The sequence below is a fragment of the Artibeus jamaicensis genome, unplaced genomic scaffold (assembly GCF_021234435.1).
Source record: "Artibeus jamaicensis isolate MK-2021 breed Jamaican fruit bat unplaced genomic scaffold, CSHL_Jam_final contig_1028, whole genome shotgun sequence".
Classification (NCBI taxonomy): Eukaryota; Metazoa; Chordata; class Mammalia; order Chiroptera; family Phyllostomidae; genus Artibeus; species Artibeus jamaicensis.
The window spans coordinates 4,071,137-4,558,723 of NW_026521201.1; the positions used below are offsets into that span (position 1 = coordinate 4,071,137).

General features: G+C 42.3%; 3 protein-coding genes, 1 non-coding gene and 1 pseudogene across 19 annotated transcripts; 2 read left to right on the forward strand and 3 right to left on the reverse strand.

Moving 5' to 3' along the window:
• Nucleotides 1-18,457: 18,457 nt before the first annotated feature.
• On the reverse strand, nucleotides 18,458-19,848 carry LOC119060050 (dnaJ homolog subfamily A member 1-like; annotated as a pseudogene).
• A 41,648-nt stretch (nucleotides 19,849-61,496) lies between these two features.
• On the forward strand, nucleotides 61,497-145,725 carry PARP11 (poly(ADP-ribose) polymerase family member 11). 2 transcript variants are annotated; one of them, XR_008391024.1, is made up of 9 exons: nucleotides 61,497-61,691; nucleotides 103,917-104,045; nucleotides 104,890-105,010; nucleotides 107,287-107,362; nucleotides 110,483-110,555; nucleotides 110,635-110,765; nucleotides 125,107-125,258; nucleotides 126,958-127,429; nucleotides 142,776-145,725. XR_008391024.1 is itself a non-coding variant. In XM_053662278.1 (8 exons), the coding sequence occupies exons 1-8, from the start codon at nucleotides 61,674-61,676 to the stop codon at nucleotides 127,272-127,274; spliced, it is 1,017 nt and encodes a 338-aa protein (XP_053518253.1). In that variant the 5' UTR covers nucleotides 61,497-61,673; the 3' UTR covers nucleotides 127,275-129,631. The 2 variants fall into 2 exon arrangements, 1 of the variants encoding a protein (XP_053518253.1); XM_053662278.1 differs by lacking the exon at nucleotides 142,776-145,725 and having other exon boundaries at nucleotides 126,958-129,631.
• A 67,854-nt stretch (nucleotides 145,726-213,579) lies between these two features.
• CRACR2A (calcium release activated channel regulator 2A) lies at nucleotides 213,580-391,485 on the forward strand. 15 transcript variants are annotated; one of them, XR_008391030.1, is made up of 22 exons: nucleotides 213,580-213,771; nucleotides 230,959-231,119; nucleotides 278,023-278,273; nucleotides 287,008-287,119; nucleotides 288,240-288,423; nucleotides 294,202-294,348; nucleotides 309,073-309,163; nucleotides 311,123-311,218; nucleotides 313,365-313,552; nucleotides 318,612-318,683; nucleotides 322,202-322,247; nucleotides 329,902-330,008; nucleotides 334,861-335,188; nucleotides 338,494-338,626; nucleotides 343,869-343,950; nucleotides 344,058-344,172; nucleotides 354,173-354,274; nucleotides 356,508-356,584; nucleotides 357,938-358,766; nucleotides 359,061-359,225; nucleotides 359,357-359,493; nucleotides 390,397-391,485. XR_008391030.1 is itself a non-coding variant. In XM_053662288.1 (21 exons), the coding sequence occupies exons 5-21, from the start codon at nucleotides 278,058-278,060 to the stop codon at nucleotides 358,020-358,022; spliced, it is 2,181 nt and encodes a 726-aa protein (XP_053518263.1). In that variant the 5' UTR covers nucleotides 213,580-213,771; nucleotides 230,959-231,119; nucleotides 234,587-234,652; nucleotides 234,776-234,986; nucleotides 278,023-278,057; the 3' UTR covers nucleotides 358,023-359,054. The 15 variants fall into 15 exon arrangements, 10 of the variants coding, with proteins under 10 accessions (XP_053518263.1, XP_053518267.1, XP_036984863.2 ...); XR_008391027.1 differs by lacking the exons at nucleotides 359,061-359,225; nucleotides 359,357-359,493 and adding exons at nucleotides 359,519-359,673; nucleotides 380,251-380,290 and having other exon boundaries at nucleotides 390,397-390,453; XR_008391031.1 differs by lacking the exon at nucleotides 359,061-359,225.
• Nucleotides 276,002-276,123, reverse strand: LOC128627028 (small nucleolar RNA SNORA67). Its single transcript, XR_008391110.1, has one exon. It is a non-coding gene; the product is annotated as a small nucleolar RNA SNORA67 (small nucleolar RNA).
• Nucleotides 391,486-392,797: 1,312 nt separating the features above from the next.
• Nucleotides 392,798-480,199, reverse strand: PRMT8 (protein arginine methyltransferase 8). Its single transcript, XM_037166831.2, has 10 exons — nucleotides 480,125-480,199; nucleotides 444,780-444,965; nucleotides 431,645-431,800; nucleotides 428,426-428,489; nucleotides 415,699-415,841; nucleotides 414,987-415,074; nucleotides 408,000-408,115; nucleotides 403,070-403,220; nucleotides 394,271-394,392; nucleotides 392,798-393,507 (listed from the first exon to the last, which is right to left on the reverse strand). The coding sequence occupies exons 1-10, from the start codon at nucleotides 480,197-480,199 to the stop codon at nucleotides 393,424-393,426; spliced, it is 1,185 nt and encodes a 394-aa protein (XP_037022726.1). The 3' UTR covers nucleotides 392,798-393,423.
• Between the last annotated feature and the right edge of the window lie 7,388 nt (nucleotides 480,200-487,587).

Sequence of the window (487,587 nt, forward strand, 5' to 3'; positions counted from 1 at the left end):
ACTGATACCCTTTCCATTCTTGGTTTGCACAAAGATCTGGTTCACGGTTTCCTCTGATCCTTGTGTTAGCTTGAGCAAAGATTCGTTATTTCTGCTGTATATTAGGTAGTAAGTGAAGTGAAAGTATCATTTTGTAGGAGGGTGCAGGCAGGGGACCCCCAAAAGAAGGATTTATAATGGGGTCCAGAACTCAGGGTGTCCAGGAAGTATTAAAAATATGGGATGTCCTCACCCCCACAAGCCTGAGCTGAGGGGTGGAATACATGGAGCAGGGCCACTGAGTTTGTATAGCAAGGGTTTCACAGATAACGCCTAGAACGGTCATTTAACATCTATAACCTTTAACTGGTTTCACAGATATGTCAAATAGCCTTGGCCTGGCTTTGAGTCAGGGAGAAGGGAGTGACTTCTACCGAAGATGTGAATGGGAGGCAACTCCCCCATCAACCCTGTTACAGCGCCTGTGTGAGAGCTTGGAGATGATTGGTTCCATGCCATGGGGCCACTCCTGCCCAGACTCAGTATGGCAGCCCAGTAAAGCTGGAAGTATATGGGAGTCCTGGCAGGTGTGGCTGATTGTGGGAGGAGTTGGAAATGGGGCTGCAGAGGAACATTGGCGCAGGGATTTAAACCCAGACCTGGCAGCCACTGGGGAGAGAACCACATGCTTTTGGCAGAGTAGGGACCCCCACAGCCTTGGTGAGGGAGAACCACGTGGCTTTGGCCAGAGTGGGGCACCATTCCCCTCCACCGCTGCATCCATGAGAATAATTATGCAGCTTTAGCAGAGAATCCCCACGCGACTTTGTCAGAGAACTGCCACACGACTTTAGAAAAGAATCACCATGCAGCTTTCTATTTCTTTTTCTGAGATACGGTACCCCAGGCCTGGTAAAGGGGGGAAGGAAGGACTGTGTGTGTTTGCGGGTGTTTTAAGGGACTTTGGGATTTTGATGAACACATTAAGTCATTAAGTCTGTATAAATTGAATAAATAATTTATTTCCTTTTCACCAATCTCTAACATGGAGAGCTATAATTCTTTGGTGATGGGAAAGGCGAACCTAGTACAGGGGGACCCCCTTCCCTGGAGGCCAATCAGGGAAAATCATGGGAGACCACATGTGCAGTAGCTTTAAAGTAATACGACTACTAGCACATGCACAGTAAAAGCCTGCCAAAACTAGCCAGGAAGGATCCTCCCTATCAGAATAGAGTCCCTCCAAGCCCTGGCTGTTGTAGCTCAGTGGACTGAGCGCGGGCCTGCGAACCAGAGTATCGTGGTTCGATTCCCAGTCAGGGCACATACCTGGGTTGCAGGACAGTTCCCAGCAGGGGACACACAAGAGGCAACCATACATTGATATTTCTCTCCCTCTCCTTCCCTTCCACTCTAAAGATAAATAAATACAATCTTAAGAAAAAAAAAGAATAGAGTCCCTCCAGTCCCTGAGGTCAATCTCTGCTTGGAGTTTGGCCTGCTCCCATGTTCTCTGCTATAAACTCTGGGTGTTCAGTTCAAGAGTTCACAAAAAGTGGCCAAAATCAGTGCAACATACCTCAGTGTGCAAAGAAGCAGCTGGGTTAGATGATGAGATTATAGATGATTCTTCTCCCCAACCCAAATATTGTTTAAGAATGCCCTCTGTTATTTATAACCCCCTCCAATAGTAAAGAAAAATGAAATTGGTGGAATCCTGGGGGATTCCTTTGTCCTGATCACCAAGAACCCGGTTACCTATGCCCACCTGTGATAATATGCCCACAGTCCACGGAACTCATCACATCACTAATCTGCTTGCCTGGAAGAAATTATCTTAGATAAGTCCGTTGTAGTTTGTACTTGAGAGAGATTTCGCCTTCCAGAGAACATTTGAAAATGTCACATTTTTGATGTCACAATTTGGATAAGCTGATATAGGCATCTGCTCCGGCCCGCGGAGCAATCAACTGGGGCTCGACCACCTACCTAGAACAAATGAGTTGGGGGGACAAGAGGCGCGAAGAATGGCAGCAAGACAAAAGATTCTGATCAAGCTGCAGACTTTATTTTTCCGAACTGGGTATAAAAAAAAAAAAAATATATATATAAAAAAAGGGGGGAGGGAGAGGAAGGAGATTAGGTTGCTTGCTATTGGCTAGCTTGAGACAAAGAAGGGCCCGCTTATTGATTACTGGGGTGCAACTGGTACTCGTGGACACCTCGTAGCTGGTTGGCGCACGCCACTCATGTGCCTGTAGCCGATTGGCTTGTGGAGCGCACAGGTTCCTGTAATCAATGCAATGTTTTTAGCTAGAAGCCAGGTGTAAGGTTCCCAACAGGCATCTAGTAGGTAGAAGATACACTAACCATTCTACACTGCACAGGACAGTACCTCCCTCATCACCCCAACTCAAGCACCAGAGAACTACCCAGTTTCAATGATAATGGCTGAGGTTGAGAAACCCTGTTCTACATTATTAACCCTGAGGTTTGCTTCCCCTACTTTCGCTGCATTCCACATCTTCAATACAACCAACATCAAACCAACTTAATGTCTTGGGTCCTATTTTACAACCTTAAAATTCAACTTTGAATTATTTGTTGGTCTTGTCACCATTATTAGGCTGCTAATCAAGACTGAACCAACATTTTACTAAGTATATATGGCCCACCTGGCAACATGCTCATTCCCGTATCTTGTTGGCTTGCTTCATTTATTCTCATTAAATATGTATGCCTAATATGTACCAAGTACACTAATATGAGGGAAGAATTGCTATCCTTGTTTTACAGGTGAGGAAGCTAAAGCTCAGAGAGGTTAGGAAATGTATACCAAATCACACAGCTCAGAACTGGCTTGTGGGGGCGACTTTCCTCGAAAGTCCCCCAGTTGCCACGGATGAGGTGCGTAAATATGACGGAGACATGATGTGATCTGCTTAGGGAGGAGAAGTGAGCAGTGGCCAGTTTCACAGGGGAAAAAGGCCAGCAGCGGCCAATTCCTCCGAGGAGAAAAAGGCCTCGCGTCCCCTCCTCCAGGGCTTTTATCGGGTTGTAATACACAGGAATACAGGGTGGCAAGGATTTAACAGTAGATAACATTTCAAAGAAATCTGAGAGTTTACTATGAGTCAGGAACAGAGTTTTAGGGTTTCCTGCTCGAACCCTTAACATATGAATGAAAGCATTCTTAGCAGAGCAGATTTCACAGGTTTATCAGGAAGTCTCTGTGATGCCAGATTTTTTCCCCAGGACATGCTCTAGCAAGGCAAGGAGCTGCACCTCTCCCCATCAGGTATTCAGACTTAAGGGGATTAGAGCCAGGAAGTGCTTCTCCTAGGGGACATGGGGACTTGGGCTATCTCAAAGCTGGGAGGGGGGGATGACAGTCCATTGCTCTATCTTTGTTGCAGGGCCCCCCCCCCCGTCCATCCATGAAGGCCTCCCAAGTGATGAGTCTGGCTTAGGTTGCCCCCCCCCCCCAGCCGCTGTGAGGGGTCTTACCTGTCATTGACTTCCAACCAAGCTTTGGGGACAGGGAGAGGAAACTGAGGCAGTGTTTGCTACCAGAGACAAACTTTGTCTCCTGCGGCTGGCATTCCAAAGGTCATCCCTAGCCCTTAGCCACAAAGGGTCGAGATACAATTCCTAGAAACCATGGCAGAGAGGTTTACAACACTAGTTTGTCAGTCAGATACATGTGCTGAGCGAAACCACCATAGTCCTTCCTCCTGGCACTTGTGGGTGCTCAGATGCTCTGGCTAACTGAGGCTAGGTAGGAGCAACATCTGGCAAAGTTGGAGAAGCCCTGGCAGGGATGAGGAGGTATAAGGGCATGGCAAAAAGAGGAATAGAACCCAATGTTCCAAGTCCCCACCCAGGTGCTTTGCAGGCCTCCCAGGGAGTATGAATGGGTTTTGATGGGGATAATAGTCTCACTCCAAATACACTCACTGTTAGCCTTTCTTATTGAGCAATTCAGCTTTCAAATGCTCAGTACATTAGACCAAAGGATGGGTGTTTTGTCTTCTTTTTCCCCTCCTGCCTTTTTCTTTTTTTAGGAAAAGCAATTTGCTCCTTTCTGATTTAGAATGAGATCTGGCAAGTAAGTGCTTGTTCTCCCTTTTTCCCTTGTTCCTCGACTCCCTCCCCACCCTTCAGTTAAAAAAACATTGTGGGGGGAATGAGGGGGGATAAGAACACAGGATCCATGCTAAGCAAAACTATTTGCATAAGCTGTACACTTGGTTCTTAGAGCTGGGGCTGATCTAACCTATGACAAATTCCTCCGTCTCGGCTACCTGCCAGCTGCGTTTTCATCGGGGCTGGCAAGACAACTGAAGTCTGCATTCTGTACTAATTAACAACCTTCAGGGAGAAGACCACCAATTGCAATGCCAGCACACTTTGCTTGTTAGAGGGGACAGGGGGCCTTGTTGGACAAGGCCCAGACTTTTTTCTTTAGGGTGGGGGAGGGTAAGCAGGCCAGGAGGAATGATGGGTGGACTGGTGTTGGGGTGTGTGCAGTAAACATTCCAGAAATACAAACTCTAAGTTGTAGTCACAATTGGGAAGACATGTGCACATACCAGAACATTGTAGTGAGCCCTGGCTTCTGCAAGATAATCCTGTAGCAAGTAGGAAAGGGGCCTGGGAGGAAGGGGCTCCCTTTTAGGAACAGAACTGCTGACCCTGAGAGCTGCAGGCAGAGCCCATGCTACAAAGGGCAGCCTTGTCTGAAAACATCATTAGTACCCTCTGCCCACACCCACAGCACAGGTAGCCTCATCTTCTGGTACAAAAATCACAGATGTGGCTGGAAGCCACACAGGGAGAAAAATCTCTCCTCCTCCAGAATTTCACTGATTTCATTTTTCTGTACTATTTGGAGGGGTGGTTGTAAATAATAGAGGGCATTCTTAAAGAATATTTGGGTTGGGGAGAAGAATCGTCCATAATCTCACCATCTAACCCAGCTGTTCCTTTGCCTACTGAGGTATGTTGCACTGGTTTTGGCCACTTTTTGTGAACTTTCATAGCCAGCCTTCTTTCTCTTCTTCACTTGGATGGAGAAGGTCTCCAACCACAATACATTAAAACCTGAGGGGAACCTAAGAGATTATTTCACCGACCCTCTGGGCCCAAGAATTATTTTTAGAAACTAACCCTTGGTGGGCGACGGCACAGTCAGTTTTTAAAGAATGAGAAGGGATCTCCCAGCATTCTGTCTCACCTACTCATATTATGGGATGGCACAGGGAAGGCATCTCTTTGTGGGGAGGATGCAGGCCACATCCTGGTTGATGCTCCTTCCCCAGGAGCTCCCTGCCACCTGCCCAGCAGTGCCACTCCTTGAGGGAAATCTGAACCCTTTCTCTTCCAGTTCAGCCCCGCAGCACTCCAGTCTCCAAAGTCTCTGACATAGAACAAGTTCTGTTCTTAGAGGCACATCCATATGCACCGTTAGAGGTAAAAGAGGGGCCCAAGAGGAGCCTGAGTAGAAAGATGGGGTGCCCCTATGCTCACGCCTAGCCCCTGCAGGCTCCCAAAACCCCCATATCAGCAGCCCATGCTTCATTAAGGGAGCACAATGTGTCCCCATGGTTGCCTGCCAGCCGGGATGTCCTGTGTGACAGCAGATGCAAAGAGAATGAACAGGCGGCTCAAAGAGCTGGGGACAAAAAGAGCACATTGTCCAGAGCTCTGAAAGGGCTGCCTGAGAGGGGACATATGCATCTGAAAAAAATACCCCAGTCGGTCTCCCTCCTGCTGGCCTCAGCCCTCCCTCACCCAAACCTTCAACTGGTATTGTACAATGGTGTCCCCAAGCCAGGCAGGGCTAGGCCAGCTCCAGGCTAACAGCAGGCATGGGGCTGGGGGATGACAGTGGAGGTAAGGGTCTCAGTGGCAGAGGTCCCTCCGGGAAATTCTCCACCTGTGTTCCCTTGTCTGACATGGAGACATAGAAGACTGGAGCTGAGAGTGTCTGTAGAAATCACCTGGTGTAGCTCACTCACATTATAGATTAAAAAATTGAGGCCCAGGATACATGATGGGCTACTGCTGGACAGTTGAGGTAGAGGCTGTCGGAGCACCCAGTTCTCCCACCTCCTGGTCTGGTACACTTTGGAGCCATGGCTATCTGTCCAGAGGATGACGGAATTTCCGAAGGGTTTAGATATTCTCGCTGAACCTGTCTTCTGCAGCTCTGCCAGGGTATGGAGCCAAAACTCAACTTGGGAAGTGATTGTGCCATATCCATAAGAATCCCAGGGCTTGGTTGCATTCGTGAGACCAGGGCTCTGAGAAATGGGAGTAGGAGTGAAAACTCACTTACAAACAAGCTGCTACTTTGTGAGAGATGACTGCACATTTTGCAAAGGAAAAGTACATAGTTGTACAAGTCAAATGTAGAGTCCAGGTCCTCAGTTCTGTTTTGTGAACTTGGGCAATCTATAATACCTCCATTAGCCTCTGCTTCAACCTTAGAGCATCAGGGTTAAAGCCAATGGCAATGTCAATATCCTTCCCTGTGCCAATTCTGGTCCTAACACTGTGTTGGCAGTATCCACTCTGACTTTCCTGAGGGCCACTGGAAAATCAAATGCAATAACATACATTTGAAAGCTCTTTGTGTGGGATAGAGCACCACACAAATTAGAATATTATATTTACCACTAGAATGCTTGGGGAAGGCTGCCTCAGCTCAGAACCATATTTCTTTCTTTGTAGGATATTTTCTAAGCAGTAATTGCTTCTTGACTTGGACTTTTTGGAGGAGGGGAGGAGAACTCTATGGGAGTCAAGGCTCTTTTTAAAATCAATTGTAACTTTGATAATGTTTCCTTTTAACCACTATAGGCAAAGCAAACTCTCCTAATCAAGGAAGGCGACTGAGGAGGGGTCACTTACCCTTTAGTCTGTCTCCAGTGAATTTTCTGATGTGAGAAAGTTCCTCCTCCACCTGGGGCCACTTCCTCTTTCCTCCCCAGCCCCTCCCAAGGTGGACTTAAGTGGACCCCACAGGCTCAGATTGCAGCCCCCGGAGAAATGAGCTCACCGGCTGTATGCTAGCAGATGTGGGGAAGTCTGTGTGGTCTTTCACAACAGCTGTTCAGATTCTTTCCCCTGAAAGTTTCCATTCTGTATATGGGGAGGTGGGCAGGGGGGAAGGGCAAGCCAGCAGGCAAGGAAAGAATGTCAGCTCTCCACCCTGTTTTGGAACTGTTTTGTTTCTTTGAGATCTCAATGTTTCAGAAACATTGTACATGCTGGAAGATGTCATAAATGAGTTTGTTTTGTTCCAGATGTATGACACCAGGATCTCCAACTAGGATTATACACATTATGTTGCCATGCCAACACACACACACACACACACAATCACACACACGCATGCATTGCTATTCTAAATTGTGCTTGGCACTGGGGAGAAACAAGGGGCCTAGGAGAAATATTTTTTCCCCCCCAAAGAATTTCCCACTGTGAAGTCACATAACATATTCCTGAATCAGTGAGAGGCCCGGTAAATGTCACAGTGCCCAGAACCTGAAGAAACAGAGTTCCCTTTGGAAGTGGCTAGTCAAAAGAGGTTTTGTGGCGGAGATGAGTCTTGAGTTGGCTGGGAAGGAGACTATAACTTGGTCAGAACCACAAAGGCTAGGTACCCTGAACAGGGTGAAAGGGGGCCCAAGTGTGCAGAGGTGTGATAATGTCTCTTCCCCCCATGCATCCTACACATGTCCAGCAGTCTACTTAAAAATCCCTAGAGCTGGAAAGGCCAATGGACATTCAGCTGGTCTATCCCTATCTCCAAACAGAATCATGATCAAATCATCCTATCTTGTGTGTAAACCTTACCCAAGGAAAAATTCCAGAATCTCTGGGAAGTTGTTCCAGAGTTTTCTGACCATAGTTGTTGACAACTCTGTCCTCATATTTACTTTTAATCCCTTTGGAAGACTGGCATTCACAACCTCAAAAACAAGTTTTAAACTTATAGAACACATTGCCCAAAAGACAAACTGGAGGCTGAAAGGGCCTCCTCACTCAACATTGTTAGACACCTGCAGTGTACCAGGCCAGATGTCAGACCCCAAACATCCAGAGATAAGTTAGGATTTCCTTGCCTTCAAGATGTTCACAGTGTAGTAATTGAAGTTTAAAGTCTGTATTATACAGTATAGGCAAAAATAATCTCACGAGAAAGTTACTAACTCTGCTTTGAGGTTGGGAGGCAATCAGGAAAGCTTTGCAGAGGAGGTTATGGTTCAACTGGACTTTGAAGGACTAATGGGAGTTTTCCAGGTAGACAAGGGAGGAACCAGCATTCCTGGCTCAGGGATCAGAAGGTGTGAAAGCCGAATGGGTAAATGAACATCCCCTCTTCCTTTCTCCAGGATCTTACTCTCAAAGCCAATTAGCATTTAATTAAAAAAAGAAATAATAAAAGAGTGAACATGTAAATAGCCTAGCACAGGGGATTTGAAAACCTTATAGGTACAAGTATCCAAGGGGTCTTTTATTAACTGGTTGATGTTGTGAATGAACCCTGAGGACTAAGAAGGGCTCCTGGTGGCTAACTGAACTCAAAACAAAACAAAACAAAACAAAACAAAACAAAACAAAACAAAACAAGACAACTGCAGCACCTGGCAGCCATTTCTGTACAGGGACCTCTCCAGCAAACCCCACTTTCCACAAGTGCCTCTGTGCTAACCCTTCCTGCTGCGTGCTAGACTGCCTGTCTGCACTGTTTGTGTGCTGCCTGAGCCAGCCCTTATAAAGAAGTTCCTGGAGTCTTGTATCTACCAATAGGGCTGAGGCTTTCCCCATCCAATTGGAGCTGTGCAGCTCTGGCTGACCAATCAGGGAACAGGGGTGGGGAATTCTGCCCACATAAGCTGGCTACAAAAACCAAAACCATGCGTCCTGAACTGGTGCAGAAGCAGGGCAGGAGGTAGTGGATGGTCTTAGAGCAGAGCAGAGCCTGGTGTCAGGGTTACCTGGCTCAGCGGCAGCTCCATGTCCCTGTGGCACTGTAGCACTATGGAGGTGTTCTCCTGGGGTGCTGTTTTCACAGCCACGCTGTATAGCACTGTTGGGCTGTTCCAGAACAGTGCTGTTTCACATCCATGCCATATTACCGTTGCGCTGTTTGCACTAAAAAGTTTTCTTCCTCGCCGCACCTTAAATTGGGGATTCCTGTTGGCCTTTGAATTGGTGCCAACGACCATCAGATGATAGCGTCCAAGACAGTGTCTAGGACTGATGATAAGTGTGAAAGTTCCTAGCAGAGTGCCCAGCGTACTGGGGGACCTTTGATCACTCACTATTCGGAGACCAACCTGAGGAAAGGGTTTCCAATGTGAGGTTGTGAAAGCTTTAGCTAACTCCATGAAAGTTGAAATAATAGTAGGAGGGAGTATGGAGCTGATGTGATGAAAGGGAGGCTTGTTTACTGTGTGGCCCTTGGTCTGTTCTCAAGTGTTTCCGTTCTATCATCTAAGTTCATTTTCCCTGCCTCACTGGGCTGTAAGAGCAGTACAACACAATAACCGCAATGCAACAACAACAGTAACACTGGAAACTGACTATGAACCTGACTCTGCTTTTAGCATTTCCTATTTATTCACTCAATCCTCATGATTCTGTGGGCTAAGTGCAATAATTAACCATCTTTTATTTAAAAAAAGGGAAACTGAGGAGTAGAGTCAAGCCATTGGCCCAGGGTCACAGAGCTAAGGGTGATCGGAGCTGGGGTTGAGCACAGGTGGAGCGGCTACAGAGCCTGGGACCTCAGTCACAGTGCTCCAGGTCTTCTTCCAGTGATGCAGAGTCAGCTAGAACCCTACCACTGTCCCTCAGTGCCCATCTATGAGCTGCAATAATAAGACTCATTGTCGGTATTAACACTGCATTTCAGAGGCTCCTTCCTAGCCTCCCATCTTCACTTTTGCTTGATCTTGGAACAGTGCAGTGGGGATGGGGAAGGGGAGGGCTGGGTCATACAGCTGAGAGGAAAAATGCCATCAGATCGAGGATGGGGTAGTATCCTATATTGTCTGATGATTTAAAAGGGGTTCTGGACATCCCCACCTCCTGTACAGTCTTTTTATTCTACTGAGGGGATTATAAACTTCCCCTGGATCTTCCACTTTACCTCTCCAAGACCCTCAAGAAAGATATCGCATTCTGTAGATGAGAAACTCAGGCACTGGGACACAAATTACATACCACTCATAGGACCCTGAAAACATGAGGGCACAATGGTTCAGAAACTCCTATTTTATAATGTGACCACCAGCCACAGAGCTCATGCCACCAGCCAGAGACCAGACTAGAAAGGGTGGTAGCCACATGGCACACAGGCCTCCATTTCCCATTCTTGCTGGGCAGACTTCACCCCTCTACCTGGGCAGCATTCCCACTGAGGTCAGGTATTACCTCAAAAGCTTAGTGCTTCATGTAGTAACTCCATCTTTATTTGGCCATGAGATAAAACCCCTCTGACCTCCCTGGACCAGCCATTAGCTGTTCAAAGGCCTTATTGGGATCTTGAGTTCCCTCCTAGATGTGTCCAGAGACAGCTGGATATTTTTTCACCTCAGGCTGTTGGGCTAACTAGTGTTTCTTTCCTCTTTTATAGGACTAGGGCAGGAGAAGTAAAAATCTAAGCAGTGGCCTTACATTAGGTTAAACAAACAGAATTTTATTGTGTTCCAGACCCTATTAAACATCAGATCTAACTATCCCTAAAGCTGCTGCTTAGGATTGTGCAGGGTATATTTGCACTGCAATGTGAATAGCAGCCCAGGGTGTTGAGCAGTGCACATCCCGTATAATGGTCTCCTGACACCTTCATCCCTCCCTTAGGCAGCTCACAGTGTAGTTGGGAAAAATGATATTTAAACAACTGTAATGCATTCTCATCAATACTGTCACTGAAGGCGCATCCAAAGAGCACAAAGAGGGAGGAAGCCAGTATCTCTCTACTTGGGAGCTGGGGAAGTCTTCACAGTACAAGAGCCCTTAAAGTTAAGCATTGAACAATGACTAGGAGTTCCCTGAAGAGAACAGGAAAGAAGGGGTATTCTGAGCAGAGAGGCTGAAATATGCAAAGGTGTAAATGCATGGTGAACAGTGCATTATGTGTGCAGGGAAGAAAGGAGGTGTGGGGCTGGTGGAAATCAGCCGGGGTGCCTGCAGTCAGGCCAGGCCCCTCCCAAGAATCTTCTTGTCTGCCACTTGGGCTTTCTGGGAAGAAAAGTTCCTCAGAGACAAGCATGTCCAATGCAGAGAGGAGATGGAGAGGTTTATTTTTTAAAGGCAAAAACCTCAAGCCTCAGTCCCACAGTACATCAGTGTGTAGAGGTAAGAGCCACAATTCATGGCCTGTTTGCATGGGCCAGAAAAGGGGGGCTTTCTGGGAGTGAGGTGAGAGCAAGGCTGTTCCCAAAGTCTCCAGTCTCTGTTTGTGCAGACAGTGTGGAATCCTTTCAAGCCATGATTGTTTGGCATCCACTGTTGGCCTCCAGGAAAATCCATGACATGGTGAGAAATGGGCTAGCTTGGTCTGCCAGAGATGGGGCCAGGCATACTGGGGCTGTTTGCCCACTCTGGTGGTCAATCCACTCAAGAGGCTATAGATGCTCAAAGCCCTTTTAGCTCAATCTCAAGCTGAATATAAAGACAGCCCCTAGGGGGAAGAGAGGGAAAAGAAAGAGGATTTTCAGGGGCCATCTTTTTCTCAAGAAAAGTGCTCTAATGCAAATACACCCATCCTTAAGCAGGGAAATTCCCAGGCACTAGGCCACAGAAGGAAATGTCAAGAACCTCTGTCTAGGGTTCTTCTTTCTCTCGCAGCCCTGAGGGAGAGTGCAGCAAGGACCAGACACCTCAAGCCACAGGGCAAATGCCAGTTTATCATCTGAGCCAATGGTCACATCGAAACCAGATATGGCGTACACGTCTCTGCTCCAAACGCTTCCATTGTTGTTCTTGCCTGTGAGTAGAATCCAAAATCCTCACTGTGGCTTATTTAGATTCATCACTGTCCCCTCCTTCTTACCACAGTTCATCTGCACATTATTGTCCTGTTCTTGTTCCCCAGGGCTATTCACCATTCCCTGAGCTCCCGGGGCCCCAGGGCTGGGCCTTCAGCTGCAAAAGCCCTCCGGGATTCCCTATCTATTGAAAATGTAGCTACCACCAGAGCTGACTCACATATTGCCCATTCTAGTGATAGCTCAGTAAGCCCTGACCCCTTTTGTTGTTCCTTCACATGACTGCATTGCGTTTTTTACATCTTATTTTTTAATAAATTAAAAGTTTTTAAAATTACAGTTGACATACAATATTATATTAGTTTCAGGTGTACAACATAGTGAGTAGACATTTATATAATTTATGAAGTGATCCTCCTGATAAGTCTAGTACCCACCTGGCACCATACATAGTTATTACACTATCGTTGACTATATTCCCTATGCTGTATTTTACATCCCCGTGACTGTTTTTATAACTGGCAATTTGTACTTCTTAAGCTCTTCACCCTTTTCACCCAGTCTCCCAACCCATCTTTCATCTAACAGCCATCAATTTATTCTCTGTATCCATTAATTTGCTTCTGTTTTGTTTCTAAAATAAAATTCAATTTATAAAGTAAAATTATGGGTGGGTGTGTATTTTTCATTGGATTCCAGACTTCTTAAGGGCAGGAACTAATCTCCCACAGTGCCCTGTGTTAGTGTCTCCCATTCCCTGACCATGCGACGGCTGGAAGAAAAGAAGGAGGGAAGAAGGGAGAAAGGAACTTGTATCTTTGAAGGCTACTCTGTTAACGAGGTGATTTCTGATTCTTAAAGGCAGACCTCACAAATACTGCCTTCTTATGTGGCTGTAATAAAATTCTGTCTGAAGGAGAAATCACGTCAGTTGGATGCTTTCACAAAGATATTTATATGTGATGTGGCATCACTTATTTGAGTACATGAAGAATGTGAGATACTTTTAAGAAAACATATCTATATTTTTGTAAATAAAGATTTCTCAAGCATCTATGCTGTGTCAGGCACTGCATTATAAAGCAACTCAAACATGGGAGCAAACGTAGGCGCTGTCCTCAAGAAGCTCAAAGCCTATAGAAAAAGTAAAGATATGAGCCAAAACATAAAATGCAAGGTCAAAATCCTTATATGTGGTAAGAGATGAGTAAAAAGGGAGGATTCAGCCCAGCTTGTAGAGATGTGAAAGCAGTGTCTTTCTGCCTTGAAGGTCTGGGGAGGAATCGTAAATCTGTTTGTTCATTGCCAAAGAATACTCACTGTGGAAACTAGAGAGTGTCTCAGATTCAGTCCCAGTGATAAAGTGTCTCTAAACTGGGTCAGAGACAAAAAACAAAGGACAGACAATATAATAAATAAGGAATTTATGGGGCAGAAGGTGTCCACTCAAGCATTTAGAGGCTCTTGGCCAAGGAGAGGAAACTGGAAATGTAATTATCTGATGAGAGGTTTTAAAAGACTTCAAAACCAATAAGTCAATTAATAGTTTAGTACAGCACTTCTTGCTCCTTTGTAGCATATTACAATTACTTCCAAATTGATTTCTCCAATTTCAGTCTCTCCCTGGCCTTATCTACCCTCCATAGTATTGCAAGGTACATTTCGTGGGGTGATGCTTTGATCATGTTACTCCCCTTCTTACAACTTTTAATAGTTCCAAAGAAAAAGAAGAAAAGTAAAATTTCAATGGGCTTTAATGCCATTTTAGGGGCAGTCTGTTTTAATAAGTTCTGATTCTGATGCCTGCAATCATTAGTGAATTGTTCCCATATGGCTTACATCTTCTACCAAGGAAGTATATTCTCTCTAGACAAGAGCCTTCTTAATGCATTCTTGTAGCCCTCAGCTCAGAGTCTACTACATAGCAGGTGTTCTAGAAATCATGGAAAGATGACCTGTATATTCTGAGCAAAGGCAGCTGGTCCAGTGGAGTGCTGGGTGTGGTGGGAGAGAGAGCAGAATTGGACATTACTCAGAATTCGTTTTGAAAGTCTTTCAAAGGAGACAAAATGAACATATGTAGGAAGTGAGAATGATAGATCTGCTCTTCAGGGTGCAGCTCCTAAAAGCAACATGAGCACAGACAAGGGAAAGAGGCCCTTGGCAGTTGAATTATATGTCCTTATATAATGTCATCAATATGGCTGAACTCTTTCTTCATGGTGCTTGGATTATTTCTTTTTTTTTTTATTTGAACAAAATTTATTTGAATGGATTATTTCTTATCTATGCAGAAGTAAGTGGCCAGCAAACCAGAGCAATGATGAAGATGATAACAATAACAAGAAATGTATTACTACTTATGGCAATAATAACTATCATTTATTGAGGTGCTACTATGTGTCATGTACTATTCTTAGAATTTTATATATTAACTTATTTACTTCTCAGAACAACCTATTGATTGACATCAGAGAGAGGTTGAAGTTGAGGAAATCAATTTGGAAGTTATTGCAATGTGCTATATAACCCAACAAGATAATGTTATTCACTGGTTTTACAGAGGTGGAAACTGAGAACGGAGAAGTTAGGTAAGATTCTTCTGATCTGAAGTGACAGGTTTGAACCTCCCTGTGCACTAAGGAGGTTGAGAAGAGAGAGCTATGGCCCTAGACCCTGGGTGTGATCTGCAAAGTACAGAATGGGATTTTAGAACAAATAGGGAAATTCTTGGTGTTTTCCGCAATATCTTCTCTTCCAGATGGCTGCTGTTATAAGAAACAGCCTTCCACGAGCTTTTTGGCTCTGTATTAGCTTGCTTTCTCACCTGCATGGGAGAGCTACTTTCCCTTTGTCCATTCTGCTTTAACATGCTTCCACCACCCTCTGCCCCCACGGAAATCCCAGATGCCTCGGAATGGCGTCGCAGGATCCCATCACCCTCTCGGCCCTTGTCCCTGGCGTGATGGACTCTCCTCTACCCTCGGACATGGACATTCTTTTTTTTGTCCTCCTTTACTTCATCCTGTAAGGTATGGAATTACTGAGTTCTATATCTATTTTTACAGATAGATTTTTAAAACAGGTGCACAGAGAGTTACAGTTTAGTGTAATCCCGTGGGGGCAGTGCTTCAGAGGACTCACAACAATGAAGTTTTATGCCATCTCTGACTTACTGTGTGACCTTGGAGCCAGCCACTTGCCCTCTCTGTGTCTCAGTCCCCTGTGGTGGGATCATAATATCTACCGTCAAGCAGTGCTCAGAGCATGAATGAATTATTATCCCAAACGCCCTCTGAGCTTCTGGGACAAAGGTGCTATGTTAATACACAGTATCCCTCTTCTTCTTCTTCTCATTAGTATTATTCAAACCCAGATGGCATTATTATTGTTGTTGATTGACAGCCCCGCATAGCCTCATTCATGGGTGTCAGAGAGCCAGGCGGTAGTTAACACAAGCAAAAACCATGTTTAAAACAAAGCCCAAGGAACACTCCAATAGTGTGTGCCTTGGGTTGCTATTAAAGCCAGAGCAGCTGCGGTGGCAACACGGAGGGAGAGGGCAAGGAAATGCATCCCCGAGTACAAAGAGGGGAAAGTGGGTCTTGACACTGATCATATAATCGTGCTGGGCTTTTATAGACACTGGGAGGCCTCAAACAGAATAAATGCTTGAACTTTATCCACGGTTTACAGGCAGCGGCTATAAAGGTCTTTGTTGCTGTTGCTGCCATATTAATGACCCAGCTTGGGGCGCTGCCGCCACCGCCACCGGCCGCTTCTTCCAAAGAAAGCAAATCAAAGTGAGTAACTCGATGTCCAGCAATGAGTTTCCCATTATATAAAAATAAGTATAAATCTTCCCCAGTTGAGCAGACGTACTGCGAAGGAGGAGGCTGGTGAAGGGGTCAAGGTGGCTAGACATTTGAACCCCTGAACCAGCACATCAAAAAGAGGCTCCTTCTCTATGTTAATTACAAAATAAACAGATAAAAATAAACGGCAGTACTGCTGGCTCCGTGGACAGTGTCTGCACCAAAGGAGAGAGGGTGAGGGGCCGCTGCTGAAACGGAATGGGGTCCCCTGATCTGGTTCTCCCTTACCTTTTCCACTCTTCCTAGGCTGATAAAACCCCGTGAGTAATTGACCCTCCATAAGCAGGGACATTAATCTTCAGCTACAGGCCATGCCTTGTAACATTAGAGAAGTTTTCATCAAATCGATATCTTGCACAGATGCAATTTAGTATCCTGGCAGTTTTAAAGAATAGTTGCCCATTAATGTTCTGATTGTCTTAACACAACTTGGGTAGGAGTTCTTGGTAAGCATTCAGAAACTTAAAAGTGGAGGCAGCACACCTTTTTGAGGAAGCTGGACAGATGGCTGAATAGCCTGGGCTCCTAGGACGTGGAAAAATGGATGACTTTGGGTAGTTGGGCTGGGGAGAGGTGAGCATGTAAAATAAGGCAGGTGGATGCAGAAAAGAAAGTGGGGACAATGGAGTGGGAGAGAAGACTAGAAGAGCTTGTCCCTGGTGGTGGGGTGACAGTTTGGGTATGTAGTAAAGGGAGTGACAGGGACAGAGTTAGTATCAAGGGGAAAACATGAGACATCTGGAGGTGAGAGAAGTGGGGCCTGGAGGGGGAGGCAGGTGATTCCCGAGTGGTGCTGGCTATGGGGTCTGAGACCTCCACCCCATTCCACCTACATTCTTCAGATGCACCAGACATAACCTATCAGGCTGCTTGAATGTAGTGCTTTTTCTTCCCCAAAATAGAAGTTACCCACCCAGCAAAAGTAACTGTGGTTCTTCTGCCAAAACACTTTGTTTTCTTCTCTACATTTTATCATACTTCTCTTCCTCACAGACCTCTTTCCTTCATTGGATCCCTCCTGACTACCTCTTCTCTGCCACCAGTCACCATTAATTAGTTCATCCATTCCCTCATGGTGGAACTTCTTCTACATTGACTATCCAGAAACCATATAAGACATTCTAGATGCCACTAACTAGAGTTTCTGTCCTGAATCAGCCCCCTTTCCAGCACAGAGATCAGCTGGTGCTGAGCTAAGTTGTGGTACAGAAGGAAGCACAGTGTGCCCAGGTCAGCTCAGGTGGGGTGGGCAAGAGATCATGATGTGTGTGGTCAGGGTAGTAATAGTAAGGAAGGATTCCAGAAGAGAGTGGCTGAACTGAAATATGAAAACCATACAGGAATTAGATGGAGAAGAAGGGTGAAGGACCTGACATCAAGAGGAAATACCATGTTAAAAGCACAGAAGTCAGATTAATGAAAGAGAAAAGACCAAGTGAGAGCCAAAGCCAAAGCAAAGCAGGCAAGGAAGTCAGGCTCTGGGTGACAGGCTGCTTCAAAAGGCTGAAGCAGAGAATGCAAGAGAGGTGAGGTGGAAAGGGGCAGGGGCCAGATCACAAAAGGCCTGATATGCCACAATGAGGGGTTCAGACTCAATATTGAAGGTGCAGGTATCCACTAAAAAGTCTGAAGCATGAGGTGGGTTGGGAACGAGATCAAATTAAAGAGAGGTTACTCTAGTTGCAAGATGGTGAGGTGTGAGGTGGAGAGACCAGTTGCTTAGGAGGCTACTGTCATCTCCAGGACAAGAGACAACCTGCCATGAGCTAAGTGAGAAGGGGAACAAGAATACAGGTTATGTAAGAAGGTGGAACCATCTAAAGAGCAAGACATAGGAAAAGCAAGGAGTGTACACCTCCCAGAATTCTAGCAAGTCTATTAAGTTCCCTCCTTCTGCTCACTCCTTCCATAGCTCCTTTCCTTGAAGGGAGTACTTCAAACTCTTCTCCCTCAAACTCCCTCTCCTTGCATCCGTGCATTTGTTCAAGTCTACCCCTCATACCTTCCTCACACACATACAGCATCGTGATTCCTCCTAACAAGTGCTGTTCTCCTCCAATATTCTAAAATTCCTTCTCCTCCAAATCTCATTTCCACCTTCTTTATTCTCTTTTTCCCAATTCCATGCTTTTCCCTGCTTGACACCCCGCTTGACACCACAGCTTCCAGCCTCTTGCCTCAACGGCTGCTTGGGAGAAGGAGTCAAAGGACTTTCCTGGGAGGTAGGATGAGGGAGATCAGGGCTTGGGGAGGAAAGAAAACCACAGAGATGGGATCCAGGGTAAATTTAAGACAGAAATAAAGTTAAATTGTAATAGTTCATTGGTAACAGATTCAATCTGGTCCAGGGAGATTTTCACATTGCATAGTCCTAAATTTGAGATTTTTTTTTTTAGTATGGGAAAGAACCTAATTCTTTTTTTATTTTATATTGAACTTTTATATTTGAGTTTATTCTTTATTTAACTTTTAAAACACTACTATAATTAAGTATTAAAACAAAAACAATAGCAATGGTGAGCATATTATGATCATAGTCCCTCACTCACTCACTACTGTATATAACATGCCAGCAGTGAGTGTTATTATCTGGCCTCATGAAGAGGTCTGACACTGAACACCAGTCCTAGGATGATGTTCATCTTGCTAATATGCATCTCCATTGTGATGGCACTGTGTTTCTTAATCTGGGTCAAAGCCCACCAGTTTTACAGGGTCCATTTCATCAGTCACTTCTACTTCCTTCTTTTCAGGTAGGAATTTTTCCAGCAAAGAGAATTTAGCAGGAGAGAGTAAGCCATTCTCAGGAAAGTTTACCTTAAATTTGACGACTAGGCAATCTTTTTTCATATTGTCTATGATAATTTTTTTAATTAAAAATTTAATCATGAATCAAACCCAGTTTGGCCGAAGGGTTCGTTGTTGTCAGACTTCCGTGTAGTTCAATTTTCTGTGGTTTGGCTGCGTTTTTGTTGCTAAAACTTTATTGTTTTTAAACTTGGTTGTGGGAGAAGGTGCAGTGTTTCCACCTATGCCTCCATCTTGGCGGAAGTCCCTGTCTATGATAATTTGACATGCCTTCATTTAGCACACACTCGATATCTCCTTGCTTGACTATGATTCATTTGTCAAGAATAGCTATTGGCTTTTGGAAGCCACACAATGCTTCAATCAGCTATGTGTCCATACACATGAAAAGGTTTTTTTCTCATTGAGTGAAAACAGCATGGTCCTTCTGATCTAAAATAATGATAATATCTCCTGTTGGCAGTCCTTTTTCTCGATCTCCTTCACCACAAAATATTATCTTCTGGCCATCTTTCATGGCATTGGCAGTATGAAGTTAGAGAATCTTCCTTTCTCGAACTATCTTCCTTCCATGGCAGCTCTTACATCCATCTGTATGACTGATCTGTTCCCCATGGCCCTGGCACTCCATGCACACAGACTGAATTCACTGAACCATTCCAGGTCCTAATTCTTATTTGCATCCCAGCACCTTGGCAATTGAGACAGCACTCTACTACTCCTTTCTTACCACCTCAGCCTTCACATTTGCCAAAAATCATTTTATTTTGCAGAGCTAGTTTTCTTGTAGCACCATTATATACATTGTCTAAGGTTACTGAGAACTGACACACATTTTTACCTCTCTCTTCTCTCTGCATCCTTTCTTCTCCTTCAAAAAATGTGTCAAAGAAATTCCTAGGGTAGCCAAAACCATCACCTGCTCCGCCTTCTTTAATTGACTGTTCTCTTCCTTTGTCATGTAAAAGTCCCCTTTCTTTACATCGGGGAGCACTTTGTAAGCTGTTTAAGAGCACTGAGAAAGAGCTCTGAGAAATCTGTTTAAGCTTCTTTTCTTCATTTAGATTCTTATCAGGGTGGTGCTTCAAGGCCAGCTTCCTGCAAGTCCTTTTCAATTCTTCCTGGGTGGTATTGGGTTTGACCTTCAAAACATCACAGTAAGTGGTTTCTTTTATCATTTTTGACAGCCGATGAGCAGGCTGAGGATGATGTGAGAGAGCAGGAAAGATCACATTGTTGTCAGCAACCTAATTCCTAAGAAAATGAGAAGCTTCCTTCTTCCTATTGCTTCTCAGCCACTGTAAGGAGTAGGAACAGAGACTCCTGACTTTAGACATTTCATAAAGACAATGGAGGCTTCAGAGGAAACATGAGGAGTCATTTTTGTGATTTACACATTAACAAATCCAAAATAGTTTATTTATTATTTGCTGATGTTCTGCTTGGCAATCTCACACACATCATATGTTCTCTAACCTTCACATCAACCTTATGAGATAATTATAATTCCACTTTAGTGATGAAAAAACTGGGGGCTAAGAAACTGACCCAGGTCTGCGTGAGTCCTCAGCCTTTCCCACTCTGCCATGTCCCCCTTCCACTGTCAAGTTAATGCTGTTTAAAAATAGAAGTTAAACAGTAGTAAGCCACATTAGCCAGAATTCTGTCTCCAAAAATGTCAGAAACTCATCTCATTTTCTGGATTTTGCTTTGAAACAGATAATTGAAAATGTTTCTTACAGAATTTTAAATTATTTTTAAATTTATTTAATTATTGCTCAAGTACAGTTTTCTGTTTTCTACTTCCATTGTTACCGAACAACAGGTCGGGGGCGGGGGGGTGGTGGTAATATTTGGCCCACCTAGGGATGCCAAAAACTGCTACAGAACAGGGGCCCTTCCCAATGACAGAATACTAATATCTACTGGACTCTTCTGTCCGCCACCAATTGGAAAGACATCTCTCAATGCCAGAGATTTGTGAAAAGGAAACGAAATGTTTATTTAATGCTATTTAGACTTAATGCCTCCACTAAACTATCAAAGTCCTTTAGGGTATACACCTCCACCCACACAGCGCTCCCTTCTCCCACTGTCCCAACTCCGGGTACCGTAAATCAGGAAAAGAGCACACGTCTGTGTTTCAGGCCATTAGCACTGTCAGCTCTGTCACCGTGCAGGCAGGATCTCTCTCTAGTTAATCTAAAAGTTATGTGGCACCCTCTCACGGTCCACTGGCAAGAGTTCTTTGTACCAAGTTCCAGGCAAAGTCTCTGTTGCTTCCCAGGCCACTTGGCCAAAGGGGGCACCCCAAAGCTGCATGGGCCTCTTCTACCAAAGCTGCAGGGCTCAGCACTCTGACCAAAAGCATGTGGCTTTCTTCTTCACCTGGCTGCAGAGTTCTACATTCTTCCAAAAACTGCATGGCTCTCCCTTTCATCTGGCTGCGGGGGGTCCCCATTCTGGCAAAACCAAGTGGTACTCTTTTACTCAGCTGAAAAACCGCATTGCTCCCCCTTCTACCTGGCCAAAACTTGGCCATAGCTATTTAACATATCTATGAAACCAGTTAAAGGTTATAGATATGTTAAATAATCATTCCAGAGGTTAGCTGCAAAACTGTTGCTATGCAAAACAACTCTCAATGGCCCTGCTCCATTCATTCCTTCCCCCAACTCACACCTGTGGGGAGAAGGGGTGAGGACATCTTGTATGTCTCTCCAATATTCCTATACACTTTTGAATTCTGAACACCACTGATACAGGGTGCAGCCCTGGGGGGGGGGGCAAAAAAAAGATTTGGAATGGTGTCCAGAATTCAAAGTGTATAGGAATATTGGAGAGACATATAAGATGTCCTCACCGCCCACCCCCGGGGGAAGAAAGGAATGGAGCAGGGCCATTGAGAGCTGTTTTGCATAGCAATGGTTTTGCAGCTAACCTCTGGAATGATTATTTAACATATCTATAACCTTTAACTGGTTTCATAGATATGTTAAATAGCAGTGGCCAAGTTTGGAGCCAGGGAGAAGGGAGTAGCTGGGACTGAGGAAAAACGAGGGGCTGCACTCCTGAGTGAGGGTGCCTGTGTGGGAGCTTGGAAAAGATGGGCTCCAGGACATGAGAGGATAACTGCCCAGGTGAAAGGGAAAACCACACAGCTTTGCCAGAATGAAGATCCCTGAAGCCAGGTGAAGAAGAAAGCCACATGTGTTTGGTGGAGTGAGGACTCCTGCAGCTTTGGTAGAAGAGGCCCACACGGCTTTGGGGTGCCCCCTTTGGCCACGGGGCCTGAAAAGCAACAGAGACTTTGACTGGAACTGGGTACAAAGGACTCTTGCCAGTGGACCATGAGAGGGTACCACAGTACTTTGGATTAACTCGAGATCCTGCACAGTGACACAGCTGATGGTGCCAGAGGCCTGAAACATAGACGTGTGCTCTTTTCCTGATTTACGGTACCCGGAGTTGGGACAGTGGGAGAAGGGAGCGCTGTGTGGGTGGAGGCGTATACCCTAAAGGACTTTGATATTTTAGTAGAGGTATTAGGCCCTGAATAGCATTAAATAAACATTTTGTTTCCTTTTCACAAATCTCTGGCATTGAGAGATGTCTTTCCAATTGGCGGCGGACAGAAGAGCCCAGTAGATATTAGTATTTTGTTTTTGGGAGAGGCCCCTATTGTATAGCAGTTTTTGGCATCCCTAGGTGGGCCAAATATTGTATTGCCCCTCCCTCGGACCTCTTGTGTGGTAACACCATTCCAAATCTTTTTTGGGCCCCCCCTTGGCTGCACCTTGTATCACCATCCCAGCCTACCCCACCCCCGGTTTCTTACAGAATTTTGATACTTTTTTTTTCAGATGAAATATTTGATGTCCTGAGAAGTTTTTGGTTTGCTATTTTTTTTGTTATTGAGGACAGTATTAAATAAAAATTTTCACTAACCTAACTTTCAGCCCTTTCCCAAGACAGCTCTTCAAGAGAGCCAATTTTTGGAGGGATATGTTGGAATTATTTCCTGGGACCTTCAAAAAGGGCAGAAGTTCTGGAAGAAAATTATTTACACACTGCATGGATGGGAATGAGAAGCAAGCTTGGTGGGCATTAGCTGGAGGTGTAAATAGGCAAGGGAATCCAAAGTGGTGATGCAGAAGGTGAGAGACAAGTAGGGTGCTGCTGTTATTGAACAGCAAGTTAGGGTCCTGCTACCCACTGCCACCCTCTAGGCAAAATTCCAGAGGCAAAGGTTTGGTGGTAAAGGAAAGGAATCTTTATTCAATACCTTCACAATTTTGGAATAACATCTTTCCACAAGAATTAGGTAGTCACCTAGGCCTATCAATTAAGGCTAAACTCTAACACCTGAATTCTCCTAGCATTCCCCTGTTCATTTTAATTATCTTATTTCTATAGGGTTGGCTTACAAACTAAAACAACATAAGACACAAACGCTGCACAGTTTTGGAAGAATGGCAGGTTCTGCCTTACAACCCATCCCATCTAGAACACCCAAGGAAGAATAACCCTGCCACACTCTGCCACACCAGCCTGACCCTAGGTTATACCTGGAGTTTCTTCCCATCCAAAATACTATCTCCTGGGAAATGCTGCCAGCTGCAGCACCATCATCCAGGCATCCCTGAGAAAGAACATTTTTTTCTCACTTTTCTTTAAATTTTCTCTCTGGCTGAGAAGCCAGAGAGAGCCTGCCCCACCTGTTCAGAGCCCTTCTTTTATTTCAACTCTTGTTCATACAGTGGCCCCTACCTACTTCTTGCCAGTGACCCGATCAGATCTCTCTATCACTGCTGTAACAAAGATATTAAAATATGAGAGGAGCTTTGGGACAGTAGATGACAGAAGCTAGAAGGACCTTGATAAGATTCATAAAAATATAAAGGGTCTTAAAGAAGACTGTTAGCAGAAACTTAATATCCTCAAAAAAGGTTATCTGTCAAAGACTAAAGAAAAGTGAGGAAAATTTTACTGGAAACTAGAGAAGAGGCTCCATTATGCAGTGAGAAAGTTTAGCAACTCTCTTGCCTGCAATAATGTGAAATATAGAAAATGCACCTCATGAACTGGGTGGTCTAGCTAAGGAGATTTCCAGTCAGGGTTAAAGGCCACCCTAGGTTATTTTTGCTGCTAAAATTAAAAGGTGAGCAGAGAAGAATAAACTCAAGAAAAAAAGTTAAATATGAAAAAGACAGAATTTGCTGAGTTTGAAAATCCCCTGCCTATACAGATAGAAAGAAATGTTAAATTAAGAACAGCTTACAGACAAAAATAAAATTTAGGGAATTGTCATGAAACATGGTGTAAAGATGAAACTAAGAGTGTGATTATAAAATTCATTGTTAAGGTTTTGAAAGGATTTAAAGTAATGCCTTAAAGAACTATTCAGTCAAAACAAAAACAAGCAAATGAACAAACAAACAAGCAAACAAAAACGGTCTTTTGAGAATCCTTGGCAGCTTCAGCAGAAGCCTGAGGTAGATGGTAATTTATCATAAAGAGAGTTATAGATGTGGCTTCTCCCCATCCCCATTGGCATGAACCACGGTATAATTCATAGGAGGCTGTCAGAAGTTTTAAGAGAATTGTATAAGCAGAAACACAGCTGGCTTGGAGATTGAAGAGACAGACAGAGAAGGTACAAAAAAGAAAAAGTCTTTGATTTCCCAAACTTTGTACACCAAAAAAAGGAAGAATGACACAGAGAGTAGAACCCACAGCCACAGTGAACAATTCTCATGGCCTGATCTCTGATCAAAGAGCTGACCTCATGTGCCCTGTCAGGTTTCAGGCAGGTCTCAGGATTGCTGTATGCCTGCTGTTTTCCCCCTTTCTGAATGGGTGTGTCTATAGCAGTTATCATGTGTTGGCTGTCCCACCAATGCCTGTTAGGTTTGTGTTGGGGAGGGGGATGGGGCATGGGAGTGGGGGAAAAGATAACTTGCCTCTTTAATTCCCAGGTTTTCAGATAGAGACAAACTCTACTGAGGGAATGGTGTCTCTCACTTTATAGGATAGAGACCCAGCATGTCTTCCTTGGCAGTTTATACACTCTGCTCCCTCTGCCTAGAATTAGTTTCCCTCACTTCCCTATATGGTTAATTCCTATTCACTCTCTAAGATTCAGTTTAAAAATAATCTCCATGAAATCTCCCTATTTTATTGGCTTGAATTAGTGGTTCGGTTTTCTGTTTTTCTATAGAATTTACCCTGGCTCTTCCTGAGCAAAAACACTTTGCAGACTTGTTTGTTTCCTTCACTAGCCCATGAGTTAAAAATGGTAGGAATTATGTCTTACCACTTTTGTTGCTTATCCAGACTCATCTCAAAATTAATACAGGTTCTCAACAAATTTAATGATAAACATATTAATGTGAGGTTACAGATGGTATAAAGACTTTGATGAGGGAGAGCAAGTCAAAACTTAAATGGCATGCTCAACAACTGAGCCCTGGAGAAGTCTGGTGAGATGATGTGGGGCTAGGGTCCTGCCCTGGAGGTCAGTCTGATTTGGTGTTTAAAAAACCTGAATGCACAGCAAGTCTTCAAATGGAATTATTTTGATCAACATCATTTCATTATAACATTGGCGGAAAAAATAAATTCATGGCTGGGCTACTGTCTGCATGAAATTTGCACCTTCTCCCTGTGCTGAGTTTTCTCTGGGGATGCTGGTTTCCTCCCACATCCCAAAGGTGTCCCCATTAGGTGAATTGGGTGTCTACATTGTCCTAATCTGAGTGAGTGTGGGTGAGTGGGTGTGCCTTCCTGTGGAAAGGCATCCTGTTCAGGGTGAGTCCTGCCTTGCACTCTGAGCTCTGGCTACCTGTCACCCTGAACTGTAATAAGCAGGTTGGAAAAGAATTTTCAGACTTTTTAAAATTCATCTTTTAAAAATGTATGTATAGGTTGCATTTATTTCACAGTTTAATATTAAAAGTGTTTGGATCTTTATTTATAAGTTTGGTGATGTTTTTGTGACCAGGTATATGCCATGGCAAGTTAAGTCTTATTTATATCAATAAGTCTATGGTAAAGTTGGTTTCGCTAGACATCGTTTTGCTTAAAGTCACAATTTCCAAGAACCTATTGATGACGTTATGTGAGGACTTACTATACTGAACAAGTGGTTAGGGAACACAGGGAAGAAATAGCTTCGTTTGTTGTGTATCAGGGGGTGAGGTGGTGGAGCTAGGTACTTTGTTCTCTTTGACATATTGTCAGGTACATAACTAAGTTTTTTCTGCATTTAGGAACACATTACAGAACATGAAGGGGAAATAGGGGTGTGGAAATATGAGCATCAAATTCCTAGAGACCACCTCAGACCTCGACTTTTCTTTTGGGAGAAATTAGCTTGGAAACTCGAGCTAAATTGTATGGGACCAGAGACTGGCTATGCCTTCCTTATCACTGCTGAAACAGAGTATGCACTAAAAACATTTTTAAAAAATATATCTTATTGATTATGCCATTACAGTTGTTCTATTCCCTCCCTTCATTCACCTCCACCCTGCACACCCACTCCCCCACCATTCCCCCTCTTTAGTTTATGACCACGTGTCTCAAGTTCTTTAGATTCTACATTTCCCATACTATTCTTGCCCTCCCCCCTGTCTATTTTCTACCTACCATCTATGCTACTTATTCTCTGTACCTTCTTCCCCCTTCTCCTTCTCCCACTCCCCTGTTGCTAACCCTCCATGTGATCTTCATTTCTATGGTTTGCTCCCGATCTAGCTGTCCTCTTAGTTTGCTTTTGTTTTAGGTGTGGTTGTTAATAACTGTGAGTTTGCTGTCCTTTCACTGTTCATATTTTTTATCTTCTTTTCCTTAGATAAGTCCCTTTAACATTTCCTATAATAAGGGCTTGGTGATGATGAACTCCTTGAATTTGATCTTATCTGAGAAGCACTTTATCTTCCCTTCCATTTTAAATGAAAGTTTTGCTGGATAGAGCAATCTTGGTTGTAGGTCTTTGGATTTCATGACTTGGAATACTTCTTTCCAGCCCCTTCTTGCCTGGAAGGTCTCTTTTGAAAAATCTGCTGACAGTCTGATGGGGAAGTCCTTTGTAAGTGACTATCCCCTTATCTCTTGCTGCTTCTAGAATTCTCTCCTTCATTTTAATCTTGGCCAATGTAATGATGATGTACCTCGGTGTGTTTCTTCTTGAGTCCAAGTTCTTTGGGACTCTCTGAGCTTCCTGGATTTCCTGGAAGTCTATTTCCTTTGCTAGATTGGGGAAGTTCTTCTTTATTATTTGTTCAAATAAGTTTTCCACTCGTGACTATTCCTCTTCCCCTTCTGGTATCCTTATAATTTGGATGTTGGAATGTTTAAAGATGTCCTGAAGGTTCCTAAGCCTCTCCTCATTTTTTTGAATTCTTGCTTCTTCACTCTTTTCTGTTTGGCCATTATTTGCTTTCTTCTGGTCCACTCCCTTGATTTGAGTCCCAGTTTCCTTTCCATTCCTATTGGTTTCCTGTGCATTTCCCTTCATTTCAATTAGTTTAGCCTTCATACGTTCCTCTAATTTGTGACTAAAATCAACCATTTCTGTGAGCATCCTGATCACCAGTGTTTTGAACTGTGCATCTGAAAGTTTGGCTATTTCTTCATTGCTTAGAGTTATTGGCTGTAGAGCTTTGAGCTATTCTTCTTGAGCCATAATGTTTTGCTCTGTTCACACCTGTTAGGTATGAGGAGTGGAGCCTTAGATGTTCACCAGGGTGGGGCCACCCAGGTCACTAGTGTGTGACATTATATGTGGGGGCGGGGTCAGAGAGGGACAATACGGTCCCCTCTGCTGCTTCCCACCGCTGGGGCCTGCGCAGTCTGTCTCAGTGTCACTGTTCTCTCCTTTGCCGGTTATCTGCCTGCAAATGTGTGACCGAGGTCAGCCTTCAGTGGGTCCACCTGCTGCTGCTCCACACCTGGGATCCACATACGGCTGCCAGCACACCTGGGTCATGCGCCTGGGTTGGTCCGGTGGATCTTTCCTGCCGACCCTGCTCTGCTGCTGGCTCTGCCCCTCTTACCAGTTTGGCTGAATGGTTCATTGTTGTCAGACTTCGGTATAGTTCAATTTTCTGTGGTTTGGCTGCGTTTTTGTTGCTAAAACTTTGTTGTTTTTAAACTTGGTTGTGGGAGAAGGCAGAGTGTTTCCACCTACACCTCCATCCTGGCAGAAGACCACTAAAAACATTTTTAAATTGTTGCTTATTAGTAGCTTATATGGAAGGAGGAAGAAGGGAATGGAGAAGATTAGGGGATATTTGGGAAATTTTCTAATGCTTTCTAAAGAGTGGGATTAAAAAAATGGTATGAGTTTATAGAGTTGTGGGTGATATTGTAAGGGAGGTTTTGTAACACCAGGACAGTGATTTCAGAAGGCCACATCCCTCAGACCTTTCTCCAGGAGGCCTTCTACGTCTGGTTGTGATTCTCTTTTCCCCTAATTCATAGTACGGCTCACTTCTGCGAGCACATGTGGCAGAAACCCACACCTTTTGCTGCCATGGGAGATGCCATCTGAATGTCAGGGAACCACAGTCTTGATCCTTGTTGGGTCCAAGATAAAATTTATTGACATGACTGATATTTTTTGTTTTCTTATTCTTCCTGTGACAATCTTATAGTCAAAACCTACAAAGTATTACAAATATGCAAATATAATCTAATCATAATACTTTCATTATGTACTTTCCAGTTAAATAAAACTTATGCAGTGACAGTGTTAGAGGCCCCCTTGCAAGGTATGTCTTAAAAGGGGCCGACAAGGCTTCTTCCCCTACCACAGAGCCCCCTTACACACAAAGCTGCCACTGGCTAATACAGTGGCTTTGTGAACACTAAAAAAGTCATTCTTTCCTTCAGGAGGACCCAGCTCTGTGCCAGGGTGCTTGGCTTGGTGTGGGGAGTACACAGGGGTTTGATAGTCTCACTCACCCCCTTGGCTTCATGTTCCATGTCAAGAACCATCTATAAAATCTTAGATGAAAGTCCTCTTAGAGTCTAAAATTCTACCATTTGGATTCCATTCTTTACAACTGGATGAAAGTATTATGATTGAATGAAAGTATTGAGGACACATCCAGCTCCTGTCATACATCATTTATTACTTTTTATCAAATGACAATGAATAGTGACAGAGACAGGGAAGGATTCGACAGGCAGAGGTATAAACTTGGAAGCCACCAGGGGAAAGACAGTGGTTTGTGGGAGGACCCAGAACCTCCTTAATGAAGGAGGCTGAAGTTCATGGGAAGAGGGTGGGAGTGGTGGGGTAAGTTTGGAGGTTGACCGGGACAGACCACATTCATCAATTTCTTTATAATGGTAATGTGGCTACTAGAAACTTTAAGATTAAATATGTGGCTTGCATTATATTTCTATTGTATAGAACTGCTCTAGAACTTCACATAGTGCCTAGTATCTAACAGATGCTCCTGGTGTGATTTGAAATGAAATGAAGCTAAATGTACCACAGTCATATGTCTAAGAGCTGTGACTGATACCTTTTCTTTAGGCAGTAATTCTTTCTCTAAATGTCTATTTTTCTTTCTCCTCTTCAAAAATTCATAGTTGCTTACCATAGTTGCTTAATAAGCCAAAAGATACTTCTGCAGTTGAGCAAACTGGGGTTCATGCATATGGCGCCTTGATGCATGACCCAACAATTAGTGCTGAAGGAAATAGATTTTTATTTTCAGGATTCCAATCTTGAGGAGAGGGGCTGGGGCACTCTTGTTCAGAGCCCTATTCTCCCACTAGACCAAGCACTTCTCTTGCTCCCCACTAGGCTATAAGCCAAAAGCATGCCCAGAAGTTCCCCCATATCTTTATCTGTTTCATAGCCAGCTGCACGAACAGTTCTCCATCCCCTCTGGAAGGCATACTTTTGGGTTTCGGAACTGTCATTTTCTCACAGCAGTTCTCTCCTTCAGAATTTGGGGTATGTTGTTCTCATCCTCCATGTAGTAGTCCAGGGAAACACGTGCCATGTTACACTGGATCATGGTGGAGTCCAGAAAGGCACATGTCCCAAGGGCGTAGCCTCTCTGTATGTCCTTCAGAGAAGCAGAAGTCAGCATTCCCTGGTTACAGTTCAGCATTCTAGGCATCTCTCACGAATCTGTGCTTGGTTCAGAAGGTTCTCACACAGTTCCATCAGGTTTTTGCTTGCACCTTGCCTCAGCCCACATGGTGGCTTTCCTCACTATCCCAGGCTACATGGCTGAATCACCTTACTTCATGGCTTCGTCCTCTTGGCTGCCTTCTTAGATGAGTAGACATAGCTCCTCTCTCACTACAGGCAGCATGGCTGATTCTCTTTTTTTCCCAGCCAGCATGGCTGCCTCCCTCAGAGGAGCAGAAGTAGCTCCTCTCTCACTACAGACAGCATGCTGGAATCTCTCTTGGCTCTCCTGCCACCAGCCATTATTTTAAATGCTGACCTGGATCTTCCTACATGACCTCATATCCAGTCCCTCCTACAATAAACTAGTTTTGCCAGTTCCTCTGTATCTTTTACCTTCTTTTGGATGCCATCTCTAGTCAGGGCAAGTGTTCCTCGTGACACAGGAGTCTCCATCTCCCTGCCTCCACTGCAGGCACTGCATAAATCCACCCCCTCCACCCACCCATCAGAAGGCACTGAATGCTCTTAGAGTGGCATCCACATTTCACCTGGGGCAGCTGCATAACTATCAATTTGCCTTTTATGATGAAAAGTATCTTAACTGCTGTATCATTCACTTCTCCCATCCCTTAACCATGGGCTGTAGGGAATATTTTGGGGGATCCATGCTCTGCACCCTGTTACACTTCCAGATATGTTCTCTGTAAATAAAATATCCCATGTCCCTCTTCTTTATTCCTTTCTCTATTCAGTCTCTCAAGTACAGTGCAATGACTGGTTATACGAGGGGGAAGACAATTTTTCAACTTTGGATTCTTTCTGTAGATGTTGATTTGATTCAGAATTTTAAATTATGCAAACTCTAAATCCTTTACCAGGGCTCATGATGAACTCAAAGTATATCTATAGGAAATACAGCAGAGAACAGAGTACCTAATTAATAATTTTCTGTTAAATGGGGTAGATTAATAAAGCTGTGAGATCAAATTAGGAATATGGAAGGAAGTAGTAATTTGGAGAAAAAAATAGGCTTTTTAATTTCCTGAATCACTAGGAAGAAGAAATCTCGCATAAGTTACATTTCATGTTTCAGAAATCCATGACAACTATTGGAATTAGGGAGCAAAGTTCTGAAGTTAAATGAGAAGATAACTTTGATTTACTTTCTAGTTCTCTTATCCGTGTTTTCCATATGTGGCTTTTGCCCAACATCTCCTATGTCAACATAACTAGCCCTACCCTGACAATGGCTGGGCCAGGTGAGTGAAGGTTTGTGGAGGAGATCACACTGACTAGGGCTTTGGGGGAAAGGTACAGTGAGGGAGTGGGGTGTAGACAGGTGCCAGAGGAGTCTGTGGTTTTAGGGGATGTTTTTGTTTGTTCAATTACTTGTTAGAATAGATTTAGTTTCTCTCCCCAGAAGAGATACAGATTTGAGATGAGTTTTAGATGTTTTTAGAACAAAAATGTTACTCAGCTGAAGTTCTGTTTTTGCCATACCCTTGTAACTGAGCTGGTAGAAAGGAAAGCACAAGTAACTCCCACCAGACTGAAACCCCTTTTGTTTCTTCTGTATCACAGAGCCTTCATTCTATTCCTGAGGAGAGACGGTACCCTGAAAGAGTCCCCAAAAGTTGGACAATTAGGTAAATATTTTTGCTCAGAAAACATGCCATTTGGTTTCATTTTCCTTGATAAATTATCTTTTCCCTGTAAAAAGGGACCAAAAAATGGAACCCTTTTCCTGAGATAGAATCATAATAAATAAAGAGATATTTATTTAGATATTTAAACCCCATTACAAAAGGGGTTTTGTAATGTTAAAGCATTTAAACATACTAGAGCTTGAAGTATTTAAGCTTTCTCCCATATTTTTAACTTTTCTATAAAGAAATAAACAGAGCTCATGTTAACATCTCTTCTCTTTTGAAAAGACTACCATGAAATTGAGGACAAAAATGAGACAATTGTCCCTAAGCATCTTATCTTGATAGTTGTAAAAGCCACACTTTTATAAAAGGCGTATTGGGCTATCTTAACTGGTTTCATGCAGAGTTAGCTTAATGGCCATGGTAGGTGATGAATTTCATGGAAATACTGTGTCTATCGCTTTCCCTGTACTTCTAAATGCACTGGCCAAATAGAATACATTACTGTTGCTCAGAGCAGAATTTAGGAACACAAAAATTGACTATGGAGGTAACAATGTGGCAGTAAACCACAGGAACCATGTGCTTTCTCAATCTCATACACCATCTGATTCATTCATTCATTCACTCAGTTCCCATATATTGAATGTGTTGTGCAGAGAAGAAACAAATAACTTAGGCTGTAGGATCTGGAGCCAACTTTCCAACTGAAGTGACTTTTGAGCAAGGTCTTGAAAATTAAACATGTAGCAGGAGAGCCAACCTGACAGAGAGAACAGCATATATACACACACAGAAGAATGAAAGCACATGTCATATTCAGAGGACAGTGGGTGACGGCATGTGAGTGGAGCGCAAGATGGCTGGCAGCGAAGTGGTAGTGGATCTGAAACATAAAGGACCTTGAATGCCAACCTAAGAAGTTTATATTTTAATTCTTGGGAAAAATATATGAAATGATTCTACAACCAACTTGGCTCTTCTTAATTTTATGTTTATACATATTCCTCCTGCTCTAAGTACAAAGCAGTGAGACACAAAGTATAAAAAGAAAAAATAAGATATAGCCAAGCTCGAAAACAAGAAAAAAAATCTTCATGAGTCACTGCAAAGCAGTAAGTGGGGATAAATTCATGTGCTCGCAGGCAGTAGCAGAAAGGAATTCCTTTGGCTAACAGGGACCAAGTGTCTATGAAAAGATGACAGAAGCAGGCTAACTCTCTGAACACAGGGTCAGACTCTAAGAAAATGGTGGTACTAGGGGCTGGAAGATCTAAGACCCAGCCTCCTTACAGGGAACTGATCCAGGTTCAGTGATGGACTCTGCAATATTCTCATTATTTCTGTGAAGCAGAAACCCCAGAAAACCACCGTAAACCTGGCTGTGGACTGGGAGTGCTGGGTGTATGATACCATGTGGAAGCATCTACAAAACTCAGCTGGGTGCAAGAGAGAGAAAAACAATAAAACAAAAAGCCTCACATACAAAGATGAGCCTGCATACTTTCCAGAATATATGTATAAAATGGATGTCAAGAAAAACAATCAACAAAATATATAATTTACTTTCACTGAAAATAATTGTATGAAGTAATCTGACAAAGACTTAAATAGTAAATTTAAGATGATTAAAGAGATAAAACAGGAATTGTATCCATTGAAAATTAACAAAGATAATGATAGTGTATTGCACTTGTGAATGAATTAAAACTAAGAATGGAAAGCAGAGATTATTAAAATGCATGAGAGAGAAAGATCCAACCAATACGATGGAGAAGAAAGCTAAATCTAAAACAATATCAATGCAAAAGGTTGAAAATAAAGGGTGGGGAACAAAGGTCATTCAATTCTAAGAGAATGTGGAGTAGCAATTTTAATATTAGACAAAATGGAATTTATGGTAAAAGAACAAATGAGAAATAAGAAACACACTAAGTAATAATAAAATGAATCACCCTCTAGCAATCATGACCTTGCATACACTAAACAACATGGCTTCAAGTTATACAAAAGGGACTTCTGGCCAAGATGGAGGCATAGGTGGAAATACTGTACCTCCTTGCATAACCAAATTTAAGGACAACAAAGATTTAGAAACAAAAATGCAACCAAAACAAACAGAAAACTGAACTGTACCAAAGTCCGACAACGACAAACCATTCATCCAGACCGGTAAGGGGCACAGTCCCTGGCCAGCAAAGAGGGGTCCTGGCAGGAGGAGGTGGTGATTGGCGACCCAGGAGGGTGCATGGATGAAAACCTAGTAAGGCTCACAAGGTGGCTGGCTGACCTCGGACCACCCCCACATATTTGTGCACAGATAAACCAGGCAGGTTTCAAAATGGTTAGTGAGACAGACTGTGAAACCTAGGGCCCCAGCGACAGAAAATAAAGCCTAAAAGCACCCATCAGAACATTTTGGGGGGGGGGTTGAGGTGCCAGGAGAGGCTCCCGGCCTCACAGGAGAGTTTTCTGGGGAGACCCACAGGGTCCTAGAATGTACACAAGCCCACCCACTTGGGAACCAGCACCAGAGGGGCTCAATTTGCTTGTGGGAAGCAGCAGAGGAAACCAAAATCCGAGAGAGAGCAGAGAAAAAAAATGCCACTGCCCCTCTCTGATCCCACCCCCACATATAGCATCACAACCCAGCAACTGGGTTGCCTCGCCCTGGTGAATATCTAAGCCTCCTCCCCTCATACCTAACAGGCGCAAACAGACCAAAACATTATGGCTCAAGCGGAAGAACAGCTCAAAGCCCCAGAGCCAATACTTCTAAGTGACAAAGAGATAGCCAACCTATTGGATGAACAGTGAAAACACTGGTGATCACGATGCTCACAGAACTGGTTGATTTTAGTCACAACTTAGATGAAAAAAAGAAGGCTACACTAAGTGAAATGAACCAAAATGCATAGGAAACTAATAGTGATGGAAAGAAAACTGGGACTCAAATCAATGGAGTGAACCAGAAGGAAGAAAGAAACAACCAAATAGAAAAGGATAAAGAAACAAGAATTCAAAAAAAAACAAGGAGAGGCTTAGGAACCTCCAGGACATCTTTAAATGTTCCAACATCCAATTTATAGGGGTACTGGAAGGAGAAGAGGAAGAGCAACAAATGGAAACATTATTCGAACAAGTAATAAAGGAGAACTTCCCCAACCTGGCAAAGGAAATAGACTTCTAAGAAGTTCAGGAATCTCAGAGAGTCCCAAAGAAGGTGGACCCAAGGAAGAACTCACCAAGGCACATTATAATCATATTAGCCAAAATTAAAATGAAGGAGAGAATCCTAGAAGCAGCAAGAGATAAGGGGACAGTCACCTACAAAGGAGTTCCCATGAGACCGTCAGCTGATTTCTCAAAAGAGACCTTACAGCAAGAAGGGGCTGGAAAGAAGTATTCTAAATCATGAAATCCCAAGACCTACATCCAAGATTGCTCTATCTAGCAAAGCTCTCATTTAGAATGGAAGGGCAGATAAAGTGCTTCTCAGATAAGATCAAATTCCAGGAGTTCATCATCACCAAGCCCGTATTATATGAAATGTTAAAGGGACTTACCTAAGAAAAAGAAGATAAAAAAGATGAACAGTGAAAGGACAGCCAACTCACAGTTATTAACAACCACACCTAAAACAAAAGCAAACTAAGTGGAGCCATAGAAATGGGGATCATATGGAGGATTAGCAACAGAAGAGTGGGAATAGGAGAAGGGGGGAGAAGGTACAGAGAATAAGTAGCATAGATGGTAGGTAGAACATAGACAGGGGGGAGGGCAAGAATAGTATGGGAAATGTAGAAGCTAAAGAACTTGTGGCACAAGGACATGAACTAAAGGGGGGGATGTGGGGGGAGGGGTGTGCAGGGTGGAGGGGAATGAAGGGGAATGAAATGGGACAACTGTAATGGCATAATCAATTAAATGTATTTTGAAAAAGTTATACAAAAGGAAAAAACTGATCATTTTATACAAATAGTAGGAGATTTTTTTACATTCTTCTAAAAGAAAATTATGAATCAAATAGCCCAAAAAACCCTGTGGGTTCTAAAATATTTAAATCTTGAAAAAATAAAAATATATGAATTTATCTAATAACTTTATATAGAACCTTGCACACAATAAAGATTATAATTTATTTTCATGTTAACATAGAACACTTGCAAATGACCATATTACAAAGAAAATTTAACAATTTTGAAATAATTTATATTACACATATTTTCTAATTACTATGCAATTAGATACTTAAAAACCAAAGCCAAAGGTACAGTTTTTAAAAATAATAAGTTAAAATTTGGGGGGATGCTTAAAAATGCTCTATCAAATAACTTTTGGGTTCAAGTGAAAATTGTGATGGAAACTCCAAAATATTCTAAACTAAGTGAAAATGAAAGCATCACATAAAAATATGTGATGCAGTTAGACTAGAATTAAAAGGTGATATTAGAACCTAAAACTAATTTATTAAAATAGGATTAAAAAAGAAATAAGTTTGCAGTCAATTCAAGAAACAAGGGAATGGGGAGAATGAGCCTTAAAATACCAAAAGGTAGGAGAGAAAGGTAAGGTAGAAATCAATGGATTAGAAAACAAACAATATAAAAATTCATGAAACTAAAATTAATTTTTTTAATAGGAAAAAATGTGTAGCTCAGCTAATCAAGAAACAAGTAGCAGTGGCTGGTGTGGCTCAGTGGATTGAGCACAGGCCAGGGAACCAAAGGATCACTATTTCGATTCCCAGTCAGGGCACATGCTTGGGTTACGGGCTGAGTCCCTAGTGGGGGCTCTGTGAGAGGGAACCACCCATTGATGTTTTCCTTTTTCTCCGTCCTTTTCCCTCTCTCTAAAAATAAATAAGTAAAATCTTAAAAAAAAAGTATAAGCAAAAATATTAAGAACAAAAAAGGGGGGGTAGAACCATGCCACATTAAAATAGAGATTAAATAAATCATAATAGAAAGTAGATAAATTTATGCAAATAAATTTGAAAATCAGAAGAAAAGATTGAAGTTCCTTTTACAATGGATTAAAGGGAGAATACTGTAAGTCCTGGGGTGAGATTAGTAATGTTCTAGTCCTAGTTTATTAAGTTTTCTTTTTTAAATCAGAAGTCAATGAGAAATTCTGTGATTGCCTTCTCTTCATTCATTGAGAAAAGCATATCTTCTCAAACTCTACTGTTCAGATGGAGCAACATGATAATAGAAGCCTGGATCTCTCAGATTATTTGTGTCCTGGACTGATGACCTCTGGATATCTTGAGCATGAAAAATAAATTTCTATCTTAGTTTAATCAACTGTCATTTAGTATTTTTGTGTTAACTTGTAGCCAAGCTTAATCCAAATTGATACAAAAGAAGAACACCATAACCTATTTAAGAATATTGTCTGGCTGGTGTAGTTCAGTGGATTGAGTGTGGGCTGTGAACCAAAAGTTCGCTGGTTTGATTCCCAGTCAGGGCACATGCCTGGGTTGCAGACTGAGTCCCTAGTGGGAGCTACATGAGAGGCAACCACACACTGAGTTTCTCTCCCTCTCTTTCTCCTTCCCTTCCCCTCTCTCTAAAAAAAATAAATAGAATCTTTTAAAAAGAGAATATTTATAAAAATATGTTTAAAAAAAAATCACACACAATGGCCAAGTAATGTGAATGGGCTCCCAGCATAGTGCCCTGTGGAGGTCCTGAAAGGTGAAACCAGCAAGCATTCCTAACAGAGTCAGGAGGAAAGGGAGGAAGCACAGCTGCTTGATGTAAATGCTTCTTTTCAATACTACACTGGAAGTCTCAGCTAATATACCAAGATAAAGAAAATAAATAACAGCTTAAATAATTTAAAGCAAAAAACCCCGAATCTTTACTTGCAAGTGCTATAATTGTCTGTAAGAGATTTCATAGATAAACTTTTGGAATTAATAAGAGTGATCACTAAGCTGGATAGAAAATCTACAAACAAATCAGAAGCCTCCCTAATCAGGAATAATAGAGAATTAGAATTATAATTTAAAAACTATCTTGTTCACAAAAATGAATTAAGATGCCCATGGAGGAAATGGTGATGTACATTGCTTTCACACGCAAGTAACAGGCACTGAGCCAGAAATGCCTGAAATATAAGAATACCTATTATTTTGCATAACAAGAAACCCAGCATAGGCAGTGCAGGCTTGGTTAATTCTGCAACTCATAGGCATCAGCAAACACTGAGGCTTTTTCTATCTTCCTGCTGTATCAAGTCCAGTAGGGCTTTGGTCTTCATTCAGATTTGTCTTTTCACAGTTGTAGTTTGATGTCTTAGCTGCAATCTGTGTGTAAGTCCTCATCATACAGCCCTGTTCTGAAGGAAGTAAAAGGAGTATCTCTTCACATATCCATTTGTATCAAACTTTTCTCATAAAACTGCACCTCATGTCTTACTGTTCAGGATTAAGTTGTGAGGCTGTGCCCACCAGCAAGGAGGTGGGGAAGGTATGTCATATTTCCAGTCTCTGTCATGGGAAGCATGGTCTTCCAGGAAATGAGGAAGGTTTTAAAAAAAATTAAGATTTTGTTTATTTATCTTGAGAGGAGAAGGGAAGGAGAGAGGGAGAGAAATATCAATGTATGGTTGCCTCTTGTGAGTCCCCTGATGGGAACTGGCCTGCAACCCACGCATGTGCCCTGACTGGAAATCGAACCATAATCCTTTGGTTCACAGGCCTGTGCTCAATCCACTGAGCTACACCAGCCAGGGCAAGGCAGGTTTTTTATTGAGTAGGCAATCCACAGGCCCTGACACACTTAAATAAATTGATGGAAAGACTCAATATCAGGTTCTCATCTCTGTCAATAAAATCTATGAATCAGTGTAATAGCAATCAAAATGGAAGTAAGTTTGCATTTTTAAAGGAACTTAAAAATTTCATACTAAATTAATATGGACAAAAGAGGGTCAAGAAATAGCTAAAACAATTTTGGAGGGGAGAAAATTGGGGGCACTTTTTTATTGGAGATTAAAACAGCTTTTAAATCCATAGTAATCAAGATGGAACTACTTCAACACCTAAACCACAGACCACTAGAAGAGGGAGAATCCAGACACAGGCCCACACATATTCTGAAACTTGATACATGACAGAGGTGGCACTCAGCCCTTACATCAGTGTTTTTCAGACAACAACTAAACCCATGGTTCCCTTTGATAAAAAGAAAAATCTTGTGTGCTTCTCTGCTGCATCCTCAATATAATATGCTTTCCTAAAAGAACTGAGAATTATCATATTGCCTACATATATCTACCAAGCAGAAAATGTATTTATGATCCAGTTGCTTTAATTTTTCTTTTCCAGAATTGTTGTATGGTTTCTGATGCTTCTAACCACCCTTCACTTCCTCTTAAGATTCTGGAATGCACACCACTATCCTCTCCCCTGTACCCTCCTAAGTAGATTAAGAGTCACTATGGATGGCAATGGGAAGCTAAGAATTCTACTCAGGGAACTGGCATGATGAGATTTATGTTTTACTACATTGGTAGCAAGAGGATGGAATGTAAATGAAAAATAATATATAATCCTGCCCTAAGGGATTTTTAAAATCTACCTGCAGAGGTACTAAATTTACAGTATTATGGACAAAGGGTCTTCATGAGGCAGCCCAGGAAAGAGCACAGCAGGGACTCGCATGGAAGATGGGCACCCTATCCTGGGAGGTGCTAGGGAACTAGAGCTAGAGGACTGGGCTGTCACTTTAGCCCTGCTGTGGACCTTAACTTTCCAACCTTTAAAAGTGGAATAATGACAATACCCACTTCACAAAACTGATGCAAGGATTAAATTACATTAAAAAATGCTCTGTTGACTATGAAATGCTATCTAGGTGTGAGCCAATACCAAGTACCAAGATATATGTTGTATCTCTGAGCAGAAAAATTAATTTACCCTAGCAGTAAATTAATGACATTGACTCTTTGCTTCTTAGCTGCCATAAATATTTCAAGTGAGCAAGGTCAAAGGAGGGCAGTTTTACAACTTAGAAAGAAACACCAAATCTCTCAGTTGGAAGGAAAGTTTGAGATTATTGTTTTCGTCTCCCACTCAGTGGAGGAATCCTCTTTACCAGTTCCTGCTCTGGGTGGCCATTTTCTCTCCACTTGAATACTTCCCCTGATGGAGATGTTGCTCCCTCGGCAAGCATCTCAGCCCAAGGTGGAAAGCACAAATTATTATACATAGACCTGAAATCAGACTCCCTCCAAGTTTTTCCTATTTGTTTCAGTTCAACCTTTTGGAGGAACACAACACTAATTCACTCCTTTTCCTATTTGTCAGCTCATCAGGGCTCTGAAACAGCTACCAAGGCTCTCTCATTCTGCCTCCCTGGGATAAACAGCCTTTTTAACTGCCCCTCTCACAACATGATTTCTAAGATCCATCACTAAACTGGTTGGCCTCCCTGGAATGCTCACTACTTTGTCAGGTTCCCTTTTAAAACCTGGTGTCACCTTGCTGCCACCACCTCTAAATGGAAACAGCCTAAATCTCTAGGAGCCAGTCAATTTAAACAAACTAAGGCTATACATATGGTAGTAGATTGGTATAATGAGTTGGAAAAATAAATCAAGATATAATGTTGATTTTTTTAAAAAAAAGGAACATAAATTCATCCTTGCTGGTGTGGCTCAGTGGATTGAGTGCTACCCTGTAAACTGAAAGATTGCTGGTTCAATTCCCAGTCAGGGTACATGCCTGCGTTGCCGGCCAGGTCCCCAGCTGGGGGCATATGAGAGGTAACCAATCAATGTATCTCTTGCACATCGATGTTTCTCCCCCTTTCTTTTTTTCTTCCTTCCCCTGTCTCTAAAAATAAATAAATACAATCTTAAAAAGAAAGAATATAAAGTCTCTATAAGCCACACTTCCCTCCATATGCCTCCATCTCACACACACAAAAAAGACTGAAAGAACACATACAGAAATGACAACAGTAGTCATCACTAAATGGTGAGAGGTCATTTGTGTTTTCTTCTTTTTTACCTTTCTAAGATTACTTCTAAGATTTCTACAATTAATATGTCTTGCATTTATAATTAAAAAAGTATAAAGACCCACGAAGCTTAATATGACGAAGAACATGGTGCCTAGAACTAACCTCAATGCCCTAAGGCAGGCAGGACAATACCCACCCCCCCCCCCCCCCACTCCCCACACGGTGGTGGTGCTTCTCTCCACCCTGCCTAACCAACCACTGGGTTTTTCAGTTTTTCTAGCTATGTTAGAATTTTTGGCTCATATTGAGGCTTTCTGTTAACTAAAATTTTCATACTTTTTCACATTAACTATTGTCAATAGTTTGAACAACTGAATTGTTTTTAAAAAATCAAAATGAAAAAACTTTCACTTTCCTCTATTAAATTCCGTTGTTTGTTTGTTCAGGCAAACCATATCCTGTTTCTATCAGGCAGAATATTACTCATACTTCCTCATTTTGTGTCATTCCACACTTACACATTGTTATTTCTTTTATGTCATTGAAAGATTCTTAAGAGAACAGGTCCCCAAACAAAGACTAGTGGCTTGTTGTTCTATGTATGACCCTCTGGGTGTCTTGGCTCAGTCAGTCAGTGTTGCCTGGGTATACGGCTTTGCCCAGAGGGAAAATAGATCATCTAGTGCACATGTGTTCATCTACTGTGAGATACTTTGTCAAAAGCCCTGCTGAAAGATTCACTACCTCTGGTGAGTTTTGGTAAACTTACTAAAAAGAAACACATATAAAATGATGTTTGTATGACGTGGCTTGTACTACATGAATTTGTGTTGGCTTCTTAAGATTATCACTTCCTTTTTGAAGTGATTACAATCTAACTTCTTTAATAACCCAAGATAGAGTTTGCTGGGGATCAAAGTGAAACTCAACCGTGCAAAATTTCCAAAACCTACCCTGTTGACAGCTCAGACAGCTGCCCATCCCTAAACCTTTGACATCACTCCTGAGACTTCTAAAAGATTCCTGATAATGGTTCTATGAGTAAATCTACAAGTTATTTTAGTCCCCAGGGATGTAGTTTGTCAGGACCTGGAGACCTGAGTTTTTTAGAAACAAGTTATTTATTTACTAAGGAGCTTCACACCAAGGGATGTAATTTTCTCTTAACCATGTTTATACTACCCTTTACAGTTTAAAGATCCTTTCTAGAGATAGAGAAGATGGAAGCCAGGTATGACTTGAATAATTCTGCTTGATATCTGTCATCTGCTAGCATTACAGCATCTGACCCAAGCATTGGCACGGGCCGTTCCCCATTCTTCCTGCTCAGGATGTAGTTGCACAAGCTCTTACTGCTCTTCCTGAGCACTTTTGGCAAGTCTCAGCTTCTTCTGAGCCCCAACCTTGCTAACACTGTGACTAGAAACCTGTGGCACACTTTGCTCTTCTCTGGTTCTGCACCCCTCCTGCCTGCTGTTGGAAAGGCTCTTTGAAAGCTTGCGAGTGCTGCAGGGCTGCTTCTGCTGGCTCAGGTCCCCCCTTTGCTTCCCAGTCACAATCATGGAGATTGTATGGTCAGAATTTAACTTTGGAAAGAATGTTTCTTTAGTAATCCTCTGTCCTCTTATTCTTAAAAAAAAAAACAAAACAACTAAATAACACAAAACATAACAACAACAACAACAGGACATCTTCAGGCTTGCTTCCTATTGCAGATACAAATTAAATCCGACAAGAAACTGTATGTGCATTTAGGCTCATGATGTTCAATTTTCTTAGAAAAACATGAGAAATGAGAAAAATATCCCTTAATTTGCTTCAAATATGAATGTAGAGGAGCTTTTTCTTTCCAGTTTATTGTACGATGAGGGACAGAAGAGAAGACAGGAATTAAAGAAAGACAGGAAGTCAATATTGAGTACCAACTACATTATTTCATTTAATCATCATGTCAGTTCTGGAAACACTTTCTGGATTTTAGAGATGGAAAAAAATAAAGTTTGGGTTAACTAACTTGAAATAACTTTGTTTGTGATCCAATAGGTAGAAAGCCTAGAGTTGATTTCAGTTAGTATGATTCTACTCCTCACGCTTTAGTAGGTAAGCTACTCACAGGACTCTCAGCCTAGAGTTGGGATTTTTGGACCACACACCATTTAAAACATTTTTGAATATATTGTCAACATTTATAATTTAGGAGATTTTACATCAAATTTTAGATTTTCAGGTTATTAAAAAAACTCTGAATCTAACATGTACTTCCCCCCATGGCAACCGTTGGCCAAGCTAATAGTGACAATGCCTTTCCACCCCCTCCAGGTTTCCACCTCCCCACTTCTTCCTTCATGTATATTCTCTACTTGGTCCTGCTAGATAATCGAGTTTGTAATGCCCTGGGCCATGGTGCCGTGTCACTGTTTTCCCTGGTTTCAGGAAGTTCTCTGCCATATGATAAAGAAGGGCAGAAAGGCAATTAAATGCACAGATACAAATCTTACACGCAAGTCAGGCTTATTATTTCCCTGAATATGGGGCTCCTAGACACTGAAAGGGGTTCTGAAAACAATGTGCTTATCTCACTGAGCTTGTTTCAGGCTCCTCCATTCCCACTACTGTACTCACTTTTTGTACTGTTTCTTAAACAATAGAGTCTAACAAGCCTATCACTTCAGACCTTAAGACCTCTAAGAATGGAGGTTTCTTCCTATGACTGTTTGAACAGGGGTCTCGGGCATGATCAAAGTACATGCTCTCCTAGAATCTCTGGCTAAACCAGCCATTGTGACTGGATATTTCTAATAGAATATTAAAAACATATAAGGCCAGATGGACCATAAAGTGAAGGAAGTTAAGCTGGGAATCAGGAAACTTGCCTTTTAGTCTTGGTTCTGTTACTATAAGGATACCAGTATACAAAATATTATAGGACCTGGGGAGGTAAGTCCTAAAGTAGGGCTGGTAGTAAGAATGAGGAATAAGAATGAGTGTGTCGAGGGGAGGGGAGTGCAGGGTATGCAGGGTGGAGAAGAGTGAAGGGGGGTGACGTGGGACAACTGTAATAGCATAATCAATAAGCTATACTAAAATAGGAACAAAGAAATATAGGAGAAATTTAAATATCATTTTGAAGGGCAACAAGGATTCATTCAGTCTGTATACATTCACTGTGCAAGGTCCATCCAGAAAAAGTCTAGCCATTGTTAATATAATGATGGTTTGTGCAACATCAACGTAATCTGGCAGCCAAGGAGAGTGGACTGGAGTGCATATGTGTGAACAATGACTTCACTGTACTAGTCAATGGAGGTGGTAGATGCCATTGAGAGACTTGTATACTGTGTGGCCATTGCATTCAAAATGACTGCACGAGTAGAGAAATTAATCTGCATCAAATTTTGTGTTAAGCTTGAACATTCCTCCACAGAAACTATTTGTATGTTTCAGAAGGCGAAAGCTGTGGGCAACTGGTGACTGGCAGCTTCATCACAACAATGCACCTGCTCATGCATCATGTCTCCTGCAGAGTTTTTTGACAAAACATCAAATCACCCAGGTGACCCAGCCTCTCTACAGCTAAGATTTGGTGCCCTGCAACTTCTGGCTTTTTCCAAAACTAAAATCACCTTTGAAAGAGAAGAGATTTCAGACTATCGATGAGGTTCAGGAAAATGTGCCAGGGCAGCTGACAGCAATTGGGAGAGCTGTGTGAGGTCCCCAGGTGTCTACTTTGAGAGAGGCTGAGGCATCCATCACTGTCCTATGTACAATGTTTCTTGTGTCTTGTATCTTCTTCAATAAATGTATCTACTTTTCATATTACATGGCTGGATACCTTCTGGACAGACCTTATACATCAGACCTCATATTTAAATCCACTTTAAAATGAAGATTTGGAAGTGAACAAGACAGACACAAGTCCCTGCTTACATTTTAGTAGGGCAAGACAGACCACTAAAAAGAATAATAGTAAAGTGAAAACTAGAAAAAAAGAATAAGAAAAAAAATATATATGGATAAGGCTGTGGGTAAAAATGTGAAGCCAGGTAAGGAAGTTAGGAAGCTTTGAAACCAAAAGAGGAAGATATTGAAATAGAGTAAATGAAGCCTCTTCACCAGGAAGGTGAATATAGACCTGAAGGAAGTGGAGAAGTGAGGAAGCAAGCCACGTAGGTATTTAGGGAAGAGCCTTCAGGTAGAGGAAAGAGCAAGTGCAAACGCTGAGGTAGCACTGTATTTAACATGTCTGAGATGGAGCAAAGGCCAGCATGGCTGCTGTGGAGTAAGCAAGGCAGAGAGCTGTTGGAAATGGGGGTGGAGCAGGCAACAGGGACCCAGGCCAAAGGGGGACTTGGAGGCCATTGTAAACACTTTGCTTTTTGCTCTGATCACCAGGGAAGTAACATGATCAGACTTATGCTCAGCAGGATCACCCTGAGAATACTGTTGAGACCAGACTGTAGGCAGCAAGAGTAGAAGCATGGAGACCAGTTAGGAGGCTATTACATGGTGGTGGACTACGGAGATAGATGTGGAAGTGGTGAGATATGGTTACATTGTATACATATTTTGAGGTTAAAAAGAGTAAGATCTGCAAAATGATCAAAATGGCATATGAGAGGAGAGGGAAAAGTAGGACTGTAAGATTCTACCATGAACAACCAGAAAGATGCAATTAACTGAAGTGGGGAAGGTGGAGGGAAGAGTGAGTTTTGGTTTTAAAACTAGGAGTTATCTTGGATACATTCAGATGCCTATTAATTACTGAAAGAGATTGTGAGTAGGCAGTTGTATGTACACATGCAATTGTAAATGAGGTCATCATAAGGGTATTTATTTAAAACCATAGACTGGATGAGGTCACCAAGGAATAGAGAGTATTTAGAAAAAAGGAGAAGTGCAAGGACAGGGTCCTGGGCATCCTAACATTAAAAAGTAGAGAGTAAGATAAAACCAGCAAAGGAAACTAAGAAGAGTGTCCAGGAAGGAAGAAGGAAAATACGAAGAAGGCAAGTGAAGGAAGTAAAGAATGGGATGATCAACTGTCCAACGCTGCTGAGGGTCCAGTATAATGAGGACTAAGAAATGACCATAGGCTGTAGTAATGAAGAGATCTTTGGTGATTTTGGTAAGAACAGCTTTGGCAGTAGTGGTATGTGTGAAAGGAAGTGAGAAGGTGAGGTGTTATGAAATCCTAGTAAGGTAAAATGGCAGAAGAGAAAGGGCTCTCTTGGCTGTGAGTCTGAACAACTATTTAAAGGAGTTTTTTTTGTGTGTAAAGAAGGAGAGAAATGAGATGGTAGCTGGATGAGGAATTGAGCTTAGAAGAGATTGTGTGTGTGTGTGTGTGTGTGTGTGTGTGTGTGTGTGTGTGTGTGATGGGACAGATGCAGCAGGGAGAAAACATGACTCAAGAGAGAGGCCAGAACAGCTGTGACAATGTCTAAGTGAATTTGAGAGATGGAATCTAGTGAACAGGTAGAGAGTGGCATTTAAAGGAGCAGGGCCAGCTTAACCAGGGTAATGGTATAAAGGCAAGATAGGTGATACATGGAGTGACAGAAACTACCTCATCAACAAGCTAAAAATGGGGTGGGTGATTAAGGGAAAACTCAGAGATGCAGGTCCAGGTAAGGGGTAGATATGTGTACATAGTTCCAATAACTGAATCTGGGAGGACACCAAGTAGAGGCACCTTTTAAACCATAAGACAGAGTAGACCTGAGACCCACAATTAGAAATGAAGAGTTTAGGAGATGCCATCACAGCCTGTGACAAAACACACACACACACACACACACACACACACACACACACACACACAAATAAAACCATGAGACTGGATGAATTAACTAAGAGGGAGAGGGAGAGGGAGGGAGGAAGGGAGAGAAGCACAGGCCAAGGAGCCAGCTGGCAGGTCACCCACACTCAGGGAACATTACATGCATGTGTGTTGGCTGGGGTGGGGAGGCATCAAGGACAGAAAAAGATCATTGATTAAACTGTCAGTTTATACCTACTTTCTTGCTCAAAGAAGTAAAGACACCTCAGCTGCAAGAGAGGATGGAATGGAGAGTATTCCCTGAAGGAAGCAAGCAACAGCTAAACCACCAGCCTCAGGGAGGCCAAGGGGGATGGGGGAGAGGGAGCTTAGTAAAGTCACCAGAGTTAAGAAGAAGGAGGTCACTGGCTTTTGAGGGAACAATTATAAGAGAGGAAGTTGGAAACATGCCCAGCTGCAGGGCCTTAAGATGTAATTAAAGAAATGAAAAAGCATAATGCCCCCAAGGACCAAGCAAAACATTTTAAGGGAGTGTTAGGATGACACCAGAAGAGAGAGCCCTGCGTGGACAGGGCAAAGAGCCCCTGGAGGCTGCAGTGTGCTCACAGGGCTCTCAGAGGGTTCCTGTGTAGACTTCCTTGTGGTGTAGCTGGAAGTTCCAAGGGGTGAGTGGAAGGACATTTGGAGGCTTTTCATTTGTCCCATAGCCTCTTGGCAAGATTGTACACAATAAGGAAATGAGAAAGTTAGTTGTATTGTATATCCTAAAATCCCTCAGATCTGTCTGGGTGGTGGCTTCCATGGCTGGAAGGAGACCGTGTGAAGCAGAACATGTAGATACTTGAGTCTTATGTTGCTTCTCTCATTCTTTCCTTTTATGTCTCCACATGCCTCCAAGTCCAGATGTGAATGTGTGTCTGTGCAGGGTGTTCTAACAGGGTTCTATTCAACAGGAGAAGTCTTGAAGTGTCCTTGTGGAGATGGAGCCTTCAGGGCTGGAACCTGCACATTAGGGGAATAACAAAGCATTGTGCTTTGGGTCCTGAACTATCCTCCTAGTACCATCTTACAAAGGCCTTCGTGGACACTCAGAGCCCAAACCTTCAGTCACAGCAGAAAAGAATAGATTCATGCCTCCTCTCCTGCTATTTATTCCACTTACTCTTTTAGACAAGGTCTCTTTAAGCCTTCATTCAGAGCCAAAAACATCCATGAAAATCTTTACTCTGGAAAGAACTTCCATTTTTATTTTATTTTTTAATTTTTAAAGGTTTTATTTACTTATCTTTAGAGAGAAGGATGTGAGGGAGAAAAACACCCATGTGTGGTTGCCTCTTGCATGCCCCCAGTAGGGACCTGGGCCACACGCAGTCCAAATGTGGGCCCTGACTGGGAACTGAAGCAGTGACCCTTTGGTTCACAGGCTGGCTCTCAATCCATGGAGCTACACCAGCCAGGACTGAAATTCAATTTAAAAAATATTTTAAACATACATGTATTTATTTATGAATATATCAATAAATTCATTAATTAATACGTTGTAGTGCAGAAAATAAAGGTTAAAAAATCATCTGTCCACTTAAGGCAAAGTCATTTTCATGTAATAAAGCAGATGTTGCTGAGTACTTGAAATATGCCAGTAACCGGGCCACATGCTTGACAAGTATTACCAGATTTAATCTTTAAAACAAACTGAGGATGTTGGTACTGTTTCTGTTTTATACAATAGGTTTAGAAAGGGAAGCTCGGAGACATTCATGAGTTCAAGACCAGGAGCTTGTAAATGGCAGAGCCTGGGCCCCATTCCCAATGTGCTCCACAGAACTCATGTTTCTACAGCATTGGAATCCCCTGAAAGAATTTAATGAGCACCAACATGGCTGCCTAACCGACACCCCCATACCACCCTCCCTTCATTGTGGTAAGGGGTTTCCCAGTAGGAGGAAGACCTTTGGGAAATCCTCCAACCCATCTCTTTTCCTTCTTGGACAATGATGTCCTGGTACCCAGGGAGCTTGGACCACCTCCAGTTCCTCGGTGGACTGAAAACCTGCATGGGTGGGAGGAAGCAGAGGTGGAAATAGAGGTCCAGCCTCCTGTTGGTGGGAAGCAGGATGTGCAGGCTCTCGGAGGCTCAAAAAAGGCCCTGTCACACTTCCTGCTCCAGATTTGCTTGGGGCCCTCACTATAAGTGTGACCTTGGACAAGCGACTAGACTTCCAGGGTCTCCATTTTCTCAGGTAGAAGAAGGGGATGCTCTCTCCCTTTTCCCTGGGGGTTCAGCAGAAGAGTGGAATGAAAGGACAGTCTCCCTGGCCAGAAGAGAGGAGAAGTTGTGGGGCAGCCATGGTCCTGGCAAAGGGCTAGCCTGGAATTTACAGCCGGGTGAAGGCTCGGGGCAGGGAAGTTGGGGGTAAGCGGTTCAGGCAGGTGAGGGATAAGGTTCGTTTCACAGGCATAGGATTTCCCAACGAAAGTGCTTCCTAGACTCAAAATGATAAGGTTAGATGTTGGTCTTTGAGAAAAAAAAAAAAAAGATGTGACTTAGGTGGGACAATTTCCGGATGACTGTTAGTTCAAAGGAGCTGGTGCAGGAGTTTACGTTCTCATGCCAGCCACATATAGCTGGGCTGTTGCTTCACACACTTTTACCTTTGCTTTCCTATAAGGAGTTCAAGAATTATCAATATGTTTAAGTGTCACAAACATTCCCATTTATTATGAGCTTGCTAAGACTGGCTTTACTTATATTTGCCTGGGAAATTTACTTATCACCCCAAACAGGACAACGAAAGAGCTGTATATACTCTGCCTTTGAAGGCTGGAAGTGACTTGTTAGTTTGCTACTTTCATAATAGCAGTGTGTGACTCTGCCTCTCAGCTCCCGATTTCTTCCTGGTGGTCAAAGAGTGCTCTAAGGCACTGGTAGTGGTTGTCACAGAAATTAGTGGGCCTCTTCTCACATGTGTATGTTGGGGTCGGGAGAGTCAGGAGCCAGGAGAAGGATGAGTATTTGTGCCAAGTGCTATGCAAAACAAAGACATTTGTTTCCTTCCCATTCCACTCAGGCCCCTGGCCACAGTGGACACACAAATCAATGTTACAGCACTTCTCATACCACACAGTCTTTACCTATTGGGTGGTCTTTCCCCCAACTGTGAACTTGTGAACAAGGTCTATGTATCTTTTCTCTGTCTTCATATTCCTAATGCTTATGTCCCAAACAGGGTCTGGTTATAGATTCTCAGTGCATGAATGTCTCCTTATCTCAGCTCTATTTCAGACAAGATTTTGTGAGCTTACAAGTAGCTCATTTTAGGGAAATCGTTATTCTCATGACTGTAGTATAGTACTTTTATGACGGTGGTATTATTCTGAACTGTTCTGTTAAGACTGCTCATTATAACATAACTACTATGAACAAGTATTTCACAAATGTTGGGGGACAGGCAAACCCTCCTTTTCCATGTGCTAACATATACAGTCCATGTTTGCTGGCATGTATACCTGGTAGCAAATACCTGGTATACAAATACCTACCATACCTGGTAGGATGCAGGACAAATAAAAGCAGCTTCTCCATTACTAAGAAATATAACTATGCCATTTATTAGACAAAATAAAAACCCAGCCTCCAACCCAGAGCTTTATGCTGTGTTGGCCAATATGAAAGATAAAATTAGGATAGGCTAGGCATCGTGAGTCAGACTTGATCCTGGACCAGTTAGTAACTTTGTACATTTGGCAACTTTCTCACACTTTTTTAAATAAATCATAAAACCAATTTTTAATTTCTAAACTCTGCCATATATTTCTAGGTACTGATGGTCACCAGCCACACTTGCACCAGGTTGTTTATGTAGTCAGCAAAGAGGGTCTGGCTCCGAAGACCAGGCCAGGGAGGTACCCCGGGTGGCTCTGTCTTGCTGTTAGTACTGATAACTTCTTTTTAGAAATGTTTAATTGTTGACACTATTACAGATGTCTCCCACTCCCTATCCCCTTTGTCCACCTCCACCCAGCCCTCTCCCCGCTCCTCAGGTCTTTACCACTGTTGTCTGTGTCCATGGGCTATGCATGTACATTCTTTATCTAATACCTTCTCCCTATCTACAATGATCTTGCCCCAGATCTTGATGCTGGGGTCTCACATCTCTTTTCTGTACTACCATCAGGAAAAAAGTGAGCTAGTTTTGGCTTCACTATAAATTGTATATTCAAATTCATTTCTTGTCTTAATATGAAACGCTTTCTAGAATTAAGCTGCCTGAAATCATCTTTTTATAACTCCTAAGAAGAAAAAACCCTATATATTAGGTAATTACCTAAATGTTCTGAGTAGGAAAAGCTGATAATGGCTTGGAATTTGTTAAACATCCTACCAGGATTTTTTGAGTGTCCCCGGAACAGGCAGTGCTCAACAAGGGGAAAGGAAGAAGGCAGGAAATAGGGACCTAAGCTTGTAAATCAACAACAATACAGTGCAACAATACACTCAAATGTCACAGGGATTATTGTGATTAAGTGTCAGATGATCAGCATTGAATGTACCAGAAACTGAGAGAAAGGAGCATCCTGTGTCTGGGAGTCCTAAAGAACTGGCAACCTGACTGAGAGGTGGCTGGAGCAATGTTCTACCTTAGGGCAGTGACCTTAGAAAAGGACAGAGCAGAATGCACGTGGAAGAGTGACTAGGTCCATGTGAAGGCAGAGAAGGTATGTACCTGGGAGGAGGAGGAAATAAACTTGGAATGACATGCCAGGGCCAGGCAGCACTGGACTCTGAGTACCAAACTAAGGTGTCTGGTTCTAAACCAAAACACATTTTCAAAACTGAAAAAGGGTAGAACAAATTTTATTGAGAGAACACTGAAAGCCAAGATAAATGAGAAAAGTTAGTAAGGGAAAGTTAAATTATTTGAGACATAGACATCAGAGAAAGGACATAGACATTGAGAAAAGACCTTCAACGTCATCTGGTCCAAATGCCTTATTTCAGATGGGGAAATTTAAGCTAAAATAAAATTAAAAACTGCCCACACTTATTAAGATAGAAAACGTCAAAGCCAGAGCTAGAAACTAGTGTGGTGATCTTTTCACACCCCCCTTAATAAATTCAAAGCCCCAGACTTAGACAAATCACATCCCAGGTTACTCAAAGAACTCCCAGAACCATTGTCAATAATCTCTGAAAAAGCATGGAGAATAGAAGAACTGTTGACAAGAGAAGAACAAAGTTGTTCCTATTCTCATAAAGGGGCAAAAGGGCATATTACAAAAACTATAAACCAGTCAGCATGACAATTATTCCTGGCAGAATTCTAGAACAGAATTTTAAAAAGCTATTTACTCCACAAACATTATTATAATAATAGAAACGAAGGGGGAAATAACCCACAATTTCACCACTTTAACCCATCAATTGAACAGATTATTAAGTAGACTCTTTGTCAGTCTTTAGAAAAGCAAAGATCACTCAGAGCCAACCCAAAATCTCAGAAAACAAAACATCTCTTCATTTATTTTTTTTTTCTGATAGGGATAGGAGACTAGTAAAAAGAAGAGGCATTGAATCCATACTTGCTTTCAGCACGGCTTTTGATAAGCTCTATCATAATAACCTGTAGACAAGATATGAATTGGCTGATAGCCAGTGGGTACAACCACGGCTGAGGTGGGAGCTATGCCTACAAAGTGCTGATTATTGAATATATCAGCTTGAAGAAAAACTATGATGGTGAGCTGTGAAGATCTCTCTTTTAAACTTCCCTGACAGTATTTTAGTGTGTGTCTTAAAGGAGATGCTTATCAGATTTTCTTCTGACAGGGAGAAAGAAGGATAGCTAAGATGAAGGATATTATTACTACTAATAATGACAAACACCGAGTCCTTGCTATGTGCCATGGATTGTGTTAAATATACTTTTTTCACAAAACTATCCCATGTAAATTCTAGTTGCTTATAAGGCAGGTAGTACTATTATCTCCACTTTAGAGGTGAGGAAACTGATGTTTTACAAGATCGAGTAATTTGCTCAAGATGACACAGTTCATGAGGGAGGAACAAAATTCCAAATTCAGGGATGTCAGGCATCAGAGCATGAGCTAAATGATTCTAAGTAATTTTGACAGACCACAGCTATGAGCTTAAATCCACATGATTTTATGAGGTTTAACATGCACATTTTAATTCTAAAAATCAATTATATGTACGAGGACTGGGCACATATGACCTGCCACACTCATGTGAATGACCTGGGAGTTTTAGTTGACCTAAAGACTTCAGACAAGAAACCTGAGAGTTTATCAAATTTTGGCTTTATTAATAGACTCATGGAATTTAAATAAAAATAAATAACATTCTACTGGCAGTGTAATCAGTACACATTTTAAAATAAATCAGAGAATGTTAACCAAGATAGATCCAGACACCATGTTACATGAAAAATAGATGAAGGGATGAATGCTATTTTAAGCTGAGAGGGCTTAAACTATTACATGTTTAAGGAGCAGTCATATTTAAAAATGCACTGTATTCTGCATTCTTCCTGTAAAAGGAAAAATGGAAATACATAAGTGGAAATTACAAAGAGCCACACTTGGGCTCAACATAATGAAGAACTTTCTATTAGAACTGTCTAGAAATATACCGAGCTGCTTCTCTGAGTGGTCAGTTTGGTGTTGCCACAAAGGTTTAATTAGCCTAAGCGAGCCCTTGTTAATGTGAAGGAGGTCACCGTGGGGGCTGGAAGGAAGACGGAGGCCACGTTGGCTCCTTTCTTTACAAATCTAAAAATCCTTAAACTCAACTCAGACGATAGCTTATCAGAACTTGATTAGTGATTATAGTTCAGATAGTAAATTATTCATCATATGATATCAAATAATCCTCAAACATATCTACATATGTTAAAACAATGTGGCTTGTCAGGATGTAGGGGAGTTTGTACTTTAATTCCTACTTTAATTTGAAGTTACCTGAATTCACATCGGCATGACCTAACTGGTAAAGACCTACCTATATCAGAGTAAGAATCTAAAACTTGTCACCTTTGGTTATAGTACACAATGAAGTCTGCTGACTACTATTTATTGTTTTTTTGACACTACATAGCTAAGAGATTTATAGTTCTTTATAAATACCTTTACTCTTAAGTGTATATTATGCAGCTTCCACTCAATCTGGACCATTTGGTTGATTTAGGGTAAAGGAGTACAATTAGATTATCACCAATTGTGAAAGCTATTCTGAACTGTGCTTGCAAAAGCTGATCTTTCCCATCCAGAAATAAAGGCATTCTCTAGCTTATTAGACAGTTTGTGCTCACTTTTCTTTAAAAATCATAGCTGTTCTTTCCTATGTGCCAGCGCCATCTAGTGATGAAATGAGCACATTTTCCAGCCAAGGAAAAAAACTCAGTTTCGGACAATCTGTAAGGGACCACTACTTCTTTTTGAATCCCAAAATGATTGGAAGACACTTTTGAGGGCGGGTGGATATTTAATACCTCTGTATAATCCAGGAAGGCCTTTACCAAGATCCTACCCAGATATTTTGAATTTTAGTTTAGTTTCCAGAAAGAATTAATCCAGGAGGTTAGACATTTTCCTACATTAATAACATTGTCCCAGGACAAATAAAAATAAATTAATTAAATGGGAAGAATCATGGTGCCTCTTCCTTTCTATTTCCTTTTAGTTTGAGTTCTTTTTAAAACTCATGGAAGTTTAAGATATGCAAAGGCATGTGACTGGACAACTGGGGAAATGCTCAGAAATAGACTTATAGAGTGGGGATGGCTCTGAAATGAAAGGATGGGGTAGGAATGCCTGGGTACCCTAAGGCAGAGGGCAGGAACTTAACTTTGTTCAGGGCAATGGCTTTTGAGGAGTCATTTCTAGGCAGATCTTATGCAACTCCATGCTAATAAGGCTGGTCTTAAAATCATTCCATATTCAATCCACTGGGCTATGAAGAGAAAGATAAATGCATTCCAGTTCCAGTTTTAGGATTACTCAGGATTGGGTATAATGTTAAGGATGTTCTATTAAATTAAAATATTATAAGTATGACACAAGCATTCCAAAGACTAAATGTAGATGAAAGGGTTTTAATTGGATACTCACTAAGATCCCTTTTCTCCTGTGAGTTATGTGATTTGAGGCCATCCTCAAGATCATTAATGAGTGATCCAGTGTCAGGTCAACCTGCCCAAAGGACCCCAAGTGTTGGGAGAGTAACAAGTGCTATGTCTTTAATTCCATAGGTGAGTCAAGTCAGCTGATCTGGACCAGAGATCTCATCATTCATTATTCTCAGCTGCTTCCTGTCCCTTTTGCATTCTTTAGATGGTTTACATATTTACTTTGTATTTTTGTCGTCTTATATGTGACTCTCTTTTTAGTTCCCTCTAGTAAACAAAAGGTTCCTAAAGGGCAGGGAATGAACTTTTGCCTCTTGTATCCCTGAGCATCTTGGCAGTGATATGTGAGTCCTGCATCTCATTGTTTCATTATGACACCAAACCCTGGACTGTGAGATCTGGCATTAACCCTGGAAATCACCTGGTCCCATGATCTACTCTTTGTTGTGAGACTGAGGCCCAAAAATGGGATGTGACTTTGTAAATATCACTCAGCTAGTTAGCTTGGATCAGCCCTGGGGTCTCCTGACTGTAGTTGTTAACATGGAATCTCAAGCTTCCCTCCCATAATGGCACGAACCGTGTGCCTCCCCACCCCCCAACCCCCAGCTGGAAGGGGGCCATAAGCCAGAAACTGTTTCAGAGAGCGTGAACACTGTCTTCCCATGTATGTGAATATTGCCTTCTACTCCATGATATATATTATATTTGTTTTAACATTAAAATGTTAGACTTTTTTCCATTAAGGAAAGTTGGTACTAAAGGTATAATGGGATAGAGTCATTTATTTTTCTTGGCATAATGCTGTAAGCCTTGGGGTCAAAACAGAGTTGTAACTTTGGTTGGAGTGCTTGGGGTTTAGGAACAGTGAATATCTTTCTGAGTGTGGCTCTGGGCCCTTGAATCTATGTGAAGAAGGAAGAAGGAAGAAGGTAAGTAGGGTAACCAAGGTAAGTGAAAGCCAACATTCTATCTATTTAAAAATTAATTGTTTTAATAGCTTTATTAAAATATACTTCACATACCATACAATTCCTCCATTTAAAGTGCATAATTCAATGGCTTTTAATATAAAGGTCTGTATCTTAAGAAAGCAGGACACAGGGCATGAGAAGAGCTGGTGACCATCAGGTACAAACAGAACCTTTAGGAGTAGAAGGAAAGGCAATATCCAGTTTTAAAATTCAATTTATGCTCTGTCCTTTCCCCTAGTCAGACACACATGCCACTCCACTGCTCCCCAGCTCTCCAGCCCAAACTGGACCAAAGCTCCATCCACAGATATTTACTTGGTTTGCTGGGCAGAAGCAATAGACGCCACTGGTGAACCTGCAGAAAAAAAGGAGTTCTTGAGTTGGTAGGAGAAGGGAGCAAAGGGCCAGGGGAAGGGTCATAAGTGGTAAAGCAGTGAGCAACACCGCTTTAAAAAAAACAAACATGATTTTAGCCTAGGAGAGTACTTGAGTTCCAATTCTAATTGCAACTGGATAAGCAGGACTCGTATCAGAAGCAGGTGGGTTGAAACCACATTGAGAGTGGGCATAGTGTAGTAATTAGGAGCACCAGCTCTGAAGCCAGGTTTGGATCTTTGTCCTTTGCCAAATAAGGGATAATAAGAGTATCTACTGTATAGGGTTGCTGTGAGAATTATATTTGTTAATATATGTAAAGAGCTTATAACATCGCCAGGCACATACTTAGTGTAAATACTTGCTAATTGTTATATGGGGTACATCTCTCTTCCTTCTTCTCCAAAAACACACACTCCTTAGGGACTTCATACCAGTTGTTTCCTCTGCATGGAATACTCTTTGCCCTGGTATCCATTGAGCTTGCTCTGTTACCTCCTCCAGATTTTATCTCAAATGCCATTTGCTCAATGAGGACCATCCTGACTACACTCAATATCCCTTACCTGATCTATGTTTTTTCTATAGTTCTTATTATCTTATAGCATTGACACAATGTTTGTTATACTACATTATGTGTTTCCCCCCACTCCCAGCCCAGGGCCTTCCCACCCCCACCTGCTTTCTGATTATGTTCATGCTTTTCAGTGATTGCTTTCTTTTGCTCATCTTCTCTCTCTTTCCCCTGGGGCATTTCTTCTCACTGATCCTGGCACTCAAATATTTAATAAATTCCACCAAGTCAGAGTGGGGCTGTAGTCACCCAGGCTCCTAGGACTGGGCTTAGCAGGGTTTAAGACATCTCCTTCCAGAACACACACAGAAAACATGAGAGATAAAGTCAAATGTCTTCCATTTGTTTGGTCTTATAGATTCCACAAGGGCAGGAAATTTCCTCCATCTTGTTCACTGACCTATCGTAAGAGGCTAGAGACAGTGCCTGGAACATGGACAGTGCTTGCTAAATATTTGCTGAGTGAAGAATAGAAGAGTAATTCATACTAGATAGTCTGCTGTAATTTCTGGAGCTCCCTGGATGTGCTCACAAGGAGCAGGTAATGACCTGGAATGTCTGGAATGACCTAAGTGCAAACAGTACACCACTGGCTGCCCTTTCCACCACTTCAGGCTTTTACTTGCCTCCTGCTGTCTTGATTTTGAAAATGATTTCTTATGAAAGTGTTTTCCTGCTTTTTGCCTTTAGCCTCAAGACTTCTCGCACTCTTTCCCAAGTCAGTTCTGTTGTCCTTTTCCAAGATCATCCCTATTAAGTTCCCTTTTACAATGTGATGACCAAAACCCTTATGTGGCATTCCTAGAAGGAAAGCTTCAGCCGGGAATGTCACAGCTCCAGAGCCTTTTCAGAATTCTCCCTCCTCTAATTAGGATGGTCACACATCTCAGCTGCTGCTTTTGACTGCTGCTGTGAGCTGCATGTTGATGCCCATCATTGTGCCGAGATAATTTCCCTGAGCTGCGAAAACTAATAATCAGTAGTATTTTCAATAGAGCCTTTCCATTTAGTGTGGGTGCCTTATTCGGCACTTCGTTTTGGGGGGGGGGTTGAATTTGGTTTCTTGTCATGTTTCCTAATTAGGAAGATTTAAAAGATTCATTTTGATTTTTTGAAAAATTCCTTCCCAAGAATGCTTATCTCAGCTTCAGCAAGTGTTTCATCTGCTGATTTCACCTCTTTAATTCCTGCTGGGTTGTTCACATGTCAGACCTTAGCAGGGCTGATTCTGAGGCTGCCTCACTGCTGGCTCTGTTTCAGACTGAGGCTGGGTCTTTATATTCAAGGCTGATGGGCACAAATGAAGCTCTTTTCTCCCTTGCTCCTATACCCTTTCTTTTCTTTTGCCCTTTCTTTTAGTCTCCTGCTCCTCCTTTATGTCAAATCCATCTTGTCTTCCATATGCATTCCTAGCGATCCATTTCTGGCTGTAAATGTGGTCTTTAAAAAAATTTTTAAACAATTATGAACATAACATTGAAATAATATGTACTATATCCTGCATCTCACCACTTGGTTCTCTTTTCTCCTTCTATTGTCATTATGGGAGACTGATTCTCAACCCCCAAATCCACTTTGCTGCTCAACTACCTGCTTTCTGATTATGTTCATGCTTTTCAGTGATTGCTTTCCTTTGCTCATCTTCTCTCTCTTTCCCCTGGGGCATTTCTTCTCACTGATCCTGGCACTCAAATATTTAATAAATTCCACCAGGTCAGAGTGGGGCTGTAGTCACCCAGGCTCCTAGGACTGGGCTTAGCAGGGTTTAAGACATCTCCTTCCAGAACACACACAGAAAACATGAGAGATAAAGTCAAATGTCTTCCATTTGTTTGGTCTTCCCGAGAAAACTAGTGAGACTGTGGTCAGTATGCATACTTTCTGCTTTGTGGCATATTGCCCAGAACTATAATGCAGGGGGAAGCATTCCCAGGGCCAGATTCTGTAATAGGCAACATTTCAGGCATTACATGCAGAGAATAACTTATTGAAAGTTGGAGAGGCTGAGCCCCAATGATTGAGCCCCACCCTTGAGAAAGGTATGAGAGTGCTATGAAGATATTTTCTATAAGGATATTTATAAGTCCCAGATCCATTACATTTCCTCAGCAAAGTAAGAGGTGCATTATACTTAGTACAAACCCAAATACATAAGGCCCAGGTCATTTAAATGAAGATGAGTAACACTGGCCTGCTACCTCAGGTAAACCTGAGAGTTCATTCCCAGTCTACATGGGTCCGCAGGATTTGGCCACTTGTTGGCATATGAGAATACAATGTCTAAGAGAAACTGAAGATCCATATTGTTTAATGTGAAATTTCCTGCTTTAAAAAACATTTTTAAATATTCTGTGTGTACTAAAGCTCCTTAGCTATCAGTTTGTGACCCCAGGCCTAAATGATCAGTAAAGCCAATTCCCACACTTGCTCTATAAGTGGTTTTAAATCAAGAATAATAAGAAAAAAATTATCTAAAATTTGCACATCTGTTTTCAGTTTACGAAATATGTTCCCTCCATATTACTTTGGGATACAGCAGTATATTCTGAAAAGTTATCCACCTGATATATATCCAAACCAGTTGTGTTCTCTCTACCCTATTCTCTGGCAACCTGAAGTCTTCTGGGAAATGAAGTATAGGCCCAAACACAAAAGGTTGAGGACCTGATCCCAATCTTTCTAGTTAAACTTGCTTTGTAAAATTCCACTCCACCTTTGATGAAGAGCTAATTCCTAAATTACTTAAACTGTTACTGTTCGCTTAACAGAATTTGCTAAAGACAATCACAAAAAGCACCATTAACAATGGACCTATTTAATTAATTATGAATAAATTTTAATCCTAAATAAAAGACTAACAAATTGAACACAGGAGCGTAGTCAAAGACTAATGAATACATGAGGGAGAGTTTATTTCAAGACTGTAAGGATGGGTTGAACATTTGGAAATCTACTAGTATATATTTCATTATATTAATAAGTCAGAGTAAAAAATACAGTTATCAAGTTTATGAGAAAGTTGATCAAATTTAACATCCTTTACTAATTAAAAGCTAATAATAAACTAGGAATGGAAGAAAATTTCTTTAAAGGCAAATTAAAGAATATCTAGCACCAACGAGGGGCAAATGCTTGTGTTACTGCATTAAGATTGAACACCCATTATCTTATCCTCCATTCTTCAAAAATTTTCTGAGGTTTTGGCCAAAGCAACAGGTAGATAGAAAACTGCATTCTTTGTAGGTGATATGATTATTGACATAAAATTCAGAAACATCAGCTGACAAACGACTAGGACTAATAAGAAATTTTCACAGTATGGTAGGATACAAGATTACACAAAAATCAATAGTTTTCCCTGTTCATGATAACAAAAAAAACCCTATAAAATATCTAAGAACAAACTTCACAAGAATTGTGCAAATCTACATAAAAGGTTTTTTTTTGTATTTAACATATAAAAGACCTAAGTACATCAAGACATGTGTTCCTGAATAAGAGGACTCATGATTTTGAAAAATTGGAAATAGCATTAGGAGACTTGCTTTATGAGAGAACAAATATATTACCAAGTTATCATAAATGTGGCATAGCACAGGAATTAGCAGAGAGCCAGTAAAATAGATGAGAATGTTCAGAAACAGATACACAAAAATTTAGTTTTTGATTGATGGTGGCACTTTAAAGTGGGGAAAGAATAGATTATTTAAGAAGCGTTATTGGGGTGACTGGTTGACATTTGGCAAAAAGTAGATCCCTACCTCAATTCATTTATAAGAATAAATTAGAGATCGAAAATATACACAATATGATATTTTTAGTATAGTTTGGCAATATGTATCAAAGTTTGAAGTTTCCATAATTTCTTATTGAACAGTTCCATTTCTTAGAACTTATTCCAAGGAGGTAAATGGACAAATGTACAGAAATGTTAGTACAAAATGTTTACTGCTTAATTTTTATGAGATAGTAAGAAATTAAAAACAACTTAATTGTCTATCATGATGAATTATTTCAAATGTAACATACATACAAACTATGGAATGACATGAGTCTTTAAAATGATGAAATACATTTATGTGTATCAGAATGAAGACTATCCACATCATATTAAGTGAAAATAATGTCATGTTTTAAGTCTGCAGGTACTTTTTGATTTTTTTTAGATTTTATTTTTATTTATATTCAGAGAGAGAGGAAGGGAAGGAGAGAAATATCAATGCGTGGTTGCCTCTTGTGTGCCCCCAAGTGGAGGCTTGGCCTGCAACCCAGGCATGTGCCCTGACTGGGAATCGAATCAGCGACACTTTGGTTCACAGCCAGCACTCCATCCACTGAACTACGCCAGCTGGGTGATCTTTTTTTTTTTTTTTTTTTTTTTTATGTACAAAGGTATAGAAAAGCCCAAGAGGATCTATAGCAAACTGTTTCTTTTTCATTTCCAAAGGGTAGATTCTACTTTTTGCCTAGAAGATTCATCCCCTCTCTTAGCTCTTTTACTCAGGTAACTCCAGTAGGAGTACATCCTTAAACTTCTTATGGGGAGGAGGGGATGGGAGCAGATATCTCTCCTAGGTAAGCATGATCTCTTAGAACCCTGTACTTGCCATGTTCCCTATACACCATGCTGCACCTTTTTATATACCTGCATTACCTTTTGCTTTTTTCTTTAGACTCTAAGCTCCATGAGGGCATGGACTGCATTTGCTCAATCTTGTTCTCTGGAGAGCCTAGCAGTGCCTGGTAAACAACTGCCACTACTTGAGCTCTTGCTCTATGCCAAATACTGTGCTAGGTACTTCAAACGATGCCACTACACTCTTAGGTACATACTGAAGATGTTATTATCTCCATTCTGAAGATTCGGAAACTGCGAGTTAAGATCGTGAAGCTTGTCCCAATGTCACTGGTTGTACTGGGATCAATTACTAGGCCCTACGATCAGTATACCGTGACCAGTAACTATGAAAAGAAATACAACCAACCGTGGCTTGAGGAGCATTTGATGGGGATATTGCATTGGGGATTTAACGGTAAAACGGGGGTTGGACTAGAAGTCCTTTAAACTCTATTACATTCCAGATACTCACAAACTCCTCCCATTACAACCCGCCAGCAGAGTCCGGAATAGAGCGGCTGGGGAGGGACAAGCTTCCGGGGGGCGGGGCGGGGCGGGGCCAGCGTTTTGGGCGGAAGTCGGGAGGTTTGGTAGTCCAAAGACACTGGCTTATGACAGGGTGGGGAGAAGGAAGGCCTGCGTAAAGGTTGCCTCTCCATTCCTTCGTTCCCGGGAACCCTAGGAAAAAACCAACACCTCGGACCTGTGGCCAGCCCCTTCCACCAGGCTCTCTCCGCTCTATTTCGCCACCGTTATGTGGGAAGCAAATCCGGTGAGCAGCCGGGCGGGACGGGGCGGACCCAATGGGCGGGGTTGGTGGGAGGGGGTTCCCAGGAACTGCTCCCCAGCCTCTGCTTCGGGTTGGATGTTGGGTTCCGGGTCTCGAAGATCCCGGCCCTTGCCGCTTTCCACTCCTGCCCTTTTGAGTGGTGTAGATGGCCCGATGGGTTCTCCGACGTTGTATTGCTTTCCTAATAGTTACTTATTTTACTGGCTGTGTTTTCTCCGCCTCCCTCCCTTCACCTTCGTAAACTTTGTGTTTTGCTTTCCATTGGAGCTTCGGACCTGTTACTCTGCCTTTGCCTTAGGTGTACTTGCCAGTCCCACCCATCTAAAGTTAGGGGAATCGACCCCCGGGTCTTGAATGGGTCTACATTCAAGGAACCGTCACTATTTCCCTTCTAGGTGGACAGTCATTTAAAACTTGGGGGAACCGAGTGTATGTTCTGAGCCTCTGGATAGTGAAGTTCTTAGATGTTTCTTTTTCAGTGGACAGAATTGGTGACCTGGAATGTTTCAACTGCAAGTTTTGTCTCTCCCTCCTTGTTTGATTCCGGCATATGCGTTATGCCTGCATTTATTTTTGTCTGATTCGCTTTTATCCATTTATTGAATGTGCAGCCCTCAAAGAGTGCAATTTGTTTGCCAAGAATAATCCCTCAAGCTCTTGTCAGAGTTGAAATCGCTTAGTGACATGGCAAATGTACACTATGCTGACTGGATAAATGGCAGAGTCACATTTCAGCAAATTGTTGGACTAAATATGTCAAACTACCCCATATGCAGAGATATCTGCCTAAATTTACTCTATAACCCTGTTTCTACAATTGCAAAAACTTTTTTGGTTTAATTAATACCTTTCTTCCATTTCTGGAGTATATTTCTAGATAAATTACAGAGTTTATCGGTTAATTTGTTAATTTTTAAAGTATTTATCCAGTAGAGACCTCTATATGTATTTGTTGGTTGCACAGTGTGGTTCCCTCCCAGTTCATCATGTAACGGTGATCATCTGAGATTTTTTTTTTTTTTTTTTTGGTTTATACATATAGTCCTCTAGTATCAGGTTACATCAGAGGAAAGTAGTTGCTGGTGTTTGATTTTAGCAAAAATCAAATATGATTTTTAAAATGTGAAAAAGTGCTCTCTGCATATATAAGTTTCACTGTCATCAACAACCTTCATTTTGTATTGTCTCTGTGTGTATGTGTTCAATTTTTGTTGGCAGTCTTCCTTGTCTTGATTTCTCTGTAGCAAACCTTTTAGTTACCCAAGTACATGTCTTATTCAAAGTCACATGTTTTAAATCCTTCACTATGTCCTAAGCTCCATATGAGCAAGGATTTTTGTCTGTGTTGTTTACTGTGGTATTCTCAGTCTAGAGAACAGAGCCTGGCATACTTAATAGGCACTCAGAAAATATTTGTTGATTAACAAAGGTGATTGTACTGAAGAGAGGCCTTTGGTCTCACTGTTTATTCTCCATCCTCCATTACATATACATCAGCATTTGCTATTGGGTCATTTGTATGTTTGTGAGGATTATAAAAGCATTAATGAATGTCTCATATATTTGGTTTGTTATATCCTCTCTCTCCTTTGTAAGAAATGCTGTTTTCTCTGTTATCACCCTAACAATTTTGCTTAATTTCAGTAGATTGATTTTTATTAAAAGTAGGGAGCATAGAATTCCATTTCTTTTAACTCTTAACATATTACTCTAATGTGCCTTAAGGCTACTAGGTTTACGTACTACTGATACTGTTTGTTTTCATATAACCATATGAATACTGACAACAAAGTTTTGTTTTAAAAATACAGACAACATTCCGTATGTGGATTTCTCTCATAGTTTGTTAGTTTCTTTTAGTAGAAGAGGCATTTGGATAGTCTCTCCAGATGCACTCATGGAATGAAAATTAATTTCAGTGTTACCCTAAGCCAAACAATTGGGAAGGTTTTTTAAAAAAACACAATAATCTTAAAAGATAAATGCAGGTGACTTTTGCATTACTCATCAATTTAAATCACTGTTTATCATTTTTTCCATTGAATGAGAGAATAAATTCTGGGTGAAGGAAGGTCATTTGTAAACTGCCTTAATGAAGACTTCTGCCTAGTTTCTTCCCATACCATTTTGTTAGCATCCTTAGTATGCCACCTGTGATCTGCAAAGATACCTCCTATTGTAAATATACCTTCTGTGTAGTAGTGTATTCCACTCACAAGTGCTTTGGGGAACTGTTACACTGGGTTATTTGTAGTTTCACTATAAACATCTTTGCCTCAAGGGTTTTTGTTACAAGCATTTTTGTTACAAGCATTTTGTTACAACAAACATTTTCGCCACACAGGTCATTGGCAGTAAGACATTTTCACTATAAAAGCTAAAATAATTAGTTGACAGTTTGGTTTCATTTCTTCATGAGGGACCAACCAACAATGTATTTAAGCTAGTTGTCAGTTTGGTTTCATTTCTCCATTGGCAAAGTTCTTGCAGTACTCCCGTTTTTATATTATATAAATCTTAGCTGGATTGCATACTATACTAGAAAATAATAACATCAGTTTTTGCATATTTTTTGGTGAGTATAACAGATCCCATCAAAACTCCCCATCAAAACCAAGTTTACCCAGCTGTGGCAAACATAACAGAGGCAGCTACTAATTCACAATAGTCTTCGAGAATGTTATTTATTCTCCAAGCTCTGGGAACAATAATGAAATTTCTTCCTTTCTTTAATGAAGGAAGGAATTTTAGTGAAAAAAGAAAATGCAACGCTGAATGAGAAGACAAATTAACACCAAAAAAATGTGTACTTGAACAAAACACTTGGAAGACAATGTATCTTCATTTTTTGTAATAGTCTTTTTAATTTTATTGTCTTTTCATGTTTCATTATGTTCTTCTTAATGTCTCCGTTTTTGTTTTTGTTCTTTTATCTTTTATGGTGAAATTTCCTTATGGTTAATTAGTTCGGTGAAAATGCTATGGCAGAGACGTTTACAATGAAAACTACTGGACGTGTGTACACTCACCCTGGGCTTAGTAATGTTTAGAGGCAGTCGCCCCTTCAGGTAGAAAGTCTCCTGACATGGTTTGAGTGTGAAAGATTACCACTGAACTTCTAGCATTTGCTTGGGGTGGGGAGGACCCAGAACAAGATAACCCAGGAGCTACAAAAACTTTATTTAAGTACACAATTTCATTTTATTTTTGAAGTAAGTCATGAGGTCATTGATGATTCTATTGAAGCCTATCCTGACCCGACACCTTGAGGTAAGCATAATGTCCCTGCCAAGGCAGACCAGATTGACAGAAGCAACATGCACGCTCACTTCTTATACGAGCTCTTGGCAGTTCTTCATCCACCTGGGGGGAGGTAGCTCTTTACTGATGTCCTCCAGTTTAGGAAAGTTGCAACATTTGTAGAAAGGAGTTGGAAGGGTTGCCATCATTGCCTTGACTCTGTATACCCTGGCTTCAACCTGCCTGTCTTTGTCTGTCCGTGATTGTCTTATCCCTGTTTACTGGGATTGGAATAAGTAGATCAGTATTACATATGAGGGAGTTTCAGCTTCTCTCTGTCACACTGATGAGCAAAAATGGAAAATGAGCCCTGGCTGGTATGGCTCAGTTGGTTGGCGCATTGTCCCGTGAACCAAAAGGTCAGGGATTGGATTCCCAGTGAGGGCATGTGACTGGGTTGTGGGGTTGGTTTCCTGTCAGGGGGTGTTCAGGAGGCACTCGATCATCAGTGTTCCTCTCACATTGATGTTTCTGTCTGTCTGTCTGTCTGTGTCTGTCTATTTGTCTCTCCTTTTCTGGAATCAATTGATATGCCCTCAGGTGAGGATTAAAAAAAGAGAGAGAAAATGTACTTGAAAAGTAACCAAATAAAATTATTAAAAAAAAAAAAAGAGAGAATGAAAAATTACAAACATCTGTTCAAGATTACAAACCATCTATTACAATAGTAAGGCTTTTACACTAGGTGGTAAGCCCTTTTAAAATTCCTTTACACTTATTAACTCATACTGTTAGAATAATCTGATAGGTTAGCTAAGGGAAGGGGAAGTGATTTTCCCAAGACCACTCAGGTAAGTAAGCAACAGAATTTGATTAGTCCCCATGTCCTCCTTCACCCCATTATGTTGCTTAGTGGTAGCAGCAATGACAGTTGTATGCTTATGTCATGCTGTACCTGCTAAGCCACATTTTTCTCTAATTTTTATCTTCATACCTGCTTCCAAACTCCCTTGAAACTATGATTTTTTCTCCTTTCTTGGGTCAAAGTTCTTGAAAGAATAGTCATATTTTTTTAATCATTCTTTACTCATACCTCAGCTGCAGCCCCACTTCTGTCCCCAACCCTCAACTTGCTAGGAGGCTACCAGGAACCTTTGAATGACCACATACAGTGGCAACCTTTATGTCTTCAACCTCTTCTGTCTTTCTGTAGCATTAATGCTTTTAGGGGTGTTTGCCATCGCTCTCTTTTTTTGGTTTTCCTGAAACTACACCTTTGGTTTTTTTCTTTCTATAATTTATCATTGAATCATAACCTTGACTTGGCTGCACTGCTTTTTTTTAATCCCTGAAATGTTCTACTCTAACCTTTTGTCTGTTCGTTCCTCTCGGCACCTTCTGTTTGTTGAGTTTCATGACTTTGGATACCATTCTGGTGATTACACATGCCCAAAGTGCATCTGTAGTCCTGACCCCTTTCTTGAGCTGGGTGGTAGACAATTCTATAGGTTGTCCCTAGGATATGTCTAAACCAGACTCAGTCATTGATTTATTATTTTACTCAGTCAATAAATATTTAGTGAAGTAGCTACTACATATAAAACACCATTCTAGACACTAGGGAGGGGTTTATAAATATAGATCAAATCAGAGCCTAACCTTAGGGGTCTAGTAATATATGTTGTGGGTACAAAGTGATTCCAGAGGGTACTTGGGGTACTAGGAAGGTTTATTGAAGTAAGTTACATTTGAGGTAGGAGTTAAGTTATAGAAGTAGACTTATGGGAAGGTCAAAATGACCAAAGCCCACATAAGTGAAAGAATGGCAAGTATGGTTTGGACAAAGTCAAATGAAGTGGAGAGGATGTATATATGATGAGCAAAGTCTCAGTATGGGCATCCTCAGAGAATGAGGATGAGCAGTTGTGGACAGTGGTAACTAACATCTATGTAACCTCTCTTAGTCAGGCAGTGTATTTTATAGACATACTCTCAGGCTGGAGGGAGGATTAGGGTAGGATATGTCTGGAAATGAAAGTTCTATTGAGGATATAGTGTCTATGAAAATGCATTCTTAAGATCAATATACAATCAGGGGCTGCTATGCTAATATATTTATCTTCTTGTCATTCTTTATAATTGTTCTAACAATGGAGTTAGTTTAGCCAAGCTTGGAGTGCAGTGTGACATGCCAGGGTTTGGTGCCTGGGGGCAGTGCTAAACAAAGTATGCCCACACTTAGGTTATCTAATACTTTGGTGAGGTCATTTGGTGAGGAATTAATACATTATTAGCCTCATTTTTTTTAGTGACAATAGAAGACTCAAAGTTCAGTGAACTTTCTGGATAAGGATAGAACCAGGTTTTAAATCTAGAATTTTCTGGTTCCAGAACATATACTCTTTCCAGTATAAAGTAGGATATAGGACTTAGTGTGAGTCAAAAAGGACCTGTGAGGTATGTCAGAGAGAGTCAGCAAAAAAAAGGAAGGATTCCTGAGCTGCAGAAAATCATGACCTTTTTGTGACATGAACTTCCATGTTTTAGAACAGCACCTGAGCAGGGATAGAGAAATAAGGTAGTCTTCCTAGGATTGGCATGGCAGGTATAGCACAAGGCCAAAGAAATAAGTCTAACAGTTTTTGGTTATCAGGGAGGAACACAGTTTAGAACAAGGCTGGAGGCCCATGTTTGTAATAGAGGTTTGAAGGAATGAAGTGAGACAGTATGTTCAGTGTGACCCACCTGGCGTAAAATGGTCAAGTGGAATGTTGAGGTGTTTGGCTTATGCAACTCATCCTGTCAGAGTTAGGCCTGCTTTTGAAATTATGTCTGATGGCACTCGTTGATTTACTGAGCACCTGCTATATGCCAGTCAATTCTAAGTCCCAGGGTTTACAGTGGTGAACATAACAGATTAGACCCCAGCACTCATGCATTTGCTGTCTGGTGCAGGGAAGCAGACATTGAGCCAATAATCACACAGATAACATTTAACTTCAATTGTAGTGAAAGTTCTAAAAGAAAAAGTATACCATGACAATGTATAATGGAAGGAGCTAGGATAGTACCAGGCTGGGAGATCAGGCAAAGCCACTTTTACAGAGATCTGGAGGATAAATAAGAGTTAGGCCAGGTAAAGGTTGGATGGGAGGTGAAGGGGTGAAGGGGACTTTTTAAGAAAGATTTTATTTGTTAAATTTTAGAGAAGGGCAGGGAGGGAGAAAGAAAGGGAGAGAAACATCAATTATGCTTGCCTTTTCCATGCCCCCTGCTGGGACCTGGCCAGTAACTCAGGCATGTGCCTTAGACTTGGAATTCTCAGGCTGGCACTGAATCGACTGAGCCATACTAGCCAGGGCGAGGGGTATTCTGACAGCAGAAGTAGTATGAGCAAAGACCCTGAGGTAGAAAGCATCTTGGTGTTTGAGGAACAGAGAGAAACTATGTATGCCCAGGGCACAGTGAACCAAAAGGTGGCATCAGGAGGTTGGGAGGAACTAGATCATGCCTGGCTTTGTGGCATATGTTTAGGATTTTGAATTTTATTCTTAGAGGAGTTGGAAGCCATTGAAGGATTTTTAGTAGGAAGTGACATGAGCATATTGGTGTTTTAAAAAAGATCATTCTGGCTCTGTGTGGAAAATGAGTTATGTATTAGACAGAGAGTGTGATGGGCAGAATAATAGCCTCCTTATCCCTGTCCTAAGCCCTGGAAACTGGCAATATGTTAGGTTACATAGCAGAGGAGAATTAAGATTGCTAACTAGCTGACCTTATGATAGAGTGGTTATTTTGGATTATCCAGGCGGGCCCAATGTAATCATAAGGGTTCTTAAAAAGTGGAAGATGCCCTACCTGGTGTAGCTCAGTGGATTGAGTGTGGGCCTGTGAACCAAAGGATCGCGGTTCAATTCCTAGTCAGGGTACATGCCTGGGTTGCAGGTCAGTTCCCAGTGGGGGACCCATGAAAGGCAACCATGCATTGATATTTCTCTTCTTCCCTTCCCCTCTAAAGATAAATAAATAAAATCTTTTAAAAAATGGAAGATGGAGGTTTAAGAAGTGAGTCAGATGCGACTATGGGAGGATGGTCAAAGAGACAAAAGGTTGCTGGTTTGGAGATGAAGTAAAGGGGCCACACGGCAAGAAATGTGGGTAGCTCTTAGAAACTGGAAAAATCTGAGGAAGTATATTCCCCCTACAGCCCTCCATAAGGGAATCAAGTCCCCCTTGATGTTAGCCCAGTAAGTCCCCTATCAGACTTCTACAGGAATATAAGGCAATAAATTTGTGTTGCTTACATTTGTGCTAATTTGTTCCAGCAGTAATTGAACACTTTACACAGGTGCATCAGAAAGGCTGTTGGAAGACCACGTAAGAAGCTGTGGTGTAGTCCAAAGTGGAGATGAAGGTGACAAAATGGATCAATTCAAGCTGCACTTTGAATGGTGAATGTTAGGTTTCTGGCAAAGGCAGCCAGGAAGGAAATGTTTTCACTGAGATGGGAGGATTAGAAAAGGGGGAGAGATGATTAAGATGCAGAGGTTGGAGGCTGTTACAGGTTTAATGTGCCTTTGAGGCATTCAAGTAATAAAGTCAAAGAGGTAATTGGATAAGTGAGTCTGGAGCTCAGAGAAGAAGGCTAGGGTAGAAATTGCAATTTAGGTCTCAGCTTATATAGATGGCTTTTAAAATCACGAGAGTAAGTGAGATCCCTAGGACAGTGTTTCTCAAACTTTCGACACCCATTCAAACCAACAATTTTAAACAATAAAGCAGTATTTTAAAAATCAGTGATGTTTGTATTATCATTGAAAAGTATAGTATTTTTGCAGCCTCTTACAAAGTAAGCAACCAGCTTGAGATATAGGTTAGACCCAGCACTTTGATTTTTTTCAACCCGATAGTTTTACTAAGTTAAGAAACTTCATGCTTTAATTATAGATTTTCAAGATTTGCAACTGGTAACTTATTTACTGACTGTCAAATGTTATGGAATATACCATATTTCTCAAGACTGAGAAATAGACTTCTCCCTGAAGACTATTCCTAGTGCTCTTTCAGTTGCCAAATTGACACACTTATAGTATTAAATAACTATAAGGATAAAGGTTTCAGCCAGCCTGAATGTTTGGAAGATAGGAGTATAGTATCACTGGTCATTCTTAGATTATTTCAGTCTCTGGAAAGTATCTGTTCTTGCTTTGTTGTAACATGTGAGTGTTTTCTGTATATATCCATAATAATAAAATCAGTCTTCTCTGATGAGTAAAGAAAACCATCAGATTCTGGGAAGGAATTATACTCTAGCAGTTGAGCCATTTGCTGCAGCTTAGTTTGGTGACTTTGAAAAATCTGGTGACTTATCATCAGCATCAAAAATTGGGGTACTTGAGGATATATAAGATGGCGGCAGAATAGCTTACATCTCTGTCCACTTGCTCCCAAATGCAGACAGGACGAGCAGTTAAAACACAAAGCACAGAATTAGAGCACCTGAGTTAGTTCTTATGCTGCTGAGAATGTGGGGAGTGTGAAGCAGTGGGCAAGAACCAGCCTGCCTCCAGGGCGCCTGAGAGCTGGCAGCTTGGGCTTTGTAAGTGAGCCAGCTCCCCAGCCTATTACTTCTGGCTGCACAGAGTTGGGGCAGTGGCTGACTAGTAGGTGTAAGCTAGCAGAGAAGAAAGAGAAGGCATGGGAGGTTTGGGCCCCAGAAACTGTACTGGGGGATCAGGTGTGCCTGAGGCTGAAGAGCTCTGAAGGGAGCAGGGTCTCTGCCACCACCCTGTTATATAGCTGCAGGGTTTCCAAATGCCATCCAGGAAAGATCCAGAGGGAGGCTTTATCTAAAACTGGCTGAGGCTCTGAAAGGCAGTGGCCAGGCCTGACTGAGAGACTGTGATTTTGGGGGAGGGAGATGGTATGGAGAACAGGCCCCACAGGGACTGGTGCTACAGCATTGATACCACACAGAAACTCCTTTAAAAGGGGAGCTGAGGCATGACCCAGGCTCAGCAGTGACCTGGGGCTTCCAGGCCTTTGTGCTGGCACAGTGGCTTTCCTAAGGAAAAACTCAGAGGGGTAGAGTACAGTGAAGGAATTGTAGAACTTGAGCAGGGGGCTCAAGGATGGCCTGCGAACAGGGAACTGTCCAGAGTGGAGAATTCTGGTGGAACCTCTTATGAGAGAGCAGCAGGATCAGGACTGGAACCTATGAGCTGAATGCCTGAGATTTGCTTCAGCCAGCCAAATCCCCTCACAAACAAGCAAGCCCAACCCCCACCTGCAGGAATACAGGCTCTGCAGAGCAGTGAGTCCAGGCTCAGGAATATCCTGCTGCATATATTCTGCAGGGGAAAGAAGAAAAAGCTCTGCCAGACACTGTGAGCTACACAGTTCCTCCAGGCTTGATCTACTAAATCCAGCAGAATAGAGAGAATAGACTCAGGTGCAACACGGTGCTTTCTTCTCTCCTGCATACCTTCTTAACATTCATTTCATAGCCTTCAAGTTTGGGCCTAATATGTCACCAGGTTTCATATTATAGTTTATTGCAAACCCCATATTTTACTCTTCCTCCTCTTCCATTTTACCTTCTTCCTTCCTCCTCTTAGTTTTGTTTTAAACTCTATTTTCTCTCCATGACTTGTTTCTATTCTTCATTTTTACTATATTTTCCCGATCCAGCCTCTCAGAACCATTTGTAATTGTCATTAGTCATCTCACATTCTTTTTCCCAAATATATTTAAAATATATTCTCTACCAATATCAATATTTGCTCCTTGGTTGTGGATAACATGGTTGTTGCATCTCTTCTATCTTATTTCTAGATAGTCACTATCTTATTTCTATATAGTCACTGTTATATTTCAAATTTGTAATTTTTCTGTTCCCTTCTCCATTTTGTCTTCTGTTTGCCCCCCTTTTTTTAAATAAAAATTATTTTTTACTGTTTCAGCCTGATTTTCATTCTTCACTCAGTATTGCTTCTCCCTCTGTTCTCTTAAAATAACTTCTCTTTCCTTTAGACGTGACTTAAACTTTTCTTTCTTTATTTTCTCTTATTTCCATGCCACCTATATAAATCTTTGCTCATTTATTGTTGATATAGTTTTATATATATATATATATATATATATATATATATATATATAGTTTTTTTTCCTTTTCTCTTACTAGATACATAAAAATATTTTTGTTTGGTTCACAGACCAGCACTCAATCCACTGAGCTACGCCAGTCAGGGCTAAAAATATTTTTTAAATTTTCAGTCCTAATACTACATGCTTTCCTTTTCTTACTTCATTCTGCCTTCCCTCCTACCTTATTTATTTACAATGTAAATTTTATTTTCTTTCTCTCTTCACCTTATATCTAGTCGTTATTCTTATCACTGCTCCTCCCTTTCCCTCACAAAATCACTTTTCTTACAGTCATCTCATATTCATTTTTCCTTTCTTATAATGGTCTTAATCTCTTTACACCTTTAATAATATTGGCTTATTTGCTCTTTATAGTGTGGTTGTGGGTGGGGGCTATTTTAGTGGGCATAGGTTTGTTTCCTGGGTTCTTTGGTTTTGTTCTGGCAGCACTTGTACAACAGAATACAAGACATGGTTAGCAGAGTGACTCTCAGCCAGCTGGAGGGAAAGACACTAAAGAATAACCCAACAACAACCAAAACCCAATTACAATCAGAGAGCCCACATAAATGGCATTAAGGGCAGTCTAAGAGCATAAAGCTCAGGAGATCAAGGAGACTGCACCACTGAATCCCACAGGTCTTCTACTACAGAAGGTCACACCATGAATACAGGGAATCAAAGCAGATCAATGTAATATGGAGAAACAAACAAGAGGAATCACCTAAAATGGGGAGGCAAAGAAACAACCCCCAGTTGAAAAGAAAGGAGGAATCCCCAGAAAGTAGGCTAAACAAAATTGAGGCAAGCAAACTATCAGACATAGAGTTCAAAATAATGGTTATGACCATGCTCAAGATGCTCAGTGAGAACCACAAAGAATTCCAGGGAAGCTACAAGGAACTTACTGCAAACTACACCAGAATGAAAAAGTACGTAGAAACTCTCAGTAAGAACCAGGAGGAAATGGAAAGCACACTATCTAAAATGAAGAACACAGTAGAAGAAATTAAAAGAAGACTAGATGAAGCAGAGTATCAAATCAGTGGCCTGGAAGACATGGTAGAAAGAAATTCCAAGACAGAACAACAAAACAAAAAAAGACTTAAAAAGAACAAAAAAGGTTTAGGAAGCTACAGGACAATATGAAACATAATAACCATATCATAGAGATACCAGAAGGAAAAAAGGAACAAGGAGTAAAAAAGAAAACCTGTTTGAAAAAGTAATGACAGAAAACTTCCCTAATTTGATGAGAGAAAAAGTCATGCAGGTCAGGGAAGCACAGAGGGTCCCAATCAAAATGAACTCAGAGGCCCATTCCAAGATACATCATAATTAAAGTAGCAAAATTTGAAGAGAGAATCTTAAAGGCAGCAAGGGAAAAGCAAATAGTAACATACAAGGGAGCTCCAATAGGCTAGCATCTGACTTTTCAACAGAAAGTCTACAAGCCAGAAGGGAATGGCAAGAAATATTCAAAGTAAGGATAAGCAGAGGACTGCAACCAAGATTACTCTACCCAGCAAGGCTCTCATTTGAACTGAAAAGCAAAACGAGGTTTGAAAGACAAAAGAAGACTAAAAGAATATATCTCCACCAAACCAGCATTGCCAGACATGCTAAGGGACCGCTTTAATAAAATGGGAGTGTTAAGAGAATTGGGGCCCAGATGGAGGCATAGGTAGAAACCCTTCACTCCCTCACACAACCAAAAGGAGAATAACAACCAATCTAAAATCAATAAACCAAAATCGCCAGAAAATCAAACTGCATGGAACTCTGACAACCAAGGAATTAAAGAAAAAATCAACCAGAGCAACCAGACTGGTAAGGTGGACTGCGCTGGCTGACTCAGAAAAACCACTGTGAAGCGGCTGAGGGGCGGGGCTGACTGCCAAACTGGCAGAGCTGCACGGGAGGGACTGACTTAGGGGAAAACTGAGACTCAGAGCTGACTGTGGACTAAGGCTGTGGTTGTTGTGGTGAGAGATACTTCCAGTCTGGCACCAGAGTCTGTTGGAAAGTGTGCTAAAGATAAGCAGGCAAGCTGCATTGTTTCCTCGCTGGCCCCTCCCACATAGGCAGTGCAGCAAAGAGGGTGGCCCTGCCTGGGTGAATACCTAAGGCCCCGTCCACTTACAACCTATCAGCTGTGCCAAGACAAACAAATATGGCCCAAATGAAAGAACACAGCAAAACCTCCGAAAGACAACTAAGAGAGGAGGAGATTGCCAGCCTATCTGATGGAGAATTTAAAGCCCTGGTAATCAAAATGCTCAAAGAACTGATTGAGCTTGGTGGAAAAATGAAAGAACAGGTGAAAGATATCCAAAATGAAATAAAGCAAAATACTCAGGGAACCAACAGTGACAAGAAGAAAACCAGGATTCAAAGCAATGATTTGTAACAAAAGGAAGAAATAAACATCCAACTGGATCAGAACAAAGAAACAAGAATCAAACAAATAAATAAGTAAATAAATAAATAGATAGATAGAGGCGGAGGACTCTCTGGGACAACCTGAAACATTCCAATTTCCGAATTATAGGGGTGCCAGAAAGAGAAGAACAACAGCAAGAAATTGAAAACTTATTTGAACAAATAATGAGGGAAAACTTCCAGACTTCCCGAAGGAAGTTCAGGAAGCCCAGAGAATCCCAAACAGGTTGAACCCAAAGAGGAACACACCAAGGCACATCATCATTAAGTTGCCCAAGATTAAAGACAGAGAAAATTCTAAAAGCAGCAAGAGATAAGGAGACAATTACCTCCAAAAGAGTTCCCATAAAGCTATCAGCTGATTTTTTCAAAGAAACTTTATAGTCAAGAAGGGGCTGGAAAGAAGTATTTGAAGTCATGAAAGGCAAGGAACTGCATCCAAGATTACTCTATCTAGCAAAGCTTTCATTTAGAATGGAAGGACAGATAAAGCGCTTGCCAGATGAGGTCAGGTTAAAGGAGTTCATCATCACCAAGCCCTTATTATATGAAATGTTAGAGACTTATCTAAGAAAAAGAAGATAAAAAATATGAACAATAAAATGACAACAAACTCACAAATATCAACAAATGAACCTAAAAGAAAAGAAAAACAATGAAAACAAAAACTAAGCAAACAGCCAGAACAGGAAAGAAGCAGAGAAATGAACATCACACAGAGGGAGTTCAGTGGGGAGAGAGGAGGAAGAAATGGGGGAGAAAGGTACAGGGATGAAGAAGCATAATTAGTTGGCATAAAATAGACAGGGAGAGATAAAAATGGTATGGGAAACAGGATTTTAAAAAGTTATGTACAACCCATGGACATGAACTAAGGCAGGGGAATGCTGAAGGGTTGGTGGGGAGGAGGGATAAAGCAGGGAAAATTATGAAAACTCTAATAGCATAATCAATAATAAAAAATACTTTAAACACAGAAAGAAAATGAGTGTTAGAAACCCAGGTACAGAGGGAAAAATGGCAGTGAGTATGTACCTATCAGTAATACCCTTAAATGTAAATGGATTCAGTGCTCCAATTAAAAGACATATGGTAGCTGGATGGATGAGAAAACATGACCTGTATATATGCTGTCTACAAGTGAGCCACCTCTGAACACAAGACCTACACAGACTGAAAGTGAAGTAATAAAAAAGAATATTCCAAGCAAATGGATATTTAAAAAAAAAAGCCAGTGTAGAAATACTTACGTCTGACAAAATACATTTCAAAACAAAGGCTATAAAAAGAGACAGAGAAGGACATTTTATGATACTTAAGGGAAGACTCCATCAAGAAGATACAGCCCTTGTAAACATATATGCACCCAACAAAAGAGCTCCTGAATATATAAAGAAAATCTTGGAGGACTTCTAGAAAGATATACACAGCAAAACACTTACAGCAGGTGATTTAAATACCCTACTGTGAACAATGGATAGATCTTCCAAGCAAAAAATTAAGTGTATTGTGGCATTGAACAACCCAGTACATCCAATGGATGTAATTGATATATGCAGAACCTTTCACCCCAAAGAAGCAAAATGTACATTTCTTTCAAATGCACATGGAACATTTTCATAGGTAGACCACATGGTTAGAAACAAAACTAACCTCTACAAATCCAAGAAAATTGAAATAATATCAAGCATTTTTTTTCAGATCACAATGGCTTAAAACTAGAAACCAACCTCAAGGAAAAACCTCAAAAACATTCAAATTTATGGAGACTGGATAACATACTATTAAACAATGAATAAACCGACAATGAGATCAAAGAAAAAATAAAAAAAATTCTGGAAACAAATGAAAATGAACACACAGCAGCCCAAAACCCACGTGACACAGTGTGAAGGTAGTCCTGACAGGGAAGTTCATAGCAAAACAGGCCTACCTTAAAAAGATAGAAAAAATCTCAAAAAAGCAACCTAACTCTACTTCTACAAGAACTAGAGGAACAACAACAGACAAAGCCCAGTGCGAGTAGAAGGAAGGAAATAATCAAGATCAGAGCAGAATTAAATGACATAGAAACTAAAAGAACAATTTAAAGGATCAATACATCCAGGAGTTGGTTTTTGAAAAGATAAAATCAATAAACCTTTTGCTAGGCTCATCAAGAAAAAAGAGAACACAAATAAGTAAAATCAGAAATGAAAGAGAAATTACAACCAATACCACAGAAATACAGAGGACAATAAGAATTTACTATGAACAACTATATGCCAAGAAATTTGACAACCTGGGTGAAATGGACAAATTTCTAGAGAAATATAATCTTCCAAAACTGAATCTAGAAGAAGCAGAAAGCCTGAATAGACTGATAAGAACTAGTAGAACTGAAGCAGTAATCAAAAAACTCCTGGTATACAAAAGCCCTCGACCAGATGGCTTGACAGGCAAATTTACCAAACATTTAGGGAAAAGCTAACCTCTCCTTCTCAAACTATTAAAAAATTTCAAAAAGGGGGTAGACTCCCAAACTCTTTCCATGAGGCCAGTATTATCCTAATTCCTAAAACAGGTAGAGATACCTGTTAGAAAATTACAGGCTAGTATCACTAATGAACTTAAATGCTAAATCCTCAACAAATGTTGCCAAATTGGATCCAGCAGTACATTCAAAAGATGATATACCATGATCAAGTGGCATTCATCCCTGGGATGCAAAGATGGTACAATATTTACAAATAATAAACGTAATACATCACATAACAAGAGACAGAAATCACATGATCATCTCAATAGATGCTGAAAAAGTATTTGGCAGAGTACTGCACCCATTTATGATACAAGCACTCAGCAAAGTGGGAGTAGAGTGAGCATACCTCAACATAATAAAGGCTATATACGAGAGACCTACAGCCAACATACTCAACAGGCAAAAACTAAAAGCTTTCCCCCTAAGATCAGGAATAAGACAAGGGTGTCTTCATTCACCATTTCTATTAAACATAGTATTAGAAGTTCTAGCCACAACAATCAGACAAGAAAAAGAAGTAAAAGGCATACAAATTGGAAAGGAGGAAGTAAAACTGTCATTGTTTGCAGATGACATGATGGTATATACATAGAAAACTCTACTGGCTCTACCAAAAAAATTACTCAACCTAATAAATTAATTTGGCAAAACAGCAGAATACAAAGTCAATATTTAGAAGTCTAAGGCATTTTTGTGCACTGACAATGAAGTATCAGAAACTAGGGGGAAAATCCCATTTACTGTAACAACAAGAAAATTAAAGTATCTGAGAATAAACTTAACCAAAGAAGTAAAAAACCCATGCTTGGAAAACTGTACACTGAAGAAAGAAATTAAGGTAGATACAAATAAATGGAAGCATATACCATGTTCATGGATTGGAAGAACTAACATCATTAAAATGTTTATACTACCCAAAGCAATCTATAGATTCAACAGATTCTATATTAAAATGCCAATGACATATTTCACAGATTTAGAACCAGTGTTTCAAAAAAATTAATATGGAACCCAAAATGACCCTGAATAGCCACAGCAATTTTGAGAAAAGGACAAAATAGGAAGGATCACAATACCTGGAATCAAATTATATTATAAAGCCACAGTAATCAAAACAGTCTGGCACTGGCATAAGACACACACATAGATCAATGAATAGAATACAGAGCCCAGAAATAAACTCATGTTTCTATAGTCAAGTAATATTTGACAAAGGGGGTGGGAGCATAAAATGGAATAAAAATAGCCTCATTAATAAATGATGTTTAGAGATCTGAAAGGTACAAGCAAAGAAATGAAGTAGACTACCAACTTACACTGTACAGAAAAACTCAAGATGGATAAAAGACTTAACTATAAGTTGTGACACTATAAAAGTTCTAGAGGAAATATAGGCAGTAAAATTCTAATTATCCCACACAGCAATATTTTTGCTATATATCTTCTAGAGTAATATACACAGGAAAAATCAACAAGTAGAACTACATCAAATTAAAATGCTTCTGCATGGCTAAAGAAAACATCAGCAAACCTAAAAGGGAACCAACCATATAGAAAAACATACTTGTAAATGAGACCTCGAACAAGGGTTTGATCTCCAAGTTACATGAAGAACTCACATGATTCCATTCCAGGAAGACAAATAACCCAATTTAAAAATGTGCAAAGACCTGATCATCACTTCTCCAAGGAAGGTATACAGAGGGCATGAAAAGAGGGCATTTTTACAGTCATGAAAAAATGCTCAACATTACTAGCTATCAGAGAGATGCAAAGTAAAACCACAATGAGATACTACTTCACACCAGTCAGAATGGCCAGCATTAACAGATCAATCAATAGCAAGTGCTGGTGAGGATATGGAAAAAAGGGAACCCTAGTGCACTATTGGTGGAAACATAGACTGGTTCAGACACTGTGAAAACCAGTATGGAATTTCCTCAAAAAACTAAAAGTAGAACTGCCCTTTGACCTGGTAATTCTACCACTGGGATTATACCCTAAGAATCCTGATACATCAATTAAAGAACCTATACACCCCAATGTTCATAGCAATGTTATTTATAATACCCTAGTTTGGAAACAGCCTAAGTGCCCATCAGTAAATTAGTGGGTCAAAAAACTTTGGTACATTTACACGATGGAATACTACATAGCAGAAGGAAAGAAGGAACTCCTACCCTTCACAACAGCAAAGATGGAACTGGAGAGTATTTTGCTAAGTAAAATAAGCCAGGTGGCGAAAGACAAATACCATATGATCTCACCTATAAGTGGAACCTAATGAACAAAACAAACAAACGAGCAAAACAGAACTAGGGACATGGATATGAGGAACCAACTGACAGTGACCAGAAGGGAGAGAGGAGGGGAATAATTGGGGAAAGAAGGGTAAGGGCCTAGGTAAATAACAAGTATATCAATGGACATGGACAACAGTGTGGGGACTGACTGTGGGAACAGGGTGGGTGGTCCAGGGAGAGGAATGGGAAAAATTTAGACAAGTGTAATTGGACAGCAATAAAATAACAAAGCATATTTTCCTGAGGTTAAAAAATTGGAGTATTTTGGCCTTAATGTAGTAGGTTCAGGTTGTTTAAGATGCTAAATATATTTCAGCTATACCCTTAAGTAGGCCTCTGGAAACCAAGAAAGACCATATTGTTATTAATAGCATCATGAAGAAATGTTTTTATATTACTCCTCTTTTCAGAAACATTTGTTGCACTTTTTTTCTTCACAGCCAGTAAACCTCACTGGGAAGAGTAATTTTGCAAATTCTGCCATTTTTCCTCACAATATCTGAGAGTGCATATTCTCCGTGGTCAAGGTTTGCTAATATCTGCCCTGGCTCAGTGAATTGAGTGTGGGCTTGGGAACCAAAGAGTCACCAGTTTGATTCCCAGTTGGGGCACATGCCTAGGTTTCTGGCCAGGTCCCCAGTAAGCAACCACATTGATGTTTCTCTCCTTCTTTCTCCCTCCCTTCCTTCCCCTGTCTCTAAAATAAATAAAATCTTTTAAAAAAGATTTTCTACTATTCACTTTTCATTATTTCCTTCAACACTCAATTACCATTAGGGGCTGTTTGTGTACTTCTAACCATTACATTTATAACATCTTTTATTAATATAACAACAGCTTTTCTTGCTGTTGTAACTTGTTGTAACTGTTTTCTTGCTGTATAACTTGTACTCAGTTAATTTTGAATGTGTTGCACCTTTTTTGGCCTATGTCACAGCTTACAAAAATACTGTCTAAATGAAAACTCATTCCCTACAGTAAAAACTATCTAGAGTTCTCATTGATAAGCAAAATAAAATATTGTTGAGTACTTCCACCTCATTACATAATATACAGGGTGGGGCAAGAGTAGGTTTATAGTTGCTCGTGTGGAAAATAATATAATAATTAATAAATGACAATATAATAATAAATAAGTAAAAATAAACAAGAATAAAATGTGTTTTGCATGCTCACAACTATAAACTTAGTTTTGCCCTCCAAATTTTCTTTGATGAAGTGTACTGAAATCTTTTGCACTTTGTAAAAAAAGTTGAACCATTTATCTTCTTATAACAAGCAAATAGCAAGATGATAAACCTAACCATATCAGTAATTATAGCATAATAAATGCTCTAAACACCCCAATTAGAAGGCAGATTGTCAGATTCAGATTGGATTAAAAAGCAACACCCAACTGTAACTTGTTTCCAAGAAGCACACTTTTGAGTAGAAAGAGAAAATGGGATAAAAAATGGAAGGAGATGTGCAGTTGAAACACTATTCAAGAGAAGGCTTCGGTGATATATTAGTGTCGCAGTAGATTTCAGACATGGTATTATCAGGGATAATAAACACCATTTCTTAATGATAAGAGGTCAGTTAATTAGTAAGAGTCCTAAACATTTTCACACCTAATAATAGAACCTCCAAATTCATGAAGTAAAACTACTAGAACTAAAGGAGCAGCAGACAAATTCCAGTATAGTTGAAGACTTTAATTGTCAATAATTGATAGAATAAGTAGATAGAAATGGGCAAGGTTATATCAAATTATTACACTGATAGCAACACTATTAACCAACTTGAGTAAATTAACATTTCTAGACCATTATGCCAAACAACAGCTAAATATACCTTTTTATTCAACTATACAGAACATTTAACAAAATAGACCATATTCTGGGCCATAAAACAAGTATTGGTAAGTTTTTAAAAAATCCAGTCAAAATGTGCTAGCTGATAAAAATGCTATTAAATTAGAACTTAACAGAAGAAAGATTGGTAATCTCCAAGATTTGGTAAATAAATAACACTTTCAAATGATCCATTGGTCAAAGAAATAGAAAAGGGAAAATAAAAAATATCAAACAGCATGTGAAATTTGTGTTATGCTGTAAAACAGTACTTGAAAGGAATTTTATAGTTAATGCCTATATTGGAAAAGAAGAAATGTCACAAATCAGTGAGCACAGCTTCTTAAGAAACTAAAAAAGTGCAAATTAAACTCAAGCAGGAGCAAGGAAATAAAGTTTAGAGTGTAAATTATTGAAGTGAATAGTGACAAAATGAATGAAACCAAAAGCGCCCTTTGAAGGGAATATTAATACTATTTATAAGCCAGACAGATCAGGAGAAAAGAATACAAATTACCAATATTAAGAATGAGAGAGGTAACATCACTGCATGTTCTATAAACATTAAAGGATAATAAGGGAATGTTATAAACAGATTAATGTCAATCAATATGACAACTTAAATGAAATGGACATAATGTTTCTAAGACACAAATTACCAAAGCTACTTCAGGAAGAAACAACACAATATCCCAGTATCTGTTAAAGAATTTGAACTTATGGGAAGAGCCTACTCACAAAGAAAACTCCAGGCACAGATGGTTTCGCTGGTGAATTCTAACAAACATTTAAGGCAAAAATAAAACCAATTCTACACAAACTTTTAGAAAATTAAAGAGAAGGTAATATTTTATAACTCTTAAAAAGCTGTCATTACCCTGATACCAAAAAAGAAAAAGATATTACCTGAAAACTATAGACCAATATTCCTAGTGCAAATAGATGCAAAAAATCTGAACAAAATTTTAGGGAACTGAGTATAACAATATAGGCATATAAGAAGGTTAATGCCTCACTATCAAATGATGTTTATTCCCAGAATGCAAGGTTGGTTTAATATTTGCACAGCAATTAATGTAACTCATCATATAAACAAACAAACAAAAAACATATGATTTCAATGCATGCAGAAAAACCATTTGATAAAATCCAGGAAAAACTCCAGAGGAGAATTTGCTCAACCTGATTAAGTATGGGGACTAGTTAACTCAGCAGGCCTGTTTTGCTCAAACCCTGTACATTCTCAAGAGATGCCTGTTTCCAGGACTGTTCTTTGCCTAGCTGCAGGAAACACTTCTTGTAATATTTTGTCTAATGAGTGTATTTGCATGTTTGAGACCTGGAGCCATGTGCTGCCAGTTTGTCCAGATAGTTTATACAAACAGTGTGATATATAGTGAATACCTGTTTTTCCTCTGGAGGTCTGAAACTTCAGCAATAAAGGTCAGTCACACAGGGGCTATATGTTCACATGACTTAACTCTCAATAAAAACTCTGGACCTCTAGGCTCAGGTGAGCATCCCTGGTTGGCAGCAATTTGCACTAGTCATACAAGTTGTAAGAATTAAGTGTGTCCTGCATGACTGTCTTGGGAGGGGACACCACTCTGTATACTTTTACTGTAATAAACTATTACCATAATTAGAACATCTGAGTCCTGTGAGTCTTTGTCCTGTGAGCCTGAGAGTGATCTTGGGGACCTCTGACACAAGAGGACCTCTGACACAAGGGTCATCTACAAAATACCTATATTTAACATTCAACTTAATAGTGAAAGACTGAATACTTTCTCTTTAGAGTAGGAACAAAGAAATGATGCCTATTCTTTATTTAACATTGTACCACAGATTATATTCAGTGCAATAAGGCAAAAAAAAACAACCCAACAACAATGATAAATCAATGGGCTATATGTTAGAAGAAAGAAGTACAGCTTATATAGAGATAGATAAATATATAGATGTATCTCTATATCTATACCTGTGTATAAATAGGTATATAGTACCTATATAAAAGATCAGATAAAATGTCCCAAAATGTCCTAGAACTCATAAGTGAGTTAGTTTAGTAAAGCTGCTGGATAAGGATCCATACAAAAAAATCAGTGTACCTTTATATATTAGTAATATTCGGTTAGAAATTTAAATTAAAAATGTAATTTTATTTACAATAGTGTAAGAAATAGAAAATACTTAGGTACCAGTTTTTCATATGCAAGAATTTTGTATGTGAAATGTTTTGATGTGCAAGATTTGTACACTAATATTTGTGTACAAATATTTACACAATATTTGTAAAATATTGCTGAAAAAGTTAAGACCTAAATAAGCCAAGAGACATCCTTCATTCGTGGATAGGAATTCTCAATATTGTAAAGATGCCAGTTCTCCCCAGACAGATTGCTGTGCAATCCCAATCACAACTGAAATGACCTGGAATTAGCCAAAGCAGTTCTGAAGATGAAGGAGAAGTTTGGGGTGCTGTCACTAACTGATTTAGAGATTCAGTATGAAACTGTAGCAATCAAAGCAGTGAGTATTGGCATCATGTAGAGAAAATGATTATTAAAACAGATAATAATAAGATTAAGATTAAGATAATAAGACTAAGATTAAGATAATAATTGACTAATAATCATAATAAGATAATAAGAGAAATTCTCTTTCTCCAGAATAGAGTCCAGAAATAGACCTACAAACATATAGACAACTGATTTTTTATAAAGGTAAAATTCAGTGGCAAAAAAAACATTTGTTTCAATAAATGGTGCTGGAATAATTGAATATCCATACGTAAAAAAGTGAACTTTAGTACATACTTTGTAGTACATATACATGCAAATAAAAATGAATTATGAATCTAAATAAAGCTATACATTTTGTAAATTTCTAGAAGAAAGCATAGGAGAAAACTTAATTTCTAGAAGGAAACAAGATAAAAATCTCTAACATTGCATAGGCAATGATTTATTAGATACAACTATAGAACCATGGTCCATAAAAGAAAAAATTGATAAATTGGACTTCATCAAAATTAAAAATGTACAGGAGAGGTAATATAGTCAATAATAATGTAATAACTATGTATGGTGTCAGTTGAATACTGGAAATATCAGGGGAAACACTTTGTAAATATATGATTAACCACTATGCTGTACACCTGCAACTAATGCAAAATAATACTGATTTTAAAGTGAAATTAAAAAATAAAAGTGCTGTTCAAAACATACTGTTAAGAGAATGAAAAGCTAAGCCACAGACTGGAGAAAATCTTTGTAAAGCATGTATCTGAAAAATGGCATATCCAGATATATTAAGAATTCTCAAAACTATTTAAAAAAATGACCAAACAACATAATAAAAAATGACTAAAGATTTGAACACACTGCACCAAAGAAGACAAATAGGTAGGAAATAAGCACATGAAAAGATGCTCAACATCATTATTCATTAGGGAAATGCAAATTAAAACCACAAAGAAATATACCTGCATATCTATCTATTAGATTGGCTAAAACCTAAGAGTCTGGCCATACAGAGTCTTAGGGAGGATGTGGAGCAACTAAAACTTATATGCTGCAAATGGGAAAGTAAAATGGTACATCACTTTTTAAGAGTTTAGTTATTTCTTAGAAATTTAAGCACACACCTTTCCACAGGTGTTCATCAACAGCTAAAGGGACAAACTGATACATCCATATAATGGAATACTGATAAGCAATACAAAGGAATTAAGTCTTGATATACACAATACATGAATCTCAGAATAATCATGCTGACTGAAAGAAGCCAGACAAAGTGCACTGACTTTATGACTCCTTGTATATATAAATCTTTAGAAAAGGCAAACTATAGTGACATGTTAGTGGTTGCCAGTACAGGGGAGGGGGCATGAAGAAACTTTTGGGGGTAATACATATGTTCATCTTCATGTGGTTATGGCTTAATGAGTGTATACATATGTAAAAATATGAAATTATACACTTGAAATGCAGTTTATTAATTCTACCTCATTAAAGTTGTTTATAAAGATACTTGTTTCTAATACAATAGTCTAGAAAGTAAAACTGCAAAATCCTTCATGGTGTTTGGTGCTAAGTAACACAGCATGGTTTCAAATGGAGGCATGATCCTGACAGGATAGGAGGAGCACATGAAGGAACTTAGGAGACTTGCCCCTGGGGTTTTCCTAGAGACTTTACCTAGCTGTCATCCTGATTTTTCAATATATTAAAGGAAAGCCTTTCAAGTAATTTATCTGTAATTTCTTATGAATTTTCTTTTTGTCCGCTGTCTCTGTTCAGGCTACTGACCTCTTCTAGAATCTCTTTCTTGTTTCCTTCAGAATCTTGGCTGTGAGAGTCTAATTCTTTGTTCCTTAGCTTTTAAAAGGAATGTTTTTATTTAAATACAGTCCACATGCCATACAATTCACCTACTTAAAGTGTGTAATCCAGAGTTTTTTAGGAGAGGCCCAGGGTTGTGCAACCATTATCACAATTCATTGTTAGAACATTTTCGTCAACCCCCCAAAAAACCTCCTACCCATTGACAGTCATTCCACCTCTTTGCTAGCCCTCAGTAATCACTGGTGTGCTTTCTCGTCTTTATTTTTTTTTAAAGATTTTATTTATTTATTTTTAGACAGAGGGGAAGGGAGGGAGAAAGAGAGGGAGAGAAACATTAATGTGTGGTTGCCTCTCACACGCTACTGGGAACTTGGCCCACAACCCAGGCATGGGCCCTGACTGGGAATTGAACCATGACCCTTTGGCTCACAGGCTGGTGCTCAATCCACTGAGCCACACCAGCCAGTGCTTTTGTTGCCTTTATAGATTTATCTACCTATTCTGTACTTTTCAGTGGAATCTTCCATGGTGTGGTCTCTTGCATCTTGCATCTTTCACTTAGCAAAATGTGTTTAAGGTTCATCAGTATAGTATTTATTGGTGCTTTATTCACTTTTAAGGCTGAATAATACTGTGTTGTGAAGTACCATATTTTTTCATCTATTCATCAGTTGATGGACATTGGATTGTTCCACTTCTTGGCAAATATAAATAATTTTTCTGTTAATGTTTGTATATTAGTATGAATATATATTTTTGCTCTTGGGTATATACCTTAAGGTAGAATTACTGGGTTATATGTTAACTCTATGTTGAACTTTTGGGGGCACTGCAAACGTCTTTAAAGTAGCTGTACCCTTTTACATTCCCACCAGTATATATAATACAATGTGTGACGGTTCCAATTTTTTCACATTCTCAACACCACTTGTTATTGTCTGCCTTTTATTTTATCTTTCAATTACAGTTTACATTCACTATTATTTTGTATTACTTTCAAGTGTACAGCATAGTGGTTAGATAATCATATACTTTACAAAATGTGCCCCCTGATATTTCTAGTACCCACCTGGCACCATACATAGTTATTACATTATTGAGTACAGTCCCTGTGCTGTTCTTTAAATCCCCATGTTGGTTTAATAACTACCAATTTGTATTTCTAAAACCCTTCTATTTTTTTCACTCAGTCCCCCAACCTGCCTCCCATCTGGCAACCATCAGTCTGTTGTTTGTTTCAATTTTGTATGTATGTTTGTTTTACATATAAGTGAAATCATATGGTATTTGTCTTTCTGTGACTGACTTATTTCACTTAACGTAATATACTATAGGCCCATGAATGCAGTTGCAAATGTGAAGATATCATTTTTTTCTTTAGCCAAGTAATATTCCATTGTATACATGTATCACCTCTTTTTTATCCAATTATCCATTGATGAGCACTTGGGTTACTCCCAAATCTTGGCTATTGTAAACAATGCTGCAGTGAACATAGGGGTGCATATATTCATTTGAATTAGTGTTTTGGGCTTATTTGGATATATACTCAGAAGTGGAATCACTAGGTCATGAGACAGTTACAGTTTTTATTTTTTAGGACCCTCCATACTGTTTTTCATAGTGGCTGCACCAAACTTCATTTCTACTAGCAGTGCCTTAGGGTTCTGTTGTCTCTGTATACTCATCAATAGTTGTTGTTTGTAGCTTTATTGATAGTAGCTGTCCTGACAGGGGTGAAGTGATACTTGAGTGTGGTTTTAATTTGCATTTCTCTGATAGTTAGTGATGTTGAGCATCTTATATTTATTTGTTATCTGTATGTTCCCTTTGGAGAAGTGTATTCAGGTCCCCTGCCCATTTTTTTAAATTAATTTTATTTAGTTATTTTTCAAGTACAGTTTTTTGTCTATTTTTCCCATCCCAGCCTCCCCCGCCCCTTGCTCCCCACCTCCCTCCCATTTCCACCCCCCCTTAGTTCTCGTCCCTGTGTCCTTCCTATTTGTTCCTCCAAATCCCTCCCCCTTTTTCCCCTTAACTTCCCTTCCTTCTCCCCTCTGGTCACTGTCCCCTTGTTCTCTATTTCAGTGTCTTTGGTTTTTTTCTTTTTCTGCTTGCTTGTTTGTTTTGTTGTTTAGCTTCAATCCTAAAACATCAATATCAAAGAACCTATGCACCACAATGTTCATAGCAGCACAATTTACAATAGCCAAGAGTTGGAAGCAACCTCTGCCCATTTTTAAAATTAGATTGTTTGGGTTATTTGAGTTGTATGAGTTCTTTACAAATTTTGGGTATGAACCCCTTATTATATCACTGACAAATATGTTCTCTCATTCTCTCATTGGCTTTTTGTTATGTTGATGGGTTCCTTTTCTGTACAAAAACTTTTTAGTTTAACGTAGTCCCGCTTGTTTATTTTTTCTTTTGTTTCTCTTGCCTGAGGAGATATATCAGAAAAAAAATATTGCTAATAGAAATGTCAGACATTTTATTAACTGTATTTTCTTCTAAGAGTTTTATGGTTTTGAGTGTGAAGAGGTGGTCTAGTTTCATTTTCTGCATGTATCTTTCCAATTTTTCCAACTCTATTTATTGAATAGACTGTTTTTACTCCATTGTATGTTCTTGCCTTTTTTTTTTGTCAAATATAAATTGAGCATATAGGCATGAGTTTATTTCTGGACCTCTGTTTTCTTCCATTGATCTATGTGTCTGTTTTTATGACAGTACCATGCTTTTTTGATTACTGTGGCCTTGTATTATAGTTTGATATAAAGTGGTGTGATACCTTGAACTTCATTCTTCTTTCTCAAGATTGCTATGGCCATTTATGTCTTTTATGGCTCCATATAAATTTTTGGATTATCTGTTCTAGTTCTGTGAAAACACCATTGGTGTGTTGATAGGAATTGCATTGAATCTGTAGATAGCATTGGGTAGTATGAACATTTTAATGATGTTAATTCTTCCTATCCATGAGCATGGTATATACTTTCATTTATTTGTATCTTCTTCAGTATCTTGCAATTTTGCAAGGACGAGTCTTTTACCTCCTTGGTGAAATTTATTCCTAGGTATTTTATTTTTTGATGGGATTGTTTTCTTAGTTTTCCTTTTTGATAGTTCATTATTGGTGTGTTAAAATACAAGTGATTGCTGAATACTTATTTTGTATCCTGCTACCTTGCAGAACTCACCTTTCAGTTCTAGTAGTTCTGGGGGGTTTTTTTGGTGGAATCTTTGGGATTCTCCATATACAGTATCATGTCATTTGCAAATAATGACAGTTTAATTGTTTTCCTTTCCTCTTTGGATTCCTTTTATTTCTTCCTTATGGTCTGATTGCTGTGTCTAGGACTTCCAGTAATATGTTGAATAAGAGAGGTGAAAGTAAACATCCCAGATCTTGTTTCTGACCTTAAGGGAAACACTTTTAGTTTTTTCCCATTGAGTATGATATTCACTGTGGTTTTGTTATATGTAGCCTTTATTATGTTGAGGTATGTTCCCTTTATTCTTGTTTCTCTGAGACTTTTTTTGGTTACTGGATTTTGTCAAAAGCTTTATTTTTGCACCTATAGATATAATCATGTCATTTTATTCTTTGTCTTCTTTATGTGGTATATTATGTTAATTGATTTGTGGATATCATACCACCTTTGCATCCCAGAAATAAATCCCACTTGAGCATAGGGTATGATCTTTATAATATATTGTTGAATTCTCATTTTTTTGCTAATATTTTATTGAGGATTTTTGCATTTATGTTTGTTAGGGATATTGGCCTATAACTTACTTTCTTTGTAGAGTCTTTTTCTGAAATTAAGATAATACTGTCCTCATAAAATTAAGCTTGGGAGTCTTCTCTTGAGTTTTTTGGAATAGTTTGAGAAGGATAGGTGTTAGTTCTTCTTTGAATGTTTGGTAACATTCACCTGTGAAACCATCCATTTCAGGACTTCCATTTGTTGGAAGTTTTTGTTTACTACTTCAATTTTATTCGTTTAATTGGGCTGTTCAGGTTTTCTGTTTCTTCTTTTTTTTTTCTAGTTAAAACTTTTTAAATTTATTTTTTTTTAATTTTTTTATTGATTATGCTGTTACAGTTGTTCTATTTCCCCCTTCATTCCCCTCCACCCTACCCCCCATCCCCACCATTACCCCCCCTTTAGTTTATGACCATGTGTCTCAAGTCCTTTAGATTCTATATTTCCCATACTATTCTTGCCCCCCCATCTATTTTCTATCTACTGTCTATGCTACTTATTTTCTGTACCTTCTCCCCCCTTCTCCACCTCCTACTCCCCTGTTGCTAACCCTCCTTGAGATCTTCATTTCTATGTTTCCACTCCTGATCTAGCTGACCTTTTAGTTTGCTTTTGTTTTAGGTGTGGTTGTTAATAACTGTGAGTTTGTTGTCCTTTCACTGTTCATGTTTCTTTAACTTCTTTTTCTTAGATAAGTCCCTTTAACATTTCATATAATAAGGGCTTGGTGATGATGAACTCCTTGAATTTGATCTTATCTGAGAAGTACTTTATCTTCCCTTCCATTCTAAATGAAAGTTTTGCTGGATAGAGCAATCTTGGTTGTAGGTCTTTGGATTTCATGACTTGGAATACCTCTTTCCAGCCCCTTCTTGCCTGGAAGGTCTCTTTTGAGAAATGCGCTGACAGTCTGATGGGGACTCCTTTGTAGGTGACTGTCCCCTTAGCTCTTGCTGCTTCTAGGATTCTCTCCTTCATTTTAATTTTGGCTAATGTAATGATGATGTGCCTTGGTGTGTTCCTTCTTGGGTCCAACTTCTTTGGGACTCTCTGAGCTTCCTGGATTTCTTGGAAGTCTATTTCCTTTGCCAGATTGGAGAAATTCTCCTTTATTATTTGTTCAAGTAAGTTTTCCACTGGTGGCTGTGCCTTCCCCCCTTCTGGTACCCCTATAATTCGGATGTTGGACCGTTTAAAGATGTCCTGGAGGTTCCTAAGACTTCTTTGAATTCTTGCTTGTTGACTCTTTTCTGTTTGGCCATTATTTGCTTTCTTCTGGTCCACTCCATTGATTTGAGTCCCAGTTTCCTTTTCATTGCTATTGGTGTCCTGTGCAATTCCATTCATTTCATTTAGTTTCGCCTTCATATATTTGTCTAATTTGTTGGTATAATCAACCAGTTCTGTGAGGATCCTGATGACCAGTGTTTTAAACTGTGCGTCTGAGAGTTTTGCTATTTCTTCATTGCTTAGATCTATGGGCTCTGGGGCTTTGAGATCTTCTTGCGACATTTTTGGTCTGTTCGCGCTCTTTAAGTGTGAGAAGCGGTGCCTTGGACTCCCAGGTCGCTGGGTTGTGACGCTGTATGTGGGGGCGTGGTTAGAGCGGGGAAATGGCGGTGCCCTCCACTGCCACTTGCCACCGGCCCCGGTCCAACCGCCCACTCCCTCGCCTGTCCGCCCGCGCACAAATGCGCGACCACAGTCAACACGCAGCACCGCTCCCCCGCTGTCTCCCCCGCGGTCGCTCGCCTGGTGGCTCGCTCGGTCGCTCACTAGGTCCAACCCTGCACCTGGATTCCGCGCGTCTGGATTCCGCACCTGAGTCCGGCTGACCGAGACCTCCTGTGCAATCCCGCTTCACCAGCCACTGGTTTCGCCCCTTACCGGTCAGGCTGAAGAATTTGTTGTTAACGGACTTCCGAAAAGTTCAATTTTCCGTGTTCTGGCTGTGTTTTCTGTTGCTAATATTTAGTTGTCTCTAAACTTGGTTGTGTGAGAAGGCACAGCACATCCACCTATGCCTCCATCTTGGCGGAAGTCCTTCTGTTTCTTCTTGATTCAGTTTTAGAAAATTATATGTTCATGGGAATTTATCCATTTTTCCAGGTTGTCCAATTTGTTGGCATATTGTTGTTTGTAATGTTTTCTTTTATTCCTTTGTATTTTTGTGGTGTTACTGTTCTCTTTTGTTTCTGATTTTATTTTTATGATCCTCTCATTTTTTTCCTGATGAGTCTGGTCAATCTTGTTTATCTTTTTAAAGAATCAGCTCTGGGTTTCATTGATCTTTTGTGGTGTTTTTTTAGACTATATTGTTTATTTCTACTCTGATCTTCTTTCATTCCTTATTCACTTCGGGCTTTGCTTATTGTTCTTTTTTCTAGTTTCATTAGGCATAAGATTACATTGTTTATTTAAGATTTTTCTTACTTCTTGAGGAAGGCCTATAATGCTATGCATGTCGTTCTTAGAACTACTTTCACTGTGTTCCATAGATTTTGGGTTGGTATGTATTCACTTTCATTTGTCTCAGAGTGTCATTTGACCTCTTCGTTGACCTCATCGTTAACTCATTCATTTTTTGTAACATATTATTTAACCTTCATGTATTTGTGTGTTTTTCAGCTTTTGCTTGTAATTGATTTGTAGTTCCATACCACTCTGGTTAGAGAAGATGCTTGATATGATTTCAGTCTTAAATTTATCGGGACTCTCTTTGTGTCCCAACATGTGGTCTGTCCTAGAAAATGTTTCATGTGCACTTGAAAGAATGTGTATTCTGCCACTTTGGGGTGAGATGCTCTGAAAAATATCAATGAAATTAATCTGGTATTGTGTGTCAGTTACGGTTGCTGTTTCCTTGTTGATTTTCTCTCTGGATGATTTATTTATTGATGTCAGTGGGGTATTAAATCCCATATTGTATTACTGTTGATCACTTCCCTTATGTCCATCAAGGTTTAGGTGCTTTTATATTGAGTGTATAAATGTACACAAGAGTTATATCCTCTTGTTGAATTGATCTCTTTATCATTATGTACTCTCCTTCTTGTCTCATATTATAACCTTTGTTTTAAAGTCTCTTTTGCCTGATATAATAAGTATTGCTACCCCAGCTTTTTCTTTTTCTTGGTTTTCATTTGCATGAAATATCTTTTCTATACCTTTACTTTCAATCTTTGCATATCTTTCATTCAGAGATGGGTCTTTTATAAACAGCATATATGTGGGTCTTATGGGTTTTTAAAATTTTTTATCCATTTGGCTACCCTATGTCTTTTGATTGGATAATTTAATCCATATACATTTAAAGTGTGTACTGATAGGTATTTATTTATTGCCATTTTATTCTTTATAACTCTGTTCCTTATTTTTACTTTCTTCTTAAAGAAATCCCTTTAACATTTCTTGTAATATTGGTTTGGTTTGAACTCCTTTATGTTTTTCGTATCTGGTAAGCCCTTTATTTCTTTTTAAATTTTAAATGATAGCTTTGCAGGGTAGAGTAGTCTTGGTTGTAGGTTCTTGCTTTTCATGAATTTAAATGTTTTGTGTCAATTCTTTCTGACCTGAAAGATTTCTTCTGAGAAATCAGCTGACAGACTTATAGGAACCTGTCTTTCTTTTTCTGCTTTTAAGATTATCTCTTTGTCTTTAATCTTTGTCATTTTAATAATGATGTGTCTTGGTGTGGGCTTCTTTGAGTATCTTGTTCGGGACTCTTTGCATTTGCTGAACTTGTGTGTTTTTTCCTTCCCTTGGTTAGGCATGTTTTTAGTCATTATTTCTCAAATACATTCTAAATCCCTTGCTGTCTTTCTTCTCCTTCTGATACTCCTGTGATGCAGGTGTTGTTATGCTTGATGTTGTCCCAGAAGTCTCTTAAACTATTCTCACTTTTTTAAAATATATTTTTGCTAAATGCTTCTCTGATATGGTGTTTTCTGCCACCTTGTTTTCCAAATCGCTGATTCAGTCTTCTCCGTCAGTTAACCTATTGGTTATTTCTCCCAGTGTATTCTTCATTTCATATATTGTATTCTACATTTCTTACTGGTTCTGTTTTATTGTTTCTATGTGCTCTTTTATGTTTATTTTCTCTTTGTTGAAGTTCTCACTGAGTTTATCCATTCTTCCCTTAAGTTCCTTGAGCATCGTTATAACTGTTGTTTTGAACTCTGTATCTCATAGATTGCTTTCCTCCATTTCACTTAATTCTTATTTTGGGGATTTCTCCTGTGTCATTCAGGGAGTGTTTCTTTGTCTCCCTATTTTGGCTGCCTCTCTGTAATTTTTTCTGAATATTAAGTATATCTGCTGTGCTTCCCAGTGTTCGTATGGTGGTCTTATATGGTCACCATACAAATAACAGGTGATTTTATGGGGCTTAATGGTGCAGTCTCCTTGACCACCTCAGCTAGTTGCTCCAGGAATGTCCCTTGTGTGGGTTTTATGAATCTTCAAATTGTAGTTGAGTCTTGATTGCTGTTGGCCTCTCCATGGGTGGGGTTGACCCTGGGCCTGGCTGATTATGAGGATCCATCCTGACCACAGTGCATGGGCTGCTCTGTAGGGGCTGACCCCATAAACTGGAATTTACCCCAGCAGAGTCTGTTGCCTCCTGGGATCTCCCTTAGGGTATGCTGCTTGTAGAGCTAATTGGGTTGTACTCTAATGTGGTCTAAATCCTGCCACCAGGTATGTTGGTTCTGGGGCTTCTTTGGAAGGACTCTGGTACAGGTCAATGTCAGGTACTCCCTGTGACAAATCCCGGGCTACCTGTTTGTAGCTATACAGTTTGTGTCTGTTTCTGCTGGGCCTGGATATGTGTGGGAGGGGCCATGCTGTGCAGCAAGACTGGCTTCCACCAGCACCAAGCCCAGGGGCAGATCAGCAAAAGGCCCAAGGCCTTCCAAGATCTGCCTGCACTTGCTGGCAGCATGTTAGACTCAGTCACTGAAAGAGCTTCTGGTGGTATATAAGTCAGTTGAGGTAGGTTCTCAGTGAGTCACCAGGTAGGGGTGAGTGGGGTTCACTAGACTGATACAGATTCACACTTGGTGCCATTGCTGGGACTAAGGTCACTCAGCAGCATTCTCAGGGTACAGCAAAGCCAGCTGCCACCTTCTGGTTGCCCACTGACTTTTGTGTTGGAGCAGAGTCTCAGGGAGTCCTCAGGGTGAGGCCACAGAGTTAATGAAACCCAAACAGACCAAGATTTGGCCATGTGAAGAGAGGGCTCTGCATAAAAATGATAATGCTAATTGGGCATATGAGCAAAAAATGGCCCCACTTTGGGCCCCCACTGTACAACTCAGTCTCTCCCTCCTTGAGAGCCTTGCAAGAGAGTCTGTACCCAGAGCCCAAACTAGCCACAGACAGCTGATTCCTCACAGGGTGTGAACTTGGGGGGTGGGACACCAAGAATTGGGTGGAGGGCGTGCTCAACCTAGGAAAGATGCTATCTGTGGGCAGTGTGGGAGAGAGACTCAGGACAGGGCCCCTGGCAGCTATCCTACAGTTTTCTCCTCAGAGTCACACAACCCAGTCTGTCTTCACATGACTCCAGTTGGCTCTGATTTATCCTCCCTCTGCTGGAGCCAAGAATGAATGAATGAGATTTTGTGTATTGGCCCTTTCAGAGGGCTTCTGTGTTTCTAACAGACTCCCCTCTCTGCCTGGCAGACAGAATCCCCTCTGATTTTCACAGCTAGACATGTGGACCTCTCTTCCTGGCTCTGGCCGTTCTGGGCTGTGAAGCTTGGTATGGGGTTGAGACCCCACACTCCTCAGGGGGGCCCTTAGCATCTGAGACCATCTCTACAGATTCTCAACCAGCACATGTGGGTATGGGGCAAGCCCTTTTTGTGATACACCCTTCCTATTAATTTTAATGTACCTTCTGTAAATCCTTGGTTATAAGACTTTTATTTAGCTCATTTTCACTTGGTTATTCAGGTTGATTGTTCTATAATTTACTTGTAATTCCTGTTTGGACTGGGAGGAGGTTAGTGTAACTTCCACCTACTCTGCAGCCATCTTGAATTTCTGTTGTCTGTCTTTTATGACTGTGGACATTTTAGTAAGTGTGAAATGGTACTGCCCCATGTGTATATTTAAATTTTTAGGTGCATTCAGTTAAAGCAATTTCAGAAAGCAGGGCAGAAAGATTTACTTGTTTTTGCTGTTGAGCATTCCTTAGTGCCACAAGTCTCTTTTGTTTGAGGTGTTCCAGTTCATCCTTGTCAAGCTGACCATTGTCTGAATTTCAGCATCCAAATATTCTAGTTCGGTAGCCCGAAGCAACCAATTCTCCAGGGCCTTTTGCAAACATGTCAACAGATGCATTAGCTTTCATTTACAGTTCAGCCTTGCTGCTGAGCTCTCAGTGATACCTGAGAAATGACAAACCAGCGGATCAGCAGTTCAGTATTGCAGCAGCTACTAGTGGCTACGAACTGGCCATCACTTTACCCTCCAGATTGGCTGAGGCCCTTATGCTTTATAGCCTGTGATGCCCGAGGAAGTGAGGTGGGAAGAGGGCATACATGCATAAGCTTTCATTGTTGTGTTGATGTGCATTCCTGATGACTATTGATACTGACATTTCTTCTTTGGAGAAATATCTATTCAAATCCTTTGTCCATTTTTAAATTAGATTATTTGACTATTTTTTATTGAGTTGTAAATTTTCTTCATGTATTCTGGATATTAGTGCTTTATCATATGTGCAATTAGCAATTATTCTCTACCTTTTTGTGAATTGTCTTTTCATTTTCTTTTTTTCCTTGTCAGCTTTTCATTTTCTTAGAGGTATCATTTGTAGTATAAAAATTTTTAATTTTGATGTAGTCAAATTTATCTATTTTTCTTTTGTAGCTTGTTCTTTTGGCGTCATGTCTAAGAAACCACTGTTTAACCCAAGGTCAGAGATTTTTGTGTATGATGTCAAGTGGGGAGGTCCATCTTCATTCTTCTGCATGGGGACATTTAGTTGTTTCAAAACTATTTGTCAAAAAGACAGTTCTTTCCTTCTTTGAATTGTCTTGGCACCTTTGTTGAAGATCAGTTCACAGTAAATGGCAGGGTTTATTTTGTTTCATTGACCCCTATGTCTGTTTTCATACCAGTCCTACACTTTTTAAGTGGTTTTGTATTAAGCTGTGAAATCAGGAAGTGTAAATCTTTCAAATTTGTCCTTTTTTGAGATTGCTTGATTATTCTGGGATTTTGGCATTTCCCTATAAATTTTAGGATGAGCTTGTCAGTTTCTGCAAAGAGTTAGAAAGAATTTTGTTAGGAATTACATTGACTTTGTAGATCAATTTGGGAGCTATTGCCACCTCAACAGTAAGTCTTCTGACCAATGAACGTGGGATGTCTTTATTTATTTAGATTTTCTTTAATTTTTTCACCAGTGTTATGAGGTTTTCAGTGTATACATCTTGCATATCTCTTGTTACACTTACACCTAAGCATTCTGTTCTTTTGGTGCTGTTGTAAATGAAATTCTTTTCTTGACTTCATTTTTGGAATGTTTATTGTTAATGTGTAGAAATCTAATTCAGTTTTATGTATTTATTTTTTATCTTGAAATGTATTGAACTTGTTTACTAGTTCTAGTAGTTCTTTTGCGAATTCCTTAGAATTTCCTACGCAATGTCATGCCATCTGCAAATAGAGAGTTTTACCTACTTTTATTAAATCTGGATGCATTTGTATTTATTTATTTCTTGGATAGTTTTCCTGTTTGAACCTTCAGAACAGTGTTAAATAGAACTAGTCAGATCAGACATCCTCATCTTGTTTCCATAAAGCACCCAGTTTTTTAACAGTAGATATGATATTAGCTATGGGGTTTTTATAGATTTTCTTTATCAGGTTGAGAAAGTTCCCATCTATTTTAGTTTGTTGACCACTTTTATCATGAAAGGGTATTGAATTTTGTCAAAATCTTTTTCTTTGCATATAAAATGAAGTAATAAAAATCTTTTTATTATTTTTATTAATATAGTATGTTATACTAATTGATTTTTTATATGCTAAGCTAATCTTTATTTATTAGAAAAAATCTCACTTGATCAAGGTATATACAGCTTTTTATGTTTCTGGATTCAGTTTGCCAGTCTTTATTTGAAGAGTTTTTTCTTTTATATCCATAAGAGACACTGATCTCTAGTTTTCTTTCCTTGTGATGTCTTCTTTCTTTTTAAATCCGAGTACCATCAGCTTCATAAAATGAGTTGAGAAGTATTCCTTCCTCTTTCAATTTTTGGAAGACTTTGTAAGCATTGGTATTTTTTTTCATTAAATATTTGGTAGATTTCACCAGTGTAGCCATTTGGGATTAGACTTTTCTTTGTGGAAAGTTTTAAAATTATTAATTTGGTCTCAGTATTTATTATAGGCCTATTTAGATTTATATTTTTTCTTGAATCATTTTAATGATTTGTATTTATCTAGGAATTTGCTTATTTCATCTAAGTATCTAAATTTCTAAGGTACAGTTGTTTATATGTAATAATATGAATTACAATTCATAATTCATATAATTCTTATAATTCTTGTATTTGTGTAAGATCAGTACTGATGTCCCCTCTTTAATCCCTTATTTTAGTAATTTGAGTTTTCTCTCCTTTTCAACTAAAAGGCTTGTAAATTTTATTTTTCTTTTATTAAGTTTTATTGGTTTTCTCTATTGTTTTCTATTTTCTACTTCATCTTTTTTTCTTCTGTAACCCTTTATTATTTCCTTTGTTTGCTTTGCATTTAGTTTGCTCTTCTTTTTCTGAAGTGGAATGTTAGTTTTTGATTTGAGATTTTTCTTCTTTTCTAATATAGGCATTTACAACTGTAAAGTTTTTTCTGAGCACTACTTTAGCTACATCCCATAAGTTTTGATATGTTATGTTTTTATTTTTATTCATCTCAACATACTTTTAAATTTTCCTTGTGATTTATTTTTTGACCCCTTGGTTATTTAGCAGTGTGTTATTTAATTTCAAATATATGTGAATTTCCTAAGTTTTCTTATTATTCATATCGGTAATTCCATTTCAGTGGGAAAATAAACCTTGTATAATTTCATTCCTTTTAAAATTAGTGGAACTTGTTTTATGGCACAAATATGAGGGGGGACTCATAAAAACCTGGAATTTGTTTTTAAAAAACAGTGTATTCATATATGTTTAAACTTCAGTCATCTTTAAAGTACACTCCATTTCATGCAGTACATCTTTAGAAACTTTTTTCCACACTGCTCAAAACAGTTTTTGAACTCATTGATTTTGGTATTGTTTAGTGCTTCTGCAGTGTTTTGTTTCAGCTCTTTCATAGCAGCAAAACGATTCCCTTTGACGTCTTTTTCATCAGGGGAAACAAAAAAAGTCACTTGGGGCAAGATCAGGTGAATAGGAAGGGTGGGGCACGAGGGTCATGTTGTTTTTGGTCATAACTGCTGAACATTCAGTGTGGTATGGGTAGGTGCACTAGTAAGTCACCCATCATGAAATGGGCAAACGTGTTGAAACAATCTTCAAAAAAAATTCACTGAGGCTGAATGCAGCCTGTCACAACAGTACCAGGTGGCATGCTGATACAGATTGGTTCCTAGAACACTCACCTAGAATGTTTGTACTATGAGGGTCCACCTGTCCAGAAGAAAATCCCATTTTGGGGGGGCCCTCCTCCTGTGGTTGATGATGATCCCAGGAGGCCTCTTGGCTGTCCCTTGTTATCTGTATTAAATTTCTGCCTGCTCTGCCATTCTGCTTATTGTCAGAGCTTCAGGCTTCCCATAAACTATTTTTATCAAGATTTCTATTTTTTTTCTGTAGTATTCTTAGGCATGAAAGTCTCTACTTTCTGTTCCAAATAAAGTCAGTTCTCTCAGGTAGAGATGTAAAGCTCTTTGTTCTTATGGCATGCCTTCCCCTGGGTTGGAGTCCCTGTGCCACTGTTCCTGGAGCTGGGATTGGGGTACTTTTCCCAGAGTGAAGCCTCAGTCTTTGTGTGGACACAAGGTGGGAGGAGTGGTGGCAGCTTCTGGTCTTCTTGACTTACTCCTCCTGGCATAAGACTGCTACCCTATGAGCAAACTGGGGTGGTAGCTATCAAGGCTCAGTCTTCTTTGCCTCATGGGCCTGGAGTCAAGTTTCCACCAAATGAGTAGGGTCCGAATGGAGGAAAGGAAAATGGGGCTCCGTGTGCCTTCCCAGAATAGACCTCTGTAGCTCCCAGTTGAAGAGAATAAGAAACCCCAACAGCCTGCTCCTCCCAAGGTGAAACTAGCCCCAGACTGGAAGCTGGAAGGAAAAGGCGTTCCCCTGCCTTCTTGGCTGCACATGCCAGAGGCAGAGCTGTGACACAGAGCTGGTGAAGTGGGCGCAATAGAACAGATCTTGGTTTAAATGTCACACTCTTGCCTGTTCTGAGATTTAATAGATTTTCTTGAGTAAATGTGTCTCCATTTGCTGTGTGCCCTTAGGACAATTTCCAGAGACTTAAAAAAAATGTTCATCAATTAAACTGCAGTTTTGCTGGGAAGAGGGTCCACTGATTTCCTTACTCTGTCATTGCAAATGTTCTACCCTGTTTTTAAGCTTTTAGTATCAAGTTTTGGATCTTCTTCTATAAGAGACAAGCACGTTTTCCAGACCAAATATGATTTCCTTCAGGTATTATGTTTATACTAACAAAATAAATAATATTTTGTGTATTGTAATAAACCTATCAGAAAGCTTTTAGCCAGTCTGGGAGGTGGTAGTATATTTTCTTCTGTAGAACAGGATTTTGACTTTAAATTCATTTTTCACATAGTCTTTCAGTTTGATGATTCAGACCTACTATTCAAAGGCCCATAAATATAACCTTTGGAATAGATAGCATTATAGACAGGCTCCACTAGCATACTGCACTGGAAAATTTACAAAATGCTTTTGACTTTGTACCAACTCTTTTTCTTCACTCTCTGATGTGGAGGTAGTATCATTATCTGCCAATTAAAAACTGGAAAATCAATGCAGAGTTATGTATGGCATTGTGGCTGAACTAATTCATTCAGCTGACATTTATTAATTGCCCACTCCATGACAGACAACTTGTACACATTCCTTTTATTGCCTATTAGTGTGTTCTAACCTAGATCTATTATTACTGTGGATATGGTATTTTTAAAGGTTTTATTTGTTTATCTTTAGAGAGGAAGGGAAGGAGAGAAGGAGAGAAATATCAATGTATGGTTGCCTCTCATGAGTCCCCTGCTGGGAACCGGCCTGCAACCCAGGCATGTGCCCTGAGTGGGAACTGAACTGCAATCGTGTGGTTCGCAGGCCTGTGCTCAATCCACTGAGCTACACCAGCCAGGGCTGGATATGGTATTTTAAGGTTATTAATTTGAACTTGACTACTCTATGAGTTTTTTGCAGAATAGTCATTCCCTTGGAGGGAAAATTTATTGTAGAAAACTGTTAAGATTTAGTCTTATGAACTGAGTCTGGAAAGAAAGCCATAGCATCTGTGAAGAAACGCAACCAAATTAAGCTTTGGCAACAGAGGAAAGAAGGAACAACTGCCATATATGAAGAAGAAGCAGTGGGAAGAACTGACACTCAGGAGGCCTTGGGTGTTTCTTTAATCTTCTTTGCATTGCTAACTCTATGGTTCTAGACAAAATAATTATGTTTCTTCTGCTTTGGGTTTTTCCTAACTTTAATTGAAGAATACAGTGCTTAGACTTAATTTGTTCCAGAAGGTAGTTTCAGGAGCAATTTGTTCAAAAACCAAATCATACCTGAGAGATGTGTGTGATTTTATCTTCTTTGACTAACTTCTCTGCCCCTTGTCTGGTGACTTCCTCTTTATCACAATCCCCACCCAAGAATGTTTAAAACTTTTCAAAGATAGTTTGTATATGGTACTTGATCAAAGGCCTGTCCAGAAAGTATTCAGCCATGCACTATGAAAAAATAGAGACAAAAATATCTCCTTTATTGAAGGAGATACAAAATACAAGAAACATTGTACATAGGACAGTGACATGTCAGTCCCCTTCAAAATAGGCAACTTGGGACTTCACACAATTCTCCCAATAGCCATCAGCTACCCTATTGTATTTTCCTGAATCTCATTGAGGGCCTGAAATCTCTTCCCTTTCAAAGGTGATTTTAGTTTTGGGAAAAGCCAGAAGTTGTAGGGCACCAAATCTGGGCTATAGTGGGACTGAGTCACCTGGGTGACTTGATATTTTGCCAAAAACTCTGTAGGAGATGTGATGCATGAGTGGGTGCACTGTCATGGGGAAGCTGCCAATCACCATTGAGTCATAGCTGCAGCTTCTTAATCATCCAAGTAGTTTCTGTGGAGGAATGTTCAAGCTTAATACAAAATTTGATGTAGATTTGTTGCTCTACTCATTCAGTTTATTTATTTATTTTATTTTAAAAAAATATTTTATTTATTTATTTTTAGACAGAGGGGAAGAGAGAGAAGAGAAGGAAAGAAACATCAGTGTGTGCTTGCCTCTCACACTCCCCCTGCTGGGGACTTGGCCTGCAACCCAGGCATGTACCCTGACTAGGAATCGAACTGGCAACCCTTTGGTTCACAGGCTGGCACTTAATCCACTGAGCCACACCAACTAGGGCCAGTTTTTTTTTTTAAGTTTTACTTCGAGTAAAGTGACTTTATAATTTTATTTATTCAGTTAATAAATTGTTTGGGGTTTCTTTCTCTCTCTTTTTTATTGTTGTTCATGTACAGTTGTCTCTATTTTTCCCCCATCACTCCCTCCCACCCCAGCCATTTCCCACCTCCCACCCTCAATCCTAATCCCCTTTGGCTTTTTCCATATGTCCTTTATCTGTTCCTTGACAACAAGGATCCCCCCTTTTCCATTGTCCCCTCCTACCTCCCCTCTGGTTACTGTCAGCTTGTTCTTTATTTCAGTGTCTCTGGTTATATTTTGCTTGCTTATTTGTTTTGTTGATTAGGTTCCACTTATAGGTGAGATCATATGGTATTTGTCTTTTACTACCTGGCTTATTTCACTCAGCATAATGCTCTCTAGATCCATCTATGCTGTCGTGAAAAGTAGGAGCTCCTTCTTTCTTTCTGCTGAGTAGTGTTCCTTTGTGTAAATGTACCATGTGCACTCCATTGTTCATAGCAGCACAATTTACAATAGCCAAGTGTTAGAAACAACCTAAGTGCCCATCAGTAAATGAGTGGATCAAAAATACTTATTCAGTTTTTGAATGAGATGGCCACACAGTACACATGCTCACTCAACATCGTCTATGGCCCCCACTCACTAGTACAATGAAGTTGTCATTGTTCATGCATGTGCATTCCAGTCCACTCTCCTTGAATACTCAGTTACATAAGTATTGCACAATCTGTTCTTATATTATTAACATGGTTGGATTTTTTTCTTGTAGTTAGGGAAAAAGGTTGGACACACCTATCAATGATTATGAAATCATTGATAATGAAGTATAAGGCAGTATACCAAGGTGGTTAAGTGCACAGACCCTGGATCCAGACTGCTTGAGTTTGAATCCTGGCTTCTTCATTGTTTGTCCTCTCTGTACCTTGGTTTCCTCATTTATACAATTGGGATAATAGTACCTATCTTACAGGGTTGTTGTAAGGCCTAAATGAGTTACTATCTTTACAGAACTGAGAACAGTACTTGGCACACAGTAAGATAATGGTTAATAATCATTATCCTAATATTCAGGAAAAACTACAATAAATTTTTGTATATCCAGCCAGACTTTTTCTGTGTGTACACATATAAACACATACATGCACATATACATACACATGCATATACATTCATGTGGGTAAATATAGAAGTATTTTTAATTAAAATTGGATTATATTATTTCTATTGAAACCTTCTTTGTACTAAACACTATATATATACATGTATATATATATTTCATTTATTTATTTTCAGAAAGAAGGGAAGGAAGGAGAGAAAGAGAGGGAGAGAAATATTAATGTGTGGTTGCCTCTTGCACACTCCATACTGGGGACCTAGTCCACATTGTGGGCATGTGCCCTGCCTGGGAGTCGAACCTGTGACCCTTTGGTTCGTTGGCCAGTGCTCAGTCCACTGAGCTACACCAGCCAGGGCCTGAACACTATGTATTATAAACATCTTTCCATGCCATTAAATGAAATGTTTAAAACAAAAATCAGATATATTTGGTCTAAATCAGATATAGTTCTGATAGCATGGACCCTTTTAACCAAAAACATGGATAAACATATGATGAGACAGAAGTTTTTTGGTACTATACCGAGAATCTGGAGAGTGCTTATAGATTTGGATAAAACTTACTTAAATGGTTGAATGGGCATTGATATATCTTGCCTAAGTGTATCATTATTTGTTTTATTTGGTAAGCAGTGTTATTCAACATTTTTATATATTTATCTTTAGAACTAATATACAACATAGAATGCTGCTTTTGAAGTGTCACGGGGAGACGAACCCTTGGAATATAATTCTTTGTAAGAAGAAAATAATGTGTAAAAAGTACACTGATTATTGGAAAAAATATTTTTCTTGACCTCTTTCTACCTTTTCAGGAGATGTTTCACAAAGCAGAAGAATTCCTCTCTAAAAGCGCAGACAGTGAGGTGGATGAGATGGACACATCAGACACCCAGTGGGGCTGGTTTTACTTGGCAGAGTGTGGAAAGTGGCACATGTTTCAGGTATTTCCTGTCCTTAAACATAGCAGAAGGGGCTTAGATCCACTGATTGTCATCTTACTGATCAATAAAATGAATGCGAGTGAACCTGAAAGAAATCTAACCCTAAGGAAATTAGATAACTTAACTGAAAGGAAAAATTAGATGTTCTTCTAGTCCTTTTCCTTTTCTTTCCCCCAGGTTTTCACAATACTTTATTTAGAAGAAACAGTGTATGTTTACTGTGTGTACAGAAGGCGATTGTGACTGAGAGTTGCATGGTATCAGTACATCTGAGCAACTCCAAGTTTGATTTGGAGGACAAAGAAAGGAAAGAGAACAACCTATATTAAAAACCTTCTGTACACCAGGTATTATGTTAGGTGCTGTACAAATGTTTTTTCCTTTATTCTCATAACAACTTTGAAGCAGATGTTGACACTTGGTCTTATGGTCAAAGAAACTAAAGCTCAGAAAAGTTACTGTAATTTGTCCAGAGTCACACAGCTAGTTAATAATTAAGTTAATGATTAAAGTTTGTGGTCTTTTTTTCTTACAAAGCCACTTAAAGAAGATTTAATTTTTGAGCCACTTAGGACATGTAATTATTGTCATGATTTTTGACAATTTGTAATTTCAGAAATGGCATTATAACCAGTTGTTGAAGTGTCTCTGGTGGAAATCATTGAACTATTTTTAACATGCTGGCTTAGCTGTGATTCTCCCAGTGTACAGGGAACTAGAACAGGTGATTAGTAAGGTTTTCCTTGCCTCCCTGTCCTCTGTCTCTGTGACCACAGTACTCCCTCTGTGGCCAAGCCATTAATGTGAACAGCTGGTAAATGAAACTTTCTGGTTTGTCTTAAAGCCGGATACCAACATTCAGTGTTCAGTTAGCAGTGAAGATATCGAAAAAAGCTTCAAAACAAATCCTTGTGGGTCCATTTCTTTTACTACTTCCAAATTCAGCTACAAGATAGACTTTGCAGGTATGTTTTTTCCTAATAGTTGTATGTTTTTAGTATACTGTATGGTAAAATCTACAGTTCTGAAGATCAGGATTAGTTGATGACATTTGTAAGCAGTGCAGTAAATCCTTTCTGAAATATGTAAAATACTTCTATAAAAATGCAAGATTTAATTCTTATTGAACAGCATTGTATTCATATGCTTCTAGATAGTAATATATTTGGACATGGTAGTATATTCATGTAATGTTTCTCTTATAGTCAACATAAATACTTTAAGGTATTGTTTTATTCCTCATCACATCAGTCTTTTGAAATAGATTGGAACCTTTTTATTTTGAGGATCAATCTGAGCAGTTAAGTAACAAAGTTGGTGATATTTTTTAAGACCAGAGTTCAGAAGAATGACCCATCTCTGTACTTTTGCCAGAAACTTTCTTTAATGGCCATGGCCTTCTGCCATTTTTCTGATTTTACTGGCTTTTTCACAGATTAGTTAGCTAATCTGGAAATCAACTGCACTTTGGATTGTATTCATGATATATGGCTATGATTTGGGGTATCCTGTGAAAAACTATTGTATTCAACCCCCTCATTTGAAGCTGCTGTAATCCCAGCTGTTTGCTACTTTGAGGCAAACACAGTCTGGTTGGGGGAGGTTTCTTAAGAAAAGTGTATTTTGGTTGCTACACAGCTCAGTCCTCTTCACTGTTCTTCCCAGTTTCTGTGAGTAGTGTCTTTATGACAGTTTGTAGTGTGTTGTTATAGGACAGGTTATGGAAACCTTAGGAAATGAGCTAAGGCCCAGAAATAGTGAAGGGGGTTTGTCCAGTAAGAGGTTGATGCAGCAGAATCTCTAATGATTACTATCCTCCCAAAGCTTTTTTTTTTTAAATTAAGAGTTAAAACCATTAGATTCTCATTCCTGACTAACCATAACATTTGTTTAATGGTATTAGACAAACAAGCTGCCTGCTTTCAAGGGGACCCTGACATTTGTCTTTGTCCTACAGTCTAGACAGAAGGTGTCTGACAGGCATTTTAGTCCTGTGTCCAAGGGCCAGCTTTGAAGTAATACTGAGATATACTGACATGCACAGACATCACTCCTACAGAGGATGAAGTTTATCAAAGCATGTGGTAGATAATTCTGCAAGTTATATTTTTCTGTATGAGTATTTTCTAGTAAACTGTATTTTTGGGAAGCTTTCTCTCAGTGCTGTTTATTAAAACTTTTTTTAATCAAGTAAGAGTCACCTATAATAACTCAAGTTCCCCAATCCTCTATATAATGATCATTTCGAAAACCTAAGTATTAGCATTTCATATGTCCTATTTGCAGAATTAGCCCCAACCATTCTGCCACAAGCCAATTCAGGTTCTCGCTATAAAAATGGTGAAAAGCAAACTCAAGATGAGGCAGCTTGGAAGACACCACAGGTTTTGCTACATGTGCTGAGATCTTGCTTTTCCCTGCACAGTGGTTAATGCCAGTGTGTACATAGTCTAGGAGAATACAGAAAGGGCAGAGCATACTTTATACAGCATTTGCCTAGGTAGTTGAATCCCTTTATTTTGGAATGGAATAATGCCAATTAATATAATAAACGGACTAGTGACTCACATTAAGACTTAGTATTCAACTTTGTGGGAATGAAGAAATAGTCCTGGTAAACCCTGCCACTGCTGAGGCATAGACGAAAGAAGAAAATGATACCTTTAGGTAATTAGTCCTTTAGCACTAGAATCTCTTATGTAAGTATGTATTGAGTCTAGCTAGGTTTTCTATGTTTTGGTTTAGGTATACAATTTAAAAAGAAGGCAAGAAATGTACAAATTTTTTGAAATTCTGTGAGTAGTGCCAGTTTTATAATGGTAATGTATTTTTTAATCATTTCCAAAATTTTTGGAGAAATCAACCTATATTTTCCTTTTAAGCCAACTAGAATATTCAGTACTATCATCCTTTTCTCCTTCTAGTACTCTTAATTTTCCTAAGTATAGAACTCTTCTATTTAATGTCAGAAAAGAATAGACCCTGCATACTGAGCAACACTTGAGATGAGCATTCTTTTGTGTGAGCATAGATCAAGCAATGAAGCTGTCCTTCCTGAATTGTACTTTTATGACATGCTAGATACGTAGGTAGTAAAGTGTCTTTAATATACTGTGTTTGTCAGCTACCCACAAGGCTCTGTGGTTCCTGATTATCATGTAGGGCAGCTATAAATCTTTGTGACAATTTGTAGCACAGTATGTTTCTATGACTCACCCAACATCTCTGTCTTTGTATGCAGAAATGAAGCAAATGAACCTCACCACTGGAAAACAGCGCTTAATAAAAAGAGCCCCCTTTTCTATCAGTGCTTTCAGGTACTGTAAAGAGTGCAGGGGTAGAAAAAAGAATGGGCTTTTTCTTTTTCTTTCTTACTATTTGACAGAGGAACAGTTAGACTAAATATTTTGGTAGGTTGTTTAATGATCTTAATATTGATCCCTTCATTACTGAATTTTACCATACTTGATAAAATAGCAATATAATTTTCTGCCCATGTTGGCTTTCCTATTATCCTTTTAATTTCCCTTTATATACTTATATTTTTCAGTTCTTTAGAACAGTTTGCATGGTAGTTAAAAAAAACCTTATAGTCTCTGCTTTGAATACTTAAAATAACCTACTGAGGTAATTTTGAATTAACTTGGAAATACTCTCACAGAACCATCCAGTTATTTGAGCCATGAATCCTAAGTAATTACCAGTCTTCTCCACCTCTTCTGATCCCCACTGGGCAACTCCTAGAAGTAGTTCAAGTCTGTCATGACTAAAGGAGACCCACAGGGGATGGGAGTGCAGTGGGGCAACAGTACTGCTACTTGTTCCCTGCTACAAGTTTTCTTTTTTTCTATTTCTGGATTGATTAGGCCTGAAAAGTGGTATAAATGCCGGAAGAGAATAAATATTTTGTATTACTTTGAATGGAATTGAAGGGAAAAATCTTACACTGTGTCTTCTATTTTCTGGAATGATTCCTCCAGCAAGTTTTGAAATTCTTGCTGTTCAAAGAATTGAAAATGAAAAAGAAAAAAAATGCTAACGTGAATTTTAAGAGATACTCCTTGCTCCTTCCAAAGAGATATTTTGAAAGAATTAGATTAAGGAATGAAAAACTGCAAGTTTCTATCAGTTTGTTTCATGAGACTTTTGGCTTATATTTTAGCATCCTGATATAAAAGTTATTTAAGTACTTATGTAATGAATGCTCTATTACTTCTATGGAACATAGAGAATATTATTTCCTTACCAACTATATCATATCCTCCTTTTCAAGTACAAGGAATATATATGGTAAAGGAATTACTTATCTTCAAAGAGTGTATAATATGGGAGAAAAATGAGACATAATAATGGAAAATATTATTGTAAAGGCATGTTATTATATCTGGTGTAGTTTGGTGGGGAGAAGAAGTATAGTGTTTGTTCTCTCACAGACTGTACTAACCATAGAACAAAGATGGGAGAGGGAAATAATGAACCAGAATGGAGGCTAATAAATTAGATAGTAAAAGAGGAAGAGTAGGTAAGTGGAATACAGAAGAGCGATGAAGATAAGTATTTGCTGATATAAAATGTTTATTTATTTATTGTAGGTCATATATAATATGAATATACACATATATTCACTTATTTATTCATATGTACATATATTTATTAAGTGTATTATTTATTGTAGGAATTAAGTACCTGTAAGGGGAATAGTACATATTTCCCATTGACATTGAATTAATGGGCTACATGACTATGTAACTACATAGTCATGGGCTACAAAAATTTAAAAAACAAAAAACGTTTTCCATAGCTAACAGATACTTAAGGCAAAATTTTTTAAAAATCTGAGTGTGCTATTGTTACTCATTATCACAGTCAAAGGGCTCATCTCTATAGCATATGAAGTACTTCTATGCATCTCTAAGTAGAAGCCAAGAGCCCCTTAGAAAAATGAGCAAAGAATTTGAACAGTTCATACAGCCTCACTCAAGAGAAATACAAATTATATCAGACTGTTTTTTACTATCAGATTGACAAAAATTCAAAAGGATTACACACCTTTTTGATGAGGTTGGAAATAGGCATTCTGTGTGTTTATGGTGGGAATTCAATGAATGCAACCTTCAAGGAAGGCATTTGGTAAGTATCTGTCAAAATAATGAACAAATATATTCTATGACCAAGAAATTCCATTTTAAAGATATTATTCTACAAATTGACTAGTGGACACATACAGTGACAAATGGACAAACCAGTTCCTTGCAGCATTCTTAACAGTAACAAAAAGTTGAAAAACCTGAATATGTTCAATAAGGGACTTTGTTGAAAACTGACAGTATCTGCATATCATGATGCATCTGTGGAATAGAATGCCCTCATTCATTCAGTCAGTATTTATGGAGTGTCTGCTATGTGCCAAGCTCTATGGCAGGGAGTGGGAATAAGGGTACATTCTATCTACTAATACGGAAAGATCTTTAAGACTGTAGTAAGTGAAAAATAAAAGCTGCGAAAGATGTATGTTTTATGCTCCCATTTTGTGTGGGAGAAAAAATTGGCTTGTGTTAACCAAAAGAAGTTCAGGAAGAATACTCAAGAAACCCAAAACAATGATTACTGGAGCTGAGGCAAGAGGTGAGAGTTGGAGACCAAGGATTGAAGTGGCAGGGAAACCATTCACTGTGTACTTTTTTAAATGCTTACTAATTTTTAAATCATATGATTGCATGATCTTTTCAAAGTTGAAATAAATTCTGAAAAATGTAAAGATAAGCTTGAAATTTATAATTTCTTCCTCTAGTCACCTCTAGTGACCTCTAGTCACCAGAGAGAAGAATATGTCAGTGTCAGCCTTTTGCCATTGAGCTCCCCAGGACCATTTTGCTTTTCTGTGTTCACATCCAGTGGCTTAAACATGGGAGATAGTTTTTTTTTTTAAGTTTTACTGATTGACTGTACTAGTTAAGTTAATGTGAACTTTGTAGGGGAATAGTGGGCAATAAACAGAAAGGTTTAGGTTCTGTCTTGAAGGACACTGAATGTATGGCTTAGGGGTTTTGATTTTATTTAATAGGCAGAGTAAATCTGTTTAAATGTTTGTTTTTTAAAATCAAGGACTTTTTTTTCTTCTTGAAAAATTCTTTAACCTAAAATCTTCCTTATATTTTAAAGAAATTCTGGAAAATTCAGAAAAAACAAAACAGTTAAACAGCTGCTTTTGAAATTGGGTATTTCAAAGGATTGGGTATTTTCCATCCAAGTTCTCAATTCAGCACCTAAAAGGTAGTACACAAGTAGACAGTCAATAAATGTTTTGAAATAAAGAAACCAAGGGTTACACTTAATTGCATTTGTTGCACTATCCCAAGCAGGAAAATTCAGCTTTGAAGAAAAGTCCAAATCACTTACAGATTCTAAAGTTTTGCTTTGTCTTTTGCAATTTAAAGTTATATCTGTGAAAATGAGGCTATCCCCATGCCACCACACTGGGAGAATGTGAATACTGATGTACCCTATCAGGTAAGACCAGAACTGACAGACTGTGCTACTTTAGAGGTGGAAAAGGATGCCAATAAAACTATCAAACTTCATTTTCCAGCTTATTCCTTTGCACAGTCAAACACACGAATATAATGAAGTTGCTAGTCTCTTTGGGAAAACAATGGATCGCAACAGAATTAAAAGAATTCAGAGAATTCAAAACCTAGACTTGTGGGAGTTCTTTTGCAGGTGAGACAGTTTCTAATATGAACCCTCTCCTTGACCTCTAAGACTTTTGTAGTCTTAGACACTGAAGTGAAGCACAAATGTTTAATTGTATTAATTTTCACTGCTGCTGTGTTTTTCTCTTGCAATGTTTTGACCTGATCTCTCAGCTCTCTTCTTTGACATTCTCAGGAAGTAATAGAGAGCTGCTCTGTAAGTAAATGCAAGGCATTGCTTATTTCTGGAGGTCGGTCTTCTCCCCACACCCCTAGAAACTCTCACTTCTTTCAAGGTTTGGAGCTGTGCATCTTGGCATTATCAGCATTGCAGAGGAACCTGGGGAGCTGTTTGGTTTTGTTGATAGATTTGTTGGCTCAGACTTTTATGTTGAATTACAACTCTCTGAAACATTGTTGAATTTCTTTTTTAACAATTACACTATCTTCCCTGCAGTCATTTGCTTTTTTAGTTTTGATGGCCATTGTAAAAAAAAAAAAAACATACTTGCAAATTTCCTATTTAGCCCAAAGTTTATGCTGTGGATTTAAAATTTCAATTTATTATTCAACTTAGGTTGGAAATGACCCATTAAATTGCTCAATGTTCACTTAACCTAAAAATAAAGCCCATTATAAAAACTTAAAGGTATTATCCAAATTAATCTGTACTCTTGCCTAAAATACATGTTTTTTGAAATGTTTTTTATTAAATTTGCATATGAAATTTGATTTCTAATATTTATAATATAAGCAAACCTTTAATACTTATTCAGGAAAATTTTAAATAATAGAGTTTAATATAACAAACCCCTAGGTAGCCGTTATACTGATTTAACATTTATGAAGATATACCACAAATAATCTATCTCCTTTTTTGCTATAATTGTTGTTGCTGAAATATTTTAAGTCAGATCCCATACCTTAACTCCTGTTAGTCCTGAAAATCAGGCTGACTTCTGTTTGTTAATGATACATGGAATTCTTTCATGCTTCTGGTGAGTTAGTTAATACGGCTTGAGAAAACTTAAATTCTCATAAGAGTTTATATTATAAAATAAGGGGTTTTCAACTTACTTTCTTTATAGTCTTGAGTCTTTGGACCAATCCAACTTTTATTTCCAACATTACTGAGTTTAGAAGGTTTTATTCAGTTCTTATTTAGGTAATTCTTTTGTAGAGGAAAATGGAAGACTCCCTTTTATTTTACTCTCTCAGTGAATAAAATTTTTTCTCAGATGATCTGGTGGAATCTTATCTCATTATTTTTAATCAGCCTTCTGAAGTGGAGTTTATGTTAGTCTCCCTCATAATTTGAGTCCTCAGTTAGATCATAGTGATAAAATACACAGTGACTCCCAAACATTTTATACGAAGATTTTACGAAAAACAGTTTTGCTGTTGATGTCCTTCATGATTTTTTGTAATATCAGCATCTAGAACTCTGTGATGATAAATGAACCTGCCACCTGCTGTGACAGTAGAAAATACTAAGTCGGACAGCCTGTCATTTTGTCATCTCCCTAAAGAACTGAGATAACCAAGTCAATTTCATTGTCATGTAATCTGTGACTCACTATACGGACAGTGAGATCCATGTGAGTCCATCAGACATAAGTTTGCATGTTGCCGAGACCTTTCTTACTTCCTCCTTTCTTCTAAAAACATATTTCAGCTCCTAGTTTGTGACAGGCTTTATTCTAGGCTCTTTGGATATAACAGTGTACAGGACCATAGCTTGGACAAGGAGCCAGGCCACTGAACCACAGAATGTAGAGGGGAGCTGTCACGAGCGTATGCTCGTCATATAGTCTTTCCTATAAGTCAGCCTGGCATATGCTCCATTTGCTGCCTACTGAGTAGCCCGACATCAAGGAATAGACATGAGTTACACACACTAACTATGCTATTCACTCAACTTTCATTGGATGCAGATTCACTCAAAATAAAACATCAACATACATTAACATCCTACTCACACCCTAACAATCTAAGAGAAATACAACGCAAACACACCACAATCATTGGGGAATAATGAACGTGAGTCCCAGAATCTCAGTCTGCAGGTCCAGGAGACAGCACAGTAGGCAAAGGAGTTGTCAGAGTCTTGCAGGGAAGGATATCCGATGTCCTCAGTCCAGCAGGGTAGAGTGTCCAGTGGCCAATGTCAAGGAAGATCAGCATGGCATGAAACAGCACTCTGGTGTGTGGAGCTCCGCTGTCTCAGCAGTGGTCTGGAGCCTGCCTCAGTTATACCTTGAAAGTGGTATACTCCAGCCTTCTTGGTCTCTTGCTCAGTGTCTTGGCACCCCTGACGGCAAGTGTGGAACTTCCATAGGAGCCTATCTGTGGGTGGTCTCTCTCTGCAGACATGGCACTCTGATCACAAGTGCAAATATCTTAGGTGTGTCTTCTTGTCAGATGTGTCTAGCATCATTTAGGTAGTTTCCCTCTTGAACCAAAGTGTCATGGCTGACTGACAGCCATCTTGGTTGACAGGTGACTCCACATTGTTTTATATACTTTATGCTATCTTGATTGGACCAATGCCATTTTATTGGTCCTGCTCTTACAGAACCACAGGGCATCATGGAGCACAAAGTGAGGGTGCATACTTACTTTTGCCGACAAAAGTAGGATATGTATTATATGGTGAGGAATATCAAGAAGCACTTCCTAAAATAGGGTTCATTTAAGCTAGGCATAATTAGGAGAAGTGAAGGGCATCCCAGGCTTCGGGAGCAGCATGAGCCAAAGTTGATTACAAGAGGGACCATTGAACATTGAAACAATTTCAGGCAACAGAAAGTAGGATGAATGGTTGGAGAAGAGCCTAGAAAGGTACTCAAGAGGTAGAGCATGCGGGAGTTTGTAGTAGAACCACTGAGGTATGATTTTCTTCCATAGCCTCAACTTGAGTTGGACTGATCCACAGTTGGGGTAGAGCATTAGCAGGGGCCATGCCATGCAGGGTTACAAGCCAAACTAGGGATTTGGATTTTTTCCTGAGACAGTGGAAAGCTATTGTAGGACTTTAAGCAGGAGATTAATGGCTCTGATTTGCATTTTAGAAAAATAATGCATCACGTTGTGCTGTGGAGAAAGGGTTTAAAACAGTTGTTCTGCCCTGGCTGGTGTGGCTCAGTGGATTGAGTGCCAGCCTGAAAACTAAAGGGTTGCCAGTTCGATTCCCAGTCAGGGCACATGCCTGAGTTGCAGGCCAGGTCCCCAGAAAAACCTACACGAGTACAACCACACACTGATGTTTCCCTCTCTTTCTCCCTCCCTTCCCCCTCTGTTGAAAAATAATACATAAAAAATATATATATTTATAAAGTTGTTTTTAGTTAGGAGTGATTTTGCCCACCAGGTTTTATTTGGCATTGACTGGACACATTTTTATTGTCATGCAGTGGGATGGGGAGTTCCTACTGACATCTATTTCATAAAGGCCAGAGATGCTAAACATTTTACAATGCACAAGATAGCCTCCCATAACAAGAAATATTTAGTGCAAAATGTCAGTAGTGCTAAGGTTTAGAAACTCTGGTTTTTAAGTTAGAAGTAGGGAGACCATTTCAGGAAATTGTTTCAGTAATTAAACTGAGACACATTTGGTGGCTGGAACCAAAGTGCACCCAAGGAGCAGAGAAGACAGTTTTTAGATATTAATGATGTAGAATGATATTGCTTGGTGTTTAACTTAATGTGTGCAATGAGGTGGATATGGGAAATGAGGAAGATAACATCGAAGATTCTGACTTGTTTTCATTGACTAAGGAAAAATGGGTAAGAACAGGTTTTGGTCTGGGGAGGTTGGGGAGGGAGTAGTAGTTGATATATGAGTTGGAAGCCTGACAGAGCAGTGTAGAATAGAGATAAAGGTTTGAGGTTGTTAAAAAATGTGGGTAAAAGAAGCCATATGAATTAATAAGACAACCAGGGACTTTATGTAGTTAAGGAAATAAGAGGGCCAAGGACTGAACTCTAGAAGTGATAGACCAAGGAAGAGAAAACCCAAGGAAGGAACTGACTGAGAAGTAATAACCAGAAAAAGTGGAAGAAAACCAATGGAATGGGATCACAGAAGCCAAAGGAAGAAAGTGGTTTACATAGGTGGGTATGATCCTTGGTCACATATGGAAAGGTTGCCTAGTAAGACAAATATTGAAAATATCCTTTGTATTCTGCAACAAAAAGGCCATTGGTACCTTTGATGAGAGCAATGTTGGTAGATGCTATAGAGGGTGGGGTAGAAGTAGGTTTACAGTCATTCATATGGAAGACAATACAATAATTAATAAATAATAATACCAGAATAAACTGATTCACATACAACTGTACACCTACTTTTGCCCCACTCTGTACTTTATTTACAGCAAATGTTGATGACTCTCTCAAGAAGCTTGGCAGTGAAGAGAATGAGAGCTCTGAGAAGATGGGTAATGTGGAGTTGGAAAGGGTTGTTTGTTTTATGTTTTTTGAATTAAAATATGGGAGAGACTTGAGCATGTTTAAATTATAATAGGAAAGAACCTATGGAGAGGGAGAGTTTAAAAGACAGGAGAGGGGAAGGGTAATTGATGTGTTAAGGTTCCTAAAAAGAGGTGATGCATGGAATTCAGAGAACACATGTCAGGAGATAGACAAGGGTGGTCAGGTCCTGTCATGAATAAGCAGAGGTTGGAGATGAGGACAGGAGTTATGCTGGAAGCTCCATCCTGATACTTTGTTTCCTTCATGAAATAAGAAGTGAGGTCACCTGCAGAGAATGAGGTGTTGAGGTGTGGATATGAGGGAGAGATAGAGGAAAAGTGGACATTTGAAATGGTCGCTATGGAAAACAGCAGAGAAAGAGCTAACTTAGAAACCATAGCATTTCCATTAGTGCTGAGGGCTTAGCTAAGGTTGGAATGTGCGAATTTGCAGGGGAGACCATGGGAATATTGTTTGATTTAACTTCAGCCATTCAAATTTAAGAGCAGAGGGAGGAGGTAGTTGGATTGATCCAGGGTTGGGAAGGAGAAGGCAACCAGGAAAAAAGATCAATGAAAGCTGCTGTTTCATTAAGAATGTGGAAGACCCCCGGCTGGTGTGGCTCAGTGGATTGAGTGCCAGTCTGCAAACCAAAAGGTCGCTGGTTCAATTCCCAGTCAGGGTATATGCCTGGGTTGCAGGCCAGGTCCCAGGTTGAGGGCGTGCAAGAGATAGCTGAACAATATTTCTCTCCCTCCCACTCTCTCTAAAAACAAATAAAATATTTTTTAAAAGAATGTGGAAGAATTTGGATTTAGATCAGATATTCGCATCCATAGCTGCATATCGGAATCACTTGTGGAGCTCTTTAACAAGTAGAGATATCTGTCACTCACCCCAATCCACAGAGTCAGAACCTCAATGTTCTGACATTATCTTTTAAAAGTTCTGCAAGTGATTCTGATGTGCAGCCAGGATCAAGAACCAGTGGTCTAAATCTATGCAGACTTACTTCAATCTGGAGCATGAAGATAGTCCTGCTGCAGTTTAGAATATATGGCATATCCAATTCAGCCTTTTGGCTCTCTAGTCCCTGAGATGGAGGGTAATTTTAAGAGATCTTTGAGAGGTGAATGCTACAGTATTTTCAGTAAGTTCAGAAATGTGCATAGGGTTGGGCAGAGGTGGGCAGGATTGTGAAGAACTTAGTATAGTTTGAATACTATGACTTCTTTCAAAAGTTTGGCTGAAGTCCAGGAGGCCCTAGAATTCAACAAGAGCCTTTCTGGACTACCAAGGTCATAGTATGAGAGTCTCCACATTTCACAGGTGCCTTAGCAGTGGGCACTAGAGTAATTCGTGCTATACGAATACAAAGCTTTGACTCCCCCTTCCACTCTGCCTGCAACTGGTATAATATCAAATCCAGTGACCAAGCAGGTTTTTAATGCCCACACACCTGGCTTTTTAACTAACCAACATTTCCTTTATAATAACTAAGAGAGACTGAAGTAAATTTTCAACACAAAATTCAATCTGATCAGTGCCTGAGAAGTAGTAATAAGTTGAACATCCTGATTTTAGAGTGGATTTTATTCATTATAGACCATGAAGCTTGACTTTAGAAGGATGTATATTAAACAATATTTACTTAGGAAAAAAACCAATGTAGATTTACTAATATCCAAGTAAAATGATTACCATAGTAGTAGATGGACAAGCCCTTTATGGTAACTTGATTTTCACAAAGTAGTTGAAAAGTTTCTTATGATGAAGACAACTTAGAGAAATATGTGAGGTGAATAAGTATAAAGAAAACAATAACCAGTTAAAAGTCTTATGCAAACAGTTAACTTGAATGGCATAACTTGCATGCTTACTTCTTGAGCCCTTCAACATTTTTACCAGGAATTTGGATGAAAATCTGGAAGACTTGTTTATCACACTTGTGAAAGATTCAATACTAGAATAGGTACTTTATTCATTGTGTGAATGAATCAGGAATCAGAAAGACCTTAGAAGATTGAAACAGTGAGTCAAAATGATATGATTATCTTAAAAATTTTTTTTATTAGAAAAGCAACAAATATGCACTGTTAGAAAAGTAAGTAGATCAAGTTTTCAAAAAGAAAGTTGGCAAAATTTGTTCTTTTTTAAAAAAAGATTTTGTTTATTTTTAGAGAGAGGAAGTGAGGGAAAAAGAGAGAGAAACATCCTTATGAGAGAGAGAAACCTTGATCAGTTGCCTCCAGTGCAGGCCCCAACCACAGACCAAACCCATAACCCAGGCATGTGTCCTGACAGCGAATTAGGCCAGAGACCCTTTGCTTAGGGGGTTGATGCCCAACCAACTGAGCCAACACCGGTCAGGGCTGGCATGATTTGTTCTTAGTGAAAACATGCTGGCTTTTCCTGAAGTAAAGAATTCTTCAATGCATGTCCTTCTAATGTCATGCTTTATGGTTTGAAGAGACTATCAACAATAGATCAGAGCATATACATTTAAATTTTGATACATATTGCCAAAGGACTCTTGAGAAAGATCATATACATTTTATTTCTTTCATCATTTAATGAAAGTGTATACCACCCCCCCATATAGTCACTAAGCTACATGTTTTTTAATAAGTTCTGTACTTTTTACATTGCTATATCAAGTTAAAGCATAATTGAAATAACTGTGCTGCATTGGGTTTGTAAATCATTTGTGCCAATATATCAAGCTGAGAGAAGTCTAATTTGAGAAACTCCTGGGAGTTTTAATTGACTCAAACGCCTTTAAGTCAGCAGTGTGGTGTCCCTGCTACAAAATGAATTCAGTGGTGTGCCAGCAGATCAGTGCAGTCTGGTAATATCTGGACTCTGTTCCTATTTCCTACCAACATTTATAAACCAGGAGGTACCCAGCAGATTCTTGTCAACCAAGGGCTGTCCAGCACAGATAGAGAAAGGCCTGGAAGCTCTGCTGCATGGGCAGTAGTTGATGGAGTAATGTATATTAAACAAAGTTTGACCTAGAAAAGAAAGCCTCGGTCAGTATTCATGGTTATTTTTGTGTATTTGCAGAGTAGTTTTGTAATATAGTTTGATGTCAGGTATTGTGATCCCTCCTACTTTGTTCTTCTTTCTCAAGATTGCTGTGGCTATTCGAGGCTACTTTTGTTCCATATGAATTTTATAAATATTTGTTCTAAATCTGTGATATGTGTCATTGGTATTTTAATAGGGATTACTTTAAATTTCTAGAATGCTTTGGCTAGTATTGACATTTTAATGATGTTAGTTCTTCCAATTCATGAACACAGTATGTGCTTTCATTTATTTGTGTCTTCCTTAACTTCTTTCTACAGTGTTGTGCCGTTTTCTGAGTTACAGGTCTTTACTTCCTTGGTTCAGTACTTTCTTCCTAGGTACTTTAATTTTCTTGTTGCTATAGTAAATGGAATTTTTTCCTAGTTTGTATTTTTGATATTTCATGGTTGTTGTACCAAAATGCCTTCAATTTTATAATATTGACTTTGTATCCTGTTGTTTTGCCAAATTCACTTATTAGGTTGAATAGTTTTTTTTGTAGAGCCAATAGGGTTTTCTATGTACACTATTATGTCATCTCCAAACAATTACAGTTTTACTTCCTCTTTTCAATTTTATATGCCTTTAGTTCTTTTTATTGTCTGATTGCTGTGGCTAGAATTTTCAATACTGTGTTTAGTTGAACTAGTGAAATAGAAGACACCCTTGTCTTATTCCTGATCTTAGGGGAAAAGCTTTTAGTTTTCGTCCATTGAGTATGATGTTGGCTGTAGGTCTCTCATATATGGCCTTTATTATGCTGCCGTATGCTCCCTCTATGACCACTTTGCTGAGTGTTTTTTATCATAAATGGGTGCAGTACTTTGCCAAATACTTTTTCAGTATCTACTGATATAATCATATGATTTTTGTCTTATTTTGTTATGTGATGTGTTACATTTATTATCTGCAAATACTGTACCATCCTTGCATCCCAGGGATGGATGCCACTTGATCATGGTTATGATCTTTTTAATGTATTGCTGGATCCAATTTGCCAATATTTATTTAGCATGTAAGTTCATTAGCGATGTTGGCCTGTAGTCTTCTTTACCTCATTTAGAAATTAGGATAATACTGGCCTCACGGAAGGAGTTTGGGAATCTTCCCCCTTCTTGAAATTTTTGGAATAGTTTGAGAAGGATAAGAGTTAGCTCTTCCCTAAATGTTTGGTAAAATTTGCCTGTGAAGCTATCTGGTCCAGGGCTTTTGTGTGCCAGGAGCTTTTTGATTACTGTTTCAATTCTATTAGTTCTTATCAGTCTATTCAGGCTTTCTGCTTCTTGTTGATTCAGTTTTGGAAGATTAGGTTTCTAAAAATTTGTCCATTTCACCCAGGCTGTCAAATTTCTTGGCATATAGTTGTTCATAGTAAATTATTACTGTCCTATGTACTTCTGTGGTATTGGCTATAATTTCTCTTTCATTTCTGATTTCATTTATTTGAGCTCTTTCTTTTTTTTCTTGATGAGCCTGGTTAAAGGCTTGTTAATTTTTTTATCTTTTCAAAGAACCAGCTTCTGGATTTATCAGCTTCTGGATTTAACAATTTCTTTTCATTGTTCTTTTAGTCTCTATGTTGTTTAATTCTGCTCTGCTCTTTTAAAAAATTTTTATTTATTTATCTTTAGAAGGGAAGGGAAGGAGAGAAGGAGAGAAATATCAATGTATGGTTGCTTCTGGTGCATCCCCTGCTGGGAATTGGCCCCTGCTGGGAACTGGCCTGCAACCCAGGCATGGGCCCTGACTGGAAATCGAACTGCGATCTTTTGGTTCGCAGGCCCATGCTCAATCCAGTGAGCTACACCAGCCAGGGCTAATTCTAATCTGGTCTTGATTATTTCTTTCCTTTTGCTCACTCTGGGCTTTGTTTGTTGTTGTTCTCTAGTTCTTGTAGATGGAGGGTTAGGTTGTTTATTTGGTCTGTTTTGTAGTCATCTTCATTTGTTTCTAGAAATTTTTTGATTTCTTCTTTGATCTCATTGTTGATCTACTCATTGTTTAATAGCATGTTATCCAGTCTCCATAAATTTGAATGTTTTTGAGTTTTTTCCTTGAAGTTGGTTTCTAGTTTCAAGCCATTGTAATCTGAAAAAATGCATGACAATTTCAATTTTCTTGAATTTGTAGAGGCTAGTTTTGTTTCTTAGACCATGTGATCTATCTGTGAAAATGTTCCATGTGCATTTGAAAAAAATGTATGTTTTGCTTCTTTGGGGTGAAAGGTTCTGTACATATCAAGTAAGTTTATTAGATGTAGTGTCTTATTCAATGCCACTATATCCTTGTTGATTCTTTGCTAGGAAGATCTACCCATTGTTGACAGTGGGGTGTTAAAATTCCCTACTATGAGTGTGTTGCTGTTAATATCTTTCTTGAAGTCCTCCAGGATTTTTCTGACATATTTGAGTGCTTTTATGTTGGGTACATATATGTTTACAATGGTTATATCTTCTTGATGGATTATTCCCTTAAGCATTTTGTAGTATCCTTTTTTGTCTCTTTCAATGACCTTTGTTTTGAAATCTATTTAGTCTGATACAAGTATTGCTACACCAGCTTTTTCTTTTTCATGTCTATTTGCTTGGAATATTCTTTTCCATCTCTTAACTTTCAATCTGTGTAGATCTTTTGTTCTGAAGTGGCTCTCTTATAGACAGTATATATGCAGGTCATGTTTTTTTATCCATTCAGCAATCATATGTCTTTTGATTGGAGCATTGAATCCATTTACATTTAAGGGTATTAATTATAGGTACATACTCATTGCCATTTTTTCCCTTTGTACCTATACCCCCCTGCCCCTTCATTTTCTTAAAGCAGTCCTTTATTTAGTATTCTGGCAGTGCTGCTTTGGTGGAGATATATTCTTTTAGTCTTCTTTTGTTTTTCAAACTTCTTATTTCACTTTCCATTTTAAATGAGAGCCTTTCTGGGTAGAGTAATCTTGGTTGAAGACCCCTGCTTTTCATTATTTGGAATATTTCTTGCCATTCCCTTCTGGCTTGTAGTGTTTCTGTTGGGTAATCCACTGATAGCCTTATTGGAACTCCCTTGTATGTTACTGTTTTTCCCTTGATGCCTTTAAGATTCTTTCTTTGTCTTTAAATTTTGCCTTGTTAATTATGATGTGTCTTGGAGTGGGCGTCTTTGTCATCTTGATTGGGACCCTCTGTGCTCCCTGGCTTGCATGACTTTTTTCTCTCATTAAGTTAAGAAAGTTTTATGTCATTACTTTTTCAAACAGGTCTTCTTTCCTATCCCTTTTTCCTTTTCTTTTTCTGGTATCCCTATGATATGGATATTATTACATTTCATGTTGTCCTGTGGCTCCCTTAAATCCTCTTTTTTCTTTTTAAGTTTTTTTTGTTTTGTTGCTCTGTCTATGAATTTCCTTCTACCATGTCTTCCAGGCCACTGATTTGATACTCTGCTTCATCTAGTCTGCTTTTAATTTCTTCTGCTGTGTTCTTTATTTTAAATGTTGTGCTTTTCATTTCCTCCTGGCTCTTGCTGATAGTTTCTATGTCCTTTTTTATACTGGTGTAGTTTGCAGTAAGTCCTTGTAGCTTCCCTGGAATTCTTTGTAGTTCTCTCTGAGCTCATTGAGCGTTGTCATAATCATTATTTTGAACTCAGTGTCTGATAGTTTGCTTGCCTCAATTTTGTTTAGCAGTCTTTTGGGGATTCTTCCTTTCCTTTTGATTGGGAATTGTTTCTTCAGCTCCCCATTTTAGATTACTCTTCTTGTTTGTCTCTGTGTATTAGATTGATCTGCTCTGATTCCCTGTCTTCATGGTATGACCTTCTGTGATAGGATACCTGTGGTGGGGTTCAGTGGTGCATTCTCCTTGACCTCCTGACCCTTTTGCTCTTGGGGTGCTCTTTATGCCATTTATGTGGGCTCTCTGGCTGTAATTGGGGTTTGGTTGTTCTTTGAGTTGTTCTTTTGTGGGTACTTCCCTCTGGCTGGCTAAGAGTCACTTCACCCATCATGTCTTGTATGCTGTTGTACAGGTGCTGTGAGGACAAGACCAAACAGCCTAGGTAACAAACCCACATCTTTTCTGCAAAAATAACCCCCACCCACAATCACACTATCGACAGCAAATGAGCTAATATTAATAAAGGCATAAAGTGATTATAAGAGAGGAAAAATGAACATGAGATGGTTACCTGAAGGAAAAATGATTCTGAAAGGATAGAAAGATGAGCAATAATTAGAGTAGGGAATAGAGACAAAGTGAAGAAAGAAAGTAAAATTTACATCATAATTTAAAAAGGAAGGGAAGAAGACAAAATGGAGTAAGAGACAGGAAGTGTGTAGTATTGGTTTAAACAGAACTTTTTAAAACCCTATATATTTAGAGAGAATAAATAGGAGCAAAATTAGACAAAAAGATCTACCACTGCACTGTCAACAACAAATGAACAAAGATTAATATAGATGGATGGGAATAAGAAGGAATAAAGAAATATGTCTAGAGGAAAGAGAAGTGATTGTGAGAGCATAGAGGAAAAAGAAATACTAAGGGTGAGGAATGAAACCAGACTAAGACAAGGAATAATTTAAATTTGAAACAAAAAAAGAGAAAGGGCAAGAGAAAAAGCAAAATGGAGCAGGATAGGGGAGCAGTAAAACTTGAGATTTGAAATACAAATACAGTGAAGATCTAGAAATAAAGTTGAAGAAATGCAACAACAACCACCATATCCACAACCAATGAGCAAAGACTAATAAAGGTGGAGAGAGATTGAGGGTATATTAAAAGCAGGAAAAATAATGTGAGATGACTAATGACAGGAAAAATGGTTTGAGAGGCTGTAGGGGTATTAATAAGAGTGTGGAATGGAAAGAAGTTGTAGCAAGAGAGAAAACAAAATTTAAGATGAAATAAGAGGAAAGAAGGAGGTAAAATGGTATAGGAGAAGGGAGGAGCAAAATATGAGATTTGAAATGAATTATAAAAACGAGTGACCTAATAGGCACAAACTTGCAGAACAAGAAATGAATGTTAAATAGATATGCAGGAGAGAAAACAACGTAAATCATGAAGAATGCGGTGTTTTCTAGTGTTGTAGAATCTATAGAATCTAGTTTTTACCACTGTCTTCTCTTTCTGGACTCACTCTTGGTGATGTGTGATGGTGTCCTAGTCTGGCCCTAGGTAGCCTATATGATACTACCAGGAATCCACAGTCTGTGGCTGTCTCTTTCAATTGTTAATCTAGTCAGTCTATAACCAGCAGGCAGGTTTAAGCACCACAGGATGGGGCGGTGTAATTCCTGTGGACAGGGCTATTGCTTCCCCTCAGGCTGATGCCACTTGGAAGGGTGCTCTGCCTGAGGAAGATGGTTTCTGCAATGTGGGAGATAACTCAGCACCAGGGTACTGGTGGCTGTTCCCTCAGTTCTCTCCCCAAAGCCACCATCCCCAGACTCTCCTCAAGCATCTGTAGTCCACTCTTCCCTCCCTTTGCTGGAGCTGAGAGTAAGTGGCTGCAAGTGAAATTTTGTGCATTGGCCCTTTAAGAGGCTCTCTGCGACTATAGCCATTTGTCCTTGGCATAGAGAAACCCTGCTGCTTTTCACAGCTGGATGTTATCTGGGTACTTTTTGGGCTTTGGTGCTATAGCCTGGGGAGTCCAGCTTAGGGTTTAGACCCCACACTTCCCATGGGGGACCCCCTTGCCACTGAACTATCCCCCCAGCACTACAGCTGCTGCCCATGGGAGCCCAGCCAGCCCTCTGACATCTCCTTTGCACTCCCTACCAGTCTTGTTGTGGTGGAGTGCTTTCATCTGTCTTTCTGTCTGTGGTTATAAGGCTCCTCTCCAGCTATTGTTCAGTTGGTTATTCAGGATGATTTCTTTACAATTTAGTTGTAATTCCAGATTGGTCCTGGGAGGAGGTTAGTGTAGCTTCCACTTACTCCTCCACTATCTTGGATCTCCTTTATTTTTTAATATACAAATACTTATATACAGGTAAAATGTTTACGCCATCCTGTTTTCCTTCTTCCCTCTTAAGTTTGGTGTGCTGTCTTTTTGTCCATGTTTTTATATTTTTTGCTATCTATACATGTGTACTTACACAATATGCAGTATTATTTTGATTTATATGTCCCATCTTACAACATTCTTTTTACATTCAATATTATTTTCATAAGTTACCTATTTTAGTACATGCAAATCTAGTTCATTACTTTTAACTTTCATACATAAATATGTAATTATTCATTTTTCTATGAAATAATTTTTGGCTGATTTCAATTTGTTTGTTTTTATACTATTATAGTCAGTCCTACCTTGTTACAAGGGATTTGTCCATTGGGAAGAGGTTGAATGATGGCTTAATGTCCTTTCAGCCCTAGGATTCAAAATTCAGTTCAATGCAACCAAGTTTTTTTAGCCTCTGGGAATACACCAATTAAGGCATGGTCCTTGCTCAAGGAATCCACTGTTTACAGACTCTGTGAACTTTGTATTATTTAATTGTGTATAATGTAATTTTTAGATATCTGTAAAACTTGACTGGCTTAGGCAATCACCTTTACTGTAATGGGGCATTGTCTGGCATATCTATAGTTTTGGGTATAATTTTCAAACCTTAAGTCTCAGTGTTAGCTAATGATTTTTGATGAGATGATATATGTGTTCAAGAGCATTTGAGATTCTTCAGAGCTGCTTTGTCCACTTATTATTTATGTTAAAGAAATATTTTCTGGATCATGCTTTTTATTGAATTTTGCTTCTTGAAAAATTAATAACTGCCACTTATATTTCTGTGTGTGTGTTGTCTGTGTATATTGTGTTTTTAGGAAAAAGGCTCAGCTCAAGAAAAAAAGTGGTGTGCCTCAGATTAATGAACAAATGCTATTTCACGGTACCAGCAGTGAATTTGTGGAAGCAATTTGCATTCATAATTTTGATTGGAGAATAAATGGTATACATGGTGCTCTCTTTGGTAAAGGTAATTATCAGAATTCCAGGTCCATCTGAGTCCTGGGAACAAATCTTCTTTTTGGAGACAATTGATTGTTTTGCAATTCAGGGGTTTGATAGTCATTCATTAAGTTAAAAGTTACCGTATTAAGTTCCCAGCACACTCAGATTTTCCGAGCCACAGAAAAGCCATTTCCCACATGTACAAGATAGAAGACCTCTTTACTGGATTCAGTCACACCCCACTCCCAGTCATTCATATGGGGCATCCTGTCCATGTTAGCTGATTTTGCATTACACTTAATTTTCACCTATTAAGTCCTTTCAATAGATAAAACTAAAACTGTTCTATGTCAGATATAGAGAGAACTATAAAAATAATTTAATTACATTGTACACAGGTCTAGTACTGGTATTTTTTGTTTGTTTTGTTTTTTAGAAAAAGATAGGTAAGAATATTAATGAGCAATAAGGAATAATGGGGGAAATCCTCACCTTTTTTCTAATGTTGTGAAAGTCCAAGTTCTCCACTTTTTGCCCACTACTCAAGCAAATTAAGGAGAGAGATGAGGGGAAAAGGTAAGGGGTGGACATTTATTTTGCTGGCTGTTACTTTGTACCTTACCTTCATCAAGATGACTGATTACCACTTAGGATCAGGATGTGCTATCGTTTTTAAAAATTAATTAATTTTTAAAATAACTACTGAAAAGGCCATTCCATTTATTTAACTGTGAGAGGATCAGAAAAATGTCACATACATCCTGTCAGTATTGGATAATGTGAGACTTTGAAATTCTTTCAAAAAATTTTTAAAGTAAGTATTCCTATAATGATAGCAGTTTTATAGGCCTGACTCCTCAGAAGAGTCAGAGGCTTTACTGAGTTTTCATACTTAGTCAGTCAACCAGTGATACTGTTCTTTTGGGATGGGCAGATGTGAAGAGCATTATACTCTCCTGGACATAGAGTTCTATTATTTTTGGAAATATTATTGACTTCTTATTCCTTATCATAAAATGTGTTTTGTGGGGTGGATTAAAATAATCTTTGTAGACAATAGTTTTCATTGCTGTACAGCATAGCAGGGTGGGGAAAGTGATGGAAGGAAACAGAAATGGGAGGGAGTCCAAACAATGAAAACTCAGGTCCACCCTGGCTGGTGTGGCTCAGTGTGGATTGAGTGCTGGCCTGCAAACTGAAAGTCACTGGTTTGATTCCCAGTCAGAGCACATGCCTGGATTGCAGACCAGGTCCCCAGTTGCAGGGGGTGGGGGTGTGCAAGAGGCAACCAACTGATATTTCTCTTGCACATCAATGTTTCTCTCCCTCTCTTTCTCCCTCCTTTCCCCTCTCTCTAAATATAAGTAAAAATCTTTAAAAAAAACCTCAGGTGCTCCCACACTTAAATAGTTTGTATGTATCTTACCTATTGGATTTCTTTTGAAAATAGAAGTCTGGCAGCTGCATTTTTGTGTGGGTGGGATGGTTTTGGGGTTGGGGACTGGTCTGTATAAACATATCTGTCCCCGTGGAAGCCTGGATCCCAGCCGTCCTCATGGAGGAATTCCTATTCTTTTCTTAAACATCTGCGTAGAGGAAATTCCACATCCGTTTTAGTTATATAATTCCATGTGTCTCTTCCCCTAACAATTAGAATGTTTTTGTTTCTGTTTCATGTATTCTTCAGAGTAATCTTGGCTTTTTTTTGGTTCTTTTTGTTTAAGGAACCTATTTTGCTAGAGATGCTGCTTACTCCAGTCGCTTCTGCAAAGATGACATAAAACATGGAAACACATTCCAAATTCATGGTGTAAGCTTGCAACAGCGGCATCTATTTAGAACATATAAATCTATGTTTCTTGCTCGAGTGCTAATTGGAGATTATATAAATGGAGACTCCAAATACATGCGACCTCCTTCCAAAGACGGTAGCTATGTGAATTTATATGACAGCTGTGTGGATGACACCTGGAATCCAAAGATCTTTGTGGTGTTTGATGCCAACCAGATCTATCCTGAGTACTTAATAGACTTCCATTGATTTGATTTCCAAATCTCAGTGGTCAAAGAAGTTTACTCTTTTTTGCAGGAAGATTTGCTCTCCTGTCATCTAGCCACTAAATGTTAATTATCTGACACTTTTGAAACCCATATGAAAAAAAAGTGGCCTCCATATAAAGACATACTGACTTTAAGGTTGGTTTTTTTGTTGTTTTGTTTTTGTTTGTTATTCAGTCTTGTGTGTTAAAAATCGACACCATTGCCATTTTAACACCTTACAGTGAAAGATAACACTCAAAATTGAATCAGCTGAGTCTCAATTAATATGATCATTTAAAGTTTTTAAAGTTTATGTGTGTGTTACCAGAATGAATGTTTTCAGTTCAGATAGACTTATTCATATATATGTTCAGAAAATACATGTATAGACAGACATAAACTTGTTCCTTCAGAGGAACTGATCCACTGTAAAGTGAATTATGATATTACTGTCCACCAAACAACATGTTGCTTTGTTGGTCTTCCGAAGGGAGGATCTGAAATGTTGAAGCAGTCTGAGTACCTTAAGAGAAGTCAGAAATAAAAAAAAGTATTTGCAGTGCTGCTATACAAGCTGGAAGGAGAAAGTCAAGGTACCGTGTCCTGCTTTTGAGTGCCAGGGACATCAGGCTGCAGTCCCAGACTTGCTCCTGTCACTCTCTTGTCACCTGCCTCTGAACTGACAGATGCTGCAGTTGTGATTATGCCTCCACCAAGGCTCTGGAATTCTTGTACCAAGACTTGTGCACAAGGTGTTTATAGCAGCTTTAAAGTGAAACTTTTATTTATTATTCAAAACATTTATTTTCCCTTTGTTTTGGAGTACCAAAACAAAGATATTTTTATCTGTTTTCCCACGACCACAGGCACACAGCTGTTCAACAAGGGCTTGTAAAATTCTTATTTTCCCATTTTGAATTATTGTCGAAACCATGGGATACGTGGAACAAATCTGGTGTATTCCTTGAGTAGCAATTGAAAATCTGCTAAGTCTTTTGAAAAGTTAGACAAAATTCATAATCATGTTTAATGAAAGTTTGTTTACCTGTTCCATCTGCTTTGCTATCCTGTTCTAAGGAGGAGTGAATAATGTTGCAATACCTTCCTGATAAAGGTAGTTTAGCAGACAGTGGGCAACATCTGGGCAGAAATGTTGTACAGGAGTTCAGGTGTCAAATGGGGGATTGGCCATACAATTGTTAAGAGTTTTTCCAACCTTGAATCTACCAGGAAAAAAAAAAAGAACACTTGTATCAAGTCTTTCTCGGAAAAGATTTTTTCTGATTCAGTCTAATACTGAATTCTCTCTTCATTATCATCACCCAGTTTGGCTGAGAGGTAGCAAACATAATTTAACTTCTCAAGAAAATTACCCAATAAAAAACTGAATAAATGTTCCTGTCTGTGTTGTTCAGTTCAGTTATTTGAATTGGGAAGGCATCTCAGGAATAATAAAAATAGTAATACGGAACAAGGTTAGGTGTGGTAATTCTTTACCTGCCACATATCCCTACTTGTTTCTTATAGCCCAGAATCCTCATGATTGTGCAGTCAACAGTAAGTAGTCTGCAGGAAATTGTATGTATAATACTCTGAAACCAAGCCGACAGGACAGAGTGCCTGGCTCAGATGTGCAGACTGACCACCGGTTTTGATGAAGTGCTGTGAATATTTAGAAAGAGCACATTTTAGAAACATGCAGAGAACATCACGGACGTATGGGAGAAAAGCCCCTAGGCTGCCTTGTGAGTGGTAGCACACCATCCTCTAGCCTTGTTCCCAAAAAACTGTGGTACAAACATTGGGAATTTAGATTTTGAAAGTCTTTTTGTGCTATTTATTTCTGTTTACATACCAAAAATGTTTAAATACTCTCCCCTTCAACATGGCCATCCTTTTTCTGATTCAAGATGATTGCCTCTGCCGTCACTTGCCTGGAATAACCGACTGTTGTAGCGTTGGGGCGGTTTTTCTTTTAGACACATGCAGCTCTTGTCTCAGGGTGACTAAGAGCCCAGAGCTGAGGTTTTGCAAGGCAATCTGTCCGAACTCTGAACTGAATTAGTTGGCTCATATGTACTAAGTAGAGGGCACTTCAGTGGACATTGTAAGAAAGAACTGTTTGAGAATTTACTGTCAACTCCCCTTTTATGAGAAAGAGACAATTTTGATCAATTTTTTCATGTGATAGCTTTGAGTACATTGATACTAAAATTTAATTCCTTTGTATTGACCAGTGGATTGAGTTGAGAATTATAATGGTCAGTATGTTATATATTGCTGGACTGGACACAACCATTTGTCATCTATCTATTCCTCCTGTCATCACTTAGCATGGGTGGGAGAGTGAAGAGAAAGCCACGCAAGGTTAAAGAATAAATGATTTAAAAAATTCTACATTGAATCAATTTTAGCCGATAGTGACTTTTCTTTCTCACTTTGGTGATAATCAGCCACAGGGTTAAAAAAATGTGTTTATAAGAAAGTTTCATAAATCTTGCAGTTATGAGCAGGAAGGTTTCATGTTAGTGTAACTTTTATTTCTTGATTTACAGTGATGATGATAAAGAATTTGGAGCCATTTTGAAATGTGAAAATATTATTTTTACATGTGGTGGTTAAAGCTTTCCATAGCAGGTCTTGGTGTCTGTTTACACCATACATTTGTTTCTGTAATTTCTGTGTCTCATCCCCACGTTGCATTATTTAAACCTAAGTTTTCAGCTTCAACTTAATGGACTCTTAAGAACTCTATTGCTTGTAACTCTTATGTAACCTACTTGCACATGGGAAAAGTCTTGTGTTCTCAGTTTGAATTACTCTGCACAACAGCTCATCAGAGAACCTCTGAAGAAAATTATTTACTGCGTGCTATTGAAAGTTCCCAAACAGAGCAAGGCCTAATCCCTATGGCCAACATCCTTTGCTCTCAGTGTGCTCCCCACTGGCTCTGGTGAGCTGTTCCGGGGTGGGGGGGCGGGGTGAGCATGCTTCCTGCCATCCATCCTACCTCCAGCCAGTCCCTCCCCATATGGCTACAGTAATTCCTTGTGCAGTGAGTTAGACATTTTATTTAATCTTTAATCTTTTATTGGCAAAATGGGAAGGTATGAAAAGATAGTTTGACTTTAGGGTTGAGAGAAATGAGAGACAGAATAATCAAGGCTTACTTGTGGAACAAATCAAGTTTTCCATGTACTAAACTCATGTTTCACTCTGTCTAAATGGCATACTATTATTAAGGTTCTTGTGATGGAAATTCAACTGCATTTTGATTAATGATGTAAAAAAGTGACATTCTTACAAGTTTTGTTTTTAGGCCATAGGTCCTTGAGGTCCCCTCCCAGGTCACAGGAGCAGCACTGGAGACAGCTGTCATGGTCCTCGTGGTGCTTTAGTTCCAGATTGTCCTCTCTCCATGGGAGGATGTTGCCTTTTTTTCCCAAACACAATTTATGTTGCTTGAAACAGAGATAGTTCATTTCTAGATGAAATTACAGGTTTTGTTTTTGTAAAAGAGAACATTAAAAGGGAATGAAAAATAGTACGGAAAGGAAAAACAAAAGCTTTGTCAAAAATTATTTTTGGTTGGAAACTTTAGCAAAGTGATTTTACTTATTTTTAGCCCTTAGCCCTTGTACTAAGATTCAGGAAGAGGTTTGGTGAAACACCTCACTTCCTATGAATAATTTTATGATGTTGTTTGGGGCAACAGTGATGAAAGAAATGAGTATCTCAAAGAAATATGAAGTACATGATTATTCGGGGGCTTCCTCATTGTGTGAGTAATAAATGTAGGAGCAGTGAACCCTAAGTATTTAGAAAAGATGTCCAAGTTCATCCATTAACCTTCGCTTTTTCACAGAGGTAGTTTACTTCTCATGTTTTCAAAGACTCCAGGCTGGATGGTGGTTTATGTAGTCTCTCTCTTCCCTTCGCCCCTTTTTATCATGACTATACTTGATCCATCCCAGGTAAAAAGATGTCTTGTGTATTCCCAACACCCAGACAGTAACTTCCTGGCTATAACTGATCTCCTTGATATAACTGAGTCTCCTGCTCTGAGATTATATAATCCATTTTCTCAGCTCTAATTGCTTGGCTTTCATTCGTCAGCACTGCTGGCTAAGGACTTGGCTTTTATTGAACTTTGTCATTGTGTGGCTGTGTATCTAACGATGTGACATTGGCTTCATTCATTTTCTTTTTTTAGCTTTTTGAGGGTTTTCTGGGCCCTTTTTAAAAATTTATGTTTTAAATATATTTCATTGATTATGCTATTACAGTTGTCCCATTTCCCCCCCTTTATTTCACTCCACCCTGCACACACCCTCCCACCCACCTTCACCCCTTTAGTTCATGTCCATGTGTCTTAAGTTCTTTAGCTTCTACATTTCCCATACTACTCTTGCCCTATTTTCTACCTACAGTCTATGCTACTTATTCTGTGTACCTTTTCCCCCTCTCTCCTCCTCCCATTCTCTTGTTGCTAACCCTCCATGTGATCTCCATTTCTGTGGTTCTGTTCCTGTTCTAGTTGTTTGCTTAGCTTGCTTTCGTTTTAGGTGTGGTTGTTAATAACTGTGAGTTTGCTGTCTTTTTACTGTTCATATTTTTTATCTTCTTTTTCTTAGATAAGTCCCTTTAACATTTTATATTTATAAGGGCTTGGTGATAATGAACTCCTTTAACCTGACCTTATCTGAGAAGCACTTTATATGCCCTTCCATTCTGAATGAAAGCTTTGCTGGATAGAGCAATCTTGGATGTAGGTCCTTGCCTTTCATGAGTTGTAATACTTCTTTCCAGCCCCTTCTTGCCTGTAAGGTCTCTTTTGAGAAATCAGCCAATAGTCTGATGGGAACTCCTTTGTAGGTAACTGTCTCCTTTTCTCTTGCTGCTTCTAGGATTCTCTCCTTCATTTTAATCTCGGCTAATGTAATGATGATGTGTCTTGGTGTGTTCCTCCTTGGGTCCACCTTCTTTGGGACTCTCTGAGCTTCTTGGACTTCCTGGAAGTCTATTTCCTTTGCCAGGTTGGGGAAGTTCTCCTTTATTATTAGTTCAAATAAGTTTTCCCCTTGTTGCTCTTGCTCTTCCCCTTCCCACATCCCTGTAATTCAGATGTTGGAATGTTTAAAGATGTCCTGGAGGTTCCCAAGCCTCTCCTCATTTTTTCGAATTCTTGTTTTTTCATCCTTTTCTGTTTGGTTGTTTCATTCTTCCTTCTGGTCTACTCCATTGATTTGAATCCCAGTTTTCTTCCCATCACTATTGGTTCCCTGTGTATTTTTCTTCATTTCACTTAGTGTAGCCTTTCATTTTTTCATCTAATTTGTGACCAAAATTAACAGAGCATGCTGATTACCAGTGCTTTGAACTGTGCATCTGATAGGTTGGCTATCTCTTTGGTCACTTAAAAGTATTGGCTCTGTGACTTTGATCTGTTCTTCCATTTGAACCATTTTTTTGTGGGAGGGTCTAGTCATGCTTGTTACATATGAGGGGCGGAGCCTTAGGTGTTCACCAGGGCGGGGCAACCCAGTTCCTGGGTTGTGATGCTATATGTTGGGCCAGAGAGGTCAGAGAAGGAACAATGGCATTTTCTCTGCTCTCTCTTGTATTTCAGATCCTTCTGCTGCTTTCCATAAGCAAATTGGGCCCTTCTGGTGCTGGTTCCCGGGTGTGTGGGCTTGTATACATTCTAGGACTCTGTGGGTCTCTCTCTCTCTCTCCTTTGAGGCTGGGAGTCTCTCCTGGCACTTCAGCCCCCACAAGTGTTTTCAATCAGTGCTTTTAGGCTTTATTTCCTGGCTCTGGAACCCTGGGTTGTGTGGTCTGTCTCGCTGCCTGTTTTCACATGGTTTATCTGCTCGCGAGTGTGTGACCGCGGTCAGCCAGCGGCCTTGCGTGCCTCATTGGGTCTGCCCATTGCCATCCCATGCCTGGGGTCTGCCAGCTGCCACATGCACACCCGGGTCCACCAGCCACCACTTTTTCCTGCCGCAACCCCTCTCCACTGGCCACTGACTCCGCCCCTCTTACCGATCTGGATGAGTGGTTGTTGGACTTCCGTACAGTTCAGTTTTCTGTCAGTTTTGTTTCTTCTTTTTGTTTCCAAATTTTTGTTGTCCTTAATTTTGGTTGTGCGAGGAGGCACAATGTATCTACCTACACCTCTATCTTGGCCGGAAGTCCGGCTTCATTCATTTGTAGGTGGCTTCTGATGAGATTGCAATATAGGGATATGCCAAAGACATTTGTGTATTCTCCAGCTGATAAGCCTTACTGTATCTTCTACCAAGAGGTTATAAAATAAGTTGTTTTGGACTCTGGCTTATGCTAACTTTACTTTGGTAAGCCAGTTTAGGAGAATCACAATCCAGAGTTTAATTAAAATTATTTTTGTAATATTAATTATAAACCCAGATTGTACTTCTTGTGTTTTTCTATTCCTTTTTAATAAATACCATTTCTTTTGGGATGGGGCAGTGTTAAAATATTTTTATTTATTTTTAGAGAGAGAGGGAGAGAGGGAGAATGAAACCAGTGACGTTTCTCTTTGTAGGATGTTGCTCAACCAAATTATCCACACTGATGAGGGTCAATTCAGTAGTTTTTTATGTATTCACAATGTTGTTCAATTATGACCACTAATTCCAGAACATTTCATCAACCCCAAAAGAAACCCTATACCCATCAGCAGTCATTTTCCATTCTCCTTTCCCCCTTGGCCCTGGCAACCACTAATCTCTTTTTCTATAAATTTGCCTATTCTGTACATTTAATATAAATGGAGTCATTCACTATGTGATCTTTTGTGTCTGGCTTCTTTCACTTAGTATAGTATTTTTAAGGTTCATGTTACAGCGTGTGTGAGTACTTCATCCCTCTGAATGGTTAAATAATATTCCATTATATGGATATACTATTTTATTCATTCATTAGTTGATGGTCATTTAGGTTTCCATTTTTTTATTATTATGAGTGATTTCCTGTGAATATTCATTTACAAGTTTTTGTGTGGATATATGTTTTCAGGCGGCTTGGGTATATACCTAGGCGTAGGATGGCTAGATCACATGGTAACTTTGTTTTAACTTTTTGAGGAACTGCCAGCCTGTTTTCAGAAGTTGTATATTTTCACTCCTAACAGCAGTGTATGAGGGTTCCAGTTTTCTCCACAATTCTCACCACCAGTCTTTCCTTTTGATTGTAGCCATCCTGGTGGGTGTGATGTAGAATCTTACTATGATTATTTTTTAAATATACGTTATTGATTATGCTATTACAGTTTTTACAATCCCCCCTTCTTTCCCCCTTCCCGCCAGTATTCCTCTTCCCTCCAGCAATTCCACCCCCTTTAGTTCATGTCCATGGGTCATGCATATAAGTTCTTTGGCTTCTTCATTCCTATACTATTCATAACCTCCCCCTGTCTATTTTGTACCTACCACTTATGCTTCTTATTCCCTGTACTTTTCCCCTTATTCTCCCCCTTCACTCTCCCTACTGATAATTCTCCAGTACCTTTAACACTGCATGTAATAATGGCTTGGGGTTGATGAACTTCTCTAGCTTTACCTTGTCTGGGAAGCACTTTATCTGCCCTTCCATTCTAAATGACAGCTTTGCTGGATAGAGTAATCTGAGTTGTAGGTCCTTGCTTTTCATTACTTTGAATACTTCTTTCCAGTCCCTTCTAGCCAGCAAAGTTTGTTTTAAGAAATCAGCTGGTAGTCTCATGGGAACTCCTTTGTAGGAAATGTTCTACCTTTCTCTTACTGCTTTTAAGATTCTCTCTTATCTTTAACCTTTGGCATTTTAATGATGATGTGTCTTGGTGTGGGCCTCATTGGGTCCACCTTGTTTGGGACTCTTTGTGCTCCCTGGACTTGTATTTCTATTTCCTTCACCAAATTAGGTAATTTGTTTAAAGATTTTATTTAATTATCTTTAGAGGGGAGGGGAAGGAGAGAGGGAGAGAAATATCAATGTATGGTTGCCTCTTGTGTGTCCCCTGCTGGGAACTGGCCTGCAACCCAGGCATGTGCCCTGACTGGGAATTGAACTGCAATCCTTTGGTTTGCAGGCCCACATTCAATCCACTGAGCTACACCAGCCAGGGCATAAATTAGGTAATTTTCTTTTATTATTTTCCAAATAAGTTTTCAATTTTTCGCTCTTCCTTTTCTCCTTCTGGCACACCTATGATTCAGATGTTGATAAATTTGAAGTTGTCCTAGATGTTCCTAAGCCTCTCTTCATTTTTTTTGAATTCTTGTTTTTATTCTTCTGTTCTGCCTTAATGCTTTTCCCTTCTGTGTTCCAAATGGTTGATTTGATTCTTAGCTTCATCCTCTCCACTGTTGGTTCCTAGTAGATTTTTCTGTATTTCACTTAATGTAGTAACCCTCATTTCTTCCCTTATGTTTTTGCTGTACTGGATGAATTCTTTAAGCATCCTGATCACCAGTAGTTTGAACTCTGCATCTGATAAGTTGGTTATCTCCATTACACTTAGTTCTTTTTCTGGGGTTTTGTTCTATTTTTTCATTTGGGCCATATTTCTTTGTCTCCTCAATTTGGCAGCCTCCCTGTGTTTATTTCTGTATATTAGAGCTGCTTTGACTTCCTGTTTTAGAAAAGGCACCCGTAAATTGTGTGGGGCAGACAGTTTTTGAGTTAAGGTCAACTAATACAGTAGAGCAGTCAGCGGTCATGATGCATGAGGAAACAAGAGTTTAAAATAAGAAGGGAAAGAAATTGACTTGGTTCACCCCTCAAATCTCTACTGCCACTCAGTCCCCTTCCCCCTTCAAGTTCACAACTCTGAGTTCCTGCAGTATATCAAGCAGTGAGCAAGTCTGACATGGCCTCTGCCCTCATGGAATTTAAAGTCTAGCAGGGAGGGGCTTATACTTAACTGTAGAAAGTGATAGGCTTTACCAAAGGGGAAGTTCAGGCCAATATGAGTGCCTCTGATGAAGGGATCTAACTTATCCTAGGGGATCAGAGAAGGCTTCCCTGAGAATGAAGTATGACTATGGAGACCTGAAAGATGAGTGAAGGTGAAGGATTGGTTTTAGTCCCCCCAGCCACCCTGAGGTTATGCTGTATCAGGCTTTGGGGCAATGAGAAAAGCTAGGTGTGCAGTGAAGGCAGACTGGAGCAATTTTAATCATTAAAATTAAGATGACAGAATCAAAGCCTCATAAAGAACCCCCAACTCATGCACATGGCTGTGGGGTCAGCCCCAAGGGAGCGAGGACCAGCACTAAAGGGTATGTGGGGAGAAGACAGGGTTTTAAAAAAACTTTTAAATCCTTACCCAAGGATATGTTTATTGATTTTAGAGAGGAAGGGAGAAAGAAGCATCAATATGAGAGAGAAATATGGATTATCTGCCTCCCATACGTGCTCTGATCGGGGATCCAACCCACAACCTAGGTATACGCCCTGACCAAAAATCAAACACGTGCCCTGGCTGGTGTAGCTCAGTGCATTGAGTACGGGCCTGCGAACCAAAGGATCGTGGTTAGATTCCCAGTCAGGGTACATGCCTGGGTGCAGGCCAGTTCCCAGCAGGGGATGAACAAGAGGCAATGATACACTGATATTTCTCTCCCTCTCTCCTTCCCTTCCCCTCTAAAGATAAATAAATAAAATCTTTTAAAAAATCAAACATGCAACCTTTTTGGTGTATGGGAGGATGCTCCAGCCAACAGAAGCACCCAGCCAGGGTGATTTTGTAGATTTTTATACAGTTACTGAGAATTCAAGATGCCTGTTACATACAGGCATTTCTTTACCCTTGTGCCTTTGCTCATGCCTTGCTGCTTGTCCTCAGAACACATACTCATCTAGCTCTCTATACCTTCAAAGTCATATCTATTGGAAACATGGGCTTGGGAGTCAGAAGACCAAATTGAATCCTGGTACCACAACTTACCAGTTGTCTGAACTTGAGGAGGCTACTTTCTGTGCTTTAGTTTCCTCATCTGTACAAGTAGGGTTAATGATAATGCCTACAACGTGTGATGAAATAATTCCTGTAAAAGACACAGAGTAAGCCTCTGTAAGTGTTAGTAGTATTAATATGAAAGACCCTTGTTGGGGGGTTTCTGTAACTAATACTACCCTCACAGATCTTGGATTCCTGCAGGATTCATACTGCACTGGAGTTAAGAGCATACTTTTTTTCTTAGCATTTACTTCTTCAATTCCCTTTATTCAAAGACCACCAGAAGCAGATCTGTAGTTAAACAAGGTAGGCCATAGTTGTCAACATGAGAAATATCCAAACCTGTAAGAATTTTTATCAGTTTATTTGAGTCAAACTGACAATAATGGCCAGGATGCAAAATGTCAGTGAATTGAGAAAATGCTATGGAAAGGAGTAGTTTTACCCCTGATTTTATACATCAAAATCAAAGGGGAAGACAGACAGAAGAGGGTTACATGAACTTTGTTAGTGATAGATTAAGGAGGTAGGGGAAAGCAGACTGGGAGTGGGCGGCGGGGAGAGGGCGAATCTCTGGGACTGGATAAAAAGTAAAGTGAATAGACACATTTCTTTTACACGTGTGTAAAAGTTAATAGTCAACAGTTAACATAAACAATGAGGGGATTTGTGGTTTCCCCCTCTGGTGGTTGTGCTTTGAAGGAGTCTAGAAAAAAGGAAATACTTTGTTATTCCAAAGGCATGTTATCGGGTATATTATCCTAGATGTAAAAAACTCGAAAAACAAACAAACAGGCTCAGTTAAGGTAAAGATTGACCTCTGTTAGGGAAAAATACAGGCCTCAGACTGCTGTTAGTGAGAAAGTTAATTTCAGACCATCCTTTGTGGTTCCTTTTCATTCTGAGTTTGTAAGGCCACCATGCAGGCCTCCCCTGAGCTTGTTGGGTTCAGTATGTGGCCTGTTTTTGTCCATGCGGTGAGGGAAAACACAGACCATGGGGACCGTGGAGTATCTTAGTAAGAGGGTGTTAGAAAGAACTTATTTCAGGATCTGGGTTTTGGTTGGGTGATTTGGGGGAGCATCTAAGAAAATGGGATTCTGCCTTTGATTGGGTGCTGTCCAAAAGCAGGGTGAGTCTGTGATTGTGCATGTCGGTCTCATCTATAGGGAGGAAGACTAGCTGAAAGAAAAGCTGGCATTTGTAAAGAGGCTGCAGTTACTTGTTTTGGCTAAGAGCTGGGTGGTTGGGTATTCTGTGGTGGCACAGTGAGTTTATTTTTATCTGTGCTTAGACAAAATTATGAAGTGACCTTGTTTTGTCTCGTGTCATCATAGTCTGAGAGTTTATGTTCAATAGGAGAATTAATATAACTTAGTCTGGGTGCCAGGCCAGTTCCTAAATGTCAGGGGCTGTGTTTTTGTTTTTTTTCTTTCTGGTTAAGTAACTCTTATTTGGGCTAGTTTTCTTTCTTCAGGGAAATGGTCAGTGAATATATTCATTCATTGAACAAAACACTGAGTATCTATATCTACTACGTATCACACAGTTTACTAAACACAGGATACAATAGTAAGAATCCTGTGTTCAAGGAGCTCAGAGTCTAGCATAAGAAGAAAGAGAAAGGCTGTCTGCTTCAGTCAACCATCTTTTCTTAAATGCCGTCTTCAACTTTGTCACAAAGTGCTGCAGGCTGTGCCTGTGCACTCCAGTGACAGTCCACACCTGCCCCACTGGGCAGCGTTAGAGACTCGGTGTTAGAGTCTCTCTTCACCTTGATCTGTAATTTCCTGCCCTGTACACTGCCTGGCCTATGTCTTCCCCTTCAAACATGCACAGGTTTTCTGCACGGTCTCTGTTGCCCCTTTATGTGGTCAACATGTGGAAGGTATTAGTTACTTCAGATTCCTGTCTCAATACTGTACAGACTATTCCTTTTTTCCTCAAAAGAATGCTTTAACTCAACAGATAAAATGCTGATTCTGTGTTAATGTGTACCTTTGCTATTTAGGTCTATTTTGTTTGACTAGGTGGCAGAGACCACGTTATTGGGAGGTTTCCAAATTACAGTGAGAGCAGCAAACACTAGATGGCAGTGTCTTACTCCGGAACTTCGTAGCAAACCTGGGTGCTAAGTTCCTCTCTTAAATTTTAGTGAACTGGGTCAAAGGACGAAATTATCCAGTCTCTTTTTTGCCACCAGGTGGAATAACTCTGGTCAAATTCCCCTGGGTATGAGTTTATCGTATTTGTGATAATTGCTAGGAAAAATGGGCCCTTCCCACTGGTTTAGAATCTTGCCTGTCTGAAAGTTCCTCCTAAACAACCCTTTCACATACTATTATTTAATATTATTTTCTTTCCTTTTTCATGTGAAGTTATACTTAACCCAGGTAATGATTACTGGTTACTTTCTGAATCCATAAACACAAAGATAGTTACTCTTTGAAACTTATCTTTTCAGACATATAATAAAAATCTGTAATTCTCAAATTATGGAGACTCAAAGTTTTGCCATTCTGCTTGGCACAAATAAAATACTTAGTTTCTTACCATTGTAAAATTAATATCTTAGAACACAATACGCATATTCTGTGCTCTTTACAAAATGTTTCCCAGGCCCTGGCCAGTGCGGCTCATTCGGCTGGAGTGTGGTCCCATAACTGAAAGGTTGCAGGTTTGATTCCTGGTCGGGGCACATGCTGTGCTGCATGTTCGATGCCCAGCCTGGGTGCGTGAGGAAAGCAACCAGCTGATGTTTTCTGTCTCCCCTCCTCTCTCTCTAAAAGCAATGAAAAGATGTCCTCAGGTGAGGACTAAAAAAAATGCGTGTCAGAAAAGATGGGGCATAAATTTAGCTTAAAACTGGAATCTGTGACACATCAACACACATGTTTCTGAATGAAATACTGCTTTCAAGTCTAAGGAGCTGAACGTGGTACACTAGAAATTTTTCAAAGGTGTAATTTCATACTGCTTCTATGAAACTGCAGCGGGGTTAGATAATAATATGCCACTGTGGAGGACAGGAAGAACTGACTCCCCGAGGTTATGTTTCAGTGTCAGAGCCGGCATAGACCCAGGCCTTGTGATTTCCAGTTGGGGGATCTATCTTTCAATGAACTTTGTGGCAATGTGGCTATATTTGCCTTATCTTAGCAATGATATCCTTCATTATAAAAATATATTTATTATAAGATGTGTCATGGGATTAGCATTTTGTTTTTGAAAAGCAATGTGCTATAATGAAGTCATGGTTTTGGAGTAACGCAGCCGAAGTTACAGACCCAACTTTTGAGCTGGTTAGCCTTGGGGAAGTTACCCGGCTTTTCTGAACTGCTATTCCTTGTCTTTTAATGTTGTTATGAGAATTACCTGAGGCTGTATGAGTTGTGAAAAGCACTTAGCACAGTGTCTAACATATGCTAGTTGCTCAACACGTAGATACAGTTACTATTAATTGAATTGTTCCAAGATGAGGGAATTTCTAAGGTCACGAAAGGTCCAGATGGCCTTGGAGGTCATACTGGAATAATCGAGTGTCAGATCTCAACACTGTTCTTCACCTCTCAGGAAGCACAAGAAATGGATGCAGGCGACAAAAACCAAGGCATAGAAAGGCCAAGCAACATAAGTAAGAATAGATTTATGATTTAAATTCTTTTTCTAAAATGATCTTATTTATTTATTTTTAGAGAGAGGGGAGGGGAGGGAGAAAAAGAGGGGGAGAAATATTGTGAGAGAGAAATACAGGTCATTTGCCTCTCATTCTACTGGGAATTGAACCTGCAACCCTGGCGTGTGCTTTGACCAGGAGTTGAACTGGTGACCTTTTGGTTTGCAGGACAATGCCCAACTAACTAAGCCACACTGGCCAAAGCTATGATTTAGATTCTTTAAGCAGGGTGTGGAAAAGGGTATTATGATTTTGAATATCCCTTCCAAGCTGATGACTTTCTGTTAAGAATTTTTTGTACTTTTTTTTTCATAAAAGAATCACAACAATAGCACGTAATGTTTTGGCTATGTTTAGATTATCATGGACTGAATTTAAGTAATCTGCCATTATTCACTGTCAGGTCTTCAGAGCCAGGTCATAATCATTCTTTTCTTGTAGCTCCTAGCTCAGTGCCTCAAATATTCACGTTTATATTTGCTGAGTTTATAGTTAAGTGCATTGGCGTTAAGCTAGTTTTGGCTCTTCCACCAACTGGGCAAGTCACTTCCTCCTGGGTGTCAGCTCCACATCTCTGACGTGAGAGGGTGGCCCCTTCTAGTTCTCATTGTCTGTAGTAGTACACAGCTTTTATTCTCTCAAAGCTGCCAAAAAGTGAAAATGAGATCAATTCTGCAAAATGATTTATGTTCACAGTTCTCCCCCCTTTGAATAGACTTGGACCATAAAACGGATGATAAATAGAAAACTGAATAATAAGCAAAATGTACTAAAATAAAAAAGGATAAAATAGCAGAGATTGAGGGTATTTTTAGTGTAGTGAAAGTTCCTTTAGAGAAAGTTGACCCTCTTGCCAGACGACCTTTGAGAGTCCAATCTATGTATTTTAATTAAATTTATTGGGGTGACATTGATTAATAAGATTACATTGTTTCAAGTGTACAATCTATAATAGATCATCCATATATTAACACGAAGTTTAGTTTCCTTCCATCATCATGTAGTTGACTTACTTTACCCTCTTTAGTCTCCCCCAACCCCCTCCCCCCTGGTAACCACCATACTGTTGTCTGCATCTGTTAGGTTTTTTGTTTTGTTTTGTTTGTTCATTTGTTGCTTTTTGTTGTATATTCTACATGTGAATGAAGTCATATGGGTCTTATTCTCTTCCAGCTGACTTGCTTCGTTTAGCATGATATTTAAGATCCATCCATGTTACTGTAAATGGCAGTATTTCATCTTTTCTTATGGCTGAGTAATATTTGATTATATATGTATGCACCATATCTTCTTTATCCAGCCATCCACTGAGGGACACAGGTTGTGTTTATGTCTTGGCCACCATGAATGATACTGCATTGAGTGTAAGAATATATTTCTTTACAAGTAAAGGTTTTCAAATTTTTTGAGTAGATACCCAGAAAAGGGATTGCTTGATCATAAGGTAGCTCTATTCCTAATTTTTCAAATAATCTCCAGATTGTTTTCCATAGTGGCTTCCCCATTTACATTCCCATCAGCAGTGTACAGCAGTTCCTTTTTCCCACATCCTTGCCAACACTTGTTATTTTTTTGTTTCTTGATAATAATCATTCTAACAAATGTGAGGTGGTATCTTATTGTGGTTGGTATTCTCATTTCCTAAATGAAAAAAAAAAGAACCACTAGTTTGTGTAATATGTGGTTTCACTTATTAGCTAATAATAACCAAATAAAATTTAAAATTAGACATTTTAAGTTATTGCTTTAGTCTTAAACATTTATCAACCACCCTCTGTGTGCCAGGTGAAAGCCATTCATCTATCAGGCCCTTTACTAGGACTGACTTCAAAGAAAAATAATGTATGGTTCTTGTCTTCCAGGAGCTCTTGGCCTAGTGAGAAGATGTGAATTCATGTGTTATGGGAGTTACAAGGGATCATACATACCTGGAGAGTAGGATAAGCTTAACCTAAGGGTAAGGGAATGTTCTGTGCAAACCTTGAATGAAAATACTAGATGACAAAAGTAAGAAAGGACAGTCCAAGCCATACAGAGATGAGCATGGGCAAATGTGTAGAGTCGGGAAAGGGGTCTGGATATCTGAGAACTAGCAAGCAACTGTGGCAGCACTGTGTGGTTGTGTGGGGAAAGCAGGGAGTGGGAGATACACAGAAGAATTAGAGGAGTTTTAATTAAAATTGGATCTGCCCTTTGACCTAGTGATTCCACTTCTGGGAATATACCCGAAAAAAACCCAAAACACTAATTTGAAAGAACATAAACACCCCTCTGTTCATTGCAGTATTATTTATCACCAAGCTAGGGAAACAACCCACGTGTCCATCAGTAGATTAGTGGTTAAACAACTATAGGACATTTGCACAATGGAATACTACTCGGCAATAAAAAAGCAAATTTAACCCTTTGAGATGGCATGGATGGACTGGGGAACATTTTGCTAACTGAAATAAGCCAGTCATAGAAAGACAAATACCATATGATTTCACTCACATGTGGAATCTAATGAACAAACTGAACTAAAGCAAAATAGAGACAGACTCTTGGAGAGCAGGATGATAGATGGGGGAGGGGTGGTGAGGGACTGAAGGTGTTGAGAAAAAAGAAAAAGGGACTCATGGATGTAAACAACAGTGGTGATGTAGGGTTGGAAGAGATATAAGGAGGATAAATGGCAATGGAAAAAATACAATAAAAAAGAATTAGAGGAGATAAGGCTGTAATAGGTCAGGCCATGTTGGGAAGGGATTTGTATTTAAGTTAAGGTCTTTGGAGTTTGTTTGGGGAACTGACCAAAGCTTTTAAGAAGCTGAGGCACAGTCTGCAAGACTCGATAAGTAGAGATGTCATTAATAGAGATTAAGTAGAAGGAAGGACCCAAACACCCTAAAATTTATTTATGAAAAAAATTGTGCATTTATTCTCACATGTTTAAACTTCAGTCACCTGCAAAGTACTCTTAATTTGATGCACTACATACCTATCAAGATGTGTTTTCCACTGCTCAAATCAGTTTTTGAACTCATTGATTTTGATGCCTTTTAGTGCCTCTGCCATTTTTTGTTTTACCTCTTCTACATTGGCAAACTTCCACATTGGCACCCATCATGAAATGGGCAAAGACAAGGAAGAGTCTTCAAAAAAAATTCACTAAAGCTGAGCACAGCCTTTCACAACAAGGCCAGCTGACACACTGATACAGATGGGTTTCTAAAACACTCACTAGCAGAAGAAGCCTGTATGTACAAGGGACCATCCAGGAGATAATTCCAGGGTTTTTTGCCCTCCTGCCTGATATATGAAAAACAGAACATTGCTGGACAGTGCAGTGCTCAGTAATGTTTTATTTACCTGGCACTGCTCCCATTTGCTAGGAACAGCAGACATACCTGTTCTCCCTTGTCCCAATTTGCATACAGAACATAATGAGAACAACCTTTGTTTTTGTTAACATGACCCCATCTCCTTAGCTACAATAATTGTTTTAGGGCTGGTCACTAGATACAGGTTGGTTTAGTCATAATATCTTATTTTCTCTACCCTGTCCAGAGTGCTTGGTCAACACAGGGGTATGTGACCCAGTCTTAGGCCTCCAATTAATCTGAATTTTGAATAGGCACTAAGGGAACTGGGCTTTTCTTCTCAAGTGCTGAATCCGCAAAGTTGGAAGTGTAGAGGTGCTGTTGGTTATGTCTCATGTGTGGAAGAAGCTGGTCTTCAATAGAGAAAAACTGAAACTAGCACATGGAAAGGAGGAGATACGAGAAACATAAGGAAAGTGAGTTCTGGTGGCCTTTCAGTCCTTGGTCTCAGGCATCCTGAAGCTAATTTAATCCCTGCTTGTCCTATGGTTTGGTGGACATGAACCAATAAATTACCCTTTTTGCCTAAGGTAGTTACTGTTGCGTTTCTGATACTTGCAAACAAGAGTCCCGACTACTCCGACTACTCCACTACGAGGCAGGAAGATAATTGTGATCTTGATACATTACAGTTTAAAAGATTTTTCTGTTGATGATAATGGAGTGCAGGCAATAGGTCAGGACTAGAGAGAGAGATTTGATAGGCATGTTTAGAGAAGAGGTGGTTAAAGCTGTGGAAGGGGGTAAGCTTGCCTAAAGTAAGCATAGAAAGCGACTAAACACTGAGGATGGAACCTTGAAGAATGCTAACATCTAAGAGGGTAAAGGAGGAGGAAATATCTGTTTCCCACCCAGGCCATTTTTGAGCTTACCCAGCTGTTCCAATGCTATGGTCCTCAGTGGGGAGAAAGCAATCTGTTCAAATCTATGAAGGGAGCACTAACTTTCATTTTCTTTTTCTTATTTTAACTACTCTGGGCCACATCTTCTGAAATCCGCCTCTTAGAGCTTTTGGCCATGGGAATAATTCTAATTATTCTTTCCCAAAATACTCTTTTGTACATTTGAAATCTGATCTCATAACCTTAGATGTCTCCTCTTCAGAGTTAAGCTCTCACTTCTTTCAGCTTGAATTGGCACTCATCTGATAATTATCAGATTTTCTGAAATTCTTCTAAATGGCTGTGTTGCAAAGGGTGCAGGATGGTACTTGGAATGGGACATGTTATTTCAGATGCAATGTTCCCAGTTTAGAGTAGAGCAGAACAAATACCTCTCTGTTCTGAACACCATCCTGGTTGCACTCCGGAAATTTGGCACTTGTGAATAACCAAATCATCCTAGGTCTTTTTTTCCCTAGAAATTTATGGGAAACCAGACAAAGTCTATAATAATGATTAATGTTGAACTTAAAGGCCTTTACATTTGTCTCTGTTAAATTATTTTTATATGAAAGGATGATTATTGTAACATTATATTAAAATAAATTGGGACCAATAAACTTGGTCAAAATAGAAAAAGTTAAATATAGTGCATACAAAAGGTGGAGTATCATGTGTTTGTCAAAGTGATCTTCCTGACACGTGTGTAATGACATGGGAAAATACTTATGGCATGTGTTAAGGAAAATGCTGGGTTTAAACCATACATAATAAGAAATTGTTAAAAGTCTCTGTTAGCAAAGGAACTGGGACTCAGTGGGAGAGTGGGGGGAGTGTCCTTCTTCAATTTATAATTCACTTTTCTAACTTCACAAAATTATTTTTATCCTCATTATATTGCCCAACATTTTTGTCATTCAGAAATTTATTTGTCACATGGGAGATAAAAATGTCCTGTTGGGAAACGACAGAGGGCTGTAGTTAATTACCCAGGAATGCACTGAATTTTTTAGTCATAGTAACCCTACCTGGATATATGATTTAATCACTACTTTGACACATTCTTAGAAAATACATTCAGACTGAAAGGCATCTAAAAGATTGTTTCATTCATTTTTCCATCTCTAGCGAGACTTGGGGTTCTACCTTTAAAGGAAGAGCCCGGTAGCCCAGGATCCCCATTGGTTGCCTGGAAATCAAAACCGAATTCATTTTGTGGCTCAGTGTATGATTTTGACCAGTAGACATAATGACGTCTTGCTTCCCTGTCTGCAAAATGGGATTTGCTTTATATGAAGGTCCTCGTGTTTATGTAGTCTCCAGAGACAAGATGTAACTCAAATCAGGAACTTTGGATTCAGCTGCAGCAGAGAGATAGTTGGTTAGAACCAAGGTATGTTCATCTTAAAGAAACTCAGGTAGAAGCTGAGGATCACTGACAGCACAACATGGAAAGTAAGAGAAATACATCAAAAAAGGAGAAGATGGAAATTCTGACACAGAAATGATGATCTGAGTTCCAGCCAAGATGGAGGCATGGGTAGAAATTCTTCGCTTCCTTGCACAACCAGAAGGAGGATAACAACCAATATAAAAATAATAAACAACCAGAAGTGCCAGAAAATCAAACTGTATGGAACTCCAACAAGCAATGAGTTAAAGAAAGATTCACCCAGAGTGGTAGGAGGGGCAGAGCCAGGTGGAGAGGTCTGGTGGCAAGGCTGAGGACCATGCAGGTGAGGCAGGGGCTGACTGAGAGGACTCACAACAAGGCAGCAGACTGCATGGGCAAGGCAGAGCTGGCTGAGTGGGACACTAAGGATTCAAAGCTAGCTGTAAACTACTGCAGGGGTTTCCATGGTGGGAGAAACTCCCAGTCTGTTATGAGAGAGTTCATTGGAAAGTGGGGCTAGAGCAGAGCCAGTGAGTGGCATTGGTCCCCCTTGGGCCCCTCCCCCACAGACAGTGCCACAATGCAGCAAAGAGGGTTGCCCCCCCTCAGTGAATATCTAAGGCCCCACCCCATTACAACATAACAGGTGTGCCAAGACAAAAAATATGGTCCAAATGAAAGATCAAAACTCCAGAAAAACAGGTGACAAGGAGATAGCCAACCTATCTGATGCAGAGTTCAAAACACTGGTAATCAGGATGCTCACAGTACTGATTGAGCTGGGTCGCAAAATGAAGGAACAAATGAAGGCTACCCAAAGTGAAATAAAGCAAAATATATGGGGAACCAACAGTGAAGAGGAAGAAACTGGGACTCAACGATTTGGAACAAAAGGAAGAAATAAACACCAACCAGAATAGAATGAAGACACGAGAATTCAGAAAAATGAAGAGAGGCTTAGGAATTTCTGGGACAACTTCAAATGTACCAATATCCAAATCATAGGGGTGCCAAAGGGAGAAGAACAAGATCAAGAAGTCGAGCAATAGCCATCACCTCTGCTCCTTCCCACTTCTGGGGCCTGCGCCTGTCTCACTGCTCACTCCTTCGCTGGTTTATCTGCACACACGAATGTGTGACCACAGTCAGCCTGCTGCCTTGCGCCTTCACTGGGTCTGCCTGTTGCTACCCCACACCAGGGATTCACCCTTGGCTGCCTGGGTCAGGGAATCTTTTTTCGCTTGTCCCGCTCCGCTACTGGCTCCGCCCCTCTTACTGGCCTGGCTGAGTGGTTCATTGTTGTTGGACTCCCGTATTGTTCAATTTTCTGCTCCAACATCCAAATTATAGGGGTACCAGAAGGGGAAGAGGAACAGCCACAAGTGGAAACCTTATTTGAACAAATAATAAAGGAGAACTTCCCCAATCTGGCAAAGGAAATAGACTTCAGGAAATCCAGGAAGCTCAGAGAGTCCCAAAGAAGATGGACCCAAGGAGGAACACACAAAGGCACATCATAATTACATTAGCCAAGATTAAAAATGAAGGAGAGAATCCTAGAAGCAGCAAGAGCTAAGGGGACAGTCACCTACAAAGGAGTTCCCATCTGACTATCAGCTGATTTCTCAAAAGAGACCTTACAGGCAAGAAGGGGCTGGAAAGAAGTATTCCAAGTCATGAAATCCAAAGACCTACAACCTAGATTGCTCTAGCCAGCAAAAATTTCATTTGGAAAGGAAGGGCATATAAAGTGCTTCTCAGATAAGATCAAGTGCAAGGAGTTCATTATCACCAAGCCATTATTATATGAAATGTTAAAGGGACTTATCTAAGAAAAAGGAGATAAAAATATGAACAGTGAAAGGACAGCAAACTCACAGTTATTAACAACCACGCCTAAAACAAAAGCAAACTAAGAAGACAGCTAATCGGGAGTGAACCATAGAAATGAAGATCACATGAAGGGTTAGCAACAGGGGAGTGGGAGAAGGAGAAGGGGGGAGAAGGTACAGAAAATAAGTAGCATAGACCGTAGATAGAAAATAGGGGGGAGGGTAAGAATAGTAGGAAAAATGTAGAATCTAAAGAACTTGAGACACGAGGTCATAAACTAAAGGGGGGGTGGGGGAGGGGGTGTGCAGGGTGGAGGGGAATGAAGGGGGGGAATAGAACAACTGTAATGGCATAATCAATAAAATATATTTTTTAAAAAAAGACCACAAAGTCAAAAACTTATTTGAATAAATAATGAAGGAAAACTTTCCCAATGTGGCAAAGGAAATAGACTTCCAGGAAGCCCAGAGAGTCCTAAAGAAATTGGATTCAAAGAGGAATGTATCAAGGTACGTCATCATTATGTTATTCAGGATTAAAGAGAGAATCTTAAAAGTAGCTAGAGGAGAAGAGAGAATCACCTACAAAGGAGTTCCCATAAGGCTGTCTGCTGATTTCTCAAAAGAAACCTTACAGGCAAGAGGGGCTGGAAAGAAGTATTTGAAGTCATGAAAGGCAAGGACCTACATCCAAGGTTGTTCTCCAGCAAAGATCTCATTTAGAATGGAAGGGCAGATAAAGTGCATCCCAGATAAGGTCATGTTAAAGGAGTTCATCATTACCAGGGCCCTTATTATATGAAATGTTAAAGGGACTTACTAAGAAAAAGATGATCAAAAACTATAAACAGTAAAATGACAACAAACTCACAACTATCAACAAAGGAACCTAAAAAAAATGTAAACAAAAACTAAGCGAACAACTAGAAGAGGAACAGAATCACAGAAATGGAGATCATGTGGAGGGTTATCAGTGGGGAGGGAGAGAGGAGAATGGAGAAGGAAGGTACAGGGAAGAAAAGCATAATTGGTAGGCATAAAATAAACAGGGAGAGGTTAAGAATAGTATAGGAAACGGAAGTCCAACAATTTATATGTATAATCCATGGACATGGACTAAGGAGGGGGAATGCTGGGGAGCTGGGAGGTACAGGGAAGAGGGGAGATAAAGGGGGGAAATTGTGAAAACTGTAATAGTATAATCAATAAAATATACTTAAAAAATCACAATGCATGTTTATTAGTGTCTTTCATTTTGATTATAGGAAAAGGCGATATATTTGCATACCACATAAATACTGTGTATGCTTAACAAAAGCCCTATTTTCTTTCATAGAGTTCTTGAAGGACAGAAGAGACTCATCTATCTAAACACCAGTAGACAGAGAAATTATTAATGAGCTAACTTATAAGTACCTCTTAAATCTGGTGTTTATAAAATACTTGAACTACTGGGAGATAATAACAAAATGCAAGGAACTTAATAGTTAGTGTAAGGGAGGAAAAAAAATTCTACCACCTGAGTTATTGGCTGAGACTCCTGTAATGAAAGACAAATTAACAAGAGGGGAAAAATAGAAGCTTATTAACATGTATACCTTATATATACATGAGAGAGAGCCAGGCAAAAATGATTAACTCCCCAATGTGGTTTAGGATTCAGACTTAAATACCATCTTAATAAGGAAAGGTGCTGGTGGGTGGGATAGGGTAGAAGAAGTGTATGCCTCTTATGAGACAGCCAGTGATTTTTAGGGAGGATGAATGAGTTCTTAGAAGAATAGATGGGCAGTAAGGTAGTTTGCGACAAACTGTGTGTGGTGGTGACTTCTAGTCTACTCTCCTGTGTTAAGAATCAAGCCTCCCTGGCTAATGAAACTCCTAAGGAGGGGATTTATAATAACTGATTTTCTTTTGGATGCTCTGCCCTCCAAAAGAACAAAGTGGGGGTGGGATGCTGGAGGCAGATAAAGGGTGTTCAGAGAAAATCTCTCCCTGCATTGACTGTTTTCAAGTGCCTACAGCTCAAAACAATCAAAATACCAAAGCTACATACTTTTGGGTGGTGTGCCCTGAACTTCTACAGTCACATTCTGCAGTGGCATGTTCTACCACCCTTCACTTCTATGGGCATACCTAGGAGATGTTGCCGGTTTGGTTCCAGACCACTGTAAGAAAGCAAATATCATGGTAAAGTGAGTCACATGAATTTCTGGGTTTCCCAGTACTTAAAAAAGTTAAGTTTATTTACACTATACTGTAACCAAAGACACTGAAATAGAGAACAGGCTGACAGTGACCAGAGGGGAGAAGGGAGGGAATTTCAGGGAAAAAGGGGATTTAAAGGAACTAGTATAAAGGACACATGGACAACAACTAAGGGGGGGTGCAAATGGGAGGGGGGTAGGGAGCACTGGGAAGGCGGTGGGCTGGGATGGGAGTAAAAGACAGAAAACTACTTGAACAACAATTAAATAAATTTAAAGTGGGAAAAATAATGTAAATAATTTAGTTAAAATATTTAGTTGACAAATAATGCTAACCATCATCTGAGCCTTCAGCCAGATACAATATTTTCTTGGTGGAAGATCTTGCCTCAATGATCAGGGTGGTAGTTGCCAAAGGTTGGGGTAGCTGTAACAATTTTTTTAAACAAGACAATAACAAAGTTTGCTGCATCAGTTGAATGCTCCTTTCATGAATGATTTTTTCTGTAGCATGTGATGCTGTTTGATGGTATTTTACCGATGGTAGAATTTCTTTTAAAATTGGTCAGTCCTCCCAGACCCTGCTATTGATTTATCAACCAGGTTTATGTAACACTTTAAATTCTGTTGTCATTTCAGCAAGCTTCACAGTATCACCTAGAGTAGATTTTATCTCAAGAAACCACTCTCTTTGCTCATTCATGAGAATCGCCTCCTCATCCATTCAAGTGTTATCATGAGATTGCAGCAGTTCAGTCAATTCGGGCTTCACTTCTAATTCCAGTTCTCTTGCTGTTTACCCCACATCTGCAGTTACTGCATATACTGAAGTTCTGAACCCCTCAAAGTCACCCATGAGGGTTGGAATTGACTTCCTCCCAACTCCTGTTAATGTTGACATTTTGACCTTGTCCCATGAATCACAAATGTTCTTAATGGCACCTAGAATGGTGATTCCTTTCAAGAAGGTTTTCAATTAACTTTGCCCAGATCCAACAGAGGAGTCACTATCCATGGCAGCGATAGCCTCATGCAATGTATTTCTTAATAACACTTGAAAGTCAAAATTACTCTTTAATCCATAGGCTACAGAATGGGTGTTAGGTTAATAAGCATGAAAACAGCATTCATCTCATATATCTCCATCAGAGCTCTTGGGTGACTAAGTCAGTTGTCAATGAGCAGTAATATTTTGAAAGGAATCTCTTTTTTCTGAAAAGTAGGTCTCAACAACAGGGTTAAAATATTCAGTAAACCGTGTTGTAAACAGATATGCTGTCATCCAGGATTTGTGTTTTTTATATGGTCCAGGCAGAGTAGACTGAGGATAATTCTTAAGGGTCCTAGGATTTTCAGAATGGTAAATAAGCATTGGCTTCAATCTAAAGTCACAGGCTGCATTAGCCCCTTGTAAGAGTGGTAGTCTGTCCTTTGAAGCCAGGCATTGACCTCTCACCTCTTTAGCCATGAAAGTCCTACATGGCACCTTCTTTCCATCTAAGGTTGTTTCATCTACATTGAAAATCAGGTGTTTAGGGTAGGTAGCCACCTTCATTCATTATCTTAGCTAGAACTTCTGGGTAACTTGCTGCAGCTTCTACATTAGCACTTGCTGCTTCACCTTGCACTTTTATGATATGGGATGGCTTCTTTCTTCAACCGCATAAACTAACTTGCTAGTTTCAAATTTTACTTCTGTAGCTTCCTCATCTTTCTCTGCCATTCTAGAACTGAAGAGTTGGGGCCTTGCTCTAGATTAGGCTTTGGCGAAAGGGAATGTTGTGGCTGGTTTGATCTTCTACACAAACCACTAAAACTTTCTTCATCTCAGCAATAAGTTTTATATTTTTATCATGAATGTATTCACTGGAGTAGTATTTTCCAAAGGGAAAGTTTTTGAAGTAAGTTAAACTTGGCTAACTGGTGCAAGAGGCCTAGCTTTCAGCCTATCTCGGCTTTAGACACATCTTCCTAAGTAAATTTAATCATTTCTAGCTTTTGATTTAAAGTGAGAGGTGTATGACTCTTCATTTCACTTGACCACTCAGAGACCTTTGTAGGGTGTTGGCCTAATTTCTTTTTTTCTCTTTTTTTAACAGCTTTATTGATATGTATCCAATACCATACAATTCACTCATCTAAAATGTATAATTCATTGGCTTTTGGCATAATATATTATTGATGTTTTAAATTGTGTTATATATATGTATATATATATGTATATATATATATATATGAAAGGTTTGTCATTTTCGCAATTTTATGCATGCAATTCAGTGGCAATAATTACATTTACAATGTTGTATCACCATCACTACCATCTAGTTTGGCCTGATTTCAGTAATTTTGTGTCTCAGAGAACAGGGAGGTCTGAGGAGAAGAAGAGACACAGGAGCCTGGCCAGTTAGTTGGTAGAGCAGTCAGGACACACACATTTACTGATTAAACTCGCCATCGTATACGGGCATGGTTTGTGGTTCTTCAAAACTATTATAATACTGATATAAAAAAAATCACAGATCGCCATAACTATATATTATAATCATGAAGGAGTTTGAAATATTTTGAGAATTACCAAAATGTGACACAGAGACACAAAGTGAGCAAATGTTGGAAAATTGTGTCAGTTGACTTGCTCAATGCAGGGTTGCCACAAACCTTCAGTTTGTAAAAAAACATGCAGTATCTCCAAAGCTCAATACAGCAAATGCAACAAAATGAGATATGTCTGTATTTGCAAATAACAAAGTATTTCTTGGATTGGAAGCTGGGGGCACTATTACCCCAACAGTATTCAGTACTTTGTCATTTAAAATTACTACCATTTGAGATATATTATCTGAGGATTTAAGAAGTAATAAATGAATGTGTCTTTTTTTGACCAACTAATAGTACATCAAATTAATTAGAATCAAACTAAAATACAATCTTGATTTCTCTCTTCACTCTTCATTTTGCCACTTGGTTCTCCGTAAGAAGGTGATTGATAATCTCTGGATGGAGGGCCAACTTCCCTTGTCTTCTAAAACTGATGTTTTAAAGTGAACTTCTGTGGGTTGTCATAGTGATAAAGTGTTTCTCAGGATGTATCATAGTCTATTTATTGTCCTTGGGAGAAAATTCCTGACCACCTTGCAGCTATTTACAACATCTCGTCCGTGGCCAAAGGCAACTTGCATGGCCAAAGGCAACTTGCACTGTCCTCCATGTGTCTAAGTTCCCACAGAAGCTCGCTTGCCATGAAAATAAAGAACAATGTCTACATCTTACTTTTTCAGTCAGCCCATGATAGGTAATTACATCTAGAGCTCAAAAGGAACTTAATAACAGTCTTCAATCCCCTAAAGAGTTACTGTGCAGAAGATGTCAGCCAGCTGCTCTTATCTTCTCTGAGAACAAAATGGAGGGACTGGATTTAAGCTACAGCACAAGATCTTTCAGTTAATCTTCCAGAAGAATTGTCTATTACGATTTTAAGACACAGAACTGATGACCAAGGGCAGCTATGAAATTGCTTGCCTTGAGAATTTTTAACAACAAGAAAGACAGGCAGATGGATGAGGCAACCTGCCAGGGTAGAGGCTATGCAGAGGTCACCCATCATTGATGTCCCTTTAGGCAGACATGCACTCGGCCTTAGAAATGCTCTTTCATGAGACTTATAATAAGGTTGATTCACACCTGACCTATCCCACTAGACTCCAGCATTGTTCAGGGTCATGAGAGTGTTTGACATGGTGCCTTGTGCATAGTCGACACTCAAGAAAGATTTGGAATGAATGAGGTCAATTCAGATGACATGTGTCTTTGGAATAACTCAACTCCTCACCTTTTTTCACCCTCTTCCTCCTTAACAGCACTCAAGTGAACTCCAAAATCTCTTCCAGCTCAGAAGTTTCAGTAGGCTGGATTTACTCGTGTTGTTACATCATTGCATCTTTCTTTGGAAACACAGATCTTATAAGCCATGTGTGAATGTGAATTCTTTAATAACAGAACAAATTTCCAATTACATGTACATAATAGTTTACAATTCTGTGGATGGGCATTATTAACCCCATTTTACAAATAAGCAAGCAAGTGCTTAGAGAGATTGCAATATATCCAAGGCCAAATAGCTAAGAAGGATGTAAACTCACACCTCTAAAGCCCAGCACTTAAACACAAGGCCACACATGTTCTCATGCCCAGGAATATACAAAATTTACATCTCAAATATAGCATATGTTTATTGCAAGAAGGAGAGCACAAGATGTAAGTTTCCAACAATAGCAAATCTTGTTCACTGGAATGAGAGAGACATAAACTTTACAAGGAACTAAATCCTTACCTACATTCAAGACTAGTCTATGTATCTGGCTGCCCAAGCCTGCCAGGCCCTAGCCTAGCCACCGCTCAGTTCCTGCACAAAGTGGGCCAGGCCCTGGCTGTCCACTCAGACGGCAGTGTCTCCAGGGGGCAGAGGCTGTGGAGGTGCTTAGGGTCCTGATATTTGAGTTTATGTTACTTCCTTGTAGCCCTGGGACTCCAGCATTTCTTCTACCTGCAGAGTTAATAGTTATCCTTCCTTTTCTGGCTTCTGAACCACTTGGAATAGGACTTCTCTGTCAGTAGTACAATTTGATGGTTCATTTTTACTCCTTCAGTTGCTTTAAGTCCTCTTATTGGATCATTAATACACTGCGGGAGAACTGCAGATCACCAAGGACCACGGCTGTGATGTGCTGCCACATCAGAAATACTGAATACTGCAACTGTGGCACACAGTGGCCACAGGGCTGGTGCTTTGTGTTCTCCCAGCAAATCTCTTCCTTTTTTGACCAGATAAGTTGATCTGCCCAGACTTCTATTTTTTCTTTATCTTCACCCAAGGACATGCTCTTTGATTTTTAGAGAGAGGAGAAGGAAGGGAGAGAAACATTGATATGTGAGAGAAAAATAAATTTGTTGCCTCCTGCATGTACCCTGAGCCGTGATAGAACCCACAACCTAGATATGTGCCCCGACTGGGGTGGAACCCACAACCTTATGGTGTATGGGATGGGGCTCCAGTCAGCTGTGCCACCCGGCCAGGGATGCCCAGACTCCTTTTAAAGAAAGTTACAGATTTCCTCCTTGTAATTGTAGTGTAATTCTCTGGGAGAGCATGGTTTCATTTGTACATAATATTTTGGGGTGGAGTAAATCACCATAAAGCAATTTTTCATTGAAGTTTTGTTATTACATAGAACAAGAAAATGATGCAATTATCATTTAGTGTGGGGATTGGCCTGTTCCACAGTGAGAGGCTGAACGGGCCACGTGGACTTACTTTCAGTGGCACTTGTCTTAGTTCCCAGCAACTGCTTCAGAAGTGACAGGGCAGGAGGAGCTGGAACGTGGAGCCCCATTCTGAAAGGTATGGTAAACTGGCAGTGCACGCACTAGACTGAAATTCTCTGAGGATAAGGCCTATGCAAAACGTTTGTATCCAGTCTCCATGGTATAGTGATTAGGAATATAGACTCTGTAGCCAGGCAGCCTGGGTTCCAATTCTACCACTATCACCAGCAGGCTGTGTGACACCTCTATGCTTCAATTTCCTCATCAGTAAAGCAGTACCTGTCTCCCAGGGCTCTCATGATGGTTAAATGAGTTAATCTATGTGATATGCTTAGGACACAGCCTGGAATGTAGTAAGTACATTATGTTTGACACAGTGTCTAGTGTATAAGGCTCAGTAAATGTTTGTGAATGAACAGCAGCAGCATTCTGTGTCTCACCTGTAATAATCTCTGCATGGTGTCATTACCACTCCATCAAGAAAAATCGTGAGGAATTGGAATGACAGACCAAGGAGGAAGTGACATACTTATCTCTGGGTTTTTTACAACAATAATCATTCTCCTCAGTGTATAGTACTGCATATTTACAAGGCACTAAAGGCCTTGGGAAGAAAGCAGAAGAGTGAGTTCCTTAACAAGGGGAACAATTGTCCTCTGCTCACATTATAATTCTCTAGTCCATGTTGCCAACAAGCCACTGAGTCCACTAGAGGGCATGCAGAGGTGGACATGTCCTGAGCCAGTAAATGCTGAAGACCTTCCCAGTGAGTTAGCTAGTGCCACCCACTCCCAGGGAGTCTTCTAACTGGATTTCTCAAGTATGGCTCTTGGTCTCTAGTGTATTTTTACCTCCTGGTGCCTTACACTACCAGTTTCCTGACTTGTCATCCTTTGTCCTCTTTCTTGTGACCCTGCTGATTAAGAATTACATAATTTATCAATTCACAATATTTATATACCATGGGAAACAGAATTCTTTGACCCAGAGGAAGGGATCTGTCTGGTGGTTGTCTCAGCATTATAGCTGTGGCAGGTGCTCTTAACTTCAGTATGTATGTAATCTATGTTTGTGTGCATGTATGCATGTGCATATATGCACATATGTATGGAATTTATAAGTAATCATACATGCATACACTTTAAAAAATATTACGTTTATACTCATGTTAGCCAAAACTATAAAATACCTTTCTCTTGCTGCTGCCTGAGGCTCTTTGGCTTTCTGTGTTCCTTCTATGTTTCCGTGATTGTAATATCCAGAACACTCACATGACACCAAAGATGAGGTGTAGTTTGATGCCTGAGAGTGAAAGAGAAAGAATGAAATATCTGTCCCATCTCATACTTTGAAAACATGAGAATGCTTTGCATTTTTCAGGAAAAAATAGCTTTACAGCAAGTTAACTGGTAATTCCTACAAAGTCCATTAGTTGACTTTATTTTATATATACTTCAGGTTTGACATTTACTTAGTGGGTTGTTCCTTATCTCCATGCAAGTCCTGCCTGTATTCCTATCCTCCAGACTCTGGGGTCTGCAGGGGAGGGGATGGTGCTTCTAACTTTGTATCCCTACCTTCCCTAACAGCACCCAAAATGTAATAATTTGTTAAATGAAGTAAGGATGTTAATTTACTTGATAGACTGATTGTGCATGGATGCAGGCATGAGAGACCATGTGTGTGTATGTGGTTTGCAAGGAGCAGAAACCCACTTTGGCTATGTTGAGAGAAAAAGGGTTTATTGTAGGATTATGTGAGAACTGGAACTGGAAAATGTATTAGGATTTCAGGAGTTTTAAAACACCTGCCCTCTTTATCTCTGCTTCAAAGTCTCTGTCATGACAAATCTCATATCTCTATATATGCTCTTCCCTTTGGGCTTCAGTGGCCCATCTTCTCTATATTCTTCAGCACCAATTCTGACTGGCTTAGCTCATTCTTACTACTCCATTGGACAGTATGCTTTTTGCTGCCTGCCTCATGGATTGACACCAGCCAGTCTCTGATTTGGGTACAGTGGGTAGTTGCATACTCTGACCTAATCATTGGCCACTCCTGCCAGTAGCAGGGACTGCCTGGCCCTGCTACTTTGAAGGATGGAAGGTAAGGCTATGGGCAATGTGATTAAATGGAACAATAAATGAAGCAGGAACATTACAATTCATAACACAGTATCCCTGACAAAGGGTTCTAGTACATGTAACAAACAGAAAATAATTAATTGTTGGGTGTCGTTATGTTCAAATTTGTTCCACACCCTTCACACATAATCACTCATTTAGCCTTTTATGATGTAGTATTAGGGTTGCCAGATTTAGTAAATAGAAAATAGGATGGGGCCCTGGCTGGTGTAGCTCAGTGGATTGAGCGTGGGCCTGCGAACTGAAGGATCGCAGTTTGATTCCCAGTCAGGGCACATGCCTGTGTTGCAGGCCAGTCCCCAGCAGGGGACCCACAAGAGGCAACCATACATTGATATTTAGCTCCTCTCCTCTCCTTCCCTTCTAAAGTTAAATAAATAAATAATTTTAAAAAATAGGATGGATGTCCATACAATATTTGGGGCATTCCTTTTTTTAGAAAAAAAGTTATTTATTTATTTTTAGAGAGAGGAGAAGGGAAGGGAGAAAGTAAGGGAAACATCAATGTGTGGTTGCTTCTTGCATGTCCCACTGGGGACCTGGCCCGCAGCCCAAGCATGTGCCCTGACCGGGAATTGAACCAGCGGCCATTTGATTTGCAGGTTGGCACTCAATCCACTGAGCCATACCAGCCAGGCAATATTTGGGTTATTTTTATACCAAGAAATTATTCGTTGTTTATTTGTTGTTCATTTGACTGGGCATATTGTATTTTCTCTGGCAACCCTACTCATCTCCGTTATATAGGTGAGAACACAGAGGCAAGAGACAATTTGCCCAGGGACACACAGCTAGGAAGTGGCAAAGCCAGTTTGGCCTCAGTTCCTATGCTCTTAACAACTGTGCTGAACTGCTGCTTTAAACCTGCATCAATGTCCTTTGTTCTTGTCATGTTTCAAAAATAAACACTGATACATCCTTAGATGGATATCAGTCAGAATCCAGGCAAGAGACAGAAATCAGAGCAGAAATTCAAACAGAGAAACTTTAATATGAAGACTTTTTAACTATTCAAAGTGTTGTTAACTATTAAAATGGGTAGAGAATGCTAAGGGGCAGAGGCAGGAACTGTGGAAGGTAGCTATGACACCTAGGACTAAGGAGAAAGGGAATAAGGAAGAAAGTTAGAAACTCAGAGAGAAGGGCCCTGAACTGCTGGGCAGACCTCTGAGGAACACACTGCCTGCAGCACAGGGAGGAGGAAACTGGACACTCACTGTTGAGCCACCAAGTGCCGCCTGCTGCCCCAGAAAACACTGCCAGGACACTGCCATCCTGACCTGCTTCCTGCTGCACCAAAGAACAGAAAACCAGAAGACCTTTCTTTCTCTTCCAGCCTTGCTTTGTCCCCCACCACCCCAACTCCTGTTCTCAGCCTAACATCAAGCCACCTGGCAAAAGAGAAATATAGCCCGTAGAGTGCAGCTTCAGTATTACAAAGCAAGATGAAGGTGGGTTTGGAGCTGAAAGACATTAAATTAATAAGTGGCACAGATGGAAAGTACATTTTTCATCATAAGGAAGGAAAGAATCCCCAAACATCATCACGCAAATAGAAGATAGATGGACTAGGAGAAACATTTGGGCATAAAAAAACTGACAGTCTGCATGAAAACATCTCTGAGTAGAGCTATAAAATGCAGCCTGCCGCCAAGATACTGGATAAGCAAGACAAGGTGTTTTAAAGCCTCCTGTGGAAAAAAAATGCAGAATGCAGAGAGGTTTTCAACTGAACAAGTGTCCAGTATGGAGATGCTATAGCTGCAAAATTCTATAATGTATTGAATAAAAAACCAATTACTAAAAGATACATGACTCTTTAGGGAATCTCCTTAGTTATTACTTACAAAAGGATGGTGGTAAATATTTACTATGTAAACTATCATTTCCCTTCCAAACACAATATTTCTGGAGCATCTAAGACTGATGTTTGTAGAGGCAGGGGCATGGACTTGATGAACTGTAAAGACCCCATTCACTGCCAGAAAGGAATGAGTCTGAGGGTGATGAATGGAGACAGTTCTCTCAGTGTGGTGCAGAGTAAGTTGGGTGTTAGATCTGTTACCTTTACTTGGGAGATAGTAACCATCCCAAGCAGTCAGCAGGGTTTTTTTTCCTATAGAATCCTGACTTCCTTGCCTCCACATCAGCTTCTCTAATTGCAAAGTGTTCTCTCTGATTTGCTCTCCAGACAATTACCATATGTGTGTCTTGCAAAGTGCTGACTCTCAGCCTTGCTGGGCAAATTGAACACATTGCTCTTTGAAATGCTGATGATGCCAAGGTCAGTCTAAGGGGGCATTCTTCTATATTGGAAGCATGCTTCACCCTCCTGCCTACATGGCCAGTGATGTCTCTTAGTATTTATGGAACATTTGCCCCCACTGCACTGCCTGTATTGACTGAGTCAAGACCCAAGCCAATCTGCAGGCATAAAAATTCCTCCTATGTGTAGCCCATGCCGTGCATTTGTCCTCTTCCGTAAATCTGAGATCAGGGCTACATCCCATTGCTTTTTCAAATATCTAAGTATGCATTAGAGACTTTTATATTCCTAATACTTCCTTGAAAATCAATACAGTGTGAAGCTTAAAAGCATGGGCCAGTATTCTTGGGTTCAAATACCATCTCTAACCTTTACCAGGTATATTAATTTGGGAAGAGAATTTTAACTTCTCTATGTCTAGTTTTCTCACATATAGAATGAGCATAATAATAATAATACCTATTTCAGAAGGCTGTTATGAGAATTAATGTACACATAAGAGACTCAGAGTAGGATCAACTTGCCTTGGAAATTGCCTTCCCTGCCTTAAAGAATTAGAAAGCGTTAGGTCCTGCCGCTGTCTCCCTACATGGATGGAATTGGAAAGCATTATGCTGAGTGAAATAGGCCAGGTGTTGAAAGACGAATACCATATGACCTCACCTGTAACAGGAAGCTAAACAACAAAACAAACAAGCAAGCAGAATAGAAACAAAGACACTGAAATAGAGAACAAGGGAGCAGTGACCAGAGGGGAGAGGGAAGGGAATTTAAGGGGGAAAAAGGGGAGGGATTTGGAGGAACAAGTATGAAAGACACAAAGATGAGGACTAGGGGAGAGGAAATGGGAGGGAGGTGGGGAGCATGGGGTGGGGGGCTGGGATGGGAGAAATAGACAAAAAACTGTACTTGAAAAATAACTAAATAAAGTTAGAAAATAAAAATAAAATAAATAAATAAAGAAAAAAAGCATTAGACAACAGGGAGTACAGAACTGTGCTCTCTGAAAGAAGAGAAAAACTATATGAGCCTGCCCCAGCTTACTGACTGGAGGCAGTTTACAGGCTATAAAGCAGGTCAAAGGAATCCAAATGAAAGCCTGCAGTCTCATTAAGTTGATCAGTACTTAGAGATTGGGGAGTCCAGGGAAGTTAGACTTTATGGTATAGAGAAGCTCCAGACAGGTCTTTGGCTAATTATCTGAATTTGTGTGGAAAAAACCTATACACTGCTGAGGAAATAATTACCAGAAATAAGTAGGCCAAGAAATTCCCAGAGCTCATGCAAGACAGGGGATAGTTCCCATTCCACTGTTCCACTGACCAGACCAGAAAAAAATTATAATACACAACATTGGGCAGAGTTCTTAGAAAGGTTATCCTTTATAGTAGAGCTCTGCTTGGACCTACTTTATCAAGATTAAAAGAAAGCCCTAGAGAAATAAACATATCTTACTAGTAAGTTAATTATTTTCCAGGGGGGAAAAAAAACAACTTTAAGGGGGTACAGTGTAATCCAGCACTCAATATCATAAAATTCACAACGTTTCTCCTAAAATAAGAGATTACCAGGCACCCAAAGCACAGAGAAAATATAATTTTAAAATCATTATTAGTAGAAAATAGTAGAAATAGTAGAAAAGTAAATTACAGGAATAAATAAAAAAAGAGAAAATGATGGTATTACCAGATAAAGACCTTAAGCAACTATTATAAATCTGCTAAAAGATGTAAAAGAAAACATGAACATGATGAAAAGTGGACAATGTAATATAGACACAAATAAAAGTTCTAGAGATGAAAAATACATCTGAAGTAAACGGTACACTGATGATACTAGCTGCAGATTGAAAAATGGCAGAAGAAAAATAGTGAAATCGATAGCATAATATAGAGATGATCCACAATGAAACTCAGGAAAAAAAACCTAAACAAGAACAGAGCCTCGGTGAAATGTGAGGCACCATCAAACAGTGTAACTACGTGTAACTAGCATCCAAAAGGAAGAGAATGAAAAAATACTTGAAGAAATAACAGCAACTATAGTTTACCACTATAAATCCACAGGTCCAAGAATCGCAACAAATGCCCATCAGTGTAATCATAAGGAAAACTTCACCAAGAGACACTCTATCAAATTTCTGAAAACCAATGATAGAATGAAAAAACCTTGAAGCAGCCAGAAAAAGAGACACATTGTTTTATCAGAACAAATGAAGAATGAGAGCAGCCTTCTTGTCATAAATTACTCAAATTAGAAGACAATGCAACATCTTAAAGTGCTAAAAGGCTTAAAAAATATCCAACCACCATTTATATAGCCAGGGAATATATCTTTCAAAAATGAAGACAACATAAAGCCTATTTCTCATATGACTAAAAGTCAAGAGAACTCCTTACCAGTGACTTGCACTGAAAGAAATCTTAAATGAAGTTCTTCAGGCAAAAGGAAAGTGATAACAGATGAAGATCTGGATTAGAAAAAAGAAAGTAAAGAATGCTGAAAGTGACAAATATGTAGGTAAATATAAAAGATAACTTTATCGCATTTTTAAATTTCTAAAGATGATCATGTAAGGCAAAAATAAAAATGCTGTATTGTGGAATTAATAAAATATGTAATGGTAAAATGTATGACAACAACACAAAGGTGAGGGGAAGAAAGTGGGAGTATCATATGTTTCTTTCATGAGCAGGTAAAGAAGGATACTGTTATATAAAGACAGGGTATGATAAATTGGAGATGGGTATGGTAAATTCTGGAACAAATTTTCTTTAAGAAAAGGGGAGTAGTTAGTAACTCATTAATGGAAATAAAATAGAATTATAGAAACTATTTAACTCAAAAGAGGGCTAGAAAAGAGCAGAAAGGGAACAAGAAGACAAATAGAAACTCTTGGCAAGATGGCAAATTTAAGTGCAAAGAAATTAAATAAAATATAAATGTCTAAACAGCCCAATTAAAAGCCAGAGGTTGTCAAATTTGATAAGGAAGCAAGGCCCAACTATATACTATGTTCAAGAAACCCCCTTTATACTGAAAGACTAGGTTAGGTTAAAATATAAAGATGGAAAAAGATACACCATGCCAACACTAATTAAAAGAAAGCTGGAATGGCTATATTAATAATGGACAAGGCAGATTCTAGGATGAATCATATTATCAGAGATAAACAGGGATATTTCATAGTGAGTAAAAGTTAAATTCATCAAGAAGACAAAACAATTCTAAATTTAAATGCACCTAATAATAGAGATTCAAACAGGGCAGGGGGGGCTGGGATGGGAGAAATAGACAAAAAATGTACTTGAAAAATAACTAAATAAAAGTTAAAAAAAAAAACAAAAACAAAATACGTGAAGTAGTATCAGAACTGAAAGGAGGTATTGACAAATACACAATTATAGTTGGAAATTTTTTAATTATTTATTTTTATTGATTATGCCATTACAGTTGTTCTATTCCCCCCTTCATTCCCCTCCACCCTACCCACCCCATCCCCACCATTACCCCCCCTTTGGTTTATGACCATGTGTCTCAAGTTCTTTAGATTCTGTATTTCCCATACTATTCTTACTCTCCCCCCATCTATTTTCTATCTACTGTCTATGCTACTTATTTTCTGTACCTTCTCCCCCCTTCTCCTTCTCCCACTCCCCTGTTGCTAACCCTCCTTGAGATCTTCATTTCTATGTTTCCACTCCTGATCTAGCTGTCCTTTTAGTTTGCTTTTGTTTTAGGTGTGGTTCTTAATAACTGTGAGTTTACTGTCCTTTCACTGTTCATGGTTTTTTAACTTCTTTTTCTTAGATAAGTTTCTTTAGCATTTCATATAATAAGGGCTTGGTGATGATGAACTCCTTGAATTTGATCTTATCTGAGAAACACCTTATCTGCCCTTCCATTCTAAGTGAAAGCTTTGCTGGGTAGAGCAATCTTGGATGTAGGTCTTTGGATTTCATGACTTGGAATACTTCTTTCCAGCCCCTTCTTGCCTGTAAGATCTCTTTTGAGAAATCTGCTGACAGTCTGATTGGAACTCCTTTGTAGGTGACTGTCCCCTTAGCTCTTGCTGCTTCTAGAATTCTCTCCTTCATTTTAATCTTGGCTAATGTAAAGATGATGTGCCTTGGTGTGTTCCTTCTTGGGTCCAACTTCTTTGGGACTCTCTGAGCTTCCTGGATTTCCTGGAAGTCTATTGCCTTTGCCAGATTGGAGAAATTCTCCTTTATTATTTATTCAAATAAGTTTTCCACAGGTGCCTGTGCCTTTCCCCCTTCTGGTACCCCTATAATTTGGATGTTGGAACGTTTAAAGATGTCCTGGAGGTTCCTAAGACTCTCCTCATTTCTTTGAATTCTTGCTTCTTGACTCTTTTCTGTTTGGCCATTATTTGCTTTCTTCTGGTCCACTCCATTGATTTGAGTCCCAGTTTCCTTTTCATTGCTATTGGTGTCCTGTGCAATTCCATTCATTTCAATTAGTTTCACCTTCATATGTATATCTAATTTGTGGCTATAATCAACCAGTTCTGTGAGGATCCTGATGACCAGTGTTTTAAACTGTGCATCTGAGAGTTTTGCTATTTCTTCATCGCTTAGATTTATAGGCTCTGGGGCTTTGAGTTTTTCTTGAGCCATTTTTGTTCTGTTCACGCGTTAAGTAAGAGGAGGGGAGCCTTGGACTCCCAGGTCGCTGAGTTGTGACGCTATATGTGGGGGCGTGGTCAGAGCAGGAAAATGGCGGCCCCCTCTGCCATTTCTCGCACCGCTGGGTGAGGAGCAGAGCCTCATGTGGTTCACCAGGGCAGGGCCACTTAGGTCACTGGGTTATGACGCTGTATGTGGAGGCGGGGTCTGAGCGAGGAAATGGCCATGCCCTCTGCTGCTGCTTGCCACTGGGGCCTGCTGGGTCCCATCCAATCGCCCACTCCCTCGCTTCTCTATCCATGCACAGATGCGAGACCACAGTCAACCCGCAGCCCTGCTCCCTTGCTGTTTCCCCGTGGTCGCTCGCTGATTGCCCACCAGGTCCAACCCTGTGCCTGGATTCTGTGCACCTGAGTCCATCTGACGGAGTTTTCCTGTGCAACCCCGCTCCTCCAGCTGCTGGTTTCACCTCTCTTACCAGTCAGGCTGAAGAATTTGTTGTTATCAGACTTCCAAAAACTTCAATTTTCCGTGTTCTGGCTATGTTTTCCATTGCTAATATTTAGTTGTCTCTAAACTTGGTTGTGTGAGGAAGCATGGTGCCTCCACCTATGCCTTAATCTTGGCGGAAGTCCTATAGTTGAAAATTTCAATACTCTTCTTTCAATAATTAACAGTGCAAGTTGAAAATAATAGCTGAGGCTATAGAAAACTCAAAGGAGCCATAAAACCTAACTGATATTTTTAAAATTTATTTTTAAATTTTTAAAAATTTTATTTTAATTGTTCACATACAGTTTTCTGTCTTTTACTCCCATCCCAGCCCACCCCGCCCCGTGCTCCCCACCTCCCTCCCATTTGCGCCCCTTTAGTTGTTGCCCATGTGTCCTTTATATTAGTTCCTTTAAATCCCCTTTTTCCCTGAAATTCCCTCCCCTCTCCCCTCTGGTCACTGTCAGCCTGTTCTCTATTTCAGTGTCTTTGGTTATATTTTGCTTGCTTGTTTCTTTTGTTGTTTTTGAAAGATTTTATTTGACCAGGAATTGAACCAGCAGCCCTCTGGTTCGCAGGCCAGTGCTCAATCTACTGAGCCACACCAGCCAGGGCCAACCTAATTAATATTTATAGGCCACTTCAACCAACATGAGTACAACACATTTTCTTAAAGTCCACATGAAACAGTCACCAACACAGACCATTTACTGGTTTATAAAGTTAGTCTCAATAAATTTAAAATAATTGAACAGAGGGTGTTCTTTGGCCACAATAAAAAATGTAACATAAACATATCACAAAATCCTCAAGTTATTGGAATTTAATCCACAGTCAAAAAAGAAATTTAAAAAAAATTAGAAAATGCTTTGAGCTAAATAAAAATGAAACATTCATATTAGAGTTTGTGAAATGTGGGTTTAACAGTGCTTAGAGGAAGATTTATTATACTGAATGATCACATTAGAAAATATAAAAGGTTTTTTTCTGTTATTCATCCTTTTTTATTATTCAAGTTGTATAAATAATTTAGTCAAAAAGAAAAAAGTTCTTTCTGAAGTTATTTTCATCATTCACTTTAATAATATTTACAATAGCTATCAGTGTTTTCCCTCATGCATTTAACTCTTAAGTTCTTTTTTTATATATATTTTAATTAATTTTATTTAGTTATTTTTCAAGTACAGTTTTTTGTCTATTTCTCCCATCCCAGCCTCCCCGGCCCCTTGCTCCCCACCTCCCTCCCATTACCACCCCCCTTAGTTCTCATCCCTGTGTCCTTCCAATTTGTTCCTCCAAATCCCTCTCCCTTTTTCCCCTTAAATTCCCTTCCTTCTCCCCTCTGGTCACTGTCCCCTTGTTCTCTATTTCAGTGTCTTTTTTTTTTTTTTTTTCTGCTTGCTTGTTTGTTTTGTTGTTTAGCTTCCTGTTAAAGATGAGATCATATGGCATTTGTCTTTCAGCACCTGGCCTATTTCACTCAGCATAATGCTTTCAGTTCCATCCATGTTGTTGCAAAAGGTAGTAGCTCCCTCTTTCTCTCTGCAGCATAGAATTCCATTGTGTATATGTACCACAATTTTTAGATCCATTCATTTACTGATGGGCACCTAGGTTGCTTCCAACTCTTGGCTATTGTAAATTGTGCTGCTATGAACATTGTGGTGCATAGGTTCTTTGATATTGATGTTTTAGGGTTCTTAGGATATAATCCTAGCAGTGGAATTGCTGGGTCAAAAGGCAGGTCGATTTTTATTTTTCTGAGAAAATTCCATACTGTTTTCCATAATGGTTGTACCAGTCTGCAATCCCACCAACCCCTTTTCCCCACACCCTCTCCAACATTTGTTGTTTGTTGCTTTGTTTATGATAGCCATCCTGACTGGTGTAAAGTGGTATCTCATTGTGGTTTTAATTTGCATCTCTCTGATAGCTAATGATATTGAGCATCTCTTCATGTGTCTCTGAATGTTCTGTATGTCCTCCTTGGAGAAGTGTTTGTTTAAGTCCTTTTCCCATTTTTTAATTGCATTGGGTGAATTCTTAGAGTGGAGTCATGTAAGTTCTTTGTATATTTTGGAGATTAAACCTTTGTCTGAGGTATCATTGGCAAATATGTTTTCCCATACAGTTGGTTGTCTTGCTAATTTAATACTGTTTTCTTTCGCCACGCAGAAGCTTTTTATTTTGATGAGATCCCATTTGTTTATTCTTTCCTTTATATTCCTTGCTCTAGGGGACATATCAGTAAAAAAGTTGCTGCGTGAAATATCTGAGATTTTCTTGCCGATGTTCTCCTCTAGGACTTTAAATGGTGTCACGGCTTACATTTAAGTCTTTTATCCACCTTGAATTTATTTTGGTGTATGGTGTAAGTCTGTGCTCAAGTTTCATTTTTTTGCACATAGCTGTCCAGTTCTCCCAGCACCATTTGTTGAAGAGGCTATCTTTACTCCATTTTATGTTACTGCCCCCTTTGTCAAATATTAATTGACTGTAGAGAGTTGGGTTGATTTCTGGGCTCTCTGTTCTGTTCCATTGGTCTATGTGCCTGTTTTTATACCAGTACCAGGCTGTTTTGATTACAACAGCCTTGTAATACAGTTTGATATCAGATATTGTGATCCCTCCTACTTTGTTCTTCTTTCTGAAAAGTGCAGCTGCTATTTGGGCTCATTTATGGTTCCATATAAATTTTTGAAGTGTTTGTTCTATGTCTGTGAAATATGCCATTGGTACTTTAATAGGTATTGCATTGAATCTGTCTATTGCTTTGGGTAGTATGAACATTTTGATGATGTTAATTCTTCCAATCAATGAACAAGGTATATGTTTCCATTTGTTTGTGTCTTTCTTGATTTCTTTCTTCAGGGTTGTGTAGTTTTCTGCATACAGGTTTTTTTACCTCCTTAGTTAGGTTTATTCCCAGATATTTTATTTTTCTTTTGGCTAAACCGAATGGGACTTTTTCCTTGATTTCTGCTTGTGCTGATTCATTGTTGGTATACAAAAATGCCTTTGATTTCTGGATATTGACTTTGTAACCAGCTGTTTTGCCACATTCATTAATTAGTTCGAGCAGTTTTTGAGTAGAGACTATAGAATTTTCCATGTACACTATTATCTCATCTGCAAACAGTGACAGTTTTGCTTCCTCCTTTCCTATTTGGATGCCTTTTATTTCCTTTTCTTGCCTGATCGCTGTGGCTAAAACTTCCAATACTATATTGAATAGAAGTGGTGAAAGTGGACATCCTTGTCTTGTTCCTGATCTTAGTGGAAAAGCTTTTAGTTTTTTCCCATTGAGTATGATATTGGCTGTAGGTCTCTCATATATGGCCTTTATTATATTGAGGAATGCTCCCTGTATTCCCACTTTGCTGAGTGTTTTTACCATAAATGGGTGTTGTACCTTATCAAAAGCTTTTTCCGTGTCTATTGATATGATCATGTGGTTTTTGTCTTTGCTTTTGTTTATGTGATGTATTACATTTACTGATTTGCGAATATTGAACCATCCTTGCATACTTGGGATGAATCCCACTTGGTCTTGGTGTATGATCTTTTTGATATGTTGTTAGATGTGATTTGGCATTATTTTGTTGAGGATTTTAGCATCTATGTTCATCAGCGATATTGGCCTGAAGTTTTCTTTCTTTGTTGTGTCTCTATCTGGTTTTGGAATTAAGATGATGCTGGCTTCATAAAAAGAATTTGGGAGTTTTCCATCTGGTAGTTTTCCATCCTTCTGGATTTTTTGGAATAGTCTGTGGAGAATAGGGGTTAGCTCTTCCTTAAATGCTTTGTAGAATTCTCCTGTGAAACCATCTGGTCCAGGGCTTTTGTGTGATGGGAGTTTTTTGATTACTGCTTCAATTTCTTTTGCTGTTACTGGTCTATTCAGGTGTTCTACTTCTTTTTCACTGAGTTTTGGAAGAATGTATTTTTCTAGAAATATGTCCATTTTCCCTAGGTTTTCAAATTTCTTGGCATACAGTTCTTCATAGTAATTTCTTCCAATCCCTTCTATTTCTGTGGTATCAGTTGTAATCTCTCCTCTTTCATTTCTGATTGTGTTTATTTGTGTCTTCTCTCTTCTTTTCTTGATGAGCCTACTTAGAGACTTGTCTATTTTGTTTATCTTCTCAGAGAACCAACTCCTGGATTCATTGATCCTTAGAATTGTGCTTTTAGTTTCTATGTCATTTAATTCTGCTCTAATCTTGGTTATTTCCTTCCTTCTGCTTGCTCTGGGCTGTCTTTGCTGTTGTTCCTCGAGTTATTGCAGGCATAGGGTTAGGTTGTTTGTTTGAAATGTTTCTATCTTCTTTAGGTAGGCCTGTATTGCTATAAACTTCCCTCTCAGGGCTGCCTTCGCTGTGTCCCATAAGATTTGGGCTGTTGTGAGATCATTTTCATTTGTTTCCAGGAACTTTTTGATTTCTTCCCTAATTTCATTCTTGACCCATTCGTTGTTTAATAGCATACCATTCAGTCTCCATGATTTTGGGTGCTTTGGGTTTTTTTCTTTGGGGTTGGTTTCCAATTTCAGTCCCTTGTGGTCAGAGAAGATGCTTGGTATGATTTCAATTTTCTTGAATTTGTTGAGGCTCGTTTTGTGTCCTATCATGTGGTCTATCTTTGAAAATGTTCCATGAGCATTTGAAAAGAATGTGTACTTAGATTCTTTGGGATGAAGGGCTCTATATATATATATCAGTTAAGTCCATCTCATCTAGGGTGTTGTTTAATGCCACAATATCTTTGTTGATAATTTGTTTGGAAGATCTGTCCATTTTTGATAGTGAGGTGTTAAAATCCCCTACTATAATTGTGTTGCTGTCAATATCTTTCTTGAAGTCCTCTAAGATTTTCTTGATATATTTGGGTGCCCCTATGTTTGGTGCATATATGTTTACAATGGTAATGTCTTCTTGGTGGATTCTTCCCTTGAGTATAATGAAGTGACCTTCTGGGTCTCTCTTTATGGCCCTTTTTTTGAAGTCTATTTTGTCCGATATGAGAATTGCTACCCCAGCTTTTTTTTCTTGTCTGTTTGCTTGGAAAACTTGTTTCCAGCCCTTCACTTTTAGTCTGTGATGGTCTTTTGTCCTGAGGTGGGTCTCTTGTAGGCAGCATATATGTGGGTCATGCTTTCTTATCCATTGAGCTATTCTGTGTCTTTTGATTGGAGCATTTAATCCATTTACGTTTAAGGTTATTATTGATAGGTACTTATTCATTGCCATTTTTGTACCTGTGTTCCTCTCTGTCTCCCTCTTTTCCTTCCTTCCCTTAAAGCAGTCCTTTTAGTATTTCTTGTAGAGCTGGTTTGGTGGAGGCGTATTCTTTTAGGCTTCTTTTGTCTTGGAAGCTCTTTATTTGGCCATCTATTTTGATTGAGAGCCTTGCTGGGTAAAATAGCCTTGGTTGTAGGCCTCTGGTTCTCATTACTTGGAATATTTCTTGCCATTCTCTTCTTGCTTGGAGTGTTCCCATTGAGAAGTCAGTAGCTAACCTTATTGGGGCTCCCTTGTATGTTACTTCTTTTTTCTTTCTTGCTGCCTTTAAGATTCTCTTTTTGTCTTGGAATTTTGCCATTTTGATGATGATGTGTCTTGAAGTGGGCCTCCTTGGGTTCCTCTTGATTGGGACTCTCTGTGATTCCTGGATTTGTGTGACTTTTTCTCTCATCAAATTAGGGAAATTTTCTTTCATTACTTGTTCAAATATGTTTTCTATCCCTTGTTCTTCTTCTCCTTCTGGTATCCCTATTATTCGGATATTATTACGTTTCATATTGTCTTGCATTTCTCTTAATCCCTCTTCATTCTTTCTGAGCCTCTTTTCATTTTCTTGCTCTGTCTGTGAGATGCTTTCTACCTTGTCCTCCAACTCACTAATCCTATCCTCCGCTCCATCTATCCTATTTTTGAAACTTTCTACAGTGTTCTTCAATTCGGAAATTGTATTCTTCATTTCCTCTTGTCCCTTGCTGATCGTTTCCATTTCCTTTTTCATGTTGATGTAATTTGCAGAGAGATCATTGTAGTTCCCCTGTAGTTTTTGGTAGTTCACTGTGAGCTCTTTGAACTTTGTAATAACCAGTGCTTTGAATTCACTATCTGATAGTGATCAGCCTCTATTTCATCTAACATTCTTTCTGAAGTTTCTTTCATTTGGGGATTGTTTCTTTGTCTTCCCATTGTTTGAGACTCTTCTTGTTAGTCTCTGCTTCTAAAATTGTTCTGTTCTGAAACCCTGGTTTTATGGTGTGAACTTCTGTGGTGTGATCCTTGTGAAGTTCGGTGGTGCAGACTCCTTGAAGTTTCTTGATGTTCTTCATCTCTACCTACTCTCATGCTGGTCCTCGCGCTGGTCCCTGCATTGGTGGCCTACCACTGCTGAATGTCCCGGCTCTAGTAGCCACCTCGTCAAGTGCCCAGGCCCGTTACTAAGGCAGCGGCACCGGGGCTGGGAATGTTCCGGCTCCCGTAGCTGGCTCCTCTGCCTCCCAGGGCCATCACAGGGGTTTGGCATTTCCTGGCTTCTGTACCTGACTCCCCGGAGTCTAGTCCTGTCTCTATGGCAGTGGCATAGAGGCTTAGAATGTCCCAGTCCGGTACCTGACTCCTCTGTCACCCAGACTGTCACAGGCCTTGGAGTGTCTGGCTCCCGTACCTGATTCCCGGGCTCCCAGGCCTGTTGCTCTGGCGGCAGCACAGGGGCCGCATGTGTCCCAGCTCCAGTAGCTGACTCTGCCGCTGTCTGGTGTTTCAGTGTCGGTCACAATCTCTGGTATTTTAATTTCATAAATGCTGGGTAACTGATGGTTTATTGTGCTGTTTCTCTATAGATCTGCCAGGATTTTCACCCAGGAGTACAGGAGCTAGCATCAGTTCCGTCTTACTCCGTCGCCATCTTCCCAGCATCCTATAAAAGGTCTTAATAATCTTTTCTTCCATCCTACAAAACTGAAAAGAGCAAGTTAACCTTGCAGTGATAGGAAGGGAGGAAATCAATAAAACTAATAGTAGTTTTATTTAAAGAAATCAATAAAATTGGATAAACCTCTAGCCAGTCTGATCATCAAAAGGAGAGAAGACACATTACCAATATCAGGAATGAAAAGGAGGACATTACTACAGATCCCACAAATATCAAAAGAATAATCAGGAAATAGGAACATTTTGTGACAACTTAAAATGACATGAAAAACTCCTAGGAAAACACAAAGCCTGTTAAAGAAGAAACAGATAAACTGGAAACTTGTGTGACTATTTAAAATTTTGAATCTTTAACTTAAAACCTGCCTATAAACTTCAGGCCTAATAGCTCCACTGTTGACCTCTAACAGGTATTTAAGGAAGAAATAATACCAATCTTACACAAATATTTTTATAAAGCTCTTGAAGAGAAGAAATTCTTTCTAACTTATAAGTTCATCAGTATTCTGATATCAAAACCACACAAAGTTATAGACCAATGCTTCTCATGAACATACATGCAAAATACTTAACCGAACATTAGCAAATTAAATTGAGCAACATATAAAAAGAATAAACATCATTGCAAAGTGAAGTTTATTTCAGGAATGAAATATTGATTTAATCTTTATTTTTTTTAATTTATTTTTATTGATTATGCTGTTACAGTTGTTCTATTCCCCCCTTCATTCCCCTCCACCCTACCCCCCCATCCACACCATTACCCCCCTTTAGTTTATGACCATGTGTCTCAAGTTCTTTAGATTCTATATTTCCCATAGTATTCTTGCCCCCCCATCTATTTTCTATCTACTGTCTATGCTACTTATTTCCTGTACCTTCTCCCCCCTTCTCCTCCTCCCACTCCCCTGTTGCTAACCCTCCTTGAGATCTTCATTTCTATGTTTCCACTCCTGATCTATCAGACAATGTAATTCTTCACAGTAATACACCAATAAAAATCCCATATAGTCAGGTCATCTCACTAAATGCATGAAAAGAATTTGAGAAAATTCAAATCCTCATTCATGATAAAAATTCTCAGCAAAGTAGGAAAAGAATGGAACTTCCTCAAACTGACAAATAGAATCCATGAGAAACCAATAGCTAACATCATATTTATAACAGCAAAAAACCATATGCTACCTTCTTAAGTTTCAAAAGAGATGGGGATGTCTGCTCTCTTCACTCTATTCAACATTATACCAGATCTCTTTGGCAATGTAGTAAGGTAAGAAAAAGAAATGAAAGGAAGGAGATGGAAGAAATAAATTGGAAAGGGAGAAATAACATGATCTTTATAGTGGACTCATCCTTGCATATACAAAAAGCAATCTACAGTAAGCAAACAGAAGTACAAAAATGTGAATATAACTAATTAAATTTTAGCAAGATTGAACAATACAAAAACAGTACACAAAATATCATTTGTATTTCCACATACTAGCAATGAATAATTGGAAATTGGAATAAAGACAATATAATTTACAATAGTGCCAAACAACACGAAATACTTAGGAATAAGATTACCAAAATATGTACAAGACATTGACACTTAAAATTGTACATTTATATATCAGAAAACTCAATATTTTTAAGATATCGGTTACCCTCAAATTATTCTGTAGACTCAACACAATATTAAGCTGATTCTTAAATTTATATGGAATCCAAATGTCTTAGAATAATGAAGACAATTTAAGAAGAAAATTCTGAATGAACTTGCACTTCTCCATTTCAAGACATGTTAAAAGCTAAATCAAGAGAGCACGATATTAGAATAAACAAGAAAATCCAGAAATAGATGCCCACAGATTTTGATTTTTATAAAAGCTGCCAGTTCTGTTGGAGGAATGATAGTTTTTTAAATAAACACCATTGGAACAATTGGATAGTCATATGGGGAAAAAATGAACTTAGATTTTTATATCACACCACACATAAAACTTTTGTAATATTGTATACTTAACTGTAGAGCTAAAACTTTACAACTTCTAGAAGAAACCACAGGAGAGAAATTTTGGACCCTTGGTGGGCATAGATAGGACACAAAAAGCACAAACCAAAAGTACTAATGAATTAAACTTCAGCAAAATTTAAAATTTTTGCTTTTGAATAGTGTCAAAAAATAAAAAGACAAGTCACAGACTAGGTAAAATATTTGTAATACACATATCTGATAAAGGACTTGTATAAAAAAACTCTCAACAAATATAAGAACATAAATGGCTCATTTTGTTTAAAAAGTGCAAAAGATTTAAGTAGACAGTTCACCAAAGAAAATACAGGGTTGGGCAACAGTAGGTTTACAGTTGTGAGTACATAAAACAGTTTATTCTTATATTATTATGCATTAATTATTATATTATTTTCCATACAAATAACTATAAACCTCCTTTTGCCCCGCCCTGTGTATGTATGAGCACATGAAGAGATGCTCAACATTATTTAGACATTAGGGAAAGGCAGATTAAATCCACAGTAAGATATTATACAAGGTCTGTCCAGAAAAAGTCCAGCTGTTGTTAATATAATGAGAATGGTTTGTGCGACATTGTTGTAACCTGGCAGCCAAGGAGAGTGGACTGGAATGCACATGCATGAACAATGATGACTTCACTGTACTAGTCAGTGGGGGTGATAGACGCCATTGAGTGAGCATATGTACTCTGTGGCCATGGCGTTCAAAATTACTGAACAAGTACAGCAATGAATCTGCATCCAATTTTGCGTTAAGCTTAAACATTCCTCCATGGAAACTATTTGGATGATTCAGAAGGCCATGGCTATGAGCAACTGGTGATTGGCAGTTTCATCACGGCAGCTCATGCATCACGTCTCATGTAGAGTTTTTTGGCAAAACATCAAATCACCCAAGACTCAGTCCCACTACAGCCAAGAAATTTGGTACCCTACAACTTCTGGCTTTTCCCAAAATTAAAATCACCTTCGAAAGGGCAGATATTTCACACTGTCAATGAAATTCAGGAAAATATGGTGGGGCAGCTGATGGTGATTGGGAGAACTGTGCGAGGTCCCAGGATGTGAAGTCCTTTGAAGGGGACTGAGGCATCATTGTCCTATGTACAATGTTTCTTGTATCTTCTTCAATAAATGTCTCTTTTTCATAGTACATGATTGGATACATTCTGAACAGACTTCTGGAGTGACCAAAACTAAAGAGATTGGCAATATAAAATGTTGATAGGGATATGGAGCAACTGGAAATTTCATACATTGCAGATGGGAATGTAAAATTAATACAGCCAATTTGGAAAACTGTTTAACAGTTTCTTAGAACATTGCTATATCACCTAGCAATCCCATTCTTTTATGTTTATCTAACAGAAATGAAAACCTATGTCTACAGAAAGACTTAATTTTACATGAATTTTCTTAGCAGCTTTATTCAAAATAGCCCTAACCCGAAAACCTCCCAACTGTCCATCAGTTAGTGGATAAACAAATTGTGATATATTTATTCATGGGAAAAGCCCTGATACATACAACAACGTGCTTGAAGTCAGAAACATTATGGTAAGTAAAAGGAGACACAAAAGACTACATACACAATGTATGTTTTCATTAACATGAAATTCTAGAAAAGTCAAAACTATCATGATAAAGACAAATAAGCAGTGCCTCCAGTCACAGGTGTGAGAAGAGGTTATGGTGAACAGGCCTGTGGGGACTTTGGGGGGGTTGGGAATGTTTTGTGTCATTTACGGTGGTGGTCACAGGGTATATACAAATGCACCAAGCTACACTCCTAAAGTGGAGATGATAAATAATGGAATACTACTCAGTAATAAAAAGATACAAACAGGAAACAATTGGGATAAATCTCACAGACATTATGCTGAGTGAAAGAAGCCATACACACAAGAATACACATTATCCTATTAATTTGAAGTTCTAGAATAGGCAAAAAATCATCTACAATGAAAAAAGATTCAGAGATGTGGTTGCATCTGAAGCAGGGCTGGGGGGCATTTACTGGAAGAGGCCTGTGTGACTTTTGGGTTGCTGGTAATATTCTGTATTTTGAGTGAAGTGTGGGTTATACAGGTATATGCATTTGTCAAAACTCACTGAAGTGAACATTTAAGATCTATGAATTCCACTGTGTGTAAATTATCCCTCAATAAAAATTTCTTAAAAGTAAAAAAAGCTTTCATGTACATTATTTCATTTGTTCTTCACAGCATCCTGAGAGAGGAGTGCAGTGAAAATTCTCCCCTATTTGATATTTCAGAAATCCAATGTTCAGATGAAAAAGTATGTGACTTGCCTCAGACCACACAGCTGGGAAAGGAGTTTGGTCTTTTTACTCCTGTGCCGTTCTTTCCATTATATGTGCTATTCAGTGGTTGTAACTGAACCACGGCACACAGTGTAAGGTAGGTCTTTAATAAATAAGCAAGTGAAATATGATGCTCTATACACAAACCAAACCTGTATATTTTCCGAAACAGTAAGACTCAAATAAAAACAGGAACAGTAAAAATATTCTCTGCAGCAACATTCACATGGGCACAGTACAGTGTTAAAATTGCCATCCATGTCCTATGATTTTCTCATTGTTAAACTGAAAACAAAAACACAAATGATAACAGACACAGATCAGTGGTTGGCAACTTCCAGCTGATCAGCAGAGTTGCTGACTGCAGCTGTGATCTACGTGCATTTGCTGGGAAGTTCTGAGATGTCAACCAGTCACCCACTGCTGCAGAGTGCTGGTGCCCGCAGCAGCGAGGGCCTCCCTCCTGCCTCCTGGGCTGTTCTTCTGCGGTGTGGTCATGCTGGGAGCAGTTGACTCCCCCAGCTTGAGAGCATCATTGTTATCACCGATGTGATGTGATATGAAAGGAGCTAGAATCCTAGTCAAGGTCAGTCAAGGTCCAGTTGTATGAAGTCACACATACAGAGAGCGAGCTTTATTGTCAGAGGGGAATAACAACTTACAACAACTTACAATTTATTACTTTGCCAGTTCAGAGGTCAGATGGCTCAATCAGATGGCTCAATCAGATGGCTCAATGGTTTTTTCATTCTGATTTGCCCATGACCCGTGAAGAATTTGAGAAATACTCTTTATTGTTAACTGATTTCTAGATATCATTACTGTTGATTGATTTTTTTTAATTTTATTTACTTATCTTTAGAGGGGAAGGAGAGAGGGGGAGAAACATCAATGTGTGGTTGCCTCTAGTGCAGGTAACCTGCCTGCAACCCAGGCATGTGCCCTGACTGGGAATCGAACCGCGATACTCTGGTTCACAGGCCCGTGCTCAATCCACTGAGCTACACCAGCCAGGGCTGACTGGCTACTTTAAAAGGCTACTTTGGTGTAAGTTCTAGCTTTGCCTGGTCAGTGGTTGATACTTCTGGAAAAAACTTCAGAATGGATCTATGACTATATCTTTCTACCTGTAGATGGGGCTGTTTTCATTTCAACCCAGCTTTCATTCTCCAAAAATGCCAGGGAAGATGGCACAGACATTAATTGTCACATATTCTTTTTGAATGTTCTCACACAAAGACTCTTTCCTTCCTTCCTTCCTCCCTCATTCCCTTCTTCCCTCCATCCCTCCTTTCTTCCTTTTTCCTTTCTTTCCTATTGTACAACAAATGTCATTGAACCTATGTGCCAGGCATTGCAAATTCAATGTTAATAATGGCATAATCCTTCTCCTCAAGTTACAGGTAGTAACAGAGACAGACGTGTGCCCAGATAACCATAACACAATTCTAAAGTGTTATGATAAGGGGGGTGGGGGCGGTAAGGAAGACAAACCTGAAAGCAAGGTTAGGTCTAGATATGAGGGATCTCCTATGTCTCCTGAGAAGTTCGATTTTCCTGGGAAGACAATAGAGAACCTCAGAGTGTTTCAAGCAGGGATGAGTCATGATCAGATCAGGATGCTACAGAGCTCACTTTTGACCTCAGCATAAGGATGGATTAAGGTGGTAGAGATTAGAGTCTCTTTGCTGGCTCTCCCTTCTTTTCTGACCTGTGTATCCCGGGCCTTCTCTTCTCTCCCTTTTTCTCTTTCCTCCACTAACTATATCTCCCTCCACTGCTGCGTCAGTTGATCTCCCCTAGTCCTACTGCTATAAACAGTATCTATTCAGGGATGACTCCCAATTTTGTATCTCCAGCTTGACCTCTCTCCTGACCTACAGCATCCTATATCTAAAAGCCATCTTAACTTCTATGGGGCTATCTAAAACCTGTTATTTCCTTCATCTTTCCCAACATAGTAAATCATTGTCATCCATCCAGTTAGTTACCCAATCCATACCCCATTAGACACCCTCTTTTTCCTTTACACCTCTACACTAATCCATTAAGTCTGCTCTGTCACTAAAATATATCCCAGATCCATTCACTTCTCTCCATTTCCTCTACCATCACTCTAGCCCAAGGCACCATCCTCTCTCATTTTCAGCATTGCAGTCACTTCCAAACCAAGCTCTCCACTTTCCTTATGCCCCTCCAATCCATTGACCAGACACTAATCAGAGTGGTCTCCTAAAAATATGGGTCAGATTATATTACTTCCCTGCTTAAAACTTATCCATTAGTACCCACTGCACTTAGAAAAATTCCCCAACTCCAATCTGTGGACAAAAAGGCTTTCCAGCACTCGGTGTACCACCCTCACCCCAAGCTGCTATCCCCTGCCTGCTGCGCTGCAGCTTCTTTTCTTCCAGTCCCTCCAACACTTGCACTTATTCCCCCTGAGAAGCTCTGGGCAAGCCCAGCTTCTTCTCCCCATTCATACCTCAGCTCTCATGTTTCCTCCCCTTGCCACTCATGGTCCCTTTATCCTCGGTTACTCTTTCTTTTTCACTTCACTTGTTTTCTTCTTAGAACTTAACATAATTTATAATCATCTTATTTAATGGTCTGGCTCTCCCACTAGAATGTAAGCTCCACAAGACTAGGGACTTCTCTTTTACTCATCACAGTATCATCAGGGCCTAAAAGAGAGCCCAGTATGAAATGCATGCCTTGAATAAATGAACACGTTACATTCAGGGCAGGGGTGTCAAACTTATTTCCACAGGGGCCACATCAGCCTCACAGTTGCCTTCAAAGGGTTGAATGTAATTTTAGGACTACATAAATGTAACTACTCCTAACAGTTAAGTGAGAGCTTGGCAATGCCTCCAGGTACAAACAAGGTGCCAGGCTGGATAAAACAAGGTGGAGGGACTGACTTCCATCCAAGATGGAGGTATAGGTAGAAACATTGTGCCTCCTCACACAACCAAAATTAAAGACAACAATGATTTAGAAACAAAAACACAACCAGAAAAGACAGAAAATTGAACTGTATCAAAGTCCGACAACAATCAATCCAGACTGGTAAGAGGGGCAGGGTCGGTGGCCTGCGGAGAGGGGTGACGGCAGGAAAAGGCAGTGGCTGGGAGACCTGGGAGCACAGATGGCATGGGGCTGACTGCAGTCTTACATTCACGCACAGATAAACCAGGCAGAAATGGGCAGGGAGACAAACTGCACAACCCGGGGCCTCAGTGATGGGAAATAAAGCCTAAAACACCAATTGAAAACACTTGGGGGGGGGGTTGAGATTCCCAGCCTCACAGGAGAATTTGTTGGAGAGACCCATAGGGTCCTAGAATGTACACAAGCCCACCCACCTGGAACCAGCATCAGAAAGGCCCAATTTGCTTGTGGGAAGCAGCAGAGGGGACTGAAATCCAAGAGAGCAGAGCAAGCGTCATTGTTCCCTCTCTGACCCCACCCCCACATACAGCATCACAACCCAGCAACTGGGTTGCCCTGCACTGGTGAACACCTAAGACTCCGCCCCTCATGCACAACAGGCATGATCTGACTAAAAAATTATGGCTCAAACAGAAGAACAAATCAAAGTCCCAGAGCCAATACTTTTAAGCAACCAAGAGATAGCCAACCTATCAGATCCACAGTTCTAAACACTGGTGATCAGGATGCTCACAGAATTGGTTGATTTTAGTCACAAATTAGATGAAAAAATGAAAGACTACAATAAGTGAAATGAAGGAAAATGCACAGGGAAACAATAGTGATGGGAAGGAAACTGGGACTCAAATCAAAGGACTGGACCCGAAGGAAGATAAAAAAATGACCAAACAGAAAAGGATGAAGAAACAAGAATGCAAAAAAAAACGAGGAGAGGCTCAGGAACCTCCTTAGGACATCTTGAAACGTTCCAACATCCAAATTATAGGGGTACCAAAAGGTGAAGAGGAACAGCAACAAGTGGGAAACTTACTTGAACAAATAATAAAGGAGAACTTCCCCAATCTGGCAAAGGAAATAGACTTCCAGGAAGTCTAGGAAGCTCAGAGTCCCAAAGAAGGTGGACCCAAGGAAGAACACACCAAGGCACATCATCATTACATTAGCCAAGATTAAAATGAAGGAGAGAATCCTAGAAGCAGCAAGAGATAAGGGGACAGTCACCTACAAAGGAGTTCCCATCTGACTGTCAGCAGATTTCTCAAAATCAGCTTGCCTGTCAGCTTCTTACAGGCAAGAAAGGGCTGGAAAGAAGTACTCCAAGTCATGAAATCCCAAGACCTACATCCAAGATTGCTCTATCCAGCAAAGATTTCATTTGGAAAGGAAGGGCATATAAAGTGCTTCTCAGATAAGGTCAAGTTCAAGGAGTTCATTATCACCAATCCCTTGTTATATGAAATGTTAAAGGGACTTATCTAAGAAAAAGAAGATAAAAATATGAACAGTGAAAGGACAGCAAACTCACAGTTATTTACAACCACACCTAAAACAAAAGCAAACTAAGTGGACAGCTAGATCAGGAGCAGAACCATAGAAATGGACATTACAAGGAGGGTTAGCAACAGGGGAGTGGGAGGAGGAGAGTGGAGAAGGTACAGAGAATAAGTAGCATACGTGGTGGGGAGAAAATAGATGGGGAGGGCAAGAGTAGTGTGGGAAATAAAGAAGCTAAAGAACTTATGACCCATGGACACGAACTAACGGGGGGGGAATGTGGGTGGGAGAGGGTGTACAGGGTGGAGGGGAATGAAGGGGAGAAATGAGGCAACTGTAATGGCATAATCAATAGAATATATTATTAAAAAAAAAACAAGGTGGAGGGCCCAATTCAGCCCATGGGCCTTGTGTTTGCCACCTGTGGTGTAGGGGCTGTGGCCATAGTTCAGATGAGCAATTATGAAAACTTGAATGACGACAGTAGAGGTCAGGGTGGTAAACAGAGGAGGTTTCCATGAATGCACTTCGAAAATTGAATCAGTAGAATGTGGTGACTGAAAGAGTGTGGGGTGAGGAAAAGGAGTATAAGATACAGTTCTTGGCTTGGTGGTTAGTGATGCTGTTGATATTGTGCAAAACTCAGGAGGCGCAGTTGGAATGAGTGAGTGTTTTCCTTGTGTCAGAGCTGATTATGAGGCTGGAGGGGGTTGAGAAGAACATGACTTGATCTATACAATTGGCTAGGAGTCAAGAAAATTTTACAAGTAGAATTAAGTTGTAGATACTTTCATTTGAAATCCATGTTTTTTCAGTTTTGGCATATATTAAGATATTTCTGACTCTACATTCTTTCTCTACTATTTCTAATTTATCTCCTCTTCTGCCTTTAGAAATGGGGCATTTGTGATACATCATATAAAATTTCAGAATGTGAATATTTCAGTTTAACTTTCCGATCAATATTCTGCACTTTTTCCATTTTCTAAATATAAGGTTTGCGGGGCTTTTTGCTTTAAAACACTTAAAGTCTCCTGAACCACTTGACTTTTTCAGATTCTTTATATACAGGGTGGAGCAAAAGTTGGTTTACAGTTGTCTATATTAAGTAATACAATACTTAATAAATAGTAATACAAGAATAAACTCTGTGTTTCACATACCCACAACTGTAAACCAACCTTTGCCTCACCCTGTACTTGGAGCCCAGGTGGTGAAATTTACTGAAACAAAGAAATGGAGAGTTTTAGAGGTAGGTGGGACTTTAGTGGTCATTTAGTTCAGCTGAAGAAAAAAGTACCCAAGTTCAGTATAGCTTGTCAAGGCCCTGGCTGGTGTAGCTCAGTGGATTAAGCACAGGTCTGCAAACCAGAAGATCACAGTTCGATTCCCAGTCAGGACACATGCCTGGGTTGCAGGCTGGTTCCCTGCAGGCCAGTTCCCAGCAGGGGATGCATGAAAGGCAACCATACATTGATGTTTCTCTCCCTCTCTCCTTTCCCTCTAAAGATAAATAAATAAAATATATATCTATAGCTTGTCAAGTGGTTGAACTCAGAGGAAAACCCAGTCAGTTAATTAAATCCACTCAATTTTAACTCAATTTTAACTCTGCTTCTGACTGCAGCAGCGGCAGCGGTCTTCAGAATCCTGGTGGCAGGCTTTGCTCTGGCTCTCCCTCGTGTCCACGTTAGCTCCATTCAGTTTCCCAGCTGCCACACACAAGCACTTAACCTCATCATTTTCCATTTCAGAGACTTTAGATGCTGCTGTTGGATTTGTGAAGTCACTGTCTTAGCAAAAGGTGTGTATTGTTTTTTTTAATAACACTATTAGCCTCCTCCCACTCTCATCCCACCTGCTCTTTTAAAGTATCAGCATCTGATTTTGACTATCTGACTATCAGATGTCATAATCTCCTGCCTCTCCATTCCTCTTTCTGAGACACAAAGTCCCGCTCTCCTTGCTGCTGTGAGGCACAGGGCTTCAGGCCTCAACAGGTGTCTTGTATCCATCACACCAGCCAGCCGAAGTAGTCTAGGGAACCACAACTGGAGTGAAAGTGAATAAAGATTTTGCATATTTGTCGACCTTTTCAAACTCCTCTGAAAGTCTGCCTGGGGTTTCACTGTTTCTTCCTGGGGTTTTTCTTAAGAATCTTTATCTCTACAGTGGAATTAATTGTGATCAGACAGATCCTAAAACAGCAAGGGTGCACACCGGCGTTTGCCGATCATTATGCTAGCAGTGGTGACCAGCCCACCTGGTATTTGAAACAGTGGGGACCATGTGTTATGCAATGGCCATCATCATTTTGTAAGCTTCTGAGGGGACTGACATCTGAGCAAATCATGCCCTCAGCACCTCTCCAGGTGTGTGGCTGTGCTCACACCGGGCGCCAAAAGACAAGAGTTCATTTTCTGTTCTTGGGCTCCCAGAGACCACTGAGCTTCATAGTATCAGACTGGAAGGGGCCTAAGGTCATCCAGTACAACATTCATATTTTTGTAATCATACTGGAATGTTCTCTGGGTGTAAGTTATGGATCTTACCAAGATGGAGCCTGAGTCTGCATCTCCATTATTTAAATGCCTTTGGAGTCAAGAAGGTTAACATGGCCTGTCTGGAGAAGAGCCAAAATCTTACCTGCTATACAATGTCCTCGTGGTTTGACTCCAGTTTACAGTTACAGACTTACCTGCTTCTGCTCTATAATACAACTTCTGTGTTTCAGCAAAATGATATTGTTTTTCTACCAAATACTCATGGTTCCCATTTCTAAAATCCTCTTTCTCAAAGCACATGTCCTTCTTCCTACTTTTAGTTCCCACATTCCTTCAGCTCTGCCACTCAGAGTCATCCCCAGGGCCACAATTTCGATAAAGACTTTCCTGATTGCTCTGGCCAAAAAGCTTCTCCCTTCCTCACAGCTCTGACAGCTCAGTTTGTATCTCTGTCACCTGTTACCTAACAGCTCAGTTATTTGTGTACACACCTTATCTACCTCCTGCTCTAATTACATTGTAAACTCTCCGAGACAGGGTCATTCATTGTTATCTCCACATCCCCCAGAGCATGTAAGACAGGCTTTTACACTTAACTGGAGCCTAACAAACATCTGTTGTGAAATGAATGAAAATCAAGAAATGAATAGTTAAGGAACCGTGAAATAAGTAGTTACGGAATTTTGGAGCCCTGAAACACTCAGCTGGTGCCTGGGGGTCCAGACTGAAAGAAAGGCAACAGCAGGAAATGTACTGGTCTGATCTCTCTTTGAAGCAGCCAGCTGCAGCCCCAAAGAAATTCTTTCCATAAAAAAAAAAGTTGGCAGAGGAAGTGATGATGTCAACCTTCCATTCCTACATACATGTGTCACTCAAGTAAAACTCATTAGCTCGGTCTCTGAGTTATTACATCTTCACCCTCATTTCCCACATAGGTTTTCTGGAACACACATATACACACACTCACACTCATTCCTGGGAGACAAATACCAAGTGTGTTCTAGAAGCTTGGTAAGTATTCTTGGTAGAGTAGAGAGTGTCATCCAGAATATGTTAGACTTATAACACATGTGGATGGACTGTTACTGGTTTTGGTGGTAACTCCGTATCACGATGCTGGAAAGAACTGAGCTAGTGGCTGGAAGCCTGGCACACTGTCCCAGAGATCCTGGCAGTGAAATCAGAGTCCACAGGGACTATGGACAGCTAGCTGAACAAGATCGGCTTTGGCTAAGGCTACTGAAGTCAGTCAGGGTAGGTCAGGAGGAGGGAGAGAGAATTTATCATGGCAGGATGTCACTGTCTACACAGATGAGCAGCTTGTCACTCTGGCCTTTGATCTTCCACAGGTCACATCTCCCTTGCTGAATCAATACTGAGCATCAGATTTTCTTTTACAGACTTATTGATGTATAATTTACACACCCTAAAAGGAACCCATCACAATTGTACAATTTAATTATTTTAAATAAATTTATAGAGTCGTGCAGTCATCACAACAATTCAGATTTAAAACATTGCAAGACTTCCGCCAAGATGGAGGTATAGGTGGATGTGCCGTGCTTTCTCACACAACCAAGTTTAGGGACAACTAAATATTAGCAACAGAAATCACAGCCAGAACACGGAAAATTGAACGTTTCGGAAGTCCGTTAACAACAAATTCTTCAGCCTGACCGGTAAGGGGCAAAACCAGTGGCTGGAGGAGTGGGGTTGCACAAGAGGACTCGGTCAGTTGGGCTCAGGCGCGGAATCCAGGCGCGGAATCCAGACGCGGAATCCAGGTGCAGGGTTGGACCTAGTGAGCGACCAAGCGAGTGACCAGGCGAGGACCACGGAGGAGACAGCGGGGAAGCGGTGCTGCGTGTTGACTGTGGTCGCCTATTTGTGCGCCAGCGGACAGGCGAGGGAGTGGGCGGTTGGACCGGGGCCTGGCGTCCCCGCCGCAAGCAGCAGTAGAGGGCTCCGCCATTTCCCCGCTCTGACCACGCCCCCACATACAGCGTCACAACCCAGCGACCTGGGAGTCCAAGGCGCCGCTTCTCACACTTAAAGGGCCAGAACAGACCAAAAATGTCACAAGAAGATCTCAAAGCCCCAGAGCCCATAGATCTAAGCGATGAAGAAATAGCAAAACTCTCAGACGCACAGTTTAAAACACTGGTCATCAGGATCCTCACAGAACTGGTTGATTATAGCCACAAATTAGACAAATATATGAAGGCGAAACTAATTGAAATGAATGGAATTGCACAGGACACCAATAGCAATGAAAAGGAAACTGGGACTCAAATCAATGGAGTGGACCAGAAGAAAGCAAATAATGGCCAAACAGAAAAGAGTCAGGAAGCAAGAATTCAAAGGAATGAGGAGAGTCTTAGGAACCTTCAGGACATCTTTAAACGCTCCAACATCCAAATTATAGGGGTACCAGAAAGGGGAAAGGCACAGCCACCAGTGGAAAACTTATTTGAACAAATAATAAAGGAAAATTTCCCCAATCTGGCAAAGGAAATAGACTTCCAGGAAATCCAGGAAGCTCAGAGAGTCCCAAAGAAGTTGACCCAAGAAGGAACACACCAAGGCACATCATCATTACATTAGCCAAGATTCAAATGAAGGAGAGAATCCTAGAAGCAGCAAGAGCTAAGGGGACAGTCACCTACAAAGGAGTCCCCATCAGACTGTCAGCAGATTTCTCAAAAGAGACCTTACAGGCAAGAAGGGGCTGGAAAGAGGTATTCCAAGTCATGAAATCCAAAGACCTACAACCAAGATTGCTCTATCCAGCAAAACTTTCATTTAGAATGGAAAGACAGATAAGGTGCTTCTCAGATAAGATCAAACTCAAGGAGTTCATCATCACCAAGCCCTTATTATATGAAATGCTAAAGAAACTTATCTAAGAAAAAAAAGTTAAAGAAACATGATCAGTGAAAGGACAACAAACTCACAATTATTAACAACCACACCTAAAACGAAAGCAAAATAAAAGGACAGCTAGATCAGGAGTGGAAACATAGAAATGAAGATCTCAAGGAGGGTTAGCAACAGGGGAGTGGGAGGAGGAGATGGGGGGAGAAGGTACAGAAAATAAGTAGCATAGACAGTAGATAGAAAATAGATGGGGGGGGCAAGAATAGCATGGGAAATATAGAATCTAAAGGACTTGAGACACATGGTCATAAACTAAAGGGGGGTAATGGTGGGGATGGGCGGTAGGGTGGAGGGGAATGAAGGGGGGAATAGAACGACTGTAACAGCATAATCAATTAAAAAAATTAAAAAAAATAAACTGTTAGTGGTAAAAAAAAAACAACATTGCTATCATCCTGAAAATTCTATTAAGTTTACTTACATATCCACTCCCTCCCACTCCCCTGCTACAGGTAGTCACTGATCTGCATTCTATCTCTATAATTTCTCTTTTCTAATCATTCAGTATAAATGAAATTATATGATATATATAGTTTTTCCATCTGGTTACTTTAAGCATTTTCTTAGGTTCATCCATGTTGTAACATGTACTGGTATTTTGTTCCTTCCTATGACTGAATAGTATTCCATTATATGGATATACCATTTATTCATCAGCTCAGAGACATCTGAATTACTCCCAATTTGGGACTATCGTAAATAATGTTGCGATGAATATTCACTTACAAGTCTTTCATGAATATGCTTTCATTTCTCTTGCATAGATTCCTTTGAGTAAAATTGCTGTGTTCTGCGGAAGTTTAATTTAAAGAAAAAAAAAGTTTTCCAAAGTAGATATACCAATTTTATTCCTGCCATGAATTTGTGAGGGTTCTGTTTTTGCATATCCTCTTCAATACTATTCTTCTGCATATAGAACTCTAGTGAGTATGTAGTGGTATCACATTATGATTTTGATTTGCATTTCTTAATGACTAAAGAGGTTGAGTACCTTTTCATATGTTTATTAGCTATTGATAAAGCTTCCTTGGTGAAGTGTGTATTTCAGTCTTTTATCCACTTTTAAATCATTTTGTCTACTTATTATTGAGTCATAAAAGTTCTTTTATATTCTAGATACAAGCCCTTAATCAGATACATGTTTTGCTGGTCTTTTTATTTTGTTAAGGTTGTCTCTTAAAGCCCAAAGGTTTTTAATTTTAAGAAAGTGCGATTTATCCATTTTTTACAGCTCCTGTTCTGAAGCCATAAAGATTTCTCAAGGTTTCTCAAAGATTTTTCTTTCAAAAGTTTCCTAGTTTTAGCTCTTACACTTAGAGGTATGATCCATTTTGAGTTTATTTTTGTGTATGATGTGAGAGAAGGATCTAAGTTTATTTTATAGAATATAGTCATCCCCTATTGGTGCAAAGATGGTCATATCACCATTGACTTGTCAGGTTACTGTGATTGAAAATCAATTAATCATAAATACAAAGTTTTGTTTCTGGACTCTCAATTCTGTTCCATTAGTACACATGCCCATCTTGTTGCCAATACCACATTGCCTTGATTAATAAAGTTTTAAAATAAGTTTTGCACTCATGTAGTGTAAACCCAAATTTTTTCTTCTTTTACAAAATTGTTCTGACTACACTAGTTTTTTTTGTGTTTCCATCTAAATTTTAGTATCAACTCATTATTTCTACCAAAAAAAAAGCTGATGGGATTTTAATGAGTTGATCCTATAAATGAAATTAGGGAGATTTGACAACTTAAGAACATTATATCTTCAATTCATGAAGATTTTTGTCTTCATTTATTAAGATTTCACTTTAAATTTAAAAATTTGTTTTTTGTCTTCTAGGTTCCTAAGGTAAAATCTTAGATTATGGATTTTAGGTCTTCCTTCTTTTGTAACGTATGCATTCAGTCCTATAATTTCTCTATAAGCACTGCTTTCTCTGCACCGCACAAATTTTGATAAATTGCACTTCATTTTCATTTAGTTCAAAAAGTTTTTAAATTTTTCTTCAGACTTCTTTCATCCATGTGTTATTTAGAAATATCATGTTATATCTGTAAATATTTTTGGTTTTTCCAGTTATCTTGCTGTTATTGGTTTAATTTTGCTATGGTGAGAAAATACTTTGTATGATTTCTATTCTCTTTAATTTGTTAAGGTTTGTTTAATGGTCTGGAATGTGGTATATCTTGCTAAATATTCCATATGAGTTTGAGAATGTGTATTATAATTTAGTTGGAGTATTATAAAATTCCAGTTAGATTTAGTTGATTAATTGTGCTATTCAGTTAAACTATATCCTTATTGATCTTCTTCCTCCTGAATCCATGAATTACAGAAAGAGGAGTGTAAAGTCTGTAACTATAAAAGTGGATTTGTCTATTTCTCCTTGCAGTTCTCTAAGTTTTTGCCTCACATATTTGGCAGTCTGTTGGTAGGTGCATACAGGTTAAGGACTGTGTTTTCTGGGAGAATTGAGCCTTTTATCACTATGTTATGCCATTCTTTATTCCTGATGACTTATCTTGTTCTGCACTCTGCTTCGTCTGAAATTAATAGAGCAACTACAGCTTTTGTCTGATTAGTGTTAGCATAGTATCTCTTTATTCACCCTTTTAACCTAATGAACTGGTGTCTTTACATTTAATGTGGGTTTCTTACAGACAAGGTACAAGATCTGTCCAGAAAGTATCCAGCCATGTGATATGAAAAATGGAGACATTTACTGAAAAAGATACAAGAAACATTATACATAGGAAAAGACACCTCAGTCCCCTTCAGCATAGACACTTGGGACCTCACACAGTTCTCTCAGTTACCATCAGCTGCTCCGTCATATTTTCCTGGATTTCATCAATGGTCTGAAATCTCTTCCCTTCCGAAAATGATTTTCATTTTGGGAAAATCCAGAGGTCACAGGGCACCAAATCTGGGCTGTAGGGGGGCTGAGTCACCTGGGTGATTTGATGTTTCACCAAAAAACTCTGCACTAGACGTGATGCACGAGCAGGTGTGTTGTCGCGATGAAACCGCCAATCACCAGTTGCCCTAGCTGTTGCTTTCTGAATCATCCGAATATCATATTGTGCCATGTATAGTGTGTACCCATTTTGGTCTAGACTTCCAGGGAAAAAGTATTTTGTTTTAGTTTTTAATTCAATTATTTATTTATTTATATTTAGGTACTTTTTTTTTGTTTTTTTTTTGTATTATAAATGAATTGTAGCATTTACTTTGGAACATACAGATATTGTTATTGCTTTCTAGCGCTATGCTTTTAACATGTAAGCATAAATAAAAGAATAAAACATTTATATAGCTAGGGAATTAGTACTACCCATGTATAACGTACATCCTTATTTTTCCTTCAAAAATTTGGGCAAAAAAAAGTGTGCATTATACACGGCAGAATACAATACTTTCCATGGAGGAACGTTCAAACTTAGTGCAAAATTGGATGCACATTTGTTGTTCTACTTACTCTGTCACTTCGAGTTTGATGGACATACAGTACACATACTCACTCAGTGGCATATACTGCTCCCTAGCACAGTGAAATCGTCATTGTTCACACATGCTCATTCCAGTCCACTCTCCTTGGCCATTCAGTTATGTCAATGTCAAGCAAACCATTTTCATTATATTAACAATGATTGGACTTTTTCCAGTCAGACCTTGGTATAGTTTGATCTTGTGGGAGTTTTTTTTCACATCTTTGTGTTTTCTTTCCCCCCCATTTTAAATATGTTTTACTGATTATGCCATTACAATTGTCCCATTTCTCCCCCTTCATTCCCCTCCACCCTGCACACCCACTCCTCCCATTTTCCCCCTTTAGTTCATGTCCATGTGTCACAAGTCCTTTAGATTCTTTATTTCCCATACTGTTCTTGTCCTCCCCCTATTTTCTCCCCACCACGTATGCTACTTATTCTCTGTACCTTCTCCACTCTCCTCCTCCCACTCCCCTGTTGCTAACCCTCCTTGTAATGTCCATTTCTATGGTTCTGCTCCTGATCTAGCTGTCCACTTAGTTTGCTTTTGTTTTAGGTGTGGTTGTAAATAACTGTGAGTTTGCTGTCCTTTCACTGTTCATATTTTTATCTTCTTTTTCTTAGATAAGTCCCTTTAACATTTCATATAACAAGGGATTGGTGATAATGAACTCCTTGAACTTGACCTTATCTGAGAAGCACTTTATATGCCCTTCCTTTCCAAATGAAATCTTTGCTGGATAGAGCAATCTTGGATGTAGGTCTTGGGATTTCATGACTTGGAGTACTTCTTTCCAGCCCTTTCTTGCCTGTAAGAAGCTGACAGGCAAGCTGATTTTGAGAAATCTGCTGACAGTCTGATGGGAATTCCTTTGTAGTTGACTGTCCCCTTATCTCTTGCTACTTCTAGGATTCTCTCCTTCATTTTAATCTTGGCTAATGTAATGATGATGTGCCTTGGTGTGTTCTTCCTTGGGTCCACCTTCTTTGGGACTCTGAGCTTCCTGGATTTCCTGGAAGTCTATTTCCTTTGCCAGATTGGGGAAGTTCTCCTTTATTATTTGTTCAAATAAGTTTTCCACCCGTGGCTGTTCCTCTTCCCCTTCTGATACCCCTATAATTGGGATGTTGGAACGTTTAAAGATGTCCTGAAGGTTCCTAAGCCTGTCCTCATTTTTTTTGAATTCTTGTTTCTTCATCCTTTTCTGTTTGGTCATTTTTTTAATCTTCCTTCGGGTCCAGTCCTTTGATTTGAGTCCCAGTTTCCTTTCCATTACTATTGGTTTCCCGTGTATTTCCCTTCATTTCAATTAGTTAGCCTTCATATGTTCCTCTAATTTGTGACTAAAATCAACCAGTTCTGTGAGCATCCTGATCACCAGTGTTTAGAACTGTGGATCTGATAGGTTGACTATCTCTTGGTCACTTAGAAGTATTGGCTCTGGGGCTTTGAGCTGTTCTTCTTGAACCATAATGTTTTGGTCTGTTTGTGCTTGTTACATATGAGGTGTGGAGCCTTAGGTGGTCACTAGGGTGGGGCAACCCAGTTGCTGGGTTGTGATGCTGTATGTGGGGGCAGGGTCAGAGAGGGGCAATGGCATTTTTTTCTGCTCTCTCTTGGACTTTGGTCCCCTCTGCTGCTTCCACAAGCAAATTGGGCCCTTCCGATGGTAGTTCCCAGATGTGTGGGCTTGTGCACCCTCCAGATGCCTGTGGGTCTCTCCAATGAACTCTCTGTGAGCCTGGGAGCCTCTCCCAGCATCTCCACCCCTGAAAGTTTTTTCAATTGGTGCTTTTAGGCTTTATTTCCCGGCATTGGGGCCCTGGGTTATGTGGTCTGTCTCACTGCTAGTTCCTTTGCCTGGTTTATCTGAGTGTGAATGTGTGACTGCGGTCAGCCAGCTGCCTTGCGCCCTCACTGGGTCTGCCCATTGCCACCCCACACCTGGGATCTGCCAACTGCCACCTGCATACCTGGGTTGGTCTGGCCACTTTTTCCTGTGCGACCCCTCTCAGGCAGCTGCTGGCTCCGCCTCTCTTACTGGTCTGAATGAATTGTTCATTGTTGTCAGACTTCGATGAACAGTTTAATATTTTCTCTGTTTTGGTTGTGTTCTGGTTTCTAAATATTTGTCGTTCATAAACTTGGTTGTGTGAGGAGGTACAGTGTTTCCACCTATGCCTCCATCTTGGCCAGAAGTCTGGTCTTGTGTTTTTATTCATAGTGGCAATCTCTGTCTTCTAATTTCTGTATTTACCATTAATGTTTTAGGTGTTTTTTATATAGTTGAATTATTATATATCATATTTATAAAGTCTTTTATTTGTTGCACTTAATTCATTTTTAAAATATTTTCCTGCCTTTTGTGGTTTTTATTGACCACTTTATATGATTCCATTTCCCTCCTCTCTTAACATCAGCCATACTTCCTTTAAAAATATTTTAAGTGGTTATCGTAGAGCTTACAAGTCTCGCACTTGTAGTGTGTACAAGTCTACTTTCAAATATATCTATATTTGTAATTCTCAATTCCTCCCGCCTGTCCCTTATAATATTGCTGTTATTCACTTACCTATATGTAATAATCACCCAATACACTGTTACTATTATTACTTGGAAAAAATAGTTATCTATTAAATCAATTAAGCATAAGAAAAGCAAAAGATTTTACTCCACTTCACTTATTCCTTCTCTGATGTTCTTTCTTTGATTATATAGATCCAAGTTTCTGACCTATGTCATTTTTTAATCTCTCTGAAGAGCTTCTTTTAAAATATTTCTTGGAGGACAGGCCTACTGGTGATAAATTTCCATAGTTTTTATCTAAAAAAAAGTGTCCTTCATTTTCGAAGAAATATTTTGCTGAGTAAAGAATTCTAGGTTGGTAGGTTTTTTCTTTCAATGTTTAAAATATTTCACTTCACTCTATTTCTTGCATGGTTTCTGATGAGAAGTTCAAAATAATTTTTATCCTTGTTGCTCTGTAGGGAAGGTGTCCCTCTCTCACCCCACCCTAACTTTTTTCAACACTTCCTTTGCCTTGGTTTTCTGAAGTTTAAACATCATATGCCTAAGTACAGAGTTTTGGGTATTTATGCTTCTTGGTGTACTCTGACCTTCCTGTAGTTTGGTGTCTGTCATTAATTCTGAAAAATTCCTAGCCATTCTTCTCAGATTTCTTCTGCTTCTTTCCCTCTGTCTTCTTTATGTGGTACTCCCATTACACACATATTATACTTTTTGTAATCATTCCACAAATTCTTGGATATTATACTCTCTCTTTTTCTTTCTTTCTCTTTGTATTTTAGTTTGGGAAGTTTCTACTGACATTTCCTCATTCTCACCAGTTCTTTCTTCAGCTGTGTTGCTCCAGTCTGCTGATGAACCTATTAAAGGTGTTCTTCATTTATGCTGCAGTATATATGATTTTTAGCATTCCTTTGATTTTTTCTTAGAATTTTTATCTCTCTGCTCACATTATCTTTCTGTTTTTGTGTGTTGTGTAATTTTTCATTAGAGCCCTTAACATATTAATCATAGTTATTTTTAATTCCCTCATTCATAATTTCAAAATCTGTGTCATATCTGAGTCTGATTCTGATGCTTGTTTTGTCTCTGCAGACTGTTTTTTCTTGCCTTTTGGTGTGCCCTGTACTTCTTGTTGAAAGCAAGTATAATATATTAGGTAATAACAACTGAGGCAAATAGGCCTTTAGTGTGAGGTTTTATGTTAATCTGGCTAGGACTTTGGCTGTGTTTAAAATGTATTGTAGCTTAGTGCCAGAGGCTTCAGTTACCTCTAGTGACCTTGGGTTTTTTAGCTCTTTATCTTGTAATCTGTTGTTATTCTACTGGAGCCCCATTGAGGTGGTGATGAGGTGCTGGGACAGGGAAATATTCTATAATCTTATGATTAAACCTCAATCTTTTAGTGTGTCTGGGTCTCTGGGCTGTGACCTTCAGAAGTTGTGTTTCTCCCTTTGCCTCTTTTTTCTTCCTTTAGGTGAAGGGCAATAAGGAGACAGGCAGGCAGTAGAGAGCTGGAGTTGGCTAACTACCCTTCCCCCCAAGTCAATGAGGCTCTGGTTACAGAGGACACTCTGACCATATATACAAATGGTTACTTTACCCCTCACCTCTGCCTGAAACATGAGGGGGTTGTTGTTGGATCCTTACCTTGAGAATCTGGTAAGGTTCCCTGAATGTAAATCTCATGAAATTGCACCTCCAGTAGTTTCTGGCTCTTAAGCAAATCCAGGTTCAGCCACCAGCAATTCATCAAAATTATCATTTAAGTGCCCCTACCATTTTATGGCTGCAAGGGCTTCTTCTCTAGGTAAACTGATTGAGGATGTGATTTCTGTATATTCACCTGTTTCACCAGATTTTAGTGTGGTGCTTTGCCCTGGGACATCAATTTTCTTATGAGTCTAAGAAAAGTCATGTATTTACCATTTATTCTGCTTTTATCATATAAGGATGGATGTGATTAATTTTAAGCTCTTTATGTGTCATAGCTGAAACCGGGATTCCTCCTTCCTTCTACTTTTAATCTCTTTGTTTCTCTGAATCTAAGCTGCTTTTTCTGTTGATAGCATATAATTTGGTTATGTTCTTTTTTATTCAGTATGACAATCTGTTTCATTCAAGTTGTGGACAAAAAACCTGGCAAGCACAGGGAAGGCCTGTGTGTGGCATTACAAACTCAGGGACTGAAAGTAACCACATAGGATGGTCTGAAATTAAAACTTCCTAATGAAAGGCGAGTCATGGCAGGTAGTCATGTCCTAGGCTGGTATCTTCCTTCACAGAGGTCCATCTTTACCTCAACAGAACACCTGTCTATTGTTGTGTGTGTGTATGTGTGTGTTTTATATTCATGATAACATACCTTTGGAATGTCAAAGGAACCCTCTTTCTCCAGACCCCTCAGGGGACAATCTCCCACCAGAACAGGAGACCACTGAACCCATCATTGTTGTCCCATTCTCCCACGTACCATCTCTATGTGCTGTAAATGTGAATTGTTAACTGTCCTATACCCACCAATGTAGAAGAAGTATGTGTGTCTATCCATTTTCCTTTTTATCCAGTGTCAGAGATTTCCTTGCTTTGCTTTTTCCTGCCTCATTAACCTATCACCAATTAATTTCATGCAACCCCCTTGTGTCGTCTCCTTTGATTCTGATGTATAAAATCAGTGGAAAAACTGCCATTTTCCTAGGCATTTTTTAATTTGTTTAGATTTTGGTTTCTAGCAAATTTTCATCAGTTTGGCTCAAATAAACATAAAAGATCTCCACAGGTTTGGACATTTCTTACATCAGCAAAGTGGAGTGTTTAGTTACAATCCTGCAACCAATTCTGTGTGGAAATTTTTACCTGTATCACCAAGCAATACTCCAACACCAGCTGGGTGTCCTATAATTCAACTCAATCCTGACAATATACCCAGAGATAGCATCAGATTGCACAGGGTAAGTGCTCCAGGCTACAAGACTGCCCTCACTTCAGATGCCAATCACTAGTCTAGGTTGTCACCTGTGCTTCTGACTGACTGGTGTAAAGCAGAGGTTACCACAATCCCCTTCTTGGGTTCAATTAATTTGGTAGAACAGCTCCCAGAACTCAGGATACAAGTTTACCCACTACATGACTAGTTTATTACAAAGATTATTAAAGGATACAAATCAACAGATATGTAGGGTGAGGTCTGCAACAAAGGAACTTCTGTCCTTGTGGAGGGTGGGGCATGGAAGTGTTCTTGTTTCCCAACCTGGAAGTTCACAGTGTGTGATTTCCCCCTTCCTTTTGGGGTATTTTCTTGTAGACTTCATCACACAGGCATGATTGATGAACTCACTGGCCATGGATGATTAATTCAATCTCTAGGACCCACCTACCTCCCTGGAGCAGGTGGGACTGAAAGTTCTAAACTCCGAATTGTCAGTGGTTTTCCTAGCCACCAGCTGCCCCATCTTTTGGAGATTTCCAGAAGTCCCCTCATTTACCAAAACTCATTTGTGGTGGAAAGGGATTTGTTATGAATAACAAGATACCCATTTCACTTTTATGACTCTAAAGCAATTTCAGAAACTGAGGACAAGGACCAAATATTATTTTTAAAAGATGTTTCCATTGCTCTGATCACTTAGGAAATTCCAAGGGTTTTGTAAACTCTGAGTCAGGAACCCTAGACAAAGGCCAAATGAAAAGTTATTATAAATCACAATATCAGAGTAGTATATTTATATTTAGTATAGTTATTGATATGGTTTGATTTACATCTGAGATTTTGCTATGTTTCCCATTTTTCTCTCTTTTTATTCCTCTACTCCATTACTTCCTTGTCTGTGTTAAAAAAAGTATTTTTAATGTATCATTTTAATTCCTATGTTGATTTCATTGTTATGTTTTTAGTTGCTGTCTTAGTGGTTGCTCTAGGTATCACAATAGGCATCTGAATTTATCACAATTTAATTCAGAATAATACTGAGTTAATTCCAGAAATCTGGTTCAAATATAACTTCTTATTTTCTCCCCTTCTTTGTTCCATTATTTATTTTAAGTATATTTTATTGATTATGCTATTACAGTTGTACCATTTTATTTCTCCCTTTGTTCCCCTCCACCCTGCACCCCTGCTCCTTTCAGCATGCCCCCACCTTAGTTCACGTCCATGGGTTGTACAAGTTCTTTGACTTCTATAGTTTCTGTCCTATTATTTTTAACCTCCCCTTCTGTACATTTTATACCTTCTAATTATGCTTCTCATTCTCTGTAACTTGTTTCCCCATTCTCCTTCCTTCCCCTTCTCACTGATAGCCCTCCATGTGATCTCCATTTCTGTGATTCAGTTCCTGTTCTAGTTATTGGCTTAGTTTGCTTTTCATTTTTTAGGTTTAGTTGTTGATAGTTGTAAGTTTGTTATCATTTTACTGTTCATAGATTTGATCATCTTCTTTTTCTTAGTAAATCCCTTTAACATTTCATATAATAAGGGCTTGGTGATGATGAACTCTTTTAATTTGACCTTACCTGAGAAGCACTTGATCTGCCCTTCCATTCTAAATAATAGCCCTGTTGGACAGAATAATCTTGGATGTAGTTCCTTGACTTTCCTGATTTTGAATACTTCTTTCCAGTCCTCTTCTTGTCTGTAATGTTTCTTTTAAGAAACCAGCAGGTGGGCTGGGATGGGAGTAAAAAACAGAAAACTGTATTTGAACAATAATTAAATAATTTTTTTAAAAAGAAAGAAACCAGCTGATTGTCTTATGCAAACTCCTTTGTAGGTAACTGTCTCCTTTTTTCTTGCTGCTTTTAAGATTCTCTCCTTATCTTTAATCTTGGGTAATGTAATTATAATGTGCCTTGGGTGTGCTCCCGTGGTCCAACTTCTTTGGAACTCTCTGAGCTTCCTGGACTTCCTGGAAGTTTATTTCCTTTGTCAGATTGGGGGAGTTCTCCTGCATTATTTTTTCAAATAAGTTTCCATTTCTTGTTCTTCCTCTTCCCCTTCTGGCACCCCTATGATTCAGTTGTTGGAATGTTTCAAGTTGTCTCAGAGGTTCCTAAGCCTCTTCTCATTTGTTTGAATTCTTGTTTCTTCATTCTGTTCTGGTTGGATGTTTATTTCTTTCTTCTCCAAATTGTTGATTTGAGTCCCAGTTTCCTTCTCTTCACTGTTGGTTCCCTGTACATTTTTTCTTTATTTCATTTTACATAGCCTTCACTTCTTCCTCTATTTTGTGACCATACTCAACCAAATCTGTAAGCATCCTGATCACCAGTGTTTTGAATTCTGCATCTGATAGGTTGGCTATCTCTTCTTCACTTAGTTCTATTTTTAGAGTTTTGATCTGTTCTTTCATTTGGGCCACATTTCTTTGTCTTGGTGGGCCTGTTACATTATAAGGGAAGGAGCCTTAGGTATTCACTAGGGTGTGTCAACACACATCTCTGCGTTGTGGTACTTTGTGTGGGGGAGGGGTCCAAGAGGGAACAATGTCACTTGCTTGGCTCTTGGCCAGCTTTCAGTCACTTACCCTGCTGCCCACAAGCAAATTGGGCCCTTCTAGTGCTGATTCCTGGGCAGGTACATTTGTGTGCATTCTGGGACCCTGTGGGTCTCTACAAGAAACACTTCTGTGAAGTTGGGAGTTTCTCCCACTGCTGCAACCCCCATGAGTTTTTACAGAGGTCTTGAGGTTTTCTTTTTCTGCACTAGAACCCTAGGTTGCATGGTCTGTCTGGCTCTCCGGTTGTTCCTCCCGGTTTATCCTCATGAAAATGTGGGACTGCCTGGTCTGCCAGCCTCCTCACCTGCCCCAGTCCTCCAGCCACCACCTTGCCACGTGTCCTCCCTGGCCCCAGCTGTCTGTCTCTGCCCCTGCTACAAGTCTGAATGAATGTTCCTTCTTTAACTCCTTGGTTGTCAGACTCCCATACAGTTCGATTTTCAGTTTGTTTTTAAATTTGTGGTTGTCCTTCTTTTGGTTGTACAAGGAGGCAAAGTGTAACTATCTACACCTCTGTCTTGGCTGGAAGTGTAATTTTTTTTTTCCTGAATGTAGTCATACAGTCTGTTGCTTTGTCTATCTTATCATTTCTTTTTTGAAAACTCTATATTTTACACAGTGCATTTTAACAACTATGTATCCTAATTTCCCCTGAATATTGTTTTTTGTGTTTGTTTAATAATTTGCCTAAACCCATAATGTCTACCTTCTCTGAAATGTGCATCCACAAAATGTCTCCACTGTTGTTTTTCTTACCTTTTGTTCTTCAGCCTAGCTTCCTAGAGTCACCCCTGCATCTGCCTGGATTAGTTTTCAGCTGAAGACTGGCCAGAGGTTGTGTTCAAATACCTTGAGCCAATAAGGCCTCCACTCTCTGCTGATAAATCCATCAGTGAGACAGGGAGCACATTCAAATGGAAAGCCTTTGTTTTAACATCTACCCAGGCTTCTAATGTTCAATGAGCCTTTGTACCTCTCTATATGTGTAGGTAGGTCCACTGGTCAGGGATATGTGGGTGGCTTAAGCTGCTCCCATCTCTGCAGCACATGCACACAACCTTGGTCAACTCATGAAATGTGAGAGTGTATCCATCTTCCCATGGCTGCTTTGCCTCCTTCAATTCCCTGTTAAATTCCCAGGTATTCCCCAGTCCATCATTTGTTCTGCCATTTCAGGCTAACAGGGCTGCAGGCCCTCTCTGTCCACTTGCTTCTGAGATCACCATTTAAACTGACACTACTCCAAATTAGGTCAGATCTTTCTACTAGTGAAAAAAAGCTACTGGTTTTTACAACCTGCCCTGATTGAACTAGAAAAGAAAAGAGTGCATGGGATGTGGACAGCTTCAGGCAAGAACACCACATGTTGGTGCCAACCTTACCCAAAATTCAGTAGTTTTCATAAACAAACACTTCTCAACATGTTGCATGCCCCCAGTCAATTTACAGAGTGCTGCTTAAGTGGCTGTTTTTGATGGTTTCAACCAAGCATAATAGTTGCTATTTGGAGGGAAAAAATGGTTTATCAACTTTTCAACATGCTCATGCTGGGAATTAGGCTCTGTGAGCATCAGGTTTCCATAGTGTCCTTCTCAAGCCTAGAGAGGTGGTGATATTCAAGGAGGGTAAGAGCTCTGGAAAAAAAACTTTCTAGTCTGGATCCTGCTACTGACTGGCTCTTCCCTTTGCAGTTTCTGTAGCAGAAAAGCAATGGGGATTAGGTAGGGTGATTTCCAAAGCTCCTTCCATCCTGAAAATGCTAAATTTCCAATAGAATGCAGAACACAGCTAATAAATTAACACAATGGATCTAAAAAGATGAATTGAGTGTATTCTTTCCATAATCTTGATGTCATTTTTACATAAAATTTTGTCTTCAAGGAAGGTTATGTATGTGTGTCCCTCTAAGATGAGGCAATGGTCCTATGACACCAGTAGAAAAGGAAGGTACAGCATCCTCTTCCCTCCTCTCCCTGCTTCCCTCACTTCCTGTCCTCCCCTCTCCTCTCCTGTCTTCTCATTTCCCTCCCCTCCCTTTCTCTCTTCCTCTCTCTCATCCTAACATTGTGGGCCTAGAATTAATACCAGGCACTGTACAAAGTATTGTTTTTTGTTTTGTTTTGTTTTGTTTTTACCCGAATGATCTCATTTACTTCTCATAACAACCTCACTAGATAGGTTCTGTTCTTAACTACAGTTTACAGATTATTGTAGGGAAGGAGAAATTTCCCCCTCCTATCATCTAGTTCTTTTGGCTAGCCAAATATTCAAATCAATATGAGAAAGATTTACAAGAGAAACTCAAGTTTAATTTTGTGCGCACAGGAACCCCACATACATGAGAGAGTCAGAGACCCAGCGTACATAAGAGGTTCCAGGACAGAAAGGACAAGTGTGGTATATATGCTATTCTGAACTAGGTATGAGGTTAGACACCTTGGGGCTTCAGAAGGTCATTGCAGGGAGAACTTATGTTCAGCAATTAGTAGTTTGCCCTGTGCTAAAATTCTTTTAGGTGGTTAAGAAGTTTTTTAGCTTTTATTCAGAAAACAGAAGGAGTGTTCATGGTAGGTTTTTTCTGCAGGGAAGGGACATGTCTAGGGCAGTGCTTTACATATATCATACCTGGCAGTCACATGGAGGGTGCACTGGGTGGAGCAGAGACTAAGAATAGAAGGTCAGGGTAGTAGTCCTGAGAGAGGTGATGAAGCCTGAGCTAAAGTGAGGAATTTGGAAAGGAGACAATGGGAGGCAAGAGGCATTACAAAGGAAGCACAGACTTAGGAGGACTTACACCTTCTTGAATCAGTAGCAGAGTTCTATTATAATTCTGATATTTTATTTCTATCTAATTAGCTATTTCATAGCCTCTGGATTTTTGTCCTAAAAATAATGTTATCCAGTTGCTGCTTTGATTTTTTTTTTTGTTTTCTAATGGGTCAAAGAGATAGCTGTATATTTTTTAAATAGGTCATTTAACTTTTACCTTCTCAAATTTCCAATTTAGCTAATATGATTTTTGATGTCTAAGATGTATTATTGATTGAGAGCAAACACAAGCTTAGAAAAAAACCAAAAGATTTTTTCTTTACCAAAACAAAGCAATTTTCAAAAGTGATGATGTTTCTTGACAAACTTTTGATGGTAGAAGAATAGAAAAATATGGAGCCATCCCATAATATGACAGGCAGCAGCTTCCCTTTGTTCTCACCACTCTCAGGACCTAGCGGGGTCCCCAGACTAGTCCTGACACCTTCTTTGACTTATAGCACCTTCTGTTTTTCTCTCCTGTGTTCCCTGTCTCCTTATTTATTACATCCATAGCCAGGGTCCAGTTGTTGGGTCTTGTGTATGCATGCCTGACAAAGCAAAATTACTTACCTTTCTCAAACATTTTATTACTAGGAAAATAGATACAAAATGTTATTTTCATCATTCCCAGAGGAGCTAACTTTACCTTTATTTTCCTATACTTGCAGGCAATACATAATTATTGTAGGGTCTTCAAATTTTTTTAGCAAAAGTTATGATATAGCTTCTACTGTCTTTTAGGAGATACCCTTGATTATTCTCTGTTATGGAAACATGGGTTTCAGAAAAAACAGTATCCCTTATAATGTGGCATCTCGTACTCCATCTCTCTGAGGACATTTGTAGGGAGATGGGGGTGGCATGAAATCCTGCATTTAAGGCCAAGAGTAGTCACATCACTACATCTACCACCCTGGGCCATAGTCACCTCATCTGTAATACATGGCTCTGTAACTTTCAGTCTCTTCCAGCTCTGTAGCTCTGTGACTCCACCTGAATGGCACAGTCCCTTGTTGCTGCTGGAGCAAGAGTAGGTCACTGCTCTGACTTGCCCTGCCTCCAAAGGGATCTAGGTCTGTGCATCCTATAGAGGAAGTTTATGACTTTCATAAACATTCTCAAGGAGGCATTATTTTCTGCATTCTAGTCTTATTTTTCTTTTTTAAATTTAATTGTTCAAGTACAGTTTTCTGTCTTTTACTCCCATCCCAGCCTTCCCCCCTCCAGTGCTCCCCTCCTCCCTCCCATTTCTGCCCCCCTTAGTTGTTGTCCATGTGTCCTTTATACCAGTTCCTGTAAATGCTTCCCCTTTTTCCCTTGAAATTCCCTCCTCCCTCCCCTCTGCTCACTGTCCCCCTGTTCTCTATTTTAGTGTCTTTGGTTATATTTTGCTTGCTTGTTTGTCTTGTTGTTTAGCTTTCTGTTAAAGGCGAGATCATATGGTATTTGCCTTTCAATGCCTTGCTTATTTCACTCAGCATATTGTTTTCCATTTCCATCCATGCTGTTGCAAATGGTAGGAGCTCCTTCTTTCTTTCTGTTGCATAAAATTCCATTGTGTATATGTACCATAGTTTTTTTATTTATTCATTTACTGATGGGCACCTAGGTTGCTTCCAACTCTTTGCCATTGTAAATTGTGATGCTATGAACATTGGGGTGCATAGGTTCTTTTGGATTGGTGTTTTAGGGTTCTTAGGATATAATTCCAGCAGTGGAATTGCTGGGTCAAAAGGCAGGTCCATTTTTAGTTTTCTGAGAAAATTCCATACTGTTTTCCACAGTGGTTGTACCAGTCTGCCATCCCACCAACAATGAATTAGGGTCCCCTTTTCTCCACAATCTCTCCAACACTTGTTGTTTGTTGCTTTGTTTATGATAGCCATTCTGACCGGTGTAAAGTGGTATCTCATTGTGGTTTTAATTTGCATTTCTCTGATAGCTAGTGATATTGAGCATCTTTTCATGTGTCTCTGGATCTTCTGTATGTCCTCCTTGGAGAAGCATCTGTTCAAGTCCTTTGACCACTTTTTAATTGGGTTGCTTTTCTTCTTAGAGTGAAGTTGTGTAAGTTCTTTGTATATTTTGGAGATTAAACCCTTGTCTGAGATATCATTGGCAAATATGTTTTCCCCTATAGTTGGTTCTCTTTTTATTTTAATACTGTTTTCTTTAGCCACACAGAAGCTTTTTATTTTGATAAAATCCCATTTGTTTATTCTTTCCTTTATGTCTCTTGCTCTAGGGGACATATCAGTGAAAATGTTGTTGCATGAAATATCTGAGATTTTCCTGCCAATGTTTTCCTCTAGGATTTTAATGGTGTCATGGCTTATATTTAAGTCTTTTATCCACCTTGAATCTATTTTGATGTATGGTGTGAGTTGGTGCTCAAGTTTCATTTTTTTGCACATAGCTGTCCAGTTCTCCCAACACCATTTGTTGAAGAGGTTATTTTTACTCAATTTTATGTTGTTGCCCCCTTTGTTGAATATTAATTGCCTGTAGAGACTTGGGTTTATTTCTGGGCTTTCTGTTCTGTTCCATTGGTCTATATGCCTGTTTTGATGCCAGTACCAGGCTGTTTTGATTATAGTGGCCTTGTAATACAGTTTGATATCAGGTATTGTGATCCCTCCTACTTTGTTCTTCTTTCTGAAAAGTGCAGCTGCTATTCGGGCTTGTTTATGGTTCCATGTAAATTTTTGAAGTGTTTGTTCTATGTCTGTGAAATATGCCATTGGTACTTTAATAGGTATTGCATTGAATCTGTATATTGCTTTGGGTAGTATGGACATTTTGATGATGTTAATTCTTCCAATCCATGAACAAGTGATATGTTTCCATTTGTTTGTGTCTTCCTTGATTTCTTTCTTCAGTGTTGTGTAGTTTTCTGCATACAGGTCTTTTACCTCCTTGGTTAGGTTTATTCCTAGGTATTTTATTTTTCTTTTTGCTATATCAAATGGGATTTTTTTTCTTGATTTATGCTTCTGCTGTTTTATTGTTGGTGTACAAAAAGTCCTTTGATTTCTGGATATTGACTTTGTATCTGCTGTTTTGCCAAGTTTATTTATTAGTTCGAGCAGTTTTTGGGTAGAGTCTATAGGATTTTCCATGTACACTATCATGTCATCTGCAAACAGTGACAGTTTTGCTTCCTCCTTTCCTATTTGGATGCCTTTTATTTCCTTTTCTTGCCTGATCGCTGTGGCTAAAACTTCCAATACTATACTGAATAGAAGTGGTGAAAATGGACAACTTTGTTTTGTTCCTGATGTTAGTGGAAAATATTTTAGTTTTTGCCCATTGAGTATGATGTTGCCTGTAGGTTTCTCATATATGGCCTTTATTATATTAAGGAATGCTCCCTCTATTCCCACTTTGCTGAGTGTTTTTATCATAAATGGGTGTTGTACCTTATCAAAAGCTTTTTCCATGTCTATTGATATGATCATGTAATTTTTGTCTTTGCTTTTGTTTATATGCTGTATTACATTTACTGATTTGTGAATATTGAACCATCCTTCCATCCCTGGGATGAATCCCACTTGGTCATGGTGTATGATCTTTTTAATGTATTGTTGGATGCAGTTTGCCAATATTTTGTTGAGGCTTTTAGCATCTACATTCATCAGCGATATTGGCCTGAAGTTTTCTTTCTTTTTTGTATCTTTATCTGGTTTTGAGATTAGGATAATGCTAGCTTCATAAAAAGAGTTTGGGAGTCTTCCATCATTTTGGATTTTTTGGAATAGTCTGTGAAGAATGGGGGTTAGCTCTTCCTTAAATGCTTTGCAGAATTTTCCTGTGAAACCATCTGGTCCAGGGCTTTTGTGTGACAGGAGTTTTTTTTTATTATTATTACCGCTTCAATTTCATCTGCTGTTATTGGTCTGTTCAGGCTTTCTGCCTCTTCTTCATTGAGTTTTGGAAGATTATATTTTTCTACAAATTTGTCTATTTCACCTAAGTTTTCAAATTTTTTGGCATACAGTTCTTCATAGTAATTTCTTACAATCCTTTGTATTTCTGTGGTGTCACTTGTAATCTCTCCTCTTTCATTTCTGATTGTGTTTATTTGGGTCCTCTCTCTTCTTTTCTTGATGAGCCTGTTTAAAGGCTTGTCTATTTTGTTTATGTTTTCAGAAAACCAACTTCTGGAGTCACCAGCTTCTGGAGTCTTAGAATTGTGCTTTTAGTCTCTATGTCATTTAATTCTTCCCTGATCTTGGTTATTTCCTTCCTTCTACTTGCTCTGGGCTGTCTTTATTGTTGTTCCTCAAGTTCTTGTAGGCAGAGGGTTAGGTTGTTTATTTGAAATGTTTCTATCTTTCTTAGGTAGGCCTGTATTGCTATGAACTTCCCTCTCAGGATTGCCTTTGCTTTGTCCCATAAGTTTTGGGTTGTCGTGAGTTCATTTTCATTTGTTTCCAGAAACTTTTTGATTTCTTCCCTAATTTCATTCTTGACCCATTTGTTTTTTAATAGCATGCTATTCAATGTCCATGATTTTGAGTGTTTTGGGTCTTTTCCTTTGGAGTTGGTTTCCAGTTTCAGTCCTTTGTGGTTGGAGAAAATGCTTGGGATGATTTCAATTTTCTTAAATTTGTTGAGGCTTGTTCTGTGTCCTATCATGTGGTCTATCTTTGAAAATATTCCATGTGCATTTGAAAAGAATGTGTATTTAGCTTCTTTGGGATGAAAGGCTCTATATATATCAGTTAAGTCCATTTCAGCTAGGGCCTTGTTCAATGCCATAATATCTTTGTTAATGTTTTGTTTGGAAGATTTGTCCATTTTTGACAGTGGGGTATTAAAATGCCCTACTATAATTGTGTTGCTGTCAATATATTTCCTGAAGTCCTCTAAGATTTGCTTTATATATTTGGGTGCTCCTATGTTGGGTGCATACATATTTACAATGTTTACGTCTTTTTGGTGGATTTTTCCCTCGAGTATTATGAAGTGACCTTCTGGGTCTCTTTTGATGGCCCTTTTTTTGAAGTCTATTTTGTCTGATATGAGTATTGCTACCCTGGCTATTTTTCCTGTCTGTTTACTTGGAAATTTTGTTTCCAGCCCTTCATTTTTAGTCTGTGTAGGTGTTTTGTCCTGTGGTGGGTCTCTTGTAGGCAACATATGTGTGGGTCATGCTTTCTTACCTATTTAGCTATTCTATGTCTTTTGATTGGAGCATTTAATCCATTTACATTTAAGGTTATTATTGATAGGTACTTATTCATTGCCATTTTTGTACCTGTGTTCCTCTCTGTCTCTCTATTTTCCTTCCTTTCCTTAAAGCAGTCCTTTTAGTATTTCTTGCAGAGCTGGAGGTGTATTCTTTTAGACTTCTTTTGTCTTGGAAGGTCTTTATTTGGCCTTCTATCTTGATTGAGTGCCTTGCTGGGTAAAGTAACCTTGGTTGCAGGCCTGTGGTTCTCATTACTTGGAATATTTCTTGCCATTATCATCTTGCTTGGAGTGTTTCCATTGAGAAGTCAGCAGCTAACCTTATTGGGGCTTTCTTGTATGTTACTTTCTTTTTCTCTCTTGCTGCCTTTAAGATTCTCATTGTGTCTTGGAATTTTGCAATTTTAATGATGATGTGTCTTCAAGTGGGCCTCTTTGGGTCTCTCTTGATTGGGACTCTCAGTGTTTCCTGGATTTGTGTGACTTTTTCTCTAATCAAATTAGGGAAGTTTTCCATCATTACTTTTTCAAATAGATTTTCTATACCTTGCTGTTCTTCTTCTCCTTCTGGTATCCCTATTATTCAGATATTATTATGTTTCATATTGTCTTACATTTCTCTTAATCCTTCTTCAATTTTTCTGAGCCTCTTTTCCTTTTCTTGCTCTTTCTGGGAGTTTTTTTTTTTCTACTTTGTCCTCCAACTCGCTGATCCGATCTTCTGCTTCATTGATCCTGCTTTTGATTCCTTCTACTGTGTTCTTCAGTTCAGAAATTGTATTCTTCATTTCCTCTTGTCCCTTGCTGATCATTTCTATTTCCTTTTTCATGTTGATATAGTTTGCAGTGAGTTCATTGTAATTCCCCTGTAGTTTCTGGTAGCTCATTGTGAGCTCTTTGAACTTCCTGCTAACCAGTGCTTTGAATTCGATATCGGATAGCTGACTTGCCTCTATTTCATCTAACATTCTTTCTGAGGCTTTCTTGTTGCAGATCCTGTCCAACAGCGTCTGCCTGTTGTGGTTTACAATGAGAATCAATGCACAGGCGACAACAATCCTGTGTGGAAAAGGGGAACAAGCACGACTACTCTCTCAAGGGGTGAGTGCCTATGGTGCCTCGGCCACTCCATCAAGAGGGGAGCGCCCCGACCCTTGCCTAGACAGGCTTTTATTGTTTCCCTTAGGTCTTACATCAAAGAAAGATTTATTATCTATCACACAGAACATTATTGTCTACATTCTAGGTACAATCAAGGAAATAAAATTAGCATGCAGAGGGGGATGGCAATGAGCTCATTAGCTCTGTCCTTGGGAGAGCTCACATGGCTTTTGGAAGTTACCTTGAAGATAAACAATACACATTTGTTGCTTTAGACCAGGGTGAGGAAGTTTTAGCAAGAGCAAGCTGTAACAGTCTGTAAGTATTTTCTAGGCCTGATTCCCATGGAAAAACTCGGTTTGAAGATCTGGCTCCTGCCCACCACTTCACATCTGTAGGTTTTCCATACAGAGCTGAGTCACATTTGCCAGGACAAGACAAACTGGTCCCCTACACTTCCTCCTTCTCTTTCATTTGGGGATTGTTTCTTTGTCTTCCCATTGTTTGTGAGACTTTTCTTGTTAGCTTCAGCTTCTTAAATTGATTTGCTCTGGCTCCCTGGGTTTATGGTATAAGCTTCTGTGGTTTAATATGTGTGAGACTCAGTGGTGTAGTCTCCTTGATCTCCCCAGCTCACTGGTCTTGGGCTGTCCTTTACATTGGCTCTGAGTTTGTCTTTAGATTTTGGTTGTTTGGGGGGTCTTTCTTTTGTGGTTTCTTCCCACCAGCTGGTGAACTGATGGTCCCTCTGTCCACCACCCATTTTAATTTGTTGTGCTGGTGAGGGCAAGTTGTGTTGAAGCTAGTTCTTCTATGTGTACAGGGTTTTGAGGATTCTCTTTTGCTCTTGTTCAGTTGTTTGCCCTGGGAAATTTCTCCACTGTTTAGTTGTATTTCAAAGTAGGTCCTGGATTGAGGTTTGTGTCATTTCCACTCTCCTTTACCTTCTTCTGTTGTTATCTGTTGGTGGTTCCTTGGTTGTTGGGTTTCCTCTTCCAGTGGGTATCCTGGTGTTCATTGCTCCCATCCACTCTTTTTTGTGTGTGATCAGTTGGAAGGGAAGGCAAAATGGTTTATGACAGCAGGAGAGTATTCTATGATATTTACAGTAGCAACTGGTAGAGAAGAGATAGGAGATCCTTTGGGTATGTATAGTGATAACCGTATGCTTCAACCCAACTAGCCACTTTTTAGAAGGATGGAAAGAAGATAAGACTCTTGTTGGGGAGGGAAGGATTGTGAGTTGGATCTAGAAAGCAGTGAGGTTGTGGGAGGTCAGATTCTGAGGTAAGGTGAGAATAAAGGATGGTAAGTAAATAGGTGTAATGTGAGAGATAATAGAGTTAATCACTACAGTATTATAGTTCAGGAAACAATGAAGTGGGCTAAGATCTGGGAGGGGTGTTGTGTAGTATTTATAATAGTATGGAACAGCTATTATTTACAATCATATTAGAACAACAATCATATGACAGAATCTATGAGATACCAAGATTAGGGAGTATTGGACTTTCAATAGTGTACTAATGGAGCAAGGGGAAGTAAAGGACAGTAAAATAGCAATACACTATGAATGAGAGGACAGGGGAAACCTGTCAAATAATACAGTACACCCAGCCAAGGCAAAGAAGACTATACAGTAAGAAGAGGAACACAAAAATACTATTAAAATAAAAGATGTAAGAATAATGAAAAAATACAAATATGAAGTAACTTGTAGTATTTCTGCTACAGCAAAGTGGAATTTGTCTCTCTGTCTCTACTGTTGGGATTCCCCCTCTTTGGGTCCAACTCTGGTCTTTACGCAGTTCCAAGTTTTTTGTCTCACTTGTGGGGTCGGGGAGAAGGCAGTGAAAGGGAGGAAAAAGCAGTAAGTTTATAAAGAAAGGAAGAAGAAATAAAACAAGAAGGAAAGAGAGGTAAAAAGTATTGAAAGATAAAACAACAATAAAGTTAAAAAATAAAAGATTACTTAAAAAAAAACAAACACCTCTTGTTTGTTTCCAGTTGGCTAAACCAGTTTTTCTGGTCTCACTGGCTGCAGCAGGCTGAGGGGTGATTGGGGTGGCCTTTCTCCCTTCTTGGTGTACTCAGCCGGTCTTACAAGAACTCACTCTCCCAAGATCCTGACTGGCGCCTCTCCTCAGTGCCCCACTGAGGGAATCCTGGTCCTCTTCTGAGCAGTCTTTCCCCTGGAGTCACCACCGTGGGCTGGGGTGCAGGTGCGTGCACCTGGCCAGGCTTCCCTGGTCCCACAGGCTTGGGTGTGAACCTTTTCCAGTGCTATGGGGAACACAAGAGCGACTCTCAATTCTCCCAAGCCAGCAACCACAGACTTCATGGGTGATCAAGTCCCCCAGATTTGCCTCCTTGTGCCCATTCCTCTCTCTGACACTTCAAGCAAACAGGTCTCTCCCAGTATTTTTCAAACTGCACCCGCTGGCCAGGCAGGGAGGGAGCTGATAACCTGGCTCTCTCCCAAGGACCTTGCTGCCAGTCCTTGGCTCCCAAAGAGTCCACGGCAGACCTGCCTGGGCCCCTGGTGCCCAGCCCAACAGAGGCGGCAGCCTCAGCCTGCAGCCTCTGTGCTGGTCCCTCAGACCTTATTGACCTGCAGCTATCTCCTCACCATCTGGTCTTCCAGTGTCTGCTACAATTTCTGGACTCCTCTTTTCCTATATGCTGGGGCACTGTTGGTTATTTGCTGTGTTCCTCCACAGATCAGCCATGTTTTTCTCCCATCCAGTCTTATTTTTCAATAACAACTATGAGCTTGTGACGCGGATTCCAGCTAGCAGGGTCTGCGTGTTGTGGCTGTAACAAACAAATTCACACAGACTACAGAAGTCCTGTGGAGAAAATGGGACAGCATGGCCACTCTCTCAGGGGCTGACCCCTGCCTGGACAGGCTTTTATTGCTTTTCTGGGTACATTACTTCACAGAAGAAGGATATTTGCAAATGCTAATCACATCACAGAAGAAGAATATTTGCAAATGCAAAGAGGAAAGTAGTTGAACTGGTTATACTCATCCGTGGGAGGTTTAGCATAGATTTTTAGAAAGTTACTTGAAAAATTTGCAGTAAACATTTTGTGCCTCAATTCAAGGCAAGGGAGTTTTAGCAAAAGCAAGCCTCATAGCAGCCTAGGTACAATGCAGACCTGATTCCCCACAGGAAAACCTATCCATGAGTGTATGTGCAGTGTGCTGGATCTTGCTCCCCACTAGCCTTTCCAAGTGGGGGCTGGGCTACATTTCCCACTGCCACATGGAATGGTCCCCTATAAGCTTGTAATTAACATCTGTGATCTCATTTTAAAAATGTCTCCTTCCCACTGAAGCCGAAGACATTCAAGGAGGAGAAAGACAATTGGTAAGAGGCTACAGAGCAATCTCCCTCCAGAGTAGAGTGGCCAGCCCTTTAGCCCTGGGCAGCTGTTTGATTTGGCCTTTGCTGGTGAGGCTCTGGGAGGTGGGGCAGATGCTGCCAGCTGGATAGAGCCTGGGAGAGTCAATATTGAAAAGCCTGTTTGTTTTTTTTAGCCTCCACCTGTTAGAAACTCTGTGATTGGAGCCACTGATAAAAAGGAAGAGAGACAGCAGAGGAATTCCTATACTGGAACAGCGAATGTTTTTACTGTTCCCTGGGAGAATCACACAAGAGAAACTGCCTTTCAATTATAGTTGCAGCATGTGAGCAAGAAAACACAGTCAGAAATGCCAGGAGGAAGGGTGCCACCAAGGGTAAAGGTGACTCAGGAATCACACCTTCTACAAAGTTCTCTGTACCCTCCAAGCCACTTGCTACTCTCCCCTACTGGGTGGCCCCCCATCACCCACCCCAGAGAAAAGGCAGCAACTTACTGCATAAATGTCTAATGCCACCCACCCCACTGGATGCCACCCACCTCACTGGTCTATCCAAACACTGTGGCTGTTACCTATTTTCCTGTGTCAAACTGAAAAGAGGGCCCATATTCTGGGAACTCCATAATCTGGGAACTTTCCTCCCATGCCTTGCTCTTCATCCTCACTCATCTTTATCTTCCATCTCCTGTTTCAGAGACTGAACCTGAAACCCAGGCACATGCCCTGACTGCCAAGAATCAAACCGGCAATGTTTTGCTTTGCAGAATGACATACAACCTACTGAGCCAAACTGGTCAGGGCCCTTGTGATTCTTGAACCAGGGTCTTTGACCCTCCTCACTCCCCATCCCTTCTCTCTCCATCAGGTTCTTGATCTCAGCCTACAAACATCTTCAAGGCTTCTCTGTGCTTCTGTTCTTCTTTTGCTCCCACACTACCTCTTTCCATTGCTGGTCAATCTCCTTGAGAATGGTCCATCCTACTCCTCCATTCCTTCACTTCCCATTCACTCCCAAACCATTGTGTTGAGGCTTCAAGCATTATTTCAAAGCAAAAAAAAAAAAAAAGAGAGAGAGAGAGAGAACAGAATGAAACACAACAAAATCCCCTGTCCATGGTCCAGTGGACTTCGAATTGCTTATTCCAGGTGTCATCATAGGCATTTACCCTTTATACTCAACTATCATGAATTAGATGCCTATTACATGTCAGGCATGTAGGCTGGAGAATACAAAACACAACTCTAATAAAACCCAAGTGCCCTTTGGATGAAGAGTCCATTATGTTTTAGCTTCCACTTGCTTTTCAGTGTGGGTGACTTTATTTATTCTTTTCCTGATGTGGGCTGGGTCTGGAAAGACAGAGGGAAACAAAGGCCTGTGGGAGTCTGAGTAGAAGGTAAAGTGTGGGTGGGGGACATGTGAAAGGCTTAGGGCTCCAACAGCTCACATTTTCTGGTATCGCCAAGACATAGCAGTTGTGTGCCAGGCCTTCAGGCTTGCAGCAGCTATTTGGGCCCATAAGCTTTGGTGCCTAACCAAGGCCACTGTCCCAGCACAGAGCACAGTAGCAAGCAGGTGGTGGCAGGGCAGGCTAATGTAGCTGGGGAAGGTGGCCCGAGCAAGCTGAATACTGACTGTGTTCTGCCCTATACTCCACAGCTCCCCGGCCTGTCACAGCACAGCTAATGTAGCTGGGGAAGGTGGCCTGAGCAAGCTGAATACTGACTGTGTTCTGCCCTATACTCCACAGCTCCCCGGCCTGTCATCCACGCCCCAGATGACTCCCTAGAAAGCTGAGAGCTCTAGGGAAGACCTAGTTGCAGAACCAGCTATATAACTTGCAGAATCTAGTTCAACATAAAAATGCTGGACTCCTTGTTAAAAAATTATTAACAATTTCAAGGAGGTAACAGCAGGGCATTAAACCGAGCATGAGGCTCTTCTAGAGTTCAACTCCATGTGTTAAGTGCCCAGGAAGTTGGTCCTGCCTAGCTTTTTATTCATCACCTTGCGGTTGCTCAGTCAATACTCTTTCAGTGAATGAGTTTGAGTTTCTCCAGCAACCTGGTTTAGGAGTCATGCAGTCCTGGGGAAAGAGACTTTCCCCAGGAGATAAGGGAGAGGAGAGGAAGAGGGAAAGGAAGGGGGTCTCATATACCATATGCCAGCATGAGAATGCAGGTTCACCAAGAGGCTTTTCTACCAGGGCCAGTGTCTGGGGAAGGATTCACTGAGGAGGGGACATTTTAGTGGGGTCTGGATGGATGAGTAGTATGTCAACAGGCAGAGAAGCAAGGGAAGGGCATTCCAGGAACAGCAAGAACTCCCAGCAGCTGGTATTTGGCAACAGCCTGTCTTCCTACAGTAGGGGGCATATGTGTTTGGGGAACACGGGGTGAGGTTGGAAAGTTAGTTGGTGGCCAGAGAGTGGGCGTGAAGGGCCTTGTGTAGCAGATTGTGGGTTATCCTCAGCCTGAACACCAAGGAAGGCCTTTGAAGATTTATTTAAAGCTTTATTAAACATATATATTCGATGTTTTTTTATTATATAAGCATTTATGCCAACAGAAGAATATATAGAGGAGACATAAAAGTGTAGGAAGGACAAAATCCCCCGAGGTAACAGCTGGAGTGGACCTGGATGTTGTAGCTTCTAGGATGTCTACCCACACCTCTCTCCAGTGGGCCCTCAAGGTTCCAGGCTGATTCCTCTCCATTAAAAAAAATGCTGGGCTCTGTAACCTGTTAATATTCTGGAAGCAGGGCAAGGGGTTTAGGGGGACTCGGGAACAGGGGGCGGCCAGACCAGTTAACTAGGCTAAGTCTGTCGCAGCCCCGCCCTTGCCGCCCAGGCTCCCTGGCCACCTGCAGTCTCCCCACCCCCCACACCCCGATCCTCCCGGACTTCACTGCACGGAGCGTGCAGATACCGGAGGGCGCAGATACCGGAGGGCGCCCAGAGGGTGGCGGCCCGCAGCGCGGGCTCCTGGGCGCCGCCTCCCCTTCTGCGCCGACGCTGGAGGCTAGTCCTGCTCGCGCTGTTCTGGGCGGGGAGAGTCAGGCGAGAGTCAGGCGGAGCAGTCTGCAGGACAGGCGGTTAGCTGACAGCTGTGAGCCAGGCGGTCGTGTTGGCAGGTAGGAGGGAAGGTGGTGACTTCCGAGGTACGGTGGTGGACGGTTAAGGGGTGGGTGTCTTCCCAGGCCCCTCTACCTCATGCAGCGCAGGCCAGGAGGAAGGCGAGTCCTGCCTGCTTCCCCGGAGGCAGCCAAGTGAGCACAGGTGTGTGCAGCACATGGGGTTCCTGAGAGGGTCTGCTGGAGACTGTGCACTCAGGTGGGGAACAGCTGGGGCCTGACCCCTGTCAGCCCCACCCAGGCCAGGCCTGGCCCCTGCTCCCTTCCCTTAGATACCCCTGTCACTGAAAACCCTGAAGGGACTGAAAAAGGGCTGAGATCAGGAAGGGACCTCAGAGATCCTTTGGCCAATCCAGCCTCTTTGTTTTACAGAGTGAAGTGACTGGCCCAGGGTCACAGGTCTAGAAACCAGACCTCCTCACTTGCAGGTCAGCACTAGGAGCTCCTGCCACATGGGCCAGGACCAAAGCACAGCCACTGCCATGTGTAGAAATAAAAAACCGTGAGAGACAGTCAGAAAGTCAGAAAGAGAAAGCAAGCCTCCCAAAGCAAAGGAAGAAGCTCAGGAAATGGGCTGCTGCTGGGGCTGCACTTCCTCCCTGGCCCCACGGGTGCTGTGGTCTGACGTGTGACTCAGCCAGCCTTGCCAACTGTGGCCCAGGTGTGTGAGTGTGTGAGTGTGTGTACAAATGCACAGGGATGCGGTGAATATACCTGATCATGTAGGAAAGCCCTCTAAGTCTATATGTCTGTTCACTTATGATGAACTTATTGGAAACCTGCTCTGTGTTTGGGACTGAGGAGGATACCAGAAATACTGAATGAACTAGCTTTGTTGCTCCAGAGGGCAGAAAGGACCCATAGGTGGAAGTCCCCAGGGGTGACAGAGTTCCATAGGAAGAACCTGACTCTTGAGATAGCGAGTTCTGTGTCTCTGGAAGAAGTCACCCCATAAAGAGAATCTTCTTATCAAGGATATGAGCATAGGGATATAAAATAGGACAGCTTACTCCTTATAGAATCAGAATTCTAGAATGAGGGGCCAGGGTTCACGTCCCTTTCCAGGTAAAATCACCATGCACATCCTCTTTGGGTAGAGTGAGCCCATAAGAGCTACTCTGCATATTTTTGAATGATAACTGGGTAGCTTCTCAGATGACCTGTGGTCCCTTTGCCTCTCAGTACTCTACTGTAAGAGGGATGGATGCCATGAGTCTAGGGGACTTTGGAGGAGGGAGGTCACTTCTAGAAGAAGTGATCAGGATGGCCTTCTGGAGGTGGCACTTAGGTTGTGCCTTGGGGAGGAGACTGATTCTGGACATTTCTGGGGGAGGAATGCCTGAGCAGCGTCATGGAGGGTGTGTGTTTAGGAATAAAGGGAAATGTGGTGGTGATGTGGTGAGAACGTTGGTTGGGACCAGACAGCTGGAATTGTGGAAATTGTGGTAAGGAATGGTGGAAGGCCTGGAGCATTAGCCTGAGGAACTTGAACTTCATTATTAGGCCTGGGGATATTTTTCTGGGAGGAGGAATGGTGTTATTGGGTCTGGTTTCAGAAGAACTTGGCATTTGGAGCAATATTTAGGATGCACTGACAGGGAAGAAAGCTGTGGGAGGAGAACCCAGGAAGAAGATTGTGGTGGCCATGTGTGGCTGAATAGGGTTGTTGGGAATGAAGAGAATGGGCACAACCAGAGATGTTGCTAAAAGGGATGTGTGTTGGGGGAAGAAATGGGCCAGGGCCTCTGGCAGGACATTATCACACATGATTTCATTTAATCCTCCCAACAGCCTTCTGAGGAGATTATTATTTCTATAGCTTTTGTAGAGGAGGAGACTGAGAGTCAGAGGTTAAATAGAGAGCCCAAGGTCACATGGCTAATAAGTGGTGGGGCAGGGATTTGGACCCAGAGACAGATGGAATAGTTCCAGTCTGGTAGCTGAAAAAATGTCAGAGGCCAGAGCAGAGGAGGAGACCATGGTAATGGAGATTTGGGTTCCATTGCTGGACAGAGAACCCCAGGAGTGTGGTCAGTTTTGGTAGGTGATTGGAGATGTGGGAGCCTGTGATGGCATCATACATGGGGACTGGGGCTGCGTGGCCACTGGTTCTGCATCCCCTGCCTCAAGCCTTCTTGCTGTGAATTAGCTGAGTATGCTTTTCGAGCCTGTCAGCAGCTGGGATGCTGGAAGGAGGCTGGGAGAAGTTATGCCGAGGGAGGGTAGGAGGGATCCCCTAGTATCTGTCACTGAGTTCATATCGCTCCCTTGTTTTTCTCCCATCTAGAACAATTCTGTATTCTGTCTCAGTGCAGAGGGGACTCATTAAGCTAGAGTTAGTTCAAGTTATCATATTGTCCAGGTTTGGTTCCCTCCTGTTTGACCTCTGTAAAGGGCTAGGCAGGCCCTAAAGATGTGGTTGCAGATTTGTGGAATTCCACAAATGCAGTTTCAGGAGCCAAAGAACAAAGCCAGGGCCTCTTACAATATCATTGCATCCAGTGATTGAGGGACAAGTGTGCCCTGTTTTATAGATGGGGAAACTGGGACTTCAAAAAATCACAGTCCTTTGCCAGTGGTTAGTGAGTGGCAGAGAGGAGATCAGACCCGTGGGCTCCTGACTCCCAGGTTTTGCTCTCACCTCTGTTATGTGGGGAGGCAGCTGCTTGTAGAGCAGCCTCCAGCCTCTCCCATAAAATAGCCCTGGGGGTGGTTTTTATAGATAGGTTCTAGCATTCTGTGGACCATTTCAAGCTCTTATTCTCTTTTTTTTCCACCTCTTAAGCAATACAAACTCATGCATATACCCCAAATGCTGCATTATTTCTATGCATCTGTCTAGTGGCCAGGTAATTTCTTTGACATCTCAAATTGTTTCCTTTCTCTAAGAGAGATTTGGTAAGGCATAGTTTAGTTAAAGAGCCAGAATGTGTCCCACCCAAGTGTGTAGTAGGGTCACTGCACAAAAAGTACCGTTTGTGCACTCCCGCCCCCTTGGGCACTGACAGGGAAGACCCAGAGAGGGAGGGTGGCTGTGGGAGAAGGGGAAGGACAGGGAGAGACAAAATGAAGAGAAAAAGGAAACACTGAGTTTAAGACACAGGCACTTCAGTGGAATGAGCAGAACTATCCTGGGGCCATATGCTTTGGGAACCTGGCTCCCCAGTTCTTAGAGAGGCAGCATAAAGCAGGGAGATATCTAGGTGGACAGAAAAAAGGACAAGAACCGATCAGCTTAGAATTTATTGTGCAACTCATTCACTTGCAAGAGTGAAAGGGAGAGTATTTATAAGGATGTTGAGACAACAGGCATAAGCCAGGACATCTCAGGCACATTGATCATCCTCAGGACAACCGAGACCTCATATACCTTAAGTGCCAGACATGTGTTTGCTTTTTTAAGACTCAACACAACCCAACTGAGTAGGCACTTGCTGTCATCCCCATTTTATAAAAAAAGCAATAGAGGGACAGAGAGGCAAATACCATGCCCATTAATCATCTGGCCAGTAAATGGAAGAAGCGGGATTCAAACCCAAGCAGTTCGACTATGCCTGTGCCCACGCCTTCAGCATGGCACTATGCTGTCCCCCCACTCAATTGCCCTCTTCTAAAACTCTGGAGTGACCTTTTGGGTCTTTTTTTTCCCACCGGGAGCTACTCTCAATGGCCAATTTAGCATGACTTCATCTGCACAACGAAGAGTTTGTGGTTGAGACTGAGGTGCTACACCTTGTTCAAACCAGCCTTGGCTTCAGGTCTGATTCATTCTTACATGGTACCCACTCCACCCTTTAAGATTAAATCACGTATGTGGATGTATGGACTGGGTAGAACATAGAAAGACCCTTTTGAAGGCAGGCCATTGTTGGGAATGGGTTCCTGAAGGCCCTCATCTTCTAGGGTGACTAGAGGGATCACTGCCTGAAGGACAAATTTATATGCAGGGTCTCTTCTAGCTTGAGGAATGTAGAATTTTGTTTTGTAACAGATTCTTCTGGAGACAGTGCATTTCCTTCATCATTTTGTTTTGGCTCCCAGCCCTGGCTTTCTCTGATCATCAGCAGGATTTCTTACCTGGCTTGCTTGTTGACACATCCGGGATGGGCCGGCCAAGGGAGGCATATACAGGGGCAGAGCCTGACCCTGGGTGATACTCCAGGCCTTTCTAGGAGATGCAGGGAGGTTGGAGCAGACAGGTTTCATATGTGATTCAGAGCCCAAGGGCCTATGTTCCCACTGAACCTGTGCTAAAGATCCCTTATACACAGAGTAGAGGTGCCCTGCTCAGGGCTGGGAAAAAATGTGTGGCTGGGCCAGAGAACTCATGGTAGGGAGGGAACTGTGCCTCATGCAAGAGACCTCTGGCATGAGGCTGGATCGGCTCAGCACCCAGCCCTCAGCTCTGAGCACTTTGCTGAGTCTGTGCAGTTCTGTGTCCTGTTGTACTTAGAGGAAAGTCGAGAAAAGGGCGAGATTTACACACGTGCTGTGGGTGTGCCAAGACTTGATGGGACCAGCTCTGGGACCTCTCTAAACTACTTTTGCACTTCTGGCCAGGCAGCTTCATTAACTCCCTTTTAATCTCACAGCAGCACAGGGGAAGTAGGAAGGTGGCTACAATGGCTCAATTACCAGTGCAAACAAGAGGAATATGTCCTATTCCCTGGGTGATCAGTTTATTTTCACTTTATTTACTTTAGCGATTGCTCAGTGTTGAGATCCAGGATTTGCAGCTGGCCCAGGTTCTCTTGGTAAATGCATGCAGCTTTACCACATTGAATCCACATCAGCACACACCCTCTGCACTGGCGTGCCAGGTCGGGTTGGTGGTGATGTGGGGAGAGAGATGAGATCAACTTCCTGCAGCCTCACCCTGATCACACAGAACTTCAGGGACTCTCTTCCCACTGTGCCTGGAGGCCAGATGCATAGACTGCACCAGGCGTGGCTGACGGCTTGGCGTAGAGAAACTCAGTCCTTATTACAGCCTTGTAGGATAGACATTGTACTGTTAATATCATTCTCCCCAGTTTACAGATGAGGTTCATAGAGATAGAGTAACTTGCTGAAGGGCATACAGCTATTAAGAGGCTGAGCCAGAATTTGGACTTGGGCAGCCTGGTGCCAGGGGCATGTCCTCAACTATTCCTCAGCCTGCTCCTCCAAATGCTGAAATCAGGGTCCAATTCTGCAACCGGTCATGTGTCCTCAGGCTTCACCCTCAAAATCTAAGTTTCTTCTCCCTCTAGGGAAATGGGAATAATTACCTGCCAGTCCATCTCAGGTGAGCATATTGGTGTGAAAAGGGATCGTGGTGAAGGCTTACCTGGTCTTGTCAGTCATGGTAGCTTGATCTGTTGAGAGTTTGCTCTTAAGTTGGGTAGTCCAGGGTCCTCCTTCCCCTTGTTGGTCTTTGACAGCATGCCAGTCTTAGACAAAAACTCCCCAAAGGGCCGGGAACAGACTCTCTCACCTAATTAGCATCAGTGCTTACTGTGTCAGCTCAGGACCCAGGGGATCTGATTTAAGAAGAGGGGGTATGGTCTCTTCAGCCAGAGGGATGAGCTGAAAAGATAACCAATGATGTTAGAGTTTATAGACAAGCAGATTCAAGGGTAGTTCTTGTGGCTTCACAGAGGAGGTGGGATTTGAGCTGGACCTAGAAGAGTGGGCAGACTCTGGATGAGCAGAGAGGAGAGAGGATGCATCGAAGGTGGGATCTGTGACACACAGCACAGAGCACAGTGAGCAAAGCATGTTGGTGGGTGGCAAGAGGGTCCTCCTCCTTGGAGGCTCTCCTAGTAGTCTGAGTTACCAGCTCACTTTGTCCAGCTTCTAGGAGCTTTCAATGACTGGAAAGGTAAGAATGATCAGCTGGCAAATTCTGCTGGGCCTCTCCGTGGTCAGGCCCAGGTCATGGGCATTTGCAGCCACAGGTCCCTGGTGCACAGGGATAGCCCTTTATTCCCTTGGCATGGAGGTACTAGGTTGGCATGCTTTCCTGGGGACATGAATAAGGTCAGAAAGGTCATAGTGAAGGGGGTTAGAGACACTGGTCAGAATCTTTAGCCAGGGTTTGTTTTTCTGTGGAGAAGGAGGAGGTAGATGGTCAAAGCTACTCTTTTTATAACCTGTACAGGAGTGAAAGTTAGAGGCTCTCCTCCCAAAGGCAAGGGTTTTTTAGACAGGACAGCAGCACCACTATCCCCAGATGGGAACCCTGAGGGGAAAGGAAGAGGTCTTTGGAAGTTTCATTTTTTCATATGAATTATGGTCAGAAACTACTATCAGGAGATACCATCTTGAAAGATGAATTGTCCTCCATAAGAATCTCAAGATCTTTCTCTGGTTTCATGGTTGTGGTAGCTTTTGGTTTTCATGCCCTCTGGGAGCTTGAGTTAAATGGATGTGCTGGGTAAGCATTGGTTCCATGCTGTGGAGATCTTGGCACATGGGCCTTCCGGGTGGGACCTTGGTGTACCAACCCTGCCTGCCCTGGAGAAGCCCACAGATAGGCAGCAATCCCCCTTTTCCTTTACAATATTTTTGTTCTGGTGTTTAAATGGCCTGAGAGTTGAGTTTTCAGGTATTATTTTGTTTTTGAACTTTTTTGTAACTTGGTCTTTTTTTTATTGCAGTAAAATACACATGGCAAAATTTACAATTATAACCATTTTAAGTGTACAGTTCAGGGACATTAAGAACATTCGCAGTATTGTGCAGCTGCCACCACCATCTCCAGAACTTTTTTTAGATCTTCTGATATAATGGGTTTGGTTTGAACCCTGGCTCCAAAGATCGCTACAGCCTTGCTCTGTCTCAGCATCCTTAGGCACAGTGAACTCACCATCAGAGGCCCTCTCTACTTGGGCCACCTTTCTGTTTCTGTTTCTTGTTACCTTCTGGTTTTTAATTCTCTGCTTCAGCCGAACCAGCTTCTGTGAGTCTGCTAAGCACTTTATGCAGCACTTTGTACATTTCTCCCAATGGTCCTATAAAGTGGTTATATCATCCACCCCTTGCCAACGAGGAAGCCACATCAGAAATGTAATATGCCCAGGGCCATAGTAACTTCAGAGCCAGGATTTGATTCTGGACTCTTTGATCCTTCCACAACATTTGTCTAAATGGGAATGTCATTTTATAGAATGAAGCACTGCCAACCCTGCTTCATACACTGGTGTCTACTCCAGAAGGTTTCTAGGATCTCCATGGATTTGGGTATGTGTTATATGAACCCTCTTCCATTAGGATTCTTACTTGGAGCCTTTGGGCAAAAAGGATTTGCTTGAATGTAGTTTATTACATACTATAGATAAACTGCTAAAGGAGCTACGAAACTGCTCAATTAAGATTTTCAGCTAATTACACATGTACTGCAGAAGTGCACGTTTAGCCTTGACGATGGGTCCTTCTCCAGGCAGAAGGATGTTCAGTCTTCTCTGGCCAGCAGGGGCTTGGTCACTATGTCTGTTCTTGTTCTTGGTCATGATCATGTGATTTCCTGTCCCTCTCACAGTCTTGCTGTAGCTTGACTGCATTTACTTAGGGCAAGGTGTGTTATTCCTAGCATGTGATTGTCCTGGCTGCAAATGGCTAGTTCTATTTCCTGTTTCTCCAGCAGGCATTCTTTCTAGCATTTTAATCTTCTGCAGTGTGTCTCCTTAGCACATTTCTTGTGGCTTGTCATCACCCTCTTTATGGATTGTACGAGCCCCTGTACTCAGGTTTTTGGGGTTTGTCTTTGGTGCTTGGTGTTGAGCTTCAGTAGATGTGGCTTAACTATAGGAATGAAGTCAGCACCCAACACACATTCACACAGGCCTCATGCATAATACAATAATTTATGGAGTGCCACCATGTGCCAGGCACTGTTTCTAATCTAGGACTTAACATTTCCATTTTACAGATGAGGACACTGAGGCTCAAAGACTCTAAAAAAATTGAGTTCACACATTTAGTTGTGGTAGAGATACCTACATCACAGACACTTAGTCTGTGCCATTGATCCCTCTTCACCAGACTTTCTACAAAGGGCTGACCCCCTGGATTGTAGAGTCTGCTTGATAACAGAGCTCTGTTATCACACTTGTGAAATGAGAGCAGAATCCCCTGACACCAATCTAGGCGAGTTGCCTCGGATACAAGTCAGTCAGAAATAGAGGGGTGGGGCCAATTATAATTTTTTTTAAAAGAGTCTGCTGTAGAGCTTCTTTTTAAGGAATGCAATTTTAGTGCACTGAACCACAGCTTGAATTAGAAACAAAGACACAAAAAGGAACTGCTAAGTGAAATGAATTCTAATGAAAAAAAATTACTAGGCCTTCATTATATAATCACACATTGCAAACAAAAATATTTTTTTAAACACACAAGCCCCACTTACTGGAGTTAGAAATAGAATAAAAAGCTCCAATTTGTATTGAATAGCAATCATATTATACCACATACCACATCTGAATTTTCTAATACTTTAGGGATAAATCAATGTGGTTTTATTGAATGTCAATGGCAAGAAAAAAAACTTTCTCAAAAAACAAAATGGTTCAACAGATACTTATTGAGCACCTAGTGTGTGCAGTGCATCTTTCTGGAAGAAAGAACAAAGGCTATAATACTTCCTTTGATGCATATATGACTATTGCCAAGGGACTGGGACAGCTGGTTATGTGCTCTAGAAGGAAATAAGCTATGTGGAAGGCTTGAGTAGTCAGGTGTAGATAAGAACAGAGCTGGGCCTTCCAGCATGACAGAGTTCGGAAGATAGGTAGTGACAGGGAGTCTTGGGAGGAATGTTCCATGAGTGTCCTTAAGTTCATTTTAAAGGACCATGTCTGAAGACCAAACTGTGTGGAAATTAAACCAATGAAGTTCTATCCATGTCATAAGTTATGCCTCTAACCTAGCAACATTTCTAAGGGTTACTTTCTTCCATGCTGGCCTTCACCAACTCAGTTTACCATCTAAAAGATGTGAGGAGCCAGAATGTGATTGTGGCCTTTGATCCTCCTCTTCAGTTTAGACAGGAATATCCTGTAGAATCAAGCATAGCTGGTCCCACCTGGGCACATGATTGTCTACTTAGGGAAGTTTCTAGGATTTGCTTGAATGTGTGTTATATGGACTGTGCTCCATTAGGTTGTAGATGGTATTTAGAACTCTGTGGAGGGTGCTGTGGGACCGCGGAGTGGAAGTAGGCATGGCCAACCTCAGAGATTCACCCTCTTTGTACAAAGTTATTTACCAGGAAAACCAACCAAAATGGAAGCACAGGTGACAATTTTTTGAATAATAGGCTCATCATTGAATTTCTTTTCAGTCTGCTTATAGGGTTGAAGGCAGCTTTTCTCAGTTTACCATGTCAGAGGCCTGGTAACAGTGGTTAGTCTCATCCTCTCTGCCCCTGCCTGCCTGGGTTCCTGACTTCTTCACTCTCTGTGCCACTGTCCCATGCTCTCTGCAGCCTGCCAAGCCTCCCAGGCTGGGCTGGCACAGAAGCACTTTAGAAAGAGATGTTAACTAGCACAGTGATGGTGACAGCTTACTATCTTGCCCTCACTCAGAGAACACACATGTCCATTCCACTGCTGGTGGCAGTTAGCCTGTGAACTCCAGGCTGATTAGATCTAATGAATGCTCCTGAGTGTGTTTTCTTGTTCTGGGCTAGGACACAAGCTGAGTGACTAAGTCATGCCTCATGTCCTCCCACCCTGCTCCATCTGAATGCAAATGCCAACCTGATGAAAGTCCTGATGCTGGCCTCATAAGATGCAGTTCTCCTAGCACCTGGCCCAGGAGCCGGGCCACAGATGGATTGGCCAGAGATCTCAGGCAGAGCAGTGTGCTCGACAGCAGGCTCCTGGCAGGAAGAGCTTCTCTACTTGTCCACTGTGGGCCTCAGCTGCCTCATGGATAAAACAACTGCCCTGCACATTTCTTAGGCATGTCATAATGTACAATGAAATGGTGACAATGCAAAAGTACTTTAAAGGATAAAGTGTTTTAAATGGGGGCTGCTTATATTTTTTGCAGCCAATTAGTTTCTATCCATTCATCGGGTTGGGTTAAATTAATCATTTGCTTTCTTGGCCATTATAATAGGTCTATGGGGTGTTGGCTCAGGCCTTAGTGCCCATTACCAATAGGGTGAGCTGCATGGTCTTGTTAGGGGATTAAGGCCCAGCCTGCATCCCCAGTTCAGAGCTCTTCAGTCTGCCAAGCAAGACACTTAGGCAGAAGTGGGAAGGGTCTGGCTGATTGGGGGATGGAGAGCCAGGGCACTGCTTCTATCAAAAATAGCATGGAGACACCTGCAAATCTAGCGGGAATCTGAGGCTTCATTATCATCAGAAACAATCCACAGTGTGTCCTGATATCCAGAGCTTCTGCCCTTCCTTTGTAAATATTTGCCCAGGGGTGTGGAGAGTGAAGGTAAGCACAGATAAGAAAGGCTGGAGGATGATGTCAGCAAGTGCAGATGGATGTGGTCAACATCTGTCAGCTGACTTAGTGTAGGTTCAAGTCAACTTTCATTCACTGGGTATCTCCCTGAGCTACCAGATGGGACTATTATTATCATTGTTAATGTAGAGGTGAGCAACTTAGAAGCTAAACACTTGCTCAAGGTCACAAAGCTAGTAAGTATAGAATCCACATTCAAATGCAGGCACTTGAACTACAGAGCCCATGCTCCTAACAGGGTAATTTATACAGTTGACTCTTGAATTACACAAGTTCAAACTGTACAGGTCCACATATACACATATTTTCAAATCCTCATCCAATGTTTTATTGATTATTTTTAGAGAAAGAGGAAGCAGGGAGAGAGAGAGAGAGAAACATTGGTGTGAGAAGCAACAATTGGTTGCCTCCTGTACATGCCCCAAGGGGATCAAACCTGCAACCTAGGTATGTGCCCTGACCAGGAATTGAACGTGCAACTGGTGTATGGGATGCACTGATCAACTGAGCCACTTGGCCAGGGCTGTAAATGAATTTTTCCCCTTGAATTTTTAAAGATTTTATTTTTTTAGACAAAAGGGAATGGAGAGAGAAAGAGAGGGAAAGAAACATCAGTGTGTGGTTGCCTCTCACATGCCCCCAACTGGGGACCTGGCCTGCAACTCAGGCATGTGCCCTGGCTGGGAATTGAACCAGTGACTCTTTGGTTCCCAGGCCAGTGCTCAACACTGAGCCACACCAGCCAGGTTGAACAGGGTTGAACACAGAGGGGATGGGGCTCAGTCCTTGGCTGCTGCCTTCCTCATGGCTGCAAGGACATTGCTCAGCTCCTCCATCTTCCTCTTGGCATGGATATGTGTCCCCAATTTTTCCTTGATGAATTTCAGGGCCCTCTTGTCCTTAGAGATCTTGAGCAGCTCCATGGCATGCTGTTCACAGAGGTGAGCAGGTGAGAGCTACTTGGCCACATGGCTGACACTCCAACAGGACATGCACACTGGTGCTTGCAAGCACAGAGGGGAGGCCCAGGAAGACCCAGGGCAGTGGGATTGGGGGCCAGGGCTTTCTGAAGTGCCTCAGAAAAGACATTGATTCTTGAAGGAAAGAAGACTGTGAGTGAAAGAAAGCAGACCTTGAGCAGAAAAGAGTGAGGGAGATAGATATTCACCAAGGCTGTGAATAATGGTACAAGTAATAATAAATGATGCTGGCAGCTACCATTTTCTGAGCACTTACAATGAAGCAGGCACTGTTTTTAGTGCTTTCTGAGTACTAACTCATTTAATCTTCCCCCAAGCCTATGTGGTACCTCATTATTAGCCATTGTTATGGAAAGGTAAACTGAGGTATGGAAAGGTTAAGTGATACAGGAAGTGGGCAGTGGTCCTGGGCTCCCACTCTCTACCAGTCTATACAGACAGTTCTCACATGAGTCACTAGAACCAGCCACCTCTGGGAACCTGTTAAAATTCCAGTATTAGGTCTCATCTCTGACTTACTAAATCAGGACCTCTGCAGGTGAGGTTCAGCATTTTTTGTTTGAACAGGCTTGTACATGATTCTGATGTCCTCTTATGTTTGAAACCCCCCGCTCAGCACTATAAACGTGTATGATAAGGAACAGCACATTCAGAGGAATATAAATGGTGGGCAAAAGAGAAAAATGCAGTAGATGTGAAGAACCTTACATATCATCTAAGGAAGATGGGCTTCATTGTACAGGCATTAGGGATAAAGGTGGACATGAAGCTGGAAGTGGCATGATAAAGCTTTGCTCTTTGGGCTGAGATCTCTGGCATTAATGCTAAGAATGGACCAGAGGAGAAGGAAGCCAGAAGAAGAGAGCCAAGGTAAGAGATGAGGTGATGGTGCAGACCAGCAACAGCAGGAATTGCACAGAGGTTGAGGCAGTGCAGAGAAAGGAATGGCACAGATTCAAGAGACAGAGTGAGGCAACAGTTGGGCATGGCACAGGAAGCTGGCCAAGGTATCCAAGATGATGCCAGGGCTTCTACCTTTAGAGGTTACCTCAGTGGTGAGACTATTTAGCCAGACTGGCAATGGCAATACTGGAAGAGGAGTAAGATTGGTGGAGAGGACACTTGGTTCCATTTCAGAAGTGTGAAGATTGAGGTGTCTGGGGGACATTGAGATGAAGATATTTCAAGATGTAAGGAAGAAGGAGGATCTGGTGCTCAGGGTTTGAGCCAGGGCTAGATATTGTAGGTTTGGGGTTCAACAGCATAAATGTGATGGCTGGAACCATAGGCAGAACTAGGACTGCTCACAGACTAGGAGAAAAAGTGAAGGCTGGAATCATGCAGGACGCTAATGTGGAAGTGGGAGCTGGAGCAAGACAGCAAAGGTGGCTCAGAAACAGCTTAGAGAGAAGAGAAAACAAAGGGAAGAATGATATTTCAGAATCAAATGAAGAGGAAAGTTGGAGAATGCTTGAAGAAATAGAGGGTTTCAAATGTGGAGGTGTCAAGTATGAAGGCTGAGAAAAAACACTGGATTAACAATGAAGAGACCACAGATGAACTCAGGAAGAGCAGTTCCAGTGAAGGGATTCATTCATAGATTTGTTCTCTGAATGAACAACATGTACTACATGCCAGGCTTTGTGCTTTTTGTCAGGGATATAGTGACAAGCAGGACATACATGAACCAGCTTTTACCAGGAAGTGGTAAAGCACTGTTTTTAGTGCTTTCTGAGTACTAACTCATTTAATCTTCCCCCAAGCCTATGTGGTACCTTAGCAAGGCAAGGAACAGAAAGTACAGAAACAATTATGGGATCACAACTGAGGTAAGTGCTCTATGAAGACATAGATGACCACATATAGAATACCTGTGATAGGGAACTCAGCAACAAGACTAACAGATGGAAGATGAGGGGAAGGAAGGGACATTTCAGTGGCATCCAACAAGATGAGTAGGAGTGAGAAAAGGAAGTAGGATGAAGGATGTTCTTCAGAGAAAGAAGAGCAGGCACAGATACCCTCAGAGAGAAAGAGCTTGTATGAGTTCAGGAAATAGAAGGAAGCCAAGGGGCTAAAACAGTTTTAATACAGCAGGTAAGGTTACAAACATAGAGCTTTGTGGACCAGGTTAGGGATCTGGGACTTCATTGAAGCAGTTGTAGGAAATAACCTAAATGTTTGGGAAAGACATGATCTAATTTTCATTTTTTTTAAAGAGTATTTTGGCTGCTATGGGAAATGAATTTAGTAGGTAAGGGAGGGGTAGGGAGTAGATACAGTGATATCAATTAGGAAATTATTATGTTTCAGGCAAGAAATGGTAGTGTACTGAGCCAGGGTGATGGCAGATGGGTATGTACAGGTGAGCAGATTCTATTTAGGAGGTGAGGTCAACAGGACTGAGAGACTGGATGTGGTCGAGGGGGAGGAGAGGTTGAGGTCAGCCTGGTCTCTGAGGTCCCCCTACCTCTATCCTGAATAATCCCAGAAGACTACCAAGATGGAAGAGCATGAACCCTACATTACAAGCAGAGATACAGCCAAGCCCCAGTGGCTCTGGTGGGGCTCACACCAGCAACTAGGGAACAGGTCTCAGGAGGCCTTCCTCTCCTAAACGGCCTCTAATCCCTTAGAGATAAAACAATACCTTCCAACAGGAAGGCTCCTGAAAATATTCTCCTCTTGTTTTGTCATGCCACTTGTGGTGTCATGTCCTCTGGATATGGAGTACCAGCAGACAAAGTCTCCATGGCCCTGCCACTCTGGGGGCAAGCCACAATGTGAGTGGCTTCTCACTAAGGGACCTCATGCACTGCTCAGGGCATTCATAAAATGCCTTCAATAGAGTGGGCAATTTTAGGTCCTAAGGGCCCATCTCCATTTGATTACTTTTCCCTCTCATCATTTTATAATTTTAAATAAATATACTAGATTTTTATGTCCCCCAGTATGGCAGGCTAAGCACTTAGACTGACCCTCCCACTGGGGGAAAAAAACACAAAGATCTTGAATAAAATATTTTTAAAAAAGCAACAGTGTTTTCAGCACTGATGAGCTGACAAGAAAGAAAGGAATTTGCTGACCAGGGACTTCTTCAGATAATAGAATAATCCAGGTTCTGACTATAATAATGACTATAATGTAATTATTAAAGTTGAAGACAAGCTTGCAAATATGTGTAGGGAACAAAGAAAAATCTTAAAGAACAACCAAGATGATTTTTTTAATGAACTAAAGAGAATTTTTAGGAGCAAAAATTAAATAACTGAATTACAATCTATGGACAGACTTCATAGCATATTGGAGACAGTCTGAAAAAGAAGTAATGAGCTAGAAGCTACATCTAAATCAATTAACCAAAATACAGCACAGAAAGACAAAGACTCAGAAAAATATGAACGGGCTATGAGACATGAAAAATAGTGGCTAACATGTCTATCTGAAGTCCCAGAAGGAGGAGAGAGAGAGAAAGAGAGAGAGAGAGCATTTGAATATATAATGGCTAAGAATTTTACCAAGTAATGAAAGATACCAAAAATACACATATTCAAGAATGCCAATGAAGCCCAAGAATAATAAAGAGGAAGAAATCCACTACCAGTTATATCTCAGCAAGATTGCAGAACACCAAAGACAAATTGAATACCTTAAATGCAGCCAGAAGGAAAAGACAAGCCAGATCTTTTCAAAAGGATAAAGAAATGAAAATGGATTTTCTCAGTCTGCTGTTGAAGAAGTAACAGAGGTTTGGAGTCAGAACTATTGTTATATCTTGCTGTGATTTCTTATCATCTGGGATACTTGAACCCAGTTATTTAAGCTTTCAGAATCATGATATACTAATCTTAAAAATTCATATAATAGGTGCCACTTGTGCAAGGTTTTTTTGAGGATCTCCCTAAACTGAGAGATAGAAGCAGACAAAGATGCCTCAGACACAGCTTCTGAACCCCAATACCACAGTTGCTGAGACACCCTTTCCAGCTCTGTCCTTGACCCTCCATTTCATTAAGGATAAAGAAGTCAAAGCAATATAAAGCAGCTAAGAGAAGTTATCTTGGTCTCCTTTAAGTTCTCTGCCTAATTTTCACTTGGCAACAATTTGGTGGGTGAGGGTGCAGGAGGACAGGTAAATCCAGAACCCATCTCTCCTTGATGTTGTCAAGGAAACAAATAGCACTAGTCCTGAAGCTCTAAGCCTGGGCTGACATTTCTTACCTATGTTTTCCTCACATGAAATTGAAGGTAATTAAATCATGTGTATTTGTGGGGCATTTTACAGTTTACTAAGTGTTTTCAGTTATAATTTTATTTCATATGCACAGTTGGATGGATGTACAATATGCAGCGTAATACTCACCTCACTACACTGCTGTAAAGATTTAAAAGCAGAGTCTGGAACTGCTGTGTACACTGCAAAGAGAGTCAGCAATGAGAAGGAAGGACCATCACCAGTTGCTACAGTTGGCCCTTGAACAGCTTGGAGGATGGGATGGAGGGTGTGGTTAGGGAAGCCCACTTCCCTTGCAGTTGAAAATCCATGCATATGTGGGATTCCTGGAGTAGGAAATGACCCACTTGAACAATGAATGTCTGAAACAAAAGATCAGTTTAAAAAATCCATGTGTAACCCTGCTGCTGCATCAGCCATGGAGGAATAGAAGCCATGGCTCTCTGCAACTCCATGGCTGTGGGCCTCAGCAAGGGCCATGAAGCAACAAAGAATGGAGCAAGCTGAGGCACAGCAGTGGGTAGCTGCTGTGGGAGCCTCAAGAAGCACACCAAGTTCATGTGGGGCATGATCCCAGAGGTATGTGGCATGATCAGAGAGTCTCGCCCACTGTGCACTCTCCAGGGCTTCATTTTTCAATCTGTTACATCAAAGGGAGTAAAAAAATGTTTCTCAATTAAATGGCTGAATGGACTTATACTGTAGAACTAAAAATATGGTAAAATGAGTATAGGCAAAGGGTTCAGTGCCAAGAAAAGGTGGAGAGGAAAGAATGGCATGGATGTTTGGGGATGTTGTAGTCAGTATAATGGGATTATTCTTCAGGAACATGGTCCTGTCTTCTTGGGAACATCTGAGTGCACATCACTTAGGATAATCTTAACCATGGTAGCAAAAAAAACCAACACAGTGGACACAAGCAATGGGGATATTTATTACTATTGTCATAGGATGCCTGGAGGAAGGGCTGTTTAGTCCATGGGTCCAAGACATCACCAAGGACCCAGGTTCTTTTGTCTTTCCTTGCTTTTCCCTCTCACTTCCCTCTCAAGGTCACAGTGTGTCTACAGAAGGTCACAGTGTAGCTGAACGAGGAGGGATTCCTGCATCTTCCTTTTAAGAGCCAGGAAAACGTTCCCAGGAACAATTCAAGAGGCCCCTCCTCATGTCTCAATGGGCAGATTTGGGTCAGAAGCCCCCCTCTAACCTACTCCTGGCCAGGGGCCAGCATTTGCTTTGACTGGATGTGGCCACTGAGCTGGGCATAGGTGGCTTACCCTGAATAGTGAACAGAATTGGAGTTCTGTTAGAAAGGAGGAAGGGAGAGGTGGTGTTGTTGAGGTGAGCAATAGCTGCAATACCTGACCCAGAACCCAGCTGCCAGTTTGTTTTGAGAAATCACAGGATAAAAATTAGATGACTTTAAGAATTTTTTCTACCCTGAGAACCTAAAATGAATGACTTGAAGTCAAAATGAGGAGACCTTTCCTCTGTCTGTCCCACCTGCAGGTCCTTCACTGACTACAGCTGCCTTCAGGACACTGGCCGGGAGCCACTACCAGGTCATCAGGCTGTTTGTCAAGGGTGGGGCAGCCACAACTTGTGCTCTTCCTCATGAGCCCAGCCTGGGGTGCCACCTGGCACTCAGCACGGCCACATCTCTTCCCAAGGTAAGAGCTGCAGGAAGAACCCTGGAGCAGCCAGACCCCAGACACATGGGATTCAGGGAGAGCTCCAGGGGATTCAGTCAAGGTGTGCCACCTCCCCACCTCCAGGTGTGTAACTGGACATGAGGCTTGCTTACAGTAAGAATTGAAGGTTACTAGAGGCAGGGTATAGTGGGAGCTGCCCCCTGCAAGAAGGCTGGGCCAAATAAGCAAGTGTGCTGAATGATGATACAGAAAATAGTATCTCTGCAGACATCTCCAGTTTTCTGTAGCTCTATTAAAATCTGTTAGTCAATTTACCAAAGTGGACTCCCAAACCATGTGGATCTTGTTTTCTACTTGTCAGATCTGTAGAGAGCCATGGAATAGGCTGGTCTTCCCTTCAGGGTCTGGCTGTCTGAACAGAAAGAGAAAGCCAGTAACAAACTGATAAGAGAATCTTCCACCAAGGGTAGCAGATAATGATCATGGACAGCAGTGGATAGCCACAGTGGGCAGAGAATGTTAGTTCTATGCCAGAAGCACTGGTAACAGCTTCTAGAAATTGTCTACTAGCCTGACATTCTATAATTTGCCCAGTTCTTCCAGGCACACACTTATCAGGAGCAGCTAAAATGAAATATGTAGAAAATTGAGTCTGAGGTGATACAGTGGGATTTGGTTATGAGTGGCTTCTATGGTATTCACTGGGGGGGAGGTCAAGTAACACTTATTTCTTTGGCCATTATATGCATTGTTATATTTTATGTGTCTATCTTAAATCTTTGATCAGATTGTCAACTTCTTAAGGGCAGTAATGCAGTATATAAGTTCTCTTATGTTCTTTACAAGATCAGTACTCAGCAATTATTACTGGTTGACTTTTCGCCATGTACCTACACACTAAGACTTTATGAATCAAGGGCCCAGAATTTTCATTTATTTGGACAGAGGCATCATCAGTATCTGTTGAGCACCTCCTGAGATGAACAGCATCAGATATCTTTGCCACTTGAACTGGCCCAAGGGTATCCATTTCCTAGGACTGTTGAAACAAAATACCGTAAACATGATTTAAAAAACAGAAACACATTATGTCACAATTCTGGAGGAGAGAAGCCCAAAGACAAGGTGCTGGCAAGGCCCTTGCTTGCTCTCCAACCTTCCCTGTCTCTCCCTCGCTTCCGGTAGTTTGCTGGCAGTCTTTAGTGTTTTGGGGCTTGCAGCCTGGTAATCCAAGCTCTGCCTTCATTGTCACATGGTATTCTTTCTACATGTCTTTATCTTTGCTTGACTACATCAGTTGCATTGGACTAGGGGCTCATCCTACTCCAGTGTGACCTCATCTTAACTAATGACATCTACAATGACCCTATTTCTGAATAAGATCCCTTCTGAGGAACTGGGGGTCAGGTCTCTACATTGTCTTTATTTGGAGATTGGAGACCACAATTCAACCCAGAACGTGAAGTGAGCTCATTCACAGGACAAGACTAGGACATACAAAGGGCTAGGAATGAATATTAACCGTGTCCCCAGGTGCTGACTGAAAGGGACAGGGAGAAGTGGCAGCAGGGGCACATGTTTTTTGTTCCCTTGTCACTCTCCATGGAACTTTGCTTGGGTTGGGGCCCAGCAGGACACACACGCTACTGTCTGTGCCAGTGGAGGAATTCCACATTCCTGTTGCTCCACCTTTTTATAGAATGTGTCAGGAAGAGGCTCAATGGCTGGGAGCAAAGAGACCATCTGGGGTCCAGGCAGCCTTAACTTTGGAGCAAAGTGGAGGAGCCCCACCTCATCCTGTGGAAGCTGCACCCTTTTGCCCTACGAGAGGAGGAGCTACTGGGCCCAACCAGCACATTGCCAGGCAATTCCAAGAGAGTTCTCAGTACTAGTTACTGAACAACCTACTTGTCTCCAAAACCTGGACTTTATGCAGCTAACTCTCTGCCTCCCCATTGTAGAATTCCTTAATGCAGGGTTGTAAACCAGACACCTACAGGCCATTTGTAGCCTGTAGATGTGTTTTGGTTACAATGGCTGGCATTCAAAATGTTTTTATATTATTTTCTGAATATAAAGCAAATATAAGCACTATATTTACCTGGTTCAAAAATCAAATCATTATAGAAAGAAATCTAGTGAAATCTTATCCTGGCCTCCATCTGCCTATCCAGCCCCTTCTCCTGTTATTACTTTTATTACTTTCTTATACATTCTTCTAGAGTTTCTTATTGTGAATACAAGTCAGTACAAACACATTCTGCCTCCATCCCTTTATTTCTTACATAATTATAGTATCCTGTACACTTTTTCTACCTTGCTTTTTTCACTTATCTTGGAGATCTTTCCCTATCAATATGTTGAGAGCTTTTCCATGGGCCATGGGGCCCCACTGTGTGGAGGCACCATCATTTATTTAACCAGTGCTGCTGATGGACACAGGTGGTTTCCAGTCACTTGCTGCTTATTACAAGTCCTGCTGCAGTGAGTGAAACAGCCATTTTGTACTATACTTGAACAAATGTAACATTTAAAAGTTCTGAAATATCTTGAATTATCAAAAAAGACTGGAAACACTGGGTCCTAATGGACTGTATGTGGACAACTGTTTGGATTGAGTAGCGGCTGTTTCTGAGGGTCCCTAACATTAGCTCTGGCCTGCTTCTGTTTCACATTCTCCCACTACCTCCCTCTCCCTCTGTTTCATTGAGCATCTCAAGGGTACTGTTTTTTCTCATGGTAGATTCAAAAGTAAGGGTGAATCCCTTTTGTACTCATGCTCTTTCAATTAGAAAATGAAAGCCAAGGAGGTTGTCTTTTTGGAGAAGAAAAGGAAAAGATAGATTTTTTGTGGATGTGATTCTGCTTCTTTTGCATGTGACAAGTTGGCTCATCTGTGTTACTCGTCTAGGTGCTTGAAGGTGCAGTGGCTGTGTTACATCCATGCCTTTCTCTCATCTCTCAGTAGAAGGGAGACTCTGCTTGCTGGTGACTTTAGCACTGCCAGGGCAGCTGCTTGGAGACCAGCACTAAAAATGAACAAGACAGTCAAATGGATTATTCTGCTACATGTATCATCTCACCAGAGCTCTACCAGGACAGAATAGTCCTATTCCCATTTTACAGTCAAGGAAACATTAACAGAGTGAAGTCGCCTGACCAAGATTCATAAATTGTACATGGCAGAAGTGGCATCTGAATCCAAGAACTTCTGGATGTAGACCTGATGTTTTAGTCAATATACAGGGTCTGGCACAAATAATGCTCCTTTTTATTACAAAATCATAAGTATGTAATTCTATAACATAACAATATCACACTCACGCACACCATATGACATTTTAGTTGAAATATTCAAATTGTTGTCCATCTGTGTGAGACATTCATGTACCCTAGCAACCACACTCAAGCAATCCTTACTACTGCCGGACCCTCCAATTTTTTTAAAGGATGTGGCTTAACAGTTATACTTCTTACCTTTCCAGTTTCTTGCTGGTGGTGGCATGGTGATGATGGGCATGACAATGATAAGAGAACATCTCTGAAAATAGGTGAGAGCTCACTTGCTTCAGAGACAGCATATAATGAAAATAACAGAGTCCATGGCTCACCCTTTATGGTCTGTCACATGCTATCCAGTGGAATTGACTCCATTGTTTCCTTTGCTCTTTCAGGGCCTAAACATTTATGTAGCAACTTCTGAAGGCAAGGCACTGTGCCAGGTGGTCAGTAAGATGCACTGGCCACACCCTGGTCCTTGGAGCTTAGGACATGTCAATAGAAGCTACAGTGTTACCTGGTGAATGTGGCATTGGAGTGACATGGATGTGCCTGGCTGGGTCCTGAATGTGATAAAGGAAATAAATTCATCATAGGGGTAACAAGGTGGGTGGTTTTCTATTGTCTCGGGCCTTCATCACTGCTGGACAAAGGAAGGAAATGAGACCCGGAAGTGGAGACTGAGTTACAGTGTTGAGCCATCTTTTTGACCACAGCCCAGGGTGACGGTGACAACAGCTGCAGCTCTGGAAGCTGTGAGCTCTTTGGAGACGGGCTCAGTCAGGTCGGAAAGGTGGGCTGAAGAAAACCACCTCTCTCCTTCCTTGCATCACATCTCAACTTTTCTCATTCATGGTCATTGGTTTAATGGTTGCACTGGGCTGCCTCCCCATCAGGCACTTTCCCTGGGAGGTGGAAATTAGCATTCTGCTGGAGGGCAAACCCCTGTCCTCCAGTGAAAGACAGCTGAGGGGGGAAAGTGTGGGCAGAGGGGCCCAGGAGAGCACAGTTCCTAGGTCACCATATTTTACCTTTGACTTCATGCTTCAGCAGAAAGATCTGCATGTCGGGCTTCTTGCCACAAGGAGGGAGGCTCTTTTCTTGGCTTCTTTTTGTTGCCTTTCTTCTTTCTTCTCCCCCTAGTTTGTATGTACAGCAGCTATCATCTCTGTGGTTATCTTAGAGCAAGTGGGGGGTTGGCTTTTTACTTATTCTTTGAGTGTGACACTAACCACAGCAGCCTCCTTGCGAAGGCAGTAGGGTGGAGCCAGCTTCTCTTCATTCAAATACTGTGGTCTTTGGCGTAGCTGATGCTAGTGGTACAATTACTCAAAACAGAGGTGTTGAAACTCAATCCAAGTGACTGTTGGGGATCTGTTGCTGTGCTTCAGTGGATGAGTAATGGAAACAATTTTTTTCTGGTTAAAAGGGGGATTTCAGAGTCCTGATGGAATACAGACAACTGTTGGGCCACAGCCACATGTGTTTCTCTGTGCTGACACTGTGTGGACATACAAGAGACATGTCCCACACTCCTCTTGTCCCAGGGGACTATTGACAAGAAGAGGAGCAAAATGTACAGTTGACCTACCCTCTTGGGCTTGTATCCTCATTCAAGAAATGAATGTGGTTGAGGTCAGTGTTCTTTGTGGAGTCAGACTGCCCCTCAAATAGTGCTTCACAAATGTCCTGTGTGCATGTGGATCACTGGGGGGTCTTGTTAACTTGCACATTCCAGCTCTGGAGGTCCGTCCAAGGCTTATGATTCTGTATGTCAGACAGACTGCCAGGTGCTGCTGCTGCTGCAAGGCCTACAGAGTTCAGTATTGAGGCCCAGGGTACATTTTGGAAGTCTGTGCTGTAGCTTTGAGTTGCCACAACAGGGAGATGCCCCTGGCATCACTGGGCGGGGGACTAGGCTTGCTAGTCATGACTGTATGTTCGAATGTCTATTGGTGAATTGTCACCTGCCCAGCCAAACTCAACCCCACTGTACATACAAATCAGTAATTACTTCTTATATAGTAATACTGGAAAGTTTTTAAAGAAGTTATGCCAAAAGCCCAGTAATCCAGGAGACTATTGTTTTGGGAAGAGAAGCCTAAATGAGATAGACAGAATTTTGACATGATTGGATACTTTCCCCATTGTGTGCATCCTGTCTAGATTAGAGCATCTCCAACACAGGCTTAACTGAAAAGCATGTCCATGCAGTTACAGCAGAAGCAGGGAGGTCAGTGCAGATTGCCAACAGGAGTTTTGAGACTTGGTCTGACAGACAGGGATTTGGGACAACGTGTTACTAAATTAACATGTTAATATTAAAAGCATATGAAACATTACTGTCTCAGTGAACTTCTGTATAGAAGCTGTTTTTAAAATAGTTTACATCCTAATCTAAATAATATGTTAATATTTGTAGTGCAGCGATAAATCCTTGCAAAAAATAGATGTTGCAGTGATTGCCTTTGGGGTTGACTTTGTTTTTCACTCTTACTCTGATATTCTTCCTAGAGATTGACCAAGCAACTTTTTCCAACCCATCCTCCTCTCCCCCTTGCCTAGACATGAAGGATATAATTTCCAAGGCTTTTAATGCCAAAAACTGAGTGTGTGCCTCCACTCTGTGGGTGGGTTTTCCAGATTACAGATATATTTTCTATGATACTCTGTCACTGTCCTATTCCATGCCTCAGAACAATAAATTGCTATACTTGTATATAAGGCTTAGCTCATATGCAAGAATAATATACTTTCTTGTTTTTTCTACTTCCACATTTATAATTTAATTCAGCATGTTATCTCTACTTCAAGGAAAGTTATTACCTTCTTCCTGTTATCAGATCCAGACAGGATAGTGGGTTTGTTATTTCTCATCCTAACATTTTCATTCTGTTGTTCTCTGCTTTTTCATTTCCTTGTAGTCCTTGAGAGCAGCACTATGCCTAATCTTATCCATTGTAAGTAGGAGTAAGCATTGACAACTTCATTATGTATCCCAGTGCAGTTGTGCATAAGCAGTTACATATTGAAATACTTGTTATTTTATTATAAATTGCATTCCTTTTTTCCTTTATATCATAATTAGAGCTAAATTATGCATATTGGCTGACTGGTTTATCTAGTAGTTTTATTTCAGGTGGTAAAGAGAAGGTTTCCAAATATTTTCTGTAAAAATGGGACATTGATTGGAGAGGGTGGAACACCACTGGATTAAGTGATCTCTCTGACATTCTTTGTGCAATATTGAAAAAAACAGTAGATGACACTGTGATTTGTAACCAACTTGAAAATAATCCTAGAGGAGAAAGCAATCAGAGAAAGTTGGCATTACCTATGACTTCTGCTTGGATCAAATACTATGAGTCATCAGGACTTAAAAGAGTGGCTCTTTCCAGGTTGTACTGTAGAAATGGGGAAGTTTAAACACACATTCACACAAGCACTAACACATACACCTGGACCCTACCCAGAATCATTCAAAACTGAGTATCTGTAATGAGGTCTAGGCATCCATAGTCAAAAAAATCTCCCCAAATGATTTTAATGACCTGTGAGGTTCTGAGAATTCCTGCTTATAGTGGGGTGAATGGTAAAAAGATAGCTCCTGTCGTAACTGCCAGAACCTATGTATGTGACCCTATCAAAAAAAGGGTCTTTGGAGATATATAGTAATTCAGTTGCAGATCTCCAGTTCAGATCATCCTGGATTATGTTGGTGGGCCCTTAATTCAATTAGTGTCTGTTTAAGAGGCACACAGAGGAGAGACAGAGAGAGGAGGCCATGTGGAAACAGAGGCAGAGTTTGGAATCATGGAGCTATAAGCCAAGGAAAGCCTAGAGGTAGCAGCAGTCAGAAGAAGTAAGGAATGACTTGTTCCCTAGAGCTTTTGGAGGGAACAGAGCCCTGTGGACACCCTGATTTAGGACATCTGGTCTCTAGAACTGTGAAAGAATACATTCCTGTTGTTCTAAGACACCTGGTTTTTGATAACTTATTACAGCAGCCCTAGAAAACTAATACACTGCCTACGGGGTACATAAAATTTGGTGAGATGGGAGGAATATAGGAGCTTTTCAGATATGGAAGCAAAATGAGTAAAAGTGGGAAGGCCTGGTTGGAGGAAGAATGACAGTCAGGATGACTAGAGGAGAGAGTGGCTTTCTAAAAGGAGGCGGAGCTAGTTCTACAGAGCCCACCAGAGAATCCCTGGTGTGAACAGCTGCCTTCCTGTCCATTCTGTCCTGTCCTGTCCTGTCCAGGAATAGCATTTTCTGTCCCTCCTTAGACCACAAAAGGCCCAGGAAGCTCAGAGAGTGGGTTTGCCCTTCATTTCACACATGTGGGAGCCACTGCCGGGTGCTGAGGAGGAGCAACGTGGCAAGGTTGTAAAGAGGCCTGTGTCACATGTCTGAATACTTGGCGCCTGAATCCTTCCTGCTGTCCATCTCTCTCCACACCAGCAGGCCCATCTTACTGGGGTGGCTTCATGAATCAGAGCAAAGCCATTTATTTCCCAGCTGAAGGTCCAGGAGAAAGTACTAACTGGTTGGATGGATCTGCCCATGTCTTGGGAGTTAATACCTTCTGCAGATCCCTTCTACATGAGATCACATGACTTTGAATGAATTTTAGATGGGCCATCCTCACCCACTGCATTGGAATGAGAACAGCCAGCCTCAGAGCATGCACATGCCACCTAGACTTCCTTAATAACCAGCCAGTTATCCTGTGGAGGCATCTCCTGGGCACTGCCTACTTTCTATAGACTTAGGTAAAGGAAACTTCTATTAACAGTGCCTGTGAAATGAGAATCCTCCCTGACTTCTCCAGCAGGAGCTGAGTGGGGGTGAGAATGCTTGGACAGGAACTCCCTAATCATTCTACAGGCATTGTTTTCTGAGCTAACTCAGGTAGGACCAGTGGTGTGGAAACAGAGGGGTCACCCTGAGTGTCATTGTATAAGGGTGGAGAAGCCATTAGGAGCTGCCTGGTAAGCTCCTGGTAACCATCTAGGAAGTGCAATGCACTAAGCTGGGGTGGGGCTGGGACCCAGACTGGATGCAAATTGAAGAGGAAACAGAGGGGAACCCTGACCCACAGTTATTCTTAGTCTTCAAGATGGTTTGGGTATTTTATATTACCCATCATCCCCAGAATGAACAACTGATGTCTTCAAAGGAAGGAGGTTATTTCCCTCTGTGGATACCACCCAATGACACTGTTAGGTCTGATTTAAATGTTGAAGAAGATACTAGGTGCAGGTCAGAAGGGATCTGTCATTTTGGGATTCCATGGATAGGATGTCCTGGTGGAGGTCATTCTGAGCATTCTTTTGCCTCTGGGAACCCTAGCATCTATCCCTGCCTTTTAAGGATTGTGATGGAGAAGGGCATCTTCAAGTGAGAGGTGGGGCTGATGTTAGGGAGCAGGGATAAAGGACAGTTGTTGGTGTGAAGTCTCATGGGGCACTTAGCTTCCACCTCCTGAGAGCTTAGTCTCACTGGACTTGAAGGCAGAGGACCAGTGAGTGTTTTTCCAGTTGAACAGAATATCCTGAATGCAAATGCTCAGTTTCAGGCTTCCACCTCCCTCCTTCTACTTCCAAAAAAAACCTGGGGGATTATCCCAGGGTGGGCGAAGGGGTAGATAAAACTGACAAGCTGAACTGTGGGGAAGAACAGTGGACTGCAGACAATGAGCACCATTGGAGACTCTACTGTGATGAGATGGCCAGGCAGGTGGCTTTCCTACCCTTGGTTTCACTCCAGTTCTCAGGGGCATTGCAGAGACCAGCCACCAGTCTGCACAGCAGACACACCGAGTGCTGCTCAGTCTCGCCCCAGAAAAGTGCTGGGACACTGCTGGGAACAGACGGGCCCTGCCTTCAGGAAGCTTCCAGTCCCAGCTGGAGAAAGATGTTAACTAATTACACATGTGCTCACTCATTACACTGGGCATACATGCTAGGGAGAGAGGGCTTCCAGGTCCCTGAGAACATACAGTAGTAAACTTAGTCTGGAGGGTCTTAAAGTTCATGTGTCCAGCTCACCCGATGTACAGAGGAGGAAATTGAGGCCCACAGAGGGGAAGGAAGTTGGTGGAGGTGACGAGTTAGTATTGAGATGAGACAGGGTGCCATCCTGGACTCCCAGTTCTGTTTTTATCTGAGCAATGGAGCTGATTTCCATTATGGTCCTTATTACCTACCCCTTAGAATAGTAAAAGAATAAGCCCCTTAGAATTTAATTCCTATAAGAAGCACTTGTTGACTTCTGTTAAGTAAGCATTTAGTGAGGGACAAACATGAATACAACCAAGTATTTATAGTGTAGTGTATTGAGTTACAAACACAAAGGACCATAGCAACATGGAGAACAAGCAACTGGTGTACTTAGACTGGCATTTGAGGGCCTCTAGGCACCGGCCCTGCCTCTCATTCTCTGTGAGCGCCCATGCGTGCTGTCCCTTACATTTTCCAAATTGTCCTCCACCCGCTGCAGCCCTAAAGGCCAATTCATGCTGCTTCTTTGCCTAGCATGGCCTCCTGTCTCCTCACTGCTCAGTCTGCCTATCCTGTAGGGCCAATGTACATGCTCAACCCTCCAGAGTTTTAATTTATCACCCAAATCATTGTCCTTTATCATTTTTCAATTTTTCTTGAAAAACAGTTTATTGTATAAGCAATATACGTTTATTGGGAAAAAATCAGGGAATGTAGCAAATAGAAGAGAATAAAAATCACCCCCAAAACAGAGATAACCATCATTAACACCAAGGTATATTTTCTTCTCATTCTTTTTCAATGCTTGCACACATGCACATACACTTTTCTCATTGCCTTTCCTCATTCTGCCTTACATTTCATTTGTTACCTGCACCTATCGTCTTTCCACTGTAGAGTATTTGGGGGCATGGACAATGTGTCACTCACTTTTTATCCCTCTTACTAAAACAGCATCTTGTGCTAGGAAGTTCTCTGCAAGTATTAGCTGAGGAGCACACTGTGAATTTGCTTGGCTTTGAAACTTAGGGTGTGATCATTTTAAGGAAGCAATTTTTGCTGTCCTGGGGACTGATGCTTGTTGAAAACTTGTTCCACGCCTTGAGCCCCAGTCTTTGCCAGCTGGATGGCTGGGGAAAGGACTGAGAATCCATACAGATTCAACAATTGGCCTAGACACACGATGGGTGACTAAGTGTGCTCTGCATCCTGCATGGGGCTGCGTTGAAAAGCAGCTCTACAATGCTATTCAACTGAGGCTCTTCCCTTGCTTTCAGAATGACACTGTTGATTCTGGCAAATCTTTCTTTATCCTTTTTGATAAAAAACAGTGTTGGTGTTTTACCTGGGGGTAAGTGGGTGAGATTTTCTTCTCTGACAAACCAGTTTTTGCTGTAAAATACTCTTTGCTTAGACTAAAATTGAAGAGGTTCTTGAGTGAGAATTGGAAGTGGAAACAGCATGGGCTGTTTTCCAAAAAGCTTGGGGTTGGGAGGTTAGGACCAAGTGAAGAGGGGTGTTCACTCAGCTGGCTACAGGTGAGAGCCTAGCAGAGCCCTTGAGAGGAGAGGAAAAGCAGCAGAAAGCATTCACAGAGCATCAGGATTCCTTTGAGGCCCATGTGGGAAACCTGAGAGGCTGGTGTGTAGACAGCAGCAGGGCAGTAAAAGCAGTAACGAGGGAGGCAAGTCCATGTGCCTTTTTTTGCTTTTTAGTTGAATATGGCAAGATGTTTGTGATTTAGATTCCTTTTCTTCTTTAAAGAAGATGATTCATAGCAGAAACTATTTCTAGAATTGAATATCTCAGAGAGAATGTCATTACAAGATCAAAGAAAAAGTCTGCAAGGTTTTGCTTCTGATGAAAAACATTGAAAACAAATAAAATCAAAGAGAAGCCTTAAGCAAACACATTATTGATTTGGGTGATGCAAAGACATCTCAGCTCCATGGAGCCTCTTTTGGAGTCAAACATTGGAGCGGACAGTGAGGAAGTAGTTGGGGCTCAGCCTTGGAGACTACCTCCTATACACAGTGAGGGGAAAAAATGAGACTGATGGGGTCCGATGGTTTACAGAGAGCAAATGAGGAGGTGAGGACCCTGAGGGGAGGCCAAGTGGCTTGTCCAAAGCTAAGAGATAAGTGGTATTGAGGGAATATGCTTCAGAAAAAAATCCCAAATCTAGTTTTCTTTCTGTCACTCTGCATTGCCTGTGGGAGAGAAAGGGTTTCAGTAGAAAGAGCATAGGTTTGGGATGCCTTGGTTTGAATCCTGGATGTCTTGGAACAAGTTTTTAATATTTTTTAGCCTCAGTTTACTCATCTGTACAAAGTACAGACTGCCCCTAACTTGCCCCAGGACTGCCCCCATCTTCTCAAGCATGACCTCCAGCCTTGAAAGCTCTAGTCCAGGCCTCACACACTCACTAGCTCATTTGTACACTCAGGGCCTGTTCCAGGTGCTAGGAACACAGCCAGGAATGAGAGTGGCAAAGCCTCAGCATTCACCAAGCTCATGTTCCAGACCAGGCTGTGCAGTAGGAGCATAACATGACCCACACATGTAATTTCCAGCTTTCTAGTAGCCACATCAGAGTAAACAGGCAAAGTTAATTTTAATGTTCTATTTAACCTAATATATCCCAAATATTATTTCAGCATAGTCTCAATCTAAACATTTATTAATAAGATATTTTACATTCTTCTTAATTTTTAACTACTGCATTCTGTTTTTAAATCAAAGTGTAACTGGCATACAACATCACGTTGGTTTTGGCCATACACCATAGTGACTCATGCTGTGTAGATGCTGTGCAGTGATCACCACAGTAGGTCTAGTTAACATCTCTCACCACATAGTTAAGTGAATACATTTTTTTTTATGGTGAGAACTTTTAAGATCCACTCTCCGAGCAACTTTCAAATATATTCAGTACAATAGAGTGTTATTAGCCATAGTCACCATGCTGTACATTCTATCCCCAGGACTTACTTATTTTATAACCAGTAGTTTGTACCTTTTCGCCTTCACAATTTCACATACTGCCATCACCCTCCTCTGGCAACAGTGATCTGTCAAGCTTGTTTTGTTTGTTTGTTTGTTTGTTTGTTTGTTGGATTCAACATGTAAGCTAAATCGTATGATTTTTCTCTTTCTTGTCTGTCTTCACTTAGCATAATGTCCTCCAGATCCATCCCTGTTGTGGTGCATTCCTTGTTTTTGACATGGTTACTCTCCTAGCACATCTCAGTTTGGACTGGCCACATTGCAGTGCTGTATAGCCTTGCAGTTGCTGTATTGGACAGTGCAGTTCTAGAACTCAGGAGCAAGAAAGATGCTGCCATCCACTGCACTGAGCACATCTGGGGGAAACACTTCAGTGCAGGCCCTGCCTGAGGGAGAGTGCTGACTCCCCAGCCAATGGGCCCCTCCCAGTGTCCATCCCCACCCTGCCAGAGCATGCTAACTTCACACAGCAAGAAGGAGAATGCCACACGCTAGAGTTCTGACCTAGTCTCTGGGTTGAAAAGAGAATGACATTGAGCTGTCCTCTTTGTAACAGTAACAACAACAACCTAATTAGTACTTAGTGAGTACTAGGCATGGGAGCCAGGCCCTGTGCTAAGCACTTTATTATCTTCACTACAACTTTATAAGAGAGGTAGGTACTATTATTATCCATGCTTAAGAGAGGAGGAAAGTGGAGAACCCTAAAGATTCCACCAATAAACTATTAGAACTGATAAATGAATTCAGTAAAGTAGCAGGATACAAAATAAATATTCGGAAATAGATTGCCTTTTTATACACCAATGATGATCAGAAAGAGAAACTAAGAAAATAATTCCATTTACAACTGCATAAAAAATACCTAGGAATAAAATTAACCAAGGATGTAAAAGACCTATACTCAGAAAATTATAAGATGCTGAAGAAAGAAATCGAAGAAGATACAAATAAATGAAAGCACATACTGTGATCATGGGTAGGAATAATTAAAACCATTAAATTGTACATGCTATCCAAAGTAATCTATAGATTCAATGCAATTCCTATCAAAATACCAATAGCATTTTTCACAGATCTAGAATAATCCAGAAATTTATATGTAACCCCAAAAGACCCTGAATGGCAACAGCAATCTTTTTTAAAATATATTTTATTGATTATGCCATTATAGTTGCTCTATTTCCCCCTTCAATCTCCTCCACCTTGCATACCCCTCTCCCACCATTCCCCCCTTTAGTTTATGAACACGTGTCTCAAGTTCTTTAGATTCTATATTTCCCATACTATTCTTGCCCTCCCCCCTATCTATTTTTTACCTACTGTCTATGCTACTTATTTTCTGTACCTTCTCCCCCCTTCTCCTTCTCCCACTCCCCTATTGCTAACCCTCCATGTGATCTTCATTTCTATGGTTCACTCCTGATCTAGCTGTCCTCTTAGTCTGCTTCTGTTTTAGGTGTGGTTCTTACTAACTGTGAGTTTGCTGTCCTTTCACTGTCCATCTTTTTTATCTTCTATTTCTTAGATAAATCCCTTTAAAATTTCATATAACAAGGGCTTGGTAATAATGAACTCCTTGAATTTGACCTTATCTGAGTAGCACTTTATCTGTCCTTCCATTCTAAATGAAAGTTTTGCTGGATAGAGCAATCTTGGTTGTAGGTCTTTGGTTTTCATGACTTGGAATACTTCTTTCCAGCCCCTTCTTGCCTATAAGGTCTCTTTTGAGAAATCCGCTAACAGTCTGATGGGAACTCCTTTGTAGGTGACTGTCCCCCTATCTCTTGCTGCTTCTAGATTCTCTCCTTCATTTTAATCTTGGCTAATGTAATTATGATGTGTCTTGGTGTGTTCCTCCTTGGGTCCAACTTCTTTGGCACTCTCTGAGCTTTCTGGATTTCCTGGAAGTCTATTTCCTTTGCCAGATTGGGGAAATTTTCCTTTATTATTTGTTCAAATAAGTTTTCCACTGGTGGCTGTTCCTTTCCCCCTTCTGGTACCCCTATAATTCGGATGTTGGAGCGTTTAAAGATGTCCTGGAGGTTCCTAAGCCTCTCCTCATTTTTTTGAATTCTTGTTTCTTCATTCTTTTCTGTTTGGTCATTTCTTTCTTCCTTCTGGTCCACTAGGTTGATTTGAGTCCCAGTTTTCTTTCCATTACTGTTGGTTTCCTGTGTGTTTCCCTTCATTTCAATTAGTTTAGCCTTCATATGTTCCTCTAATTTGTGGCTAAAATCGACCAGTTCTGTGAGCATCCTGATCAGCAGTGTTTTGAACTGTGCATCTGAGAGTTTGGCTCTTTCTTCATTGCTTAGAGTTATTGGCTCTAGGGCTTTGAGCTGTTCTTCTTGAGCCATAATGTTTTGCTCTGTTCGCACCTGTTAGGTATAAGGAGAGGAGCCTTAGGTGTTCACCAGGGCGGGGCCACCCAGGTCGCTGGTCTGTGACACTGTATGTGGGGGCAGGGTCAGAGAGGGGTCACCTAGGTTGCTGGTTTGTGACACTGTATGTGGGGGCGGGGTCAGAGAGGGACAATGGCAGTCCCCTCTCTGCTGGGGCCTGCTCGGTCTGTCTCAGTCTCACTGCACACTCCTTCTCGTTATCTATGTGTGAATGTGTGACTGTGGTCAGCCCTCAGTGGGTTTGCCCGCTGCTACTCCACACCTGGGTTCTGCCCACTGCCTGCCCTCCTGGGTCGCGCTCCGTTTGGTCTGGTGGATCTTTTCTGCCTGACCCTGCTCTGCTGCTGGCTCTGCCCCTCTTACCAGTTTGGCTGAATGGTTCATTGTTGTCAGACTTCCGTGTAGTTCAATTTTGTGTGGTTTGGCTGCGTTTTGTTGTTAAAACTTTGTTGTTTTTAAACTTGGTTGTGAGAGAAGGTACAGTGCTTCCACCTACGCCTCCATCTTGGTGGAAGTCTCTAGCTAATAGCAATCTTGAGAAAGAACAAAATTGGAGGAATCGCACTACCTAATATCAAATGATACTATAAAGCCATAGTAATCAAAACAGCATGGTACTGGCATAAAAACTGACATATGGATCAATGGAACAGAATAGAGAGCCCAGAAATAAATCCATGCCTTTGTGGTCAATTAATATTTGACAAAGGAGGCAAGAACATACAATGGGGTAAATTTCTATTCAATAAATGGTATTGGGAAAATTGGACAAATATATGCAAAAAATAAAACAACCACCTTCTTACACCCTGTGCAAGAATAAACTCAAAACAGATTAAAGACTTATATGTGGGACTTGAAACAATAAAATTTCAAGAAGAAAACAGGCAGTAAAATTTCTGACATTTAGCAATATTTTTTCTGATATAGCTCCTTGTTCAGGGGAAACAAAAGAAAAAATAAACAAGTGGAACTACATCAAATTAGAGTTTTTGCATAGCAAAGTAAGCCATCAACAAAATGAAAAGACAACCCACTGAATGGGAGAACATATTCACCAATCTTACATCTGATAAGGGGTTAATATCCAAAATTTGTAAAGAACTCAGACAACATGATGCCAAAAGAAAAAAATCCAATGAAAAAGTGGGCAGAGGACCTGAAGAGAGATTTCTCCAAAGAGGACATACAGATGACCAGTACACATATGAAAAGATTCTTAATGTAACTAACCATCAGAGAAATGCAAATTAAAACAACGAGATCATCTTATACCTGTCAGAATGGCTGTCATCATTAAACCAACATACAACAGTGGTGGAGGATGTGGAAAAAAGGAAACCTTTGTGCACTGTTGATGGGAATGCCGATTGATGCAGCCACTATAGAAAACAGTATGGAGGGTCCTCCAAAAGTTGAAAATGGAACTGCCTTATAAAATAGCAATTTTACCTCTGAGACTACATCCAAACAAACTCAAAACACTAATTAAAAAGAATACATGCACCCCTACATTCATTGCGGCATTATTTACAATAGCCAAGCTATCGGAGCAACCAAAGTGTCCATCAGCAGATGAGTGGATACAAAAGTGGTGGTACATATACCTGGTGAAATATTACTTGCCATAAAAATGAATGAAATCTTACCATTTGTGATAGCATGGGTATACCTAGAGGGTATTAGGCTAAATGAAAGAAACCAATCAGAGGAAGACAAATACCATATGATTTCACTTGTATGTAGAATCTAAAGAACAAAATAAATGTACAAACCAAATAGTCTCATAGACACAGAGAACAGACTGATGATTGCCAGATGGGAGGGAGTTAGATGAAAAAGGTGAAGGGATTGAGAAGTATAAATTGGCCGTTACAAAATAGTCATGGGGATGTAAAGTACAGAATAGGGAATATAGTCAATAATATTGTAATAACTATGTGTCGTGCTAGGTCGTTACTGGAAATATCTAGGGGAACACTTTGTAAAGTACATGATTGTCTAATCACTATACTGTACACCTGAAACTAATGCAAGGTAATATAGAACTAAACTGAAATTGAAAATAAAATTTAAAACAAAACACAGAGGAAGAAAGCCGCTCAGAGAAATTAGATAACTTGCTGTGGGTCCCATGAGTCATAAGTGACAGACCTGGGATTTGAATCCAGGGTGGTCTAAAGCCAAAGGCTTGTGTTCTCCAAACAGAAACAATAGAATGAGATGCAAGATGAGTCCAGGTTTCCGGGCCTTTGTCAAAGGCTCTCTTCCTCTACTCACAGGGCACACTGCCAAGTTAAAGGGCTTTGGAGATGAAGGTGTCAGTGAGGATGACTCAGAGTCACATTGAGGGGTATATGTGAGTTGTCTGGCACCCCTAGGTCCTGCCTTCACCAGCCATTGTCCAGGATCCATAACTGCTGGCATGTTCATATTACAAATAAGATATTAACTCATAGGCATAAGTAACAAAAATCTGTTGATTCTAAAGCATCATGTGAAAATTTGCTATCATTATTGTATGATACTGCTGTTCCCGTCATCATTCAGTTGGTGGTATGTCCAGTGAGCTTACCATAGCCCAGATCACTGCAGCAGTTGGCAGCAATATCAAATGGCAACTGAGAACATAGCCCAACTTGAATTTTCTATTCTTAGTAGATCCTAGCACCTGAATGTTTTGAGTTTTGCTTACAGATATTTGTAGTAAACCCCGATGTGTACACGACTCACTAGCCAAGTATTTTCATCATTTGCCAGCTTGTCTGGTACTGAAATCAGTCTCTATGTTCAGCCTTGGGTGACCAGCAGCCCTCCCAGTTCTTCAGAACTTAGTTAGAGAGGCACTTAGAAACCCTTAAGCAGATGTAATAGCAGCACCTAGGCCTCCTCTCTCAAGTTCCAGGACAGGTGAGAGGCCAGGAAGCTAGCTACCCTTGTCTAGAAGAGAAAGGGCCCACCGACTGAGTTCAGGTTTCTTGGGCATTCTCATGGCCTTGCTAGATGGTATTACCTAGAAGACATCCAAACCCCATTCACCCTCTGAGGCCTACCTGCTCAGACAGAAGCCATTCCTGATATGTCAGCCCCTCTAGTCCTCTCTAACCTCTATAGTCCCATAGTCTTAAATGCCTGTGCTACCCTCAGACACTGAAGCTCCTGTCTTGCATTGTTAGCTATATGCTTTCTGTATGTCCTTGATCTTTCCTAGTCCCAGACTTTGGTGACCTCTCCTGGTGATAATCACATGTGGACTTGTGTCATCTCTGATGACCTGGTTGGTCAGCTTCACCTTGTTTCAGAGAGGGCTTAAAGGGGCTTCATTCTTGTGAGTGAGCATGATGTCCTTAGTGAACTTCTGTTTTGGCTTTGAGTGCTGCCTCTCCATCCAGAGTATATGTCCTTTGAAAACTGGGTCTTATAATCTTGGCCTCCAACAAGAATGTCTGTCTGACGTACCTCAGGAACTCAGTGACAATGTAGCAGTATTGCTCAATATCGAGCAAAGGGCTCATGTCCCAATACAAATCAGCTCCCTCTGATGCTAGTCATTTGCTTTTCTTTCACTGCAGTTACCATGATTTGTATCATATATTCATCAATTTGTTAAGGCCTTTCTTCCACATTGGAAGCCCTTTTTGGTTCTCCCCTGTGTCCCTAGCACCCAGTACAGTGCCTGGAACTCTGTAGGGCTTGGTAAAGACTAGGTCAGTAGTTGTGTAACCAAGCAGAAAGGTGCCCATACATGTAGCACCTTGGTAATCACCCAACAATTAATGCTGGAAAGAACAGGTTTTTATTTACAATATTCCAACCTTGGGGGTGGAGGACTCTGAGCACTTATCTATGAGACCCAGCACTTCTCTTGTTCCCCAAAAGACTATAAAGCCAAAAGCCCCAAAGTTCCCATCTCCTTATCTTAAGCCAGCTGTGCAAATAGTCTCACAGCAGCTCTTTCCTTCAGGATCTGGGTTATGTTGTCATCAGCCTCCACGTAATAGTCCAGGAAAGCCTGTGCCATGGTGCACTACATCATGGTGAAGTTCAGGAAAGACATAAGTCCTGAGAGTCCAGATAGAGTCCAGGTTTGCACAGCAGCAGGTCAGCATCTTGCAGGGTAGGACCTTTGGTGCCTTTGGAGTCCTTGGTGGCTTTTGATCATATCAAAATTGGCATGTCTGCTTTTGCTATAGAAACAACCCATTTGGGAGCCAAGATACTGTTACAGAAACAAGCCCCCTCTCCCAGGGTCTTTTTTCATTATGGGTCATCTTTGCCCACCCCCATGTTAGGACTGTAGCACTCAATGCCAGAGTTTGATTTAAAAAAAAGAAAAGGAACTATTTATTCAAAAGTTATACAGGTTTAGAGTAATGGTGGAATGTCACCATTAAATCTCAAAGCCCCTTTAAAACATCCACAAACACACACATAGTTCTGCCTTCCCCCTTTTGCCAAGGCAGGCCAGTCTCAGAACATGCCAATCAGAAGTACTGTCTTCCAGGAGAAAAACAAAAACAAGTCCTCAGCTCACTTCTCCTGGTTCCTTTCAGTAATCCGAGGAGCTTTGGCTGGGCAGGTCTCCAGCAGTCTCCAGCACCATCAGCTATGCAAACAGATCAAGATTTCCAGTTCTTAATTGAAAGCCATGCGGCACCTCCTCATGGCCCATCAGCAAGAGTCTCTTCACCTCTTTTATTCCCAAATGGTCTTGCATTGTCCCCTGTCCCTCGTGGCACCCGCCTTTTAGTTTAAATCCCAGCCTGGAACCTCCACTGTAACCCCATTTCTGACTCCTCCCACAATGGGCTATGCCTGCTAGTCCTCCTGTATTTTCTGCTTTTCTTGGATGCCTTAGTCTGGGCAAGTGTGGCCAGTGCCCGTACACTTGTCCCTGGTGTGGACGGGCACTGTAACCAGGAAGCTGCCTCCTAGTTACATGACGGGTTAAAGTCATACATAACTTCTTGGTTCCATGCAGGCTGGGAGGCGAGTTTGCTGTTATTGATATGCAGATTAACTCTGCTGCTTTTCCCAGCCCCTAAGCTAGGCTTGTGGGCAGCCCTGGAGTCTCTCAGCCTATACCTGTTACACTTACTGGCCTACGGCAGACAAGCTCCTACAGCCTGAATGGCTCCTATCTCACTACTGGCAGCGTGGGCTAGTAAGTGTAACACCTACACCCCTCTCTCTACACCCCTCCATCATGACTCTCTCCTGTGGCTGCTGGCCCTTTGTTTAAATCCTGACCCAGAGCCTCCTGTGTGACCTCTTCTCCGACTCCTCCACTATGAGCTACATTTGCAGTTCTTCTGTACTGTTTACATGTATTTGGCTGCCATCCCCAGTCAGGGCAAGAGTGACTCAGTGATCCAGGGGGATGCATCCAGCCACCACAACACCATGAGTCAGGATATATCCTGGAAGTCACACCCACCTTGCCCCAAGGCAGTGGCACAGCTATTGTCTTGCCTTTGTTATGAAAAGTATCTTGGGGACCTCCGCCAAGACGGAGGCATAGGTGGAAACACCTTGTGTCCGTGCACAACCAAATCTAAAAATAATAAAGTTTTAACAATAATAAACGCAACCAAACCACACAGAAAATCGACAATACAGAGTCCAAAAACAACAAAATGCTCAGCTAAACCAGTAAGAAGGGCAAAACCAGCAGCGGAGCGGGTTGGCCAAAAAGATCCCCGACTGGGGTGGTGTGCAAGCAGCAGAAGGTGCAGATCCCAGGTGAGGGCTAGCTACCGGCATACACAGGGAAGAGGCGCGGCTGGCTGGTGTGGTCGGTCGAGCATTTGCGTGCAGATAAACCAGTGAAGAGGCGAGCATTGAGACTGCATGGCGCAGGGCGGCAGGCTTGCACATTTCTGCTCAGATAAACAGGCAGGGGTGAGAGGAGAGGACCGCCATTGCTCCCTCTCTTACCCTGCCCCCACATACAGTGTCACAAACCAGCAACCTGGGTGGCCTCACCCTGGTAAACACTAAGGCTCCGCTCCTCATACATAACAGGCACAGATAAAAACATGGCTCAAGAACAACTCAAAGCCCCAGAGCCAATAAATCTAAGCGATGAAGAAATAGCCAAACTCTCAGATGCACAGTTCAAAACACTGGTGATCAGGATCCTCACAGAACTGGTTGATTTTAGTCACAAATTGGAGGAACATATGAAGGCTAAACTAATTGAAATGAATGGTAATGCACAGGAAACCAATAGTAATGGAAAGGAAACTGGGACTCAAATCAAGGGAGTAGACCAGAAGGAAGAAAAAAATGACCAAACAGAAAAGAATGAAGAAATAAGAATTAAAAAAAATGAAGAGAGGCTTAGGAACTTCCAGGACATCTTTAAACACTCCAACATCTAAATTATAGGGGTACCAGAAGGGGAAGAGGAAGAGCAACAAGGGAAAAACTTATTTGAACAAATAATAAAAGAGAACTTCCCCAATCTGGCAAAGTCAATAGACTTCCAGGAAATCCAGGAAACTCAGAGAGTGCCAAAGAAGTTGGACCCAAGGAGGGACACACCAAGGCACATCATCATTACATTAGCCAAGATTAAAATGAAGGAGAGAATCCTAGAAGCAGCAAGAGATAAGGGGACAGTCACCTACAAAGGAGTTCCCATCAGACTGTTAGCAGATTTCTCAAACGAGGCCTTACAGGCAAGAAGGGGCTGGAAAGAGGTATTCCAAGTCATGAAATCCAAAGACCTACAACCAAGATTGCTGTATCCAGCAAAGCTTTCCATTCAGAATGGAAGGACAGATAAAGTGCTTCTCAGATAAGGTCAAATTCAAGGAGTTCATTATTACCAAGCCCTTGTTATATGAAATGTTAAAGGGACTTACCTAAGGAAAAGAAGATAAGAAAGATGAACAGTGAAAGGACAGAAAACTCACAGTTATTAAGAGCCACACCTAAAACAAAAGCAAATTAAGAGGACAGCTAGATCAGGAGTGAACCACAGAAACGAAGATCTCATGGAGAATTAGCAACAGGGGAGTGGGAGAAGGAGAAGGGGGGAGAAGGTACAGAAAATAAGTAGCATAGACAGTAGATAGAAAATAGATGGGGGAGAGTAAGAATAGTAGGGGAAATATAGAATCTAAAGAACTTGAGACACGTGTTCATGAACTAAAGGGGGGGGATGGTGGGGAAGGGGTGCAGGTTGGAGGGGAACGGAGGGAGGGGAATAGAACAAATGTAATGGCATAATCAATTAAAAAAAAAAAAGAAAGTATCTTAAGCCTTATCATCCACTCTCCCCATCCCCCCAAACCATGGGCTGTGAAGGCTTTGGGGGTCCCTCAGTCTACACCTCTTTTCAGCTGTGCATATGAACAAATCAGCGGTCCCGTAAAAGAGGGTGAAGGTGGAGTGAAGAGGAAGTTAGCACCTGGGCGCTGGAGGCTTCCTGAAGAGAGGTTGGCTGCAGAAGGGCATGTGGAATAATGGCAAACACATTCACTGAGAAGGTGGGGACCTGAGGGTGAGGCTTTTTCCTGCACTAAGGTTTATTTTCTATGTAACCTTAAGATAATCTCATGAGGGTTGAAAGAGAAATTTTTGTGAAATTGCTTTTTAAACCATGAAATGGCATGGTAAGAGGTTATTCATCATCCTAATATCTGGTCCCTGCCTACCTGTCCAAATATATTTCTTATTAATTTGATTCATCTAGGCCAGTGTTCTCACTTTTAAAAAATGTGTTTTTCCCTTATTGCAAAAGTAATAGAGTATAATAACAGAACTATTAGAAATTCAAAAGAAAATACAAATAAATTATCTCTTAAGATTACCATGTAGAAATAACACAATTAACATCTTATGTATAACCCAAATATATATTTTTCTAAATATGTGAGACCTAAGTTTCCCAGGTGTCAGCAGCTGGGGGCAGTCAGGGCGACATTGCTCTCTATTCTCCATGGCATTCTCTGTGGTGTTCTCTATGGCGATGTTTTTGCTGGAGGCCACTGCCTGGGGAGACACTAGCAGGGGTGCCAAACTTATTTTCACAAGGGGCCACATCAGCCTCCTGGTGTCCTTCAAAGGGCTGAATCTAGTTTTAGGACTGTATAAATGTAACTACTCCTTAACAGTTAAATGAGAGCTGGATCCACCAGATAGAAACAAGGTGGAGGGCAGAATTTGACCTGCAGGCCGTGTATTTGCCACCTGTGCACTAGAGGATGGAGTCTCTGCACTCTGGTTGCTTCCAGCAACAATGCCAGTGAGGGGTACTGAGAACTGACTTCTTCTAGTGCTTTTCCTTATCTGAAAGTACAGCCTTGGTTGATGTATGTATTTTTTGTCTTTCTCCACCAGGATATAAGCTCCAAGTCCAAAGCTTGCTGAATTTGCATTATTGCTGCCTCTTTGGCTTCTAGAACAGTTCCTGCACATTGCAAACATTCACTGACTGAATGAATGAACACCAGAGTACTGTATTACCTCATACAGAATACCAAGCACTTGCATCAGATGAGTTGTTGTGTGTAAACTGCACAGAGACCAAATTCATTGGTAATATGTTGGGATACATCTGGTTTGCCAGACCTAGCTATTGTTAGAAATTTGGCCTCAGCAGGGGTACAGAGGAGAATCTCAATCTCCTTTGCGATCACTGCTACTGCTTCCAGTAACTTCAGACATGCTCCGAGACCACGTTACTTAGCACGTGCTAAAGCACTCTGCAAAATTTGTCTCTAGGTTAACAGTGTTAATTAACATCACCAAACTTCCCTGTCCTCTCCTGTCTCAAAGCCTGTTCCAGCACCTTTCAGGTTGGTGTCCATAAGGGGCCTTAGACTTTTCTTGGAAGTACTACTGCTCTTCTTTCTTAGGCAGGGCAGCGATTCTGCATCTTCAAGGTTGAGCTTCAGTGGTGCAGACAGCATTTGTGGATTGGGTACAAAGGGCTAAAAGACCACTGCTCAGAGCTGGGATACTGAGAGGGGGTGGTCAGTTGGCCCTGAGGCTCCCCACTTCTGGTGCACAGGAGTCTCTGCCCCACCCACGCTGGACCCAGTCTCCAGACCCAGGTCACTAAGCAGACTTCCCACTGTAGTGACTCCACCCCACCTCATCTCCAAAACCTGGGAAAGGATGGGACTAGGCCGGTTTTCTTCTGGGTCATCACAGCCCTGCTGGGAAGGACATTTTTCCCCAATTTCTACAAACCCCATTCTCTGTGGCACCCAGGGGAAAACAAAGTGTTTTCATTTCTGTGTGTTTCCTATGCAGGATTCAAGCATGAATCTCAGAAGTGCTCTTCAGACTTGAAGAGTTACCTATGTTCTGAGCATCCAAGACTTGTCCCTGGAGTGAGAGATCAAAAGGAAGACAGGGTGCCTCCCATAGCCCCTGGTCCTCAGGCCCAAAGTCTGCCATGGGTGCCTTTGCTGCTGTTTTCAATATTCATGAAGTTCATCAGCAAGCACTTAGGTTCTAGAAACTGAGTTAATCAGACTTGCCATTATTCTCCCAAGTCTACTTGATGACATGGTTGATTTTTTCCCCAGCTTTATTGAAATATAATTGGCTTATGACATTGTATAGATTTAAGGTATACAAAATGATTTGATATGTATATATTACAAAATGATCACCACAATAAGTCTGGGTACCATCCATCACCACACATAGTTACAATATTTTTTCTTGTCATAAGAACCTTTAGGATTTGCTCCCTTAGCAACTTTCAAATATACAACACAATGTTCTTAGCTAGAGTCACATACCATACATTTAATCCCCTTGTCTTATTCATGTTGTAACTGGAAGTCTGTTCTCTCTGACCACCTTCATCCATTTCTTTCCCTTTCCCCACACTCCACCCCTGGCAGCCATCAGTCTGTATTTGGTCCCTGTTGTGGGGGTGACTTTGCTCGCAAGTCCCCCCGTGTGCCATGGATGAGAGGAAACATGACTGAGACATAATGTGATCTGCTTGGGGAGGAGAGGTGGCCAATTTCCCAGAGGAAAAAGGCCTTGAGCAGTGGCCAGTTTCTCAGGGGAAAAAGGCATGAGTCCCTTCCTCCAAGGCTTTTTATTGGGTTCTAATACACAGGAATACAGGGCAGCAAGGATCAAACAGTGGATAACATTTCAAAGAAATCTGAGGGCTTAGTCCAAGTCAGAGTCTGTCAGGAAGAGTTTTAGGGTTTCTTGCTCGAACCCTTAACATATATATGAATGAAAGCACTCTTAGCAGAGCAGATTTCACAGGTTTATCAGCAAGTCTTTGTGGTGCCAGATTTTTCCCCAGGGCACGCTCTGGCCAGGCAAGGAGCTGCACCTCTCCCCAACAGGTATTCAGGCTTAAGGGGATTAGAGCCAGGAAGCGCTTCTCCCAGAGAACATGGGGACTTGGGCTTTGTCAAAGCTGGGGGGATGAGAGTCCATTACTCCCTCTTTGTCCAGCCTCCCTGAGTCCTTCCATGATGGCCTCTCAAGTGGTCGTGTCTGGCCTAGGTGGCCCCTCCTCTGAGGGGTCTTACTTGTCAAGGACTTCTGACCATGCTTTGGGGGCAGGGAGGAAACTGAGGCAGCATTTGCTACCAGAGACAAGCTTTGTCTCCTGTGGCTCACATTCCAGAGGTCACTGACTCCTCCTTAGCCACAGAGGGTAGAGTTACAATTCCTAAAACTAGGCAGAGCGGTCCACAACACCCTGTGAGTTCGGTTGGTTTTTTGTTTTGTTTTGTGTTTAATTCTACATGTGATGTCATATAGTATTGGTCTTTCTCTCTTTGACTTATTTAATTTAGTGTAATACCCTCAAGAATCCTATCCATGTTGTCACAAATAGCAGAATTTCCTTCTTTCTCATAGCTGAATAATACTCCATTATGTATATGCTACCTCTTTTTTATCCATCCATCATTGATGGACACCTAGGCCGTTTCATGTGTTGGTTATTGTGAATAGTGCTGCCAAGAACACAAAGGGCAGATATCCCTTTTGGACAATGATTGCATTTCCTTAGGATATATACAGGGGTGGGCAAAAATAGGCTTACAGTTGTTTGTATGAAAAGAGACATGCAGATTATGATTATTATAATAGCGTTATTAACTCTGTGGATTGTGTACTGTGAACCTACTTTTGCCTACCTCTTACATCCAGAATTGAAATTGCTGGATCACATGTTTGTTTTATTTTTAACGTTTTGAGGAACCGCCATACTGTTTCCCATAGTGCCCATATCAATTTACGTTTCTACCAATAGTGCACACGTGTGACGCAGACTCACGCCTGCAGTGTCCATGACATTATGGATGAGACTAGACACAGTCACACAGCCTACCGAGTCCTGTGGAGGAAAAGGGACAGCATGGCTTTTTTCTCTCAAGGGGAGCCAAAAGCCTTGGCCTCCACCATTACAGGCCTGTATTGGTTTCTTTGCACATTACATGATGGTCCTCATTTTACTATGTGCAGGTTCACTTTAGGTGGTTACCTTTTACAGAAAACAAAGAAGCCGATATCACTAATCATATCACAGAAGAAAGATATTTGCAAATGAAAAGGGAAAAGTGGTCGAACCAGTTACACTTGTCCTTGGAAGGTTTAGCATGGATTTTAGGAAGTTACAGTAAGCACTTTCTGTCTCAATTCGGGATGAGGGGGTTTTAGCAAAAGCAAGACTCAAAGCGGCCTAGGTACAATGCAGGCCTGATTCCCCACAGGAGAACCTATCCATGGGCATGGGTCCTGTGCATCTCCAAGTGGGTGCTGGGCCCACACCATACAGAATGGTCTCCTACACAAGTGTTCCCCTTTTTCCACATCTTCGCCAGCATTGGCTACCTCTTGTCTTTTTTATGACAGCCACTCTGACAGGTGTGAGGTGACAGCTTGTGGTTTTGATTGCATTCCCCTAGTTATTAGTGGCGCCAAGCACCTTTTCATGTACTTGTTGGCCATCTGTATAGCTTCTTTGGAAAAATGTCTATTCAAGTTCTTTGCCCATTTTTAATTAAATTTGGGTTTTTTTTGCTATGGAGTTGTATGATTCCTATATGTATTTCAATATATTAACCCTCTATCAGGTACATGGTTTACAACTATTTTCTCCCATTCTGGGGGTTGCCTTTTCATTTTGTCGATTATTTCTATGCCAAGGAGAACCTTTTGAGTTTGCTGTAATCACACCTATTTATATTTTTGCTTCTATTACTTGTGCTTTAGATGTTATATCCCCCAAACCATTGCCAAGACCCATGTCAAGAAGCCTTTTTCTTTATTTTTTCTAGGAGTTTCATAGTTTCAGATCTTACATTTAAACTTTAATTCATTTTGAGTTATTTTTTGTAAATGGTATAGATAGGGGTCTAGTTTCCTTATTTTTGCATGTGGTTATCCAATTTTTCCAGCACCATTTATTGTAGAGACTATCTTTTACCCAATGAGTAGTCTTGGCTCCTTCATCAAACATTAGTTGACCATATGCCATGGGTTTATTTCTAGGCTCATAATTCTGTTGATTGGTTTATGTGTCTTATTTATGTCAGTATCATCCTGTTTTGATTTTTATAGCTATGTAGTATAGTTTGAAATTAGGAAATGTGGTGCTTCCAGCTTTGTTCTTTCTCAGAATTGCTGTGGCTATTTAGGGCCCTTTGTGTTTTTAAATAAATCTTAGGATTTTAAAAAATATTTCTGTAAAACCTTCAATTGGATTAAATCTATAAATGGCTTTGGGTAGTATAGACATTTAAACAATATTAATTTTTCTAATCTATCATCACAGGATATCTTTCCATTTATTTTTTTCAATTCCTTTCATTAATGTCTTACAGTTTTACCTTACTGATATTTGACCTCCTTAGTTAAATTTTATTATTTTGATGCTATTGTAAATGGGATTGTTTTCTTTACTTATTTTTCAGATAATTCATTGTTACTGTATAGCAATGCTACAGATTTTTATATGTTGATTTTTGTATACTGCAACTTTACTGAATTTAACAGTTTTTCGTGGAATCTTTAGCATTTTCCATATAAAAAATCATGTTATCAGCAAACAGACAATTTTCTTTCTTTCTTTATGATTCAAATTCTTTAATTTTTTTTCTTGCTTGATTGCTCTGGCTAAGACTTCTAGTACTGTCTTTAATAGAAGTGGTAATAGTAGGCATCCTTGTCTTGTTCCTGATCTTAGAAGAAAACCTTCCAGGTTTTCACCCCTGAGTATGATATTAACTGTAGGTTTGTCATGTGTGGTCTTTATGATGTTGAGGCATATTCCTTCTGTACCCAATTTGTTGAGTGTTTTATCATGAATGGATGTTGAATTCTGTCAAATGCTCTTTCAGCATCTATGATTTTTATACTTATTTGATTAGCGTGATGTATAACATTTATTGATTTGTATACGCAGGACCATTCTTGCATCCCAGGGATGAATCCAACTTCATCACGGTATATGATTCTTTTAATGTATTGTTGAATTTGGTTTGCTAGTATTTTGTTGAGAATTTTTGCTTCTATGTTTTACAAGGATATGAGGACACAGTTTCTTAAATACTAGGTGACAGAGATCTACTCCACTCCATTGGGGAATTTGGTGAAATAAGAAGGTATCACTTAAGTTTGTTTAAGGGAGGATTCTGGAAGAGACAGCTCTTTTACACGTGTACAGAAGAGCCTCAGCTCTTTGTTGGCCTCTCTCTTTGATGAGCCACTTGTTACTTTACAGGAGCTGATTCCCCGTGGGACATGCCCACTCTCTCCTGCCCTCCTTTCTCTGCTCTCTGCCCTCTTCCATAGCAATGATGAGGATATGTTTGCACATGTGCACGATATCACTATTGACTTTCACATAGTGTCTCATCTGACCCTCCTCAATGGGACAGGGAGGAAACAGTTATCCCCACTTTTTCAGAGAAATGGACCAACTTCCCCATTTTCACATAGTGGTGAAGTTAACAGCTGAACTTGATTTTTTGATACCTGGTCCAAACCTTTTTTGGGCATTGTGTTCCTGCCAGCCTCTTGAAAGAGGAACTTGGGACACAACAAGAATGAGGAATGAAGAGGTAACAACTCAGATGAGGGGTTTGATGGGGAACAATTTGGGAACTGTGCAAGATGCCAGTTGGCGTTATCCTTGCAGACTGGAATCTTTGTTGTTCTTATTCTCCTCTCATTTTCTATGAGCCACTAAAATACTTGGTAAGAATATGCTATGCAAACTCAGAGTGATCTCTGTAAGACTGTGACTTGGGAGAAAATGTTTGAATGGCCTCTCCCTCACTTAGTACATTGAATTTTTAACAGTTGTTCTAGGTTTTCTTTTCCGCTTTAACTTAAATTAGAAAAGAGAACATAGGCTTACATACTTTTTAAATTCATTTTTATATGTGTTCACTTATTTAGTTTCACCAATGAAGCAGATATTTTGCTAAGTGTAAGAAATGAGACATATCACTTCTCTCAAGGCATATGTAAGTGTGTGTGTGTGTGTGTGTGTGTGTGTGTGTGTGTGAGATGGATGAGTACAGACAAGTAAATCTTTACCAAGAATAATTCCCACAGCAGATGTAGCCTAGGAGGCTTTGGAAGCCCAGAGGAAGAACATGAAAGTCAGACTGTGCTGAGGTCAGAATGACTTCTCAGAGAAGTTGCCTGTTAAATGAAAATCTTACGTGTTCATAAGACTTAACATAGACAAAGGGAAAGTCATGCCAGTCAAGTGAGCAGAGTGTTTGAAGATACAGAGGCATTAAAGAGCTGAGAGAATAGGAAATAATCTGGAGAGAAGATGAATATACAGAGGTGATGTAGTCCTGTGTGCGTAAGATGATCCTGAAAGGCATGGGGAAGCATGATCAGGTCTACATTTTAGGTAGGTCCCCTTGGTGGTGCTGTCTTGGCTTTAACTGTTTTGTTTGTTTGCTTGTTTTTGCTCTTGATTTGGAAAGCAGTTTGGTTGTATGTGTTAAGAGACTTTAAAATGTGCATATAAACTACCCTTTGGCTCAATAATATTACCTCTGGGAGTAATAACATGAATCACCTACTGTGTAATGCTTTTTGTACCAGATAGTCTTGATATACTATTTTATTTGTCTTTATAATGACTATGCAAAGTGGAAATCATTGGTCACACTTTACAGATAAATAAATTGAGGTTTTAAACAATCAGGCAAGCTTAGGATTGAATTCATACTCTGTCACTAATTAGCTGTTTTCCTAGGTCAAGTTACTTACCCTTTCTGAATTAAATACAACTTGCCTTTTTTGTATTACCCACACATTTGGATTATCACTGTCAGAGCTGATCTCCATTTTCTTACACATTTAAGTAAATGAGCCAGAGTCAAATACTGTGGACAATTGTGGACAGTGGCTTTGCTTTTGGGGGATAATTCTGAGTTTTTTTCTTGCAGTTTGCCTTGTGTGTGCACACACAGCTCTTCTTACGTCCTCTACCTCCATTATTTGTATTTTGTACCCCTGTGAGATTGTATAAATTAACTGAGGAAAGGGTTGGTCTTAAACATGTCTTTGTCCCTCTCCCAGCATTGGCTGGGTTCAGTGCCTTCCATGTGCCCAGGAAGAGCCCAGAGATTAGTTTTTTCAGAAGTAGTTAGATTATCATGATCCAAAGATAAATATTAGGTTTAGAGACTTGGCAGGTAAGGTTTGGAATTGAGGGGACCTGGGATAATGTACTTAATAGAAAACTTGCAAAATGTTCTCATTAGTGCTAAGTCAAGAGAGTTGTCTTAGGTTGGTTTCCCCAGAAGCAAGTCCTGAGAGGGGAACCTGTGTGTACTCAGGGAATGTTCCCAAAAGGACCCAGTAAAAGAGTAGGAAGCAGGACAGAAAGGGAAGAAGCCAGAGTGCAACATCAGGCAGGTTTCAGCCTTAGCCTGGACTCACAAATGTGTTATAAAGTAGAAATCACAAGTCAGATTTTGTCCCTGCTGGAGATGAGGGCACTGGGGTTTCACACTTCTTCACCAGTCAGTCATTGGATAAGGGCTGTTGAGAGGTGACTGAAGAAATTTCAGGCACTTCTTGCTCTGTTCATGTGGACAGAGTGGCTCCAACAGCACAAGGGCCAGCCTTCTACAAGTCAACAGGTGTAGGGAGTTAGAAGCCAAGGCATGCAGAAACTTGGGGTGGGGTGTGGAGGTGTGAAAATATCTGAGGGGGTGTGGGTAGAGTGTCTGTAGGGTTGCCTTGATAACTGCACCCCTAACAGTGTCCAGTGGTACCTCCCTGATGTGTGAATCCCCACTTCCTCCTCTGCAAAGGGCAGATAGGTTACTTGCTTATATTGTAGAGTGATAGCAAAAACAAAACCAAGTGAGAGAGGGGCCACAGACTCGTGCTGACAGCAATAAGACATTATATAAAGCCAGGTGCTATTACTGCATCTTTCCCTCCAGGCCCAGAGGCTGTATTAGCTCTTCATCCTCTCCAGGGCACTTGTCTTCCAGGCATCAGTGCTGACGGCCTTTGAAAACAGCTTGTTCCTGCTGGAAAGAAAGTAGGCACTTTTTAAATGTTGATAAATTTGCAGCAGTTTCTTTAATATATACCAGCCACCTTGAACTACATCTAATTAACTACCAGACACCATGCTGTGGCTGTGTTTGGCTTTGATATGTTCATCAGCGTATTGGAGAACTAATCATAACAGGACTAGCTCTTATAAAATGCCTTTTATCTTCAAAGTGGTTTACAACTACTAATTATTAGAGGAATTATAGTGAACAGCCACCTCACAGAGACCTGAAACCATTATGAAGGGCCTTTGATGTATCTTATAATAGAGCAAGAGAAGTGTGAAGGGGGATGTTTAAGAATAGTTGTCCAGACCTGGAAGAGCTATTTTATAAAGGTAGGTGACAGCTGTTCTCTTTCTCCCTTAAAACTAGAACAAGGAAATTGGTTCTAATTTGAAGAAAAATGAGGCAAGATATAGTGGTTGCATAAGCAATAGCAGGCCACAGAGTGGTAAGGTTCCCTCTCAAAGGTGCCCCTTTATATGAGCTGGTGGGGCACATTGCCTTTCTGGTGGTGTGCAGTGGGAGACGTTACACCCCCAAGTCCCATCCAGCTGGGGCAGTTAATGGTAGATTGATGGGCTTCTTGATCATGTCACCTCATGTAGTATTTTTTGTTTTGTTGCTTTTTTATTTATTAGTTTGTTTTGTTAGAATTTTATCTGGGATATAAAATTTGACTTTTACACAGATAAGAATAGTAACAAGAGCTAACACTCATAAGGTGCTACCCTGCCCATCATTTTATAGGTGAGGAAAGTGAGGCTCAGAGAGCTGGAGAAACCTGTTAGTGGCCCCATGGCCACTGCTTTGAAGAAGCAGCTCAGGCTGTCTGTCCTCACTGAGATCTTATATCTGCCTCACTGCCTCAGTCCCACCAGAGAGTCTACCCAGAGCCATGGGGAAAGTGAGGGGCCATCCACCTATGAAATATGCAGATTGGTTAAAGCACTTTTCCCCACCTACTAAGATGGATTTAAAATAGGCCCTTCTCTGTAAGTCCAAGATGGGGACACAGTCTAAAGTGGCATCAGCTGCCATGGCCTGTGCAGATAGTGCTGGGGACCCAGAAATGACCCTCTTGAGATACCTGGGCAGAAACATGAGCCTCACAATTTCTTAGCAGAGTGGACATTGGCTTCTTGGGAATATTGACATCCTAGAAACAGTCGGATGCTACAAATTAGGGCTTTCCCCGACCCTGGCCCAGAGACTGGTCAGTAAATGCTACAGTGTCTTTTTTTCTAACACCCTTTCTGACACCACATGTGTGTTCTGTGATTCAACATAGTCCCTGCAGGAGAGAGCTCAGTCTCACAAGACTGTCCTCACTGAGTGCCAGTCCCAGGTTGTCACCCATGTGCTGGTAGACCAGCTATACATTCTGGGCCTCCCACAACCTTCTTCTCAAGTTCAGTAATTAGCTGGAACCACTCCCAAAACTCAGGAAAGCACTTTATTTACTGTTACCAGCTCATTGTTATAAAGGAAAATAGCCAGAGGGAAGAGATGTGTGGGGCAAGGTATGGGGAGCAGGGGGCAGAGCCTCCAGGCCCTCTGAGGGCACACCACCCTGCCAGATCCTTAAGGTGTTAACCAAATGGAAGCTCCTGGACCCCATTGGTTAGGGTTTTTTATGGAGGTTTCATTACATAGATGTGATTGATTAAATAACTGGTGATTGAACTCAAACTCCAGTGCCTTCCTATAGGTGGAAGGGTGGTAGGAGATGGGGGCCTGAAAATTCCACCCCTCTAATCACATCCTTAGTTTCTCTGGCAACCAGGAACTATTCAGAAACTATCTAGAGTCTTCCTAGAGTCATCTGATTAGCTATACTCAGGTATGGATGGAAAGGACTCATTATAAATAACAAAAGACACTCCTTTCACTCCAGAAATTTCAAGAGTTTTTAAGAGTGCTGTACCAGGAACCAGAAACAGAGACCGAATACATATTTTTCATCAAACCACAAATATTTACCACTCTGAACCCTCACTCTCAATGGTCTTAATAAGAAGCCAATACAGACATCTGCCAAGATGGAGGCATAGGTGGAAACATTGTGCCTTCTTGGACAACCAAGTTTAAAAACAACAAAGTTTTAGTAACAAAAAAAACGCAGCCAAACCACAGAAAATTGAACTATACAGGACAACAACGAGCAATTCAGCCAGACCTGTAAGAGGGGCAGAGCCAGCAGGTTGGGCAAAAAAGATCCCCCGACCCAGGTGCTCAGGCAGCCGAGGGAAGATCCCAGGTGTGGGGTTGCAACGGGCAGACCCAGTGAGAGCACAAGGCGGCATGCTGACCGAGGTCACACACTCGTGTGCAGATAAACCAGCGAAGGAGAAAGCAGTGAGACAGACCTCTCAGGCCCCAGCGGCGGACCGCTATCACTCCCTCTCCAACCCCGCCCCCACATACAGTGTCACAAACCAGCAACCTGGGTGGCCCCACCTTGGTGAACACCTAAGGCTCTGCTCCTCATACATAACAGGTGCAACCAGACCAAAACATGGCTCAAGAAGAACTCAAACCACCGGAGCTGACAACTCTAAGTGACCAAGAAATTGCCAACCTATCAGATGCACAGTTCAAAACACTGGTGATCAGGATGCTCACAGAACTGGTTGATTTTAGTAGCAAATTAGAGGAACAAATGAAGGCTAAACTAATCAAAATGAAGGGAAATGCACAGGAAACTAATAGTGATGAAAAGGAAACTGGGACTCAAATCAAGGGAGTAGACCAGAAGGAAGAAAAAAAATGACCCAAAACAAAAAAAGGATGAAGAAACAAGAATTCAAAAAAAGGAGGAGAGCCTTAGGAACCTCCAGGACATCTTTAAACACTCCAACATCCAAATTATAGGGGTACCAGAAGGGGAAGAGGAAAAGCAACAAGGGAAAAACTTATTTGAACAAATAATAAAAGAGAACTTCCCCAATCTGGCAAAGTCAATAGACTTCCAGGAAATCCAGGAAACTCAGAGAGTACCAAAGAAGTTGGACCCAAGGAGGAACACACCAAGGCACATCATAATTACATTAGCCAAGATTAAAATGAAGGAGAGAATCCTAGAAGCAGCAAGAGATAAGGGGACAGTCACCTACAAAGGAGTTCCCATCACACTGTCAGCAGATTTCTCAAAAGAGACCTTATAGGCAAGAAGGGGCTGGAAAGAAGTATTCCAAGTCATGAAAACCAAAGACCTACAACCTAGATTGCTCTATCGAACAAAGCTTTCATTTAGAATGGAAGGACAGATAAAGTGCTTCTCAGATAAGGTCAAGTTCAAGGAGTTCATCATCACCAAGCCCTTATGTGAAATGTTAAAGGGACTTATCTAAGAAAAAGAAGATAAAAAAGATGGACAGTGAAAGGACAGCAAACTCACAGTTAGTAAGAACCACACCTAAAACAGAAGCAGACTAAGAGGACAGCTAGATCAGGAGTGAACCATAGAAATGAAGATCACATGGAGGGTTAGCAACAGGGAAGTGGGAGGAGGAGAAGGGGGGAGAAGGTACAAAAAATAAGCAGCATAGACAGTAGGTAGAAAATAGATAGGGGGGAGGGCAAGATTAGTAGGGGAAATATAGAATCTAAAGAACTTGAGACACGTGGTTGTAAAGTAAAGGGGGGAATGGTGGGGGAGGGGTGTGCAGGGTGGAGGGGAATGAAGGGGGAAATAGAATAACTGTAATGGCATAATCAATAAAATATATTTTAAAAAAAGAAGGAGATCAGAACTATGAACAAGAAAATGGCAAAAATACATACCTGTCAACAATGGAATCTAAAACAAACTAAGCAAATAAGAACAAAGACAGAATCATGGATATGGAGAGCACTTTGATGGTTGCCAGATGGTGGGGGGGTATAGGGGAAGTAGGTAGGGAAATGGGTGAAAGGTGAGGGGATTAAGATGTACAAATAGGTAGTTATAGAATAGCCATGAGTATATAATGTGGAATAGTCAAAGAGCTTATATGCATGACCCATGGACATAAACAGTGGTGTAGGGATTGCCTGAGGGAGTGGAGGGTGCTGTGTGGATGGGGGTCAAGGTGAGAAAATGGGAACAACTGTAACAGCATAATGAATAAAATATAATTAAAAATAATACAAGAATAAACTATGTTTCACATAAATAAAAGAAGCCAACACAAATTTATTGAATACCTGTTGTATACCAAGTACCAGGTGGGGAATTGGTGGGACATTTGTTCATTCAAATAAGCAAATATCAATTTCATTCTCATTAAGATTTATCAATGGCACCTCTGCATTTGAGGAAGAAATAAGAAATACTGCATTTATTTAAAAAAAAGAAATATTGCATACATTTGAAAATCTACTCCACCAGACCAAGTAGTATGTTCTAATGTCTGAAGCACGACAGAGCGCTCAGAGACACAGAAGCCAAAGCAATTTAGCCTGGGTGGTCAGGGCAGACTTTTCAGAGGAGGTGGACTTAAAATGGGACCCTAAAGGTGTACGCTATGCCGAGAGTTGGAGCAGACCTAAAGTTCTCAGGGGAGGGAGAAGGAACGGAAAACTTCCCTTTGTTGAGTCTGAGAAGACAGATGTAACCCTCTTATGCACCAGGTCTTTTAACTTTCAGTGGCAGTAAGTTTGATTCCCAGTTCTCCTTGCTCATGAACCTAGACATGTCACTTGACCTTGTGGAGACTGAAATTCTCATTAATAAAAGAGGAAAAATGCAGCCAGTCTTGACACCTTTATAGGACCACTATGGAAATGAGATAATAGAAGCGGAAGTTCTTTTTAATTAGCAAAGTGTAATTAGTGTCATTATTGGTTTCTAGTGTGTCTTTCATTATTTCATCACCTCCCAAAGAGTTATCTTACTAGCAGAATTTCGAACTAAAAAGGATAATACTAAAAATGCCTTAAATAATCACAAGAGCTAACGTTTACCAACTCCTACCTAGGAGTTGCTAGGCATAGTTTCCGAGTGTTTTATGTGTTTTAAGTTCCTTAGTCCTCACATGAAGTAAATGTTGTCACTGCATTATGCAGATGGGGAGCCTGAGTCCTGGAGATGTTAAGAATTTGCTCAAGGTCATACAGAAACTGGTGGAAGTGGAATTTGAAACTAGGGAAAGTTGGCTCTTACCACCCTGCTGTGTTGCCTTCATGAGGCCCAAGCTGGGTGGGATTCCTCTTTTCTATGGGGAGGAAGAGAGAGATGGAGTTTTCCCTCTGCTCTGGTCCCCAGCCTTCCCCGCCTCACTCTAGTTTCTCCCTAGTGAAAAGCAGGGTTGGGGTACGATATGGGTGGCTCAGAGCTTCTCCTAACCCCACCTCCCCTGCAGCAGATTTTGTCAGAACCCCACCCACATCTCTGGGTCTAACCATTTCCCTATCATCTGGCAACCACCAGCTGCCAAACTCTGTCTCTCTGCCCAGGGGGGTTTCTGCACCCACACTACACATGTGGCAAACTGGAGTGTAGGGAATTAAGGCTCCTTAGGAGCAGCCCTCACCCAGTGACCAATTGATGGGCATTGATATATAAATACCCCAGTTTTTCTGCCCCTGGGGTTGGATCATTGATACATGTGGTATACACCAAATTGCAGAGCTTCCTGGGATTAAGTCCCAGGAAGGCACAGCCACTTTCCAACAGTCGGTTGCAGAAGGCACCCTTTATTGGCTCCTCCCCCTTCTTGTTTTACTTCCCACTTTCCAAACAACCTGTTATCAGTATAAATGGAGTTCTTTCAGTGTCATGAGGAAAATAATTTCTAGAGACCCACATGGGAGGATGGGGTTTTGTGGTAAACTTTATTGATGATGTAAAATAAGGGGGTTCTCCTCCTGATTTCCCAATGTCCCATCTCCATCTCTCTCACCATGGAAAAGGTCCAATTTTGTCTTCAGTAGGGCCAGATTAAAGGCCATTGCTCAGAGTTTCTGCTTCACATTAAAGCTTAGTCCTTTTGGAGCCCACCCAGTCTGCTTTGGGCTCTGGTAGCTGCTAGACCCACCTGGTCACGTGCTCTTGGGCAAGAGACAATGCATAAATGCATGGGTGGGTGCATTACCAGGTGGGGGTGGGTGGAGAGAGGGAAAGAGAGAGAGAGATAATGAGTGCTTAGTCCTTTTGGAGCCTAAAGGTGGCTGCTAAGTGGTCTCCATCCCCATCCAGGTAGATGAACTTGCTCTCAGCTGCTCCAGTGGTGGAGTCCTTGTGGCTGCTGCAATGCAACTGCTATGGTCACATGGCTATGGGGAGAGAATGTGCAAGTGCACAGGGTGAGCACAGGTTCCTGAACAAGAGAGAGAACTTCTTTGTTCCTTGTGACTATATTGGCTTGGGTTTGGGATGGACCAGGTACCCTTTTCAAAATAACCAATCAATTTCCCAAACTTTCATGGGCTTTTGATAGGTTTACACCCCTTAGTTAGACTGACAGGTCTCTATGGCCCACCACCTCCCACTGGGCACCCCCCTACCAATAATCCAATAATGGAGTGGGGAAGGGAGGAGAATTAATGCCCTTGGTGGAACAATGCTGTAATCCCCTAGGGTATAAAGCTATAGCTTCCTGGTGAAGTAAACAGGCTTATGCTCTCCAGTTTATTAAGCTCAATATCTAATACCCTTTGCTCCCCTTTGTTTTATTAATATTTAGCTAACTATCAATGGTAACAAAACCACTGACAGCTTTGTCTCAAGGTCTTCTGTGGCATTACCTGTTAAGGGTTGAATTGTGTCACCCATAAAAACATGTGGTGAGGTCCTTAACCCCTACTACCTAAGAATGTGACCCTATTGTAAGTGTAATTAGTCACGTTAAGACGAGGTCATTAGGGTGGACCTATACTCCAATATGACAGTGTTCTTATTAGAAGAGGAAGACTAGGTAAATAAAGACACAGGAGGAGAGAACACTGTGTGAGGACAAAGGCAGAGAGATTAGAGGAGTGATACAGCTGCAAGCCAGGGAACACCAAGGACTGCTGGCCACCTCTTGGAACCAAGAAGAGGCAAGAAGACATTCTGCTCAGTGCCTCATTGGGACCATCGCCATATTGACAACTTAATTTTGGACTTCTGGCCCCAGAGCAGTGAGAGAATAAATTTCTGTTGTTTAAAGCCATCAGTCCTAGGAAGTTTATACGCCTTCCATCTGGGGTCTTGATTCTTTCTTAACTCGCTCCTTCCCAGGGGGCCCCACCATGCATCATTTCCGTGCATATGTCGCACCCGTTCTTACTGGAGCTGCCTTTGAAACCTTTCACTCAGCAACTCTCCTGCATCCTCTGCATTTTGACAAGACCACCTGTCTCTGCCTTCATGTGGCACTGCCAACTCAGAGTTAATGGTAGAGGCTTGGGCTTCTGCTGTATATGGAGCTTCCTCTATGGAGCTGGGTAATTAAGGAGATTCGAATGGATCCTGAAGATGCTTTGGGGTATTTTATCTCCTAGCTGTCAGATGCAGAAGAGATTCAAGGTGGATTAGTAGCTGCTTTCAAGTTTGCAAGGGGTGTAATGTGGAGGGAGCTACCAGCTGTTCCCCATCTTCACTGAGCCCAGAGTGAGGGGGAAATTACCTTGGAACCTTCAGGAGGGATTTAGGTTTAATCTGTGAACTTTCTGATTGCAGCGGTTACTAAGCTGTCAGAATTACTTTGAAAGTCTGGGCAATGTTCCTGGAAATAGTTGAGGGCTTGATAATTTCCATCTGTGTATAAAGTCTTTTATAGAATTACTCTGGAGGGAGAAGAGTGGTCTGCATGCTCTGAGGAAGACAAGCAGATAAAAAAGTTGTTTCTGTTCCCTTTGTGATGGTCACAGCTTTTTCTCTTTGCCTGGGACCATCCCCAACCATTTCCCTTTTGTAGGTAGGGATGCTGTCCGTTGGTTCTAAAAACTCTTTGAGATGGAAACCTGTCTCCAGCTCTGAACCCTGGACTCCATCCAAAAGTGATACAGCAGAGCCTGTCACAGGGCTTCCATTTTATTTTGATGTGAAAGTAGAGCACTTCTGTTGTTTAGTCTTCCATTCCCTTTGGAAAACCCGCAGATGCTGTGCAAAGACCAAGCCAAGGAGTAAGAGAAAGGGGACCGAACTCACAATGTGGGAATGGACTTCAGGAGGGCCTCTGCCTGCTCCCTTTTTTTCAGCGGGACTGAGGGTTTTTACAGGAAAATTACTTAATTTTCATCCACCTCCTGCTTGCCAGAGTTGAATGTAAAGGGAGGAATCAAGCTCCTGAGACAAAATGCAATAGGCAGTGCTAGATTTGCAGTCCTGCACTTATTCTGTTGTTTTAAAATAGGTTTATTGAGCTATTGACATACATAAACTGCACTTATTTAACATATACAATTTCGTAAGTTTTGCTATATGTTTGTATATATGTGTGTTTATATATGTGTATATACATATCTCCATGAAACTATTACCACAATTAAGATTGTAAACATATCCACACCCCCAAAAAGTTTCCTTTCATTCATTTGTAATCCCTCCCTTTTCACCTTCTCCTCCCTTCTCTCTTTTCCGTCACTATAGATTGTTTTCATTTTATATAATTTCATATAAATGACATAAAATAGTATGTCCTCTTTTTTGTCTGGCTTTTTCACTCACATGATTATTTTGTTGCTTGGATCAAAAAAATTGTGCCTTCCCTTTACTGGGAGTAGCATTCCTTTGTATGCATACACTGCCATTCTGCAGTGAGCATTTCTGTTCTTTTGGCTACTATAGCTAAAGCTTCTGTAAACATTCATGTACAAATCTTTGCATGGATATATTCTTTGATCACTTGGGTAAATATTTAGAAGTGGGGTGGGTGGATCATGAGGTAGAAGTTTGTCTGGCTTTTTAAACAAACTGCCAAATGCTTTCCAAAGGGATTATACCATTCTACATTTCCACCAGCAATGTAGGAGAGTACCATCCAGTCATGCCACATCCTTACCAAGACTCACTATTGTCTTTTTTATTTTAGCTATTCCAATTAAGTGTGTGCTGGTATTTCATTGTGATTTAAATTGTATTTCCCTTATGACTAATAATGTGGGACATTTTCCTGTGGTTATTTGATATCCGTATATCTTAGTTGATCAAGTGCCTGTTCAAATGTTCTGCCTATTTCAAAAATTAAGTTATTTTCTTATGTTTTGAAAGTTCTTTATATAATCTAGACCAAAATACTCTATCAGATATATGCTTCGCAAATATTTTTTCCAGTCTGTGGCTTAAATGGTATCTTTCAAAGAACAGAAATTTTAAACTTTGATAAAGCCAAAATTACTAGGGTTACAAAGATATTCTCTTCTTGAAGGTTTATATATGTTGACTTTATATTTAGATCTGTGATCCATTTTGAGTCAATTTTTACATATGGCTTAATATATGGATTGAAATTCTTTTTGCAAATAGGTATCCAGTTACTCTAGTACCATTTGCTGAAAAGATTATCCTTTATATGCTGGATTGACTTTGCATCTTTGTCAAAAATCAGTTATATACACAAATTTATTTTTTGATTCTCTATTCTAAATTCTGTTGCATTTATCTATTTTCCTGTTTTTCTGCTGATCCCACACTATCTTGATTACTATAGATGAATGTCTTGAAATCAAGTAGTTTTAGTCTTCCAGTTTTGTTCTTTTTCACAACTCTTTTGGCTATTCTAAGTCCTTTGTATTTTTACAAAAATTTTAGATTGGCTTGTCAACTTCTACAGAAAAAAATCCTGTTGGTATTTTTTGATTTGGATTGAGATGAATCTGTACATAAAATTAGAGACAAATGACATCTTAATAGTATTGAGTATTCCAGTGCATGAACCTGCATATGTCTCCATTTATTTCTGTCTTTAATTTTGCTTATCAATATTTTATGACTTTCAGTGTATAGGTATCACATATTTTTTGTCAGGTATATCTCTAAGTATGTCATAATTCTGGTGCTATGTTAAATAATATTTTTATTTTAACTTTAACTTTTTGTTGCTGGCATACAGAAATGCAATTGATTTTTATATAGAGAACTTGTATTTTTTTAACCTTGTCAAAGTCACAGATTAGTCCTAGTAGCTTTTGGTGGACTTCATCAGATTTTCTACATAAACAATAATGTTGTCTAGAAATAAAAACAATTTACTTCTTCCTTTTCAATCTGGGCCTTTTTTTTTTCTCTTGCCTCATTGAACTGGCTAGAATCTCCAACATAATGATTAATAAAAGTGGTAAGAACAGACATTCTTATCTTTTTCTTTGATTATAGGGGAAAGCATTTGTTTTTTCTTGATGAAGTATGGTGTTAGCTGTTAGGTTTTTGATAGACGCTCTTTTTCAAATTGGGCAAATCTTTTTACATTTCTGGTTTTCTGAGAGTTTTTATCTGGAGTGGCAGTTGTATTTTGTCAAACGCTTTTTCTGCATATATTGAGATGATCATAAAGTTTGTCTTTTTTTAACTTGTTAATGTGGTGAATTATGTTATTGATTTTCAAATGTTAAACCATTCTTGCATTCCTAGAATAAACCCCCACTTGGTCGGGATGTATTATTTGTTTTCTATATGATGTTGGTTTCAACATTTTAAAATTTTCTAAAAAATTTTTTGCATTTATGCTCACAAGGGCTATTGGCCTGTGCTTTACTTTTCTTTTAATGTCTACGCCCAGTTTTGGTGTCAGGGTAATCTTGGCCTCATAGAATATGTTAGGAACTATTTCATCTTCAATTTTCAGGAAGAGTTTGCATAGAATTAGTATTCGTTTTTCTTTTAGTATTTGGTAGAATTTATCAATGTAGGTATCTGAGCCTCTAACCTTTTTGTAGAAAGATTTTTAACTGTTGGGTTAATATAAAGAATAAGATATAATATTATTCATGTACTTTATTTTTTTATATTTAATGTTTTTCAAGAAATTTGTCCATTTCATCTAAATAATCAAGTTTATTGGCATAAAGTTGTTTATAATATTCTCTTTTTAGCCTTTTGATGTCTGTAGAATTTGTAATGATTTTACTTTTCAAATTCTCGATATTATAATTCGTGTCTTCTCTCTTTCCTGATATTCTAAAAGAGCCAGTTTTTAGTTTCTTTTTTCTGTTTTTTAAAATTGTTTTCTATTTCATTAATTTCTGCTCTGAGATTTATTATTTTCCCCTTATTTTGTGTTTAATTTGCTCTTATTTTTCTAGTTTCTTAGGGTAGAAGCTGAGGTCATTGATTTGGGACCTTTTGTTTTTTTCCTTTATGTATGTGTGTGTGTATATGTTTAGTGCTATAAATTTTTTTCTTGTGTACTGCTTTAGCAATATTCTACAAAACTGATATATTGTGCTTTTTAAATTTACTTCAAGATAATTCAATTTTCCTACTTATTTCTTTGACCAAACTAAGTTCTTCTTTGACCAAAATGTGTTATTAAGAGGTGAGGTTCATAGTTTTCATATATTTGAGCATTTTCTGGAGGTTTTTCTGTTACTGGTTCCAATGTAATTCCATGGGGATCAGATGACATACTCTGCATGGCTTGAATCCTTTAAAATGTATTGAAACTTGTTTTATGGACCAAAATATGGAATGTCTTGGTAAATATTCCATGTACACTTGCAAATAAAATATATTCAGCTTTTGTTGAGTGGAGTGTTATACAAATGTCAATTAGGTCAAGATAGTTGACATTGTTGTTCAAATCTTCTGTATCCTTGACTGATTTCTGTCTACTTGTTTTATTAATTGTTAATAAAGGGCTATTGAAATGTTTGAATATGATTGTGGATTTGTCTCTTTCTCCTTGTGGTTCTATCCATTTTTATTTCATCATTTTAAAACCCAGTTATTAGGGGCATAAGTGTTTAGGATTGTTATCTTTTTTTGGTGAATTGACTTCTTTATCATTGTTAAATGACTTTATCTTCATTAATATTCTTCATTCTAGAATCTACTTTTCCTGATATTAATATGCAGCTTTCTCTTGACTAGTGTTAACAAGGTATATATTTTCCCAGTCTTTAACTTTTAACCTATTTGTGTCTTTATGTTTAAAGTACATCTCTTATAGGTAGCATATAGTTGGGTTTTCTCAGCTTAGGAAATTTTCCAGGTTCTGGTTGGGTTCCCCTTCCTGTGCCATGACCTAAAAACACCTTAGGCAATAATGGGACTTATTTGGTTTAGTTTCCCATCTCTCAAGAACAGGGCTTGGTCTGGAATAAGATAAGTGTGGCCCCTTATAGTGCAAAATTTTAGAAAGTAATCATTCTCATATACATATTTTTAAAGTAGATTCCTCTTTAAATTTTGGATCCTCTTTAAATTTTTTATCTTCTTATTTTTTTTTAAGATATTGATTCTAAAGAGAGAGGAAGGAAGGGAAAATGAGAAGGAGAGAAACATCAATTAATTGTCTCTTGCATGTGCCCTAACTGGGAATCAAACTGGCAACCTTTCAGTTTATGGGATGATTCTCAACCAGCTGAGCCACACTGATCAGGGCTTTTACCTCACACTTAAGAAGACACTCACAGAGTTCTGCAAGTACAGGGCTAGCACCTAAGAGTATAATGCCTCTTGTAACTTTGTACTTTAGGAGCCTCACTCAGCTCACCCTAGACTCAGCCCTGCCCTTTATTGCCTGATGTCCAGTACCTTGAAAACCATTTTTAAAGTGTATTTTATCCGGATTTTTAATTATTTCAACTGGGAGGGTAAATGCAGTCCCTGTTATCTCCTTTTGATGAATTGACTTCTTTATCATTGTGAAATGAGTTTATCTTTTAAAAAGATAATTCCATCTTTTCTGCAAGCAGAAGTCAGGCTTATTCTTCATGAGAATTAAAACCAAAAATCCTGGATATAAAGCTACATGACTAAAATACATATGTTTTCAGGCCTCCTTACAAAAGAATTTAGCAAAAAATTGATCTTCATTCAGCAAGCAATCAATGAGCACAGCTCTGTGCCATATTCAGGGCTAAGAGCTGAGGTTAAAAATCAAATAAGACAAGGTAGCTATCCACCCATGCTCATAGCTGCCTTCTTTAGAACTATTGGATTGGCCCTTTCATAACACATATCACTTGCAACATGGGCCAGGGAACGCAGAGAGCCAGAGAGAGTCAGACATAGACCTGAGGGATCATCTCTGCTAATTCCCATGCCCAGGCTAGTTCAGGGACTCAGTTGAGTCACACAGCTTGTCAATAGTAGATGATTGCTATATAGTCTATTTTGAAGTATATGGAGGAGGGATCCAACTCAAAATAACTTCTGTTGCTGCCAGTCACCATGACTAAAATCCCATCATTAGAGACTTAGTCATTGAGGTCAGGGCCCCTGTTTTATTCATGTTTGCATTTCTCAGTGTTAGCTTAGAGCCTGAAACATGGAAATCAATAGATATGAATGAATGAATGAATGAATGAAGTTAAAATGATGAGCACGCCTCTGGGAGGTGACTTAGGTTATTATCAGTTGGGGATGAGTAGACTGTGAAGAGCAGGCCCACAGCTGGGACCCATGATAGGAAGGTAATTGTAAGTAAAGTAAGTTCAAGAGGTCTCTAACTGTACTTAGACCTTGATCTGAGTTATTTAACATATCCCAGTGTGGCTCATCTGAGTGACAGGAATATATATTTTTTTGTTCATGTAGGCAGCCAAAGGAAGGCAAAGGAAATTACACGTGACCTTCTGCCCTGAAAAGCTGAGGCATGCCAGGTTTTATCTCAGGTTGCTACTTTCCTGAAGAGGGGCAGGAATCTTAATCCTACTTACCTTATGGAAGGATGTCAGATTTCAATAGGATGAAGTAGGTTAGGGGTTTGGCAAGACAAATCCCCCAAGGAATGACAGGTATTATTAGTCTACTGTCCTGGGAGCAACAAATGGGAATGAGATGAGGGCCTATGAGATGGCAGAGACCTTGCAGACAGCAGGAGGATTGCAGCTGTTCTGCTCACACTGTGTGTTTACAGAAGCTCAGATATTACCACTATCATTATCTAAGAGTCCTCCCTACACTCAGCATTGCACATAGTTGTGCCAGGCAGTGCAATTAGCCACACAGACACAACCCTGCTCTCTGGGGACTTCCAGTCAAGGCGGTTCCCTCTGGGAAAGACAGAATTAAATGTTAAATCTGCTTATGATCAGGTAATGAGCCATCCGCACCATGTGGGGATGAAGAAAAAAACGTTTTCTGAGTGGGAGGCTGATGAGAGGAGTCAGGGTGGGAGTTCCTTGTTCAGCCTGAGCAGTGAGAAGGTGAGCCTGCTCTACCTTGTCTAGACAATTCCGAGGGATCTGTTCCTGAGGCCAGAGGCAATCTTCAGCTCCAAGCCCACAGCTCTTGAAAAATCTCATAGGTGGAAGGAATTGACTGAAATAATAGATGACTTTCGTTCGAGTTATCAGCCAAAGGCCCAGGCTCTAACAGTCAGAGAAGCCCACCTGGTGACAGTGATTTTCTGCCTTTCTTCTGACCATGGACATAAGGAGCTATGATTTAGAACTCCATTGTCTCCAGTTTCCCACAAATGTATTACAATGTATATCTATATTTTTAAATTCAAATATTATCATGAATTTGAAATCTGACCTAGTCTACCTCTCAAAATTCTTTAGATGGAAAAACACAATGATATGAGATTTTCTTTGATCACATTAACCCAATTTTTCAGACTGTCAGAGTAAAATGTGCCTTTAAGGGTAATAGGCCCTATCTTCTCATTGTACAGATGAGAAAACTGAGGCCCAAGCAGGTCCCTTGTTCAAGGTATCTTAGTAGCAGCAGTGTCTAGACTGCCAGCCCAGCTTTTCATGCCTTCCCATGACATCACATTGCAGTGCATCTTCTAAAACAGCTATTTGCAGGGCTTCAAGAACCTGATCGAGGTCTATGATTTGTGATCATAGACCCCCTTGTCCTGTTGGCTGAAGACAGCCTCGTGTGTTGCCAAACCAGGCCTGCAAAGCTTGGTACAGCAGGAAGATCCTTAGGACAGGATGCAATTTCCCATCCATCCATTGCAGCCCCCACAGGTCTGTGGCAGAGGCTAAGGTTTGTTGATTGTGAGTGATACAAGAGAGAGTGCATTTGAGTGAGGGGAGCCCTCCACCCTTGGCAAGGCTGAGAAGTCGGGACAATGTGGGATTAATATCAAATACAAGTTAGATGATCTTGCATTTAAATCACAAATTTGTACAAACTGCTGTGTGGCCTTGGACAAGTCACTCAACCTCTCTGAGCCTCAATAAAATGGAGATTATAATATTTATTTCAGAGAGATGAGAAAAATAAATGACAAAATGTATGTAGAGACCTTTGCATGGTACAGTGGTCTCTATAAATGGTAGCTGGTCTATCAGAATCTGTTTTGTTGTTTGTTAAAATTGGGAGAAATTATTTTCAGGCTTGCTCTACCCACTTCCTTTCAATTGGGAAATGTCTATTACCCCACCCCACATCTCTTTTCTCTTTGATGGGCTGGCCGATCTATTAGCGATCATGGCACACTTCCCCTTGTCCTGAGCATCTGCTAATTAAGAGGTGGTTGCTAAGAGATGCTAGGGCACACTGGCGAGCTGTTCTCAAGTCCCCTGTCATTCTTTCTCAGCCTCACTTCACCCCCAGCACACCCACCTCTCTCTCATCTTCCATTCTCAGGATCTGAAAAGAACTGAGGAAAGTGACAAACCTGGATGGCTACACCTGACCAGAGAGTGGTCTCTAGACCCCAGAGACCTTCTCAGGAACAAAAGGGGAGTGGGGCCTTCCTGGGTCCCCTGGACAACCTGGAGTGTAAGGAGAGCCAGGAGTTTGTGCAGACAGAGCTGGCCATGCTGAGGAAGGCACAGGAATTCTTCCGGACCTGCGACACAGAGGGCAAGGGCTTCATTGCCAGGAGGGATATGCAGGTAAGAAGGACCCCAGCTGTCTACCTGGAATGCCAAATTGCTTGGGTCTCCCTGCCTCAGGTTAGCACTTGCCCCATTGGAGGTGATATCTTTAATAGAAGAGATGCCATCAGCTCTGCCCTAGAAGGAGGCATCACCTCTAACTCTGTTGGTTTTCTTTCCTTCTGACCTTAACTTGCTGTCATACTCAGGAGTTATTTCCCCTCTCTGACTCAGTAACTCCCCAGGGGTGGGAAGAGAGTGATAGCAACATAAGGTGGTTAAGTAAGCGGTGGTGAAGAACCTTCTGAAACAAAGGTAGAAAGACAGTGACTTGTTGCCTCACAACAAAGCTCTGAGTTCTGCCGCAGTCCTTCCTGTGAGATGCTGTGTGTGTCAGATGCAGAACCCACAAGGAAGGCAATTCTGGAGCTCATCTTGTCTGTCCCTCACCCTGAAACCCAGCTACATTTAACCCCATATGTAAGGATTTCCAGAGAGAGAGACTGCAGATCCTTGGTGCATGCCATTGCTAAGTGCAAGGCTCAACAAACTTTGTCTGTAAGGGCCAGAGAGTAAATATTTCAGGCTTTATGGGTCAAGGGGTCTTTATCCTGACTACTCAGCTCTGCACTGCAGCCATACGCAAAATGTAAGTGAATGAGACTGGTTCTGTTCCAATGAAACTTTATGGACACAAATTTGAATTTTATATAATTTTCGTACATCACCAATTATTCAAGCACTTAAAAGTGTAAAGGCCATTCTTGGTTCACTGGTCATGCAGAAATGGAGTAGGTCTAATTTATAGCCCAGGGGTGTGGTTTGCCTACCCCTGGTCCGGTGTCTTTCCACCTTTAGTGTCAAAAGGTTCTTTGTGGTGTCTCACTTAAGTCTCTTACACTGCAGAGGTGATTTCACCACGATGTGAATAAATAAAACGCAGGCTCCACTAGGGCTCTGCAAAAGCATCTCTTCTCCACATTTTGTCAGCGCTTGTTCTGTCAAGAGCATTTTTGGAGGGAAAGCTAGCTGTGCTGTTAGGAGAAAGACCTTTAATGGTTTTCTTTTTTGATGGTTTTCTTTTTTGAAGTGTAGGTTTTCAGAATACACTAAAGTTGGGCAGTGAAACGTAGACCTCATCCGCATCTAAATGTAGATCTGTCATCTGCAATAAAATGTAGATGATACTAATGTAGACCTCATTAGTATCAGTTCTACCTCTGCTCACATATGGGAGCTGCAAGGCATGGAGGCCAAGGAGGGGCCAGTCCTTCTGTCCTGGCCTCAGATGGTGGTGTTTTCAGGCTTTCCCAACACACATCAACTATCCAGTAATTGCACAAATTGAGGGAAAACACCTGGGAAACTGAGCCTGCAAGTGAGCTCAGACCACCCCTGTTTTTAGTAATTGACCCCTCAATAAATTTTTGTCACTGAAACTCATTCCCAAAGTCCCACTTCACGTGGAAGGCCACCTTTAGTGTGTTTTGTGGAAGGTAGTGACAAACCATGCCTGCAAACTTCCCTCACAGGTCTGCAGTAGTGCTGCCTGTGGTTACAGCTTCGGCAGCATCCTTTACTTTTGCTTGTCTCCTCTAGAAAGAAAGAAAAGGGGATTCACATGCCCTGAGGGTCATTCTGGGTCACAAGCACAGTGCAACCGTCTGTATAGGTAGATTCCAGTTAACCTTCATTGAAGCCCACTCCTTAATGAAGAGAGGTAGAGGCAGGGGGAAACCTAAGCTGCCAAGGGTCAATTGTGAAATTATTTGTATTTGACATGGCATGAATTAAGAATCATTGAGGCCAAAGATACCAACTCAGGTACATCCCTTCTTTGTCTTGCTCCCTCAGTCCTCAAGCCAGGCAGGAGGAAAGGGGATGGACGTGTCCCCCGGCACTTATTTCTACTGGCTCTTTAGTAGTCTGAAATGTCAGTGTAACTGTGGACAGTAAACATGTGAAGTTTTTCATGTTTTCAGACTAAGAAAGTGCTATCAAGAGAGAACAAAACATGTCATTTAGCACCTCTCTGATGTTTTCACTGGTCATGTTTGGAGAAAGATGGACTGAAAAGGGATGAGTGAAGAGCAGTCACCCTTGCACTGTGGACCCTGGGCTGGCTGTGTAAAGTCCACATGTCCCTTGCTTCTCCTGGGAAGGACCTACAGACAGCTGCCTGCTACCTGTCACTCCCCCGTGCAGCTCCTTTGCAGGGTGGTCATCACCCCTATGGTTGGTAGTTGGCTCCTGGCCACCACCACCTTTCTCACCATCAGCTCATAGCACAGCCTCATGGGAACTGGAGGGAGAAGGGTTCAAAGTGTTTACACACAAAAGTTCAGCCACAGGGAAAGGCTCTTTAAAGCAGAGAATGTCTCTCAAGGAAAAAGGAGCTGTGGGCCATGTGGGATGGAAAACCTGGGGGCTGGAGGAGGCAGGTGGAGAGGCAGAGTTGGGACTAAGTTATGGAGAGCTTGCCTTTCTTTTAAAAATGAATGGGAAAGTTCAGCTCCTCCCCCAGTACTCTTGTTCTCCATTCTCCTAATTAACAGAAGTCCACGGGCAGAGGGTGAGATGGACTCAGAGGTCCTCTGAGGTCCCCTTGCCTCCTTGTAAAAGGAGACAAGCAAAGTCTGAGGACTTTGAGGGAGATGGCCACAGGGGCTGAGCCCCAGCAGAAGGGGTCTGTCTGCTCTGATGAAGCGGAGAGTACAAAAGGAAAGGAGCGGAGCCAGGAGAAGCCTTTCTCCTTTGAGGTCCCTGGGGTAACTGAGGTGGGCTGCACTGAGGACAGGGCTAAGCTGCCCTCTGCTTGGATCCACGTGCATTCTGCTACTATAACAGCAGACAGTGGCCCCTGACCTGTGTGAACAGAGTTTAGGCAGCAGTTTGAGAGTCCTCAACTCCACCCATTGCCCTTCAGACTTCACTCCCTCCTTCCCAAGAAAGCTCTCTGGGTTCCAAGGGATCACTCCAGGAAGAACTGGGGTATAGGTTGCTTTTCAAGGTGAGGTCTATGCAGTCCCCTAGAGCAGCAGTCCCAACCTTTTTGGTACCAGGGACCAGTTTTGTGAAAGAGAGTTTTTGCACAGATTGGGTTGAGGGGAATGGCTTTGGGATGATTCAAGTGCATTACATTCAAGTCACCTCCTGCTGAATGGCCTGGTTCCTAACAGGCCTGGACTGGTACTGTCTCAGGGCCCAGAGGTTGGGGACCCCTGCTCTAGAGAAGCAGAGGGCCCCAGAGGGCTGACGGTCCAGACGGAGAGTCAGTCCTGCCTCACAGGGACAGAGGGACATGACAGGACTGGGCTGAAGGGTACAAAGGGACTACTGCAGCTGGGGGAGGGAGATGGAAGACAGGAGCAGTTCTCTCTGAAGAAACCTACAGCCTCAAAAAAACCCGTTTCCCTGATATTTTAGAGGAGTAAAATGATTACCCACCTCCTAATACTGCCTAGATAGGGCTCTTGGCTCAGCCAGACTCTTAAGAATCATCTAGGAACTGGCAGACCAACCAGATCTGGCCCAGCACCTGTTCATGCAGGTAAAGCTGTGTTAGAGCACAGTGTGCTCACGCAGTTACATATTGCCCACAGCAGCTTTCACACGCCAACGGCAGAGTTGAGCAGTTTGTGACAAACACAGAAGGGCCAGCAAAACCTAATATGTGCTATTTGGTGTCAAGTTTACACCAAAAGTCAGCTGACTCCTGATTTGGGTTAACAAGAAGACTTTTAAAAGATTTTTTTTGTAAATTGACCTGAGTTTTAAGTTTTAATCCTGAATCTGCAACTTACTAGCAATGTGAGTATGTATGTCTCAGCACCACCTGGCTACAGCTTCTCCCCTGTAAATTATCAGAGTGCCTCCCAGCGATAGAAGAGAATGCATGAGTGGATGCAGGTGGAGCACTTAGTCCTGAGACCAGGACCTGAAAACCCCTCCATACGTGCACTTGTGTGTTTTTGGTGCAGGGTGGGTGGGGGACTCATACAACATGTCTTAACCCAAACCCTTGTGTCCTCTGCACTGTGATTTTTAAAATTGTGGTAAAATGTACATAACATAAAATTGACCATTAAAAAATTTAAGTGTATAGTTTAGTGGTGTTCAATAGGTTCACTCTTGTGCAGCCATCACCACCATCCATCTCCAGAACCCTTTCATCGTGCAAAATAGAAACTGTGTGCCCATTGCACACTAATTTCCCACTGTCCCACCCACTGTTCCTGGAAGCCACTGTCCCACTTTCTCTCTGTGAGTTCCAGGAACCTCATGTAAGTAGGGTTACACAGTGCTTGCCCTTTTGAGACTGTGTGCTTCACTTAGCAAAATATCTTCAAGGTTCATCCACATGGGAGCATGTGTCAGAATATCCTTCCTTCTTGTGGCTGAATAAGATTCCATTGTACGTGCATACCTCATTTTGTTTCTCTATTCACTGGTAAGTGGACACTTGGGTTGCTTCATGTCTTTGACTATGAATAATAGTGCTGTGAACATGTGTGTATAAATATTTTTCAAGTTCCTGCTTTCAATTATATTGAGGATATACTCAGAAGTGGAATTACTGGACTATACTATTACATAGTATAGTAATTCTACATTTAATCTTTTGTGGGGATGCCCTACTGTTTTCTACAGTGACTGCACTGTCAGGCTGTGGTTTTAAGTGCAAGTCCTCTGTCCTCCTCCAGAGATAAACAAAGGGCTTTTCTACTGATAAAGGTACCTTCCATTTGTGTCTAGCTGTTGCTATTCTTTTTTGTGTCCAGTCTGAATGAGTGAGGGCAATTTTGCCTCTTATAGGACATTTGGCAATAGCTACAGACATTTTTAATTGAAACAACTGGAGAGGAAGGTGCTACTGGCATCTAGTAGGTAACATCCAACAATGTCACTGAATATCCTATAATGCGCATTACAGCTCCATCTTTACTCTGCTTCCAAAAAAGAATTCTCCATCCTAAGATGCCAACAGTGCAGAGGTTGAGAAACCCTAGTCCATACCAAGTAATCAGCTGGAACCAAGTTCATCAAACCAAAAAGCAGAAAAAAGGTAGATCCTGCCTCCCAGACCCCACATTCTCACTGTGAAGGTATTTGGTTCTGGAAGCTCAGCTATACCATGGGGAAGAGAGTGGTTGGTGCTGGGACAGAAGTCTGAACAGGATGCTTTGGAAGCCTCAGAAGGAGGGAGACTTTCATTGTGGCTGTAAAGATGGAGCTCTTCTGGTTTTCTGTGTAATGAGTGTTCCCTTAGACGTGTTTAAAGCAGTGCAAACATTTGCTTTAAGGCATGTTATTGAGCTGGTGACCAGGAAGGTAGAGGGTCTGACTGCAGTGCAGCAGAAGACAGCCTTTCCTGTGGCTCTAGGAGCTGAGCCCTCTGCACTGCTGCTGCTGCTGCAGGACTGCACCCTGGTCCACATCCCCATTTATTAGACCTTGTCTGGGAATCTGCAGTAGTGCTTGGCAGGAGTCTAGACCAGTGCTCCAGAAACAGGACTTCAGGATCCCCTGTGATCACTTAGTCACTCACTTATTCAACAAATATCTAAATACTCCATGTTTGTCAGCACTGGGCTAGATCCTGGGGACATAGTAGTGAGGAAAAATAAATGGGGCTCCTGCTCTCAGCTTCCGGTCCACTGAAGGAGATGACTTTTATCAGCGAATCACATCTATAGTATGTAAAATACAAACTGATATGAGACTTACAAATGAGAGAAATGCCTTTGGGGAGCCTGTGTATCCTAACCTAGAGCACACAGGGACTTACTGAGGAAGTGAGGCTGGAGCTGAGAGGGAAGAGGGGCTTAGGGTTGACCTGAAGGCAGTGGATGGAGGCCAGTGTTTACAGGAATCACAAAGTTCTGAAGAGCTGGTGGGGCTGTGGGCCATGGGAATAAGGCAAGCCTATGTCCTCCTGTGTTCCTTCTCTTCACTCCTGCCCTTCCACATGGTAGAAAGTGAATAGGGTCTCTGCAAGGCCAGTTCATGGTGGCCACATAGACTTTTGGTGATAGGTGGGCAGGTTCGGAATGTAAGCAGATAGGGAGTTAGAGAACGTTACATCAGAGGACCATTGGACTACAGTGGGAGCCCTGAATGGGAAACTGAGTCTTTATTCCAGCGTTGGGCTCTACTGTGACTTTAAGCAAATGTCAGAGCCTCACAGGTTTTCCCCACAGTGGAATGAATAATCTTGTCCATAGATAGCACACTAGGTACCCAGGGGACAGGACCAGAATAAGCTGATTTTACATGGCTCTGCAGGACCTGAGAAGAAAGATAAATAGGAGATAATTATAGTTATTTAAGACTAAAGGATTTTTTCAAGTAGGACCAATAAAGACAGGTTGTAGATTCTGGCATGGTGTGGCTTGCAGGGAAGGCTGAAGAAGCACTTAGTACTAATTTGCCAGGATATGAAGAGTAGGAATTGCCCTGGCTGGGTAGCTCAGTCAGTCAGAGTATCATCCTGTACACTGAAAAAAAAAGGTTGCTGGTTTGATCCCCAGTCAGAGCACATACCTAGGTTGTAGGTTCAGTCCCTGATTGGGGCATGTACAGGAGACAACCGGATCCATGTTTATCTCTCACATCAATCTTACTCTCTCCCTAAATATCAATAAATATATCCTTGGGTGAGGATTAAAAAAAGAGTAGGAATTACTTGGAAGATATAATATTGCTCTCCCTATATTCACTGACAACAGAAAGAGGAAACTGGGTTTGAGATATAGACAGTAAGATTGGAATTAAATAATGGGAAGGATTTGTGGGGGTGGGTGCTGTTAGATTCAGGAATAGTGCCTAAGGTGGGGTATGACATAACATTTCCTGGTTCACCCTAACAAGAGAATAGGTGCCATGTATGGCAAGCCAAGCTGAGGATCCCACCAACCTCTGCTGTTTCCTTCCAGCCTACTTCCAGCTCCAGCACAGTGTGAGATGTCACATTTCACACCAGGTCCAGCAACCCTAGGCTTAGGGTAGGGAGGGAAGAAGGATATTTCCAAAGAAGAGACTAGAATCTGGGTGGGGCAGGAGCTTGGGTTTTCACCCCACCTCCAATGTGATGCCTTTTGTTTCAGTGGAGCTAATAAACTACCTGCTTGCAAAACTGACTCCTCACTTTCCATTCTTTTCCTGTGGCTTTTGAGATAGCTTGTTTATGGATTGTTGGTAAGCCAGAGATTCTACTTTGTGCTAAAGTAGATGCACTTCTAGAATTTTTGCACACACCCTCACTCCCTTTAAAAAAATTCATTCATGTGTAAGTCACTTCTTCTAATGGCTTTCACATCATTCTTTCTTCCCACTTTGTAATGCATCTTATTCTCCCTGAGTGCACATACCTGCCAAATTAAATGTTATGGCTTATCAGCTAGCAGATTGCCATGGGATCAAGCCAAGTATTCTTGCATGTTGTTACAGGCTTTCAAAACATCTGCCAGCTTTTTTGGGGGGTGGGGTCCAGATTAATGTGTATATCCTCCCTGCAGCCCTGTGTTCATTGTCTTCAGCTGTTAGTCACTTTTATACCTGCAGGCTATTCTGAGCAGTTGTCCTTTGGTTAACTGGGGCGGGGGAAGGGAAGGGTCAACTGGGCTATATAATGAACTCCTTGAGGAGTCCTCATTTGGAGATTTAAATTATTAGAGTATAAGAGGACAGTTGCTTCAATTATTCAAATTAGCCATGGTGTGAGGCCATTGCACATCAGACATAAGGCCAGAGAGCAGCGCCCACAGCTCAGCCACATTGCTTCTCAGTTGGTCCCTGATCTTCCATCTTGGTGTCGTTCTAACCAGCCCAGGACTACGGCCTGCGTTTATGACCTCCTCTCACACTGTCTCGTCCAGGGGCAAATTTGGGGCACAGACTGGTGTGATGGGTGCGGGTCACTCAGAGGGACGAAGGAGGCTTATCTGGTCCCCACTCGGAGCTGAAGGACCAACATGTGTGTCCAGAGAACTTAAAAATGTGGGGCCCTGGGACATGAGTGGCCTCATCAGGGAAGGCTCTGAGAGTGTTACCCTCAACTGTATCTTCACAAGGGAGGTAGCATGGCAAAGGATGTGGGCTCGGGCAGAGTGGAAGAAACTGGGCACAAAACCTTGCTCTGCTCACTGAGTGGCCTTGGTGGGTCAGGATCTCTTTCTCTCTCTGCCAGGCACTGTGCTCTATTCTTTACATTTGTTATATTATTTAACTTGACAGCAGCATGTTGTGTGGGTATTATCCTATGGCAGTATTTAGTCCTGTACAGTTTCAGGTACAGTCAGGCCATTGCAGTTGTGCAGAGTGCCAGCTTTGGAATCAGACCTGGATTTGACTCCTGGCACTGTCATTTACTGGCTCTGCAATCTTAGGACAGGTCATTTAACTTCAAACTTCATCTATAAAATGGCGATTGTAACTCCCACCTCCAAGGATTGTTGTGACAATTCAGTACAAATATATGTTTATAGATATAAAATATATAGAAATATATTGATAAACATGTACATGTTTATATAGTTATAACTCATTTAGCAAATTGCCTAGCACATTGGTAGGCACCCAGTAATGGTCTACATTCTAATATTCAGTGGAGGAGAGTGATGGTAATGTGGTCTGCAGAAGCTTGCTTCTGGCTTTTGTAGGATAGGGCTGACTCCAGACATTTATGGAAGGAGGTCCCAGGCAGCTCTCCATGATGATCAGTGTTAACCAATGTGGTCTGGGTTGCTTTCAGAGGCTCCATAAAGAGCTGCCACTCAGCCTGGAGGAACTGGAGGATGTGTTTGATGCACTGGATGCTGATGGCAATGGCTTTCTCAGTCCAGAGGAGTTCACCACTGGTTTTAGTAAGTTCTGATGGAGGCTGGGGCTCTGTTACATCTACCTAACTCTACATAAAGTTCACCCTTTCCCCATCAGGTCTGAGGGTCCTGGTAGCACAAGTTTTCTGCCTTCCTGAAGTTTTCAAGCTCTGGATATCTTGGAGCATTTTTTTCACACATCCTCATTGGCTGTTCACACCACTGCTCTCTCACCACACTGTCACTGCCAAGTTCCCTGCCACCCAGGAATGGCAAGAGGAATACAGAGAAGCTCTGGCAGAAGGTCTGGCATAAAAGGGGGAGCTGAGATGAAATTTACAGCCTCTCCTTTCTGCCTTGATTCTAGAGGACAACAAAATGGGAAAACTATATGACTCACTCCAGCCCAAGTCTGGCTGAGTCTTCCAGGTTGAAGGTGGCAGCTATCAGAGGGATTTCAAGAGGGTTTGAATAGACTGGTCATTCTCAAGGTAACCAGGAGGAAGGAGAGTAGAGATCCATGAATTAGACTGATCTGATATTTGATTAAAACAGATAGTGATCAGCTAAATCAACAGGCAAGTTTCACCACACTTCTGGCTCAGACCATGTACCATATAGTTTCCTGTGAAGTATTGGATGCCTTTCCTGACCTCAGGAGATTGCAATTGACTTAGGAGGAATAATAAGACAGATCGCTATACTTCTAGGCTGTATGAGTATGGAAAAAGTACATTGGAAACTGTACAGTAACTTGTGAATGTGAAGTACAACGATGCTGGTGGAAGGGATGACTAGATGATAACAAGGAGTGTACACAGCCAGGTTGCTGGGATACAATGGAGAGAAAGGTCTTGTTGTTTTGAGTAGAAATTGATGAAGAAATGTGTTTTAAACCACACTTTAAAGTATTAAGAACCACCAAGTTGCCAGAGAACCTGTCATGCATTCTGCCTTTCCCGGGTTCTGGCAATCTCTGGCAGAATCTCTTAGAAGTAGGAAAGACTTAAAATCCAGAACACAATATCCAAGGATCTTTGCTATAGGGGGTTTGTCCTTTTCTCCTCTCAGAAGAACCTCAAATGATTCCTGGTGACTGAGAAAGCGAAGGTCTTCCTGGGTGAGTATTGCCTGATTCGAATCCCTTGTGCCATGCAACCCTCAGGTCGCTTCTTCTTCAGCCAGAACAAATCAAGTCAGGAAGATACAGGTGAATGGGTGGCTCAACTCTGGGAAGAGAAGCTGTTTCAGTCCAGAGCAGAAGAGGATCTGGGTGACATGGATGAAGATGAGGAAGCCCAGTTCCAGATGCTGATGGACAAACTTGGAGCCCAAAATGTTTTGGAAGAGTAAGTGCTGACAGTGCTTTGGGGGATGGAGCCCAGCCTAGGAGCAAGCAACCTTTTCATCTGTTCCATCCAATCATCATGTGTGTTAAGCCCTGAGTTCCAGGCCCCAGGCTCTGTGCTGCCAGCTATGAGATTTGCTCCATACAGCCTGTCCTCTACAGTGACCTGTCTGTGTGTCATGTCAAGGGGCTCTGTCTCCATCTCTGCTTTTCCCATTTTTTTTTCACGGGAATCACCCTACCTCCCTACTCTCCCACTGTCTTCATTTCCTGTGGTTCATTATCAGCACAATCTGTGGCTCAGTGAGAAGAGCTCACCCATTAGAGAGCTGTGCCAGGACTGGAGGGTTTTTCCATGTGTTTTGCCTAAGCCTTCACTATCAGCTCACCATCATGGTCTCCTCCATTGGAGCCAACCAGGGCCTCCAGGGCTGCAGTGCCTCCGAGCCACCCCACCATGGCATGCTCCTAGAAAAGGCACCCTTTGTGGCTTTTTCCTGCATGTTTCATCCCTGAGCCAAACCAAACCTATCGGGAAGCCAAGGCAGGAAATTAACCCGTTTTACTAGCCCATCACTTGGATAATCAGTAGCTCAGCTGAAAATTTTAGATGGTTGGAACTTCAAACAAAACATAATACCCCTGCCATGGCCAGGTGGCTCAGTTGGTTGGAGCATCACCCTGTGCATTGAAAAGTTTGTGGGTTTGATTCTTGGCCAAAGCACACACCTGGATTGCAGGTTTGGTCCCCAGTTGGGGTGCATGTGGGGCGAGGGGGGAGCCAATTGACATTTCTCTCTCTGTCTCTCTTCCTCTCTCTCTCTAAAATCAATAAACATATCCTCAGGATAAAGTTATTTTTAAAAAAACAAAACCATAATGCTGTCCCCACCTTTTTCAAGTGTTTTAGAATAAAGAAACACATGAATCTGAAGCCCCGAAATTTAAAATGGAATGAAATAAAATGATATAAACTAAAATAGTAAAATTAAATAAAATGATGGTATAGCTAATGGAAACCTAAAAGTGGCCTGAAAAACATGGGATACATTCTACCACCTTTTTCTGTTGCCTTTTGCCTTTTTGCATTTGAGTCTCTAGGTCTTGGGTTGGGTATGTGTTTCATGAGAGATGGGAATGGCCTAATGATGGAGCTAATATGACCTGAGCTTAGGAAGAGGAAACCCTGTGGTAGAAGATGACAAAGAGGAAGTAAAAGAGAGGGAGCCTGTAACAGCAGGTCAAAGTAAGTGTCTGTTGCTCTGTGGATTGTTTTAGCAAATGGCAGGCTGTCCAAATGATTCGATAGACTGTGTCAGAATTGAGAAAGTCTTGGAAAAGCTTGTGCAGGCCAGGAAGGGATAGACAGAGAGCTTGAGACAGCCCTGTGGGAGGCTCTGGCCAGGAAGAGAAATGACACAGTGGCAGTGGCAGCAGCTCTGCTCAGGCATAGAGGGCCTGGTACAGGCACAGATCTGCAGAGCTGGAGTGGGGCAGGTGGGTGTGCTGGGCACGCAGGTATGTGGGAAGCTCATTAGTCACATACCTGACTCAGTTTCTCCAAGGACAAAAGACAAGATCTCAGTCACCACTGCCAGTGACCCCGTGGAGCCTCCTCCTTGAGGAGGAGGAAGGAGAGGGCAGATGGGTGAGCCAAAGGACTGTAATGAAGAAGAGGTACATCTCTACTCCCATCACTTCCAGAACAACCGCCTTCCTGGTAAGACTCTTAAGTCAGAGTTTACCAGATGTCATTCTGGGGACTTTTGTCAAAGGCAGAACTGAGTCAACATGCGACATCCTGGAAAAGAGAAGGCTCTGGGGAAGGTTTCAAGAGTAGGCTACAAAAAATGATACACAGAAGATGGTGACCAGTAATTTCCATCCTCATTGAAGCTGAATAAGAAGAAATTAGGCTTAAGTTGCTGCATGAGGGTCATGACCTCATGACCTTTGGACTTCAGATAAAGAAATAGAGGGAACTTTAAGACTCTACTCACAGACTTTTGGCCAAGATGGAGGCATAGGTGGAAACACTGTGCCTCCTCACACAACCAAAATTAAGGGCCACATAGATTTAGAAACAAAAACACAACCAGAACAGACAGAAAATTGAACTGTACCAAAGTATGACAATAACAAACCATTCATCCAGACGATAAACCAGGCAAAGGAATGAGAGTGAGACAGACTGCGCAACCCAGGGCCCCAGTGAGGGGAATTAAAGCCTAAAAGCACCAATTGGAGAAACTTTCAGGGTTGAGATGCTGGGAGAGACTCACAGCCTCACAGAAGAATTTGTTGGAGAGACCCACAGAGTCCTAGAAAGTACACAAGTCCACACACCAAGGAACCAGCACCAGAATGACCCAATTTGCTTGTGGGAAGCAGCAGAGGGGACCAAAATCCAAGAGAGAGTAGAAAAAATGTCATTGCTCCCTCTCTGACCCCACCCCCACATACAGCATCATAACCCAGCAGCTGGGTTGCCCTGCCCTGATGAGCATCTAAGGCTCTGTCCCTCATACATAACAAGTACAAACAGACCAAAACATTGTGGCTCAAGCAGAAGAATAGTTCAAACTCCCAGAGCCAATACTTCTAAGCGACCAAGAGATAGCCAACCTATCAGATGCACAGTTCAAACACTGGTGATCAGGATGCTCATAGAACTGGTTGATTTTAGTTGCAAATTAGATGAAAAAAATGAAGGCTACACTAAGTGAAATGAAGGAAAATGCACAGGGAACCAATAGTGATGGAAACAGAACTGGGACTCCAATCAACCGAGTGGACCAGAAGGAAGAAAGAAATGACCAAACAGAAAAGAATGAACAAACAAGAATTCAAAAAAAAAATGAGGAGAGGCTTAGGAACCTCCAGGACATCTTTAAACGCTCCAACATCCGAATTATAGGGGTACCAGAAGGGGAAGAGGAAGAGCCACAAGTGGAAACCTTATTTGAACAAATAATGAAGGAGGACTTCCCCAATCTGGCAAAGGAAATAGACTTCCAGGAAATCCAGAAAGCTCAGAGAGTCCCAAAGAAGTTGGACCCAAGGAGGAACACACGAAGACACATCATAATTACATTAGCCAAGATTAAAATGAAGGAGAGAATCTAGAAGCAGCAAGAGATAGGGGGACAGTCACCTACAAAGGAGTTCCCATCAGACTGTCAGCTGATTTCTCAAAAGAGACCTTACAGGCAAGAAGGGGCTGGAAAGAAGTACTCCAAGTCATGAAATGCAAGGACCCACATCCAAGATTGCTCTATCCAGCAAAGATTTCATTTGGAAAGGAAGGGCATATAAAGTGCTTCTCAGATAAGGTCAAGTTCAAGGAGTTCATTATCACCAAGCCCTTATTATATGAAATGTTAAGGGGACTTATCTAAGAAAAAGAAGATTAAAAAATATGAACAGTGAAAGAACAGCAAACTCATGGTTATTAACAACCACACCTAAAACGAAAGCAAACTAAGTGGACAGCTAGATCAGGAGCAGAACCATAGAAATGGAGATTATAAGGAGGGCTAGCAACAGGGGAGTGAGAGGAGGAGAAGGGGGGAGAAGGTACAGAGACTAAGTAGTGTAGACTGTAGGTGGAAAATAGACAGGGGGAGGGCAAGAATAGTATGGGAAATGTAGAAGCTAAAGAACTTATGACACATGGACATGAAGTAAAGGCGGGGAAGGTGGGTGGGAGGAGGTGTGCAGGGTGGAGGGGAATGAAGGGGGAAGTGGGACAACTGTAGTGGCATAATCATTAAAATATATTTTGAAAAAAAGACTCCACTCACCTAGATGGTTCGTGTGTTGTCCCAGAAGCAGGAAGATGGACACATTGACTTCCCTAATCCCTTCTAGCTTCATAGCCTATATCTTTCCAGGGGGAGTACCCTGAGTATCTTCTGGACAGCTGGGCTCCCAACTTTTTTTGATGGTCTGATTTGCTGAATGATTTTGCTGCTTATACATCTGGCTTTTTTTTAAAAAAATCAAGGATTGAAAGACATATGTGTGCTCCAGAAATCTGGGGGAATTGACATGGCCATGACTAAGTGGTTCAAAGAGCTTTGGAAGAGGGTCAGGTGGGTTTGCAAATCTCACTGGAGGCTCTGGTGCAATTGGTGGCTCTGCCAGGCTCCATTAGGAACTTGGCAGATGTGAAAAGACAGACCTAGACTAGCAAGATGGATCTTGATTTTCATAATGCATTTACTTCATGAGGAGAGCAACCTGTCACAGTGACAGGAAGCCATTATAGTATCTCCCTGAGACCTTTTATCTCTGAAACTTTTGTGCCATCTCCATTGTGCTTAGATAATAAAGTGGATAGCCCCAACCTGTTCTGTGCAGGGAAAGTGGACTCATTATGGGCAACAGGGAGGCTCCTTATCTCCCCTTCCCTTGTGTCCCAGATTCCCTCATGTCATCCAGTGCAATGCTAGGTTTTCAACAGATAATAAATACTTTTTTAGTTAGGTGAGTGGATAAATGGATGGATGGATGGAAGGATGGGTGGGTGGATGGGTGGTCTAGATGAGTCTGTGGATGTTTGGATGAGTTGGAGCAAGGGAAGGAAGGAGGGAGGGGTGGTTGGATAGATGATAACTAACCAGAGTTATGTATATTTCTCAGCTGGCCTCTTCTCTAGAGTATTATCTACATCCAAGGCACATTGCTAATGTGGCATTATCAAATATCACTTTGAGGAAAGTTTCTCAAATGCGGTGCTTGTTATACAAGCCCGAAGAGTTTTATTCTTTATCCCAAGGGTTTCTGGTCATAGCTACCCTCAAATCACTGGTTTTAGCATTGAATGGGGTGCAAATCAGATTGCTTTCTAGCTCAGTGGGCTCATTGGCTGCAGATTACCAAGTTGCTCCAGAGAGGGGAACAGGGTCCATGGTATACGCCCCTCCCTATGCCTCCCTGCTGGTCAGCACGATCTTAGTTGTCTCTGGCTGTGCACATGCATGTACATGTCTCTGTTTCAGGGTGGCCTAGAAATGTGGCAAAGACATAGACATTTTCTCTATGTCTTTGTCTCTTTGCCTGCTCTGTCACCTCCAGATTTTTGTTTTTCCATGTGTCTGCACATAACTTTCTGACTTGCCACTTCCCTTCCTTTCACCTGTCAGTCATTCCTGGTACCACCGGGCCCCAGTGATGTGTTGCTTATTCTCTTCCATCCCCTACAGTGACAGTTGCTCTCTGCCATCCATCAGATGGCACATTTTCCCCTCTCAGCTGTGAGGCCCTTCCTTCCCTAGGGCGATAGGCTCTCTCCTGTAGTTCCATAGGATTTGTCCTTACATGCACTGGGCCCCCTTCCTCCTCTCTTCCTTCAGGCATCTGAGGTGTGCCCAGCACGTGGCTGAGCATACTCAGTACCACCAGCCCATCAAGAAATATGGGCGAGTGGAAGCAGCCAGGCAAGGCAGACAAGGCAGCCAACATGGGAGCCAGACAGCCCCGTTTCCCTCCCAGTTCCATCACTTACCTCTGAGTGGTCCGAGACAGCTCACAGGTGAACCTTTCCTCTCCTCTCCTCATCTGCTTCCTTGCTGTAAATGGGTGATGGCAGCACCTGCTTCAGAGGTTGCTGTGAGATAAAATGAGACAATGTGCACACAGCAAGCATTCAATCTTAGCCACTGTCATCATTATAATAATGACAATGTTGTTTCTGGCTGTTTATTTCGCATCTAGGAACGTTCCCTTAAAGCCTCATTTCCACAGTCCTACATTAATGGCCCCTTTCCTCTTGCAGTGAAAGTGATGTCAAGCAACTCTGGCTGCAGCTGAAGAAGGATGAGCCTCACTTACTGTCCAACTTTGAGGATTTCCTGACCAGAATCTTCTCCCAGCTCCAAGAAGCCCACGAGGAGAAGAACGAACTGGAGTGTGCCCTGAAAAAGTGGGTGCCCTCAGCTGCTCTCTGTGTGCCTGTGTGAAAAGCATGAATGTGAAGGGCACTTTCTCTTACATTCTGTCATGGCAGAGTGGGGGCCAGTCCTAGAGCTGTCATAATGTATACGTGTGTATATATATGCATGTATGTATGTGTGTGTACATATATGTATGTTTAAGCTCTTGCTCACATTTATTAGGCCCTGCCCATATACTAGGCACTGTTCTAAATGCTTTACACTAGCTCATTTGGATTTATTATTATCCACATTACAGGTGAGGAAGTCAAGGGACTGAAAGGTTAAGTAACAAGCCCCCGAATGCACAGCTTGTCAGTGGCAGAGCCAGGATTCAGAGGGAGAAAGCCTGGCACCCGAGACCAGTTGGAAAAGCATTTCACCTGCCCCTGGACAGGAGGGTTCAGCATATTGGACCCACCCTCCCCCAACTCTGGGCTGGTCCTTGATTCACTGAATCTCCCCTTTCCTGGTCACCTCTGCCATTATAGTCTCATATCTCTCCTCCCCACTTTGCCCCCAGGGCCTCTAAAGACAACTAGTGATTTCTAGGGCTCCTCCTGGCCTGGAGGAGGCAGCACCAGGCCAGGTGCACAGCAACACCTGAAGAGGCTGCTTAGAAATGAAATGGGAGTCAGCCAGGCACTAGTGGGCCACAGAGGCTACACCGGCCTGGTGATGCCTGTTTTCCTGTGGGAAGGGAATGAGTGTGCCACTGGGGCCTTGTGCTTGTCCAGAGCCAGCTACTGGCCTGTGACACATGGTATAACTAAGGAGGATGCGTAATCCTGAAGATGTGGCCAAAGTGCCACCTGGATCTGGGTAGACCTGGGAAGCACGCCGAGGTGGCCCTACCCCATACCTCAGCCACACACAATTGACCTCACCTGGAGATCCGCTCATATTTCATAGGAATCCTCAGCAATTCCAACACAGACCACACACCCCTCTATGTAGATACTTCCCCATGAATCTTCCTGGGACCCAGTACTATCTCCTGGGGTAAGTTGTCTGTCTGTGTGGACTTAGTGGGCTTAGTGGGCTGTGTGGACTGTGTGTGGGCTTAGTGGAAGCACACAAGCCCCTAATTTAAAGAGCTCACCATGGGTCTTCCTGTGTAGGTCAGCTCTCTACACATTACCTTGAGCTCCTTTGCACCCTGCCTCCCCTCCATTAACTCTAAAGATAACTTGTTGAGGTCCACCAGGTACACACAGGTCTGGAAAACTCGACCTTTAGGACCTTGAGTTATGAGAAAGTTATGACCAAGCAGTGCTAGAAGGAACATGGTTTGATTAGAGCAAATGTTAGGAGTCTTCTGGGGAGAGGCCCCCAAGGCTTAGAAAAAGGAGGAGTTCAGGGTACATTTCCATATAGCCTATAGCTGACTAATCCACGAGCCAGACAGATCCAAGTTTGAATGTTGGCTCTGTCACTTACTAGCTCTGTGACTGGGGCCAAGTTACTTGACCTCTCTGAATCTCAGCTTCCTTATCTGTAAAATAAGGATGATAATACTATCCATCTCAGAATCTGAGGATTAAATGCAATAATACATGTAAGCATTTGGAATAATTCAGGCTCATAAGTATTCTATGAATGTTAAAATAATAATACTTACTGTTCTAAATGTTTGTCAGTCTTAGAGGATTTGACAGATTGAGGTGGAGAGTTTAAGCCTGGATATAATCAGAGGTGAAATGTAAGTGTTTATTGACCCTTTCAGGCAGCCCGGTGTAGAGCCTTGCTACTCAAAGCATTAGCATCACCTGGAAATTCCTTAGGAATGCAGAATCTCAGGCCCTGTTCCAGTCCTACTGAATCTGCATTTTACTCAGATGTCCAGGTGCTTCGAGTGTGGACTTGAGAAGTGGGAGGCAGGGAATTAGGAGCTCTGGGGTTGAGTCACATGTGGCTCTTCATCCATCTAGCTCTGTGACCTTGCTCAAGTATCTGGGCCTGTCTGTGCCTTGGTTTCCCCACCTGTAAAATGATAGGGCTGGATTAGTTCTTGACCCTCACCACACCCTCACTGCCCTCTGACTATAGCATTGATCACCCCAGGAGCCACAGCAGAAGTCAGGTGGCTCCCCATAGAGGTGGGTGTTTTTGTTCTCTAAGGCATTGTGGGTAATTACAGTCAGAATGGGCAGGCAGTGGCCTGGCCCATGGCCTGTAATCTCATCTGCAGGACGCTCTGCTTTGCTGGTCCACATTCCTGCAGAGAAGGACCAGTGCTCTTGGCTTGCTACAGAGCCTCTTAGCCCTTACATTCATCTTAAAGTGCCTCTATTAGAGCTTTTGTCCCAACTTAGTGATTGCTTAAAAAGTTCTGAGATGAATGTCAAGGTCAGTCTTGGCCGCATGTGCAAAAGTAGCTCAGCCAAAGGTTCCAGCCCTTCATACCCATTGTCTGTTGATATCCCTGCCAGATACACCCACCCTGGGGTTAGCTGATGAGTGCCCACTCCTGGCCGAGGAGCTCTGGTGGGACTGGGGGCTCACTGAGCTCTCTGGCCAGTCGCATTCCTGGGGTGTTTTCTGGGTGCAGAACCAGAGAACTGCAGATTGTAGTGAGCAGCACACTGCAACAGGACAGGAGAAACTTGAGTTCTTCTTGCCTCAGCACTGCCATGGATCAGATGTGTGAGCTTAGGCAACTTGCTTTACCTCTCTGTACATTAGTTTCCTTATTGGTAACATGAGAAAATGGGACTGGTGTTTTCAAACTTTTTGTAATTGTGACTCAGTAGAAGAAATGTACTTGACTTTGTAACTTCCATACACTGGAGTTTGTGTTTAACTGAAACCAAAGGGAAATAGTGCTCACCCTTATTATATGGGTCATGCTTTGATATTTTCTATTAGAGTCCTTTCATTCTCTTCTCTTCAAGACAAAAAAAAGATTGGTCACTTCTCACTCCTGGGTATGAGTGGACAAGATGAGTTATAAGGGCTGTTAGAGCCCAGAAGTCAAACAAGAAACCAGAATCCCCCAGTAGGGTATAGAACATTTAAATGGAATTCTTCACAAATGACTCAGGGTGAAGTTAAGTGAGTCTGGGGCATCTTCTAGGACACAGGTGGCAATCCATGGGTCGAATCCGGCCCTCTACCTTGTTTTATCCAGCCCAGCACCTTGTTTCTACATGGTGGCAGCACCAAACTCCTTGCCCCTCGTTGAAGAGTAGTTACATATTTACAGCCCTAAAATTACATTTGGCCCTTTGAAGGCAACCATGAGGCTGATGTGGTCCCTGGTGAAAATGAGTTTGACACCCCTGTTCAGGAGATGAGTTTGGGGGTTTGGGCTTGTTTGTGGGAGGGCCATAGCCAAGTGTTTGTGAAGGAAGAAAAAAGAAGGTCTTGGGAATAGCCCAGTTCAGGCTGGTTTTGGGGATTCCTGAGAAGTGTCAGAGCATCTCCCAGCCTCCTCCATGGCTGCTTTTCAGTAGAGGGAATGACACTTCGGTCCCACCAGGGAAATGCGAACTTGTCCCGGAGATGGTGATGAGAGCCCAGGCCACTGCCTCTGTGTGTTCAGCTCAGGGCTAGGTGTTTCTAGTAGCCTACTTTTAATGAGCACTTATTCTGTGCCAGGCTCTCAATTAAGCAAATAGAACACAGAGTCCCTGTCACTGAGAAGTTTATGATCATCACACTGATGAAGTAGAGCTTATACCCATACAAATTCTGCCACAAAGCCAGCTAGAAAATTCCCATTCTGTTGAAACACTAGACAGTGTTGCCATTGGCAGCAGCAGCCGCTGCTTCCTCCTTTTCCAAACCACACAACTTGTTTCTTCCTCCCAATGGGCCCAGAGGAGATGGGACTGACCTCAGGGGAAATCTGGTCTCAACCAGGTTAAACAGCTCTCAGATTTCCTATCCCAGCTCCTCAGGCTGGGCCATGCCCTTCAGGGTTACAGTTTTGTTTCAGTGAGTGAAACAGGCCCCCCAGTTTCCTCTTCAGGTTCACTTCCAGGTTCTGAGAGGAAGGAGGATGCAGCTAAGTTGAATGCTTGGCACACACTCTTACAAGCTGATGTCAGGAGACCCACCTTCTGGGGCACTGCCAGAAATAACCTGGGGCCCTCCTTACCTCACTGCCACGGATTTCTTTTAAACCTGCACATTGGGAATAAGGAAAGAGGCAAGTGTAGGAGCATTTAGTTTCTCAGCCCCTTTGCCAGAGGTTGAGGAAATCTCAGATTTGAGTTGAAAACCCAGGGACAATGTTTGACTCTACTGCATGTCCCACTGGGACGTAGCCATAGTTTTTTTGGGTGAGGTAGGAGACAAGGTCAAATGAAGGCACCTTGGGCTAAAGCCCAGTTCTTCTGCTGAACTTTCAGTGTGAGGTATGATCCATCTGTGCCTCTGCTTCTCTCCAAGAAAGTGGGGTTAGATTACTCCTGTGTCCACTGCAGGGACTCAGAGGACTTTGCAGCATGAGCGATGTAGCTTAGACTAAGGAAGAACTTCTAGCCATCAGGATTAGGGATTTCTCTGCCATGGAAAGTGTCTTCCTCAGTGCCTTCACCTCCTCTGAACATAGAATGGTGCTATCTGGAGGCAGCAGATTTGGGTCTTTCACCAGAGTTACTGGGGGATGCCAAGGCCCCACCCCAGGAGGGCCTAATTCACTTGGCCTAGGGTGGGGACTTAAAGTCTGCACTTATAAGATATTCTGAGGAATTCTGACTTCTGGCCTGAATTGGAACCTGCTGGATAATTGACCTGGTTGGGTTCATTACTGGGATCTAGCCCCCAGGCGAGGGGTGAGGATGAACCGGCTGTGTCTCGAGGGTGCTCTGAGCTTTGGGGAAAAGTCCAGCCATGGGCTGTGCTCTGCCTGCCCTGGCTCAATCTCTTCAGCTCTGTAGCCTGAGAATGTCATTTAGGTTACCTGTTCCTCATCATTGGTGGTCACTCTTGGTCTTGACAAGTTTAGCAACACTCTGCATGCCCTCATTGGAATAAGTTTCTCACCTGCACAGTCTTTCCTTGTCCAAGGGAGTCAGGCCTCAGGCAGTTTCTTGAGAGTGAGCGGGCCCTCACACTGCAGCCCTGGTCCAGGCACTTTCTGTCTAGAGTGACTTCCCTGGGCTCTGGGACTGTGTCCAGGCCAGGAGAGGTGATGTCTCACAGTCTGGAAGGCAGCCCCTGCTGTGAGACCTGGTGCCCTGAAACAAGCCTGAGAGTTGGTGTTCTGTGATGTGGAGCTTCAGGGACCCGACAGTCTTTGGGGCAGTCGGGTCATCACTTCCTTGGCCTTGCCTCCAAGTAGGGCAGCAAATAAAGCGTCATGTATATGGCAGGTGGCCGTAGGTACCACCTGTGAAGGACCTTAGCTGTGTAGTTCTTGAACATTAACTTGTTCCACAGTGACCAGAGAATCTTGATTAAAAAGGTAGATTCCTAGATCCTGCCCCCAGAGAGTCTGAATTAGTGTGTCTTGGGGAGGGGCCCAGGAATGTGCATCATAGCACCCCCCACCTCCAGTGGTTGTGATGCAGGCAGGCCATAGACTACACTTTGAAAAGTGCTGCTCTAACTTGTCTTTCCAGAATGTACTAGCCTGCAAAAGGTGTACCTGGGGGCCCTTGCAGTCTGTAATTTTACTCCTGTTCTGAAAGTAAAAATAATTTCTCCCAAGGGCTCAAGGTGAAGAGGCTATGGCTTAATTAGGCACCCGAGTCTTATTGGTGCAATATTATCTGAAGCAGCAGCACACTGTTCACATCACCCTGAGAGCAAGTGGAAAGGTGGCACTGTTTGTGCTCTGTGCACTCGTGGGAATCGTTTGTAAACCCAGCTAATGAAAAATGGTTTGCTTTATGGGATGGGATAAAGCTACAAAATTGGTTTATACAAAACAGCAGAATCTACTTAGGGAGAAACCATCCATCTTGAAAATTCAATTGGTGGTTTCACACACAGCCTTTGCAGAATTTTCAACTCTTGTTTTCCTTTTATTAAGCTCTACTCTCATCGTGAGTACATGTGTGTGTACATGTGTGTGTGCATGTGTGAGAGAGAGAGAGTCAGAGACAGACATATGATTAAAGAGTCCAAGAGAGACTGTTTTCATGGGAACAAGAAAACCGTAAGTAAGAATTTTCTAGTAAGCACTTTTCCTTGAGGTCCGGAGACTGCATTTCCCTGAAGAATGTGGCAGGGGGCAGTGGCGAGTCTGGATCCCTCACTTAAAATTCTTGTCTCAACTACAAAACTGGCTGAGGCTGACCTTGCTTCCATTTTGTTCTCCAGCAAAATAGCAGATTCCTTGAAACTTTTCCAGTTCAGAGTCTTCACTCTGGAATGAGAGCATATGGGGCGGGGGTGGGGGAGATGTGAGAAAGGGATTCGGGCCTCAGCCATGACCTTGGCCTTCCCCAGCCCTGTAGTGCAGTCGTTCCGCTCCATTCCTGCTCTAATTTCTGCTTATTCCACAGTTAACAAGCTCCAGATGGAATGTGGATCGTTGATAATCCTCAATATAAATGTAGGGAGTTGTCAGTTTTAAAACTTGGAATTCTTGGGAAGGCAGTGTGTTGTTGTGGATGGAACATGGGACTGGGAGTTGAAGCCTGGGTTGTCCTCATGCTGTGACCCAGGGAATCTGGGTGACTGCAGGCTGATCGCTTCACTGCTTTAACCCTCATTTTCTTCACATTCAAAACAATAGAGGGGGAATACATAGCTTTTTAAGTTCACAGTCTGTGATGGGGTGCGAAGGGGCTTTTCCTCCTTTGCATTTGCTTTTCATGAGACTTTGCAAACCAGGAGACAGTGGTCAGCAGATGTACTGCACATGTACATAGACACAGCTGAAATCAGAAAAATTATCTTCTGAGGCCAGTGGCCATTTCTGAAGCTCTGCCTTGAGTTCAAGCTTCTGAAATTTATCTAAAATGTAGAGAAGTCATTTGTTCTGTCTAAGGGCAAGGCTACACCTTCATTTAGGGAAAAGAGAAGGTATGATTTCCCTGTAGTGATTTAAGCACACCTCAGCCTAGAACCTAAAACCTAGGAGGTGAACCAGATAACTTTCTGAGACCCTTCAAATTCCAGATTTTGTTCCTTAGTGAAGGCAAAGGAGAGAAGGAACAGAAAAAAAAAATTTTGACCAAGTAATATTCTAAAGCAGGAAGGTGTTGGCCTGTGTATTATTAGCTGGAAACCCAGTGGTGCTGAGTATTAATGCTTTACTCTAGTATGGTACCCTAACTCTCAGTGTGCAGAGCATTTTGTGAAGCTTAATTAATTTTCACAGTCTCCATGGTAAGCTGGCAGGGTAAGTTATTGCTAACTACATCTCACCTTTCAGTTAGTTCCCTGTAAATTATCTGTAAAGGGCTCTCAGAATCTAAACCTTGATTCCATGAGAACCACTATTTCCTTACCCCTACCTCCTGCCCACATATCCCATTCTTCAATCCCACTACCACGCATGGGTACACACACACACCACACACATGCACACACACACACATACACTATGCTCCTTTTTTGGAGGGGGACATGCACCACAGTCAGATTCCCTGGGTGACATTTCACTAAGTTCGACATGAGCTTATGTACTGGCCTTCAGTAGGGCTCATTCTTTCAGATCCTTCACTGTCCAGGTGGCATCCTCAGTATACATTGTTGCTCCTTCCCCTCACTGTGGAAAATCTCCCTTTCCTGGACTCAGCCTTTCTTAACTTTCCCCCTGACAACTCTCCCATCCTCCCCTCAGCAGAGCAGACAGCTTCCTCCACTTCTGTCCAGTCTGGGCTCTGTGGTCCCGGAATCACTGCCAGCTGGAGCCCAGCAAGACTGTGTGGTGGGGCCCACCTTCTGGTGTGAAGCTCCTGCCTCTTTCTTTCCTCTGCCACTTTAGCACTGGACTTGGTGTTCGTAGGGGCTGCATTCATAATGTGCAGAGGCCATTCCATAAGTCTAGATCATTTTACCCAGATTCTTGCTTTATGAAGGGCTTAATCAATACTTTTAAAAGTTTGGTATTAATATAGATCTTTTTCCACATTTATTTTCTCTACTGAGCCACCCCAGCTCATGTTTTTCCCCATGTCTCCTGTTGCCAGGTGCCTCTCCATTCCTGCGCACTTCATACCACATACACCAAACTGTTGCATGATTCGCCTGCAATTTCTACTTGCTCCTCAGCTGAAATCTGAGGGAACTATAAATTAGCAGCTTTCAAAATGAGGTCCACAGGTCTCTGCAGAATCAGAGAACTCATTTAATTAGAATTGATTACGTGCAGTCTATCTGCTACCCTTTATATTAGACATTTCCACATGCATATTCTTATTTAGTCCTTACAAACCTTTTCTAAACTATGTATTACCATCTGATTTTTCAGATATGGATGACCTCAGGCTTACTGAAATAATGTAATTTGTGCAAGGCCAAAAAGCTTATGAATGCCAGAACCAGGATTTGAACGATGCCTTTTAACTCCGGGTCTAATGAACTCTGAGCCAACCATAGCTTTCAGCAGAGGGCTTATGTCCTAGACACCCCTAGAATATGCTAAAGGAGCCACCCAGACATCATAGTGAAAGGAGTAGATATATATTAGTGCTCATGACTACTATTCACTCTGGCTGACTCCTTCACACATTTGTCCCTCTGTCCTCCTGAGAACTCATGTCTCTTTCCCTCCTTTTTCTTTCATTTATCTCTTCTCTGTCTCCTCCTTCACTGATAGTTCAAAATAACTAGGCACAGATAGAAGACAATGGAATAATTAAACACTGCCCTAGAGTGAGTGGGGAGATGTTGGGAATGGCTAATAGAAGACAGATTTAATATTTATGCCCACATTTATTAATTAATAGCTCAGAGAACTCTATAATAGAGTGTTGTCCTTATCTTGTTCAACAGTCTTACCACTGGCATAAATAAAGGGAGATAAGGGGGAATATTTTGTAGTATAAAGTTTCATCCATGTAGAAGGTACAATGATATAAACCTTTATGCACCAAACATCATACCAGCAAAGTAAGAAAGGCAGAAACTTTTAGAAAAACAAAGAAAATCTAATAAAAACAAGATTTAAGAAGAATTTTAGAACATATTAACACACATCTCAAATCTAGCACATTAGTCAGGCAAAAAGTACAATAAATATATATAGTATTTGAAACCATCAACCAGCAGGCTTAATTTAAGAGATGAATATAGAGTGTGTACCCTACAATAAAATACACATTCTTCTCATAGAATTTGTACAAAATTGATAGCATTTTTTGTTACAAAGGAAAGATTAATAGATTTCAAAAAAACAACTGCCTTATTACTATATTGTCTTATTTTAATACAATAAAAAATGGGACACCGAGTTTGTATATTTTATTTATTTTTATTTTTTAAATAAAAAATTATCTTCACCTGAGGACAATTTTCATTGCTTTTTTAGAGAGAAAGGGGAAGAGAGAAAAACATCAGTGTGAGAGAGTTGCCTCCCATATGTGCCCGGAGTGGGGATTATACACCTAGACCAGGGATCAAACCCGCAACCTAGCTATACGCCCTGACCAGGAATTGAATCAACAACTTTTGGTTATGGGATGATGCTCCAACCAACTGAACCACACTGGCCAGGGTGGTTTGTATTATTTTTAAAATCATGGTTTTAAATTATTCTCAGATAACTGAAGTAATCAAAACCAACATTACAGATTATTTAGCTCACATTGTGATTGAAAATTTAAAATACCAATAAAACATAGCTCATTGAGTGCACTAAACAACCAGTTGGGATTCATTAAGATGGTGACAGGCTGGAAAGATGGACTGAATCTAACAAGCATGAAATCTAACGGAATTACATTTTAGATTTTGCCAAAGTCCAAAAAGCCAAAGGCAGAAGCACAAAGTGGGAGAGATAGGATTCAGTAGCACCATCTAAAAACAAAAACAACCACAGAGCCACAAAGTTTAGAGTTTTTATTTGACAAATGGGTTTATCATTCACCAGCTATGATGTGGCTGCCAAGAAAATCATGTGATGTCAGGTTGCATGAATAGCTATGCCACATCTAGAACAAGAGAGGCGATAGTCCTGCTCTAATCTGCACTGATCAGACTTCATATGCAGGGCACTGGGTTTGGGGCTCTATGACTTGAGGAAGCTAAATGAGAGCCCATTTTGAGAGGAGTAAAGGGAATGATGAGGGGATTTACAAAAAAAACAACCACAAAAAACAAAAAACAACAACTTCATGTGAGACATAGTTAGAGGAAGCGGAGAGGCATGGCCTGAACCCAGGCTACTCCTTGACATCTTAATGCTTTTTCAAATATGTGAAAGGTTTTACGGAGAGAAGGGAAACAGACATAGAAAAACATATTTCTTTGAGCCAGGATATTCCAAAGATGAAAGAGTTGCTTAGAGGTCCAGCAAGTTCCCAACTACTGAAGGCATTCTAAAATAGCCTGGGTAAATACTTGGTTGGGCTATTGTGGTTAGGATTTTAGCATTGGAAGAATAGGTGATTGTATCAGACAGTCCTTCCAACCCTGAAATTCTTCAATTCCCCTGGAATCTAGTATTCCCCCAAGATGGTACACAGGCTTCTGAGTTTAGTATCCAAAGTCTTAACCGTTAACATTTTGAGCATAGGACCTGTGGGTGGTATAAATGTCTGGGCATTTATAACCTAGTTGAGACAGCATAAACCAAAATGAAACAGTTGTTCAGGACTTTAAAATTAAATGTCAAATAAAGACATATGGTGTCCTAAGAGTTCAGAGAAGGGGATCAGTGAGGGTTGGAATAGATGGGGAGATCCCCATGGAGAAGACTTCAAAGTCTATGTGTGCATCAAGCAATAATAGTGGTTTTAGAAGGGGTGGCAATGAAATGTATATGATAAGCAGACACAATAGGTGGCCTTTTTCCTTTGATGACAGAATACAGTGTATCTGGCTACCCTCCACACACCTGTGCACAGCTCTCTTCAGAGCGTCTCCCCCAGGTCCCAGCAGACAGACTCCTGCTCTCACGCTGCCTTGTCTTTAACAGGTTGGTCTGTCAGCAGTTTTTTATTGACTAAGCTTTCTATTCTTCATCTTCCAGATTGCTTCTGACCCTTTTCAAACCCAGCAGCCCTTTTATCCTGGGAACTGAGGCCCTCGTCCCATGGAGGACTGCTGATCCATGCCCTCCACAGCCCCTGATAATATTGATAATTACCATAATAAATAAACCCTACACTTATAGAGGGCTTTGTAGTTCCAAATGCTTTCCATGTGCTCTTTTTTACTTGTCATTCATCATGACAGTGTTGAGAGGAACGTGGGCAGGTGCTCCTCTGGGATATATAGTCAGAGCACTTGCCCAAGGTCACATAGAGGAAATGAGCTGGCTCTGGGATCAGCACTCAGGGCTTTGATTCCTGAGCTGGCATCTCCTGTGTCTGATCCAGGCGGTCACAAGTCAGGCTCATCCTCGAAAGTCATTTGTGCCTAGGCAGTTTCCCAGGAGGCCAGCTTGATTCTGACGCAGTTCCAGAGGCTTGAGTCCATGTATGAGTCTGGTTGGGCCCAGGGTCACTACTGCCCACCTGGACTTCCAGAGCTTCTTTGCAGTGGAGCAGCCCTTTTCAGTGAAGACCTTTCAGAGGCCACATCTGCCTTCCTGACATTTGTTTTTGTTTTTTTAGTAGTTTGCAAAATTACTTTATGACTAGCAAACTGATCTGTGAGCCCCCAAAATATAGTTTATTAATTTAATCAAATAAAGCTTAGAGCAAAGTTAATGTAATACACTTAATGATAGTATAGAATTAATGCCTTGCATGGTTGTTAGGCATAAATGTAAACAGCTTATATGAATGACTGTAATTAGTATTGCTTTAACAGAGCCGAATCAATTTTTTAGTTCATCTCATCTCACCTTATTAATTCTTTAGTATTTATTTATGTAGATGGAATTGTGGTCTTAAGTTTTCCTTGACACCATTTGCCATCTAGTATCTGAGTTTCTAATAATCCCAGGAACCCAAAGAAAGACCATTCTTCTTTCTGAAAGTTCTTTCAAACTGTATTCATTTCTATCCCTGAGATGTTCCTATTTAACAGCAGATGACTTTGCTCCTTATTTCTCTCTTAAGATTTTCTTGTAATTGTTATGGGTTGGGTAAGAACAAAGGTAACAATCCAAAACATCTGTCATTTACCAAGAATAGATTTCTTACTCTTATACAAAAAAATATTTGTTATATCCAGCATGGGGGAGTTTTGCCCATAGAGCCCCCCGTCTGCCACAGATGAGAGTCCACCAAAACATGATCTGTTTGGGGAGGAAAAGTGGCTAATTTCTCAAAGGAGAAGGACCAAGAACCTTTTCCTCAATGGGCTTTTATTAGTTTCATTTTGCACAGGAATACAGGTAAAGCTCATTAATCATTGTCAGGCAGTAAGGATCAAACAATAGATAACATACAAAGAACTACTAGGGCTTATTCTGAGTCAGGGTCTGTTAGCTAACGGGCTATAAAACCTTGGAAAACAAATTCATTTCCTGCCCAGCCCTTGTCATTTAATTGAGGACATTCTTAGCAAAGCAGGTTTCACAGGATTTTATGTATTCTTTCTTAGGCCTGATCACCCAGGGAACCCGCCCTTTCCATCACAGGGCTGTACCACCCTCTGTCATTGTTTCAGGCTTAAGTCAAGCAGGGAAAGTAAGGCAGCCAAGAGATTAGGAGACTTCTTACAGACAGAATGAGGACTCAGGCTATGTCAAGCCGAGGGGTGAGGGTCCATCACCCCCTTTTGCTGTAGCCCCCCAAGTCCTTCCCTGGGGGTCTCCATGATCATGCCTGTCTTAGGTTGTTCCTCCCTTGAGGAATCTTACCTGTCATTGGCTAACCAATCAAGCATTGGGGGCCAGGCAGGGTGAAGAAAAAGGGGCAGAAGTGGTGCCTCTGCCAGGGAGATAAGCTTTGTCTCTTTAGTGTCTTATGGTCCCAAAGTCTCTCATTCAGCCTTAGCAATGGGGGGTTACAGCTTCTAAAACCAGGCAGGGCAGTTCCCAACAATCCAGGATGTCAAACACAATGGTAAATACAGGGACCCAGTTCACGGAAGCCTTGGAGAGCTGTCACATTTTGCTGAGTACATACTGGGGCCACTGCCATACTCACTCAAAGTCAGGTTTCTGGTTTTGCAGGTATAGCTAAGAAAGGGAATGCAGAGGCTGGTGCTCTGATCTAAGTGACCTTGACTGTGGAGACTTACACCAACTCCTTTCTCTGGGTCAGCTTTGTGGTTTCTGTAGGGTTAGAAAGATGCCAATCACTGTGTCTCCTCAGCCATTGCTCAGTCTGTGCATGTAGTGTGAATGCTCCTCCACAGGGAGCTAGTGAGGAAGGGGCTGCAGAGACAGCTGGCACTGGATTATAGTCCCAAGTGGACCTAGAGAGATAGGGGTAAAATGATGGAAGGCTCAGGGTAATAAATACATTATGTTTTTATGTATTCTTCAGATGTTTTCTTCAGAAATCACTCCAGTACCTCTTAGAACTGAGCACCAGGACATTTTCTTCAATTATAAAGTCTCCTTACTTGAATCAAGGGCAGAGGAGCTTACCATCATTTGAGTTTACAACAAGTGCCAAAATTTGAAGGATGTGTGTGTTACGTGCTCAAAACAGATATTAAGAACCATGATCTCAGCCTGTTCACTGTAGCCTGAAGATTCCTTAATAAGACAGAAAGAGGGCAGAGATTGGGCCTTTCACTGTAGGTCAGATAACAGGTATAAAAATGCAGTCCCCTGGGAATGTTAGTGCTCAGTTCAAATGTTAATACTTGGTCAGTCCTGTTTGAATGGGGCAAGGGGTGGAGGGTATTACTAGGAGAGAAGGAGGACCAACCCCAGGGTGACCTACAAACCTTGTCCCCACAGCCACTTTGTCTTCATCTCTGTGTAGGAGCCCAGTACCCATGTGCTTCCTATTATGTGAGGCTCTTCTGAGTAGAGAGAGGATGCTGAGAGTGGGGATACAGTCACCTTGTTGTAACTCTAGCCTGTACCCGCCTCACATCTGCCTGTGGCCCCAGGCCCAGAGGGCATGAGCACTTGGACATATGCGGCCCCTCCCTTTGCAGGGGGTGCAGTGGTGGTGGCTGTCATGGCCATACAGTCCTTTCAGATCTCATGAGAAATGTGTATCATACAAACTTCAGGGCACAATTTTAGGAAAGCCCTCTGATGTAAGACAGTTCAGACAGTACTGATGTAGCCAGGTAGAGAGAATGCATCCAAAGTGAGAATGAGGTAGAACAAGAAACCAAATAGGAAAGAAGTCTACACAACTTTATACTGTCTACCAGCAGTGGGTTCAGTGGGCAGGAGGAAGGGTGAGAATAGCAGAAGCTGGTGCCTTGGTGTTGAAATAAAGCAGAGTAAAGGAAGATGGAGCCAGGGAGGCTTCATGGGGGAGAATGTGCATGGCTAGGAGTGATGGCCCAGAAACAGGAGGAGGAGGGGGTCCTGCTGGCCATTGTACTGTGGTCAGTGGATCCTGAGGAACCTATCCTGCAGCTCTGGCTGACCTGACCTGCACAGTGTCCCCCCAACACCCACAGCTCCAGGTGAGGTTCCAGTGCCCAGGTCCCAGGACTTGCTTCTGTGGGATAAGGTAATTTCAGTGTAGACCTCACAGACTCTCCTTTTGCCATCTTTGCAGGAAAATTGCTACTTATGATGAAGAAATCCAGCATCTATATGAGGAGATGGAACAGCAAATCAAAAGTGAGAAGGAACGGTTTCTTCTGAAAGTAAGAGTCCCCTCCTAGGGCTTGGCTTGGCGGGCCAGGTCAATCTTGCCTACTGACGGCCTTCCCCAAGTTAGGGTGGCAGTGCCTCACCCATGGCGCTGTTGATTCCTTCTTTCTCTGTTTGATTTATTTATTTCAAGGCATTTGTCACCTTCAAACGTGGCATATAATTTACTTACTCATTTTTATTGATTATGGTCTGTCTCCTACTAGCATGTAAACTTCACAAGAGCAGGGATCTTTAACTTTTACTTACTAATGTATCCTCAGTACCTTGACCATGGCTGGAACATAGTATATGCTCAACAACTGTTTGTTGAATCAGTGAATGAACAAGTGAACAAATAAATGAATAAAAGGATGAAGATGCATGCTTTACCAGTTGAAGCAGCCTGAAGACCGGGTCTGACATTGACTGGTCTCTAGACTCAGGTGGCAGGCCCACCCAAATGCATCCACCCATTCCAGTCTGTGACCAACAGCTCCCCTGAGGGGACCATCCTTAGAGCCTGTACATCCTACCCTTTCCCCTTAGACACCTAGATATTTTAATTCCCAAGACAAATCAAATTCTGCCTTTCTCAAATACCATAGGAAGAATTTAAAACTCACATTTTCTATTTCTAGTCTGGCTCTTAGCCTCTTACCAAGCCCTGCTATTTGTCTTGGGAGGTCAGAACTGGTAAAAGCACCAACTTTTCCAAGCCAAGATAAGCATATCCATGTTCATAAAACATATTCATAAAACAAAACTACAGAAAACTCTATTATCCATTTTTGGATTATCTACTTGGTGGGTTTTCAGCAAAAAAGTCTTTGATCTTAAACAGTGGCCTCCTGTCTTAGTCAGTTTGGACTGCTATTACAAAAGTGCCATAAACTTGTTGGCTTACAAACAACAAACATGTATTTCTCACCATTCTGGAGGCTAGAAGTCTAAGATCTGGGTGCCAGCACTCTCAGATTCTGGTGAGAGCCCTGTTCCAGGTTGCAGACAGCCAACTACTCTGTGTCCCCCCAGGGCTGTCCTCCTTGGGAAGGTGTCGTTCCCTGTAGCAGGGAACCTGAGGCTCCTGCAGTGAGCTACATGAAAGTGATCATGGTTTCTTCTCTTCCTGCATGGTTTGCACCTATTCTGCCTTCAAGCCAGTAGAGCGCTACATGTGGCATGGATATTTTTGTTTTTTATTCTATGAACAAAAATGCTATGATCTAGAAGAATGAAGCAAATTAGGTGCGCAAGGCCAGGCCTGGAACTCAGGTCTCCTGACACCCAGCTCAGGGCCCTTACACTATACCAGGCTCTGTTGAGAGTGTCAGGCATCCTGACAACCTCCCCACGTTGCTCTTTAATTCCACAACCAGGTCCCCTGGCACGTGCATCATCAGGGCCTCCCTGAGTGGGGAGGCTCAGATCTGGGGTAGAAGGGAAGGGGCTATGGAGCACTGGGGCAGATACATTAGAAGGCCTGGAAAACCTCAGACAGGCGGGGAAACAGGAAGGATCTACACTCACAAGAAGTGATACCCTGTGTTTCCAGAGTGAGGGCCATTTGTGGGATTAAATGACAGAGCCCAACATGGAACAGAATAAGAATATCCAAGTTGGGAGGATGATTCACCCTCCAATTTTCAGATAAGGAGACTGAGCCTAAGATTTCACCTCAGGCCCCCATTCTCTTCTACCAGTTCTGTACCCCCTTACAGATACTGCCTCTTTTTGGGGGGAGTGGTGCATGGTCCCAGTTAAGCCACACTGAGCACTTGTGATCTCCGTCTCATCAGGCCTCACCAACCAGCTGGCAGGTCACTGGGGCCCTGGAATGTTTCGGAGAGGGCCCCAAAGTCCAAAAGTATCGGTGAGACCTGCTGTTGAGTAGGTTTAAGGTGGGAAAAAAATCACCATCCCAGGTGCTTTTAAGTACATGGCCTCACATGTCCCCTTGTCTGGCTTGGCAGGACACAGAGAGGTTTCAGGCCCGCAGTCAGGAGCTGGAACAGAAGCTGTTGTCTAAGGAGCAGGAGCTGGAGCAGCTCGTTCAGAAGCAGAAATGGGTAGGTCTTGTCTGTGCCCCCACCTGCCTAGTCTCCCAGCATCCTCTGCTGTGGCTTGTGCCCACTGTCTCTGCCATTCATTTAAGGATGTCTCTTTTCAGCCCTGGCTGGCAAAGCTCAGTGAATTGAGTGCAGGCCTGCGAATCAGAGGGTTGCTGATTCAATTCCCAGTCTAGGGCATGTGCCTGGGTTGCAGGCCAGGTCCCCAGTAGGGGGCACATGAGAGGCAACCACACATTGATGTTTCTATCCCTCTCTTTCTCCTTCCCTTCCCCTCTTTCTAAAAATAAATAAAATATATTTTTTAAAAGGATGTCTCTTTTCAGTCTGAGAATAAGCATTTCATTGTATAAAGGTAGCATTTGAAATCACGAATGGTTCCAGGATAAAGCCTTTACTTCTCCACAGCCAGGTATTTAACTTGAGAAGTTGCTAGGAATTCTCCCTTAACGTATTGGCAGGCATGGTCATATAATTGTTCCCAGAAGCCACCCAAATGCCAAAATGTTCACTTGTTTTCTGCATGCTGTACAAGAGAAGAGGGGAATGCTAAGGTACAAAGTACACAGTCACTGGCACTTTGGGGGATGCTGCAGACAGTAAAGTCTTCCCACCAGGATGGTCATGGATTCCTCCAGCTGGAAGGGGCTCTTCAGGGGTCAAATTTTCCTTCCCCATTATCCCCCATATGAGGTTTATCACCTCCTTTGTGACTGTTCCATCATTCCATAGGGTGGGTGCAGGCACCACACACTCCTCTGATGCACCTGAGCCCCCAGCAGGCATGCTGGGTGATGCCTTGTGCAGGGCAGTGTCCATCCACTATGTCTGGGAACACCTGTCTAATGACCTTAGGAAGATTCATTACCTTAGCAAACCTCAGGCTCATAGCATCCTCTCCGAAGCAAGGGCTTGTGGAAGAGAGGACAGAATGCCACTTGGCCTCCTGTTTTTCCTTCTGCTGGAAGGAATCCAGCCCTGGACATGCCCAGACACATTGCTTCTGTTTGAATAAAGAGGGCTATTTTAAGCAACACATTAAAATAAGCTTGAAGGCACCTCATGCTAAAGATGAAGACTGCTTCCCTCCTGCTGCTACCCAATCTATGGATTTTGGTTTCTTTCTTCTGCAACAAGATGATTTCAATTCCAGGAACTACCAGGTGACTTCCCATCCCCCTTCTACAGCCATATTTTGCTTCTCCTACTCTTCCTCCTCCACACTATTATGCATCAAGTCCTTACCAATGAGATTTATCCCTCACATGAATGATTGCCACTCAATTTAATTACTGAATGCTTACCAGATTACACAGGAGCCTCTTGAGAATCACACAAAATTCCTCATTGTTTCTTCCTCCTCCCCTCACTGGCCACATTCATTAAAGTAAATTTATTATAATAAATTTGCTTTGGTTTGATGCTTCCTCTAGTGAGAAGGTTGGAAGCTCCGTAAAGCATATTAACCAGCCAAGAAAAGCTGCAGTTATACACATGCAGGTTTTCAGTTGCTTTGGGAACATGAGAAAGGGGATACATTGGTTTGACCTGTTATAGCTATTACTTATGAATCTTCAGCATTTCTGGCTACCATACAAGGCTTCTGTAGATTAAAGGAATTGAATTTATGCAGCTGAGAGAAGGAAAGGTAATAGATGGATTTATTCTCAATATTCAAAATTAGAAGGAAGTTTTTAAAAGGATGCCCCTTAGCTGTTCTCCATTCCATTGATGGCCAAGGAGAAGAAATTGGCTTAAAGGACAACAGGAAGGATTTACAGTAGATCTCCAGGCCATTGAAGAGATGACCATTGTTGAGATTATTGTTGAGACCATTGATGAGATGATGATGATTATTATCATCATCATTAAGATGAGAGATGCATATGGATATGGAATTTCCCCTCCTAGTAGCCCTGTGGAGACAGTGGGGAGATGAGATAGATGTGCACTGGAAGCTCCTCCTGTCTCTTGAAGTGTACACATGCAAATGAAAGACTAGAACAATGCATATGGAGGCTTGGGGACAGCAAGGAGGACAGTGATGATCCCTACCCACCAAGTAGAGAAAGCTGGGTGAGGCCAGGCAGGACAGCCTGACAATGGTGCTTGCTCACCATGCCTCTCTGTCCCCATTTCTTTCCAGCTGGAAGGTCGATGCACAGCCCTGCATAATGACAAGCATGAAACCAAGGCCGAGAATGCCAAGCTGAAACTGACCAACCAGGAGCTGGCCCAGGAGCTGGGGCGGACCTCCCGGGAGCTGCAGCGTGCCCAGCAGCAGCTGGAGAGCCTCCAGCAAGAGGCCTGCAAGCTCCAGCAGGAGAAGGAGATGTGAGTCTGGTCTTCTGTACTTCTCTCTGCTCTCTAGCTCCCTCCTTGTGGTGAGCGTGCTTTCTCCCCTCTTTCACAGAGACCCTGACCTCTTGCCTATAAAATGGGAATTGGGCTCCTTGCTCCCTGAGATCTCATATAGGATTCTGAGACCATTAAGCAGACTGGTACTGTGTTGAGCATAACCTAGGATAATAAGAAATATCCAGCTCTGTTCTCGGAAAATTTATTATGTGATCAGAAAGACGTATTATCCAACCAACAAATATGTTGCAGCCTGTGAGAAAATGTTGAATGAGTGGACAGACAGAACATGACTGTTGTAATTTAGAGACCTGGGGGAACAAAGTGGGTAAGAGTGATGCCCAAAAACTTCTGAGGCAGACATATAACTAGATGGGGCATGTGACTATGCCCTGGAGTCTTCACTCCAGTTCTCTGGGCCCCATGGGGGGAACCCCACATCTCACAGGGCCGGGTTTGCTAGTAAACTGCTTTTGGTGCCCAGCCATGGGGGTCAGCTTGTGAGGCAGAGGTATTCCTGAGAAGAATCAAGGTGAAGGTCTGTATGTTAAACTAGAGAAGTTGCTGAGGAACATTAGCATTTATCTTGTTGTAAGAGTGTTAGGTTTTCAAACCAAATATACTCCAAGACCTAGGGAGAGGAATCTCACTCATTTATTTATTCATTAATTTCTCCATATATTTATGTGTTTATTGTTTAGCAAATATTTATTGAAAATTACTCTGTTCCAGGTACTGTGCTGGACATTTAATATACCTCACTTATGTCAATAATTCAATATATTATCTCATATGACTTTTACAGAATCCTGATGTGGCAGGGCCTCTTATGATCAACTTTGATTTATAGATGAGAAAACTGAGGTTTGGAAGTTTTCAGTAGCTGTGATGCTTAGTGCTGGATACATCTTCCTGACTACTCCTAGGGAGTACTGAGCTAGCTAGAAACTATATAGGCATGGACTGACCATCATTCACTCACTTGTTTGTTAACACACTCATGCATTTATTCATCCATGCATTCTGAAAAATGTTTTTGTGTGCCTGGTCCTGTGCTGGGTAAGATGAAAAGTCTGATTTCAGAGGAAAGGTCAGCATTACTTACCAATGCTTGGTGTCATACATATATTCTCTCTCCTTTTCAAAAGTGAAGTCCTTGGTCTCTCTGACTGTTGGCAAAATCTTGGTCCATTGGCCTAAATCAAATGTCCTGCTTTCTGGCTCATGTGTGATGTCTTGTACTATGCGGGACTGATTGCCTGGGATGTATTTGGATTTAAAGTTTTAGACTAGTAAGATATTTCCAGTTAAATATATATATATATTCCCAAGTAGCTGACGTAAAACAAAACCCCTCCATTCCAATTCTTGGATGAGCAGTGGAGGGACAGTATATTTCATTGTAAATAAGCAAAATCAGTTTCTCCTCATTGAGAACAGGTCCAACAAGGCACAGACATTTAACTTTATCAACGTAATTAAAGCTTAGGGCTCTTAAAATTCAATCAAATTCTAAGAGCAACAAACATCTGAAGGCACACGCATTAGAACAGCAAATGGAAATGAGCATCCAGCATAGAGTAACAAATCACAACATGAGGATTAAAACCTTCCCGAAGACTTATCTTAATTAACCAAGCCAGAGATACAATCTCCAGAGGTTGGGAATTTAAAAAGAAAGAAAGAGGGTTAGGAGGAAGAGATAGATGATTCCAGAAACTTCACTGCTTGTTTCAGAGAAGCTGGCAATGTCCTGTACAGTCAGAAAGCATGTGGAGCCCAGGAGAGCATACCCTGTCCTGTCCAGGGAAGTCAGGAGAGAAGGGAGTGAGACCCTTAGCTTCTTCTCTGTAGAACTAAGCCCCAGACCCACAGTACTGATAGGACCTTAATACTCTAATTCATCTCTCATTTTATAAATGGGGAAACAGACTCAGAGAGGTATAGTGACTGACCCAAAGCGACACAGCTAGTTAAAGTCAGAAAACGGGACAGAGCCTAGTTCTGATGTCCTCTGCTTCTCCTGACAGTGTCTTGGGGCCAATGCCACTTTGGAGCAGGTGGGAGGGGAAAGGGTAAGTAAGATTCAGAGATAAATGGACTTAGTCACTTAGCAGCTAGAATTTTGAATGGACCAATTCATTTTCCCAATCTCTGAAGTTGCTCAAGAAAGGAGAATTAGATTTTAAAATACAATAAAGAACAATCGAGCAGGAAAGACATTATAAAGATGAAGGTCAGCTAAAAAGCAGCACCTTTCTGTCTGTTTTGTTAATTAAGTTTTATTTGGGGTAGTTTATAACAAGGCACAAAATTCAAATAGATGTACACAAAAGGATATATACTTACAAAGAAGTTTTCCCCCAGCCCTGCCCCATCACACCTGGCCTCCAGCCACCCCAAGGCCACCAGTCCCAGGTTCTGGTGGATCCTTCCAGAGTATTCTATGTATATGCAAATGCAAGTGCAAGCACACACACACACAATTTTCATTTACAAAATGGTAGCACATTACTCTGCATTTGCCTGCGTTTTTCACTGGGCAATACCTTTTGGAGCATGCCCCACAGCTCATCCATCCCCTAAAAGCAAAACCAACAGCAGCTCCCTAAAGGCAACCATAAACCTCTCACCCAACCACTGCGATGAAAAATGGCAAGTTCTCTTCCTTTTAGTTCACATATTACCAATATAAACTTTTAGAATGTCTAGGTTGGAAGGACTTTCAAGATCATTTAGTCAAATATCCAAGCACCATTATTCCCCAGAAAAGCTTTCCTTTTTGTTAACACAAAACAACCTGAGTATGTGTATCTATTTGTATACATATACAGTTCGCTCTTGAACAATGAGAGTTTGCACTGCGTGGGTCCACTTAGCTCATATAAGTGGGTCCAAGCAGTTCAAACCCACATTGGCCAAGGGTCAGCTGTGTTTTCTATCCCTGGTTTGTGGACATCTGTATGAGTGGAGACTCAGCTTCAGTTATATGGATTTTCAACTGCAGGGGGGGGGATTGTTCAAGGGTCAGCTGTATACCCATCTATCTATATCCATCCAACTGGATGTATGTTTACTTGACAAACAGACAGACATGTATTTGTATCAACATGTAATATAATATATGGGTGTTTGTGTATATGTGTATGTGTGTGTTCATATAGCTCCAAGGATCAGCTGGTTTCTGTGAAAACAGGGCCAGAGGAGACCTGGAACACCTCGTTATTTAGGAATGGGCTCCTCAGTCAAACACCCTGTGAGTACCCATCATCTCTGGTGAGTACCAACCAGAGATCTTCAATGAGTGGTTTTCCTTAGCAGGGGGCAAATCTGTGTGCTCCCTGCTGCCCCCAGAGAGAAGCAGGACTGGGCTTGGGGGCCGCACAAAGAGGGAGCAGGCAAGCTTGGCTCCCCGGGCACAGAGGCATCTGAGAGCAGCTCTAACTCTGCTAATCAGAGCAGAATCCCAGACAGGGGCTTGGGGACCCAGTTTGGATAATGTGAAGTACATTGTTTTCCCTCAAGATGAAATTAAATATAATTGGTAATAAAATGTTAGGAATTTGCAGCTCTGCAGGAGCCAGAGAAGTTTTGTTGCTTAATTAGGATTGTCTGAGGTGAACTTAAAATTTTATTCAGTCTTTTATTGCCATAAATTGACTTTGTAATTATTGTATAAATGAGAAAAATCCCACCACAGATACCTCTTCAGAAATAAGTCTTATGGACCCAGCAAGCTGATTCTATTTTCACCAGCTCAATAATGGCATTGACAGGGTGGCAGAGGGGTGACTGTCCTTGTCTAGCCTGGTGTGTGCACCATCCAGGTGCCCTCACAGAAAGTGACAAATTTATCAGGCCAAAAGATGTCCCTTACACTAAAGGCTTTGCTGTGATTTAGAAATGTAGAACTTTGGATCCCTTGCATGGACCACGGTGCAGAGCACAAAGGAAAGGATGGAGGTAAAATTGTGGAATTAATCAAAGTTTATTTTACAATATCACCCAATTCTGCCTTTTTCCCTTTTTTTCTGAGTGCTGTTGAATACCTCTCCAACTTACCCATTCCCTCCCTCCCTCCCTCCCTCCCCCCTTCCCTCCATCCTTCCTTCCATCTTCCCTCCCCAGCCCGCCTTTCTTCCTGCTGCTACTCGTGACCTCTGCCTGCATACCAGGCCCTGCAGTGTGGATATAGATACAAACAAACTGAACACATGCCCCTACCTTGCTAAGTTGCTCTCTGGCTGCCCCATGTAACTCTCAGCTTTTCTCTCCCTTCCTCAAACTCCTGATATGATTGACGTGTTTACACTGTGATATAAATGACTGGTTACAAAGGATGCATTAAATCCCTGCTTTATAGCTAGAGATAAGAAATCTTAAGTCAAAGAAATGAGTGACCACTTGTGGAATTCCAGATATTTGGGAACAGATTTGAGAGTTGGGGGAAGGTGAAGCAGGAAAATGATTCTTTGAGAGCTCCTGGAAATGAACTAAACAAGCATCTAGGGAAAAAGAATACCAGTTCTGTTCTCAGAACTCTGTTCTCAGTCCAGACTCTCCTCCAAGTCTGGACTGGAGAAGAGTTTTGATTCTAATTCCCTGAACTATGGGTTGCAGGGCCATTTGGAGCCTCAGAGAACAGTACAGTTGTCAAAGAATTGCGTTTGCAGGTGGCATGTGGGTGGCTATGGAATGAGCAGGTTTGGGGCTAGCAGGTGTTGATTAGGATGCCAGATTGTTTGTGTGAGCTGGGAGAGCTGACCAACTTCTTCGGCTGTGTCTGTAAGCTGGGGATTATTTTACCTTCCAAATGCAGTGTCTGTGATGACTGAGGTCATGGTTGTGAGCATTTGAATGTGGCAGGTACTCTCCAAAGAAGGACATATTCCTCTAACCCCTCTATCCCCAGCGCAGGGCACTGCCTGCTGGTTGTGTAAGGGATCCTGGGCATCCAACCTCAGCACGGTGCCTCATACCCTATAGCTAACACCCCAGAATAGTCACTCATCACTGCTGTTTGCCTCCTGCTCAGGGAAGTGTACCGTGTGACAGAGAGTCTGCAGCGGGAGAAGTCGGGGCTCCTGAAGCAGCTGGATTTCCTCAGGTGGGTCAGCACTGGATGCACTCTGAAAGCATGTTCCAGACACCTCAGGCAGAGGGGCCAAGCTGAGTCTTCCATGTTGGAAAAACATAGCTATTGAGACAGCACCCTCATTTCCTTGTCCTTAACATATTGTTCAAATGGCTAGAGTACCCTTTCATCTTCAACAAAACTTAGGAAAGTAGGGCAGTTGTTAATACAGGAGTTAACTGATGAGGAAGTTGATATCAGAGAAATGAGATAATTTACCAAAAGCGACACAGCTACTTACTGGAGGAGCCAGAATTGAGACCCACATCCAGCTGATTCTCTTTACCCTGCCCTACCATTAGTGCTGGTTGGATGAGAGTACAGGCATGCCTCGTTCAACCGTGCTTCACTTAAATGTGCTTTGTAGATACTGCTTTTTCTTTTTCTTTCTTGCTTCTTCTTCTTTTTTTTTTTTTTTTTACAAATTGAAGGTATGTGGCAACCCTGCTTCAGTAAGTCTATTAGCCTCATTTTTTACAAAGGCTCAGATGTTTTGTGGTATTTTTTAGCAAGAAAAAAATTTTTAAATTAAGGTTTGTACTTTTTTTTAGATATCATGCTATTACACACATAATAGACTACAGTGTAGGGCAAACATTACTTTTATAAGTACTGGGAAACCAAAAAATTCATGTGACTTGCTTTATAGCGATGTTTGCTTTATTGCCGTGGTCTGCAATCTCCAAGGTCTGCCTGAAAATGAGTCAAAACAGAGCATCAAGAAAGTAGTTTCCTTAGCCTGCTGAAACTCATTATAAATTCAGAGGTCATTGGTCTGGAATGTGCCAAAACAACAAACCCACCAAACCCGTGTGGGGAAAGATGGCGTTTCAGTTTTGCAAGTGAGGTTTCTAAGCAGCTGTACCTTTTACCTGCCAACACCTCCTGGGGAAAGGTGATGAAGCAGGACTTTGGGTTCTCAGTTATAAAGGGCAGGTGGTTTTGAAACGGTTAAGTTATGAAGGTTTTGTTTTTTTACTTGAACACAAGGTAAGGTCACTGTATCAGACATCCATGATGCTACCAAATTGAAAAGTGCTTCAAACTGAATGCATTTCAGACTCACCGCACTCACCGCAAACAGGCCTCCAAAGGCTGGGGAGATGAAAGGGGTACTCAGGTGGCCAAGTTCTCCTCCACTTGCAAGAAGATGTTGATTCTTAGGAAGGCTTTAGTGAAAGGCAGAGAAGAAGATGTCCAAGGACAAGGTTTTGTTTGCTTTTTTTCACCTTTTTTCTATTGTACTTAAAAAAAGAAAAGGGCAGATTCAACACAAATGAACAGAGGGGAATGACTAGGCAACACTCTACAGCTGCTTAGGTCTTTTTAGTGGAGCCCAGCATTTGGCAGAATCACATGCCTGGAGCTACTATGTGGTTAGCAAGCATAAACTCTGTGGGCCAGGGAAGGCCAAGATGTGGAAGGGGAGGACTCAGAGCAGATTTTTTTCCTCCACAGAGAGGTCATCAGCTGGTGACCCAGGACAATAGGGAAACAGAAATTGAGGAGAGAAAGTTGGGAGTGGGATGTGGTGGTAGAATCAGGACAATGGCTGGGACGTGACTGGTTGACAAGGGGGCTGGCCTCCTGAGGGAAATGGGGCAAATGGAAGTGATTTCAGGGCACTGAGTCAGGAACATACACTTTGCAGCTGGATCTGGCTCAAGACACTGCACTGCCCTCATTACTTGTGTGACCTTGGACATTTGACTTAATCAGTTGTAGTCTTAATCTTCTGCCCACCTCTCAGGCCTCTTCTGAGAATTAGATGATAGGTGTTAAGTAGCAATCACAACAGGGAAGTGATGTGAGTGGAAGTCCACACAAGTAAAGAGTCTAACATTCCTTAAATACTGAAGCTTCTGCATAGAGATGACTACACAAAGCACAACAGCAAACTCTCTGATGAAGATGGGACTCCAGGGCTCCCTGAGCACTCACCCAGGTGCAAGGCTGTGAACATCACTGCTTGCACAGAGGGAGGGTCCTTCTGGCATGTGAAGCTCCCTTTGCTGTTCTCAGAGTTTACGAGATAATACCTTCCTCCTCCCTCCAGACTTGTTCTGAAGGCCCTGGCTGTGTGCCTGGCTGCTCGTCAGATGCGCATGGCTGGTACGGAACAACTACGACATGTTCTGAATGTTCTGCACATTCTGCAGACTGGCAAATTGAGGTTGCTATTCCAGATTGTTTTTGTTCTATGCCTGTGATGAGCAGCACACTTAGTAGAGTGCCTGCCCACAGTCCGTGCCCAGGGAATGGCCATGTTATAATGATGACGGTCTGACCACGGCTGCACCCTCCCTTTGGAGAGACCTATAAATGTATTACAGTATTTCTTACATGGTATCTCTTATCCTCCCCTCCCTATCCAGCTACTTTCCATTTCTTTAATCACTTTCAACAAAACTTTCAAAAGAATTATTTGCACTTATAGTTATTGTCTCCATTTCCTTTCCTTACACTCTCCCCCACTAGTCAGGCTTTTTCTACCACATTCCACATTGGAAAGTAGAGCCAATGACCAACATGGTGCTTAAAATATTGGCCAGTTCTCAAGGCCTCACCCTTGTCCCCAGCAATCCATTCTTAGCACACCACCTACAGGGCTTCTTTGAAAACCTGAGTCAGATCAGGATGCTTCTCTACCACCTCACACCCTGTGCCCCCACCATGGCCTCATCTCTCATTTGGAGTTAAAATCGAAGTTCTTAAGATGGCCCACAAGCTATGAATGGTCCCCTCCACCCCATCTTTTCTTGGACCTTGTTGCCTACTGCTTTCTGTTCAAGCACTCTGTTGCTCTTCCTGCTGTTCCTCATACACACCAAGTGTACCCCAGCCCTGGGTTCGGCCATTCTGCCTGCATAGCTCCTCTCCCCACCTTTCAATCTCTGCTCAGATGCTGCGTTCTCTGTGAGGCTCCCCTGACCACTCTGCTGAAGCACTACTCCACCCTTTGGCATGCTTTATTTCATTTTCCCCCTTTATTTTTCTCAGCAGCAATTATGTCTGCACTAAAGTACAAATTCTCTGAGGGAAGGAGCTTTTTCCTTTGTTCATGGATATAACTTTGACAGCTACAACAGTGCCTGGCATGTAGTGGGTGTCCAGAACATACTAGTTGAGTGGGTGTGGGCATAAATTAATGGTTCAGAGAGGGCATGCAGGCACCTGAGCAACTTACAGGTGCAGCTGGAGCTCCTGGTCACCCTCTGGGGAACGCTCTTTTGGTGACAGTATAGACCAGTTCTTGATGTGAAGGGCTACAGGTGCCACTAGCCCATTCTCTCTGTCCCCCTTCCTCTGAGCTGATGTATACACAGACTGCCCTCTGCATGAACCATAATCACTAAGGAAAAGGGTTCCACATACTCCCTAGGCCTTACACACCAAGCCTTCCTCTGTACCCACCCAAATGGCAAACTGGCTGCTATTGGCTCTACCTATCCCAAACTCCATGTTTGAATAGATTCTCCTTTTCCTTGCAGGGAAAGGAACAAGCACCTCCGGGATGAAAGGGACATACGTTTTCAGGTAAATGCCCAGTGCCCCCTTCCCCTGGGGAAAGACAAGGACTGTGGCCCCATGGCAGACAGAACCTGAGCCGGGAGTGGCCAGGAATGTCCTGAGGCTCAGGGTCTGGTTGCTCTTTCTTGTATGGGCAAGACCATGGCATATGCTTTTTTGAAAATAATAAAAATGCAGGGTGGCCTCCTGGGTAAGTGTGTTAATTTTCCATGAAGTCACACATGTCCCTCTTGGCATAATGAGACAGAAATGTCTGGGAGGGACTCACATTTCTTGGATGCAGACATGGTAGTTCTCTCTATGAGATGGCACAGTTGAAATGTCATGGTCAATTTTAAATCAAAATGCTCGCACTTTTATTTTTCATTAAAACTTTGATCTCTTGATGAAAATTTTGCATTTTACATTATCATAGAACAAATTCAGAATGTATGCCTTATAATTTGCATAGTTGATTTTATGTCTGATTTTTTTTTACCCTGTGGGGACCTCTGCTCCTCCAAACCTGAGCTCCACACTACATACTTTCCCAAATAGCAAGACATCCTGTGTTTATTTAAAGCTCTTCTGGTTGGGCTGCATTAAACAAATCTAGGATCCCATGGTTCCCCTACATTTTCCCTTTTTAGACAGTAGTGGTTGGATGCTCTAAGGGAAGAAAAATGGGAGCAGGTTTGATTGGTATGAGGTTTTGATTATTGGAATGAGTGCATCATGAATTTCATGTGTGCCCTTGGCAAGTCATTCTCCTCCTTGGACCATGGCCCCGACTACCATGTAAGGAAAGGGAATCCCTGTCCTTTTTTCCCATATTTTAGGGATTTTTAAGAAAAACTCTTGAAAAGAGGCCTTGCACTGAACTCTTAGCTGAAAAGTGGCCTAAATGGAGTCAGCCAGAGGCAGCTGGCTTGCCCTGAAGGAGGTGTGCCCTGCTTTATGACTGCAGATCCCTGAGGGGCCTCGTTCCACCATTTCTTTTCTATCCCTGAATAGCAGCAAACATCTCTGCTGCCCACCTGTGTGTACTGTTAGAGCAAGGCTCCAGCCTACACATTTGTTTGATGATGATAATAGGATTGTTTTTGAAGTAACACTGAATTTATTTTTAAACTTCCAACCAAATGTCATCTTAATCCTTTGAATTTGCTTCCCCTCACCTGCCAAACACATTTTGCATTGAAAATTAAATGGACTTAAGAACCCTTGTGAGGAATAGAAGAAAGGGATAAAATCATGTTCATGCTGGATAATAATTAAAGATTAATTTGGAATCATTATAGGCATACCCTCAGGGGCCCTGAGAGTCCTGCCAACCCCCTTAAAGATCACTGGGAATCATGGGGATGGCTCATTAATGAGAGATTCTTCCTGTGATCTAATTCCCTCTCATCTCCTGGAAGACATCTATTAGGGAGCATTGGCAAAGTGGGTATAAGCCCCTACCCCACCCAGGCTCTCCATTATGGATGTATGAGCAATTTATCCACTCCCAGCCTACGTCCACCAAAGGTTTGAAGTACCTTGTGCTAGCTTAGTAGTTGTGGTCAGGGTAGTGGGTTAATTGATCCTCTGGTCTGCTATCTTATCATATCTGAGGCTTTGCAAATAAAAAGATCTGGAGTCACGCAGGAGAGTGTGATTTAAAGAGGCATGGAGATGCTGGGAAGATGGCGATGGAGTAGAACGGAGTGGATTCTAGCTCCTGTACTCATGGGTGAAAATCCTGGCAGATCTATAGAGAAATAGCACAATAAACCATCAGTTACACAGCATTTATAAAATTAAAAGACCAGAGATTGTGACCGACGCTGAAACACCAGACAGCGGCAGAGTCAGCTACAGGAGCTGGGACAAACGTGGCCCCTGTGCTGCCACCATAGCAACAGGCCTGGGAGCCGGGGAGTCAGGTACGGGAGCCGGACACTCCAAGCCCCTGTGACGGTCCTGGGTGCCAGAGGAGTCAGGTACCAGAGCCGGGACATTCTTGGCCCCTGTGCCACTGCCATAGCTACGGGCCTGGGCAACAGAAGAGTCAGTCACAGGATCTGGGACACTGGAGGCCGCTGTGCCGCCACCATAGAGACGGGCCTGGGCATTGGGAACCAGCTACGGGAGCCGGGACATTCTCGGCCCCTGTGCTGCTGCCATAGCAACGAGTCTGGGTGCTGGGGAGTCAGCTACAGGAGCTGGGACACTGAAGGCCCCTGTGCCGCCACCATATGGACAGGCCTGGGCACCAGGGAGTCAGCTACGGGAGCCGGGACACTCCAAACCCATGTGATGGTCCTGGGCAGCATAGGAGTCAGCTACGCAGCTGGGACATTCTCAGCCCCTGTGCCACTGCCGTAGTAATGGGCCTGGGCACTGGAGGAGTTGGCTACTGGAGCCAGGACATTCAGCAGTGGTAGGCCACCAGCCCAGGGACCAGTGCGAGGACCAGCATGAGAGTAGGTGGAGACAGAGAACATCAAGATACTTGAAGGAGTCTGCACCACTGAACTTCACAAGTATCATACCACAGAAGTTCACACCATAAACCCAGGGTGTCAGAACAGATCAATGTTAGAAGCTGAGACTACCAAGAAGAGTCTGAAACAATGGGAAGACAAATAAACAATCCCCAAATGAAAGAAAAAGCAGAAACTTCAGAAAGAATGTTAGATGAAATAGAGGCTAATCAAATATCAGATAGTGAATTCAAAGCACTGGTTATTACGAAGTTCAAAGAGCTCACAATGAGCTATCAGAAACTACAGGGGAACTACAATGATCTCTCTGCAAACTACATCAACATGAAAAAGGAAATAGAAAATATCAGCAAGAGAAAAGAGGAAATGAAGAATACAATTTCTGAATTGAAGAACACAGTAGAAAGTTTCAAGAGTAGGATACATGAGGCGTAGGATAGGATTAGTGAGTTGGAGGACAAGGTAGAAAGTATCTCACAGAAAGAGCAAGAAAATGAAAAGAGGCTCAGAAAGAATGAAGAGGAATTAAGAGAAATGCAGGACAATAAGAAACATAATAATATCCGAATAATAGGAATACCAGAAGGAGAAGAAGAAGAACAAGGGATAGAAAACATATTCAAAAGAGTAATGAGAGAAAATTTCCCTAATTTGATAAAAGAAAAAGTCACACAAATCCAGGAATCACAGTGAGTCCTAATCAAGAGGAACCGAAGGAGGCCCACTTCAAGACACATCATCATCAAAATGGCAAAATTCCAAGACAAAGAGATAACTTTAAAGGCAGCAAGAAAGAAAAAAGAAGTAACATACAAGGGAGCCCCAATAAGGTTAGCTACTGACTTCTCAATGGAAACACTCCAAGAAAGAAGAGAATGGCAAGAAATATTCCAAGTAATGAGAACCAGAGCCCTACAACCAAGGCTACTTTACCCAGCAAGGCTCTCAATCAAGATAGAAAGCCAAATAAAGAGCTTCCAAGACAAAAGAAGTCTAAAAGAATACGCCTCCACCAAGCCAGCTCTACAGGAAATATTAAAAGGACTGCTTTAAGGGAAGGAAGGAAAAGAGGGAGACAGAGAGGAACACAGGTACAAAAATAGCAATGAATAAGTACCTATCAAAATAACCTTAAATGTAAATGGATTAAATGCTCCAATCAAAAGACACAGAATAGCTCAATGGATAAGAAAGCATCACCCACACATATGCTGCCTACAAGAGACCCACCTCAGGACAAAAGACCATCACAGACTAAAAGTGAAAGGCTGGAAACAAGTTTTCCAAGCAAACGGACAAGAAGAAAAAGCTGGGGTAGTAATTCTCATATCGGACAAAATAGACTTCAAAAAAAGGCCATAAAGAGAGATCCAGAAGGTCCCTTCATTATACTCAATGGAAGAATCCACCAAGAAGACATTAACATCGTGAACATATATGCACCAAACATAGGGGCACCCAAATATATCAAGAAAATCTTAGAGGACTTCAAGAAAGATATTGACAGCAACACAATTATAGTAGGAGATTTTAACACCCCACTATCAAAAATGGACAGATCTTCCAAACAAAACATCAACAAAGATATTGTGGCATTAAAAAACACCCTAGATGAAATGGACTTAACTGATATATATAGAGCCCTTCATCCCAAAGAAGCTAAGTACACATTCTTTTCAAATGCACATGGAACATTCTCAAAGATAGATCACATGATAGGACACAAAACAAGCCTCAACAAATTCAAGAAAATTGAAATCATACCAATCCTCTTCTCTGACCACAAGGGACTGAAATTGGAAACCAACCCCAAAGAAAAAAACCCAAAGCACCCAAAATCATGGAGACTGAATGGTATGCTATTAAACAACAAATGGGTCAAGAATGAAATTAGGGAAGAAATCAAAAAGTTCCTGGAAACAAATGAAAATGATCTCACAACAGCCCAAATCTTATGGGACACAGCGAAGGCAGTCCTGAGAAGGAAGTTTATAGCAATACAGGCCTACCTAAAGAAGATAGAAACATTTCAAACAAACAACCCTATGCCTGCAAGAACTCGAGGAACAACAACAAAGACAGCCCAGAGCAAGCAGAAGGAAGGAAATAACCAAGATTAGAGCAGAATTAAATGACATAGAAACTAAAAGCACAATTCTAAAGATCGGTGAATCCAGGAGTTGGTTCTTTGAGAAGATAAACAAAATAGACGAGCCTTTAAGTAGGCTCATCAAGAAAAGAAGAGAGAAGACAGAAATAAACACAATCAGAAATGAAAGAGGAGAGATTACAACTGATACCACAGAAATACAAGGGATTGTAAGAAATTACTATGAAGAACTGTATGCCAAGAAATTTGAAAACCTAGGGAAAATGGACACATTTCTGGAAAAATACAATCTTCTAAAACTCAATGAAAAAGAAGCAGAAAATCTAAATACACCAATAACAGCAAAAGAAATTGAAGCAGTAATCAAAAAACTCCCATCACACAAAAGCCCTGCACCAGATGGTTTCACGGGAGAATTCTACAAAGCATTTAAAGAAGAGCTAACCCCTATTCTCCACAGACTATTCCAAAAAATCCAGAAGGATGGAAAACTCCCAAATTCTTTTTATGAAGCCAGCATCATCTTAACTCCAAAACCAGATAGAGACACAACAAAGAAAGAAAACTTCAGGCCAATATCACTGATGAACATAGATGCTAAAATCCTCAACAAAATAATGCCAGATGGCAATGAACTAATTAATGAATTTGGCAAAACAGCTGGTTACAAAGCCAATATCCAGAAATCAAAGGCATTTTTGTATACCAACAATGAATAAGCACAAGCAGAAATCAAGGAAAAAATCCCATTCGGTTTAGCAAAAAGAAAAATAAAATATCTGGGAACAAACCTAACTAAGGAGGTAAAAGACCTGTATGCAGAAAAGTACACAGCCCTGATGAAAGAAATCAGGGAAGACACAAACAAATGGAAATATATACCTTGTTCATGGATTGGAAGAATTAACATCATCAAAATGTCCATACTACCCAAAGCAATAGACAGATTCAATGCAATACCTATTAAAGTACCAATGGCATATTTCACAGACATAGAACAAACACTTCAAAAATTTATATGGAACCATAAACGAGCCCAAATAGCAGCTGCACTTTTGAGAAAGAAGAACAAAGTAGGAGGGATCACAATACCTGATATCAAACTGTATTACAAGGCTGTTGTAATCAAAACAGCCTGGTACTGGCATCAAAACAGGCACATAGACCAATGGAACAGAACAGAGAGCCCAGAAATCAACCCAACTCTCTACAGTCAATTAATATTTGACAAAGGGGGCAGTAACATCAAATGGAGTAAAGATAGCCTCTTCAGCAAATGGTGCTGGGAGAACTGGACAGCTACGTGCAAAAAAGTGAAACTTGAGCACCAACTTACACCATATACCAAAATAAATTCAAGGTGGATAAAAGACTTAAATGTAAGCCGTGACACCATTTAAAGTCCTAGAGGAGAACATCGGCAAGAAAATCTCAGATATTCCACGCAGCAACGTTTTTACTGATATGTCCCCTAGAGCAAGGAATATAAAGGAAAGAATAAACAAATGGGATCTCATCAAAATAAAAAGCTTCTGCATGGCTAAAGAAAACAGTATTAAATTAGCAAGACAACCAACTGTATGGGAAAACATATTTGCCAATGATACCTCAGACAAAGGTTTAATCTCCAAAATATACAAAGAATTTACATGACTCCACTCTAAGAAGACACCCAACCCAATTAAAAAATGGGAAAAGGACTTGAACAGACACTTCTCCAAGGAGGACATACAGAAGATCTAGACACACATGAAGAGATGCTCAATATTGTTAGCTATCAGAGAGTTGCAAATTAAAACCACAATGAGATACCACTTTACACCAGTCAGGATGGCTATCATAAACAAAGCAACAAACAACAAATGTTGGAGAGGTTGTGGGGAAAAGGGGTCCTTAGTCCACTGTTGGTGGGATTGCAGACTGGTACAACCATCATGGAAAACAGTATGGAATTGTCCCAGAAAAATAAAAATCGACCAGCCTTTTGACCCAACAATTTCACTGATAGGATTATATCCTAAGAATCCTAAAACATCAATATCAAAGAACCTATGCACCACAATGTTCATAGCAGCACAATTTACAATAGCCAAGAGTTGGAAGCAACCTAGGTGCCCATCAGTAAATGAATGGATCAAAAAATTGTGGTACATATACACAATGGAATTCTATGCTGCAGAGAGAAAGAAGGAGCTACTACCTTTTGCAACAACATGGATGGAACTGGAAAGCATTATGCTGAGTGAAATAGGCCAGGCATTGAAAGACAAATACCATATGATCTCACCTTTAACAGGAAGCTGAACAACAAAACAAACAAGCAAGCAGAAAAAAAAACAAAGACACTGAAATAGAGAACAAGGGGACAGTGACCAGAGGGGAGAGGGAAGGGAATTTAAGGGGGAAAAAGGGGGAGGGATTTGGAGGAACAAATAGGAAGGACACAGGGACGAGAACTAAGGGGGGTGGAAATGGGAGGGAGGTGGGGAGCACAGGGCAGGGGAGGCTGGGATGGGAGAAATAGACAAAAAACTATACTTGAAAAATAACTAAATAAAATTAAAAAATTAAAATGCTAAGATATAAAAAACCTTTGGAAAAGTGTTAAGGTAAAAAGTACTTTGTATTAACAAGTAAGACATTGGACAAAGAAAATCTCTGTTATTAGCCACATGAAGCATTTAGAATAAAAGGAAAACTAGTATCTGTTTTAAAAAAATAAAGAGGCATGGAGTATTTTCTGTTCATAAATCTTTTCCCTATTCATTCCACATTTATCTCTTCTTGTCTCTGGCAAAATTATCAATAGTCCTGTCAAGAGGAATATCATGGACCCCAGTCTCTAAACTGTGTGTTGGTTCATTGTGTTAGATTATTAGATAGGAAGTGAAGGAATTCTGGTGAGAAGTGATGCCACAAGGGAAGTGCAGGTGAATGCTGGCTGGGAGACCCGAACATAGCTTGCTAATTTCAGAGTTTTGTTTAGAGCCTGACCTATGAGGTTGGAAAGTTGAGCCCTTTCTGATCAAACACTGGGACCAACAAGCAGGCATGGTTCTGAGGGCCATTTGTGTTTCTACAGAAAGATAAGGCAGCCAAGGCAAACACAGCTGCTTCCAAGGCAAGCAGGAAACAGAGGTCTGGCTCTGTGATAGGCAAATATGTGGACAGCGGAGGGATTCTTAGAAGGTAAGTCATCCTCTCTTTGCTCAATACATTATTTGTTGTTGACCTTGGGCTCACTGGAAGCAGGCCTTAGCCTATGCTAAGCACAGACTGGCCCTCAAGAAGCAGCCCTGGTGGCGAAGCCTGGGGTTAGCTGTGCTCACTACCCTGGAATCTGGGACATATCCCTTCATGTTCTGACATTTAAGTGGAAAGAGCACTGTGCTGAGTGAGCTCCTAGGATAGGGTATGGTCTTTTCTGTGCACTCCCTTTCCACATGTGTGCCTACACAGAGGGACTGAAGAGTAGCCTTAGATAGCAGAAGAGAGAGAATAAGGGAGGGAGCTCAGGGGTAGAGATGGAGGGTGTAGTGTGAAAATGTCCTGTTGTCTGTTGAGCAGAATGGATGTGGTTTTTCAGGGACATGACCATTTGATCTCTAACAGGCAATTAAAGCATCATATGGAATCCAATGGTTGAACTCCTTTACAGATAAGAATAGGGCCTGTGCTTGACAGAGTCCTTTCAATGATTCATATTTAATTAACTCAAAGATGACATGTTTTGTTTCTGTTAGACAACACATGATTGAGTCCCCAAAGGAGGGGATTTTTGCTCATTCAGAGAGATGAGCCAGTCTCCTTTTTCTTCCTCTTGTTGCCACATACTCCATTCATGTCAATGGTCACAGAGAGGTAGAGACAGCCAGATCCTTTAGTGTTAGATCTGGGGAGAAAGAGTGCTGACTTGTCATCTAGGAGACACTGAGGACAGGAAGCATGAAATAGACAGGCAAAGGGAGGTGACTTTGGGATGTCAGACAACTGATGAGTCAAGTTTTGGACCTGATCATCATGAATTCCTTTCTAAGTAGCTGAACAGGAAGATAAAATTTGGGAGCTAACTTTGTGCAATAGTTGGCCTGTTAGTTCCTCAGAAATGAATGTATTCATTGATTCATTCATTCAACAAGCATTTGCTGATTGCCTGCTTTATAGTACACTTTCTTTTGAGTTTTGTGAAGATTCCAAAGATAAATTAGACATGAGTCCTGCCATTAATATTTATTATCATGCACCTACTATGTGCAAGATACTGCGCTGTGTGCTGGGTATGCAGTGGTGAGCAAAACAGACCCTGTCTCTGGAGGAAAGAGACAGTAAAAAGTAAGCCACAACTTGTGAGCCTGAATTCCACCACAGGCTTCAGCGAAGGAGACTGCTATTTACTACTAGCACATAGCATCGGTGGAAAAACAAAATGGAACTTAGTCATGCTAAGCCGAAGGTATTACAGAATGTCAACAGTGCTTGAGAATTTCCTAAATAAAAATCTTTCTTCAAGAAATGCTTTTTTCCAGGGCCGTTTCAGTGGCTGTTTCTTTTTTGGGTGTGAGGACTTTGAAAAAACATGCTGTTTGGCCACACTTGCTCACACATGCACTCTTGTGTGTGTGAGCAGAGTGAGAATGGATGGGAATACCAATTTTGTTCAAAGGCAGATAAACAGTAGGTTTGTTAGAGTAGAAAAGAAATTTGTTGGAAAGAAGACAGTCAGCTTCTATTAAAAACTGATCTCATAAAAAAATGGAAAGACCCTTGAATTGCTACAAATTCTTTATTTTTTAGCAAGGGACCTACACTAAGTCACCATTTTTGTGACCAAACAATATGTCTTCATTTGTCTTTCAGAATGGCATTTAAGTTCAGAACAGTGATACCTGCATTTTTTCCTTCCTACTGTCGGCCCTTAGGGGTAATAAATATGGTAATTCAGAGGGGAAGTTGAAGGAGGCTTCTCTCTACGTGTGTCCTATGCCTGCCTTCTTTCTCCTTTGACCTGTTGCCTCATGACCCTGTCCAATCCACTTCTCTAATCCTTGCATGTGTGGTGCACATATGTATACATGTGTTTGCATGTGTGCAGAGAGGTATATATATGTGTACCAATTTGGGACTAAAGATCTTCACTGTTAAAACTTCTTTTTTTTTTCTTCACTTCATTTATTTATTTATTTTTTATTAATTATGCTGTTACAGTTGTTCTATTCCTCCCCTTCATTTCCCTCCACCCTACCCCCCCGTCCCCACCATTACCCCCCCTTTAGTTTATGACCATGTGTCTCAAGTCCTTTAGATTCTATATTTCCCATACTATTCTTGCCCCCCCATCTATTTTCTACCTACTGTCTATGCTACTTATTTTCTGTACCTTCTCCCCCCTTCTCCTCCTCCCACTCCCCTGTTGCTAACCCTCCTTGAGATCTTCATTTCTATGTTTCCACTCCTGATCTAGCTGTCCTTTTAGTTTGCTTTCCTTTTAGGTGTGGTTGTTAATAACTGTGAGTTTGTTGTCCTTTCACTGTTCATGTTTTTTAAACTTCTTTTTCTTCGATAAGTCCCTTTAACATTTCATATAATAAGGGCTTGGTGATGATGAACTCCTTGAATTTGATCTTATCTGGGAAGCACTTTATCTGTCCTTCCATTTTAAATGAAAGCTTTGCTGGATAGAGCAGTCTTGGTTGTAGGTCTTTGGTTTTAATGACTTGAAATACTTCTTTCCAGCCCCTTCTTGCCTGTAAGGTCTCTTGAGAAATCTGTTGACAGTCTGATGGGAAGTCCTTTGTAGGTGACTGTCCCCTTATCTCTTGCTGCTTCTAGGATTCTCTCCTTCATTTGAATCTTGGCTAATGTAATGATGATGTGCCTTGGTGTGTTTCTTCTTGGGTCCAACTTCTTTGGGACTCTCTGAGCTTCCTGGATTTCCTGGAAGTCTATTTCCTTTGCCAGATTGGGGAAGTTCTCCTTTATTATTTGCTCAAATAAGTTTTCCATTTGTAGCTGTGCCTTTTCCCCTTCTGGTACCCCTATAATTCGGATGTTGGAGCGTTTAAAGATGTCCTGGAGGTTCCTAAGACTCTCCTCATTTTTTTGAATTCTTGCCTCTTCATTCTTTTGTTTGGCCATTATTTGCTTTCTTCTGGTCCACTCCATTAATTTGAGTCCCAGTTTCCTTTTCATCGCTATTGGTTTCCTGTGCAATTCCATTCATTTCAATTAGTTTCGCATTCATATTTGTCTAATTTGTGGCTGTAATCAACCAGTTCCGTGAGGATCCTGATCACCAGCATTTTAAACTGTGTGTCTGAGAGTTTTGCTATTTCTTCATCACTTAGATTTATAGGCTCTGGGGCTTTGAGATCTTCTTGAGCCATTTTTGTTCTGTTCACCCCCGCTAAGTACTAGGAGGGGAGCCTTGGACTCCCAGGTTGCTGGGTGGTGATGCTGTATGTGGGGGCGTGGTCAGCGCGGGAAAATGGCGGCACCCTCTGCTGTTTTGCATAGCTGGATGAAGAGCAGAGCCTTTGGTTGTTCACCGGGGCAGGGCCACTTAGGTCGCTGGATTATGGCGCTATATGTGGAGGCGGGGTCAGAGCAGGGAAATGGCAGCGCCCTTCGCCTCCGCTTGCCGCTAGGGCTGCTGGCTCTCGTTCAATCGCCCACTCCCTCACTTGTCTATCCACACACGAAAGCGTGACCACAGTCAACCCGCAGCCCTGCTACCTTGCTGTTTCCCCACGATTGCTTGCTGAGTTGCCCACCAGGTCCAACCCTGCACCTGGATTCTGCGTGCCTGAGTCCGTCTGACCGAGTTTTCCTGTGCTACCCCACTCTGCCAGCTGCTGGTTTCACCCTTTACCGGTCAGGCTGAAGAATTTGTTGTTATCAGACTTCCAAAAAGTTCAATTTTCTGTGTTCTAGCTATGTTTTCTGTTGCTGTTATTTAGTTGTCTCTAAACTTGGTTGTGTGAGGAAGCACGCCATCTCCAGCTATGCCTCCATCTTGGTGGAAGTCTCTGTTAAAACTTCTGTCCCCTTTAAAATACTTCTCAGCTTCAATTGCTCACAAAGACCTGAGGGGAACACCTGTGTCAGGAAGGATCTGTGAGGCCTTTGCTCCCCAAAACTCTGAAAGTACAGCTTGTGCAGTGGCCCAGCATCTCTGCACCACCTGCTGCTTCTCATTCTTGATGCTCAAATGCTTCTTGAAGTAGACATGCACTTAGGCTCTGAGGCTACCTCCTCCTTATTCTGACTTGCAGGGTTGCAGAATGAGAAAGAAGGAAGGAAGGAAAGGCAGGTTGAGTTACCCTGCCTGGCTTCCTTCTGACTCAAAGCCCGTTTGTTAGTGGGCAGCTGCCTCTCAGACGTCTGATTAGTGGGGGCACTCAGGAGCAGCAATCCGCCTCTGTCACATTTCCAAGGGCTGCTTTGCATGTCTTTTTTTATGCATTGCCTTATTTGTAAAGTCAACAGGGCAGTGGGGCACATTTTATGGTGAGGAAACTGAGGCTCAAAGTGTTTTACATGGGGACACAGTTAGTTAGTGCTGGCATTGGAACCAGAGCCAAGACCACCTGATGGGTCACCCAGGATCCTTTATTTCCAGATCTATTATGCTCCTTTCTTCACACCTTTTTCTCCTCCATCACAGCATTTCTCACAACTTGTAAACATGTATTTGATTGTGTCATTATTGCTTTAGCCCCTCCACACAGCTGAGCATTTCATGAGGACAGGGGCTTTGTCCATTTGTTCATGATGGTGACATCAGTTTAGTACCTGGTAGACCATCATCACCTTCACCATAATCTTCATCACCTGCACCATCATCACTCTCATCATCTGGCACTTACATAAATATGTTGACTGAATGAACTAAAGAATGCTAGGTCTGTTAGTTCCTTTCCTGGAGATCTCTGCCCCCAAGGCATGGTGTCCTTTCATCATCAGTCAGAAAAGCTGTGTGGCTTCCATACTGATTCATTTTACAATTTTCTTCCTGCTCTTCTTTCTTCCCCACCCAAAACAGCAAGTCAGAGGAGGAAGAAGATGGGGTTGGCATTCAGAGGAGGAAAAGCTCCCTGGGCCTGAGTGTGTATCCCCTTACAGAAGAGGAACCAGGAACCAGGGAGCAAGGGGCTGGAGGTCCACTCCCCCGGGCATTCCGCAGAATCATCTCCATTGAAGAAGACCCCCTGCCCCAGCTCCTGGAGGGTAGTTTTGAGCAGCCACTGAGCAGATGTCCAGAAGAGGAGGAGGTCTTTGACCAGGGTGGGGAAACCCAGCAGGCCCGCCCTTCTCGGCTCATGCCCACATCTCCCCGAACACAGCCTGTTGGGAAGGAAGCTGTGTCTAAGGTAAGGGCACATCCCCCCTTGGAGTTAGGCATTATCCCTATGCCTTGTTCTAAAGGCAGCCCAAGAAGGCTGTTGAAGCTGGTCTTGTGAGTTAGCATATTTGTGTCCTTCCCATACCATCTTCCCCTGCTTAGCTGAGTGTCCTGGAAGGCACTCAGGGGCCCTGGTGAATTCTCTTTATAACTTCTGATGTTTGCCCCACTCCCTGACCCTATGCTTTCTTTTCTGATTCAGTGTAATACTTAAATCCCGTATCCCACTGGAACTTCCCTACCAGATCTTCCTCTAACTCTGCAGGGAGAAGGAGACCATCCAAAACATCTCCTCTGGTTCAAGGTGATGATGTTCCATACCTTGTTTGTGACCTGGGCCTAGGAATAGGCTCCTTGAACATCCCTGCCCCACTATCCACTTGACCCTCTAAAACAACTTTAGAATTGTCCATGGAAGTATGAAAGAAGCTCCTTTCTGCACTCTGGGACAGCCCTTTGTAATCAAGTCTTTGCCACCTTGAGCATTTCCATGGCTGTATTAGCATGTGTGACAGGAGGACTCCTCTGGCAACTGTGCAGGGCCTTTTTGGCATCAGCTGTCATTCTTGGGTCCAGATTAAGACTCATGCTTATGTATCACTTTTCCAAAGGATGTAATGGTGGAGGCCCAATGTCCAGGGAGGGTGGAGAAATGAGTATCATCCACTGGTGGGCGAGGTCCCTCCCCCTATCTGTCAGCACACAGACCTACACATGCAGGCAGGGAGCACCGATGGGGTTTTCAGCACCCCACGCCTTTCCCCATATGTGAAAGAAGTGTCAAGAAGCCAGGGGTAAAGGAAAAGGGCCAAGCATTGTGTCTGCCCTGGCATCTGATCCTTGCAGTTATCTGAGGAGGCATCTGAAATTTATTCTTCCTTCTGGCAGATGGGGAGGTGAAGCCCAGAGGGATGCAGACTGGCCCAGTCTTCTCACCCAGCTCTCACACATTTTGGCTCCACCAGGTTGGGCTTCCACCTAGCTGGGGAGAGAGACGGCAGCAATCAGGAAATATGATCTACCAGGAGCCACATAACAGCCTCAGTAGAGGTTCTGCTCTTGCAGCAAGGCAGGCTCTCCATGCAAGATGGCTGAACCAGCAACTGGTGCAACCTTTCTGGAAAGTAGTTTGATCATAAGAATCAAGAACTTACAAATGTCACATCTGCTGAACTGTCAATTCTACTTCTAGCACTCTTTTGTCAGAAACAACCAGTCAGTCAGACAAAGACTTAATGCAAGAATGTAAGTGTATAATAGCAAACAATTGAAAAACCAGTAGGACATGAACTATAGCATATTAATTCGAAAGACTATTATACTACTGTGATTTTTAAAATCACATTTTCAAAAAAAATGTGTGACCCAGAGAAATTTTTTTAATAAAAAAATTAGTGACCCAGAGAAATACTTATAATTTAATAATATATGAAAAGAATAAAGTAATACTATCTGAAGTTTCTCTCAATAAAACATATGTTCTTTCATCTATATGGAAAAAAGCCTAGAAGAAGTGCATCAGAACATGAATAGACCACTGCAAGGCGGTAGGGGAGATTATAAATAATTATTATTTTCCTTCCTACTTACCTGTATTTCCTAATTCCAAAAAATTGCACGCATCACTCTTATTTGTAAAGCCTTTTTTAAGCGGTGGGAAAGGAATAGCAGACCTTTCTCCAGCCCCCTTGCCCCAGGCCAGCTGGCTCACAGTGGATTGTTCCTAAAAGGGACATGGGTTAAGAGCATGGACATCAGTAGGAGGTTGCTGTACCATTCAGCCTGGAGCTGAACCATTAAAAAATGTGTTTATCTTCTTTGGCCTGTTAAGAAGTGAGTGATCTGTCTGGGGGTGGGGGTTGGGGTGGGGTCAGGCTAAGGGTCAGGTACAGCCTCTGCAGCCAGGACCCACTCCTCCAACCCTGGGCTTCCTGGGCCTGAAGATGAAGATTGCTGCTGGGAGCTGTAGTCTCAAACAAATTACAGTTAGAAGTACAGTGGCTGAGTGGAGACAGCAACGAGCAGGTGCCCTTGGTATTGCAAGAGTAAGGAAAATGAGGCAGGGGGCATAGTTTTTAAGTGGAGGGTATTTTTTAAGTTTAAATTCCTGTAATTGACCCTGAATTCCTACTTAAGTACTAAATGGAATTGATTTCTCCCCAAAATCCTGTTAATGGCTTTTCTCTGAAACTCAAGTACTGCTAAGATCTACTGCCACTCCATTATAGTATTTATTCAACAAGAGGAGCTAATTCCCCTAAATCCATTTCTAAATGATTTAAAAGAATTTCCTCATTTGGCCCAGCAGTACTAGGCTGGGCCTGAAGGCAGGAAGGCAGAGAGTGGAGAGTGAGCAAACAGCTCTCCCTAAGGAAGGATGGCTGGGAGGAAAGGAATTATGCTTTGCAGGAAGGTGGGACCTTACTTGGCCTCTCTCTCCCTCAATGTCTAAGCAAGTCCATTCCCTGCTGGGCTTCAGTATTCCAAACTAATAGGTGGCCAACCGCCAGCCCCTCCTGTTGCAGGGCAGCAAAGAAGGAGGGCCAGTGGCTGGTGGACTCAGGAATGCTCTGCCCAGTGGCCTGGTATCAAAGATTCTCAGCCTACTAGGTGGAGACTGTCTTGCCTTCATTCTCAGGGCAGATGGGGAGCCTAGATGGAAGCTGATGAGATGGGACCAAAGAGCAAAGGGCAAGGAGGCAAGAATATCCTCTGTCTTCTAATGAAAGGGCAGGAAAAAAAAAGCCCCTACCCCAGTCCAGGCTGTCTCAGCCCTGTGGCAGAGATAAGTCTTCTTTTTTCTGTCTCCCCTCTTCCTGCAAACACCCCACCTTATCCTCTCTTTCACCCACTAGAGAATCTCTGCCTCTACCTTAAGCCCCAGCTCAGAGTGTCTGCTCTGTGGATCCTTGGCTCCTCCTCCCTGCTCCCAGAGTGCTTGGATGGAACGTTGTGCTGAGACTGTTTCCATGCCTGCCTCCTTCATTCCACCATAAACCAGGCCTCCTCCCTGCATCTTCAGCCCCAACACAAGGCCTGCAACACTGTAGGCAGACAACAAATATTCGTTGAATGAATGTCCTTCTTCCCTCCTGCCAATGCTCTGAGCCCAAAGCTACCTATATCCGAGGCTGGGTGGCCTCCCAGTGTTGGTGCAGAGGCCAGGTCCCCACTCTCCCCCAGACACCGTGGGGACAGGGGTCAGGCAAGTTGTGTTGGGAGCAGGGGCTAACGACCATTCTAGCAGCTGGCCACAATGTCCACCATCCACAGGAAGAAGGCTCTCCCTCCACCCCAGACCAATTGTTCAAGATTGTGTTTGTGGGGAACTCTGCTGTAGGGAAGACATCCTTCCTCAGGAGATTCTGTGATGACCGGTTCTCCCCAGGCATGACAGCCACTGTGGGTAAGTTCTCACCCCTAGACTGGGCCCTGGCCAGCCTCTGGGAGGGGGAGGTTGCAAGAAGGGGGCTGAGAGAGGGGCTTGGAACGTGGTGAAAAAGGCCCTGGACCCTCAGGAGAGGAGGCCAGTCTGCTCACTTCACAGTGAGGCTGGGAGGGACAAGGTGAGTCCGCCTCCTACAGAGTACTAGGCTCACTCCAGTGGGATGGGACCACTGAAAGCTTCCTATGTCCAGCAGGAGAGGAACTGAAGTTGGCAAAGGTAGACTTCAGGCCCCTATACCCTCACTGAGCCTGTCTCCCTTTTATCATTCCTTCCCCACCTTTAATAGGACCCTGAATTTTCACACTCCTGTTGAGGCTCCCTACCCCCGTACTACAACCCATACCTCCCCCATGGGCCAGCTGCTTCAGGACCCTGCCCCTCCCAGTGTGCCTATGTGTGGGTGGGTGGGTGGGTTGGAGGACAGTGCCCTAGATGGCTCCTTTACCCAGCAAATGTTACCCGTCCTACATGGAGGGCCTCCTGGGTGACAGCTAGAGTTCGCTGTACGAGCTCATTGGGCCCATCTATTAGTGGATGATCATGGATGAATGCATTCCCACTCTTGGGTAAAATGTTATTTAGATAGAGGACCTTTTCTCTTCTTCCAGAGTTGCTTATTTTATTGGAATATGTGTTGAGCTCATAGGCATATTGACCTTTTTAGCTTTTACCAAGTAGAATCACTTAAGCAAAAAATAAATCCATTGAGTGCCTACTATGTACTCTTTAACCTCACTGATAAGTCAACTATATTTGAAAATATGATATGATCTGAATATTTACCGTGGGCTTTTATACACATCATTTTACTCTATCTTCTAATAACCCAGAGAGCTAAGTATTGTTATCAGCCCAATGGACAGATCAGGAAACTGAGGCCCAGAGGCTTGTCCACATTCCCATTAGCTGGTTGGTGTAGAACTGGCCTCCCTCTCACCCTACACACACTCCTTCTGTTCCATTCCATAGTGTTGCTAATAATAATACTGAATTGTACTGAGTGCTCAGCACTCAGTATCAAGGGGGACATTTTTGAAGATATTTTCCTTTCACAGGAGATGGACAGAGGTTGGTACAGGTGGAGGAGGCTGCTAATGTGCAGTGGGGCATCAGAAATTCTGGATCTCTGTCTCACTTTTGCCACTAACCAGCTATGTGACTTCAGTGGACACGTTCCCTCTTTCAGCTTGAGCTTTTTCTCATCTGAAAAATGAACAAAGACTGCTTCTAAACTCGAGCCTCTGTCCAGGCCATCTTTGACCTTTGGCTGTCTGACAGCTGGCCTCACAAGACAAACTTTTCCTGGCCCAGAGCTCTTCCCAAGGAACCCCATGTTCTTCCTTTCATCCTGAACTGGCCCTTCCTTTCAACTCTGCTCCTGCAAATGGGTCTCTTCCCACATGCTTCAGGATGCCATTCTTACTGCTGGGCCTTTTCCTATTCCACATCTGGAATATCCTCCTGTCTTCTCCCTTCTGCTCCATTCCATCCCCAAACTGAGAGTACCCCAAAATGAAGAGTGGGGACCCTTATGGGAAGAAGGGCAGAGACTGTGAAATAAGCTTGAAAGGGTCTGGCCTGGTCTGGCCTTGTGGCCTAGAAAAAAAGGGCTGGAGCTAAGCCACATGCACGAAGCACAGTAGTGCAGGAAGCAGCAGCTGTGAGGTAGACTTGCCTTCCCCAGAGATCATTTGGAGGGGTGTGCCCCCACAAGTCATGGCTCAAGCACAGGCCCATGGGAGGCAGGGGGTGGATGCTAAGACCTCGGGCCCTCAAAGGCCCCCTGACAGGCATGTGCCTGTAATGCTTCTCCGTTGAAATCAGGGAATCAGGGTCTGTTTACATCTCCAACTTGTGCCCCTGAGATGGAAGTTTCTAAAAAGAGAAAATGAGACTAATTTGCACTTCTCAGGAGGCCTATTATGGAAACACCTACGATATAGGGAGAAGAAAAATATCAAAGGTTCCAACTCAAGAATGCCCTTTATCACACTGTGGAAAATATGCAAGAGCAGCAACTCAAATCAGTGTCCCTGCCATGTGACATAACTTGGTCTGGTGCACATGTCAGTACACACAGTCTCACCAGCCACCTGAAAGATGCTCTCTGTAGGGAGACAAAAGAGCCATAGAGTCCTGGCCCTCTAGTTCCAAAGCAGTCCAACCTGAGATTGGAGCTCTCGCCAACCCCCTGTCCAGGGCAGCAGCCCCTGAACCACGAACACAGCACCGACACACTTGGGAGCCCCTTTAAGCTCACTTCCATCATCAAAGGGGGCTTCCTGGCCCACCAGCATCTTACAGGAACATGACTTGTACTTGACTCCTGGCTTGTGCATAATGTAAGTTCTACAATACAGCAGTGTGCCTTGAGCACCCTGCCTACACCACCTTAGAACCACACGATTCCTTCAATAGTAGGTGCTTACGAAGCCTTGTGGGTGTCCTAGAGATATTGAAAGATGGTTTTTACAGAACATTGGAGCTCATTTTATAAATGAGAAGACTGATTATTAGAGACCAAAGCTCCCTGGAACCCAGGACTCTGAGTTCAGTGCTCTTTCCTCTGCCCCACATTGGGTCACAGGCCCCTGCTTTTCCCAATAGAATGCACTCTGCCCTTGGCCACCAGTTAGGTCTCTATCCCACTCCCCATCTCTACAGAGAAATCCCTGGAATTTGCCCCATGAAAACTTGCAGGCACTCCCACTCCCATGTTCTCCCGCTCTAAATAACACCTGTCTTGTTCCCCTTCCTGGAGTTCATCACCAGCTCTAACCCACACCACCCCACAACACAGCACACTTTGTGGTGACAGGAGCTCCTGGTTTCCCGTCATCATTCAGGAACCACTTAGGTTGCAAGTTGGAGGTCACCTCCATGTGTTCATTGAATGTGATAGCTGAATAGATCCTGAACACCCAATTTACCCCTCCATACCTTCCATCACACCCCAGTTTACAGATGAGGATAGTGAATCCCCCCAAAATGAGATGAAGTAATATCATTAAGGTCACATAGCTGGTCAAAGGCATAACTGAGACAGGAACACAAAAACATGGTCGCCTGTTTCCTGGGATGTTAGAACTGGTGGTAGTCTCAGAAGTCAGTGTAGTTCAGACCTTGTGGTACTATGCTACTGTGTTGCCTTTTCTGTTTGACTTGACTCCTTATGTCTCTACTCCCCCTATCCACCCACGGACTTATCTGCTTCCTGGACCTGTCTGTCTGAGGCTATAAAGAGAAGGACCAGTACCCAGCAGGGACTCCCACCAAGCTCACCACAGCACTGAACTCTTTTTTCCCAGCACTCCTTGGTACACCTCGCTCTCTGCAAGATAAGCATCCTGTCCTCCAGCAAAATAATTTGCCATTGAGGTAGAACAGCACCATGAAGGCAGCAGAGACCTGGCTGCCCCTTTGCCTTTGAGCCTTTCCATCGAGGAGAAGGTTCTGTCCTCAGGGCTTCCCCCCTTGGGCTGGCTGGTTTCAGGTCAGGCCCTGAAGGTGTGTGGACAGTGGTTGGTATTCTTTTGAGTTGTTGCCAGAAACTGGGCAGTCCCTTCAGTCTCCCAGAGCACAGACTGGGGAAGTCCTTCTACTTTTAGCTAAGAAGAATGCTCACCTTGGATTCAGCTTCCAGTCAGTTGTAATCCATTTGGATGGAAGCACTTAGCCCGGGACTTTCTAGGTAAAATGAAGCTGTCAGGTGTCTTGGTGCCCAGGGTACTGGTGTAAAAAGAAGAATGAGCCTCAGAGCTGGGTTTGCAACTCACTGACACTGCTGATGAGCTTGGGCAAGTCACGCCATCTGGATTCCTGTTTTTCCATCTCTCATAGGTGTGGTGGGTGGTGTGAAGTTCAGGCACATATTTGTGTGCATGTATATACATGTGTGTGCATGTGTACATGTTCGTGCATGCTCACATGTGGGGGGTAACACATGGATGTCACAGTGGGAGTGCTGTGAGGATGGAGAGATAGCATATGAAACTAGAAATATCAAGCATTCCACCAACAAGTCAAACTGCTCTCTTCTGCACCCTCACAAAGGCACTGCTCCCTCTGGCTCTCACCCATGAAGCACAGGGCCTCCAGAGTCACTCTAGGAGTGGCGACCCTCCCACATGGCCTCCACTCATGGGCCCCAGGGCCCTGGCCTTGGCCTGGAACAATGGCTGGGATGACCTTTCCATCTACTGCCTCCTTGTTGTCTCTGTAGTCGCTTCTGTCTTTTTTGGTGCAAGCTGCTATTGTTGTTCCTCCCTAAGCCCTCCAGGGTGAGGACCTCAGAAGCTGGGCCTTTTCGAAGGTGGTAGGGGATGGAGTTTGCAAGTCTGATACTTTAAGGGGCAGAGACTTTTTCAACCTCATTAAGCACTTGTGAACATTGTTAAATAATGTAGGAAATAGGAATATCTATTATCAAAGAAGTTCTGAGGGCCGCTGTGAGCACGGAATGCATGTTCCTGACCTTGTCCCCTCTCTCTGTGGTCCATGATGCCAAGTAGGGTCACTGCCTCAGAGAGACAATTGCAAATGGCCCGGTGGCTGGGATTAGGAGCTCTAAGCCCATCTCAAGGGTGAATGTTGTCTTTGATCTCCTCCCCCTTCCTTTTTCTTCTCTTCTAGCTCTCCTTCCACCTGCCATCCCTTCCCATCCTTCTGCTCCTCCACATACCTTTGCAGTAGCTGATGGAAGTCTGAAAGTATGACCTATCCTGGGATATTTGAACAGTATTAGGGGAGCTTTGAAAGTGATATTAGGGAGAAAGAGAAGAAAGAAGGGAGGAAGGAAAAAGGAAGGGAGGGAGGGAGGGAAAGAGAAATTTTAGGACAGTCTTTCCTCCTCCTCCATTTTTGCAATGAGGGAGTAAATACATGAATAATAACAATTGTCTTTGCACTGGCATATTGCTTTTACATGTGTGATCTCATTTGAACCTTACTGTAGTACCCCTAAGAGGGTATGGATTGTATTATAGTGGAAAGCCTTCAGTTCGCAGAGTTAAGTGACTTCATAATAAATGGCAGAGATAGAATCAGGCTCCACACTTCCCTATCCAGCACTCTGTCCATTTCCCCACATCACCTCCCAGGAGCTACACAGGAGGAGTGTCACCTTTGGCCTTACATGACTGCAGACATGTCGGGGCATCATATTCTCATTTGGAAGTAACAGGCCTATTCCACCTTACAGGCATCGATTACCGTGTGAAGATGGTGCAAGTGGATGACTCTCAGGTGGCCCTACAGCTGTGGGACACGGCGGGACAAGAGAGGTGAGGAGCCATCCCTGATATAACTCCTCCATTTTCCCAATGGGCTGCAGTGCTGGGCTGCAGAGAGGAAACTGTGCTTCCCCTGACCTGTGGCCCTTCGGTGGCAGGTATTGTTGCATCACTCAGCAGTTCTTCAGAAAGGCAGATGGCATCATCATCATGTATGACCTCACAGCCAAACAGTCCTTCCTGTCAGTCCGGCAGTGGCTGAGCAGTGTGGAGGTGAGCTGGTGACTTCCTAGGAGCGCTTGTGCTGGCTTCCTGCCTTTCCTTTCTTCTCTACCCATCTCCTGCCTGGCCCTCTACTCTTTTAAAACCTGATCAGTACCCATGTCCTCCAGGAGCAAACCAATCCAATTCAGGCACGTGTGTGCTCATGTACCCAAGTGCCAGTACCAAGCTAGCTGCTGGGGTCTCTAAACTGACCAAGACAGACATAGTCCCTGTCCCAGTGGATGAGACATAAAACACACACACACACATACACACACACACGATTCCACCAATAATTGTGTCATTGGGATTTCAGTAAGTGCTCTGAATGAGTGGGACAGAATTAAAGGAGGGGCACAGAGAAGAATGTCAAGGAAGGTCTCCCTAAGAAATGGTTTTTTAAGCTGAGTCACAGCTGTGCTGTTCCCCCATTCTCACCACCACCTCCCCAACCCCTGCATTTTTCTAGCTCCAATAGAACCAGCTTTGCCCTGTCCAAGAGTGACACCACACAGTGTTTGGGGCCTCAGTCATACCCCTTTCCACCAGGGGAGACTGATCTACAATATGAAGGTCCAAGGCTCACCCCAAGTCACCCTAGGCAGGGCCCAAAAGCAACAATACTCTCGATTGAGTTCTGCATTATTTGTAAGACTGTGCCTTTTGACTTACACTTGCAATATGTCCCTTTTTACTTCCTGATCATCTGCATGTTTTCCCTTTACCACTCAAATGGAAACTTCTCAAGGCCAAGGGTAGACTGGGCAAGCCACTTAACTTTCTTTAATAGGACTTCACTGATTCATTCACAAAGCAGTCAAGTAGCATGTCCCAATTTCTTCTACCAGCAGAATGCATGCATTGTTCATTTATTTGTTCAAGACACTGCCAGCCACCCTTCTAGGGTCTGAGAATTAAAGCAGCAGGTAAATGGAACAATGTTCCTATTCTCACAGAGCTTACATTTAACCCACTATTCAAATCCGTTAGACCCCTTACCTACTTACCACACTGTTGCACTGCTGTACAGGACATAGCTGCTCCTTGGATCCATGCTACCCTCTGTGCCTCCTGGGAACTGAAGTGCACCTTTGTCATTGTAACTCCGTGCTTGCAGGGTCCTCACAGAACTAGCACTCACCCAATGCTGGGTGCATGAACAGATAGATATGTATGGTTGTGCAGTCAAAATGCTGGAGTTGTTCATTTCTTCATCCTTTTGTCCCTGGCATTTATGATTCTTCCCACCAAATCTGTTGCCTTTGTAGTTTGGACTGGTTGGGCCACTCCTTTCTCTATTCTTAATCTACAACTTTCTTATTCCCTGCAAAATAAAGAACAAGAATGGAAGTCAGACTGAAGAGTTTCTCAGAAATTTGCTTAATACAAATTGACCCTAAAACACTTATAATAGACAAAATGTACATTTTGAATGACTCTATACCAACCTAATAAAGAAAGCAAATGGTATGGTAACCTGGAAGTAGTTCCTATTTAAACTTTGGGGTTTCCGGCATGATTTTTTTTGACAGCACCAGTGATTTTTCTTCCTCATAAAAATTAGGCTCCAGCAGTCTTTTGTGCTTACCTGACCCAGTGGTTTTCAAACTTCCTCTGCTGGAACCCTGAAGTCACAGTGGCACTCCCCAGGGACTGGGGCAGGGCAGGGAAAGGCATGGCTGTCACTGGTCTGGGCCCCTCAGTCCCATGTCAGTCAGAGGCACTGTACATCATTCAGTTTGGTGTATTGGCGGCCCAGGCACAATTTTGCTAGATGAGAGGGTTCTCAAATTAGGAAATTGAGGCCTGGACTTTAAGGATAAAAAGGTCACCCATTCTTTTCCCAGCCACATGCATTTTTCTTTTGTTTTTTTTAATTATAGTTTATATACAATATTATATTAGTTTCAGGTATACGAAATAGTGATTAGACATTTATATATTTTATGCAGTGATCACCCCGATAAGTCTAGTACTTATCTGGCACCACACATAGTTATTACAATATCATTGACTATATTCCCTGTGCTGCACTTTACATTCCCATGAATATTCTGTAACTGCTATTTTGCACTTCTTTAATTTGTGCTTGCCTTCACCTTTTTTACCAGTCCTCCCCAATCCTTTCTCATCTACTGACTGTCAGTTTGTCCTCTGTGTCTATAAGTTTGTTTCTATTTCATTTGTTAGTTTATTTTGTTTTTTAGATTTCACATAAAGTGAAATCATACAGTATTTGTCTTTGCTGTCTGACGTAATTCACTCAGCACAATGCCCTCTGGGCCTATTTATGTTGTCTCAGATGGCAGGATTTCATTCCTTTTTATGTCTGAGTAATAGTCCATTGTATACGTGCACCACATCTTCTTTACCCATTTGTCTATCGATGGCCACTTAGCTTGCTTCCCTATATCTTGGCTATTGTAAATAATGCTGCAATCAATATAGGGGTACATATATTCTTTGGAATTAGTGTTCTGTGTTTTTTCAAATCTATACCTAGAAGTGGAATTGTTGGGTCAGAAAGAAGTTCTATTTTTAATTTTTTGAGGACCCTTTATACTGTTTTCCACGGTGGCTGCACCAGTCTTCCTTTAATAGGGCCTCACTGATGCATGAGGGTTCCTTTTTCTCTACATCCTTGCCAACAGCTGTTTGTTGATTCATTGACGATTTCCATTCTGACAGGTGTGAGATGATACCTCACTGTGGCTTTAATTTTTATTTTCTTGATAATTAGTGATGTTGAGAATCTTTTAATATACCAGCTGTGTGTCCTCTTGAGACAAATGTCTATTCAGTCCTCTGCCTATTTTTTAATCAGATCAGGGTTTTTTTTGTTGTTAAGTTGTATAAGTTTCTTATATATTTTGGACATTAACCCCTTATCAGATATATCATTGGGTGAATATCTTCTCCCATTCTGTGGGCTGTCTTTTTGTTTTGTTGATGTTTTCCTTTGGTGTGCAAAAACTTTTTAGTTTGATGCAGTCCCATTTGTTTATTTTTTCTTTTGTTTCCCTTGCCCGAAGAGACATATTTAAAAAATATTGCTAAGAATGATGTCAAAGAGTTTGTTTCCTATGTTTCCTTCTGGGATTTTTATGGTTTTGAGTCTTACATATAAGTCTTTAATCCATTTTAAGTGTATTCTTGTATATGGTATAAGAACATTTTTTTCATTATTTTGAATGTATCTGTCCAGTTTTCCCAACACCATTTATTGAAGAGATTGCCTTTATTCAATTGTATATTCTTAACTTCTTTGTAATAGATTAATTGACCATAGAGACTTGGGTTTATTTCTGGGTTCTCTATTTTGTTCTACTGATCTGTGTCTGTTTTAGTGCCAGTACCATATTGTTTCGATTATTGTAACCTACACTATAATTCAAAATCATGTATTGTGATTCCTCCAACTATGTTCTTTTTTTTTTCTCAAAATTGCTTTGTCTATTCAGAGTATCTTGTGGTCTCATATAACTTTTAGGATTATTTGTTCTCACTCAGTGAAAAATGCCATTGATATTTTTATAAGGATGACATTGAAAATGTAGATGGCTTTGAGAAGTATGAACATTTTAATAATGTTAATTCTTTCTATTTGTGAGCATGGTATATGCTTCCATTTGTTTGTATCTTCTTCGGTTTCTTTCTTCATTGTCTTACAGTTTTCTGAGTGCAAGTCTTTTACTTCCTTGGTTAAATTTATTTGTAAGTATTTTATTCTTTTTGATGAAATTGTAAATGGGGTTGCTTTCTTAATAATTTTTCTGAGTATTTGTTTTGGTGCATAAAATGTAACCAATTTTAAATAATAATTTTATATGCTATTTTGCTGAATTTGTTTATTAGTTTCAATAGGTTTGTGGTGCAATCTTTGAGCTTTCTATATATGGTGTTATATCATCTGAAAATAATAACAGTTTTACTTCCTCCTTTCCAATTTGGTCACATTTTGTTTCTTTTTCTTGTCTGATTGCCATGGCCAGAACTTGCAATACTATGTTGCATAAAAGTAATGCAAGTGGACATTTCTGTCTTGTTCCTGAGCTTACAGAGAAAACTTTTGGCTTTTCATTATTGAGTATGATGTTAGCTGTGGGTTTGTCATATATGTCCTAGCCACAAATACTTAAGTATACCTCAGTATTTGAATTTTGATATATAATAGAGCTGGGCAGAAGCAGTTCAAATAGTTTAGGATTAATAGGGATGAATGGAGACTAATTTATGGAGCTGACCTCTCTGCCATCATTAACATATATAGTTTCTAAGCCTCCTGTTTTGCATAGAGAGCCTGAGATTTAGGAGAGATGGAAGATCAGGTTGAATTTGAGCTGGTGGTGGAGGTGAAAAAATATCAGAGGGCCATGGTCACAGCTTGAAGCATGAGTTTAATCATCTTCAGAAAAACTGTGCCATGAGCTAAGTGTCTGGCATGTTCCTGTATGGGGCGGGGCTGAAAATCATCAGCAGCATGCACCCGGCAGGAGTCTCCATGGAGCCCTAGTGTCTCTAAGGGCTCAGGAAGCCAAGCTGAGATGGCAGGTCCATGTGGCTAACTCAGAATTATTTGTGTGTAGAGGGGCTTTTTTGTATAATTTGTAGTTTGGGTTCTCCTTTTTAAAAATTAGCAAGAGGTACAGTTAAACTCTACAAGACTATTTCAAACCTGGATAAACCCAGGATTAGGATCACCTGTGCAGCTTTCAGGCAAAACAGGTGCCAGGGCCTTCTCTCTGAGACAGAATGATTCAGAGCCTGGGAACAAACAAACAAACTGCAGTTTCCCAAGTGGTTCTCAGCTACCATGGTTCCCAGCCTAAACAAGTGCTTCTCAAGCTCAAATAGGCATAGGAATCTCCTGGACATTTTGTTAAATTGCAGAATCTGACTCCGCAGGTCTGGGCTGGGCATTTATAACAAGTACTCAAATGCTGCTGGTTTAAGGACCATACTTTGAGACTCTAAATTTTATTTAAAGATGTCAATGCCCCTTCAAGAATTTTCTGAGTATCTCCTGCATGTCTAGCACTCACAAGCCACTCCTGAGGACTCAGTTTGAGGGACCTAGTTTGGTGACCCAGTGTGTCAAGAGCAGTGCAAAAGGCCGTATCAGATGGTAGACTGTGTGTTGGAAGCATGGAACAGTGGCATCATAAATGCAATAATTCTCAAGATTCTTGAAAAGCTAACTTATTCTGCATTGGCAACCAGCCATCAGAGATGTCAGGTGATAGATTAAAACTTGACACCAAATTTGATTGGAGAGGAACTGAAAATAATCAGTACTTTATATTTGTGGAGATCTTATTTTTCCACAGAGTGTCAAGCCCTTTGCTGACTCCCTTACCTGGGGAAGGGAGGGTGGAGGGGGAGCTTTAATAACAGGCTTCAGGTTCTGAAGGCTTATTATTAAGTGAATGCTAGCCAGCTGTTCTCAGTGCCCCTTCCTCCCACAGCCTCAAAAGCAGTACAGGAAGAAAGAGCTAAAATTGCCTCAGATTATACATGGCAAAGACTCACTCTTGGAAGAGGTTCTGTGGTAGGAACAAATGCTCAGAGAAGATATGGAGTTCCTTGAATAGGAAGTTTTTACCATCCCAGCTCAGCCACTTTCTGGCCATGAAACTGTGGCCAGTCACTGAATGAAGGAGTGGAGTGGAGTCTCCGCAAGGTCCCTCCTGTCCCCCACATTCTACAGGGTATAGCAATTGACTCTCTCAGGGATGGGCAGGATGGGTCAGGAGTGTGTGTGTATCAGAGGACCCTAGAGGATGCTTCTAGCCCAGAAGGAACTCAAATCCTTTTTCACAAGAGAACAACCTTGCTTTATGAGTTAGAAACATCCTGTGCCCATGACTGTTCTCCTACCTCACCCTCCCTCATCCTTCCCACCTGGGAAGCTTTACCTTGTCTGCAGGCCTTCTGCAGAAGAGGCCCAAACCGGGCCCAGACACACTGTGTGCTGATTCTTCTGCCATTTTACATTTCCTATGCACCTTACAGGAAATCAAAGCAGTTAGTCATTCCTGTCAAGTCAGCATTCCCAACCCTCCCCTACCTCCTTTTCATCCTTGCTGCTGGGACTGGATTAAACAGTTTAATCTAGAGAAGAAACTGGTTGAGCTCCAGAGGCCCCATGTTTAGACCATGGGACACACTGGACCTCTAAAGACTTAGGGCCATATCAGAGAGAGTAAGATTTAGTATGAGCCAGATTTTTGATCCCAAGTATCTGCAGCCCTGGCATGTTGAACTTCTATTTTAAAAAATTCTTTGTCATTCTATAGCCCTATATTGTTAGATCTGTAAGTCAAGGAAGTGGGATATGATGGGCATTATTAAGCCAGCAAGATTAGTGTCTTTGAGCTGGAAAAAAACTTGGAGATTAATCCAGTGCAGCCTCTTGTTTTATAGATGAGAAATTCTGAGATCCAGGGAGAGGAAGTGACCTGTCTAAAGGCATCCATGGCTTGTCAGACAGCACAGCCAGAACCCAAATCTAGGGCTTTGCCACTGTATTATGCTTCTCTCTCATCACATGGCCCATGGCTGAAATCTGCTTCAAAAATATAGGTTCATTTCTTTTTCAGTCCTTCCAGCCTTTGTCTCAAAGCAGAACAGTTCTTCAACTGAAAGGGGTCAGCCCCACTTTCCTGTCCTCTCGTGGACTGCTAGCTAATTCTCATTCTGTGATCTTTATCATTGGTGACAATGTGCAGCACAGAGCAAAAAATAGCAGTTTGATTTTTTCCCCCACATTTCAAGTTGAGCTTGAAGTGCTTGCAGTTTAAACGAACTACACAAATAAATCTTGTTTTGACTCATAGGCCAGGGGGTGGATAAATATGGAAACCCCCAAGATATAATTTTGCACTCTTTTTTTTTTTTTTTGCTTAGCATAACTGCAAGCTTTAATGTGCTGAGAATTTTTTGTTCTGGCTCCAGAGAAATAGCATCACAATCCTGGTTAAGTGCTTTTCTTGCCTCCCAGCAAATAGATCTTCACACGCACACATACACATACACATACACATACACATACCACCACCACTACCACCACCACCAACAACAACAACGCACCAAACCCAACAGCTGCACATTCAGAGCTGAATGTCAATCTTCTGTTTCAAATTGACAGCCCTTGTTATTTAAAGTAAGAGATGTGTAATCTTTTGAATTTTAATTAGTCTGTCTTCCAATAAACTCAAGTTCACAGAAAGGCAACTAACATGATTGAAGGTGTAGAGAGGCTTCCATATCTAAGTCAGAGGACAGAAACCAGCTTTAGAGGCCTATTTCACAGCTCAGAGAAGAGAGGAGCAAAGAGGAGCAACTGGGGCAAGCCCCACAGAGGGACAGCATATGCAGGACCAAGCCAGGTCTCAAACAGAGAGAATGTGTACCCAGCTAAGGGGCTTCAGTTCCTTCTGTCTGGCCTGGCACACCTATGGGATTTTACTAACATCTATAGGAGGTCAACAGAGGTTGGGTGGGCCTTAGGCTTGTTCTCCAGAGGAGGTGTTCTTTGGACTTTTAAAGGGAAATGTTCCTTCATCTGGTGGAAAATTATAAGCATCTTTGTGCCAAGCAATATATAGGCTGAAAATCAGTAATGTATGAAAAGGGGTTAAAGTTTAGGCAGAGGTTAAAGTGAGAGGGGGCTGTGAGACAGCCACCCCAGTCCCAACCCTTCCCTATGGCCCTGGGTCAGAGATTGATTTTGGGCTGGAGTAATGTCCATTGACTGCCCGTGATAGCTCACTCTCCAGACTTCTCCTTATATATTTTTGCCATGTGTTTGGAGAGAGACTAATTCTCTTTTGTCAGTGGCAGGCCATGGCCCATGAAGGGGAAGTGGGTTTTCCAGAGAGTCTATGTAAGAGGGATGATGCAGAGAGCAGAAACCACAGCTCCAGCTGGGGACATGGATGTTTCCTGCTCCTTCTTATCTCTTCTATTTTTATATACAGAAATTTATTTTAAAAAGAAGACTGACCCTTCTTTTCCCAAGAGGCACACTACTGTGTGTGGTGCAAGGGGTCAGGTGTTAGGCTTATGATTGTTCCTAGCCTCCCATTTGGGAGGAGGAGAGTGAAGTCATCACCCATATACCAGAATCTGGTTAGACTTCTGCTTCTGCCCTGAGATTTCAAATCTGATGCTCATATTTTCAGAGTTTCCATGTCAAAAAATCCCACAAGCTTTAGTCATTCCTCACACATATCTACAAATATCTCTCCTGTGCTCCAATCAACAAGCCTTTTGGCCCATTTCTTTCCTCCCTCCTCTTTTCTTCCTTTCTGTGAAAAACTGTTTCCCAAGTTTCTGTGGCATAGCACAGTCAGAGAATGAGGGTATTCCCATTAATCCACACTCTGGTAATAGGGAGCCACAGCATTTTCTACATGCCATAAGTGGGTTTTTCACTTACAAATTATTGTAATATGATGCACTCCAGGTAACACATCTGCTACAGTACATATAATTGAATCTATTTTGAAGACAATGTAAGATCCTGTAGTGCCTTTGAGTCATCGTTACCAACATTATTTACCATCTTACCATGGATATATGGAAATACCATTTTTAGAGAGTTCCAGTCAATAAGACATTAAATAGCAGAGAGTTTGTTGGACATCAGATTTTAGAGGAAAACATTAGAAAATCATGGGCCTGTCTACCAAAGGGTCCTTATAACTCAGCAGCTTTGATGTTGAATGTTCTTTTGAATTCTCTGAACCTTAATATTCTCATTTAATAATTTTTTTCATGACCGAACTGCAATAAAAGTGAATTGTAGATTAAGAAATTATTGAAGCTTAATTTCAAATGTAATTGCATTTAAATTTAAAATAGGTATACCTGTCAGATGGACTTTGGACATTTATTTGAAATGGTAACATCAAGTAGCTGAACTATTGGCAAAACTATGACTATTATCCCACAGCCTTCTCTATTAGTAAAACATTTAACTACAATGAATAATTATTCATTACCAAGTTATGATAAAAAACCCTAATTAAATATCTCATAAAATAAAAACTAGCAACCTGCTTAAATGTGAATGTTACCCTGTTTACTCACTTAATAACTGTGAGGCCTGGGCCCTTTGCTCTCAGGAGGTGGATGAACAGTGCTCTCATTTTACAAGGGAAGACTTCGTGGTGCAGGGACCCGGGATGCACCGGCCCTGCTGATCAGCCACAATTGCAGGAGTGGTGAATGGGGTTGACCCCTCGAATAAACCTGTTACTTCTGGCCCAAGAAAGTGCAGTTGCTATAGTCACACAGTTCTTCCCCGGGCAGAGCTTCCTTCAGATCCAGAGTACCCCCTGACAGGGCTGTGCAGCACCCCATGCGGTAACCTCTAATGAGTCACACACCATCATTTTTCAGGCACTGTGGACCCAATACCATGCATCAGATTTGGACCCAACCCTTAGGGAGCTCACGTGCCCAATATGAGGCCCCTGCAAATGCCACTTCTCATCACAGCAGCCCCTAGAACAGCTCCAAACCACATGGCATTCATTCCTTTTGTTCTTCCTGGTTTATTTAGGTTCATTCAGACTAAAGCTGGTTATGAAGAAATGCCCTCAGGGGTGCTGTAAGCCCTGGAAAAGGGCACATAGTCCAACAGAGCCCTCATCTAAACACCCACTCCCAGCACACCTAGGGGGCCTTGTATGATCTGTCTAGCATCCAAGGAGAGTGATGAGGGAGGGAGGGGTCACTGCATTGACAGGGCCTAGAGGTACCCAGAGGCACCCAGAGGCAACCAGAGGCAGGCCTCAGGCATGCTGCTGAAGCCTTGTACTCTGAGGCTCCCAGAGAAGGTGGCTCTGTCACTCAGCTTTCAGGATGGCTGTTATTGCCTGGCCTATTGTGGCAGCAGGGGATTCTCAAATCAGATGTACTTTTCCATCCAGTGTTTCAAGCCTGTTCATCTGGGTTCTTTGTATGGATCCTCCTCTTACTTGGGGGATTGTCTGTTCTGCAGGAAGCTGTGGGAGACCGCATTCCTGTACTTCTGCTGGGCAATAAAATTGACAACGAGAAAGAGCGGGAAGTACCCCGGGGCCTTGGAGAACAGCTTGCCAAGGTAAAGAGCAGGCATTTCCATCTCTGTGAACAGGATGGGACCTGACAACAGTTGGGCATCACCCTAGAGCCTTGGTGGGAACCTTCTCTGGAAAGACCCAGGAAAGAAAGCAAGTGCGCGTGATGGGTGTCTTGGTGTCATGGGAATGGTCCAGCTCCTGTGCATGCAGGACTTTGCATAGAAAGCCATGGATTTTAAGTTGGAGTGGGCTAGGGATGACTAGGGTATGGGGAATTTTCTCAAATTCTTTCCCTTAGAGCTCAGAATTATAAATTCTTAGATAGCAAGAAGTTACTTATTTTAGGCCCTATCTGATGCTTGAACCTCATTGTCTATGTTTCCACTTGTTCACCTTCAGGGATGAAACACTCACTAACTGCAAGGCTGACTTTTCTTTGGACACCTTTGTTAGAGAATTCATCCTTTCTACCAAGACCGAGCCTCAAAGCCGTGAAATCAAAATAAATGCAGGGCATTTATTGGATAGCCTACCAATAAAATAAGCAGCAGGCCTCTTGTCCAAGCCCAGAAGCAACAGGGCTTGATGGAAATCAAGCAGCAAAACATTCAGTGCTTGCTCCTGGGCTGTTCCCACTCCTCAGTGTAGCTTTCAGGGAACCATGTATCCAGAAAAATGGGAGTGCTGTCTGGCCCCAGGATTCATAATTCTTAGTGTGCTCAATCTAAACAGAGGTTCATGGCCTCAGGGTCTGGGAAAAGAGTACGATGGTAAGATTCAAGGAAAAGGGAGGAAGAAGGGCCTAACAGGTATTCCTGTGCAAGCTCACCAAGTAGCTACATGTCCACAGTCCCTCAACCTCAATTCCGAAATCCAAAAAGCTCTGAAAACAAAAAGAGATTTGCATTTCATCTGGAAGAAAACTCTGACCAGAATTGACATGCAGTTATTGGCAATCATTGTATGTTACACTTTGAATATTCAAATGTTTCACTGACAAAATATTAATTCACTGATGAAATATTTCACTGAATATGTTTGATTATACGATGCTGTCCCAGACCCATTGAGGGTGTTGTGTTATGTAATGTAGTGCATACATGAATTAACTTTCTGAAACTCAAAATTTCTGGATTCTAAAATATACCTGGATTCAAGGACTTTGACTATGGAACTGCAGGACCTGCATTTTTATTATCTCAGTTTTTTTCTTTTTTCTTTTTTTGGTCAGTGAAACAAAAACTGAGGCTCAGAGAAACTAAGTGATTTATTCCAATTGTCACACAGCTCCTCAGGGGCAGTCTCGACTTGAAGCTGGAAGACAAGTCTTAAGCTTTCAATTCCAGGGCCTATGCACTCTTCCTCCCCCAAACGTGGAGCCTTTGTCCTTCACAGACTGGCCAGGAGTCAGGGTCAGACTGAAGGGTGGGGTCTGAAGAGGGCAGAGGACAGAGCTGGGTCTGTGGAGTGTGGAGCAGAAAAGCTAAATTGGGAGTCAGCATTTGCAGAGCCTTCTGATCTGCAGCCACAAAATAAGTATCCTTGCTCAACTGCCTGTGTCCCTACAGGGCATCAGCCTCAAGACCTCAATGCCATTAACATTGTCATAAGGAAGCAGGACAGCTATTAATGGGAGTGATAAATGGACTAGAATGAGCCTTGGCCAAGGGCCCTGCTGTGCATGTAGCACAGACTCTGCCCAGTGATGGACAGTTGTCCGGTGGCACCAGTGCTGACAGCCTGGGCAGCTGGAGCACTAACTAACTGGTGTGAAGAATTCCTATTAGAGTGACATCTGCCCCAGGGCCTATGGCATGTCAGTGTCCTGGGAAAAGCATGCTGCCATTAGCTGAATATGTGACTGGAGCAGGCTGGCTACTTACGCCCTCTCTAGCCTCAGTTTTCCTGCCTGTGAAGTGGAAGAATGTCATCCCCCAGGCCTCTGTGTCTTTGCCTGCATCCAGGCTGGTGGAAAAGGAAATGAGCATGTATGTACTCTACCTGGGAGCAATTTAAGAAAGTGTCAAACAGCTTATGGTTTTGTTGTTTTACAATTATTATAGCTCACCTGGGACATAGTTACAGAACTTGCATTAGTGAGGTTGCCTGAGGAGACAGAAATCAACCTCTCAGAGAGTAGTGAGAGGGTAAAAGAATTTAAGGGGATTATGGAACGAAGCAGGGGTGTGGGTGAATGCAGACAGCATGTTCTCTTCCCACCCCACAGTCCCCTGCCCCCCCCCCCAATTTATTCCCTCTGTTTTATGATTCTAGGAGAACAATTTGATCTTCTATGAATGCAGTGCCTATTCCGGTCACAACACCAAAGAGTCCGTGCTCCATCTGGCCAGGTAGAGACACAGCTCAGTGGGCGATGTGACTAGACTATGCTGGTCTGGATAGGGACCACTGCATTCACCACCAACCTCCACTCCCCCACCTCTGACCTCTGGGTCTGTCTTCTCTCTGCCTAAGCCTCTGGGTAAAGGGGCTGGTGGCCAGGCCTCTGTGTGGCATTCCAGGAGTGAGAGACAGCCTTATGAAACACAATAAGGCCCAAAAGAAAGTCTCCCTGACTGTCACTGCATCTTAAAGGCTGCATTTTCCCCAGGAATTCTCTTTTTCAATGCAAATGCTCCTGGGAAAGGTCATGTCATAGGTCCTCCAACACTGGCTAATATCTTAGCAGGGGTTAGTTGACAGCCAGCTGGGAACAAGGAGGGGATAGGGCTTGTGGGGAATGGGAGGCAGAGGCAAGGAGAGGAGGGGCTATGATGGGAGACCAGAGCCACCCAAGGGGATGGCACTCAAGGATGGATTCCATAAGCCTCTGTCTACACCAAAATTAAGAGAACAACACCACATACAGGGCCCTGTTTTCCATACTTGAACATTCACTCATTTATCTATCTAGGCATTTGTTTCATTCCATCCATCCACCCAGCTCACATAAGCACTTACTTAATAGTACTCATTTGTGCTCAGCATTCATTCTGGGGCATCTAAAAATATTTTTATTTGAGTAATTAAGAACCCAGAACAACTTATTTTATTCATTAGTGAGGTTCTGGGGTTATGGAAGACCATGGGGAAAGTTCTAAGCTTTTCTCTGACACTGATTTTTAGAGCAAGTGACCCTACCTTTTTGAGCTTTGCTGCTAATATAAGAACATCAGTCATACCCTCCCTGCCCACTCACAGGTTGTTGTGAGTATCAGAACAGATGTGGAAGGTAAAAGCACTTTGACAGTATAAAACAGGGATAAGATACTTAACACTATTTTTAACCCTTTACCTCCTACATTTAACCTGGAGCTGTGGCCACATGGGACAGCCCTTCCATGGTTACTAAGTAAGAAATATATGTTCTGAGCCTATACTGTGTTCTGGGCACTGTGATAGGCTGCAGAGACACAGGAATAAAAGATGCAGTCTCTGCTCTCAGCAACTCCTTCAGTAATTAAGGGACCAATGGGGTTATAATGGAAGGGTCAAAGTGCCATCAGAGCCCTTACAACACCTAGATGATTGGGGAGGCTTCCTGGAAGAGGTGTGAAGGATCCATATTAACTAAACTCTGGCTTTACAAATTACAGTTATGTATTTGTACTCCACAGAGGGAGACTTGGAATACTCTCTCTGATGCTCTGGTGAGGTTGGGGTCTGTCATTATGACCCTGACAGTATACCTTCCACTCTGCCAGGATCCTCAAGGAGCAAGAAGACACAGTGAGGGAAGACACCATCCAGGTTGATTACCCTGCCAAGAAGAAAACCTGCTGTGGCTGATAGGCACCTCCCAGGACTGCTCTACCCAGGCCTAGGGTCACAGGACCTGCAATGAATCTAGCACATGGCTCTTGCACAGATGCCCCTACCAAGGCCAGCCCAGACCTTTGTCCTTTTACTTGCCTCCCCCATAAAGAAGGGGAGCACCTCCAGCCAGGAAAGCTGCTCTTGGAGCATGTTGAAGTCTTTTCTCACCCTACTTTCTCTAGACCCCAGATGCCCATTCTTTTCCCTTCTTCCCCCCACTCTTCCAGATTGACTTCCTAGGAAAAAGAAATAGATGGGTTTTTCCAGAAAAGCCACCATGTGCCTTCTCCATCTCCCTCCTCCTTCCCACCCTTGCCTTTAGGAGCTTCAGCACTACAGTTGCCACGGTAACTGTGCAGGGCTGACTTGTTGCTTCCTGCAGGCCACAGATATAGCACTTGGGCAACGAATGCCAGGGTGGTTGGTCTGGCTTTGGCTCCTGTTCTCTGGACGCCAGTGGGACACTCTTGGCATATGCTTCCTGGACCTCAAGATACCTGCATGGTGTTGAGGGGAGCAAACCAGAGTACCCACATCTTATTCCCTACCCCTTACCCCTGACCCCAGGGGTTCTGTTCTTTTCCAGGCTTCAGGGCCCAGCCTCTCTCAGCATCCACAGGGCTTTGGCATTTGCCCCAGTGGGTTTGCTGGAACAGTGCATTACAAGGAACCTACAGCCTTTTCTCCTTACCGCCCACCCACAGCCAGGACTCCCAGGTAGCCTTGGGGTGATAAATGTGTGCCTGGGGTTAGGGAGTGGGCTCATTTGCTGCATAACCTCCAGAGATGAAAAGAAAACTGGGGGGAAATCCCATCTGCTGCTCAACAAAGAGACCATTTCTGGAAGGTATAAATAAACTGTAGCTATGTAAAGCCATTTTCTAAATGTTTCTCAAAATAGCTCTTTGAAAAATCGTACATGATGGTTAATGGGGTAGATTGACATGCCAGTGTTGAGGCCCAACATCAGGTACATAGTTACTAACTTCATTATATTTGATTTTTTTTCAGAAGACTGTATTTAAAAAAATAAAATATGGCTCTGATGGTGACATTTTGCTGCTGTTTGTGTACAGTGTTGCTGTTGGCCTTGGCACTCCTGTGACTGCAGCAGCATGGGGGCCCTCAGATTAAGGGACTGACCTGGGCCTGTGGTGATTCCTACAGCTGGTGCCGGTGGGTTTCCAGCTGAGGGCAGGGCTCTAGCATCACTGGCTGGCTGTCAGCAGTGCTCAGGAGGGCACTCGTGCCCTGGGTGGGAAGCTGGATGAAAGACCATAAAGATCCCTGCCAATCACCATTTTCAGGCTATAGCCCCGGGCTCCTAAAAGAGATTGGGTGATGAAGTGCACATAGTTATCCAGGCTGGGGAGAAGCCAGAGTTCCCAAGACTGTTCCCTGCAGCCTCTACCCAAGAAAGGGTCAGAGCCCCATGGGTCACCAGGTGAGTGCATACTTCCTTCTTGCAGGCTCCTCCCTCTCTGTCATCCAGCCCTTTTTCATAGGCACCAGGTTGCCCATGAAGGGTGAGAAGGAAAACCAGCAATGAGCACCAGGAAATGCTCCATGATCTCCGGCAAAGCAGGTCCCTCCCTGGGTGCCCATCTCATCAATAAAATGAAGGGTGAGCCATTTGATGCTTTAGGTTCTGTCCTCTCAGAATGCTTATGATGACATGATTATTTTCCAACTTAGGCTACCCTGGCCCCCAGTCAAATTTCGGGGGGAACTCACAGGACACTCATTTCCCTAAGAGAGGGCACTGGTGAAGGTCTCATTAGTGGGATGCATGGGGGCTGGGTCACCCAGAAATGGCCCTCTCATATCTGTGTGTTGCTGTGTGAATACTGGTTGTTATGTGTGTGTGTGTGGAGTGTGGGTAGAAAGTGGGGATAGCCAAGGAGAAAGGACAACAGCTATCCCACTTCTGATGGAAACAGGGATGACGGTTGAGATTTGTGGGGCAAGTAGGCCATCCCTTGGGCTCCCTAAACCCATACATGCATTTATCCCTGAGCACCTAATCCCTGGCCCGGGGCTGCATTTTTCTTTTAGAAAAAGTGAATTCAGGATTTAGAGCAGGGTGGGATGCCCCTAGTGCCTGGCCTTCTATCACATGCAGTAAATCCCCATGAATCCTCAAAGCTCCCAAGAGAGAGGGGTGAGAAGAGTCGTGGGCCTCTGATGCCCCCTTTTCCAACCACACTTGAAAAAATGTGGAGCACTGGGGACACAGAGAAACTCTGAGAAGTTCTGTGTTCCCAGGTCTCAGCCACCCTCCCTGCTTCTGTCTCATTGCTTTTAAGCCACCATGGTAATCGAAGTCACCCCAGGGACTGTCAGCCTAGCCCGAAGCCAGCAGTGATATTACAAAAAACCTGTCTCCATCCCATTTACATTGCTGTTATGATCTTGAGCAAGTCACTTCATCAGGTTACATGTTCATCTATAGATTGGAGGTTTCAATGTCAACATCACGGGGATATTTTAAGTAATAAATAAAGCAACATAGGTAAAGTACTTAGCACAGTGCCCAGGACATAGCTGGTGCTAACAAGTAGGGGCTGTTATTGTTGTCACTGCTCATTTACTACCCAGACCCTTTGCTTTGCTTCATTTTCAGATTAGAACCAACTAACACCAAGCATCTACCTGAAAACTGGGCAATCCCACAAACATAACATTTGAGTGCCCAATTACCTGGCCCATTTGCCTGGCTGATGAGCTTGTATCTGGTTTTACCTCATGGCCCTGCCCTCCCTTTGGTTTCCCAGTCAGTGCCTACAGCTTTAGGCCCACAGTCCATTCAAAGTCCCTGCCTGTAGTTCTCCAGGACTCAGATGGCAGCTCAAACCTGATGCCAGCTCCTGGGTGTTTACCTGGGAATGACATGGGCTCATTACCATCCCTGGCTCCTCCCTTGTTCCCCTATTCTGATTCCTTGTGCTTCTTTCTGGTGTCTTCTTCTGCCCTCAGTCCTGAGTTGCCAAACCATGAGCTCCAACACCAAACCAACACCCTAGTTGCTTTGCTTATTGTTATCATTCACTTTCCTTTACAGTTTCATTGGGATCTTTTCTGTTTCTGTGATACCCTAGCTTTCTTCCACCTCTCCCCATCCTGTACTTTTTCTCCATTCTCAATACCTCTACCCAGGCTTGGACTCCCTCTTTCCTACTCTCCCCCTGGCCCTCTCCAGACCATGTCTGTGTCTATCAAAAATGGCTCAGCCCTTTGTCTCTTTCACCAAAAGTCACTGTTCCAAAGGATCTTAAACCAATCTGGCAGGTGTTAATGCAGATGGCTGGCTTCAGGGCTATGTTTATAATTTAACAAAGAACTCTAAAGAAGTAAAAACTTTAAACCAAAGGAATGAATTCCTAGTGGTAGATTATTAAGCACCATAATGGGTCACAGGGGTCAAGTATTTAGGTCAGAACTGCCTTCTCCTCCTGCACCGCTTTTAAAGACCTCAGTTTTCTGCATGTATTTTGGGGCTCTACTTTTAGGCTAACATGTGTTTATAATTGTTTACGTCTTCTTGATGAATTAAAACTGTCCTTCTTTGTCTCTAGTAGCAATTTTTGTCTAAAGTCTATTTTGTCTGATATTAGTATAGTCACAACAGCATGTTTGCTGGTATAATTATACCTGTTTGCATGGTATAATTTTTCTATATTTTTACTTTCAACCTATTTGTGCCTTTGAATCTAAAGTGAATCTTACCCTGGTAGGTGTGGCTCAGTGGATTGGGTACTGGCTTGCAAACTGAAACATTGCTGGTTCAATTTTCCATCAGGGCACATGCCGGGTTGTGGGCCAAGTCTGCAGCTGGGTGCATGCAAGAGGCAACACATAGATGTTTCTCTCCCATGTCATTAATGTTTCTCTCTAAAAATAAATAAAAATCTTTAAAATGAAAAGTAAAGCAATTCCCTTAAAGACAGCATATGGTTGAATCACGTTTTTAAATCTATTCTTCCAATCTCTGCCCTTTTATTGGAAAGTTTAATCTATTTACATTTAATATAATTAGTCAATTAAAATTTATGCTTGCCATTTTGCTATTTCTCTTCTATATTTCAATGTCTTTTTTTATTTCTCCATTATTGACTCTATTCCTCCATTATTGACTTATTTTGTGTTAAATATTTATTTTCTAGTGTGGTATTTTAATCCTTTTTTATTTCACTTACTGTATTTTTTAATTCTTATTTAATTATTTTTCAAGTACATTTTTTTTGTCTATTTCTCCCATCCCAGTCCCCACCCCCGCCCCATCTCCCCACCTCCCTCCCATTTCCCGCCCCCCCAGTCCTCATCCCTGTGTCTTTCATACTTGTTCCTCAAAATCCCTCCCCATTTTTCCCCTTAAATTCCCTTCCCTCTCCCATCTGGTCGCTACCCCCTTGTTCTCTATTTCAGTGTCTTTGTTTTTATTCTGTTTGCTTGTTTGTTTTATTGTTTAGCTTCCTGTCAAAGGTGAGATCATATGGTATTTGTCCTTCAATGCCTGGCCTATTTCACTCAGCATAATGCTTTCCAGTTCCATCCATGTTGTTGCAAAGGGTAGTAGCTCCTTCTTTCTCTCTGCAGCATAGAATTCCATTGTGTATATGTACCACAATTTTTGGATCCATTCATTTACTGATGGGCACCTAGGTTGCTTCCAACTCTTGGCTATTGTAAATTGTGCTGCTATGAACATTGTGGTGCATAGGTTCTTTGAAATTGATATTTTAGGATTCTTAGGATATAATCCTAGCAGTGGAATTGCTGGGTCAAAAGGCAGGTCGATTTTTATTTTTCTGAGAAAATTCCATAGTGTTTTCCATAATGGTTGTAGCAGTCTGCAATCCCACCAACAGTGAACTAAGGACCCTTTTCCCCACAACCTCTCCAACATTTGTTGTTTGTTGCTTTGTTTATGATAGCCATCCTGACTGGTGTAAAGCGGTATCTCATTGTGGTTTTACTTTGCATCTCTCTGATAGCTAACAATATTGAGCATCTCTTCATGTGTCTCTGGATATTCTGTATGTCCTCTTTGGAGAAGTGTCTGTTCAAGTCCTTTTCCCATTTTTTAATTGGGTTAGATGTCTTCCTAGAGTGGAGTCATGTAAGTTCTTTGTATATTTTGGAGATTAAACCTTTGTCTGAGGTATCATTGGCAAATATGTTTTCCCATACAGTTGGTTGTCTTTTAAATTTAATACTGTTTTCTTTAGCCATGCAGAAGCTTTTTATTTTGATGAGATCCCATTTGTTTATTCTTTCCTTTATATTCCTTGCTCTAGGGGACATATTGGTAAAAATGCTGCTGTGTGGAATATCTGAGATTTTCTTGCCAATGTTCTCCTCTAGGACTTTAATGGTGTCACAGCTTATATTTAAGTCTTTTATCCACCTTGAATTTATTTTGGTATATGGTGTAAGTTGGTGCTCAAGTTTCATTTTTTTGCACGTAGCTGTCCAGTTCTCCCAACACCATTTGCTGAAGAGGCTATCTTTACTTCATTTTATGTTACTGCCCCCTTTGTCAAATATTAATTGACTGTAGAGAGTTGGGTTGATTTCTGGACTCTCTGTTCTGTTCCATTGGTCTATGTGCCTGTTTTGATGCCAGTACCAGGCTGTTTTGATTACAGTGGCTTTGTAATACAGTTTGATATCAGGTATTGTGATCCCTCCTACTTTGTTCTTCTTTCTCAAAAGAGCAGCTGCTATTCAGGCTCATTTATGATTCCATATAAATTTTTGAAGTGTTTGTTCTATGTCTGTGAAATATGCCATTGGTACTTTAATAGGTATTTCATTGAATCTGTCTATTGCTTTGGGTAGTGTGGACATTTTGATGATGTTAATTCTTCCAATCCATGAACAAGGTATATGTTTCCATTTGTTGGTGTCTTCCCTGATTTCTTTCTTCAGGGCTGTGTAGTTTTCTGCATACAGGTCTTTTACCTCCTTAGTTAGGTTTGTTCCCAGATATTTTATTTTTCTTTTTGCTATATTGAATGGGATTTTTTCCTTGATTTCTGCTTCTGCTGATTCATTGTTAGTATACAAAAATGCCTTTGATTTCTGGATATTGACTTTGTATCCTGCTGTTTTGCCAAATTCATTAATTAGTTGGAGCAGTTTTTGGGTAGAGTCTATAGGATTTACCATGTACACTATCATGTCATCTGCAAACAGTGACAGTTTTGCTTCCTCCTTTCCTATTTGGATGCCTTTTATTTCCTTTTCCTGTCTGATCGCTGTGGCCAAAACTTCTATTACTATATTGAATAGAAGTGGTGAAAGTGGACATCCTTGTCTTGTTCCTGATCTTAGTGAAAAAGCTTTTAGTTTTTGCCCATTGAGTATGATATTGGCTGTAGGTCTCTCATAAATGGCCTTTATTATATTGACGAATGCTCCCTCTATTTCCACTTTGCTGAGTGTTTTTTACCATAAATTGGTGTTGTACCTTATCAAAAGCTTTTTCTGCATCTATTGATATGATCATGTGGTTTTTGTCTTTGCTTTTGTTTATGTGATGAATTACATTTATTGATTTGCAAATATTGAACCATCCTTGGTCATGGTGTATAATCTTTTGGATATATTGTTGGATGTGATTTGCCAATATTTTGTTGAGGATTTTAGCGTCTATATTCATCAGTGATATTGGCCTGAACTTTTCTTTCTTTGTTGTATCTCTATCTAGTTTTGGAATTAGGATGATGCTGGCTTCATAAAAGGAGTTTGGGAGTTTTCCATTCTTTTGGATTTTTTGGAATAGTCTGTGAAGAATGGGGGTTAGCTCTTCCTTAAATGCTTTGTAGAATTCTCCTGTGAACCCATCTGGTCCGGGGCTTTTGTGTGATGGGAGTTTTTTGATTACTGCTTCAATTTCTTTTGCTGTTATTGGTCTATTCAGGTGTTCTACTTCTTTTTCATTGAGTTTTGGGAGATTATATTTTTCTAGAAATGTGTCCATTTCCCCTAGGTTCTCAAATTTCTTGGCATACAGTTCTTCATAGTAATTTCTTACAATCCCTTCTATTTCTGTGGTATCAGTTGTAATCTCTCCTCTTTCATTTCTGATTGTGTTTATTTGTGTCCTCTCTCTTCTTTTCTTGATGAGCCTACTTAAAGGCTTGTCTATTTTGTTTATCTTCTCAAAGAACCAACTCCTGGATTCGTTGATCCTTAGAATTGTGCTTTTAGTCTCTATGTCATTTAGTTCTGCTCTGATCTTAATTATTTCCTTCCTTCTGCTTGCTCTGGGCTGTCTTTGTTGTTGTTCCTCGAGTTCTTGCAGGCGTAGAGTAAGGTTGTTTGTTTGAAATGTTTCTATCTTCTTTAGGTAGGCCTGTATTGCTATAAACTTCCCTCTCAGGACTGCCTTCACCATGTCCCATAAGTTTTGGGCTGTTGTGAGATCATTTTCATTTGTTTCCAGAAACTTTTTGATTTCTTCCCTAATTTCATTCTTGACCCATTCGTTGTTTAATAGCATATCATTCAGTCTTCATGATTTTGGGTGCTTTGGGTTTTTTTCTTTGGTGTTGGTTTCCAGTTTCAGTTCCTTGTGGTCAGAGAAAATGCTTGGTATGATTTCAATATTCTTGAATTTGTTGAGGCTTGTTTTGTGTCCTATCATGTGGTCTATCTTTGAGAACGTTCCATTTGCATTTGAAAAGAATGTGTATTTAGCTTCTTTGAGGTGAAGAGCTCTGTATATATCAGTTAGGTCCATTTCATCAAGGGTGTTGTTTAATGCTGCAATGTCTTTGTTGATATTTTGTTTGGAAGATCTGTCCATTTCTTATAGTGGGGTGTTAAAATCCCCCACTATAATTGTGTTGCTGTCTATATCTTTCTTGAATTTCTCTAAGATTTTCTTTATATATTTTGGTGCTCCTATGTTGGGTGCATATATATTTATGATGTTAATGTCTTCTTGGTGGATTCTTCCCTTGAGTATTATGAAGCGACCTTCTGGGTCACTCTTTATGGCTCTTTTTTTGAAGTCTATTTTGTCTGATATATGAATTGCTACCCCAGCTCTTTTTTCTTGTCCATTTGCTTGGAAAATTTGTTTCCAGCCTTTCACTTTTAGTCTGTGATGGTCTTTTGTCCTGAGGTGGGTCTCTTGTAGGCAGCATATGTGTGGGTCATACTTTGTTATCCATGCAGCTATTCTCTGTCTTTTGATTGGAGCATTTAATCCATTTACATTTAAGGTTATTTTGATAGGTACTTATTCATTGCCATTTTTGTACCTGTGTTCCTCTCTGTCTGTCTCTTTTCCTTCCTTTCCTTAAAGCAGACCTTTTAGTATTTCTTGTAGAGGTGGCTTGGTGGCAGCAAATTCTTTTAGACTTCTTTTGTCTTGGAAGCTCTTTATTTGGCCTTCTGTCTTGATTGAGAGCCTTGCTGGGTAAAGTAGCCTTGGTTGTAGGCCTCTGATTCTCATTATTTGGAATATTTCTTGCCATTCTCTTCTTGCTTGGAGTGTTTCCATTGAGAAGTCAGTGGCTAACCTTATTGGGACTCCCTTGTATGTTATTTCTTTTTTCTCCCTTGCTGCCTTTAAGATTCTCTGTTTGTCTTGGAATTTTGCCATTTTAATGATGATGTGTTTGAAGTGGGCCTCCTTGGGTTCTTCTTGAATGGGACTCTGTGTGATTCCTGGATTTGTGTGACTTTTTCTTTTATCAAATTAGGGAAATTTTCTCTCATTACTTTTTCAAATATGTTTTCTATCCCTTGTTCTTCTTCTTCTCCTTCTGGTATTCCTATTATTCGGATATTATTACGTTTCATATTGTCTTGTATTTCTCTTAATCCCTCTGCATTCTTTCTGAGCCTCTTTTCCCTTTCCTGTTCTTTCTGTGAGATGCTTTCTACTTTGTCCTCCAATTCACTAATCCGATCTTCTGTTTCATCTACCCTATTTTTAATGCTTTCTACTGTGTTTTTTAATTCAGAAATTGTATTCTTCATTTCATCTTGGCCCTTGCTAATAATTTCCATTTCCTTTTTCATGTTGATATAGTTCGCCGTGAGATCATTATAGCTCCCCTGTAGTTTCTGGTAGCTGATTGTGAGCTTTTTGAACTTCCTGATAACCAGTGCTTTGAATTCAGTATCTGATAGTTGACTTGCCTCTATTTCATCTAACATTCTTTCTGAGGGTTCCTCCTTTCCTTTCATTTGGGGATTGTTTCTTTGTCTTCCCATTGTTTGTGAGACTCTTCTTGTTAGCGTCAGCTTCTTAGATTAATCTGTTTTGACACCTGGGTTTATGGTGTGAACTTTTGTGGTGGAATGCCTGTGAATTTCAGTGGTGCAGTCTCTTTTGGTTATCCTGTCATTCTCTGCTTCCACCTACTGAAATATGCAGCAACTTTTGGCTTCTCTCCTACAACAATGTGCAATTTGTCTCTCTGACTCTACTATTGGGAGGCCTCTTCTATGGGTCCAGCTCTGGTCTTTTCATATTTTCAAGTTGATTGTGACTCTTGTGGGTAAAAGAAAGAAATGACAAGGAAAGAAATAAAAGAAAGAAAAAATGATAGGGGAATGGAAGAAAGAGCAATAAGTTGAGAAAGAAAAGAAAAAGAAATAAAACAGAAAATCCGGGAAAAGAGGACAAAAGTTTGGAAAGATGAAACAGTAATAAAATTTAAAAGAAATAACAGATTACTTTAAAAAAGCAAAAAGATAAAGAAAAGGAATGGGGAAGGAAGAAAAGTTAAAAAAAAGAAAGAATAAAAATAAAATAAAGTAAAAAAAGCAAACAAAAAAACAAGAAACAAAAAAACAAAAAACGCACAAACAAAAATGATCCCTCAAAAACATCAGAAAAGGAAATGTCACTTGTTGGCTTCAAACTAGCCAAACCGGTTTTTCTGGTTGCAGTTGGCTGAGGGTCGATTGTTGTGATTTTTTCAGCCAGCCCCTCTCAGGATCTAGACACTTGGCGCCTCTCCCCAGCTCCCTACAATGGGGAACTAGGACTTCCTCACAGCGCTCCCCTCCCAGGGGTTACCACCATAGGCTGGTTTGCTGTGTTTGCAGGCACCTGCACTGGCCTAGTTGCCTGGTTCCCTCGGGGTTGAGCACAGACCTACCCCCGTTCCATTGGGAAGCCCCAGGCCCTCTGCCCAATCCTGGGCTCGCTGCCAAGCTGGGTGTGAAGCAGACCAGGCTGCCTTGCCTACTGGATTCAGAGCCCCAGGCTGCACCTCTGAGTTCTCCTGGGCTGGCAACCAGAGAGTCCTTGGTTGGGGGCCCTTTGTCCTCCGCACCCTCTCCGCAAACTCTATCAAACAAGTCTCTCCTGGCACCCCACCTTGCTTGGCCAGAAAGGGAGGGGGTTGAGGGTCTCAGCTCTTTTCCCAGGACCCTCCATGCCCGGGGCTTTCAGATAGTCTGAGGGGGGTGGACTGGAAGCCGGGAGCCGATCTGAGGACTGGGCGCCAACCTAGAAACTCTGTGCACACGTCATGGCACGCTGCGTGGTGTGTATCCCTTCTGCTCCTGTGTTTGTCTGGGTCCCCTGGCCAACCTCTGCCCAAAAAAAAACCTAGGGATGGAGAAGCACCACATCAGGCGCTGGACCCAGAACTGTGTACAGGCTGAAATCTCCTCTGCTCCCCTCTGGTTGGGTCTCTTGGCATGTCCGGGCCCAAAAATCCTAGGGAGGGAGCCGTCTGGGCGCTGAAGCCTGTCCCGTGCGCCATTGGGCTCTTGCCACTGGGCTCTGGTTCCCTTACCCTGCACCGGCTGTTTCTCTTTGCTCCATCCCAGAGACTACTGTACCGCTGCTGTCTCCCTACCGTCTGGTTCCTCTGTGACAGATGAGGTTTCTGGTCTCTTATTTTCATACATGCTTGGCAACTGCTGGCTTGCTGGTTTCACCTCCTCCGATCGGACAGGTTTCTCTCCCTTTCGGACTAGGAACTGGTATCTGCTTCATCCTAGTCCACCGCCATCTTGAAAGCCTACTGTATTTTTTTAACTTATTTGCTTGGTGGTTACTATTAAAATCTCATTTAGAACAACCTGGTTCAGATTAATACCAACTTAATTTCAATGGTACACAAAACTTTGCTTTTGTATAGTTTTACTCCCCTCTTACACTGTGATTATCACAAATTACATATTTATATATCTTGTCCTCATCAACCTAGATTTATAGTTAGTATTTCATGCAGTTGTCTTCTAAATCAAACGGAAAAAGGAGTTAAAATAAATGATACATTTATACCATTTTCTATATTTAATTATGTAATTGCTTTTCCCAGTGCCCCTTATTTCTTCATGTTGAGTCAGTCATGTTACTATTTAGTGTTCTTTTATTTCAGTATTATTTCTTGTAGGGCAGTTTTGCTAGGAAAAACTTTTCCAGATTTGCATATCTTGAAATGATTGAAGGATAACTGCCAGATACAGAACTTTTGGTTTACAGCTTCCACTACCACTCTACCACCACACTACTGCTTCAGTCAGTACTTTGAAGATGCCATCCCACTGTTTTTGGCCTCCATGGTTTTTTATGAGAAATCGGCTATTAATCCTACTGAGGCTCCTTTGTATATGATGAATTGCTTCTTGCTGCTTGATGTTTCTAGTTATGGATCTCTTTGAGTTTATTATACTTTGAGTTGGTTGAGCTTCTTGGAGATGTAGATTAATGGATTTCATCAAATTTAGGGAGTGTTTGGTCATTATTTTGTTAAGTATTCTTTCTGCTCCTTTCTCCCTCTTTTCCTTCAGGACTCCAATTTTGCATATTTTGGCAGACTTGATGGTGTTTTGCAGGTTTCTGAGGCTCTGTCCATTTTTCTTCATTCTTTTCTCTTTGTCTTTCTTAGACAGGATTATCTCAATTGCTCTGTCTTCAAGTTCACTGATTCTTTCTTCTGCCTACACAATTATGATACTGGGATCCCCTAACGAATTTTTCTTTTCATTATTATACTTTTCAACTCCAGAATTTATATTTGGTTTATTTTTATAATTTCTATCTCTTTGTTGATATTTTCTATTTAGAGAGACATTGTTCTCATACTTTTCTATAATTCTTTAGACATTGTTTCCCTTAAGTCTTTGAACATATTTAAAATTCCTGATTTAAAGTTTTAAAGACATGATGCATAAATCAAGCTCTGCTTGCCATCCCTGCTTTTTTTCCTCATACTCCACACCACATAGCCAGGACTCTGGGCTCATTCCTTGGCCCTACAACTAACCTCCTTCTCAAAGTATTTATTCTCTTCTGCATTGGAGGAAGGACATGAAACTCAGAAGTCCTTCTGATCTGAGAATGCTCCCCTACATTTTAAGCTTCTGTATGCTCTGCTAGAGATGAGCAGCCCAAAAAGGTGTCCAGTTCCTCAGAAGTGAAGAAGGCCAGAAATCCTCAGGCAATTTCACCTCTGCCAAGAATCTAGACATTCCACAAAGCTTCACTCAAAAAGCATAGGTAGAAGACTGAAAATCAGAAGCTTTTTAAAAAAAGGAGTTTAATGACTTCAAAATAATTAAGTCATAGTACACAAACATACAAAAACCAAGACTTAAGTGCCCTGTTACTAATTGGTCTTTGGAGTACTGCCATTTCCCCTCCTGTCATCTGAGGAATAGAAATTACCTATTTTATTACAAATTTACCTATTTATTACAAATTCTAATAAATTTTGCCCAAAATTTGTAGGATTTCACATTAGCGGTTATGCCCTCCATTTTTATGTATTTGGGGTGAGGGAGGTTGATGGTTGACAGAATATAGGAGCTTTCTAAGCCTTTCCCACTTCCTAAATCTATTAATGTTTCTATTAATAGATATGTTAATTATCAGCAGTAGAAGTAACAAAGAACATCATAACTCTACCTTTCACATAGTTCAGTGGAGCCAAGTAAATTGAAGTGTCCTACTTAGGAAAAAAAAAACTTGCTAGAAAACATGGGACCTGGGAAACCATGTGGCACTTGCCAGAGGACCTGAAATCAATGTGGAAACTCAGGAAAATTAATAAAGTGTGTCATTTGTCATGCTGGGGCAGAGCTGAGTCAGGTCCAAGAACTGACCCTCTCTCAGGGCTTTGGATCTGAATCAGAAGTGGTACTCACAGGCCCTTGTCATAGCACCAGGAGATTCCTCTCCCAACAAATGAGGACTTCATAGGACCAGTAGGACCTGTGCTGTTGTAATGAGTTATGGCTTGATCCATTTGACCTATAAACATAAGTGCTACATAAAAAACACCACACTACTAAGCAAAAAATGCCCAAATAACATGGACAGAGAGAATGGAAAAGGGAATTGAAATTTGAAGTTCAAGGGGCTTAGGATGTTTGAGTGACATGACTATAGAACTAGGATTCATTGAGCATGCATAGCACTAGGTCATGGGAAGAGTGTCAGGAGCAATCCAATATCTGGTCCACAGGCTCCCTAGGCCATTCTGTAATGGTAGTTTATGGTGATTATTTACACACACTGCTCCCATGGCTCTAATGAGCAAAATGCACTGAACTGAGCTCCTGAGGCAGGAGCATTTATCTCTGTCACCTCATGTTTATCAGTGTCTGGCAAACAACATTTGCCTAAAGGAGCACTTAAGAACAGAGCATCAGTTCTCAAAAACAAGGCCCACCACTTGGTGCATTCACTCCCCTGGAACCCCAAGTCCCAAAGGCTGGGCAACTGGGTCCCTGCGTCCTGGTAGACCCATGGGGTTTACATCACTGGTTCAAATGAGGTACAGCTTCTGGCTTTTAAGACAAAGTGCTGGGGAGCATTCCAGCTTCTCCAATTTAATTGCCTTTCAGACAGTATGATGTCCATCAGAGCATTCCATCTCATCATCCTGCAGCCTCCACAGCTGTGACTAGTAGCAATCCATTACCTGCAGGCAGCTCAACAACTCAATTTGACTTGGGTTCTGTACTTCTGCACATAAAAAGATATTTGTTCACCCAGTTCTCCTTCTTCCTGGTGTGAAACCAGTTGTGCTCCCCACAAGTTGTGTGGCCTTGGGCAGAACCTGGAACTGTGTGATGATCTAGGTTCCAAGTCTGTACAATACCATTCTCTGCCCTACTGCCCTCACAGAGTAGTGTGAAGGTCAAATGAGAATTCTGAGGAAAGGGCTTAGTCAACTGACAATCTGTAGATAAACATTAGTTATTAGATTTGTACAAGAGACCAAAACAAAGTAGGAAAAAGAAAATTTCACACATCTTGACAACTGGGAGAAACTGGGGTCTCAGGTCAAAGCATCTCCCTCTTCCCTGGGCCAATAAAGTAAGGAAAATTTGCATTCCTTCAAGCAGAGATTTTTGTCTAAGAATGTTTTGTATGTCCCCACTTTGCTTTGGCATTGAGCAGGGCTAACATGGCAGACCACAAGGTTCTGGAAGGGCTGTGGTCTCAATTATTTTTGTACTTACTGGGGCCTAATGTGTAATAGACACAAGTTGGTGGATGGGTGGATTTGCTGCCCCATCAAGACTTTAATAGCACATTCCTAATTGAGCCACCTTTACATACAGTTCAATAAAGCATTCACTTTGGGATGATGAGAAAGTTCTGGAGTTGAAGGGTACTCATGGTTGCACACAGTATTATGAGTATACTTAATGCCACTGGGTTGTGCATTTAAAAATGGTTAGATTTGTAAATTTTATGTGTATTTTACTGCAATACATTAAAAACCCCTTCACAAACATATTTCATGAATGAATGAAGGATTGATTCTCTTCAATGCCCAATAGCTGGCTCTAAGCTACTCAATGTTTGACTTGGGTTATATCCAGGGAGGAAGGAGCAGGAAAGGAATATGAGCTTACCTATGGCCCTTGGATCTTCAGGTACTTGAAGAACCACCTAGAAACCTACAGTATACGTTAACATGCCACAAAAATGTTCTGACAACAATCTCCAGGGTCCCCCTTTTCCAAAGGGCCTCAAGCCAACCCCAACCCACCCACAGTCAATTGGGGAGGGACTATCAGTGCTCCCAGCTTCTCTGCCCCTGCCCAGCACACACTTCTCTTTGGGGGTTTTGCTCCCTCTGTAGATAAGCTCCTTGGGATGGGACCTTCATATCCTATATGCCAACAGGAGCACCTGGCCTGGCCCTAGATAGGGGCTTGGTAGGAGTATGTCAAACAACAACAACAAAAAGTGAATGACAAATGTCTTTTGCTGTTTCTGGAATTTTGTATTGACTACTGGAGGAAATATATTCATTAGCACCCAGAAATATTTTGGTTTTGCAAGATTTACATTGTAATAATTTATGGTAAGGCGCCCTGGCTGGTGTAGCTCAGTGGATTGAGTCCACACTCAATCCTGAGAACCACACGATTGCAGTTTGATTCCCCATCAGGGCACATGCCTGGGTTGCAGGCCAGTTCCCAGGAGGTGACTCACAAGAGGCAACCATACATTAATATTTCTCTCCTTCCCTTCCCCTCTAAAGACAAATAAGTAAAATCTTTGAAAAGTAAAAAAAATAATTTATGGTAAGGAGACTGTGGGAACGAGCATAGAAAGATTGGAGTGGGAGAGGGACCAGCATACTGTGTTTAAGGAAGGCTGACTTTGGTGTTACATTTGTTCTGGGTGACTCAACAGGGCTGGAAATGCAGAGCAAGTGGACTGAAGTTTATCCCAGTGAGCATGGTCTAGCGATGTAATAGGCTGCCTACACCAGTGAGCACGCCCAGTGAGCACAGCTGCCTCACTGCATAGTGACCTCTCTGACACTGGAAGCGTTGTACACTCTGCTTTTAGAAATGCCAGTAAGAAACTAGATACAGTGAATTACAAGGGCCCCACTTCTACCCCACCAACCCCAAGAGTCTAGTTTGAACTGAGATGGACATAAAAGGATGTAGTATAATGTGTGACAGGGAGTCAAAGTGGGCTAAGCCAGAAAGCCTCCCTGGACCAGAAGAATGTTGGGCTAGGTCATTTCTCTAATTAGTTTCCTATTAATCCTCCACTTTCTCTCCAGCTGTACCTCTTCCCCTACTTTCCCTTCCTTTACTTTATCTTTCTAACTCTCTTTCCATCATACTCCTCAGCTCCCAGCCCCCAGCCTATGCTCCCACATCAGGGATTGGAAAAGTACCTGGCCTAAAAATCTACCAGAGAGATCTGGGCTTCAGCAGTTTCTCTGTCATGTAGAGAGGTGCTGAACTCTCACCAGCTCCTCCATTGTGGCAAGTGAAATTGCCAGCTTCACACTGTGGGTCTATTTAAATCAGCCTTTCATGTCTGATGAATTTAAAAATATGCTAGAAGTCAGCATCTTAAACACAAGAAACACAAACAAGCAGGTGAGGCTGCATTTTCCTTTCTCTGTGCCCATCCCTTTCTCTTTCCCTTCCTCCTCACTCTGTCCTACTCCCTCTTGAGAGCAGTTTTCATTCATGAGGTCCGTCTCCCCCCACCCCACCTCTTCTCTCAGTGGAAAGAAATCTGCAGTCTGAGCAATGGCTGGCAGGCTCTGGGGCCAAGCTCCCTCCTGTCACAGATGAGGAGACTATGGCTCAGGCAGGAGGAAGGACTGCCAGGGTCTGAGATCAATGAGTAGTCATGCTGGCTCCCGGCCATTCTGGACAACTACAGCTGGCTTCCCAAATTCTGTGTGTTCTGTTTTCTGGGAAGGCTGTTTGCTACCCCCAGAGCTCCACAATCCTCAATCATCCACCTGTGACTTTCACAGGCCCCTGTCACAGCAGAGGTTCCTAGTCTGTCCATGGATATTTACTGGAAGCCGATCTTGAGGTGTTGGCCCACTTTGGTTGATCTAACCCAGTTTTCTTGTGCTGTGATTTAAATTATATTCCCTCTACTCCTTGAGCATCATCTCTTTGAGACTTGATAAGTAGGGTCCACAGCACATCCCCTATACATGGGCAGATGACAAGCTACAGGATTACAGTGGTGGAAATCAGGAGGTCTTCTTCCCCTGGAACAGCAGCACTGCTCTGCCCTATGCACAGTGGAGCTGACAGTTCTAGTTCGTGTTCTCAGCTTTTGATGCCCATTGGAATCACCTGGGGAGTTTATTCTTATTTTATCCAGTTTATTTCTTTAGTTATTCCACTTTTAATTAATTTATTTTTAAAAATATGCAAAAGAAAAATGTGACAAGATTCAAATTACTAAAATTAGGAATGAAAGATGGGATATTACTATCAATCTTACAGAAATCAAAAGGATTATAAGGCAATTCTATGAAAAGCTGTGTGTTGACAAATTAGATAACCTCAATGAACAGACATTTTTCTAGAAATACAAAACTCTACCACAACAGACCCCAGAAGAAACAGAGAATCTGAATAGCTCTATAGCAAGCAAAGAGATTGAATTTATAATTGAGAAACTTCCTGCAGAGGCTTCCAGTTTCTAGTCTGACAGGTAAGACACCTGGAGGTTTCCACTCCATCCTAATACGCAAAAAGCCAGACAAACTGGAAAATAAACAGCTCTTTTTAGATCCATGAGAGAAGTGAGGTTCAGGGAAAGTGCTACCCCCCAAATTGAAGAGATAGACAGGCAAATAAAGAGAATCACGACTTACCAGAGCAGAAAACCAGGAGCAAAACCCTCCATAGGAACCAGTGCCACTGAACTACAATGGACAAATTGCTGGAAGCTAAGCATGGGTAAGTCTTCAGGAAGACTCAATTGTTTATGAGTTTTAACTCTTGGAGCTCTACCAGGTTCTCACAGTCAATATTGGAGAAAAATCCCCTCATACTTTTGGCAGGAGAAAGGTAGAAATTGTTTTGAAATATGAGAATATCCTGTTCTTACTAACAAGACCTGCCCTCAAGAGAAACTAGGTAACCAGAGCGTCAGGTGCTGGGGTTTTATTAGGTCCATACTGACCTGGGGGAAGGGAAATACCCAATTCCAACCAGTTCTAGATTTCCATGTGGAAGGAGGGCAATACCCAACTCCAGCTCACTCTAGCTATTCTGCCCCAAATAAGAGGAGGGTGACTGAGAAGGACTCTGAAGTTCAGAGACCAGAGGCACAGGCTCACAAAGACTGAAACCTAATTATGGTGGGAAGAAAGTGAGAAGAGGAGGGAGAGAATCCAATTGCATCCAACAAATTTTGGCATATTATGTTTTCATTATCATATATCTTTAAGTATTTTAAATTTAAAAACAATCTTACTCTCCCTTCTTGCCATAAATTGATTTAATTATAAGTTAAAAGAGTTTTTTAAGCAAGTGTTTAATATTACCATTATTTTAAGTATTTTTATTGATTATACTATTAGAATTGTCCCATTTTTCTCCCCTTTATCCTCCTTTGCCCTGTATCCTCCTTCCCTCCAGCATTCCTCCCCCTTAGTTTGTGTCCATGGGTGATACATATAAGTTCTTTGGCTTCTCCCTTTCCTTAATGTCACCCTGTCTATTTTGTACCTACCAATTATGATTCTAATTCTCTGAAACTTTTTCCCATTCTCCTCCCTTCCCACTGATAACCCTCGATGTGATCTCCATTTCTATAATTCTGTTCCTGTCCTAATTGTTTGCTTAGTTTGTTTTGTTTTAGGTTGAGTTGTTGATAGTTGTGAGTTTGTTACCATTTTACTCTTCCTAGTTTTGATCTTCTTTTTCTTAGATAAGTCCCATTAACATTTCATAGAATAAGGGCTTGATGATAATGAACTCCTTGCACTTGACCTTATCTGGGAAGTGCTTTATCTGACCTTCCATTCTAAATGATAGCTTTGCTGGATAGAGTAATCTTGGTTGTAGATACTTGCCTTTCATGACTTGGAATACTTCTTTACAGCCCCTTCTTGCCTGTAAGGTTTCTTTTGAGAAATCAGTGGATAGTCTTATGAGAATTCCTTGGTAGGTAACTCTCTCCTTTTCTCTTGCTGCTTTTAAGATTGTCTCCTTATCTTTAATCTTGGGTAATGTAATTATTATGTGCCTTGGTGTGTTTCTTCTTGGATCCAACTTCTTTGGAACCCTCTGAGTGTCTGGACTTACATGTTTAGTTCCTTCACCAGATCGAGGAAGTTTTTCTTCATTATTTTTTCAAATAAGTTTCAATTTCTTACTCTTCCTCTTCTCTCTCTGGCACCCCTACGATTTGGATATTGGAACATTTAAAGCTGTCCCTGAGGTTCCTCAGACTCTCCTCATATTTTTGAATTCTTGTTTCTTCATTCTATTCCAACTTGATGTTCATTTCTTCCTTTTATTCTAAATTGTTGATATGAGTCCTGATTTCCTTTCCTTCACTGTTGGGTCCCTGTATATATATATATATATATATATATATATATATATATATATATATATATATATATATATATATATATATATATATATATATATATTTTTTTTTTTTTTTTAAATTGATTATGCTGTTACAGTTGTTCTATTCCCCCTTCATTCCCCTCCACCCTACCCCCCATCCCCACCATTACCCCCCTTTAGTTTATGACCATGTGTCTCAAGTCCTTTAGATTCTATATTTCCCATGCTATTCTTGCCCCCCCATCTATTTTCTATCTACTGTCTATGCTACTTATTTTCTGTACCTTCTCCCCCCTTCTTCTCCTCCCACTCCCCTGTTGCTAACCCTCCTTGAGATCTTCATTTCTATGTTTCCACTCCTGATCTAGCTGTCCTTTTAGTTTGCTTTTGTTTTAGGTGTGGTTGTTAATAACTGTGAGTTTGTTGTCCTTTCACTGTTCATGTTTTTTTAACTTCTTTTTCTTAGATAAGTCCCTTTAACATTTCATATAATAAGGGATTGGTGATGATGCACTCCTTGAATTTGATTTTATCTGAGAAGCACTTTATCTGTCCTTCCATTCTAAATGAAAGTTTTGCTGGATAGAGCAATCTTGGTTGTAGGTCTTTGGATTTCATGACTTGGAATACCTCTTTCCAGCCCCTTCTTGCCTGGAAGGTCTCTTTTGAGAAATCTGCTGACAGTCTGATGGGGACTCCTTTGTAGGTGACTGTCCCCTTAGCTCTTGCTGCTTCTAGGATTCTCTCCTTCATTTTAATTTTGGCTAATGTAATGATGATGTGCCTTGGTGTGTTCCTTCTTGGGTCCAACTTCTTTGGGACTCTGAGCTTCCTGGATTTCCTGGAAGTCTATTTCCTTTGCCAGATTGGGGAAATTCTCCTTTATTATTTGTGCAAATAAGTTTTCCACTGGTGGCTGTGCTTTTCCCCTTTCTGGTACCCCTATAATTCAGATGTTGGAGCGTTTAAAGATGTCCTGGAGGTTCCTAAGACTCTCCTCATTTCTTTGAATTCTTGCTTCCTGACTCTTTTCTGTTTGGCCATTATTTGCTTTCTTCTGGTCCACTCCATTGATTTGAGTCCCAGTTTCCTTTTCATCGCTATTGGTTTCCTGTGCAATTCCATTCATTTCAATTAGTTTCGCCTTCATATGTTTCTCTAATTTGTGGCTATAATCAACCAGTTCTGTAAGGATCCTGATGACCAGTGTTTTAAACTGTGTGTCTGAGAGTTTTGCTATTTCTTCATCGCTTAGGTCTATGGGCTCAGGGACTGTGAGATCTTGCGACATTTTTGGTCTGTTCTGGCCCTTTAAGTGTGAGAAGTGGCGCCTTGGACTCCCAGGTCACTGGGTTGTGACGCTGTATGTGGGGGCGTGGTCAGAGCGGGGAAATGGCGGTGCCCTCTGCTGCCGCTGCTGCGGGGGACACCGCCCCGATCGAACCGCCCACTCCCACGCAGGTCCGCTCATGCACAAATAGGCGACCACAGGCAACACGCAGCACCGCTTCCCCGCTGTCTCCTCCGCGGTCGCTCGCCTGGTCACTCACTCGGTCGCTCACTAGGTCCAACCCTGCGCCTGGATTCCGCGCCTGAGTCCGTCTGACCGAGTTTTCCTGTGCAACCCCTCACCAGCCGCTGGTTTCGCCCCTTACCGGTCAGGCTGAAGAATTTGTTGTTACCGGACTTCCAAAAAGTTCAATTTTCCGTGTTCTGGCTGTGTTTTGTGTTGCTAATATTTAGTTGTCCCTAAACTTGGTTGTGTGAGAAGGCACGGCACATCCACCTATACCTCCATCTTGGCGGAAGTCCTCATCGGGTCCCTGTATATTTTTATTTCACTATGCATAGCCTTCACTTTTTCCTCAATTTTGCAGCTATACTCAGTCATTTCTGTGAGCATCCTGTTTACCAGTGTTTTGAACTCTGTATCTGATAGGTTGGCTATCTCCTTGTCACTTAGTTGTTTGTCTGGAATTTTGATCTATTCTTTCATTTGGACCATATTTCTTTGGCTTGGCACAGCTATTATATGGTAAGGGGCTGACCCTTAAGTATTCACCAGGGCAGGGCAACCCACTTCGCTGCGTTGTGGTGCTGTGTATCTAGTGGGTGTGTCTCTTCCCCCCCTCACTAAACTGTGTGGTCCTAGAGGGAAGTTTCTGTATCTCACTAAGGTGTGTAGTTCAGTGTTCAGTACAGCCCTGGCTCATTACAGGTCTTCAGTAAACACTTACCAGGTGAGCAGGTGATGACTTGCTGCCACAATGCTCCTGTCAGTTGCTGGTCCACATGCTGCTCCTACTCTGGAAATCTACTGTGTGGAAATCTACTGTGTGGTCCTGAGGTGGGCACTGTCCCCTTGTAGACCTTGGTTGTTCTCATTTACAAAATGAAGGTGTTAGCTTACAGTGGTCTCCTGGCCCTCATCCAGCTTGAAGAATTTGTGATTTTCTAACTCTGCAGCTCCATAGCTCATATTTTATGAACTTGAACTCAGAACTTTCCAAGCAGATCTTGACCTTTTATAGGAGTAGAGTAGAATGGATGCTGGGCTTTTGGAGGGGCAGGGGTCAGAGTATGGAATAAAGGTTCAAGGAGGAAATGAAGTCTCTACCAGGAGGGGAGGAAGTCTGAAGGTTTTGCCAATGAGGAGCCAGAGGAAATGGAAGGGCAGGCTTGACTGCACTTTATCAGTCTGTGGCTCTGCTAAAATGGGACTATCTCTTGGAAAATCATCTTAGTAACTGTCAGGAAATGGAATTAAGGATGCTGGCTGCCAGCTGGTCAGGGCTGGGTGACTCTCGTCCAGGTGACAAATTAATTTGGCTCTGATAATATTGCCTATTGATTATCTCTGACTAGAGTTTTTTCATGTTTCATCCCCAAGTGCTTCTCATGAGTGGGCCTTGAAGATGTGGGCTACTGAGGTAAGTGAGGGTGTAGCAGGGAGTGTGGGGCTGGGTACGTGTCCAGATTCAGGGGGCCTGGGCAAGATGACCAGCAGATGGAAGCTGTGGGCAACCCGTGAGATTGCATCTAAACACGGTGTGGCTCTAGCCCCAGACTTCTTGGTCCTGAGTCAGAGAAATCCTGGCTTACTAGCTTTGCTCTAGAGGAGGTCTTCGTGCTCACTGAGCCTCAGTTTCTACAGAGCAAAGATGATTCATAGAGGGTATCATGGAAGAAACTCAAAAACTCTCAAGTGCCTATGTTGTGGATTTTCTGTTATTTTTCTCCCAGTGCACAAGCACAATCATCTTTGATTATTCATGGGCATGGAGGAAACTATGGCCTAGCAAACTCAAAGTAGTGGATGATACAAAACTTAATTTTATTTGGTTTGGAGTTTGTAGCATATAACTCCCAAGTCTCTACCTTATTCTGAGAAGTCCCCTTTCCTAAGGCTCTCTGGATTTAATCAGAAAAACTCAGTGTTTGAGATTTAATGACAAAATATGAGGTAGGAAAGTATTGGGCAGCCTGGAAACACAATGGACTATGGGAAGGCACAGAGGGAAGGTTGAGATTTAAAATATAGCCTGGCTCGTAGACAAACTCAGGACACATTGAGAGTTTAGGTTGGTTGGTTGTGAGATTTTTTCTTCCTCTTTCCTCTTCCTACCTCCTGGCCCACTCTTACTGGTGTGCTCCAGTCTTGCCCCCACTCTTCCACTCCACTCATTATAAGCACAATTATAAATAGGACCTGGTGCTTCCATTGTTAAAATACCTCCAATGGCTCCTCATCACCTATAGAATGACATGGAAATTCTTCTAATCCAGGAGAGTGGCTTTCAAGTTTTGGCCTCTTGTTTACACCCCCAGTTCACTCTGGAAGCCCAGCTCCAGCCAGCCCCAGACTCCTCACCCCACACTCTGTGCCAATCATAACAGCCTCACATCCAGCACTGGTGGGTCCCCAAACTGGTTCATTCTCCTGTGGTCCTTCTCTCTCCTTGGTATTCCTGACTGTTGAGCTATTCCATTTCCATCTTTGCCTGACAGCTTCCCCTTGATTTCACTTCTCAGATGATCATTTAATCCTTTGTCAAAGCAGAGGTGCTCTTACATACCCTCCCTCTCCAAGCCCAGTGGCAACTTAATCCTGCTAATGTCTTACTTCCCACCATATTCTGTACAGTCTTTCTCATTTTCTACCCATTTGCTAGTGTAACTCCTTCACTGACTTTGAGCTCCTTCATTTTTATCTTGTTCTTTTTTATGTTCTAAGGACATAGTGTAATGGCACATACTTAAACTTTTGTGGAAAGTACCTCAGGCTGTAAATGGTAGGACAATTGAAGAGGGAGTCAAGGACAATATTAAAATGTGTAGAGTGTGTGGCTTCATCAGTGTGTGTGTGGGTTGTGTACCCACAGACACATAATGATTCAGGATAGCACTTCAGTCCCAACTTTCTCACTTGAATGTAAGGAATCAGAAGTTGTCTGCTATCTACAACCTGTTATTGAGAGGGTGTGCAGTCCCAGGGAGACCTCAGACTCTTGTTGGCCATCTGTTTTACTATTGACCTGTTGCATGAACACAAACAAATCACTGAAGTGTTCTGAAAGAGTTCAGACAGAGGGAAGAGCCTCATCCTAGGCTCATATTTGACCCTTACCACCTTTCTCTGAGAAGGAGAATAGGATTACCACTGGTTTACAGGTAAAGGAAACTAAGGCAAAGAGAGGCTGATTTGCTCAAGATCACACAGCCAGGCATGGGAGATTTGGAGTCTGAACTCAGTTTCCAGCTCCAGAGTCCACACTCCATCATGCCTTGTGCTCCTCTGCTCTGGAGTGACTGTGGGTCCTCAATTATATGGAACTCCTCCTGCTGCCATGACCAGGTGTGAGCTCTGCACCAATGCATCAGGTGACCTCAGGCCAAGTCATATTTAGTGACCTCAGATCACCCCAAGCCCTGGCCTTGTGCTGACATCCTACAGCCTCTCTAATCCAGATATCTCCAAGGCCACTTTTAGAACTGTTTCCAAGCAACAAAGGATTGCAACTTTTCTCTCTGGCCCCATGAGGCAAGTTCTCCAACCCACTGTGGCCAGACAGTCTGCTGAAGTTGTTCCTCCCTTCCTTCCTGGCAGAGCCCAGGCTCATTTTCACGTTCTCATCTGGGGCTCTCATTTTCAGAACAGAAAAGTACCATTTATAAGTAGCTGCATGTATTGTACACCACAAGGGTGCATCACTCCGCCATCTTAGGCTTTCTTACCTAACACAGCAACCCTGTAAGAAAGGTATTATTATCACCTCTGCTGAACAGGGGAAGAAGTCACACAAGAAAAGGGAACTCCAGGAACTCACTGCAGGTCTCAGAGCCATTGGCTGAAAGAGCCAGGCTTCAATTCCAGGTCTGTTTATCTCAAAGGCTGGCTGGAGTTTCATAGGTCATCACCTATGACCATGAAATTGAGCAGTGAGCATGTTGAAGACTGAGTCTTTCGCTTCAAGCATGATGCTGTATACAGCTGAGCTAACCAACTGTGGCCAGAAAGCAATTGTCTTAATATCAGAAACCCATTAGGATCCATGGAGCCTCTGAAAAGCACTTCAAGTACACGTCTGTGAGCTGAAAGTGAGGCCAAGCATTATGCTCCCCTGGAAACAGCTGCCTGGGCTGGAAGACAGCAGAACTGTCCTGAAATGCAGATCCAGACCCTACCAACCACCTCTGCCTCCCAGACAATAACATCCTCTATGCTGAGAGGAAGCTGTCTTTGTGGGAAGGACAGGATGACATGACACTAGAAAGGGTAATGCAAATGATCTCTAAGTTGCACAGGTTATCCCTTTGCAGATTCCCAACTAGTGAATGAGGCAATCCTACAATAAAGCAATCTGTATTTAAGCCATTTTCCATAACAGCCACCCAAGGAAGCTTCTATCTCTATCCTCCTCTGTGACTCCTAGACATTCTGACAGTTTTACATTTGTCTTCCCTGTGGCTAATTTTCTGAAGTAGGCAATGGGTTAAGTCTATTGCCATTTTCCTGGGGAAATGACTGCCAAATTGAGCTTATTAGATTGTAAGCATTTGTAGCATACAACTCCTGTCCTGTTACTTTCCTCATTAAAAGCTGGTACTGTCTTCTCAGTGCCCCCCCCCAAAAGTCTCCTTCACACTGTTCACAAGGTTCTTGACTATGGGCCCTGGCTGCATCTCAAGCCTCCCTCCTCACTGCCCTCCCCAGCCCTTACCTTTTCTTGTTCTCTTATCTTCCTGAATTTTCAGATCTGCCACACTCACCAGACTCCTTTGGGCTGGGCCTCAGCACTTCCCATTCCCTCCACTCCTCTTCTTGGAGTTTCAGCTTAAGTTCATATTTTCACAGAGATTTTCTTACTTTCTTTTTTTTTTTAAGATTTTATTTATTTATTTATTTATTTATTTTTAGAGGGAAAGGGAAGGAGAGAGGCAGAGAAATATCAATGTATGGTTGCCTCTCGTGAGTCCCCTGCTGGGAACTGGCCTGCAACCCAGGCATGTGCCCTCACTGGGAATCAAACCACAGTCCTCTGGTTTGCAGGCCCGCACTCAATCCACTGAGCTACATCAGCCAGGGCTCACAGAGGTTTTCTTGATCTCCTAACAGTTTGTTACTCCAGCAGCCTCTGTACTTTCTTTTTCATAATATTTATCACTTTTGTTTAGGGGCTTCTCCTCCAGCAGACTGGCATCCGTTTTGTTCACTATTGTATTCCCAGTGCCTAGCATAATGTTCTCTCCGCAGGAGAGCCCTGAGAAATAGGAACGAAATAGAGGAAGTTGGGAGAAGCAACTTACTTAGCTTTCTTGGTTCCAACTGGGCTCAGTCTTGCCCTGGGCAGGGAAAAGAATCCCTATTGTTCTACTCTTCTAATGCTTTTTGACTCACAATGGCATAGTGACTCATGCCTCTGTCAGATTGATGACAATTTATGACAATGGGGATTTGGCTGGTTATTTCTTATTAAATGTAGCCAGACAACTCTCAAGCAACTATGTGGCTGTCATTGCAGTCAAGATAAGGTTCTCAGCCTGGTCCTCAACTCATCCCTCCTGCTGGTCACCAGAATGTGCTTCTGAGCTACTAACTTTGGCCATCAAAGAGATCAGGTGTTGGAGCACACAAACTCAACATATTATTGATCAAACCAAGTATGACAAGGGGAAAATTTTTCCTGAGAAAGGCAGCATGTGTTGCCAAAATAAAGTCAACTGTGGATTACTGCTGCTCTTCTTCAGGGGAAGTGAACAGGCACTAGACATAGACATTAGGCTCAGCCTCAAGGTCACCAGAATGCCCTTGTGATTAGAAATGCAGGTCAGCAGAGTCAGCAGGCGAGGCCCTGTCCAGAGTGCCTCAGGTGGGGCTGCGGCATCTCAGTAATTGAGGCTCTTTTGGTTCTAATGAAAGGCCCACATGTATAGATGCCAGTCAGATGTCACCTGCCTGAGAGCTGAGAGATGGGTGTTAAAGTTCTCAAGCCACTGCGAAGGCTTTAAAGGGCTAATGAACCAGAGTAGTGAACAGGCTGGGATTTTTGCAAAACTCTACGTGTGTGCCACCTACAGTGCTGTCCCTGAACTCTGAGCCACAGTTGGTGGCCCTAGTGGCTGGCCAGAGGCTGCCTGAGGCTATAGTGAAAACTCCTGCTGTGTTCCAGTACCTTCCAGGCACACAGGCCTCAGGCCTGGCATTGAATATGCTTCCCAATAACAGAGTTGAAATACAGGGCAGAAGTATTATTAAAGTAGCATTATAAGGACTTCCGCCAAGATGGAGGCATAGGTGGATATCCGTGCCTTCTCTCACAACCAAGTTTAGAGACAACTAAATATTAGCAACAGAAAACATAGCCAGAACACAGAAAATTGAACTTTTCGGAAGTCTGTTAACAACAAATTCATCAGTCTGACCGGTAAGGGGCGAAACCAGCAGCTGGTGGAGCGGGGTTGCATAGGAAAACTCGGTCAGACAGACTCAGGCGCCGGAATCCAGGCACAGGGTTGGACCTAGTGAGCGACCGAGCGAGCCACCAAGCGAGCGACCACAGGGAAACAGCAAGGGAGCAGGGCTGTGGGTTGACTGTGGTCGCGCATTTGTGCGTGGATAGACAAGTGAGGGAGTGGGAGACTGGACCCGGATCCAGCGGTCCCCGTGGCAAATGGCAGGGAGGGCGCCGCCATTTCCCTGCTCTGACCCCACCTCCACATATAGCGTCATAACCCAGCGACTCTGAGTGGCCCGGCACTCGTGAACCACCTGAGGCTCTGCTCCTACCCAGCGGTGCGAAACAGCAGAGGGTGGCGCCATTTCCCCGCGCTGACCATGCCCCCACATACAGCATCACCACCCAGCAACCTGGGAGTCCAAGGCTCCCCTCCTAGTACTTAGGGGGCGTGAACAGAACAAAAATGGCTCAAGAAGATCTCAAAGCCCCAGAGCCTATAAATCTAAGCAATGAAGAAATAGCAAAACTCTCAGACACACAGTTTAAAACACTGGTGATTAGGATCCTCACAGAACTGGTTGATTATAGCCACAAATTAGACAAACATATGAAGGCGAAACTAATTGAAAGGAATGGAATTGCACAGGACACCAATAGCAATGAAAAGGAAACTGGGACTCAAATCAATGGAGTGGACCAGAAGAAAGCAAATAATGGCCAAACAGAAAAGAGTCAAGAAGCAAGAATTCAAAGGAATGAGGAGAGTCTTAGGAACCTCCAGGACATCTTTAAACGCTCCAATATCCGAATTATAGGGGTACCAGAAGGGGGAAAGGAACAGCCACAAGTGGAAAACTTATTTGAACAAATAATAAAGGAAAATTTCCCCAATCTGGCAAAGGAAATAGACTTCCAGGAAATCCAGGAAGCTCAGAGAGTCCCAAAGAAGTTGGACCCAAGAAGGAACACACCAAGGCACCATCATTACATTAGCCAAGATTCAAATGAAGGAGAGAATCCTAGAAGCAGCAATAGCTAAGGGGACAGTCACCTACAAAGGAGTTCCCATCAGACTGTCAGCAGATTTCTCAAAAGAGACCTTACAGGCAAGAAGGGGCTGCAAAGAGGTATTCCAAGTCATGAAATCCAAAGACCTACAACCAAGATTGCTCTATCCAGCAAAACTTTCATTTAGAATGGAAGGACAGATAAAGTGCTTCTCAGATAAGACCAAATTCAAGGAGTGCATCATCACCAAGCCCTTATTATATGAAATGTTAAAGGGACTTATCTAAGAAAAAGAAGTTAAAGAAACATGAACAGTGAAAGGACAGAAAATGCACAGTTATTAACAACCACACCTAAAACAAAAGCAAACTAAAAGGACAGCTAGATCAGGAGTGGAAACATAGAAATGAAGATCTCAAGGAGGGTTAGCAACAGGGGAGTGGGAGGAGGAGAAGGGGGGAGAAGGTTCAGAAAATAAGTTGCATAGACAGTAGATAGACAATAGATGGGGGGGCAAGAATAGCATGGGAAATACAGAATCTAAAGAACTTGAGACACATGGTCATAAACTAAAGGGGGGGTAATGGTGGGGATGGGGGTAGGGTGGAGGGGAATGAAGGGGGGAATAGAACAACTGTAACAGCATAATCAATAAAAAATTTAAAAAAATAAAGTAGCATTATAAGTAGATTTTCCATTGTACTTTATAGTTTCATTTTATCTGAGTTATCTCCATTTGAGTTTCATGGATATGTAGTGACTTGCCCAAAGTCACATAGTAAGTAGCAGTAATAGGATCTGACTTGGTCCTTGGGCTCCAAACCTCATGCCATGAGTTGTCCGGTGACTGTCACTCACTTTCTGAGGTGAGGACAAGAGGCCTGGGTCTAGTGAACCAGCGTATGCCCAGGTATGCCCAGTTTTCTCTGGCTGCCCTTGAAGCTGAGGTGTTAGCTAGCGCCTAGTGACTGGGAAAGGCATTTTTCATTTCTGCTGTTAGAAACGACCTATTGCTGTGATCAACAGGAGTCTAAGGTCCCTTCTCTGAAAATGACCGGTTGGGCCCTCCAGTATAATTTGCAGATAGTGGGGACATACTTTCCTTCTGTTTCATTGGCTTATTGACTAAGAGACACTAAGGAAGAAACAAACCGCACCTCCTACCCTGACACAGTTTATGTCACCAAGCTGGGCTAAAACAATGGATGGCTCACTGGGTGGGAAAGGGTAGAGCAGAATTTTCTGGGGATGATGGCCAAGGGACTACATTTTTCAGTATTTGGGCAGGAGCAGGCCTGGCCTGCCTAGAAGCTGACAAGCAGGCAGTACATGCTGTGAGGGCAGGGACAGTGCTCGCTGTTGCTGCTGTATTGCTAGGCCAGCTCAGAGTCTGGAACCCAAAAAGTATTTAATAAATGTCTGTTGGCTGGACTTCTGATCACTGAACATGTTGTGTCTGAGCCTTAGCTAAGTATGGGCCAATTGCTTTCAACGGGCCAAGACAAGGCAGTCCAGGACGCTCTAGATGCAGAGTCGGGCACATTGACTAGGTCAGAGAGGTGTGAAGAGATGGCCCATCCTCATGAACTCAGGCTCAACCTGGCAGTCACAGGCCCAGGACTCACACACAACATAGGACAGCTTGAGGGTCTAAGGCAAGCTAGGGTGCCTCACAGGTGCAGTGGCACTCAGAAACCAGGTGTGCAGAAAGTGTCATTCAAGACTCTAGGCAGGTAGCAGGGATCCAGAAAAATCTGTCTTGAGGAAGAGGGTTCCAGAAACAAGGCTGGGCAGATACCCAATGATAGGGGGCCTAGCCATGGACCACCCCAAAGAACAGGGGAGAGCTGAGATATCTGGCTTAATTTCATCTTGTTACTGAAGTCTGGAACCAGGCTGGATCTGAAGATGGGGTGCCAGGTGTGGTACCAAGAGGAGAGGAAGGCTGCCAAGACAGGAAACCAGGTAGGGCCCAACAAAGGGGAAATAGCCTTTACAGAGTGGCTTTATGAAAGAAAAGAAAATGTCAGCATCTCCCCAGGGCACAGACAGAAGGACAGGAGGCTGGTGGTCCTAGAGTCACTCCTGGACAAGTTCCATAGGAATCGAACTGGTCAGCTATCACCCTGGGACTCCCACCTGCACCACAGGCAAAAGAAAGCAGATTCCTGTCCTTGGAACCTGTGGTCTAGTGGGGAAGAGAGACCATGCCTGCAATGAACCTCAGAGCAGACACAGAGTGACCCAGGTACAAACAAACCCAAATAAGACCACAAAAGAGATTACACAGATGCAAGTCTAGGGAAAGGGTGAACAAAAGGGAGATGTTCCCCAGAAATGGATAAGAGCAACAGGGAAAAAGTCACCAATGGCTTTTGTTCAGTCCCTGCCCACACCTCCCAAAAGGCAGATATCTCCATACTGCTTTCCACAGTGGCTGATAACCATTCCAACAGATGTGAGGTGATATCTCATTGTGGTTTTATCTGAATTTCTCTGATGATTACTGACATTGAGCATCTTTTTCATATGTCTATTGGCCATCTGTATGTCCTCTATTCAGGTCTTTTGTCCATTTTTTAATTGGGTTGTTTGTGTTTGTTTTGGTGTTAAATTTTGTAAGTTCTTTATAAAATTTTGGATATTAACTCCTTATCAGATGTATCAGTAAGTATGTTCTCCCATTCTGTGGATTGTCTTTTTATTTTGTTGATGGTTTTCTTTGCTGGGAACAAACTTCTTAGTTTGATGTACTCCCATTTTTAAAATTTTTCTTTTGTTTCCCTTGCCTGGAGAGATATTTCTGATAAAATATTGCCTCAAAAACTTAGAAATGGATCTGCCGTTTGACTCAGTGATCCCACTTCTGGGAATATATCTGAAGGAACCCAAAATACTAATTTGATAGAACATAAGCACCCCTATGTTCATTGCAGCATTATTTACAATAGCCAAGATATGGAAGCAGCCTGAGTGTCCCTCAGTAGAGGAGTGGATAAAACAACTATGGGACACTTACACAATGGAATACTGCTCAGCTGTAATAAAGAAGATAATTTTACCCTTTGGACAGTATAGATGGATCTGGAGAATATTATGCTAAGCGATATAAGCCAGTCAGAGAAAGACAAATACCATATGATTTCACTCATATGTGGAAACTAATAAATAAACTGAACTTAGAAGCAAAAGAGATAAACTCATAGATGGAGAGCAAGGGGACAGCTAAGTGGGGGGAGGTTAGGGGAGGAGAAATTCAGCAAAAAGGAAAAGGACTCATGGGCATGGATAACAGTGTGGTGATTGCAGTGGGGGGAGGGAGATATAAGGGGACTAAATGGTAATGAAAAAAATACGAGGAAGTCAGATTTGGGGAACAAAAAGGTTTTGTAAGTAAAGTCATTTTATAGCATCTCTATTGCCATGCCAAAATCTCATCTTACACACTAACTTCTATTCGTACCATGCTCAAAGTAGATATTGCTTATTTCCCACTGAATCAGAGAGAAATTACAATCCCCACTGGAGTGTTCCCAGGGGCAGGAGGAAGGGGCTGCTGCAATTGCTCCTTCAAGCCTCCTAGGCCAAGAGTGGAGAGGGGGGATAGGGTGGCAGGGGCTGAAGACCCAAGGCAAGGGCAGGCTGTGAGATGACCCTCTTCTCCTCTGAAGACTAGAGAGGCCCTAAGGACTGCTGGGCATTTTCTTAGCCATCAGGAGTGTCAGGGATGCTTGCAGGTCCCACACACCTGAGCCCTGAGAGGTCATCCAAGCTGGCTCTTGACACTGTAGGAGTTTGCCTCTCTGACCATGGATGGAATTCTCCACGAAGCTGGAGTGCCTTGCTGTTCAACATTTGGCAGAATCCAGGGCTCCCTGACTCCCAGCACAGTGAAAACCCACCAACGGGTCTCCCTGAAATGCCCGCTGGGGACCCCACCCCAGGTCTTCCCGCAACCGCTTCCCTCTTCTAGCACAGTCACTGTTGTCCTCTCCAAAGCTTCTTGGTTTTTCTTGTTTAACACATGTGAACAAAAAGCACTACACAATTTTCCCTTTATTTTCCTCTAGGTCCAAAGAGAAGCCTCGTGGCCAGAAGTTCAGAGGAAGAAGCATGGTCAGCAGACGGCATGCTGAGCTGGACTTGGGCTCACCACCGCCCAGCTCTGCCTCAGCTCCCCTCCTCCTCCTGGGGCTCAGTGCCTTAGCTCCTCAGCTACAGTGTGGGTGGGGAGTACCTCATGCCTAATGCCCAGGGCTTTGGGGAAGCCAACAAGTATGTAGATGCCAGAGAGTTATGAAAGGGAAGGGCCACTGCTACTGAAGTCAGTTATCATTTTTAAGGTCACTATCATCCCCAAGAGATGCACCCCATCAAGCCAAGTCCTCCTCTATATCCTTCCATCCTGGGCTCTGTCAGCTGGACCACTTCCTCTAAATGGCCCTGTTCCTTCCCCAGACCTTGGACTGTCTCTTCCAGGGGAGAGGATGATACAGGTGAGACTGCCTATCTCCAAAGCTAAAGAATAACCAAATCCAACAAATCAAAACACCTCACCAGTTCTGGCAAAGGACATTGTATTTCTAGCTAGGGAGATTCTGTAACTGCACTTGGACTACGGCTAGAAATTTCCCAGAGAGGTCTCTAATGGAAATAAGGGCTGCAAGAGGTCCAGCCTGCTTCTCTCAGGGCCTCTGAGTACCACTGTGCAGTGTGTACACTACACAAAAGGACTAGGCTCAAGGGCAAGTGAAATCCACTCGCCTGCCAAGCACAGCATCCACAGAGCTATGTGCTCCTGGAGAGGCAGGCCCCTTTTCAAATTCATGCCTGTTCAAATTTACTCCCTTTCTGAGTGATAATGGTTCCTGAGATAATATTTTAGAGCCAGTAGGGGCAGGAATAAAGGTATAGGCAAGTGAAAATGTGGTTCTTGGCCATGGGATGGGTGCCTAGCTAAGACCCAACACCCTTTTGGGCTGCAGAAAAGGCATTAGGTGAAACTGCACAGGCCTTTTGGTGGGAAGGGAAGAGAGAAGGTCAAAGATAGGACTGGCCTCAGAGTATTAGGGCTGGGCAGAGTTTCAAGTCACCTACATAAGTCATTTTCGAAGGTGTTTGATTTTGGTCTTGGTTCCTTTTCATTTCTTTATTTTTATTTTCCATGGTACAATTCTTTTTCCAAAGAAAATAAAAACAGAAATAAAAATTGTTTTTTTTTAATCTGGGGAGGGGAGACCCAGAGCTCTGCCCACCCTGTCCCTGGCATCTCCCACAAGTGCGAGGGGCCTCCCAAGACCCAGTGTGGAAAATACTCACTTGGTCCAGCTCCCTTGTTGCTGTGGTGATAAGGCTGACACCAAAAATGTGGCATGACTTGCTCAAGGTCCACACTGTGTTGAAGGCACCACCGGACTACACCCCCATGTCCCAGTTGTCTGGCTCCTTCCTCCCCCATTCCAGAGATGCAGGCCAGCATGCTACCTGGCAACTGAATATTCAAGGCAGCTAGGCCTGGGTCCCTGTCCACAGGTAAGGATCCCATCCTTTCCCTCTGTAGCCAATCCCAATCACAGAAGTCTCTCATCTGGTTCTGCCCTCTCCATGATAGGAATGGAGTCTAAAATCTTAGAGGTGGCAGGGATGAAGAACTTGTGAGGACTGGAGATTTACCAATGACACTGAAGAAGGGAGCTGCAGTGGGAAACTGGGTGTCACCTCAAGGACCAAATGGCTTTTGCCTGAGCTTACTGGAAAGTCTCTGTTCAAGATGGGTGGGCTCCTGCTGATTAGCAAGATGACAGGCCAGGCCAGACCTTGGCCCAGGGGTGAGGGGCAGCGATGAAATCATTCACACCCTGATGGTGTGAATGATGGTGTGGTGCTGCAAACTCCTAGCATCTTAAACAAGAAATGTCCCTTTCCTGGCCTACTAGCCTCTCCCTCAGTCCCTGAGCCAGTCTCTGCCCAGGGACTCGAGATCACAAGCTCAGCCACCATCTCCTGCTTTCTCCCAGCCCTCCCAGCAGCATGCACAGCCTGGATTACTCCTGACCTTGGCTTCCTTTTAGGCTACATGCGGCTTCCCCTTCTAGAGCACTCTTGGTTAGCTCATCTTCCTACCCCAGCTCCAGGACACTCTTCCTATCTTCTGAGAGTCTACAGGGAGGTGCCTTTCAGCCAGTCCCAACTTCACAGCTACTCCTACCGAGGACCTTACCTTTCTGGAGCAGGGAGCAACCAAGGTGCTGCTCCTTTGACTTCTGTTCCTTATGGCCTTTGAATTCCTCACCAAGCCCTCCCATTCCAGGGCACCAAGAACACAGCCATCTCATTGCTTCACTGTCATGTGCATTTATTGAGTGCCCACAGAGTATGTGGTACTATGCTCAGGTTCGGAGCCATGGTCTAGTCAAAAGGAGACCAGAGCTAGTACAGAGAACATTTCATAGCTGCTTACATCTGGTAAGGGATGGGGAAGGGGAGAGCTAATCACAAAACAAAGTCCTATTCAAAAGCCACAAGATCTCCTCTGAAAGTAATATATATTCTACTCACATGTGCGCGCACACGCCCTGAATGAACACATGGGTGAACCCAGTGGTTGTAAGTGCGTGCATATACAGTGTTATGGGTAAGTAAACGACTGTATATGCAGTATGCACACACGCACGCATACACCACCACACAGACAGAATCTGGCTTATGCTATCAAAGATACTAGCCTCCAGTTTCTAGTGAAGCGATCTGCCCTAGATGCCTGCAGCATGCAAAACTTGGAAAATCCAGAGATTCACAGTACAGGAGGACAATGGGATACATGGGTATGTTCTGTCCCCAGGCCCAGCCATGAGGTCGCTCTTGGTCAGCAACAGCAAAGCCTTAGTGTAGGGCTCACAGAGCAGAGCTGAGGAGCCAGAGGCCATCTGTCCAGTGTCAGCGCCCATGGGAGCCCTGGCGAGTTCCCCAATCTTCAAGGCAGAGTTTAAACCTCTGATAGTCAAGTGTGAAGTCCTGCAAACAGTACTCCTTGTCACAGTGCCGCAGATCGAGGTGGGAATGTTTTCTCACTCACTCTCTGCAGCTTCCCATGTGTGCTAACGCATTTTGTAGTCATTAGATACAGATGTTTCACACAGCTGTCCCTTGAAGTCCAAGTCTACTGTGAAGTCGAGATCTCGCTGCAAAGTAGGAGCCAAGAGTCACAATATTAGTGTGATCAGAAGTGACAATACTGCTCCCCTCCCTGCAGGTGGATGGGTGGGCACCTACTGTGCTCCTCAGGTTTGCTACCTGAGGAGTTCCCACAGTCAGCCCTCAGGAATCTATTCTGGTGCCTCATTATCTTCACAGAAAGTTCTTTGATTCCTAACCTAAATCCTTCCTGTCATAAAGTAAACTGTTCCCTCTGATTTCTTCCTGGTAGAATACTGAGTAGGATGGGTGAATCTTCTGTGACATACCTCTCGAGGCAATTCTGTAGACTCATAGTTCACTTGCCTGCACCAAGAGTAGCTCAGAAAGAATGTCACCATCTGCAACCCACTAGGCCAGCTGAATACATGCAAACCAGACTTCTCCTGGGCCACCAGAAACTCCTATTTCCTGGCTCAACTTATCATTAATGAGGTGAAACCTATGGCAATAGCCTTTGTTCTCAACCTCTATGAAGAGCCAGAAGCTGTGCTCAAGCCTGAGAGAGTTGGGGTAGGGAGAGAAGTAGAAGCTAAAAAGTCTCTAATTCCTGAGCTTTAAGGAGCCAACACTGGAGCCCTTCAGTAATGCCCAGCTACGACCAAGCCCAGAGTCTGACTGCCTCCTTCGGCAACTTTCCTGATGGCACACAAGGCACATAGGCACCTGGGTGAGTGGCTCCTGGGACTGGCACTGCGGTCCCTTCCCCTCTCTGACTGCTGCCCACACAGAGGCTGCCTTAGCACTCACCACATTTTTTGCATTTGGCTTCATGGAGATGGTCCCATAGAGCTCTTCCCCCCTCCGGACAGTGAGGTAATCTTCCAAGTAGAAAACAGTCTGCTTCCAGTGGGTGTAGGGGGCATCAGGGGCTGAGGAATGAAGGACAGGGAGGTACGATGGAAGTGTCAGAGAAGACTTGTCCAGAAGGGCTAAGGCTGGGACCCTGCCTACAAGTTGCTGGGTTTCCTCTGGAATTCTGATGGCTACACAACACTCTTGTTAGGTGCCCAGCCCCTGTAACTAGACTCCAAGCTCCCACCAGAACTCCCCCTGAGCCTCAGTGACCCCTCCTTCCATCGAATCACTGTCCCTCAGGGCTGCAGGTCTTAACTGTGGAGCAGAAGAGAACAAGATGATATTACAAACTCATGCCAAGGGATGGAACATAAATACCAGCTCACCAGCTAAACTTTGTAATGCAAATGAATCTCAGAATGTTACTGTTTTTACCCCTATTAGTTCAACAGAGTGAAGACTTTCAGACAGTGTGGGCAAGAGATTTGTAGAGAAGGCCATCCTGTCTCCCCTTAAATGGCATCATTTATGCAAACTCCACAGCTAACCCAGTTTCCCCAGTTCTATTGACAGCCCAGTCCTACAAATAGCTTTCCCTGCCTGCTTCTCTGCCCTAGAACCAAAATTAGTAGCCTTGGCCCAGGCCTGCCAGGGGTTTCAGCTGTGCCTTCCTAACTAGATCAGATCGAAATGAGGGATGATTCTTATTCCACAGCCCCAATGCTGGTCCACAGCTCACACCTCCTGCATGACCAAAAGCCACGCTGATGCTTGCACTCCCAGTGTATTTGCCATTAAATCCCACCAGGCCCCTCTCAGCACACTACAAATTCTATAGCTAAATGAGAGATCTGACTAAGCGGCCATCTTCTTCAGCAGCCGCTGTCTTCGGAACACTCTTCCCTCCCTACTCACTACTCATCAGGCTCTCTTCGTCATCCTTCAAGGTCACTTCCTCTGTGAAGACTTGCCTGACCACTCACCTGGATTAAGGGCACCCTGAGCTTGTGTTACCAGGGTGACTGTCATGATGCAGCATAAATGCCTTTCCCTCCCCATTAGTTTGTGTCCTCCACAAGACTGTGATCTCTGTGAGGGCAGGGGCAATGCCAGGCCCCTTCATTGTGAAATCCTCAGTGCTTACCACCACACTTAGTAGATCTTTAAGTCCTGAAAAAATGAATGGTTTATTTGGTATAAAACCAGAGTAGATAGACTTTTCATGATGCTTCAAGGCACCCAGTTCAGTTACAATGGGGGCTTTAGAACCTATGGACTATAGAAGAACCCATCTTATAGTAAGTTCCTCTTGACCATTCAGGCTCTTACCTTCCTCCACCAGGATACAGGACTCATTAATACTGATTTCCTCTTTGCTTAGGACCAGAGATAAAGGTGAGAAGATGTGGGGAGAACATAATTTTTGCCTTTCAAATACTACAGAAAACTGTTACATGGAAAGACTTATATGTAGCCTTATTGGCTTTGGAGGCAGAACAAAGGCTAGTTGGTGGGAATTACTAGAAGGTAGATTTTTCTTTGGATTTATTTTTAGAGAGAGGGGAAGGGAAGGAGGGAGAAAGAGAGGGAGAGAAACATCAATTTGTGGTAGCCTCTCTCATGCCCCCCACTGGAAACCTGGCCCGAAACCCAGGCATGTACCCTGACTGGGAATCAAACCAGTGACCCTTTGGTTAGCAGGCTGGCACTCAATCCAGTGCACTCCAGCTGGAGCAGAAGGCAGATGTTTAATTCACCAGAAAGAATTAGAGCTGTATCACAGTCTTATGAGCTCTCTGAGGGCCACAGACCTGGGACTTATCATGCATCAAGTCAGCCCAGGTGACAACTAAAATCTTTCAAGCCCTATTTTAATGGTGGTGAAGAGTTTGTCTTTCTTTGCCCTTTGCGATTAACTGGCTTGATCAAATGTCAGTGGTCTGGATAATAGCTTTGAGTAGCCTTCAATATGTGCCTGTGGGAAATCAATGCAAACTCAAGGTCATGGAGAGGGAAGAGCAGACTAAACACTTGGAAGGGCTCAAAGGAAGATCACAAACATGCCATCTGTACATCTCAGAGCCTGGACCCCCAAGCATATCTAGCTGCCCTGGACACTAAGGCATACTGTGGTCTATGAACAAAGTCTACTTGCTCTCAGCACCTTCCCTGTCCACTACCTCTAAATAAATTATCAAAGGACAGTCTTAGTGTGGAAAAGAGCAGTATACAATATGACTGATGGAACTCTCACCCCACTTCCACCTACAGCAGCTCAGACAAGTGTCTCTCCTGTTCTTTGGGTTAGCAGGCCAGCACTCAGTCCATTGAGCCACACCAGCCAGGGCTTCTCTCCTGTTCTTAAATACCCCCAGGCAAGGGGATTCAAGCATCTTCCTTCTGGCACCTAATCGGAGGCCTTATGAGAATCCCAGAGACTCCACTGGCTCAGATTTGCCAAGCCTAGGAATCTGCCTCTGATGGTAGCAAAGAAAAAAAAAATGCCAGCCTTGGGTTGGAATAAAGTCATCTCTTCCCCCAACATCACCATCAAAAGGTTAAGAACATCCCCAGATATCTCATTTCCATGATGGGTCCATTAGCTACAGAATAATTATCTAAGTCAGTCTTAGTCCTAAATCCTCCAGCAAGATGTTCAGAAGAAACTTATTGCAATTCAGATGTTTTCAGTCTACTAGGGATTTAAATTCAGTGTTTCTGGGGAGTTGGGAGGGAGTAGGTTTTCCAGGACTTAAAAATCTCCTCTAGGTGAAGCAGACGAATAGCTTATGACTGAAATCACCGGGCAAACCTAATCATTTCTATCTGATAACACCTCTTGGGCGAGTGTCAGTGGAAAGGACACAATTAGGCAACAACAGGACTAGTTTTCACTTCCCATCTTGATGCATGTTTGCACCATGACCCTGGGGCTGGTCTTCTACACCTGCAGATCATGGGGCACTGTGAAGCTCAAATGGGCTGAGAATGGAGGAAAGATATAGGGTCCGGCATAAATAAAACCCCCCCTTTTATTACAAAATCACAAGCATGTAATTTTGTAACATAACAATATCACACTCAAGCATACCATATGACATTTTAGGTGAAATGTTCAAATTAAAACTATAAATTATTACACTCATATTATTACCCTACCAACCACACTCAAGCAGGCATTACTTCTGATGAACCCTGTATACCAAGGTGACAAACCTTCCATTATACCAAGGATAGGTCCAGTTCACTTCTGTTTTCCTGGCATAATTATTAATAGCACTCCCTTTCACTCTGAGAGGTGTTCTTAATTCTATGGTCACCCTACCTACAACATATTAGGCCTATGTTAGGGTATTACTAAGTATTAGGGGTTATTTCATCACTATGGAGAATGATATATCATTTTACTTATCCAGGCTCTGGTCTGCAAGGATGTGCTGCTGGACTCTAGTGGTCTAGAATGTCCTGGGGAAGCATCCAGAAAGTTGCTGTGCACAAGGGTTAGCGCTCACCACAGGGCTGTGGAGGCATCTAGAATTCTCAGTAAACAGGTATTTTCTTCTCTTCTGCCCTCAGCTTTCCCTATTATGAAGATACCTTCATACTCTCAATATCTGGACCCCTTTTCTCCCTCCGTGAAGCCCCTCCCCTCAGTCTCTCTGAGTTCTGGAATATGGACAGCTTGTGTTTTGTATTTCGAAGGGAGTGTGGCCAGTACTGCCTGTAGCATTTCCAGTGCATAGGCATTCATTCATTCATTGAACAGTCATCTATTGAAGATGCCTATCATGAGCCAGATATGGTACTAAATTTAGGGAACAGCAACCAAAACAGCCTTACCCACCTCAGATCCTACTACCTGAGTGAGGCCCCCTATGAGATGTGACCCCAGTGGGCCATGGAAACCAACAGCAGCGGCTTCTCACAGAATTTTCCTGGTGCTTTTGAAGTGGAAGTGGAATCCTGCTTCCTGTTTTACTTCCCAATGGCTAAATGAAATATAATACTCTTTTGAGCTGTAAATTTGTAATTATATTCCTTAGAAGGTTCACAAGCTGTTTGAAGAATTAAAGACTATACAACAAGAAGCTTCTTTCACCTGAGAAAATGACTCAGTGTCATAGGATGGCAAAGCTAGAAAGGGCTGCCAGCCATCTAGGTCCAATGGTGTCATTTCACACATCACAAGCCCAAGGTCCAGAAAGTAACTTGTTCAAGGCCACCTGCAGAACCCAATCACCCTACCTTGCTGATCCTGGAAAAACCGGGACTCAAATCCAGGCCTGCTTCTACTCAGCCTACTGCCCTTCTACCTACCATACAGCAGCCCTAGGGATCCAGTTCCAATTTCCTCCCCCTACATGTCTAGGATGTGCCACCAGAGTGGTGGCTGGGACAGCTGGGCCTGCTGGCTGGCATAGCCTGGAACCCTGGGCACCTTCCTGGAGTTGCAAAGAGGAGACATCAGGCCATTAACAGGGATCATTTTCAAGCTGCACAGCACTTGACTTGTGGGTCCCCCAGAGCCAGATACTGCTGGTGGAGATGGAAACACAGTTGGGGGTTGATGAATAAGGTCCATGTAAGCAAAATACAATTTGCAAGAAGTTCAAAAATAGCTAAGGCCAAACAATACAACGTTGTTTAGGCCTACCTAATCATGTGATAAAACTTTTCTAAGATAGTAAAGGGATAAGGAACACAAAATGCAGGATAGTGTTTGTCTAGAGGTGATATGGGGGGAGGGCAGGGGTAGGAGCAGAGCATCCAGGTGGATTGAAAGGTATGATAGCATTTAAGTCATTGAGTTAGGTGGTGAACTCACAGGGACTTATTATGTGATTATGAATTAATTTACTTACATTTTTAATTATAATCTTATTTATTGATAATATCTTCTGGTTAATATTTATATTCTAATAATTTATTTCTTAATGAATATATTTACATTCCAATAATAAATAGTCTTATTTCTAGTTACTGTTTATATGCTACTTAATAATACTTTATTTACTTTAACAATACTTTATTCTGGTTATTGGGTTAGGTGGTAAGTTCACAGGTATTCATTATATAGGTACATAAACAAGCAAAAAGTGAACCGTGTAGGACCCAATGATGATAGTAGGTCAAGAACCAAGAATTAAAATTAACCTAATTCTGTGCATCTGGGCTCCTTCAAAACAAAAAAGGAAATCCTCTTTCCTTGGTGCTCAGAATGCAGAGGGTCTGCATAAAGCCCAGTGTCAAACCTATGCTGATTGCCAAGGACATCTGCTATGTACTGAAAGCAAACCCCCATGCTGACATCTCAGGTGGCTGAGACGGCAGCTAAATAATGTCATTTCCCCTGATCTCTCTGTATGTGGAAATGCTGCAGCAGGAGGGATTCATGTCAGCCAGCAGGCCCACTGTCTTGGGGAGGCCAGGAGGCATACCATAGTCAGAAAGCGGAATTGCCTTTCCAGAGGATGTCAACGCTGGTCAAATTTTCAGCCATCTTGCCGAGGCAGGCTTGCACAGGAGCAGTGGTTCTCAACCTTGACTGTGCATCATAATCACCTGCAGGACTTGCTAAGACACAGATTTCTGGGTCCCACCCCAGGATTCCTGACTCTGTAGGCAGGTCTGGGGTAGGGCCGGAGAATTCGCACTTTTAACAAGTTCCCAGGTGATGGTGATGCTGCTGGTCCATGGACCACGCTTTGAGTGCTTCTGCACCATGGCACAGGAAAGAGAGGACTACAGGAACTCTGAATGTCCTTTCAGAACCTAAGCTCCTGGGATTCTGTGCACAGGGGAGGGGGCATAATGCCAAAACTGCAAAAAAAGACAGACGATCAGCCTCAGACCTCAATCTGCCCAAGGTCTTTGAGCTTATGAAACATACTCATCATCATTTTTCTCCTAGGGGCTTGTGTGGGACTATGATGGGGAGTGACCAGGAAGAAAGGGAATCAGCAGTTGGAGACTTAACTCTTCAAATTCTCACCATCTCCCAGGCATCCCAGGGCTAATGTCTTTGGTTCTGAACTTGAATTTAACAAAGACTCCTCCACAGTGGGGAGGGGGAGTGTCCAGAATGTTGTCCTTGATACCACAGAGCCAGAGAGCCATCTCTAAACAGGGCTTACCGAGCTGTCTGATTAGCCTCATGGACCCCAGCTGAGAGAGAGTTACAGGGCTGGAACTCAGGCTTTCAAAAGCCAGAACTTTTTCCAGAGTACCCCTGCCCACTGACTTTCTCATCACCTGTAGCAGGGCAGGCCTTGTGGAAGGCATCATCCCAGATGTCGTAGAGGCAGAAGCAGCCACTGTGACCACCCCTGGCCTCCAGTCACAGCCCTGGTGTCAAAGCAGACTCCTTGGCCCTCTCACTACCCACCCCTTCATCATTGTGAGGCTGAGTTTTCCCTATCCTTCAGGGCCCAGGTAAAGTCTCCATGCCCCTCCTGGCTGTTCCTGCCCACCAAGATGAGCTTGCAGGCTACCCCTCTAAGAAGGGTAACAGCTGTAATGATTCAGATTAGGCTTCTCTGGTTCCCCCCAGGGCAGGGAGCACAAGCACTGGCCTGGCTGATGGAGATAAGAAAACCCCAGTATTGGTGGTTGGGAGACACAGGTTCTGGAAAAAAAACCTCTGTGAGGGATTAAATAAGTCCCTTGCCCCCTCTGTCAACAGGTAAGAGAGGATCATTGTCACCATGTCTTCTGGAAGTCAATAATCACATTCCTGAATTCTGGTAGAACCTATTTATTTCTGCCACACACACACACTCACCCCCGACTTCATGCTCCCAGTTCCCAGGGAGACTCCACATGAATGATTAATCTGAATATACCCAAACGGCAGAAGGCATGTCTTCACACACATATTTAATAGAGAAGCCAAACACTAGAGATGTGATCCTGACTCATGAGGAAACCAAGGGATGCAAAATGAGTGGAAGTGTTGAATAAATGATGGCATATCCTACATTGAATTCTGGTATAGTTCTTCAAAAAATAAAGTAGGTATCTCTGTGAGGCTATGGAAATACCTTCAAGACATATTGTAAAATAAAGAAAAGGTAGCAGAAGGTAGTATGTATGGTATGAGCCAACCTATGCTTTTTTAAAAAATGCTGTAGTTTTGATATTGTACTCTAGTTATGTAAGATGCCACCAATGGGGAGAGCTGAGCACAGGAGTCACAGAACTGCATGTACTATGTTTGCAAATTCTTGGAAGTTTATAATTACTTCAAATGAAAATAATTTTAAAAAGGTGTATATAGATTTGTACATGCCTGTGCACCATTGAACTTTTTGGGAAGGATACAAAAGAAATCCTTACCAATATATGTCTCTGAGGTATGAAACTGGGATGAATGGGGAGAGAACTTTTTCCTTTGTTTCCTTTCTGCTGTTGTGTATATGCATCAATTTGAACATCAGCATGATAGACCTAAGCACAGGGTGTTTGGGGACCTGGAGGACACCTAAACTTGACCCAAGAGAGAAGGAGGGGATCGAGTAATACCAGCATGAGACATGAGGCCTGTGCTGGGATTGGCCCGGTGAGGAGGTGGGGATGGGGAGATGGTATGAGCTAAACTGTGTCCCTTCCAAAGTTGGTGCCAAAGCCCTAACTCCCAGTACCTCATAATATGATTCTACATGGAGCTGGGCCTTTAAAGAGGCGATTAAGTTAAAATGAGGCCGTTAGGGAGGGCCCTCATTAAATCTGGCTAGTGTCCTTTCAGGAAGAGATTAGGACTCACATAGAGACACCAAGGGTGTGTGCACACAGAGGAAAGGCCATGTGAGGACACAGGGAGAAGGCGGCCATCTGCAAGCTAGGTAGAGAGGCCTTAGAAGAAACCAACCCTGCTGACAGCTTGATCTTGGACTTCCAGCCTCCAGAATTATGAGAAATACATTTCTGTTTTTTAAGCCATGCAGTCTGCAGTACTGTAATGGCAGGAGATGATGAAAGCTTCTGACAAAGAGACCCTCTTGCTCCCAAGACACACTGGGATGGACAAGGGGTTGGCATGTGCAGAGGTGATTCCCAGAGACTTAAGCCACACTGAGTTCAGGAAACTGCTAGGTGCTGCGCTTGCAGTGGCAGCAACAGCATGGGGGTGGAAGGCAAAGCAAAGGAGCAGTAAGAAATGAGGTTGGAGGAGTGGGGTAAGGCCAGGGCTAGGTTGCAGGACCCCCACTTATCCAGCTAAGACATTTGGGCTTATCTGCTACAGGCAGCAAGTCACCTCTGAATAAGCTTTGGGAGGGAGACATGGGTAGTCCTTGGGGAACACTGTCAGGGACTTAATGAGGATGGATTGTGTTGGAAGTAGTAAATAAGCAGGAACATAGAGACACCATTTGCAGTCCACTGAATCTGTAGTAAGGCATGACAGTGGAGAGAGAGAAATTTAATTCCACTTTGTTTCCTTATCCCCTCACACAATACATGCTCTAGAAATGCTAAATGAACAAATGTGCGTTTGCTAAGGGGTCCAAACACTCACCACTCCCCACTTCACACACACTCTCAACTCTAGCCATGCCAGCCACAATTTTATTACCTTCTCCTTAGGCAGCTACTCTGCTTACTTCACAGCTGCAGAGGGCTTAAGAGATACCAAGTAAGGGTCCCTGGCTAATGCCCAGGTCCTTCCCAGAAGTTGGGGCCAGCCCGGGGTCACTTTCCACAAAGCCTCAGCATGGGGGAAGGGTGTATCTGGAATGATACCAAAAGGCTCACCTGTGGAAAAACCCATTTTCTTGTGGCACTTGGTAAATTCAATATTAAAATAGGTGACCAGGGCGTGGATGTAGTCATTGCGCTGGATTTGCAGGCAGAAGGCAGATGTGAACGACAGCTCTTCCGTCTTGACTGTGTAAATATCCACCTCCTGCCCAGAGAGGAGAGAAGGCCACACACTTAGGCACTTCCACCAGGTCTGCATCTCTGAGGGGCACTACTGACCACCAACTCTCCAGGGTGTCATTACTCTAAGGGTGACTTCCCAGACCCACCCACCACCCTCCGATGTTCCCTTAATCCTTTCTATGGTGCAGCAATGATGTGAACAGATATGAATCAGAACCCAGGGGGGACATTAAAAGGATAAATCTGCTGGGGGTGGGGGCTGATGGAGGAGGGGAAGGTAGAGAAAAGAAGCATTGATTAGACAGAGCATCTCTAAATCCAACAAAAATGTCCTCAGAGTGGAATGCCTCAGCACCGCTGTGTTCATCTAGTGGTTCTCACAGTGTGGTGCTGGGATGACACGCATCGGCATCACCTGGGAGCAGATTCTGAGAGGGGTGGGTGGGGCGAAGTGGAGTGGGGATGGTTGAGGAGGGGAGGGGAGGGCATGCCAGCCCTACTGAATCAAAACAGATATCAGTGCTTTATCAAGTCCTTCCTGTGATGCCAATGAACGAGGCTACTCGTTCTCATTTTTCTATTTTTGGATACTTAAGTGCCCAGCAATAAGAGGCATCAAATATTGTCACAGGAGTGAGGATCTGATTCCACCCACAGTAACAGACTGAACTGAAGGAAGTTCTGCTGGCCATTTATAATATGCCTGGATGGGGGTGGGGAGAGAGGGGGGGGAGGGATGGAGGGAGGGGGAGGGAGGGAGGAGGAAGAGCGAGGAAAGAAGAGAATGAAGAAGAGAGGGAAGGAAAGGAAGCAGTAAGAGGTCAAAATTTTTCAGTTCTATCTGGAGAATGAAGAACTAATAATTGTAATAATTTTAGTTGGGAAGTGGCTGAAAATCAATCTTGTGTGGAGAACAAGTGTAATAAAAGACAGTTTGCAACGTGCTGTTCTTTTATATGTGAAGAGTGCTGAACTGCTGTTTGCTGGCTCCAGTGAAACAGTCAAACCTTCCAAGAACCCAGGAGGCATCCAGGTAGCTTCTAGTGAGGTCTAAGGAAGGACTTCCCACTGTTGGGGGTGTGTAGCAAGTATCTCTATCCCTAAGACTGCAAGAGCCAGACATTTGTGTGTCTGGAATGTTCCCCAGGGGCTCCCCTGAAACCTAGGTGATGGGACATATTGGGAATAATTAGGAGAGTTCTGAGGGTGGAAAACAAGAGCAGGGAAGAGACAAAGTGACATAACAGAAATGGTCCTTATATCTATGTATTTCTACGATAAAAAAATCGAAAAGCAGATGTGAAGCATCCGGGGGGCCTTCAAGGAGAATCTCTGCATTCATAGGACAGAGGAAGAGGAGGTGTGGCAAAGGGAGCCAGCAGATCAGAGCCCTGTGGTGGTTTCAGGTGAGCAGCCTTGACATGTTCGGGGAGTTGAAGCTCCACTTGTTAATTGGGACAAGGTGGAACTAAAAGTTTAGGGGAATGTGGGAATCTCTCCAGGAGGTTAGCGTTGGGAAACAAGAACTAAAGGAATGGTAGCCCTGGGTCAGAAGTGCAGAACTAGAAAGCCAGTCCCCTGTATCCAAGGCAAGAGCCCCCCCCAGTAGCATTCAGTTAGTGGCTGTCTGGTGCTTGCTTGAACACCTTCGGGCTAATGCATTCACTACCTACCAGGCAGCTGATTCCACTTCCTGGCACCTCCAATTGGTAGGTCCCTCTATATAATGAATGAGAACTCACAACAATCTCTGTAACTTCCACCCACAGAATAGGTTGGGTGCTTGTCAGCCTTCAGGATGTTATCTCTCCCAGGCACATGTCCAGAGGTTCCCTCCAGATCAACAGCCCCTAGAGCAAGCTGTGGCCGACTGTATTTTTATTAACGGCATCAGCATGGTCCACTAGCTCACAGTGTCTACACTCACTGACTTTTTCACCTCCTTCATAGTCAGAGCCAGCTAGCCAGGCTTCAGGCTCTTTCCAAGGGCCATGGTATTCTCTCCCTTGGTCCCCTCTGGCAGCAGCCCAGACTGGTCTTTCTACCCTACTTCTGGCTCATCTCAGCAGCCTCACCATCTTCCCTTTGCCTCTGCCATTGCACTGGAACTCTGTAGGGGCAGAGGGTGCACCTTATCAGTCTGTGCACCCTTAATGTGTGACACAGCACCTGCTACACACTACCCAACTAGCAGGAATTCTATCTCTATAGGGTCTTGCTATCAGCCATCCATCAACCAAATGTCAGCTGTCAACTGTGTTAGCTGACAGTGTTCACTAGGTCCTGCCAATATTTGCACCTTAATGGGGGCCGATGAAGGAACGAAAGCTTTCTAGAAAGAAGTAATGGAGCTACACATTCAAATGGTAACCCTGGGGGCAGTGGGTCTGTTGGAGTGGGGGCGGGGTGGTCTCTGAGGGCAGGATTAGCTGTGGCTGGGCTTTTGAGACACAGACCCCCTCTGGGCTCAGCTCCACACTCCTGTCAGATCCAAGGCTATAGAGTCATACCCAGTTATCCTGCCTGTCCAGAACCCAGACCCCTTTGCTGGAAGGTTTCTTTCTTTTCACAGCAGCAATAGCATCTCTGTGACTCCTCAGAGAGCCTGTGACTTGGCCTCAGGTGACCCCCATCAAGTGGAGGGCTCCACAGGCATCAATGACTCAGAAGATTCCCTGGTCACTTCTGAGGTCACTTCAGAAGAGCCCCTGGTCACTGCTATCCCCACCACTAAATAATATTACAAATGGGTGTCTCGGAGCAGAAGTGTGGTCAAAACAGAGTCTTAATTATAACAGAGTGTTTCACTCTGCAATGTTAATAACATGAAAATAGCAATTAAGTGTGTGAAGAAGGGCAAGTGTTTTCCCAATAGTCTTGGCAAGATGTTGCTTAGCATATTAGCGAGAGAGCTGACAAAGGGGCACACTCCTGGTGGAGGAAGCAAGCGCAGACAGTCCTCAGCCTTCTCTGAGGACAGAGGAAGAGCAGGTACAGGGAGGGGGAGGAGCAGGACTGCAGCCCAGAGCTCCAGCCTCTTTGCTGCCCCTTCATGAGCCTGGCTGATTTCCTGGGCTGATTTCCAGGTGCTACCAAGGGGAAGCCCCTTGCTGGTTCCTGGCTGGGATGAGGCAGAGGAAGAAGCCCAGTGTGACCTGGGTAGGTGGAAGCAGGCCAGTTCACGGTGTGACTAGCAGGTGTACAGAGGCACAATGTCACACCTGGTCAGGGGCAGAAAACCACCTGGGGCCCAAGAGCACTGAAGGAATTTTATCATACAGCTGCCTAATGGTCAAACAGAACCACCATGTGTCATTTTGGCAAATGTAGTAGCACAGTTGATTTCTATCTGTTCCATAATATTTACAGAAATGTTTTGTGCTGTGGTGAGATGTTTGAGGGAAAACTTTCCTGGTTCTTGTATAGGTCATCCAAAGGGAGAGGCTTTAGGAACAGAGGGGCTGGTGGGGAGAAATTAAAGGACACATGTGCTCACAATCAATTCTGCCTGGACCTGGAATGGGATGTGTTATGAAGTAGTAAGAACCCTGTTAGTGGAGAGTTTTGAGGCTTAGATGTGAAGCCAGATCTCTCAGATAGGATGCTAGGAGAGGAAGGCAGTGTCTGATGAGAACTGTGTGAGGCACATCTCATTCATTTGCTCTCGGAGTTGCCTTCTAAATGCTTCAATGACTCTATGAACCCAGTACTGCGGTTCTGAGGAAGACCACGTCTGGAGACATGGGCCAGTTCTCATTGGGCAAGTCAGTAGTTTTCATTAGTCCTTCAGAAATGTCCCCGAGTCCCCAGTGGCCCCCAGCCCGTCCCCCCTCATCCTCCGTAAATGCCCCAGTGCTCCACCCCAGCGTTTCCAGAAAAGATGTGCTACCTACAGGACCAGAGCAGACAAGTGTGTTTTAGCAAGATGAGGGCTGGGTGGACTGAGGAACATTTATATAAATGAATCCAGATTTTTAATTAAAAAATCATCTTGAACCACAAAAAATTAATGTTTTTCTAGATTTTAAAAAACAATCACATATAAGTAGTTTCTATGATTCAACATTATGCACACACACACACACATATCTATATGCAAAAACTTAGCAAAAGAACTGGAAAGCTCAATCCAACCTGTGAATAGCAGTTCCCTCTAGGAGAAACATGCATTTGAAAGGGGGCAAGGAGGTCAAGGGGAGCTTTGAGTTTTAATCTGTCAAGTTTGGCTGGCTTGACTTTTTAATAATAATGTATCATACCATACTAGGCACTGGTATGATAAGGATGCTCACCAGGTGGTCTGCATCTGCACTGAAGAAAGCCTTGGAAGACAACATGTTAGAGAATGTGCAACCTGGAACACCTAGGATGGTACCATGTGTGCTAGGACGTGGGAGTGTACTGAGGATGACATAGCAGATGGTACTATCCAATTTCTTTCATAAGAAGGCCACACACCTCTAAATGGAGTAGCTTCCCCAAATCTAAGCAGACCCTCATGCCTCTAAGGTGTCCTTTCTTCTATTGCCCCCTCCCACACCCCATCCCAGCACCCAACATCAATAAGGGATGCATGTGACTCCCTCCCCTCAGCTGTGTCACCATGGAGTCCAGTCACTCCCTGTGCAGTTTTTTGACTGGTCATCTTGTGATGGCAGAGGCTCTGGCCAAGGCAGCCCTGCCTCATCAGGCTGGGGCTGTGCAGAAGCTGGCAATGACCTTACTCCAGGTCCCTTGCTCCCCAGGGTGGCACAGCTGGGCTCCCAGCATGCCCAGGCCCAAGCAGGATGAGTCTGCAGACCTTTATTAAACAGGCATTGGTCACCACTTGCTTTGGGTCCACGATGTCCACCAGAGGCTCCTTCATGGCAACATCCCGGATGCAAGTCATGTCAAAGCCGTAGACATTCTCCCACCCTGAGGAAATAGAGCAAAACATGAGGCCAGCAACAGGACCCCCAGAAGTCTCCCAGACCCTGATAAGTACTAGAGTGCAGCGTGCCCAAGAGGGTGAGGAACAGCCCATGTTCTCCTGCATCAGAATAGGAGAACAATGGCTCATTTGGATGGAGAGCTTTGCAATGTGCCAAATGCTCATTCACACTATGTCATGTGTACAGGTCCATCTTTATGGTTAGGAAAACTGGAGCTCAGAGAGGCTGAGAAACTTCTCTAAGGTCACACAGCTAGAATGCCACAGGCCCAGTGCTAGAACCCAAACTACCTGACTTTTCCTGTACCTACTTTCCTCTCTCTCTCTGAGCTAGCGGTCTCCTATGAAGTCTCTTACAGAAGGTCAGTGCCCTGCTCAAGCCTAGAAGGCCCATCTCTCTCCCCTCTCTCGTCCCCACCCACTGAACCTTTAATGCAGCACAGAGGAACTTGGGCTTTTAAAGTGGAAGAGGCTAAACCTCAGCACCACCACTTACTGGCCAAGCCCTTGTACAAATTCCCTAACCTCTCTGAACCTCAATTTTCTCAACTGCAAAATGCAGGTGTGCCCATGAGCACCTTTACCTTTCTCATATGCCATGCTGCACTTGCTAAGGAGCTGTCCCATAAGAAATATCCCCCAGGTGGGACACAAGCCATCCCAGTGATGCTCATTGGCCCCTTGGGGAAGCTCATGAGATGCTTTGAGACAGAGAAAGATTTAGGGTACAGGACTGGTGAGTAAATGAATGCAAGACCAATGGCCCAAGAGCACCCTTAAAAGATGATGATCATTGCCATCACTGAGTAACTGCCAAGCCCAGGCTAATCTCTTCACTTCAGCTACCCAGATATTCCATGAAGACCTAGAGCTGGGAGGAGTTGGCACCTGCCCTCATGCCTGGCTGGACCCAGTGTCACACATCAGGGAAATGGTGGTGCTAGGGATCAAACCCAGCTTGTCCCTCAAGCCAATGTGGGACAATTTTCTCTCTGCACAATGCAGAGGGGGGTCTGAGCAGAGGCATCAGTTACTAAGCATCTGACTCTCATTTGTCTGTTTACTCAGACAGGCTTAGACATGCATTGAAATAGAAGTGCTTTTCTGTAAAATCTGTGGGAATACATTTCCTTTTAAACTATTCATCACATACATGGTATTTGAGGGAACTGTGTCCCTGTGTGTTTGGGGGAGAGGGTATGTGAGGAGGGAACAAAGGACGGCCAGTGAAAGCTGTTCCTTTGACTCACACTCTTTTCTAAGGCAGACAAAGTACTTCCTCAGGGAGAAGAGGCAGAGAAAATAATCATCTCCCAGAGGGCAAGCAATCGTGAAATTTTGGGTGAGCATACAATGCCACTCATGTCCCATTAAATCTCCCAAGGCTGGTGCCAAATTCCCAATCAAAACCTACATTTCTAGAAGGAAGCTGCTTGGTGGGCAACAGGACTTCATTGGAGAAGACCCTCCTAGAATCTGGCAGATCCTGAAGTAGCTATTCACCCTCTCCCCAGTGTCACATGCGCCCTGAGATACACTGCCTTCCTTTATGACCCTTCCTTAAGAGGCTGGCAGCCATGCTCCTGCTTCGTCTCTCAGCTGAGGCACAAATTGAGGTTTAGTGCAAGTGTTGGGTGAATACCTGAGAGTCTGTGTGTGTAATAGTTAAAGGCCTGGGCTTCAGAGTTCAAATCTGGGTGCTGCCACTTATTTGCTACATTACCTTCACAAGAATGTAACCTCTCAAAGAGCTTTCTCCTTCTTTAAAATGGAGATTATGATAATTACAGTTATTATGAAGATTGAACATGATAACAAACACAAAGTGTGTAAGGCAGTGTCTGGCATGTAGAAAGCAGTTGACTGTGGCTGTTTTCATTATGTCGTTTGAGCTTTGGCTTTGCTACCACTCAAGCTGTGTGACCACAGTCAGATCAAACCTTTCTCTGGGCTTGTTTGTGATGTGAGGAGCTTGGTTCAGTAGTTCTGTGTTCCAAAATCACCTGGGACACTTGTAAAAAAATAGATACCTGGGCCCCAACCAGACCTACTGAATTAGGATCTCCAGACTTGGGACTCCCAAATTTGGAATTGTACAAATCTATGTAGGCAATTATGACCAAAGTGTGGAAAGCTTTGTGTTAGATAATCTTTAAAGTCCCTTCCAGTCCTGCAGTGGTGAGCCTAAAGTCGCAGGCCTCTTTGGGGCCTTCTGCAGCCACTCCCAGCCATGGGACCACTCCTATACCCTCAGCACCTGCTGCACAGCTTCTGGCACCACATGGGCCCACAGATGCTCAGATGCTGCTTTTTAATTGAAATTCATTCCCAAATATTTTATGTCTATACTGCTTCATAATACCCAATGTTTAGTTTCTTTTTCAGGTGTTAGTTCATGTCTTATGTCCCCAGCCACACTACCCTACCTTTAGTTATTCAGGAGACACATCACCTGGGACATTAGAACTTTTCCTCTCCTTCCTGCTGACCATTCATTTCCCATTAGCAGTTCCCATTGAACATGAGCGGAGCAGGGATGGAAGACAACACAAATCAAGCAGATTAATTTTTGTTGCAATTCTGTCTTGTCTATTGAATGAGTGAATGTGAAGTAAAGGACATTGGCTACCAGGAAATATTGTTATTAATTTTCTGTTGATTTAAAAAATAACATCAGAAGGGTCTGTGAAACTTTTAAGGATTATAATAAACTATTTAAAAGGACTGCATCATGGTGCAATGAATGTAATGAAAGCAAAAACAAAGTGCAGACCTTCCAAAACCATCCACTACCTTGATCACTTTAACTGCCTGGTAAAGGAAGAGAATTGTTCTTTTCTGGGAATAAATATGATTCTTCTATCTCTACTATTCTTTTACTGACAATTTCCAGCATTAATTAAAAAATTACAAGACACATAAAAAAGAAAAATAATGACTCATTACCAAAAGAAAAAATAGTCAATAAAATCAGATTCAGAGGTAGCTCAGATGTTGGAATTATTCAACAGAGACTTGAGAGTACTTATACTAAATATGTTTAAAAATATAATGGAAAAACATACACAAAAGTTACAGAATTTCATTGGTGAGGTGGAAACTTTATAAAAAAGACCCAATGGAAATGCTAGAAATGAAAATCACAGTACCAGAGACAAAGAATTCTTGCAATGAGCTTATTAGCAGAATGGACACATCTATCAGAGGAAATAATAATAAACTTGAGAACAGGTCAATAAAAATGATCTAAACTTAAACAGAGGAAAACGAACAAAAAACCAGAGCATCCAAGATCAATGGGACAATATCAAACAATTTCTAACATATGTGTAATTGGAGTCCCTGAGGAAGAGAAAGATAATCAGGCAGGAATAAAATATTTGTAGAGATAATAACTGAAATTTTTCCTGAACTAATGAAATCATCAGCACATGGATCCTAGAATTCCATAGAACCAAAAGTGGATAGAAACAAAAAAAAAACCCACACCTACACACATTGGAATCCAACTGATGAATATCAGTTGATGAGTGTTTTTGATGAAAATCTCAAAAGCAGCCGGAGGAAAAGAAATATGAAGTAGTGGAAAACAAACTTTACTTTTCATTGGCAAGAGCTATAGCTATATACTCCCTCCCCACCCTGGCCCCAGCAACTGGTGGTTCTCTGCTAGGGTTAATGGGACCACCTTGGAGAAGAACAGAGCAAGTGCCACCAGGCTCCACTTCTAGTTTCTCCTCTAGGCAGAAGAAAAGGTGTTTACAATAGTTTTATATATTTTAGAGTCTTAGGAACTCAGTCAACTCCATGTATTAATTAGCCCAGAGCCAGAGACTAGAGCTCCGGATTTAGGGGGTGAAAGTGGAGGAGAAACCATGGACAGCAGCTCAGCCCTGCAGGAAGTACTGCCTCCACCCTCCAGCTGCAGGCACCAATAGCTCAACAGACCTTCCTTTGCATTTTCCCATAATCCAGGAAGCTGTGTCCATCACTCCAACACTCAGCATTTTGTAGATTGGTGGATTGGGTGAGATTCATGTATTGGGTAAAGAATCAAACAGAACACTCACCAAGTTTTCTCCCAGTTTTGAGATTATATAATTCTCCTCTATAGTAGAAATTTTAAACAAATGATTGCCCTCTCTCAGGTTTAGACAGGACACCTTGCATATTCCTCTGCTGACTTACTTTTATTCCTTCATTTGTTCACTCATGCACTCACTCAACCAAATATGCATTACAAGCCTAGTATATGTCAGTCATTTGTCTCACTTTTTATGTATTTTCTAGTATTTGGTGATCAAACTGAGGGCAGATTCTGTATTTCTCTCATTCTTGTGTTCCCATGTTGCAATGTGGTTGAGAAAGGAAAGGAGAGGAAAGGTGGGGAGAGAAGAGGAGAGGAAAGGAGGCTGTTTTCCTAACAATTTATTTTCGGAAAGGGACTGGGCATGTCTCACTCTCCTGCCCCACTTCAAGATTTTTCTCTTTTAGCAGGTTATTCAGCCAACTGAAATTTGCTTACTATTGTTCCCTTAGCAACCAGAAACATTTATGCTTACTTTTGATTTAAAACTCAGAGTAACCAAAATCTTCATTTATTTGAAACAGATTTCTAAATGGCTTTGCTTCCTTTCATACAAACAAAAACAGATCATTTATAAAACACATTCCAACAGAAAAACTTAGCAGTATTTAAAATAAATTTTAAATGGGTGTTTAATTTCTGTTTCTGTTTGTTTTTTGACAGATACTACACAGCAAGCATTTCACAAGAAAAAAACGAGGCTGATTTTCCATTTTTTGTTTCCCAGGAGCTATGAAAATTGCAATAGGCAGTGCAAGGCTACATCACATGATCTCCAGTTCTCGGCTGGCACTTGGGTATTGGTACTGCCCCTAGTAGCTCTCAGAGCCTGCCCAGCCCTCTTTTGGCCCCAACAGGCTCATGACCAGGTGCACCTGCCAGAGGTTCCCAAACACAACCCAGGGAAGAGTGGAGTAAAAGATATGTTTGCTTTTAAGCCATGAGGAAGTTCCTTAAGGAGCTATGCCCAGGGATGGAGTTCAATAAATATTTAAGTACACATGAGAATGAAGAATGCACTTAAAGTTTCTCTTCAAAACATTATTTGGTACAGTTACACAGCAAGAACTCCAAAAGCAGCATTATAATGCAGCTCCAGGGCAAACTGTGTCCTATGTACACATACATTTCATCAATGTTCACTGTTGAGGGCAAACTGTGTCCTATGTACACATACATTTATTTCATCAATGTTCACTGTTGAGTTGTTCCTGCAATCTACCGTGAGATCACATCTGTCCCAGATTGTGAGCCACTGGAGGCCAGAAAGTATAGCAGTGAGGCTCTCCTGCCAGAGCCAGGAGCAGAAAGAAGCTTAGTGACTGACACAGGCAGAGACTAGACCAGTCTGGTGCCCTGTAGCACCAAGAACTGTTGTGTTCTCACTCTTAATTCTCATGAAAGGGCTATAGGATTAGTGATATTTTCTCTAACTGAGGCTCAAGGATGTTAGGTAATTTGCTCAGTGACCCAGGTAGAATTTGAACCCAAGGCCAGCAGATTTCAAAGCATGGTCATCTAATTGAGCCATCTTCTCAATCTTCATCAAATGTTGGAAATGATGCCAGAGTGGCTGGAAGCAGAGGGCACAGAGCCTCAAACAACTATCCCATTTCTGTCTTCTGATCCATGCTTTGATGTTACACTTTCTGAGGGTATGGACACACACAAATGCACACATTCCATAGCATAGTCCAGCTGAGGTCTTGTCAGTGGCACTAACAACTGTTTGTTGGAAATTCTGTGAATCAACTTGCCATCCTACTGAGTCTCAGTCTCTCAGAGCAGGAGGCATTTCCTCATCTGCTTGGACTGTGACCCCTACACAGTCATCTTGCAAAGAGGGATGAACCACTGGAGGGGCAGGAGTTCCAGATCTGCTGAGTTGATGGGACTTCAGGTGTTTCTGCATTGTGCTTTGGGCTAAACTGTGTGTGTGATACTTGTGTGAGGAGGGGTTCTTTGCTCCTTAGTCAAGTCTACTTCTGTTGGGGAGACATGGCCATTTCTGGCCTTATAAAAGGAAAGTTCTGCTGTAATCTCATTCAAGATCAGGCTTGTGTCACTGAGAAATGTTATCCTTTAAATTAAATAGAACAAAGCAATCCTTTCTGAACCAGATAAAACAATCAAGACATTTTCTGGATTTTTTACCCTAAGAGAACATGTTTTCAACTGATAAAAGCACTATGAATACAGGTTTGGATACGAGTCTCCCTCACTGCACATACATACATGCACACAGGCACGCACGCACACATGTGCTGCCTCCATATCTTCCCACCCCCACTGTTTCCCCCAAAGAACCTCAGAGAAGAATGCACATTTTACTTAGTGTGAAAAAGAACCAATGTCATTTTGATAAGCTTGACTACTATGAAGGCAGGAGTCAGAATGATTGGCCTGGCTAAAGACCTATCACTTCTGACCCCTGTGGTAGACTTTTAGCCACCTGGCCCGCTATTCTTTGCAAAAGCTCAGCTTCTGTGGCTTCAATTGATTTTTCATTCACATTGCATTTATTCTCTCACCTCAGGATATTTATCTTATATCAGGTGTATTGCTTATTTTCTCTCTGTAGACCTCCCACCCATGGGACTAGAGAGAAGGACCCAGGGAGAGTCAGGGGAACTCCACAGACACTGCAGTGTGTTTATAGACTAGCTGCTCATCTCCAGCCCACTGAAATGCCTCCCACCCTAAATGGGCAAAAATAAATAAATAAATAAATAAATCATGTCCCAGTGGAGCACAAAAAGGTGACTTACAGTGGATTTTGAAGTCCTTGTACTGTCTGTCTTCAATTGCTACCACGTACAAAGCTGCCCGGTCTGGAAACATAAGCCCTCCTGGTTTCTGTTGATGAATTGTGGGGAAATGGGTCTTGTAATCTATTCACCTGACAAAGACATCACATTTTGAACTGCACATAGAGTCACCTGACAGACATCCCCTTGCCAACCAACATTTCTCATTCAGCAGACTGTCACCTAGGGCTCAGATGGCAATGCTCCCCTTTTATTTTGGAGCAAGGAGAATTTGGGGGCCCAGGTGGAATCGACAGAGCCGATCAAGTGGTGGGAGTGTGGAGGGGTGAGGATAAGTCCATTGTGGAACAGTGGAAGATGGTATGACCTCTCAACCTGGAGAAGCCAAGATCAGAAGCACTCTTGGCTCTCTGGCAGCCATGCAACCCTAAGTATTTGTTGACCAAAATAACTTTTGTCTTGACAACACAGAATGAGTTTCTATTATGGCAAAAGAAGACAAGGTTAGACCTACAGAAGAACATTGTGACAGCTGGATATGTTGGACTCAGGGACGATTGTTCTGTTCCATGAAGCAGATCTGGTTTAAAGAGGGGGAACTGGAAAAGGTGACCTTCTAGCCCAAGACCGCATATTCTTCCTAGACTCTAGGGCAATGGTATAGCAGAAAGACAGCCAGAGACCAACAGGGCAAAGCATGCAGGACACTTACCAGCCACTTGTCCCTGGCAAAGATGACTGTGTTGAGCATTGACTCATAGAAGAGACAATAGCCCATCCACTCGCTGATAATAATGTCAACCTTCTCCACAGGCAGCTCCACCTCTTCCACTTTACCCTTAAATATGGTGATGACTGGAAAATAAGAACCCCGAGGCCACACTTGGCAAAGCCAGTTCTACAGGTTTTAGCTCAGTTCTGGTTCTATTTTTGGGATGGGACATACCTCACCCTTCACCATGTAGTTGATGAGAGAACTGAAAGCTACTTGCACATTTTGCCCCTAAAATGCATTGAGCAGTTACTATGTGCTGGGCTGTGCTAAACCCACAACATACATAATATTATGTAATCCTCCCAAAAACTCTATGAAATAAACTTTATTCTTATTATTTAGCACTAAGGAAACTGAGGCTTAGAGAGGTTACATGGTGGCTGAGAAATAGAGCTCAGGTCTGATATGCCATGACTCTAATGCCCTTCTCATGGCCCCCACCCCATGTTAAGCTCCTGTGACAATTCAAACCAGAAGAAGGCTGGAGCAACTCCTCTATTGCTCCTGCATCTGTCTACAGCCAGGGCTCATCTCCCAGTCGGTTCATGAGGGAGGCAACTTAGTGTTTTGACAAGAGCATGGGCTCTGCAGTCAGAGAAACTTGGATTTGAGTGCTGGATAGTCTCATTATTAGCTGTGTTACTTTTCTCAAGTTACTTAACTAAACCAAACTCCAATTCCCTAGAGAACAACTCAGGAAAGTGACATCTACTTAGCAGGTGGCTGTACTGATGAAATGAAGTAACATATGTGAAGTACCAGGATCAGGGCACAGACCCTATCTGGCATCTCCCCCTTGTTGACCCGCCCATAGGGAATTGAAGGGGACAGGTCGAGGACCAAGCCCCTGCTCTAAGTGGCTTCTGATGAGTCACTTCCAAGACCCTCTGGTCCTTCTATGGCAGGAAAAACTTCTTAGTTGGGTTTTTATTGGTTTGACATACACGTACACCTAATTTTGGAGTCTCTTTGTGTATTCATTGTTGAAAAGATCAGAGCAAAATCTCTCTTGGATGCTGCAGTGAAATTGACAGGGTGATGGATTGGTTGGCTGGTTTCATCTGAACATTTCCTATGAAAGATTACACATGCTCATGCTCTGAAACTCTCTTTTTGTGTCATCTTCTGAAAAATTACACAATGCCTGAGCTTTGCTGGAAAAATTGAACAATGGCCTGACTCAGGAGTTTTTAAAAAAAAACTTACATCTGTTCTGAATCTCAGTTTCACTAAAATGAATTCAAATTGTAGGCTTCTAGATGGCAAAGGCCACACAGGTCACTGGCTTTATTTCCTGTCTTCACAGTGGGTAATGCAGGTGATGAAGTGCCCACTAGCAGTTTCTGATGATGGTCTGCTCTCCAATATCTGGTATTTAATTAAGGCTTAATCAGATAAGGCCTCCTCTAAAAGGAGTCAGACATAGGGCAGCTGTACATTGGCCCAGATTACTCCAGACTGAGGCCCAGGCTCATGTGACCCTTGTGGTTACTGCTCAAAAGCTCTACCCCAGGAAGGGCCTGTCATTTCCAAAAGGTTAGAAGTGAATGGGAGGAGTAAATGTTCAAGTTCTGCTACTCCGGGGGCTCTGAGACCCATGGGCAAGAACTCAACCTAGAGCAGGGCCCAGGAAGCACCAAGAGAATTCACAAGAGGACAAAGTAAAAGATTTTTGAAAACGCAGAGTGTCTAATTAATTTCTTATTCTGAAAAAGAATGGACAAATATGCCTTATCCACCTGCTTAATCATTTGTATGCAAAGCCTGGTTTGTCTTATTTTTATAAACACTTTAAAAGTGTTTTGATGGCCTCCCTTTACTTTTTTCTCTGTGCACATTTCTTGAAGGCTCTCCCCTAGTGTCTGTGGGGTATAAACATTCAAAGTTACTACTGAGTGAATGAACAGATGCATTAGACCATGGCCTCCCTATGGCCCAGGAAGATATCTTCTCCTGCCTGTGGTGCCCCATGACCTCCACCCTGGGTCCTTGTACAAGGTTGACCATGATGATAGACTGGACTCCAAGAAGCAGAAATGGACAAGAACTTAGAGTTTAGTCTGACAGACAGGTATGTATGGAACATAACTTGGGTGCCCCCAGGGTGGGCGAGTGCTGCCTCTGTTCTCTGCACTAGCCCTCTTACCCATTTGCCAATATAAATATAAACATACAGAGAAACAAAGATACAGTAGGTCACAGAAGAGCAAAAATCACGCCATTTCTGCTTACAAAAAGGCAGAAGGAATCAACCCTATAAAACGCTTAGCAATCTGTGCCTCTGTTCATTTAATATCACTCTTATGTAACCAAACATTTCTCAGAGCAGACATGGCCCCCACTTGGCTGGGTGAGTAGATGGTCCCTTTGTGAAACAAAAGAGACACACCTCCCTTCAGTGCAGCTGTGGACTGGACTACATGCCCCATCCATCCCCTCACCCAGTTGATTTTGTGCAGTGCCCAACCTGCACAACCTTATGCTGGGGTCCTGGTGGCAGACAATGTATGCCCTTGTTACAGCTAGCCTTGATTTCCCTCCTTTGGGGCCTCAGTTTCCTCACTGGAAGAAAAAAAAAGAAGGGAGGTTGAATCTGAAAATCCTGAAGATGCTTCGCAGTTCCAAATACTTTCATTTTTTTAAATATGTGGTGAGCATGTATAATAAAAGGTGTTCTGCATGTTTGGGGACTAATGGACATCGATAAAGAAATAGTGCCTGCAATGCCCAGTTCTACTCGAATTTGTACCAATATTTCAAGTCCGATTTTTTAAAAAGAGGCCATATTGTCATTATGGACCCAGCTGTGTCATCAGTAGTAGTCTTTCTGCTTTGTGTAGTCTCTGCCAATAACAACTTGAACTATGAGATTCAATTTCCCAGTCTGCAAAATGCTACTGCTTATGGTGGAGTTTGTGGCAATTAATTAGGGGTTATTGGCCAGTGTATGGCACTGGGTTGACTCAAATAACTGTGTGGGCAGGTGTCTCTGCTCCATGAAGCCCCTTCAAGGGCATCTTAGCCACTGATCTTAAGGTTCTGAGCAGCAATGGGCTGCGGGCTCACTCCTCATCTGGACCCCACGTGACAAATACTGTCAGCCCAAGGTCGTACTGAGGTCACTCTCTAGTGCTGTAGTTTTATTCTGTAAGGATGATGGAAAGTTTGTTCAACTAGGTGTGATAGAACCCTGGCTTATAAATTTTAGAGTAATTAATCGTAATTAAATACACCACAGGAAGCAATACACTCCAGATTAAGAGATTTCCCCTCTAACTTACAAATTAGAAATTCTGATTTTTGGTTGTCTTTGGTGATATTATTTTTTCCTTCTGTCTCAATTAGTTATTACATAAATTTAGTCATTCTAATTTATGGTACTTTGTTTAACAGTTTAGATTTTTTTTGTTATTTTGTTTTGTGGGTTGTTGTTTTTACAAATCAGGCATGATATCATTTGGGCCTCCAGCAGGTTCAGCAGAGTTAGCAGGCCCCACAGGTTAGTGTTAGCAGTCTCCCTATTGTAGACCCATCAAGGTTTCCTGGAGTGAAACTTGTCCCACAGGAGAGGGAGAGTTGTGAGCACGAGGCCAGGGAGCACGTTATGAGATGGTGGAGACTCCCCAGTGCCAGTCCCCCACTTAGCACAGCCACACGCTGCCCTCTGGTCCCCTGCCACACTGCTCACACACCCTTGGTGGTGACAACCACCTGCCGCACACCTTCTGAGGGCCTGATTTACCTCTAGCCTATGCTCTCCTCTTAATTGTCTATTTTATCTTTCTATTTCCAGGGTCCAGTAGAGCACCTGACTCCTTGTGAACATTCAAAGATTGTTACTGAATAAATGATGGATGAATAAGCAATTTTGGTAAGAAAGGGTATTGGATTCAGAGATTAAAGGTTTTTAAACTAGTCCTAATTATGATAGTAAAAAAATTACTGGCAGTTAAATAACAGCTTACAGAGTGATTTCACATATATTATCCAAATAATCTTCACAGGAAACAGTGAGGTTAGTCTCATTGTTCCATTTGCCTAATGAGAGAACTGGAGTTTACAGAAATCAGAAGGTAGAGCCAAACCTAGGCCTGTTATGTACAAGTTACCAACCTCCCTGAGACTCCTTTTCTTCATCTGCAAATGATCAGAATATCTGACTCACTCACCTCATGGGACTATTGTGCACACCAAGCAAGTGCTGGGGATGGTGGGGGGGGGGAGAAATCAGAGAGACCAAGGACAACCCATTTTTCCCTGAAGGCTGGAAGGGTTGGCTGGTAGGGTGAGGAGAGGTAGAACCCATCAGCCCCACTGTGGCTTCCCACCCTTGTCTTCTCCAGGGTCAAACATGGATAAACCTCTTACAAAGTCAGACTCCATCCCATTCTTAAGCCAGTGGTGATGGGACAAAAAGAATACCAACATCATTATGTTCAATATCTGCTGGCACTCGTAACATACCCTGAAGCCAACAGACCCCATAACTGGAGTGGCACAAATGAGCTCTGGGTGCCAGGTATATAAAATATTATAGAAACTTGAATACCATTCTCCTGTCTCTTCCCAAGTCCTCTATTCATCCACAAATATAAGGCTTGAGGTTCTGCCTTGTCCCCAGTGCATAATCTGCCTGGCTTCATGTCCTAGCCTATTCTGGCTCCCTTGAGGGCTGAGGGTCTCATCTGCTTAGTTGGAGTTCTCATCTTTGGCCAGAGCCCTTCCCTGGCCAGAGCTCCTGCTTGGCATGTCTCTTCCACTAGGCACTGGCTGGACTAACACTCTGGTAATGAAATCATGCCTGGACTGGTCCCTACCCCAAGATGTCACGCATTACTTAGAACCACTAGTATGGGGCAGTTGGGGCAGAGGATTTTGTGGGCTGGGCCAAGGGCAAGGGAATTGAGAAGGGAGTAGTAGTAGACAGAGTGGGTAAAATCAGTGGAAATGTAGAAGACAACAAAGCTTCCCCTTGGCTCAGGGATTCAGAAAAGCATGCCAGGTTTCACTTACCAGTTATAGATGTGACAGACAGAATGTGTCTCCCACCCCAGGAATTTGTACCAGAAATTCTTCTGGGTGAACACCCTTCCCCACCCCCCCACCCCCCGCTCTGAGCATGCTGACCTCTCTCTTGAGTCTCAGTTTCAGTGCCCTCACCTCAGAAAAGGGTCGTCCTCTTCCTAGTGCTGTGCTGTTCAGTGTTCAGCAACAGGCTCCATGAGGGGGGAAAAGCCACTGTCACCACTCAGTTGAAAGGGGGTACCCCATTTTTCTCAATGATTCCATCATGTTTCCAAATGCTTTCACAATTTTAATTCTGCTGTGACATTGTGTGTTCACTGGCTTTAATGTCTGTCTTCTCTGTGAGACTATAAGCTTCACAAGGGCAAAGATCTTGTCTGTCCCATTCACTGTTGACTCCCCTGCACCTGGCACAGGCCTGGAGTATTGCACAATAATGCCCGAAGGAACAGGTGTGGGGAACCCAGTCCTGAGACTTTCAGCTGCCTGCCTCCCGAGCAGCTGGGAAAGGAAGTAACAACTGCCAGGAGGCAATAGTACAGGTTCATTAAGAACCATTACAGCTGACTCATCTCATGTCTTCTTTTGACATGGCTCCTAGTTGAGTTAATAAATGAATAATCACAATACTCAACATTTATTGGCTGCTTACTGCCCACCAGGTACTGTTGTATTTTATACAATGGCGTTCCAATACACACCCAACAACTGGCTCTCCAGAAAAGAAGCCCTGATTTTTGCATTTGCTGATTTCTGTGGTGTAAGTACTTCCACTGTGGCCAGCTTCAAGACACCACAGCAACCTCATCCATTCCACAAATCTACTGACAATTTAACAATCGGCTCTTGGGATTATTAAATTGTCAGTAGATTTGTGTGACCTCACAACGACCCTATTAGGCACACGCCACTATAATATCCATTTCACAGATGAGGAAACTGAGACACAGAAAGGGAGTTTGACAAGACCTTGTCTCCACGGCCCCCTAATGGGGAAGATGACAAATGATCGTGTGCGTTCATAACTGGTGACCTGATGGAATTCCAAGGTGCAGATTAAGAGTTTAGTGTGCACCAGTCTGAAGAAGCACCCACATCCACCCCAGGGCACTTATCAAAGAGAACAATGACCTCAAAGAGTGATGCTCTGTTTGTAAGGACCAAATCCAACATGACTTTAATATAAATAAACAGGACTCAATTTAGATTCCACACATCCACGGAGCAGATACAGGTTAGGAGCTACAGCTTGCTGGTGACATAGGCAATTGTAGTGGATTCTGTCTCGATACCAGGGTGACATGGCCCTTCTCACACCTGCTCATGGAAACAGAAGCCACATCACTATAAGTACAGCATTGGGGCCAGTTGCCTAGCCATGTTTATTTCTTAGCCCAACTCTTCAAGGCCAAGAGAGATGCTGAGGCGTGGGCAGAAGAAAATGACTGAATCCAGCACAAAGGGTAAAGGGACTGGGGCGTGCAGCCTGGGGGTGTGAGAGGGAGGCAGCCATATGAAGGAGTCTCCCCACTCTGCCTGGCTCCAAAGGAGCATTGGGATGGTCTCAAGGAGGCAGAATCCACCTCAGTGGAAGGCAGTGCTTTCTAACAATCACGGCTCTCAGAAAGACTAGTGGTGAGAACCTGTCCAAGGAACATGCCGGCACTGGGTGACTGCAGAGTAGGGAATCGCTACAGGAGCAGACACGTCAAGCACCGTCTATAAGACGCTTGGAGCTATGCAGCCCAGAAAGAGCAAGTGTAGAACGTTAAGCCTAAAAGAATCTATAGTTCATGCTTGTTAAGCACCTACTACTCACAAGGCCCCATATTAGTCACTTTTGTATGAAAGTGACTAATTCCCCAACAATCCTGTCAGCTGTTCATTGACACATCTCCTCTATTGGGAGCAAGCAGCTCTGAAAGGTGACATGATGTGGCAATACCCTCCCTAACATTATGTGGCAGAGGCCCCTTTGTCCACTGTCACCCAGCTGTCATGCTATGCTCAGGCCCCTTTCATCCATGACACACCTGCTTTAGGATGTACACAGTGGAAGAACAGGAAAGAGGGATATGCTTTTTTCTTTCAGTTTTCTGCTTTTTTGTAGCTGCTTTTTTGTTTGTTTCTAGAATTATAAAAATTGTATCAATCTTTGAGCTTCCATGTCAAATTTCACAAATGAATCTACCTTTGTAAGCATCTCGACAGCTAACTGGTTTTCTCAGCAGGGAAAGAGAGGAAATGCTCGTCGTCAGTGCTGAAGTCCCAGAGAAGGCTGTGAGTATATGTGGGGCCATGAGTGTGGAAGCAGCTGTGTGAGGGCCACATGGCCATGGCCACTACCGGTGACCCTGTGGAAGTGTGTAGCTAGCTACATGTAAGTTATGTGCCCTAAGCTGTATGTGGGTGCAGAGGGAGAGAGGTTGGTTGATTCTGGGTGGCAGGTATTTATATTCTGTGTTGTTATTTATGTCTCTATACCTACAGTCCTGAGACCCACACGAATGCTGGCTGACACAGCATCTCAAAAGCATTTCCATGGAAGCATTCATGCAGTTAAGCTGTCCTTCTAGTACAAATGCCACGGCTGGATGAGCTCTGCAGTCCATGGTATCTTGGCTACCTCACTGGCTCCACCCCACTGTTGCTGTCCCGGGGAAGAGGAGGCGAAGTCAATTCTGCCTTCTTTTTTCCCCTGGGACTGGAGTCCCCTCCTCCTCTGCACAGAGTATATGAGGGGTAGGAACAGGTATAGGGCACAGGGCTGGCTTTCACTTGAGGACAATAATGTTTCCTTTGCTTCAGTAGCAGAATCAAGTGTGAGCCATCAACATATGAAACATGAAACAATTCCATCCTAAAGCCATCAGGTGGGGCCAAGCAAATTCAACCTCCATGCTGCCCAGGGAGGGGTGTGGCATGGATGTCACAATAGTCCAGTGTGAGGTGTTAAAGCTTGGGAAGGCAAGGGTAGCCTGGCACCATATGCCAGAGCCAGAGTCGGGTAAGCAGGGCATCCCTGGTGTGGGAGGGTGATGTGCAAGGAGCCCAGGGGGGCCTCTGCATAGGAGGGCAGCCTGGCTCAGCCAACTGGAGCTTGAGCGGGGAAGGCAGGCTGCAGGAGGCTGCCTGGCACAGGGTGTCGGAGCCTAGCACTGGGATGCAGAAGCATCTGCATGGGGCAGGAGGTGCCAACAATGGGAGGCTGTTTACAACAGAGGGATTGGTCCAATATGTAAACATATTTAGAACAATAGGGGCCAGAGTTTTTACCATCAGAGAAGTGACTCACAAACATGGGAATAAAAAGGGCAATAGAAGCTAGACAATGTGGTGCTGGATAAGAAAAGGTCTCATATGAACTCATACTTGACAATACATATAGATGGATATAGAAATGTATGTTATGTAAGTGCATATGCACACACACATTCTTTCCACTGAGACAGCCTGGGAGTATCAGCACCCTAACATCTGTGAGCCCACCTAGCCCTGGGTCCTCCTTTCTAAATGGAATCTAGTCTCCTTGGGGAGATGGCTGATTCTAGATCAGAGGTGTGGAAAGTACAAGATGAGCCTGAAACATTTGTGCCAGAAAATGAGAAAGCTCACAAAAAGTGAAGGAGACATGTCAAAGGGACTTGGAAACCAGCTTGAAGATGCTCCCAGTGACCAAATCAGGGACAATTTGAGTATCAAAGTAAGTACCAATGATGGGAAACTAATGATGAGAAATGAAATGTTTACATGATTTTAAAGTACGTCTCCCAGAAAATCTTACTAATTATGAAGGGAGAAAGAGTAACTTTACCATGCAGAAGCCTAGCAGACATCACTGAGACACATAGTCAAAGTCAATTCTGTCAGTAGCTGAACAAATTAAAATGACTTGCCACAGCATTCATCTGTATCATTCCTGTAGGATGTGTCACCTGAACCCAATTGTGAGGAAGAGTCACACGACCCAAACTGAGGGGCATCCACAGAACGCTGGCCAGTGATCTTCAAGTGTTGAAGGCCATGAAAGTTGAGGAAAGCCTGTTCTGGCTTGAAGGAAACTAGAGGCATGATGACTAAATGCAACAGGAGCTCTGGAACTGAATGCTTTTTCTATAAAGGATGCAATTGCAACACTGGCAGAATATGACGAGGATCTGAGCACTAGATAATGACCATGTACTTACATTCTGGAACTTCCTGATTCTGACAGTTGCCCTGTGGCTTTATAAGAAAATGTCCCTGTTTGTGGGCAATATGCATTAATGTATTCAGGGATGATGGGCATCATGTCAACAACTTACTCTCAGTGGTTAAAATATAATACAGCTATATTCGTACCTTTTTTTGTAAATTAGAATGTTTTGAAGGTTATGAGAAAGAAGAGAAAAAGGAAAGGAAGGGGAATTTAAAAGGTTATTTGAGTATGAGGCAAGGAGAAGGAGGTGGGGACCACAAAGTGTGGACCAGACGGAGTGATTAGGGGTTGCACAGTTCTTCCTGGGAGCTTTCAGAGCCAGACTGTCCTCCTCACGAAGGTTAGGGACCTCGCAGCTGTTGTCAGGCCCCTCCCACTCTGGGTCCACTCCACACTCTGCTACCAACAGTGCAGGGCAGCAGCCCACCGCAAGTAGCCCTCCTCTCTCAGAGGTGAGCCCTGGGGGCTGTGGTTCTGGGCCCCAAGAGCCAGCAGCAACAGAGACCAATGAAGAGTAAGGGCTGGGTAGACCCTCCAAGGGCAAGAATTGCTGTACATGCGAAACCCATGCAGAGGCAGGGAAATGTCTAGATGTTCTTCAAAAGCCTCTTAGAGCCCAGGGCTGACACTCAGTAACCCTGAGAAGAAATCTGATTCCGCCTCTATCTTAGTTTTCATTTTTAGGATCAGCAGACACTCACTGAGCTTCCACATTGACTTTAGGAATGAGTACAGGAATGAGGGCTGAAACCAAAGGCTCTGCCCCATGTCTCCTATCCTCAGTTCCTACATCTGTTACATAGAAAACCACATGCCCCATTTCACAGTTGGGAAAAAGGGAGGTCAGGTGAAAACATGCAGATACTAGGCTGTGTCACCCTTGTAGAGAAAGATTTGTCATCTTCTTTTTCCATCTCTAGTAGGCAAGTATAGAGGTCACCTCTCTGTCTTTCCTACCCAGCTCAAGTACTTTCCTGAGGAGCATACAGAAGAGACCTGGCCCCCTAAGTGAACCAAGAGAGGTTGAATGCCAAGCCCCAGGTCAGGGATATCTCAGCAACATTTCTCCTGCTCTGGCTGAAAAGAGGCTTCTGGATCTTGGCTCTGCTCATGGCCCCACAGATGTTGCTTACCCATTACCCTGGCCTTTTTCACTAGCACTCATCCACCTGTACCCCCTCCACTCCCTCACTTCCTTATTCACCCAGTTTAGACTTCATGGTCCATCACTAGTGTAACTCTGGCTCCTCCCTCCCTCTGGGTGCCCTCCCAGCAAAGCCCCTTTACAGGCAACTCTCCCTCCACTTGTGCCCAGGCTGCTGAGCACAGGTTGAGAACTGACCTCAGTACATATCTATGTCCACGTACCTCTGACAAGCACCAACCTCTAACAAGTGCTGACTGCGCCCCCGCCATCACTAGTGCAGCATGCCTGTTTTCTCTCCCTCCCTTCCTCTGAAAGTCCATTCTATTCCTTCTCATTGTCCTTCAACACCTTTATACCCCTCCCCTCCTGGTCTTTTCTGCCAATGACTGCTTCGTTCTTCATTGAGAAAATGGAAGCAATGAAGCAGGGGCTTCCCACCACCAGCACACCTCCACCTGGACCCTCATGCCCCCTTTCCCCCTATAACTGTGGTTAAACTGTCTCTATTCAAGAAAAAGACCAACCCTCCACCTGTGCTTTGCACCCCAGGCACTTATCTTCTCAAGGTCCTTGCTCCTGAATTTACTGTTTCCTCTACCTGCAATTTTGTTCTCTCTCTACTGGACCATTGAATCATACACACATATTTTCATATCTCCTATCCTTAAAAAAAACAACTTACTTCCTTGAGCCCACATCCCCTTGTAGGTATTATTCCATTTTTCTGTTTCCCATTACAGCAGTAAGGACTTATGCATAGTCCTTACTTCACAGTCTCTCCCTAACCTGCTCTAGCTGGACTTCAGTGTCCACCTTTACACTCAGTCTGCTCTTGTTAAGGGCACCAGTAACCTTCATGTAGCCAAATTCGTTGGTCACTCTTCTGTTTTTATCCTATTTGAACCCTTAGCATTCCCTATAGTTGATGACTTCCTACTTTCCTTGATTTCATGGTCCTCTTCTCTTCTGAATGTCCATCAGCTTCCCTTAATATATCTTCTCAGCCCCTCTGCTGGCCTGTTTCTTTCTGTAGCTATGCTTAATCCTTAAGTGACCTCACTGTGTAGCTTTAAGTAATATTCGTATGCTGAGAACTCCCAAGTGTGTATGCCATGCTCTGACTCTCCCTGAAACTCTAGACTTATGCATTCAAGTCTCAACATGTCTACCTGGGTATCCAAAGGTTTCTCAAACCTAACACGTGCAAGAAAGAACTCTTGACTTCTTTCTCCTTCCTGTCAACCCCGTGACTCCTCTATCTCATCTTCCACCATCTACCCGTTACTCAAGGCAAAAAATTAGCCCTTTCTCCTTTCTTTTTCCCCATTCCCACATATGGTCCACCATCAGGTTCTCTTGCCTCTATTTATAAGCATAATCCAGGGGGTAGCCCCTCTCTTCCTCCAAGGTCACCACCTCAGTCCATACCACAACATCTCTCCCTGGAGCACTGAAATAGCATCAGACTGGGTCTGCCTACATTCTCCATAAAGAATGCTTTTCCTTTGTTTAAAACTCTCAAAAGGCCTCCATCATCCTTAGAAACTTATTTTCCTTGTTTGCAAACCCTACATGATCTGGCCCCACTCCACACAGGGCCTGGTGACTAAATCCCATTCTGCTGACTGACAACTGCTGAAAGATACAAGGACATCTAACAATCAGAAGCATTTCTGGACATGAGTGTGTTCAAGATGGGTTCCAGAGGGAAGGTCCTGGAGAATGTTGCAACATATGGAAAAGGAATAATGAGAGAAAGGGAAAGGAATGCACTTGTATAATCAGACTCCAGCTTGAAAAGGTCCCGATCTCATAGACGACCCAATTACTAAGATAGCCCCATCAGCAGCAGGGCCTGTGGGCTGTAGGGGACCACATTTCCCCAAAGTCAGAGTCTGGGTCTGTCACTGGATGGGCAATGGGGAGAGGTAGAGCTAGGGATTGTGGAGAGGGAACAGGATAAGGAGAAATAGTTGCCATTTTGAAAAACTCAATAGATTGTCTGTACCTGGGGCCAAGCAGAGGGCATGGAAACTAAGGAATTAGCCACAGCCTGGACTCCCAGGAAGTTGAGCTGGAAAAATGGACCTTGGCTGACATGACAGGGATTGGGAACCTCAGAATCCCATGACCACAGTCCTGCTAACAATGCCTCAGCTGAGCTCTTCCTCCTCCTCCTGAGGGCCAAGTGCTCTGACCTTTCCTCTCTTATGTCAGCTTATGCCATCCAAACAAGGTAGTATAGCTCCCCTCCCTGCTCCATCCATGGGAAAACACATGAAGACATGTCTTACTGTTGTCCAAATGGTTGGCCTTAATGATCTTCTCTGAGTAGTCAGAAATACTGGAGCATTCAATCTAGAAAAGGTACAGAATAAAGGAGCAACGTATCAAAAATACGACCGACACCAATTTAACAAATGGAGAAGCTGAGGGCTACAGGGGTGCAGTGACTTGCCCTCAGCTATCACTGCTCATTTCCAGCAAATTAAAAGCTATAACACAGCCCTCCCAACTTGCAAGCCAGCAGCTCTTCCACTAATCAAGCTGCCTTTTCTGTGAGCCTGGAATCCATCCTGTGCTTTGCAGTGGAGGGTCCAGTGTCTGAGTTGGGAGCCACCTTCCCATACTCCAGCCCTCACTGGTTAAACTGGAAGCATTCTAAGACAGGGGCCATCTGAAAAAATGCCAACTAAGGGCCAGTCTTAAGATCCTTAAACATGCACACACATGTTAACTCTCACCTCTTCTGCAGTCTCCACCTTTGAAAGAATTGATTCTTTTAAGTCTAAAAGTTCTTCCATGCTCCCAAAATCTCCTGAGCAGAGGGCTGAGGTATTTGAGGGGTTAGTTGACCATCAGCTGAGAAAAGGACCTTGTGGGAGTAGCAGAAGATCAAACCCCAGCTGGGGGTAGAGGTCTTAGGCATGCCGGGGAGGGCCAGCGGGTGCTGGAAAGAGAGTGGCAGCTACCAAGAGCTGTTCTCACCTCTTTAGCTGGCCTACAGAGACCAGCCTGCATTCAGGCCCTGCGGCCCCCCCTCACCTCCACACTCAGGCCGTACCTCAGACTGCCCCCAGGGCCTTGGACATTAGCGCAAGGGCACTGAGCGGGTTGCTGTCAGCTTCCATCAAAGCCTTGAGGAAGGTGAGGGCACCCACAGGGTCGGGAAGGGGCTGCTCTGGTAGGGGAGGAAGATGTTAGCCAGGACTCAGACTCCAGAAAACCTGACATTTCCTGAGCTACCAGGTTCTGTGGCAACAGTTCTGTTGCCGGCAGGACTGCATTTCTCTCTTCTTCTTTCTCTTGCCTTGCCACATTTTCATTCCTTTTGCAAGAGAATACTGAGTTAGGATATGAAGAAGATGGGATCTGGAGCCAGGCAGCTTGGACTCACATCTGGCCACTGCCACTTTCTAACTGTGCCTCGGTTTCCTCATAATGAACTCATAGCCCCTGTTTCACACGGCGAGTGTGAGGCTGCAGTGAATGCTGACGGGCCCTCCGAAAGCCACAGGGCTGTGAGGCTGCATTCCTGCTCTCTTTCCTCTTTTTCTTTCTTTGACCTCCATCTTTCTCTTTTCCCTTCTTTTTTCTTTACTCTCTCTTCTTTTCCCATTTTTCTTTTGTATTTCTAGTTTGCTTTCTTTCTCCTTTTTGTTGATCTACTTCCCGTTCCTCTAGTTTTCCTCTGAGTCTTTTGTCTCATCCTTCTGTCTATTGTCTCCATTTGCTGTTTCTGTCAATTTCCTTGGTCTGTCTGTCTGCCTCTCTTTCCTGCCATCCAGTATCTCCTATTAGAACAGAGCTGTTGGTGGAAGGGAGAACCTGGAACAGGAGAAACTGTGAAATGAGCCATCCAGATAGAAGCCCAGCTAACTGTGGTGGAGCTGTTTGTAAAAGAGCTGTTACAGCAAAAAAGAGGGAGGCAGAAAGATGGGACCAGTCACCATCACTGGAAGGCACGGTGCAGGAGCCCCCTGACAGCTCCTTGGCAGCAGTCCCTGCCAATGTGGAAGCCAGTGACAGGTGGCCCTGCCTCTCCCTGCTCAGCCCTTGGCTCCCAAGTGCTCAGCAAAGACCAGAGCTAATACGGGACTTGAAAACAGCACTGGGAGGGGAGGCCCTTGGGGGTCACCACATGGTCTCACAGCTCCGGGACTGTGTGAGCTCATTGAAAGTGGAGTCTAACTGGACAGGAGGGAGAGTTGAGTAGGTAAGGAGGGCGTTGTAAAGGAAAGCCAAAAAGGGGATGGGGCAGTACCTGTGATGATGACAGGACTTGACCTTGGGCTTCAGATTGGCTGTGTACCCTAATCTCGTGCCTCAGCTGAATGCATCACAGCTTTTCCAGTCAAGGCTATACTAGAAGTGCCTTGAGGACAGCCCAGGTTTCCAGAAGACCGCTACAGCCAAGGCCCAAATGCTTTGTGGGTCAGGCGTGGGGAAGAATTCTGTCCCTGCTGAAGACTCAGGGGCAGGCCTCTGAGTCAGGGCCTTGGAGGGCTCTAGTCAACCTGGGAGCCTGGGGCTCTCAGGACAGCATCTCTTGACCCAGCTAAATGCACAGAGAATAAAGCCCCACCAAAAGCTACCGGGCTCCCCGTGAGCCTCTGCAAGTGGGCTGACTTGTGCATATGCTGTGAGTTTGATTGTAGTGTAACTTTAATTTTGATCAAGATTAACTCCCATTTCCCAGGTCTAGACTCATTGCACTTTTTAAATGTCAGGCAGCAGCTTGGAGCTCTCCTTTTCACAATTTTTTCTGAGCTCCAGACCCTCCCAGAACCCAGTCCCCAGGCTGTGACCAGCTACATTGTAGGAGCCAAAGGAAGGCTGGGAGGTTTCCCTGAGGGTCAGCCTCCAACTCTACCCAGGGAGGTTGCAGCAGCCAGAGTAGCAGAATTTAGATTTATGAAGTTGCCCTTTCAAGGACAAAGAAAGAGGGTTTTCTTGTTGTCATATCCTAGGGCCCTTATCACAACTATACTCAAACACTGAGCATCTGTCATATTCCAGGCACGGTTCTAAGAATGCTACATATGTATTAAACTTTTCACCACCCACAGTGACCCCATGAGCAAGCTACTGTTATCACATTCATTTTATAGATGAGGAAAATGAGGTACAGAGGAGTGAATTGCCCAGGGTCCCACATCTCATGAGTTGGAAAAATAGATTCAAGCCAGAACTCACATGTGGAACCATGGAGCACTGCCTCCTATGCACTGTAAGGTAATGATGATCTTGAAAGGGTTTCTGAAAAGTCAAAAATCTTCTGCAAATGTCAGCAGTTACCAGGGCAAGCAGCCAGGAGCAATGCCCTAGTGACAGGGAACCATGGGAGACTGTCCTGCCTCCTGAGAGTCACACTTGATTTTCTCCTTGAGGGTGTGATCTCAGCAAAGAGACAGACCAGGGTTTGTAACAACATTTCGAGGAAGGGCCAGAGAAGGCAGAGGGCAGGGCCAGCTCGGCAGAGGCCAGCATGAGGGAGGGAGTGGCATGCTCACCCCAAACACCTTCTTGGCTCCTGCTTTGGCAGCAAACATGGAAAGGATCCCAGTACCACTCCCGACGTCCAACACCACTTTGTCCTTGAACACATGCTTGTTGTGGTACATGGAGTTCCGGTAAGTGAGCGTCCGCACCTCATCCTTCAGCATTTCCTGTGTGACAGGAAAAGAAAGTCAGTGTCAATGTGCTCAAGGCTCCTGGGAGTACAGGGGGGCAGGGGCCCCAGGACTGTCCCACCAAATTCCTCGTGGATGTTGGTGATGTTACTAGGCAAGCCACAGAGGCATACTGTGGGGCAGTTAGGCCAGACACCACCTGCATCATTATAAACAACTCCAGCCCCAAGCAAATAGTTTTGTACTATCAAAGGAGAAACTCATGCCCAGACCTGGGGAAGCTCCAGTTTACCAAAAAACAAAATAAGGTGTCAGTCAGGTGCAACATGAGATCTGAAACAAGTTAGATCTGAAACAAAACTTTCTGCTCTGGTGAGAGTACTGTTGTTGAACAAGTTATTAAAAGAGGTCTTTTGTATGTATACTATTTTTGTTTGTTTTTAAGAATAGAAAACAAGTTCTTTTATCTAGCATTATTTAAGTGCTTTGTGGTAAGAAAGAAACTAGATTACCCATTACAACTGCCTCTAGCACAAGGAGAACACAATTTAGGGGCAGGGGTCTTCATCCATTCAAGATCAGCAAACACTCTAAGTCATCACCAGTAGTATTGAGATTTTTTGGTATAACTTGCATACAATAAAAAGCACAGATTTTAAATGTATAGCAACGTGTAAGAATTTTGACAAATATATACCTGTATAACCACACCATAATCAAGGTACAGAATATTTGCATCATCCCAGAAACTCTTTCATGCCTGTTTACAGTTAATCCTCACCCCGACTCCAGACAACCAATGATCTGATTTCTATCACCAAAGCTTCCTTCTGCCAGATTTAGAACATCATATAAATTGAATCTTATTACAATATGTACATTTTTGTGTCTGGTTTCTTTTGCTCAGTTTTTGAGATTCATTCATTTTCTTGCATGTCTCCAAGGCTTGCAAGGCTTTTTTCTTATTGATGCTGTTGTTCTTATCCTTATTGTTAACTAATATTCCATTGTGTGGCCATACCACCATGTATTTATCCCATAAATACATGTTGATGGCTACTTTGATTGTTATGAATAAAGGTGTTACTGACATTCTCGTGTAAGCAATTTTGAGGATGCGTGTTTTTATTTCCTTTGAGTAAATACATAGAAGTGGGTATTGAGGGGTCTTAGGATAGGTGTTTAATTTTATTAGAAATTGCCTAACAGGTTTTTAGAATAGTTGTGTCATTTTATGATCCCATGAGCAATGTATGAGCATTCAAGTTGGGCCAGTTAGTCTTATCAACCTTTTTAATTTTAGTTATTATTCTACAGTGATTTTCAAACTTTTTCATCTCATGGCACATATAAACTAATTACTAAAATTCTGTGGCACATCAAAAAATATATTTTTGTCGATCTGACAAAAATAGGTATAATTGATTCATTTACACTGAATGGCTATTGTTGTATTGGCTGTTGTCATATTTTTCTTTGAAAATCTAAGGGAAAAGAGGTCAGTGTTTCTGACTAAAGAGTTAGGTATCACATGTTTTAAAAATTCTTGTGGCACATGGTTTGAAATTTGCTGTTATAGTGGTGACTGGTATCCCATTGTAGTTTTAATTGTATTTCCATGGTGGCTATTGATATAGATAATTTTTTCATGTGTTTATTGACTTTTCATGTATATCTTCTTTTGCAAAGTGTCCAACTTTTTCTTGAGCTATTTGCCTTTTTGTTATTGAATTGTATCAGTTTATATCATTCTGGAAACAAATCCTTTGTCAGATAGACACATCGTGAATATCTTCTCCTAATCTGTGATTTTCTTAGTGTTGTCTTTTGAAAAACAGTTTTTAATTTTGATAAAGACCAATATTTTAGGGGTTTTTTTGTGATTCAAATTTTTCGTGCCCTGCCTAATCTTTGTCTACCCCCAGGTCACAAAAATATTCTCCTATGTTTTCTTTTAGAAGTTTTATAGTTATAGCTTTTACTCTTAGTTCTATGATTCATGTCAAATTATGGTATATGGTGTAAGTTAACAAATGCATTTGTATTTGTATGGTGTACAAATTTTGTGTATGGTATAAGTTAAGAATGTGAGTTCATTTTTTTCACAAAGAGGTGGCTCAAGCATCAGGATTCCTTTCCCCACTGAGTCACAGGGGGCAGATCCTTTGGAACAATACTTCCTTTGTTTCTATTGTGTTGCCACCTTTGTCAAAAGTCAGTTTACTGTACATGTATATCCTCTCTGATCTGTTCCATCAATATGTCAGATCAACACTCACTTGACTACCATAGTTTTATATTAACTTTGAAATAAAGTAGTGTGAGTCCTCCAACTTAGTTCTTCTTTTACATAATTATTTTGGTTTTTCCAGATCCTCAGCATTTTCTTATGCATACATTTTAGAAGCAGTTTGCTAATTCACACAGAATAGCCTGCTAGAGTTGGCTGGAATAGCATTATCTCTATAGATCAATTTGCGGAGAACAGATTGTCTTAACAATATTAAGTCTTACAATCCAAGAACATTGATACAGCTGTTTGTTTAGGTCTATTTAATTTCTCTCCACAATATTTTATAGGTTACAGTGTAGAGGTCTTATATTTTTTATAATTTACAGAGCATTTTATTTTTTAAAAAATATTACTGAAATGCACAGCAGAATGGATCTCACAGAACAATATTGAGTAAAAGATACAAGAGAGTACATTCCATTTATGTAATTCCATGTATAAGAAATTAAAATTCAGGCTAAAGTAATCTGTAGTGCTAGAGGTCCAAATGGCAGTTACCTTAGGAGAGGTGCACTAACTGGGAAAGTGCACAAGAGGAACACTCTGAGGTCCTGGAAATTATCTGGGTAATGATTACACAGGTATATACGTATGCAAAGTTCAAGATATACACTTAAGATTTGTGAACTTTTATTTGTAAGTCCAACAGTAGTTTGAACAAACAACCTACTTGAGGAGGTCTTGTATTTTTTAATTAAACTTATTCACAACTATTTTATTTTATGCTACTATATATGATATTTTTACATTTTTATTTTCCAGTTGTTAGTATATATATTGACCTTCTATTTCTGCAGCCTTGCCTGCATCACATATTAATTCTAGTAGGACTTTTCTTGTAGATTTCTTTGTTTTCCATGTAGAAACATTTTCATCACTTTTGAATGTAGACAACTTGACTTCATTTTTCCTCTCTGTATGTCTTTTATTTCTTATTCTTTCCTCTTGCTATACTGTACTGGTGAGGATGGCCATTCAGTAACATATTAAATAGAATTGGAGAAGGGAGGTATCCTTCCTTCATTCCAGTGATTTATAAACATCACCACTGAGTATAATTTTAGGTGTGTGCTCTCTATAAATGTCTTTTATCAGACTAAAAAGTTATCCTCTACTTCTAATTTTCTGAGAGCTTTTAAAATCATGAATTGGTGTTGAATTTTGTCACACACGTCTTTTGCATTTATTGAGATGATCATGACTTCTCTCCTTTATTCTGTAAATGTGTTGAGCTCCAAAGATTGGTTTCAAATGTTGAACCAACACTTTTTCAGGATGCATTATCTTCTTAAATACTGCTGGGTTTTATTTACTAATATTTTGTTGCAGATTTTTGTATCTGTATTTGTGAGAAAGTAGTTCAGTAACTTTCTCTTATCTTCTCTGGTAATTAGTTATGATGAGTTAATCGCAGAAGTTAGGACGTTATCTCTTCATACATTTTCTGAAAAGGTTTGGGTAAGATTGACATTTTCCTTCCCTAAATGTCTGATATAATTCACCAGTAAAACCAGCTGGGCCTCCTTTTTGTGGAAAGATTTTAAATTATTAATTCAATTTATTTAATAGATAGAAGGCTATTTTCATTTTCTATGCATTCTTACATCAATTTTGACAAGATATTTTTCTAAGGAATTTATCCATTTCAGCTCAGATGTCAAATTTTTGGGTATAATATTGTCAAAATAGTCTCTGTTGAGTCTCCATATGATCTGTAGTAATGTTCTTGCCTTCATTTAGTTATAATCTGTTTCTTTTGATATTTTTCTTGATCAGTCTAGCTAGGTGATATCAATTTAATTAGTATTTTCAAAAAACAATTTTTGGCTTTGTTGGTTTTCTTTAGTGTCTTATTTATACTTTGTTGATTCCTGTTCTCATCTTTGTTATTTCTTTGCCTTGACTTACATGGATTTTATTTGCTTTTCTTTCTCTACTTTATAAAGTGAAACCTTCGATCATTGATTTTATACTTTTTTTCTAATAAAAGCATTTAAGCTATAAATCTTCCTCTAAGATTTCTTTTACTCCATCCCACAAATTTTCATATGTTGTGTGTCTTAGCTCAGGCTGCTATAACAGAACACCATAAACAGGGTGACTTAAAAAACAAACATTTATTTCTCACAGTTCTGGAGGCTTGGGAGTCCAAGATTAAGGTGCCATCGGATCCACTATCTGATGAGGACTTCTTTTCTGGTTTGCAGATGGCTGTCTTCTCCTTGTATCCTCACATGGCAGAGAGCAGAGTGAAGGAACAAGCCACTGTGTCTCTTCCCAGAAGGGCACTAATCCCATTCATGAGGGTTGACCCTCATGCCCTAGTTCCCTTCCAAAAGCCACACCTCCTAATATCACCTTGGGAGGTAGGATTTTAACATATGAAACTTAGCGGGGGACCACACTTGGTCCATAGCATTGTGTTTTCACTATCATCCCATTTGGAATATTTCCTAACTTCTTGTGACTTCTTCCTGACCCTGTTCTCAGTGCTGATTAATTTCCAAAAATTTGGAGATTTTCTAGATAAATTATTGCTTTTGGTCCCTAACTTAATTCTATCATGATAAAAAAAACATACTCTGCATGATTTCAATCTTTTGAAATTCATTGAGAATCATTTATGGCCCAGCATGTGATTTATCTTACTGAATTTTTCAATGTGCACTCAACAACAATGTGCCATCTGTACATCAGTAGTGCAGTGTTCTATAAATGCTAGTTAGGTCAGGTTATTTGATTGTGTCATAAAACTGTTCAAATTTTCTCTAGTCTTACTGACTTCTTTGTATATTTGTTCTATCAATTACCAAGAAAGAAGCATTAAAACAAATTTTCAACCATGGTTGAGGATTGGTACTTTTCTCCATCTAGTTCTGTAGATTTTGCTTCATGTTTTTGAAACTCTGTACACCCAGGTCCAATGACTTTAAAACATGTCACCTTGGCCACCTGAACTACACTTCATAGAATTCTCTTTCTTATGTTTCCAGTTACAATGTGTTATGAGAGAGACTCTTGTGAGACTTGGTAGGCAAAAAGGAGGTGGGAACCATTTTATAGTACACACATGTTATTACTGATGTGTTGATTCCACACTCGTTAGCATGAAGCAGCTGCTGCAATTGTTCTGCCTTCAAATGCAGCTTCTTTGACTCCTAGGCCAGGTTTATGTGTGTTCAACTCTAGGGTGAAATACCCCAGCTCTATAGGATATGTTTGCCACCAAGGTCAAAGGCAATAGAATGAATGTGTTTCAACATGTCTTCATAGGCTTCAAACTTGTGCTTCTGTGTTATAGCTGCTTCTGATCTCCCCTTATTTTATATCCAAATTTCTTTTTTAGTTACTTGTGCTAAACTTCAAGCTCCAACATCACACATGTAGATATATCCTACTGGATCTGCTTCCATTGTTGAACCCTGACTGATACAATTTTGTACCAAGAATAGCTCCTGAGGAACAGAACCTACGGTTGTGTTCTCTGAATCAGTTCTGACTTTTAAAAGCATTAATGGTGTTATTGCCATTGGTAAAGAGGGCACTGATAGTCATGAACATGAAATGGCAAAGAGTCACTCAAATTTTAGATGTAGACACCTGTAATAAAGGGCCTATGGAAGATGACACTGGGTGACCAAGTATTTGTTACCTTAGCACATTTTAGTGAAAATAAGGAATATAATGTGGTGGGTTGGTTGGTTAATTACTGCTACCTTTGCTAGAAAACTTAGGAAAAAACAAGCATGAGTACAAGGATTTAAAATTCTCCATCAGGGTCTGTATATAGTACCTAAATCTTCTATGACTTCTCTGGACAAAAAAATCCTTATTTTCTGTAGGTCAGGGCCAAAATTTCTGGAAACCAAATTGAAAGTCTAATCTTGCAAGTGCCCAAATTACACCACCAATTGAACTCCCATCCTTGCAAGGTTTTTTTCATCCTTGCATCTTTTTGTTAAAGTCTAGGCATCTGTTCGGAAGATATGGGATCTTGAATATTGGAATTGGAACATATAGGCAATTTTGGATGAAGCTGCATCCTCAAGTCCTAAATTACACAAAGTCTTTGCCAATAGAATCTCCTACCCCTGCCTGAGGAAGTTTTCCTTTTCCTGAAGAATTGCATTGGTTTCCTCTGAGGTACTTGCATGCAAGGTATTGCTGATTTTTCAGAACCTACCCCCACAACTAGATTCAACTCCAAGCAGGTCCCAAAGGGTGTATAAAGTGTGACTCATTGGGGGGTGTGATACACACCTAAAGAAATGTGTGATATTTTAATTTATATAGATTGAAAGCTGGAAGATATATATGTGTGTGTGTGTGTGTGTGTCCCACACCCCTAATATACATTTCCATATATATGTGTGTGTGTATATATATGGAAATATATATATGGAAATGTATATTAGGGGATTAGGTGTGTGGGATCATCATGGAAGGAATATAAAGTTGGATTGGGCCAAGTTTATTAATATAGGACCACTAAACATAGATTCTGGATTCACCATTTTAGCTCCTGGGGCTTCAAATGCTTCTAACTCTTGGTTTAGCCCTGGCCAAGCATCTCTGCTGGAGCACCATCCTGTACACCAAAAGGTTGCAGATTGGGCCATGGGAGGCAACTGATCAATGGTTCCTCTCCCACCAGTGTTTCTCTCTCTCTCTCTCTCTCTCTCTCCACTCCCTTTCTCACTCTATCTCTAAAATCAATAAACATATCCTCACATGTTTCTAACAAACAAATGTGAGGATTAAATAAGATAAAAAATAAAAGTAACTATTGGTTTGGTTGGTTGACTGAAACAAGAACCCAAAGTTAGCCTACACTAAATGAAATTGAAAAGTCAGAACTTTCTCCATATGCTGAGGAGGGAGGTACCCAAAGGCTTAAGGAATTAGAATGTTAGAGTGCATTTGTCATGTGAGAACTACTCACCAATGTCAGAGTGCACAACTTACACCACAGCTGTGAGAAATAAATTTACAAGAGGAGCCCAGCATCCTCAAAGAGCTCTGTGGTTGCTCTTCTCTATGTCAGAAATTACAGAAGGAATTTCTACCATCGAACTGAGATCTATAAATGCTATGGGAATAATATCAAACTGGGATCCTGAGGTAGCAGGGGCCAAATTGCAGCACTTACTCATCAAAGATGTGGTAGGTATAGTTACCATGATGGACACAGGAGCCAAAGATTTTCAGAACAGTATGAGTTGACAAGACCTCTGATGTTTACTAGTTGGTCACAGTGTCTCCAGAAAAGATATAGATGGGAAGCATATTAAATTCTTGCTTAATATGTCTAAGCAGAAAAGTTACTGGTCTAGTGAACAGAAGTTTGGCTTAAATCACCAAAACAGACAGTCATGGCCCCTCAGCTGATTGAGTCAGTTCGCAGAACCCCTTGAATGGGCATGTCTCATGGGGGAAAATTCTGTCACATTGCCAAAAACCCAAGCTGTTCATCATTCCCCAGCCTTCCCCAAGAGGGCTGAAGCCATTTACCAGGGTAATAACATTGGAGGAAAAAAACAGATTTTTCAGGATTACCGGACACTAGCTCTGAACTGACACTAAATTCCATGAGACACATTATTCCAGGAGACTAATTTCCAGAGACCTACATCCCTCTTCAGTGTGCCTGCTTGGCCTGTGCGGAGACAGGATGGGTCTTGGAGAATGACCAGGGATTGTCTTAGACACAATCAGGTGGTAATTCCAATTGTAGAAGTTGTTTCTGATGTGGCTTCACTGCTTGAGTAAACTAATACAGAAGTTACTATTTTTTGTCACTTTTAGAAATTTATCCACCTGTCTTTCCTCCAATATTTTTTCTGTCCCATTCTTTCTCTTCTCCCCTGAAACTCCAATTACTCACATATTTTACCACTTGATTCCATCCAACAAGTCACTGAGCTTTTCAATTTTTTCTCGTTATGAGTGATTTCTATTTAGCTGTCCTTAAGTTCATAGATATTTTCTTTCTATGTATCTTATCTGCTATTAATCTCATCCAGTAAATATCTAGTTTAGATCTTGTATTTTATTGTGGGATTTCATCTACTATACCTATCTTTTCTTGGAGACTTAAAAATCACATTTATTATAGTTATTTCACAATGGTTTCCGATAATTCTAAGACATTGGCTGTTTATAGATCTGCTTCTGTTGACTAATTTTCCTCTTGACTATGGACCACGTTATCCTGTTTCTTCATGCCTTATAATTTTTATTTTATATTGCAGATAATGTGTAAGAAATACTACTAGATGAAGTTAATTTTTATTGTTGTTTTTTTTTCCAAAAAGGAATGTCTTTTCCTTTGTTAGGCAGCTAGAATGATGGGCAGGTTAGTTAAATCCAATCAGGAGTTGAGCAGATTTAGGATGGGCTTGTGGCTTTAATCCTTCTGTTGGAGATGTGGAATTCAGCCACAGGGACCAAAAGATCTTGTATTTGCTTTTCAGCAGAGCCACTACTTCCTGTGCTGCCCCAGTGCTCCTATATCTGATCATACTAGAATTTGAATAAGTAAAGGTTTGGTCAGATTGAGTTCATTTTTGGCTCTAAAATATTTGAATGTGAGCTCAAGCCTCTCCCTACAGGAGATATCTGGGAACACTACAAGACTACTAGACATCAAAATGGCAAGACTTCAAAGTGCGAGACCACAGGACTGAAGATGTTCTCCTCAGAACCAGGCACAGGAGTTCTGGAGCCAGAATCCCTACTTTCAAATCATGCACCAATGCTTTTGAGTTCTCTGATCCAAAACATCACTCAGCCTCTGTATCTTAATTTCCCCATTCCGAAAGTGGGGTAATGAGAGCATCGACTTCAAAGGGCTGTTGTGATCATTAAATAAATATAGTATTACATAAGTGTCAGCTCTGGCTTTTGTGACAGTGATGACCCTTCTCGTCCACACAAGGAAACTGTTCAGGGTGTGCAGACAGTGGAACCAAAATAAAGACAAAGCTTTCACAGCCAAGGTTAAATGCCCTCACAGCCTTTCCTGATAACTTAGATTGGTCTGATACCTCTGCAGATCCCATTGTTGCTGTAATGAAGCTGCCCAAATGCTCCTCTCCCCTTAAATGCATTGCTTTTGCCACTTCTTTGGCCCCCTTTTCCCCTCCTTAAGGCTTCAGAACACAGGAGTTAAGTCTGAAGATACAAATTTTGGGAGAAGAGAACTCATGACTTAGCAAATCTTCCTCCACTTGGCCTGACCAAAGTAAAGGCTCTTTCCTTCTCTACCCCTGCCTTAATCATCCCTGTGAAAAAATGACCCAATGAAGTCTCAGACGTTCCAGATAAGCATGCCACTCTCTAGTGAGGACAATTTCCAGCCCCCAGCTGTGGATGACTTTGTCTCCCAGCTCTCTTGCCTATTAAATACAATGTGACAGCACATTGACTAATTGCTGGAGAATGAGGCCCCAAAGAAGGGTTCCAAAGAAATTGCAGTAAGATTGTCAAAAGAACTGAGCTGGCCAGGAGTGGGATGGGCGCCCAGGGCTTGGGGGCTGGGAACACAGCCCCACTGGCAGGCAGTTGAGGCACCAAGCCCAGGGCCTGTCACAGACGCCAAGAATGCAGAACTGGAATCTGGGAGGTCACAGAGCTGGCTCTCTCTACTCTGAACAGAGGCCTCAGTAGGCACACATTTGTCACTTCCACGCCTGTATTCAGGGTTCCATTCTTCTCAGAGAGGTCCTGTGATAGAAGGCCACTGTGCCCCCTCTCCCTCATCCCTGCCTTCTAAAGGTTGAGTATGAAGCCCTCTCAGGCTGGAGTCATGAGATGGAAGAACAAGTGTTCAGAACCACCTCCTGCTGTGCTCTCCAGCTCCCAACAGTGTCCTCCAAACTCAGCACTTCTCATTTGTATTTGCAGACTAATCAAACCCAAGCCATCCCACACCATGTTTCCTAAACACTCCCTGATAACTATTAATCAGCAAGCTGGTAGGGCCACTGCCTGCCCTGTGACCTTGTTAATGACGGGAGAAGCTTGCCAAATGGCCAGCTTGGCCCCAGAGGCTGAGATATGGGTCTTGCCCAGACTGAAGAGGCAAAGGCATCTCTGTGAGGCATCTGGCACAGGATGGAGATCCCTGGCACTTGATAACAAGAAATAAGGAGGACCTCTCTCTTCAAAGAGCACTGTTAAGAGTCCATCCAGCCACCATCTCCCCACTGGAGAGTGATCTTGGAAACCAAAACAAGGTAGAGGAAAAGCTCCAACTAGGGAGGGAGGAAGAAAACTAGCCATCCCTACGCTGCAGACCTTTGCATTTCTCTGAGGCCAGAATCCAGAGATGGCCAGCCTCAGCAGCAGGAGCTATTTAAGCTAGGTGATCAGAAGCACTTCCTGATGTGAAGGATTGCTAAAACTATTCTAGGTCAGATAAGGAAAGACATGTTATCCATGAAGTGTAGATTTACTCCAACTTAATTAGCTCAGTCTACACTATGTTTATATATGTTCATGTGCAAATTTTTGTATCAATACATGAAACTGAGTACATCTGCTGTAATATTTATTTGATGACCCTCCTCTCTGAGTGGAGACCATATCCTGCTGGATGCCCAGCCATGGTGCTAACCAAGCATCATCTGAGCAATGAAATTTACTGTGTCAGTAAACTGTTGCCAATCAGACAGTATGCCAAGGGTTAGGGGGTGGGAAACCAGGTGTTAAAGGAATTATAGATGTTACTAATAGCCTCAGAGAGCACACCCTAGGTGCCAAAGTGCTGCTCACCAACAGCTTAGCAATTCAGAGGGAGGTGCTGGAAAAGTCAGTTGGAGGGGCTCCCTGGGGGAGTGACGCCTGCAGACTAGGTAGGGGTAGGCATGAGGTGCACATTGTGCTGGCTGGTTTCTATCAGAAGGAATTTCAGGCAGGCCTAAGGGGAAGCACACTAGAGCCCCTAGAATGGCTATTTCTTCCCAGGAATCTTTCCTGAACTAGGAGCCCAGAGCCATGGGCCTATTAGAATTTGTCACATGGAGGGCATATCCTTTCATTAGAGGCAGGGTCTTGAGGAGGAGAGCTTTTGAAGGAGTCCTTTACACCTCCCAGAGCCTCTCATAGGCCCAGGACAGGGCTCCATGCACCATCCCAAACCCACCTGCCCCATGAAAGCAGGATCACGGAAGGTGTGACAACTCACCCATCTGCACTTAGAAGGCATTTGATCCACCAAGAGTGGCAAGCTTGACTGCCCAGGTCCCCAAAGGTAAAAACATGGGGTCCAATCCCACTCCCCACTGTATAACTCAGGCCTAAGCTTTTCTGTGGGGAACAGTTCTCAGGGGGCCAAACCTTGAGTCCCACCAGGCTGAGCCCCCACTCTCTACCTCCACATGGAGTTGGAAAGAAACCAACAGGAACAAAGTCAATATTCCCAGAAAGAATTCTTTCCCAGAAAGAATTAACCGTTTTAGAATATGTGTGGCATCATAGTTAGGAATGAAGCCCCTGAACCCAAAATGTGAAGGTTTAATTTCTAGCTCTGCCACTCATTAGCCTGTAACCTTGTGTGCAAAGGAACCAGCAAGAATGAATGAAGGTTAATGTCATGCTTAGGGTCTTATATCCTCATCTGTAAAATGAAGACAAATAATAATACCAACCTCATAGGGTTGGCCTGAGGAATAAATGAATCAATAATATAAAATGCTGAGGAGAATAGCCCTCTTGTTGTAAGCACTCAAAAAAAAAAAAAAAACGCTGGTTATCATTATTAAACACCACCTGGCAATGGCAGTATGGCCATTCCAACACAGGAAGGGTTTAGAGAAGCATCTATTTGGGAGGAGGAGCTTCGAGACTAAATTTTGAAAAGAGCATTTGCATAGCAAGCAAATCTTTGTTTCTTTTTCAATATTTCTTCATACCATGAGGAAATAACAGAAATATTTTCTCTGTAGGGTTTTTATAAGGATTAAATGATGATACATATGCTGTGCTTAGAACAGTAAGCACTCAGTTAATATTAGTCATTTACTTGGAGTGGCTTGAGAGAGTGCTTAAGATGATAAAGGCAGCTTGAGGGTAAAGGTGCCATTGTGCCCCCACTATAGTCAGGAACCCTCTCGTCAGGAAGCTCTGTTTTATGCCACACCTCACTTAAGTCTTCCCTGCTATGGTTCAAGACAACCATTTACATGTAGAAATTTCCTGAGAATCAAATCAAGGTGCCAGACCTGGGCCAGGTTTCCTAGCAGGCTTACTGCATCTCTTCCCCTAGAGGTGCTCATTGGTCCAGGACAAACCTAAGGGTTCATCTCTGCCTCAAGATGAGACATTGTGACCTCCAGAAGACCCTTTCAGCCTTAGGACCCTAGCTGCAAAGCATCATAGCTCCTAGAGCAAGGACCAAAGACATTCAGTCCACCTGAATCACCTGAACTGAGGATCAGGAAGAGACACAGGTACCAGACTCTAAAACCAAGAAACCCTGAGCTCTCCTTGCTCATGAGCTGAGAAACACAGACACACTTTTTTACCTACTCACCTGCTCCAGGCCTGGCCCTAAATCCCTCCCAGAGGGATCCATGGGTAGAGAGAGGGTCAGGGGCCTTGGACCACAGGGAGGACTCACTGCATGACAGTAGAGAGCTGATCACATGTTGCCTCACAGAACAGTGATGAAACAGCAGGGTCAAGCCTGCCCTGATCAGCCACCAGCTCAGGATGGTTTACCTCATGGATCCCAAAGTGGGCATAGGAGTCGAAGTAATAATCTCTTGAGGTCATTTCCTCTGGGTTCAGCAGCTTGGACATCTTGCCCCGTCCTGGACAGCTGGGTTGAGTGGACACATGATGGATACATTGCACAGGCTTGGGTGGGACCACAGGCTGAGGGAGCTGAGAGGGGGGACTGCTCACCTGAGGGTGAAAAAAGGGAGCCTGGTGTTAACAGTGGCAGCAAGGTGCTGCTTTCTGACATTTTGCCCTTCCTCCTTCCCAGCCCCTAAGCCCAGCTCCAGTCGGCCACAACAGCCACTTCTGAGAGGTGGATGGTGCCTTCAAGCCTTGTGTCAGTCACACTGATGGCTGAGGTGGCATGCTACTCAGGAGCCAAACAGACTGGATTTAACACAGTTCCATCTCTTACTAGTCAGGTGACTTGAGCCCATCTAGCCCCAGTTTCCACATCTGTTAAATAGTAAACATTCAATTAAAGGAAAGATGTATAGCATAGCATCACATAGCCTGGTGGCTAGAGAACAGATTCCAGGGCCAGTCTATTGAAACTTGAATCCCAGCCCAGCAATTTACTAGCTATACAAACTTGAGCAAAGTTATTAACCTCTTGGAGCCTTGGTTCCCCCATATCTAAAATGGGAATAAAATGGTTCCCATTGCTTAGAGTTGACCTGAGAACTAGACAAGTTGGTGTTCATAAAGTGCTTAGAAAAGAGTTGAGCACTAAGTGTTTGTTTAATTAAAATGAGTCCAACCTGTCCTCTTAGGATGGTCACACCCATGGGCTTCTCTCCACCCAATAGGCAACACTTGGCCCCAGAGATGCAGATCTCTTAGGTTCTGGTATCTCACATCTCTTGTCTTGCCCTCTGGTTTCTAATTCACAGTTTTGCTCTGAACTTCAGCAGAAGTTTACTCTGAACTGGGAAGACCCAGGCTGTAGGTGACCTGCCCAGGCACTACACTCACTGCCCTTCCTGGGTTCCCCAATCCTGGCACCCAGCCCAGTGGCACACCTCACTGCTGCTGCCCACCACTAACCACCCCCCACCTCCATAGGCCAAAGGGAGGAGGGAGGAGTAGACAGAAGTTTGGGGAACTTCAGGGATCCAGAAGTTCAAGCCTCCCTGCAGAAGCACAGCTCTGCCGGAAGAGCCTCCCTCCCCAGAGTGCAGGAAATGCAGTGTGCACAGCACAGCAAAGGCTTTAAAGCATGGAAGCATTTTTAAAAACAGAGAGGCGGTATATCCTGTAGTTGGTTGTCTGGGGCTGAGGATCAAGGCTCCTGGATCCTGTCCTGGCTCTAATAAAATGAAAAATAAATATTGAGAGGCAGATGGCACAGTGTGAGAATGCAAACCTGGGTTCACACTGCCTGGCTCTGAAACCCAGACATGCTGCCTGTTGGCCAACAACCGACCTTGGGAAGTCATTTGTCATCACTGTGCCTCAGTTTCCTCCTCTGTATGCAGAGATCTAAATAAAATCTCCCTGAAGAAGTTGTCCAGAAAATTTGATGAATTAATATATGTAAAGATATTAGAACACTAATAATACACTAATAAGTAGATGATGATGATGATGATGATGATGAAGTGTGTGTGTGTGTGTTTAATTCAGATTACATAAACATGTCCCTGTTCTCTGCCTCAAGTTTCTCAACTGTGAGCTGGGTCAGCTCAGACATTCTACCTCCTTTCTTGCAAAGGAAACAGGGAGGTTCTAGGACAGAGCAAGATCAAGAAAAACTAGTGACTTTGTCCCTTCATTATGCTACAGGCACAGCCCCAAGGCCACCCTGGGCTGGAGGGAAGCCAGGTGGGGGGTGTGGTGCTCCCATTTTCCTGGTGTATCTAGGCTACAGCCTCTGGGAAATAAGCACACTTCCCAGTTTAGCAACATCAGATTTCAGGTCGTAGAGCTCCCAGGCTGGCTGGCTGAGGCAATCAGGGCTGCCTCATTAGAATGCAGCAGGTGTGCCCACCCTCAGCTTAGGATGTTGGTCACGGTTTTAGGGAAGCTAAAAATAGGCCGTGTCAATTGCACACTCCCTGCTGGCTGCAGAGTCACCTCTAAAGCTGAAAAAGGCTCTGTGCATGAAGCTGACCCCAATCTTGATTCTATTTAAATATATTAAGAGAAAAAATCCTAGCTAGTTCAAGCAATATGTGTGGTAAAGGTCACAGGTAGCTCCTGCACCCCTTAGCTGCCATTCAACCCTGATTCCAAGGCTCCCTGAGACTCCCCAGCAGCCAGTTTATAAAGTGTCAACCATGTATGCACATTGCATTCATGAGGGGAATGGATGAGTAGATGTAGAGGGTCATTCAGCTCAATAACCACAGGTCATGGGAATAAAGAGGTGACTGTTGCCCCATCCCTGATGTCACAGGCTGTCAGCCCAACTCAGCCTGCTACAGAGGGACCTTGCATTCTGCCCATGAGCTCATAGGTTTGCCTTGTCTCAGGAGGCTGGGAGTGGGATGGGAAATAGCAGTGACCCATGATCCCTGGGCATTCAGCTACCTAGGGGCATTCAGCTACCTAGATGGTGCTTTTCACTCCACAAGTACCTCAAGAGCATCTGTTGCAGTGAGGCACCTTGTGAGTCCTGTGGGAGAAACAGATGTACAGGGCAGAGCCCTCAAAGGACTCTGCTGTCTAGTAGGAGTATAAGGCTGCCGGGGGCTCCACTAGATGAAGGAATAGATTTGTTTCACAACAGAAGCTCAAGAAAATTGTGCTGGGGGCTCAAAGGAGAGAATTTTTTTCCATTTAAAGAGTCAGAAAATCCTGGGATAATAGTGGTGGGGTAGATGGGAAGCTTTCTGAATGGATTTCGGTAGGTGGAGGTGGTGGGAAGGATTCTAGGAAGAAGGGATGGCTTGAACAAAGATGTAAAGGGGCTGGAAATCAGTGAGCTCATTTGGGGAACAATGTGGCTGAGATAGTGGGAGATTGGGCTGAAGAAAAAGTATGGTTGGGCTATGATGTAATTAAACACAAGACAATGGGGAGCTGTTGGTGGTTTGTAACCACGGAGTTCTGTTTGAACTCTACTTTAGGGAGATTAATGTGGTGACTACCACAGGGGCAAGGAGAAGAAAGGAAGGGTGGAAGGTCTGGCATTGGGGAGGCAAGGTATGAAATTATGAGGCTATTTGCATAGTTCAGTGAAGAAATAATGGGAACCTGGAGGACGGTTGAGAGAGAGGGGCTGCCTGCCAAAGAAGCTGCAGAAACAGAACCTATGGAAGTTGGCTACTGACAGCAAGCCAGGACCCAAAAGTGGCTCCCACAGTTCAAGGCTGGGGGACTAGGCAAGTGGCGGTGACATGAACAGAAATAAGCAAATCAGCAAGAAGGGCAGGTTGGGCAGGGAAATGATGGGCAGTGAATTTCAATTCACTATGTGACCGTGAGATGCTATTGAGTCATGTAAGGAAAGATGTTTAGCAAGCCAACAAGGAGTCCCAGTCAATAAGTATCACAAACCAAATTAAAAGGCCAGTGGTAAACTGAGATTACATTTCTACCATGCATGGCAGACAAAGGTTAAGATCCTTTGCAGGGACAGAGCTCCTACAAACCAATGAGACAAAGAAGAACATCCCCAATTTAACATCAGACAAAATTCTTACAACCAATTCACGTGAAAAGAAACACAAATGGCAAATTAACACCCCACAGAAATGTTTAACCTGTTTAGAAGTCAGATAACTTTAAACTCAAATAAAAAGTGATTATTTTTAAATACCAAATAAGTTCAACTACCCCCTCAAACTACTAAAAACCCTGCACTTTTAATGGTTGCAAAAAATAGGTACTTTTATACATATCTAGTGAAACTTTTTGGAGGGTAGTTTGATAAAGTCTATTAAAAGTACTAAAAGCCCAAATTTGTTAGCCCGATATTTCCACTTGTTTGTAATTTATCCTCAGGAAAGAATCATGGATAGTCATAAACATGTGGCTATAAGAATTTTGTGATAGCACTATTTAATGGCAAAATATAGGAGTTGATTTAGAGGAACCTCTAAATTGATTCCAGAAAGCACAACTGATTGCATATTCTATGGTACATTGACACAGTATAGGCTGCATTACACAGCCTTTTACATGCTGTGGAAGAGTGTTTATTAACACAGAAATATAATCACGATAAGCTGTGGGTTGAGAAGAACAAGTTGGGGAAGAATAGACAGTGCGATTGCATTTTGAAAATTAAAACCTATTCATGCCTATGTGTGATAAAGGGGGACTCTGGGATTATCATAGGATTATCAACAGTTAATTCTTTTCTTTCTTGTGCTTGTTTATAGTTTCTAAAATGTATGCCATTAGTAATGCTGCTTTGGTAAATAGAAAGAGGTAATAGTGGGAAAGAAAGTGAAATGTGATCCCAGAGCTCTAGAGGGAAGCTGAGGCTGGCACTCTGGATCAGAAAACCATCTGCACTGGGGAATGGGGAGAGGAAGGGCTGCAGCATTCATAAGGGAGAGACCCTCAGGAAAGGAGGTAGAGGGGGTGAGATTGGGCCTGGGAGAGAAGCTGAAACATTAACCTCCAAGGACTTTGAAAGCATCAGGGGTCCCAGGGAGAGAGATGTGCCTTCACGCTTCCAGTTCTGTGACTGCCCCTCCTCTGAGGACACACAACCCACACATTGCACTCCAGGGATGGGGCAAGGGCACCAAGAAAGACAACTGCCATACAGCCTTGCAGATCCAAAAGGGTGCTCTGCTCAGGAAGCTGTGCAGTCACCCCTGAACCTGAAAAAGTCCGTGTACACCAAGCTGACCCCAATTTAAGTATAATTTCTCTCCATTAAAGTATATTAAGAGGAGAAAAAGTTCTAGCTGGTTCAGACAGCATGTGTGGTAAAGATCGCAGGTAGCTCCTGCACCCCTTGGCTGCCATTCAACTCTGATTCCAAGGTCCCCTTTTCCATGGGGCTCCCTGAGACTGTTTCCCCAACAGCCAACTTACAGAGTGTCTTCTATGCACCACATATTGCATTCATGAAGTAAAGGGGTTTTTTGAGGGGGGTAGAGGAAGTCATTTAGCTCAATAACCACACAGGTCATGGGAACAAAGAGGCAACCTTGGCCCCATCCCTGATGTCACAGACTGTCATCAGCTCAGCTCAGCCTCCTATAGAGGAGACTTGAACTCTGCCTATGAGCTCATAGGTGTGCCCTGTCCCAGGAGGCTGGGGGTGGGATGGGAAACAGTAGTGGCCCATGGTCCCTGGGCATTCAGCTACCTGAGGGATGCTTTTCATTCTACAAGTACTGGTGAGCATTTGTTGCAGCAAGGCACCCTGCGGGTCCTTTGGAAGAAACAGAGATGTACAAGGATCCTCTAGGTCCTCATGTAGGCATATAGGAATCCAGACCTACCTCTGAGAGCTATTAAAGATGGTTCAGCCACAGTGAAAGACTGCTGGAAGGGGCTCTGAAAAAAATCAGTCTTTGGCCCATCTGTCTGCCTTACTATAGAAATGGAAAGACTCAAGAGATGTAGGGGCTGGGTCTTGGGGGATGATGGTGGGCTCATCTGTAAAGTCAGAAGTCCTGACTCCTACACAGGCCACAGTGGTCAATAGAGGCTCTGGGTGAAGGCAGCCTTCAAACATCAACCAATCTTGTATATGTGGACTGAGGAGTCAAGAAGCTATTGGGAACAGGCAGGGAAGCCAGACTGACTGCAGCCTCGCCACCTCAATTTCCCCACAGCCGTGGCTGTCACATCTCCAGTTTGCTCCCTGTGCCCACTTCCCTTCCCACGGGACATTTGACTCTAGGTCAGCACTGGGAGCTTGTGCTCAGGTCACCCTGGAGTTCCGGCTCTGCCACTCTGCTCTGCTGTCTGGTTGTGGTAACTATTTCTGCATAATTGCCTTCAGATTTGACCTTTCAGGATGCCTGCAGCCCCAATGCATACAACACACACTGCCTTGCTCTGACCCCACCTCCTCCCAAGCAGCCCAAGCTCAGAGCACTGACATCTGTGGAAGGTCTCCCAACACTGTCTGCTATCCTGATCTGCTGAGGGCCACCTCCCACTGTTAGGATGTGTGACTTTGTCTTCCAGTCTCAGTGCAAACAGTCGATCAGGGCTCTTGAGACACTAACCTACCTCCAGTCCTGGCCTTTCCCAGGACATCTTCAGCACAGTTTTCCTCCCCAGTAAACCATCTGTAATTTTCTAGTCTACCCCATTCTTCCTGGGTGAGTGGGCCCAGGCCCTACCACATAAGATAAAGGAGGTGCCAAGAGGAAGACAGCTTCCTAAGGAAGGGTTTGAGCTGGTCCCTGAAGGGTGGGTAGAACTTCCACAGGCATGGGTGAGGATTCAGGGCAAGCGTTTTTTTACCTGACCCTGCTTCTGCCTAAAAATGAGGGTTAATGATTGATGATGATGATGACCCCTGACATTAACTGAGGGTCCACTTTGCTAAGCACTTTATAAATATCATCTAATAAAGTCCTCATAGTAACTCAATGAGGCACTGCAATTTATAGATGAGGAAAATTAGACCTCAAAAAATTCAGTCTAGTGCCTGGGCCCATAACTAGAAAGCAAGAGAGCCAGGATGTAAACCAGTATCTGATGCCAAGCTGTAGCCTGGTCACAGACACTCTGGTCAGCTCAGTCTAGTCCCGCCAAGCTGAACGGAGCCACCGCTTGGAACCAGTCCCTGTGCTCAGAAATGGGTGGCAAAGCTGTCCCAGACAGGAGGCCCAGGCCTGGGGGAGACAGAATGTCGACAGGCAATAACTAAACAGAGGGAAGTGCCTTGACAGATGTAGGCACAGGTAGGTACTTCTTCAAGGTGACCAAGTTCAAAAGGGAATGGGGTCAGCTCCAGTTCGTAGAAGAAGAAGCTGGGGCCCACAAGGAAAGGAATATGTCTAGGCTCACACAGGCCAGTCTAGAACTAGAACCTCCAAGAAAGGGGTGGTGGGGAAAAGAAAGAGGCTTTAAGGAAGGAGAGTGGAGGTGAAAGCAATCTGAAGGGGGAAGCGGCCAGGCAGAGAGCAGCCAGTGTTCTCTGTGCCAGGCAGCTGAAGTTAACCCAAGCTCATGGGGCTCTAAATGGCTCTTAACTGGCACCAGCCCAAGATGTGAAAATGATTTTCCTGAGAACAAGAGGCTCCACATGAGGAGCCAATTCCTGCTCTGCTCTTCAAATGTCAAGAAAGCATTTTCTAACCTGAGTTGTCTGTCCTCAGCAGTGGCCTGCCTGCCCTGAGTCTCTGTGGAAGGACAGAAAAGAGACTGTAAGGGGTGCAGGCATGACAAGGGGAGCAAAGGAGGGTATGGGAGGAGGGGGCCTCCCATCCCAGGTCTCACCACATCTTTCTTCCCAGATGACTTCTCCTTCCTCCCACCTAAACCATTTCCACAACTGACTCTGCCCCAGGGTCACCCTCAGACCCACATTGCTCCCTTCTCCTTCCCCACGTTTACTCACTAGATGTGATCTCAACTGTGGCCCTTGTAGTTGACATTGACATAGAGCTAGCTCTTCAAGCACTGTCTGCCTGCCTTTAGATATGGACCACAGCTTCACCTGAGGGCAACATTCCAAAGGTAGAGAGTCAGGCAGCACAAGGCCAGCAAAGGCTCTGCATGGCATGGGGACCGCTCCTATTGACCACAAATATATAGCTTTCATGTCTGCTGTGGCCAGAGACCACCCTGGTTCCACCCTCATATTGATTCTCCCACACCGATGTTTCCCAGCATCTGGACTAAAAGATGGTGCCCAGCAAAACAATACTGAAGTCAGCCTCCCCAGAAGGAAGCGCTTGGCTAGAGCAGATAGCCCTAGCTCACTGTTTCTCCCAGGACAGGGGGGCAGAGCGTCAGAAGTCTGGGAGTCTGGGGGATGGGAGAAGGGCCTAGATGCTGTTGGTCCTGCGAGATGGTGTTGTCATTCTGTACATGAACTTCAGGGCCCCCTGGCTTGTTCCCTTGTCAACAGCCATCCTCACATGCCTCACTAGAGTAGGGTTTTTAAAGGCACAGACACTCTGGGTTACTCTGGGGCAGGGCCATACACTCATGCACGTCACAGAGTATCAGCTATGGTCACCCAACTGAGACCTCCCTGCTTTAATGTCTCTGACTACAACTCTGGTCTCTCAGCATAGCCCATCCTCACATGCTTTTTTACTACCTTAAGAGTGGAGCCCCCGCCAAGGCTGTGCTCCTGGAATCCTCTTTCCTCAGGTGCAGTTACTCATCATTCTCAGTCCTCATCCTCCCACTAGGGGACGCTGCCAGGAGGCCTGTCAGGATCCTTGGCTGAGCCAGGGCCTACAGAGGGGTCTAGGGCAGTGGTTCGAAAAGTGTGGCCCCCAGACCACCAGCATCAGTTGGCATCATCCGGAAACTTGTAAGAAATGCAAATTCTCAGGCCTTACTGGAAATCCACTGATTTCGAATCTCTGAGGTGGAGCCCAGCAATCTGTTCCCACAAGCCCTCTATTTGATTCTGATGCATCACGAAGTTGGAGAACCTCTGGGCTAGAGTTTCATTTTTCCGAATTGTATTCCACAGAATAGGTACTCCATGGTGGATTCCCTGATGATGTACCTGTGGGCAAATAGCTAAAGAGATACCTTTTATTTTTTAAGCTTTTTTGAGGTATAATTGTGTAAGTTTAGGGTATACAATGTAACAGTTTGATATATGTATATATTGCAAAATGTAAAGAGACTTTTTAATTGTACTCCTTTTAAGCCTTTAATTTACTGAAATGAACTGTGGATAGCCAAAAAGGCATCAGGGTGTCCAGTGCTACCAAATCTGTGGCTATGGAACCCTATTTTCCTGAAAGATCTATAAATATATCTAGAAATTAATGTTCTGAGGGAACCATCTGTGGGACTCAGAGTTGGGATGGTGTTTCTCTATTGCAGTCTGCATCAGTCCCCCTGGAGTGAGTCTCAGGCCCCACCCAGACCCAGGAAATCAGAACCTGTGTGGGTGAGACCCACAAGCTGGGTGATTAACTGGCTCCCCTAATACTGCCTGTGAAATCCATGTCTGGACAGGGCTGGAGATAGCTACCTGCCTTTTCTGTTCTTCTTGGACCCCTGCTGTGGCCCTCAGAGGCCAGCCTGGTGCTGCCCCAGTGCTATTGGGATTCCCAGACTATGTCCGAGCAGGGCCAAGGATACCTGAGAGAGTTTACAGAAAACACCTGAGTTCTCATAGCAAGCCACCTTCAGGCTGGGTGACTCTGGGCCAGTCCCTAACATGCTGTCACTGTCAGGGCCACTGTGCAGGTCAAGGCCAGGGGCTTTGTGTCCTGGTGCTTCCCAACAACCCCTGACTGTCACTTTGTGGTATAATCACAGTGCCTGTCTCAAATCAAAATGACATTGCAACCTACCCACCTCTCCCTCTGGATCCTGGACCAGGAGGTGCTAGGAAGGAATCCACTGGGTTTGTTGGCCTGCCCTTTTTTAAAATAATAATAAATGGGGGCTGTTTTCCAGCTATTAGTCACTTTTCTCCCAAGCCTCCACATATTAAATTCTCTTATTCCCTCAGATATTTTGGCTGCAAGAGATGTCAGTTTAATTGGATGCTTGGCTCATGGCTCTTCCTCCTTAATAGGCTTAAAAAGCAGACTTCCCCTCTTTTTCCTCCTACTTCCCTCCCCAAGGCAAAAGGAGCCTCTTTCTCTCTTGTGACCTGAAGGAGGTCACAGAGCACTTGGCTGCCCTCTCCACTTCCTTTATAGACAGGTGTGTCTTTCTAGACACAGTCGATCCCTTCACACCTGTACCGCCCCTGGTGGCCAACCAAGTTTTAGTCTCAGATTTGGGTTAAATCATTCCTGTGGGACCTGAGCTGGGCTCGTGACTCTAGCCGAGGTTGAGGTCATGGGAGCAAGGGTACAGAGGGTGTCAGGCAGATAGAGTACCTGTAGATTATGGTCTCGGTTCTCTCTTCCCCTATTCAGGTCACTATGCAAAAGCCAAGTAACCTTTCCTACCCTCAGCTTCCTCTTGTGTCAGATGACAACAATGGTGTGTCCTGTCTCTTTCACAGGCCTACTCTAAGGACTGAAAGATGCTGAGTATGTAAATGTTTGGAGAAAATTTTAAAGTATGGGACAGAGGTGTCAGATTTCTGTCTCTGGAAATGTGATGGTAGTTCTTGATGCAGTTTCTGGATGCTCTCTGGACCCTTCACTGGCAATAGACACTGACTTTGGCTGCCCCAGTCACTCCATTCTGCTGGCTGTTTGACCCTGGTCCTCACCATCCACATTGCCCATGCCTTAGGCTCCCCACTTCCTCAGAGCTTTCTGCGAGTTATGGAATTGCTATCATGGAAAGTCAGTCATGTTCTCCAGCTTCTGACACCTGGTCTGCCTTGCTCTTATCCTGAACTCCTATGGCCTCTGCAACTGGTCATAACCTTTGTTGTTTTGTTGGAAAATGGTATCATTTAAATTGTCTCACAATTGTAGGTGTTCTACAGTGAAAAAATAAATTCCTTCAGAACAGCAACCAGACCTCGGGTGTCATTGTTTTCCTCGTAACACCTGGCCCAGAGCTGGGGCTCAGTGAAGATGTGATGATTACAGTTTCCTTACACTTCAGCTGAGTCAACTTTGCCCTTCATAAATGTGTTATGAAAGTGGAGTGAAGGAGGCTCCTTCCTACCATGCACTCAGAGACCTTTCCATCCCCCTGAGAGGGCAGGGAGGAGCCACCCAAGAAAGATGAAACAGAATAATCACCAGAGTCCTAGGAATACTCAACATTCTGGAGGGTTCAGAGGTACTCCAAATGTCTTTACTGAGAAGTGTCTTATCCCCAGAGACTTCTAGCAGAAGAAAATATCTTGCAAATATCAAACACATTTAATAAGCACCCATAATTCCATCCACATAGATTACTAGTGGCTTCAATACAGGTTCAAGTTATTTCTTAGACATTTCTCCAACAATCCCTTCACACCCAGGCAAAGCGAGGCTAGAATTACAGGAAATGCTTCTGTGGCTCAGAGAAGCTGATTTAACCCATACAGCACAGGCGGCAAACACAAGGCCCGTGGGCCGAATGCAGCCCTCTACCTTGTTTTATTCAGCCCAGCATCCCGTTTCTATCCAGCGGTAACGCCAAGTTCTTGCTTAACTGTTAAGGAGTAGTCACATTTATATAGTCCTAAAATTGCATCTAGCCCTTTGAAGGCAAGCACAGGCTGCTGTGGCCCCCAGTGAAAATGAGTTTGACACAGCTGGTCAGGACCCTAGAGCTGACCCCTCACAGAGTCTCCGGCCCCATCATGTGTCCATTAAGCCAATGGCCAGAGAAAAACCAATTACAACATCATGTTATAAGTTAGAAAGCAAATCACAAGTTGTGGGCCAAGGCCACAGCCACACCAGCTTAATCTAGATTCTTGTCTGGTTTCCGTGGGCTCCTCTAGATACCTTCCTTCAAGTTCTAGCAAACTATTTACTTCAATAAATAGATTTATACCCCACATTCTTAGCAGAAATGACTGACTCTTTTAATCAGAGATTCTGATGTAAGTATTCACTGAAAACATTGATATTCCAGCTAGAGAAGGAACAATGTCAGGCCTTTGGTAATATTCAGGTCTATTCCAGTGGTGACATCAAGTTAGCCAATGATAAGCCAAAAAATGCAAAAAGTAAGTTTTTAAGACATTAGGCATCAGGCAATGAAAACCTGAATCCCTGAGAGATGACAAACAAACAAGGCGAACCCTGCGGTGGCCCTGCTTATTCCCTGGAGGGGATGTCTGAGCAGTGGTGCAGAGCACAGGAACCCAGGCAGAGTGAGGAAAGCTCTTAGTGGAGGAGACAGAGGTGGGAGTCAGGACAGCAAGGCATCTGGGTTTGCAAAGAAGAATGCTAAAGCCTCTGCAGAGAAGGGTCCCTGCAGAGAGTAGACAGAGTGGCCCTCAGGTCTCCTCTGAGACCGCCCAAGTCATCCACGAGAAGAAAATGCCTGAGGCCAGGAAGATTACTACTGAAAAGATAGAGGGACCAGCCTACAGTACTCGCACAGGGCCAGAAACGGTTCTTGTACCCCCAAGCCAGAGAGGAAAACCTCATAATTCATGAATACTCAGAAGAGGTGTGGGTTTTCTTCCTTCAGTCATGGAAGTTAGCCTTAGATTAAAGACTTCTCTGATTCCATCAAACAAAGCTTAAAAGCCAGACCTAAAAGGGTTACATTCTCCAAGTAATTTAATTGTATCCTAGAGCAAAGCTTAGAAATACTAAATATTCCAAAATATCCAGTACCAACAAGGTCTGGCATTCAGTCAGAAATTATCAGGCTTGCCAAACAAATGGGAAAATATTACCTATGAGAAAGAAAAACCAGTCACTCTGCATCAACCCAGAAAGGACACAGACGATGGAATTAGTAGGCAAGCTCCTCAAAATTATTATTGTAATTTGATTCATATGTCCAAGAAACTAGAGGGAAGATTAATCATGTTAAACAGAGATATAGAAGATATAAAAATAATCCAAACAGAACTTCCAGAGATAAAAACTATATGTAATAAAAGATTAGCTTCACAGCAGATTAGATATTATAGAAGAAATGGTTAGTAAACTTGACTCAGGAAATAAAAAATACCTAAAATAAGACACAAAGAGAAAAAAGACAAGAAAAGTTAAATAGAACATCAGTGAGCTGTGGAATAATCTCAAGTGCCTTTTTAGTACATATGCAACTGTAGTCTGTGAAGGAAAGGAAACAGAACAATATCTAAGGAAATATTTGAATGATGGTCAAAATTTGCACTTTGATAAAATCATAAACTTACAGATCCAAAAAGTTCAATAAGCCCTGAGGAAAAGAAATAAAAGGGAAAAAAACTGTACCGAGTCACATCACAATCAAATTGCTTAAAATCAGTGATAGAAAATCCTAAAAGCATTCAGAGGGGGCATGAACACTTGCCACATACAGAGGAACTGATACAGGGATGACAGCCAAGTTCTTGTAAGAAACAACACGGGCCGGATGACAGGGCAACAATGGCTTTAAAGTACCAAAAGGAAAAAAGAAATCTGTCAAGGTAGAATACTATTCACGGTGTAAATATCTCCAAAACATAAAGCAAAGTAAAGATTTTTTGACAGAACAAAGCTGAAAGTTTCTGTTATCCATGGGCCCACCTTCTAGGAAATGTTGGAGGAACATCCTCCGGCAGATGAAAATGACACCGGGTGGAAGTCTGGATCCATGCCGAGAATGAGGTGCTCTGTAAATGGTTACTACACGGGTAGTAAATGTAAGAGACACCCTTCTCATTGGTTAAACCTCTTGAAATGGCCATTGACTATTTAAATAAAAAATAGCAACAGTGTCTTGTGAGATTTATAACATATGTAGGAACAAAATACACAAAAGCAAGAGCACAAGGCCCCCAAAGGGAGAAATTAAAGTATATTGGTGTAAATATTTATAATATATGTGAGGCACTGTAATACTACTTGAGGTTAGATTGTGATAAGTTCCATATATACTCTGCAAATGAAAGAAGCCACTTTTTATAAAAGCACATAAGTTTAAAAAAATAAGCCAGCACAGGTGATCAAATGGAATCATAAGAAATACTCCAGTATTGCCACCATAAAAGGGCTTCAAAAAGTGTAAGTGTAACACAGGACAGATAAGTGATACAGAAACAAATAGAAAAATGGTAGATTTAAACCCGACAGCATTGGCACAATATTTATATTTAATCATATTAAAAATAAATGGCCCAAACACCTCTATTAAAATGCAGAGATGGTCATAACTAGATTTTAAAAACAACCATATGCCATCCTGCTTGAAACTTAAAGTTTAAAAAATAGTTAAAAGTAAAAGGATTAAAAAAATTGTATGTTAACTCAAGGAAAAAGGTGAGGTAGCTATATTAATATCAGACAAAGTAGAGTCTATAGCAAATAGTATAAAAAAAGAGGAACTTTTCATAATGATAAAGGTGTCACTTCAGTAAGAGGGCATACCAATTTCAAATGTAAATTCATCTCATAGAAGACATGCAAAATATATTCAGCAAAAACTGATAGAACCAATATTTAGGAAAATACAAACTAAAATAGGAGATACCACCTCACACCCATTAGGATGGCTAATATATATAAAAAAAAAAAACAACCCAGAAACCAAGAGTTGGCAAGATGTGGAGAAACTGGAATTTTGTGCATTTGTTGGTGGGAACATAAAATGATACAACCAGTGTGGAAAACAGTATGGTGCTTCCTCAAAAATAAAAAATAGGGTTACTGTACAATCCAGAAATTCTACTTCTAGGTGTATATCCAAAAGAATTGAGAGCAGGGCTTCAAAGAGATATTTTTACACCATGTTCACAGTAGCATTACCCATGATAGCTAAAATGTGGAAGCAGCCCAGTTGTTTATCAATGGATGAGTGAATAAACAAAACATAGTACTTACACGTAATAGAATATTATTCCATTATCCCCACCTAAAAAGGAGGGAAATTCTGACATGCTACAACATGGATGAACTCTGAGGACATTATACTGAGTGAAGCAAATCAGTCACAAAAAGACAATACTGTAGAATTCTACCTACTTGAGGTATTTAGAGCAGTTAAATCCACACAGAGAGAAAGAATGGTGGTTGCTAGGAGCTGGGGAAGGGAGAATGGGGAGTTAGTATACAATAATAAGTATATAACTTCATTTTGAAAAATAAAAAAAGTTCTGGAGATGGATGGTAGTGATGGTACAATGATATGAATGTACTTATTACCACTGAGCTGTACACTTAAAAATGGTTAAAATAGTAAATTTTGTGTTATGTTTATTTGACTATGATTAAAAAAAGAAAGAAAAATGATAGAACCACAAGGAGAGAAATTAGTTTGATGGTTTGAAAATCACTAAAATAAGCAACCTTGGACTTAAAAACTAAGAAATTGAGATGCAGCATTTCCCATTCTGTCTTTCCTATCATTTCCTAATTTCCCAAATCAAAGGCTGAGTGAGGCAGGGGTGAAAAATACAACACATTAAGTATTTGCTTGTCGAATTAACACCATAGTGTGAATTCATTTATCAATCCCATCAGTCCCTTCACTTTCAAAAGGAGTAAGAAAGCAGCCCTTTAATTTTAATAATGAAATTTAATAATAATGAGAAAGAGGGGAAAAACAAGACAAAGAGGCTATATTCCCTGGGAATACCTATGAGTCCCGGAGCCTGGGAAAAAAGCCTTATCTAGAAGCCCAGGAAGGTTATGTGCTAAAGTGAGAAGCAGGAAACCCCAAATTCACTGGCCATCCCCTCAGTGACCCGTGGTTCTAAACTTTTATTCCCGAACTTTTGCATCCTCTACATGCCTGGAAGTCCCTGAAACCTCTGCAACCTCCTCCTGCTATTCAGTCTCTGTCACCTTGGCCTTTATTCTATTCCTTGTTACACCCCCAAAACTCATTCGGACTTTGCACCTTAGGACTTTGTACAAGCTGTTTCCCCATACGTATGAATGGTTCGTTCTATAGCCTCGCTCAGTTCTTTAGTCAAAAACGTCACCTTTGCAGAGTGGCCTCTCAAGACTACTCTATCTGAAAACACTACCACCTCTACCTTATTCTATTCCCTTACCTACTTTAATTTTCTTCAGAAATCATATCAGTTCCTGACATTAATTCATTTATTTCTTTGTATCTGTCTTCCCCATAAAATGAAAGCTCTATAAATACAGGGAGCATCAGGCTCTACTGTAATTCCAGTTCATAGAACCTACCTGACACTGACTAGGTGTTTAAAAAATATTTGTTGAAGGCATAAATAAATGAGCATATGAATGAATGAATGATTCTATTAACAAAGTGCCTGGGGCAACTATGCAAACAACAGGACTGAAAAGCATAGTGACAGAGCAGCTGGAAGTCAGTCCTGGAGGCCCACTCTCAGTCCCACATGAGGCAGCTCTATCCCAGAGAGCCCCAAAGGCACGTTGTGGAGAAGGGCATTTCCCCACCTGCCTATGCTTGACTCCCCCCATCTGTGCTACCTCTAAGATGCACCCCCACATAAATGGCCCTCTCTTCCCTGCCATCTCGCAGAAGGAGGCTGAGCACTCCAGAGCCCAGGAAGGCTGGGCTAGCTTTTTTCATGAAGCCAAACTGTAAACTGGGACTGCCAGAGTCCTTACAAATCAGGTTCAGATTCATTCTCAGATTCATCATCCCTGCCCCACCACAATCTGACTCCTGCCTACTCCTCAGGTACCCTCCTCAAATGCTGCTCCAGTCCTGTTGCCCTCCCCTTATTGCACTGTGCCTGTGCCTCCTGGCCTTGGTACCTGTGTTCCTCTCCTCCCTCTCTTCTGCCACCTACTTGCCAAAGCCCACATGTGGACAACTCCAGTAAGACTTCAATGAGGCTTAGATGTCATTCCCTGCAGAACTTGGATCACCTTCTCCCACCATGTTAAATGTCCTGGTGAAGAAATCATTCATAGCACATGTAATCTGCCCACTGTAGAAAGATAGAGCTCAACAGAATGACAAGACCTCAGTGTTTTGCCAGACCCCTTAGTCTCTTACTATGTATCATGGGATTTCCCTTTCCATGAGTATCATGGTCCCTTTGCACTTGAGTGTCATGAAATTCTCCCTCCAGAACTACAACCACCAGGCACATCTCCCTTTTATAGGTGCTTCCTTGGCACCCCTCCTATGGTCTTCACAATACCCCTGAAACTGCTGGTGTCTTTTCTGACTCCCCTAACAAAGTAACAATAGCCATGACTTGTTGACCAGTCCCTGTGCTAAGTGCATTTTCTTTTGTTTTTTATATTTTATTTATTTTTTAATTATATTCTATGATTATGCTATTATAGTTGTCCTGATTTTTCTCCCTTTGCCCACCTCCACCCAGCACCCCCTTACTCCCTCAGGCAATCCCCCACTATTGTTCAAGTCCATGAGTCATGCATACAAGTTCTTTGGCTACTCCATTTCCTATACTGTACTTTACATCCCCGTGGCTGTTCTGTAACTACCTGTTTGTACTTCTTCATCCTGTCACCTCTTTACCCTTTCCCCCGTACCCCACTCCCATCGGGCAACCATCAAAATGCTCTCCATGTCCATGATTCTGTCTCTATTCTTGTTTCCTTAGTTTGTTTTTTAGATTCTATTGTTGATGGATATGTATTTTTTGCCATTGTACTGTTTATAGATTTGATCTTCTTTTGCTTAAATAAGTCCCTTTAACATTTTATATAATAATGGTTTGGTGATGATAAACTCATTTAGATTTTTCTCATCAGGGAAGCTCTTTATCTGCCCTTGAATTCTAAATGATAGCTTTGCTGGGTAGAGCAATCTTTGCTGTAAGTCCCTATTTTTCATGACTTTGAATATTTCTTGCCAATCCCTTCTACCCTGCAAAATTTCTTTTGAGAAACCAGCTGACGGTCTTATGGAGACTTCCCTATAGGTAGGTAACTAACTGCTTTTCTGTTGCTGCTTTTAAGAGTCTCTCTAACTTTTGGCATTTTAATGATGATGTGTCTTGGAGTGGGCCACTTTGCATCCATCTTATCTGGGACTCTCTGTGCTTCCAGGACTTGCATGTCTATTTCCTTCACCAAATTAAGGAAGTTTTCTTTCACTCTTTTTTCAGATAGCTTTCCAATTTCTTGCTCTTTCTCTTCTCCTTCTGGCATCCCTATAATATGAATGTTGGACATTTGAAATTGTCCCAGAGACTGCTTATACTATCCTCATTTTGGGTGGATTCCTTTTTCTTCTTGCTCTCATTGGTTGTTTTTGCCTCCTTATGTTCCAAATCATTGATTTGATTCTCTGCTTCATCCACTCTACTGTTGTTTCCTGTAAATTTTTCTTTAATTCAATTAGTGTATCTTTCATTTCTGACTTGATCTTTTTTATGCTGTAGAAATCTTCAACAATTTCCTGGAGCATCCTTATAACCAGTGTTTTGAACTCTGTATCTGATAGATTGCTTATCTCCATTTCATTTAGCTCTTTTTTTCTGGAGTTTTAATCTGTTCTTTCATTTGGGCCATGTTTCTTTGCTCATTTTGGCAGCCTCCTTGTGTTTGTTTGTATGTATTAGGTAGAGTTGCTTGGACTCCATGTGTTGGTAGTGTGGCCTAATGTAGTAGGTGTCCTGTAGGGTCCAGTGGCACAGCCTCCCCTATCACACAAGCTGGGTACTCAAGGTGTGCCCTTTGTGTGGGCTGAGTACACTCTCTTCTTGTAGTTGACCCTTGGTTGCTATTGGCAGACCAATGGGACGGATTTATCTAGGCCAGTCAGCTTTAAGGATAGGCTGTGACCACTTACCACCAACCTCTGCCCTCTGTGGAGAATCAGCTGTGCAAGAGCGCAGTGGAGGTGCTCTGACATGGCCTGTAGTTGTCCACTGGGTACACTGGCCCTGGGGTCTTCTGGGTGTTGCAGGCCAAGTTCAGCCTCTACCTGTATTTTGCCTGGGGCTACTATGCCTGAGCTATAAAGCAATCTGAGATGGCTGCTATTTGTGCTGGGCTTGGAGATTCCCAGGTGAAGCCAAGCTAGGAATCTAGGCTGGCTGTTGCTAGCGCTAGGCCTGGGGCTCACTGTGGCCAGCTGTTGACTAGAGGAGTTAGGAAGTTGTGTGGCATGAGCCAAGACCAGCCACTCATATGGAAAAGCAGCTTGGGTGGGCCTGTAAACTGGGTGGGGTAGAGTCTCTGGGGATCTCCAAGGCAAGTCAAACAGTGTTAGACAGGTTGATGGAATCTCAAATATGGCACCAGATTGCTGGCTCTGTGGCTCTATGGGGGTAGAGGGCAGTTTAGAAAAGAGACAATAGCCTACACTTGCCTTGATGCCAGACATTTCAGTTTCTCCTAGTATGCCACTGATGCCTTTCAAGCTGTTACCCCAATGCTGGAACTCAGAGGGAGTGAGTCTGAGTAGGTGAGTCCATATATGGGTTCTGTAAGACAAACTGTCTGGGGCTCCAGCATTCCTCCACCAATTCAGTCCCTGCTGGTTTTTGCAGCCAGAAGTTGTGGGGACTTATTGTCCTGACACTGTAAGCCTGGGCTGGGAGAGCCTGGTGTGAGACTGGGCCTCCTCACTCCCGAGATATCTCTCCCAAATTATTATCCACCACCTGTGGGTGTGGGACCAGTACATTTTTGTCTCTGGCCCTCCTACCAGTCTGGATGGATGTGGTTTCTTTAACTCTGCAGCTGTCAGACTTCCATTCACATGATTTCTGATGGTTCTGAGTGATGGTTGTTCTATATTTTAGTTGTAATTTTAATGTTTGTGCTAACAGTCAAGCCATGTCTGCCTACACTGCCATATTGACCAGAAGTCCCCCAGCATTTTCATTATTATTTCATTCAATCTTCATACCACCCTTTTGAAGAAATAACATTTAAGTCCCATTTTACATATAAGGAAAATGAGGCTCAGAAAAAAGATAAATAACTAATTCAATGTCATAGAGTTAAAAATTGGAAGAATATGGATTTAAGCCTATGGAAGCTACCTTCTATATCTTGATATAGACTCATGTTCCTCCCAGGTCAAGATTTTGAGGTGTAGGTAGTTAGTAATGACAAATCCTGCCCAAAAGTTTTCCAAAGTCATCCCTTTTAGGTCCCATAGCATAGCATTCTGAACTATCTCTTAAGTACCTCACTATTTTCATAATTGGGCACAAATATTTGTCGCTCTGAATCATCCCAACAAACTGGGGAAGGCCTTCCCTTATTTAGGCTTATAAAAAGATTTCGAAGAGCAAAGTTCCCAATTGGCATTTTGCAAATTCTCAGGGATACAAAGAGATCTTCAGCCTTCAGACCAGGACCATGTGGTAAGAAAAAGACCTACGCTTGGACCCCAGAGCTTTTATTTCTGCTCCCAGCTTTGCTATAACCTCACTGTGTATTCTTAAGTCAACCTTGACCCTCTTGGGCCTTGGATTCCCATCTCAGAAAGAGAGGGGACTGGATTCAATACTATGAGTCAAACAGGCATGTCTAAAGGGACCAAGCTGGTGATGTGAACTAGTGGAGTGAGTGAGTAAGTGCACGTGATGACACCCACCATGGCAGCAGGGGTGGCCAGTGCCTCATGCTGTTATTTTCAGATCAGGAGATCATATGCAGAATGCCAGCACACTTAGAAAATGGCCTCTGACTCATTTGGTCTACACTCCCATCCTGAGAGGCAGGGAGTCCCCTAATCCAACTTACACTGGTGACCTTTAATGAAAGAGCTGATGCATTTGGAAAAGTTCCAAGAGTCTGGGTGGGCAACCCCGTTCCAAACTACATCTTGCAGCCTGAAATGCCAGTCACACCCCAGCATCAATCTAGTCACAGGTTCCAGACCCATCCAGAACTCTGACATTGAGCCAACCAGGCATCAAGCTTGGAGGAAAATGAATTGTAGGATTTCTGTAGGGGATAAGAGACAACCTTGCAGGGAGCAAAGAGGACAGGTTGAATTTAGCAGAGACTGGAAAATAAACACAGCATCCTGACTCATGGGACCATGAGGACTAAGAGCCTAGCTTTGGCTCCAAAGCCAACTTTCTGACCTTGACAAAGTATCTCTCCTCAGAGCTTCCCTCTCCAAGATACTCCTGTCCCCTTCCTCCACCCAGCTCCTCCTTATTATTTAGGACTTAGGTCCTAAAAATGGATTCTATGATGCGCTATGTCACCCTAGCCTACTTGAAGGAAATCAACAAAGCAATATCTGACATAATTGATTATTTATTACCTAAAATTGGACAGAATGGAGTACTTCAAAATAACATACTGCAGGGAATGGATCTGATGAGGCAGCAAACAGAAATAAAACTGTTACTATTAAACATTTTCCCAAGACTAGAAACTTCTGAGGCCCTCTTTACTCAAATACTGGTCTCTACAGCATTTGAGAGGACCGAGGTTCTGCACTTCTCTGATACTGATGCATAAAGTGGCATGGAAGAGGCCAGTTTTCCATGGAAAGACAAGAACATGTACTCTATCACAGAATGTAATTCACTGAAAGGTGCAATAGGAAGAGTAGAATTAACAGCCAGACACCCAAAAGGTACTTCAATGAGCCATGTAGTTCTGTCCCCTGCATAGGTAAGTTGCTATTAACCAGGCCCAAAGAGCCTAAGGGACTTACTGGGGGTTCCCCAGCCAGCTACTCAACTTAAATATAAAGCCCCTGTGCAAGCCAAGATGTAAAGGAAATTAAACAGAAGTTAATTGTTCAACAGCACATACTGTACTTGCTTTAGGAGTCAGAGCTCTGCAAAGAGGCTTCCAGAATCCCCAAGATCAAGCCCATTGTGTCATGAGAGACAGAGGAAGACACAGGCCATGAAAGCCCTCATTAGAAATTTCTGAGAGGATTGGGTGATGCTGGAGGATTGAATAGTGTCACTCAAGGAGCTACCAGGATACCTCCTTGAGAATTCAGCCACTTCTCCAGGTATACTCTCTATCATGTTTGTCAGTGCAGAGCAACTGAGAACCTCAAGTTCTTGATCATTGGTTTTACAGTGCTCTCAGTGTCAAAAACATCCCCAGAAATAAAAAAGTGTCCCCTAGTAAGTGAGTTTCAGACCCTGGACCCCATGAACCAAGGTCTCCTGAACCCCATGAACTTATTCTAAATTTATTTAATACCCAAGCACCTCCACAAACACCAGATAAGGTGGAGATTGCTAATCCCTGATGTTAACTCTAAGTGACAACCAACTGTAGAAAAACCACCCTGTATTACTTCCCTTAGCAAGCAATCGATATCCATAACTCATTCATTCATTCATTCATTCATTCAACCAACATCTACTGAGTCCTCTGGAGTCCAGGCATCATGCTGCAGGGCAGACAGTGGACTGCCAGGGAACAAAAGCAGAAGCTGAAAAGCCACCTGCAGTGGCCTAGACAAGAGATAATGAGTGTCTTATCTAAGGCAGTGGGGATAGGGAAAAGGAGCAGAAAGCAAATGATGTTAGCAAAGTAGAATTCACAAGATTTTGACTGGAGTAGGAGGGGTGAGAGGGGGGAGAGTAAGGGAGTATGACTCCTGATTCCTGGCTAGAGTGAAGGAGAGAACAGCAGTGCCCTTCACAGAGACAGGCATATAATGGGAGGAACAGATGGATGATAAGGAACTCAGTTTAGGTCAAGCTGAATTTAAAGTGCCTGCAGAATACTGAAGAGCAGAAATCCAGCCAGAAGTGCAAGGGTGGATGTCAGAAGTCATGGAAGAAGACTAGATAGCATCATTAAGAGGAAGAAGGATCCACAAGAAAGTTTGAAAGAGAACAGTCATCAGAGATGTGGGAGGAGCATAAGAAAGTAGTACTTAGTGTTACAAAGAAGGGAGATTTTCAAAAAATACAATGACCAACAGGAACTAATGTTTTTGGCTGGTCAGGTGAGATGATAATCCAGTGAAATGAGTAACAATGAGTTCTCTAAGGCTAGTGACAAGAGCATGTCAGAGGAGGGCAATTACAGGAGTGACCATAGAATCAACCTTCCACCATCCCCCCAATGTGAAGCTAGGCTGTTGCACCAGGCATGGTACCCAAAGGAATACAACATCCTGGCTTGGTCCTGTATCCTGGAAAATAAGTCAGGTACCAGCACTTTAGAAACAATAGTCCAGCACACTCATTAGAGGAGACAAAGAAGCATAGCTTTAACAAATTTGAAATTCAAATCTTCCCTTTCTTTTTCCTTTACCCCTGTATACATTTGGAACAAGCTAGACCCCTAACACCTGGATAAGGTTATGCATCAATGCCTCATCAAAAAGGTATTGAAGGTTTGACTGTCGGAGATTGAATTCTCTTCAACAACCAGGCCCACAGAGCCCCAGAACCAAGAATCTGGGGCTGCCTGCCCTTGGCAGCTGAATAGTAAGCTCTTCACAGTCTCTCCTGCCTGAAAAAGAAAGAGTCATTGTTTGTAAAAGCACAGAAGCCCATGCCTGGGAAAGTGGGAAAGAAATAAGGAGACTGAGACAGCAGATGGACAGCTAGAATAAAGGCAAAGATTTCTGGAAATAGATTCTTTTTTCCCCAGATAAATATTGTATGTGCCTGAAACTTGCCTACCCTTAGATCCTTTGTTCAAGCTAGGCCCCTAGATGAGGTCAGCTCCCCAACAAGCCAAAGTTCAGATTGATGGCACCTTCCTGCTTTGCCCTAAACCTCCATTTTCTCTGTGATGGCCATTTGCCACCAAGGTGGAAAACATCTCCCATCTTCAACAACACAAATTTTTCCCATGTGGGCATGTCTGGGTGGGGAAACCACATGAAGGATGAGGATGAGTACATTTCCAATCCCACTGATAACTCATTGAGGGGAAATAGGCACAAAGTTGCACTGGGAGGTGCCTGGGATAGCAGGCGCCTCCCAGTGCAACTGGATTGACAAAAAATGGTAAGACTTGAACATACTTCCTCCTTGTTCAAATGTCCTCATGCCCACTGACTCCATTTATTTCAGAGTACCACCCCCCCACTCCCTGCCCATCAAGTGGGATAGATTAAGATCACATCATCCAATTTTCATACGGGCAACTGAGAGTCATAGAGGGGAAGTGGCAACAGAGTCAGGATCCTGGATTCTGCCTCTTGGTTCCCTAGTCTTCCTAAGCTCCATGGGATCAGCTGAGGAACTAGAGTGAATAACCAAGGAAAGCTGAGGCAATTCCCCCTCAAAGCTCAGGATAGAGCCTGAATATATTGACCAAATTATATGGGGCCCAGAGGTGGAAAAAGTAACCTAACAAGCTCTGAGACTCCTGTTGCTAATGCTGAAGCAGAGCTGGCAGAAGAACGGGAGGTGGGCATAGGCTTGAAGAGCTTCCATTAAGCCTCTAAGAAAAGCCACCAGCTCTGGCCTTGTGGATAAAGTCCTGGCATCCTGCAGCACCGGCACCCAAGTCATTGGTTTGGTGTCCTTTACTTCTTGGAATATAGGGCATTGTATTTTTATCTAATAAACAGGAGATTGAATAGCAGTCTTGCTGAACCAAGACAAGTGTTAACAAGGGAGGCTCAGGCAATGCTGGGAGAAGAGCACTGGGCCCAGCACAGGAGCCTGGGCCCCTGAGTGCCTGTGGTTAGCAGCCAGAGCCCCAAAGCTGCTCAGGTACCTGTCTGAGGACATCACCCACCACATCCCCACTCAAATCAGCCAACGAAGATGTGTCAGGCCAAGTGGGAAATATATACATCAGCTGATCCAAACACCAAACTACCCTGCCTCAAGGGAGGGTTTTCAGGGGAGACTCCAAAGTCTCTCTCCTGCCTCTTGCCACTGCTGAAGGTCAGGAAATTCCTGCTGCCCAGTAAAGCCCTGACTCCCAGCCCTTTCTGAGACTTAATGGTGTGCCCGTTCAGGAGGGCACTAAGCTTATACTGCTATTTATTCAAAATCTCTTCTTACCCAGACTACACTGATTATAACCATTCTCTCTGCAGTTTTGGCTTTGTCCCTCAGCAGTGAGCACCTAACTGGAAAAGCATAACTATTACCTTGCTTTGGATTAAGGGGATGATGGCTATGACCATAGACATTTCCTCTTGCAGTGGGATCCTATGTGACTGATGCACTTTGAAGCAGTGTATTAAAAAGGAAGCAATAAATAGATATTCATTCAAACACTAGCATTCAGAGGACATTTCCATGTGAAAAGGCACATGCAATGTCACTCATAGAACACATGGTTTTTAACCTCTAATACTGGAGTGTCAAACTCATTTTCACCAGGGGCCACATCAGCCACTTGGTTGCCTTCAAAAAGCTGAATGTAGAGCTCCTTCCCCTTAGTTAGGAAGTAGTTCCATTTATACTGCCCTAAAATTACATTCGACCTTTTGAAGGCAACTTCGAGGCTGATGTGACCCCCAGTGAAAATGAATTTGCCATCCTTGCTCTAATAGGTACTAGGCCCTGTGGATAGGTGCTGGGAGTCAATGGTGAACCACACAGAGAGACCTTCTGCTCTTACAAAGTTTATGGTAGACTTATACACAAGAAAACCAGCAAATAAAATACAGCATGACACATGCTGTGACAGAAGATGCACAGGTGCTATAGGATCACATAGGAGGGAGAATTAAGGCAGGCTGGGATAAGGGGGTAATGTCAGGGAAGCCTTCCTGGAAGAGGTGACGTGTAAGCTGAAGGGTAAGAGATGAAGGGAGGTGAGCAGCTGAGTATAGCTGGAGTGAAAGGGAAGGACTTACAAGAAATGAAGGTGGAACAGGGCTCAGGGGCACAATCGAACAGAGCCTTATATGCCATGGTAAGTAGGGGGGGGTCTTTCTCCTAGAGGTAATGGAAAAGCCACAGAAGGGCTTAAGTAGGGGATTTGTATCACCTTCATGCTGCCATGGGAATCGATCAAAGTAAGGAGAGGGAGGATATTTTGGGAACATCCAGGAGATTGCTGCAGAGATCTAGACAAGAGATGGGAAGACAGGAACTAGGACAACAAAAGTCAGCTCCCAAAGAAAAGGATCAGTCCAGGACAAAGAGGCAAACCCTTGAGATGTAGAATCATCAGGACTCACTGTGGAAAAAGGAAAGAGGAGAGTTGAGGCTTGTGGCCTTGGAGACTTAATACTAAGCAAGCAGAGGATCGAAGGAGAAAGGCAGATTGTTGGGAAGAAATGATATTCCAGAAGGGGCCCTGAAGAGTTAGTGGAACCTATGAGACATCTCAGTGGAGATGTCCTAAAGGCAGTCAGATACACAGGTCCAAGCTCAGTAGAGGCCTAAAGATTAGAAAAAGATTCTAACAAGAGGAAGTTGGCATAATATATGTCTGATACACAGGCTTACTTTCTTTATTCATTCAGTAAATATTCATCAATTTCCTATTGTACACCTGGAGGCAGAGTTGAACTAATGCATGTTAATAGAGAACATTTCTTAATTGGGATCCTATCTACACCTCTGATGGGCTGTAATCATTTGTGTGGGCATCTCTGACTGATACTCCTTAGAGAACTGCTGTCATAACTGCTCGTCAGGGAGAGATTAAATCCTTAAAATTAACTGTCTGTGGGAATTGCAGTCTTTCATTTTCTGGCAGGCCCAGCCCTTAAGGCCACCACTTTGTTTTGCTTCCCCTAACAAGAGATTATCTTACACAGTAGAACTACAAATGGGACCCTAATTGGTGAATTTGTGAACAGCCATTCCCTTTATAGTGGTATTAGCCCAATTATGGTCTTAGCTGTACCATCTCCGGGCCAGGTCTCATACAGAGGGGACAGGGAGTTTAACTAGGTAATTAAATATCTATTTGCCATGTGAGTCTGAGCAATATCTCTGTCTTCATCCTCCTCTTCCCCCATGTCTGAGTTTCCCTTAGTGGGAACATGGGCAATGACCACCAATCAATCTAGGAATCAAATAGGAATTGTGTCTTTTCCAGGAGGAAGCTTGTGAAGGGCACAGAGAAAACTGAGACCTTGGCCTCTCCCTCAGGGGGTTTGCAATCTAGCATGATTTACTCTCCAATCCCCTATTTCTCTCACATTGGTAGGGACTTGATGAGGTTGTGGTTTCATTACCCAGATGTTAAGTTCCAAACCCCAGAGCCGAACATGAGCTTGGAGAGGGACAGGCCAGTCTGTGGGTCACAGAGAACCCTATTCTTCCTATAACTGGTGTACTTCACATGGGAACAAGTGGGCCCCTGGGAAGGGGGTGCTGAAGAGCCCTATCTTCAGCTGTCTTTTTGGCTCTGGCTGGCTGACCTGAGAATGTCTGAATCAATGATTCAGTGATTCAATGACCTAACTCAAAGACACCTCCCCTGGCTCTTCTGCTACAGCCTCTGCTGCTACTAACTCAATAATGTCACTAGTCAAGACCCCTTATTCATGTGCTTTCACTTTGGGGCATCACTGGGTAAACCCAGATGACAAATAATAGCTAATCTTTCTTGAACATTTACCATGTGAGAGCAATGTGCTTTACGCGAAGTAATTAATTTTATCCTGACAATAACTCCATGGGACATTGTGCTATTACATGCCCTAGATGATGAAACCAAGGCATGGATGACTGTAGTGACTTGTGTGAACTAGTAAGCAGCAGACTACCTCAGACTGAGAAATCAGTGGCCTACATGGTTTAGTTGTTTGGAAGTTATTATGCTTCCTGCCCTCCAGAATAGTCTTTCAATAAGCTGGTAATGTGCTTCCAATTCTACCACTGAAATAATTCCCCTGGCAGTGGCAGAGCAAACCCCCAAGGAGGCTGAGGAGATCGAACACATGGGCCTATTACAGACTGACAGGCTTCAGTCAGCCATAAGCCCTTTGCTTAGCATGGAAGTTCATCAGTTTCTTCCCAACTCTTTCCATGAGTGGCAGCTGATGGGGTCAGGGTAGGGGACAAAGGTGGACCAGCTTGAGATTGTGGATGTGGAAAAAGTGGGGAATGAGGCCCAAGTCTCTCCTGTCGTAGAACACATTCCAACTCTGAAAGCACTCCAGCCCTGCCACTTACAAGTGCTATAATCATGGTCAATTTAATCAACTACCGCAAGTTTCCATTTCTTCAACTGCAAAATAGGAATATTAAGAGATGCTTTACAATCTTGTGGTGTAAATTAAATAAGGCAATGCTTACAAAGCACTTAACACTGTGCCCCACACACAACAAGGACAGAAAAATGGTAGCTCTTATATCATTAATGCTACCACTCAAGGAAAGAAGTCCTAACAAATGTGCCTGGAAACCAGTGGGCAAGGTGGTCAGCTAAGTGAGCAGCAAGAAAAGGACTTGAAAGGACAGACTGGCTTCGCTGACTATGCAGCTATTCCAAGGCCTGCTATGTGTTCATTCAGTCTTTCATCAGCCATTTTCTACTCTGACCTATTATTATGTGTGGGCACTGGATGCTGTTGGGGGTTATATTAAGTCCCCCCAAAAGATGTGTTGCCTAACCCCTGTTACCCATAGATATGACTTCATTTGGAAGTAGGGGCTTTGCAGATATAATCAAGTTAAGATGAGGTCATACTGGATAGGGTGACCTCTAATCCAATACAACTTGTGTCTCTAGGAAGAAGAGATACAGACACACTTGAAGACAGAAACAGAGATTGGAGTCATGTGTCTATAAGACAAAGAATGCCACACATAGCTGGCAACCACTAAAAGCTAGAAAAGAGACAAAGAACAAATTCTTCCTAAGAACCTCCAGGAGGAGCCAACCCTGCTGACACCTGGATTTCAGACTTTGGGTTTTCATAACTGTGAGAGAATACATTTCTGTTGTTTTGAGTCACCCGGCTTGTAGCACTTTGTTACAACAGCCCTCAATAAAGAATACCAAGGATAAAACTATAGAGATAATTTTTTAAAGTTCCTAAGCTGAAGCATCTGCTATTCATTTCATCCCAAGAAAGAAGCTGGATGAGAGTCTAGGCTTAATCTGGATGGCCTTGGGTCTAGTTTCCAAAGAGGTATACTTTGTTAGAAAAGAGTCTTCCCTGGACCACCGGCTTGGACCCCAAGCATGGGGGCAGTTTAGATAAGTAGGTGGCATGGAATGAGGATTGACCCAGCCAGAAATTATATCAGATCCCTGCCACTCATAGGACATAGCACTGAGGACAGTGACAGTGAGGGAATGCAGGGCAGGGGTGGAGGCAGGAAAATAAGACCTGGAAAAAGAAACGTGGTATTCTTGGTTTCTTCCAGAGCCACCATTCCTTACTCCTGCTGTTAATTCCTCAACTTTTTCTCTTCATATTTTAAGTTTCTACTCTGGTTCCTATGATGCCTTCACAGCCTAGCAAACTGGAAAAAAAAACCAGGAGTCTCAGTGGCTAGAAAACCAAGACTGAATCCCAGCTCCTTCATTTACTGGCTGTGGGATGGAGGGCAAGTAACACTAACTTTCTGTGCTTTGGTTTCTTTATCTGTGCAATGGGGATACATAGTAACTCATAGTGTTAAGTATCTATGCATGGTGTACATTATGTAACATGTATATGTGTACAATGTATGACAGCATATATTAATCATGATGATACATGTCAAAGCATTTTAAGTGTCATATGAAAAGGAGAGAGATCTCATCATGCACAATCCTAGACTTCATATAGAGAAATGCTGGTTTTAGATGTAATATTACATATCTGGATATGTTAGAAAATTAGCACAAAAATGAAACAATAAATCAGATGCTACATCTACTAAGGGAAGTAGAAATGGCATTGACCTTAGCGTGAACAAGGCCTCAAGACTGAAGAGCTCTGTGATATTGAGCAAGTTTTTCCATCACATAGTTTAAAAATGATTTGAGTTTTCATCTGGCCCTGAGAACCTATGACTTTATGAAAATGTGTACATCGAGATGTTTGCTGTTATAAAAATACATTTTAAAAAGAAATCTTTACTTATGGGCCACCTGTTACAAGCACTGGGAAAGCTGTGATGCTTGAGGGAATTCTAATAACAAACGAAATGGAAAAGCCATTTGATATGTGAAATATCCCATGGGCTGAATAACACTGGAGAGACAAATTGCAAATACTCCTCTCTGGCTATTCGTATTAGAAGGCTACTACCAGAATACCAGAGAAAGGGGTTGAAATCACTTGAAACACAATCTAGTAAAGAAGGTGACACTGCCTTAATACAGCCCAAAAATGCAAAAGCAACTGGCCAGCTTTTATCTCCTTTTAGAGTAACATAAACAGGTATGACTTGGATTGAAGTAGACTGAGCTCATATGTAAGGCAGAACTTCCTGACTACTGAGATGCATAAGGAGTTTGGGGAAATCGCCTGCTCTGAAGCTTTTTACCCAATAGTCAACTGCATGTCCTGGTTAAGTAATTGTGCTGGGCAGCAGAAACTCAGACGGAGGTCCCTTCTTGCATGTGTTCTCTCTATGAACCCACTAAGTCAGCTCACAACAGAACAACAATGTCTGCTTTTTACACAACACCGCCATTCCACTCCCAGTTACCTCAGTAGTTCACATATGGTCACGTTGCCCATTTTTTCCCTGCTCACACAGTAGACTCCAAGGTGCAAGTGCTGTTTTTACAGATTTTTGCATGTTCCAAACTGGTATGTGATAATCACTTCACAGCGCAGTTAGCAAAGAGGAGGAAATGAAACCCACTCCTGAATTGGAGACGGGAGTGCTGTGTTTCACCCTGTTGACAGCCAAAAGCCAATTTAGGACTCTCCAAAAAGCCAAATTTCCCAAGGGGAAAAATGTGAGTATCTTCTTAATTCTTCTGAGTTCACTTAGGGGCTGAAATTGGTGTTCGCTGAGGGTGGAAAAATTTGATGTGGACTATGGTTTATGGATCATTTCCACGAAGAAATGAGGAAGTGGGAGAGTTCACCCAGTTTGTACTTTTTCAGCAAGACCTCCAAAAGCTAGCAGAATAATAATCATAAACAGTTACTGAGCACTCACCACGTTCTAAACCCTTTGTGTGAATTAATTCATTTAATCATCACAACAACTTTATGAGACCCCAAGAGGTTGGGTCATGTTCAACATAACAACATATCTAAGTTCAGAGCTGGATTTTAAACCAGGCAGGCTGGCACCAGAGGCTACATGGTTAGTCAGCCCCCATGCCCTTCAGAAGAAGATATCCTCAGGGAAGCAGGCCTGGGTCCTGCTGCCTCTTGCCCTCTTCTTCCTCAATTCCTTGACCCTTTAGCTGAAAGGAACTTTCTGAGGAGAAGCATCCATTAGCTAAAACCACCAGTATACACTATGTCAGAAGTCAGCTCAGTTCTCCTTCCTCATGACTCACGGAGCAGCACTCACTTGTACCCCTAATCTCCCTGTCCTAGTGTAGGATTTTTTCCATCCATAACTCCTCTCTCCCTGGGTCAGTAAGGTAACAGAACATTCAAAAACAGTCTCCAAATGACTCCTCTGCTAAAACTGTTCTATCACCCCTGGGGCTCTCCTTTGAGGTGCTAAAACCCCAATCAGGGAGTCATCACCAACAACAATGCATCAGACCTTCTTCAAGAATTGGCAAAGCAAGCAGCAGTTCACAAGAGTCCATTATCCCTCACGGTTCATAATTGGGCACTGTGATTAATCCATTTATCTGCCATTCAGAAGAATACCACATAGTAAGAGTCAGTAATTACCTAGCATTGAATAGGTACATGAATAACCAAAATGTACCTATGCTTTGAGTTGCTGCAGCACCTTGATTCCAAGAATATTTACTCACTTTGCATTTTAAAGATACACAGTAATGTAAGTATAGCAGAGGGGCGGAAGATAGGAGGCCCAATTTTCAGAAAGCCACGAGTGGCTAAAACCCAAAAGGCTTGTGAGCTTGTTCATAATTCTGTGAATCAATTCAGAAGCTATTCATTAACATTTATTATGTTAATGAATATCTGTGTGTTAGGCACAGTGTTAACAGGGCATTTTTTAAAGTTCATTATCTAACTGGAGAAATAGACATATAAGAAGCCAAATATCTTTAACAGGAAAAGTGAGAGGCAGATGTAAAGAACAAGAAAGAGAAGGAACACTCACTCTCCATGGGAGTGGAGAATAAATGGCAGATGTGGAAAGGTGGCCCAGATTGAGTGACCTCTGATCTGGGGCCTGCAGATTGAGGAATATTGTTTTCCAGAGGAAAGTGGGTGAGAGCAGCCCAGGCAGAAGGCCCAGTATGCACAAAGACATTCAGGCATGATGTCAGTGGCCACCCTATACAGAGAACTGCACAGGGCAAGTATTGAATGGCCTTTACACTATGCTAAGAAAACTGGGCTTTATCTTGTGTCCTATACGCAATAGGGTGACATGGTCAACTTTAAAAAAGATGTTTGATCATAAGCAGATTTGTGCTTCTGAAAGCCCATTGAGCAGTGAGAATAAGGCTGGATTGGGGAAAAGGACCAACAGTTGAGAAGCTATTTACTGCCTTAGTGAGGACAGAGGTGAGAATGACCTGCCTCAGGCACTGAGAGTGGAGTACAAAAAAAGGGTTAGACTGGGAGTTTTGCAGACATTTCAGAAGACCATATCAGAAGGCTTCTGGTGATGTGCAGGGAACAGGGGAGAAGGAGAAGAAGCTGATAAGAGTGGGTTTGGCTGGGTGAAGATGCCCTCAGCAGAGGAAGAAAAGCATACTTGAGGGGGCTAGAGAAAGCAGAATGGAACTAACCTTGCTGTGTGTTTACCATGTGCCAGGGTCCCCACATTTCCTTACATCTGTAAGGAAAGTCAGCTCAAGTTAAAGGAACTGAGACCAAAGTGGTCAAAGAGTGCATTCAGGGCCACCCAGTGCCAACCGTGCCCCAGCTCCAGATTTTACTTGGTGAGAAAGGTTTGGCTCACAATAAAGTAGTCTTGTTCTTCACTTTCTCCTTCTTGCCCAACAATTAGGGTATCTTTCCCTATCTGTATTTCCCATCTCCCTTGCCTACCTCCACATTCATCTCTCGCTTCTGAAGTAACCTTCTCTTCCTGGCTGGCTCCTCACCTACTCCCATTCACCCATGGTATCTTTTTGAAAGTGCAAATGTAGGGCAAAGGGCAAAGGATTAGAAGTGGGATCAAGCTGTGTTCCACAGCTGACTTAGCCAGCCAGATGACTTTCAGAAATTGCTGGACCTCTCAACCTCTGTGTCCTCAACTATAAAGTGGGGACAAAAATAAGTGAATGCTGACCTTTGATTATCTCACGGGATTATTGTGAGAATGAAAGGAGGTTAACGTGCTTGCAAACAATACCAACAAAAAGCAGGAAAAGATGGCACAGGATTATCTGGATGATCTAGCACCAATGTCCACCAGACTGTGAGTCCCTGGAAGGCAAGAGACCTGGCAGTCTTCATCTTTAGCTCTAGGGCACCAAATTATTCCTAATACAGAATCAGTGTTTGATAAAAGACATTTTTGTTTGAGAACAGGGACCACTGCCACCATCCGTGTGGCACACACACAACCACAGAGGTATGTCTTCCTCCTTCTCTCCCACCATACATGCAGGCAAAACCACATTCCCCACTTTTGAAAGTACTGCTCTAGCCCTGGCTCATTCCAAAACAGCCAGTTCCTGGAGAAAAACCAAGTGATTGTCAAGCTGCCTGGATGGTTTCATTGGACACATGTGAACATTGGGTAGGTCTGAATTTCTCCCCTTCTCAGGGAAGTTGCTAAGAACTGAACCCCCAGACTCACTCCCCTGTAAGGAGCTACCATGGGTCAGCCCCATTCGTTGCCGCCGTATAGCGACGTGGGGCTTTCCCCCCTCCTCTTGCAGGAGCTCAGGGCCTTTACTGCTATTTTCATTGATGCCTTGAGCAGGGCTGGCATGTGCAACTGCTCAGAAGGGGGAGTGCAGAGCCGCGGGGGAGCAAGTAAAAATAGCCTGGCGCGTGTGGCTCTGCTTGCTCCGGACGCTTTTAATCCTGGATGAGGTGGGGGGGCTCAGCAGCTAGGGCTGCACACAGAGGAACCCAGCAGGGGGCTGCGCCAAGACCCCTCGCAACAGCCAGGGTGTAGGGGCTTGAAACCCTAGAGAACTCCCCCCCCCAGGAACTGAGAGGGACAGGAGTGGGGAGCAGTGGGGGGGCTGTTTCTTACTCCTTAACCCAACAACCTAGCTGCAGGAATTTCCGCGTGCCTAGTCCAACACTTCACAGAAGTGCAGCCTTGACTGAGAGCTATTTTGAGAAACCTCTTTCTCGGGTGGGCGATCAGAGAGAGGAAGGCAAAGCCTATCGGTAAGGCTAGCTCTCCGCTATGAGGCTGAGAGCCTTGCACTGCACATCATTCAGGATGTGTACTCGCAGGTGGAGGTGGCGGTGGGGAAGAACAAGTGTCCAGGGAAACCAGCAGGCTTGCTGGCTGTGCCCTAACTCAGGGAGAAGGCATTAGTTACTGGATATCCTACTGTTTTCAAGCCCCAGAGAGTGTTTGTTTCAAAATCGACAGTTGCCAGATGCATGCTGCCTCTAGTCTCTCCGGGAATGGGGCTTTAAAAAGCTTTGCTGCCTACGCTGTGGGGGTAGGGGTTAGCGGCAGTTCATACTTCACAGGAAGAAGAACGGGGAAGGGTCTCTGCACCTTTTTGCATTCCAGAAAGACAGAGACATTCCCCGCACCACACCTCCATCCTTGCCCCACGCTGCATATGGGTGACCATATGTGAAATGTATGGCAGCCCCACCAGACACCCAGCTATTAATAGAGCTCCAGAGTTTGCTCCCTGCCTTTCTCCTGCCACCGAGTTAGGGATGATCTTCACACATTTACCCCACTCCGCACACCCCGCCCCCACCGCTCCCCATCTCTCCAGGAAGGTAAGGGGACCGCCCGCGCTGATCCCCTTCGTGACCACCGGTGCCCGGAACCTAAGAATCAGTCCAATGTAGTGACAGAGGGTCAGTGCGAGGCCAGAGAACACAGTCATAAGTATTGGGACGCAAAACCCAGCAGGGCTCTTTGCAGCTCAGGGCCAACTCGGCGCAGAGAAAGGGCAGCTATTGGGCTGCCAAAGACGGGGGGGGGGGGGGAGTGCAATGTGAGGAGCTAGAGCGACATTCAAGAGCTGCTGCGGGACGAGTGGCTGCAGATTCATTTGTGGCTGCAGCCCGCGGCGCTCAGCCACCACAGGGGCGCGGGCTCCGCTGCCGCAGGAGCGGGCGCTGTCCCTGGTTCTGAAGGCGGCCGCGGCTGGCACCCCCTCCCCGGTCTTAGCGCCCAGAAGACGGCTCTGACAGTCGCCGATGGCAGGCCTCTCGCACCCGAATCGGCCAGAGGGTCTGTGGATGGTGCCCGAGTCCCACCACCAGCAGCTCAGCGGGGCCCCGCACGGCCGGGAGCTGTCCGCGGTGCTGTTTGGAGGGTGAATCTGGGGCGGAGAAGGAGACAGTCAGGGCACTGCAGGGAGCGCCTCACCGGCTCTGCGCGAGGCCGGCGCTCGGAAGCCCTCACGGAGCAGGGCAGGGGGCGGGGAGCGCGGCAGCCCGGGACTGAGGACTCGGGGGAAAGAGACGCAAGCAGCCTTGGGCGGTAGGAGAGGGAGACGGGGAGAGAGCGACTCTTTGGCGTTTTCCAAGGGGGGGACCTGAGAAGTGCACCGTCGCCCGCACCCCAGCACACACACGCACAAGGCCGGCGGAAGCAAGCCAGACGGAGCTGGGGAAAGTTTGGCTCCAGGTGTGGAGCGGCGGCGGGCGGCGGGCGGCGGGCGGCGGGCGGCGGAGCGCCCGGCCCCGCGCCTCCTTACCTCGGCGTTCTCGGCAGCGTTCTCCGCCATCTTCCTCCTTAGGAGCAGGCAGCGGGAGGAGTGTTTCATGCCCATAAGAGCCAGCAAGGGTTTGGTGGTGCAAAGATAGTAGAGAAAGAGAGCTGGTGTAGCTTTAAAAGAGAGAGAAAGAGAGAATGGGAGGAAGAAAAAAATTGAAAAAAAAACCCTCAACCCAACCCCTCTGCCGGAGAATCAGCCGATACAATCAACCACGGTTGAGTCTTTCTTGCAGCCTCCACTTTGTTTTATTTTCTTCCCTTCTCATCTGCTTCGGATTCCTTCACACAGTTTCAAGTTCTTCTCGCGCGCCCGACCCCCTCCCCGCCCCGTCCACCCGCGCTGCGGGCTCGGCAGGAGGGAGGCGGCCCGGAGGGCTCCGCGGCGGCGGCGGCGTCTCTTCCCCGGCCGCTCGCGGACTCTGGCCGGCCCGAGGCTGCCGCCAACTCCTCTCAACTTCTGCGGATCCGCCCGGCGAAGCAACACGCTTCCTGCGCGTCTCTCCCCGGGGCTGAGCGGGGTGAGTGGGGGCGGGGTAAGAAGTTCGGCGGAGCGCACGGCGGCGGGGCGCAGACCTGGGGCCCCCTCCGCGGGGCTGCGGGGGTCTCTCCGCCGCCTCCACTCCCCGGCGCAGCGGACGACTGGCTGGGGAGCAAGGGCTGCGCGGACACTGCAGGGCCACTCGGCAGGTGTGGAAAAAGCAGGCGCCGGAGCTGGACTCCGGCAGGTTCTTAGACCCGGGTCGTCCTACCGAGGACAAGCTCTGGGCACGACTGGGCCACAGTTACCTCGCCCCCACCCACCCCGCCCCCAACTTTCCAGCTCCTCTGTCGATTGCTGGATCCTGCCTTAGCGAAAGGTTTGGGGAGCGAAGGGCTAGGTGTCTGGATGAGGGAGGGTCCTTAGCTCCTTCAACTGTAGAACTAAGTGTGGTATCATGATCGCTCCTTTTCTCCCATTCTCCCAATCGAGGGCACGTTGAGCTCCAAGCCTCTCTGAGACTGAGAGGGTGGGGCGAAGGTTCAGCAAGAGGTGGCTTGGGAACGAGGGTGGGAGAAAGTCGAATGGAAGAGTCTGCGGTCCTGCTTTCTCTACTCTAGTTTTCCCTCGTAGCCGCTCTGCCCCCCAACCCCAAATCCTCTTCTTTCTCCTCACCTCTCCCCCGTCGTCGCCAGATTTTGAAGTCCCTTTTATGGAGAGACAGAGGATGTCACGTACCCATTAGGATTCTCTCGATCCTTTTTTAAGGAGTTTGGGCGGCAGCAGGGGGTGTGAATTTTTATACAATGCATTCCTGTCTTCACTTTGAGAGTTTTTTCTCCCCCTGTCTTACCGGCCATCTGTCAGGCTGTTAGGAGATGGAACAAGGCAGAGGGAGAAAACTGCCTGCCTCTCCCATTACAACAGGCCACTGGAGCGGCTCCTTCAAAGACAGCTGCACTTGCAAGCTCTTGCACACAGGCCAAAGACAGGGACCTAAATGAAGCCCGCCTGAGCATCCCAGGTCTCTTCACCTTACCCCTGCATGTACCTGGGAAGATCAGTCCCGCATGCGCGTCCTATTGGTTTTTGAATATCACCTTTGACAGTCAGGAAGTGTGAGCCTGATTGTCCTCAACTAACTCCAGAGTTCACTGAAGAGATGGGCCAGAATCTAAGGATACCTTCATCGCCTGGTCCTAGGGAAAAGAGAGGGCATATTGCATTAAGTGGAGGAGGGAGACAGGAGGAGAGGGTGGAGAGTAAGAAGAGTCGAAAGAGAACAGGCAAGAGGATGGATAATGGCAGTGTGTGTCTATGTTGAGGAAGGAGCACATTTAAATGTGGGGGGAAAAATGAACTTAACCTCCCTAACCTTTTTTTCTTTCTCAGACCACAGACCTGGATTAGTGTTGGGGGTGAGTAAGCAGAGTCTTTTGGCAACACCTGGTCATTCTCCTTACCTTTCACATCCTGTTATCATGTAGAAAGTGGTAGGGGGATAAATAAGGTAAATCAGAAGAATTATTTCACCCTCTTGAACCCCGTTTTCTCTAAGTATCTTTTTCAGGGACAAAAGATCCTAAGACATCTGACTCCCTAACAAAAGAGTCTCACTACTGGTCCAAATAAAACCAGAAAGGAAAGTGTCCTCATAACTCTTTAGTCCAATCCTCCAATTTGACAAATAAGGGCCCTGAGATCAGAGAAAAGAGGACATTTGTCCATGATCCTTCAGCCAACTATAGGAACATCTGAGAGCAGCTCCCCAGCCTCCCGACTTTCAGTCCAACACTCTCCTCTAACCTCACGCCACTCTGCTTCTGCCTGTGCCACGCATTCATTCTGTGACCAACTAGGGAGGAGGAAAGCTGAGACAGGCTCCCACCGAAATAGGCTGCTGCCTGTGTATGATTATGTTGCTATGAGAACCCCAGTGGGTGTGTTTCCTCCATTCTCTGTTGAAATCTTTTGCTCTGCTTGGCTTCTCCCTAAGCACAGACACTGCTCCCCTTGGAATGAAGAGTGGAGAGGCTGAGAGAGAGAGCTGTAGTCTCATGGCAAGAGTTCTCTTTTCCAACCCATTCAACCCAGAGCTAGCCTGAGGCTTTGAGTGACAAGCCTAGGCCACATGCTGGTTCCGTCATGAGCTGTCTTGAAAGTGAATGCTCCAATCCTCTGTTGAGTCATTTTGAAGCAGAGAGCAGTTGTCTTTGCAATGCCTCCATTTAATTACAAAGTCAAGAAGCAAAATAATTGTTACTTTCAGACATTAACTGTTAGGAATGATTTGTTTTTACACAGCAAAAGGTTACATGAAAACCCATATCCCAGGGTTTTGAAAATTTTGTGATGCATAAAGTTCATAGCACATAGTAGGCATTTTGTAGCATTTTCTCACCATCCCCATCATTCACAGGAATTCAGTCTTCTTCACCCTCTTGCATAAGTATATTAGGTTAATTAACTTGTTCTATGAAGAATTTACTAGGCATCACTTACATGCCTAGCTCATCCGTAGGCACTGGGATTAGCAAGAGGCAACAAAAGATATGGAGCTCTTAATTTAGTCATCTTGAATGCTTTGAAATGTACAGAACTTTTGTAGCAGAACTTTGGAAGGGATTTTGATGGGAGGTAAGAAGAAATATGAGATGACAGGGTATGAAGGGAATTCACCAGGATGTGAGTTACGTGGGTGGTCTGGGACAATAGTCCTAGTCTAAGTAAAGAGGTCCCAAAGCATATTTTGCTATGTCACTTTTCTTATACTGGATCAACACAACAAAAATATATTGAATAGTACCTGTGAAGTGCTATAACAACATTTGGCTTGTGGAATGCCACCAATATTCTGTTACCATTTGCATGACCTTATCCTAAATTCTGAGGTAAACTTGTAGAGCACTTCCTACATGCCAGAGACTCTTCTAGTCTTTGTGTATTCTCATACAGTTCTTTCAACAATCTTTGCAATAGGTGCTGTTATTATCTCTGCGTAACAGATGAGGACACAAAAACACAGAGAATTGCCCAAGTGGTAGCATCAGGATTCAAATCTAAGATGTCTAATTCCATAGTATGACCTTCGAAAGGTTAACCAATTTCTGAGAACAAGACGATGGGGCTTTAAAAATACCAATGCTTTGGTTTGACCTGTAAGGAGTATGACTTAATGGGCACTTGTGGTTGATCATAATTGGATAAGGATATTTGGAGGAGATCAAAGACTCAGCACAGAAAGAAGACCCCTAGGTTACAGAAAGGGTCCCCCAAAACTATAAGAACACTCATAGAAAGATTCATCTCAAACACAAAGGTTTTTGACAGCCACAAGATACTTGAAAGCATGAAATTGTGCTGATGGTTGAGCCAGCATGCAAAGGCTGGAATGAGATTCATGGGGAGGGTTATAATTAGAAAAATTATCCAGCTTTATGAGATGCCATGACAAAGTGAGTTTTCTATCACTTGGAGGGTTCAGTTAGACTAATTCTTCAGCATAGCCATGGCTGCAAACCCTAGAAGGTTGAGCAAAGCCCTTAAGGTTTCCCTGTTCCATGCTATGACTGCATAATTATCTCCTTTCATCTTGGAGCCCTCCATAAGATGAAGACTATGTGTTGTAGGCACTAACCAACACTCTGTTTTGCTGCCTTTCAAAATCCAATGGCTAGAGAATCAGGATGCAGTTTCTGTAACCTGTAGACCTTTCTGGGAAAGCTAGGCTCTGGCTTGCTTGAATGTGGTTGCTGTAATAAAAAGTGGTGCATAAACCATATCGTGTGGCTCCTCTCCTCCTCCTAGGGGAACCTCCTACATGGCCAGGGCTCACATATGGCTAGAACATGCTGCAGTGAGTCCATGGCTCCCCGAGAATTAGGCCATGGCCATTATCCACCAGCACCCCTAGGCACCTAACCCAGTGATATTCTTAGTGTCTTCTGGGCCAGATGAGAACCAAGCGAAGCTGCAGCGACCAGCTACCTGGCTGAACCTCCAGGCAGCTGTAAACCTGGGAAGTTCTGCACAAAACCTTCCATAGTCTTAATTCTTTCTAACCCAAGGCCCAGTTATTTCTTAAAAGTATGTTCCAAAGAACAAATTGCAAGGGTGCTACCAGTGCCTACAAAGTAATTTGGATATTTCTCTCTCTCTCTCCCAGCCATTAAAACCAGAACATTATTTCTTCCTTTCTCTTGCTCTGATAATGTTGATTGAATCAATCCACTCTGCTTTTATTATACTGTTTGGTTTGACTATTTATTCTAACAATTTTGGGGAGGTGTTTTCTTAGTCATTCTGTATTAATAGCTTAATCCCTGGTGTTGTTTGCTCCTAAAAAAGATGAATATTAGACTATTGTTACCTGCCTTTCTCTCATGTGAGAAAAACCCAAAAGACACCTCAACATATTCTCAATGACCTGTGAACCTCTTTGGAGAAAGGGGAAAGGCCCTAAAGCTCTAAAGACACTAACATACTTTTTTAAATGTTGTCACAACAAAAATTAGCTTTTTTCTCCTCATTGTAGCCTTCACTTTTTTTTCCTCCTTTTACAATCTTTCATTAAAGGATCAATTTTTCTAGAAAATCTAACCTGAATCCCTCAAAGCCAGCTAGAAATCAATTATGTTTATATGGTACAACGACTCAATATACATTCTCTCCACTTAGCTCTTACATGGCAACCACTATGAATCAAGCAATGTGCTGGGTGTTCAGGACTAAAAGTGAAAAGACATATCCCTACCCTTAAGAGATCTTCTAGGAAGAGTTGGTTTTAGATTCAGGTACTATTAGGGGTCCTATGGATTGGTTAAATGGAGCTGAAATAAATGGTTTATTGTCAGGTAGGCTTTGCAAAAAGTACCTATTGATATGGACAGGAAGACACTGGAGGCTATGGGGTCTGGACAAGAAGCAAAGTAGCCTCCAGTCAAGAAAGTCTTGGTACACATTCTTTATCAAGATATTAAAGTCCTGGCCCTGGCTGGTGTAGCTCAGTGGATTGAGCACGGGCCTGCGAACCAAAGGATTGCGGTTTGATTCCCAGTCAGGGCACATGCCTGGGTTGAAGGCCAGCCCCCAGCAAGGGCCAGTTTCCAGCAGGGGATGCACAAGAAGCAACCATACATTGATATTTTTCTCCCTCTCTCCTTTCCTTTCCTTCTAAAGATAAATAAATAAAATCTAAAAAATAAATAAATAAAATTATTTTTAAAAAGATATTAAAGTCCTTTTGTGTTTCTCAAGCTTTCATAGATGAGTAGTTTTGCAGTCTTGTACCGCTCCCCTCAAACACATTATGCAATGATGTCACATGGGGCATAACACATCATGATCTGTCATAGTGCAGGGCTGATTCCTGGTGATTCAGGCATAGCCCCCACCCCAAATGCATAATGAGCAGAGATGGCTAAACAAAGCTGTGCCTGATTCCATCTGTGTCTCCTCTGGGTCATTTAACCACCCTGATCTCTTCTCTTCCCAGAGGTTTGGTATTTTAAGCTTTATTAGATTTCTTTCAAATTTAAAACGATACCCTACCTTAGGGTAATATTAACATTTTGCTGTGTAACTTCCATTTTTTGCTCATGCAAATGTGCATATACCTATGAGTATATACTCTTGGTATATGGTGTGTAAATGCGGCATCATATTGTATACATTATTCAGCAACCTGCTTTATTCATTAAAAAGTGTATTATAGACTTCTTTTCAGATTATTATATGTAAATATGAGTTATTATTTATAAAAGCTGTTAATAGCTCACTGTATGGATAATCAATACTTTATTTTTTTAATTAATTTTATTTAGTTATTTTTCAAGTACAGTTTTTTGTCTATTATTCCCATTCCAGCCTCCCCCGCAGCTTGCTCCCCACCTCCCTCCCATTTCCACCCCCCTTAGTTCTCGACCCTGTGTCCTTCCTATTTGTTCCTCCAAATCCCTCCCCCTTTTTCCCCTTAACTTCCCTTCTTTCTCCCCTCTGGTCACTATCCCCCTGTTCTCTATTTCAGTGTCTTTGTTTTTTTTTTCTGCTTGCTTGTTTATTTTGTTGTTTAGCTTCCTGTTAAAGGTGACATCATATGGTATTTGTCTTTCAGCACCTGGCCTATTTCACTCAGCATAATGCTTTCCAGTTCCATCCATGTTGTTGCAAAAGGCAGTAGCTCCTTCTTTCTCTCTGCTGCATAGAATTCCATGGTGTATATGTACCACAATTTTTTGATCCATTCATTTACTGATGGGCACCTAGGTTGCTTCCAACTCTTGGCTATTGTAAATTGTGCTGCTATGAACATTGTGGTATGTAGGTTCTTTGATATTGATGTTTTAGGATTCTTAGGATATAATCCTAGCAGTGGAATTGCTGGGTCAAAAGGCAGGTCGATTTTTATTTTTCTGAGAAAATTCCATAGTGTTTTCCATAATGGTTGTACCAGTCTGCAATCCCACCAACAGTGAACTAAGGACCCCTTTTCCCCACAACCTCTCCAACATTTGTTGTTTGTTGCTTTGTTTATGATAGCCATCCTGACTGGTGTAAAGTGGTATCTCATTGTGGTTTTAATTTGCATCTCTCTGATAGCTAACGATATTGAGCATCTCTTCATGTGTCTCTGAATATTCTGTATGTCCTCCTTGGAGAAGTGTTTGTTCAAGTCCTTTTCCCATTTATTAATTGGGTTGGGTGTCTTCTTAGAGTGGAGTCGTGTAAGTTCTTTGTATATTTTGGAGATTAAACCTTTGTCTGAGGTATCATTGGCAAATATGTTTTCCCTTACAGTTGGTTGTCTTGCTAATTTAATACTGTTTCCTTTAGCCACGCAGAAGCTTTTTATTTTGATGAGATCCCATTTGTTTATTCTTTCCTTTACATTCCTTGCTCTAGGGGACATATCAGTAAAAAAGTTGCTGCATGAAATATCTGAGATTTTCTTGCCGATGTTCTCCTCT

Excerpts from the sequence above, each read along its gene's own strand:
- PARP11 (XM_053662278.1), top strand. Across the intron at positions 105,011-107,286 it reads CTACAAGATAGACTTTGCAG|AAATGAAGCAAATGAACCTC; the intron begins GTATGTTTTTTC and ends CTTTGTATGCAG. Across the intron at positions 110,766-125,106 it reads TTGTGGGAGTTCTTTTGCAG|GAAAAAGGCTCAGCTCAAGA; the intron begins GTGAGACAGTTT and ends TTGTGTTTTTAG.
- PRMT8 (XM_037166831.2), bottom strand. The coding sequence starts at position 480,199 with ATGGGCATGAAACACTCCTCCCGCTGCCTGCTCCTAAGGAGGAAGATG. Across the intron at positions 415,842-428,425 it reads GGCCAACCATTTGGACAACA|TCATCACCATATTTAAGGGT; the intron begins GTAAGACATGTC and ends CTTATTTTCCAG. Across the intron at positions 403,221-407,999 it reads CCAATGCCTGTTTAATAAAG|GAGGTGGATATTTACACAGT; the intron begins GTCTGCAGACTC and ends CTCTCTGGGCAG.
- CRACR2A (XM_053662288.1), top strand. The coding sequence starts at position 278,058 with ATGGCTACACCTGACCAGAGAGTGGTCTCTAGACCCCAGAGACCTTCT. Across the intron at positions 287,120-288,239 it reads GGAGTTCACCACTGGTTTTA|GTCGCTTCTTCTTCAGCCAG; the intron begins GTAAGTTCTGAT and ends TGCAACCCTCAG. Across the intron at positions 343,951-344,057 it reads GACACGGCGGGACAAGAGAG|GTATTGTTGCATCACTCAGC; the intron begins GTGAGGAGCCAT and ends CTTCGGTGGCAG.